Genomic DNA, 576716 nt, shown 5'->3' with positions numbered 1-576716 from the left:
CCAGAAGAGGCAGTTTCTGGCGTATGGCTCTCTCAAATGACCCCGGTAAGGAGGAGAGGGCGAGATTGGGGGCCTAAGCTGATGGCAGAAGGAGGAGGTTCAGGGGAGGAGAAGCAAGACGGGGGTCTATTCATAGGGGCCAATAGACTTAATAGATACACCCTCAGAAGCAGGGATATTTTGGGGAAAAATCAATCCCCTCCTTAGCCAGTTAGTAAAGACAAGGCGCCCGCTGTGATACAAACGGATGTGACAGAAACTAAGCCCCCAAAAATTGCCAAAACCACAGGTTCAGCTCAGAGTATAAAGGTCTCTGTAGGCAAAACTCCTCTTGGTAAAGACCGTAAGAAACAAGCCAAAAGTAATCCAGGTAGTATCCAAGTTACGCCCTCATTAAGGTCATACATTAAAGTCCAAGGTATTCAGCCTTCCCTGAAGGAATTAGATCAAATCCCTGAGTATAATACTGGGATAGCAGTAAGTAGTAGCAGAGTCCCGGAGACACAATTGCCATTGGAAATAATCAGCAAGAGAGTGGATCAGTAATGGATTCTATATGTCTAGAAAATAGATATGAACCTCTCTCTCAACTGGTTGATGAAAGTGCTAACATCAATCCGCTTACCCTGACAAAAAAAGACAACATTGTTATTCAGTCAAATGGTACTGAGATACATAACCCCTCTCAGAGTGGTAACCCAGCAGCAGAGGAGCTGGGGCCAGTAAGGATACTAAATACAACATGTAATACAGGGGCTCACACCTCTACGGAGGGGTTATTATCGACTCTCCTCACAGAATTAAGCGACAAGTTTGCTGTTTCTGAAAATATCCAACTGAAAATACAAATGGTTTGCAAGACTCTAGAATCCAAATTGTATGCTATCTCAGAAAGAGTAGGGGCTGTGGAGTTAGCCATGGAGGATCTCACAAAGCAAGTAGACAAAAACGCACCTGAAATCCAGATGATAAAAAGCAGCGATAAAATCTTGAGGGAGAAGTTGGAAAGCTTTGAAAATAACGCAAGGAGGACCAACATCAGGTACTTGAATATCCAGAAGATGCGGAGGAAGGAGACATTAGATCCTTCATAATCAATCTCTCACAGAATTAAATGCCAACATCCATAAACAGCTTCTTGAGGAGGATGTACAAAGAGTACATCGGGATCCTTTCTCTAAAAGACCTGAGGAAAAGAATCCAAAAGGATCCTAGTGAATTTTAAATCATATGTGCTTAAAGAAAAAATCCTGGCAGCAGGGCTAAAAATAGGGATGCACAAGAAAGCTGGATGGACATTCCGCGTTAGGTCAGACATCTCTCACATCACTCAAGACCAACATTGGGATCTGGGGAAATCAATGCAGGAATTAAGAAATATGGGTGCTACAGCTAATCTACGCTTCCCGCCTCCCTAAAAGTGATGTGGAATAATAAAATGTTCAATTTTAAGGACCCGGAAGAGGCAAATGCCCTAATAAATCCGATAAAGAGCACATCCAAATGATAATCACTGGAGTTAAGCCTGTGGGAAAAAAAAAAACAAATGTCCTCATTTATTAATCTTAGTCAAAGGGTCTTATGTAACCTTTGGTGTTCTTTTCTAAAGGACAAACAATGGCAGGGAATTCAAAGCGTTTCGGGTCAGATATGACTAAAAATGAGAAAGTGAAAAATACGACAATCATGTCCTGGAATGTTAATGGGTTAATGGTTCCCTCCAGAAGAAAGAATATTAAAGTATTTAAGATTATCTGATTGCAACGTTTGTTTTGTTCAATAATCATACTTAGTCAAAGAGGAGAGGGCAGTGGTTTTAAAACAACAAAAATGGATTGAACTCTGTATATGTACAACTTAATTCTGTACAGTGAAAGGGGACACAATTTTAATAAACAAAATCTGCACCAGCTATGCTAGGGGAATCTACGGTTGACCAATTGGGAAGGTGGGCAATTGCTAGAGTTAAGATTAATGGTATGTGGTTAATTCTCGTAGGTTACTATGGGCCAAACCTAGACGATCCAGCCCCGCCGTATTCTCTACTCCTTCATTTATCTAAAACAAATGACTGCATTATTTTAGGGGACGACCTTAATTTGGTTCTTGATTTGAGACAAGACTCTACCTCGCGCAGAGAGCGGTCAACACACAGAAAATGAGAGTTGCCCTGAGGCAATTAATGTCTGACACTGGGCTTGTGGATACATGAAGAGAGATGGTCCTTAAATCCAGGACCTCTGTGGGGAAATTTACTTTCTATAATAAAAAGTGCAGACATCGCTCCAGAATCGATTTTCTTTACTTGATATTGCCACAAGCAGAAATGCCATTTCGGTTAGCCACGTCCGGAGCATTTGTCTGACCACTCTGCAGTTATCTTAGAACTAGCTATGGAGGTGAGTTCGCACCTCAGACGTGGACCATTAATCAAGCATTACTATTAGAAAATGAAGTAATAGACAAACTGAAGGCAGAAACTAAAGAGTTCTTTGATTTTAATCTTAATTCAGCTTTTCCTCAAGTAATATGGGATACATTTGAGCATATTTGAGAGGCTCTTTAACAGCAATTTCCCAGTTCAAGAAGATACAAGAGGAGACCAAAAAACTAGAAGCTGATATACATAAGGTTCAGGGACATTTAGAGCAAGACCAGGGGAACCCTATCATTCTTAGGTTTGAAAAAAGACTTTATTATGAAAATTAGGTGTCATTAAGAAATACAGTGGTGCAAGAAAAAGAGAAAAATAAATACAATTAACAAATCAACTGTGTCGGCATAAACATGAAAAAGAGAAAAAAGGAAAGGAACAATAAGAATCATCGAATATTATCATGCGTAAAACAGTATAAAAATGAATTTTGTAAATAGAAATATAAACAATATACATAAGAAAATATAAATTAAGGAGGTTTGAGGACTTCTTGCTGGGAGGGTCGCAATGAGGAATGCGATTTAGCACATTTATCAAAAAACATTGTAATAGGTAACCAAAGTTGAATCCTTTTTGCTATCATAAGTGAAGGCAAATTAGAGAATGTATCCATTCTATGATTATGACAGATATCATACCAACAAGCTTTGTATGAAATGTTAGAAAAATTCTTCCAATTCCTCGTAATTTGTTGAAAGGCAACTGCTATTAACAAATCGACAATTTTAAAATTAGTTACGCCAACCCATGCTGACGAAAGGCTGCCTAAAAAGATATTAGTTGAGGAAAATGGGATATGTGTGTTAAAAATTAAATTGATTTGAGCCCTAACACGCGTCTAAAAATTGCTTACTAGGGGGCAAAGAAATAACATATGAAATAAGTGAGCATCAGGAGAGGCGCAAGACCAGCAAATGTTATGTTATGTTATTTATTTTTGTAGAGCGCACAGTTACCCGAAGGTGTCCTGGCGCTAGGTGCTGACTGCCTGAGAAGAGGAATAGTTTTATTGAGAAAAGAACAGTCTTCAATTCCTTACGGAAGGACAGGAGGTCCGGGGCATTCCTGAGTATAAATGGCAGAACATTCCAGGCTCTAGATGCACAAATAATAAAACCCCTACCTCTCAAGTTGTTTTTTTTAAAGGAGGCCACTTGTACTTGCTTAGCACTTGAAGATCTTAGGTTCCTGCCTGGAATATACCATTGCAGCCTAAGTCTAAGGAACTCTGGACCAATTCCATTTACTGCTTTAAAAACTATACAAAGAGCTTTAAAGCGAGTTCTGAGTCTCACAGGGAGCCAGTGTAGTTTTTTCAGTTCGCTTCTAATGGAAACAAACTTTGGAGTATCAGTCAGCAGTCTTGCTGCTGCATTCTGGACCAGTTGGAGTCTGTTCAGATGTTGCTCTTAAACATTGAGGTATAGGACATTACAATAGTCCAGGCGTGACAGCAGGAGAGCTGTCACTACTGTCCTCAGGTTATTTTTAGTCAGATAAGCCTTGATTTTTCCAAGTACCCTTAGAACCATAAAACAGGCTGCGGACACCATGCTCACCTGATCTCCCATAGAGAGCCTAGTGTCCACCAGAACCCCCAGGTTCTTAGCTTTCCTAACAGGTTCAGGGCATTTACCCAGGTCCTCAGGCCACCACTCTGGGGTCCAGACCCGGGGATTGTTCCCAAATTTCAAGACCTCGGTCTTAGAGGAATTTAACTTTAAGCAGTTAGAAGACATCCAGATAGATATTGCCCTCATACAATCGTGGAAACGGGCCCCAGTCTCCTTTTCAGCTCCCTCTGTCAGCGATAGCACAATCTGAGTGTCATCAGCATAGGAGGTGAGCTGAAAACCAAAAGACCTAATTACTTCCGCCAGTGGTGCCACATAAATATTAAATAAGGTTGGACTAGGTGATGAACCTTGTGGCACCCCACATGGAAGCAGAAAAGGTTCCGAGGCCATCCCATTGAGTACAACGGTCTGCAACCTATTAGATAGGAAGGATTGTATGAGCTTCCATGCAGCCCCTGTGACACCAACTTCCGACAACCGGTCCATCAATATTTCGCGATGGACCGTGTCGAAAGCCGCGGATAGATCCAACAGGATGAGAACTGCCTGTCCTCCTCTATCCATGGTTTCTCGAATTTCCTCTGTAGACTTTAACAGAGCCAACTCTGTGCTGTGGTAGGCTCTAAAACCATATTGTGATATATCCAGAGAGTTGTTAAGATGGATAAAATCACTAAGTTGGGAGTTCATAACCTTTTCCAGTATCTTAGCCGGAAAAGGGAGCCTTGAAATTGGTCTGTAATTATTGGGGTCCTTAGGGTCCAAATTCTTCTTCTTTAGAAGGGGAAGGACAGATGCCTTTTTCCATGCATTTGGGAAATCACCTGCAGACATGATAGCATTCAGTAATGGAGTTAATGCTGTGCTTATCGTTTCGGGAATTTGTTTTATTATTCTCATGGGACAAGGGTCGCTAGGTGCTCCAGATTTAATCATATTAAGTGTTTTAAGCGTATCTTTCCTCTCCAAAGGAGTAAACATATTAAATGACAGCAGGGATCCAGAGTTTCCTGTATCTATTACTTTTGTGCTGATTTGTTTTTTTGTAGCCGTCTCAGAGAAAGATCAAAAAATATTAGCGATTTTTTGTTTAAAAGAGCCTGCTATTTCATTACAAAATTCAGAGTGGGCATGCCTTTTGGCAATGGTAGGGGTAGATAATTTAATAATCGTTTTAAAAAGTTCTTTAACATCAGATTTAGCCAGCTCAATTTGCTTTGAGTAGTACTCCTTCTTTACTGCAAACAATAGATGTTTATAGCCTGTAATGCGATTTTATATTTTGTCTTGGCCTCTTCGTTATAGTATTTACGCCATGTCCTTTTGGCTTGTTTACACAGCAGCTTCTTGGCTTTAAGTTCATCCGAGTACCAAGGAGCAGTGGGTAGTACTCGTTTGGGAATCTATTTTTTTATAGGAATAAATGCGTCACTGGCCTTAATTATCTAGTCATTGTACAACTCTGTTGCCTCATCCACATCGGGAGGGGGGTTCACCAATGAATTTAGGAGAAAGTTATCAAAATTTGCAATGTCTAATTTTGTCCAGGCCCTAATGGCAATCTCTTGCATCGTTTTTGCGATAGTAGGGTTGATGAAGCAAAGCTTCGCATATTTTGCGGCTTGCCGAAGTCAAGAACCTCGTTTATGTGTAATAAGGTAACAAATGTATGTTTTACTAACGTTTATGTTAAGTTTGAACATAGATAGTGAAGCTTGCACATGTGTTTTACTAAAATAATTTACCCAAGTCACCTAAAATGGCCGCCGCTTGTATTTAGTTACTGCGCATGCGTCAGCCACACTCACGTGTCCTGACGCGTCTGCAGAAGTGGAGGGAAAGTTATGCGCATGCGTAATTCATAGCTGTGCTTATCATGTGGTACTGCTCGTGCCACTGCTCTTGTGACTGTGTCAATGTAGCTAACATTTTAATGCAATAGTTTTATTTCTTGATGATGAGTCAAAAGTACAAATCCTGTGATGTATTTTCATAATGACATTATTATGTATTAATTTGTTTTTCGCTTACTTTTTATGTACCGCGGGGAATGGGGTTTGTCAGTGCCGAGAACCATTTTGGAGGTCCTTCTGCGCCTGCGCGACCTGCCAAGCCAGAGCAGACCTTGAATGATGGAACTCAGCCAGTTGGCAGTGATGAGCAAGATGCTCCTGAGAACGACCCGAAAACTCGGCTGAACCAATCACATGTGCTCACAGAGCAACAATGTTAAAGTTGCCATTGTATTTCTGCACCAGTTCTCATGAGAACCCCAATCTAGTTAGGCGGTACCCTATTATGCAAATGTAGGCTTGAAACTCTATGTCGTGATTGGTGTGCTACCCAAATCCTACCTTAGGACCAATCCAAATTGAAGGATTCTGACACTTTGCACCATTGGGGGGTGGTACACTGACCCCAAACTGTATATCTACCCTGGGTTCACCTAGTGAACCGCCCGACTTGTCTGGTTTAGCTGACCTGTCACTGACCCAACGCACTCAATAGGTGACTGAAGATACAGAGCGCTGCGAAGCACTCTGTCCGAATTTGACCATAGACTGAGGTTCTACTGAACCTTAAAGTGCTGGCAAGCACTTAGCTGGGAGTTCGCTGACCCAATCGGGGTCTTGATCGATAGCTGCAGAACGGGTGGAGCGCAGGCGTTGCTTCCGAACTGTGGGTTCCGGTCCTGTCCTGAAGAGGGTCCTGTCCTGAGGGTTTGCTGTCCTGTCCTGAGGGTCCTGTCCTGATTCCTATTCCGAGGGTATCCTGTCCTGTCCTGGGTGTCCATTCTGCACCTGCTGTCCTTTGAGGGGTATCCTTCCTTGAGGGTTTCCTGTCCTTAACTAACCCGTGGCCAGGGTTTGGTTTCCACACCTTTCTAGGTAAATATTGCGCTGAAAACTCTTTAAATCTTGCACCTTCTGAATTTCTGACTTTTGCTTTAATAAAGTTCATCATTGCATATGTTATATTTTCCATGCCTTTCCGCAACTATTGAAAGTCAATTACATGTTTTCCATAAGGTTTTGTTCCTATGTCTTCTCACTGGTTAGAAATTATATTTTGCATTGCAGTCTGTAATTTTATGATATGGTCTAGAACTTCATTGCCTAGATTGTTCAAAGGCCCATTCACCTTAAGTGAAGCGTGTTACTCTTTATAGGCCCTCCCATAGTTATTCATGCATAAACTGTCCATGCTTAAACATTTCTGAGATTTTATAGTATTTTCCATCTGCATTTCATATTACATTTGAATGATTACCCTGTCATTATTTCTTTATGCCTATATAATTTACGTTATCTTGGTTATTGATTGCCTTATTTTACTGTACCTCATGCAAGGAAATATTGAATTTAGATAAACATTTTAAAACTTCCAGTTGTCCGTGGTCATTTAAACAGTATTTGAATGATATTGTTTGGGTTTGCATTTTGCTGCCTTTCTTTTACAGCTAGCTCCCTGATTCATTGTGGTCATTAGGTACCCGCATCGGTGGATGGTAAGTCGGGTGCACTGAAAATTATTAGCAGGGAACACACACACATCAACTTGGTAGAGCTCGTGAAGTCACCCGATCGATGTATATGGTGGTTTGAAAGTATATGGGCCCTGAAGCCGGAAACGGCGAAAACTATTGGTCGGGTGGCCTCGCGCGCTCTATCAGTTTTTCTGGTAGCTAGAGGATGGTTAGGGACTAGTTGAGAGTAAGGCAGGGATTAGTTGGACTAGTTGAGTCGGAAGCTGCTATTATATTGATGCTGCTAGAAGAGCGGCTGTTCTAAGAGACCTGATCATTCTCTTGTGAATACGCTGCTGAAACTCATGAATTTTTGCATTTTATTATTCTTGTTCTTATATTGTTATATGTACTAATCCATGCATTTGTCAATCGTTTAGTTTCATGTTGTCCGAACTCCCCGGGGAATTGAAAGGGCAAGTGGTGAATAGAATCCATTGTCCTGAGGTCACAGGTTCGAGGAAAGTTAGGTGCAGGTTAAGATAACCGGGAAGCACTAACTAGGGTTTTCTGAATACATGTGTGAATAAATGACAGTAACGGGGTTCATTGGCAAAATTCCCATAGTGGCGTAACCTAGTAAGGGTCACATCGGAAGAGTAGCAGGTTCCTCGGAGCTAGCGTGAAAGCAGAGGGGTCCGCTGAGAAACCTTAAACTCGGAATATATCCCGGAAAGAAGTGGATGAGTTTAGGGGAATAACAGGTTCACCGATGCTAGAGTGAAGGGTAGGCGGAAGAGATCTGCCCGCAGCGAGTGAAAAGTAAATGGAAGTAGTTTACTTGCAGTAAAACAATTCTTTCTCTGTCTAGACACTTGAGCACTGTGGCGAATGTGTATTTGTTGTAAAATAACCAAGCACTGAGCACTTTAAAAGAAAGAAAGTTTCCGTTACCTTGTGAAGGGAGGGAGTCAGTCGCGAAGCGCCTCTGACGTCACTCTGTGCCGCGCTGGGATTGGTAGAAGCAGCGGGCGGGTAGCGGAGCTGGAATTGTAAAGGAGGGGTGAGCGCCGGAGCGTGGGAACTGTCTCACGAAGGGGCCGCGCACCCATTAGCGGAGCTTATTTAGTGTCGCGCACCCATTGGTTGCACGAATTTCTGAAGCGCGTTCTGATTGGAGGTAGTTTGTAAACAAAGTTTAGCGCAGAAGTCGTATGTGGCACTCGCAGACTACAGGAACTCGACCTGATCCAAGGCACCTAGGGTTTGAAAGGGATCAGTGGAAGACTAATAGATACGATATTATGTACGGAACAAAGAGAAAAATGTCACTTATAAGTAAGGTGAAAAATTATTTTAAAACGGACAAACCGATTAAATCTAGGGAAGGTGTTCTTGTCCCACCACCTAATACTCCTGCCTCATTCATGATGTTTGACCGAGGGTACAATACCTGTGTGTGGTTGGAGAATTGGGTGAAATACACAAAAGATGACGGAGTATTGGCTTTTCCGTTAGATGGTACTTTCAATGGTAGGATCCTATTTAATTTAAGGACTCGGATGAACGAATTGCATCCCAGACCGAGACTAACGCAGTATGAGGCATTAGAGGAATGGGAGATTGAGGCTTTTGAAAGAGAAAGACCCCGAATGGACAAGGGTTTGACCAAGTGGTACCCCAGGCAGAAACAGGAGTCCAGGGACAAAAGGATGAAACAGTGGAGGCAGAGCATGATTGTTGAGGGTCTGTTTCCCATGATGCCGGCATGTCATAACATTGGAGCGGGTGAGAAAAGTACTGAAAAATGTAAGCATTGGGGGGCCCTGGGGGAATCAGATGATGAACTAATAGATGACATCTGTACCAGAAGTCCGCCACCTTACAATGAGGGAACCCGACCTTCCAGTGTAGGAGATGTTCCTCGACGCCACTTCCTAAAGGAAGAAGACAGGTCCCTGGGACTGGGTGGGGGTGGTCAAGTATTGCCCTATCCTGAAAAACCCGAACCGACGGAAACAAGGGATATATATCCCAAAGTGCCCGCGAGCCAGGAAGAAAAATATTCACGTACGAAAATCTTTTTTCCCAGACCCTTGTATGAAAACGAAGAGAAACCATCGAATTCAGGACTGCCTTTTGTTCAACCTCCATATGGGGAAGAGCGCAGGTCCTTTAATACTGGAACTTTATTCCCGAAACCAAATTATGGGGGAGGACCAAGTGAAACGCATCCTACTGCCCCGAGTTTTACTCCTCCGTTGACCCCACAGATATTACATGACACAACTTTAAGAAGGGTACTAGTGGAAAAGGAGCAAGAGGCTCTAGCTAGACAAAGGACAGAAATAATTCAGAAAATTTCCCAGTTAAATACCAGTCCTGAGGCATTGACTATTCCAGTAACTATTGGACCGGTGGTCCCGTTATACGGAAATGGTCAGGGAAATCCGATTACTCCAGTTATGAACCCAGTCATGGCAACCCCGAGACAGGAACCGATCATCATAGATGATCAGTCCAGTGAGTGCGAGTCTGAAGTTGCGTTCTTGGAATTACCAAACAAACAGACTGGAAAGGGAATACAGCAGAGGCATAACCCTTTTAATACAAAAGAAATTAAATTAGAGACAGCAACAGGTACTAGGAATGTCTCTCTGGTAACTCCGGATGAAATTGAGAGTTGGAGTCGTGAATTAGAGAAACAGACTCCGCAAACAAAACCTTTAGACCTCTACAAGCTGAGGGTCGAAATAGAAGAATTAATGGCAGGAAATGTGGGGTTGGATCGATTGAATACCTACTCTGAAGAAGAATTGTCGTTCATATGTAAAAGCTTTACAAGGAACACCAGAGTGCTCCACGAAAAACTGACCGAAACAGCAGTTAGTATGGGGGTAGATATCTCAAAATCCAAGCCCTTACAGAAACCGTACAGAGCAGACTTCTCAGAAAAAGATATAGAACACCTGAATGTGGCAGGGAAGAAGTTGCAGATTAAAGAATTAATGGGGGTACTGCAGAAATGGGGAGATGTGGAAAGATGGAGAAGCAGGTGGGCGAAAAAGAGGGAAGAGGTTCGCTCCCGACAAGTGACTCCTGAGTTTGCTTTAAGGGAGGTAGAAAAACCTGAGCAGTTATGCCCCATGCGCGAAGTTCCAGGAGGGAAATATGTGCATGTCCCCTGGTCTAGGCAGGATATTGTGTCCTTCACGAACGATTTTCCAAAATTACGAGAGAAACCAGTTGACTGGTACAGGCAGGTGGAGAGGTTCGTGAAGGTACAGAAATGTCTGTGGAAAGACCTGGATGGGTTTTTCGACATTTTGGTTCCAGTAGATTTATGGACCCAGTGTAAAATAGCCATAGACTGGCCCAGTGAGGAGTATCCCAGAAACAAGGAAACTGGGGAGCCATCAAAGGATGTCATGCGAAAATATGAGCAGGTAATTCAGCATTTGAAAGAAAAGGTGCCCGCAAAAGAAACTGATTGGACAAAAATAGATAGAACAACTCAGGAAAGGGACGAGACAGTGCACTCCTTCTATGAGAGGTTATTGCAGGTATTTAAAACATACAGTGGTATTGATAACATCGATTTGAAGGACATGACGCACTTTATTTACAGGTTTGTAAATGGTTTAAGACCTGAAATTTGTCAGTGGATAAAAGATAATAAAATCTGTTGGCATACTAAGAAAATGGATGAGGTCCTGCGGTACGCTAAGTACTGCGAGGACGAGATGGCAGAGAAGAAAAAGGCCCTTAAGGAAAAGGTGATGTGGGCTCAGGTGAAGCTCGCAGAACAGCAGGAAAAACAATTGAGTAACATGGTTAAGAATGCTGAGAACAAAAGTCCTGGGGGAGGGGGTGGAGGAAAGCCCCGGCCCAAATTTAGCAGGGAAGAGGCTATGAAGAAATTTCCCTGCCATCAGTGCGGCGAAATTGGACACTGGCGAAACGAGTGTCCCCAATTAGTAGATGCTAATGAAAAAACTCCTGATTTAACTCCACAGACGCAGAAAGAAAGACCAAGAAAGACTCAACCCCAGGTAAAAACAGTCCAGGTGCCTCGAGCACCCAAGCAGGTATACAGGGGAAGACAGGCAGAAGATGAAGAGATAGAGGTTTGGGAAAGCGGGGAGAACAGAAATACAGCAACTTCGCAGTATCTGCTAAATGATACCTTCCTTTGTAATGATCAGGACTGACGGGGCCTGAGAGGGGAGGACGAGGAGTGCGTACTTGGCGCTTCCTTGCCGGTAGACCAGTCTGGACCATATATTGAAGGAAAGGTTGACGGAAATGATGTCACCTTTCTGTTGGACACTGGCGCTACCCGTTCTACTGTAAGAACAGTGGACGTTCCAAACCTACCCCTCTCGGGAGAAAATATCCAAGTAGTGGGTGTATCTAATCAATTGATTAGTACTCCTGTTACCGAACCAATGGAGATTTCAATTGGAAATTTTAAACAGATGCATAGATTTGTCGTCTGTGACACCAGTCCAGTGAATCTACTGGGTCGTGATTTGCTGTGCAAAATGAACTGTACCATCTTTTGCACACCAAAAGGTGTTGAAATACAGACCCCAGATGAAGATGGCATTTATAAATTATTGTTACTTAGACCTGACTCAGAAATTAAAAGATTGACCCTGCAGGACTTGCCCCAAGAACTTCAGGAAGCCGTAAAGCCAGAGGTGTGGGATTTCACTGGAAAAGATGTGGGGTTGATGAAAGATGTGGACCCCATACAGATAGCCATCAAGGACAATGCAGTATATCCTAACACTAGGCCCTACCGAATGAATGCTGAAGTGAAAGCAGGTGTCACTCTGGAAATACAAAAATTATTAGAAGGAGACATCATACAGGAAGTGATGAGCAGCCCATGCAACTCACCGATTATGGGCATCAAAAAGCCTAGTGGCAAGTATAGGGTAGTGCAGGACCTGAGAAAGGTTAACAACATTGTAGTTCCTTGCTGCCCTATTGTCCCGAACCCTGCAGTGATATTGTACCAGATTCCTTGGGATGCTGAATGGTTCACTGTGATTGATTTATGTCATGCATTCTTTTCGATACCCCTGCACCCCGACAGCAAATTTCTTTTCTCATTTGCCTTCGAAGGTCACGTGTATTGTTGGAACCGGGTCCCTCAAGGGTATACAGAGAGCCCCTCTATCTTTAATCAGATCTTGAAAAAATGTCTAGAGACTTTGATCTTACCTGGGAACTCTGTGTTAGTGCAATACATAGACGACCTTCTACTGGCGTCTAAAAGTCATAGGGACTGTGTAGTTGACACCATTGCCCTCTTAAATCATCTGTGTGAGAAAGGGCATAAAGTGGCCCCTGACAAACTACAGTTCTGTGCGAAATCAGTGAAATATCTGGGACACCAAATAGAAAAGGGTGTCAGAAAAGTCACATCAGAGAGAGTGAGAATAATTCAAAAGATGCAGTTGCCCCGTACTCAAAAAGATGTCAGAATGTTCCTGGGTGTATTAGGGTACTGCAGGCAGTGGATTCTGGGATTTGCAGCCTTAGCCAGGCCCTTGATAAAAATGACCACGAGAGGAATGCCAGATGTTGTAGAGTGGGACGATGAAAGCCTAATGGCTTTCACAAGACTGAAAAACTGTCTGTGTACAGCCCCTGCGTTGGGAATGCCAGATTATTCCAAAGAGTTTGCCCTATTCTGTGACACTCGCGATAATTGTGCATTGTCAGTCCTGACTCAAGAACATGGCACGACCAGAAGGCCTGTGGCCTATTTCTCTGCCACTTTGGACCCAGTAGCTGCTGGGTTACCAGGCTGTCTGAAAGCAGTAGCTGCTACCTGCGCAAGTTTGGAACAGAGTGAGTCCATTGTCATGGGACATCCTGTGACCGTGTATGTTTCACATGGAGTGGTAATTCTATTGACCAGAACTAAAACACAGTATCTCACCCCTAGTCGGCTGACTAAATACGAGAGGATTCTTGTGGGTGCAGCAAATGTAAGCATTGTTAGGTGCGGTATTCTGAACCCTGCCACTTTACTCCCCGACCCCTTGGAAATAGAAGGTGGGGATGATGATGAACATGATTGTATTGACCTGACAGAGTTCAGTACTAAACCACGCCCAGACATAAAAGAAGTGCCATTGCCTGAACATGATAAAGAACTATTTGTGGATGGTTCCTGTCTAAGACATGAACTCGGAGGCTTGAGTGCTGCTTATGCAGTAGTCTCTTTCACAAAAATTGAAGAAGCAGGTTACCTATATAACATCAAGTCTGCACAAGTAGCCGAATTAATAGCTATGATAAAAGCTTGCAAAATTGGGAAGGACTTACGCATAACAGTGTATACTGACAGTCAGTACTGTTATGGAGTTGTGCATGACTTTGGCCAATTGTGGCTGCAGAGGGAATTCATGACTTCCTCAGGTACTCCCATTCGGAATGCAAAGGTTGTTCATGACCTTTTAGAGGCCATCCAGTTGCCCAAAGAACTGGCAGTGGTAAAATGTGCTGCTCATAAAAAGAGCATGGACAAAGTATCACTGGGAAACGATTATGCTGATCGAGTGGCCCAATGGTGTGCCAAAGATCGGTATATTGTAAATCCAAAACGAGGGGGGCCAGGAACCAGCTGCCAGCTTCAGGTGTTTGAAGAAGTGCCTACATGGGATGAAGTGAGAGAGTGGCAGGAATCGGCTCCTTGGCAAGAAAGAGAGAAATGGAAGGAGGATGGGTGTAGACCGAGGCGTGTGGATGGTGTGATTTTGGGCCCAACTGGTATGCCTGTGTTACCCCGACACTTGCTTGGCGCAATGGCAAGATTAATACACGAAGGATCACACATTGGTAGGGATGCCATGATTCTGGTATTTCAACAGACTTGGTACAGTAAAAAGTTCAGGAAGGTAGCAGAGTCCCTCTGCCAGAGGTGCCTGTCATGTCAACAGATGAACCCAGGCAAGAGGACAATGGTTGAACTGAGCAAGATTGGGAGATCAGGGGGTCCCTTTATAAAAATACAGATTGATTTCATCACCATGCCCCGTTGTGAAGGAAAGCGATATGTCCTTGTCATTGTTTGTGTATTTTCAAAATGGGTAGAAGCTTACCCTACTCCCAAAAGTGACGCACTGACAGTAGCGAAGTGTTTACTAAAAGAACTGATACCTAGATTCGGCATACCATACATTATTGAATCAGATAAGGGTGGACATTTCCAGAATGAGATACTGGCTGAATTATGCAAGGCCTTCGGAATAAGGCAAAAATTGCATTGTGCATACCACCCAGAGGCTTCTGGAATAGTGGAACAAGTAAATGGAACTATCAAAAACAGACTAGCAAAGCTGACAAATGCTACTGGCATGACCTGGGTGAAGGCCCTGCCCCTGGTCCTGATGGGACTGAGAAGTGTTCCTGACCGCAAGACAGGCCTAAGTCCCCATGAAATCATTATGGGAAGAGTGATGAGACAAGCATGGGTGCCAGGAAGCAAACTGTTGAATATTACTGATGATTTGGTGCTTGAATACTGCAGAAGATTGGGTGATCAAGTGCGTTCTATCTCTCGCCAGATTGGAGACGACGGCATCCTCAATCCAACGACTCCTCTCCACAGCTTGGTTCCAGGAGATTGGGTCAAAATAAAGAAGCACACTCGATCAAGCTGTCTGGCACCAAGATGGGGAAAGAAACGCCAAGTAATCCTGGTAACAACCACTGCAGTGAAAGTCGCAGGTGTTCCCCAGTGGATCCACGCTGGACACACCCAGAAGGTATTACCAGACAGAGGATTTGAAGAAGAAGGGCAACCAGCAGAGGACCCTGAAGGAGCCAGACCAGAAGCAACTGACAACGAGCAGCCCAGCACCAGTCCGGTTGCAGGAACAGCAGACGTTGGCCCAGGAGTAGTTGACTACGAACTGCCAAGAATCCAGCCTGCTGAAGGGGTCCAGGAAACTGAGCCAGGAGTAGCTGAAGACGAGCTGCCAAGCATATGGCCAGAAGAATGGATACCGATGATTGATCTGACCGAAGATCCTATCAGAACAAGAGAGCGACTTAGTGAAGGTAGAGAGTGGACTAGTCAGGAAAAGCAAGGCACAGGCGAAGAACCTCAGCCGCTTGAGATTCACATCAAAACTGAGGAAGGAGAAGGTCAGACAGGGACAGAGCAGGTGTTCGATACACCACCGCTAACACCTGATGCAGATAAAGGAGAGACTAGAAATAGAGTGATAGTTCGAGCAGAAGAAAATCAAGAGATCGAAGTGCTTGAACAGGATCAGAGAGGGTTAGAAGAACGGGTTCAGGAAACAGAAACAGAAACAAAGACAATCGAAAGCCAAAAACAAAATATTCCTGAACAAGGCCAGATTAGCAACCAGGCAGAAGAATTTGATGCTAGCCCTGGAACTAGCCAGATAGGGGAAATAGAAGAAGAAAGTGGAGAAGAATTACCACAAGATAAAGAGAACAAGAGAATAAGAGAAGAAAGTGAAGTCCAAGTACCGACTAAGAGACTAAAGAAAAGAAACAACCTTGAGCCTAGGTTTGTAAAAAGATTGAGACTAAGGATAAAGACAGTGGAAGAAAAACGTGCAGAAGCAAGAAGAAGTGCTCGGATAGCAGAGCAAGAAGAAGACTCTTCCAAAAGAAGGAGTGAACGAATAAAAAGACAAAACAAAAAGTACAAGTCTCCTGAATGGACACTGGTTTTGGAAGAACTTGAAGATCTTGATATAACTGACGTGAGCGACGGAGAGCCCGTCCCTGAGTACTCAGCTGAAGAAGAAGACGAACCACCGTGAATTTGCACAAAGTAAGCTAGTTGTGTAAAGCCAAAAAGAGGGGTTCGAGAAACTCCTTCTGAGCCAAAATGTCTGATTCAACAGTGAATGGTAGACCTAGTTGCAGCCGTTTTAAGACGTGTTGCAAGGTGTGTATATGTAGTGTAGTAGTACTGATAGTTATCTGGATAGGATTAACAATTTTCATTCCCTTTGCTGTAAGTAAAGATACTAACATTGTCCCTACTGAAGTTGTAAATACTGACAGTGAGGAGCTAACAACACAGAGTGTAGCACGACATGAAAGAGCCCTGAGACAAACAAAACAGAACTTAGAAGCATCAGATGAGGGAGGACTACATTATCATGGAGTTAAGAACAAGACACACTTAAATGTTTTCGCAAACTTATTAATACACTATGTAGAGACTAAGGAAATTGAAGATTGCTATGTCTGCATGAAGCTACCTACTTCTGTGGCTGAAGGCGTGACATACCATCACCTGCCATTGACATATGGAATCTCCTGTAGCATTTTAGCTAGTTTATTTTACAAAAGGGGACCGTTACAGTATTATTACTCTAACAATGACGTGATCTTTTCTGAACTTCCTATACGTGGGAACTTGAATCCTGTACATACCAAAAGTGACACCATAAGATATATGGGAGACTACTTTCTGACTATAGGTAACATTGACATAGCAGACGCACACAGAGATAACTTGACTTGTTCTTTGCGTGAGCAGGAAAAGATGTTCCTGAACATGGCAGAGAAAAGAAGAATTAAAATTCAAAAGAAGGCTAATGACGAAAGTCAGAAAAAGCCAAAGTGGGCAGAGAACATGGAAGGCACCTCATCTGGTGGAGCGGGTCCTGCTCTGTTGCTGAATTTTGAAAAGAAAGGCAAGCTATGTCTTCACCGCGAGAAGACTAGCTATTATAATAATGTTTTCATTGGTTCCAGTGAATGCGAACATAATTACAAGGTAATTGGAGGTTGGGGTTTCAAAAATGGGTCAGAGCCTGTGTTTCCTGGAATTTATTATATTTGTGGGGACAAGGCTTATTTCAAATTGCCGGATCACTGGTATGGAAGCTGCTATTTTGGCATTGTCTTCCCGAAAATATACCATGTGAATGGGAAAGCTGGAAGCAATGAAGATACTAATGGCTTAGTGCGTAGTAAAAGAGAAAGTATAGGTGAAATTATGGGTAGTATTTTCAGTGCACTGATACCTGGAGTGGGAGTGGTTCTGAACACTCACAGAATTTGCAAATTGTCTACTATAGTAGATGTACTGTCTACTGAAACAGCTCATGGATTTCTGCTGGTCAATACTGAAATGGTTGCGATCAGATCAATGGTTTTGCAGAATCGATTTGCTCTTGACACCTTATTAGCGAAAGAGGGCGGAGTCTGCCGGATGTTGAAGGCGCAACATTGTTGCACTTATATTCCGGATAAAAGTGTACAGATCAAAAGATATGTGAAAAACATTACTAATTTGGCAAAGGAACTCAAACCACTCGAGGTTGATAGTGCCTGGAAGAGACTGGTAGATGGTCTCTCAAATGTAGGTCATTGGCTTGCTAGCATAGGTAAAAGCTTATTGTTCAAAATTCTGATGCCAATTGGTATTATAGGTCTTATTATACTTTCCATTTTCTTATGCTGTAAATGCCGCAAGCGCACCAAAAAGCACGAGGTAAATGCAAGAGGAGTGAAACGAAGTGTGGATGAGATTGAATTAGAGGAAGTGAATGATCAGATATACAAAAAGGTGAAGACTTCTCACCCTACTAAAACTGAGAGAGAAAAGTTAGAACGGTTGCTGGAAGAAATAGAACTTTATAAAGTGTGAAAGAAAGTTGGCATCTGGTTCCATTATAATTTGTGATGATAGTAAATATCATCAAAGAGGGGATTGATGAAGCAAAGCTTCGCATATTTTGCGGCTTGCCGAAGTCAAGAACCTCGTTTATGTGTAATAAGGTAACAAATGTATGTTTTACTAACGTTTATGTTAAGTTTGAACATAGATAGTGAAGCTTGCACATGTGTTTTACTAAAATAATTTACCCAAGTCACCTAAAATGGCCGCCGCTTGTATTTAGTTACTGCGCATGCGTCAGCCACACTCACGTGTCCTGACGCGTCTGCAGAAGTGGAGGGAAAGTTATGCGCATGCGTAATTCATAGCTGTGCTTATCATGTGGTACTAAGCAACAAAGAAAATGCCAGTGCTGAAAACATTTATTCTATGCAAATATTAATCAACCACAAACAGAAGATTAATTCCAGAGAGGGTAATGCTGTTTTAGTTGCAATTTTATTTTATACAAAAAATTACCAATTTTAATGCAAATTTTACTATACATCAGAGAAGAAAAAAGGAAAGAAATCCAAAATGGACGGACACAATATATTACATTCAAGTGAGGAAATCACACATTCAAACATCCAATCATATCACATTCACCGCACATTCAGACGTGACTTTAGTACTCTAAATACAAAACAAAAGAAGGAAAGCGGTCTGCTGAAATTAAATAACAAATGAAAAACAATTTTTGGAAGGAAGTACAAGACCTCTACATTTACGTTTTCAAAACATTCATTTTAGCTTGAAACACATGGTTATTGTACTAAAAAATGATAAGGGGTTAACAAATCAACTCCTATACTGGAGAGCAGACCACGGAGATGTTAGGCCTACGCGTTTCGAATCTCCTTGAATTCAGCGGAGATTCTCATCAGGGCCTCAGGCGGCTAGAAAGATAAAAACAAAAACCATACAAATACCAGATTTAGTGAGCATAAATAATAGCAGTCAGGGTGAAACACTTGCACGAATGACAATCTTATTGTTATTATACAAGAGGCATACTCAGAGTCTCAAAACTTAGCGACCCACACTGGCAGGGGACATAGACACAACATGGATCCATCGTCCCGTAAAGTTGAGCTAAACTGGATTATATACATAGCCATTTCGGCTGACCTAGTGCACTTACCACAGATGGTACTGTACAGGGGCCTAAATTGGGACCCAAGGGCCAGGGGAGGGCTTCTCTAATGAAAAACCTGTGAATTTAAAGAAACAGCGTCTAAGGGGTTGGTGGCGCCAAGTTTATTAAATCCAGTGTCTGGCAGATTACGGCAGCCTTGACTTACCGTGCTAGAGAAATCAAAAAGCACCGGTGGTCATGGCTGGAGGGGTTTCCAGGAGAAACAATCTGGAATAAAATGAGCATAACTCATCATTGACCACCATCTAAACGAGGCTTATTACTGTCGTCAAAGAGCCCTTTACTCAGAAAAGGGGGGGGGGGGGGGAGAAAAAACCAGTTACCTTTTAGTGAGGAGAAAAGCTGGACCATATGTCGTCAGCCTTAGGGACCCGTGAAATTTTGCAGAGATCAGGGGACGTGGAAGCTTAGTCCTCCAACTCACGGACCTAAGAGGTTAAGGAAAACATTATTACTTCCAAAGGAACTGCAGTGCGGGGTCTAGTAGTTGTTTGGGACTAGACATCCGTCACCTGTAATTAAGGTGCCGTCACATCAGTTAGCTGGTAGTAGAGTCAGGAACACAAATGGTGTTTGGCGTGTCCTAGAAAGAAGAATAGTAACAGTAGGTGACTCATGGTCAGGGGCCAGACCCAGTATCAGGACACTAAGAGGTTCTAACGACGGCACTTACCACTTGAGGTTGAATCAGGATCCAAATGAAGTCGACGAGTCCCCGCGGCGGCCAAGCGAGTACTAATCACTTGCGCAGGCGTGTTAGCCCGCATGGATGCAGTGTTCTCGTTTTATACCCTGTGGAAGCAAGGTAGCCCGACATATTCGGCAACAGCGCATGCGCGGTAGTGGGACACTATCCGCGCGAAGGTAGTAGCCCGGCGTATTCGGCAACAGCGCATGAGCGGTAGTGGGGCACTATCCGCGGGAAGGTAGACACTACCTCATCGCGCTCGAGCGAGCATACAGTCGCCGCTCGGGGGTGGATCCTTTGATTACTTTCATAGCCACACATTCTCTACATCGAGCAGGCTTACCAGATGCTAAGCCTGAATATCAAAGAAGGGGAAGTTATTTTACAGCATGCAAGGAAAAATTAAAAAATGAAAAAATGATGAAGCATTTAGTTGTAGTAAACCTCAATGCTACCTCACAACGTGATTTCACGAGCCGGGATAGAGTGTACCTAAATGCTGGCTCAAAACGCATTCATAGATACATAGGACTCGACAATTAGCCTCAGGAGTCACAGGTTTGCTTAGATAAAAGCTGGACAGACCCATACTAGGATAGGATGTCCACCATATTCAGTATATTTACAGATCATAATTTAAACTTAAAGTTTAAAACTTTTTAGAGTTTAAAGATTTCGGAGAGCTCGTTAAGACCTGACACAGCTGTGTCAAATTTAACGATTAGCATGGCTTCCCTTTTGGAAAGCTGAAGACTCAGATCACCTCCTCGGGGGTCTTTCTCGATCCTGGAAATCACTGTCCATTGGAGCCCGCACCAGATGATTAGCAACGCTATTCTCTTTCTTGGATCTTTCAAAGTTGCATCCAACCCCTTAACCAAGTGCCAGTTTTGACCGATAATGCGCTTCAGTTTAAATTATGATCTGTAAATATACTGAATATGGTGGACATCCTATCCTAGTATGGGTCTGTCCAGCTTTTATCTAAGCAAACCTGTGACTCCTGAGGCTAATATGCTGTATGCTCGCTCGAGCGCGATGAGGTAGTGTCTACCTTCCCGCGGATAGTGCCCCACTACCGCTCATGCGCTGTTGCCGAATACGCCGGGCTACTACCTTCGCGCGGATAGTGTCCCACTACCGCGCATGCGCTGTTGCCGAATATGTCGGGCTACCTTGCTTCCACAGGGTATAAAACGAGAACACTGCATCCATGCGGGCTAACACGCCTGCGCAAGTGATTAGTACTCGCTTGGCCGCCGCGGGGACTCGTCGACTTCATTTGGATCCTGATTCAACCTCAAGTGGTAAGTGCCGTCGTTAGAACCTCTTAGTGTCCTGATACTGGGTCTGGCCCCTGACCATGAGTCACCTACTGTTACTATTCTTCTTTCTAGGACACGCCAAACACCATTTGTGTTCCTGACTCTACTACCAGCTAACTGATGTGACGGCACCTTAATTACAGGTGACGGATGTCTAGTCCCAAACAACTACTAGACCCCGCACTGCAGTTCCTTTGGAAGTAATAATGTTTTCCTTAACCTCTTAGGTCCGTGAGTTGGAGGACTAAGCTTCCACGTCCCCTGATCTCTGCAAAATTTCACGGGTCCCTAAGGCTGACGACATATGGTCCAGCTTTTCTCCTCACTAAAAGGTAACTGGTTTTTTCTCCCCCCCCCCCCCTTTTCTGAGTAAAGGGCTCTTTGACGACAGTAATAAGCCTCGTTTAGATGGTGGTCAATGATGAGTTATGCTCATTTTATTCCAGATTGTTTCTCCTGGAAACCCCTCCAGCCATGACCACCGGTGCTTTTTGATTTCTCTAGCACGGTAAGTCAAGGCTACCGTAATCTGCCAGACACTGGATTTAATAAACTTGGCGCCACCAACCCCTTAGACGCTGTTTCTTTAAATTCACAGGTTTTTCATTAGAGAAGCCCTCCCCTGGCCCTTGGGTCCCAATTTAGGCCCCTGTACAGTACCATCTGTGGTAAGTGCACTAGGTCAGCCGAAATGGCTATGTATATAATCCAGTTTAGCTCAACTTTACGGGACGATGGATCCATGTTGTGTCTATGTCCCCTGCCAGTGTGGGTCGCTAAGTTTTGAGACTCTGAGTATGCCTCTTGTATAATAACAATAAGATTGTCATTCGTGCAAGTGTTTCACCCTGACTGCTATTATTTATGCTCACTAAATCTGGTATTTGTATGGTTTTTGTTTTTATCTTTCTAGCCGCCTGAGGCCCTGATGAGAATCTCCGCTGAATTCAAGGAGATTCGAAACGCGTAGGCCTAACATCTCCGTGGTCTGCTCTCCAGTATAGGAGTTGATTTGTTAACCCCTTATCATTTTTTAGTACAATAACCATGTGTTTCAAGCTAAAATGAATGTTTTGAAAACGTAAATGTAGAGGTCTTGTACTTCCTTCCAAAAATTGTTTTTCATTTGTTATTTAATTTCAGCAGACCGCTTTCCTTCTTTTGTTTTGTATTTAGAGTACTAAAGTCACGTCTGAATGTGCGGTGAATGTGATATGATTGGATGTTTGAATGTGTGATTTCCTCACTTGAATGTAATATATTGTGTCCGTCCATTTTGGATTTCTTTCCTTTTTTCTTCTCTGATGTATAGTAAAATTTGCATTAAAATTGGTAATTTTTTGTATAAAATAAAATTGCAACTAAAACAGCATTACCCTCTCTGGAATTAATCTTCTGTTTGTGGTTGATTAATATTTCCATAGAATAAATGTTTTCAGCACTGGCATTTTCTTTGTTGCTTAATATATTGGCTCAGCCTTGCTGAATAGAGCCAGCCCTATTTTTGTTTTCACGTTATCATGTGGTACTGCTCGTGCCACTGCTCTTGTGACTGTGTCAATGTAGCTAACATTTTAATGCAATAGTTTTATTTCTTGATGATGAGTCAAAAGTACAAATCCTGTGATGTATTTTCATAATGACATTATTATGTATTAATTTGTTTTTCGCTTACTTTTTATGTACCGCGGGGAATGGGGTTTGTCAGTGCCGAGAACCATTTTGGAGGTCCTTCTGCGCCTGCGCGACCTGCCAAGCCAGAGCAGACCTTGAATGATGGAACTCAGCCAGTTGGCAGTGATGAGCAAGATGCTCCTGAGAACGACCCGAAAACTCGGCTGAACCAATCACATGTGCTCACAGAGCAACAATGTTAAAGTTGCCATTGTATTTCTGCACCAGTTCTCATGAGAACCCCAATCTAGTTAGGCGGTACCCTATTATGCAAATGTAGGCTTGAAACTCTATGTCGTGATTGGTGTGCTACCCAAATCCTACCTTAGGACCAATCCAAATTGAAGGATTCTGACACTTTGCAACATTGGGGGGTGGTACACTGACCCCAAACTGTATATCTACCCTGGGTTCACCTAGTGAACCGCCCGACTTGTCTGGTTTAGCTGACCTGTCACTGACCCAACGCACTCAATAGGTGACTGAAGATACAGAGCGCTGCGAAGCACTCTGTCCGAATTTGACCATAGACTGAGGTTCTACTGAACCTTAAAGTGCTGGCAAGCACTTAGCTGGGAGTTCGCTGACCCAATCGGGGTCTTGATCGATAGCTGCAGAACGGGTGGAGCGCAGGCGTTGCTTCCGAACTGTGGGTTCCGGTCCTGTCCTGAAGAGGGTCCTGTCCTGAGGGTTTGCTGTCCTGTCCTGAGGGTCCTGTCCTGATTCCTATTCCGAGGGTATCCTGTCCTGTCCTGGGTGTCCATTCTGCACCTGCTGTCCTTTGAGGGGTATCCTTCCTTGAGGGTTTCCTGTCCTTAACTAACCCGTGGCCAGGGTTTGGTTTCCACACCTTTCTAGGTAAATATTGCGCTGAAAACTCTTTAAATCTTGCACCTTCTGAATTTCTGACTTTTGCTTTAATAAAGTTCATCATTGCATATGTTATATTTTCCATGCCTTTCCGCAACTATTGAAAGTCAATTACATGTTTTCCATAAGGTTTTGTTCCTATGTCTTCTCACTGGTTAGAAATTATATTTTGCATTGCAGTCTGTAATTTTATGATATGGTCTAGAACTTCATTGCCTAGATTGTTCAAAGGCCCATTCACCTTAAGTGAAGCGTGTTACTCTTTATAGGCCCTCCCATAGTTATTCATGCATAAACTGTCCATGCTTAAACATTTCTGAGATTTTATAGTATTTTCCATCTGCATTTCATATTACATTTGAATGATTACCCTGTCATTATTTCTTTATGCCTATATAATTTACGTTATCTTGGTTATTGATTGCCTTATTTTACTGTACCTCATGCAAGGAAATATTGAATTTAGATAAACATTTTAAAACTTCCAGTTGTCCGTGGTCATTTAAACAGTATTTGAATGATATTGTTTGGGTTTGCATTTTGCTGCCTTTCTTTTACAGCTAGCTCCCTGATTCATTGTGGTCATTAGGTACCCGCATCGGTGGATGGTAAGTCGGGTGCACTGAAAATTATTAGCAGGGAACACACACACATCAACTTGGTAGAGCTCGTGAAGTCACCCGATCGATGTATATGGTGGTTTGAAAGTATATGGGCCCTGAAGCCGGAAACGGCGAAAACTATTGGTCGGGTGGCCTCGCGCGCTCTATCAGGGTGAGCCCAATAATTATTCAATTCGAACTGGATAGCACAGTGATCTGACCACGGAATTGGGATAACTGAAATATTACATATGTCCTTATTGATAGATAAAATACCATCCAATGTATGGCCTTTCTCATTCGTGGAGGGCTCCACCAATTGTGTGAGGCCTCCAGCCTCCATGATTTGTTTTAACCGTATCGTGTCAGGATTAGTAGAATCTTCAAAGTAGAAATTAAAATCGCCCAACACGAAATAGGATTCTAAGCTCATTCCTTCTTCTAATAGTGACCCCACCGAGTCCAAAAACCCACTTTTAGATCCTGGTGGGCGATATACTAGTATGCCCCTAAGAGTTCTGCGGTATCAGCGTAAATATTAAACGCTAAGGCCTCACAGCTCAAATTAGAGACAGGAACCGAGGTCAGTGTAAGCGATTCATGGTAAATAATTGCAAATCCTCCCCCTTTCTTCACAGCCCGATCAAGGGTGAGGCAGTGATACCCAGGCGGAGTAGCCTTGACCAGGTCTGGACCGGAAGAGTTATCGGTCCATGTCTCTGTGAGAAAAAACACTTTAGCTTTGGATTCCTCAAGTATTAGTGCACAGTCTGTACTGTGCTTAACCACAGATCTTGTGTTCAACAGGATACATTTTAGAGAATCCCTATCAAAAACAGCCAGGTTGTTAGTTTCAGGTATACATTTCTGTGAAATGGGAACGTTCAAAATGGCCGAGAGGTGTATATGACAGCTACCACAGAGAGAACTCTTGTTTGCATGGCATCTCATGTCAGGGGACAATTGAGAGCAGCGTACAAAATTCTTACCAGGGTCTAAGTTGAGGAGATCCTCCCTTGAGTAGCGTACACCACTAAGCGGTACCGGACCAAGGGTACAGGCCCTGCACCCGTCCAGAGCGTGGACGGGCGTGACAGCATTCTATTTATATTGCCCAGCGTCAGAGCAACTAGAACAACTAGACCGCCCCGCTACTGGACCGCTAAACCGTAAGAGTAGCTCCTTCCCCTCTGTGTCGGACCCCGTGCTACACAAAAGGTCTGTGCAAATAGGCAGTAACAATAAAAACAGCGTTAAAAGATTTTTAAAATAGATCTTCTCTCCTTACAAAGCTATCCCCTGGCGAGCATTGAACACAACTTCGCCCAGGGATTTAGCACTGCACGGGCACGACAGTGTTCTATTTATATTGGCCAGCGTCAGAGCAACTAGAACAATTAGACCGCCCAGCTACTGGACCGCTAAACCGGAAGAGTAGCTCCCTCCCCTCTGTGCCGGACCCCGTGCTACACAAAAGGTCTGTGCAAATAGGCAGTAACAATAAAAACAGCGATAAAAGATTTTTAAAATAGATCTTCTCTCCTTACAAAGCTATCCCCTGGCGAGCATTGAACACAGCTTCGCCCAGGGAGTTAGCGCTGCGCGGGCGCGACAGCGTTCTATTTATATTGGCCAGCGTTAGAGCAACTAGACCGCCCCGCTACTGGACTGCTAAACCGGAAGAGTAGCTCCCTCCTCTCTGTGACAGACCCCGTGCTACACAAAACGTCTGTGCAAATAGGCAGTAACAACAAAAACAGGGACAAAAGATTTTTAAAATAGATCTTCTCTCCTTAAAAAGCTATCCCCTGGCGAGCATTGAACACAGCTTCGCCCAGGGAGTCAGACAAATATTCAATGTGTCAGGAAACCTTTTATGTAGGGTCTGTGGGGACAGGAAAAGTCTGTGATAAATATAAAACAGTGTTTGTGTGAGGCTAGCGGATCTCAAGGTTTTCCGAAGTTTTGTCCATATGGCCTCCCAAACTGATAAAGACCAATCAACGTCAAAATCCTTCTCCCACCGTTCTTCAATCGGTGATTTATTTCTGAGTGTAGAAATGGATTGGAGAAAGGTATACCAAGTTGATGCTTTGGGTTGAAGGTGTAAAAGCAGGGACAAATTTGTATGAGCGTGCACGGGTTGAGATGGTTGAGCATTAGTGGAGAGGTGTGAGTATGCGTCTAAAACGGTTGTTCGGAGAGCATTATATTTGTCGAGAAATGAATTGGGCAGATTATACAGCTAACTAAGTGAAGAAAAAGAGAGAAACTCTCCATTTGAAAAAAGTTGGGATACCCACATCAAACCACGTTGTCTCCATGTTATCCAGTAAAAAGGCGTGTTCCTTATCAATAGACCTGTGTTATGTAAAATTGTGGAGGTTAGAAAAGAGGCTGTATTAATAGGAGCTACAGGATAAAGAGGACTGAGGAGTTTAAAGGTGAATTTGAAAAGTGGGGTCAAAATAACTTGGGGTTTACGAGAGAAAGAGAGATACTCTTGAAACGAAAAAGGAGAGATAAAGGAAAGTTCAACTGAAGTCCATAAGGGAGAATCATCAATAGAGTCAAGCAGCCAATAAGAAGCCTGTCGTAATTGAAAAGCCCTGTGATAAACTGAAAAGAGAGGAAAGTTAAATCCTCCTTCTTCTTTGGGACGAGCAAGTTTGAAGATAGATATACGTGGCGTCTTCTTATTCCATAAAAAGGATGATAAAACTGAATTAATAGCTTTGAAAAGTTTAGCGGATATAGGAACTGGGATATTAGATATGGTATATAAGACAATGGGTGAAAGCATCATTTTGATGGTATTTAACCGACCCCACCAGGACAAATATAGGGGGTGCCATTTGGTGGTGAGATCCGAGATTTTTAGAAGTCAATTATTCAGACATAAAGTGACTGTTCCTTTGATAGTTGGTGCAAAATGTAAGCCCAGATATTTAATAGAGGAAGATTTCCAGGTAAAATTAGTGTACTTAAAAACATCTTTAAAGGTAAGATCTCGCACTTATCATTATTTAACTTATAACCCGAAATCAAAGAGAACGTATTAACTTCTTCAAGAAAGGTGGGAATCAAATCATTTTGGTTCGAAATAAAAAGTACGCCGCTAGCTTAACATGAGTGGCAGGGATGCGGAATCCCGAAATTTGTGAGTTTTGTCGAATTTTGGAAAGAAAAGGTTCAAGGGCTAAATTAAAAAGAAAAGGGGAAAGGGGACAGCCCTGACGTACACCTCTGCCGAGATTAAAAATGGGCGACATAAGACCATTGGCAAAGACAGCAGCTCGAGGATTAGAATATAAAAGGGAAATTTAAAAAATAAAATTAGGACCAAAGCCGAACCATTTGAGGGTATAAAACAGATAGCGCCACTCCACTCTATCAAATGCCTTTTCAGCATCCAAGGCTATGGCTGCTAAAGAATGATTAAGATGGGGAGCTTTAGAGAGAATATCAAAGAAGAGTCTAGTATTATCCTGAATGACTTGTCCTTTCACAAAGCCAGATTGTTCTTTGCCTAGTACTCATGGAAGATAGGGATCTAAGCGTAGAGCTAATGCTTTTAAAAAGATTTTATAATCGATATTAACAAGGGATATGGGTCAGAAATTCTTGCAGTATTAAAGATTCTTCCCTTCCTTGGGGATAAGGCATATATGAGCATCTGAAAAAGAGCCCCCAGATTTCCCCAGAGCGTGGAAGGAATCAATTAAAAGATGTAGTTTAGTCATTAATAAATCAGAGAAATGAAGAAAAAATTCAACTGTGAACCCATCCCGCCCAGGTGCTTTGTCTTTTTTGAGATGACGTAATGCATTTAATAACTCTGATTGTGTAATTTCGCTTTCTAGACTTGATAGTTCAGCTGATAGGTGTTGGGGAGGATGTAAAGTTGAACAAAAAGTGTGAAAGTGTATCTTCCGAGGGATTAGTTTCAGATGAGTACAATTTCTCATAAAAAGCAGCAAATTCATTCAAAATGTCTTTATCTTTTAACGTTAAAACAGAGTTATCGTCATAAATTGAGTCAATATTCAATTTGTTGTGTTTAGTTTTTAAATAGTTGGCTAAAAGCTTGCCTGCTTTATTTCTACCACCATAAAATTTTGCGCTAGATTTTAGAAGGTACAATGAAGCGTTATCAGTAGAGTCCTTATTGAATTGCAATTTCAATTTTTTAAATTCATCAAGAATCTCTTTTGAGTTGGATGTATAAAAAGAATGCTCTTAATGTCTTGAAATAGCAAATGAGTACGTTTACGGGCAATGTTGCGCTTTTTGGACACATATGTTATACAAAAATCCCTTGCTGAGGCTTTAAAAGCATCCCAAATAACCGAAAATGGCAATAACTCAGTATGATTAATAAGAAAATATTCGTCACAAAAGGTCTTGAAGGCATTGGAAAATGCCAAATCAAGAAGAAGGACGTTATTGAAGCGCCATCGTCTTGGAGCGTTGGTTTTGGGTAGGATATCTAAATCTATGGAAATAGGGGCGTGATCTGTTAAGAGTATGGGTCCTATATCAGCAGTTATAAGCGATTGTGAAATGTTATGCGAAATGAAAAAGTAATCAAGTCGCGATTGAGAGTGGTGAACTGGGGAGTAAAAGGTGTATTCCCTGGTGGTCGGGTTACAGAGCCTCCATGCATCAAGAAGTTTGTGGTGTGTTATCATATGGATGAAAGATTTATGGGTCTTGTTAGGGATAAATGAGACTCTAGAGTTGCGATCTATAAAGGGATCAGAAACTTGATTACAATCCCTCGCCAATATAAAGTTGTCCTCCATATGAAGAGTAACCTGCTGAGCCAGTGAAACCCAAAATGAAGAGTCACCTCCAGTTGAGGCATGTACATCAAAAAAGGAGACTGGAACATCCTTCAACATCAACTTAACATTGAGCCATCGGACTTCCGTATCTGAGTCCTGAGAGATCAACTGGTAACGCAAGAATTTATGACATAACATCATGACTCCATTGCGTTTACCATCACCACTGGAATAGAAGACTTCACCTACCCAATCTTTTTGTAACTTGAGAGATTCGTTCTCTGTAAGGTGCGTTTCCTGCAAGAAAACTATATCAGCATTTAGTTTAGCTAAATGAGAGAGAACTCTCTGCCTTTTAATGGCAGAGTTCAGCCCTCTAACATTCCATGAGATTAATCTCAGCGGCATAATGGGTCAGGGAGAACAAAGCAATAAGGTATAGTGAACAATGATAACATAAGTGAAACAAAACGGCTCAGGGATATATAAAGGATAGAAAAAATAAGAGATGGCATATGTACAGTAATCATGAGAGAGAAAAAAAAAGTAGGAAAATGACCTTTTAAGGAGGGGGACTGAAGAAAGCACTTGACAATCAAAAGCAATAGCAAAAACCAAAAAGAATAAGAAGATTAAGATAGGATATAAAAGTGGAGAAGTGGGAAAGTGAAAATTATATGAAGAAGTCAAGAATAAAAATTGGGAAATAGCAACAAAAATAGTGCAATGGAGCAGGAAAAGGAAGAATTCGTAAGAAAAAGGAATATAAAGAAAGGAAGTAGCAATGACACCTAAAACGGATGGATACGAAATACCTGGGGAAGGAAAAAGGAAGGGAATGATGACGAAAGACAGGGAAAGATACAATACAAAAACATACTTACATGGGGAAGATAACATAAAGAGCTGGAGGAGGGGGTGGAACTACATGGGACAGACGGCAAATCCGACGTCGGCCAAACTGAAGCCAGGAAGACAATAAAGAACTTGGACTGGTAACATGTGAAGAGGTGGGAAAGAGAACAAGTTAGGACAGGAAATCGGAACAGACAGCGACAATAACCATAGTAAGCAGGGAATAGAAATAAGAAATAACGAATAAAAGGAATTACATAACTACAAGCGTAAACAATGCAAACTAAAGAAACCAACTGCTAAGATAGTTGGAATGAAGAAGCAAAAACAACAAGCAGTATCAAAGTTAAAATTGCGACTCTAGTTCAACCATGGAACGAGGATGAGGAATCAGAGGTATCCATAGTAGGTGCGTGACATGAGTTAATGAAACTCTGCAAACAAATTGGATCTTCATCCGTTGTCGTCTTGTTATTGTAAGTAACTTTGAATAAGCAAGGATGGAAGAGGCCATAACTGGCACCCAGCTGGAGTAGGTCGTCTCTCATGTTTAGGAAGGCTTTACGGCATGCTGCTGTATCTTTAGCATAATCTTGGGCAAAAAATAAGGAAGAGCCGGACCAAGAGATCTTTGGAGAAGACTTAACTGCCGCCAATACCTTCAGTAAGTCCGTGTACTCTAGGAAATACAAAACGACTCCCCTAGGTCTCTGTGATGATGATGCTGAAAAGGATATACGACCAAGCCTGTGCACTCTTTGGATGTTCAGAAGCGTTCCCTCCGGCATATGGAGAAGCTTTGGAATGAAGGATTTGAAGAAAGCGAGAGAATCAGATCCCTCAATCCCTTCCACCAGTCCGTAAATATGGAGGTTGTTCCGGCTGTTACGAGTTTCCAAATCCTCGACCTGTTGCTGAAGCACTGAAACTTGTGAGCGAAGAGTGGAAACATGAGAAAAAGTCTCTTTGAACGAAGTGATGTTATGTTCAACTGAGGAGACCCGCATCTCCAACTGGGACCAATTGTCTGTCAAAATTTATAACTTAGCGTTAGTCTCTTCCATGAAGGGTCGAAGGGCCCTAATCTCCTCCAGTATTAAGTCCATAGAGGCCAGCGACGATGACTTAGGAGGTGATGGTGGGTCTTTTTTCAGCCGCTTGGTGTTTGATTTTCCAGAGGTAGCCTGAGAGGACTCATCATTGCGTCGGAGCTGTGTGAGGAAGAAGGGAGGGAATCCTCATGTTTAGAATACTCAGAAAAAAATTTGGAGTTTTTAATAAAGGTATGCTTTGGTGTTGTGATGGAAGGAGATGACGACTTTAATCTTCCCATAAAACTTCACTTTGCAGCCTCTATCTCAATAAAAAGAGGATATCTTGCAATGTAATCTTGCAGGAGACAAAGAAACTAATGAGATGAGATGCAGTAGAGATGAAGTTAAGGGAAATATGAGAAAAGTCAAGCGGCCTAAAACAGTTGTCCTTAAAAATTTGGAGTTTTTAATAAAGGTATGCTTTGGTGTTGTGATGGAAGGAGATGACGACTTTAATCTCCTCATAAAACTTCACTTTGCAGCCTCTATCTCAATAAAAAGAGGATATCTTGCAATGTAATCTTGCAGGAGACAAAGAAAATAATGAGATGAGATGCAGTAGAGATGAAGTTAAGGGAAATATGAGAAAAGTCAAGCGGCCTAAAACAGTTGTCCTTAAAAAGATCAAAACAACACCAAAGGGAATCAGGCACAGCATACAGTAGAATGCAGCAAAAAAGAAGTGTCAATATAGTCTGCATCCAAAGAAAGGCTCCATATGATTTGTATAGTAACAAAGAATGCCACTTGAACAGGCGAGCAGAAATGTCACTGAAGTAGAATGTCCATAAGGAGATAGCGTCTGTGAGCTAAGGAGGAGACAATGTTCTGAGGAGAGAGAGGAACTCCTAAAATGGCTGTGAAGAAGTTACAAAACCGGTGCTTAAAAGGGGGCGAATGGCATATAGTGCTATGTCGTTGCAGTCATATTAATGAAGAAAAATTGTGCAGGAAAAAAAGGCTTCCTAAAGTGTGGAAAGGCGTTCCGACAAAAATGCGCCAGGAAACGGGACCGTTGAAGAAATGCGTGCCATCGCGCTAAAACACACAAAATGGCAGCCGCAGTGTGAGCCAAAACCGCTTCTGACTTACTGCGGTAAAAAGAGAAGGTGCGCTCGCACTCTGACGGCCGCCGTATGGTCTAGTGGTGTCCCGGCATCTTCCGACGTCTTAGTATGCCCTCCGCACAAGGCAACGAGTGCGGGAAACGGCAGGTCTTCAAGGCGGACCGAGGAGCTTCAGTCGTCCGCCGCCATGACCGTCAGGCGCCAAGTCACGCCCCCCAACCCTATCATTCTAAGAGAACTAGAAACTGCGCAACATAAGCTCGCTGATTTTCTAGAAATAATAGTTAAAAAAAAGTAGGATGCCAGCAAACTAGCTCACCATGAATACGGAGAGGGGTGCAGCAAGCTCCTTGCTTGGAAAACCAAAGTCGATCAGACAAGAAATTGGATAAGGGACCTCTGCTCTTTGAACATTGGCAGCATCATCTCGGATGATTCCGAAATTGAGGAGGCCTTTATCCAATTTTTTTAAAGCTCTTATACCGATGAGACAGTATTGGATGAAGATAGAATGGAAGAATTCCTCTCAGACCTAGCTCTACCATCATTTCAGTTAAACGAAAAAGAATAATGAAACCGTCCCATATCTAGGCAGGAAGTTATTCAAAAGGTCAGTTCCTTAACAAAGGGGAAAGCCGCCGGCCCTGACTCCATTCCCAATGAGATTTACATTATGTTCTCCTTCAATTGTTTATTTCATTTTTTATAGAAGGTCACAGTCCCCCAAGTCGTGGGAGGAAGCCACTATAACAATTATATTAAAAGCAAATAAAAACTCAAGACTCTGTGAGTCCTATAGGCCCATCTCACTTCGGAACCGCAATCATAAAATATACACCCAGATCATCACTACATAATTTAATAGGCCCTTTAATACACCCGGATCAGAAAGGGTTCATGAAAGGGAGGCAGCTTAGCGAACTGACACATGATCTAATTGGGGCAATAGATATGACTCAGACCTATAAGATATCTTTAGCAGTAATGACATTCAATGCTATTAAAGCGTTTGACCGGGTCAATTGGTCTTTTCTGTACAAAGTATTTCTACTTCTTAATTTAGGTGAAACTTTTTTTGACAGCAATCAATACTATTTACAAACACTCAACCGCTAAAATCCTTATCAATGGGAAATTAACTAGATCGATGCAAATAGCAAGGGGTACCAGACAGGGGTGCCTCTGTCACCTCTACTTTTTAACATTTATATTGAGCCCTTAGCATGTAAATTGAGAGCTTGCCAGAGTTTTATTCCCTTTAAATGTAATGGATGGGGGAAACAAATCAGCTTATTTGCTGACGATCTTATATTATACACCTTGAAAGATCGTCCCCAGAGAATCTGAATTAGAGAGCTTTGGAAAGGTTTCTGGGTACCAACCAACAAAAAACTGAACTAATGAAATGGAATACCAATTATAGGAGTACTCACACAAAGAAGGAAATTAGGTATCTTGGCATCCAGATAGTTCAAAACATCGATAAAATAGCACTGGTTAACTTTGAAAAGGTTACAAAAAAAGTTAGATCTCAACTTCAATGATGGCGGGGGCTTACACTTTCATTGTTGGGCAAGTTAAATTTATTGAAAATGTCATTTTGCCAAAATATACGTTTTTATTTCATACTATCCCTCTGGACTTCCCAAAAGTTTGGTTCAAAAAGGTGCAGGGGCTATTTTCAAGTTTTATCTGGGGAAATAAAAATCCAAGAATAGCTCTAAAGAAACTTAGAAAGAAAAAAGGTTATGGAGGTATAGCTACCACCCGATTTATATCTGTATTTGTGTAACCTTCCATCTAAAATAATTTCAACAACAATTGATGGAAAGCGCATCCTTTTCCCCACTTTATAAAGCCCTTACAACAGAGTTCACTCAACAAGCAGGGTGTTTTCTCTTAAAATTCGGGCACCCAAAATATTTTAAGAAGGTTGAATTGAAGACTCTGTTAGTAGCTATGAGGCTGTGGTCTCAGGTGAGAAGCCTTCTAAAAATCCTGTATTACAATGAGATAGCGTAGGAAAAAGTGCAATTATAGCAAGCATTCAATTACTAAGTGCCATATCTCTCAGAACAACAAACATTTAAATTATATAAAAAAGAGAAAGCAACCTAAATGCTACTTTTGTAGATATTACAGCACAAAATGCTTTGATATAAACATTTTATTTAATATTTTATGGTCATTCAAGATCAATTCTCAAATATTTTTTTCTCCATTTTATAATACATTAAATCGTGGGATCTACAAACATTGAAAACAATTAATATTCCATGAAAAGGACAGAAGAGACACACAAAGATTACAAAATGTCACACTGGACCGATCTGTATTCTATTATTGTAGGCAAAGCGGTTGCATTTCACTACGCGCGTTTCGGCAATCTGCCTTCCTTAGGTGACCGTCATTAGCACATACATTGAACAGGACATACAATAGATATAGATGAATAAATTTGGCATCTGATATTCCTTCTCTAGTGTGGCATCTGGCCTTTATATAATTATTAATTCTTGCTGTGGCATAGGGTTAACCGGATGTGACGCAAATTATGGCTTGAGTCCAAACGATGACAAAAGTAGGAGAGATTGAAGACCATATGCGATTCAAACAGGTAATTGCGTGTTTACATGGAAGCCCAAATCGACCTTATAATCGTTGTAGTGGGACGTTTAAATATATAGGTCCGGAGAGTAAACAAAAGTATCGTGGTTAAGGGAGGCACGCGGTAATTATCTTTTTTGATTCTACAAGTTCTGGTCGGGAGACTGCTCGATTTCAGAACAGGGCATACGGGGGCTTTTTGCAGCGATAATTCATTTCTTCATGGTGATTTAAACGATCAAAACGCCGGACCTCCCGACAGTCTTCCGTGTTAAGGGCTCCTCGCCATGAGATAGCACCAGCCTGGGATTCCCCAGGAACACCCCCGTGTTTGGAAGATGCCCTTGCAGCTCCTCTCCGCGCTTGCAGCATTACTACATGGGGGCAATTGATTGTCGACGCTGAACTTATTTCCTAGCCTCACTTCTCGGCGATATGCGAGAACTCGGTTTTAAAGTTTAAATATTATCAGCTGACCAGTTGGGCAAGGTCTATAGGTAAAGAGTTAAAGGGAACTTGGATTTGGCATCGAAGATATGTTCTAGGCAAATAAAGCCAAAATAAGGGTCAGAGTGGTATTGTCTATTAGTCCAGAATGGAGAAGAGGTGCAGCCCCATTTAATGAGATTTGGGAGAAGGACTTACCGGATGAAGACCTTGAAAATATAGGGCAAGTATCTTTGTCTTTTTTATGGTCATATTTAAATGCTGCACCTTTAAAAAGAATCACCTCTTCACAGTAGTCAAAGCCTTTTGGACAAACCCAGAAACTATCGAAAGTAGGAAGTCAAGAGATCAAGAAGTGTCTAAAAAGTAGAGAAGATAAGGCAAACGAGGTGCATATGTTCCGGAGCTGCCCGGTAATTCATTCCTATTGGCAGAATGTGGGTAAGACCATTTCAGATATTATGGGGCTTGAAATAAAATTAACAACTGTGTCTATAATTTTTGGGAAACTACTGAGGGATTTAGGAGGTGGTCTTTTAACAAAAAAAGTAGAGCACTTTTCTTCACCCTGATTCTTCTGGCTCGAAGAGAGCTTTGTATTAAATGGATTTTACCCTGCCCCCTACAGAAGAAGAGTGGATACATTCCATTTAGAGGGTATCAATTTTGAAACAATCTGGCACACAGCTAAAAAAATGAAATTTTGGGAAATTTGGGATAAGTGGGTGGGGATGAGAGCTTCTGTTTAAGATTAGATATAAGTTTTTAGTCCCTGGTTTTGTTGATCTATTGACTTTCATTTTGTAGATTTTTTGTCTTCCTGTTGTGTTCTCTATCTTCTATTTTCTATTTTTTGTTCTTTTGGTTTGATGATTAAGAATATGTTGTAGATGTAGCCCACTGGTAGAGCTGTCATCATTAAAAAAAAAAAAGCAGTGGAAGAAGATTTCCAGCACAAAACCTTCTTATAATTGTGTCTGGTACTATGAGCAAAAAGGAAAGTGTAATGTGCTTCCACAGCCGGCACCCCTGCTGCGAAGAGATACACCCAGAAACACTGCCAGGACAGAGACTGATACAATATTCAATAAGTGTCTTTAGCACAACCCACATTTCAGTAAAAACAATCAAAACCTAATTTGATGGCAAAAACAACGTATTTATTGCCATTCAGGGCTGTATTGGACATACTTTGACAATTATGTTTGTGATTACATGTTGTTATTACTACTCTATAAGGGATAGATCAATTTTTCCTAACTATTGGATCACTATACATGTACTATCAATTCGGTTGTCCTATTGAGTTCCTTTATAGTACATATTTACCATTAAAAAACTAATTTGGTATGTTTTATATCCATGAGAATGTTGTCTATAAATCAGACTTTCTTGCCATCAAATTAGGTTTGGATTGGTTTTACTGAAATGTAGTTTGTGCTCCAGATACTTATTGAAAGCCCACATGCACAATCAACTCCAGGCCTTATTAGTCTTATAATTAACTTTATTTTGCCGAAAGGCAACAAAAGTAAAACATAAAACCACATAAACAGTTTATCTATAAATATACATTATTCAGCAGCTCATTGGGAATGCAACAGATTGTGTTGAAATTGTAATAAATTAAAGTAAGACCAGAAGAAGCTAAAATTAGCATGTGCAACTTAGCCCCTAGGCAATAAAGTGCAAACATCGTAAGAACAGAAAATGTGAAATACATTTTAAAATGGTAAAGGCATCTTATAGCTAAAAATAATCAAAAGTGTGTTGAAAAAAGGTCTGGAGCAGGAACAGATTGTAATGTGATACAACAAGCGACAGGTGCCGGAAAGTTCCCCTTTTGCATCGTTACCCCCACTTTTTGCCCAATTTTGATGTACTTTGAATAATGGTGCCCTGTGTTCCTGCCAACCAGGTACCCAGGGTCTACGTTCTTTCCGTAAACTGTGATTTTGCAAAACCCAATTGGCAACTCTCTGGCCACATGTAAGTCCCTTGTAAAAGGTACCAGAGGTACCAAGGGCACTGTGACCAGGGAACGCTCCTAATGGCTACAGCACTTATTGTGCCCCCCTTAGAGGCCCTGTACCGTTACACACACACACACACACACACACTGCCATTGCAGGCTACGTTTTTGTTACAGAACAAAGTGAAGAGTCGACATGGCATACATCCCTGTGTGCCATGCCTACAATCCACTGTCCTGGAATAGGTGCATGAGCCCTGCTGTTTTCGCCGAAATCTAACGCCTGCTAAAATCCTGACTCATGTATGTTTAACATGGGGAGTGGATTCTTGTGTTACGACCACAGGGTCGTATCATCAAGCATATCGCCGTTTTGCAGGGAACATCGCTGGAAAAACAGCAATGTTCCCGCTATTTCTGGATAGCTGGCTATTGCTGGAATTTACATCGCCCTAGAGAAACACGTTGTTAATAACGCCCTAACAGGGTGATGAATTTCAGCGATAGATGGCGATAAATACAAAAGCACTAAGTGCGCTTTGCGTTATTTGTCGCCATCCGTTGCTGATATGCCCCGAGTGTTTGTTCCATCTTTCTGTCCACATATAAACCACCTAGTTAGGATCATTAAGAAACATTGGAACTTACTGATATCTGGTAATCTAAACCTAGACCTACCTTTATTTTCACATAAAAGGGGTTAAACAGTAAAGATGATGTCGCACTCTCAGGTGACACTACTACTATGCCCCAAAAGACCATCTTAAAATGAAAAGCCACCTCCAGAATTTACTGCCCACTAGCGGTGTACTAAATGTGTAGCCTGTTGGTTTACTTATAATACTAAAACTATTGCCTACAACTAGATAAATTATACTCTTAAATCACTACAAAACTGTAACTCTACCAATGTCTTATATTGTATCTATCTGCTGCCCTTACAATTCGATTTATACATGACAGACTATGCGACATCAATACAAGAATTGAGTAACACAGAAGACGTTTAAGCTGCAAAATGACTGCTGCTCTCTTGGTTTCACTATTTATCGTGAGCTCAAAATGTGCAAGCCACAGGATTTCACTCCTACACCACAACCCCATCCTTCGAGACAATAGAGTGACATACAAGTGTGTGGTACCACCAAGACGTAGCTTTTTTTTTATTTTTTAAAACCTTTATTGATATCAAAAGAAGACAAATCGAGGCCCAGTCAGCCCCTGAGCATTATCCTCGTAACACGCCCACCACCCGGGACACTACCAAGCCAGAACAGAGGGATCGGAAGACAATGCATGAAAACCCGCCCGTCACAGTACCCTCTGGGACGCAGGAAGGAAAAAGGGAAGGGAGACTAGGTAGGGGGGGGGGAGAGGAAGGGAAAGGAAAATGGAGGGAAGAAAAACCAAACAATAAAAAGGGGATAAGGAAATATGAAAAAAGAAAGGTAAAAGACACGCCGACACGGCTCCCCGTGGTGGGAGGATAGGAGACAAAAGAATTAGCGGCCCAAGTGGGGCATGGCAATCGGATGGAAAGACAGCCGAAATGTAGCAGGAGGAGTAACGATGCCATACCCCCACCCGAAACACACCATAGGAGGTCGGGACAGACGCGGCCTCACGAAAAAGAGATACAAAAGGGCCATAGAACCAGAAAACAAACAAAAAATAGAACCCAACCCACCCGTCCCACCCTGCACCCCTGTAGAAGGCTACGGCCTACCCTTCAAACAGCGTGCCTGTCGCCTAAACCCGAACCCGAAATATAGCAAGAAGAAAGAAAGAAAACGAGACAAAAAGGCCACAAAAGCGGAGAAAGAAAACAGGAGGGAGGAGCAGAATAACGATAATACAAACGGTAGGCCACAGCCCTCCGCCCAACCCGACAAGTACAATCAAAAACAGACCAGGACGACACCCCATAACGCGCCACAAAATATTAGGAGAAGGGGACCTCCCACCCCTCTACGATCAGAGACAATTGTGCAACGAAATCGCATACCGGGAATCAAGCAGAAGTCGTACATTTCACCCCCAACCCTTCAGAGCGACAAACCCCACCCACCACATGGCAATGTACAACCACATACTAAATACGAAATCAGCATATAATCGAGTGGAATGGTGACTAGCATAGCTACGTGGGGGGTAGATAGATCGAAAAGTGAGCAGTAGTCCAAACTGAAGGTATCGATGCATCAACAATCGAAGCACGAGCCATGAGAAACAGGAGTTCAGTTGCGCCACTTGAGCGGGCGAGGTGGTCCCAATTTTAAACACAGGCAAAGTCCTCGAAGCAGGCGCAGGAGGAAGTCCACTCATAATTCCAGGCAACAATGTCGAACAGGGTCGCAGTACAGCATCCGAGTCCCCGGGGTCCGAACCTTGAAAAGCAGGGCGCCCCAAAGTCACCAGCACACTACACAATCTTCGATCAGTGGTGGAGACACTCAGGTCAATCGAGGGGGGTGAGGCAATGGAGGCATCGAAACAAGAGGGCGACAAGAAGAAACGGCCGCCCAAAATGGCGGCGGATCGTGGCGGACCCACCGAGACGCCCCGGGCCAGGGAAGCGTGCAGGGATCTGAGGGCTTCCAGGATATCTCTGACTGTCGGCTCACGCCCACCAGATCCGATCCCCACACAATCAGGCAACTCGGGCCCGCCGCCACAGGGTGACTCTCGTTCCAGAGGGCCGGCCGCCATTTCGTGAATCAGCCCAATCGCCGCCCACGAGGACCCCCGGAAATAACAGTTCTCAAATGTAGGACTTTACAAGCGCCGGGGGTCCCAGCAAGGGCGGCGTCGATGCCAAAGGGATGTCCGCCCAAAACGGGTCTCCGCCCGCACCAGCACCGGTGCCCCAGACAAGCAGAGTCCGGGCCCCGAGGACCAGGGCCGCCGGACAAAGCAGCGGCGGGGGGAGACCCCCTCTCAGAATCAGGTCCCGGGGCTTCTCACCCACGTCGGCCACGCGACCACCAGGGCAGGTCCGGTTCAGGATCGCCGGGATCTGCGCACATCGGCTCCCAACACTGGTTCTCGCTCTCGGCTGGGGCCGAGAGCCGTCGGATCCCACCGGCCAGGTCCCGGTCCAAGTCTCGCAGAGGCCCCGATCTCTCGGAGGCCAGAACTCCGGAGCCACTGCACGTCGAGACCCCGGGGTCAGATGGTAAGTACAAACAAGCCGTAATGTTTCCAATTCCCCAAAGACAGGATAGGCAGTCAGGATGGAGGGCTGCGGGAGCCGAGCTAAAGGGCGACCATCACGGCCGCGAGCTAGGCTCCTCCCCCCAAGACGTAGCTTTTTAATCAAGCAACAATCTGTTAGCAAGTGAAGTAGAAGTCATATATAAGAGTTAGCTATAAACACAAAGAAAGAAGGAAGATAGCACCTGTACTGTACAGCAAGTGACTCTTGATAATGATAATGATAATGATATTTATAAAGCGCGCAAATACCAAAATGGTGTCTCGGCGCTAAGAACCATGAGCAAACCCTACCTAACACCTCTCACTGGAACAGCCAAGTTTTCAAATTTTTTCTAAAGCTCAGGAGAGAGCTATCCTTCCTAATCTCCAATGGCAACAGATTCCACAGCTTTGAAGTGCCATACTGAAAACTCCACCCTCCCCAGTGCATGTTCTGAATTTTCGGCACTGCCAGTAGTTTCGCTTCCGTAGAACGGAGTGGTCTGGCTGGCAGGTACCACACAAAGAGCTCCTGCAGAAACAACAGACCCTTCTGTGTCAAAGCTTTAAAGGCCACACAGAGCTCCTTAAATTTGATCCGTTGCGCCACTGGAAGCCAATGCAGCTTCCGAATTTCCTCTGAGATGGATTTGTGTTGGGGAAGGCTTAACAGAAGGCGGGCCGCCGAGTTCTGTACTGCCTGAAGTTTCCTAAGGCACTGCTTCTGGGCATTCAGATAGAGCCCGTTGCAGTAATCCAGCTTGGACTGTATGAGGGAAGTGATGACCACTTTCTTGGTTTCCTCCGGAATACAAGGAAGTACCTTCCTGATTTTTTTTATCAGGAAGTAGGAGGCGGACACAATAGCATTGGTTTGTGGAATGAACGTCATCTTTTGTCAAGCAAAACGCCTAAGTTTCTAGTCTTTGCCGTTGGAGTGGGCGGCACGCCCATTTTTGCTGGCCACCAGAGATTACTCCAGGAAGGATGTGGATTGCCAAAAATCAACACTTCCGTCTTATCGGAGTTTAATTTGAGGCAGTGACTGCTCATCCAGATGTTAAATGCGGCCATGCAGTTATGGAATTGAATGGCAGGTGAGCTCTGTTTTTTATGAGCTGCAACCACAATCTGTGAGTCATCGCATAGGATGTTAATGAGAAGTCGTAATCTCTGACAAGCAGAGAAAGTTCAGTAACATAGACGTTAAACAACAGAGGACTAAACAAGCTTCCCTGCGGAACCCCACAAGGCAGCACATAAGGCTCAGAGTTAAACCCGTCAAGCGATACTGTTGATCTCCTCTCCTGCAAAAAAGAGGCTAACAGGGCCAATGCCTTGCCATCGACACCCAAGGTTTTTAAACGGTGAATCAAGAGGGTGTGATCAACAGTGTCGAATGCGGCGGAAAGATCGAGTAAGATTAATGCAGCGGTACCTCCACTGTCCATTACCACTCTAATCTCTTCAGACGCCTTGATGAGTGCTGTCTCAGTGCTATGTTCCTTACGGAAGCCAAACTGGGAATGGTCCAGCAACCCGTTATCAACAATAAACTGAGTCAGTTGTACATTCATAATTTTGTCCACAATTTTGGCTGGTAGGGGGAGGCGGGCAATGGGGCGATAATTGGATGTGATGGACATATCTAAGGTAGGTTTTTTGAGTAAAGGGAGAACAGAAGTCTCCTTCCAGCTGATGGGGAAAGTGCCTGAGATAAACATCCTGTTGAAAATGTCTGCCAGCACAGGACTCACTAGGTCCACCAGTTCCCTCAAAAAGGCTGACGAACACGGGTCCAATGGAGAGCCTGTTTTAGAGGCCAGCATGTAATGACTCACTGTATCCACCGACACAGGAGAAAACTCAAGAAACCTGCTCATGCTGATATCTGGAGCCTGCATTTTGGGTGCCGACTGAGCACCCGGGCCATCTATAAAGTTACAGACAATATCCAACACTTTGCTTTTAAAGTTGGAGGCCATATCATCAACAAACTGTTAACTTTCCGGTTTGTTCAGTGCCTTGGGAACCGTAAGAGTCAATCCGATCTTTAAAGTATTTACTTTTCTCAGTAATCACAAGAGCTTTATAGGACCTGAGATCTGTCCTATAGACCTGTTTGTCAGAATCAAGATAGTTCAAGCACCAACAGCGTTCCATTTTAAAACATTTCTGTTTTTCCTTGCGAAGAAGATCGGAGAACAAGGGTGCTTATGGCGCCGCCCGGTTGCCTGAGATGTTTTTGGTAGGAACCGCTACATTAATGGCGTCCAGTAGCCAGCTATTGTAATTAATGACAGCTTCATCCACGTTAGCGCAGCTCAGAGGGGCGGAACACTCCAGTTTCGTTAGAAGAGCTATTTTGTCCACTTTACTCCAAGCTCTGCAGGGGGCTGCCTGAAGCGTAAGCTTGCTATCCTGACGGAAAAAACTCTTGGGAAGAATAAAGCTAATAAGAGAGTGATCCGACCAGGGAAGTGGAATCCCCTCTTTAAATACAAGCCCATGAAAAGAGGAAAAGATCCCATCCAGCGTGTGCCCCGCTTCATGAGTGGGAACACCAACTAATTGAGACAGCCCTGCTGCACCAGGGTGTCCAGGAGCATACCAGTCTCTTTATTTGCAAGGTCCTCCAAATTAAAATTAAAATCACCTAAAATGGTGAATTCTTTATTAGCCAACACTGTCTCAAGCATTTCGTCAAGATTGTTTAAAAACAGGGTTTTAGTCCCAGGTGGACGGTACACAAGGATACCCTTAAATGACAGGTTGCCGCTAAGTTTGGCAGTCAAATGTAATGCTTCGCAGCCAGAAAATGACAAAGGATGGACCGTAACAGCAATACAATCTCTAAGGATAATTGCTACTCTGCCTCCTCTCTTACCCAAAGGCCTATCCACCTTCACAAAACTGTACCCCTCTGGGGTGGCGGTGTTAAAATCCGGGTCCGAGGCAGCATCGGTCCATGTTTCTGTTATAAAAAGTAAGTCAATTCTCATATTTTCTATTGTTTGGGCTATTTCATACCTGTGTTTCCCCAAGGATCGTACATTAACAAGCCCGCCCTGCAGTGTAGTGTTGGACCGCAGGTTGCGCTCTTCAGTAGGCACAGTAGCTGCGTTAATTTTGTTCCTAGTCGAGAAGGCTAAAACGCAGCTAGGGCAACCGCCACTGTCTTTTAGCGAGCATACACCACATCCCTCAATCACTTGGTTACAAGCGTAAAGTTCCTCCTTAGAGTAAGTTAACCGTTTTTTGTAAAAACTGGCAGCATTCCGTGCGCTCGGTGCGGGCCAGGCGCAGGCGGGCGCAGACGGGCTTGCCTTAGGCGCGCCCGCTGCACGCGTCCGCTGCGCGTCCGGTGCATTTGTGGCTAAATGCCTTCCTTCCGGCGGACAAGTAGAGCGCGTCCTGCCGGAAGTCGGAATTGTGTGGGAATGGTGGGAACCGCCCTCCGCACGAATGGCACAGCAGCCGCGGCAGACCAGGGTCGGTCCCAAAACAAAAAATATGGCAGCAAGCAGCTAAAAACGGCACAGCTTAAAATATGTAACAATTTTTAAAAACGCTCCAGGATTGCGGCGCCAGCAGGGCTACTCACAGTCCGCTGCGCTTCCGCCAAGCACCAGCCTAAATACCTTCCTTCCTGCGGACGACTAGACCGCGTCCTGCCAGAAGTCGGAATTGTGTGGGAATGGTGGGAACCGTCCTCCGCACAAATGGCACCGCAGCCGCGGCGGACCGGGGTCGGTCCCAAAACAACAAATATGGCAGCAAGCAGCTAAAAACGGCACAGCTTAAAATATGTAACAATTTTTAAAAACGCTCCAGGATTGCGGCGCCAGCAGGGCAACTCACAGTCCGTTGCGTGTCCGCCAAGCACCAGCCTAAATACCTTCCTTCCGGCGGACGACTAGACCATGTCCTCCCGGAATTCGGAATTGTGTGAGAATGGTGGGAACCGCCCTCCGCACAAACGGCACAGCAGCCGCGGCGGACCGGGGTCAGTCCCAAAACAAAAAATTTGGCAGCAAGCAGGTAAAAACAGCATAGCTTAAAATATGTAACGATTTTTAAAAACTCTCCAGAATTGCGGCGCCAGCAGGGCTACTCACAGTCCGCTGCGCGTCCGCCAAGCACCAGCCTAAATACATGCCTTCCTGCGGACGACTAGACCGCGTCCTGCCGGAAGTCGGAATTGTGTGGGAATGGTGGGTACCGTCATCCGCACAAACGGCACAGCAGCCGCGGCGGACCTGGGTCGGTCCCAAAACAAAAAATATGTCAGCAAGCAGGTAAAAACGGCACAGCTTAAAATATGTAACAATTTTTTAAAACGCTCCAGAATTTCGGCGCCAGCAGGGCTACTCACAGTCCCAGTTGAGATAAATGAAGCCACATAGATTAAGCCAAGATTCGTAAATCCAGTAATAAACAGTTCACACACTGGAAGTAGCAGACTCTTTCTATATATATATATCCCTCGCAGGAGCAGACACCTGGTGCCAACCAATCTAATTCCCCACCAAGGGTTCTTTGGCAAATAATGTCATCAACATCCATTTAAATAAGCTTTCACGTATGACTAGATGAGGTATGGAAAATACACATTGTTTGATACATAACATGCAACTCTAGAGTACCCCATAACACACTGCCCCGGCCAGGGTACCTTTGGCCTGACCAGTCTCTAGGCAAAGCTCCCATCCATCAACTATTACAAACATAGTAGCAGTGGACTCTCTCTCAACTAAGGCGTTCACAAATAACATTGAAGCATTTGGATGAGGTCCTGTTGAAAATGACTCGGAGCAAGACTCTTGTAGGGATTAACTGACTCACTGATTTACGTGGAGCCCTGTTTCCCGGTTTTCCCCTGGAAGCCGATTACGGTTGCGGTGCCCGGTATCCTGATTCGGCGTGTTCCGGTCAGGCGTGCAGAGGTGGCGGGTGGAGGGGAGGTGGCGCCACGGGGAGGCCGCAGGTCAGAGGCGGTGGAGCAAATCTCGTGCGTGACAGGAGCAAGGCGCCGGCCTTCGCGTTCCCCTGCTGGAGGTTCAGGCTATGTGCATTAACTTCTGAGGGTCCACAGAATTTCGGGATAGAGAAGTCAGCCACGGGTAAAGAAAGAGACTTGTCAGGACCAGAAGAGGCAGTTTCTGGTGTATGGCTCTCTCAAATGACCCCGGTAAGGAGGAGAGGGCGAGATTGGGGGCCTAAGCAGAAGGCAGAACGAGGAGGCTCGGGGCAGGAGAAGCAAGACGGGGGTCTATTCACAGGGGCCAATAGACTTAATAGATACACCCTCAGAAGCATGGATATTTGGGGGAAAAATCAATCCCCTCCTGAGCCAGTTAGTAAAGACCCGGCGCCCGCTGTGATACAAACTGCTGTGACAGAAACTAAGCCCCCAAAAATTGCCAAAACCACAGGTTCCACTCAGAGTATAAAGGTCTCTCCAGGCAAAACTCCTCTTGGTAAAGACCGTTAGAAAAAAGCTAAAAGTAATCCAGGTAGTATCCAAGTTACGTCCTCATTAAGGTCATACATTAAAGTCCAAGGAACTCAGCCTTCTCTGAAGGAATTAAATCAAATCCCCGAGTATAATATTGGGATAGCAGTAAGTAGTAGCAGAGTCCTGGAGACACAATTGGAAATAATCAGCAAGAGAGTGAAAACAGTAATGGATTCTATATGTCTAGAAAATAGATATGAACCTCTCTCTCAACTGGTTGACGAAAGTGCTAATATCAATCCGCTTACCCTGACTAAAAAAGACAACGTTGTTTTTCAGTCTAATGGTACTGAGATACATAACCCCTCTCGGAGTGGGGCCAGTAACGATACTAAATACAACATGTAATACAGGGGCTCACACCTCTACGGAGGGGTTATTAACGACTCTCTTCACAGAATTAAGGGACAAGTTTGCTATTTCTGAAAATAACCAACTGAAAATACAAATGGTTTGCAAGACTCTAGAATCCAAATTGTATGCTATCTCAGAAAGAGTAGGGGCTGTGGAATTAGCCATGGAGGGTCTCACAAAGCAAGTAGACAAATACGCATGTGAAATCCAGAAGATAAAAAGCAGCTATAAAATCTTGAGGGAGAAGTTGGAAAGCTTTGAAAATAACGCAAGGAGGAACAACATCAGGTTCTTGAATATCCAGAAGATGCTGAGGGAGGAGACATTAGATCCTTCATAATCAATCTCTCACAGAATTATATCCCGACATCGATAAACAGCTTCTTGAGGATGATGGGTAAAGAGTACATCGGAATCCTTTCGCTAAAAGACCTGGGGGAAAAAATCCAAGAAGGATGCTTGTGAATCTTAAATCATATGTGCTTGAAGAAAAAATCCTATACATCACAAGGGGTGGTCTGCACACCGTGTTAATCAAAACATAGTCTTTGTATTTTTTTGTCCATATTTTTTTATCAGCTTTACATATTGCGTGCAGAACAGGATTGTGCTTTGCCCTAAGCACCATAAATAATATGAATGCTGTGGGGAGCGTATTACACACTCCACTCCCAGTCGCACTGCAGAGTAGGATATAAGTTCCTTCGACCTTTTTAACATTTTAATCTCGTATTTCAAGTTAATATTCGTTTGTAATCAATATTTTTTCATATTTCATCTTGTCTTGCCAAAACCTTTAAGAAAATCCACATTTGTCGTGAGCTGCGTTTTTCTGCTATTTCACATAATCACGTGTGCCGATCCAGGCCTCTTCGAGAAAACGATCACAAAATGCATGAATAGTTCAGAGCAGCCATTCTTTATTAAAAAACCCAATGCATTTCGGGCTTAGGTCAGCCCTTCGTCAGGGGTAGCTGTGAATCAACAAAATTACAGGTTACCTATGTGCCATTTTAGACCTTAAATTTACATTATTAGCGATGTATCCGTTAAAGCTATCTAAAGAAACTGTAACTAGTGGAATTCAAAAAAAAATAATTCTGTTTCTAACAAAAACAAATTGAAAAGATTCTTGTGCTAAAGGCTCACTCTCCATCACCGATATATATTGTGCATTCACTTAAACCCTCATATGTCAGACCAACAAATACCTCCAACCCCTCTACTTAACCGTTTGTGCGATTGATGTCATTCCGCCAAAACTGACTTCTAGTCCCCGTCATCTTTCTAATACACTCTTTACTTCTTCTCAGTGACTATCATATGCTTCAATGCTACGTGCTGCCCACCCTTATCCCAAGGCGTTTCAGTTGTTTGCAAACTTGTACGTTATTCCCGACGGTTACAACACTCCATTATCCACATACCTGCTTATTTCCAAATCTTCCTTTCCGCACTGCGTGCGTCAAAAATCATCACATGTTTCTCATAACGGACCCTCTCCTATGAACCCACGGGCTCCTCCTCCTGCGTACGTCCATTGATCACCTGACATATACAAAACTTCTTTATCTACTTCATTTCCCAAAATGCATTATATCGCCCCCCCAAAACACACTCTCCACCAGAGAAATCCCACTAAACTTAGACACATATATCACTACAATTGCACATATTTTTCTTATGTCAACAATTATAAAAACATTATGTAACTTTGTAACCATCGATGCTGTTCATCACAAAATATTCACAATGTTGCTGCTCGGAATTATGTGGAATCTTTAGATGTGATGAAGTCTTTAATTTCAATGTCGTTGTTCATTTGGGTGCAAAAACCAACTATCTGGGCAAAAATTTATATACATCACAAGGGGGGGTCTGCACACCGTGTTAATCAAAACATAGTCTTTGTATTTTTTTGTCCATATTTTTTTATCAGCTTTACATATTGCGTGCAGAACAGGATTGTGCTTTGCCCTAAGCACCATAAATAATATGTGTAATACGCTCCCCACAGCATTCATATTATTTAGGGTGCTTAGGGCAAAGCACAATCCTGTTCTGCACGCAATATGTAAAGCTGATAAAAAAATATGGACAAAAAAATACAAAGACTATGTTTTGATTAACACGGTGTGCAGACCCCCCCTTGTGATGTATATAAATTTTTGCCCAGATAGGTGGTTTTTGCACCCAAATGAACAACGACATTGAAATGAAAGACTTCATCACATCTAAAGATTCCACATAATTCCGAGCAGCAACATTGTGAATATTTTGGGATGAACAGCATCGATGGTTACAAAGTTACATAATGTTTTTATAATTGTTGACATAAGAAAAATATGTGAAATTGTAGTGATATATGTGTCTAAGTTTAGTGGGATTTCTCTGGTGGAGAGTGTGTTTTGGGGGGGCGATATAATGCATTTTGGGAAATGAAGTAGATAAAGAAGTTTTGTATATGTCAGGTGATCAATGGACGTACGCAGGGGGAGGAGCCCGTGGGTTCATAGGAGAGGGTCCGTTATGAGAAACATGTGATGATTTTTGACGCACGCAGTGAGGAAAGGGAGATTGGGAAATAAGCAGGTATGTGGATAATGGAGTGTTGTAACCGTCGGGAATAACGTACAAGTTTGCAAACAACTGAAACGCCTTGGAATAAGGGTGGGCAGCACGTAGCATTGAAGCATATGATAGTCACTGAGAAGAAGTAAAGAGTGCATTAGAAAGATGACGGGGACTAGAAGTCAGTTTTGGCGGAATGACATCAATCGCACAAACGGTTAAGTAGAGGGGTTGGAGGTATTTGTTGGTCTGACATTTGAGGGTTTAAGTGAACGCACAATATATATTGGTGATGGAGAGTGAGCCTTTAGCACAAGAATCTTTTCAATTTGTTTTTGTTAGAAACACAATTTTTTGGGGGGGAATTCCACTAGTTACAGTTTCTTTAGATAGCTTTAATGGATACATCGCTAATAATGTAAATTTAAAGTCTAAAATGGCACATAGGTAACTTGTAATTTTGTTGATTCACAGCTACCCCTGACGAAGGGCTGACCTAAGCCCGAAATGCATTGGGTTTTTTAATAAAGAATGGCTGCTCCGAACTATTCATGCATTTTGTGATCGTTTTCTCGAAGAGGCCTGGATCGGCACACGTGATTATGTGAAATAGCAAAAAACGCAGCTCACGACAAATGTGGATTTTCTTAAAGGTTTTGGCAAGACAAGATGAAATATGAAAAAATATTGATTACAAACGAAGATTAACTTGAAATACGAGATTAAAATGTTAAAAAGGTCGAAGGAACTTATATCCTACTCTGCAGTGCGACTGGGAGTGGAGTGTGTAATACGCTCCCCACAGCATTCATAATAAAGAAAAAATCCTGGCAGCAGGCCTAAAAGTAGGGATGTACAAGAAAGCTGGATGGACATTCCGCGTTAGGTCAGACATCTCTCACATCACTCAAGACAAACATTGGGAGCTGGGAAAATCGATGCAGGAATTAAGAAATATGGGTGCTACAGCAGATCTACACTTCCCCGCCTCCCTAAAAGTGATATGGAATAATAAAATGTTCAATTTGAAGGACCCGGAAGAGGCAAATGCCCTAATAAATCAGATAAAGAGCACATCCAAATGATAACCACTGGAGTTAAGCCTGGTTAGAGGGAGAGACCAAAAATCAGAGGTACCTAAGTTTACCTCTAATAGCAGCAAGGGAGGGTTCCTCAAGGGAGGGGGGTTGGGTCACATATAAAATGCAAAATGTAAATTTTTACTTACACACGTGGTGGGGGAGCAAGTGGGAAAAAGCAAGAACATGTCCTCATTTATTAATCTTAGTCAAAGGGTCTTATGTAACCTTTGGTGTTCTTTTTTAAAGGACAAACTATGGCAGGGAATTCAAAGCGTTCCGGGTCAGATATGACTAAAAATGAGAAGGTGAAAAACACGAGAATCATGTCCTGGAATTTTAATGGGTTGAGAGTTCCCTCCAGAGGAAAGAGAATATTAAAGTATTTAAGATTATCTGTTTGCAACGTTTTTTTTGTTCAATAATCACACTTAGTCAAAGAGGAGTGGGCAGTGGTTTTAAAACAACACAAATGGATTGAACACTGTATTTGTACAACTTAATTCTGTACAGTGAAAGGGGACACAATTTTAATTAAAAAATCTGCACCAGCTATGCTAGGGCAATACACGATTGACCAATTGGGAAGGTGGGCAATTGCTAGAGTTAAGATTAATGGTATGTGGTTAATTCCCGTAGGTTACTATGGGCCAAACCTAGACGATCCACCAACTCCGTATACTCTCCTCCTTCATTTATCTAAAACAAATGACCGCATTATAGTAGGGGGCGACTTTAATTTGGTTCTTGATTCAAGCCAAAACTCTACCTCACGCAAAGTAGCGGTCAATACACAGAAAATGAGAGTTGCCCTGAGGCAATTAATGTCTGATACTGGGCTTGTGGATATATGGAGAGAGATGGTCCTTAAATCCAGGCCCTCTGGTGGGAAATTTACTTTCCAATAATGAAAAGTGCGAACATTGCTCCAGAATCGATTTTTATTTAGTTGATATTGCCACAAGCAGAAATGCCATTTCGGTTAGCCACGTCCCGGAGCATTTGTCTGACCACTCTGCAGTTATCTTAGAACTAGCTATGGAGGTGAGTTCCGCACCTCGGAGGTGGACCATTAATCAAGCATTACTATTAGAAAATGAAGTAATAGACAAACTGAAGGCAGAAACTAAAGAGTTCTTTGATTTTAATCTCCTTTCAGCTTCTACTCAAGTAATATGGGATACACATGAGGCATATTTGAGAGGCTCTTTAACAGCAATTTCCCAGTCCAAGAGGGTACAAGAGGAGACCACAAATCTAGAAGCTGATATACATAAGGTTCAGGAACATTTAGAGCAAGACCAGGGGAACCCTATCATTCTAAGAGAACTAGAAACTGAGAAACATAATCTCGCTGATTTTCTAGAAATAATAGTTAAAAAAAGTAGGATGCCAGCAAACTAGCTCACCATGAATACGGAGAGGGGTGCAGCAAGCTCCTTGCTTGGAAAACCAAAGTCGATCAGACAAGAAATTGGATAAGGGACCTCCGCAGTTTGAACACTGTCAGCATCATATCGGATGATTCCGAAATTGAGGAGGCCTTTATCCATTTTTTTAAAAACTCTTATACCGATGAGACAGTATTAGACGAAGATAGCATGGAAGAATTCCTCTCAGACCTAGCTCTCCCTTCACTTCAGTTAAACGAAAAAGGACAATTAAACCGCCCCATATACAGGGAGGAAGTTATTCAAACGGTCAGTTCCCTAAAAAAGGGGAAAGCCACCGGCCCTGACTCCATTCCCAATGAGATTTACATTATTTTCTCCTCCAATTGTTTAATTCATCTTTTATAGAAGGTCAGAATCCCCCATGTCGTGGGAGGAAGCCACTATAACAATTATATTAAAACCAAATAAAAACTCAAGACTCTGTGAGTCCTATAGGCCCATCTTACTTCTGAACTGCAATCATAAAATATACACCCAGATCATCTTTAAACGACTACATAAAGTAATAGGCCCTTTAATACATCCGGATCAGAAAGGGTTCATGAAAGGGAGGCAGCTTAGCGAACTGACACATGATCTAATTGGGGCAACAGATATGATTCAGACCTATAAGATCCCTTTAGCAGTAATGACATTCGACGCTATTAAAGCGTTTGACCGGGTCAATTGGTCTTTTCTGTTCATAGAAATTCAACATCTTAATTTAGGTGAAACTTTTTTAACAGCAATCAAAGCTATTTACAAAAACCCTACCGCTAAAATCCTTATCAATGGGAAATTACCTAGATCAATACAAATAGGAAGGGGTACTAGACAAGGATGCCTCTGTCACCTCTACTTATATATTGAGCCCTTAGCATGCAAATTGAGAGCTTGCCAGAATATTATTCCCTTTAAATGTAAGGCATGGGAGAAACAAAACGGCTTACATGCTGACGATCTTATATTATACACCGGCAATCTTGAAAGATCGAACCCAGAGAATCTGAATTAGAGAGCTATGGAAAGGTTTCGGGGTACCTTATCAACCAACAAAAAACTGAACTAATGAAATGGAATACCAATTATAGGAGTACTCACACAAAGAAGGAAATTAGGTATCTTGGCATCCAGATAGTTCAAAACATCGATAAAATAGCACTGGTTAACTTTGAAAAGGTTACAAAAAAAAGTTAGATCTCAACTTCAATGATGGCGGGGGCTTACACTTTCATTGTTGGGCAAGTTAAATTTATTGAAAATGTCATTTTGCCAAAATATACGTTTTTATTTAATACTATCCCTCTGGACTTCCCAAAAGTTTGGTTCAAAAAGGTGCAGGGGCTATTTTCAAGTTTTATCTGGGGAAATAAAAATCCAAGAATAGCTCTAAAGAAACTTAGAAAGAAAAAAAGGTTATGGAGGTATAGGTACCACCCGATTTATATCTGTATTTGTGTAACCTTCCATCTAAAATAATTTCAACAACAGTTGATGGAAAGCGCATCCTTTTCCCCACTTTATAAAGCCCTTACAACAGGGTTCACTCAACAAGCAGGGTGTTTTCTCTTAAAATTCGGGCACCCAAAATATTTTAAGAAGATTGAATTAAAGACTCGGTTAGTAGCTATGAGGCTGTAGTCTCAGGTGAGAAGCCTTCTAAAAATCCTGTATTACAATGAGATAGCACCAGCCTGGGATTCCCCAGGAACGCCCCCGTGTATGGAAGATGCCATTGCAGCTCCTCTCCGTGCTTGCAGCATTACTACATGGGGGCAATTGATTGTCGACGCTGAACTTATTTGCTAGCCACACTTCTCGGCGATATGCGAGAACTCGGTTTCAAAGTTTAAATATTATCAGCTGACCAGTTGGGCCAGGTCTATAGGTAAAGAGTTAAAGGGAACTTGGATTTGGTATCGAAGATATGTTCTAGGCAAATAAAGCCAAAAGAAGTGTCAGAGTGGTATTGGCTATTAGTCCAGAATGGAGAAGAGGTGCAGGCCCCATTTAATGAGATTTGGGAGAAGGACTTACCGGATGAAGACCTTGAAAATATAGGGCAAGTATCTTTGTCTTTTTTATGGTCATATTTAAATGCTGCACCTTTAAAAAGAATCACCTCTTCACAGTAGTCCAAGCCTTTTGGACAAACCCAGAAACTATCGAAAATAGGAAGTCAAGAGATCAAGAAGTGTCTAAAAAGTAGAGAAGATAAGGCAAACGAGGTGCATATGTTCCGGAGCTGCCCGGTAATTCATTCCTATTGGCAGAATGTGGGTAAGACCATTTCAGATATTATGGGGCTTGAAATAAAATTAACAACTGTGTCTATCATTTTTGGGATACTACTGAGGGATTTAGGAGGTGGTCTTTTAACAAAAAAAGTAGAGCACTTTTCTTCACCCTGATTCTTCTGGCTCGAAGAGAGCTTTGTATTAAATGGATTTTACCCTGCCCCCCTACAGAAGAAGAGTGGATACATTCCATTTAGAGGGTATCAATTTTGAAACAATCTGGCACACAGCTAAAAAAAATGAAATTTTGGGAAATTTGGGATAAGTGGGTGGAGATGAGAGCTTCTGTTTAAGATTAGATATAAGTTTTTAGTCCCTGGTTTTGTTGATCTATTGACTTTCATTTTGTAGATTTTTGGTCTTCCTGTTGTGTTCTCTATCTTCTATTTTCTATTTTTTGTTCTTTTGGTTTGATGATTAAGAATATGTTGTAGATGGAGCCCACTGGTAGAGCTGTCATCATTCAAAAAAAAAAAAGCAGTGGAAGAAGATGTCCAGCACAAAACCTTCTTATAATTGTGTCTGGTACTATGAGCAAAAAGGAAAGTGTAATGTGCTTCCACAGCCGGCACCCCTGCTGCAAAGAGATGCACCCAGAAACACTGCCAGGACAGCGACTGATACAATATTCAATAAGTGTCTGTAGCACAACCCAAATTTCAGTAAAAACAATCAAAACCTAATTTGATGGCAAAAATAACGTATTTATTGCCATTCGGGGCTGTATTGGACATACGTTGACAATTATGTTTGTCATTACATGTTCATATTACTACTCTATAAGGGAAAGAGCCATTTTTCCTAACTATTGGATCACTATACATGTACTATCATTCGGTTGTCCTATTGAATACCTTTGTAGTACATATTTACCATTAAAAAACTCATTTGGTATGTTTTATATCCATGGGAATGTTGTCAATAAATCAGACTTTCTTGCCATCAAATTAGGTTTGGATTGGTTTTACTGAAATGTAGTTTGTGCTCCACATACTTATTGTAAGCCCACATGCAAAATCAACTCCAGGCCTTATTAGTCTTATAATTAACTTTATTTTGCCGAAAGGCAACAAAAGAAAAACATAAAACCACATAAACAGTTTAACTATAAATATACATTATTCAGCAGCTCATTGGGAACGCTACAGGTTGTGTTGAAATTGTAATAAATTAAAGTAAGAGTAGAAGAAGCTTAAATTAGCATGTGCAATATAGCCCCTAGGCAATAAAGTGCAAACAACATAAGAACAGAAATTGTGAAATACATTTTAAAATGGTAAAGGCATCTTATAGCTAAAAATAATCAAAAGTGTGATGAAAAAGGGTCTGGAGCAGGAACAGATTCTAATGTGATACAACAAGCGACAGGTGCCGGAAAGTGCCCCTTTTTGCATCATTTCCCCCACTTTTTGCCCAATTTTGATGTACTATGACTGAGGGTGCCCTGTGTTCATGCCAACCAGGTACCCAGGTACATAGCCAGGCTCTCGCAACTACATTTATGAATGTTCCAACAAGGTACAATGACCAAAGTCAAAAGGAAGCGCAGAAGCAGGTTCTTTGATGTAAGTCCTCTTGTCACAGCAAGATGTTTATTTTCTCCAGACTTGAAATAATACAAACGCCGACACGTGTTTCGTCGTGTGCGGTTGAGTCACACGACTCATCAGGGCTTCCACTCCGATACCAATATGTGGATGGAGTAAGTCTGGACCTCTGAAAGCTCTGTATCGAGCAATGGGTTTACTAGGAGATTATGCAACAGTAGATGCTGTGTGGCATAATGTTCGGTTGCAGTATAAGGATAATAGTTGTCTTATCCCACTGGTAATTTTCTTATGTAGAAATAACACTATGTCTGTTATTTGCTTTGTAGTAAAACGTAAAGCCGGGAGGGGATTCTTTATGGCGCCAGAAAAGGAAGGAAACGGGTACGTGTCCTTCGCAGTGGTTTGCCACTGCAGGCAATCCCTCCTCTGTAGTTTCCCGGCGGTCGTCTCTCGAGAGACGACCGCCGGGAAACTACAGAGGAGGGATTGCCTGCAGTGGCAAACCACTGCGAAGGACACGTACCCGTTTCCTTCCTTTTCTGGCGCCATAAAGAATCCCCTCCCGGCTTTACGTTTTACTACAAAGCAAATAACAGACATAGTGTTATTTCTACATAAGAAAATTACCAGTGGGATAAGACAACTATTATCCTTATACTGCAACCGAACATTATGCCACACAGCATCTACTGTTGCATAATCTCCTAGTAAACCCATTGCTCGATACAGAGCTTTCAGAGGTCCAGACTTACTCCATCCACATATTGGTATCGGAGTGGAAGCCCTGATGAGTCGTGTGACTCAACCGCACACGACGAAACACGTGTCGGCGTTTGTATTATTTCAAGTCTGGAGAAAATAAACATCTTGCTGTGACAAGAGGACTTACATCAAAGAACCTGCTTCTGCGCTTCCTTTTGACTTTGGTCATTGTACCTTGTTGGAACATTCATAAATGTAGTTGCGAGAGCCTGGCTATGTACAAATGTTTTGTCTTTTGACTTGTTTGGACGGTTAAGGGTGTTTGCCGTCTGCTCTTCACGCACTACATGAACTACTGTTTTGCTTCTCACACACTTTGTAACGTATAAACCCAGGCAGCGCGCCCTTTTAGTCCTATTTTCTAAAAAACCCCCGTGTCACTGAAACCAGGTACCCAGGGTCTACGTTTTTTCCGTAAACTGTGATTTTGCAAAACCAAATTGGCAACTCTCTGGCCACATGCAAGTCCCTTGTAAAAGGTACCAGAGGTACCAAGGGCACTGTGACCAGGGAAAGCTCCTAATGCCTACAGCACTAATTGTGCCCCCCTTAGAGGCCCTGTACCTTTACACACACACACACTGATTTTGCAGGCTGCATTTTTGATGCAGAACAAAGTGAAGAGTCGACATGGCATACATCCCTGTGTGCCATGCCTACAATCCACTGTCATGGAATAGGTAAGCCAGGTGCATGAGCCCTGTACCCCTACAGTGTCTAAGTCAATTCTTAGACATTGTAAGTGCTGTTATGCCATAAAGAGTATATGGTATGGGAGTTTATCATTAGAAACTCCAGAGCACCATAATGTGCTTACTGAAAACAGGGAAGTTTGGTATCAAACTTCTTAGGACATTAAATCTACGCTGATGCCAGTGTGAGATTACATGACAAATACACTCAGAGGTCTTCTTAAGTTATGCCCCCTGAAAAACTACTTAACTTTAGTCTCCTGGCTGAGTGGCTGCTCACCAGCTGCCACCACTAGACATGTTTCTGGTCCCCAGAGTCAAGAGCCTGTCGCTCTTGGGTCCTAAAACAAAGCACATCCTTGGTTGAGGAGCTAAGCCTCCTCTCCAGGATGGGCAGGTTCTAGAAAGGGAAACCTTCAAAAGCTTGGCGCCTTTGTGAGCGGCCCCAGCCATTCATTGCTCCCAGCAACTCCCCCCCCCCGGTTCTGACCCCTACTTTAGGTAGGAGAATCGGTGAGAAAACTACGGGGCCCATTAGGATGGCGGGCGGACTTTGCCCGCCCGCCATCCTCGCGGTAGTAGGGACCGCCCGCCATTAGGGCAGGGTCTCGTCGGCAGCATTAGGATGCGCCCGCCACAGTGGCGGGCGCATCCCGCATTCATACCTTTGTGGCGGGCGGTGCACTTAGCACCGCCCGCCACAATGGCAGGAAAGCATGCTGTGCACTTCCATGCACAGCATGGCAGGCACTGCGCGGTGCCTGCCATGCTGTGCATGGAACTGCTGGGGGGTACCATAGGTACCCCCATGTGCACCGTACCATAGGTACCCCCCATGTGCACCCCCCACCCCACCCGAGTACTAGGGGGCCCGCAACGGGCCCCCGCAGGGATTCTCAGCATCCACATCTGCCCATACCATATTATTTATTTTCCGCCCCGGCCGCAAGGTGACCGGGGCGGAAAAGCAGCGGACGGTCTTTCTGTCCGCCGAGGTTCCCCCCACCATACTAATATGGCGGGGGGAAACGAATGCGTATGTCGACCGGATTGCCCCCACCAAGCTGGCGGTGGCTACCGCCAGCCTGGCGGGGGCAATCTGCCCGACATCATAATGGGCCCCCAATTTGGGAGGAGAGGTGTGCCCACTTCTGCAACCCTACCCCTCAGGTGGGGGGGTGAGGTGAAACACAACTCCCAGTCCATGTCACCTTGCAGCTGGGGGGACCCAGACAACCAGAGTGAGGTTTATGCCCCCTCCCGCTGGAGGGTGGCACAGTGGCAGCTCCTCAGGGGAGTCCTGCGGGGTGGTAAAGCGGGTGGGGGAGGGGATGGGTGTGGGGTAGAAAACTCCAACATGCAACCAAATGGAGTTAAGTAAATAAATCAAACAAATTAAACTGCGCGCGCAAAGTAATTGATTTTATTTATTTATTCACTTAACTCCATTCGGCCGTATGCCAGAGGTTACTACCCCTCACCGTGCCCCTCCCCCGCCCGCCGCCCCACAGCACTCCCTCGAGGAGCCGCCATTGGGGTGGCATAATATGGGGTGTACACACCCCAAGGAAGTGACCCATTGGTCCCGACCTGTACCTACTTGTAACACCCCTAAATGTAGTTTCTGGGGACAACCCTGAACCTTGCCTCCTCAGGCAAGACGAGAGAAGAAGAAGGACCAAAGAAGTCGGCTGAAAGAAGAATAGAAGGACACCAACTGACTTGGCCCCACCATTACCGGCTGTTCTGTCCTCGGCCTGCTCCAGTGAAATCCTGGTGTGTCGTGCAGCCACCAGGGACCCGGAGGACCTGCCCTGTGTTCCCAAACCAGACTTTGTCTCCTGTGAGCACCGGATTGGGTCATCCACAGACTCTGGCTCCCTCCAAATCCACGAGTCTGCACCACTCCGCACCCGACTCCCACGGCCTGAGTTCGAGTGGCCCAACACCACCAGGAGGTCTTCTCGGTGACCCGGACCTGGGATCTTGTGATCCCTGACCTACCTCAAGTCTCCAACCAACAACTGTAGCCCCTTTCTGGAGCATCCCCAACCGCGACCAAGGCCAGTGAAAACAAAATGCAGCCAAAATACACCCCTACACCCTACGTCCCATGGCCTTGGGTGACCCAACCGATGGTGTCCTGGCATCCCAAAACATCCCAACTTACCTCTTCAACCAGTGGTCGCCTCCAGAACATCTTCATCCCCAAGCCTGCAGTGTTTATTGCAACCGGAGAAACTCTATTAAAACAACAGGGCACCAGATGACAAAACAGCACCCAGCTTCCCCTGCGCCACTGTTGGTGTACCTGGTGTGCTAAATTTGATCCCCTTTGCCCTGAGCCTAAGTCCAGGAGCTTTGCTCCCACAACCTTGTGGCCTGCTTGTGAGCAACCACTAAATGGAGGACATTGGGCCTCAGCAATCTACATCCGGCCATCCTATTGCCCCTGAGGGTGCTTTGAGAGTGCATCTTCGACCCTGGGGAACCCTAGTTCTAATCCCATGAACTCAACTCCCAAACCTAACTACTTACCGTTAAGTCGATAACATTGCTTTCTCGCAAGGACTGCATTGACTGCTTTTTTGTGAAAAGTGTGGAGCTGCTTTGTATGAAACCTTAAGAACTGCATACGTACAAAAACTGATTTACTTACCTTTTATTTAGGAAATGTCCCAGTTTGATATCTAAGCATATCTAATTGAGTAGAAAAAGTAACGTAAAGCGTAATCTGAAATGCAACTTGAAAAGCAATCTGAAAAGTAATTCAAGTCTCTTTTAAAAACAAATGACTTACCTGTAACCAATCCAATTTCATTCAACTGCATTCAGACTGTATCTAACTGCATTATTCTTGAAGAGTATTATCATACTTACCTGTGCCAGGCCTGGCTTGGTTCTATAAAATAAAACACAACTAAATAATATTTGTATACAAACAAATTGGTCTAAGTTCAGTCTTTGAGACTATGACTTCATTTACTGCCTGAGTGTGTACAATAAAGGCTGAACACTACCCTGTGATACAGCCTTACTGCTTGCCCACACCACCACAAATAGAGAGTAAGGTATAATCTACTTTTACCTCTGCCTACTTTTGGGGTTCCACTGGAGTCTGTGCACCTTATATCTTACATTGGGATAGTATAAACAGAGCCAGCTTCCTACATTGGTGGATCAGCAGTAGGGTCTACAACTTTGCCATTGTTGGACTGACTTGGACAACACCTGATCACACAACAGAACTCTTAAATTGTCTTTAGAATTCTGATTTTTTTTATTTGACAATTTTTTCCTAATGATTAAAAGTATTTTAGGGCCTTGGTTAAGACTCTTTAGAATTTTAGAAAAATATGAACTCACTATAGTTAGTGGTAAGAGGAATTCAAATTTTTGTTAGACTGTCTCTTAACCAGAACCCAGCTCTTAGTGAAAATATAACCAATGACATAGAGAACATGCTTGAGGAGCTCAACCTCAACCTTTATCTCCACTTAGAATTTAGTGTGTTAAAGTCTCTATGTAAACTTCAAAAACATTGATATGGGGTGCCATCCTTCCAAACAAAGGCTCCAGGAGCTGGTGGCAGGGTATGCTAAGGACCACCCCTCTGAGCAAGGTGAAGACCTTTCAGATGGGGAAGAAGATAGAGGGGATGGGGATAACTTCCAACCCCCTCCCCCCATTTCCTTGGAAGGACAGGGTCCCTGTGTCCCTTACTCCAAGAATACAACTCACAGCACCTAAATCCCACACAGGTGGGTCAGGTGTTTCTGAGTCCATGGAGGACAGCCTCAATGAGGAGGCTAACCTCTTAGTGAGGTTGACCAACAGATTAGACCTAGAGACCAGACTCCCGGCTCTAGAAAAAGAAAGAGTGAAGATGGGTATAGCTCCCATCAACGGTAACAGCAACTTAATAAATAGTTATTATCCCCAAATTTGAGGAAGGTGAAGACATCACTAAATGGTTCACCGCTTTTGAGAGAGCTTGTAAAATGAGAAAAGTGTGGAAGTCACACTGGGGAGCACTCATTTAGGAACAGTTCACTGCTAACTGCAGGGCTAGACTCCTGACCCTTAGAGGGACAGATGCTGGGACGTATGACCTCATGAAGAACACTCTGATTGAGGGCTTTGGGCTCACAACTGAGAAATATAGAATTAGATTGAGGGGCTCACAAACCCCCAAACCAATCCTGGATTGACTTTGTAGCTTACTCAGTTAAGACACTAGATGGATGGTTAACGGGAAACAATGTACACGATTCCAATGGGCTTTACAATCTTTTCATGAAAGAACATATTTTGAGTAATTGCACTAATGAGAAGTTACATCAATATCTGGTAGACCTAGCTCTAATTTCTCCCCAAGATTTGGGAAAGAAAGCATACCTTTAGGTCAAGACGAGGGTAGCAAAAACAGCCACTGAGGGTGACCAAAAGAAAGGGGTTATGAAACCTCCCCTGGTGAAATGGGGTAAGAACCTCAAAGAAAAAAAGCCCGAGTCTTCTAAAAGGCCCCAAAAACCTGCTCAGGGGGGTTGGTCCCAAAACTCTTCCAACTCAGATGGTAGTTACAAAGGGAAGAACTTTGGCTAGATGTAGCTAAATGGTATTTACCGATTCATAAATACCGAATTTTACCAATTCGGTATTTATGAATCGGTAAATATGAAGGGATGAGATGTAGGAAGATTCGGTAATTGAACTACCGAATCTTTAAAATTCGGTATTTCCTATTGATTCCTATGGGCTGTGAAGCCCATAGGAATCAATGGGAAATACCGATTCGGTAATTACCGAATCGGTAAATACCGATTCCAGCAAGGGTGCAGGGGGTGTCACTTTGACACCCTCTGGCACCCCAAAAATAGGCATGTGCGCCATGTGGCACACAGACATGCCCTAAGGGCATGTCTGTCTGTCACATGGCTAGGTGTGCATGCACACATGTGCATGCACACCTGAATTCGGTATTTTAACACCCAATTGGATTGGGTGGTAAAATACCGAATTTGTAGGGCCTTTGGGACTCAGAAGAGTCCCACCTACATCTGGGATTTACCGAATCGGTAAAAATACCGATTCGGTATTTTACAGAATTGGTAAATTTACCGAATCGGTAAATTTACCGATTCTGTAAAATTATGCCCCTACATGCCAAATCTGAAATACCGGTCGGTAACGGCCGAAATCGACCGTTACCGACCGGTATTTAGGCTCCTACATCTGGCCCTTTGATCCTAATTAGGTCTGGTGTTTCAACTGTAAGAAGTTGGAACACTTCACTGGCGATGCTACTTGTCCTAACAATCAGCCCCTAGTCCTCATCAAGTTAGAACTGGTGTGGCCATTCTCCAGATGGGATCGACAGTGTGCCCAGAGCAAATCATGGTTCACTCTAAAGCAGTTCTAGTAACTGAGGGTGAGGTTGATTTTGCCACTTTAGCTGTGTGGCCACCCAACTTAAAGAAGTATTTACAATACCCCTGGATCAATGGGACTAGGATAGAAGCCCTGAAGGATACAGGTGTCAGAGTCAACACAATGAGAGGCACACTGGTTTCCCCAGACCAATACATGATTAGAAAATCTTATCCAGTCACCAATGCTGACAGTATTACTACGAACCATGCCACGGCTATGGTGACATTAGAGTGGGGGGGGGGAGGGGTTACTGGCCTGAAACTGGTAGTTATCTCTCAAAAGCTTCCAGCTGCCTGTCTGCTTGGAAATGACCTGGAGACCTCAGCATGGGCGGAGGTACAATTGAAAATCCCTGTAGCAGTAATGGACATCCCTGAGATTGTGTGTATGAAGACTAGTACACAGAGCCGAAAAGAGATGAAAAAGAAGTGTTGGAGCCTGAAAGAATAGCCCAACCATCCAAGAGAAAAGGTAAGAGGACTGAGAAATCAGCGTCTGAACAGCCAAAGTCTCAGGACCCCTCTCCTTTGGGAGAGGACTTGGAAGCCCCAGAGGGAACTAAGCCCATGGAACGTGACCTTTACCAGGTTGAACTCTTATGCCCAGGGGGACCAACATGGGAACAGCTGTGCCTTGGACAGCAGACCTGTCCAACTCTTGAAAGTCTGAGTCAGCAAGCTGCTGCACAGGATAAGTGATATGTCAGTTGTACCCACAGAGCCTACTGGGAGGAGGGACTCCTATATACTGAGGCCAGAGACGCAAACCCTGGGGCACCTAGGAGAGTAGTAGTGCCTCAAATAAACAGAGAGTTTTTACTTACTTTGGCCCATGACATCCCCCTAGCTGGGCATATTGACCAGATCAAGACTTGGGAAAGGCTAGTTAGCTACTTTTACTGGCCTCAGATGTCCAAGAAAGTAAACACGTTTGTCAGCTCCTGCGTCGCCTGTCAAGCCAGTGGCAAGACAGGTGGACACCCAAAGGCCCCCTTAATTTCACTACCAGTGGTTGGGGTTCCCTTTGAAAGGGTAGGTGTGGACATAGTGGGTCCACTCGAACCTCCCACAGCCTCAGCAAACAAATACAAACTGGTGGTAGTGGATCATGCCACCAGGTATCCTGAAGCAATTCCTCTTAGGACTACTACAGCTTCTGCAGTAGCCAAGGCTCTCATTGGTGTCTTCACCAGGGTAGGATTTCGTAAGGAGGTAGTGTCAGACAAAGGTTCAAAATTCATGTCTGCATACCTCAAACACACGTGGAAGGAGTGTGGAGTGCAGAACAAGTTTATTACACCCTACTACCCACAAACCAATGGTCTTGTTGAAACGTTTCACAAGACATTGAAGGGCATGATCATGGGGCTCCTTGAAAGACTCAAAAGGAGATGGGATGTCCATTCTTGCTTTTCGCCTACAGGGAGGTGCCTCAGAAAGGAGTAGGATTTTCCCCCTTTGAACTTTTGTTTGGCCATCCTCTTAAGGGGACCACTCTGTCTTGTTGAAGAGTGTTGGGAGAAGCCTCTCCAAGAAACCAAACGGATATTGTGGACTATGTCCCAGGCCTAAAGTCGAGAATGGCGGAGTACGTTGAAAAAGCTTTCAAAAATCTTGAAGCCAGCCAGGATCTCCAGAAGCACTTGTATGACCAAAAAGCTGTACCAGTAGAATTCCAACGAGGGCAAAATGTGTGGGTTTCGGAGCCTATGGCACCAAGGGCCCTCCTGGACAAATGGAGTGGCCCTTACCCTACTTGATAGACCTGGGCAAAAGCAGGACCCCCAAAAGGGTGATCTATGTGAAACACCTAACTCTTTTCCATGACAGGGCTGACATAACCATGCTGATGAGTATCGGGGGACAGAGAGTGAACCTCTCCCCGACCTCCTCTCTTACAGCCCCAAAGATGGGTCAGTGGATGGAATTGTCTATTCAGACACTGCCCAACAGCAGGCTGACTTTAGGCAAGTCTTACAGCAGTATGCTAAGCTCTTCTCCTTGACCCCTGGTCAGATAAACTGGTGTACCCATAATGTGGAAACTGTAGACAGTGTATCTGTCAAAAACAAAATCTATCGACATTCTGATCAAGTTAAGGAGAGCATCAAAGCTGAGGTCAGCAAGATGCTGGAGTTTGGGGAGATTGAGCCCTCTGAGAGCCCCTGGGTCAGTACAGATGTCTTAGTCCCCAAACCACATCCACAGGTTAGAAAGAGAGAAATGAGGTTCTCTGTGGACTATAGGGGACTCAGCTCTGTCACCAAGACAGATGCTCACCCCATACGAAGTGCTGATGAATTGATAGACAAATTAGGTGCAGCCAAATTTCTTAGTACCTTTGACTTAACTGCAGGGTACAAGCAGATTGGCATGGCCCCAGGAGTTAAAGAAAAAACAGCATTATCCACGCCTGATGGGCATTATCCGTTTACTGTATGCCCTCTGGTTTAAAGAATGCGGCTGACACCTTCCAAAGGTTGATTACCCAACTCCTTGCTGGATTGGAGGCCTTTAGTGCAGAATATCTTGATTATATTGCTGTCTTTTGCTCCACCTGGCAGGATCACCTAATCCATCTGGAGAAGGTCTGAAAAGCCCTGCAAACTGCTGGTCTAACTATCAAGCCATCAAAATGCCAGATAGGGCAGGGAATAATTGTATTCTTGGCCCACCTACTTGGTGGAGGCTAAGTGCATCCGTTACAACCCAATATCCATGCCACCCTGGACTGGGAAGTTCCAACAACCCAGACTGAAGTCAGGGCATTTCTTGGCTTCACTGGGTACTACTCACCTCCAAGAAGATGCCCAAAAAGGTAAACAGGACAATTAGCTGTCAGGAGGCTTTTGACAACCTGAAAGAGGCAATGTGCTCAGCACCAATTATCAAAGCTCCAAACTATACCAAGAATTTCATTGTGTAGTCTGATGCCTCTGAGCAAGGGATGGGAGTGGTCCTATCCCAGACCAATGATGAAGGCCAAGACCAGCCTGTTGCTTTTATAAGCAGAAGGTTAATCCAGGGGGAGTAGCGTTGGAGTGCCATTGAGAGGGAAGCCTTTGCTGTGGTTTGGTCCCTGAAGAAGATGAGACCACACTTGTTTGGTACTCACTTCACAGTTCAAACTGACCACAGACCTCTCAAATGGCTATTGCAAATGAAAGGTGAAAATCCTAAACTTTTGAGGCGGTCCATCTTCCTACAGGGAATGGACTTTACCGTGTAACATAGGCCTGGAACTGCCCATGCCAATGCAGATGTACCCTCCAGGTTCTTCCACTTAGACAATTAATGGTCTCTATGGAAAGGATAGTCTCATTGTCTTTCATTTGGGGGGATTGTGTAGGAAAGGGTCCCTTTTTGCATGGTTGCCCCCACGTTTTGCCTAATGTTGATGTACTTTGACTTAGTATGCCCTAGGTTCCTGCCAACCAGGTGCCCTGGGCCTATGTTCATTACCTAAACTGTGATGCTACAAAACCCAATTGGCAACTCTCTGGCCACATGTAGGTCCCTTGTGAAAGGTACCAGAGGAACCAATAGTACTGTGACCTGGGAAGGCCCCTAAGGGCTGCTCCTCCTTGGAGGCCCTGTACCTCTATGTGCACACTTTGCCATTGCAGGCTGTGTGTTTTGGTGCAGAAAAAGGGGAAGAGTCAACACAGCAAACATACCTGTGTGCCATGTCTGCAATCCACTGCCATGGCATAAGTAAGCCACCCCTCTAGCTGGGTGCACTATACCAGTAGTGAGGGTACAGGTGCAAGAGCCCTGTGCCTCTACCGTGTATAAGTCAATGCTTAGACATTGTAAGCGCCGTAATGCCATAAAGAGAATTTGGTATTAGAGTTTGTCATTACGAACTCCACAGCACCATAATGGCGTTACTGAAAATTGGGAAGTTTGGTATTAAACGTCTCAGCACATTAAACTCACACTGATGCCAGTGTGGGATTTAATGACAAAAGCACTCAGAGAACATCTTAGAGATGCCCCCTGAAAAACGACCTAACTCTAGTGTCCTGGCTGAGTGGCTGCTTGCCAGCTGTCACTACCAGTAATATTTTTCTGGACCCTTGGGTTGAGAGTCTGCTGCTCTTGGGGTCCTGAAACAAAGCACATCTGGGTTGAGGTGCCAAGCCTCCTCCCCCAGAATTACAGGGTCCACGAAGGGGAAGCTTCAAAGTACACTTGCCGCCTTTCTGAGCTGCCCCAGCCATTTGCTGCTCCCACTGGCCCCCACAAGTTATGACCCCTACTTTGGGCAGGAGAATTGGCAGGAAAACCGCATTAAGAGGAGAGTTGTGCCCACCTTTACCAATCCCACCCCTCAGGTGGGGGCGGCGAGGTGAAGCACAGCTCTCAACGGATTTGGTTCCTTGGTTATCAAAGCCCCAGATCGTTATACAGGACGGATTGTTGTATCATGGGAGTAGGTTGTTTATACCCCTCGTCTTGAGGGATATGGTTCTGGAGTGGTGTCATTCCTCTGCACTGGTGGCGCATCCCAGGATAGGGAAAACAAAGGAGATATGCATGAGATGGTTTTGGTGGGAGTCAATGGCGAAGGACATACAGAACTATGTGATCGCTTGCCCTATATGTGCCATTAATAAGCCTTCACGCTGTAAGCCCTCTGGTCTTTTGCATCCTTTGGAGGTCCCTCCTTCTCCTTGGCATACCATCAGCATGGATTTTGTGACTGATTTACCATCTGTGTCTGGATTCACCGCCATATTGGTGGTGGTGGATCTATTCACAAAAATGGCGCATTTCGTTCCACTACCCAAGATCCCTACGGCTAAGGAGATGGCTTTGGTGTTTATGTCCTCGATTTTGCGGATACATGGCTTACCGTCTGTGATTATCTCTGACAGGGGGGCTCAGTTCGTGTCCCATTTTTTAACTGAGCTATGCTTGGTGCTTAAGACCGAAATACGATTGTCCTCAGCATATCATCCACAGTCGAAGATCGTCGATGACACGGGGGAACAGGAGGGACGGATGTAACCCAGCTTCAACATCTCATCTATGTATTCTTTGAGATGCAACTCCTCAGGTTCTGATAAGGCGTATATCCGACTACAGGGCAACGGGATACCCGGCACCAAATCAATCTTACAGTCGAATGACCGGTGCGGGGGAAGACCCTGAGCATGTCCCTTATCGAAAACATCCTTAAACGCTGAATACAGCAAAGGGACAGAGCCCACCTCGGCCACCGCACAGGACAGGGGGTGGATCCGTTCACTTGCCTCAACATAACAATGCTTCAAACAATGAGCGGAGTCCAACGTCACCAAACGCTGCACCCAATCGATCTTCGGATTGTGTTCTTGCAGCCAGGGCACCCCCAACACCAACCCGAAGGAAGGAGCGTCAATCAAATCGAATACCACTGCTTCGGAATGCCCATTGTCACATAATAACCGTAAGGGAACCGTTTGACGGGTGATACAACCGGATGTCAATTTGGTTCCATCTATAGCTCTCACCGGTTCCGGCTGTTCCTTAAAGTGACAAGGAATCTGTAGTTGCTCGGCCAAAGATATATCAATTAAGTTGCCAGTAGCACCGGAATCAAGCAATACTGACACAGGAACTCGGCTATGCCCAGAAAGCAAGAGATGGGCATTGATAATAAAATGCCTCGGTGCCTGATCCACTGCTCCCAGTACCTCATACTGTCGCCTCCGTTCCTCCTGATGGCCAGTACGTCCATCCACCTGGACAAATGCTACTCTCTTACCATACCCCACACCCGAAGGTTTCACAGGACATTCCCTGGCAAAATGGCCTCCCTGGCCACAATACAAACATAAGTGTAACTCCCTCCTCCTTTTCTTCTCTTCCGGAGTCAAAGGCCCTCTCGTCCCTCCTATTTCCATAGGTTCAGGCACCGTCTTGCTGTCCCCCACGGGCTTTGCTTCTGGTTTAACATAACTTCCCCGTGTGACCTGAAAATGACTACGTTCCCCACGCCTCTCTGTCAATCGATGGTTTAATTTAACCACAAGGTCAATGAACGCCGCGCTGTTTTCAGGTGGATCTACCACCTGTGACACCACATCCTTGAGTTCCTCACAAAGACCCTGGTAAAACAAGGATGTCCTCTTCTCCGCTGGCCAATGAGTCTCAGACACAAACCGGTTGAATGTGGCCATATATGTTTGTAAATCCTGCCTGCCCTGCCGTAACTTCAGGAGTTCCGCATCACTCGCCTGCATAAAGGCATGCTTGGCAAACAGGCCCCGCATCAATTCCTTAAATGCCGAATAATCATACAATACGCGATCATCGCTGTCTATTAAAGGAATAGACCACTGAGCAGCAGTACCAGCCAAATATGAAATAGTGAAAGCGACCTTGGCCGAGTCATCTGGAAATGCACCTGGTTTGCACATAAAGTGCAATTGGCACTGGTTCATGAACATAGCGAACTTGTCGCTATCCCCAGTAAACCTTTCAGGGGGAGCCAAAGGCACAGCAACAGGGGAGTTCACCGTAACTGCTATAGGAACCCCACCTCCGGCTGTACTGGATCCCGACCCACCACTGTACTGAAATGTTGCGGGCTGGATGACCGGTCCCTGTCCCCTGTGGTGCGACTGCTCTCTGGCCCTCACTGCCACTAACTCCTGCTTCAGGCCCACATTCTCCTGCCGCAAGTCCTGCACCTGCGCCTGCAGCGCTGCCAAAGCTCCCATTACATCCTGCATGGTGGGAACACCCGTACCCCCGTCCAAGGGATTCCCTGTATCCTCAACCATACTCGTCCGGGCAGTGCGATATTTTGTGGGCTTGTTATTCTGTTGAGTTCTACCCACTCAGCCCACGCACTGCAGGAACGAAGTATGCACCAATCCACTTCCCCTGCCCATATGCCACTCACAGAACAATAACTATGAGTGTGCCGATGGACCCGAAAGAGGGTGGTATATGAGGAGACACCAAGTCTTCCACCCTTGTTGGAATGAAAGGGCACTGCTCCCTCCTCCACGCTTCTGCACTTATGTAAACAAAAGGAACACACTTCACAGTATATGTATCAATCCCAAAATACCCAAAAACCAGTGACCATATTCTGCCACCACAATCACCCTTGCTAACCAGTAGCCGTTGCAGGTTTAGCCTCGTGGAGACACTGGGCATCAGATGGAAACAAATCCAAGAAAAAACTCACTTGGACTCAAAAGGATGACTCCAGCGTTAAAAGGTGTCCCTCATTAGAGAATGGGCTTTTAGGGGAAACAAACATAACATGCCCAGTCTTTGGCATGAGTCAAAAAACCCCTAACCTACACTCGATATTAAAAACAAAACCATGAACGGGGACCGGAAAACTGAACCGGCTATCCAAGCACTCGAGATTGGCTCTAGACGCGGAATGACCCAAAAAACGTCATATCCGCGTACAACGATGTGGAGCGGCAAGAAAAGCGGGACGCTACAAACGAAGCAGAAGCCCCAAGCTGAATCGCTTCTCTTCTAACCTTCACCGCTAACAAAATGTAATGAAGGCACAACAAAAGGAGGAGGTAAACAGGAGCCCCTATCCACCTCCTAGCCTTCTAAAATGAGCACTTAAATAACGTCAGGACAGAGGGATTTGGGGCAGGGCAGACTAACTAACTACACCAGGAAAGGGGAAAAAACAGAAGGGAAGGGAAAAAATTCCAGGACAGGACAAAAAAAGCAAAGAGTCTTAGAGGGAGCAAATTAATCATCACGAGCCCGTGAGGACAACAGGAAAGACTCTTGGAGAGCACAGAATCAGCAACCAGCAACCAGGAACCAGGAACCCATACAATGGCAATAACAAGCAGGGAAGTAAAGGTAGGACCAACCTTTATCCCATTCCTGGAGGATCATGTGATGTCAGACCATGGTCACTGAAAGAGGACTAGACCATATTCCTAACACAGACCTGGGATCAGGCGATCCCTGACCTACCTCATGTCTCCAACCAATGCCTGTGGCCCATTTCTGGAGGATCCCCGGACCGTGACCGGATCCGGTAAGAAAACCCGATGAAAAAGACACCCCTGCTCCTTACGTCCCACGGCCTTGGGTGGCCCAACTGATGTCCCCGCATCCCCAGACATCCCACCGTACCTCTCCAACAAGTGTTTGCCTCCAGAAGATCTTCATTCCCGAGCCTGCAGTGTTTGTTGCAACCAGAGAATCCTCATTGAAAACAAAGGGGCACCCAACACCAAAACGGCACCCTGCACCCGACTGCCCCTGCACTGCTGTGGGTGCACCTTGTGCGCTAAATCAAATCCCCCTTTGCCCTAAGCCTTAGTCCAGGAGCTTTGCTCCCACAGCCTTGTGGCCTGCTCGTGAGCAGCCACCAACTGAAGGTCACCTATCTCCCATTGGATAACATTGGGCCTCAGTACTCTACACCTGGCTGCCCTAGTGCCGCTGAGGGTATTTTGAGAGTGCATCCTCGACCCTGGTTCTAATCGCAGAAACCCAACTCCCAAACCTAAGTACTTACCATTAAGTAGATAACACTGTCTGCTTTCTTTTGAAATTTGTTTTAAGTGTGGAGTTGGTTTGTATGAAACCTTAAGAAACTGCATATGTACAAACATTGATTACTTACCTTTCCTCTAGGAAATGTCCCAGTGTGATAACTAGGCATATCACACTGAGTAGAACAAGTAACTTGAAAAGTAATATGAAAAGTAACTGAAGAGTATTTTTAACTGTTTTATGAACAAATGACTTACCTATAACCAATCCAATTGCATTCAACTGATTCAAACAGTATTTAACTGCATTATTCTCACAAAGTATTATTATGCTAACCAGTGACAGGTCTGCGTTGGTTATAGAAAATAAAACACAACTAAATAATATTTTTATACAAACAAATTGGTCTGAGTTATGGGGTCTATTAGGATGACGGTCGCTAAATCACTCCGACCGCCAAGGTAGCGGGAAAACACTGCCCGCTAGGACAGCTGCATAACCGCCAGTCCCTTTAGTATGTACCATAGTCGAAATCCGATCCGATGGCGGCATTTAACATTGCAAAAACCACAGTTGATGGACAGAATGTAGAACAATGTCTTACATTCACCTCAGTACAAAGATCTGGGCCTAAATCCATCATTTTTTTGCCCTCCACACCACCCTAGGTCAGACAATTGCTATATGCAAATCAGCCTTGACCCTGTGCCTCATGGGAACAGTCCAGCCTGAACTACCAAGCCATGTCTTTCCTAGACCGGAATCAAGCATCCAAGGACCGGTTTCTGGCTATCAGCCTTCTTCAGCCTGGATAGCTTGACTCCAGTGATGTGGAGAGCCTGGGACTCACGTCTGAGCATACCCAGCCCACTCGGGGTGAAAATTGCAAAAACCACAGTTGATGGACAGAATGTAGAACAATGTCTTACATTCACCCCAGTACAAAGATCTGGGCCTAAATCCATCGTTTTTTTGCACTCCACACCACCCTAGGTCAGACAATGGCTATATGCAAATCAGCCTTGACCCTGTGCCTCATGGGTACAGTCCAGCCCGAACTACCAAGCCATGTCTTTCCTAGACCGGAATCAAGCATCCAAGGACCGGTTTCTGGCTATCAGCCTTCTTCAGCCTGGATAGCTTGACTCCAGTGATGTGGAGAGCCTGGGACTCACGTCTGAGCATACCCAGCCCACTCGGGGTGAAAACTTGCAAAAACCACAGTTGATGGACAGAATGTAGAACAATGTCTTTCATTCACCCCAGTACAAAGATCTGGGCCTAAACCCATCGTTTTTTTGCACTCCAAACCACCCTAGATCAGACAATGGCTATATGCAAATCAGCCTTGACCCTGTGCCTCATGGGAACAGTCCAGCCCGAACGACCAAGCCATGTCTTTCCTAGACCCGAATCAAGTATCCAAGGACCGGTTTCTGGCTATCAGCCTTCTTAAGCCTGGATAGCTTGACTCCAGTGATGTGGAGAGCCTGGGACTCACGTCTGAGCATACCCGGCCCACTCGGGGTGAAAATTGCAAAAACCACAGTTGATGGACAGAATGTAGAACAATGTCTTACATTCACCCCAGTACAAAGATCTGGGCCTAAATCCATAGTTTTTTGCACTCCACACCACCCTAGGTCAGACAATGGCTATATGCAAATCAGCCTTGACCCTGTGCCTCATGGGAACAGTCCAGCCCGAACTACCAAGCCATGTCTTTCCTAGACCGGAATCAAGCATCCAAGGACCGGTTTCTGGCTATCAGCCTTCTTCAGCCTGGATAGCTTGACTCCAGTGATGTGGAGAGCCTGGGACTCACGTCTGAGCATACCCAGCCCACTCGGGGTGAAAACTTGCAAAAACCACAGTTGATGGACAGAATGTAGAACAATGTCTTACATTCACCCCAGTACAAAGATCTGGGCCTAAACCCATCGTTTTGTTGCACTCCACACCACCCTAGGTCAGACAATGGCTATATGCAAATCAGCCTTGACCCTGTGCCTCATGGGAACAGTCCAGCCCGAACGACCAAGCCATGTATTTCTTAGACCCGAATTAAGTATCCAAGGACCGGTTTCTGGCTATCAGCCTTCTTCAGCCTGGATAGCTTGACTCCAGTGATTAGGAGAGCCTGGGACTCACGTCTGAGCATACCCAGCCCACTCGGGGTGAAAATTGCAAAAACCACAGTTGATGGACAGAATGTAGAACAATGTCTTACATTCACCCCAGTACAAAGATCTGGGCCTTAATCCATCTTTTTTTGCACTCCACACCACCCTAGGTCAGACAATGGCTATATGCAAATCAGCCTTGACCTTGTGCCTCATGGGAACAGTCCAGCCCGAACTACCAAGCCATGTCTTTCCTAGACCGGAATCAAGCATCCAAGGACCGGTTTCTGGCTATAAGCCTTCTTCAGCCTGGGTAGCTTGACTCCAGTGATGTGGAGAGCCTGGGACTCACGTCTGAGCATACCCAGCCCACTCGGTGTGAAAATTGCAAAAACCACAGTTGATGGACAGAATGTAGAACAATGTCTTACATTTACCCCAGTACAAAGATCTGGGCCTAAATCCATCGTTTTTTTGCACTCCACACCACCCTAGGTCAGACAATGGCTATATGCAAATCAGCCTTGACCCTGTGCCTCATGGGAACAGTCCAGCCCGAACTACCAAGCCATGTCTTTCCTAGACCGGAATCAAGCATCCAAGGACCGGTTTCTGGCTATCAGCCTTCTTCAGCCTGGATAGCTTGACTCCAGTGATGTGGAGAGCCTGGGACTCACGTCTGAGCATACCCAGTCCACTCTGGGTGAAAATTGCAAAAAAAACAGCTGATGGACATGAACATTGCGGCGGTTACTGCTGCCAGCAGTAAAAAAGCATGTCCTGCATATCCCTGCACTGTGTGGCAGGCACTGCACAGTGCCTGCCGGTGTACAGTCTTAATATCGAGTCATTTATTTCGACTGGACATAATATCGACTAGAGAATATCGAGATGGCATTAATATCGAGGTAAGTAATATCGATTTTTTTGTTATCGATTGTTATGTATGTAAAAAATATCGACATAAAAAATATCGAGTAAGTAATATCGTCAGTAAAAAATATCGATATGTTTATTAGTTTAAAAATATCGAAAGTTGTGTTATCGACTGTCACAATATCGACTCTCATGATATCGAATTTTAATATGTATATATATAATATGTAATAGTTCAATGTACATTGTTTTAATGTTTTATAATAGCATTTTGTGTTAAAATGTATTAATTTTATTTATTTATTTATATAGAATTAATGTTAAAAATAATTAATAAATTAAAAATAATTTATATTACTATAATAATTTCTAGGAGCGGGTAGTGGGTTTTTAGGGGAATAGGGTGGGAAGTATTTTAAATATAATTAATTAATTATGTAAATATATTAATTGGTATTAATTAATTAATTATGTAAATATATTAATTGGTATTAATTAATTAAATATGTAAATATATTAATTGGTATTAATTAATTAAATATGTAAATATATTAATTGGTATTAATTAATTAAATATGTAAATATAATTATTAGTATTAATATGTAATTAATTGTTAAATTACTATTTAATTAAATATATAATATGTAATTGGTAAATATGTTATTTTAATAGCTTATTTGAGAATTATGCTTATTTAAATAATTTTTTTCATGTAGCTGGTTGTGGGATTATAGGGGATTAGGGTGGGAAGTAATTTAATAGTAAGTAATTAAATCTGTTAATTAATTAATTGGTAAGAATAAGTAAATACTTGTTATTTATCTAAAATATGTTAATTATATATAATTTAATTGTTAATTTATTTAAATAAATGGAATTATTGTTGAATATGTAAAATCAAACTTTTTTAGGATATGTAGTGGGTTGTGGGATTATAGGGGAATAGGGTGGGAAGTAATTTATTTGTAAGTAATTAATTATGTTAATTAGTTAATTGTTATGAATAATTAAATATTTGTAAAATAAATTAAATATGTTAATTATATTTTATGTAATTGTAAATGTATTAACATTAATGCTATTATAGTAAATTATGTTACATATCACATTTTTATGTTATGTAGTGGGTTGTGTGTTAATAGGGGTATAGGGTGGGAAGTTAATTAATTATAAGTAATGACATATGTTAATTAATTAATTGGTATTCATAATGAAATAATTGTTAAAGACTTAAAATATGTTAATTATATAGATATAAATAGATATAACTAATATTATAATAATTAAATATAAAATATATATATATGAAATATAATTGTCTAATTACATTTAATTACATATATATAATATATTTATAATTAGATATATAAAGATATATATAACATATATATATATATAATTATAGATATTCTCATATATATATTATTTTGTATTTGGGGAAAGAGGTTGGTTTAGTCTTCTGGGTTACTTTTCTGTTTGGTTATTAAGGGGTATATGTTGTGTGCAGAGTCAGTTGTCAGTTTTTTGGTAAAGGTGTATTTGTAGGGGTCAGGGTCAGTTTTCATTTAGTGGGTAAAGGGGTATTTTTAGGGGTCAGGGTCAGTTTTCAGTTAGTGGGTAAAGGGGTATTTGTAGGGTTCAGGGTCAGTTTTCAGTATTTGGGTAAAGGGTAATTTTTTTCTTTCAGAGTCAGTTTTCAGTTTGTGGATAAAGGTGTTTTTAGGGGTCAGGGTCAGTTTTCAGTTTTTGGGTAAAGGGGTATTTGTAGGGGTGAGGGTCAGTTTTCAGTTAGTGGGTAAAGGGGTATTTGTAGGGGTCAGGGTCAGTTTTCCGTTAGTGGGTAAAGGGGTATTTTTAGGGGTCAGGGTCAGTTTTCAGTTAGTGGGTAAAGGGGTATTTTTAGGGTTAAGGGTCAGTTTTCAGTATTTGGGTAAAGGGTATTTTTTTGGTTGCAGGGTCAGTTTTCAGTTTGTGGGTAAAGGGGTATTTTTAGAGGTCAGGGTCAGTTTTCAGTTTTTGGGTAAAAGGGTATTTTTAGGGGTTAGGGTCAGTTTTCAGTTAGTGGGTAAAGGGGTATTAGTAGGGGTCAGTGTCAGTTTTCAGTTAGTGGGTAAAGGGGTATTTTTAGAGGTCAGGGTCAGTTTTCAGTTTTTGGGTAAAGGGGTATTTTTAGGGGTTAGGGTCAGTTTTCAGTTAGTGGGTAAAGGGGTATTAGTAGGGGTCAGTGTCAGTTTTCAGTTAGTGGGTAAAGGGGTATTTTTAGGGGTTAGGGTCAGTTTTCAGTTAGTGGGTAAAGGGTTATTTTTAGGGTTAAGGGTCAGTTTTCAGTATTTGGGTAAAGGGTCTTTCTTTGGTTGCAGGGTTAGTTTTCAGTTTGTGGGTAAAGGGGTATTTTTAGAGGTCAGGGTCAGTTTTTAGTTAGTGGGTAAAGGGGTATTTGTAGGGGTCAGGGTCAGTTTTCAGTTAGTGGGTAAAGGGGTATTTTTAGGGGTCAGGGTCAGTTTTCAGTTAGTGGGTAAAGGGCTATTTTTAGGGTTAAGGGTCAGTTTTCAGTATTTGGGTAAAGGGTATTTTTTGGTTGCAGGGTTAGTTTTCAGTTTGTGGGAAAAGGGGTATTTTTAGAGGTCAGGGTCAGTTTTCAGTTTTTGGGTAAAGGGGTATTTTTAGGGGTCAGGGTCAGTTTTCAGTTAGTGGGTAAAGGGGTATTTTTAGGGGTCAGGGTCAGTTTTCAGTTAGTGGGTAAAGGGTTATTGTTAGGGGTCAGGGTCAGTTTTCAGTTAGTGGGTAAAGGGGTATTTTGTGGGTTCTGGGTCAGTTTTTAGTTTGTGGGTAAAGGGGTGTTTTTAGGGCTTTGGGTCAGTTTAGGGTTTTAGGTTAGAGGGATACAGGGTAAAAATATGGTCAATTTAAATGTCTATTAAATTAGTTACTTTTTCATATATTTTATATAAAATATTTGAATTAATATACATTAAAACAATTATTGGTATTGTAGGACTTTAAATATTAATACATTTTTAAACATATTTAAATGTATAAGGTATTTTTTAATAGATTATTTAATATGCAAATAATATTTATATACAATAATAAAGAAGGAAACATAGACAGGGTTAAATGCCATAAATGAAAAATTGTTTATTCACATATAAAAATTTATTTGTAAGTAGAGAATCATTTTTTATTTATAATCAAAAATTTTCATTCAATGTTTTTATTAACATAACAAAAATATGAAGTACATGTATATGTTTTTAACACATAAATTATATTAACATAATTTTTTTATCTTTTACATATATTAACATTTAAATAGTTTCTGAAACAAATTGGTAATATGTACTTTTTATTTAATAACAAAATATTTATTCAGATACACATTGAATTTATTGTGATTGCAAATTATGTACATTTTTTTGTAATTGTAACATTTTTGTTTATTACCAAGTCATGTTATATTTTTGGAAATAATTATTATGAATATTGAACATATTTATAATATTCATTTTTAAATACATAAACACCAAAAACATTTATTATATACATACATAATGTTTTACATAATATTTGCAAATTTAAAAAAAACATTTCTTGTAACAAACTTATATATGCAATTTATTTTTACATTAACATTATTTACTAAATGTATTTATAAATCAAAAATTAATTTTTTAACTATAACATAACAGTTGAATAATTATTTCAAACTTATGAATATTTATGAAATAATTTTATACACTTTAAAAAAATATTTACACTTAATATAATACTCTGTGTATTTTTTAAAGTGTTGGAATATAGAAATTAAATAGCATTTAGCTGTATACAGGGACTACTTTTTAACCGCGTAATGTTACTTAGGCGTATTTGGTGCTTCAACAGATCGCGGTTGGGTGCTGCTTCGCGTTAGAGAGGGTAAGTTTGTTTTAATTGTGTTTTATAAGTTTCTGAACTTATTGCTAGTGTATGTGTGCTGTGTTTATGTTTATGTAGGTAGAGTTAATTAGAGAAGATTGTGTGTTCGGTGTTAGGTAGAGTGTACGATATTGGATTTTTACCGCGTTTTTGTTGTAGGTGTGTGAGGTGAGGTAATATGTTTAAATGTTACTAAGATAATATGTTTGATGTATAAATATGTGTTTTTATATATGTATGGGTGTTTTTATGTGGGTGGGTATGTTATTTATTTTTTCTAGGTTATCGTCGCGTTTCGCTGTTTTGGAGGACTCCCTTCTTTTTTGATCACAGCTGTGTAACGAGTATTATATACTCTTATTTTTGCACACTATTTTTTGGGTTTTTACATTTTCTTGGAGCGTTTATTTTTCGCCATTACGGATTTTTGGGTTTTCTATGGTATCTGGTGTCTACTGAAGTGGAAAGGAGTCGCTATGCATTTGCTTGTATTTTTGCATTTTTTTTGGCCTTTCATGGATTGTATGGGTTTTTGGAATGGTGTCCTATGGATTGCTTGGAATTGGATTACGTTTGAAGCTGCATCAGAAATATAAGTATTTTCTGGATTTTTAATGGGTGGGAAAACTGTTTTTAATTTTGCTTTACTTACGTTGTATGTAACATTTTGTAAATACATTATCTAAATACATTTTATATATGTTAATATTATGTATTTGATAATTTAATTGCAATTTGTTACATATTATAATGAAGAATTTTAGGAAAAATATGTTTAGTTTTACGTGTATAGTTATGTAATGTTTTAAAGAATAGTTTTGGCAATCATTGATAGATATTCTAGTCCTTTGCTAGTTGGATAGAGGGTAACTTGACTTTGGAGTGTGTTATACATTTTTTTAGTTTCTTTGGTGAGTTTAGGTCCAATCAAAGTTACTGATTGCTCCATTCGGAGCTCCTGGTAACTTTGTTCTTTTTGTAAGGATTGTATTAATTTGTGAAGGGTAGGCGTTCCTCGGCCTGTAGTTGCTTGGAAGGCATTGTGCCATCCTTCAACTGCATTGTTTGTTTTTGCTTCCTTATTTAGTGTGCTAAGGTAGACATTCCACCAAGCTATTTGGTATTTGGGTTGTCTTCTGTGGCCTGATCTGTGTAGCCTTCCTACCCATGTGTCTTCGAAGTAGTCAAGCATAGGGCTTAGTTTATCTTCGTTTCTTTTATAGTAGGGGCTGTCTATTAATAAGTTATAGTGCTCAGTTACATCTGTTAGTGGAACATAGGCTAGGGCGATGAGTTTTTTGATTTGATAAGCAAATGTGCTATCAGTGGCGTATTGGATACTCAAGGTTGATTTTTGTAGATGTCGCCAGATACATTGATTAAAGTGGTAATAGCAACCTTGTATTGCTGTGTGTGGGTATGTTTTAAGGATGCTGTTTATCATAGCTTTTTCAAAGTCAATGATAATTTTTTGTGGAAAATAGTTGTTAGTATGTTGCTTGACTTCAGTTAGTATTTCTTGATAGGTAGTTTGCTGTTTGTTTGGTAGAAGGGCATAAAGGAATGGAATATTTGCATTTTGGAAATGACCATGGATGGTGTATAATTGATAAAAAGGTTTGGGGCATACAGAAAAAGTACCGTCCATCATCCAAGTTTGGCATTGGGTAAGTTTTGTCATGTTGTTTGCTGTGGCAAACAGTATAATTCTTTTATCTTTAGATTTGTTGTCATAGAGTATAAAATTTTCTTTATTGTGAGTTACAGAGAGTTCAGGTGGAATTTGGACTTCTTCTAAAGTTTTTGGTGTGGGAGGAGTAGTGCATGTTGCTCTTTTTTGTCTAGCTACTGTTCTTTTAAGGGATTCTATAGATGGTAATTGGCTAGAAGCATGTTGGGGAAGTACACTTAAATGGTGTTTCAGAATAGCAGTTGTTGGTTGATCAGTGCTAGTACTAGCTTCTTTAAGGGAATCTAGCATTTGTCTAATCTCTATTTCTGTTACATTGGGTGGGTGATTATGTTCTTTAGTATAAGTAACAGTAGTTTCCTGAGTTATAGCTCTACCATAACATTTGTTGGCATAATATTTCGTACACTTCCAAAACACTTTCAAATCTTTTTGTTTCTCTTGAGTGTAGACATATCCCATGTAACAAAGAAGCATTTTCCCTTTTTGTGAATAAATGAATTTAGCTCCTTCAGTCATGATAGTATTGTAGTGCTAGGAGGTAATTAAAAGAGAATGTAAATATTTTTTAAGGAAAAAAAATGTTCTAATCACATTATACAGTTTCACACATTTGTATTTTACCTGTAAATGTTTTGATGCTTTCAAGTCGTTATTTTCAGCTGTTGATGTTCTTCAAACTGTTATTTTCTGTGTATATCTTTTTGTACCTGTGGAAGTTGAGAAAATGTGTAGATATATTTTATTACTATTTATGATAATTTGTTCGACGTTTTTTGCTAGTTTAGATTTAGTTACCTATCTATTAATTCTCGATTTTACATTTCTAATATATACTTACTTTTTTATATGTAACTTTTGATGTCCAGGTGTTGTGTAGGTCTTCTGTTTTTTTTTTTTCATCTGTAGGATGAGTGCTAAAAAAAAAAGATATATTTGATGTATTTTGCTTTAAAATATAGGTGTGAGCTTTGAGAGTTGCTTTGAGAGTTACATTTTCGCTGACTAATAATGTAGTAGTACTTACTTTAGATATGTGTAGGTCTCTTTCTGTTGAAGTCCATCAGTTTTCTTCCAGAAATCCAGCAGAGTTTCGTCTTCCTTTACTTAGGAGATGTATACTGCGTTTTTAGTTACTTATTATTTCATTTATATAGTATTAGGTTAATTGTTTCAGAAATAGGATTGGTTGTTTAAATGGATAGTCTGTTTTTATTTGTTGATTTGAATTTTTTTTTCTGTTATGCTAATTGTTTTCCTTATATGGGTGACGCCAATTAACGTTTATTGAATGTGTAAGGATTTATTTTGTATAGGTAATGTTCTAGGTAATGTTATTTTGATATTTGTAAAGTGGAGGAATATATATAATTAGTTGTAAAAAATGTGTAGAAGGTCGAAACATTGTTTATGTATTATAAAATGTATGTTAGTATTTATTGTGTGTTGTAAATGTTATGAAAATAAATAATATATGTCATCTATTTATATTAACTAAATCTGGTTTTTTATGATCAGTATGACTTAATTATTACATAATAAAGTCATTTATTTTAGGATCTATTAATGTCGATTTTTTTACAATCAATAAATTTGCTATCTATGTTTGTGTAATCGATATTTTGACTGTTGTTATATAAATATTTAATAATCGGTGTTTTAGAAATCGATAATGTTGTGAGTCGATATTGTTGTAGTCGTTGTTTTTAGTAGTCGATATTGTGTAGTCGATATTTTTGATGTTTGTTGTGTAAGTATAGTAAATCGATAATTTTGTTGTCGATAATTAGTCATCGATATTTTGTCCAGTCGATATTCGGTCTGTCGAGGTTATGTCAGTGATCCGTGCCTGCCACCTGGTACAGGGACATACCCAGTGCACCCACACACCCCCAAACACATTGGGGGCCTCCAGAGACTTTCTCCGCATGCATTTCCATGGCGGTTCTCTGCAACGGAAAGGCTGGCTATCACCGGCATCATAATCATGCCGGTGGAGCCTGGCTCTGCACTGGCCTCATTTTAGCGGTCCAGCTCCGCCCACCAGGCAAGTGTAGGGACTGCTACCGGCGGAAAAGTGGCAGGCGGTTCCACTGGACTCTCTGCACACTATACCTTACTTTGGTATAGTATATACAGCACCAGCTTCCTAAGACAGGCCAAAAACATTAGGATTGGATAACCTATAAAAGTGTAGTTCAGAGATAAAAAGAAAAAGAAAGCAAAACACTGGAGGACAAAAACCTAAATTTGGGATACCTATGTGCTCCTATCAGTGCATTAGTTTATTTTAAACATTTCGGCTTCACTGAATAAACCCTGCTCTATTGATCGGTGCAGTCAATTAAGTTACAAAAGATAAAGGCAAAGCGCAAAGCTACAATAAAACATAAGGTCATCCAAACTCAGGACTCATAGGTAATTTGTCCTAAAAAATAAAAATTTAACATCCAATACCTTTCTGCTAAAAAATAAAAAATAAATTGTAACAACTCAGGTATACTAAAATACATCTTTTAAAATAATACCTTAAGTTCTGTAAAGTTTCCAGATCAAAAAGGCATATTTGATCAATTGACAGTGAAAAGCACAGACCCCTCTAGCCCAAAGATTGCAAAAATATGAGCCCCTCCTTGTGGTTTCTAAAGTTTGACTTGCGTAAGATGTCACTAAAAAGGACCGTCTCTGCCCATGTATAAAGTGGCAAGTGCTCTGTACAGAAAACCTGTCGCACCCACATGGCGAAAGCTTCCCTTTCCCAGACCCTGGAGATGGAAAGGCAAATTTAAAATGCAAAGTGCCAAATATTAGGGGTTCATTATGATGGCATAACGATGGCCACCGCCGGGCCGGCGGTGGCCATCGTTACGCCCCCATCATGAGATTTACCCTCACAATATAATGATGGCGGGGGTATCACAGCGGACGGAAAGTCCATCCACCACTTTCCCCCAGTGGCAATAGTCACGATTGCCTGCCGGGCGGAGCAGGGGCTCTAATATGGTGGCGGTGCCTAGCAGGCACCGCCAGCCATATTAGGATGGTGATTTTTAAAGGCTTTCCACGACGGCAACACCACCATGGAGAGGCTGGCAGGAATTGTGTCTCGGGGAGGTGGGTTGAACTTGGGTGGTACCTATGGCACCCCCTACATTTCACTGCACCAGGTGGCAGGCATCCAAATTCTCCCTGCGAGGACACCGCATGTCTGGCAGCAGGTCCCAACACCGCGGAGATGGCCAGCAGACCCTAGTCCGCCCGCCATCCTAATGGGCCCCTAAGTGTGGTTAATCTGTGTCTATATATAGGATTCTCAGCCTACCCTAAATAGGGTGTAATGCTGCGTGTTGAAGAAACACAAGCATACCTAATGATAGAACCCATGGCTGGAGGTCCTTCCAAACAAATATTCCTACAGTGATCGAGATAAGATTGTTTGATAATCGATTTATGTTTGGTTCCACTTCAAATCAAGGAGGGATTGTCAAGCAGATCCTAAAGGCCTTATGCCTTGAATGTGTTTTTATATAGGAAAGCCATGGTATCTGGGAACCTTTATTTAATGATAGGCAATCAGACAGGCAAGTTCTGGTCAAGACAATCTTAGGTTTAACTCAAATCTTAATCCAGAGAAATAGGGGAGCAAGGCCAATCAGGTCTTTCAGGTATTTTAGCCCTAGTTCTTCATGACTAATTAAAGTGGCAGTGCTGCCTGGAGCAGCGAGAAATCTACTAGTAAAACTTTTCAGCTGTTTGAAGGATCTCAGCCTTGCTTAAACCCCACAGCCTGGCACCACATAAACCAACTGAGGTGCACTTGCTCCTGTAAAGGCTCAACATTTCTAGTATTGGTTTATTTAGCAGTTTTCTGGCGAATCTAAACAAAGTTTCAATGTTCCTATTGAAAAGTTGCAGTCTTTAGGTTAAAAGGGGCTCCCATCTAAGGGACTTATTAAAAAGAACTCCAGGCAACCTAAGGTAGGGCTGAAAGGTCCAGGACCATAAGCAGGTCAGTCAGTCCCCTCCAGCCAGCTCCGTACTCGCCAAGATTATTACCCCAAAACAAGCCAATCAGTCCAATATCTGGAGTAGCCCCAATTTGCTTCTGCTCACATTTCTGCCACAGGGCGATGAAGTCATTGGCGAACTTACGCTCACCTTGCCGCACCTGCATTTCCTCAGATTCAGCCCTCTTGATTGTCTGCATGAAAACTTCCTGGGCTATAAGGGATAGATGTACTCTGCCATTGCAACAGCTCCCTATTCGTAAAATGGAGCAAGTTATCCCTGATGGTACTCTTCAAGGATCCAGAGAGCCTTGCTTGAGTTGAGTGATCGATGTCTGAACTGCTTCCTTCATAGGTCGAAGGAGTAAACCATTAGGGTGCAGAGACAAAATATGAGTCAAAAATATCGAATTGCACAAATATCGTGGCAAAAATATCGTGGGTCAAGAATATCGACAGACAAATGATCGTGGTCGATAATATTGATTTTAGGTAAGTAATATCGAATAAAAAAATATCCAAGTGTTTAATAACGTTTGCAAAATATCGATTTTGTATTAATTTTATGTATTTTAGTACATATTTTATATGTGTGTGATATATGTATTTTTTGTATAAGAATTGTTTGTATTTTTATTATGTGTGTTAAAATGTTAGTAGTTATTATTTTTTTTATTTGAATTTTGTGTTTCTAGTTCCGTAGTGGGTTGAGGGTTTATAGGGGAGTAGGGTGGGAAGTGATTTAATTATTTTAAATGTATTTATTATTTTTAGTAGTTATATTTTATTTTGTATTTGAATTTTGCGTTTTTAGTTCCGTAGTGGATTGTGGGTTTATAGGGGAATAGGGTGGGAAGAAATGTAATTTTATTACATTTATTGAACAATTTGTATTTATTAATATTTGTTGAATTGAGATGTTACAGTATTAAATGGGTGAATTAATGTATTATTAATTATTTAATAGATAGGTGTTAATTAATTTTAATTAATTAATTGACATTACATTATGTTAATTGTGTAATTATTTTTAGGTGTGTGTTGAGGTGTTTATAGGGGAAAATGGTGGGAAGGGTGGGAAGTAATTTATATTTAATTGATGAATGAATAATTAGTTGTTTATTAATTTTAAATAATTAATTAGTAATTAATTATGGTAATTGTGTAATTAATTACATGTGTGTGTTGTGGTGTGTATAGGTGTAAACGGTCGAGAAGTAACTTATTTTTCATTGAATAATTAATAATTAGTAGTTAATTAATTTAAATTAATTAATCAGAAATAAATTATGGTAATTATGTAATTCATTTAGGTGTGTTGTGCATATGATGGTGTTAAAGAATGTGTATTCAATTAATGTTTATTAATTGTTTTATTAATAACATTTTTTAAATTCATTCATTATGTACATTTAAATAAAAATATTGTTTTTTTATATTTGTGTGGTGTTTTAGGGTAGGAAATAAAATAAATACATTCATGTTTAAATAAAATTGTTTGTCAATATTTGCATCATTTCAATAAATATTGTTCATAAATGTATTTATTAATTTATTTTAGATAATAGTTGTACCTTTTTGTTATATGTAATTAATATATTTAATGTTAATGTTTAAAATATTTAATTGGATATTTTGAAAATATTGTTTATTTATTAGTAAGATTATTTAAATTAGTTCTATTGTTTAAATGTTCTTTGCATTTTTTGTTTCTCTGCTATCCAACACTTTCCCTACTGTTGCACTCACTGTAGTGGGAATAGTAATTTTTACTCCTCTGCTATCCAGCACTTTACCTACTGTTGCACTCACTGGAGTGGGAATAGTAATTTTTACCCCTCCGCTATCCATCACTTTCCTTACTGTTGCACCCACTGGAGTGAGAATAATATTTTGTACCCCTCTGCTATCCAACCCTTTCCCTACTGTTGCACTCACTGGTGTGGAAATAGTAATTTGTACCCCTTCATTTTCTAAAATGTTCTCTACTGTTGCACTGTTTGGAGTGGGAATAGTCATTTTTACCCCTCTGCTATCCAATACTTTCCCTACTGTTACACTCACTGGAGTGGGAATAGTAATTTTTATCCTTTCGCTGTCCAACACTTTCCATACTGTTGCACTCACTAGAGTTAGAATAGTAAAGTTCATTATTCTGCTACCCAACATGTTCCTTCCTGTTTAATTATTGTACTGTGAAATTTATGTTTTAATAGTGAAATGTTCTAATTAATTATAGAATGGTTCTTTTTTATTTTAAATTATTGATATATGTATATATTTAATTTGTATATAATTTAAAAATAAATTATTATGTTTGTGTGTTTATATTTTTTAAATTAAGTTTATTTTTTATATTTAGTTAAAATATATATTAAATTTAATAAATTTAGTTTAAGTTTATATTAATATTTTATATATTTAAGATATACTATTTTGTGTTATCTATATTTTAAATCGATATTTGTTGCGTCTATATTTTTAACTTCAATATTTTTGATTCAGTATTTCTGTACTTACCTGTTAAGGTATTGGAGTCAATATTTTTTTTCTTGATATTTAGAAAATCAATGTTTTTAGCATCAATATTCCATCACTGAACCAGCCATTAGATCAACCAACCTCAGTAGAATCTCTCATCCAAATACTGTTGATCCTGGCAGCCTCCTTTTAACATTTGAGAGTGACGAGAAAATGTAACTATGCGCCCCCATCCCTCCATGATGTTTTACAACACCTGCAACCAACTGTTTGTACTCCATCATGGATCCACAGAACTGCCCACCTTCTCTGCAAATTCATGAATATCTGCTAAGGCACCCTTGTCTCATATGTCTGTTTTTGGACCTCTTCACAAGTGGACACAAGGACAATGCACTGCTAACTTTACCTAATGTGAGCCTTGTCTCCATGGAGTCAGACACATTTCATTGTGGTGATGGACACTGACGTCCAAAGGCGATTCACCGACTCCTGACCTCTCCATTTTATCAATTTGATGATGTCAGCCATACCCACATTACCCGTGTATCTAGAAAGTAGTCCTTACCTGCTATGATTCATCAGCCCTCCCTGCCAATTGCCCCCTTTTCAGTAGCTCAGGATCATTGCTCGGCCATTTCTCTTTCATGGACACCACAGTGCTGAGTCCATCCAATGAAGCTATGTCTCATAAGAAGATATGCATATCCCACCACCAGGACTGCCACCAACCACTATAGTCCTTTTACCAGGCCAGATGCATCCCTGGACATTGATTTCCCATATTGGGCTATGCCTGTATATCATGGTAACTACCACTATCGAAAGTAAATGCCTATAAGCACGAAGTGGGGGATGCCTGCCTCCAATATGGCAGTACACTTACCCACAATGACCTGGCTGCATGCTCACAGGTCAATAGTCTGCTTGGCCACAAGGAGTGCTGCACGAGTGGGAGTAACAGTGCAACTTTGCCAGCAGTAACATTGCACCGGGAATATGAAGTGAAATGTCTCATCCCTAAACTTATCCTCTTTCTCATCTCATCTCTTGAGGGCTTAACTGACAGCATATCAGGAGCCCCGGCTGCTTTTCGTCATCCATTCATTTTAGGGTAGTCATCCTTCTGTTCTCATCCAATGCCCATAATACCCCACCTGGAGGGATATGCCGGTGATTTACCTGTCTTCCTTGGTGAGAAGCCACCAGGTCAATCACCCCTACCTTGACTCATAGGCCCCCATTAGGATGATAGCCACCCTTGCGGAAAACGGGACCGCCCACCTTAAGGGCGGGGGTCCCGATGTTTGCATTAGGATGCGCCCGCCACAGTGGCGGGCGCATCCCTAATTTTTAACATTGTGGCGGGCGGTGCTCACTGCACCGCCCGTCACAATGTTAAAAATGTATGCGTGCATTTGCATAAACAAAGCGGCAGGCACCGCGCGGTGCCTGCCGCTTTGTTTATGCAAATGCTGGGGGGTACCACAGGTACCCACTGAGGGCACCCCCCACCCCTCCTTCACTCTGGGGGCCCCCAGAGTGAAGACCGCATGACTTTCGATGCCGCCACGGAAAAACATCCGATTTGGCCTATCATAATATGGCTGGCGGTGTCTATTAGACACCGCCACCATATTAATCCTTTTCCGCCCCGGCCGCAAGGCGACCGGGATGGAAAAGCGGCGGACGGTCTTTCTGTCCACCGCGGTCCCCCGTCAAACTAATATGACAGGGGGCATTTGAGAGAGGATGTCGGGCCCCGCCAGGCCGGCGGTGGCTACCGCCAGCCTGGTGGGGGCGATCTGCCCGACATCCTTTTTTTTTTTTTTTTAAATATCTTTTTATTGGTTTTTCACAAAGACAGTATCTTAACAAAGCAGCAGAAAGAAAGAGAATTCAAGACACCCCCCCCCGCACCCTCCCCCCACCCCTCACAGCCAATAAAAGCCGGTGGCACAGGTACAAAGAAACATCAAAAAAAGACCAAAATAGAGAATGCAGTAACAGAAGAATATACCTAAAAAGAGGTATTACAGGTTTTTAGTGACCCTACTGTGTCTCTTGATTCCCTTGCCCTTATTGATCAATCCATTTGGAGAATGCCCCCCAAACTTCGAGCCCAGTCCTCCTTTTCCTTCGTCCTTTCTTAATCATATACAGATTTTTCTAGATGGTATGTAGCAACTAATCTAGCCAACCATTGAGCGTAGGAGGGAGACTCAGAATCTAGCCATCCGGAGGAAACGCATATCCTCCAAACTGCCATTGCAATAAAAATCAGCCCTTCCTCCTTTACTCTTGAAGAGTCAGATTGTGTTCCCAAAAGAATGGTCGTAGGATTTAGGAGGATTGGTTGATTTGTTATTTCACCAAGTAAGTTCTGTATTCTGAGTAGGGTGGAATCAATAATTGGGCATGTTGCAAATATATGTATAGAGTCTGCCCCTGCTTCAGAGCAACGTGGGCATAATGTTCCTCTCCCAGATCCCCACTTGATGATTTTACTAGGTGTCATATAAAGAAAAAATATAGTTTTAAAATGTTGTGCCTGTAATTTGGCAGAAATTAGGATTTGTTGTGATAACCGCAAAGAATTGTAAAAAACACTTTGAGAGGAATCAAATTTGGTATGCCATTTGGTAGCAATAGATTCTAAGTCGTCTGGGGTTTCCTTGTTTAATATTTGATAAATACTTCCAACACGAGCAGTGGTGATATTCCGGAGAGTGTTCATAAGTTCAAACTCAGCAAATCCGTTGGCTCCAACCACTTTCCTAGAGAGGTAGTCATAAATGGCCATGTATTTAAATAAATCTTGACTTTTTAGTTTGAATCTAGTCTGTAAAGTCGAAAAGGATTCAATCCCACTAGCTGTTATAAGATCCCCTAATTTTATTATCCCTGCTCTATGCCATTCAGACAGGTAGGATGAACTAAATATAGCAGGTAAGTTGTTATTGTTGGTTATAGGGGAATAAAAGTTAAATCTACCAATTCCAAGGATTCTCCGGACATGGCAAAAAACTTTGTAAGAGTTCATTAGCATCTTAAATTTAACGCAATTGTAGTATCCACAAGTTGTTTTACGGATTAAGCAGCTCCAGTGTTGTTCCCCTAACAAGGACTAAAAGGGTGAAGGTAAAGATGGTACAGCTCCGCAAGTGGATTCTCTTAGTAGAACTGAACTATATTGTAGGACTGCCGCCCAGTATTATAAAGTGATGTTAGGAAAAGCTCACCCCCCTCTATCTTTCGGTAACGTGAGATGTTTTAGTGCACGTCTGGGCTGAGCGAATGCCCAAATAAATTGGGTAAAGATTTGTTGAAATTTCATTAAGTCTTTTTTACTGAAGTCAAGGGGTATACAGCGGAAAAAATAAAGCAGCTTAGGGAAGTACGTCATTTTGATGACGTTGCACCTGCCGACCAGCGTTAGATGTAAATTATCAATTTGTTTTAAAGCCTTCTTTGTCTGGACAGCAAGGGGAGCCAGATTGACTATGACTATTTCCTCCAGCCTAGATGAAACCAGTACACCCAGGTATTTGGCCTTTGGCACCACTCTGGCGTCAGTCCAAGTGATTTTGTTGTTTATTAGTATCTGCGTTTTGTTCTTATTTAGGGCATACCCAGATAGTCTCCCGAACTTATGGGCCTCGCTTTTTAGCGCTCGTGTAGAATTGGCAGGGTCTGGAGTAGTAATGGCGAGATCATCGGCGTAAGCCAAGATTTTACAGCTGTTTTGGAAATATATTACTGGAGAGATGTTATGATTTTTCTCTATTTGCTTGATAAGGGGGTCTAGGTAGAGAGCAAACAGTAACGGGGAGCAGGGGCAGCCCTGCCTGGTGCCTCGTGAGATTTTAAAGGGCTCCATCAGTTGTCCATTTATGGCGACACCAGCAGTTGGATTGTAATAAAGTGCTTGCGTCGCCTGCATGAACCTGCCCTCGAACCCCATACTGTCCATTACCCTCCAAAGGTATCGCCATGAGACCCGGTCAAAGGCCTTTTCGGCGTCTAGTAATATAAGTGACATCGGGTTTCCGGCTACTTGGGCAGCATCAAACAGAGTAATAACTCTCCTAACATGTTCGGTGGTCCCCTTCTTGGGTATAAAACCATGCTGCCATTCTAAGACAAGGGGTTCTACTGCTCGGGATATTCTGGATGCTAATACCTTAGAAAATATTTTGGAATCACAATTGATGAGGGTTATTGGTCTATAATGAACTCATGTCAAGTGGAGATGTATCCTTTTTTGGAGAAATGGAGATTCTAGCGCTGGACCAGGAGGCTGGGGGAGAGACTCTACTGAAGATGGATGTAATTACCTCTGTAAATATGACCTTGATTTGATTGGCAAAGATTTTAAAAAATTCAACGGGAATGCCGTCAGGGCCAGAAGCCTTCCCATCGGGGCGACTATTGAGGGCCTCCAGGATTTCTTCCCATGTGGGGGTGAGGTCCAAAAGCTGGCTATCTTCTAAGCTAATCTGGCTTAGTTCGATCTCACTAAGATATTCAAGGATCTCTCTATCTAGGGCATCGGCCGAGAGGCAGCTTTCTTCCTTATATAGCTTAGCATAAAACTCCTGGAACCCATGCCGAATAAGACTAGGATCAGTAACCTCTATACCTGAAGAAAGTCTGATTTTATGGATTTCACTGGAGGTAGTTTGTTGTCTCGTCCTAACAGCTAAATGATGCCCAATGCTGTCACTACACTCATAAGTCTTCTCCCTTGCAGCTGCCCACTTAGCCGCGATTCTTTCCATAAACACCGCCCCTATTTTCGCCCTGGCCAAAACTGCTTCTTGCTGGACAGACTGGGAATCTAGCCCTACATAGATTGCTTGGGTTAGCTTTATTTCTATATTTCTTAATTTTTCTTGGAGTTCCTTGACCTGATTTTTTTCTGGTCTGTTTTTTTGGACAGAGATCCTGAGGGTCTCGCCTCTGATCCCTGCCTTTAAGGTGTCCCAGACTGTCATTTGGGAAGCGGAACCGATATTTATCTCCAGGAACTCCTGAATCCAACCTTGCATGTGATTGACATAACTAGAGTCGTACAGTAAAGCTTTCTCAAAGCTCCATCTTGAAGCCTCTCTAGATTGCCCAAACTCCCTTATGGTGAAAATAAGAGGGTTATGATCGGACATAAAACGGGGTGCAGTATCTATCATAAAGCTGGTGGCCAATGATGCAGAAACAAAAAAATAGTCCAGTCTAACCAGTACTTGATGCGGGGCCGAGTAAAAAGTGTAACCAGGTAATGAAGGATTTTTACTCACCCAGCTATCTATCAATCCATGAGTCTGTATAAGGTTGGTTAGGGCTTGAAAGACTTGGGGTGTCCTTCCTTTATATCTCCAGGTTGTATTAGTATCCCAATTGCCAGGTAGGTGTATATTAAAATTCCCACATAGCACTGTCAGGGTGGGCCAGTGTGCTAATTCGCTGGAGACTTGATTAATAACCCCAGGATCGTCAGCATTGCTCCCATATAATGAGCAGAGGGTGAAAGAAAAATTATTAGGGAGTTGAATCTGAGTGTTGGCCTACCTCCCTAGTGAATCTGATTTGGTGCGTGGATTGCTGATAGCAAGTCTTCTGTCAGTTAAAATTCCTACTCCCTTTGTTTTGGCTCCTTGTGTGGTAGCACCCACTACTTTAAACCCTAATGTGTTTAGTAGTTGTATTTGGGACTGTTCTACATGGGTTTCCGGTAAACATATGATGTTTCCCTCGAGTGTTTGCAAACCCATGGCCACCTTTTGTCTCTTTGATGCGTCATTCAAGCCACAAACGTTGACTGAGACAATTCGTAATGGTTCTAACCTAGCCTTCTAAAGGGTATGCCAATGCCCGTCTGGATTCCATGAGAAAAAGATAAAGTAAAGCTAATCAGAAAGTTTTGTGTGTCTGTGTGTGTGTAGTCACTCAGTACCTGTGTATGCCTCCTGTAACCCTGCCCACCCCTCCCCTGAAACCCTCCCGCCCCCCCCCCCTTGTGTGACCAATCAGGCCAAGCCTGAATGATGGTGGTCAGTCATGAGCCACAGTCACTGGCCACGCCAGCCGCCTAAAAGATAAAAGTGTTTGACGGTAGTCCTGTGATCGGCCTTTGGACCTGACTTTCATGCCCTTCGTGCCCTTGTGTCTTCCGTGTTTTAATCAAGTGTTTAACTTAAATGAATAAAGTGCATAATTTATTTCATATTACAATCTCCCCCCTAATCCTTTCACCCCCCCCTTTCCCCACCAGAGGGATCAGAATTCTAAGAAGAAGTAAAAAGATGAAAGGGATAGTGTACCCTAAAGGTATTTGCATACACAGTAGAGACTATGTTTGTCAGTGGTTTTCTTCCCCTCTAAGAAAAAAAGAAAAGGAGATAGCTTCAGATTAGCATCAGAGTAACCAATCAACTCATTTTGTCCCTTTATGTCCTTTCTTGAGTTTAATCTCTTCCAAGTATTCTTTGGCTTTGATTTCGGATGTAAAGACCTTGGTAGTACCATGCAGGATAACCTTCAACCTAGCCGGGTTCATAAGGTACACCTCCGCACCTAGTTGTTGTAAGGGAGAAATCAGCTGCAGCAGATGCCATCTGCACTCGACAGTCTGGTGGCCAAAGTCCGGTTTGGAGAAAAAGGTCATTCCATGAGCCCCTTATTTTGAATTGGGGCGGGCCTTGTCATACACGAATTGCCTCAGGAGAAAGTTGCTAAAGTATACAAGGAAGACCCGAGGCTGACCTTCAGTTACATTGCCGTTATTGTATTGCCTCTTCAGAAAGAAGGAAAACCTGTGAGCTCGCTGCACTTCGCGATCCCAATCCCATTCAGAATGTTCAGGGAAAGAGTCTTGCAGGAACTTGACAATGAACTGTCTGGGGTCTTCCCCCTCCTTTCCTTCTGGAATCCCCAGCAGGCGCAGGTTATACCGGCGTTGCCGGTTTTCATGCTCTTCCATTTTTACGATTAGATCCTTAAGGCAGGCAGAGTTGGAGTCAGTGGCCTGTTTGGTTGCCACTGCTTCGGTTTCCAAATGTTCAGTCCTAGCCTCGACCATGCCCACTCCCTCGCTGATATCTGTACAAGTCTTATTTAGCCGTCTGAGACCCCCCTGTAGTTTTTTTGCTGCGTTTTTAGCTGCCCGATTTTCACCTCTCACCTCCTCCTGGAATTCTTTAATCGAGGTAAGTATGGCGGTAAGTGAGGGCTCCATTGTCTCACTAGCTTTGGTTTGTAGCTTTTTTGAGCTGCTCCCCTGTGATTGTGGCTGTGATTGGGTCGGTTCATCTTCTTCCAAATGATAAGACATCTGCGAGTCCGAATAGTCCCAACCGCCCGACATCCTAATGGGCCCCATAGTGTGCAAAAGGTTAACGCTACCGTGCAGGTCAATGGAATGAGTTAGTCTCTGATTACACCCATTTGTACTCATTATGAGGAACCCATACCCAGCATAGTTCACTTCAGGGTTTACCCTTTCCCCTTTACCGCTCATGAGACTTCTGGCAACTATGGTAAACTCAAGCCTCCATTCCCTCTTTGCTGCAGCCCCTCTACAAGTAATGCTATACTGCTTCCGAGCAATACCAATCTCTGACTTGCTAACAGAGCACAGCTGCAAAAAGGAGTTCATCAAAAAGGTGAGTTATGCTGTGGTTCGTAAAAATTGGCCTTCAATAAGCATAAATGTGAAGCCACTGTGGTCTATCACCACATCTCGCTACCTACATTTCCTATAAACTAACATATGCCTTACACAGCAGAATCTTTGTGCACGATTACTTCCGCTTCCTTGCTGTAACGACCTTTGACATGTGCACGAACCGGAAATAGGTACGCCCTGGTAAGTACAGAGTTACTGGACTGGGCCTCAGGGCAATCACACAAAGTGACATTTTTTTTTTCTTTGAGAGCAAAGTTGGTCAAACCTGTGACCCGTAAAATCCACACCTTCACCAAGGCTGCCATTGTGCCTTTGTGAGGAAGTGGCGAAGTGCCTTTCAATTTCATGGCCCCTTCAATTGTATTTACTTCCAAGACTTTGAGGCAGTTTCAAGGTTGCTGAAAGCCGCCAAACCGATCTTGTCAACTGAATCCTTAGTACTCAGAGGGGAAATATTTCCTTTTTTCTCCATATCTAGTGTCAGCTCCAACTTTCCCTTGAATTATTGGCTTATCCTTACTAATTGGAACCAGGGGACACAATAAATCACCATATAAGCATTTTGAGCACACCCTTTAATCAACATTTTAGGAGCAAAGTATCCTTTTTGAAACTGTTCTGCAGCTTTTCCCTGAAGCACTTATTTTTGCATTGCACTTTGGACAAATACATCACCTTGGGTGATGTCTCTATGTCATGTGCTCCTTCCTTTGATAAAACTCTTGCATCTCAACTTGAGAACTATGCAAGAATGAAGGAAACTGCTGATGTATTCTGGTGAATTTCAAAGCCTATAGAGGATTAAGGGATGTCTTGTTCCCCTCCATTAATATGAATGACTAATATACAACTGCCTGTCCAGTTCACTATCAGCATCCCTTTGTGGGAAATCAGATGGGATGTTGTTATCCCTGGGGATTTTTACTTTGGGAAATAACTTCTTCTCGTTTCAAGCAGCACAAGACATTTTTGGAATACGACCGGGTCATTTTTTCCATTTTGCAAAATTGGAAAGTGTGTCGAGGGAGCTCTAGGCATATTTTCCTGCGGTGCCCCGGCACTCTGCGTTCATGGATCTATTGGATGGGGAGAAGGCCGCCACTTAATTAGATAGTGTTACAGAACCCTTAGATCTGATATGCAACCATGCCAATTTCCTGCATGGGAAGCCTGGGAAAGCGATTTGGGTTACCCATCTCATTCCCGGCCGGAGTGAGTGTGGTGAGCCTTGTCCGCACTATATCCAGTAACAACAAGTTTAAACTTTTGCACTTTCCTTTTCATCACTGTACATATGTTACTCCGCATGGCCTCAACAGAATACTAGACCCTACTAGGAGGGACACAAGCGCGCGCTGTGGGGAGGTTGGAGCAGTCGCGGCCTACATGACTCAGGGCTGGGGGGTCATGGAGGTTGCATGGGGAGGGGGTTAATTTAAAAAAAAACTTTAACTTTCCTCACCTGCGTAGTTCGGTCCCATGTCGCGTCCCTCCGAGTCCAAGGAAGCAGGAAGCCTCCCTCTCCTCCCCTAAGCCAACTACAATGCTGCAATGGCAGCGTTGTGGTTGGCTGGGACACCGACCACACAGGGGTCTATGGGGAGGCCATTTTCTCCATGTCCGCTGCATGCTACCTACATAGAGAAAATGGAGAGTGCATATGACTGGTTTGGTCGGCTCTGGGGCCGACCAAACAGTCAGTGCCCTCAGGGTGGGCAAGCCACACCTCATCTGCCCTGCAGCAGGACCCCCACCTACCCACCCCCAACTAAGCCCTTCTGCTTTCTCGCAGTGCGAGAAAGCAGTGGGGCGACGCTTCTCCGCCTACATGGAGGAGCCGCCTCTCGGATGGAGCCTCTTTCTTAAATTCGGTAATTGCAAACACAACAGTGATGGACAGAATGTGGATCAATGTCACACATTCACCCCAGTCCAAAGATCTGGGCCCAAATCCATCGTTTTTCCACTCCACACCACCCTGGGTTAGACAATGGCGATATGCAAATCAGCGCTGACCCTGTGCCCCATGGGAACAGTCCAGTCCGAACTACAAAAGCCATGTCCTTCCCAGAACGGAATCAAGCATCCGAGGACCGGCCCGGTTTCGAGGTAACACCTCTCATCAGCCCGGCTAGCTTGACTCCAGTGGTGTGGAGTGCCTGGGACTCACGTCTGAGCATCCCCAGTACACTTAGAGCGGTAATTGCAAACACAACAGTGATGGACAGAATGTGGATCAATGTCACACATTCACCCCAGTCCAAAGATCTGGGCCCAAATCCATCGTTTTTCCACTCCACACCACCCTGGGTTAGACAATGGCGATATGCAAATCAGCGCTGACCCTGTGCCCCATGGGAACAGTCCAGTCCGAACTACAAAAGCCATGTCCTTCCCAGAACATTACTGCTCTTTCTTAAATTCGGCGGCGGAGGTTCAGGTTCAGGCTTACTGGAGACAGGTGGTGCAGCGTACTGAGTCGGTCACTGGACTCAACGACTCTGCTTGCTTGTCTTCCGGGGTGGAGGTGCACTTGGCCTTGTTGTTGGCAAAGAGGAGGGTGGTCATTGGTTGGACGGTCCAATTGTGAACACATTGGCTTTGAGACTTGTTTGATAGGGGGTTGCAGAGGAACAACATATCAGACAATCACGCATGGATGAGGGGGCGTATGAGGACATACTGCTCTGGTCCCAGTTGCTAGGTATTTCTCAGGTAGATGATGATGTATCCTCTGGAGATAGGGTGACTAACCGTCCGTAATTTGGGCCTCACGACCGTTGTCCATGAGGATCCTTTTTACGGACGACTTTTGTCCGTAATTTTGGGTATTGTAGGGAACAGCACTGTTTCCCTGCATGAAGCCTCAGCCCCCTGATGGGGCCGCCTCGCACTTCTCCTCGGAGTACAAGTAGCCCCCACCCACCCATTGTCATTCTGTATGCGGCTGATTGCCTCATACAGAATGACAATGGGCCAGTTTGGAGTGTAACTTACTGCATGGGGTGGCCTCCTCCTGCCACGGGCTAGGGCAGATGGAAGGAATATGCAAACGCGCCAATGCAGCTACAGAATTTAGTTCATGAAACAAGCTAGTAAAACAAGATGAAAAGAAGGTAGAGTTCTAACAGGGGCCCAGGTATTAAAATTTACCTTTCACCCTCGGGAACTGGGACCACCTGTATAGCTTTTAACCTTTCACGTTCATTCTCACTATCACTGCACACTCAGCAAGCATACCAGCTCCTCAGTAATCTGGAGTCGCAGCACACCCGGGACACATTCGGTGTCACTGTGGTGGGCCCGATGATGAAGCATGACACCAACTAGGTTGGTGTGTGAGGGCTTCATGACCAAACCTGAGGGTTTGCCAACAGATGTACCTCCTGAGTCTCACTAACACAACCTAGCTAGTCCTATATTGATATTTCTACATATAATCAGGGGACCCGGACTAGCTTACCTAGTCCTCTCTCTCCCTTTTGATTTGCTGAGAGTTCTTTCAGTCTCATCATTTTAGAAACGTGCAGTTTCAATATTATATTCAACGAAGCCACAACAGAAGTAACTGTATTTATTCACAGATTGCACAGATGTAGCGGTACAACAATTGTAGACAACAGCAAGGCTCAAAATGATGTACAAATGCTAGATACCATGCACAGGTGAAACACTAACAGGAAGGCCAGTGTCCATAGCACAGGGGAGAGACCAACACAGCAGAGCAACAGGGCCAGTGTCCATGGCAGGTGAGAGGCCAACACAGCAGAGCAACAGGGCCAGTGTCCATTGCAGGTGAGAGTACAGCACAGCAGAGCAACAGGGCCAGCGTCCATGGCAGGGGGGAGGCCAGCACAGCAGAGCAATAGGGCCAGTGTCCATGGCAGGTGAGAGTACAGCACAGCAGAGCAACAGGGCCAGTGTCCATGGCAGGTGAGAGTACAGCACAGCAGAGCAACAGGGCCAGTGTCCATGGCAGGTGAGAGTACAGCACAGCAGAGCAACAGGGCCAGTGTCCATGGCAGGGGAGAGTACAGCACAGCAGAGCAACAGGGCCAGTGTCCATGGCAGGGGAGAGTACAGCACAGCAGAACAAGAGGGCCAGTGTCCATTGCAGGTGAAAGTACAGCACAGCAGAGCAACAAGGCCAGTGTCCATGGCAGGTGAGAGGCCAACACAGCAGAGCAACAGGGCCAGTGTCCATGGCAGGTGAGAGTACAGCACAGCAGAGCAACAGGGCCAGTGTCCATGGCAGGGGAGAGGCCAACACAGCAGAGCAACAGGGCCAGTGTCCATGGCAGGTGAGAGTACAGCACAGCAGAGCAACAGGACCAGTGTCCATGGCAGGTGAGAGTACAGCACAGCAGAGCAACAGGGCCAGTGTCCATGGCAGGTGAGAGTACAGCACAGCAGAGCAACAGGGCCAGTGTCAATGGCAGGGGAGAGTAAAGTACAGCAGAGCAACAGGGTCAGTGTCCATGGCAGGTGAGAGGCCAACACAGCAGAGCAACAGGGCCAGTGTCCATGGCAGGGGAGAGGCCAACACAGCAGAGCAACAGGGCCAGTGTCCATGGCAGGGGAGAGTAAAGTACAGCAGAGCAACAGGGTCTGTGTCCATGGCAGGTGAGAGGCCAACACAGCAGAGCAACCGGGCCAGTGTCCATGGCAGGGGAAAGTACAGCACAGCAGAGCAACAGGGCCAGTGTCCATGGCAGGTGAGAGGCCAACACAGCAGAGCAACAGGGCCAGTGCCCATGGCAGGTGAGAGTACAGCACAGCAGAGCAACACGGCCAGTGTCCATGGCAGGTGAGAGGCCAACACAGCAGAGCAACAGGGCCAGTGTCCATGGCAGGTGAGAGTACAGCACAGCAGAGCAACAGGGCCAGTGTCCATGGCAGGGGAGAGGCCAACACAGCAGAGCAACAGGGCTAGTGTCCATGGCAGGTGAGAGTACAGCACAGCAGAGCAACAGGGCCAGTGTCCATGGCAGGTGAGAGTACAGCACAGCAGAGCAACAGAGCCAGTGTCCATGGCAGGTGAGAGTACAGCACAGCAGAGCAACAGGGCCAGTGTCCATGGCAGGGGAGAGGCCAACACAGCAGAGCAACAGGGCTAGTGTCCATAGCACAGGGGAGAGACCAACACAGCAGAGCAACAGGGCCAGTGTCCATGGCAGGGGAGAGGCCAACACAGCAGAGCAACAGGGCCAGTGTCCATGGCAGGTGAGAGTACAGCACAGCAGAGCAACACGGCCAGTGTCCATGGCAGGGGAGAGGCCAGCACAGCAGAGCAACAGGGCCAGTGTCCATGGCAGGTGAGAGTACAGCACAGCAGAGCAACAGGGCCAGTGTCCATGGCAGGTGGGAGTACAGCACAGCAGAGCAACAGGGTCAGTGTCCATGGCAGGGGAGAGGCCAACACAGCAGAGCAACAGGGCCAGTGTCCATGGCAGGGGAAAGTACAGCACAGCAGAGCAACAGGGCCAGTGTCCATGGCAGGTGAGAGGCCAACACAGCAGAGCAACAGGGCCAGCGCCCATGGCAGGTGAGAGTACAGCACAGCAGAGCAACAGGGCCAGTGTCCATGGCAGGTGAGAGGCCAACACAGCAGAGCAACAGGGCCAGTGTCCATGGCAGATGAGAGTACAGCACAGCAGAGCACCAGGGCCAGTGTCCATAGCACAGGGGAGAGACCAACACAGCAGAGCAACAGGGCAAGTGTCCATGGCAGGGGAGAGGCGAACACAGCAGAGCAACAGGGCCAGAGTCCATGGCAGGTGAGAGTACAGCACAGCAGAGCAACAGGGCCAGTGTCCATGGCAGGTGAGAGTACAGCACAGCAGAGCAACAGAGCCAGTGTCCATGGCAGGTGAGAGTACAGCACAGCAGAGCAACACGGCCAGTGTCCATGGCAGGTGGGAGTACAGCACAGCAGAGCAACAGGGTCAGTGTCCATGGCAGGGGAGAGGCCAACACAGCAGAGCAACAGGGCCAGTGTCCATGGCAGGGGAAAGTACAGCACAGCAGAGCAACAGGGCCAGTGTCCATGGCAGGTGAGAGGCCAACACAGCAGAGCAACAGGGCCAGTGCCCATGGCAGGTGAGAGTACAGCACAGCAGAGCAACAGGGCCAGTGTCCATGGCAGGTGAGAGGCCAACACAGCAGAGCAACAGGGCCAGTGTCCATGGCAGATGGGAGTACAGCACAGCAGAGCACCAGGGCCAGTGTCCATAGCAGGGGAGAGTAAAGTACAGCAGAGCAACAGGGTCTGTGTCCATGGCAGGTGAGAGGCCAACACAGCAGAGCAACCGGGCCAGTGTCCATGGCAGGTGAGAGTACAGCACAGCAGAGCAACAGGGCCAGTGTCCATGGCAGGTGAGAGGCCAACACAGCAGAGCAACAGGGCCAGTGTCCATGGCAGGTGAGAGTACAGCGCAGCAGAGCAACAGGGCCAGTGTCCATGGCAGGAGAGAGGCCAACACAGCAGAGCAACAGGGCTAGTGTCCATGGCAGGTGAGAGTACAGCACAGCAGAGCAACAGGGCCAGTGTCCATGGCAGGTGAGAGTACAGCACAGCAGAGCAACACGGCCAGTGTCCATGGCAGGTGGGAGTACAGCACAGCAGAGCAACAGGGCCAGTGTCCATGGCAGGGGAGAGGCCAACACAGCAGAGCAACAGGGCTAGTGTCCATAGCACAGGGGAGAGACCAACACAGCAGAGCAACAGGGCCAGTGTCCATGGCAGGGGAGAGGCCAACACAGCAGAGCAACAGGGCCAGTGTCCATGGCAGGTGAGAGTACAGCACAGCAGAGCAACACGGCCAGTGTCCATGGCAGGGGAGAGGCCAGCACAGCAGAGCAACAGGGCCAGTGTCCATGGCAGGTGAGAGTACAGCACAGCAGAGCAACAGGGCCAGTGTCCATGGCAGGTGGGAGTACAGCACAGCAGAGCAACAGGGTCAGTGTCCATGGCAGGGGAGAGGCCAACACAGCAGAGCAACAGGGCCAGTGTCCATGGCAGGGGAAAGTACAGCACAGCAGAGCAACAGGGCCAGTGTCCATGGCAGGTGAGAGGCCAACACAGCAGAGCAACAGGGCCAGTGCCCATGGCAGGTGAGAGTACAGCACAGCAGAGCAACAGGGCCAGTGTCCATGGCAGGTGAGAGGCCAACACAGCAGAGCAACAGGGCCAGTGTCCATGGCAGATGGGAGTACAGCACAGCAGAGCACCAGGGCCAGTGTCCATAGCACAGGGGAGAGACCAACACAGCAGAGCAACAGGGCAAGTGTCCATGGCAGGGGAGAGGCGAACACAGCAGAGCAACAGGGCCAGAGTCCATGGCAGGTGAGAGTACAGCACAGCAGAGCAACAGGGCCAGTGTCCATGGCAGGTGAGAGTACAGCACAGCAGAGCAACAGGGCCAGTGTCCATGGCAGGTGGGAGTACAGCACAGCAGAGCAACAGGGTCAGTGTCCATGGCAGGGGAGAGGCCAACACAGCAGAGCAACAGGGTCAGTGTCCATGGCAGGGGAAAGTACAGCACAGCAGAGCAACAGGGCCAGTGTCCATGGCAGGTGAGAGGCCAACACAGCAGAGCAACAGGGCCAGTGCCCATGGCAGGTGAGAGTACAGCACAGCAGAGCAACAGGGCCAGTGTCCATGGCAGGTGAGAGGCCAACACAGCAGAGCAACAGGGCCAGTGTCCATGGCAGATGAGAGTACAGCACAGCAGAGCACCAGGGCCAGTGTCCATGGCAGGTGAGAGTACAGCACAGCAGAGCAACAGGGCCAGTGTCCATGGCAGGTGAGAGGCCAACACAGCAGAGCACCAGGGCCAGTGTCCATGGCAGATGAGAGTACAGCACAGCAGAGCACCAGGGCCAGTGTCCATAGCACAGGGGAGAGACCAACACAGCAGAGCAACAGAGCAAGTGTCCATGGCAGGGGAGAGGCGAACACAGCAGAGCAACAGGGCCAGAGTCCATGGCAGGGGAGAGGCCAACACAGAAGAGCAACAGGGCCAGCAACACACCCATGTTCCAAACAATGTACAGGACTAGCACACCTGTATGATGCACAGGCGTATGAGGGTGATGTCAACTCACTCCTTGCTGTCATGCGGACTTGTACCTGGCTGTGTGTCGGGGACAGCAGGCCCACTTGACTGTGGTGACAGAGCCCCAGGTGCTGTGGGGCTAATGGTGGCTTGGCAAGCTGGAGGGCTGTGTGAACCAGGTGGCATAGTGGCACGTGGAGGTGGAGTCATGCAGACCTCTGACACAGTGTGGGTGGGTGAGGTTGGAGAGGTGGCCTTCCACTTTTTGGGAATATGAAATGGCTTCCCTGTCTTGGGATTGATGGGAAGTCATGATGACACAACAGGCACACCCCACAACTGTCCCACATCAGGTGCAGACACTGGCACTAACTCTGGAGATGTGCTTGAACCAGCGGAACGCTTGATCCTATCTACGTCTCTGGACCACCTTCCCCTCTTTTCCAGGTGTAACCCCTAGAGTGCCCTCCTTTGCCTTCTTGCCAGGTGTACCCCCTACAGTGTCCTCCTTTGCCATCTTGCCTGGGGTGGTCTCTACACTGCCCTCCTTTGCCTTCTTGCCAGGTGTACCCCCTACAGTCCCCTCCTTTGCCTTCTTGCCAGGGGTGGTCTCTACACTGCCCTCCTCCACCCGCATCAATGAACGTGGAATTGGGGTAGACGTTTTTGGTGGATGTGTCCCTGTGCTCTTCCTAGGTGTACCCCTGATATGCAAGACCTCCTCAGGGGCCACAGACACTGCATGTGTAGGTTTGTGTGATGTACTACGGACAGGAGAGTCTTGTGCTGGTGATGCCTCTGCAGCATGTGAGGCTGATGTCTGCCTCATTGCTCTTCTGGCCTTGCCCTTCTCTGACTGGCTCTTGTCTGTGCATTCTGGGGTGGCCATGCTCTTCAGTGGGGATGGTGTCTGTGGGCTGGAGTGTTTGGGTTGTGTCTGTTGTGTGCTCCTGGTGCTGTACCTTTTAGTTGACGCAGGCGAACCGTGCACACTGTCATCTGATGTGGCCACTGACTGGGGGGTGGACAAAGGCACCTGAGCTGCAATGGGGGCATGTGCCTGTTGAAGGGCTGACGTCACTGTAGATGACAACGCCTGGACTGTCCGGTGTAGCCCACCCACGTCTGAGTGTATGCCCTCCATGTATGCAACCATCTGGCCCAATTTCTTTTCATGGTCACTGAAGGCATGTAGCAGGGCGGTCTGGCCCACACAAAGCTGGCGCAGGATCTCAACATACTCTGCACTGAGGGCAGCATGGGGGGACAGGTGCAGGGGCTGCGGTGCCAGGTATGAATGTGACTCGTCCCCTCTTAGTGACACGGATACGGGCAGCACCAGAGGAAGTGGATGGGAGGCTGGGCACTGGCCGCTGGGTGGTAGATGATGATGCAGACTCCCCATCCCCTGTGCCTGCCAACATGGATGCATCCCCGCTGGCATCAGATGATGTGGTACTCTGTGTCTCTGGCACAGATTCCTCCTGCATACTTCTGTCCCCCTCAGATGCGCTGGTGGGCTCTGTGTCACTGGCCTCCGCTGCAGCTGTAGTGCTACTCTCCCCACCACTGGTTTCTGGCTCATGCTCCTCCGTGATCTTTTGCGAATCTGCATGAGAGAGAGATACAGGGTTGTGTAAGTGTCATCATCTGGTCACACGTATTACAAGCAATGCAGTATAGGAGATGCCCAAATGTACATGGTAACGACCACACCCTGCAATCACTGTGCAGCAACACACTACATAGACCACAACAGTGCCTGTAATGCACAAATTATGCCATGAATTAGCCATGTTCATGCAACACAGCACTACTCCCTTCCCGTAGATGGAGTGCCCCATCCCCCAACTCTCCCTGCCCTAGGGACATGATGTGGATACAGCACTTATTACCAATGTCAGAGCTTTAGGGAACAGGAGGGGACAACACACACATCTATTAGGTAATTATAGGCCACAATGCCAAGTAGGCCATAGCAAGCACCATGTGGTAACCTGGGGCACATTGTTTTCTGATGTGTGGGCCTCAACAATCGTGGTGCATGCAAAGTAGGTATACCTGAAGTCACACTCAGAAAGTTGACACTGCAGTTCACCCCATAATGGATTCCCCATACTATCCCAATGAAGAATGACCATGTGGAGCCTAACCCATCTGGCAATGCGAAAGTACATCAGGGATTATCAGCTCAGTAAGGCCAGGGTGGGCCAATGCCTGATAAATCGACACATCACAGCAGCCACTCACATTACACAGCACATCACAGCACTGCACGCACATCACATGGGTCTCCGGTGCCACTGGCCCTGTACACATGCATCCACTCCCAGGAAATGTCACCCTCTCCAAATACTCACCACCCCTGCCTTGCTGGCTCTCTCAGACGTGCATCCAGGTCAGGATGAGTCAGTGCCAAGACGCGGCCCATCAGTGGAGTGATGCTGCGCCGTGCCAAACGCCCAGTGCGTGATATCATCCCCAAGGTCATCTCTGCCACTTGCTTTGCCAGCCGGCTTATGTCGTCCCACCTCTTGTGACAGTGGGTGCATCGTCTATTTGAAACCCCCAGGGCTGGCACCTTTTCGGCAATGGCCCTCCACAAGGCCTTACTCTGGTGTACCTTGAGCTGCAGGTAGGAGAGAAAAGAAGGGTAAATGTCCAGTTGCACATTGTCAGATACCAACATCTATCAGAACAGTAGCAAGACACAGACTCATGACTAATTGTAACCTCCCTCCCGCCAAAACTGGGGGACCCCTCACAAGGGCACTATGCATGGCCCAGACATTTGTGATTGCATGCACACATTGGGGCATATATGCTCCACGATTTTCCCACAAATGCATGATGCCACAACACAATATGCATCGATAGAAGTGTGTAGGTCTGCAGTAATCCAGGGCATAGATGGGGCATATCTACTATTCAGTGTGAAGGAACTGGAGCAAGGAGCATGTAAGTTTGGTGATGTATAATCGTTTTGGTGGGCAGGCCCTGAATCTACTCTCTGGGTCACACTGACACAGACTACAGATGCACACAGAAATATTCACACATGCAAATACTGTCCTGGCACCTACATGGCTATCAATCGTTGGCTCTGTATGGCTGACAACGTAATACACACCACACACACATACAAGTCCAGGCATACAAAAGAGTGACATTGTGACACACACTCCCTTGCCCTGGAGACAGCTTGTCTGTCAGTGTTTCACACGACACCACGCCACCAGGCATATACTGCAGCTGCGCAACTACACGTCTGACACCGCCCTACCCTGCAGCTACCTTCATGGTGACTTACCACTACATTGGGCCCACCAAACAGCCTTGGGTACTATGCCAGCACCTCGTCTACAAGGACCTCCAGCTCCTCACTTGTGAATGGACTTGCATGGTTCTTCTCTGTCCTTGACATCCCTGTGGACATGTAACACCTGTGGTGGTAGTGAGTGGTGAGGGGTCCCAGGCAGAAGGGTCTTCAGGCAGCAGCAGGAGAGGGTCCCAGGCAGCAAGCTCTTCAGACAGCAGCAGGAGAGGGTCCCAGGCAGCAGGCTCTTCAGGCAGCAGCAGGAGAGGGTCCCAGGCAGCAGGCTCTTCAGGCAGCAGCAGGAGAGGGTCCCAGGCAGCAGACTCTTCAGACAGCAACAGGAGAGGGTCCCAGGCAGCAGCAGGAGAGGGTCCCAGGCAGCAGCAGGAGAGGGTCCCAGGCAGCAGGCTCTTCAGGCAGCAGCAGGAGAGGGTCCCAGGCAGCAGGCTCTTCAGGCAGCAGCAGGAGAGGGTCCCAGGCAGCAGGCTCTGTGAGCAGTGGAAATGTGAGGCTCACTCCCACAGATTTATAGCCCCCTGGGGCAGTTTGGAAGCTGCAAAGCAGCAACAATTGGTTGTCCAGGTCTGCCTCTTTCAAAAGTATCCAATGACCGCATCCGCGGTGGTGGAGCACACCTTCTGCGACTTTCAAATCAGCATCATGCCACCGCGATCATCACTCCCATTGGCTGTAGGCAATGCTCCATGGCGGTGATGCACCGCGGGTGCCCGGTCTGTGGTCCCTGCCATGTTAGTTATGCATTTGATGGCTGATGATGCTTGACACTCTTGTGCTGGTGTTAATGATGTAGTACAAATCAATTTGTTGTGGGTCAGTGATGACCTTGACAAGGCTTGTGTCACTGCATTGTATCGTATCAGACTGTTGCATTCACAACAGCTCATGCACACAATGGATGGATGTGTGCAGAATTTACATGATGCATTGAGGTGTGACAGGTACAGCAGATAGGTATGATACAGACATGGTAATTTCAAAGACATTGGCGGATATTGCAGCACCTTGCCGCACAGGTGAATTGTGTTCTCCAGTATGTGCGCATTCACATTCCCCGATGTGTTTGTGGCACTTGCGTATTGTCAGTGGATAGGTGTGCCCTCTGTGTGTATCAAAAGGCCACCCATGTAAACTGGTGTGCCATGCATCTCTTAGGCAGTCTTTGTTTTCACATGACCTCATTGTTGGTATGTGCTGTGGCCATCTCATGATGGTTGTCACTGACATTTTCAAATTTTACATCTCAACTAGGAGGAGGCCAAATCTCCTACGTCACCTGACAGTGCTGGAGGACATGGAGAATGAGGAAATAATACGGAAATTCTGCCTGGATAGACCAACACTGAAGATCCTGTGTGATCTATTGGAGCCCCACCTGCAGCCTCGGCGTCACTATCCAACGGCATTAACACCCACATACAAGGTGATGGCAGCACTCCACTTTTTTGCGCCAGGTTCCTTCCAGGAGACCGTGGCTAGCGCTGGGGGGATGTCGCAGCCCATGTCCATAACCACCCCCTTTTGTACCGCTTTGGCAGCCCATGTTCAGCATGGTGCTGAGGGATGTTCTTGCAGCCATGATGCTGTATCGGAATCGCTGCATCCATTTCCCTAGGGGAGGAGCATTGGCTTCCGTGAAGGGTGACTTCTATCCCCTTGGGCGCCTCCCACATGTTGTTGGTGCCATTGATTGCACCCATGTAGGTCTGGTGGCACCACAGGCTACGGAGCACATTTATAGGAACCGCAAACATTATCATTCCATCAATGTGCAGGTGGTGTGCCTTGCGGACATGACCGTGTCTCATGTATGTGCGAAGTATCCTGGCTTGGCGCATGATTCGTACATCATGAGGAACAGCATGGTGCCACGGATGATGGAGAATCTGCATCCCGAGCATGCTTGGATTGTGGGTGAGTATGCCTACTGATATGGCGTGCTGTGTGTTACCTGATGCACTCTGGCTGTGCAACATTGCAATGGGTGTTTGTCATTCACAGGTGACTCAGCATATCCCAGTAGGCCATGGCTATTGCGCCCCCTCAGGAATCCCAGGACCCCGGCTGACATCTGCTACAATAAGGCCCATGGCAGGACCCGACGGGTAATCGGACGGACTTTTGGCCTGCTGAAGTCAAGATTCCGCTGCCTTGACAGGACCGGAGGTGCACTGGCATACTTGCCTGGGAAGGTGTGCAAGATTGTTGTGGCATGCTGTATGCTGTACAACCTGGCCTTCCACAAGGGGGTCCCCCTGCTCCTGGACGATGGTGAGGAACCAAGGCCACCACCTGCTCAAGGACCTAAGTCCAGTGATGAGGAAAGTGGAGAGGAGGAAGGAGTAGACCTGCGCCAGCAGCTCATCGACCGCTACTTCACTTGAAGGTGGGTGTCGAGGTACAACGTGTACATTGTCTGGTGTGGGTGCTGTTGTTGTGAAGGGCTATGCGCGGATGTAACCGACAGGCACACGTTCAGTCACCTGTGTGTGGTAAATGTGACATTGATGTTCCATATGGAGACGTATGCTGGACCCTATTTGTTCATACCTGCAGCCCATTGTCTAGTATGCCTGTTGTGTCTTGTGTATGTTTTGTGTAGTGTTCTGCCTGTGAAGCCACAATGAGACCAGTGATTGTTGTTCTGTTGTGTCTCCCTAGGTGCTACAGAAGAATACTGCCCTACATACTGTACATCATTTGGACACATCCTGGACATTGTCAACACTGTAAATATTGCACGAAAAATGATAATGCACAAAATCAGGTGCGTCAGGTATTTTATTTTGGAAGTGGACATGTGAATTGGGCGGGAATATTTACATGAAGGTGGGGAATGAGCAGTGAGTTGACAGTCATGGTAGATGAGATGCAAGAGTATACACCACATGGATGTGGTGACCCAGTCCAACAGACAGGTGCCATTGCCAAGGCAATGTGGTGAAAGACAGTCCAAACAGTGAATCCAGTGGGGAAGAGGGTTGTCTTCACGGCTGGCTCCGTGACTGGCGTGTGGCAGGTGCTTTGCCTCCAGAGACTCCCAGGCCCTTCTTTGGACGCCCCCTAGATCTTTTTGGCGGTGGGGGGCTTGCTGAATCGCCAGCTGCGTCAGAGGACTCGCCCCTCTCTGTTGGCGCAGGGGAGGATGGTGCACTGTCATCCTGCGGCACAACAGGAGTGGACGGAGGTGGTGGTTGGGACATAGGCCTGTCCGTCTGCAACGCCACTTGCTGGCCCATGAGGTCCACCATCTGTCCAAGGCGGTTATCGATGGACCTCATCAGCAGGATGAGCTCCCTTAATATTTCATCGGACCGGCCACATTGTCCCTGGACCTCTTGGTAGGCCTGCACAACTCTGGTGAAGTGGTCCAGGGATGGTGTCCACTCCTCCCGAGGTCTGGTGGTGACCCTGGCCCAACCACCTGCTCTGCTGCCACGGACCTCTTGCCTCGCCACTGTGGGTCCACACACTCTAGCCCTGCCCTCCACTGTCATTGCTGTGGACTGGTCATCCCCTGGGACAGGGAGGGTGCTGCAGGTGGTACTGGTTGTACTAGTGGTAGTGGCGGTGGCGGTGGTGGTGGCTGCAGTGGAGGCAGAGGCCATGACAGCAGGGGTCTGCTGTGCTGTTGTTGCAGCAGACGTGGTGGTGGGGAGGATGGGGGCCTGGGACCTCTGGGTCTGTGACACATCAGATGGGCCGGGCTGGAGCTCATCGTCCATACTGTCCTGGGAGTCCACATCTGAGAGTCCTTGTGCCGGGGGTGGAGACTGGCTCTGCTGGTCATTGGGGTGGTCCCCAGCAGTGAGTTCTTCATCACCTGTGGAGTAGATGGGGAATGGTCAGTGTTGGGCACTGTGCAAGTATTGTGTCATCTGCGTATCATCGACTTCCTGTACACTACACAATTATGAAGTCATCAGTAGTACAATTCATGGCAACACTGTGTGTAATATCATAGTGCAGAGGAACATCATTTACTCATACATGTTGAATGTCAATGCAATGCATGCAATTGTTGTTGCGTTTAGGGATGCAGGTCTACCACACACACACACATCAGGAAGAGTTAAGATTGCTACCTACCTGTTAGGTGAGGGTGGACAGTGCAATGGCTGACACATGCGCCTGGGTGGGGGAGGCCTCCATGCTGCTGGAGTGTGGGCCAGGGGGCATGCTGGGAGTAGTGATACAGGCCTCCCAACCCCAAACATTGCTCCAATACAAGATGGCTACCTACCTGTAAGTCTGTTTGTTGAACTGTGCAATGGCTGACACTTGCTCCTGGGTGGGGGAGGCCTGTATCCTGCTCAGCTGTAGCCCAGGGGGCATGGTGGGAGTGGTAGTGCAGGCCTCCCTCCCTCCCCCATACAAGCCTCCTAAGCAAGATGGCTAGCTACCTGTTGGGTGAGGGTGGACAGTGTAATGGTGTTTAGGTATTGCAAGGAAGTACTTCTCAGTGTGTTGTTTGGCATTTGTTTGTACTTACCAGCCTCCGCTCCTTTCGCTACTCCTGTGAGACTCTCAGGAAGCAGTATGGCAAGCACCTTCTCCTCCCATGGTGTGAATGCTTTTGGTGGGATGGGAGGGCCACTGCCAGTCACGTTTGCCAGCGTGCAGTTCTTGCTTCTTCTCTCCTTGACAACCCTCTTGAGATCATGCCACCGCTTCATGATCTCCTTCTTGGATCTTGGGGTGGTCCCTACTGCATTCACCCTTTGGACTATCCTTTCCCACATTTGTGTCCTCGTGGCTAATGGTGTCTGTTGGACCAGGCTACCAAACAGTTGTGGCTCTACTCTCACAATCTCATTGACCATGACTGTCAACTCACTCTCGATGAATTTGGGCTTTTTTTGTGCTGTCATGGTGTGTGGTGGTTGAGGTATTTGTGGGTGCAGGGGTGTGGTGTAGAGGTGTGAGGTGTGTTGTGTGCTGGGGGATTGTTTGTGCTGGTGTAATGGTGGTGGTGCTGGTAGTGGTGGGTGTGTATGTGTGCTGTGCTCTTTTTCCTCTCCTTTTAGATGTGGTGTATGGCCTTCTCTTCTGGAGTGTAGCAAAGGATTGTGGTTAGTGAAGAGGGTGAATTTATAATCAGCTGTGTGGGTGTGTCCAAGTGGAATTTGGGTGTCAGGTGTGTTGTGGGAGTTGTCCTGCGCTGTTTTATTTTTATTTGCATTTATTTGTTTAATTTGTATGTGTGTAATGTATTTGGGGGGCATGGCTAATTTTATTTGTGCAATGTTTGGCATCACTGCGGTGTTTCGGCATCGTCTGCCATGTTTTTCAGGTCCCGTCCGCTGCGGTGGCTATGCTGCAGCTCTTCCGCTATTTCTCCCATTCACTCCTATGTACGTCCGCGGCGGTCGGTCACAGCGGTTCCGACCGCGACACCCTCGGGGATATCCTAATTTCAAGAGCGGTGTGTCCGCTGTCCTTGCGGCGGGTTGTTGCTTTTCCACAGCGCTTCCGACCGCTGCGGTCGGTTTTTGACCATCACCGCCCGCGTCGGACGGCTTTGCTTGGCCTGCTACCACCGCGGTCGGTCTTAAGTGGCGGTTGATCCTAATGTGGCCGCCGGTGTATCAGCGGTGCAGGCGGGCGGTTGGTTTTCCGCCCGCTATCCTGATGACCCCCTAAGACTATTACCTACAACTACATAAATTACACTCTTAAATCACTACCAAACTGTAACTCTACGAATGTCTTATATTGTATCTATCTGCTGCCCTTACAATTAGATTTATATATGACGGACCATGCGACATCAATGCAAGAATTGAGTAACACAGAAGATGTTTAAGCTGCAAAGCGATTGCTGCTCTCTTGGTTTCACTATTTATTGTGAGCTCACAATGTGCAAGCCACAGGGTTCACCCCTACACCACAACCCCATCCTTCGAGACAATGGAGAGACATACAAGTGTGTGGTACCACCAAGACGTAGCTTTTTAATCAAGCAACAATCTGTTAGCAAATGAAGTAGAAGTAATATATAAGAGTTAGCTATAAACGCAAAGAAATAAAGAAGACAACACCTGTACTGTACAGCAAGTGACTCTTGAGATAAATGAAGCCACATATATTAAGCCAAGATTCCTAAATCCAGTAATAAACAGTTCACACACTGGAAGTAGCAGACTCTTTCTACATATATCCCTCGCAGGGGCAGACACCTGGTGCGAACCAATCTCATTCCCTACCAAGGGTTCTTTGGCAAATAATGTCATCAACATCCATATAAATAAGCTTTCATGTATGACTAGATGAGGTATGGAAAATACACATAGTTTGATACATAACATGCAACTCTAGGGTACCCCATAACACACCGCCCCAGCCAGGGTACTTTTGGCCTGACCAGTTTCTAGGCAAAGCTCCCATCCATAAACTATCACAAACATAGTAGCCATGGACCCTCTCTCAACTAAGGCGTTCACAAGTAGCATTGAAGCATTTGGATGAGGTCCTGCAGAAAATGACTCGGAGCAAGACTCTTGTAGGGATTAACTGACTCACTGATTTACATGGAGCCCTGTTTCCTGGTTTTCCCCTGGGAACCGGTTGCGTTGCCCAGTATCCTGATTTGCCGTGTTCCGGTCGGGCGTGCAGAGGTGGCGGGCAGAAGGGAGGCGGCGCCACAGGAGGCCGATGGTCAGAGGTGGTGGAGCAAATATTGTGCGTGACGGAAGCCGGACGCCGTGCAGGAGGTTCCGGCTATGTGCATTAACCTCTGAGGGTCCACAGAATTTCGGGATAGAGAATAAGTCAGCCACGGGTAAAGGAAGAGACTTGTCAGGACCAGAAGAGGCAGTTTCTGGCGTATGGCTTTCTCAAATAACCCCAGTAAGGAGGAGATGGCGAGATTGGGGGCCTAAGCTGATGGCAGAATGAGGAGGTTCAGGGGAGGAGAAGCAAGACGGGGGTCTATTCACAGGGGCCAATAGAGTTAATAGATACACCCTCAGAAGCAGGGATATTTGGGGGAAAAATCAATCCCCTCCTGAGCCAGTTAGTAAAGACAAGGCGCCACTGACTCACTGATTTACATGGAGCCCTGTTTCCTGGTTTTCCCCTGGGAACCGGTTGTGGTTGCGTTGCCCGGTATCCTCATTTGCCGTGTTCCGGTCGGGCGTGCAGAGGTGGCGGGCGGAGGGGAGGCGGCGCCACAGGAGGCCGATGGTCAGAGGTGGTGGAGCAAATCTCATGCGTGACGGAAGCCGGACGCCCGCCTTTGCGTTCCCGTGCTGGAGGTTCCGGCTATGTGCGTTAACCTCTGAGGGTCCACAGAATTTCGGGATAGAGAATAGTTCAGCCACGGGGAAAGGAAGAGTCTTGTCAGGACCAGAAGAGGCAGTTTCTGGCGTATGGCTCTCTCAAATGACCCCGGTAAGGAGGAGAGGGCGAGATTGGGGGCCTAAGCTGATGGCAGAATGAGGAGGTTCAGGGGAGGAGAAGCAAGACGGGGGTCTATTCATAAGGGCCAATAGACTTAATAGATACACCCTCAGAAGCAGGGATATTTGGGGCAAAAATCAATCCCCTCCTGAGCCAGTTAGTAAAGACAAGGCGCCCGCTGTGATACAAACGGATGTGACAGAAACTAAGCCCCCAAAAATTGCCAAAACCACAGGTTCAGCTCAGAGTATAAAGGTCTCTCTAGGCAAAACTCCTCTTGGTAAAGACCGTAAGAAACAAGCCAAAAGTAATCCAGGTAGTATCCAAGTTACGCCCTCATTAAGGTCATACATTAAAGTCCAAGGTATTCAGCCTTCCCTGAAGGAATTAGATCAAATCCCTGAGTATAATACTGGGATAGCAGTAAGTAGTAGCAGAGTCCCGGAGACACAATTGCCATTGGAAATAATCAGCAAAAGAGTGGATCAGTAATGGATTCTATATGTCTAGAAAATAGATATGAACCTCTCTCTCAACTGGTTGATGAAAGTGCTAACATCAATCCGCTTACCCTGACTAAAAAAGACAACATTGTTATTCAGTCTAATGGTACTGAGATACATAACCCCTCTCAGAGTGGTAACCCAGCAGCAGAGGAGCTGGGGCCAGTAAGGATACTAAATACAACATGTAATACAGGGGCTCACACCTCTACGGAGGGGTTATTATCGACTCTCCTCACAGAATTAAACGACAAGTTTGCTGTTTCTGAAAATATCCAACTGAAAATACAAATGGTTTGCAAGACTCTAGAATCCAAATTGTATGCTATCTCAGAAAGAGTAGGGGCTGTGGAGTTAGCCATGGAGGATCTCACAAAGCAAGTAGACAAAAACGCACCTGAAATCCAGATGATAAAAAGCAGCGATAAAATCTTGAGGGAGAAGTTGGAAAGCTTTGAAAATAACGCAAGGAGGAACAACATCAGGTACTTGAATATCCAGAAGATGCGTAGGAAGGAGACATTAGATCCTTCATAATCAATCTCTCACAGAATTAAATGCCAACATCCATAAACAGCTTCTTGAGGATGATGTACAAAGAGTACATCTGGATCCTTTCTCTAAAAGACCTGAGGAAAAGAATCCAAAAGGATCCTAGTGAATTTTAAATCATATGTGCTTAAAGAAAAAATCCTGGCAGCAGGGCTAAAAATAGGGATGCACAAGAAAGCTGGATGGACATTCCGCGTTAGGTCAGACATCTCTCACATCACTCAAGACCAACATTGGAAGCTGGGGAAATCAATGCAGGAATTAAGAAATATGGGTGCTACAGCTAATCTACGCTTCCCCGCCTCCCTAAGAGTGATGTGGAATAATAAAATGTTCAATTTTAAGGACCCGGAAGAGGCAAATGCCCTAATAAATCCGATAAAGAGCACATCCAAATGATAATCACTGGAGTTAAGCCTGTGGGAAAAAAAAAACAAATGTCCTCATTTATTAATCTTAGTCAAAGGGTCTTATGTAACCTTTGGTGTTCTTTTCTAAAGGACAAACAATGGCAGGGAATTCAAAGCGTTCCGGGTCAGATATGACTAAAAATGAGAAAGTGAAAAATACGACAATCATGTCCTGGAATGTTAATGGGTTAATGGTTCCATCCAGAAGAAAGAATATTAAAGTATTTAAGATTATCTGATTGCAATGTTTGTTTTGTTCAATAATCATACTTAGTCAAAGAGGAGAGGGCAGTGGTTTTAAAACAACAAACATTGATTGAACTCTGTATATGTACAACTTAATTCTGTACAGTGAAAGGGGACACAATTTTAATAAACAAAATCTGCACCAGCTATGCTAGGGGAATCTACGGTTGACCAATTGGGAAGGTGGGCAATTGCTAGAGTTAAGATTAATGGTATGTGCTTAATTCTCGTAGGTTACTATGGGCCAAACCTAGACGATCCAGCCCCGCCGTATTCTCTACTCCTTCATTTATCTAAAACAAATGACTGCATTATTTTAGGGGACGACCTTAATTTGGTTCTTGATTTGAGACAAGACTCTACCTCGCGCAGAGAGCGGTCAATACACAGAAAATGAGAGTTGCCCTGAGGCAATTAATGTCTGACACTGGGCTTGTGGATATATGAAGAGAGATGGTCCTTAAATCCAGGACCTCTGTGGGGAAATTTACTTTCTATATTAAAAAGTGCAGACATCGCTCCAGGATCGATTTTCTTTAGTTGATATTGCCACAAGCAGAAATGCCATTTCAGTTAGCCACGTCCCGGAGCATTTGTCTGACCACTCTGCAGTTGTCTTAGAAATAGCTATGGAGGTGAGTTCGCACCTCAGAGGTGGACCATTAATCAAGCATTACTATTAGAAAATGAAGTAATAGACAAACTGAAGGCAGAAACTAAAGAGTTCTTTGATTTTAATCTTAATTCAGCTTTTCCTCAAGTAATATGGGATACATTTGAGGCATATTTGAGAGGCTCTTTAACAGCAATTTCCCAGTTCAAGAAGATACAAGAGGAGACCAAAAAAGTAGAAGCTGATATACATAAGGTTCAGGGACATTTAGAGCAAGACCAGGGGAACCCTATCACTCTTAGGTTTCAAAAAAGACTTTATTATGAAAATTAGGTGTCATTAAGAAATACAGTGGTGCAAGAAAAAGAGAAAAATAAATACAATTAACAAATCAACTGTATCGGCATAAACATGAAAAAGAGAAAAAAGGAAAGGAACAATAAGAATCATCGAATATTATCATGCGTAAAACAGTATAAAAATGAATTTTGTAAATAGAAATATAAACAATATACATAAGAAAATATAAATTAAGGAGGTTTGAGGACTTCTTGCTGGGAGGGTCGCAAAGAGGAATGCGATTTAGCACATTTATCAAAAAACATTGTAATAGGTAACCAAAGTTGAATCCTTTTTGCAATCATAAGTGAAGGCAAATTAGAGAATGTATCCATTCTATGATTATGACAGATATCATACCACCAAGCTTTGTATGAAATGTTAGAAAAATTCTTCCAATTCCTCGTAATTTGTTGAAAGGCAACTGCTATTAAAAAATCGACAATTTTAAAATTAGTTACGCCAACCCATGCTGACGAAAGGCTGCCTAAAAAGATATTAGTTGAGGAAAGTGGGATATGTGTGTTAAAAATTAAATTGATTTGAGCCCTAACACGCGTCTAAAAATTGCTTACTAGGGGGCAAAGAAATAACATATGAAATAAGTGAGCATCAGGAGAGGCGCAAGACCAGCAAATGTTATGTTATGTTATTTATTTTTGTAGAGCGCACAGTTACCCGAAGGTGTCCTGGCGCTAAGTGCTGACTGCCTGAGAAGAGGAATAGTTTTATTGAGAAAAGAACAGAGTCTTCAATTCCTTACGGAAGGACAGGAGGTCCGGGGCATTCCTGAGTATAAATGGCAGAACATTCCAGGCTCTAGATGCACAAATAATAAAACCCCTACCTCTCAAGTTGTTTTTTTTAAGGAGGCCACTTGTACTTGCTTAGCACTTGAAGATCTTAGGTTCCTGCCTGGAATATACCATTGCAGCCTAAGTCTAAGGAACTCTGGACCAATTCCATTGACTGCTTTAAAAACTATACAAAAAGCTTTAAAGCGAGTTCTGAGTCTCACAGGGAGCCAGTGTAGTTTTTTCAGTTCGCTTCTAATGGAAACAAACTTTGGAGTATCAGTCAGCAGTCTTGCCGCTGCATTCTGGACCAGTTGGAGTCTGTTCAGATGTTGCTCTTAAACATTGAGGTATAGGACATTACAATAGTCCAGGCGTGACAGCAGGAGAGCTGTCACTACTGTCCTCAGGTTATTTTTAGTCAGAAAAGCCTTGATTTTTCCAATTACCCTTAGAACCATAAAACAGGCTGCGGACACCATGCTCACCTGATCTCCCATAGAGAGCCTAGTGTCCACCAGAACCCCCAGGTTCTTAGCTTTCCTAACAGGTTCAGGGCATTTACCGAGGTCCTCAGGCCACCACTCTGGGGTCCAACCCCGGGGATTGTTCCCAAATTTCAAGACCTCGGTCTTAGAGGAATTTAACTTTAAGCAGTTAGAAGACATCCAGATAGATATTTCCCTCATACAGTCGTGGAAACGGGCCCCAGTCTCCTTTTCAGCTCCCTATGTCAGCGATAGCACAATCTGAGTATCATCAGCATAGGAGGTGAGCTGAAAACCAAAAGACCTAATTACTTCAGCCAGTGGTGCCACATAAATATTAAATAAGGTTGGACTAGGTGATGAACCTTGTGGCACCCCACATGGAAGCATAAAAGGTTCCGAGGCCATCCCATTGAGTACAACGGTCTGCAACCTATTAGATAGGAAGGATTATATGAGCTTCCATGCAGACCCTGTGACACCAACTTCCGACAACCGGTCCATCAATATTTCGCGATGGACCGTGTCGAAAGCCGCGGATAGTTCCAACAGGATGAGAACTGCCTGTCCTCCTCTATCCATGGTTTCTCGAATTTCCTCTGTAGACTTTAACAGAGCCAACTCTGTGCTGTGGTAGGCTCTAAAACCATATTGTGATATATCCAGAGAGTTGTTAAGATGGATAAAATCACTAAGTTGGGAGTTCATAACCTTTTCCAGTATCTTAGCCGGAAAAGGGAGCCTTGAAATTGGTCTGTAATTATTGGGGTCCTTAGGGTCCAAATTCTTCTTCTTTAGAAGGGGAAGGACAGATGCCTTTTTCCATGCATTTGGGAAATCACCTGCAGACATGATAGCATTCAGTAATGGAGTTAATGCTGTGCTTATCGTTTCGGGAATTTGTTTTATTATTCTCATGGGACAAGGGTCGCTAGGTGCTCCAGATTTAATCATATTAAGTGTTTTAAGCGTATCTTTCCTCTCCAAAGGAGTAAACATATTAAATGACAGCAGGGATCCAGAGTTTCCTGTATCTATTACTTTTGTGCTGATTTGTTTTTTTGTAGCCGTCTCAGAGAAAGATAAAAAATATTAGCGATTTTTTGTTTAAAAGAGCCTGCTATTTCATTACAAAATTCAGAGTGGGCATGACTTTTGGCAATGGTAGGGGTAGATAATTTAATAATCGTTTAAAAAAGTTCTTTAACATCAGATTTAGCCAGCTCACTTTGCTTTGAGTAGTACTCCTTCTTTACTGCAAACAATAGATGTTTATAGCCTGTAATGCAGATTTTATATTTTGTCTTGGCCTCTTCGTTATAGTATTTACGCCATGTCCTTTTGGCTTGTTTACACAGCAGCTTCTTGGCTTTAAGTTCATCCGAGTACCAAGGAGCAGTGGGTAGTACTCGTTTGGGAATCTATTTTTTTATAGGAATAAATGCGTCACTGGCCTTTACTATCTAGTCATTGTACAACTCTGTTGCCTCATCCACATCGGGAGGGGGGTTCACCAATGAATTTAGGAGAAAGTTATCAAAATTTGCAATGTCTAATTTTGTCCAGGCCCTAATGGCAATCTCTTGCATCGATTTTGCGATAGTAGGGTGAGCCCAATAATTATTCAATTCGAACTGGATAGCACAGTGATCTGACCACGGAATTGGGATAACTGAAATATTCCGTATGTCCTTATTGATAGATAAAATACCATCCAATGTATGGCCTTTCTCATTCGTGGAGGGCTCCACCAATTGTGTGAGGCCTCCAGCCTCCATGATTTGTTTTAACCGTATCGTGTCGGGATTAGTAGAATCTTCAAAGTAGAAATTAAAATCGCCCAACACGAAATAGGATTCTAAGCTCATTCCTTCTTCTAATAGTGACCCCACCGAGTCCAAAAACCCACTTTTAGATCCTGGTGGGCGATATACTAGTATGCCCCCAAGAGTTCTGCGGTATCAGCGTAAATATTAAACGCTAAGGCCTCACAGCTCAAATTAGAGACAGGGACCGAGGTCAGTGTAAGCGATTCATGGTAAATAATTGCAAATCCTCCCCCTTTCTTCACAGCCCGATCAAGGGTGAGGCAGTGATACCCAGGCGGAGTAGCCTTGACCAGGTCTGGACCGGAAGAGTTATCGGTCCATGTCTCTGTGAGAAAAAACACTTTAGCTTTGGATTCCTCAAGTATTAGTGCACAGTCTGTACTGTGCTTAACCAGAGATCTTGTGTTCAACAGGATACATTTTAGAGAATCCCTATCGAAAACAGCCAGGTTGTTAGTTTCAGGTATACATTTCTGTGAAATGGGAACGTTCAAAATGGCCGAGAGGTGTATATGACAGCTACCACAGAACTCTTGTTTGCATGGCATCTCATGTCAGGGGACAATTGAGAGCAGCGTACAAAATTCTTACCAGGGTCTAAGTTGAGGAGATCCTCCCTTGAGTAGCGTACACCACTAAGCGGTACCGGACCAAGGGTACAGGCCCTGCACCCGTCCAGAGCGTGGACGGGCGTGACAGCGTTCTATTTATATTGCCCAGCGTCAGAGCAACTAGAACAACTAGACCGCCCCGCTACTGGACCGCTAAACCGTAAGAGTAGCTCCTTCCCCTCTGTGTCGGACCCCGTGCTACACAAAAGGTCTGTGCAAATAGGCAGTAACAATAAAAACAGCGATAAAAGATTTTTAAAATAGATCTTCTCTCCTTACAAAGCTATCCCCTGGCGAGCATTGAACACAACTTCGCCCAGGGATTCAGCACTGCACGGGCACGACAGTGTTCTATTTATATTGGCCAGCGTCAGAGCAACTAGAACAATTAGACCGCCCAGCTACTGGACCGCTAAACCGGAAGAGTAGCTCCCTCCCCTCTGTGCCGGACCCCGTGCTACACAAAAGGTCTGTGCAAATAGGCAATAACAATGAAAACAGCGATAAAATATTTTTAAAATAGATCTTCTCTCCTTACAAAGCTATCCCCTGGCGAGCATTGAACACAGCTTCGCCCAGGGAGTCAGCGCTGCGCGGGCGCGACAGCGTTCTATTTATATTGGCCAGCGTTAGAGCAACTAGACCGCCCCGCTACTGGACTGCTAAACCGGAAGAGTAGCTCCCTCCTCTCTGTGACAGACCCCGCGCTACACAAAACGTCTGTGCAAATAGGCAGTAACAACAAAAACAGCGACAAAAGATTTTTTAAATAGATCTTCTCTCCTTAAAAAGCTATCCCCTGGCGAGCATTGAACACAGCTTCGCCCAGGGAGTCAGACAAATATTCAATGTGTCAGGAAACCTTTTATGTAGGGTCTGTGGGGACAGAAAAAGTCTGTGATAAATATAAAACAGTGTTTGTGTGAGGCTAGCGGATCTCAAGGTTTTCCGAAGTTTTGTCCATATGGCCTCCCAAACTGATAAAGACCAATCAACGTCAAAATCCTTCTCCCACCGTTCTTCAATCGGTGATTTATTTCTGAGTGTAGAAATGGATTGGAGAAAGGTATACCAAGTTGATGCTTTGGGTTGAAGGTGTAAAAGCAGGGACAAATTTGTATGAGCGTGCACGGGTTGAGATGGTTGAGCATTAGTGGAGAGGAGTGAGTATGCGTCTAAAACGGTTGTTCGGAGAGCATTATATTTGTCGAGAAATGAATTGGGCAGATTATACAGCTAACTAAGTGAAGAAAAAGAGAGAAACTCTCCATTTGAAAAAAGTTGGGATACCCACATCAAACCACGTTGTCTCCATGTTATCCGGTAAAAAGGCTTGTTCCTTATCAATAGACCTGTGTTATGCAAACTTGTGGAGGTTAGAAAAGAGGCTGTAATAATAGGAGTGCCAGGATAAAGAGGACTGAGGAGTTTAAAGGTGAATTTGAAAAGTGGGGTCGAAATAACTTGGGGTTTACGAGAGAAAGAGAGATACTCTTGAAACGAAAAAGGAGAGATAAAGGAAAGTTCAACTGAAGTCCATAAGGGAGAATCATCAATAGAGTCAAGCAGCCAATAAGAAGCCTGTCGTAATTGAAAAGCCCTGTGATAAACTGAAAAGAGAGGAAAGTTAAATCCTCCTTCTTCTTTGGGACGAGCAAGTTTGAAGATAGATATACGTGGCGTCTTCTTATTCCATAAAAAGGATGATAAAACTGAATTAATAGCTTTGAAAAGTTTAGCGGATATAGGAACTGGGATATTAGATATGGTATATAAGACAATGGGTGAAAGCATCATTTTGATGGTATTTAACCGACCCCACCAGGACAAATATAGGGGGTGCCATTTGGTGGTGAGATCCGAGATTTTTTGAAGTCAATTATTCAGACATAAAGTGACTGTTCCTTTGATAGTTAGTGCAAAATGTAAGCCCAGATATTTAATAGAGGAAGATTTCCAGGTAAAATTAGTGTACTTAAAATCATCTTTAAAGGTAAGATCTCGCACTTATCATTATTTAACTTATAACCCGAAATCAAAGAGAAAGTATTAACTTCTTCAAGAAAGGCGGGAATCGAATCATTTTGGTTCGAAATAAAAAGTACGCCGCTAGCTTAACATGAGTGGCAGGGATGTGGAATCCCGAAATTTGTGAGTTTTGTCGAATTTTGGAAAGAAAAGGTTCAAGGGCTAAATTAAAAAGAAAAGGGGAAAGGGGACAGCCCTGACGTACACCTCTGCCGAGATTAAAAATGAGCGACATAAGACCATTGGCAAAGACAGCAGCTCGAGGATTAGAATATAAAAGGGAAATTTAAAAAATAAAATTAGGACCAAAGCAGAACCATTTGAGGGTATAAAACAGATAGCGCCACTCCACTCTATCAAATGCCTTTTCAGCATCCAAGGCTATGGCTGCTAAAGAATGATTAAGATGGGGAGCTTTAGAGAGAATATCAAAGAAGAGTCTAGTATTATCCTGAATGACTTGTCCTTTCAAGTCAAGTCAAGTCAAGTAAAAATTTCTTTATTTCGGCTTTGATGCCATAAAAGAAAAAACACATTACATTTTAAATGTTGAAATCATTACATATAGCAATACATTTCATTTCATGTTGGCAGACAATCGGAGCTCAAATAGAATCTTAAAACCAAGAAATGGACTTCTCGCTGTTCCAAAAGCTAAATTATTTCTAATCCTAAGGCAAGATCAGTTTACAACTGATACCCCAATTTTTTCCTTTGTAAAAAAGTACTATGTAGAAATCTACTGACACTAAATGTTATAGTTTGCAAAGAGTTTGTTGTCAGAATTCTCAGTGCCTGTGTGCATGACCTTAGACCCAACAATAAACATATCGGTTTGATCCATTTTTTCCATTTTTGATCTTGTCCTTTCACAAAGCCAGATTGTTCTTTGCCTAGTACTCATGGAAGATAGGGATCTAAGCGTAGAGCTAATGCTTTTAAAAAGATTTTATAATCGATATTAACAAGGGATATGGGTCGGAAATTCTTGCAGTATTGAAGATTCTTCCCTTCCTTGGGGATAAGGCTTATATGAGCATCTGAAAAAGAGCCCCCAGATTTCCCCAGAGCGTGGAAGGAATCAATTAAAAGATGTAGTTTAGGCATTAATAAATCAGAGAAATGAAGAAAAAATTCAACTGTGAACCCATCCCGCCCAGGTGCTTTGTCTTTTTTGAGATGACGTAACGCATGTAATAACTCTGATTGTGTAATTTCGCTTTCTAGACTTGATAGTTCAGCTGATAGGTGTTGGGGAGGATGTAAAGTTGAACAAAAAGTGTGAAAGTGTATCTTCCGAGGGATTAGTTTCAGATGAGTACAATTTCTCATAAAAAGCAGCAAATTCATTCAAAATGTCTTTATCTTTTAACGTTAAAACAGAGTTATCGTCATAAATTGAGTCAATATTCAATTTGTTGTGTTTAGTTTTTAAATAGTTGGCTAAAAGCTTGCCTGCTTTATTTCTACCACCATAAAATTTTGCGCTAGATTTTAGAAGGTACAATGAAGCGTTATCAGTAGAGTCCTTATTGAATTGCAATTTCAATTTTTTAAATTCATCAAGAATCTCTTTTGAGTTGGATGTATAAAAAGAATGCTCTTAATGTCTTGAAATAGCAAATGAGTACGTTTACGGGCAATGTTGCGCTTTTTGGACACATATGTTATAATAAAATCCCTTGCTGAGGCATTAAAAGCATCCCAAATAACAGAAAATGGCAATAACTCAGTATGATTAATAAGAAAATATTCGTCACAAAAGGTCTTGAAGGCATTGGAAAATGCCAAAATCAAGAAGAAGGACGTTATTGAAGCGCCATCGTCTTGGAGCGTTGGTTTTGGGTAGGATATCTAAATCTATGGAAATAGGAGCGTGATCTGATAAGAGTATGGGTCCTATATCAGCAGTTATAAGCGATTGTGAAATGTTATGCGAAATGATAAAGTAATCTAGTCGCGATTGAGAGTGGTGAACTGGGGAGTAAAAGGTGTATTCCCTGGTGGTCGGGTTACAGAGCCTCCATGCATCAAGAAGTTTGTGTTGTGTTATCATATGGATGAAAGATTTATGGGTCTTGTTAGGGATAAATGAGACTCTAGAGTTGCGATCTATAAAGGGATCAGAAACTTGATTACAATCCCTCGCCAATATAAAGTTGTCTTCCATATGAAGAGTAACCTGCTTAGCCAGTGAAACCCAAAATAAAGAGTCACCTCCAGTTGAGGCATATACATCAAAAAAGGAGACTGGAACATCCTTCAACATCAACTTAACATTGAGCCATCGGACTTCCGTATCTGAGTCCTGAGAGATCAACTGGTAACGCAAGAATTTATGACATAACATTATGACTCCATTGCATTTACCATCACCACTGGAATAGAAGACTTCACCTACCCAACCTTTTTGTAACTTGAGAGATTCGTTCTCTGTAAGTTGCGTTTCCTGCAAGAAAACTATATCAGCATTTAGTTTAGCTAAATGAGAGAGAACTCTCTGCCTTTGAATGGCAGAGTTCAGCCCTCTAACATTCCATGAGATTAATCTCAGCGGCATAATGGGTCAGGGAGAACAAAGCAATAAGGTATAGTGAACAATGATAACATAAGTGAAACAAAACAGCTCAGGGATATATAAAGGATAGAAAAAATAAGAGATGGCATATGTACAGTAATCATGAGAGAGAAAAAAAAAGTAGGAAAATGACCTTTTAAGGAGGGGGACTGAAGAAAGCACTTGACAATCAAAAGCAATAGCAAAAACCAAAAAGAATAAGATGATTAAGATAGGATATAAAAGTGGAGAAGTGGGAAAGTGAAAATTATATGAAGAAGTCAAGAATAAAAATTGGGAAATAGCAACAACAATAGTGCAATGGAGCAGGAAAAGGAAGAATTCGTAAGAAAAAGGAATATAAAGAAAGGAAGTAGCAATGACACCTAAAAAGGATGGATACGAAATACCTGGGGAAGGAAAAAGGAAGGGAATGATGACGAAAGACAGGGAAAGATACAATAGAAAAACATACTTACATGGGGAAGATAACATAAAGAGCTGGAGGAGGGGGTGGAACTACATGGGACAGACGGCAAATCCGACGTCGGCCGAACTGAAGCCAGGAAGACAATAAAGAACTTGGACTGGTAACATGTGAAGAGGTGGGAAAGAGAACAAGTTAGGACAGGAAATCGGAACAGACAGCGACAATAACCATAGTAAGCAGGGAATAGAAATAAGAAATAACGAATAAAAGGAATTACATAACTACAAGCGTAAACAATGCAAACTAAAGAAACCAACTGCTAAGATAGTTGGAATGAAGAAGCAAAAACAACAAGCAGTATCAAAGTTAAAATTGCGACTCTAGTTCAACCATGGAACGAGGATGAGGAATCAGAGGTATCCATAGTAGGTGCGTGACATGAGTTAATGAAACTATGCAAACAAATTGGATCTTCATCCGTTGTCGTCTTGTTATTGTAAGTAACTTTGAATAAGCAAGGATGGAAGAGGCCATAACTGGCACCCAGCTGGAGTAGGTCGTCTCTCATGTTTAGGAAGGCTTTACGGCATGCTGCTGTATCTTTAGCATAATCTTGGGCAAAAAATTAAGGAAGAGCCGGACCAAGAGATCTTTGGAGAAGACTTAACTGCCGCCAATACCTTCAGTAAGTCTGTGTACTCTAGGAAATACAAAATGACTCCCCTAGGTCTCTGTGATGATGATGCTGAAAAGGATATACGACCAAGCCTGTGCACTCTTTGGATGTTCAGAAGCGTTCCCTCCGGCATATGGAGAAGCTTTAGAATGAAGGATTTGAAGAAAGCGAGAGAATCAGATCCCTCAATCCCTTCCACCAGTCCGTAAATATGGAGGTTGTTCCGTCTGTTACGAGTTTCCAAATCCTCGACCTGTTGCTGAAGCACTGAAACTTGTGAGCGAAGAGTGGAAACATGAGAAAAAGTCTCTTTGAACGAAGTGATGTTATGTTCAACTGAGGAGACCCGCATCTCCAACTGGGACCAATTGTCTGTCAAAATTTATAACTTAGCGTTAGTCTCTTCCATGAAGGGTCGAAGGGCCCTAATCTCCTCCAGTATTAAGTCCATAGAGGCCAGCGACGATGACTTAGGAGGTGATGGTGGGTCTTTTTTCAGCCGCTTGGTGTTTGATTTTCCAGAGGTAGCCTGAGAGGACTCATCATTGCGTCGGAGCTGTGCGAGGAAGAAGGGAGGGAATCCTCATGTTTAGAATACTCAGAAAAAAAATTGGAGTTTTTAATAAAGGTATGCTTTGGTGTTGTGATGGAAGGAGATGACAACTTTAATCTCCCCATAAAACTTCACTTTGCAGCCTCTATCTCAATAAAAAGAGGATATCTTGCAATGTAATCTTGCAGGAGACAAAGAAACTAATGAGATGAGATGCAGTAGAGATGAAGTTAAGGGAAATATGAGAAAAGTCAAGCGGCCTAAAACAGTTGTCCTTAAAAATTTGGAGTTTTTAATAAAGGTATGCTTTGGTGTTGTGATGGAAGGAGATGACGACTTTAATCTCCCCATAAAACTTCACTTTGCAGCCTCTATCTAAAAAAAAAGAGGATATCTTGCAATGTAATCTTGCAGGAGACAAAGAAACTAATGAGATGAGATGCAGTAGAGATGAAGTTAAGGGAAATATGAGAAAAGTCAAGCGGCCTAAAACAGTTGTCCTTAAAAAGATCAAAACAACACCAAAGGGAATCAGGCACAGCATACAGTAGAATGCAGCAAAAAAGAAGTGTCAATATAGTCTGCATCCAAAGAAAGGCTCCATATGATTTGTATAGTAACGAGTATAGAGAGAGAGGAACTCCTAAAATGGCTGTGAAGTAGTTACAAAACCGGTGCTTAAAAGGGGGCGAATGGCATATAGTGCTATGTCGTTGCAGTCATATTAATGAAGAAAAATTGTGCAGGAAAAAAAAGGCTTCCTAAAGTGTGGAAAGGTGTTCCGACAAAAATGCGCCAGGAAACGGGACCGTTGAAGAAATGCGTGCCATCGCGCTAAAACACACAAAATGGCAGCCGCAGTGTGAGCCAAAACCGCTTCTGACTTACTGCGGTAAAAAGAGAAGGTGCGCTCGCACTTTGACGGCCGCCGTATGGTCTAGTGGTGTCCCGGCATCTTCCGACGTCTTAGTATGCCCTCCGCACAAGGCAACGAGTGCGGAAAACGGCAGGTCTTCAAGGCGGACCGAGGAGCTTCAGTCGTCCGCCGCCATGACCGTCGGGCGCCAAGTCACGCCCCCCAACCCAATCATTCTAAGAGAACTAGAAACTGCGCAACATAAGCTCGCTGATTTTCTAGAAATAATAGTTAAAAAAAAGTAGGATGCCAGCAAACTAGCTCACCATGAATACGGAGAGGGGTGCAGCAAGCTCCTTGCTTGGAAAACCAAAGTCGATCAGACAAGAAATTGGATAAGGGACCTCTGCTGTTTGAACACTGGCAGCATCATCTCGGATGATTCCGAAATTGAGGAGGCCTTTATCCAATTTTTTTAAAGCTCTTATACCAATGAGACAGTATTGAATGAAGATAGAATGGAAGAATTCCTCTCAGACCTAGCTCTACCATCATTTCAGTTAAACGAAAAAGAATAATGAAACCGTCCCATATCTAGGCAGGAAGTTATTCAAAAGGTCAGTTCCTTAACAAAGGGGAAAGCCGCCGGCCCTGACTCCATTCCCAATGAGATTTACATTATGTTCTCCTTCAATTGTTTATTTCATTTTTTATAGAAGGTCACAGTCCCCCAAGTCCTGGGAGGAAGCCACTATAACAATTATATTAAAACCAAATAAAAACTCAAGACTCTGTGAGTCCTATAGGCCCATCTCACTTCGGAACCGCAATCATAAAATATACACCCAGATCATCACTACATAATTTAATAGGCCCTTTAATACACCCGGATCAGAAAGGGTTCATGAAAGGGAGGCAGCTTAGCGAACTGATACATGATCTAATTGGGGCAATAGATATGACTCAGACCTATAAGATATCTTTAGCAGTAATGACATTCAATGCTATTAAAGCGTTTGACCGGGTCAATTGGTCTTTTCTGTACAAAGTATTTCTACTTCTTAATTTAGGTGAAACTTTTTTTGACAGCAATCAATACTATTTACAAACACTCAACCGCTAAAATCCTTATCAATGGGAAATTAACTAGATCGATGTAAATAGCAAGGGGTACCAGACAGGGGTGCCTCTGTCACCTCTACTTTTTAACATTTATATTGAGCCCTTAGCATGTAAATTGAGAGCTTGCCAGAGTTTTATTCCCTTTAAATGTAATGGATGGGGGAAACAAATCAGCTTATTTGCTGACCATCTTATATTATACACCTTGAAAGATCGTCCCCAGAGAATCTGAATTAGAGAGCTTTGGAAAGGTTTCTGGGTACCAACCAACAAAAAACTGAACTAATGAAATGGAATACCAATTATAGGAGTACTCACACAAAGAAGGAAATTAGGTATCTTGGCATCCAGATAGTTCAAAACATCGATAAAATAGCACTGGTTAACTTTGAAAAGGTTACAAAAAAAGTTAGATCTCAACTTCAATGATGGCGGGGGCTTACACTTTCATTGTTGGGCAAGTTAAATTTATTGAAAATGTCATTTTGCCAAAATATACGTTTTTATTTAATACTATCCCTCTGGACTTCCCAAAAGTTTGGTTCAAAAAGGTGCAGGTGCTATTTTCAAGTTTTATCTGGGGAAATAAAAATGCAAGAATAGCTCTAAAGAAACTTAGAAAGAAAAAAGGTTATGGAGGTATAGCTACCACCCGATTTATATCTGTATTTGTGTAACCTTCCATCTAAAATAATTTCAACAACAGTTGATGGAAAGCGCATCCTTTTCCCCACTTTATAAAGCCCTTACAACAGAGTTCACTCAACAAGCAGGGTGTTTTCTCTTAAAATTCGGGCACCCAAAATATTTTAAGAAGGTTGAATTGAATACTCTGTTAGTAGCTATGAGGCTGTGGTCTCAGGTGAGAAGCCTTCTAAAAATCCTGTATTACAATGAGATAGCGTAGGAAAAAGTGCAATTATAGCAAGCATTCAATTACTAAGTGCCATATCTCTCAGAACAACAAACATTTAAATTATATAAAAAAGAGAAAGCGACCTAAATGCTACTTTTGTAGATATTACAGCACAAAATGCTTTGATATAAACATTTTATTTCATATTTTATGGTCATTCAAGATCAATTCTCAAATATTTTTTTCTCCATTTTATAATACATTAAATTGTGGGATCTACAAACATTGAAAACAATTAATATTCCATGAAAAGGACAAAAGAGACACACAAAGATTACAAAATGTCACACTGGACCGATCTGTATTCTATTATTGTAGGCAAAGCGGTTGGATTTCACTACGAGCGTTTCGGCAATCTGCCTTCCTTAGGTGACCGTCATTAGCACATACATTGAACAAGACATACAATAGATATAGATGAATAAATTTGGCATCTGATATTCCTTCTCTAGTGTGGCATCTGGCCTTTATATAATTATTAATTCTTGCTGTGGCATAGGGTTAACCGGATGTGACGCAAATTATGGCTTGAGTCCAAACGATGACAAAAGTAGGAGAGATTGAAGACCATATGAGATTCAAACAGGTAATTGCGTGTTTACATGGAAGCCCAAATCGACCTTATAATCGTTGTAGTGGGACGTTTAAATATATAGGTCCGGAGAGTAAACAAAAGTATCGTGGTTAAGGGAAGCACGCGGTAATTATCTTTTTTGATTCTACAAGTTCTGGTCGGGAGACTGCTCGATTTCAGAACAGGGCATACGGGGGCTTTTTGCAGCGATAATTCATTTCTTCATGGTGATTTAAACGATCAAAACGCCGGACCTCCCGGCAGTCTTCCGTGTTAAGGGCTCCTCGCCATGAGATAGCACCAGCCTGGGATTCCCCAGGAACACCCCCGTGTTTGGAAGATGCCCTTGCAGCTCCTCTCCGCGCTTGCAGCATTACTACATGGGGGCAATTGATTGTCGACGCTGAACTTATTTCCTAGCCTCACTTCTCGGCGATATGCGAGAACTCGGTTTTAAAGTTTAAATATTATCAGCTGACCAGTTGGGCAAGGTCTATAGGTAAAGAGTTAAAGGGAACTTGGATTTGGCATCGAAGATATGTTCTAGGCAAATAAAGCCAAAATAAGGGTCAGAGTGGTGTTGGCTATTAGTCCAGAATGGAGAAGAGGTGCAGCCCCATTTAATGAGATTTGGGAGAAGGACTTACCGGATGCAGACCTTGAAAATATAGGGCAAGTATCTTTGTCTTTTTTTATGGTCATATTTAAATGCTGCACCTTTAAAAAGAATCACCTCTTCACAGTAGTCAAAGCCTTTTGGACAAACCCAGAAACTATCGAAAATAGGAAGTCAATAGATCAAGAAGTGTCTAAAAAGTAGAGAAGATAAGGCAAACGAGGTGCATATGTTCCGGAGCTGCCCGGTAATTCATTCCTATTGGCAGAATGTGGGTAAGACCATTTCAGATATTATGGGGCTTGAAATAAAATTAACAACTGTGTCTATCATTTTTGGGATACTACTGAGGGATTTAGGAGGTGGTCTTTTAACAAAAAAAGTAGAGCACTTTTCTTCACCCTGATTCTTCTGGCTCGAAGAGAGCTTTGTATTAAATGGATTTTACCCTGCCCCCCTACAGAAGAAGAGTGGATACATTCCATTTAGAGGGTATCAATTTTGAAACAATCTGGCACACAGCTAAAAAAAAAAAAAATTTGGGGAAATTTGGGATAAGTGGGTGGAGATGAGAGCTTCTGTTTAAGATTAGATATAAGTTTTTAGTCCCTGGTTTTGTTGATCTATTGACTTTCATTTTGTAGATTTTTGGTCTTCCTGTTGTGTTCTCTATCTTCTATTTTCTATTTTTTGTTCTTTTGGTTTGATGATTAAGAATATGTTGTAGATGGAGCCCACTGGTAGAGCTGTCATCATTAAAAAAAAAAAAAAAAAGCAGTGGAAGAAGATGTCCAGCACAAAACCTTCTTATAATTGTGTCTGGTACTATGAGCAAAAAGGAAAGTGTAATGTGCTTCCACAGCCGGCACCCCTGCTGCGAAGAGATGCACCCAGAAACACTGCCAGGACAGCGACTGATACAATATTCAATAAGTGTCTGTAGCACAACCCAAATTTCAGTAAAAACAATCAAAACCTAATTTGATGGCAAAAATAACGTATTTATTGCCATTCGGGGCTGTATTGGACATACGTTGACAATTATGTTTGTCATTACATGTTCATATTACTACTCTATAAGGGAAAGAGCCATTTTTCCTAACTATTGGATCACTATACATGTACTATCATTCGGTTGTCCTATTGAATACCTTTGTAGTACATGTTTACCATTAAAAAACTCATTTGGTATGTTTTATATCCATGGGAATGTTGTCAATAAATCAGACTTTCTTGCCATCAAATTAGGTTTGGATTGGTTTTACTGAAATGTAGTTTGTGCTCCACATACTTATTGTAAGCCCACATGCTAAATCAACTCCAGGCCTAATTAGTCTTATAATTAACTTTATTTTGCCGAAAGGCAACAAAAGAAAAACATAAAACCACATAAACAGTTTAACTATAAATATACATTATTCAGCAGCTCATTGGGAACGCTACAGGTTGTGTTGAAATTGTAATAAATTAAAGTAAGAGTAGAAGAAGCTTAAATTAGCATGTGCAATATAGCCCTTAGGCAATAAAGTGCAAACAACATAAGAACAGAAATTGTGAAATACATTTTAAAATGGTAAAGGCATCTTAAAGCTAAAAATAATCAAAAGTGTGATGAAAAAGGGTCTGGAGCAGGAACAGATTCTAATGTGATACAACAAGCGACAGGTGCCGGAAAGTGCCCCTTTTTGCATCATTGCCCCCACTTTTTGCCCAATTTTGATGTACTATGACTGAGGGTGCCCTGTGTTTATGCCAACCAGGTACCCAGGGTCTACGTTTTTTCCGTAAACTGTGATTTTGCAAAACCAAATTGGCAACTCTCTGGCCACATGCAAGTCCCTTGTAAAAGGTACCAGAGGTACCAAGGGCACTGTGACCAGGGAAAGCTCCTAATGCCTACAGCACTAATTGTGCCCCCCTTAGAGGCCCTGTACCTTTACACACACACACACTGCTTTTGCAGGCTACATTTTTGATGCAGAACAAAGTGAAGAGTCGACATGGCATACATCCCTGTGTGCCATGCCTACAATCCACTGTCATGGAATAGGTAAGCCAGGTGCATGAGCCCTGTACCCCTACAGTGTCTAAGTCAATTCTTAGACATTGTAAGTGCTGTTATGCCATAAAGAGTATATGGTATGGGAGTTTATCATTAGAAACTCCAGAGCACCATAATGTGCTTACTGAAAACAGGGAAGTTTGGTATCAAACTTCTTAGGACATTAAATCTACGCTGATGCCAGTGTGAGATTACATGACAAATACACTCAGAGGTCTTCTTAAGTTATGCCCCCTGAAAAACTACTTAACTTTAGTCTCCTGGCTGAGTGGCTGCTCACCAGCTGCCACCACTAGACATGTTTCTGGTCCCCAGAGTCAAGAGCCTGTCGCTCTTGGGTCCTGAAACAAAGCACATCCTTGGTTGAGGAGCTAAGCCTCCTCTCCAGGATGGGCAGGTTCTAGAAAGGGAAACCTTCAAAAGCTTGGCGCCTTTGTGAGCTGCCCCAGCCATTCATTGCTCCCAGCAACTCCCCCCCGGTTCTGACCCCTACTTTAGGTAGGAGAATCGGTGAGAAAACTACGGGGCCCATTAGGATGGCGGGCGGACTTTGCCCGCCCGCCATCCTCGCGGTAGTAGGGACCGCCCGCCATTCGGGCAGGGTCCCGTCGGCAGCATTAGGATGCGCCCGCCACAGTGGTGGGCGCATCCCGCATTCATACCTTTGTGGCGGGCGGTGCACTTAGCAACGCCCGCCACAATGGCAGGAAAGCATGCTGTGCACTTCCATGCACAGCATGGCAGGCACTGCGCGGTGCCTGCCATGCTGTGCATGGAACTGCTGGGGGGTACCATAGGTGCCCCCCATGTGCACCGTACCATAGGTACCCCCCATGTGCACCCCCCACCCCATCCGAGTCCTTGGGGGCCCGCAACGGGCCCCCGCAGGGATTCTCAGCATCCACAATTGCCCATCATAATATGGCTGGCGGTGTCTGATAGACACCGCCACCATATTATTTATTTTCCGCCCCGGCCGCAAGGTGACCGGGGCGGAAAAGCAGCGGACGGTCTTTCTGTCCGCCGAGGTTCCCCCCCACCATACTAATATGGCGAGGGAAACGAATGCGGATGTCGGCCGGATTGCCCCCGCCAGGCTGGCGGTGGTTACCGCCAGCCTGGCGGGGGCAATCTGCCCGACATCATAATGGGCCCCCAATTTGGGAGGAGAGGTGTGCCCACTTCTGCAACCCTACCCCTCAGGTGGGGGGGTGAGGTGAAACACAACTCCCAGTCCATGTCATCTTGCAGCTGGGGGGACCCAGCCAACCAGAGTGAGGTTTATGCCCCCTCCCGCTGGAGGGTGGCACAGTGGCAGCTCCTCAGGGGAGTCCTGTGGGGTGGTAAGGCGGGGTGGGGGAGGGGATGGGTGTGGGGTAGAAAACTCCAACATGCAACCAAATGGAGTTAAGTAAATAAATCAAACAAATTAAACTGCGCGCGCAAAGTAATTGATTTTATTTATTTATTCACTTAACTCCATTCGGCCGTATGCCAGAGGTTACTACCCCCCACCGTGCCCCTCCCCCGCCCGCCGCCCCACAGCACTCCCTCGAGGAGCCGCCATTGGGGTGGCATAATATGAGGTGTACACACCCCAAGGAAGTGACCCATTGGTCCCGACCTGTACCTACTTGTAACCCCCCTAAATGTAGTTTCTGGGGACAACCCTGAACCTTGCCTCCTCAGGCAAGACGAGAGAAGAAGAAGGACCAAAGAAGTCGGCTGAAAGAAGAATAGAAGGACACCAACTGACTTGGCCCCACCATTACCGGCTGTTCTGTCCTCGGCCTGCTCCAGCGAAATCCTGGTGTGTCGTGCAGCCACCAGGGACCCGGAGGACCTGCCCTGTGTTCCCAAACCAGACTTTGTCTCCTGTGAGCACCGGATTGGGTCATCCACAGACTCTGGCTCCCTCCAAATCCACGAGTCTGCACCACTCCGCACCCGACTCCCACGGCCCGAGTTCGAGTGGCCCAACACCACCCGGAGGTCTTCTCGGTGACCCGGACCTGGGATCTTGTGATCCCTGACCTACCTCAAGTCTCCAACCAACAACTGTAGCCCCTTTCTGGAGCATCCCCAACCGCGACCAAGGCCAGTGAAAACAAAATGCAGCCAAAATACACCCCTACACCCTACGTCCCATGGCCTTGGGTGACCCAACCGATGGTGTCCTGGCATCCCAAAACCTCCCAACTTACCTCTTCAACCAGTGGTCGCCTCCAGAACATCTTCATCCCCAAGCCTGCAGTGTTTATTGCAACCGGAGAAACTCTATTGAAACAACAGGGCACCAGATGACAAAACAGCACCCAGCTTCCCCTGCGCCACTGTTGGTGTACCTGGTGTGCTAAATTCGATCCCCTTTGCCCTGAGCCTAAGTCCAGGAGCTTTGCTCCCACAACCTTGTGGCCTGCTTGTGGGCAACCACTAAATGGAGGACATTGGGCCTCAGCAATCTACACCCGGCCATCCTATTGCCCCTGAGAGTGCATCTTCGACCCTGGGGAACCCTAGTTCTAATCCCATAAACTCAACTCCCAAACCTAACTACTTACCGTTAAGTCGATAACATTGCTTTCTCGCAAGGACTGCATTGACTGCTTTTTTGTGAAAAGTGTGGAGCTGCTTTGTATGAAACCTTAAGAACTGCATACGTACAAAAACTGATTTACTTACCTTTTATTTAGGAAATGTCCCAGTTTGATATCTAAGCATATCTAATTGAGTAGAAAAAGTAACGTAAAGCGTAATCTGAAATGCAACTTGAAAAGCAATCTGAAAAGTAATTCAAGTCTCTTTTAAAAACAAATGACTTACCTGTAACCAATCCAATTTCATTCAACTGCATTCAGACTGTATCTAACTGCATTATTCTTGAAGAGTATTATCATACTTACCTGTGCCAGGCCTGGCTTGGTTCTATAAAATAAAACACAACTAAATAATATTTGTATACAAACAAATTGGTCTAAGTTCAGTCTTTGAGACTATGACTTCATTTCCTGCCTGAGTGTGTACAATAAAGGCTGAACACTACCCTGTGATACAGCCTTACTGCTTGCCCACACCACCACAAATAGAGAGTAAGGTATAATCTACTTTTACCTCTGCCTACTTTTGGGGTTCCACTGGACTCTGTGCACCTTATATCTTACATTGGGACAGTATAAACAGAGCCAGCTTCCTACATTGGTGGATCAGCAGTAGGGTCTACAACTTTGCCTTTGTTGGACTGACTTGGTCAACACCTGATCACACAACAGAACTCTTAAATTGTCTTTAGAATTCTGATTTTTTTTATTTGACAATTTTTTCCTAATGATTAAAAGTATTTTAGGGCCTTGGTTAAGACCCTTTAGAATTTTAGAAAAATATGAACTCACTATAGTTAGTGGTAAGAGGAATTAAAATTTTTGTTAGACTGTCTCTTTACCAGAACCCAGCTCTTAGTGAAAATATAACCAATCACATAGAGAACATGCTTGAGGAGCTCAACCTCAACCTTTATCTCCACTTAGAATTTAGTGTGTTAAAGTCTCTATGTAAACTTCAAAAACATTGATATTGGGTGCCATCCTTCCAAACAAAGGCTCCAGGAGCTGGTGGCAGGGTATGCTAAGGACCACCCCTCTGATCAAGGTGAAGACCTTTCAGATGGGGAAGAAGATAGAGGGGATGGGGATAACTTCCAATCCCCTCCCCCCATTTCCTTGGAAGGACAGGGTCCCTGTGTCCCTTACTCCAAGAATACAACTCACAGCACCTAAATCCCACACAGGTGGGTCAGGTGTTTCTGAGTTCATGGAGGACAGCCTCAATGAGGAGGCTAACCTCTTAGTGAGGTTGACCAACAGATTAGACCTAGAGACCAGACTCCTGGCTCTAGAAAAAGAAAGAGTGAAGATGGGTATAGCTCCCATCAACGGTAACAGCAACTTAATAAATAGTGACAGAGAGCAATCTTATGTTCCCAAATCCCCAAAGAGATTATCCCCAAATTTGAGGAAGGTGAAGACATCACTAAATGGTTCACCGCTTTTGAGAGAGCTTGTAAAATGAGAAAAGTGTGGAAGTCACACTGGGGAGCACTCATTTAGGAACAGTTCACTGCTAACTGCAGGGCTAGACTCCTGACCCTTAGAGGGACAGATGCTGGGACGTATGACCTCATGAAGAACACTCTGATTGAGGGCTTTGGGCTCACAACTGAGAAATATAGAATTAGATTGAGGGGCTCACAAACCCCCAAACCAATCCTGGATTGACTTTGTAGCTTACTCAGTTAAGACACTAGATGGATGGTTAACGGGAAACAATGTACACGATTCCAATGGGCTTTACAATCTTTTCATGAAAGAACATATTTTGAGTAATTGCACTAATGAGAAGTTACATCAATATCTGGTAGACCTAGCTCTAATTTCTCCCAAAGATTTGGGAAAGAAAGCATACCTTTAGGTCAAGACGAGGGTAGCAAAAACAGCCACTGAGGGTGACCAAAAGAAAGGGGTTATGAAACCTCCCCTGGTGAAATGGGGTAAGAACCTCAAAGAAAAAAAGCCCGAGTCTTCTAAAAGGCCCCAAAAACCTGCTCAGGGGGGTTGGTCCCAAAACTCTTCCAACTCAGATGGTAGTTACAAAGGGAAGAACTTTGGGCTAGATGTAGGTAAATGGTATTTACCGATTCATAAATACCGAATTTTACCGATTCGGTATTTATGAATCGTTAAATATGAAGGGATGAGATGTAGGAAGATTCGGTAAATGAACTACCGAATCTTTAAAATTCGGTATTTACCGATTCGGTAAATACCGAATCGGTATTTCCTATTGATTCCTATGGGCTGTGAAGCCCATAGGAATCAATGGGAAATACCGATTCGGTAATTACCGAATCGGTAAATACCGATTCCAGCAAGGGTGCAGGGGGTGTCACTTTGACACCCTCTGGCACCCCAAAAATAGGCATGTGCGCCATGTGGCACACAGACATGCCCTAAGGGCATGTCTGTCTGTCACATGGCTAGGTGTGCATGCACACATGTGCATGCACACCTGAATTCGGTATTTTAACACCCAATTGGATTGGGTGGTAAAATACCGAATTTGTAGGGCCTTTGGGACTCAGAAGAGTCCCACCTACATCTGGGATTTACCGAATCGGTAAAAATATCGATTCGGTATTTTACAGAATTGGTAAATTTACCGAATCGGTAAATTTAACGATTCTGTAAAATTATGCCCCTACATGCCAAATCTGAAATACCGGTCGGTAACGGCCGAAATCGGCCGTTACCGACCGGTATTTAGGCTCCTACATCTGGCCCTTTGATCCTTATTAGGTCTGGTGTTTCAACTGTAAGAAGTTGGAACACTTCACTGGCGATGCTACTTGTCCTAACAATCAGCCCCTAGTCCTCATCCAGTTAGAACTGGTGTGGCCATTCTCCAGATGGGATCGACAGTGTGCCCAGAGCAAATCATGGTTCACTCTAAAGCAGTTCTAGTAACTGAGGGTGAGGTTGATTTTGCCACTTTAGCTGTGTGGCCACCCAACTTAAAGAAGTATTTACAATACCCCTGGATCAATGGGACTAGGATAGAAGCCCTGAGGATACAGGTGTCAGAGTCAACACAATGAGAGGCACACTGGTTTCCCCAGACCAATACATGATTAGAAAATCTTATCCAGTCACCAATGCTGACAGTATTACTACGAACCATGCCACGGCTATGGTGACATTAGAGTGGGGGGGGGGAGGGGTTACTGGCCTGAAACTGGTAGTTATCTCTCAAAAGCTTCCAGCTGCCTGTCTGCTTGGAAATGACCTGGAGACCTCAGCATGGGCGGAGGTACAATTGGAAATCCCTGTAGCAGTAATGGACATCCCTGAGATTGTGTGTATGAAGACTAGTACACAGAGCCGAAAATAGATGAAAAAGAAGTGTTGGAGCCTGAAAGAATAGCCCAACCATCCAAGAGAAAAGGTAAGAAGACTGAGAAATCAGCGTCTGAACAGCCAAAGTCTCAGGACCCCTCTCCTTTGGGAGAGGACTTGGAAGCCCCAGAGGGAACTAAGCCCATGGAACGTGACCTTTACCAGGTTGAACTCTTAGGCCCAGGGGGACCAACATGGGAACAGCTGTGCCTTGGACAGCAGACCTGTCCAACTCTTGAAAGTCTGAGTCAGCAAGCTGCTGCACAGGATAAGTGATATGTCAGTTGTACCCACAGAGCCTACTGGGAGGAGGGACTCCTATATACTGAGGCCAGAGACGCAAACCCTGGTGCACCTAGGAGAGTGGTAGTGCCTCAAATAAACAGAGAGTTTTTACTTACTTTGGCCCATGACATCCCCCTAGCTGGGCATATTGACCAGATCAAGACTTGGGAAAGGCTAGTTAGCTACTTTTACTGGCCTCAGATGTCCAAGAAAGTAAACACGTTTGTCAGCTCCTGCGTCGCCTGTCAAGCCAGTGGCAAGACAGGTGGACACCCAAAGGCCCCCTTAATTTCACTACCAGTGGTTGGGGTTCCCTTTGAAAGGGTAGGTGTGGACATAGTGGGTCCACTCGAACCTCCCACAGCCTCAGCAAACAAATACAAACTGGTGGTAGTGGATCATGCCACCAGGTATCCTGAAGCAATTCCTCTTAGGACTACTACAGCTTCTGCAGTAGCCAAGGCCCTCATTGGTGTCTTCACCAGGGTAGGATTTCGTAAGGAGGTAGTGTCAGACAAAGGTTCAAAATTCATGTCTGCATACCTCAAACACACGTGGAAGGAGTGTGGAGTGCAGAACAAGTTTATTACACCCTACTACCCACAAACCAATGGTCTTGTTGAAACGTTTCACAAGACATTGAAGGGCATGATCATGGGGCTCCTTGAAAGACTCAAAATGAGATGGGATGTCCATTCTTGCTTTTCGCTTACAGGGAGGTGCCTCAGAAAGGAGTAGGATTTTCCCCCTTTGAACTTTTGTTTGGCCATCCTCTTAAGGGGACCACTCTGTCTTGTTGAAGAGTGTTGGGAGAAGCCTCTCCAAGAAACCAAACAGGATATTGTGGACTATGTCCCAGGCCTAAAGTCGAGAATGGCGGAGTACGTTGAAAAAGCTTTCAAAAATCTTGAAGCCAGCCAGGATCTCCAGAAGCACTTGTATGATCAAAAAGCTGTTCTAGTAGAATTCCAACGAGGGCAAAATGTGTGGGTTTCGGAGCCTATGGCACCAAGGGCCCTCCTGGACAAATGGAGTGGCCCTTACCCTACTTGATAGACCTGGGCAAAAGCAGGACCCCCAAAAGGGTGATCTATGTGAAACACCTAACGCTTTTCCATGACAGGGCTGACATAACCATGCTGATGAGTATCGGGGGACAGAGAGTGAACCTCTCCCCGACCTCCTCTCTTACAGCCCCAAAGATGGGTCAGTGGATGGAATTGTCTATTCAGACACTGCCCAACAGCAGGCTGACTTTAGGCAAGTCTTACAGCAGTATGCTAAGCTCTTCTCCTTGACCCCTGGTCAGATAAACTGGTGTACCCATAATGTGGAAACTGCAGACAGTGTATCTGTCAAAAACAAAATCTATCGACATTCTGATCAAGTTAAGGAGAGCATCAAAGCTGAGGTCAGCAAGATGCTGGAGTTTGGGGAGATTGAGCCCTCTGAGAGCCCCTGGGTCAGTACAGATGTCTTAGTCCCCAAACCACATCCACAGGTTAGAAAGAGAGAAATGAGGTTCTCTGTGGACTATAGGGGACTCAGCTCTGTCACCAAGACAGATGCTCACCCCATACGAAGTGTTGATGAATTGATAGACAAATTAGGTGCAGCCAAATTTCTTAGTACCTTTGACTTAACTGCAAGGTACAGGCAGATTGGCATGGCCCCAGGAGTTAAAGAAAAAACAGCATTATCCACGCCTGATGGGCATTATCCGTTTACTGTATGCCCTTTGGTTTAAAGAATGCGGCTGACACCTTCCAAAGGTTGATTACCCAACTCTTTGCTGGATTGGAGGCCTTTAGTGCAGAATATCTTGATTATATTGCTCTATTTTGCTCCACCTGGCAGGATCACCTAATCCATCTGGAGAAGGTCTGAAAAGCCCTGCAAACTGCTGGTCTAACTATCAAGCCATCAAAATGCCAGATAGGGCAGGGAATAGTTGTATTCTTGGCCCACCTAGTTGGTGGAGGCTAAGTGCATCCGTTACAACCCAATATCCATGCCACCCTGGACTGGGAAGTTCCAACAACCCAGACTGAAGTCAGGGCATTTCTTGGCTTGACTGGGTACTACTCACCTCCAAGAAGATGCCCAAAAAGGTAAACAGGACAATTAGCTGTCAGGAGGCTTTTGACAACCTGAAAGAGGCAATGTGCTCAGCACCAATTATCAAAGCTCCAAACTATACCAAGAATTTCATTGTGTAGTCTGATGCCTCTGAGCAAGGGATAGGAGTGGTCCTATCCCAGACCAATGATGAAGGCCAAGACCAGCCTGTTGCTTTTATAAGCAGAAGGTTAATCCAGGGGGAGTAGCGTTGGAGTGCCATTGAGAGGGAGGCCTTTGCTGTGGTTTGGTCCCTGAAGAAGTTGAGACCACACTTGTTTGGTACTCACTTCACAGTTCAAACTGACCACAGACCTCTCAAATGGCTATTGCAAATGAAAGGTGAAAATCCTAAACTTTTGAGGCGGTCCATCTTCCTACAGGGAATGGACTTTACCGTGTAACATAGGCCTGGAACTGCCCATGCCAATGCAGATGTACCCTCCAGGTTCTTCCACTTAGACAATTAATGGTCTCTATGGAAAGGATAGTCTCATTATCTTTCATTTGGGGGGGTTGTGTAGGAAAGGGTCCCTTTTTGCATGGTTGCCCCACGTTTTGCCTAATGTTGATGTACTTTGACTTAGTATGCCCTAGGTTCCTGCCAACCAGGTGCCGTGGGCCTATGTTCATTACCTAAACTGTGATGTTACAAAACCCAATTGGCAACTCTCTGGCCACATGTAAGTCCCTTGTAAAAGGTACCAGAGGAACCAATGGTACTGTGACCTGGGAAGGCCCCTCAGGGCTGCTCCTCCTTGGAGGCCCTGTACCTCTATGTGCACACTTTGCCATTGCAGGCTGTGTGTTTTGGTGCAGAAAAAGGGGAAGAGTCAACACAGCAAACATACCTGTGTGCCATGTCTGCAATCCACTGCCATGGCATAAGTAAGCCACCCCTCTAGCTGGGTGCACTATACCAGTAGTGAGGGTACAGGTGCAAGAGCCCTGTGCCTCTACCGTGTATAAGTCAATGCTTAGACATTGTAAGTGCAGTAATGCCATGAAGAGAATATGGTATTAGAGTTTGTCATTACGAACTCCACAGCACCATAATGGCGTTACTGAAAATTGGGAAGTTTGGTATTAAACGTCTCAGCACATTAAACCCACACTGATGCCAGTGTGGGATTTAATGACAAAAGCACTCAGAGAACATCTTAGAGATGCCCCCTGAAAAACGACCTAACTCTAGTGTCCTGGCTGAGTGGCTGCTTGCCAGCTGCCACTACCAGTAATATTTTTCTGGACCCTTGGGTTGAGAGTCTGCAGCTCTTGGGGTCCTGAAACAAAGCACATCTGGGTTGAGGTGCCAAGCCTCCTCCCCCAGAATGACAGGGTCCACGAAGGGGAAGCTTCAAAGTACACTTGCAGCCTTTCTGAGCTGCCCCAGCCATTTGCTGCTCCCACTGGCCCCCACAGGTTATGACCCCTACTTTGGGCAGGAGAATTGGCAGGAAAACCGCATTAAGAGGAGAGTTGTGCCCACCTTTGCCAATCCCACCCCTCAGGTGGGGGTGGCGAGGTGAAGCACAACTCTCAACGGATTTGGTTCCTTGGTTATCAAAGCCCCAGATCGTTATACAGGACGGATTGTTGTATCATGGGAGTAGGTTGTTTATACCCCTCGTCTTGAGGGATATGGTTCTGGAGTGGTGTCATTCCTCTGCACTGGTGGCGCATCCCAGGATAGGGAAAACAAAGGAGATATGCATGAGATGGTTTTGGTGGGAGTCAATGGCGAAGGACATACAGAACTATGTGATCGCTTGCCCTATATGTGCCATTAATAAGCCTTCACGCTGTAAGCCCTCTGGTCTTTTGCAGCCTTTGGAGGTCCCTCCTTCTCCTTGGCATACCATCAGCATGGATTTTGTGACTGATTTACCATCTGTGTCTGGATTCACCGCCATATTGGTGGTGGTGGATCTATTCACAAAAAAGGCGCATTTCGTTCCCCTACCCAAGATCCCTACGGCTAAGGAGATGGCTTTGGTGTTTATGTCCTCGATTTTGCGGATACATGGCTTACCGTCTGTGATTATCTCTGACAGGGGGGCTCAGTTCGTGTCCCATTTTTGAACTGAGCTATGCTTGGTGCTTAAGACCGAAATACGATTGTCCTCAGCATATCATCCACAGTCGAAGATCGTCGATGACACGGGCGAACAGGAGGGACGGATGTAACCCAGCTTCAACATCTCATCTATGTATTCTTTGAGATGCAACTCCTCAGGTTCTGATAAGGCGTATATCCGACTACAGGGCAACGGGATACCCGGCACCAAATCAATCTTACAGTCGAATGACTGGTGCGGGGGAAGACCCTGAGCATGTCCCTTATCGAAAACATCCTTAAACGCTGAATACTGCAAAGGGACAGAGCCTACCTCGGCCACCGCACAGGACAGGGGGTGGATCCGTTCACTGGCCTCAACATAACAATGCTTCAAACAATGAGCGGAGTCCAACGTCACCAAACGCTGCACCCAATCGATCTTCGGATTGTGTTCTTGCAGCCAGGGCACCCCCAACACCAACCCGAAGGAAGGAGCGTCAATCAAATCGAATACCACTGCTTCGGAATGCCCATTGTCACATAATAACCGTAAGGGAACCGTTTGACGGGTGATACAACCGGATGTCAATTCGGTTCCATCTATGGCTCTCACCGGTTCCGGCTGTTCCTTAAAGTGACAAGGAATCTGTAGTTGTTCGGCCAAAGATATATCAATGAAGTTGCCAGTAGCACCGGAATCAAGCAATACTGACACAGGAACTTGGCTATGCCCAGAAAGCAAGAGATGGGCATTGATAATAAAATGCCTCGGTGCCTGATCCACTGCTCCCAGTACCTCATACTGTTGCCTCCGTTCCTCCTGATGGCCAGTACGTCCATCTACCTGGACAAATGCTACTCTCTTACCATACCCCACACCCGAAGGTTTCACAGGACATTCCCTGGCAAAATGGCCTCCCTGGCCACAATACAAACATAAGTGTAACTCCCTCCTCCTTTTCTTCTCTTCCGGAGTCAAAGGCCCTCTCGTCCCTCCTATTTCCATAGGTTCAGGCACCGTCTTGCTGTCCCCCACGGGCTTTGCTTCTGGTTTAACATAACTTCCCCGTGTGACCTGAAAACAACTACGTTCCCCACGCCTCTCTGTCAATCGATGGTTTAATTTAACCACAAGGTCAATGAACGCCGCGCTGTCCTCAGGTGGATCTACCACCTGTGACACCACATCCTTGAGTTCCTCACAAAGACCCTGGTAAAACAAGGATGTCCTCTTGTCCGCTGGCCAATGAGTCTCAGACACAAACCGGTTGAATGTGGCTATATATGTTAGTAAATCCTGCCTGCCCTGCCGTAACTTCAGGAGTTCCGCATCACTCGCCTGCATAAAGGCATGCTTGGCAAACAGGCCCCGCATCAATTCCTTAAATGCTGAATAATCATACAATACGCGATCATCGCTGTCTATTAAAGGAATAGACCACTGAGCAGCAGTACCAGCCAAATATGAAATAGTGAAAGCGACCTTGGCCGAGTCATCTGGAAATGCACCTGGTTTGCACATAAAGTGCAATTGGCACTGGTTCATGAACATAGCGAACTTGTCGCTATCCCCAGTAAACCTTTCAGGGGGAGCCAAAGGCACAGCAACTGGGGAGTTCACCGTAACTGCTATAGAAACCCCACCTCCGGCTGTACTGGATCCCGACCCACCACTGTACTGAAATGTTGCGGGCTGGATGACCGGTCCCTGTCCCCTGTGGTGCGACTGCTCTCTGGCCCTCACTGCCACTAACTCCTGCTTCAGGCCCACATTCTCCTGCCGCAAGTTCTGCACCTGCGCCTGCAGCGCTGCCAAAGCTCCCATTACATCCTGCATGGTGGGAACACCCGTACCCCCGCCCAAGGGATTCCCTGTATCCTCAACCATACTCGTCCGGGCAGTGCGATATTTCGTGGGCTTGTTATTCTGTTGAGTTCCACCCACTCAGCCCACGCACTGCAGGAACGAAGTATGCACCAATCCACTTCCCCTGCCCATATGCCACTCACAGAACAATAACTATGAGTGTGCCGATGGACCCGAAAAGAGGGTGGTATATGAGGAGACACCAAGTCTTCCACCCTTGTTGGAATGAAAGGGCACTGCTCCCTCCTCCACGCTTCTGCACCTATGTAAACAAAAGGAACACACTTCACAGTATATGTATCAATCCCAAAATACCCAAAAACCAGTGACCATATTCTGCCACCACAATCACCCTTGCTAACCAGTAGCCGTTGCAGGTTTAGCCTCGTGGAGACACTGGGCATCAGATGGAAACAAATCCAAGAAAAAACTCACTTGGACTCAAAAGGATGACTCCAGCGTTAAAAGGTGTCCCTCATTAGAGAATGGGCTTTTAGGGGAAAAAAACATAACATGCCCAGTCTTTGGCATGAGTCAAAAAAACCCTAACCTACACTCGATATTAAAAACAAAACCATGAACGGGGACCGGAAAACTGAACCGGCTATCCAAGCACTCGAGATTGGCTCAAGACGCGGAATGACCCAAAAAATGTCATATCCACGTACAACGATGTGGAGCGGCAAGAAAAGCGGGACGCTACAAACGAAGCAGAAGCCCCAAGCTGAATTGCTTCTCTTCTAACCTTCACCGCTAACAAAATGTAATGAAGGCACAACAAAAGGAGGAGGTAAACAGGAGCCCCTATCCACCTCCTAGCCTTCTAAAATGAGCACTTAAATAACGTCAGGACAGAGGGATTTGGGGCAGGGCAGACTAACTAACTACACCAGGAAAGGGGAAAAAACAGAAGGGAAGGGAAAAAATTCCAGGACAGGACAAAAAAAGCAAAGAGTCTTAGAGGGAGCAAATTAATCATCACGAGCCCGTGAGGACAACAGGAAAGACTCTTGGAGAGCACAGAATCAGCAACCAGCAACCAGGAACCAGGAACCCATACAATGGCAATAACAAGCAGGGAAGTAAAGGTAGGACCAACCTTTATCCCATTCCTGGAGGATCATGTGATGTCAGACCATGGTCACTGAAAGAGGACTAGACCATATTCCTAACACAGACCTGGGATCAGGCGATCCCTGACCTACCTCATGTCTCCAACCAATGCCTGTGGCCCATTTCTGGAGGATCCCCGGACCGTGACCGGATCCGGTAAGAAAACCCGATGAAAAAGACACCCCTGCTCCTTACGTCCCACGGCCTTGGGTGGCCCAACTGATGGTGTCCCCGCATCCCCAGACATCCCATCGTACCTCTCCAACAAGTGTTTGACTCCAGAAGATCTTCATTCCCGAGCCTGCAGTGTTTGTTGCAACCAGAGAATCCTCATTGAAAACAAAGGGGCACCCAACACCAAAACAGCACCCTGCACCCGACTGCCCCTGCACTGCTGTGGGTGCACCTTGTGCGCTAAATCAAATCCTCCTTTGCCCTAAGCCTTAGTCCAGGAGCTTTGCTCCCACAGCCTTGTGGCCTGCTCGTGAGCAGCCACCAACTGAAGGTCACCTATCTCCCATTGGATAACATTGGGCCTCAGTACTCTACACCTGGCTGCCCTAGTGCCGCTGAGGGTATTTTGAGAGTGCATCCTCGACCCTGGTTCTAATCGCAGAAACCCAACTCCCAAACCTAAGTACTTACCATTAAGTAGATAACACTGTCTGCTTTCTTTTGAAATTTGTTTTAAGTGTGGAGTTGGTTTGTATGAAACCTTAAGAAACTGCATATGTACAAACATTGATTACTTATCTTTCCTGTAGGAAATGTCCCAGTGTGATAACTAGTCATATCACACTGAGTAGAACAAGTAACTTGAAAAGTAATATGAAAAGTAACTGAAGAGTATTTTAAACTGTTTTATGAACAAATGACTTACCTATAACCAATCCAATTGCATTCAACTGATTCAAACAGTATTTAACTGCATTATTCTCACAAAGTATTATTATGCTGACCAGTGACAGGTCTGCGTTGGTTATAGAAAATAAAACACAACTAAATAATATTTTTATACAAACAAATTGGTCTGAGTTATGGGGTCTATTAGACGGTCGCTAAATCACTCCGACCGCCAAGGTAACGGGAAAACACTGCCCGCTAGGACAGCTGCATAACCGCCAGTCCCTTTAGTATGTACCATAGTCGAAATCCGATCCTATGGCGGCATTTAACATTGCAAAAACCACAGTTGATGGACAGAATGTAGAACAATGTCTTTCATTAACCCCAGTACAAAGATCTGGGCCTAAACCCATCGTTTTTTTGCACTCCAAACCACCCTAGGTCAGACAATGGCTATATGCAAATCAGCCTTGACCCTGTGCCTCATGGGAACTGTCCAGCCCGAACGACCAAGCCATGTCTTTCCTAGACCCGAATCAAGTATCCAAGGACCGGTTTCTGGCTATCAGCCTTCTTCAGCCTGGATAGCTTGACTCCAGTGATGTGGAGAGCCTGGGACTCACGTCTGAGCATACCCAGCCCACTCGGGGTGAAAATTGCAAAAACCACAGTTGATGGACAGAATGTAGAACAATGTCTTACATTCACCCCAGTACAAAAATCTGGGCCTAAATCCATCGTTTTTTGCACTCCACACCACCCTAGGTCAGACAATGGCTATATGCAAATCAGCCTTGACCCTGTGCCTCATGGGAACAGTCCAGCCCGAACTACCAAGCCATGTCTTTCCTAGACCGGAATCAAGCATCCAAGGACCGGTTTCTGGCTATCAGCCTTCTTCAGCCTGGATAGCTTGACTCCAGTGATGTGGAGAGCCTGGGACTCACGTCTGAGCATACCCAGCCCACTCGGGGTGAAAATTGCAAAAGCAACAGTTGATGGACAGAATGTAGAACATTGTCTTACATTCACCCCAGTACAAAGATCTGGGCCTAAATCCATCGTTTTTTTGTACTAAACACCACCCTAGGTCAGACAATGGCTATATGCAAATCAGCCTTGACCCAGTGCCTCATGGGAACAGTCCAGCCCGAACTACCAAGCCATGTCTTTCCTAGACCGGAATCAAGCATCCAAGGACCGTTTTCTGGCTATCAGCCTTCTTCAGCCTGGATAGCTTGACTCCAGTGATGTGGAGAGCCTGGGACTCACGTCTGAGCATACCCAGCCCACTCGGGGTGAAAACTTGCAAAAACCACAGTTGATGGACAGAATGTAGAACAATGTCTTACATTCACCCCAGTACAAAGATCTGGGCCTAAACCCATCGTTTTGTTGCACTCCACACCACCCTAGGTCAGACAATGGCTATATGCAAATCAGCCTTGACCCTGTGCCTCATGGGAACAGTCCAGCCCGAACGACCAAGCCATGTATTTCTTAGACCCGAATCAAGTATTCAAGGACCGGTTTCTGGCTATCAGCCTTCTTCAGCCTGGATAGCTTGACTCCAGTGATTAGGAGAGCCTGGGACTCACGTCTGAGCATACCCAGCCCACTCGGGGTGAAAATTGCAAAAACCACAGTTGATGGACAGAATGTAGAACAATGTCTTACATTCACCCCAGTACAAAGATCTGGGCCTTAATCCATCTTTTTTTGCACTCCACACCACCCTAGGTCAGACAATGGCTATATGCAAATCAGCCTTGACCTTGTGCCTCATGGGAACAGTCCAGCCCGAACTACCAAGCCATGTCTTTCCTAGACCGGAATCAAGCATCCAAGGACCGGTTTCTGGCTATAAGCCTTCTTCAGCCTGGGTAGCTTGACTCCAGTGATGTGGAGAGCCTGGGACTCACGTCTGAGCATACCCAGCCCACTCGGTGTGAAAATTGCAAAAACCACAGTTGATGGACAGAATGTAGAACAATGTCTTACATTTACCCCAGTACAAAGATCTGGGCCTAAATCCATCGTTTCTTTGCACTCCACACCACCCTAGGTCAGACAATGGCTATATGCAAATCAGCCTTGACCCTGTGCCTCATGGGAACAGTCCAGCCCGAACTACCAAGCCATGTCTTTCCTAGACCGGAATCAAGCATCCAAGGACCGGTTTCTGGCTATCAGCCTTCTTCAGCCTCGATAGCTTGACTCCAGTGATGTGGAGAGCCTGGGACTCACGTCTGAGCATACCCAGTCCACTCGGGGTGAAAATTGCAAAAACCACAGTTGATGGACATGAACATTGCGGCGGTTACTGCTGCCAGCAGTAAAAAAGCATGTCCTGCATATCCCTGCATTGTGTGGCAGGCACTGCACAGTGCCTGCCACCTGGTACAGGGACATACCCAGTGCACCCACACACCCCCAAACACATTGGGGGCCCGCAATGGGCCTCCAGAGACTTTCTCCGCATGCATTTCCATGGCGGTTCTCTGCAACGGAAAGGCTGGCTATCACCGGCATCATAATCATGCCGGTGGAGCCTGGCTCTGCACTGGCCTCATTTTGGCGGTCCAGCTCCGCCCACCAGGCAAGTGTAGGGACTGCTACCGGCGGAAAAGTGGCAGGCGGTTCCACTGGACTCTCTGCACACTATACCTTACTTTGGTATAGTATATACAGCACCAGCTTCCTAAGACAGGCCAAAAACATTAGGATTGGATAACCTATAAAAGTGTAGTTCAGAGATAAAAAGAAAAAGAAAGCAAAACACTGGAGGACAAAAACCTAAATTTGGGATACCTATGTGCTCCTATCAGTGCATTAGTTTATTTTAAACATTTCGGCTTCACTAAATAAACCCTGCTCTATTGATCGGTGCAGTCAATTAAGTTACAAAAGATAAAAACAAAGCGCAAAGCTACAATAAAACATAAGGTCATTCAAACTCAGGACTCATAGGTAATTTGTCCTAAAAAATAAAAATTTAACATCCAATACCTTTCTGCTAAAAAATAAAAAATAAATTGTAACAACTGAGGTATACTAAAATACATCTTTTAAAATAATGCCTTAAGTTCTGTAAAGTTTCCAGATCAAAAAGGCATATTTGATCAATTGACAGTGAAAAGCACAGACCCCTCTAGCCCAAAGATTGCAAAAATATGAGCCCCTCCTTGTGGTTTCTAAAGTTTGACTTGCGTAAGATGTCACTAAAAAGGACCGTCTCTGCCCATGTATAAAGTGGCAAGTGCTCTGTACAGAAAACCTGTCGCACCCACATGGCGAAAGCTTCCCTTTCCCAGACCCTGGAGATGGAAAGGCAAATTTAAAATGCAAAGTGCCAAATATTAGGGGCTCATTATGATGGCATAACGATGGCCACCGCCGGGCCGGCGGTGGCCATCGTTACGCCCCCATCATGAGATTTACCCTCACAATATAATGATGGCGGGGGTATCACAGCGGACGGAAAGTCCATCCACCACTTTCCCCCAGTGGCAATAGACACGATTGCCTGCCGGGCGGAGCAGGGGCTCTAATATGGTGGCGGTGCCTAGCAGGCACCGCCAGCCATATTAGGATGGTGATTTTTAAAGGCTTTCCACGACGGCAACACCACCATGGAGAGGCTGGCAGGAATTGTGTCTCGGGGAGGTGGGTTGCACTTGGGTGGTACCTATGGTACCCCCTACATTTCACTGCACCAGGTGGCAGGCATCCTAATTCTCCATGCGAGGACACCGCATGTCTGGCAGCAGGTCCCAACACCGCGGAGATGGCCAGCAGACCCTAGTCCGCCCGCCATCCTAATGGGCCCCTAAGTGTGGTTAATCTGTGTCTATATATAGGATTCTCAGCCTACCCTAAATAGGGTGTTATGCTGCGTGTTGAAGAAACACAAGCATACCTAATGATAGAACCCATGGCTGGAGGTCCTTCCAAACAAATATTCCTACAGTGATAGAGATAAGATTGTTTGATAATCGATTTATGTTTGGTTCCACTTCAAATCAAGGAGGGATTGTCAAGCAGATCCTAAAGGCCTTATGCCTTGAATGTGTTTTTATATAGGAAAGCCATGGTATCTGGGAACCTTTATTTAATGATAGGCAATCAGACAGGCAAGTTCTGGTCAAGACAATCTTAGGTTTAACTCAAATCTTAATCCAGAGAAGTAGGGGAGCAAGGCCAATCAGGTCTTTCAGGTATTTTAGCCCTAGTTCTTCATGACTAATTAAAGTGGCAGTGCTGCCTGGAGCAGCGAGAAATCTACTAGTAAAACTTTTCAGCTGTTTGAAGGATCTCAGCCTTGCTTAAACCCCACAGCCTAGCACCACATAAACCAACTGAGGTGCACTTGCTCCTGTAAAGGCTCAACATTTCTAGTATTGGTTTATTTAGCAGTTTTCTGGCGAATCTAAACAAAGTTTCAATGTTCCTATTGAAAAGTTGCAGTCTTTAGGTTAAAAGGGGCTCCCATCTAAGGGACTTATTAAAAAGAACTCCAGGCAACCTAAGGTAGGGCTGAAAGGTCCAGGACCATAAGCAGGTCAGTCAGTCTCCTCCAGCCAGCTCCGTACTCGCCAAGATTATTACCCCAAAACAAGCCAATCAGTCCAATATCTGGAGTAGCCCCAATTCAGTTCTGCTCACATTTCTGCCACAGGGCGATGAAGTCATTGGCGAACTTACGCTCACCTTGCCGCACCTGCATTTCCTCAGATTCAGCCCTCTTGATTGTCTGCATGAAAACTTCCTGGGCTATAAGGGATAGATGTACTCTGCCATTGCAACAGCTCCCTATTCGTAAAATGGGGCAAGTTATCCCTGATGGTACTCTTCAAGGATCCAGAGAGCCTTGCTTGAGTTGAGTGATCGATGTCTGAACTGCTTCCTTCATAGGTCGAAGGAGTAAACCATTAGGGTGCAGAGACAAAATATGAGTCAAAAATATCGAATTGCACAAATATCGTGGCAAAAATATCGTGGGTCAAGAATATCGACAGACAAATGATCGTGGTCAAGAATATTGATTTTAGGTAAGTAATATCGAATAAAAAAATATCCAAGTGTTTAATAACGTTTGCAAAATATCGATTTTGTATTAATGTTATGTATTTTAGTATATATTTTATATGTGTGTGATATATGTATTTTTTGTATAAGAATTGTTTGTATTTTTATTATGTGTGTTAAAATGTTAGTAGTTATTATTTTTTTTATTTGAATTTTGTGTTTCTAGTTCCGTAGCGGGTTGAGGGTTTATAGGGGAGTAGGGTGGGAAGTGATTTAATTATTTTAAATGTATTTATTATTTTTAGTAGTTATATTTTATTTTGTATTTGAATTTTGCGTTTTTAGTTCCGTAGTGGATTGTGGGTTTATAGGGGAATAGGGTGGGAAGAAATGTAATTTTATTACATTTATTGAACAATTTGTATTTATTAATATTTGTTGAATTGAGATGTTACAGTATTAAATGGGTGAATTAATGTATTATTAATTATTTAATAGTTAGGTGTTAATTAATTTTAATTAATTAATTGACATTACATTATGTTAATTGTGTAATTATTTTTAGGTGTGTGTTGAGGTGTTTATAGGGGAAAATGGTGGGAAGGGTGGGAAGTAATTTATATTTAATTGATGAATGAATAATTAGTTGTTTATTAATTTTAAATAATTAATTAGTAATTAATTATGGTAATTGTGTAATTAATTACATGTGTGTGTTGTGGTGTGTATAGGTGTAAACGGTCGAGAAGTAACTTATTTTTCATTGAATAATTAATAATTAGTAGTTAATTAATTTAAATTAATTAATCAGAAATAAATTATGGTAATTATGTAATTCATTTAGGTGTGTTGTGCATATGATGGTGTTAAAGAATGTGTATTCAATTAATATTTATTAATTGTTTTATTAATAACATTTTTTTAATTCATTCATTATGTACATTTAAATAAAAATATTGTTTTTATATATTTGTGTGGTGTTTTAGGGTAGGAAATAAAATAAATACATTCATGTTTAAATAAAATTGTTTGTCAATATTTGCATCATTTCAATAAATATTGTTCATAAATGTATTTATTAATTTATTTTAGATAATAGTTGTACCTTTTTGTTATATGTAATTAATATATTTAATGTTAATGTTTAAAATATTTAATTGGATATTTTGAAAATATTGTTTATTTATTAGTAAGATTATTTAAATTAGTTCTATTGTTTAAATGTTCTTTGCATTTTTTGTTTCTCTGCTATCCAACACTTTCCCTACTGTTGCACTCACTGTAGTGGGAATAGTAATTTTTACTCCTCTGCTATCCAGCACTTTACCTACTGTTGCACTCACTGGAGTGGGAATAGTAATTTTTACCCCTCCGCTATCCATCACTTTCCTTACTGTTGCACCCACTGGAGTGAGAATAATATTTTGTACCCCTCTGCTATCCAACCCTTTCCCTACTGTTGCACTCACTGGTGTGGAAATAGTAATTTGTACCCCTTCATTTTCTAAAATGTTCTCTACTGTTGCACTGTTTGGAGTGGGAATAGTCATTTTTACCCCTCTGCTATCCAATACTTTCCCTACTGTTACACTCACTGGAGTGGGAATAGTAATTTTTATCCTTTCGCTGTCCAACACTTTCCATACTGTTGCACTCACTAGAGTTAGAATAGTAAAGTTCATTATTCTGCTACCCAACATGTTCCTTACTGTTTAATTATTGTACTGTGAAATTTATGTTTTAATAGTGAAATGTTCTAATTAATTATAGAATGGTTCTTTTTTATTTTAAATTATTGATATATGTATATATTTAATTTGTATATAATTTAAAAATAAATTATTATGTTTGTGTGTTTATATTTTTTAAATTAAGTTTATTTTTTATATTTAGTTAAAATATATATTAAATTTAATAAATTTAGTTTAAGTTTATATTAATATTTTATATATTTAAGATATACTATTTTGTGTTATCTATATTTTAAATCGATATTTGTTGCCTCTATATTTTTAACTTCAATATTTTTGATTCAGTATTTCTGTACTTACCTGTTAAGGTATTGGAGTCAATATTTTTTTTCTTGATATTTAGAAAATCAATGTTTTTAGCATCAATATTCCATCACTGAACCAGCCATTAGATCAACCAACCTCAGTAGAATCTCTCATTCAAATACCGTTGATCCTGGCAGCCTCCTTTTAACATTTGAGAGTGACGAGAAAATGTAACTATGCGCCCCCATCCCTCCATGATGTTTTACAACACCTGCAACCAACTGTTTGTACTCCATCAGGGATCCACAGAACTGCCCACCTTCTCTGCAAATTCATGAATATCTGCTAAGGCACCCTTGTCTCATATGTCTGTTTTTGGACCTCTTCACAAGTGGACACAAGGACAATGCACTGCTAACTTTACTTAATGTGAGCCTTGTCTCCATGGAGTCAGACACATTTCATTGTGGTGATGGACACTGACGTCCAAAGGCGATTCACCGACTCCTGACCTCTCCATTTTATCAATTTGATGATGTCAGCCATACCCACATTACCCGTGTATCTAGAAAGTAGTCCTTACCTGCTATGATTCATAAGCCCTCCCTGCCAATTGCCCCCTTTTCAGTAGCTCAGGACCATTGCTCGGCCATTTCTCTTTCATGGACACCACAGTGCTGAGTCCATCCAATGAAGCTATGTCTCATAAGAAGATATGCATATCCCACCACCAGGACTGCCCCCAACCACTATAGTCCTTTTACCAGGCCAGATGCATCCCTGGACATTGATTTCCCATATTGGGCTATGCCTGTATATCATGGTAACTACCACTATCGAAAGTAAATGCCTATAAGCACGAAGTGGGGGATGCCTGCCTCCAATAGGGCAGTACACTTACCCACAATGACCTGGCTGCATGCTCACAGGTCAATAGTCTGCTTGGCCGCAAGGAGTGCTGCACGAGTGGGAGTAACAGTGCAACTTTGCCAGCAATAACATTTCACCGGGAATATGAAGTGAAATGTCTCAGCCCTAAACTTATCCTCTTTCTCATCTCATCTCTTGAGGGCTTAACTGACAGCATATCAGGAGCCCCGGCTGCTTTTCGTCATCCATTCATTTTAGGGTAGTCATCCTTCTGTTCTCATCCAATGCCGATAATACCCCCCTGGAGGGATATGCCGGTGACTTACCTGTCTTCCTTGGTGAGAAGCCACCAGGTCAATCACCCCTACCTTGACTCATAGGCCCCCATTAGGATGATAGCCACCCTTACGGAAAACGGGAACGCCCGACTTAAGGGCGGGGGTACCGATGTTTGCATTAGGATGCGCCCGCCACAGTGGCGGGCGCATCCCTCATTTTTAACATTGTGGTGGGCGGTGCTCACTGCACCGCCCGCCACAATGTTAAAAATGTATGCGTGCATTTCCTAAACAAAGCAGCAGGCCCCGAGCGGTGCCTGCCGCTTTGTTTATGCAAATGCTGGGGGGTACCACAGGTACCCCCCGAGTGCACCCCCCACCCCTCCTTCACTCTGGGGGCCCCCAGAGTGAAGACCGCATGACTTTCGATGCCGCCACGGAAAAACATCCGATTTGGCCTATCATAATATGGCTGGCGGTGTCTATTAGACACCGCCACCATATTAATCCTTTTCCGCCCCGGCCGCAAGGCGACCGGGATGGAAAAGTGGCGGACGGTCTTTCTGTCCACCGCGGTCCCCCGTCAAACTAATATGACGGGGGGCATTTGAGAGAGGATGTCGGGCCCCGCCAGGCCGGCGGTGGATACCGCCAGCCTGGTGGGGGCAATCTGCCCGACATCCTTTTTTTTTTTTTTAATATCTTTTTATTGGTTTTTCACAAAGACAGTATCTTAACAAAGCAGCAGAAAGAAAGAGAATTCAAGACCCCCCCCCAACCTCCCCCCACCCCTCACAGCCAATAAAAGCCGGTGGCACAGGTACAAAGAAACATCAAAAAAAGACCAAAATAGAGAATGCAGTAACAGAAGAATATACCTAAAAAGAGGTATTACAGGTTTTTAGTGACCCTACTGTGTCTCTTGATTCCCTTGCCCTTATTGATCAATCCATTTGGAGAATGCCCCCCAAACTTCGAGCCCAGTCCTCCTTTTCCTTCATCCTTTCTTAGCATATACAGATTTTTCTAGATGGTATGTAGCAACTAATCTAGCCAACCATTGAGCGTAGGAGGGAGACTCAGAATCTAGCCATCCGGAGGAAACGCATATCCTCCAAACTGCCATTGCAATAAAAATCAGCCCTTCCTCCTTTACTCTTGAAGAGTCAGATTGTGTTCCCAAAAGAATGGTCGTAGGATTTAGGAGGATTGGTTGATTTGTTATTTCACCAAGTAAGTTCTGTATTCTGAGTAGGGTGGAATCAATAATTGGGCATGTTGCAAATATATATATAGAGTCTGCCCCTGCTTCAGAGCAACGTGGGCATAATGTTCCTCTCCCAGATCCCCACTTGATGATTTTACTAGGTGTCATATAAAGAAAAAATATAGTTTTAAAATGTTGTGCCTGTAATTTGGCAGAAATTAGGATTTGTTGTGATAACCGCAAAGAATTGTAAAAAACACTTTGAGAGGAATCAAATTTGGTATGCCATTTGGTAGCAATAGATTCTAAGTCGTCTGGGGTTTCCTTGTTTAATATTTGATAAATACTTCCAATACGAGCAGTGGTGATATTCCGGAGAGTGTTCATAAGTTCAACCTCAGCAAATCCGTTGGCTCCTCCCACTTTCCTAGAGAGGTAGTCATAAATGGCCATGTATTTAAATAAATCTTGACTTTTTAGTTTGAATCTAGTCTGTAAAGTCGAAAAGGATTCAATCCCACTAGCTGTTATAAGATCCCCTAATTTTATTATCCCTGCTCTATGCCATTCAGACAGGTAGGATGAACTAAATATAGCAGGTAAGTTGTTATTGTTGGTTATAGGGGAATAAAAGTTAAATCTACCAATTCCAAGGATTCTCCGGACATGGCAAAAAACTTTGTAAGAGTTCATTAGCGTCTTAAATTTAACGCAATTGTAGTATCCACAAGTTGTTTCACGGATTAAGCAGCTCCAGTGTTGTTCCCCTAGCAAGGACCAAAAGGGTGAAGGTAAAGATGGTACAGCTCCGAAAGTGGATTCTCTTAGTAGAACTGAACTATATTGTAGGACTGCCGCCCAGTATTATAAAGTGATGTTAGGAAAAGCCCACCCCCCTCTATCTTTCGGTAACGTGAGATGTTTTAGTGCACGTCTGGGCTGAGCGAATGCCCAAATAAATTGGGTAAAGATTTGTTGAAATTTCATTAGGTCTTTTTAACTGAAGTCAAGGGGTATACAGCGAAAAAAATAAAGCAGCTTAGGGAAATACGTCATTTTGATGACGTTGCACCTGCCGACCAGCGTTAGATGTAAATTATCAATTTGTTTTAAAGCCTTCATTGTCTGGACAGCAAGGGGAGCCAGATTGACTATGACTATTTCCTCCAGCCTAGATGAAACCAGTACACCCAGGTATTTGGCCTTTGGCACCACTCTGGCGTCAGTCCAAGTGATTTTGTTGTTTATTAGTATCTGCGTTTTGTTCTTATTTAGGGCATACCCAGATAGTCTCCCGAACTTATGGGCCTCGCTTTTTAGCGCTCGTTTAGAATTGGCAGGGTCTGGAGTAGTAATGGCGAGATCGTCGGCGTAAGCCAAGATTTTACAGCTGTTTTGGAAATATATTACTGGAGAGATGTTATGATTTTTCTCTATTTGCTTGATAAGGGGGTCTAGGTAGAGAGCAAACAGTAACGGGGAGCAGGGGCAGCCCTGCCTGGTGCCTCGTGAGATTTTAAAGGGCTCCGTCAGTTGTCCATTTATGGCGACACCAGCAGTTGGATTGTAATAAAGTGCTTGCGTCGCCTGCATGAACCTGCCCTCGAACCCCATACTGTCCATTACCCTCCAAAGGTATCGCCATGAGACCCGGTCAAAGGCCTTTTCGGCGTCGAGTAATATAAGTGACATCGGGTTTCCGGCTACTTGGGCAGCATCAAACAGAGTAATAACTCTCCTAACATGTTCGGTGGTCCCCTTCTTGGGTATAAAACCATGCTGCCATTCTAAGACAAGGGGTTCTACTGCTCGGGATATTCTGGATGCTAATACCTTGGAAAATATTTTGGAATCACAATTGATGAGGGTTATTGGTCTATAATGAACTCATGTCAAGTGGAGATGTATCCTTTTTTGGAAAAATGGAGATTCTAGCGCTGGACCAGGAGGCTGGGGGAGAGACTCCACTGAAGATGGATGAAATTACCTCTGTAAATATGACCTTGATTTGATTGGCAAAGATTTTTAAAAATTCAACGGGAATGCCGTCAGGGCCAGAAGCCTTCCCATCGGGGAGACTATTGAGGGCCTCCAGGATTTCTTCCCATGTGGGGGTGAGGTCCAAAAGCTGGCTATCTTCTAAGCTAATCTGGCTTAGTTCGATCTCACTAAGATATTCAAGGATCTCTCTATCTAGGGCATCGGCCGAGAGGCAGCTTTCTTCCTTATATAGCTTAGCATAAAACTCCTGGAACCCATGCCGAATAAGACTAGGATCAGTAACCTCTATACCTGAAGAAAGTCTGATTTTATGGATTTCACTGGAGGTAGTTTGTTGTCTCGTCCTAACAGCTAAATGATGCCCAATGCTGTCACTACACTCATAAGTCTTCTCCCTTGCAGCTGCCCACTTAGCCGCGATTCTTTCCATAAACACCGCCCCTATTTCCGCCCTGGCCAAAACTGCTTCTTGCTGGACTGACTGGGAATCTAGCCCTACATAGATTGCTTGGGTTAGCTTTATTTCTATATTTCTTAATTTTTCTTGGAGTTCCTTGACCTGATTTTTTTCTGCTCTGTTTTTTTGGACAGAAAACCTGAGGGTCTCGCCTCTGATCCCTGCCTTTAAGGTGTCCCAGACTGTAATTTGGGAAGCGGAACCGATATTTATCTCCAGGAACTCCTGAATCCAACCTTGCATGTGATTGACATAACTAGAGTCGTACAGTAAAGCTTTCTCAAAGCTCCATCTGGAAGCCTCTCTAGATTGCCCAAACTCCCTTATGGTGAAAATAAGAGGGTTATGATCGGACATATAACGGGGTGCAGTATCTATCATAAAGCTGGTGGCCAATGATGCAGAAACAAAAAAATAGTCCAGTCTAACCAGTACTTGATGCGGGGCCGAGTAAAAAGTGTAACCAGGTAATGAAGGATTTTTACTCACCCAGCTATCTATCAATCCATGAGTCTGTATAAGGTTGGTTAGGGCTTGAAAGACTTGGGGTTTCCTTCCTTTATATCTCCAGGTTGTATTAGTATCCCAATTGCCAGGTAGGTGTATATTAAAATTCCCACATAGCACTATCAGGGTGGGCCAGTGTGCTAATTCGCTGGAGACTTGATTAATAACCCCAGGATCGTCAGCATTGCTCCCATATAATGAGCAGAGGGTGAAAGAAAAATTATTAGGGCGTTGAATCTGAGTGATGGCCCACCTCCCTAGTGAATCTGATTTGGTGCGTGGATTGCTGATAGCAAGTCTTCTGTCAGTTAAAATTCCTACTCCCTTTGTTTTGGCTCCTTGTGTGGTAGCACCCACTACTTTAAACCCTAATGTGTTTAGTAGGTGTTTTTGGGACTGTTCTACATGGGTTTCCGGTAAACATATGATGTTTCCCCCGAGTGTTCGCAAACCCATGGCCACCTTTTGTCTCTTTAATGCGTCATTCAAGCCACAAACGTTGACTGAGACAATTCGTAATGGTTCTAACCTAGCCTTCTAAAGGATATGCCAATGCCCGTCTGGATTCCATGAGAAAAAGATAAAGTAAAGCTAATCAGAAAGTTTTGTGTGTCTGTGTGTGTGTAGTCAGTACCTGTGTATGCCTCCTGTAACCCTGCCCACCCCTCCCACCCCTCCCCCTGAAACCCTCCCGCCCCCACACCCTTGGGTGAGCAATCAGGCCAAGCCTGAATGATGGTGGTCAGTCATGAGCCACAGTCACTGGCCACGCCAGCCGCCTAAAAGATAAAAGTGTTTGACGGTAGTCCTGTGATCGGCCTTTGGACCTGACTTTCATGCCCTTCGTGCCCTTGTGTCTTCCGTGTTTTAATCAAGTGTTTAACTTAAATGAATAAGTGCATAATTTATTTCATATTACAATCTCCCCCCTAATCCTTTCACCCCCCCCTTTCCCCACCAGAGGGATCAGAATTCTAAGAAGAAGTAAAAAGATGAAAGGGATAGTGTACCCTAAAGGTATTTGCATACACAGTAGAGACTATGTTTGTCAGTGGTTTTCTTCCCCTCTAAGAAAAAAAGAAAAGGAGATAGCTTCAGATTAGCATCAGAGTAACCAATCAACTCATTTTGTCCCTTTATGTGCTTTCTTGAGTTTAATCTCTTCCAAGTATTCTTTGGCTTTGATTTCGGATGTAAAGACCTTGGTAGTACCATGCAGGATAACCTTCAACCTAGCCGGGTTCATAAGGTACACCTCCGCACCTAGTTGTTGTAAGGGAGAAATCAGCTGCAGCAGATGCCATCTGCGCTCGACAGTCTGGTGGCCAAAGTCCGGTTTGGAGAAAAATGTCATTCCATGAGCCCCTTATTTTGAATTGGGGCGAGCCTTGTCATACACGAATTGCCTCAGGAGAAAGTTGCTAAAGTATACAAGGAAGACCCGAGGCTGACCTTCAGTTACATTGCCGTTATTGTATTGCCTCTTCAGAAAGAAGGAAAACCTGTGAGCTCGCTGCACTTCGTGATCCCAATCCCATTCAGAATGTTCAGGGAAAGAGTCTTGCAGGAACTTGACAATGAACTGTCTGGGGTCTTCCCCCTCCTTTCCTTCTGGAATCCCCAGCAGGCGCAGGTTATTCCGGCGTTGCCGGTTTTCATTCTCTTCCATTTTTACGATTTGATCCTTAAGGCAGGCAGAGTTGGAGTCAGTGGCCTGTTTGGTTGCCACTGCTTTGGTTTCCAAATGTTCAGTCCTAGCCTCGACCATGCCCACTCGCTCGCTGATATCTGTACAAGTCTTATTTAGCCGTCTGAGACCACCCTGTAGTTTTTTTGCTGCGTTTTTAGCTGCCCGATTTTCACCTCTCACCTCCTCCTGGAATTCTTTAATCGAGGTAAGTATGGCGGTAAGTGAGGGCTCCATTGTCTCATTAGCTTTGGTTTGTAGCTTTTTGAAGCCGCTCCCCTGTGATTGTGGCTGTGATTGGGTCGGTTCATCTTCTTCCAAATGATAAGACATCTGCGAGTCCGAATAGTCCCAACCGCCCGACATCCTAATGGGTCCCATAGTGTGCAAAAGGTTAACGCTACCGTGCAGGTCAATGGAATGAGTTAGTCTCTGATTATACCCATTTGTACTCATTATGAGGAACCCATACCCAGCATAGTTCACTTCAGGGTTTACCCTTTCCCCTTTACCGCTCATGAGACTTCTGGCAACTATGGTAAACTCAAGCCTCCATTCCCTCTTTGCTGCAGCCCCTCTACAAGTAATGCTATACTGCTTCCGAGCAATACCAATCTCTGACTTGCTAACAGAGCACAGCTGCAAAAAGGAGGTCATCAAAAAGGTGAGTTATGCTGTGGTTCGTAAAAATTGGCCTTCAATAAGCATAAATGTGAAGCCACTGTGGTCTATCACCATATCTCGCTACCTACATTTCCTATAAACTAACATATGCCTTACACAGCAGATTCTTTGTGCACGATTACTTCCGCTTCCTTGCTGTAACGACCTTTGACATGTGCACGAACCGGAAATAGGTACGCCCTGGTAAGTACAGAGTTACTGGACTGGGCCTCAGGGCAATCACACAAAGTGACATTTTTTTTTTCATTGAGAGCAAAGTTGGTCAAACCTGTGACCCGTAAAATCCACACCTTCACCAAGGCTGCCATTGTGCCTTTGTGAGGAAGTGGCGAAGTGCCTTTCAATTTCATGGCCCCTTCAATTGTATTTACTTCCAAGACTTTGAGGCAGTTTCAAGGTTGCTGAAAGCCGCCAAACCGATCTTGTCAACTGAATCCTTAGTACTCAGAGGGGAAATATTTCCTTTTTTCTCCATATCTAGTGTCAGCTCCAACTTTCCCTTGAATTATTGGCTTATCCTTACTAATTGGAACCAGGGGACACAATAAATCACCATATAAGCATTTTGAGCACACCCTTTAATCAACATTTTAGGAGCAAAGTATCCTTTTTGAAACTGTTCTGCAGCTTTTCCCTGAAGCACTTATTTTTGCATTGCACTTTGGACAAATACATCACCTTGGGTGATGTCTCTGTCATGTGCTCCTTCCTTTGATAACACTCTTGCATCTCAACTTGAGAACTATGCAAGAATGAAGGAAACTGCTGATGTATTCTGGTGAATTTCAAAGCCTATAGAGGATTAAGGGATGTCTTGTTCCCCTCCATTAATATGAATGACTAATATACAACTGCCTGTCCAGTTCACTATCAGCATCCCTTTGTGGGAAATCAGATGGGATGTTGTTATCCCTGGGGATTTTTACTTTGGGAAATAACTTCTTCTCGTTTCAAGCAGCACAAGACATTTTTGGAATACGACCGGGTCATTTTTTCCATTATGCAAAATTGGAAAGTGTGTCGAGGGAGCTCTAGGCATATTTTCCTGCGGTGCCCCGGCACTCTGCGTTCATGGATCTATTGGATGGGGAGAAGGCCGCCACTTAATTAGATAGTGTTACAGAACCCTTAGATCTGATATGCAACCATGCCAATTTCCTGCATGGGAAGCCTGGGAAAGCGATTTGGGTTACCCATCTCATTCCCGGCCGGAGTGAGTGTGGTGAGCCTTGTCCGCACTATATCCAGTAACAACAAGTTTAAACTTTTGCACTTTCATTTTCTTCACTGTACATATGTTACTCCGCATGGCCTCAACAGAATACTAGACCCTACTAGGAGGGACACAAGCGTGCGTTGTGGGGAGGTTGGAGCAGTCGCGGCCTACATGACTCAGGGATGGGGGGTCATGGAGGTTGCATGGGGAGGGGGTTAATTTTAAAAAAACGTTAACTTTCCTCACCTGCGTAGTTCGGTCCCATGTCGCGTCCCTCCGAGTCCAAGGAAGCAGGAAGCCTCCCTCTCCTCCCCTAAGCCAACTACAATGCTGCAATGGCAGCGTTGTGGTTGGCTGGGACACCGACCACACAGGGGTCTATGGGGAGGACATTTTCTCCATGTCCGCTGCATGCTACCTACATAGAGAAAATGGAGAGTGCATATGACTGGTTTGGTCGGCTCTGGGGCCGACCAAACAGTCAGTGCCCTCAGGGTGGGCAAGCCACACCTCATCTGCCCTGCAGCAGGACCCCCACCTACCCACCCCCAACTAAGCCCTTCTGCTTTCTCGCAGTGCGAGAAAGCAGTGGGGCGACGCTTCTCCGCCTACATGGAGGAGCCGCCTCTCGGATGGAGCCTCTTTCTTAAATTCGGCGGCGGAGGTTCAGGTTCAGGCTTACTGGAGACAGGTGGTGCAGCGTACTGAGTCGGTCACTGGACTCAACGACTCTGCTTGCTTGTCTTCCGGGGTGGAGGTGCACTTGGCCTTGTTGTTGGCAAAGAGGAGGGTGGTCATTGGTTGGACGGTCCAATTGTGAACACATTGGCTTTGAGACTTGTTTGATAGGGGGTTGCAGAGGAACAACATATCAGACAATCACGCATGGATGAGGGGGCGTATGAGGACATACTGCTCTGGTCCCAGTTGCTAGGTATTTCTCAGGTAGATGATGATGTATCCTCTGGAGATAGGGTGACTAACCGTCCGTAATTTGGGCCTCACGACAGTTGTCCATGAGGATCCTTTTTACGGACGACTTTTGTCCGTAATTTTGGGTATTGTAGGGAACAGCACTGTTTCCCTGCATGAAGCCTCAGCCCCCTGATGGGGCCGCCTCGCACTTCTCCTCGGAGTACAAGTAGCCCCCACCCACCCATTGTCATTCTGTATGCGGCTGATTGCCTCATACAGAATGACAATGGGCCAGTTTGGAGTGTAACTTACTGCATGGGGTGGCCTCCTCCTGCCACGGGCTAGGGCAGATGGAAGGAATATGCAAACGCGCCAATGCAGCTACAGAATTCAGTTCATGAAAAAAGCTAGTAAAACAAGATGAAAAGAAGGTAGAGTTCTTTCAGTCTCATCATTTTAGAAACGTGCAGTTTCAATATTATATTCAACGAAGCCACAACAGAAGTAACTGTATTTATTCACAGATTGCACAGATGTAGCGGTACAACAATTGTAGACAACAGCAAGGCTCAAAAGGATGTACAAATGCTAGATACCATGCACAGGTGAAACACTAACAGGAAGGCCAGTGTCCATAGCACAGGGGAGAGACCAACACAGCAGAGCAACAGGGCCAGTGGCCATGGCAGGTGAGAGGCCAACACAGCAGAGCAACAGGGCCAGTGTCCATTGCAGGTGAGAGTACAGCACAGCAGAGCAACAGGGCCAGTGTCCATGGCAGGGGGGAGGCCAGCACAGCAGAGCAATAGGGCCAGTGTCCATGGCAGGTGAGAGTACAGCACAGCAGAGCAACAGGGCCAGTGTCCATGGCAGGTGAGAGTACAGCACAGCAGAGCAACAGGGCCAGTGTCCATGGCAGGTGAGAGTACAGCACAGCAGAGCAACAGGGCCAGTGTCCATGGCAGGGGAGAGACCAACACAGCAGAGCAACAGGGCCAGTGTCCATGGCAGGTGAGAGTACAGCACAGCAGTGCAACAGGGCCAGTGTCCATGGCAGGTGAGAGTACAGCACAGCAGAGCAACAGGGCCAGTGTCCATGGCAGGTGAGAGTACAGCACAGCAGAGCAACAGGGCCAGTGTCCCAGGCAGGGGAGAGGCCAACACAGCAGAGCAACAGGGCCAGTGTCCATGGCAGGGGAGAGTACAGCACAGCAGAGCAACAGGGCCAGTGTCGATGGCAGGTGAGAGGCCAACACAGCAGAGCAACAGGGACAGTGTCCATGGCAGGGGAGAGGCCAACACAGCAGAGCAACAGGGCCAGTGTCCATGGCAGGTGAGAGTACAGCACAGCAGAGCAACAGGGCCAGTGTCCATGGCAGGGGAGAGGCCAACACAGCAGAGCAACAGGGCCAGTGTCCATGGCAGGTGAGAGTCCAGCACAGCAGAGCAACAAGGCCAGTGTCCATGGCAGGTGAGAGTACAGCGCAGCAGAGCAACAGGGTCAGTGTCCCTGGCAGGTGAGAGTACAGCACAGCAGAGCAACAGGGCCAGTGTCCATGGCAGGGGAGAGGCCAACACAGCAGAGCAACAGGGCCAGTGTCCATGGCAGGGGAGAGCACAGTACAGCAGAGCAACAGGGCCAGTGTTCATGGCAGGTGAGAGGCCAACACAGCAGAGCAACAGGGCTAGTGTCCATGGCAGGTGAGAGTACAGCACAGCAGAGCAACAGGGCCAGTGTCCCAGGCAGGGGAGAGGCCAACACAGCAGAGCAACAGGGCCAGTGTCCATGGCAGGTGAGCGTACAGCACAGCAGAGCAACAGGGCCAGTGTCCATGGCAGGGGAGAGGCCAACACAGCAGAGCAAGAGGGCCAGTGTCCATGGCAGGTGAGAGTACAGCACAGCAGAGCAACAGGGCCAGTGTCCATGGCAGGTGAGAGGCCAACACAGCAGAGCAACAGGGCCAGTGTCCATGGCAGGTGAGAGTACAGCACAGCAGAGCAACAGGGCCAGTGTCCATGGCAGGGGAGAGGCCAACACAGCAGAGGAACAGGGCCAGTGTCCATGGCAGGTGAGAGTACAGCACAGCAGAGCAACAGGGCCAGTGTCCATGGCAGGTGAGAGTACAGCACAGCAGAGCAACAGGGCCAGTGTCCATGGCAGGTGAGAGTACAGCACAGCAGAGCAACAGGGCCAGTGTCCATGGCAGGGGAGAGGCCAACACAGCAGAGCAACAGGGCCTGTGTCCATGGCAGGGGAGAGTAAAGTACAGCAGAGCAACAGGGTCAGTGTCCATGGCAGGTGAGAGGCCAACACAGCAGAGCAACAGGGCCAGTGTCCATGGCAGGGGAGAGTAAAGTACAGCAGAGCAACAGGGTCAGTGTCCATGGCAGGTGAGAGGCAAACACAGCAGAGCAACAGGGCCAGTGTCCATGGCAGGTGAGAGTACAGCACAGCAGAGCAACAGGGCCAGTGTCCATGGCAGGTGAGAGGCCAACACAGCAGAGCAACAGGGCCAGTGTCCATGGCAGGTGAGAGTACAGCACAGCAGAGCAACAGGGCCAGTGTCCATGGCAGGGGAGAGGCCAACACAGCAGAGCAACAGGGCTAGTGTCCATGGCAGGTGAGAGTACAGCACAGCAGAGCAACAGAGCCAGTGTCCATGGCAGGTGAGAGTACAGCACAGCAGAGCAACAGGGCCAGTGTCCATGGCAGGTGAGAGTACAGCACAGCAGAGCAACAGGGCCAGTGTCCATGGCAGGGGAGAGGCCAACACAGAAGAGCAACAGGGCTAGTGTCCATAGCACAGGGGAGAGACCAACACAGCAGAGCAACAGGGCCAGTGTCCATGGCAGGGGAGAGGCCAACACAGCAGAGCAACAGGGCCAGTGTCCATGGCAGGGGAGAGTACAGCACAGCAGAGCAACAGGGCCAGTGTCCATGGCAGGGGAGAGGCCAGCACAGCAGAGCAACAGGGCCAGTGTCCATGGCAGGTGAGAGTACAGCACAGCAGAGCAACAGGGCCAGTGTCCTTGGCAGGTGGGAGTACAGCACAGCAGAGCAACAGGGTCAGTGTCCATGGCAGGGGAGAGGCCAACACAGCAGAGCAACAGGGCCAGTGTCCATGGCAGGGGAAAGTACAGCACAGCAGAGCAACAGGGCCAGTGTCCATGGCAGGTGAGAGGCCAACACAGCAGAGCAACAGGGCCAGTGCCCATGGCAGGTGAGAGTACAGCACAGCAGAGCAACAGGGCCAGTGTCCATGGCAGGTGAGAGGCCAACACAGCAGAGCAACAGGGCCAGTGTCGATGGCAGATGGGAGTACAGCACTGCAGAGCACCAGGGCCAGTGTCCATGTCAGGTGAGAGTACAGCACAGCAGAGCAACAGGGCCAGTGTCCATGGCAGGTGAGAGGCCAACACAGCAGAGCACCAGGGCCAGTGTCCATGGCAGATGAGAGTACAGCACAGCAGAGCACCAGGGCCAGTGTCCATAGCACAGGGGAGAGACCAACACAGCAGAGCAACAGGGTAAGTGTCCATGGCAGGGGAGAGGCGAACACAGCAGAGCAACAGGGCCAGAGTCCATGGCAGGGGAGAGGCCAACACAGAAGAGCAACAGGGCCAGCAACACACCCATGTTCCCAACAATGTACAGGACTAGCACACCTGTATGATGCACAGGCGTTTTGAGGGTGATGTCAACTCACTCCTTGCTGTCACGCGGACTTGTACCTGGCTGTGTGTCGGGGACAGCAGGCCCACTTGACTGTGGTGACAGAGCCCCAGGTGCTGTGGAGCTAATGGTGGCTTGGCAAGCTGGAGGGCTGTGTGAACCAGGTGGCATAGTGGCACGTGGAGGTGGAGTCATGCAGACCTCTGACACAGTGTGGGTGGGTGAGGTTGGAGAGGTGGCCTTCCACTTTTTGGGAATATGAAATGGCTTCCCTGTCTTGGGGTTGATGGGAAGTCGTGATGACACAACAGGCACACCCCACAACTGTCCCACATCAGGTGCAGACACTGGCACTAACTCTGGAGATGTGCTTGAACCAGCGGAACGCTTGATCCTATCTACGTCTCTGGACCACCTTCCCCTCTTTGCCAGGTGTAACCCCTAGAGTGCCCTCCTTTGCCTTCTTGCCAGGTGTACCCCCTACAGTGTCCTCCTTTGCCATCTTGCCTGGGGTGGTCTCTACACTGCCCTCCTTTGCCTTCTTGCCAGGTGTACCCCCTACAGTCCCCTCCTTTGCCTTCTTGCCAGGGGTGGTCTCTACACTGCCCTCCTCCACCCGCATCAATGAACGTGGAATTGGGGTAGACGTTTTTGGTGGATGTGTCCCTGTGCTCTTCCAAGGTGTACCCCTGATATGCAAGACCTCCTCAGGGGCCACAGACACTGCATGTGTAGGTTTGTGTGATGTGCTACGGACAGGAGAGTCTTGTGCTGGTGATGCCTCTGCAGCATGTGAGGCTGATGTCTGCCTCATTGCTCTTCTGGCCTTGCCCTTCTCTGACTGGCTCTTGTCTGTGCATTCTGGGGTGGCCATGCTCTTCAGTGGGGATGGTGTCTGTGGGCGGGAGTGTTTGGGTTGTGTCTGTTGTGTGCTCCTGGTGCTGTACCTTTTAGTTGACGCAGGCGAACCGTGCACACTGTCATCTGATGTGGCCACTGACTGGGGGGTGGACAAAGGCACCTGAGCTGCAATGGGGGCATGTGCCTGTTAAAGGGCTGACGTCACTGTGGATGACAACGCCTGGACTGTCCGGTGTAGCCCACCCACGTCTGAGTGTATGCCCTCCATGTATGCAACCATCTGGCCCAATTTCTTTTCATGGTCACTGAAGGCATATAGCAGGGCGGTCTGGACCACACAAAGCTGGCGCAGGATCTCAACATACTCTGCACTGAGGGCAGCATGGGGGGACAGGTGCAGGGGCTGCGGTGCCAGGTGTGAATGTGTCTCGTCCCCTCTTAGTGACACGGATACGGGCAGCACCAGAGGAAGTGGATGGGAGGCTGGGCACTGGCCGCTGGGTGGTAGATGATGATGCAGACTCCCCATCCCCTGTGCCTGCCAACATGGATGCATCCCCGCTGGCATCAGATGATGTGGTACTCTGTGCCTCTGGCACAGATTCCTCCTGCATACTTCTGTCCCCCTCAGATGCGCTGGTGGGCTCTGTGTCACTGGCCTCCGCTGCAGCTGTAGTGCTACTCTCCCCACCACTGGTTTCTGGCTCATGCTCCTCCGTGATCTTTTGTGAATCTGCATGAGAGAGAGATACAGGGTTGTGTAAGTGTCATCATCTGGTCACACGTATTACAAGCAATGCAGTATAGGAGATGCCCAAATGTACATGGTAACCACCACACCCTGCAATCACTGTGCAGCAACACACTACATAGACCACAGCAGTGCCTGTAATGCACAAATTATGCCATGAATTAGCCATGTTCATGCAACACAGCACTACTCCCTGCCCGTAGATGGAGGGCCCCATCCCCCAACTCTCCCTGCCCTAGGGACATGATGTGGATACAGCACTTATTACCAATGTCCATGATGCCACAACACAATATGCATCGACAGAAGTGTTTAGGTCTGCAGTAATCCAGGGCATAGATGGGGCATATCTACTATTCAGTGTGAAGGAACTGGAGCAAGGAGCATGTAAGTTTGGTGATGTATAATCGTTTTGGTGGGCAGGCCCTGAATCTACTCTCTGGGTCACACTGACTCAGACTACAGATGCACACAGAAATATTCACACATGCAAATATTGTCCTGGCACCTACATGGCTATCAACCGTTGGCTCTGTATGGCTGACAACGTAATACACACCACACACACATACAAGTCCAGGCATACAAAAGAGTGACATTGTGACACACACTCCCTTGCCCTGGAGACAGCTTGTCTGTCAGTGCTTCACACGACACCACGCCACCAGGCATATACTGCAGCTGCGCAACTACACGTCTGACACCGCCCTACCCTGCAGCTACCTTCATGGTGACTTACCACTACATTGGGCCCACCAAACAGCCTTGGGTACTGTGCCAGCACCTCGTCCACAAGGACCTCCAGCTCCTCACTTGTGAATGGACTTGCATGGTTCTTCTCTGTCCTTGACATCCCTGTGGACATGTAACACCTGTGGTGGTAGTGAGTGGTGAGGGGTCCCAGGCAGAAGGGTCTTCAGGCAGCAGCAGGAGAGGGTCCCAGGCAGCAAGCTCTTCAGACAGCAGCAGGAGAGGGTCCCAGGCAGCAGGCTCTTCAGGCAGCAGCAGGAGAGGGTCCCAGGCAGCAGGCTCTTCAGGCAGCAGCAGGAGAGGGTCCCAGGCAGCAGACTCTTCAGACAGCAACAGGAGAGGGTCCCAGGCAGCAGCAGGAGAGGGTCCCAGGCAGCAGCAGGAGAGGGTCCCAGGCAGCAGGCTCTTCAGGCAGCAGCAGGAGAGGGTCCCAGGCAGCAGGCTCTTCAGGCAGCAGCAGGAGAGGGTCCCAGGCAGCAGGCTCTGTGAGCAGTGGAAATGTGAGGCTCACTCCCACAGATTTATAGCCCCCTGGGGCAGTTTGGAAGCTGCAAAGCAGCAACAATTGGTTGTCCAGGTCTGCCTCTTTCAAAAGTATCCAATGACCGCCTCCGCGGTGGTGGAGCACACCTTCTGCGACTTTCAAATCAGCATCATGCCACCGCGATCATCACTCCCATTGGCTGTAGGCAATGCTCCATGGCGGTGATGCACCGCGGGTGCCCGGTCTGTGGTCCCTGCCATGTTAGTTAGGCATTTGATGACTGATGATGCTTGACACTCTTGTGCTGGTGTTAATGATGTAGTACAAATCAATTTGTTGTGGGTCAGTGATGACCTTGACAAGGCTTGTGTCACTGCATTGTATCGTATCAGACTGTTGCATTCACAACAGCTCATGCACACAATGGATGGATGTGTGCAGAATTTACATGATGCATTGAGGTGTGACAGGTACAGTAGATAGGTATGATACAGACATGGTAATTTCAAAGACATTGGCGGATATTGCAGCACCTTGCCTGCACAGGTGAATTGTGTTCTCCAGTATGTGCGCATTCACATTCCCCGATGTGTTTGTGGCACTTGTGTATTGTCAGTGGAGAGGTGTGCCCTCTGTGTGTATCAAAAGGCCACCCATGTAAACTGGTGTGCCATGCATCTCTTAGGCAGTCTTTGTTTTCCCATGACCTCATTGTTGGTATGTGCTGTCGCCATCTCATGATGGTTGTCACTGACATTTTCAAATTTTACATCTCAACTAGGAGGAGGCCAAATCTCCTACGTCACCTGACAGTGCTGGAGGACATGGAGAATGAGGCAATAATACGGAAATTCTGCCTGGATAGACCAACACTGAAGATCCTGTGTGATCTATTGGAGCCCCACCTGCAGCCTCGGCGTCACTATCCAACGGCATTAACACCCACATACAAGGTGATGGCAGCACTCCACCTTTTTGCGCCAGGTTCCTTCCAGGAGACCGTGGCTAGCGCTGGGGGGATGTCGCAGCCCATGTCCATAACCACCCCCTTTTGTACCGCTTTGGCAGCCCATGTTCAGCATGGTGCTGAGGGATGTTCTTGCAGCAATGATGCTGTATCGGAATCGCTGCATCCATTTCCCTAGGGGAGGAGCATTGGCTTCCGTGAAGGGTGACTTCTATCCCCTTGGGCGCCTCCCACATGTTGTTGGTGCCATTGATTGCACCCATGTAGGTCTGGTGGCACCACAGGCTACGGAGCACATTTATAGGAACCGCAAACATTATCATTCCATCAATGTGCAGGTGGTGTGCCTTGCGGACATGACCGTGTCTCATGTATGTGCGAAGTATCCTGGCTTGGCGCATGATTCATACATCATGAGGAACAGCATGGTGCCACGGATGATGGAGAATCTGCATCCCGAGCATGCTTAGATTGTGGGTGAGTATGCCTACTGATATGGCGTGCTGTGTGTTACCTGATGCACTCTGGCTGTGCAACATTGCAATGGGTGTTTGTCAGTCACAGGTGACTCAGCATATCCCAGTAGGCCATGGCTATTGCGCCCCCTCAGGAATCCCAGGACCCCGGCTGACATCTGCTACAATAAGGCCCATGGCAGGACCCGACGGGTAATCGGACGGACTTTTGGCCTGCTGAAGTCAAGATTCCGCTGCCTTGACAGGACCGGAGGTGCACTGGCATACTTGCCTGGGAAGGTGTGCAAGATTGTTGTGGCATGCTGTATGCTGTACAACCTGGCCTTCCACAAGGGGGTTCCCCTGCTCCTGGATGATGGTGAGGAACCAAGGCCACCACCTGCTCAAGGACCTAAGTCCAGTGATGAGGAAAGTGGAGAGGAGGAAGGAGAAGACCTGCGCCAGCAACTCATCGACCGCTACTTCACTTGAAGGTGGGTGTCGAGGTACAACGTGTACATTGTCTGGTGTGGGTGCTGTTGTTGTGAAGGGCTATGCGTGGATGTAACCGACAGGCACACGTTCAGTCACCTGTGTGTGGTAAATGTGACATTGATGTTCCATATGGAGACGTATGCTGGACCCTATTTGTTCACACCTGCAGCCCATTGTCTAGTATGCCTGTTGTGTCTTGTGTATGTTTTGTGTAGTGTTCTGCCTGTGAAGCCACAATGAGACCAGTGATTGTTGTTCTGTTGTGTCTCCCTAGGTGCTACAGAAGAATACTGCCCTACATACTGTACATCATTTGGACACATCATGGACATTGTCAACACTGTAAATATTGCACGAAAAATGATAATGCACAAAATCAGGTGCGTCAGGTATTTTATTTTGGAAGTGGACATGTGAATTGGGCGGGAATATTTACATGAAGGTGGGGAATGGGCAGTGAGTTGACAGTCATGGTAGATGAGATGCAAGAGTAGACACCACATGGATGTGGTGACCCAGTCCAACAGACAGGTGCCATTGCCAAGGCAATGTGGTGAAAGACAGTCCAAACAGTGAATGCAGTGGGGAAGAGGGTTGTCTTCACGGCTGGCTCCGTGACTGGCGTGTGGCAGATGCTTTGCCTCCAGAGACTCCCAGGCCCTTCTTTGGATGGCCCCTAGATCTTTTTGGCGGTGGGGGGCTTGCTGAATGGCCAGCTGCGTCAGAGGACTCGCCCCTCTCTGTTGGCGCAGGGGAGGATGGTGCATTGTCATCCTGCGGCACAGCAGGAGTGGAGGGAGGTGGTGGTTGGGGAATAGGCCTGTCCCTCTGCAACGCCACTTGCTGGCCCATGAGGTCCACCATCTGTCCGAGGCGTTTATCGATGGACCTCATCAGCAGGATGAGCTCCCTTAATATTTCATCGGACCGGCCACTTTGTCCCTGGACCTCTAGGTAGGCCTGCACAACTCTGGTGAAGTGGTCCAGGGATGGTGTCCACTCCTCCCGAGGTCTGGTGGTGACCCTGGCCCAACCACCTGCTCTGCTGCCACGGACCTTTTGCCTCGCCACTGTGGGTCCACACACTCTCTCCCTGCCCTCCACTGTCATTGCTGTGGACTGGTCATTCCCTGGGACAGGGAGGGTGCTGCAGGTGGTACTGGTTGTACTAGTGGTAGTGGCGGTGGCGGTGGCTGCAGTGGAGGCAGAGGCCGTGACAGCAGGGGTCTGCTGTGCTGTTGTTGCAGCAGACGTGGTGGTGGGGAGGATGGGGGCCTGGGACCTCTGGGTCTGTGGCACATCAGATGGGCCGGGCTGGAGCTCATCGTCCATACTGTCCTGGGAGTCCACATCTGAGAGTCCTTGTGCCGGGGGTGGAGACTGGCTCTGCTGGTCATTGGGGTGGTCCTCAGCAGTGAGTTCTTCATCACCTGTGGAGTAGATGGGGAATGGTCAGTGTTGGGCACTGTGCAAGTATTGTGTCATCTGCGTATCATCGACTTCCTGTACACTACACAATTATGAAGTCATCAGTAGTACAATTCATGGCAACACTGTGTGTAATATCATAGTGCAGAGGAACATCATTTACTCATACATGTTGAATGTCAATGCAATGCATGCAATTGTTGTTGCGTTTAGGGATGCAGGTCTACCACACACACACACATCAGGAAGAGTTAAGATTGCTACCTACCTGTTAGGTGAGGGTGGACAGTGCAATGGCTGACACATGCGCCTGGGTGGGGGAGGCCTCCATGCTGCTGGAGTGTGGGCCAGGGGGCATGCTGGGAGTAGTGATACAGGCCTCCCAACCCCAAACATTGCTCCAATACAAGATGGCTACCTACCTGTAAGTCTGTTTGTTGAACTGTGCAATGGCTGACACTTGCTCCTGGGTGGGGGAGGCCTGTATCCTGCTCAGCTGTAGCCCTGGGGGCATGGTGGGAGTGGTAGTGCAGGACTCCCTCCCTCCCCCATACAGGCCTCCTAAGCAAGATGGCTAGCTACCTGTTGGGTGAGGGTGGACAGTGTAATGGTGTTTAGGTATTGCAAGGAAGTACTTCTCAGTGTGTTGTTTGGCATTTGTTTGTACTTACCAGCCTCCGCTCCCTTCGCTACTCCTGTGAGACTCTCAGGAAGCAGTATGGCAAGCACCTTCTCCTCCCATGGTGTGAATGCTTTTGGTGGGATGGGGGGGCCACTGCCAGTCACGTTTGCCAGCGTCCAGTTCTTGCTTCTTCTCTCCTTGACAACCCTCTTGAGATCATGCCACCGCTTCATGATCTCCTTCTTGGATCTTGGGGTGGTCCCTACTGCATTCACCCTTTGGACTATCCTTTCCCACATTTGTGTCCTCGTGGCTAATGGTGTCTGTTGGACCAGGCTACCAAACAGTTGTGGCTCTACTCTCACAATCTCATTGACCATGACTGTCAACTCACTCTCGATGAATTTGGGCTTTTTTTGTGCTGTCATGGTGTGTGGTGGTTGAGGTATTTGTGGGTGCAGGGGTGTGGTGTAGAGGTGTGAGGTGTGTTGTGTGCTGGGGGATTGTTTGTGCTGGTGTAATGGTGGTGGTGCTGGTAGTGGTGGGTGTGTATGTGTGCTGTGCTCTTTTTCCTCTCCTTTTAGATGTGGTGTATGGCCTTCTCTTCTGGAGTGTAGCAAAGGATTGTGGTTAGTGAAGAGGGTGGCTTTATACTCAGCTGTGTGGGTGTGTCCAAGTGGAATTTGGGTGTCAGGTGTGTTGTGGGAGTTGTCCTGTGCTGTTTTATTTTTATTTGCATTTATTTGTTTAATTTGTATGTGTGTAATGTATTTGGTGGGCATGGCTAATTTTATTTGTGCAATGTTTGGCATCACTGCGGTGTTTTGGCATCGTCTGCCATGTTTTTCAGGTCCAGTCCGCTGCGGTGGCTATGCTGCAGCTCTTCCGCTATTTCTCCCACTCATTCCTATGTACGTCCGCGGCGGTCGGTCACAGCGGTTCCGACCGCGACACCCTCGGGGATATCCTAATTTCAAGTGCGGTGTGTCCGCTGTCCTTGCGGCGGGTTGTTGCTTTTCCACAGCGTTTCCGACCGCTGCGGTCGGTTTTTGACCTTCACCGCCCGCGTCGGACGGCTTTGCTTGGCCTGCTACCACCGCGGTCGGTCTTAAGTGGCGGTTGATCCTAATATGGCCGCCGGTGTATCAGCGGTGCAGGCGGGCGGTTGGTTTTCCGCCCGCTATCCTGATGACCCCCTAAGACTATTACCTACAACTACATAAATTACACTCTTAAATCACTACCAAACTGTAACTCTACGAATGTCTTATATTGTATCTATCTGCTGCCCTTACAATTAGATTTATATATGACGGACTATGCGACATCAATGCAAGAATTGAGTAACACAGAAGATGTTTAACCCCTTCCATGCTCATGATGGAACGGTTCCGTCATGAGCGTCGGTTGAGCTGTGCTCATGACGGAACCGTTCCGTCATGGTTCCATAAGCCCAATGGAACGTTCAGCACAGCGCGAAAATGTGCGCCGCGCTGAAGCGGTTAAGCTGCAAAGCGATTGCTGCTCTCTTGGTTTCACTATTTATTGTGAGCTCACAATGTGCAAGCCACAGGATTTCACCCCTACACCACAACCCCATCCTTCGAGACAATGGAGAGACATACAAGTGTGTGGTACCACCAAGACGTAGCTTTTTAATCAAGCAACAATCTGTTAGCAAATGAAGTAGAAGTCATATATAAGAGTTAGCTATAAACGCAAAGAAATAAAGAAGACAACACCTGTACTGTACAGCAAGTGACTCTTGAGATAAATGAAGCCACATATATTAAGCCAAGATTCCTAAATCCAGTAATAAACAGTTCACACACTGGAAGTAGCAGACTCTTTCTACATATATCCCTCGCAGGGGCAGACACCTGGTGCGAACCAATCTCATTCCCTACCAAGGGTTCTTTGGCAAATAATGTCATCAACATCCATATAAATAAGCTTTCACGTATGACTAGATGAGGTATGGAAAATACACATAGTTTGATACATAACATGCAACTCTAGGGTACCCCATAACACACCGCCCCAGCCAGGGTACTTTTGGCCTGACCAGTTTCTAGGCAAAGCTCCCATCCATAAACTATCACAAACATAGTAGCCATGGACCCTCTCTCAACTAAGGCGTTCACAAGTAGCATTGAAGCATTTGGATGAGGTCCTGCAGAAAATGACTCGGAGCAAGACTCTTGTAGGGATTAACTGACTCACTGATTTACATGGAGCCCTGTTTTCTGGTTTTCCCCTGGGAACCGGTTGCGTTGCCCAGTATCCTGATTTGCCGTGTTCCGGTCGGGCGTGCAGAGGTGGCGGGCGGAAGGGAGGCGGCGCCACAGGAGGCCGATGGTCAGAGGTGGTGGAGCAAATCTTGTGCGTGACGGAAGCCGGACGCCATGCTGGAGGTTCCGGCTATGTGCGTTAACCTCTGAGGGTCCACAGAATTTCGGGATAGAGAATAAGTCAGCCACGGGTAAAGGAAGAGACTTGTCAGGACCAGAAGAGGCAGTTTCTGGCGTATGGCTTTCTCAAATGACCCCAGTAAGGAGGAGATGGCGAGATTGGGGGCCTAAGCTGATGGCAGAATGAGGAGGTTCAGGGGAGGAGAAGCAAGACGGGGGTCTATTCACAGGGGCCAATAGAGTTAATAGATACACCCTCAGAAGCAGGGATATTTGGGGGAAAAATCAATCCCCTCCTGAGCCAGCTAGTAAAGACAAGGCGCCACTGACTCACTGATTTACATGGAGCCCTGTTTCCTGGTTTTCCCCTGGGAACCGGTTGTGGTTGCGTTGCCCGGTATCCTCATTTGCCGTGTTCCGGTCGGGCGTGCAGAGGTGGCGGGCGGAGGGGAGGCGGCGCCACAGGAGGCCGATGGTCAGAGGTGGTGGAGCAAATCTCGTGCGTGACGGAAGCCGGACGCCCGCCTTTGCGTTCCCGTGCTGGAGGTTCCGGCTATGTGCGTTAACCTCTGAGGGTCCACAGAATTTCGGGATAGAGAATAGTTCAGCCACGGGGAAAGGAAGAGTCTTGTCAGGACCAGAAGAGGCAGTTTCTGGCGTATGGCTCTCTCAAATGACCCCGGTAAGGAGGAGAGGGCGAGATTGGGGGCCTAAGCTGATGGCAGAATGAGGAGGTTCAGGGGAGGAGAAGCAAGACGGGGGTCTATTCATAGGGGCCAATTGACTTAATAGATACACCCTCAGAAGCAGGGATATTTGGGGGGAAAATCAATCCCCTCCTGAGCCAGTTAGTAAAGACAAGGCGCCCGCTGTGATACAAACGGATGTGACAGAAACTAAGCCCCCAAAAATTGCCAAAACCACAGGTTCAGCTCAGAGTATAAAGGTCTCTCTAGGCAAAACTCCTCTTGGTAAAGACCGTAAGAAACAAGCCAAAAGTAATCCAGGTAGTATCCAAGTTACGCCCTCATTAAGGTCATACATTAAAGTCCAAGATATTCAGCCTTCCCTGAAGGAATTAGATCAAATCCCTGAGTATAATACTGGGATAGCAGTAAGTAGTAGCAGAGTCCCGGAGACACAATTGCCATTGGAAATAATCAGCAAGAGAGTGGATCAGTAATGGATTCTATATGTCTAGAAAATAGATATGAACCTCTCTCTCAACTGGTTGATGAAAGTGCTAACATCAATCCGCTTACCCTGACTAAAAAAGACAACATTGTTATTCAGTCTAATGGTACTGAGATACATAACCCCTCTCAGAGTGGTAACCCAGCAGCAGAGGAGCTGGGGCCAGTAAGGATACTAAATACAACATGTAATACATGGGCTCACACCTCTACGGAGGGGTTATTATCGACTCCACTCACAGAATTAAGCGACAAGTTTGCTGTTTCTGAAAATATCCAACTGAAAATACAAATGGTTTGCAAGACTCTAGAATCCAAATTGTATGCTATCTCAGAAAGAGTAGGGGCTGTGGAGTTAGCCATGGAGGATCTCACAAAGCAAGTAGACAAAAACGCACCTGAAATGCAGATGATAAAAAGCAGCGATAAAATCTTGAGGCAGAAGTTGGAAAGCTTTGAAAATAACGCAAGGAGGAACAACATCAGGTACTTGAATATCCAGAAGATGCGGAGGAAGGAGACATTAGATCCTTCATAATCAATCTCTCACAGAATTAAATGCCAACATCCATAAACAGCTTCTTGAGGATGATGTATAAAGAGTACATCGGGATCCTTTCTCTAAAAGACCTGAGGAAAAGAATCCAAAAGGATCCTAGTGAATTTTAAATCATATGTGCTTAAAGAAAAAATCCTGGCAGCAGGGCTAAAAATAGGGATGCATAAGAAAGCTGGATGGACATTCCGCGTTAGGTCAGACATCTCTCACATCACTCAAGACCAACATTGGGAGCTGGGGAAATCAATGCAGGAATTAAGAAATATGGGTGCTACAGCTAATCTACGGTTCCCCGCCTCCCTAAAAGTGATGTGGAATAATAAAATGTTCAATTTTAAGGACCCGGAAGAGGCAAATGCCCTAATAAATCCGATAAAGAGCACATCCAAATGATAATCACTGGAGTTAAGCCTGTGGGGGAAAAAAAACAAATGTCCTCATTTATTAATCTTAGTCAAAGGGTCTTATGTAACCTTTGGTGTTCTTTTCTAAAGGACAAACAATGGCAGGGAATTCAAAGCGTTCCGGGTCAGATATGACAAAAAATGAGAAAGTGAAAAATACGACAATCATGTCCTGGAATGTTAATGGGTTAATGGTTCCCTCCAGAAGAAAGAATATTAAAGTATTTAAGATTATCTGATTGCAACGTTTGTTTTGTTCAATAATCATACTTAGTCAAAGAGGAGAGGGCAGTGGAACAATTTTAATAAACAAAATCTGCACCAGCTATGCTAGGGGAATCTACGGTTGACCAATTGGGAAGGTGGGCAATTGTTAGAGTTACGATTAATGGTATGTGGTTAATTCTCGTAGGTTACTATGGGCCAAACCTAGACGATCCAGCCCCGCCGTATTCTCTACTCCTTCATTTATCTAAAACAAATGACTGCATTATTTTAGGGGACGACCTTAATTTGGTTCTTGATTTGAGACAAGACTCTACCTCGCGCAGAGAGCGGTCAACACACAGAAAATGAGAGTTGCCCTGAGGCAATTAATGTCTGACACTGGGCTTGTGGATATATGAAGAGAGATGGTCCTTAAATCCAGGACCTCTGTGGGGAAATTTACTTTCTATAATAAAAAGTGCAGACATCGCTCCAGAATCGATTTTCTTTAGTTGATATTGCCACAAGCAGAAATGCCATTTCGGTTAGCCACGTCCCGGAGCATTTGTCTGACCACTCTGCAGTTATCTTAGAACTAGCTATGGAGGTGAGTTCGCACCTCAGAGGTGGACCATTAATCAAGCATTACTATTAGAAAATGAAGTAATAGACAAACTGAAGGCAGAAACTAAAGAGTTCTTTGATTTTAATCTCCTTTCAGCTTCTACTCAAGTAATATGGGATACACATGAGGCATATTTGAGAGGAGCTTTAACAGCAATTTCCCAGTCCAAGAGGGTACAAGAGGAGACCACAAATCTAGAAGCTGATATACATAAGGTTCAGGAACATTTAGAGCAAGACCAGGGGAACCCTATCATTCTAAGAGAACTAGAAACTGAGAAACATAATCTCGCTGATTTTCTAGAAATAATAGTTAAAAAAAGTAGGATGCCAGCAAACTAGCTCACCATGAATACGGAGAGGGGTGCAGCAAGCTCCTTGCTTGGAAAACCAAAGTCGATCAGACAAGAAATTGGATAAGGGACCTCCGCAGTTTGAACACTGTCAGCATCATATCGGATGATTCCGAAATTGAGGAGGCCTTTATCCATTTTTTTGAAAACTCTTATACCGATGAGACAGTATTAGACGAAGATAGCATGGAAGAATTCCTCTCAGACCTAGCTCTCCCTTCACTTCAGTTAAACGAAAAAGGACAATTAAACCGCCCCATATACAGGGAGGAAGTTATTCAAACGGTCAGTTCCCTAAAAAAGGGGAAAGCCACCGGCCCTGACTCCATTCCCAATGAGATTTACATTATTTTCTCCTCCAATTGTTTAATTCATCTTTTATAGAAGGTCACAATCCCCCATGTCGTGGGAGGAAGCCACTATAACAATTATATTAAAACCAAATAAAAACTCAAGACTCTGTGAGTCCTATAGGCCCATCTTACTTCTGAACTGCAATCATAAAATATACACCCAGATCATCATTAAACGACTACATAAAGTAATAGGCCCTTTAATACATCCGGATCAGAAAGGGTTCATGAAAGGGAGGCAGCTTAGCAAACTGACACATGATCTAATTGGGGCAACAGATATGATTCAGACCTATAAGATCCCTTTAGCAGTAATGACATTCGACGCTATTAAAGCGTTTGACCGGGTCAATTGGTCTTTTCTGTTCATAGAAATTCAACATCTTAATTTAGGTGAAACTTTTTTAACAGCAATCAAAGCTATTTACAAAAACCCTACCGCTAAAATCCTTATCAATGGGAAATTAACTAGATCAATACAAATAGGAAGGGGTACTAGACAGGGGTGCCTCTGTCACCTCTACTTTTATATTGAGCCCTTAGCATGCAAATTGAGAGCTTGCCAGAATATTATTCCCTTTAAATGTAAGGCATGGGAGAAACAAAACGGCTTACATGCTGACGATCTTATATTATACACCGGCAATCTTGAAAGATCGTACCCAGAGAATCTGAATTAGAGAGCTATGGAAAGGTTTCCGGGTACCTTATCAACCAACAAAAAACTGAACTAATGAAATGGAATACCAATTATAGGAGTACTCACACAAAGAAGGAAATTAGGTATCTTGGCATCCAGATAGTTCAAAACATCGATAAAATAGCACTGGTTAACTTTGAAAAGGTTACAAAAAAAAGTTAGATCTCAACTTCAATGTTGGCGGAGGCTTACACTTTCATTGTTGGGCAAGTTAAATTTATTGAAAATGTCATTTTGCGAACATATACGTTTTTATTTAATACTATCCCTCTGGACTTCCCAAAAGTTTGGTTCAAAAAGGTGCAGGGGCTATTTTCAAGTTTTATCTGGGGAAATAAAAATCCAAGAATAGCTCTAAAGAAACTTAGAAAGAAAAAAGGTTATGGAGGTATAGCTACCACCCGATTTATATCTGTATTTGTGTACCCTTCCATCTAAAATAATTTCAACAACAGTTGATGGAAAGCGCATCCTTTTCCCCACTTTATAAAGCCCTTACAACAGAGTTCACTCAACAAGCAGGGTGTTTTCTCTTAAAATTCGGGCACCCAAAATATTTTAAGAAGGTTGAATTGAAGACTCGGTTAGTAGCTATGAGGCTGTGGTCTCAGGTGAGCAGCCTTCTAAAAATCCTGTATTACAATGAGATAGCACCAGCCTGGGATTCCCCAGGAACGCCCCCGTGTATGGAAGATGCCCTTGCAGCTCCTCTCCGTGCTTGCAGCATTACTACATGGGGGCAATTGATTATCGACGCTGAACTTATTTCCTAGCCTCACTTCTCGGCGATATGCGAGAACTCGGTTTCAAAGTTTAAATATTATCAGCTGACCAGTTGGGCAAGGTCTATAGGTAAAGAGTTAAAGGGAACTTGGATTTGGCATCGAAGATATGTTCTAGGCAAATAAAGCCAAAAGAAGTGTCAGAGTGGTATTGGCTATTAGTCCAGAATGGAGAAGAGGTGCAGGCCCCATTTAATGAGATTTGGGAGAAGGACTTACCGGATGAAGACCTTGAAAATATAGGGCAAGTATCTTTGTCTTTTTTTATGGTCATATTTAAATGCTGCATCTTTAAAAAGAATCACCTCTTCACAGTGGTCCAAGCCTTTTGGACAAACCCAGAAACTATCGAAAATAGGAAGTCAAGAGATCAAGAAGTGTCTAAAAAGTAGAGAAGATAAGGCAAACGAGGTGCATATGTTCCGGAGCTGCCCGGTAATTCATTCCTATTGGCAGAATGTGGGTAAGACCATTTCAGATATTATGGGGCTTGAAATAAAATTAACAACTGTGTCTATCATTTTTGGGATACTACTGAGGGATTTAGGAGGTGGTCTTTTAACAAAAAAAGTAGAGCACTTTTCTTCACCCTGATTCTTCTGGCTCGAAGAGAGCTTTGTATTAAATGGATTTTACCCTGCCCCCCTACAGAAGAAGAGTGGATACATTCCAATTAGAGGGTATCAATTTTGAAACAATCTGGCACACAGCTAAAAAAAATGAAATTTTGGGAAATTTGGGATAAGTGGGTGGAGATGAGAGCTTCTGTTTAAGATTAGATATAAGTTTATAGTCCCTGGTTTTGTTGATCTATTGACTTTCATTTTGTAGATTTTTGGTCTTCCTGTTGTGTTCTCTATCTTCTATTTTCTATTTTTTGTTCTTTTGGTTTGATGATTAAGAATATGTTGTAGATGGAGCCCACTGGTAGAGCTGTCATCATTCAAAAAAAAAAAAGCAGTGGAAGAAGATGTCCAGCACAAAACCTTCTTATAATTGTGTCTGGTACTATGAGCAAAAAGGAAAGTGTAATGTGCTTCCACAGCCGGCACCCCTGCTGCGAAGAGATGCACCCAGAAACACTGCCAGGACAGCGACTGATACAATATTCAATAAGTGTCTGTAGCACAACCCAAATTTCAGTAAAAACAATCAAAACCTAATTTGATGGCAAAAATAACGTATTTATTGCCATTCGGGGCTGTATTGGACATACGTTGACAATTATGTTTGTCATTACATGTTCATATTACTACTCTATAAGGGAAAGAGCCATTTTTCCTAACTATTGGATCACTATACATGTACTATCATTCGGTTGTCCTATTGAATACCTTTGTAGTACATATTTACCATTAAAAAACTCATTTGGGAGGAGCTTAGCGGGCATCCGTGATGGCCGCGTGAGCACAGCGCTCTCCGGACCCCCACCACTCCCGGCATGATATCCTGAGCATATCCTGACTTCTTATAAGGGCTAATGAAGAGGAACCTGGGCTGATCTTAATATTGTTTTCGGATTTCGAATTGGACCAGGGGCACCGAAGCTACGTCGACTCGAACTTTCGGGGCCCGCCTTGGTGGCGCGCCCGGGTCTTGGTGAGGCTCTGTTGCCGTGTCTGAGTTGAACAACAGCGGCAGGGGGACTCAACTCATGGGTCCCCCTCTTAACTTTCGGTTTCGATTCTGACTCGGACTACGTCTTCCAACGGAGGTGTCTGGCCGGTGCTGAGTCCAGCGGCGCGGGATCGCAGAAGCACCTTTCGCCTGCTTTGAGTCCTTCCAGACCGGTTCACACCTCGACTTGCCCTCGCTACTGGCTTTTGGCTCCGGCGCCCTGTTTTCCTGCGGCCATTTTCACCAGGTCGCGTGGGTCCCTTGGGGACTCGGTCTCCGCTATGGCTGGCAGAGGGGACCAAGAGAGACGAAAGACCAAGACGCCCCTTCGCGGGGGCCCGGTCCAGTCTAATATCATGGACCGGTACACACAGTCGAAGGTGTCCCCCGGTGCCGCTTTGCCTGGCCCGAGTGCAGTGGGAAACCCTTTGGAGGCTTCGGCGGAGCCGTCCCTACAGGACATCATGGGCGCCATCTCTGGCATGAGAGAAACCATCGGCCAACAGTATGAAGCTCTGGCCCACAAAATTGATACTGTGGCCATTGATGTGAACCTGATTCAGGCCGACTTATCTAAAACCAATGAGAAGGTCAAGTCATTGGACCTCAAGTCATCTAGCCTCACGGCCGACGTCTCGGAGATACAAACGGAGATTGGCAACCTCAGAAAGGTGAACGATTTCATGTCTCAGCGTTTGGAGGATTTTGAAAATAGGGCACGGCGTTGTAACGTGCGTGTGATTGGCGTTCCGGAAAATCCTGATCCACATTCTGTTGATCTCCTGGTTGAGGACTTGGTACAAAACTACCTTTCTCCATCTGGATTGAGCAAATTCTTTGCGGTGGAACGCGCCCATCGTGTTCCGGGTGGCCGGGGCAAGCCGGGCGCCCCGCCGAGGCCCATTGTTGCAAAACTTTTTCATTATAGGGACCGTGACGCTATCCTGCAGGCCTCGAGAGTTAAGGGCCCGGTGGCCTTCGAAAATGCCACGGTGAACTTTTACCCGGACTTCTCTCAGCGTGTGCAGAGACAGCGAATGGGCTTCCGTGGAGTCAAGAAGCGTCTCCGGGACTTGGGTCTGAGATACGCCATGCTTTTTCCTACCAGGCTACGAGTTGAGTACGCTGAACGAACCTGTTTCTTTGATCGACCTGAATCGGTAAATGATTGGCTGGACTCTCTGCCGGACCGGCCTAACCTGACTGATCCCACCGAGCACCCGGGTGGTGCCGAGGGTTGCGTGGAGAGCTGAATTTGTTATCTAGGCCCCTGTCTCCGTATCATGTAATTTCTTCCTGGGTTCTGTACTTGAGTCGCTTATATTTTCTGTGTATTCTCTCCCCCCTTTGCCTCTGTCGGGGTGGCGGGTGGGACAGGGCCTTTTCCTCCTTCGGGGTCTTTCTGTGGAACGGGGTTGTTCGGGCAACAGGCACACTGCATGTTGGGGTGGCTTCTTTGTCTACTGCAGGGGTGCAGGGTGGGGGGTGTTTCCTTGGGTGTTGGGGGTGGGTTGTTGGGGTGTTTGTGGTTTGTGTTTTGTTTTTTCAAGGCGATTCTATATTTGTAATTGTATTCTCAGTGTCATGCTCATTGTGGGGTGGTTCCTGCATTACTTTGTGGGATGGGGGGTAGCGGGTTGAGGTTTATTTCATGGAATGTCAATGGTCTAGGGGATCGTATAAAGCGGGGGGTGGTGTTGCGATGCCTGCGACGTTTGTCTCCCGATATTGTCTTTCTGCAAGAGACGCACCTAGTGGGCAATACTTGTCGCGCGATGAATAGGTGGGGCTATCGTCTTGTTGCACACTCAGGGTTTACAACGGGTTCCAGGGGGGTGGGCATCCTTGTCCGGTCTTCCCTTCCCCTTGCGATAGATGATGTACTCCTCGATGATCGAGGGCGTTACGCCGTCCTCGTGGGACGTTATGAGGGCAGGACCCTTTCCCTGTTCACCGTCTATGTGCCCCCCGGCCTGCAGGCCTCTAGCTTCTCTGATGTGGGCCGAGTTTTGTTGGGACTCCCTGATGGTGCTCTTTTCATGGCTGGTGACTTTAATTCTGTTCTCTCGGGTCTGAGTGATCGTTACCCCCCTAGGGATACTCCTTCGGCCCAATTATGGCTGGGTGGCTTTTTGGATACCTTTGGTTTGGTGGACTGCTGGAGACTTATGCACCCCACTCAGCTTCAGTATACTTTCCACTCCGGGGCTCATGGGAGTTTGTCCAGACTAGATTACTTCCTCATGCCAGCTGAACAGTCATCGGCTGTCCGGGAGATTAGACACCTCCCCCGGGGCATCTCGGACCATTCTCCGCTTTGGCTCTGTTTTGACGTGGGGGTGGAGGCGGCAGGTCGGGTGGCTCCTATCAACCCTTGGTACCTGAGCTCCCCTGAGACCCGTGGTCAATTGATTAAGTCCCTGGATCACTACTTTCTGGAAAACGAGGGGTCTGTCTCTTCTGCTGTGTCCCTATGGGAGGCCTTTAAGACTGTAATTCGTGGGCAGGCCCTGTCTCTCATTGCTGAAACCAAGAAGGCGAGAAATCGGGAGGTGGTGGATCTTGAGATGGAAATACTTGAGATGGAGGCTGACCTTGAATCGGGTGTCACTCGTGACAAACTCCATGCCCTGGGTCTGAAGCAATTTGACTATAAGTCCCTGGTCACAGATGCGGCCAAGATGATGTTTAGAGAGTAACAGGGCCGGCTGTATGATGTTGGGGACAAAGCGGGTAAATTGCTTGCCTGGTTGGACAAGAAGGAGAGGGCGAATCGAGTAGTGCCTGTGATTCAGACTTTGAATGGTGTGAGAGTGACTGACCCGGTTGAAATAGTGGAATGTTTTGCAGACTATTTTCGTGTGGTTTACTCCCCGGTGTCGGAAAGGGATGAAGACGACTCTCGCCTCTTGCTGCGCAACATAGCTTTGCCCTGCCTCTCTGATTTGGAGCGGGTCTCTATGGAGGCCCCGTTCTCGACGGACGAAATAGCGACTGCAATTCGCTCTCTCCGTTCGGGCAAGGCTTTGGGCCCGAACGGTTTGCCAATTGAGTTATACAAACTGCGTCCTGATAAGATCGCGCCCTATCTTCGAGCAATGTTTCGGGAGTCCCGTGATCAGGGTGCTCTCCCTTATGACCAGCGCCTGGCCACGATTGTGGTAATTCCTAAAGATGGTAAGCCCCGGGACCTTTGTGCGTCGTATAGACCCATTTCCCTGTTAAATGTTGAGCCTAAGGTTCTTGCCAAGATCTTGGCTACTTGTCTCCTAACGGTCATTAGTGACTTGATTCATCCGGACCAATCCGGATTTATCCCGCACCGTAACACAGCTCTTAATCTGCGGCGCCTTCATGGAGCCCTCGCGAGGGCGGGGCTTCTGACGGAGCCGGCCATTTTGGCTTTGTTGGACGCCTCGATGGCCTTCGACACGATAGAGTGGCCCTACCTTTGGGCGGCTCTTGAGAAGTTTGGTTTTGGCCCGGAGTCCATCGGATGGGTAAAACTGCTGTATACCGACCCCCTGGCACAGGTCGTGGTTAACGGTCGAGTGTCGGCTCCCTTTTCCCTTGGTAGAGGGACCAGACAGGGGTGCCCCTTGTCTCCACTACTTTTTGCTCTCGCATTGGAGCTACTAGCTGCATGGATCCGATGGGAGCCGTCTATCAAAGGTATACGTTGGTCCCCGGATTTTGAGGATCGTGTCTCGCTTTACGCGGACGACATTCTTCTTTACCTTACTTCCCCGCGTAAATCTTTAAATGTCCTTTTTGACGTTCTCACCTCGTTCGGCAAGAATTCTGGTTTGATTATAAACTGGGCTAAATCCTGTGTCTATGTTATCTCGGGTGATCTGCCCCCGTTGCCGAGTAGATTTCCCATCCAGGTTGTTCAGTCAGGTTTCAAGTATTTGGGGATTTTTATTACGCTGGATTCGTCGCTCCGGTTTGAACATAATCTCCTTCCCCCGCTTCATAGATTGAGGCTGGACGTGGCTCGCTGGCGTAAATTACCCTTATCGCCGCTGGGCAGGGCCGCCCTTTTAAAGATGATGTCCTTACCGCGATTCCTTTACGCACTCCAGAATTCCTATGATGATATCCCTACTACTTATTTCCGGGAGGTCGAGAGTTTACAGAGACAGCTGATTTGGGACGGGCGTCCACGTATTGCCCATGCGAAGCTCACCATCCCTTGGTATGACGGGGGCATGGCACTTCCTGATATTAGGAGATATTATTGGGCTACTCAGCTGTCTGCCATTAACCACTCGATGTACTCCCCGGGTCCAGATCCAGCTTTTGAAATGGACAGACTCCAACTGCCGGGTGGAGACTTTAATAGAGTGCTTTACTCTAGGTCGGCTGGGCTTCACCTTACGGGACCGACTAGGATTGCGGTTAGTGTGTGGCACGCTGCGAATGTGAGCATGGGATGGGATGATCGAGTTACGCTGGCGACTCCGCTTTATGCATCTGAGCGTCTGGGATGTCTTTGGACAACGAAGGGGTTTGACCGCTGGGACATGATTGGAATCTGTAGAGTGGGTGACGTGTGGGCGAATGGAGCGGTGAAGTCCTTCGAGGCCCTTCGAAATGACTATGACCTGAATGATAGGGAATTTTTTAGATATCTACAGGTCCGTCACGCCCTTACTTCTGTTCTGACTTCTGGTGCCGCCATCCCCGAGTCCTCCCCCCTTGAGGATCGTGTCCTGGATGGTCATCTCCCTGATAGCACTATCTCCTTGATCTATAAGAAGCTGATTAACAATCGCACAGACTTGCTTGTTCGACTTAGAGAGGCATGGGTCGGAGACGGGCTGGAATTGGATGACGAGGATTGGCAGTCGGCTCTATCTTCTCCGAAAGAGAACGCCATTCCGGCCCGTCTCCGTCTGGTTCAGCTCAAGATCTTCCACCGGGTGTATGTCACTGGTCCTCGTTTGGTTGCGATGGGTTTTTCCCCGGATGGACTATGCAAGCGTAGGTGTGGGATGAGTGCTACGTTTATTCACATTATTTGGGAGTGTCCGAGGGTGGCTGCTTATTGGACTGAGGTGCTTGCGGTGATGGCTGATGTGACTGGAATTGCCTTGGTGCCGGAGGCCCGGAGATGCTTGTTGAACGTGTGGGAACCCACCGACTATACGGCGGCCCAGACCAGATGGGCGACCCTGGGGTATATGGTTGCGAAGCGGGACATAGCACAACTTTGGGGCTCGCACAGGCCCCCCACTGTGTCTGTGTGGGAAGAAAACATGGACTGGTCTATGTTCCGCGAAAAGACTGTGTACATAGCTAGGGGCAGACCTAGGGCATGGACGAAGATCTGGTGTCAGTGGAACACCTATCGCGGAGATATTTGTACTCCTCCCCTGGTAGAGACCCCTGATGTTCCCTTGTCACCCTAGGTTGGCGTTCCTGAAAGTTCGTATACTGTCCTTTGGCTTGATTGACCTCCCCGCTGTCCCCCCGCCTGGACTCATCCTACTGATTGTAACTTTGTATTCCTGATTAGTGGGTTCCCCCCCCTCTAGGGCTGACTCTGTGTGTTACTCCTTCGCCTTGTTTTCGGTGTTTGTTACTTTTGGTTGTGATCTAAAATAAGAAAATTGTCCTATCCTGTTCCATATTATGGGCGGCATTTTGTATCCGGTCCGTGCCAGACCGCCGGGGTGGAGACCACTGTTTTATACCACATTATGCTCTGATTTTTAGCGGCCAGCCCGTGCGGTTGTAGGCCCATTTCTGTAAACATAATTTTGTTGCTCAATAAAAGTTTTTAACCCAAAAAAAAAAAAACTCATTTGGTATGTTTTATATCCATGGGAATGTTGTCAATAAATCAGACTTTCTTGCCATCAAATTAGGTTTGGATTGGTTTTACTGAAATGTAGTTTGTTCTCCACATACTTATTGTAAGCCCACATGCAAAATCAACTCCAGGCCTTATTAGTCTTATAATTAACTTTATTTTGCCGAAAGGCAACAAAAGAAAAACATAAAACCACATAAACAGTTTAACTATAAATATACATTATTCAGCAGCTCATTGGGAACGCTACAGGTTGTGTTGAAATTGTAATAAATTAAAGTAAGAGTAGAAGAAGCTTAAATTAGCATGTGCAATATAGCCCCTAGGCAATAAAGTGCAAACAACATAAGAACAGAAATTGTGAAATACATTTTAAAATGGTAAAGGCATCTTATAGCTAAAAATAATCAAAAGTGTGATGAAAAAGGGTCTGGAGCAGGAACAGATTCTAATGTGATACAACAAGCGACAGGTGCCGGAAAGTGCCCCTTTTTGCATCATTGCCCCCACTTTTTGCCCAATTTTGAGGTACTATGACTGAGGGTGCCCTGTGTTCATGCCAACCAGGTACCCAAGGTCTACGTTTTTCCGTAAACTGTGATTTTGCAAAACCAAATTGGCAACTCTCTGGCCACATGCAAGTCCCTTGTAAAAGGTACCAGAGGTACCAAGGGCACTGTGACCAGGGAAAGCTCCTAATGCCTACAGCACTAATTGTGCCCCCCTTAGAGGCCCTGTACCTTTACACACACACACACTGATTTTGCAGGCTACATTTTTGATGCAGAACAAAGTGAAGAGTCGACATGGCATACATCCCTGTGTGCCATGCCTACAATCCACTGTCATGGAATAGGTAAGCCAGGTGCATGAGCCCTGTACCCCTACAGTGTCTAAGTCAATTCTTAGACATTGTAAGTGCTGTTATGCCATAAAGAGTATATGGTATGGGAGTTTATCATTAGAAACTTCAGAGCACCATAATGTGCTTACTGAAAACAGGGAAGTTTGGTATCAAACTTCTTAGGACATTAAATCTGCGCTGATGCCAGTGTGAGATTACATGACAAATACACTCAGAGGTCTTCTTAAGTTATGCCCCCTGAAAAACTACTTAACTTTAGTCTCCTGGCTGAGTGGCTGCTCACCAGCTGCCACCACTAGACATGTTTCTGGTCCCCAGAGTCAAAAGCCTGTCGCTCTTGGGTCCTGAAACAAAGCACATCCTTGGTTGAGGAGCTAAGCCTCCTCTCCAGGATGGGCAGGTTCTAGAAAGGGAAACCTTCAAAAGCTTGGCGCCTTTGTGAGCTGCCCCAGCCATTCATTGCTCCCAGCAACTCCCCCCCCCGGTTCTGACCCCCACTTTAGGTAGGAGAATCGGTGAGAAAACTACGGGGCCCATTAGGATGGCGGGCGGACTTTGCCCGCCCGCCATCCTCGCGGTAGTAGGGACCGCCCGCCATTAGGGCAGGGTCCCGTCGGCAGCATTAGAATGCGCCTGCCACAGTGGCGGGCGCATCAAGCATTCATACCTTTGTGGCGGGCGGTGCACTTAGCACCGCCCACCACAATGGCAGGAAAGCATGCTGTGCACTTCCATGCACAGCATGGCAGGCACTGCGCGGTGCCTGCCATGCTGTGCATGGAACTGCTGGGGGTACCATAGGTACCCCCCATGTGCACCCCCCACCCCACCTGAGTCCTTGGGGGCCCGCAACGGGCCCCCGCAGGGATTCTCAGCATCCACAATTGCCCATCATAATATGGCTTGCGGTGTCTGATAGACACCGCCACCATATTATTTATTTTCCGCCCCGGCCGCAAGGTGACCGGGGCGGAAAAGCAGCGGACGGTCTTTCTGTCCGCCGAGGTTCCCCCACCATACTAATATGGCGGGGGGGAAACGAATGCGGATGTCGGCCGGATTGCCCCCGCCAGGCTGGCGGTGGCTACCGCCAGCCTGGCGGGGGCAATCTGCCCACATCATAATGGGCCCCCAATTTGGAAGGAGAGGTGTGCCCACTTCTGCAACCCTTCCCCTCAGGTGGGGGGGTGAGGTGAAACACAACTCCCAGTCCATGTCATCTTGCAGCTGGGGGGACCCAGCCAACCAGCCCCCTCCCGCTGGAGGGTGGCACAGTGGCAGCTCCTCAGGGGAGTCCTGTGGGGTGGTAAGGCGGGGTGGGGAGGGGATGGGTGTGGGGTAGAAAACTCCAACATGCAACCAAATGGAGTTAAGTAAATAAATCAAACAAATTAAACTGCGCGCGCAAAGTAATTGATTTAATTTATTTATTCACTTAACTCCATTCGGCCGTATGCCAGAGGTTACTACCCCCCACGGTGCCCCTCCCCCGCCCGCCGCCCCACAGCACTCCCTCGAGGAGCCGCCATTGGGGTGGCATAATATGGGGTGTACACACCCCAAGGAAGTGACCCATTGGTCCCGACCTGTACCTACTTGTAACACCCCTAAATGTAGTTTCTGGGGACAACCCTGAACCTTGCCTCCTCAGGCAAGACGAGAGAAGAAGAAGGACCAAAGAAGTCGGCTGAAAGAAGACTAGAAGGACACCAACTGACTTGGCCCCACCGTTACCGGCTGTTCTGTCCTCGGCCTGCTCCAGAGAAATCCTGGTGTGTCGTGCAGCCACCAGGGACCCGGAGGACCTGCCCTGTGTTCCCAAACCAGACTTTGTCTCCTGTGAGCACCGGATTGGGTCATCCACAGACTCTGGCTCCCTCCAAATCCACGAGTCTGCACCACTCCGCACCCGACTCCCACGGCCCGAGTTCGAGTGGCCCAACACCACCAGGAGGTCTTCTCGGTGACCCGGACCTGGGATCTTGTGATCCCTGACCTACCTCAAGTCTCCAACCAACAACTGTAGCCCCTTTCTGGAGCATCCCCAACCGCGACCAATGCCAGTGAAAACAAAATGCAGCCAAAATACACCCCTACACCCTACGTCCCATGGACTTGGGTGACCCAACCGATGGTGTCCTGGCATCCCAAAACATCCCAACTTACCTCTTCAACCAGTGGTCGCCTCCAGAACATCTTCATCCCCAAGCCTGCAGTGTTTATTGCAACCGGAGAAACTCTATTGAAACAACAGGGCACCAGATGACAAAACAGCACCCAGCTTCCCCTGCGCCACTGTTGGTGTACCTGGTGTGCTAAATTCGATCCCCTTTGCCCTGAGCCTAAGTCCAGGAGCTTTGCTCCCACAACCTTGTGGCCTGCTTGTGAGCAACCACTAAATGGAGGACATTGGGCCTCAGCAATCTACACCCGGCCATCCTATTGCCCCTGAGGGTGCTTTGAGAGTGCATCTTCGACCCTGGGGAACCCTAGTTCTAATCCCATAAACTCAACTCCCAAACCTAACTACTTACCGTTAAGTCGATAACATTGCTTTCTCGCAAGGACTGCATTGACTGCTTTTTTGTGAAAAGTGTGGAGCTGCTTTGTATGAAACCTTAAGAACTGCATACGTACAAAAACTGATTTACTTACCTTTTATTTAGGAAATGTCCCAGTTTGATATCTTAGCATATCTAATAGAGTAGAAAAAGTAACGTAAAGCGTAATCTGAAATGCAACTTGAAAAGCAATCTGAAAAGTAATTCAAGTCTCTTTTAAAAACAAATTACTTACCTGTAACCAATCCAATTTCATTCAACTGCATTCAGACTGTATCTAACTGCATTATTCTTGAAGAGTATTATCATACTTACCTGTGCCAGGCCTGGCTTGGTTCTATAAAATAAAACACAACTAAATAATATTTGTATACAAACAAATTGGTCTAAGTTCAGTCTTTGAGACTATGACTTCATTTCCTGCCTGAGTGTGTACAATAAAGGCTGAACACTACCCTGTGATACAGCCTTACTGCTTGCCCACACCACCACAAATAGAGAGTAAGGTATAATCTACTTTTACCTCTGCCTACTTTTGGGGTTCCACTGGACTCTGTGCACCTTATATCTTACATTGGGATAGAATAAACAGAGCCAGCTTCCTACATTGGTGGATCAGCAGTAGGGTCTACAACTTTGCCTTTGTTGGACTGACTTGGTCAACACCTGATCACACAACAGAACTCTTAAATTGTCTTTAGAATTCTGATTTTTTTTATCTGACAAATGTTTCCTAATGAATAAAAGTATTTTAGGGCCTTGGTAAAGACCCTTTAGAATTTTAGAAAAATATGAACTCACTATAGTTAGTGGTAAGAGGAATTCAAATTTTTGTTAGTCTGTCTCTTAACCAGAACCCAGCTCTTAGTGAAAATATAACCAATGACATAGAGAGCATGCTTGAGGAGCTCAACCTCAACCTTTATCTCCACTTAGAATTTAGTGTGTTAAAGTCTCTATGTAAACTTCAAAAACATTGATATGGGGTGCCATCCTTCCAAACAAAGGCTCCAGGAGCTGGTGGCAGGGTATGCTAAGGACCACCCCTCTGAGCAAGGTGAAGACCTTTCAGATGGGGAAGAAGATAGAGGGGATGGGGATAACTTCCAACCCCCTCCCCCCATTTCCTTGGAAGGACAGGGTCCCTGTGTCCCTTACTCCAAGAATACAACTAACAGCACCTAAATCCCACACAGGTGGGTCAGGTGTTTCTGAGTCCATGGAGGACAGCCTCAATGAGGAGGCTAACCTCTTAGTGAGGTTGACCAACAGATTAGACCTAGAGACCAGACTCCTGGCTCTAGAAAAAGAAAGAGTGAAGATGGGTATAGCTCCCATCAACGGTAACAGCAACTTAATAAATAGTGACAGAGAGCAATCTTATGTTCCCAAATCCCCAAAGAGATTATCCCCAAATTTGAGGAAGGTGAAGACATCACTAAATGGTTCACCGCTTTTGAGAGAGCTTGTAAAATGAGAAAAGTGTGGAAGTCACACTGGGGAGCACTCATTTAGGAACAGTTCACTGCTAACTGCAGGGCTAGACTCCTGACCCTTAGAGGGACAGATGCTGGGACGTATGACCTCATGAAGAACACTCTGATTGAGGGCTTTGGGCTCACAACTGAGAAATATAGAATTAGATTGAGGGGCTCACAAACCCCCAAACCAATCCTGGATTGACTTTGTAGCTTACTCAGTTAAGACACTAGATGGATGGTTAACGGGAAACAATGTACACGATTCCAATGGGCTTTACAATCTTTTCATGAAAGAACATATTTTGAGTAATTGCACTAATGAGAAGTTACATCAATATCTGGTAGACCTAGCTCTAATTTCTCCCCAAGATTTGGGAAAGAAAGCATACCTTTAGGTCAAGACGAGGGTAGCAAAAGCAGCCACTGAGGGTGACCAAAAGAAAGGGGTTATGAAACCTCCCCTGGTGAAATGGGGTAAGAACCTCAAAGAAAAAAAGCCCGAGTCTTCTAAAAGGCCCCAAAAACCTGCTCAGGGGGGTTGGTCCCAAAACTCTTCCAACTCAGATGGTAGTTACAAAGGGAAGAACTTTGGGCTAGATGTAGGTAAATGGTATTTACCGATTCATAAATACCGAATTTTACCGATTCGGTATTTATGAATCGGTAAATATGAAGGGATGAGATGTAGGAAGATTCGGTAATTGAACTACCGAATCTTTAAAATTCGGTATTTCCTATTGATTCCTATGGGCTGTGAAGCCCATAGGAATCAATGGGAAATACCGATTCGGTAATTACCGAATCGGTAAATACCGATTCCAGCAAGGGTGCAGGGGGTGTCACTTTGACACCCTCTGGCACCCCAAAAATAGGCATGTGCGCCATGTGGCACACAGACATGCCCTAAGGGCATGTCTGTCTGTCACATGGCTAGGTGTGCATGCACACATGTGCATGCACACCTGAATTTGGTATTTTAACACCCAATTAGATTGGGTGGTAAAATACCGAATTTGTAGGGCCTTTGGGACTCAGAAGAGTCCCACCTACATCTGGGATTTACCGAATCGGTAAAAATACCGATTCGGTATTTTACAGAATTGGTAAATTTACCGAATCGGTAAATTTACCGATTCTGTAAAATTATGCCCCTACATGCCAAATCTGAAATACCGGTCGGTAACGGCCGAAATCGACCATTACCGACCGGTATTTAGGCTCCTACATCTGGCCCTTTGATCCTAATTAGGTCTGGTGTTTCAACTGTAAGAAGTTGGAACACTTCACTGGCGATGCTACTTGTCCTAACAATCAGCCCCTAGTCCTCATCCAGTTAGAACTGGTGTGGCCATTCTCCAGATGGGATCGACAGTGTGCCCAGAGCAAATCATGGTTCACTCTAAAGCAGTTCTAGTAACTGAGGGTGAGGTTGATTTTGCCACTTTAGCTGTGTGGCCACCCAACTTAAAGAAGTATTTACAATACCCCTGGATCAATGGGACTAGGATAGAAGCCCTGAAGGATACAGGTGTCAGAGTCAACACAATGAGAGGCACACTGGTTTCCCCAGACCAATACATGATTAGAAAATCTTATCCAGTCACCAATGCTGACAGTATTACTACGAACCATGCCACGGCTATGGTGACATTAGAGTGGGGGGGGGGAGGGGTTACTGGCCTGAAACTGGTAGTTATCTCTCAAAAGCTTCCAGCTGCCTGTCTGCTTGGAAATGACCTGGAGACCTCAGCAGGGGCGGAGGTACAATTGAAAATCCCTGTAGCAGTAATGGACATTCCTTAGATTGTGTGTATGAAGACTAGTACACAGAGCCGAAAAGAGATGAAAAAGAAGTGTTGGAGCCTGAAAGAATAGCCCAACCATCCAAGAGAAAAAGTAAGAAGACTGAGAAATCAGCGTCTGAACAGCCAAAGTCTCAGGACCCCTCTCCTTTGGGAGAGGACTTGGAAGCTCCAGAGGGAACTAAGCCCATGGAACGTGACCTTTACCAGGTTGAACTCTTAGGCCCAGGGGGACCAACATGGGAACAGCTGTGCCTTGGACAGCAGACCTGTCCAACTCTTGAAAGTCTGAGTCAGCAAGCTGCCGCACAGGATAAGTGATATGTCAGTTGTACCCAGAGAGCCTACTGGGAGGAGGGACTCCTTTATACTGAGGCCAGAGACGCAAACCCTGGTGCACCTAGGAGAGTGGTAGTGCCTCAAATAAACAGAGAGTTTTTACTTACTTTGGCCCATGACATCCCCCTAGCTGGGCATATTGACCAGATGATCAAGACTTGGGAAAGGCTAGTTAGCTACTTTTACTGGCCTCAGATGTCCAAGAAAGTAAACACGTTTGTCAGCTCCTGCGTCGCCTGTCAAGCCAGTGGCAAGACAGGTGGACACCCAAAGGCCCCCTTAATTTCACTACCAGTGGTTGGGGTTCCCTTTGAAAGGGTAGGTGTGGACATAGTGGGTCCACTCGAACCTCCCACAGCCTCAGCAAACAAATACAAACTGGTGGTAGTGGATCATGCCACCAGGTATCCTGAAGCAATTCCTCTTAGGACTACTACAGCTTCTGCAGTAGCCAAGGCCCTCATTGGTGTCTTCACCAGGGTAGGATTTCGTAAGGAGGTAGTGTCAGACAAAGGTTCAAAATTCATGTCTGCATACCTCAAACACACGTGGAAGGAGTGTGGAGTGCAGAACATGTTTATTACACCCTACTACCCACAAACCAATGGTCTTGTTGAAACGTTTCACAAGACATTGAAGGGCATGATCATGGGGCTCCTTGAAAGACTCAAAAGGAGATGGAATGTCCATTCTTGCTTTTCGCCTACAGGGAGGTGCCTCAGAAAGGAGTAGGATTTTCCCCCTTTGAACTTTTGTTTGGCCATCCTCTTAAGGGGACCACTCTGTCTTGTTGAAGAGTGTTGGGAGAAACCAAACAGGATATTGTGGACTATGTCCCAGGTCTAAAGTCGAGAATGGCGGAGTACGTTGAAAAAGCTTTCAAAAATCTTGAAGCCAGCCAGGATCTCCAGAAGCACTTGTATGACCAAAAAGGTGTACCAGTAGAATTCCAACGAGGGCAAAATGTGTGGGTTACGGAGCCTATGGCACCAAGGGCCCTCCTGGACAAATGGAGTGGCCCTTACCCTACTTGATAGACCTGGGCAAAAGCAGGACCCCCAAAAGGGTGATCTATGTGAAACACCTAACGCTTTTCCATGACAGGGCTGACATAACCATGCTGATGAGTATCGGGGGACAGAGAGTGAACCTCTCCCCGACCTCCTCTCTTACAGCCCCAAAGATGGGTCAGTGGATGGAATTGTCTATTCAGACACTGCCCAACAGCAGGCTGACTATAGGCAAGTCTTACAGCAGTATGCTAAGCTCTTCTCCTTGACCCCTGGTCAGATAAACTGGTGTACCCATAATGTGGAAACTGCAGACAGTGTACCTGTCAAAAACAAAATCTATCGACATTCTGATCAAGTTAAGGAGAGCATCAAAGCTGAGGTCAGCAAGATGCTGGAGTTTGGGGAGATTGAGCCCTCTGAGAGCCCCTGGGTCAGTACAGATATTTTAGTCCCCATACCACATCCACAGGTTAGAAAGAGAGAAATGAGGTTCTCTGTGGACTATAGGGGACTCAGCTCTGTCACCAAGACAGATGCTCACCCCATACGAAGTGCTGATGAATTGATAGACAAATTAGGTGCAGCCAAATTTCTTAGTACCTTTGACTTAACTGCAGGGTACAGGCAGATTGGCATGGCCCCAGGAGTTAAAGAAAAAACAGCATTATCCACGCCTGATGGGCATTATCCGTTTACTGTATGCCCTTTGGTTTAAAGAATGCGGCTGACACCTTCCAAAGGTTGATTACCCAACTCCTTGCTGGATTGGAGGCCTTTAGTGCAGAATATCTTGATTATATTGCTGTCTTTTGCTCCACCTGGCAGGATCACCTAATCCATCTGGAGAAGGTCTGAAAAGCCCTGCAAACTGCTGGTCTAACTATCAAGCCATCAAAATGCCAGATAGGGCAGGGAATAGTTGTATTCTTGGCCCACCTAGTTGGTGGAGGCTAAGTGCATCCGTTGCAACCCAATATCCAGGCCACCCTGGACTGGGAAGTTCCAACAACCCAGACTGAAGTCAGGGCATTTCTTGGCTTGACTGGGTACTACTCACCTCCAAGAAGATGCCCAAAAAGGTAAACAGGACAATTAGCTGTCAGGAGGGTTTTGACAACCTGAAAGAGGCAATGTGCTCTGCACCAATTATCAAAGCTCCAGACTATACCAAGAGTTTCATTGTGTAGTCTGATGCCTCTGAGCAAGGGATAGGAGTGGTCCTATCCCAGACCAATGATGAAGGCCAAGACCAACCTGTTGCTTTTATAAGCAGAAGGTTAATCCAGGGGGAGTAGCGTTGGAGTGCCATTGAGAGGGAGGCCTTTGCTGTGGTTTGGTCCCTGAAGAAGTTGAGACCACACTTGTTTGGTACTCACTTCACAGTTCAAACTGACCACAGACCTCTCAAATGGCTATTGCAAATGAAAGGTGAAAATCCTAAACTTTTTAGGTGGTCCATCTTCCTACAGGGAATGGACTTTACCGTGTAACATAGGCCTGGAACTGCCCATGGCAATGCAGATGTACCCTCCAGGTACATCCTCTTAGACAATTAATGGTCTCTATGGAAAGGATAGTCTCATTGTCTTTCATTTGGGGGGGTTGTGTAGGAAAGGGTCCCTTTTTGCATGGTTGCCCCCACGTTTTGCCTAATGTTGATGTACTTTGACTTAGTATGCCCTAGGTTCCTGCCAACCAGGTGCCCTGGGACTATGTTCATTACCTAAACTGTGATGTTACAAAACCCAATTGGCAACTCTCTGGCCACATGTAAGTCCCTTGTAAAAGGTACCAGAGGAACCAATGGTACTGTGACCTGGGAAGGCCCCTACGGGCTGCTCCTCCTTGGAGGCCCTGTACCTCTATGTGCACACTTTGCCATTGCAGGCTGTGTGTTTTGGTGCAGAAAAAGGGGAAGAGTCAACACAGCAAACATACCTGTGTGCCATGTCTGCAATCCACTGCCATGTCATAAGTAAGCCACCCCTCTAGCTGGGTGCACTATACCAGTAGTGAGGGTACAGGTGCAAGAGCCCTGTGCCTCTACCGTGTATAAGTCAATGCTTAGACATTGTAAGTGCAGTAATGCCATGAAGAGAATATGGTATTAGAGTTTGTCATTACGAACTCCACAGCACCATAATGGCGTTACTGAAAATTGGGAAGTTTGGTATTAAACGTCTCAGCACATTAAACCCACACTGATGCCAGTGTGGGATTTAATGACAAAAGCACTCAGAGAACATCTTAGAGATGCCCCCTGAAAAACAACCTAACTCTAGTGTCCTGGCTGAGTGGCTGCTTGCCAGCTGTCACTACCAGTAATATTTTTCTGGACCCTTGGGTTGAGAGTCTGCAGCTCTTGGGGTCCTGAAACAAAGCACATCTGGGTTGAGGTGCCAAGCCTCCTCCCCCAGAATGACAGGGTCCACGAAGGGGAAGCTTCAAAGTACACTTGCCGCCTTTCTGAGCTGCCCCAGCTATTTGCTGCTCCCACTGGCCCCCACAGGTTATGACCCCTACTTTGGGCAGGAGAATTGGCAGGAAAACCGCATTAAGAGGAGAGTTGTGCCCACCTTTGCCAATCCCACCCCTCAGGTGGGGGCGGCGAGGTGAAGCACAACTCTCAACGGATTTGGTTCCTTGGTTATCAAAGCCCCAGATCGTTATACAGGACGGATTGTTGTATCATGGGAGTAGGTTGTTTATACCCCTCGTATTGAGGGATATGGTTCTGGAGTGGTGTCATTCCTCTGCACTGGGGGCGCATCCCAGGATAGGGAAAACAAAGGAGATATGCATGAGATGGTTTTGGTGGGAGTCAATGGCGAAGGACATACAGAACTATGTGATCGCTTGCCCTATATGTGCCATTAATAAGCCTTCACGCTGTAAGCCCTCTGGTCTTTTGCAGCCTTTGGAGGTCCCTCCTTCTCCTTGGCATACCATCAGCATGGATTTTGTGACTGATTTACCATCTGTGTCTGGATTCACCGCCATATTGGTGGTGGTGGATCTATTCACAAAAATGGCGCATTTCGTTCCCCTACCCAAGATCCCTACGGCTAAGGAGATGGCTTTGGTGTTTATGTCCTCGATTTTGCAGATACATGGCTTACCGTCTGTGATTATCTCTGACAGGGGGGCTCAGTTCGTGTCCCATTTTTGAACTGAGCTATGCTTGGTGCTTAAGACCGAAATACGATTGTCCTCAGCATATCATCCACAGTCGAAGATCGTCGATGACACGGGCGAACAGGAGGGACGGATGTAACCCAGCTTCAAAATCTCATCTATGTATTCTTTGAGATGCAACTCCTCAGGTTCCGATAAGGCGTATATCCGACTACAGGGCAACGGGATACCCGGCACCAAATCAATCTTACAGTCGAATGACCGGTGCGGGGGAAGACCCTGAGCATGTCCCTTATCGAATACATCCTTAAACGCTGAATACTGCAAAGGGACAGAGCCCACCTCGGCCACCGCACAGGACAGGGGGTGGATCCGTTCACTGGCCTCAACATAACAATGCTTCAAACAATGAGCGGAGTCCAACGTCACCAAACGCTGCACCCAATCGATCTTCGGATTGTGTTCTTGCAGCCAGGGCACCCCCAACACCAACCCGAAGGAAGGAGCGTCAATCAAATCGAATACCACTGCTTCGGAATGCCCATTGTCACATAATAACCGTAAGGGAACCGTTTGACGGGTGATACAACCGGATGTCAATTCGGTTCCATCTATGGCTCTCACCGGTTCCGGCTGTTCCTTAAAGTGACAAGGAATCTGTAGTTGTTCGGCCAAAGATATATCAATGAAGTTGCCAGTAGCACCGGAATCAAGCAATACTGACACAGGAACTTGGCTATGCCCAGAAAGCAAGAGATGGGCATTGATAATAAAATGCCTCGGTGCCTGATCCACTGCTCCCAGTACCTCATACTGTCGCCTCCGTTCCTCCTGATGGCCAGTACGTCCATCCACCTGGACAAATGCTACTCTCTTACCATACCCCACACCCGAAGGTTTCACAGGACATTCCCTGGCAAAATGGCCTCCCTGGCCACAATACAAACATAAGTGTAACTCCCTCCTCCTTTTCTTCTCTTCCGGAGTCAAAGGCCCTCTCGTCCCTCCTATTTCCATAGGTTCAGGCACCGTCTTGCTGTCCCCCACGGGCTTTGCTTCTGGTTTAACATAACTTCCCCGTGTGACCTGAAAACGACTACGTTCCCCACGCCTCTCTGTCAATCGATGGTTTAATTTAACCACAAGGTCAATGAACGCCGCGCTGTCCTCAGGTGGATCTACCACCTGTGACACCATCATCCTTGAGTTCCTCACAAAGACCCTGGTAAAACAAGGATGTCCTCTTCTCCGCTGGCCAATGAGTCTCAGACACAAACCGGTTGAATGTGGCTATATATGTTAGTAAATCCTGCCTGCCCTGCCGTAACTTCAGGAGTTCCGCATCACTCGCCTGCATAAAGGCATGCTTGGCAAACAGGCCCGCATCAATTCCTTAAATGCCAAATAATCATACAATACGCGATCATCGCTGTCTATTAAAGGAATAGACCACTGAGCAGCAGTACCAGCCAAATATGAAATAGTGAAAGCGACCTTGGCCGAGTCATCTGGAAATGCACCTGGTTTGCACATAAAGTGCAATTGGCACTGGTTCATAAACATAGCGAACTTGTCGCTATCCCCAGTAAACCTTTCAGGGGGAGCCAAAGGCACAGCAACAGGGGAGTTCACCGTAACTGCTATAGGAACCCCACCTCCGGCTGTACTGGATCCCGACCCACCACTGTACTGAAATGTTGCGGGCTGGATGACCGGTCCCTGTCCCCTGTGGTGCGACTGCTCTCTGGCCCTCACTGCCACTAACTCCTGCTTCAGGCCCACATTCTCCTGCCGCAAGTCCTGCACCTGCGCCTGCAGCGCTGTCAAAGCTCCCATTACATCCTGCATGGTGGGAACACCCGTACCCCCGCCCAAGGGATTCCCTGTATCCTCATCGATACTCGTCCGGGCAGTGCGATATTTCGTGGGCTTGTTATTCTGTTGAGTTCCACCCACTCAGCCCACGCACTGCAGGAACGAAGTATGCACCAATCCACTTCCCCTGCCCATATGCCACTCACCGAAAAATAACTATGAGTGTGCCGATGGACCCGAAAAGAGGGTGGTATATGAGGAGACACAAGTCTTCCACCCTTGTTGGAATGAAAGGGCACTGCTCCCTCCTCCACGCTTCTGCACCTATGTAAACAAAAGGAACACACTTCACAGTATATGTATCAATCCCAAAATACCCAAAAACCAGTGACCATATTCTGCCACCACAATCACCCTTGCTAACCAGTAGCCGTTGCAGGTTTAGCCTCGTGGAGACACTGGGCATCAGATGGAAACAAATCCAAGAAAAAACTCACTTGGACTCAAAAGGATGACTCCAGCGTTAAAAGGTGTCCCTCATTAGAGAATGGGCTTTTAGGGGAAAAAAACATAACATGCCCAGTCTTTGGCATGAGTCAAAAAAACCCTAACCTACACTCGATATTAAAAACAAAACCATGAACGGGGACCGGAAAACTGAACCGGCTATCCAAGCACTCGAGATTGGCTCTAGACGCGGAATGACCCAAAAAACGTCATATCCGCGTACAACGATGTGGAGCGGCAAGAAAAGCGGGACGCTACAAACGAAGCAGAAGCCCCAAGCTGAATCGCTTCTCTTCTAACCTTCACCGCTAACGAAATGTAATGAAGGCACAACAAAAGGAGGAGGTAAACAGGAGCCCCTATCCACCTCCTAGCCTTCTAAAACGAGCACTTAAATAACGTCAGGACAGAGGGATTTGGGGCAGGGCAGACTCACTAACTACACCAGGAAAGGGGAAAGACAGAAGGGAAGGGAAAAAATTCCAGGACAGGACAAAAAAAGCAAAGAGTCTTAGAGGGAGCAAATTAATCCTCACGAGCCCGTGAGGACAACAGGAAAGACTCTTGGAGAGCACAGAATCAGCAACCAGCAACCAGGAACCAGGAACCCATACAATGGCAATAACAAGCAGGGAAGTAAAGGTAGGACCAACCTTTATCCCATTCCTGGAGGATCATGTGATGTCAGACCATGGTCACTGAAAGAGGACTAGACCATATTCCTAACACAGACCTGGGATCAGGCGATCCCTGACCTACCTCATGTCTCCAACCAATGCCTGTGGCCTATTTCTGGAGGATCCCCGGACCGTGACCGGATCCGGTAAGAAAACCCGATGCAAAAGACACCCCTGCTCCTTACGTTCCACGGCCTTGGGTGGCCCAACTGATGGTGTCCCCGCATCCCCAGACATCCCACCGTACCTCTACAACAAGTGTTTGCCTCCAGAAGATCTTCATTCCCGAGCCTGCAGTGTTTGTTGCAACCAGAGAATCCTCATTGAAAACAAAGGGGCACCCAACACCAAAACAGCACCCTGCACCCGACTGCCCCTGCACTGCTGTGGGTGCACCTTGTGCGCTAAATCAAATCCCCCTTTGCCCTAAGCCTTGGTCCAGGAGCTTTGCTCCCACAGCCTTGTGGCCTGCTCGTGAGCAGCCACCAACTGAAGGTCACCTATCTCCCATTGGATAACATTTGGCCTCAGTACTCTACACCTGGCTGCCCTAGTGCCGCTGAGGGTATTTTGAGAGTGCATCCTCGACCCTGGTTCTAATCGCAGAAACCCAACTCCCAAACCTAAGTACTTACCATTAAGTAGATAACACTGTCTGCTTTCTTTTGAAATTTCTTTTAAGTGTGGAGTTGGTTTGTATGAAACCTTAAGAAACTGCATATGTACAAACATTGATTACTTACCTTTCCTCTAGGAAATGTCCCAGTGTGATAACTAGGCATATCACACTGAGTAGAACAAGTAACTTGAAAAGTAATATGAAAAGTAACTGAAGAGTATTTTAAACTGTTTTATGAACAAATGACTTACCTATAACCAATCCAATTGCATTCAACTGATTCAAACAGTATTTAACTGCATTATTCTCACAAAGTATTATTATGATGACCAGTGACAGGTCTGCGTTGGTTATAGAAAATAAAACACAACTAAATAATATTTTTATACAAACAAATTGGTCTGAGTTATGGGGTCTATTAGGATGACGGTCGCTAAATCACTCCGACCGCCAAGGTAGCGGGAAAACACTGCCCGCTAGGACAGCTGCATAACCGCCAGTCCCTTTAGTATGTACCATAGTCGAAATCCGATCCGATGGCGGCATTTAACATTGCAAAAACCACAGTTGATGGACCGAATGTAGAACAATGTCTTACATTCACCTCAGTACAAAGATCTGGGCCTAAATCCATCATTTTTTTGCCCTCCACACCACCCTAGGTCAGACAATTGCTATATGCAAATCAGCCTTGACCCTGTGCCTCATGGGAACAGTCCAGCCTGAACTACCAAGCCATGTCTTTCCTAGACCGGAATCAAGCATCCAAGGACCGGTTTCTGGCTATCAGCCTTCTTCAGCCTGGATAGCTTGACTCCAGTGATGTGGAGAGCCTGGGACTCACGTCTGAGCATACCCAGCCCACTCGGGGTGAAAATTGCAAAAACCACAGTTGATGGACAGAATATAGAACAATGTCTTACATTCACCCCAGTACAAAGATCTGGGCCTAAATCCATCATTTTTTTGCACTCCACACCACCCTAGGTCAGACAATGGCTATATGCAAATCAGCCTTGACCCTGTGCCTCATGGGAACAGTCCAGCCCGAACTACCAAGCCATGTCTTTCCTAGACCGGAATCAAGCATCCAAGGACCGGTTTCTGGCTATCAGCCTTCTTCAGCCTGGATAGCTTGACTCCAGTGATGTGGAGAGCCTGGGACTCACGTCTGAGCATACCCAGCCCACTCGGGGTGAAAACTTGCAAAAACGACAGTTGATGGACAGAATGTTGAACAATGTCTTTCATTCACCCCAGTACAAAGATCTGGGCCTAAACCCATCGTTTTTTTGCACTCCACACCACACTAGGTCAGACAATGGCTATATGCAAATCAGCCTTGACCCTGTGCCTCATGGGAACAGTCCAGCCCGAACGACCAAGCCATGTCTTTCCTAGACCCGAATCAAGTATCCAAGGACCGGTTTCTGGCTATCAGCCTTCTTCAGCCTGGATAGCTTGACTCCAGTGATGTGGAGAGCCTGGGACTCACGTCTGAGCATACCCAGCCCACTCGGGGTGAAAATTGCAAAAACCACAGTTGATGGACAGAATGTAGAACAATGTCCTACATTCACCCCAGTACAAAGATCTGGGCCTTAATCCATCGTTTTTTTGCACTCCACACCACCCTAGGTCAGACAATGGCTATATGCAAATCAGCCTTGACCCTGTGCCTCATGGGAACAGTCCAGCCCGAACTACCAAGCCATGTCTTTCCTAGACCGGAATCAAGCATCCAAGGACCGGTTTCTGGCCATAAGCCTTCTTCAGCCTGGGTAGCTTGACTCCAGTGATGTGGAGAGCCTGGGACTCATGTCTGAGCATACCCAGCCCACTCGGGGTGAAAATTGCAAAAACCACAGTTGATGGACAGAATGTAGAACAATGTCTTACATTTACCCCAGTACAAAGATCTGGGCCTAAATCCATCGTTTTTTTGCACTCCACACCACCCTAGGTCAGACAATGGCTATATGCAAATCAGCCTTGACCATGTGCCTCATGGGAACAGTCCAGCCCGAACTACCAAGCCATGTCTTTCCTAGACCGGAATCAAGCATCCAAGGACCGGTTTCTGGCTATCAGCCTTCTTCAGCCTGGATAGCTTGACTCCAGTGATGTGGAGAGCCTGGGACTCACGTCTGAGCATACCCAGTCCACTCGGGGTGAAAATTGCAAAAACCACAGTTGATGGACATGAACATTGCGGCGGTTACTGCTGCCAGCAGTAAAAAAGCATGCCCTGCATATCCCTGCACTGTGTGGCAGGCACTGCACAGTGCCTGCCACCTGGTACAGGGACATACCCAGTGCACCCACACACCCCCAAACACATTGGGGGCCCGCAATTGGCCTTCAGAGATTTTCTCCGCATGCATTTCCATGGCGGTTCTCTGCAACGGAAAGGCTGGCTATCACCGGCATCATAATCATGCCGGTGGAGCCTGGCTCTGCACTGGCCTCATTTTAGCGGTCCAGCTCCGCCCACCAGGCAAGTGTTGGGACTGCTACCGGCGGAAAAGTGCCAGGCGGTTCCACTGGACTCTCTGCACACTATACCTTACTTTGGTATAGTATATACAGCACCAGCTTCCTGAGACAGGCCAAAAACATTAGGATTGGATAACCTATAAAAGTGTAGTTCAGAGATAAAAAGAAAAAGAAAGCAAAACACTGGAGGACAAAAACCTAAATTTGGGATACCTATGTGCCCCTATCAGTGCATTAGTTTATTTTAAACATTTCGGCTTCACTAAATAAACCCTGCTCTATTGATCGGTGCAGTCAATTAAGTTACAAAAGATAAAAGCAAAGCGCAAAGCTACAATAAAACATAAGGTCATCCAAACTCAGGACTCATAGGTAATTTGTCCTAAAAAATAAAAATTTACCATCCAATACCTTTCTGCTAAAAAATAAAAAATAAATTGTAACAACTCAGGTATACTAAAATACATCTTTTAAAATAATACCTTAAGTTCTGTAAAGTTTCCAGATCAAAAAGGCATATTTGATCAATTGACAGTGAAAAGCACAGACCCCTCTAGCCCAAAGATTGCAAAAATATGAGCCCTTTCCTTGTGGTTTCTAAAGTTTGACTTGCGTAAGATGTCACTAAAAAGGACCGTCTCTGCCCATGTATAAAGTGGCAAGTGCTCTGTACAGAAAACCTGTCGCACCCACATGGCGAAAGCTTCCCTTTCCCAGACCCTGGAGATGGAAAGGCAAATTTAAAATGCAAAGTGCCAAATATTAGGGGCTCATTATGATGGCATAACGATGGCCACCGCCGGGCCGGCGGTGGCCATCGTTACGCCCCCATTATGAGATTTACCCTCACAATATAATGATGGCGGGGGTATCACAGCGGACGGAAAGTCCATCCACCACTTTCCCCCAGTGGCAATAGTCACGATTGCCTGCCGGGCGGAGCAGGGGCTCTAATATGGTGGCGGTGCCTAGCAGGCACCGCCAGCCATATTAGGATGGCCATTTTTAAAGGCTTTCCACGACGGCAACAACACCATGGAGAGGCTGGCAGGAATTGTGTCTCGGGGAGGTGGGTTGCAGTTGGGTGGTACCTATGGTACCCCCTACATTTCACTGCACCAGGTGGCAGGCATCCTAATTCTCCATGCGAGGACACCGCATGTCTGGCAGCAGGTCCCAACACCGCGGAGATGGCCAGCAGACCCTAGTCCGCCCGCCATCCTAATGGGCCCCTAAGTGTGGTTAATCTGTGTCTATATATAGGATTCTCAGCCTACCCTAAATAGGGTGTAATGCTGCGTGTTGAAGAAACACAAGCATACCTAATGATAGAACCCATGGCTGGAGGTCCTTCCAAACAAATATTCCTACAGTGATAGAGATAAGATTGTTTGATAATCGATTTATGTTTGGTTCCACTTCAAATCAAGGAGGGATTGTCAAACAGATCCTAAAGGCCTTATGCCTTGAATGTGTTTTTATATAGGAAAGCCATGGTATCTGGGAACCTTTATTTAATGATAGGCAATCAGACAGGCAAGTTCTGGTCAAGACAATCTTAGGTTTAACTCAAATCTTAATCCAGAGAAATAGGGGAGCAAGGCCAATAAGGTCTTTCAGGTATTTTAGCCCTAGTTCTTCATGACTAATTAAAGTGGCAGTGCTGCCTGGAGCAGCGAGAAATCTACTAGAAAAACTTGTCAGCTGTTTGAAGGATCTCAGCCTTGCTTAAACCCCACAGCCTGGCACCACATAAACTAACTGAGGTGCACTTGCTCCTGTAAAGGCTCAACATTTCTAGTATTGGTTTATTTAGCAGTTTTCTGGCGAATCTAAACAAAGTTTCAATGTTCCTATTGAAAAGTTGCAGTCTTTAGGTTAAAAGGGGCTCCCATCTAAGGGACTTATTAAAAAGAACTCCAGGCAACCTAAGGTAGGGCTGAAAGGTCCAGGACCATAAGCAGGTCAGTCAGTCTCCTCCAGCCAGCTCCGTACTCGCCAAGATTATTACCCCAAAACAAGCCAATCAGTCCAATATCTGGAGTAGCCCCAATTCGCTTCTGCTCACATTTCTGCCACAGGGCGATGAAGTCATTGGCGAACTTACGCTCACCTTGCCGCACCTGCATTTCCTCAGATTCAGCCCTCTTGATTGTCTGCATGAAAACTTCCTGGGCTATAAGGGATAGATGTACTCTGCCATTGCAACAGCTCCCTATTCGTAAAATGGAGCAAGTTATCCCTGATGGTACTCTTCAAGGATCCAGAGAGCCTTGCTTGAGTTGAGTGATCGATGTCTGAACTGCTTCCTTCATAGGTCGAAGGAGTAAACCATTAGGGTGCAGAGACAAAATATGAGTCAAAAATATCGAATTGCACAAATATCGTGGCAAAACTTTCGTGGGTCAAGAATATCGACAGACAAATGATCGTGGTCAAGAATATTGATTTTAGGTAAGTAATATCGAATAAAAAAATATCCAAGTGTTTAATATGGTTTGCAAAATATCGATTTTGTATTAATTTTATGTATTTTAGTATATATTTTATATGTGTGTGATATATGTATTTTTTGTATAAGAATTGTTTGTATTTTTATTATGTGTGTTAAAATGTTAGTAGTTATTATTTTTTTTATTTGAATTTTGTGTTTTTAGTTCCGTAGCGGGTTGAGGGTTTATAGGGGAGTAGGGTGGGAAGTGATTTAATTATTTTAAATGTATTTATTATTTTTAGTAGTTATATTTTATTTTGTATTTGAATTTTGCGTTTTTAGTCCCGTAGTGGATTGTGGGTTTATAGGGGAATAGGGTGGGAAGAAATGTAATTTTATTACATTTATTGAACAATTTGTATTTATTAATATTTGTTGAATTGAGATGGTACAGTATTAAATGGGTGAATTAATGTATTATCAATTATTTAATAGTTAAATGTTAATTAATTTTAATTAATTAATTGACATTACATTATGTTAATTGTGTAATTATTTTTAGGTGTGTGTTGAGGTGTTTATAGGGGAAAATGGTGGGAAGGGTGGGAAGTAATTTATATTTAATTGATGAATGAATAATTAGTTGTTTATTAATTTTAAATAATTAATTAGTAATTAATTATGGTCATTGTGTAATTAATTACATGTGTGTGTTGTGGTGTGTATAGGTGTAAACGGTCGAGAAGTAACTTATTTTTCATTGAATAATTAATAATTAGTAGTTAATTAATTTAAATTAATTAATCAGAAATAAATTATGGTAATTATGTAATTCATTTAGGTGTGTTGTGCATATGATGGTGTTAAAGAATGTGTATTCAATTAATGTTTATTAATTGTTTTATTAATAAAAAAATTTACATTCATTCATTACGTACATTTAAATAAAAATATTGTTTTTTTATATTTGTGTGGTGTTTTAGGGTAGGAAATAAAATAAATACATTTATGTTTAAATAAAATTGTTTGTTAATATTTGCATCATTTCAATAAATATTGTTCATAAATGTATTTATTAATTTATTTTAGATAATAGTTGTACCTTTTTGTTATATGTAATTAATATATTTAATGTTAATGTTTAAAATATTTAATTGGATATTTTGAAAATATTGTTTATTTATTAGTAAGATTATTTAAATTAGTTCTATTGTTTAAATGTTCTTTGCATTTTTTGTTTCTCTGCTATCCAACACTTTCCCTACTGTTGCACTCACTGTAGTGGGAATAGTGATTTTTACTCCTCTGCTATCCAGCACTTTACCTACTGTTGCACTCACTGGAGTGGGAATAGTAATTTTTACCCCTCCGCTATCCATCACTTTCCTTACTGTTGCACCCACTGGAGTGAGAATAATATTTTGTACCCCTCTGCTATCCAACCCTTTCCCTACTGTTGCACTCACTGGTGTGGAAATAGTAATTTGTACCCCTTCATTTTCTAAAATGTTCTCTACTGTTGCACTGTTTGGAGTGGGAATAGTCATTTTTACCCCTCTGCTATCCAATACTTTCCCTACTGTTACACTCACTGGAGTGGGAATAGTAATTTTTATCCTTTCGCTGTCCAACACTTTCCATACTGTTGCACGCACTAGAGTTAGAATAGTAAAGTTCATTATTCTGCTACCCAACATGTTCCTTACTGTTTAATTATTGTACTGTGAAATTTATGTTTTAATAGTGAAATGTTCTAATTAATTATAGAATGGTTCTTTTTTATTTTAAATTATTGATATATGTATATATTTAATTTGTATATAATTTAAAAATAAATTATTATGTTTGTGTGTTTATATTTTTTAAATTAAGTTTATTTTTTATATTTAGTTAAAATATATATTAAATTTAATAAATTTAGTTTAAGTTTATATTAATATTTTATATATTTAAGATATACTATTTTGTGTTATCTATATTTTAAATCGATATTTGTTGCGTCTATATTTTTGACTTCAATATTTTTGATTCAGTATTTCTGTACTTACCTGTTAAGGTATTGGAGTCAATATTTTTTTTCTTGATATTTAGAAAATCAATGTTTTTAGCATCAATATTCCATCACTGAACCAGCCATTAGATCAACCAACCTCAGTAGAATCTCTCATCCAAATACTGTTGATCCTGGCAGCCTCCTTTTAACATTTGAGAGTGACGAGAAAATGTAACTATGCGCCCCCATCCCTCCATGATGTTTTACAACACCTGCAACCAACTGTTTGTACTCCATCATGGATCCACAGAACTGCCCACCTTCTCTGCAAATTCATGAATATCTGCTAAGGCACCCTTGTCTCATATGTCTGTTTTTGGACCTCTTCACAAGTGGACACAAGGACAATGCACTGCTAACTTCACCTAATGTGAGCCTTGTCTCCATGGAGTCAGACACATTTCATTGTGGTGATGGACACTGACGTCCAAAGGCGATTCACCGACTCCTGACCTCTCCATTTTATCAATTTGATGATGTCAGCCATACCCACATTACCCGTGTATCTAGAAAGTAGTCCTTACCTGCTATGATTCATAAGCCCTCCCTGCTAATTGCCCCCTTTTCAGTAGCTCAGGACCATTGCTCGGCCATTTCTCTTTCATGGACACCACAGTGCTGAGTCCATCCAATGAAGCTATGTCTCATAAGAAGATATGCATATCCCACCACCAGGACTGCCACCAACCACTATAGTCCTTTTACCAGGCCAGATGCATCCCTGGACATTGATTTCCCATATTGGGCTATGCCTGTATATCATGGTAACTACCACTATCGAAAGTAAATGCCTATAAGCACGAAGTGGGGGATGCCTGCCTCCAATATGGCAGTACACTTACCCACAATGACCTGGCTGCATGCTCACAGGTCAATAGTCTGCTTGGCCACAAGGAGTGCTGCACGAGTGGGAGTAACAGTGCAACTTTGCCAGCAGTAACATTGCACCGGGAATATGAAGTGAAATGTCTCAGCCCTAAACTTATCCTCTTTCTCATCTCATCTCTTGAGGGCTTAACTGACAGCATATCAGGAGCCCCGGCTGCTTTTCGTCATCCATTCATTTTAGGGTAGTCATCCTTCTGTTCTCATCCAATGGCCATAATACCCCACCTGGAGGGATATGCCGGTGACTTACCTGTCTTCCTTGGTGAGAAGCCACCAGGTCAATCACCCCTACCTTGACTCATAGGCCCCCATTAGGATGATAGCCACCCTTGCGGAAAATGGGACCGCCCGCCTTAAGGGCGGGGGTCCCGATGTTTGCATTAGGATGCGCCCGCCACAGTGGCGGGCGCATCCCTCATTTTTAACATTGTGGCGGGCGTTGCTCACTGCACCGCCCGCCACAATGTTAAAAATGTATGCGTGCATTTGCCTAAACAAAGCGGCAGGCACCGTGCGGTGCCTGCCGCTTTGTTTATGCAAATGCTGGGGGGTATCACAGGTACCCCCCGAGTGTACCCCCCACCCCTCCTTCACTCTGGGGGCCCCCAGAGTGAAGACCGCATGACTTTCGATGCCGCCACGGAAAAACATCCGATTTGGCCTATCATAATATGGCTGGCGGTGTCTATTAGACACCGCCACCATATTAATCCTTTTCCGCCCCGGCCGCAAGGCGACCGGGATGGAAAAGCGGCGGACGGTCTTTCTGTCCACCGCGGTCCCCCGTCAAACTAATATGACGGGGGCATTTGAGAGAGGATGTCGGGCCCCGCCAGGCCGGCGGTGGCTACCGCCAGCCTGGTGGGGGCAATCTGCCCGACATCCTTTTTTTTTTTTTTTTTTTAAATATCTTTCTATTGGTTTTTCACAAAGACAGTATCTTAACAAAGCAGCAGAAAGAAAGAGAATTCAAGACCCCCCCCCCACCCCTCACAGCCAATAAAAGCCGGTGGCACAGGTACAAAGAAACATAAAAAAAAGCCCTAATAGAGAATGCAGTAACAGAAGAATATACCTAAAAAGAGGTATTACAGGTTTTTAGTGACCCTACTGTGTCTCTTGATTCCCTTGCCCTTATTGATCAATCCATTTGGAGAATGCCCCCCAAACTTCGAGCCCAGTCCTCCTTTTCCTTCGTCCTTTCTTAGCATATACAGATTTTTCTAGATGGTATGTAGCAACTAATCTAGCCAACCATTGAGCGTAGGAGGGAGACTCAGAATCTAGCCATCCGGAGGAAACGCATATCCTCCAAACTGCCATTGCAATAAAAATCAGCCCTTCCTCCTTTACTCTTGAAGAGTCAGATTGTGTTCCCAAAAGAATGGTCGTAGGATTTAGGAGGATTGGTTGATTTGTTATTTCACCAAGTAAGTTCTGTATTCTGAGTAGGGTGGAATCAATAATTGGGCATGTTGCAAATATATGTATAGAGTCTGCCCCTGCTTCAGAGCAACGTGGGCATAATGTTCCTCTCCCAGATCCCCACTTGATGATTTTACTAGGTGTCATATAAAGAAAAAATATAGTTTTAAAATGTTGTGCCTGTAATTTGGCAGAAATCAGGATTTGTTGTGATAACCGCAAAGAATTGTAAAAAACACTTTGAGAGGAATCAAATTTGGTATGCCATTTGGTAGCAATAGATTCTAAGTCGTCTGGGGTTTCCTTGTTTAATATTTGATAAATACTTCCAATACGAGCAGTGGTGATATTCCGGAGAGTGTTCATAAGTTCAACCTCAGCAAATCCGTTGGCTCCTCCCACTTTCCTAGAGAGGTAGTCATAAATGGCCATGTATTTAAATAAATCTTGACTTTTTAGTTTGAATCTAGTCTGTAAAGTCGAAAAGGTTTCAATCCCACTAGCTGTTATATTATCCCTGCTCTATGCCATTCAGACAGGTAGGATGAACTAAATATAGCAGGTAAGTTGTTATTGTTAGTTATAGGGGAATACAAGTTAAATCTACCAATTCCAAGGATTCTCCGGACATGGCAAAAAACTTTGTAAGAGTTCATTAGCGTCTTAAATTTAACGCAATTGTAGTATCCACAAGTTGTTTCACGGATTAAGCAGCTCCAGTGTTGTTCCCCTAACAAGGACCAAAAGGGTGAAGGTAAAGATGGTACAGCTCCGCAAGTGGAATCTCTTAGTAGAACTGAACTATATTGTAGGACTGCCGCCCAGTATTATAAAGTGATGTTAGGAAAAGCCCACCCCCCTCTATCTTTCGGTAACGAGAGATGTTTTAGTGCACGTCTGGGCTGAGCGAATGCCCAAATAAATTGGGTAAAGATTTGTTGAAATTTCATTAGGTCTTTTTTACTGAAGTCAAGGGGGATACAGCGAAAAAAATAAAGCAGCTTAGGGAAATACGTCATTTTGATGACGTTGCACCTGCCGACCAGCGTTAGATGTAAATTATCAATTTGTTTTAAAGCCTTCTTTGTCTGGACAGCAAGGGGAGCCAGATTGACTATGACTATTTCCTCCAGCCTAGGTGAAACCAGTACACCCAGGTATTTGGCCTTTGGCACCACTCTGGCATCAGTCCAAGTGATTTTGTTGTTTATTAGTATCTGCGTTTTGTTCTTATTTAGGGCATACCCAGATAGTCTCCCGAACTTATGGGCCTCGCTTTTTAGCGCTCGTGTAGAATTGGCAGGGTCTGGAGTAGTAATGGCGAGATCATCGGCGTAAGCCAAGATTTTACAGCTGTTTTGGAAATATATTACTGGAGAGATGTTATGATTTTTCTCTATTTGCTTGATAAGGGGGTCTAGGTAGAGAGCAAACAGTAACGGGGAGCAGGGGCAGCCCTGCCTGGTGCCTCGTGAGATTTTAAAGGGCTCCGTCAGTTGTCCATTTATGGCGACACCAGCAGTTGGATTGTAATAAAGTGCTTGCGTCGCCTGCATGAACCTGCCCTCGAACCCCATACTGTCCATTACCCTCCAAAGGTATCGCCATGAGACCCGGTCAAAGGCCTTTTCGGCGTCGAGTAATATAAGTGACATCGGGTCTCCGGCTACTTGGGCAGCATCAAACAGAGTAATAACTCTCCTAACATGTTCGGTGGTCCCCTTCTTGGGTATAAAACCATGCTGCCATTCTAAGACAAGGGGTTCTACTGCTCGGGATATTCTGGATGCTAATACCTTAGAAAATATTTTGGAATCACAATTGATGAGGGTTATTGGTCTATAATGAACTCATGTCAAGTGGAGATTTATCCTTTTTTGGAAAAATGGAGGTTCTAGCGCTGGACCAGGAGGCTGGGGGAGAGACTCCACTGAAGATGGATGTAATTACCTCTGTAAATATGACCTTGATTTGATTTGCAAAGATTTTTAAAAATTCAACGGGAACGCCGTCAGCGCCAGAAGCCTTCCCATCGGGGAGACTATTGAGGGCCTCCAGGATTTCTTCCCATGTGGGGGTGAGGTCCAAAAGCTGGCTATCTTCTAAGCTAATCTGGCTTAGTTCGATCTCACTAAGATATTCAAGGATCTCTCTATCTAGGGCATCGGCCGAGAGGCAGCTTTCTTCCTTATATAGCTTAGCATAGAACTCCTGAAACCCATGCCGAATAAGACTAGGATCAGTAACCTCTATACCTGAAGAAAGTCTGATTTTATGGATTTCACTGGAGGTAGTTTGTTGTCTCGTCCTAACAGCTAAATGATGCCCAATGCTGTCACTACACTCATAAGTCTTCTCCCTTGCAGCTGCCCACTTAGCCGCGATTCTTTCCATAAACACCGCCCCTATTTCCGCCCTGGCCAAAACTGCTTCTTGCTGGACTGACTGGGAATCTAGCCCTACATAGATTGCTTGGGTTAGCTTTATTTCTATATTTCTTAATTTTTCTTGGAGTTCCTTGACCTGATTTTTTTCTGCTCTGTTTTTTTGGACAGAGAACCTGAGGGTCTCGCCTCTGATCCCTGCCTTTAAGGTGTCCCAGACTGTCATTTGGGAAGCGGAACCGATATTTATCTCCAGGAACTCCTGAATCCAACCTTGCATGTGATTGACATAACTAGAGTCGTGCAGCAAAGCTTTCTCAAAGCTCCATCTGGAAGCCTCTCTAGATTGCCCAAACTCCCTTATGATGAAAATAAGAGGGTTATGATCGGACATAAAACGGGGTGCAGTATCTATCATAAAGCTGGTGGCCAATGATGCAGAAACAAAAAAATAGTCCAGTCTAACCAGTCCTTGATACGACCCGAGTAAAAAGTGTAACCAGGTAATGAAGGATTTTTACTCACCCAGCTATCTATCAATCCATGAGTCTGTATAAGGTTGGTTAGGGCTTGAAAGACTTGGGGTTTCCTTCCTTTATATCTCCAGGTTGTATTAGTATCCCAATTGCCAGGTAGGTGTATATTAAAATTCCCACATAGCACTATCAGGGTGGGCCAGTGTGCTAATTCGCTGGAGACTTGATTAATAACCCCAGGATCGTCAGCATTGCTCCAATATAATGAGCAGAGGGTGAAAGAAAAATTATTAGGGAGTTGAATCTGAGTGATGGCCCACCTCCCTAGTGAATCTGATTTGGTGCGTGGATTGCTGATAGCAAGTCTTCTGTCAGTTAAAATTCCTACTCCCTTTGTTTTGGCTCCTTGTGTGGTAGCACCCACTACTTTAAACCCTAATGTGTTTAGTAGGTGTATTTGGGACTGTTCTACATGGGTTTCCGGTAAACATATGATGTTTCCCCCGAGTGTTCGCAAACCCATGGCCACCTTTTGTCTCTTTGATGCGTCATTCAAGCCACAAACGTTGACTGAGACAATTCGTAATGGTTCTAACCTAGCCTTCTAAAGGGTATGCCAATGCCCGTCTGGATTCCATGAGAAAAAGATAAAGTAAAGCTAATCAGAAAGTTTTGTGTGTCTGTGTGTGTGTAGTCAGTACCTGTGTATGCCTCCTGTAACCCTGCCCACCCCTCCCACCCCTCCCCCTGAAACCCTCCCGCCCCCCCCCCCTTGTGTGAGCAATCAGGCCAAGCCTGAATGATGGTGGTCAGTCATGAGCCACAGTCACTGGCCACGCCAGCCGCCTAAAAGATAAAAGTGTTTGACGGTAGTCCTGTGATCGGCCTTTGGACCTGAATTTCATGCCCTTCGTTCCCTTGTGTCTTCCGTGTTTTAATCAAGTGTTTAACTTAAATGAATAAGTGCATAATTTATTTCATATTACAATCTCCCCCCTAATCCTTTCACCCCCCTTTCCCCACCAGAGGGATCAGAATTCTAAGAAGAAGTAAAAAGATGAAAGGGATAGTGTACCCTAAAGGTATTTGCATACACAGTAGAGACTATGTTTGTCAGTGGTTTTCTTCCCCTCTAAGAAAAAAAGAAAAGGAGATAGCTTCAGATTAGCATCAGAGTAACCAATCAACTCATTTTGTCCCTTTATGTCCTTTCTTGAGTTTAATCTCTTCCAAGTATTCTTTGGCTTTGATTTCGGATGTAAAGACCTTGGTAGTACCATGCAGGATAACCTTCAACCTAGCCGGGTTCATAAGGTACACCTCCGCAACTAGTTGTTGTAAGGGAGAAATCAGCTGCAGCAGATGCCATCTGCGCTCGACAGTCTGGTGGCCAAAGTCCGGTTTGGAGAAAAAGGTCATTCCATGAGCCCCTTATTTTGAATTGGGGCGAGCCTTGTCATACACGAATTGCCTCAGGAGAAAGTTGCTAAAGTATACAAGGAAGACCCGAGGCTGACCTTCAGTTACATTGCCGTTATTGTATTGCCTCTTCAGAAAGAAGGAAAACCTGTGAGCTCGCTGCACTTCGCGATCCCAATCCCATTCAGAATGTTCAGGGAAAGAGTCTTGCAGGAACTTGACAATGAACTGTCTGGGGTCTTCCCCCTCCTTTCCTTCTGGAATACCCAGCAGGCGCAGGTTATTCCGGCGTTGCCGGTTTTCATGCTCTTCCATTTTTACGATTAGATCCTTAAGGCAGGCAGAGTTGGAGTCAGTGGCCTGTTTGGTTGCCACTGCTTCGGTTTCCAAATGTTCAGTCCTAGCCTCGACCATGCCCACTCGCTCGCTGATATCTGTACAAGTCTTATTTAGCCGTCTGAGACCACCCTGTAGTTTTTTTGCTGCGTTTTTAGCTGCCCGATTTTCACCTCTCACCTCTTCCTGGAATTCTTTAATCGAGGTAAGTATGGCGGTAAGTGAGGGCTCCATTGTCTCATTAGCTTTGGTTTGTAGCTTTTTTGAGCTGCTCCCCTGTGATTGTGGCTGTGATTGGGTCAGTTCATCTTCTTACAAATGATAAGACATCTGCGAGTCCGAATAGTCCCAACCGCCCGACATCCTAATGGGCCCCATAGTGTGCAAAAGGTTAACGCTACCGTGCAGGTCAATGGAATGAGTTAGTCTCTGATTACACCCATTTGTACTCATTATGAGGAACCCATACCCAGCATAGTTCACTTCAGGGTTTACCCTTTCCCCTTTACCGCTCATGAGACTTCTGGCAACTATGGTAAACTCAAGCCTCCATTCCCTCTTTGCTACAGCCCCTCTACAAGTAATGCTATACTGCTTCCGAGCAATACCAATCTCTGACTTGCTAACAGAGCACAGCTGCAAAAAGGAGTTCATCAAAAAGGTGAGTTATGCTGTGGTTCGTAAAAATTGGCCTTCAATAAGCATAAATGTGAAGCCACTGTGGTCTATCACCATATCTCGCTACCTACATTTCCTATAAACTAACATATGCCTTACACAGCAGATTCTTTGTGCACGATTACTTCCGCTTCCTTGCTGTAATGACCTTTGACATGTGCACGAACCGGAAATAGGTACGCCCTGGTAAGTACAGAGTTACTGGACTGGGCCTCAGGGCAATCACACAAAGTGAAATTTTTTTTTTCATTGAGAGCAAAGTTGGTCAAACCTGTGACCCGTAAAATCCACACCTTCACCAAGGCTGCCATTGTGCCTTTGTGAGGAAGTGGCGAAGTGCCTTTCAATTTCATGGCCCCTTCAATTGTATTTACTTCCAAGACTTTGAGGCAGTTTCAAGGTTGCTGATAGCCGCCAAACCGATCTTGTCAACTGAATCCTTAGTACTCAGAGGGGAAATATTTCCTTTTTCCTCCATATCTAGTGTCAGCTCCAACTTTCCCTTGAATTATTGGCTTATCCTTACTAATTGGAACCAGGGGACACAATAAATCACCATATAAGCATTTTGAGCACACCCTTTAATCAACATTTTAGGAGCAAAGTATCCTTTTTGAAACTGTTCTGCAGCTTTTCCCTGAAGCACTTATTTTTGCATTGCACTTTGGACAAATACATCACATTAGGTGATGTCTCTATGTCATGTGCTCCTTCCTTAGATAAAACTCTTGCATCTCAACTTGAGAACTATGCAAGAATGAAGGAAACTGCTGATGTATTCTGGTGAATTTCAAAGCCTATAGAGGATTAAGGGATGTCTTGTTCCCCTCCATTAATATCAATGACTAATATACAACTGCCTGTCCAGTTCACTATCAGCATCCCTTTGTGGGAAATCAGATGGGATGTTGTTATCCCTGGGGATTTTTACTTTGGGAAATAACTTCTTCTCGTTTCAAGCAGCACAAGACATTTTTGGAATACGACCGGGTCATTTTTTCCATTATGCAAAATTGGAAAGTGTGTCGAGGGAGCTCTAGGCATATTTTCCTGCGGTGCCCCGGCACTCTGCGTTCATGGATCTATTGGATGGGGAGAAGGCCGCCACTTAATTAGATAGTGTTACAGAACCCTTAGATCTGATATGCATCCATGCCAATTTCCTGCATGGGAAGCCTGGGAAAGCGATTTGGGTTACCCATCTCATTCCCGGCCGGAGTGAGTGTGGTGAGCCTTGTCCGCACTATATCCAGTAACAACAAGTTTAAACTTTTGCACTTTCATTTTCTTCACTGTACATATGTTACTCCGCATGGCCTCAACAGAATACTAGACCCTACTAGGAGGGACACAAGCGCGCGCTGTGGGGAGGTTGGAGCAGTCGCGGCCTACATGACTCAGGGCTGGGGGGTCATGGAGGTTGCATGGGGAGGGGGTTAATTTTAAAAAAACGTTAACTTTCCTCACCTGCGTAGTTCGGTCCCATGTCGCGTCCCTCCGAGTCCAAGGAAGCAGGAAGCCTTCCTCTCCTCCCCTAAGCCAACTACAATGCTGCAATGGCAGCGTTGTGGTTGGCTGGGACACCGACCACACAGGGGTCTATGGGGAGGCCATTTTCTCCATGTCCGCTGCATGCTACCTACATAGAGAAAATGGAGAGTGCATATGACTGGTTTGGTCGGCTCTGGGGCCGACCAAACAGTCAGTGCCCTCAGGGTGGGCAAGCCACACCTCATCTGCCCTGCAGCAGGACCCCCACCTACCCACCCCCAACTAAGCCCTTCTGCTTTCTCGCAGTGCGAGAAAGCAGTGGGCGACGCTTCTCCGCCTACATGGAGGAGCCGCCTCTCGGATGGAGCCTCTTTCTTAAATTCCGCGGCGGAGGTTCAGGTACAGGCTTACTGGAGACAGATGGTGCAGCGTACTGAGTCGGTCACTGGACTCAACGACTCTGCTTGCTTGTCTTCCGGGGTGGAGGTGCACTTGGCCTTGTTGTTGGCAAAGAGGAGGGTGGTCATTGGTTGGACGGTCCAATTGTGAACACATTGGCTTTGAGACTTGTTTGATAGGGGGTTGCAGAGGAACAACATATCAGACAATCACGCATGGATGAGGGGGCGTATGAGGACATACTGCTCTGGTCCCAGTTGCTAGGTATTTCTCAGGTAGATGATGATGTATCCTCTGGAGATAGGGTGACTAACCGTCCGTAATTTGGGCCTCACAACCGTTGTCCATGAGGATCCTTTTTACGGACGACTTTTGTCCGTAATTTTGGGTATTGTAGGGAACAGCAGGGGGCTGAGGCTTCATGCAGGGAAACACTGCATGAAGCCTCAGCCCCCTGATGGGGCCGCCTCGCACTTCTCCTCGGAGTACAAGTAGCCCCCACCCACCCATTGTCATTCTGTATGCGGCTGATTGCCTCATACAGAATGACAATGGGCCAGTTTGGAGTGTAACTTACTGCATGGGGTGGCCTCCTCCTGCCACGGGCTAGGGCAGATGGAAGGAATATGCAAACGCGCCAATGCAGCTACAGAATTCAGTTCATGAAAAAAGCTAGTAAAACAAGATGAAAAGAAGGTAGAGTTCTTTCAGTCTCATCATTTTAGAAACGTGCAGTTTCAATATTATATTCAACGAAGCCATGGTTGCTGCATTTTTATTTTATGCAACTAACAACCATTGACAACGCCAATAGTTCTGGCTTGTTGTAGGTGTAACATTACTTGTGTTATATATCTGGATACAATGACATAAGAGGCAAAATACCAGTCTGACGGCACACTATGCTAAGCAGAGATTTTTAGCTTAGGTGTTTTAAGCCGCACTCTTAATTACATCAAACACCCCCATTTGAGAGTCCCCCCCTTTTCATCCTGCTTAAAGCTCTGGAAACAACACCATGTCACAGTCAATTCGTGGCATGACACTGTGCATCATGCATAACCCAATGCCTCTACTTTTTCAGATTGCCTATGTGCAGGGGTGTAGTGAACCCTTCCCCCACCCCACTCCTTGCTTTATGAACTAAAGCAAGGGTGACATTCTTGATGGGCCTCTTCTGTCTGCAACTCTGCAGACAAAGGCTCAGCTCATAATTAATATGAAAAGTTGGGCGAGTGAGTAAGTGAAGGGATGGATGGATGGATGGGTGGATGGATTAGTGAAAGGGTGAATGCATGAATGAAAGGGTGAATAGATGGATAATGAGCGAAAGGATGGATTGATGAGTGAAAGGGTGGATGACCGGGGAGTGAATAGGTGGATGGACGAGAGTAAAGGTAAATAGATGGATGTATTAATGGAAGGGTAGATGGATGGGTAAAAGGGTGGATGGATGAGTGAAAGGATGGATAGATGAGTGAAAAGGTGGATGATGGGCGAGTGAATAGGTGGATGGATGAGTGAAATGATGGATGAGTGATAGGGTCAATGGATGGATTCATGAGTGAATGAGTAGAAGAATGGGTGGATAGATGGAAGGATGGCTAAACGAAAGGGTCAATGGAGAGAGAAAGGGAGTATGTAAGGATGGATGACTGAAAAGGTGAATGGTTGGAAGGATGAGTGACTCGGTGGATGGATGAGTAAGTAAAAGGATGGCTGGATGGGTGAAAGGTTAAAGGCTGGATGGATGAGTGGATAAATGGCTGGATGGATGAGTGGATGATTGGGTGGAAGAGTGGATGGATGAGTGTACAGTTGGACAGGGTGAAAGGGTGGATGGATGGATTAGTGAAATGATGGCTGGACGGATACATGATGGATAGGTTTGCAAATGGATGAATATGTTTGGATATAGATGGGATTACTTATATACTATTACGCGACCTCCTTTGATGTGTCTGTAAAACGTCAAACGTACCTTTTGTACCAAAGTTTTATCCTGAATTTTGACCTCCTGTCCTGAATTTTTGTCCTGAATTTTGACCTTGTGTCCTGAATTTTTACCCTCACCGTACTGAATTTGCACCCATGCCAGTTGGTCACCCTATCTGGAGATAGATCTGAGGCAGAGGATTGATGCCTTCCAGTGTGATTGTTTTTTGTTTATTTCCCAATGACCAAGTGTGTAATGCTGCTTTTTGGTGTGCTGACAGGCTTTTGGCCTTGGTTCTGTGTATACTTGTCTTACTTCGCCACTGGACGCAGATAAACAGATATGTTTTTTTTTTTTTTTTTACATTAGCTCACCTTTGAAGGCATTTAACATTGAAACACAGATTTAGTGCTGAACATCATCTTGTGTCTTCAAGCGCTGTAAACAATTCTTTTTACTGTTACAGAAACCCGTGATATTAAAACATCGATGAGGGGGACAGAAAGAGTGTGGGGGAGAGAAAAGAGATACAAGCTCATATTGTTGATAGCAGGAACGGTGAGATAAAGAGGAGTTGGGAGTTGGAGGGGTTTGAATGGAGAACCGAAATGGCAGGATAGGAAATGTGACAGAGTAAGGTGGTGACCAAAAGGTAAAGTACTCAGGGCACGAGCGATAAGAAATGACCTGGAGGGAGTGGCTGGGTGTTAGAACAGGAAAGCAAAAGGTTATTACATTTATCGAGAAAAAAAAGGAAAGAAAATGTGTGAAATTAAAGAAATATACTACACTTTCAAAGATGCGAGTCAGTGAGATAGCATGGTTGGTTAATGCATCTGTTGAAGTACACTACGTGCAGCCTTTAGGTGACAGATTCAAAATCCGCGTGTCTTGCTTGCCATGCAGCCTCCGAACCCCAATACAAGGCCCACATCTAATTGGAGGCACTCTAATTTGGCCCAAGCCCAGTGTTAGGAAGCAGAATCAATGTGATAAGAAGCTCTGTATAAAAGCCGAGCTATTGTTGCAAAGCAAGACAATTTGGTGTAAGAGCCAGACAGAGAGTCATACCAGGAAAAGGGACTCAAAGAACTGAGGAAAAGAATGCATGTAACCAGTCTTACTTCAAGTTAGGAAAGCCCCGCCCCCATGAGTTTTCCCTTACACAGAAACAGAAGAGGCCCCTTCCGAACACGTCTGATGGGCAGGAAACACAGACGGGAGCGGAAGTGCATGGAATAGGCGCCCTCCGAATGCGTCGGACGATGAGCTGGAAACAAAGAAATGAAAATGCTATGTGTGTTAGCTAGCAAGCGAAAAGGCAACAAAAAAAGAGTGCCCAGAAGTTTTGTAATTAAAATGAAGAGTAGCAGCACAAGTAACAGGGGCAGTCCTCATGGGAGGTTACACAAGTCCAAAAGGAGGGACAACTAAGTGTATTCACCATTCAAAAGCCTGCATTTCCAAAGGACAGTAAGAGGAGCTAATGGAAAAGAGGGGTGTCTTTTGAAGCCCATATCCTAGATACACCATGTCTGGAAGAGACGCTGCCTAGGCGAGACCTAATAAGTGCAACAATCAAGCTTTATGGGAAACATTTTTGCCATCAATATTGAGCACACCAGTGGGAAGGCCCTTTTGGTTATAATTCCCTTCTATCAGTACAACTTTGGGATTCAGCCTATGGAAGACTTCCATCTGCCTCCTCTGATTCCATATTCTCCATTCCTAGAACTGTAATTTCTACAAACTCTCCCGAAGTGCCCATTTTCTTTCTATTTAATAAAACTTGTTTACTCGCTGGGCAACCCTAGAACATTTCTACTTGTGTTAGACGACCACACTGAGTGCTCTGGAGGGTGTTCTACCTTTTTAGACTTATTTCCTTCACATTTTTGTTTATCACATTTGCATCTGAATTCAAACAAATCTCTTCGAATTTGTTATGGATTGCTCTCAAATTGTTCTACTCGTTTAGCAGTGCTGATAGTGGCATTAAGAGAGATCAGGGCATATTAGCCAGTCTCCTGATGCTGGACCTGTCTGCGGCCTTCAGTACTCAAATCGGATTGGCCTTTTGGGGCAGCACTAGGCTGGTTTACACCCTTCTTGTCAAACAGAAGTCCATTATGATTCTAACCAAGTTAAATAATGAAACGTTCCAATGGGAAAGGGTGGCTAATATGCAGTTTCCATAGGGGGCTCCACCAGCTACTCCAGTCTTATGCGGATGCTGTTTTCATATTGTTATGCTTAATTTTAGGGGTCCAGTGGAGGAGATCCAAAACCAAAATGAAGCCATAATATTCCACGAGTTAGATGGATACACTGTGATTCATATTTGTTTCTCAGCAACTGACTGGCTGAAAATCTTATGACTAAACTTTGAATCGGAATTCATACAATCATGCGAAGTGCGATAGGTATGTATACTAAATGATAATAGAGCATTCCAAACACTTAATTTAGAGAAAGCGTAAATACATAATCTGTCACATTGGTACATTATAGATGGGGATCACCTTTTAGTCAACTTTGGGTTAATTACTTCTTTATATCACCTGCAGCTAAGAGTGATTGGAGAGAGTTTTTTTTAATGTAGCATCTAAGATACATATTTTATCTTGAGTAGTGTTGTAGTTTTTAGCTGTATCCAAAAGGTAGAACCAATTTCTTCATCAGTTTGTGCTAATGTGTAGACCGTGTATTAAGTCACAGTGTTACACAGTGCAGATTACAGGGAACATTTTGTATTGTATTGGCAGCATTTATTGACAAATACGCTCTCAAATGTGAATTATAAGCATTTTGTAAGGCATCAAGGTGTTCCATAACCACATAGCTGGGAAGGGACAAAGCTGCCAGGTGATTACCTTTATTGGCAGTGGGAATATAAAATTGAAAAAAATATTAACCTGCCTTCCTCTGGCCCCCCCCCACAGAGAGCTTGTCAGTTGTTCCAGGTTAAGCCACACAATTAGATCATACTCTGTTGTATCTTGACCCTAGTTGGCTTCTGTCAGAACCCGTTCAAGGACGAGGCAGGTTATTGGGCTACAACCCTTGGGATTGGAAACTTTTACCACTGATGTCCTAGGGTCTAACCTACTATAGCACTGCAAACTGGGTGTCAAGGACACTTCTCCTAACGTAGGGAGGATGAGCAGTCTAAGGTTGTTCAGGGAGTTAGTTTGAGGTGGACACAATAAGTACTGTCCAGCACAGAGCTTTTCTTTATTAAAAGAAAAGTACTCTTCACAGTAAATCAGTCTTACTGGGTAAATAACCTGCCAGAGTTTTAGCAGCGGTAAACACTGTCAATGTTCAAGTTCCTGTGGCTCAAATTACCTGGTGGATCTGGCACTTGGAAAATACAAGCATAACTCTTCTGCTCACTACTCCAATTAGTTAGTGCTGGCAGCCCCACCTTTTCTGACTTTCAGCATCAGTGTTGAGTCGGGTCGCTCCAGCACAGGAGCACAGCAAGTCTAGCAGCACACCAAGGAACCTCACTAACAGGAATCACACACCAACCGTGTCGTTCTCCAACTACCAGTCCCTGATGAAGGCTATTTGGTAGCTGAAATGCATTGGATATAAAGCTGGAGACAATTGTTACAATGCCAATGAGGATATAAAGAGAATGAATAATCGAGTGAAATTAACTCTTGCAACAAAATGAAATAAATATACAAATTTTGAAAGAAAATTGAGAAAGAAATTTCTTTCTAGAGAATTTACAACCCCTGGAGCGGATTACGCTGTGACCAGGGGACGTTCCCCAATCTTGGGGCATGATTGATATAATTGAATGATAGTACTCAACGGAGAGTACACTCTGGAGCACGCAACAACCACAAAGCTATTAAAACAAGGAGTGCGAGTGTATATATAACATTCATTATCTATATGTGGGCAGCACTGTGCGCCTACTAAAAATACATATCAAAAAACATCGCAGGGGGGTGTATGAATGATAATCTCTTGTACTCTTTGGTATCACATCGATGCACTTCAAGGGCCAATTGGGCTAACTTTAGGTTCCATGCTATAGACCTGGACCTACCAAACCAGAGAGGAGTGGATAGAGAACTATAGCTTCGACATCTTGAGGCCAAGTGGATCTATGAACTAAGATCCATGAGTAAAGGACTCAGTTTAGACCATGAGCTTCACATGCTTCCTGTAAGGGTCTTTTTATAACTGCATGCGCTCTGCCAATCACACTAGATTGCCTTTACTCATGCGTATGGGTACTATGACATTCAATGGCGTGTTTTTTTCATTGGCTATGTTAACACATCTGCTTTAAACTACTAACTTGTGGTGTGGCTCTCTCTTTAGGGAGCTTTAGTTCAGGCCTCCATAACAGGTGCTGAAACACTTATTAGCTCGTTCCTGCCATGGAATTTGTTTTGGTTTTCATTGTCCAAATATGGGTGGGCTGTATTTTCAGACACAGATGGATGCATATTTGTGGGATGTATGACGTTACAACGCATACTATAACAACGCATGCTTTTACAACGCATTTTTTACAAAGCATAGTATACTACAACGCAATACTTTACAACGAATACTATTACAACGCAATATAGAGTAAGTAATAGAAAAGTACTATTACAACGAAATCCTTTACAACGCATACTTTTACAACGCATTTAAATGATTTTTTTTATTTAAGATATATAAAATCTGGGACGGGATGCAGGGAAATTAGGGGTTTTGGGTGGGGAAGTGTTTTAAAATGTTTTGAAAAACTGCACGGAAATGCTCAGAAATTAACGAATTTTTAAAATAAATACTCGAGTAACAAAATTAATACTCGAGTAACAATTTTTTATATTTTTTTATTAAGAAATATAAAATCTGGGACGGGATGCAGGGAAATTAGGGGTTTTGGGTGGGGAAGTGATTTAAAATTTGGTGACAAACTGCACGGAAATGCTCAGAAATTAACGAATTTTTTAATATAAATACTCGAGTAACAAAATTAATACTCGAGTAACAAATTTAGTACTCGCATTTATAAAAATTCACAAATTTCACAGAGACAAAAATTATCTTTTCTTAAAAACATAGAAACGATTAATAATTAAATGACAAACAAACTTTTTATATAAACAGAAATATATTGCATATATAGAACCGCCATTTTAAGTACTGTGGTTTAAAAAGAAGTCCATCAACCATTTCCATGACATTAAAGATAAACAGTAGTCTCAAAATGGATGCCAAAACGGAACGAAAGTATCAAAACATCACTTGAAAACTAAACATTTTAAATTATACGTTTCCACATTATATGTCTTAAATTAAAATTAGAAAACTAACGGTGTAAAGTAAAAAATTAATGATGCTACTGACAAAAAGATATAAATAGGAGCAAGACACCATTTTAAATTCAGTTGATTATCAACTCCCAGAGTAAGCAGACATCAAAAGGTGACTCTCTGACCTCTTCAACGAGATATCAGCTGTAGCCAAATTTAAAGCGTTTATTCAAAGACATTCAAGTAAGTAATTAAAACGAAGTAAACAAATGTTTATGTAGAACATTTAAGCAGCAATAAATTATATATTTTTATTTTCAAAATACTATTAATAATACTACATTAACCTTTAAGTAATAAAATACCTTAATATATCTCAAAATATCTCTAAATAATCCAATTAAAATATAAATGTAATTGTTTTAAACTCGTTCAAAATATTTAAACAGATAGTATTCTTTTGAGAAAAATAATATAAATTATTTTAAGAAACGATAAATATTTATTTCTTCCTAAAACAGTTCTCCGAACAAGTGAGACCAATAAACAAGCTTTCTGTAAAAAAAGCTATTTTTCTACAGATCAACATAACTCAGCACGAGTTAAAATAAGGTACTTTTTTTAACTATTTACCAAAACACATGAGAAATTATTTTACATAATTTCTTAATTATTAATCCATAGCTATATTTTATTTTTTTCACACAGAAAAACCAACTTGGTTTAAGAAGAAAGCCATTCATTTTCGAAATAGAAACAAATACATTTCAAAAAGGTAAATTTTTTTACGTTTGAAAAAAGTATACAATACAGAAATCAAGAGTCGAATTAACACTTGTCAGTTATCATTAGATCATAATTAATCGATTTGTATTTTTTTAAAAAATTTTAAATACATTTTAGATACTCAAATTTATCTTTTGAAGCCCTCCAAACGAGAAAAAAAGTGAGAATATCACTCCACAAAGAAACACAAAGAAAATCATCAAAAAGACTAAATGTATTAGTAAGGTAAGTGCTGGATAGTGTAAATATGCTACTTACTATTACTTTTCTAATTTTTGAAAAATACATCAGTCGAGTAATTACTGAATAGATTTTAGTTTTAATTTACTATTATAACTTCATGAAAGCGCAGTAGTAGGGTAAGTGCTTGATATTGTAGGGGTGCCACTTACTAATCTAACTCCATGAAAGTGCATCAGTAGGGTAAGTGCTGGATAGTGTAGGTTTGTCACTTACTATTCTAACTCCATGAAAGTGCATCAGTAGGGTAAGTGGTGGTTAGTATAGGGGTGCCACTTACTAATCTAACTCCATGAAAGTGCATCAGTATGGTAAGTGCTGGATAGTGTAAGTGTGCCACTTACTATTCTAACTCCAAGAAAGTGTAGCAGTAGGGTAAGTGCTGGATAGTGTAGGGGTGCCACTTACTATTCTAACTCCATGAAAGTGCATCAGTAGGGTAAGTGCTGGATAGTGTAGATAAATCACTTACTATTCTAACTCCATGAAAGTGCATCAGTAGGGTAAGTGCTGGATAGTGTAGGGGTGCCACTTACTATTCTAACTCCATGAAAGTGCATCAGTAGGGTAAGTGCTGGATAGTGTAGGTGTGCCACTTACTATTCTAACTCCATGAAAGTGCCTCAGTAGGGTAAGTGCTGGATAGTGTAGAGGTGCCACTGACTATTCTAACTCCAATAAAGTGCATCAGTAGATTAAGTGCTGGATAGTGTAGGTGTGCCAATGAATACTGTAATTCCAGAAATATGAAGCAGTTGTAAAATATTTAAACAGTGTAAATACATTTTTTTATATAAAATTGAAAAACAATCATTTTGAAAATTGACACACCTTCAAAAACTTCTAAAAAGTAATTTACTTGAAACATTTATAATACATTTACAACATTCTCCAAATGTTTTTTTAGAGCTCAGCGTGAAATGCCAAAGTTGAAAAAGCAATCAACAACAATCCCAATCAAAAAGAAATTAGAAGACCAGGAAGAAAATCAAGAAGCAAACTCCAATAACCAAAGGTAATTTATAAAAAATAAACACATCTAAACCACACAATAAGTACCAAAAGTAGATTTATCAACTTTTTAAAAAACAAACAAATAGCGTCAGTAGAGTAAGTGCTGGATAATATAAATGAGCCACTTCAAATTCTTACACCATGAAAGTGCATCCGTAGGGTAAGTGTTGGATATTGTAGGGGTGCCACTTACTAATCTAACTCCATGAAAGTGCATCAGTAGGGTAAGTGCTGGATAGTGTAGAGGTGCCACTGACGATTCTAACTCCATGAAAGTGCATCAGTAGATTAAGTGCTGGATAGTGTAGGTGTGCCAATGAGTACTCTAATTCCAGAAATATAAAGCAGTTGTAAAATATTTAAACAGTGTAAATACATTTTTTTATATAAAATTGAAAAACAATCATTTTGAAAATTGACACACCTTCAAAAACTTCTAAAAAGTAATTTACTTGAAACATTTATAATACATTTACAACATTCTCCAAATGTTTTTTTAGAGCTCAGCGTGAAAAGCCAAAGTTGAAAAAGCAATCAACAACAATCCCAATCAAAAAGAAATTAGAAGACCAGGAAGAAAATCAAGAAGCAAACTCCAATAACCAAAGGTAATTTATAAAAATAAACACATCTAAACCACACAATAAGTACCAAAAGTAGATTTATCAACTTTTTAAAAAACAAACAAATAGCGTCAGTAGAGTAAGTGCTGGATAATATAAATGAGCCACTTCAAATTCTTACACCATGAAAGTGCATCCGTAGGGTAAGTGTTGGATAGTGTAGGGGTGCCACTTACTAATCTAACTCCATGAAAGTGCATCAGTAGGGTAAGTGCTGGATAGTGTAGAGGTGCCACTGACTATTCTAACTCCATGAAAGTGCATCAGTAGAGTAAGTGCTGGATAGTGTAGGGGTGCCATTTACTAATCTAACTCCATGAAAGTGCATCAGTAGGGTAAGTGCTGGATAGTGTAGGGTTTACACTTACTATTCTAACTCCAAGAAATTGCATATGTAGGGTAAGTGCTGGATAGTGTAGGTGTGCCACTTACTATTCTAACTCCATGAAAGTGCATCAGTAGTGTAAGTGCTAGATAGTGTAGGGGTTCCATTTACTAATCTAACTCCATGAAAGTGCATCAGTAGGATAAGTGCTGGATAGTGTAGAGGTGCCACTGACTATTCTAACTCCAATAAAGTGCATCAGTACGGTAAGTGCTGGATAGTGTAGGTGTTCCACTTACTAATCTAACTCCATGAAAGTGCATCAGTAGGGTAAGTGCTGGATAGTGTAGGTGTGTCACTTACTATTCTAACTCCATGAAAGTGCATCAGTAGGTTAAGTGCTGGATAGTGTAGGGGTTCTATTTACTAATCTAACTCCATGAAAGTGCATCAGTAGGGTAAGTGCTGGATAGTGTAGGGGTTACACGTACTATTCTAACTCCAAGAAAGTGCAGCAGTAGGGTAAGTGCTGGATAGTGTAGGGGTGCCACTTACTAATATAACTCCATGAAAGTGCATCAGTAGAGTAAGTGCTGGATAGTGTAAGTGTGCCACTTACTATTCTAACTCCATGAAAGTGCCTCAGTAGGGTAAGTGCTGGATAGTGTAGAGGTGCCACTGACTATTCTAACTCCAATAAAGTGCATCAGTAGATTAAGTGCTGGATAGTGTAGGTGTGCCAATGAATACTGTAATTCCAGAAATATGAAGCAGTTGTAAAATATTTAAACAGTGTAAATACATTTTTTAATAAAATTGAAAAACAATCATTTTGAAAATTGACACACCTTCAAAAACTTCTAAAAAACAATTTACTTGAAACATTTATAATACATTTACAACATTCTCCAAATGTTTTTTAGAGCTCAGCGTGAAAAGCAAAAGTTAAAAAAGCAATCAACAACAATCCCAATCAAAAAGAAGTTAGAAGACCAGGAAGAAAAGCAAGAAGCAAACTCCAATAACCAAAGGTAATTTATAAAAATAAACACATCTAAACCACACAATAAGTACCAAAAGTAGATTTTATCAACTTTATAAAAAACAAACAAATAGCGTCAGTAGAGTAAGTGCTAGATAATATAAATGAGCCACTTCAAATTCTTACACCATGAAAGTGCATCAGTAGGGTAAGTGTTGGATAGTGTAGGGGTGCCACTTACTAATCTAACTCCATGAAAGTGCATCAGTAGGGTAAGTGCTGGATAGTGTAGAGGTGCCACTGACTATTCTAACTCCAAGAAAGTGCAACAGTAGGGTAAGTGCTGGATAGTGTAGGGGTGCCATTTACTAATCTAACTCCATGAAAGTGCATCAGTAGGGTAAGTGCTGGATAGTGTAGGGGTTACACTTACTATTCTAACTCCAAGAAAGTGCATCAGTAGGGTAAGTGCTGGATAGTGTAGAGGTGCCAGTGACTATTCAAACTCCAATAAAGTGCATCAGTAGGGTAAGTGCTGGATAGTGTAGGTGTTCCATTTACTATTCTAATCCCATGAATGTGCATCAGTAAGGTAAGTGCTGGATAGTGTAGAGGTGCCAGTGACTATTCTAACTCCAAAAAAGTGCATCAGTAGGGTAAGTGCTGGATAGTGTAGGTGTTCCATTTACTAATCTAACTCCATGAATGTGCATCAGTAAGGTAAGTGCTGTATAGTGCAGGTGTATCACTTACTATTCTAACTCCATGAAAGTGCATCAGTAAGTTAAGTGCTGGATAGTGTAGGGGTTCTATTTACTAATCTAACTCCATGAAAGTGCATCAGTAGGGTAAGTGCTGGATAGTGTATGGGTTACACTTACTATTCTAACTTCAAGAAAGTGCATCTGTAGGGTAAGTGCTGGATAGTGTAGGTGTTCCACTTACTAATCTAACTCCATGAAAGTGCATCAGTAGGGTAAGTGCTGGATAGTGTAGATGTATCACTTACTATTCTAACTCCATGAAAGTGCATCAGTAGAGTAAGTGCTGGATAGTGTAGGGGTGCAACTTACTATTCTAACTCCATGAAAGTGCATCAGTAGGGTAGGTGCTGGATAGTGTAGGGGTTACACTTACTATTCTAACTCCAAGAAAGTGCAGCAGTAGGGTCAGTGCTGGATAGTGTAGTGGTGCCACTTACTAATCTAACTCCATGAAAGTGCATCAGTAGGGTAAGTGCTGGATAGTGTAGATGTATCACTTACTATTCTAACTCCATGAAAGTGCATCAGTAGAGTAAGTGCTGGATAGTGTAGGGGTGCCACTTACTATTCTAACTCCATGAAAGTGCAGCAGTAGAGTAAGTGCTGGATAGTGTAGGTGTGCAACTTACTATTCTAACTCCATGAAAGTGCCTCAGTAGGGTAAGTGCTGGATAGTGTAGAGGTGCCACTGACTATTCTAACTCCAATAAAGTGCATCAGTAGATTAAGTGCTGGATAGTGTAGGTGTGCCAATGAATACTGTAATTCCCGAAATATGAAGCAGTTGTAAAAAATATTAAACAGTGTAAATACATTTTTTTAATAAAATTGAAAAACAATCATTTTGAAAATTGACACACCTTCAAAAACTTCTAAAAAAACAATTTACTTGAAACATTTATAATACATTTACAACATTCTCCAAATTTTTTTTTTAGAGCTCAGCGTGAAAAGCAAAAGTAAAAAAAAGCAGAGGGGGGCGTGGCTACGCGGGCGAAGATGGTGGTAGCAGCTTGCTAAAGCTCCCGCCGGCCCGTACTTTATCCGACTGCAAATCCTGGCTCCCAGACCCGTTTTAATCCCCAAACGGCCGGTGAGCTATTCGGAGGGCAGGAGGTATCGCCCGGTGTGTTCTATGGTGCTCCCAGATCGCTGGTGGAGCTGCAGACCGTGGCGGCAGTTTCCGGCCTTGTCCCCCGGGAGGAACCGGGACCTCGAGTTTCGCGCTCCCCAGCCGGGGAGTCGCAGTGCCACCCTGCATAGGTCCGTCCCCCGGGGACTGGCGGAATCCTTCTTCCGGGCGGAGTGAGAGGCTGCCGGAGGGGCCCTCTGGCTGTGGTGAGTGCCTGCTCCGACCTGTGGAAAGGGCCGGAGTGCGACGAGGCCTGCGTTGAGGCAGCAAGACCGGGGCCTCGATTTTCGGGGCCTCCGACATCGCCAACTGTGAAGTGGCTGGGGTGCTCCGGCCGAGCCGGCGGACCACTCGGCTGGCGGACTGACCCTGCACGGCGGCGATTCCGGGGAGCAGCGGCTGGACGCAGATGGGCCTCGCTGCGGTCCTGGATCTCGCCTGGTGCACCTGGGGAGAGTAGTGGACAGCATCCTTGCAGGTCAGCCGGGGCCTGGGTTCTTGTGCTCTCCCGGTGCTGGCTGCGGACAGAGCCGACGCGGAATACAGGAGGTGTCTGGGGGCGCCGCTGAGCTGCTTTCTGGGGAGACCGGTTGGGCCTACCACGATTGGGGGTGCGGACCCTGCCACGGACGGCCAGTGGGCCACGTTGAACTTCCCTTGGACTGTCGTTGACGGAGCCGGTGGTGTGGCGGTCGGGACGCCCGAGGTCCTGTGAGGCCGGTGACTCCGGAGAGATCCGCTGTGTGCCCTGCGGAGCAGTTGGTGGCAGGGGGGTGGGGGCCCGGAGACCAGCTCCGTCGACCCCTGGCTGGGGGCCGTTTCCTCTTCGGGGGCCGGGGACAGTTCCGCTCTTCGGTGGTAGAGAACCCCCCCCCCCCCTCAGTGGAGCCTCCGGATCAAAGCGCCAGGATACCCGTTGGGTGACAGATTCGCGCTATAAAAGTATACCAATACATACATACATACATACAGGACCCTACATTTTCACGCAGCTATGACTAGGGGAGGTGGCGGCCCACCCAAGCAGGGGCCTATAGACAAGTTTACCGGCCCCAGCGGAGGGTCTGGGGCTCCTAGTGGGAGTGGAGGAGCGGGACCGGACAACGCGGCACTCATGGCAGCGATCACCCAGTCCAGGGATATGCTGGACGCAAAGATTGGGGCGGTGGGTGCAGACGTGACCCTACTGCGACAGGACCTACGGAACGCTGTGGAACGGATCACCGAGACGGAGTCGAGGATATCGGTGGTCGAGGATGAGGTGGGAACTTTGAAATGCAAAATGGCCGCGATGGCACAAGTTCAGAAGGCTCTTGCGACCCGGGTGGAAGATGCGGAAGGCAGCGCACGTAGGAACAACCTACGCTTTGTTGGCTTTCCGGAACGATGCGAAAAAGACAATATGGAGCAATTTTTAACCGGATGGCTGGAAAGCTGGCTTCCCGTGGGGGCGCTTTCTACCTGCTTTGTGATTGAACGTGCACATCGTGCGTTAGCGCAGCGACCACCTGAGGGAGAACGGCCCCGAGCTGTAATCGCCAGACTGTTGAACTATCACGATCGGGACGTGATCCTACGCGAGGCGAGGGCCAAAGACTCGCTCATCTATGAGAATCGAAAGATCATGATCTTCCCTGACTACACCAGGTTAGTGCAGCAGCAGCGTCGCTCATTCTTGGATGCTAAGGCCAAACTGCGTGGATTGAAGATCCAATATTCCCTGCTGTACCCGGCCCGCCTGCGGGTTGTTTACCAGTCCCGAACTCATTTCTTCGACTCTCCTGAGGATGTTTTCAGATGGACTGACGAATCGGTGCAGATCAGGCCCCATGCCCAGCCGGGTCTCAATCCTGATGCCCCTGGAGGTTCGTCGCAGGAGCGGAGGGGCCAACCGGCCCGTACGGGCAGACAGCGGAGGTCTAGGTCGAGGAAGAGATCCGCCTCAGCCAGTGTGACTCGTACCGGTGATACTGTGGTGTCCGACGTCTCCGAAGACAATTCATGAGCGTATGGGAGTCTCTGCGCTGTTGCAGCGCGCTTGAATAGCCGGAGGGTCCGTGGCTGGGACTCGTTCCGAGGAGTGTGGGCGATGTTTAAAGCGCTTGTTCCTGTTCTTGGGGATGGTTTCCTGTAATGGTGGTGGTGGATAGGGGTCTGGGAGTGACTAGATAGGGCCTCCGACCACCACACACAGTGGGTGTTGGTTAGGGGTAGGGTGGGGATTGCAGTCTTTAAGGGGTGTTGGGATCCATTGGTATGGTTGGTCTTGGGCCCTCTGTTTTGGGCTCGGGGCGGCCCATGCCGCGACAGGTACTTCAGTGTTCTATGAGGTATTGGGGTGGGGGGAGTTGGGAGCAGGGGTTGGGGGTAGGACATGTGGAGACAGTGATGACTGAAACTGTAGGGTGTGTTAGAGTAGTTCCTGTTGTTGCTGGGAGGGTTGGGGATGGGAGGGGTAGGGGAATGCACGTGCTGTTTGTTATAGACCTGGGAGGAATACACGGTGGGTGGCGATGGCACGGGGGGCCGTCATGTTGGACCTCGTTTGACTATGGCTGACTCGCCTCACGGACTCCCCCGGGAGTCCCTACGGATAATCACATGGAATGTCAGGGGGATGCTGGATGTCATTAAAAGGGGGGCGGTTTTGCGGTGGGGGAAGAGGGAGGCTGCTGACGTACTCCTGCTCCAAGAAACTCACATGATGGGCTCCAAGGTACTTAGCTTACAGAGATTTGGATATCATCAGGTCTTTCATGCCGGTTTTGTCAGGGGCTCTAGGGGTGTTGCTATACTGGTGCATCGTAGAGTTGCATATGTTCATGAGAAGCAGTGGGCTGACCCTCAAGGCCGCTTTATATTCATCAAGGGCACGGTGGGCATGGAACCGGTTGTGTTTGGTAGTGTGTATGCCCCCCCCCTCTGCAGTGGGCCCTCTCCGAGAGGCTGTTTACGGTGTGGGATGATATCCCGGAGTCCTTGGCGGTGATTGGCGGCGATTGGAATGAGGTGATGGATGTGAATGTGGACCGTCAGAGGCGACGAGGAGTGCCTGCTGGTCCTTCTACAAGTTCCCCTACCCGGTTGCAGGCTATGGTCGAGGGATTAGGATGGGTGGATGTGTGGCGACATCTGCATCTGACAGCGCGAGAATACACGTATGTCTCTGCAGTGCATGGCTCGTTCTCGAGGTTGGATTATGTGTTTATGCCCGCCGTCTGTCTGAGTAGAGTACGCAGCGCTGCGATGCTACCGAGGGGACTCTCGGACCACTCACCTGTCTCAGTCACGATTGACCTTCTTACGAAGAGGCAACCTTTCCGGTGGAGGATGTCCTCGTGGCATCTCCAGCAGCCCTCTTATGTTCAACACCTGCGGGAAGCTGTTGCACACTACTGGCGAGAAAACCTAGTAGAGGATACGGACGTTGTAGTAGTCTGGGAAGCCATGAAACCCACTATAAGGGGGGTGGACATTGCTTGGTGTGCTGAAGCCCGCCGTAAACGTCGGGAGTCGACCACTGCGGCTGCCAAACTCGTGGAGGACCTAGAACAGCGGAGTCGGGGTGGAGGGGACGAGGTAGCGGTGCGGCTGCTTCTCCAGGCGCAGCAGTCCTATGCCACTCACTTGATGGGCGAGGCTAAACAGGCGTGGCTTGCCACGCGGAGCAGGATATACCAGTGGGGGGACAAGTCCAGTACCATGCTCCATAGGTTGTGTCAGCAGCGTCTCCAGCCGATCACGCTGCCGGGCCTCACTGGTGAGGATGGGGTGACGATTACGGAGCCGGCCGACCTTGCAGCGAGTTTCGCCGATTATTTTAGGTCACAATATGCCCCACAAAATGGTCTCAGCGCTGAGGACGTGGCTAAATTTATTGACGACCTGCCCCCTCGGGCGGTGTCTGACGAGGCCAGACGGGACCTAGATGCTCCGCTTACGGCAGAGGAGCTTGGGGAGGCACTGGGCCAACTTAATGTTGGTAAAGCTCCGGGCCCGAATGGCTACCCCTGTGAATTTTTTAAGAAATTCCAGCTTCTCCTTGGGACCCATTACCGGTCTACTCTGGAGGCGGCACGAGAGCGGGGCAGATTGCCACCTGACTGGTGCCACGCCGAAATCGTGGTTTTCCAAAAACCTGGCAAACCCCCTGATAGACATGACTCGTATCGCCCCATCTCGTTACTGAATATAGAAGCCAAGATTCTAGCGAAGGCGTTAGCGAATCGCTTACTCCCCTATATGGTGGACTTAGTCCACCCGGACCAAGCAGGCTTTATGCCCCATCGGGCGACGCGGCACAACATCCGGCGAGCGCAGGCGGCGGTGGATGCGATGGGAGTCCTGGGAGAGGAGGCGGCTTTGTTATTAGCAGACATTCGTAAGGCGTTTGATTCCGTCAGCTGGACGTACCTTTTCGCGCTTCTTTCTCGCCTCAACCTGGGCCCGGTGCTTCTGTCGTACATCTCGCTGCTCTATACGGATGTCACGGCGTCCGTTAGGATCGCTGGGGCCATGTCGGAGGTATTTTCCATCGGACGGGGGACCCGTCAGGGGTGCCCGTTGTCCCCGTACTTGTTTGCGCTGGCTATGGAGCCTCTAGCGTCTTGGGTTCGCATAGATGCACAGCTCCGGGGTTTTGTTTGGTCTGAAACCCTTATGGATAGGATTGCCTTGTATGCGGACGATGTCCTCTTCTTTCTTACCGACTTGGACCGCTCGGGGCCCCGAGTGTTGGAAATTATGAGGATTTTTGGAGAGGTCTCGGGTCTTAGCTTGAGTCTAGGCAAGTCTACCCTCTGGGTGCTGGGAGGCAGGACGGAGGTGGGCCTCTGGGCGTCAGGCATACGGCAGGCGACTGACGGTCTGCAGTATTTGGGGGTGTTCCTTTCTGAATCCGCCAGTGTTACGTGGGAGCGTAATATTGTGCCTGTGTGGGATAAAGTGCAAGGGGATGTTAAAACTTGGTCTCGGATGCCGTTAACCATTTTTGGCAAATCGGCGATATTTAAGATGGTGGCTCTTCCCCGTCTATTGTACCAGTTACAGAACTACCCCCACCCCATCCCTCCCCAGTGGTTTCGGCAAGTTAACTCTGCCCTGTGTCGCTTTCTGTGGGCCGGGGGCGCAGCCAGAGTGGCCCTGAAGACGTGCTTCCTCTCCACGTATTGTGGAGGTCTGGCCACCCCGGATCTGTTGTCATATTATCAGGCCTCACAGCTGCTCATACTCAATGAGTGGTGGTATGGCGACAGAGGGGACCCGGCGTACGCCCTGGAGCGCTCTTTGATGGGCGACCATACTTTGCACGCGGTGCTCTACTCGGCTCGGCTGCGGCAGGTATTGCCATGCGTCACGAGGGTAGTCTTCGCTGTGTGGCGGCAGGCGTTACGTCGTATGGGTTGGTGGGGTAGGCTGACTGCAGAGACACCGTTGTGGCATAATGGTCAACTCCCCAGCCTAATGACTCTCTCCGGGTTCGATGGCTGGGATGCAGTTGGGATATCGACGTTGGGACAGGTCATGTCCGGGACTACTCTTAAGTCCTTCCTTAGCGCTGAGTTCAGTATGCCCCAGACCCAGTTCTTTCGATATTTGCAGTTCCGGCACGCACTCGCGCCCAGTGTCGCGAACCTCGATTCGCTCCCTGAGTTTAGCCCCATTGAAGCTAAGATATTTATGGGGGACCTTGGTGACAAGAAGATCTCTCGCATTTATCAGACGATGGTGACCCACTGCTCTTCCACCCTACTGCCTTTGAAAGCCGCTTGGGAAGCTGACATAGGCCCCCTAGATGAGGATGACTGGAGGGAGGCCGTGGAGTCCCCGCGTGGAACCGCGATAGCGATGCGGCTTCGCCTCATTCAATTCAAGTACCTTCATAGGGCTTATTATACCCGAGAGAGGCTCTGGAAGGCTGGTCTAATTGGCTCGTCGGAATGTCTGCGGTGTGGCACGGCTGTGGGTACACTGCTGCATACAGTGTGGACATGCCCTAGATTGATTGGGTTCTGGAGGGGTGTATGGAATTGCTTGTCTGAGGTCTTGGGGTGGGACCTCCCGCGCACCCACCGGTTGGGTTTGCTCCATGTCCTCGAGGGCGTGGGTGGGAACATCTACAAGCGCCACTTATTGCTACTGGGCTTAATAGTGGCCAAGCGAGATCTAGCCAGAGCATGGAAGAGTGTCCGGGCCCCCCCCCTGTGTGCATGGAAGGCCGGTTTGGATTTTTATATGGGATTGGAACGACCTGTGTTTGAGGCGAGGGGCTGCCCAAATAAGCATTTTAAGATCTGGAAAAGATGGGCGGAGTACAGGGGGCTGCTTCTCGATCCCCCGGAGGTGCAAGAGGAAGAGTTATAGCCATTGGTACCCGAGTGCCTCCTTGCGGTGTCATGCCTTACGACCGATGTTACTGAGTGTCTACTGCACGTGCATTGGGTTAGGGTGGGATAAGGGGTGGGTAGTGGGGGTGTTGGGCATTGGGAGTTGTTGGGGGGGACTAGGGTTGGGGAGGGGGTTCCTTACTTGATTTCTTCTTCTATTCCTTGGTTTTTATTATGATGTGTGTACACTACGCTGCAATGTTTGGTGGCGCTCTCCTGATTGTGGAGAACCACGCCTTTTGCTCTGCTTTCACTCAAATGAAAATAAAAAATTTGTTGTGAAAAAAAAAAAGTAAAAAAAGCAATCAACAACAATCCCAATCAAAAAGAAGTTAGAAGACCAGGAGGAAAAGCAAGAAGCAAACTCCAATAACCAAAGGTAATTTATAAAAATAAACACATCTAAACCACACAATAAGTACCAAAAGTAGATTTATCAACTTTATAAAAATCAAACAATTTACGTCAGTAGAGTAAGTGCTAGATAATATAAATGAGCCACTTCAAATTCTTACACCATGAAAGTACATCAGTAGGGTAAGTGTTGGATTGTGTAGGGGTGCCACTTACTAATCTAACTCCATGAAAGTGCATCAGTAGGGTAAGTGCTGGATAGTGTAGAGGTGCCACTGACTATTCTAACTCCAAGAAAGTGCAGCAGTAGGGTAATTGCTGGATAGTGTAGGGGTGCCATTTACTAATCTAACTCCATGAAAGTGCATCAGTAGGGTAAGTGCTGGATAGTGTAGGGGTTACACTTACTATTCTAACTCCAATAAAGTGCATCAGTAGGGTAAGTGCTGGATAGTGTAAGTGTGCCACTTACTATTCTAACTCCATGAAAGTGCATCAGTAGGGTAAGTGCTGGATAGTGTAAGTGTGCCACTTACTATTCTAACTCCATGAAAGTGCATCAGTAGGGTAAGTGCTGGATAGTGTAGAGGTGCGAGTGACTATTCTAATTCCAATAAAGTGCATCAGTAGGGTAAGTGCTGGATAGTGTAGGTGTTCCATTTACTAATCTAACTCCATGAATGAGCATCAGTAAGGTAAGTGCTGGATAGTGTAGGTGTATCACTTACTATTCTAACTCCATGAAAGTGCATCAATAAATTAAGTGCTGGATAGTGTAGGGGTTCTATTTACTAATCTAACTCCATGAAAGTGCATCAGTAGGGAAAGTGCTTGATATTGTATGGGTTACACTTACTATTCTAACTCCAAGAAAGTGCAGCAGTAGGGTAAGTGCTGGATAGTGTAGGGGTGCCACTTACTAATCTAACTCCATGAAAGTGCATCAGTAGGGTAAGTGCTGGATAGTGTAGATGTATCACTTACTATTCTAACTCCATGAAAGTGCATCAGTAGAGTAAGTGCTGGATAGTGTAGGGGTGCCACTTACTATTCTAACTCCATGAAAGTGCATCAGTAGGGTAAGTGTTGAATAGTGTAGGTGTGCCAGTTAAAATTCTAACTCCAAGAAAGTGCAGCAGTAGGGTAAGTGCTGGATAGTGTAGGGGTGCCACTTACTAATCTAACTCCATGAAAGTGCATCAGTAGGGTAAGTGCTGGATAGTGTAGATTTATCACTTACTATTCTAACTCCATGAAAGTGCATCAGTAGAGTAAGTGATGGATAGTGTAGGGGTGCCACTTACTATTCAAAATCCAAGAAAGTGCAGCAGTAGGGTAAGTGCTGGATAGTGTAAGTGTGCCACTTACTATTCTAACTCCATGAAAGTGCATCAGTAGGGTAAGTGCTGGATAGTGTAGAGGTGCGAGTGACTATTCTAATTCCAATAAAGTGCATCAGTAGGGTAAGTGCTGGATAGTGTAGGTGTTCCATTTACTAATCTAACTCCATGAATGAGCATCAGTAAGGTAAGTGCTGGATAGTGTAGGTGTATCACTTACTATTCTAACTCCATGAAAGTGCATCAATAAATTAAGTGCTGGATAGTGTAGGGGTTCTATTTACTAATCTAACTCCATGAAAGTGCATCAGTAGGGAAAGTGCTTGATATTGTATGGGTTACACTTACTATTCTAACTCCAAGAAAGTGCAGCAGTAGGGTAAGTGCTGGATAGTGTAGGGGTGCCACTTACTAATCTAACTCCATGAAAGTGCATCAGTAGGGTAAGTGCTGGATAGTGTAGATGTATCACTTACTATTCTAACTCCATGAAAGTGCATCAGTAGAGTAAGTGCTGGATAGTGTAGGGGTGCCACTTACTATTCTAACTCCATGAAAGTGCATCAGTAGGGTAAGTGTTGAATAGTGTAGGTGTGCCAGTTAAAATTCTAACTCCAAGAAAGTGCAGCAGTAGGGTAAGTGCTGGATAGTGTAGGGGTGCCACTTACTAATCTAACTCCATGAAAGTGCATCAGTAGGGTAAGTGCTGGATAGTGTAGATTTATCACTTACTATTCTAACTCCATGAAAGTGCATCAGTAGAGTAAGTGATGGATAGTGTAGGGGTGCCACTTACTATTCTAACTCCATGAAAGTGCATCAGTAGTGTAAGTGCTGGATAGTGTATGGGTTCCATTTACTAATCTAACTCCATGAAAGTGCATCAGTAGGGTAAGTGATAGATAGTGTAGAGGTGCCACTGACTATTCAAAATCCAAGAAAGTGCAGCAGTAGGGTAAGTGCTGGATAGTGTAGGGGTGCCATTTACTAATCTAACTCCATGAAAGTGCATCAGTAGGGTAAGTGCTGGATAGTGTAGGGGTTACACTTACTATTCTAAATCCAAGAAAGTGCATCAGTACGGTAAGTGCTGGATAGTGTAGGGGTGCCACTTACTATTCTAACTCCATGAAAGTGCATCAGTAGGGTAAGTGCTGGATAGTGTAAGTGTGCCACTTACTATTCTAACTCCATGAAAGTGCATCAGTAGGGTAAGTGCTGGATAGTGTAGAGGTGCCAGTGACTATTCTAACTCCAATAAAGTGCATCAGTAGGGTAAGTGCTGGATAGTGTAGGTGTTCCATTTACTAATCTAACTCCATGAATGAGCATCAGTAAGGTAAGTGCTGGATAGTGTAGGTGTATCACTTACTATTCTAACTCCATGAAAGTGCATCAATAAATTAAGTGCTGGATAGTGTAGGGGTTCTATTTACTAATCTAACTCCATGAAAGTGCATCAGTAGGGAAAGTGCTTGATAGTGTATGGGTTACACTTACTATTCTAACTCCAAGAAAGTGCAGCAGTAGGGTAAGTGCTGGATAGTGTAGGGGTGCCACTTACTAATCTAACTCCATGAAAGTGCATCATTAGGGGAAGTGCTGGATAGTGTAGATGTATCACTTACTATTCTAACTCCATGAAAGTGCATCAGTAGAGTAAGTGCTGGATAGTGTAGGGGTGCCACTTACTATTCTAACTCCATGAAAGTGCATCAGTAGGGTAAGTGTTGAATAGTGTAGGTGTGCCAGTTAAAATTCTAACTCCAAGAAAGTGCAGCAGTAGGGTAAGTGCTGGATAGTGTATGGGTGCCACTTACTAATCTAACTCCATGAAAGTGCATCAGTAGGGTAAGTGCTGGATAGTGTAGATTTATCACTTACTATTCTAACGCCATGAAAGTGCATCAGTTGAGTAAGTGCTGGATAGTGTAGGGGTGCCACTTACTATTCTAACTCCATGAAAGTGCATCAGTAGTGTAAGTGCTGGATAGTGTAGGGGTTCCATTTACTAATCTAACTCCATGAAAGTGCATCAGTAGGGTAAGTGCTAGATAGTGTAGAGGTGCCACTGACTATTCAAAATCCAAGAAAGTGCAGCAGTAGGGTAAGTGCTGGATAGTGTAGGGGTGCCATTTACTAATCTAACTCCATGAAAGTGCATCAGTAGGGTAAGTGCTGGATAGTGTAGGGGTTACACTTACTATTCTAACTCCAAGAAAGTGCATCAGTAGGGTAAGTGCTGGATAGTGTAGGGGTGCCACTTACTATTCTAACTCCATGAAAGTGCATCAGTAGGGTAAGTGCTGGATAGTGTAAGTGTGCCACTTACTATTCTAACTCCATGAAAGTGCATCAGTAGGGTAAGTGCTGGATAGTGTAGAGGTGCCAGTGACTATTCTAACTCCAATAAAGTGCATCAGTAGGGTAAGTGCTGGATAGTGTAGGTGTTCCATTTACTAATCTAACTCCATGAATGTGCTTCAGTAAGATAAGTGCTGGATAGTGTAGGTGTATCACTTACTATTCTAACTCCATGAAAGTGCATCAGTAAGTTAAGTGCTGGATAGTGTAGGGGTTCTATTTACTAATCTAACTCCATGAAAGTGCATCAGTAGGGTAAGTGCTGGATAGTGTATGGGTTACACTTCCTATTCTAACTCCTTAAACTTGTATGAATATGAAAAAAGTTGTACATTTCTAAAAGATAAAACAAAAACATAGAAAAACATAGTAATTTCTTTTTCTATTTTCATTTTTTCTACAGATAATGTCAAGCCAGGCCATAGCATCTTACATTAAATCCAGGAAAGGAAACAGACTTCTCCAACATTGTGGATATATATATTGTAATGAAAGGATAAGTGAACCAAGGAGACATTGGAGGTGTGTGCAATATTATTCTTCCCGTTGCAGCGGCAGAGCGGTTACTGTTGGTGACAACATAATAAAAACAACTGAACATAACCACTCTGCTTCTGCAATGGAGATAGAAATACGTGAAACCATAAATGAAATGAAAGATATTGCATCCACCTCCAATGAAACTCCTGGTTCAATTTTAAGAGAGGTTGCACAGCATGTCCCTGGTCATATTGCTTGTAATATGCCTAATATACCCAATTTGTGTAGAATTATCCAACGTAAAAAGCAGGCAAGTAACACTCACACAGTTACCCCTCAAACTTTTGCAGACATAAATATTCCTCATGAACTTACTCTATCTTTCTCTAATGAACCTTTCTTACTGGTGATGCACACTTACAACGCAACTTTTACGTCGTAATGCTGTTACAACGCAGCTATTACAACGCAGGATCCATTACATCGGATGCCATTACAACGCATGGCATTACATCGCATATGCTATTACAACGCATACTATTACATCGTAAGTATTGGTAAGTATATAAATTTTTTTTATTTTATTTAATATTATATAATTGATTTAATTATTATTAATTATAAATAAAAATAAATAAAAATATTTATTTATGTTTTTAAATATTATAAATTAAATGTATTAATTTAAGTAATTTTTTTAATAAGTATGAGTATAGGAGTATATGTTTTGGTGTACTGAGGTATATGTTTTGGGGTGTTTGGGTATTTTTTGGTTTTAGGGCAGGGTTTGGGTTTTGGGGTACAGGGGTGTTTTTAGGTTTCAGGGTAGGGTTTGGGTTTTGGGGTACAGGGGTGTTTTTAGGTTTCAGGGTAGGGTTTGGGTTTTGAGGTACAGGGGTGTTTTTAGGTTTCAGGGTAGGGTTTGGGTTTTGAGGTACAGGGGTGTTTTTAGGTTTCAGGGTAGGGTTTGGGTTTTGGGGTACAGGGGTGTTTTTAGGTTTCAGGGTAGGGTTTGGGTTTTGGGGTACAGGGGTGTTTTTAGGTTTCAGGGTAGGGTTTGGGTTTTGGGGTACAGGGGTGTTTTTAGATTTCAGGGTAGGGTTTGGGTTTTGGGGTACAGGGGTGTTTTTAGGGTTCAGGGTAGGGTTTGGGTTTTGGGATACAGGGGTGTTTTTAGGGTTCAGGGTTGGGTTTGTGATTAGGGCTAAATAAATTATATTTACCATTTATAAATTAATTAAAATATATTTATTAAATTAAATTAATTATATTATATTAATTACATTTTTAATTAAATTAAAAAAATTATTTTAATTAATTTAATTTCATTACAATTTTAAACATATTTAAATTAAAATAATTTCATTATATTAATTAATTAAAATTAATTACAATTTTTATTAAAATTAAATTAAATAAATAGATTTAAATTTATTAAATTAAATTAATTACTATTTTAAAATGTATTTTAATTAAATTAAATAAATTAAATAAATTAAATTAAATTAATTACATTTTTTTTAAAAAGTATACTTACCTATACTTACGATGTAATGCCATGCGTTGTAATAGCATCTGCGATGTAATGCCATGCGTTGTAATGGCATCCGATGTAATAGATCCTGCGTTGTAAAAATTCCGATGTAACGGAATGCGTTGTAATAATCCGCGATATAGTGACACCAATCCTTCTTACTCTATGACAACCAAAACCCTCTTAAACGTATTCTAATATTTAGCACTCCCCGCAACCTTTTTAAGTTAGAAAATACTGAAATTTGGATGATGGATGGGACGTTTAAATGTACACCCCATCCATTCACCCAAATTTACAGCATTCATGCACAAAATAACAAAAATGTAGTTCCCTTAGTGTATAGTTTACTACTAGATAAGCAATCTGCAACCTACACTGAATTTTTGTCAGTGATTAAAGAGAAAACATCTGGAAAAAGTCCTCGTAAAATCATTATAGATTTCGAATTGACTATGATCAATGTGATCAACAAATTGTACGTGGATACCCAAGTTCAGGGATGTTTTTTTCATTTTTCCCAGGCATATTGGCGTAAATTACAAAAAACATCCCTGGTTACAGATTACTGCTCAGATAGTAAACTACAATTTGAATTAAAAAAATTAACAGCACTTTGTTTTGTACCTCCTGAAAGTGTAGACGAGTACTACACTGCAATTTCTGAATCAGAATATTATGTCGAAAATGAAGAAAAATTGGCACCCTTGTTAAATTACTTTGAGGACACATGGATTGGGCATCTAAGCAGATCAGGTCGCAGGAGGAAGCCACGTTTCCATGTGGAGTGGTGGAACTGCTACTCAACCTGCTTAGAAGGAGGTTCAAAAACAAACAATGCCATAGAGGGATGGCACAACTCCTTCAGTCATACAATTGGGAAACATCATCCAAATTTCTACTCTTTTTTGAAAACTTTGAAGAAGGAGCAAAGTTTTCAAGAAATGAGACTTGCACAAGCATTAACAGGTAGCCTAAATCCACGACCATCTAAGCAAGCTAAGGAAATGTCCGAGAGACTATTGGGAGTACTTCAACAATTTTCGTTGAGTGTGGCATTAGACTATCTTGAAAATGTTGCTAACATATTACATTTTTAATCAATTCTCACAAAATTACTTTCCTGCTTTGACCTTCAATTATTTTTTACACATTTAATTTAATTGGCATTTTTTTAAAACATTTTTTTTTAAATATTTCGTCGGGTTCCCTTACCTTAAGAAGTCTTCTTTTTTTCTATTCCACCATTTTTCCATGAAGACAAATCCATTAGTAAATTTTTCCTTTTAAAAACCCTTACAATCCAAAGATAAGTCACTCTTAACCTTCTTTTATTTCCAAATAAGATTATGATAACCATTGCATTTAAAATGGAATATTATTTATTTGGAAACATTTTGAACGATCTTTTAAATATAATCTTTCCTTTCTCACCACTTATTTTTTCCAAAGTGATGCTTTTTATGACATTACATTTTTTATATTAAACTGGTTATTTAATGCAAGTTTTTTATACAGTATTTGACATATTTTTAGAAATTGTCAAATATAAAATATTTTGGTAATCTCCTAAAGTTATTACTTTAAAATTACCAAAACTAATCTGAATATGTATCAATTACTAAATAGCAGATCGTTATTTTATCTTAATCTTATTTATTAATGGATAAAGTAACGCATTTCCTGATTAATGCATTCTACTTCTCAAACAAAAATTGTTTTGAATTCCATAAAATACCATCATTTTCCTTACTTAGTAGCTCAAATTTGTTATATATTTTCTGTACTTTTTCAAACAGAAAATATTAGTTCTTTAAAACAAATCCGTCTTCGTAAAAATACCATCATTTTCCTTACTTAGTAGCTCAAATTTTTTATATATTTTCTATACTTTTTCAAACAGAAAATATTCGTTCTTTAAAACAAATCCGTCTTCGTAAAAATACCATCATTTTCCTTACTTAGTAGCTCAAATTTTTTATATATTTTCTGTACTTTTTCAAACAGAAAATATTCGTTCTTTAAAACAAATCCGTCTTCGTTGCACGAATCTTTAACATTCTTCTTTTTTACAAAGATCCCATGCTGCAAAATTTCACGTTTCCAACCTGTAAATTAAGTTTTTCAGTTATCAAACATCACATCCTAACTACTTTTTTTTCTCACTAACTAAATCATATCGTATCTCATTCCAATTTTTCCAATAAACAACACGCAAAGAAATGTCTTTGAATTCCAGAACCAATAAAAATTAAACCAATACAACAAATCAAAGATCCAAAACGAAAAGTAGAACAATTAAAACAAAATTCATCTCCCTTTTTTTTCTCTTGCAATTCAAAGAAACAGTTTAATTTTTCAACTACCTAATGAGAAGCAATCATTTTGGAAAAACAACCAAACTATCTTATTTCACTTCTTCCTATTTTCAATCGCAAAACAGTTGTATCTCAACACAAAACATTAAACGTTCAAAATGTTTTCAATTAATTAAACACTTAATAATTTTTCATTCATTTGACATTACATTATTCGTTACTTAACCCGACGTAGACATATACAAGTAATATATTCGGCGACATGCTGTAAACAAACTCTAAACATCTTTTTATAACTACCGCAACCTCTCCTTATCATTTCATTACAATATATATATATACATAATCTTTTTTTTAATGTAAATAAAGTTTTTTAAGTTTCCTACCTGAGCGCAGATCAGTGTCCAGCTGCTTCCAGCAATCGATGCTATCCAAGATGGCCGCTAACGTCGACGTCAACGTAACGACGTGATCAAAATCTACCAAGATAAACAAAGGACTATTTAATAAACAGTTATATATAAAATATAAAATAATTTATTAAAAATGTTATTTTTTATCTTTACAATTTTAAAAAATATGGAGAATGTTAATAAAAATGTATATTTTTTTAAATATTTTTTAAATAAAATTAAACCAAAAAAAAAGAAACCGTCATTGTCTTTATACTTTTATACTTCATTAAATTTACTTTAAAAATTATGTATTGACTACCATTAATTATGTTTTTATTCACTTACCTGTATGCTAGTCTTGTTTCCATCTTCTCTCTCCTCCTTCTGTTCTTTTTCGACCTTACTATTCCATTGCGTGGGTTACTATAGAGCGGTCATTGTAATAAACGAAGGACTAAACCTTCCATTGGAATGAATGTTAAACCGTGGGAAAATTTTCAATAATGTTTCTTATTATATTTATATCATTTAAAAAAAAATGATATATATTTAAAATAAATAATTTATATATAAATATAATTTTTATTAATAATATTTTCCTTCATATTACTAATATTTATTAATATTTATTTTATTTAAAATTTTTATTTAAATAATCATCTTTAAAAAGTTAGTCACTACATATAGTTAAAACATTTACATTTTCTTAAAAGATACCTGAGTATTAATTCTTGTAATTAAAATCATTTTTCTAACATTTATCCAACATTAAATGTAATTAATTAATTAAAATTAAATTTAAAATAGTCACTACATATATTTAAAACATTTACATTTTCTTAAAATATACCTGAGTATTAATTCTTGTAACTGAAATCATTTGTCCAACATTTATCCAACATTAATTTTAATTATTTAATTAATTAAAAATAATTAAAAGATATATTTAAAACATTTACATTTTCTTAAGATACCTGAGTATTAATTTTTGTAATTAAAATCATTAATTAAATAATAAAAAAATACTACATATAGTTAAAACATTTACATTGTCTAAAAAGATACCTGAGTATTAATTTTTGTAATTAAAATCATTTTTCTATAAATTATCCAACATTAAATTTAATTAATTAAATAATTTAAAAAAAATTAAAATAGTCACCACATCTATTTAAAACATTTACATTTTCTTAAAATATACCCGAGTATTAATTCTTGTAATTAAAATCATGTTTCCAACATTTATCCAACATTAATTTTAATTATTTAATTAATTTAAAATAATTAAAAGATATATTTAAAACATTTACATTTTCTTTAAAGATACCTGAGTATTAATTCTTGTAATTAAAATCGTTAAATAAATAAAAAATCTTTATTACATATAGTTAAAACATTTACATTTTCTTAAAAGATACCTGAGTATTAATTCTTGTAATTAAAATCTTTTTTCTAACATTTATCCAACATTAAATTTAATTAATTAATTAATTGAATTTAAATTTAAAATAATCACTATATATACCTGAGTATTAATTCTTGTAATTAAAATCATTTTTTTAACAGCCTTAAATTTAATTAATTATTTAACAAATATTAATTCAAAAATTAGTTTTTTTTCTACTACATTAAATAAATTTAATTAAATCAAATATTTAGTAAATAAAAATTAAAAAACAAATATAACTAAAAATACATATATTTGCGATGTAAAAGCATGCGTTGTAACAGCATTTGCGTTGTAAAAGCATGCGTTGTAAAAACATGCGTTGTAATAGTATTTGCGTTGTAATAGTTGCGTTGTAATAGTACTGCGTTGTAATAGTTGCGTTGTAAAGGTAGTTGTCCATATTTGTGGCATCTCATTATGACATATGAAATAATAGTATATTAATGAAATCAGGTGCTCTGTGGAGTTTAGGTTTCGGAGGTTATTTTTTTAGGAAGTACAGTGTTTTTGGCGTATACTACTTCAATCCTCTGGTGTTTGGGTCATTGAGTGTTTTTCCACATACCCGTTGGAATCTGTCTTCCAAGTAACGTAACTGTAGAAACAATGGCTACAGCAATCTCTGTGACAGAGTCTCTTGCATGTTTGGATAACAGGTAGAAGTTCATATCACTCTTCATCAGGATAGAAACAGAGTTAGAATCCGCTTTGCCTTTAGTAGCGTGGAACAATAGAATCATTTTCTGGAAGACATCAGAAAACAGGGTGAGTAACAAGGAACATTTTATAAAAATGTTTGTTAATATGAGAAAAATGCCAATTTTTATGAAAATTGAACTGTATGTAGTTGATACGTATGTGCTTTGAAGGGTGTTTCAACCTGACATGGTTCATATACATGTGTGGGGATTAAGCATGCAGTGTAGATAGGAGGTGAAAGAATAAGGTATGCATTTTTTAATAAAGGGCTTCTAGACACTTGGATACACTTGACAAGTGCAGTACACGTTCGTCATCCAGCAATAAGTTGTGTACAACTGGGCGCAATATAATTTAGTGTCCCCTTTAGACCAGCCGCATTTGACTAAGGAGGCACGTCTTTTTAGCATATTTTGAATGACACGTTTCGCCGAGTCGATAATTTTTAAGTCTTTACCATAATTGCAGAACCAGCATGAGACGGCTGTTCTGCAGTGTGGCATTGCATTGTAACTGATGTTGTTTGGAAATGTGACTTGACCTAGTAAATTAATTATGGAATGACGTATGTTAACTGGTTCCTATGTTTTTTTAGGTCATACACCCATTAATGGTTTTTTAATTCCGTACACCATAATTATGTATCAACAGGTTTAATTGCAAACATCACTATGTTACATGGTGTATACGTGGAGTGATATGCATAATTTTTACGCATGCGGGGTAATGTCACATAACCATTGATATCACATCAATTAATTCTATTTCCCTTTTTCATTTTTCATTTTTCAAAATTATGCTATCACTTACCCGCACTATACCGCTGTTAACAGCACAATATATTGTTTTTTTTGTACAGAAACAAGCCATAACACTTTAACAGACTTTCTGTAACTTGTATTGTACAACTACTTGCCAAGCTACAACTTACAACAAAAAACTGCTTATTATTATTAATCGCATAGGCGAAACCTAATCCATTTTCTAATGCTTGTTGATAATTCTGTGTGTTCTTGTTCAGCCTGCAACCAGCTCAAAAAATATTGTGTGGTATATTTACAGGCCCCTTGTGCCACTGGTACATCACTTTTTGTGAAGAACCGGCTGCTCATATTGCTGCCCCATATTTACAAGGCCACTTAAAGCCACCTTGCGATTGCTTTTCATGGCCTTGTAAATACGGCCCCTTCTCACATATCAATTTGTGTGAAGGGGGCATGCCATGGGTTTGCTATGGGTGTTCCCACGTAACACTCATGTAATCTGACGCATTTCCACATTTACGAGAAATCGCAAACCTGGAAATGCAACAGAATACTACGCCACTGCAAGGGAGGCGTAGCGACTCATAACGGGGAGAAATGTTTACATTTCTCCTCGTATTTTCCTCTTTCTATGCGTGCTGCATTCTGCAGCAAACATAGAATGAGGAAAACACCTACTGTGATTGTTTTTGTGCAGTAACGTGTCCATTCTTGCATAGAAACAATCTCCCCACGATGTGGGCACACTTACATTATGGCACAAGGGTACTTGCGTAGGCGCATGGCAGCCAATTGTGCGCCAGAACACGGGAGAGAAAAGGGATCCGTCATCTCACTGTAGATATGATGCATCCCTTTGCTTCAGAATTAATGCAGCAAGGCACAGCCAAATGGGTTGCGGCATCGCGCTGCGTTAATTCCTTGTGAATTAGGACCAATGTCTTTAAAAAAAGTTTTCATGTCTTTCTGCTGTTTGCAGACTTTGCAGATGGTGTTATTGGGAAAGATAAAATTGTTGAATACTTTTATCAAATTCAATGTTACATCAGGATATTGCTCACCAGGTGATTTCGTGACTGGCATATTTGCTAGCTCTGATTGGAGCAAGACAAAATTGCTAGTCATGGCACCTGTGCCAAAGGGAGCAGGCGAAGGTAGGCACCTCCTAAAACGTTGGCTGCCCTCCTCCCTTTTCTTTCCCTCTCTCCCGTGTCAGATGATGATGTGTCAACACAATAGGAGTTTAAATAGATGCCCTTAGCAACAAATGTCTTGTGCAGGCAGCTGAAGGGGGGGCTGTAAGAGAAGACCGTCAGTCAGTGTCTGGAGGAGGAATCAGTCTTGTGTCTGCTGCTGAAGATGGTGGCAACGCCACTCAGGTATTCTCAGGGCCTCACACCAGAATCTGGGAAAGTTTTTTATTCACATTAGTGCAGGGTGAATGAAAATAAGAGAATACATTTTACTTGGTGCTTAATTTAAGCCAGTGGTTGCAGATGGGTCCAAACAACATTTTTCAAAAACAGACTTAGAGTAAGATTGAAAGGAAGAGAAAGATAGGAAAATAGTGAGAAAGGGAGATAGCACAGAAGAAAAAAACATGCAAGAGTGAATGAGATGGTAAGTTATTAGCCCATCCATCTAGCATTTGTCCCTCCCATGGAGCGCATGCGGTTTACCATCTCTGTGACCCGCTCCGTTCATTTTTCCACAAGTGTCTTCCTTTTTTGATTTCATTTCTTTTTTTTAAAGCAACAATGAGGGTGCATGTGTTACTCCATTCTCTGGGGCAGATTTACAAGCCCCTTGCACCACATTTAAGCCGCCGTTGCGTCACTTCTGTGACGCAGCGGCAGCATAAACCATGCACCACGTTGTGCCTTATTTACAACGTGATGCATCTAGGGTGATTTGTCACGTTGTAAAGCCCTGTGCCACATAAAACCTGCGTTAGGTTTCATTTTCTGGCGCAGGGTGGGCGTTCCGTCGCAGGAATGCCTTGTACAAGTGACGCAGTGAAATCTACAAGATTTCACTGAGTCACTTTTACGTCCATGCTGCGTCAAAACCCTGCGCTTGCTTGAAGCAGGTTAAGGAGTGACGCAGGCATAGGGTGCCCCTGAGCATTGCTCGAGCCGCATCACGCTATAGGGCGCCCCTGAGCATTGCTTGAGCCGCATCGCACTTGCGTCACAACTCCAGCAATGCGCCGCTCTTACGCCACAGGATGTGACACGCATCGCCCTATCCTTGCGCCATGGTGCGCCGCATTGTAAATACGGAGCATTCGTGGTGGCCCAGGGAGGAATTTGTGAGTCGAATATTTTCTGGCGCATCCCTGCTGATTTGCAGAGATGTACCAGAACTCGTAAATCTACCCCTCTGTGTTTTCCACTTCTCCCACCACATTTCTCTCTACAACGTTAGAAAACGTTTGCATGTTTTATACAGCTTCACTCTTCAAAATGCCGTCCGATTCGCTTTAATGCCACATTCTATTCTCACTTCTTAATTCGCTAATCTCCCCCTACACATTGCTCTGCTCTCTTTGCTTCCCTTTCACCAACCTCTGTGTTGCTTTCCCCCCACATGCTGTCCATGTTGCTCCCCCCTTGGGAACCCCTATATGGGTTCCATCCTCCCAAAGTGTTGCTTCCTCTGCCCGCTTCTAGCATTCCTCTAATTCCCCCGTGCTTCCACCCCTGTGTTCATTCCCCCACCTGGGTTCTGCTGCACAGCATAAGTCATGTAAAATATGGCTAACACCGTTAGCGAAGCCAATAGGTCCCAGAGGAGAGACCTGGCATTGCCATTGATTGTTTTCTGCTGGAAGATTGCAGTTCAGCGATACAAACAAATCACCACTAACGGATGTATGTAAAATGGTTTCCATGCTCTGTAATGTGGTACGAGAGTCTATGCCTGCTATATAGGAATCCAAGAAGAATGAAGGCGCGCTGTAGGACCGTGTGGTTATTTTTTGATTTAAGGAGTTTTAGAAAGCCTGAACAAGACCCATCCAGGAGGGAGATTTACTAAGATTTGTGTCCCAAAACAGACGCAAAATGCCGCAAAATCTTTTTTTCCTAATTACTTTTCAGCGCTGAACAAGTTTAGCACTGGAAATAATGTAAAAGTGAACCAAAGCAGAGCATTGCGCTGCTTCACATTACATTGCGCCATGGGGGCGTACCAAGGGTGGTGCAAGGGTGTTCCCATGCAACCACCCAAGGTTTCTCACACTACACTCAATTTACTAAAAACAGCAGATTGAGGTTAGCGTGAGAAAACTGCGTCCTTTTCAACTAGGCGCAAGGAAGGAGAAATGCTTTCATTTCTCCTTCTTGTACTGTGCAGCACGAATGCAAAGTGGGAAAAGATTTGCACCGTGCTTAGCATTGTATTTTGTAGAGAAAGGGTACCCTTCCTATACAAAAACTATGCTTTACTCATGCACAACCCCTAACGCTACGGTGCTAAGGTGAATCCATGGTGTACGGCAGCTAAAATCAGCGCCGGCCTGTCGCGCAACACAGAGCAGCCTCACGGGGGCTGCGCTGGGTTGCGTGGAGATTTTGTAAATCGCCCCCCAGGTATCAGATTACTGCACAAATCGCAAACCAAGTTAAACACGGAAAAATCAAGCAATAAACAAATAAGAATACAGTTAGCGATATGTTGTACAAGAGAAAATAAGTAATATCAACAGAAGCAAAAGAAGGCCTGAAACAGTATATATACATACACACACACACACACACACATAATGAAAACAAAACAACTTAGAATACACAGGAAACAGATGAATATAGGAAGGGTAGTCTGACTTAGTGAAATCAGGACTCAGACCTAATCAAGGTATCTATTAAGTGACAGCTTTTTACAATTTTGTTTGAAGGAGGTAGTGGAAGGATTAGATTTAGTTTCAGGAGGAATTGCATGCCATATTCGAGGGCAAGACCCAAAAAGGAGCGGTTATAAGTTTGCTTTTTGTTGAACTTTTGTGGCTTCAGCAATAAAGAGTTACAGCTTCTCATGGCGTGATACAGTCCCATAAGCTCTCATTTTTTAACCAGGTAGACACGGGAGTGTTGTGATGAAGAGCCTTTTTGGGTCATGCAGGCTATACTAAATGTGTCTTAAATGTCTTTGATGGGGTCTCATAAGATAAACTTGACAGACTGCATGTCAATGACTCGTGTGCCCCCAGGGTAAGGGTGATAGGCATGTTACAAGCAGCTGATAAAAAGTACTTCTCATGGGGAAAGTAGAAAAGTCAAGGATTCAAAGTGCAGTAATGTAGCTCAGTAGGTCAGTGTGTTTACCCGGGTTATCTGATTATAGTCCTGGGTAGATTTGCTCAAAAGCTTAATGTACGTGTAACAAGGGAAGTAACCCCCTCGAATTGCGGGAGATATCTGAAATGGCATAGAGTTGCCCTAGATGAAACGAAAGTACACGGCATTAGAGAGACCTTGGTAGAGGCTTTAAGCGAGATGCAAGAGGTCCGGACTGATTCAAACTGCACCCTGAAGATATCTATAATCTATGAGAAGACCATTAGCACCTTGGGAACCTTTTTTCACACAACTTCTGGAATAGGGCCCCATACCTTGCGTAGGAAGCCTAATGATAATGATATGTGGTAAACGAATACTAGTAGACGCAAAAAATCTGCCTTGATTCTGACTGTTAAAAGTAAGTCTCCCCTTAGGATTCGGACAGCAAGAAGGGAGTACAAGGTGGTAGTGTCCAAAGCTAAGAAAGATTGGGAGGAGCAGCACTGGCAAGCCCTAAAAGCAGCCAGTATGGAGTAGGATGCTAACCACTTCTGGAATCTGATCAGAAGTAAGATGCAACCTGACTCTGAATCAATCACTAACAACATCTCAAGCCAATCTTGGTATGACCACTTCCTGAAACTTTATTCTGATGCAGAGGATGTTTCGTGTGAAGGCCCAGCCATTGATCCTAGAATAAGCTCTGGGCAACCTAATAGACACCCTTTCTCTGAATTGGAGGTGGAAACCGCTATTCGGCGAATTGTTCCAGCAAAGGCAGCAGGTCCCGATGGCCTCCCCGGGTATCTCCTTCTTGCAGACCCTGTAAAAGGGGCAAAATTTATTACTACCTTAATAAACACCATTGATAACAGCTCCCCCATTCCAGATTCCTGGAAGGGAGCCGAGGTTGCACCAATTTTTAAAAAGGGACCAGGGACGACCCTGCCAATTATCGCCCAATAAGCCTGATTGATTCAGTTCAAAAGGTTGTCGGCCGGTTGGTGCTGGAGGGGATCTTGACATGGGCAGAGGAAAACAGGGTCCTCTCCGATTACTAAGCTGGTTTTAGGGCAGGCACTGGGACAATCGAACAGGCGTTCAGGTTACTCCTTCTTTATTGGAAGGTGGTCCAAGTAGGCAAAGGCAGTCTTTATCTTGCATTCATCGACCTAAAGACTGCCTTTGACCTGGTCCCCTGTGAGCGCCTGTGGCAGGTCCTGGCTGAGCAGGGGGTCCCTAGGAAAATCTTGAACATGCTAGTTTGCCTTCATGAAGGCAACTATGCCCAAGTGAGATGGGGCTATCAAGGGCAGAAAACCGCTCGAATACCAGTGAACAGGGGAGTCCGCCAGGGCTGTGTACTAGCTCCCACCCTATTCTCTTTGTATGTGAATTAGGTGGTTGAATATTTACAACGAATACCATCTGATGCTCCAGCCCTGGCGGCCGTATAAATTCCCACCCTCCTGTTTGCTGACAAAACCCTCCTCATCTCAAAGACCCCAAAGGGCCTACAGAGCCTTCTGGACAATTTTCAATCATTCTGCACCACTAGAGGGCTGGTCATTAACACCATGAAAACAAAGTTCCTAGTGCTAAACCCACCAAGGACACTTAGGAACCCACCTTTATTAAATTGCGTCCCATTAGAAAAGGTTACCACATTCGATTATTTAGGCATTCGTTATGAGCAAATTTAACCTATCCAATAATAAAAGGAGTTTCAAGTGAAATTAAGACCTGTCACTTAATAGTTACAAGGCAGTTTCCGTTTGTGATGTGTGCTATGTAAATATCTAATTATTTTTTATATGTTGGTTGCTAGTAAAACGTGTTATGCTTCCAAGGTTGCTGAACTTGGAATAAGTTTCAGGTGCAGCTAAGCAGCAACACCCTACCAACTAAAACTCCAGCTAATTACAAACCAATTCATTTGATATTTTTTGTTTAATTTCAAGATAAAGCAGACCGTTTTTGCAATATGGCCAAAAATGGGATGTATGACGTTACAACGCATACTTTTACAACGCCTACCTTTACAACGCATTTTTTACACCGCAACATCCATTACAACGCACACCATTACAACGCAAGCCATTACAACGAATTCTTTGAAACTACCTTTACAACGCATTCCACTACAACGCATACTACATTTACAACGCATACCATTACAACGCATTACATTACATTGCATGTAAGGTAAGTATTGGATAGTGTAGGGGTAAAAATTACTATTCTAACTCCAGGTGGTGCAACAGTAGGGTAAGTGTTGGATGGTAATTTTATGTGTTGTAATGGTATGCGTTGTAATGACTGAGTTGTAATGACATTCATTGTAGTGGTGTGCGTTGTAGTGTCATGCGTTGTAATGACTGCGTTGTAAATACATGCGTTGTAATGGATTTTGCGTTGTAAAAGTTTTGTTGTAATGGTAGTGCGTTGTAAAAGTTGCGTTGTAAAGGTTGTTCCCCCCAAAAATGTGCTTCCATTTGGTTTGCATGCTTCGGGGCAGCTTGGTTCATTTGTTCAGGCCATTAATTCCTTATGTCCATGCTGTGTTTTAATGACACTGATTAGTGAATACTCCTACAAGTTCTTCTTTTACAGTAAAAACAATAAACCTTATAATTCTTTTTCCAATTAAGATTAAAACACATTTATTTATCATGTTGGCAAGTATGATAATTGAAGAAATACTCTTTCATAATCTACATGGCTTGATTATTAGGTCTTAATTATCTCATTTTCTCCTATTTTTGTGTATTTATTCTGAGCTGAGTGTTCTTCTAGACATGACACCTCTCACACCAGCGAACTATGTTGACCTAAGCTTCAAAAATACCTAAGGCCTTATGTATGGCGAAGTCATGCAGCGCAGGGATTTGTGATTCGTCAAGCGGTGGCAGAGGAAAAAGGAGGGTCCCAAAACACATTTTCCCCATGTTAATTTCCATAGGAAAATTAAGACAAAACTACAGCCCGAACTACTAAACGGAATTACACCAAATTTGGCAAAAAGGTAGACCTTGGTCCAGAAAGCAACCTTTATTTTAAATGGTGTAAATCCGCTCAGTAGTTCCTGAGAAATTAGAAAAAGAATGGGTTCGATATCTGTCCTCCATAGGAAACTTCAGACAAAGCTACAGCCCGAACTGCTGAACAGAATTACACCAAATTTGGCAAAAAGGTAGCCTTTGGTTCAGAAAGAGCCCTTGTTTTAAATGGAATAAATCCATTCAGTAGTTCCTGAGAAATTAGAAAAATACATTTTTGATATCTGGGGCAGCGGTGGGTTCATGAACCCTCCCGAGCACGAGCTTCACTGTGATTGGCTGCCAACACTCCAAACCAGGAAGTGTTGGCAGCCATTTTGTGACTCCGTAGAACAAGACACAAGAAAACTGAAAAAAGAGGTTAAAAACCAATAAAAGGGGGTAGGGTAGAAACACCCTGACCCCAAGGCCTGCTCAGGGGGTACCACAAAGACCCAGAGGGCGTAAATCGCAATGGGGTCCTGAATTCCGCAGAAATTATTCAAAAGACCGAAGCGCGGGCTCCCGCGCTTCGTTTTGAAAAAGCCTCCGGGTGGACTAGTTCCCGAGCGCACTCGAAAATTAAATAGCAGGGGCTGCGGGGCCCCCCCGGCCCCGGGGACCATTACCTTCCCGGGGCTTATGTTATTGTGTTCATGGGGCACTGCAGCCCCCTGCAGCGCCAGGGACCAGCACCTCCCCGGGGCTGTAAAACAAATGAGTGAAGGGGTCCCAATCCCCCCCCTGCAATCCCCGCCACCTCCCCGGGGCTCAGTTTAACATATTTAAAAGATGTGTGGGGGGATCGAGCCCCCCCCCCCACATACTCCAGGGACCACCACCTCCTCGGGGCACTCTTTTTATTTAAATTCAGGGGTCTGTAGCGGAATGCCAGCCCCCAAGACCACCACCTCCCCGGGGCTATTTTGACAAAGGGGGGGGGGCCATTTGGCCCCCTCCTAGAGCCCTTGATGGCCCTGCGGACCGCCATCCCCCAGGGCCGGCTCCTACAGTGTCCTGGGGTGCCCATCCCAGGACACTGCTGTTTGCTATGGCATGTTAGCAGCTCCCCTTGTGGAAAAGCAATGCCGGCTCCCCAACGGAAAGGGCCGGCCCCGGGTATGGGGTCCCTGGGGCTAGTGGTGGCCCCCTCCTGTGTAATAAAAAAAAAAAGAATGGCCGGGCACCTGGAGATGGAGTCCCCGGGGTCGAAATCAGCTCTCCTCCCTCAAAGAAATAAATAATTTGGCATGCCTTGAGGGATGGGGTCCCCAGGGCCAGAAGTGGCCCAAGGGAGAGGGGCCATGCGGCCCCCCTCCCTGATTAAAACAAAAATAACATGTGGCCATGCTCCAGGTATGGGGTCCCCGGGGCCGAGATTGGCCACGGGATGGGGTCGCGCGCCCCCCTTCCAATTTTTTTAATTAAAATGCTTAAAAAATAGCAGGCCCTTGGGGATGGGGTCATCAGGGCCCCAAATAATGTAAAAGAAGGGGGCCACAAAGCCCACCTTATAATTAAAAATAGAAGGCATCGCACCGGAGGCCCTGGCCCCTCCCTGCAGCACTCAGCAAACACGTCCCCTGGTGCCTTGTAAGCTGGGGAATTAATTCCCCTTGAATACTGAGGGTCCCTGGGGTCCAACTAGCCCACCAGGTACCTCGAAAATGCGCCACAGAGCTGTGTTGCAGAGAGGTGGTCCAAGGCCATGTCCCTTTTTACACCTCTGCGCAAGCAGCTCTGTGGCATTTACTGGAGATGCCTGGTGGGCTAATTGGCCCCCAGGGTCCTCAGGACTCAAGGAGAATTAATCCTCCAATTTACAACGCACCAGGGGGCGTGTTGGCACAGTGGTGCTGGGAGGGGGCGGGCCTGACATAGCAAGTGTGCAAACGCACCCCCTAGCACATTATTAATTGGGGGCTGAAATCCCCTTCAATACTGGGGGTGCCTGGGGGCGAACTAGCCCGCCAGGTACCTCCAATATGCACCACAGAGCTGCATTACAGAGAGCTAGAACAAGACCACGCCCCTTTTTAACCCTCTCTGCAAGGCAGCTCTGTGGCACTTACTGGAGGTTCCTGGTTGGCTAGTTGGTCCCCAGGGACCCTCAGGATTCAAGGGGACTCAATGCCTCAACTTAAAATGCGCCACAGGGCTCGTTTGCACACTTGTCACATTCTCGAGGTAGTGTCTGACCGGGGGACCAACTTAATTTCCAAGTATATGAAGTCCCTGTCGCAGGAGTGTGGGGTAACTTACAAGTTCACCACTCCTTACCACCCCTAAGGAAATGGGCTGGCTGAAAGGTTCAACCGGACCCTGAAGGCTATGATAATGGGTCTTGAGGAACCCATGAGGTGTAAGTGGGATGTCCTCTTACCATGCCTACTCTTTGCATACCGTGAGGTGCCACAGAAATCTCTAGGGTTCAGTCCCTTTGAGCTTCTCTATGGACAGCCAGTCAGAGGACCTCTGAGTTTGGTCTAGGAAGGCTGAGAGCAATCTCCCAGGAAACCTCCCCAGGATGTATATAGTAACCCTGGGCGTAGTTCGCGTAGCCGCACTCCGCGAAGCTACGCGAAGACGCACTTGCACTCCGCGAGCTACGCGTAGCTCCGCGGACATGCGTAGTTGCTTGCTAGACCCGTTCGCGCGCCGTTTTTCGTCTTCGGGAGCGCGGTGCGCGTGTTCGGGGCGCTGCCTGCATGCTCGAGATAGCTAGCGCGCTAAGTTACTCAAGAGGTTTGTCCCGCCCGCTTGCGTTCCCTTATTTCCTGTTCCGGGTCACAAGTAACGTGTTCGCGTTGTGTTAGACATGTTCGGGAACTCATCTTCTCGTTCGCACTGCCAAAGTGCGTGATCGCGTCAAATATCACGTGAACCTACCCAGGCGGTCGCGACGGGCCAAGGTAAGCCATTGCCGCGCACGCGATAATGTTATGCAGCGCGCGAGAACTACGCTACGCACCGGATCGCGGAGTAATCGACAGCTTCGCGTTCTCCGTGGAACGCGGAGTTGCCAAAACTCCGCAAGCTCCGCGAACGGAGCGTAGTTCTTCGCCCAGGGTTAGTATATAGTTATATGCTGGCCTTCAGAAACCAAACTAGGCGTTTTAGGCAACTCGCTGAGGTGAATCTGGAAGCCAGCCATGAGGAGATGAAGCGCTGGTATGACCAGAATACCATTCTTGTAGAGCGGCAACCTGGCCAGAAAGTGTGGGTCATGGCCCCAGTGGAGCCCTTGCGCTCCAAGATAAGTGGTCCAGTTACATATTTGGTGGACTTGCAGGCTCCTAGGAACCCCTTGAGGGTCCTACATGTCAACCGCCTTAAGCCCCGCTTGAAGAGGTCTGAAGTGGGCATGCTCTTGGCAACAGATGCTGGGATCGAGGAGGAGACTGGGCCTCTTTATGACCTCCTGTCAGCCTCAGAGCAAGATGGGTCAGTGGATGGTGTTAACCTGTCTTCTACCCTGACCCCTGAGCCACAGAATGACTGCCGCCAGATGCTGGGACAGTTTTCTGATCTGTTCTCCCTGGTTCCTAGTTTCACAGATTGGTGCGTCTATGATGTGCTCACAGGAGACAGCTTACCTGTGAAGCACAAGTCTTACCGGGTAACTGACAAGGTAAGGGCTTGCATTAAAGAGGAGGTCTAAAAAATGCTTGCACTTGGGGTGATTGAGTCATCTAGCAGTCCTTGGGCCAGCCCAGTGATCTTGGTCCCGAAGGCTGCAGCACCGGGTGCCACACCCGAACTCCGTTTCTGTGTGGACTACGGAGGGCTCAATTCAGTCACGAAGACTGACGTGCACCCCATCCCCAGAGATGATGAGCTCATTGATCGGCTAGGGGCTGCACGGTACCTCAGCATGTTTGACTTAACGTCTGGCAGATCACCTTGACTGATGGGGCAATGGAGAGGTCAGCATTCTCCACACCAGATGGGCATTTACAGTTCGTGTTATGCCCTTTGGGATGAAGAATGCCCCTGCCACCTTTCAGAGGTTGGTCAACCAGGTGCTGGTTGGGCTGGAGGAGTTCAGTGCTGCCTACCTGGATGATATTGCAGTGTTCAGTGCCAGTTGAGAAGAACATCTGCACCACCTCTGGGAAGTGTTGATGGTGCTGCGGAAAGCAGGCCTCATGATCAAGACGAGTAAGTGCCAGATCGGGCAGGGTTCTGTGGTGTATTTGGGACACCAAGTTGGTAGCGGCCAGGTAGCGTCCCCTAGAACCCAAGATTGAAACCATCCTGGCTTGGGAGCCACCCAAAACCCAGACAGAGGTGAGAGCCTTCCTAGGTCTCACAGGGTATTACAGGAGGTTTGTCAAGGGATATGGAAACATTGTTGCTCCTTTGACACAGCTGACTTCAGGAAGCAGCCCAAGAAGGTGATCTGGACTGACACCTGTCAGAAAGCTTTTGAGGCCTTGAAAGCTGCCATGTGCATGGTGCCCGTGCTCCTGGCACCCAACTTCTCTAGAGAGTTCATTGTCCTAACAGACGCTTCAGAGCATGGTGTGGGGGCTGTTCTGCCACAGATGAATGAGGAGGGCCTAGATCAACCTGTAGCCTTTATCAGTAGAAGGTTACTTCCACGGGAACAGAGGTGGAGTGCTATTGAGCGTGAGGAATTTGCTGTGGTCTGGGTACGGAAGATGCTGAGACCATACCTGTTTGGTCATACCAGCGCTTCATCTCCTCCTGGCTGGCTTCCAGATTCTCCTCAGCGAGTTGCCTGAAACACCTAGTTTGGTTTCTCAAGGCCAGCATATAGCTATATACATCCTGGGGAGGTTTCCTGGGAGATTGCTCCCAGCCTTCCGAGACCAAACTCAGAGGTCCTCTGACAGGGTGTCCATAGAGAAGCTCAAAGGGACTGAACCCTAGAGATTTCTGTGGCACCTCACGGTATGCAAAGAGTCACTTCCGGGTTCAGACAGACCACAGGCCCCTCAGATGGTTGATGCAGATGAGGGGTGAGAATCCAAAGCTGTTGAGGTGATCCATCTCCCTACAGGGTATGGACTTTATGGTGGAACACCGTGCTGGTACAGAACACGCCAACGCAGATGGTCTGTCCAGATTTTTCCGCCTTAGTGAAGAGAACTCCCAGGAGTTAGGGTAGTTCTCCCCACTTTTCAGCTGGAGGGGACACGTGTTAGACCTGGCACCATTGGCGTGGGTCTTCCTTCGATTTGTTGCTGTTGTCTCATGTGTTTTTGCTGGTATTAGATGCTTTGGGCACTGTGCCACTGCTATTCAGTGCTACAGTACAAGTGCTCCCTACTGTAAATTGATGTTTTAATCAGTGGTTCCATGTTTGGCTATTTGGTTTACTTGTCAGAGCCTAGTCTAGTGCCCTGAGTGTGCCCAGGGTGTGTAAATCCAAATGCTGCTAGTGGGCCTGCAGCACTGGTTGTGCCACCCACAGAAACAGCCTTGTAAAGTGTGTGTAAGGTCTGCCATTGCAGATCCTGCATGCAGTTTGGTACTTTCATGCTGACTGCGCAAGTGCACCCACTTCCCAGTCCCTAAACCTTCCCTTTTATTCATATCAGTCACCCCTATGGTAGGCCAAAGGGCAGGGTGCATTGTAAGTATAAGGTAGGACAAGCCCTGATGTGTGTGGCATGTCCTATTAGTGAATTACAGCCATTTTCGATTTTCACTATTGTAAGGCTACCTGTTCTCCGTAGGCCAGAATGGGCTGTTAGAATTGTTACAGTTTATAATCCTAACAGGCTCAGAGAACATGGTAGAAATTTGAGTTTAGTGTGCCTGAACTCAGAATAATAAAATACATCTTTTAGTAAAGTTAATTTTATTATTCTGTGTTTGCAAATACCACTTTTAGAAAGTAGGTATTTGCTTGTCTAACCATTCAAACCTGCCTCTGCTAGTTTGTGAATTCCTATGTCTGTGTTTGTGAGTGACAGGGCTGGGGAATTCCAGGAGACAGGCTGAGTCACCCAGTGGTGAATAGAGAGATCTGCATCTAGATGGGAGGGAGGAGTTCACCTGAACCTTGAATAGGTCTGTGCCTGCCTTCCACAATGCTGGCTCCACCCCCTGGGGAGCGGCTGATGTTTGATATTTGATATTTTGATATTTTTGGTTTTTTTGTAAAGCGCTACTATCGCTCCGGGAGGAGCATCTTGGCGCTGTGCCCACAGCAGATCTACTTGGATAACATAAATCTCTTGTCTCTGCCCTGCACACTGAAAGAGGCGAAGAAGTCCTATTAACAAAGTACTCCAGGACTGTACTTGTCTTCCACATTGCTGGCTCCACCTCCTGTGGGGCGTCTGATGTGCCTGCCCTGTACTGTGAAAGGAAAGGAGAAGTTTGGTAAACAGAGTGCTTCAGAACTGGTTTGGACTGGGCAAAGGCCCCTCTCCCCTCAGAGAACAAAGGATTTCTGGGTAAAAATATTGGGACCCTGATCCCATGAAATTAGATCACTTTGGACTACAAGAAGAAACCTTTACTGAGGAGAGGAACCTGAAGAAACTGAGGAGAGACTATTCCCAAGCTGAAGTGCTGCTTGGGGGATTGGCCTGCAGTGGATGCCTTACTGCCAAAGGAAGGAGAAAGGAACTTTGTAACTTTGCTTTCAACTTGTGAAGGATCTCCAAGGGCTTGGAAAAGAGCTTGGCTCCTGCTGAAGTCTCAGGGACAACAGACTTCACCCCCAGCTCCCCAGAGTTCTTGTGGCAGTGCCTGCTGCTGTTTTGGGCCTTCTGAGGAACTGCGTGTTGCAAGGAGCTGGAAGCGTGACTCAACGAGAAGAAGCGTGTCGCCGTCGCACTGCCTGCTGTCACAACTCCGGAGAAAGGAGGGTGTTGCCGCTGGAACTGTCGCACTGCATCACATCAGAGAGAATCGTGCCGCAACGAAGAAGAAGTGTGTCACTGTCGCTGCTGCTGCCATCGCAACTCCAAAGAAGGAGGGTGTCGCCGCTGTGGTTGTCGCACTGCACCGCATCAGCAGAAGAATCTCGCAACGAGGTCGGTGCGTGTTGCCGTCGCAGTGCCTGCTGTCGCAACTCCTGAGAAAGGAGGGTGTCGCCACTGGAACTGTCGCACTGGACCGCATCGGAGAGAAGCGTGCCGCAACGAAGAGGATGCGTGTCGCCCTCGCTGCTGCTGCCATCACAACTCCGTAGAAGGATGGTGTCGCCGCTGTGGTTGTCGCACTGCACCGCATCAGGAAAAGAATCTCGCAACGAGTTTGGAGCGTGTCGCCGTCACTCTGCATGCCGTCGCAACTCCGGAGAAAGGAGGGTGTCGCCACTGGAACTGTCTCATTGCACCACATCGACCAAGAGCACCTCGCATTACCGAGAAGTGCGCCGTCATCGGAGCTGCTGCCGTCGCATCTTGAATGTCGCCGCTGTAGTTGTCGCAACGAGTGGAAGCTTCACGCATCGTGGAGAAGAGCGTCGCCGCTGGAGCTGTTGCCGTTGCATCGTGAGAGTGTCGCCGCTGCAGTCCACGCATCAAACCGAGAGTTTCTCACATCCCCGAGACGCACGCCGCACCTGGAAGATCTTCACGTCTTTATTTCTTTGCACCTGACTTTGCCGCATTTCCCATTGCTGCGACATTACTTGTCGTGGAAGCGCAACGCAACTTAAGGTACATTGACGCAGAGTGTCGCATCTAAGAACTGAACTGAACTAAGCTTAAATCTACCATCTTAAAGTAATCATAGTGTGTATTTTTGTTGTTTATGGTCTTGTGGTAACTCTATATAAAGTCTACTTATTTTTTATATAAAACCTGTGTGGTGTCCATTTGTAGTGTTGTCACTGGGTTACTGTATGTGGTCACAACTGCTAAACGTACAACGCCTCTGAAATAAGCCTTGACTCCTTGCGCCACGCAACCTAGAGGGTGAGCAGGGGTTATTTTAGGTGTGTAATCCCCTTGTCCTCACTAGAGGAGCGGGTCCCTATTTGTCACAAGTACCTACCTGTGTCAACTAGAGACCCCCAAATCTAACAACCACCCTCACCACATAAATGAAATTTTCATTCTGTCTAAAGAACATAGATCATCATGTAAATATATATGTTATTCCACAAAAGATATTCCCCTCAAGCAATCTTAAAAAATGACAGTTCTGTGCATCTTTGAACAAACTCAAGAGTCCCACCGTACATTTAACACTCTGCAACCGCAAAAAACATATCTCACAATATAAGCATATGGAAACAGGTCATATACGTAAAAAACACATTGACAAACACTTCCGAATACATACCAAACAAGTATTACTACTTTATAATACATATACAGATGCAGAACATTGTATTATCTTATATCTGTGAATACACTACTTCTGTTTAATAATGGGATTGAAAGTACAACTGCTCCCAGAATGCAAATAACATAGATGTATCTTTTCTGCACATGATGTTTAGACATTTAAAACATTCTTATCTTTAAATAGATTAATTGTAACTTTCAACAATACTATACTGCTATTTTCCGATAAACTGCACAGTGGAACAAAAAGATACTAAGTCATTTCCTTCTTACTTCCAAAACATTTGGTACTAACATCTTAAACACATACCCTCTGATAGATACCGTTCATATCATATATTTTTTTCATATCATTGTGATACTATTTTTTTTATCAAACTCCCACATGCATCTACATGTATGATGTACATTTTTTAAATAATTAAAAAGTTATATACATACCAATGAATTACGTTTGTAGATTATATTGTTGTTTTAGCTCTTTTTGACTTTGTTAACATTTGTAAAAACTAAGCACAAGAACAGTACTCCACTCTCATAGAAAGCAACTTTAAAATGGCAACCTCCCTAACTTCCCACTCTATGATAATGAGAAATCATTTCTTTCATTGCAAACTATTCTATCTCCACTTGTGAATGGTTAGCATCTGTTAACCTTTTCCCTTTCTTTCAAAATGAGGTTCCTGTCTCAGTGTGTTCGCTGTGTTTTTGGGATGATCGCGACGTAATCACGAAAAAAATGGGAGTCCAAACCAATATTTAGCTTCAGTTTTTTTAAATTTAAATACTATACTACATAGTCCTTAATTGGAAATGAAAGTTTATCATTACATAAAATATGTCATAGCTCCTCAAATTATTTTAAAGACATTCTGTCTCTTTAAAACCGTTCCCCCCAATACACTCTTAGCTCAGTGTATATAGCAACCTACCGGGACCAGTGGGTCACAAATTCACAGCACATTCTAAAAGGAGCATGCTACTTTCAAATGAGACACAGCAGGTGTGGTTTACAGCACAGATTCAGAAGCATAATCATGTCTGTATTGAGTTACCTTTTTAACTTTTTTTACTCTGATTGATTGGCCATTCTCGGTCCGTTTAGAGACAGACTGCTTGGCCAGCTCGGCTGTTGTTTCAAGCAAAGATATTCCACGCCGCATGGACCGTCCGATTCGAGGGGGGGCCTGCCACATGGCTGTAGGTCGTTCACCCTACCCTGCAGAGCGAAGGCCGAGCGGCCCCGGCAACTCATGCCCCCCAGTGGTCTGACCCGAGCGGAAGGGGTCGGGTGGCGCCAGGACCTTGGATGCTTCCTGGCCGGCAGGTCTGTGGGCCCTGTGCTCCACGCTGGTGGAAGAGGTGTGGCGCAGCGGCCCGGGTGACTGGCGCTGGACGCTGGGGATCACGGTTCGATTTCCAGCTCTGGCAGCAGGGGTCTGCCCAACACCATGTGACTCTGGGCAATAGCTCACTTACAGCCTGATTCATGTAGCTAAAAGCGCTTGCAAAAGGGCCAGATTCTGAGAATCTGGCCCTTTGCGAGTGCGATTTTTGCATTTGGTATTCATCATCCCAAATGCAAAAATCGCTATTTAAGAATTAGCATATTTGCGAGGAATGGCATTTAAGGAATCTCTAATAGAGATTCCTCAAATGCTATTCATGACACAATAAAAAATTGCGATTTAGCACTTTTGGGCCGCTATTTACCGAGAGGTCAGACCTCTCGGTAAATAGCAAAAACTCAGAAAAATGCTTTTAAAAGCATTTTTCTAAGTTGCATGTTGCACACACACATGTCCTTTGGACATGTGTGTGCGCAACACCTGTTCAATTGTGCATTTTAGGGGTGCTACAGGGTGTCCTTTGGACACCCCTGGCACCCTTAAAATCGCTATCTGATTTGCGAGTAGCAAATTGCTACTCGCAAATGAGGGATACTCCCCATTCATTCCTATGGGCCTTTTGGCCCATAGGAATGAATGGGGAGTTATTCCTTTTTTTGCGAGTAGCAAATTGCTACTCGCAAATAGAGAACATGTAGGAATCGCTATTGATTTAGCAATTCCTACATGAATGCCGTTTTGCGTGTCCTCAATAGCGAGTCGCTATGATTCGCTATTAGGGCCACGCAAAACGGCCCGTACATGAATCAGGCTGTTAATCTTCCCGCCGGCCCCCAGCGCCTTGGTCTGACCCGAGCGGAAGGGGTCGGGTGGCGCCAGGACCTTGGATGCTTCCTGGCCGGCAGGTCTGTGGGCCCTGTGCTCCACGCTGGTGGAAGAGGTGTGGCGCAGCGGCCCGGGTGACTGGCGCTGGACGCTGGGGATCACGGTTCGATTTCCAGCTCTGGCAGCAGGGGTCTGCCCAACACCATGTGACTCTGGGCAATAGCTCACTTACAGCCTGATTCATGTAGCTAAAAGCGCTTGCAAAAGGGCCAGATTCTGAGAATCTGGCCCTTTGCGAGTGCGATTTTTGCATTTGGTATTCATCATCCCAAATGCAAAAATCGCTATTTAAGAATTAGCATATTTGCGAGGAATGGCATTTAAGGAATCTCTAATAGAGATTCCTCAAATGCTATTCATGACACAATAAAAAATTGCGATTTAGCACTTTTGGGCCGCTATTTACCGAGAGGTCAGACCTCTCGGTAAATAGCAAAAACTCAGAAAAATGCTTTTAAAAGCATTTTTCTAAGTTGCATGTTGCACACACACATGTCCTTTGGACATGTGTGTGCGCAACACCTGTTCAATTGTGCATTTTAGGGGTGCTACAGGGTGTCCTTTGGACACCCCTGGCACCCTTAAAATCGCTATCTGATTTGCGAGTAGCAAATTGCTACTCGCAAATGAGGGATACTCCCCATTCATTCCTATGGGCCTTTTGGCCCATAGGAATGAATGGGGAGTTATTCCTTTTTTTGCGAGTAGCAAATTGCTACTCGCAAATAGAGAACATGTAGGAATCGCTATTGATTTAGCAATTCCTACATGAATGCCGTTTTGCGTGTCCTCAATAGCGAGTCGCTATGATTCGCTATTAGGGCCACGCAAAACGGCCCGTACATGAATCAGGCTGTTAATCTTCCCGCCGGCCCCCAGCGCCTTGACACCTTCGGGTAATTGTTCGCGCTTTATAAATACTGGACTGGACATTTACTGGACATTTAAAGATCAGCGAATGATGGAACTTCTTACTAATGCATCCGACATACTATCTAATGTTATTCACTTACTTACTGACAGCATCCAATGAAATATATCTTTTTTTTTAAACTTAATTTTAAAAGCTTTTCATTTAGAAAACTACCTCATTTACTTCCAGCCTTCTCTTGACTGCTATTGCTCCTTCACTACATATTGCTTAGAGTGTGGATTGTTGGCCACCGCTGTGTCTATTGGGCTAAAGAAGCTGCACAACAAAAAGTATTGACAGGGACTTGGGTTTGCCAAATGTGGAGATTACTTAGTTTGTCCAGAGAGGGTTGAAGTTTCATTAGTTTCTGGATTTGGTTAAAACCATTGTGGATTGCCAGCTCCTCACCGCATGTTAGTGTACTGTGGTGGCAATGAACTAGGCACATTGATTGGGGTAGAGCTGGAAATCATACTGAAAGATACCTTTGCAGAACTGTTGTCACTTTTCTCTCACCCTATTACCAAGTGCTGGTTGCCAAGGGTAGTTATAGATAGGACCAGGATTCCATTGAAAAAGCATTCTTGGTTTGCTCATACCTTTGGGTGCGTTTGATGCATCTTCAAATAAAACTCCCCAAAAAGTTCATCCACCTCACCTCCTTCTTCGAAAGTAGTGTTGGGGTGATCTATTAAGCAGGGGCTGTGAAAAAAGGGGAGGGGTCCCAAAATACACTTTCCCCATTCCATAGGAAGATTACATACAGCTACAGCCAAAACTGCTAAATATAATCACACCAAATTTGCACAATGCTAGATATTGGTCCAGAAAGTGTGATTTTTGTAATTTGGTGTAAATTCGTTTGGCAGTTCTAGAGAAATAAAGTTGAAAATATATGTTAATATCAGGCCACAGAGGATCTGTAGAGCTGACAGATCAAGGTAGATGGGATTCAGTCCCCAGTCCTAGATAAACGTAAAAAAAGCATACAGGGGACAGGGTAGGGATATCATGTCTCCTAGGCTTTGTGGTGCGGTAGAGGAGCCTTACCCCCACCACAACTGAAAACATTTTTAATCAGTGCTGTTGATCTGTGCAACATCTGATCTCTCCCATTTTAATTAAAATAATCCTTGGGTGGCCCAGCGCCCAGGGTCACAAGGTGGCTGGGGATCCTGCAGGAGCCTTGGGGGCCCTGGAGACCTGGGGCTCCCCAAAATATGTTCAATGTATATGTGGGTGCCCCAGATGGGGACCAGACCAGGGCACCCACTTTCACAAAAAAAGTTAAGGGCAAAAAGAAATGCCAGCTTCTGACTGCCCTGGTATGTGACGAGCTGGCAGGAGCCATGGGGTCTTGGGGCTCCCATCTTGACCCCAACATTAAAAGAAGGAATGGGGGCCATGGGTGGGCACCGAGGCACCCAAAATATGTTTTTAAAAGAACAATAAATGAGTGGCAGGCACTGCTCATTTATTATTGTTTGCTCCAGAGAAGGAGAGCCCCATAATGATCAGCTGTAACTGTTGAATTTCAGTGGTTTTGTTAGAATTAAACATTATGTTTTGACTAAAATCTTCACTTAACTCTAACATCTCTTCAACCTTTGGTTTTTCTCGAGGGTGCGAGAGAGCCCATGGGCAAGATAGCCACATGCTAGTGCAGCACTGCCAGCTGGGTACACACATCCTTTATTAATCAGTTTATTTACTTGGTGAGCAAGGCACTGCAGGCTGGCAGAGGCCCCAAACTAGCACTACTACCTGCAGCGACTGCGGTCTAGGCTGCGGACCCTGTGGCTCTGAGATTGTGTGTAGTCCCAGAGTGCTAGTGCGACCCATTGTTGCTGTGACTCTCTGAAGAAAAAGGTCACATGTGGCAGCTAGCGACTGCAGTGGAATGTAGCTGGGGGTAGATGCAGCTGGCAGGTGGAGGTGACCGCCTTCTCTGGGGAACAACTACCTGGGTGCACCGGCTGAAAGCTCCTTCTGCACTGCGTGACACCGATGATTGCAGCCCCAAAGACACCTGATTGGCCAACTGGTAAAGGAGGGTAAGGAAGAGCACTGATACCCGGAGGTGCTGTTGACCTTTGTGGGCACCCCTGCTTACCTGCCACCTGGGGCCTGGTCAAACTGGCTTAGTAGTCATCTGGTTGGAAGAAAGGCTGGCCACACTAATCAGCTGGTAAGATAGATGCAGTGAATGCAAACCACCCTGCTGCGTGGCTGGGAGGCCCGAACACCCCATAATACAGAGAACTTGGTGGAGGCTGCGCCCCATGGGCTGGAGGTCTTGGGCCACCACAGTGAACTGTGGGCTAGCTGCACAGTGAGACTCTGCTGACTGGGTGGAGTACCCTGCCCCTCAAAAGCGGCATTAGGGGAGTGAGGCAGGCAGGGCCCCACCAGTCATCTGCACATTGCGTGAGAGCCTGGCATAGACTCTGCAGGCCAGACATGGAATGAGGGACAGTGCGGAGGGGAAGAGGGAGTGTAAGCACTGCTCCACATGAGTGCCTGTGCGGAGACGGGTATGGGGACAGTTGTCGAGAGGATCCACTTAAGACACTTAGTAGGCACAAAAAATCCACTGGAACTGCAGAGCTGACCACCATGGGGAAAAACGGGCAGGCAGCAGACCTGGCTCACCTCCAACAACATTCACTCTCGGACTCCAAACAGGAGCTTCCACCACATAGCATTACCTCCTTGGGCACAACATTACTTGCCTTACAGCAGAGCCTGAAGTCAGTAGATGGGAAAAAAGACACCTTGAATATGAAAATGGACAATCTGGAGATAAAACTCCACAAACGGGTGGATAGACTAGTGGTTGCAGAGCAACGAATATCAACTGCAGAAGATGACAAACAGACACTTATAACCAAATGTTTCAATATGGACAAAGTACTGTCAGTGATACTAGCCAAAAACGAAGATCTGGAAGTCCGATCGCAATGCAGCAACGTGCAGCATCACTGGTGTTCTGGAGATCTTTGGTAATGCTACAACAAACAGTGGAAGGGGGGTCGTAGGGAATTTTTAAAGACCTGCCCTGGTCCACATCCCCAATTATAACATATGAACAACAAAGAGAACCGGGGGTCTTGAAGCCAATAATATGGCAAGCATTTATTTTCGAACAAATCACCACACTCATATTCGTTTTTGCAATGCTCCTTATTATTCATTTTGGCCATCAAAGATTAGCTGTTCTATGGTGGTCCATAAGTGCTTGCGGGCATGATCCAGTCCACAAACTATTAAATGGTAATGGGTCTCTATGATCAAGGGACTTACCCTATCTTCAACTGGATAACCACATGATATGACTGATCACAATGTCCATTTGATGGCAATCCACATTTGGTGGTTTGGATCTTGTCAACCTGCACTGTAGTCATCTGTTCTCACACATTAGTTTCTTTCATTTTGTAGGCCTTCCTAGGTGACTTGGGCACTAACTTACCAGGATGAAGTTAAGGATAGTTTGCCATATTATTGACTTGAAGACCCCCAGTTCTCTTTGTTGTTCAGATCTTTGGTAATGAGCAGCAGTCTCTGGTCTTAATAGTTGAAAGAGTGCTCAGATCGCTGCCGGCGGGCCCGTCTCCTAGGCCCTCCCTAGGCGAACATCGCTAAACTATAAAATTATTGAGACCGCCACAACGTTCAACGCCTCTCCAGGGAGAAAGGAGCAACAAAAACCAAGTTTATGATGAAGCCTTCTACCCTGACTTCACCATGGCTATCTGCTCAGCGTGTATTTCCTCAGGTAAAAAAGAAACTGTAGGCAGCAGGTGTACAATATGCCATGCTCTACCCCACCTCTGTGTGGAATATGATATAGTATAGAAAAAATTCACTGCACCAAAGGCAGCCATGGAATTTGCTAAATCAGTCATTTGGACACGACGCAGCTCACGGAGACCGTAACCGGCCACTAAAGACTTCTGATGGAAAAGGCATGTCTGGAGACCGATGGTATGCACCCAACACCATTATGATGGCATTTCTGCCAACAAACACCCAGTATCTTTTACACAGCATGTATATATGAACTAACACCTGGGCTAAGCGAAACTGGCAAAACCGACCGATAGTGTGAGTTACACACTATTATATGCTGTCACAGTAGCTACCTTCCTACTTACAGACTCATGGAGCCGGGGCTCCCATCAGTGGATTCAAGTGACAACCACCGATAAGTCACTGATTACTTGACTGAACTCAATCATATTCCTGGCCTACTCCATCCATCTGAAGGGCACACTGGCCTCTACCAATCCCACAAGGGTGCACCCCAAATGATCATAAGAAATGATGCTATCAATGTCTCTGTCTGCAGCCTCTGTTGGTTTGTTTACCTGTTGGTTCTCTTAGTTATCTATGGGGATGGCTTTAGAAACACATCATACATCGCACGCAGCACAGATACTAGGGTCGAAGTAGGCAGGAGTCCGGATAGATTCATTCTATTCTAGGAATGTTCCTATTTTGATCAAGGAAAGAACTCTATTCACTTTTATGCACTCCAAAACAAATGATCAAGGGTGATATTCCAGTGTACAGGTAAGTCTATTTGGATCTGCATTAACCCTTAAAACCTGTACGGGTCCAATATTGATGACCCTTTTATACTAAGATATGGGGTCACTTACATGCCTTGAACTCTATGGCTGTCATGTAGAGGGAGACCCCAACATCTACTTAGATCCACCTCTAGATAGATCTGCTACTACAGGGTAAAATAAACAATCGCCCCAACTCCTCCAAGAAGGTATATAAGATTATGGACTTATAGATATATGGAGGGAGCTTCACCCAGGGGAAAGAGGGAACCTTCACATCTTCAGTACACAATACATGATCCTGGAGACTAGAGAGGTGAACACGTGAACTGCTGATGTCAGACGCATGCTGAAAATGCTCTTGCACCACTCCCCAGTGCTGCTGTCAGTTGTAATTCCCACTCACACACCAAGGCAATTTCAGTGGAGACTCCAAGCCTCAGCCCTACTCAATGTAGCATTTTGAGATGGGATACGTAGGACGATCGTGCAATATATTGAAGAAAACAAAGGCTTGGTAGAAGAGGCAGGCAAACAATGGGCAGCATTCACAACTATCATCAGGGGAGCCTGTATCAGACTACAGGACCGAGTACTGAAGGCCCTCCACTCTCACCTTCGGTCCACAAAGACCAGTTTGCAGAAACTAGAATGAGACTATGAGGTCCTTTCAACCCCGCAACACTGGCTGACATTACGGAAACGAATATAGAATATAATGATACTACTGTATGGGGCCTCTACCTCGTCAAAGGAACACAAAAACGCATAATACCTGGATGACGTGGCATTTGCTTGGTGCTCACCAGGACAAAGGGAATTTCTAGTACAGCCCATTGCTGAGAAAGAGATGCGGTACGCAGACTACCAAAACGGAAGGCTTCTGCGAGTGACTGGCTCCCTAATGCATTTTATAAGATGTACGCAGACCTACTTTTGCGCCATCTCAGAGACACGTATGCAGAGGCTTATGACATACACACACTGCCACCCACTTTAAGGAAAGCTCTAATAATAGCGCTCCTAAAATCGTATAAGCCACCTGAGAGATGTGACTCTTATTACCTACTGTCATTAATCAACACAGATATCAAAGTCCTTGTGAAAATCATAACGGCTCGGTTTCAAGCCATTACTCCTCAAACGGGTCCTACCTGACCAGGCAGGCTTCTTCCCCTCCCGCTCCACTATGCAGAACCTGAAAAAAATCTTTGCAGTGCTTCACCACCTTGGCACATCTCTCCAGGCAGAAGCAGTGCTCCTCGATGCTGCAGAGACATTTGACTTTATACAATGGCCATATATGTTCACAGTCCTACACCATATAGGTATGCCGCAGGCGTTCCTGGATGGATTAGCCTGCTATACACAGATTCAAAAGCGTGGGTCTACGTCAATAGCAACACATCAGAGGACCGGAAGATATACACGGGGCACGACAGGAATGCCCAATGTAATCAATCTTATTTGCCCTGGCACTGGAACCCCTGGCCTGTATGATATGGCAACAACACGCTGCCGCTGCCCTGCAGTTTTGCCAGCTTCCCTTTGCCATATCTCTGTATGCGGACGATATGGTGCTTTAAACATCAGGAACCCAGCTGTAAATCTGACGCCGGAATATATCAAGTATGACCGGTACTCTGGACAGAGCATTAATGGGACGAAGTCAGCTATCTTTTCCTTGACCTCGAGCCCTGAGCCACATTCCCTGGACTTCCTGTTGAAGTGCTGCACGAACCCTATAACATACTTTGGTGTGTGGGTGCACAGAGACCCTGAGATATTAAGGCACTGCAATCTCGAGCCTAGAGGACTAAGTGTCCCGTTGGTCACTACTTCCCTTATCACTCGCTGATTGAATAGCAATTATGAAGATGATCGTGCTCCCCAAGTTCCCGTATATTCATAAACAACACCATTTCTGGAGCACAGGCCTTCTTCAAAACCCTCTAATTCTACATGGTAACCCTTGCCTGGGCCTGGAAGCAACCTAGAATTTACTAGTACTCGCTTACACGTTCGTATGTGCAAGGGGGGTTTGAAGCCATGGAATTACACCTATACTATTTGTGCGCCAAGCACACTTCACGCACTATTGGTACCACACCTGCACAGACATGACATCACCAGAAACACACTCTGTACAAAGCACAAGAAAGGCTTGGCAGGGATGTATGTCATCACAATGCATGCTTTTACTCCGCATGCCATTGCAACGCAGTGTTTACAACGCAAGTCGTTACAACGACTTGCGTTGGGGGGCGCTGGATAGTGGAATAGTCTAATTTTCTATTCCAACTCCAGTCCCCGTGGATAGTAGGGAAGGTGTTGGATAGAAAATTAAACTATTCCCTATCCTACAGCGCCCTCCAGCGCAAGTCGTTGTAACGACTTGCGTTATAATAGCTGCGTCGTAATGGTAGTGCGGAGTAAAAGTTGTGTTGTAAAGGATGTTTCCCCTTGGTGGGCACTCAGCACATGAGCGGGCAAATCGCCATTGTATGCCCCGCCAATGCCACTTTTACACCACCCGGCAATAGCGGTCACACAAGAATCCAGAGCACTGTCCACACTAGACAGGGCAGGATCGGAAAGGGTGGGGGATACCTACCCGAGTGGGACATTTTTTCAGAAATTGAATACTTCATGGGCACCAGAGGCACACCCCACTCTTGACTTTCACATATCATATGCGGCATGAAGGCAGACATGCCAACCCTCCTGATTCAGGCGTGAGACTACCGATTTCAGGGCTAGTCTCCCGCCTCCCGATTCCTGCAAGCAGAAACCCGATTCGTTGGGGTTTCAGCTGACAGGGCTTGGTATTGTGTAAAGTGCTAATTATTCCAGCAATAGTCAGAGTGGCCACGCAGGGGCTCTAGAAGGGGTGAAAACCCAACAAAGCTTCATTAACAAGGGAATGGTCTTTTAAAGACCTGTGAAGTACTGGGGGGAGGGGGTGGGTGTCGGGTCGGCTGTGTTTGTGCACGGAAAGCCTGTTTCAACCTGGGCTGTCACACAGGGGGTTGGGGCGTGAGGGAGGGGGGAGAATGCACTGCCAGCAACTTGCCAGACCAGTGTACAACACTTGCATCACCCTCTCTGCCTGCCATTGCTCTCCATACTTCTGAAAGGTAAGAAAAAACGTGCATTTGCGTTTCAAATGTCCAATCCTGCAGCAGCACACTTCAAAAGCCCATACATGACAGTAACCCGATTCGAGGCCCCATTCTCCCGATTTTGTTTTTAAAATCTCCCCCTTTGCTCTTCTGAAATGTTGGCATGTATGCATGAAGGCTCTTTACCCGTCCTTTCCACAAGAGCCATTAACGCTAGAGACATGACAGAACCTGCTCGCTAGATCCTCGTAGCCTGTATAGCCAATACCATACAATGATTCCAAAAGCGACAGGACCATGGACATATCTGCTGCACTAATGCTCTTTTAGATCACCCGCTAACACCAGGAGATTGGGGGTTTTGTTGTGCCCTAATGTGCAGATTAAAATCAAATTTAATTTAAAGGGTTATCCACTTTAAGAATTTGCAGCAGATTTACTAACTCTCCTCTTCAAATGAAAAGATATGGGTTACAAATGGATGCTCAGTACACTGGAGGCGAAATTCCTTCACTTGCCCGGTCCTGCAACCCCAATTATCACTACTTGACGCAGGTGACACAGGCCCTCTTGGATATGGTGATGGAACAAGTGGAGTGTACTCACTAAATGTGCCTTTTAGGCCTTTTTAAGTCTCTACATCCAGCTAATTGGAAACGTGTAGCAGTAGCGTTGCTACTGGACAAAAAAAGAGGGTGGCTATTCACCAGGGCGGGAGACTCTACCCCAAATATGACTTGTGGATGAAGGACGTGGCACACTGTAAAGACCAATTGGATTGTTAGATAGAGGCACTCCCTTAGGCCTTGAGACATAAAAAGATATATGGGGCCTGTTCACTGCATATTTGTTGATCGCTGCAGCTGAAAGCTGATTTTGGGTAGTTGCTCTCTAACTGTGTATGCACAATATGATTACATAATATTCAGATGTGAACTGTGGGGATGTAGTTAATTGAATGTGATATATGTAATGATCAGGTAATGTGATGGAATTCAAATTGCAACTGTTATGCAACTTTGAAAACTCCAATAAATATTTTTGTTAAAAAAGACCTTTGTATTTTTTCTGTGTATTTCTAAGGTTTATTTTTTTAATTTAATGGAACAATGGTAAAAGAGATGGTATAATTAGGAATTGTAATAATATCTTACTTGCTTAGCATCACCTCATAGATATGACTGAAACGACTGCGCCACCAGGGTGCAAAAAAGTGATGCTCTGTCGGTGCAGGAATGTTGCAAATGAGGCCCTGGGGGCATTTAATCAACATGAAGAAATATGTTGTAAACTAGTTAGTATTATACGGGCTATTTTTACATTCCTCAAGCAGGGCTATAGCTTGTTCAGTAAGATTGGGGGGTGAGCTTCAATTTTTCCATGAATCACGTTGGCATATATTGTTACAGTACATTATACGGCAAGCAGGGGACATAAGAGGGGACAAAGAAAGGGGCAAAGAAAAAGGGAGACGAATGCGGATTTGTAAAGGTAATAAGTGAGAGAACATTATATATTTAGCAAAATAACCAACTTTTAAAGCAGAGACGGAGCGAGTGTGTGTGAAAAATTCCTTGTGAAATCTCACAGACACCTCACCATAGCCGACAGAAAGCACCTCTACCCCCCCCCCCCCCCCCCCCACCGCCCGAAGCTACGCCGCTGTCCTCAAGGGGAAACTACCCCTCCCTCCAGAAACCTCCTGGTGGGAAGTTAGGACTGTCAGCCTCTTTCACTCTAAGCAGTTGAGGGTAAGACTGTTTGCAGACTGTTATTAATGTTCCGAACTTTTGATTCTTTAAAAATGTATATCTCACGTGCCCCTTATTGGATTTTTGTCATTTTGGTCTTATGTTGCTCATAACGTTTTATTTTATTTTTAAAATTGGTTGTGGAGCTTTACTGGTTTTTTGTGAATTTTTCTACTGTGCATTCACTGTCTAAATACTTCCTGCACTGCCTTTGATTTAAGCCTGACTGCTTCATGTCATTTTACCAGGCACTGAGCCCAGGTTTATACATATTTTATGACATCTTGAGGGTGGAGGGCTTATTCTTTGAAGCGAACACTTGCCAGCTTAAAAAATAATCAACTTTCCTACAACCAACCAACAACATTCTCTAACTTTGCCTTGCTGAGGTGCAGCCAACTTGACCTCACTTATCACTTTTGAGTCTACTAGACAGTCAATAATGCTTGGTGTCAATGTCCTGTTCCCATAAAATTTAAGTGAATTTGTTTGTCATTAGGATGAATCTGGTGCCCAATATTCAGAGATTGAATTATGTTGATGAAATGGTTTACATAAACATTACGTGTATTGGCATACAACATGAATCGATTAATAACTGTTCCCCATATAAATGGGTTGGGGTCAGTCACAAAGAAAAGACTTGTGTTAGATCACACCCTCCGAAGCCCATCAGGAAAGAGCTAGGTTCATCGCCCACTTGAGCAAAATCCATTGAATGTATCAGTAAAAACAAGCAGCACATTTTCCTTAGGGTCCAGAGATTTGTATTTTTTCCAAACAGGGTAAAATCAAAATGGTCGTCCTCATTAAGTCTATTGGTGTTTCCTCATAACTCCCCTGCACATAATCCACCTTCTGTGTCCTCCCCCATCATGTCATGGAAATGTCCTTCTTGTAGAAATATATATGTTTATAAGCTTATAAGTTTTAAATTAAAGTATTGACGTGAAAGTCAAATCACAGCTTCTCAGGACAATGTTTTATAAAAATGAAATGTCCATGATAACAATACCAAACTATAGGTACATGATACTCTTTTCTAAATTAGCAACCCATGTTAGAAAAAACAATACTTATACAGAACATTTACACATTGGTTATCAAATATGTTTTCATATGTGAATTCCACTCTGAAATCTTGGTTTCCAGAACCCAGAGGCATTCCAGTCTGCAGAGGCAATAACATGAGAACGACATGTATCTCTTGCCAGAGATCGATGTCCAGAATTCTTACTTCAGTTCCTAAATTTAGCTGGAGACACTTGATGAGGTGTTCAAAATCCAAGAACTGGAAGTTGTTCATATTCCTGCAATCGATTTTCCACCTCTCCTTCAAGGTAATCCAGGCCTTCCCATGCCCATTTAAGGGATCCAGAGTTCTAGACATTTTACAGCATAGATACAATGAGCCTTTCGCAATAGCACATCAATCAAGGTATTTATATATTTTTTACATTAGGTCTCCTGACGGATTCTCTTCTTTTCTTCCATAGGATGCTGTTTCTACCACTCCTCCTGGTGTCTCTAGCGTCTTTGTGGGAGTCTGGTAAGTCCATCAGTTGATCATCAGAACAGAGCTGTATAAGTGAGTACGCTCACAGTCTTTGCAAGTCAATCATAAGACACCGCTCAATGTGCCTCAATCCCACAGCATATTAATAAACTTGCCACATCACTTTTTTTCTGAAGGAATTCCTAAGATTTTGACTTTATCAGTGCTCACAGGGCAGCATTTTTCAGCAATGCAATATTAAAACTTTTCAACCCTTTTTTCCACACTTGGTGAGTTTTCCACTTTTTCAAAAATATTCCAGGACTGGAGAGAGACCAGTAAATAAGTCCCCTATACTATACTGGGAAAATGTGCACATTCTCCAAATATTTCAGAATTGCAATTGTATAGTGAATGTGTCTTCCCAGAGTACACATAACCTCTGCAGTCCCCAGGGTGCAACTGAAGGCAAGACATCCACATTTGTGCATACATGCATGTTAGCCATTTCTGATTGCCAATGCGTGTTAAGCAATACAACAAGCATTGTATAAGCCACAATATGTGCGGTCAGCCCAGACAGTAGGCAGTGGTGGGGGTAGCAGGTCATCATCCTGCACTGGGGATGAGGTGGAGATTGGGGATGGGAGTCTTTAGAACCCAAATAAGGATTCCAACACTAGTAAGTTTGACCTTTGTATAGTGCAAGCATTCATGGAGACAAACACACAATGGCGTAGCTAGCCCTCTGGCCACCTGTGGTGGTCCCTACATATGACACCCGCGGCAGTCACATTGAAGAGCCTATATGCTGGTGAGCCTCTTCCCATTTGCTATTGATTGTAGCCCAAGAAGGCAGGTAGGAGCGAGCCATCCACAAAACTTGTGCCGCATGGGGCACCGCTCCCTGCATCCCCTCCCCTTTGCTACGGCACTACAAACATAAAAGCTAAAGAGACTGTCATGGAAGGCACTTCAACACACATATTCATATAAAGCAGCATACCTAAGGACATCAGTACACATAAACTAGCAGACAAACAGGCACCTATGAGTGCAGATATACAGACACTCCACACATAAACCACCAGACATGCAATATGTTTTTTATGTTGATCTTATATAGCAGACTGTCCTGATCCGAGGCTTTTTCAAAGTGCTAGATGTGACAGGAGAGTCGAAAGGAGGAAACAAGAGAATGAGGAAGGTTGCCCAGTGAATAGAGTAATCATCTCCGAAATGGTGTGGTACTTTGTAGGACCCAAAGTCAGATGTCAGATGGGAGGAAACCCTGAAAGAAAAAGTGGTTGTTGTGGAGAGAAGACAGGAGCACAAGAGGTTGCAGGTGTACGTTAAGGGGTCAAGCAATGTGAGGAATCAGGATCTGAAACAGAGTTATTAGTGGTAGATTGGTAAAGAGTTGTCACAGCAAAACAGTATCCAAGTCAACAAGACAACACAACATTTGTTTTACACCAGAAAAAAAGCCTACTTGTGTGTATGAACTAAAATTACACAGGCATAAAGCTTCCCTGAACTCCATCCGGAAAACCTGCAGCTGCTGCGACTGTCCAGGAGTATTCTCGGAAACAAATTGAGATCTACATTTTGTTCTGAGAAAATCTAAATTGCAAATGCAATAACATACAATTTCTGTATTTTCTCTACACAGAAAAATCTCCTCTGCAAAGAGAAGCTCTCTTTTCCCTACACCATCATGACATTTTTGGGTGTCTTAAGACCAAAACTTAAGGTTAACTGTGACAAAATCCTAACTTTACTACTCCTAAATGCCCTTTGTGAATACTGAGAGTCATAAATTTAAGATTTTGTCTCAGATTACTTTTGTGAATCGGGCCCATGGTGTCTACAGTATGGAAAGCAAACTAGCTAAAATAAGGTATTGTCATGTTCCTGATTTGAATGCAAAAGCCATCATGATGGGCATCCCTGCCTATCTGGCTGACAAGCCCACAATCTTCTAGGGCACTTTGCACACTTTCAGCCAGGACATCTACAGATTGGAGAAAAAGAAGGGCAAAAAAGGGGGGACATAGCAAAGGGATTTATGTCTATGCAATAAGGATATAGAATGACGGTATAACCTTCCCATCCGTGCTTCTATTTAGGAAAGAACCTAAGACACACATTTTTAAACAACACTATATCAAAATGCTGTAAGAGTTCATTTACAGTCACAGAACCAAGCTATGCCCTCCAATCACTTGTTGACTATATGTTTGCCGTTGATACAGAACTGCACTCAACTGCCTTTCAGGTATGTTCACACTATACAGATAGCACATACAAGATACGTATATGTGCCTTGACATTTCACATGATCAATAGACTTTACTACACAGGTTTATCTTTTGTCTTTTACACTGCTTCATAAGCATTTCCTTCAATGTTATACCATGCCCCTCTAGCTCCACTATTGTTTTATTTTCTTCCAATTTACATCCAAGTAAACTTTTTATCATTGGTCTCATACTTAATTCGAGACACTAAGCACAAGCACATCCAAGTTACAGGAGAAAACTGTACATACAAGGTACCGCACCATGTCATTCCTCAAAGCATTTTCCCACTTTTCATCACAATGCCGTATAAAGACTATACATCTACGAGAGACCAAACTTAATTTATTGTATGATCAGATTGCCAGACAATATAACATCTAATGGCAATGCAGAATTGCATTTTTTTATGTTTTAGTACAATATGATCATTTGGGTTACTTTGCTAAAAAACAGCATCCATGCTTTACTATCACCAGGAGAATCTTTGACATAACGTCCTTGGGCCAAATTTACAAAAAGCCAAATCTTTAAAAAGTCATATGTACTCCTGTACTGTTATTCCTACAATTGGAGTACATTTCCTACTTTTATGGGATTCACGAATAATTCATGCAGGACTCCTGGAAATCCACAACAGTCATAGATTTCATGGAGTGGTAAAACGAACATGATTGCTCACGCTGAATTCTTTTATTTGCCTGCTTAAAATGTTTTTGGTATTGATTTGTTTTTCCTACATATCCAGCACTTCTTATTTGCCCAATGTTCTATTTAAGATCAATACAAAACAAACTGTATTCCATTCCATGTATTTACTTGTCCTTTAACAATGGAGCAGGCATCACCATGCACCAGACTTCTGAGAGTGGTGGGTGAAGGAGTAGAGCACAACATGCTCGCAATGCAGGCGCTGCAGGGGATGCAGAGGGGCTGGACACCAGCATGCGCAGGTGGTGCAATTTCACTGAGGGAGGCAGTGCAGGCATTACCAGAGGTGCTGCACTGGTTCTTCTGTCTGACTGCATGAGACGGGACTGTCCCCAAGTATACGTCTTGAAGCTTCACCATTTGGCCTCTTTAAAGACAGTGCTATGCAGCCACTGGTGATTCTCACTGCTCATTTATTTGTAATGTAACAACTCCATGAAATTCAGGAATCTGATGACGGCGGATGACCCGAAGCGCCCTTCTGTATGCTTTATGTTGTGTGGTGTACTGCCATGTTGTCTACCAAACTGTTGTATCTCAGAATATTGACAAGAAAGACAACAGACTACTCAAATTCTGTGTCCAGAATATGGACTACCACACTATCATGAAGGTGAGTACATGTAGGTGAGCAGATATATATTACTCCTAACTTCACATTAATGAACCTTGAAGACATATATCTTATGAAGGTACTTAGAAATGGAGTTGAGTATAGTACATTACCTCTTCATCCTTCTTTCTTGTCCAGTCCTTACTGAGTGAGAGGAACAGCTTACCACAAACGGGTCTCCTAACCAAGCAAATAAACAAAACCCTCAGGATAGCCAACTTCCTCTTACTGTCATTAACTTAACTAGAGGAAGTTGCCATACTCACATCCTGTTCTTAGGGTTGAGCACACACTAGCACATTAGTCTCGCTTGTGAGACACTCTTGAATATAGAAAAGGTTTGGGAGCCCTCTGGTGGCTTACCATTTGTTGGCTTGCATGACACTCTTGTTTTTAGCCTCATAATTCATCAAAGCAGGCCTAACATAATATCCGTTACTCTCTGTGGAGCAGGGACCAAGCACTAATTGAGTCCACTTAATCAGCGCCGGTTCGCTGCTCCTATTGTGATTGGTGAACTATTTTGTTCTTTTTAGCTTTAGGTGCCCTGCAAACAGAAGGCGTGTGACTCACAAAAATGTGCCCAGCAAGACAAACACAATTGCAAAGATTTAATTTCTATAGTTAACTTTCGTTTATTTTGGCAAATATTAATATTTCTCACTTTGCACTCTTGTTTTCTTTTTTTTGGGTCCAGCCTATGAGTTCATGCGCTAGAGCAATCGTCTCACTTGTTTTGATTGTGGGTGCTGTTCTAAAAAAAACAGGAATATGTTATTGCAAAGAAACATTGTTTTATGTGTAATTTCTGAAATGATGCTTTAACATATAATTGTGCAGTACACCCCAATCCACCCCACTGCAGTCCACGCCAATCCACCCCACCTCACACCAATCTAACCTGCTCAATCTATTCAACCCCAGACCAATTAATTACAGCCCACCCCACTCCAATCCAAACCACTTACCCAAATCCAATCCACTCCAATCAACACACATTTCAGTCCTCCCAACCCTCCCTACTCCAATGTGCCCGACTTCAATTTGTCCCACTCCAATTGAAAAAATGTTCTTCCCCATTCCAAACCAAAAGTCTGCCCCACTTCAATCTGCCTGATTCCAATCTAAAACAGTCTGCCCCAATCCAAACTGTCCCACTCCAATCTGCTCCACTGAAATCCAAAACAGTCTGCCCAACTCCAATCCAAAATGTAGTGCCTACTTCAATCTGCCCGCTACAGTTCAAAAAATCTGCCCCACTCAATCCAAAACAATCTGTCCAACTCCAATCCCAAAAAATCTGCACGCTCCAATCTCCTCCACTCTGATCTTCCCCACTAAGCACTCCAATTTGCCATACTCCAATCAAAAACAATCTGCTCCACTCCGAACTGTCCCACTCCAATCTTCCCTACTTCAATCCACCCCACTCTAATCCACCCCACTCTGATCTGCCCCACTCTAGTCCACTCCACTCTAATCCAAAACAATCTGCCCACTCCAATATTCCCTATTCCAATCCAAAATAATCTGCCCAACTCCAATCCCTCTCACTTCAATCTGTCCCTCTCCATTCTGCCCCACTATTGTCCGCCCCACTCAAATCCAATCTACTTTACTCCAATCCAGCCACTCCATCCCAATTAACCTCACTCTAATCCACTACAATCCACCACATACCAATCCAATCCATCTCAAGCCAGGTAAACCAATCTACCCCACTCCAATACAATCCACCTCACCCCAATCAAATCCACCCCACTCCAATCCAAAACAATATGCTCTACTCCAATCTGCACAACACCAATCTAATCCACTCCATCCAACCTAATCCAATCTACCCTACTTCAATAAAATCCACCTTACCCCAATCCAATCCACCACAATTCACCCACTCCAATCCAAAACAATCTGCTGACGTCCAATCCAAAACTAACTCCCCCTCCAATTCAAAACAAGATGCCCTACTCAATCCAAAACAATCTCCCCCACTCCGATATGCACCACTCCCCACTCCAAATTGTCCCGCTCCAATCAAAAACAATCTCTCCTACTCCAATCTGTCCCATTCCAATCTGCCCATCTTCAATCCATCCCATTCCAATCCACCTACTCCACTACAATCCACCCCACACCAATCCAATCCATCTCAAACCAGGTAAACCAATCTACCCCACTCCAATACAATCCACCTCACCCCAATCAAATCCACCCCATTCCAATCTAAAACAATATGCTCTACTACAATCTGCACCACACCAATCTAATCCACCCCATCCAACCTAATCCAATCTACCCTACTTCAATAAAATCCACTTTACCCCAATCCAATCCACCACAATCCACCCACTCCAATCCAAAACACTCTGCTGACGTCCAATCCAAAACTAACTCCCCCCTCCAATACAAAACAATCTACCCACTCCCAATCCAAAGCAACCTGCCTCACTTCAATCAATTCCACTCCAATCTGCCCCAATCCAATCAAAACAGCCTGCCCCACTGCAATCCAAAACAATCTGCCTCGCTCTAATTTGCCTCACTCCAATCCACCTCACTCTAATCTGCCCTACTCCAATGTGCCCCACTCAAATCCAATCCACCTTACTTTAATCCGCCCACTCATCCCATTTCACCCCTCTCCAATACACCACAATCCATCACACTCCAATTGACGCACACCAATCCACCCCAATCCAGGCTAATCCAATCTACCCCACTCCAATCCAATCCACGTCACCCCTATCCAATCCACCCCACTCCCTCCCTAATCCACCCCACTCCAAAGCAATGCACCACAATTTACCCCATTCCAATCCAAAACAATCTGCTCCACTCCAATGTGCCCGACACCAATCTGCCCTACACCAATCCAAAACAATCTGCCCCACTTTAATCCAAAACAATCCGCCCCACTCCAATTCAAAACAATCTGCCCCACTCAATCCAAAACAATCTGCCCGACTCCAATCTTCCCCACACCAATCTGCCCCACTACAATCCAAAACAATCTGCTCCACCCAAACCCAAAATAACGCACCCCACTCCAATTCAAAATAATCTGCCCAAAACCAATCAGAAACAATCTGCCCCACTCCAATTCACTACAAACTGCCCCACTCAATCCAACAAAAATCAGCCCCATTTGAATCCAAACCAATCTGCCTCACACTAATCTACTTCACTCCAATCTGCCCACTCCAATCAAAACAATCCAACCCACGCCAATCCAAAACAGTCTGCTTACTCCAATCCACACCACTCTAATATACCCCACTCCAATCCAAAAACACCTGCCCACTCCAATTCAAAACAATCTGGCCCACTCAAATCCAATCCACTTTACTCCAATCCACCCACTCCATCCCAATTCACCTCACTCCAATCCACTACACTCCACCCCTCTCCAAACCACCCCATACAATCCAATCCACCCCAATCCAGACTAATCCAATCTACCCCATTCCAATACAATCCACCTCACCCCAATCCGATGCATCCCAGACCAATCCACCACATTCCACCCCACTCCAATCAAAAACATTCTGCCCACTCCAATCTCCACCACACCAATACAATCCACCCCAATCCAGCCTAACCAAATACCCCACTCCAATGCAATCCACTACACACCAATACAATCCACCCCACTCCCTCCCTAATGTACCCCACTCAAATCCAATCCACCACATCCACCCAATACAATCCAAAACATTCTGCTCCACTCCATTCCAAAATATCCTGTCCCATTCCAATCTGCCCCACTTCAATCCAAAACAACCTGCCTCATTCCAACCTCCCCCACTCCAATCTGACCCACTGTAATCCAAAATCCCCCCTAAAACAATCTGCCCCACTCAATCCAAAACAATATGCCCATCTCCAATCCAAAACAGTCTGCCCCACTCCAATCAGACCCACTCCAATCCGTCCCACTCCAATTTGCCCCACTCTAATCCGCCCCACTCCAATCCAAAACAATCTGCCCACTCCAATCCACCCAACTTCAATATACCCCACTCCAATCCACCCCACTTCAATAAACCTCACTCCAATCCAAAGCAATCAGCCCCACTACTATCCAAAACAGTCTGCCACACTCCAATCCAAAACAATCTGCCTCACTCCAATTTGCCCCACTCCAATCCACCACACTGCAAAGTTTCCTACTTCAATTTGCCCCGCTCAAATCCAATCCACCTTACTTCAATCCACCCACTCCATCCCAATTCACTCCACTCTAATGCACCTCAATCCATCACACCCAAATTGGCCCACACCAGTCCACCCCAATCCAGGCTAATCCAATATACTCCAATCCAATCCAATGCACCTAACCCTTATCCAATCCACCCCACACCCTACCCATTCCATCCTACTCCAAAGCAATGCACCACAGTCCACTCCATTCCAATCCAAAACAATTTTCCCCACTCCAATCTACCCCACACTAATCTGCCCCACTCCAATCCAAAACAATCTGTCCCATTCCAGTTCAAATTAATCTGCCCCACTCCAATCATAAACAATCTGCCCCCCTCCAATACAAAAAAACTCCCCATTAAATTGCCACATTTCAATCTGTCACACTCCAATTCAAAACAATCTGCCCCACTCAATCCAAAACTATCTGTCCCACTACAATACAAAATAATCTGCCCCACACCAATCTGCTCCACACCGATCTGCCCCACCCAATCAAAAACAATCTGCCCCACTCCAATCTGCCCTTCTTCAATCCGACCCTCTCCAATCCATCCAACTCCACTCTTTTTTTTATAAATAATTTTTATTTTTAAATAGTTCAAGAAAAGAAAGTGCAAATGCAGCATACGTCAGAATACATATAAGTGCTTTACAAAAACACTTTTCCTTAAGATTGATTAATACTATAACACTAGTACAATTCATTAACCAATGAAAACAGACGTACCCAGATAAAACAGGTATAAGGTTGAACAGAGAGCTAAAATCATTTGAATTACAATAATCATAGATCCTGATATACCTAGGATAGAAAGTAGCAACACAGACATGGGCATAGGTACAGACAAGTGTATCATAGAGTTCATCACCAAACTTCACTACATATACGAAAACATAATTAGTCGCCCATATCTAATGATTTCAAAAAGCGGGAGTCCTGAACCCCTAGCCTACCTTGCAATCTCAACTCATTCTTGTCCAAATTGTCCATGGCTCGTTCCAACAAGCAGTTATACAGTTGTGAAATCGAAGATCCAGACGCCCCTATTAATAACTCGATCAGGGATACCTGTGCAAAGCCCGCTGCGCCAACATCTTTTTTGAGAAGAAGTTCCCTTAGCTGTAAAAATGTGAAAAAAACCTTTTCCCACCTTGCCAGGGACTCATCCTGTAAAATCTTAGGAAGTTGATCATTACCAATCAAAGGGGTGAATCTCCTAAACCTACCCACCCCAAGTTTTTTCTGCACACCTGTCAAGTCACGAAACACAGCAATTAAGATCTTAAACTGTGTTCTTTTAAAATAACTTGGTTTGTACATTTTGAAAAGGCAGCCATTAGCCCGTGAGCCAACCAAAATCTCAAATGTTGACGGGCCGAAACTGGGATCATTTTCTTCCCTCGCCCTGATTCCAAAGAGAGGCCAATAGGATTGTAGTGATGCAGCGAGGTAACGTAGTTTATTTTAAGGAAGCCCAATCCACCTCTATCCAAAGGAAGGGACAAAAATACATTGGATCTTCTAGTCCTGCTATATGACCAAATGAATCTAGCCACCTCTCTCTCAATTTGCCTGAGCCAATCATTATGTATTTCCAAAGTAACCATACCAAATATATTTAGTAGTTTTGGAAAAATCATCATTTTGATTAGGTTGCACCTACCAATTATTGACAGCTTTAAATTGTCCCATCGCCACATATCATTCTTAATTTTCCCCATTTTAGGAGCCAGGTTTATATTCACAATGTCTTCCACTTTTGCCCTGATGTATATACCTAGGTAGACGGCTTACTCCATGATCCTACTGGGGGAGGCAGTGGTAAATCTATTTATTAACATCTGAGTTTTTGCCTTATTCAATGAGAAGCCCGATTGAATCCCAACATTTTTAGTGATGGCTTTAACTGCAGACAGTGCTCTATCAGGGTTGGAGGTAATTATCGCCACATCGTCGGCATACGCCTATAGCTTTATATCCCAGCCGTGTAGCCTTATGGGAACAATATCTCTGACTCTTCCCCCATTATCTGCAGTCGTGCTGTAGGGTTAGTATACAAAACCGGTACTGCTCTTATAAAGGAAACCCCTAGACCCTTGGCTTCCAAGATCCAACATAGATAGCTCGAAGACACCCTATCAAATGCCTTCTTGGCATCCAAGAGGGCAACCCTCATAAGTTTCATAAGCACTTCTGTAGCATCAAAAAATGAGATTACACGCCTGACAAGGTCAGCGGTACCCTCCCCTGGATAAAACCATGCTGCCAGACTGCATTACCTTATTTAATCGGGTGGCAAAAATCTTTGAATATAATTTAGTATCACCATTTAAAAGTGTCATAGGCCTATAGGAACCCAGATTGATAGGATCTTACCTTTCCTTAAAAAGATGATAATCTTGGCGGTGCCCCATGAGCCAGGTGGTGCAGCCCCATCCCTAACCTCCTTAAATAATCTATGTATTTTCTGACCGATCTCTATAAAAAACATTTTATAAAACTCTAGTGGTATACGGTCAGTACTCGTGGCTTTACCCGATGGTAGAGCTTGGAGAGTCAAGGGGAGCTCTTCCTGAGAAATATCCGACCCCTGCAGGAGACCCTCCTCCTGAGATATCCTCCAGCTCGGTGAGAAATCGCACAATTTATCATGCATATGAGGACCCCCTATAGATGAAGCTGTATATAATTCCTCCCTGAAAGTCTCCCTGATATCTGCAGGATCTTAAACTACTTTTCCCTGCACGTTCCTGACCTGCTTGAAATGCTCTGCTGCAACCTGTTGCCTGGCCCTAACTGCTAATAATCGGCCGACATTTTCACTGAATTCATAGCATTGCTGCGTCTTGGCAAGGTACCTGCCCGCCGTCTTCTCAACATTGAAATCCTTCAGAGAGGCTTTGGTAACCATGATTAAATTAATAACTGAAAAGATATCACCTCCATTCTTCACTGTGCTGATTAGTTCGGTCTCCAGAAGGGCCAGTCTTTGATAGAACCCTTTAATCTGACCTGCACCTTTTTTTTGTTTGATCAAGCTATATCACAGCGTCTCCCCTCTAACTGATGCTTTAAAAGCATCCCAAATCATTCCAGGGGAGCACTATCCTGATTATTACTAAAAAACTCCCTAATCCAGCCCTTCATATAATTAACAGAATCCTGGTCAGAGAGAAGTGCCCTCTCAAATGTCACTTCTTATTCTCCTTAGGCTAGGCCATACATCCACCAGGCCGATATCCCTTGGAGAAAAAAAATCGCCCTGAAGATTGAGGTTTATGCCCCTTACTTGATGCCCCATCCCTCTCTGGAGCTCCTCTGGATCCATTAATATTTAAGTCCCTACAGACTAGATAGGGTGCAGGCCAGGAGGGTAGCTCAATAACTAGAGAATTCAGTAAGCCAGAATCGTCCAATTACTGGAGCATAGACTGAGCATGGTGTAAATGTGCCTGTCTCTTCTCGGCATTCCAGTGTTATTCACCTGCAAATCTTGTCCTCTGCCTTTCACCCAAACGTTATGGCACTACCTTCCATTAAAATGGACACCCCCTTTGTCCTCAGATCTTGGGTTGTATAGGCGACTAATTTTAAGCACATTACTGTCATTGAAGACTATATGGGTCTCATGGAGATATAGCAGATCTACTTGTAAAAATATTAGATCTTCTTGGATGCTCTTCCTTTTAGCCCCGTCATTTAATCCACAAATATTTATAGTAGTGATGCATACCTTAGCCATAGTCCCAATAGATCTTCTTGTCAAGCCATGTTTCCTCCCTCCTTGTTAACATAGACATTATACTGTCTAAAAAAGTTCTATGTTCGTATATTATACGAACATTGTTCTTCAGCCTTTAATGCTTTTTGAAAATCTGATAAAAATACATTCTTTAGCTGTGATTTACATACCAACCTTTTACCGACTGAACCCCAACCCGAATCCCACCTTGAGACCTTCCACCCCACATTCCCTCTTCCCTCCCCCTACCCTTGAAAGCAGCCAGACCAACCAGGTCTGTGTAATAGAGAATAGAGAAAGCAAGGAGCACTGAAGCACCTACACCCTACACCCCCCACACACCAAACCAAAGCCACAATTCCAACCTCACTTATCTATCAATAACACAGAGCTAGCCCCTCAAATACCAGAATTTCTCCATTTTATTGAGACTCAACTCTGAGAAAAAGGAGCTAGAGAAAAGGGAAAAAAGTTAAAGAGAACATGGTCTACCTTGCAGTAGACCATCTGTATGACACAAGTCCCTATCTTGTGAATTTAAACCCAGGCCACCTTAACTAGCTGCTTATACACTTCTTTTCTCCGCATGAGCCTGATCCAGATCCAGATACTCTCGGGCCTTCATTTTGGAGGTAAAGAACTTTACAGACTCTCTCACAATAGTTTCCAATCTAGCTGGGGCCAGCAAAAATGCCTCAAAACCATCACCTTGGTAAGTTTGTATTTGTATTTGTACTGGGTTTTATATCGCGCCAACTCACCGACAGGTCTCAAAGCGCTACTAACCAAGTGCAGCTACAAGAGGCAAGATGAAAATAAGAGAGATTATAGATCTAATAACCAAACACTAGGAAGTAAATGCGTCTTTGAAGAGTAGAGTCTTCAAAGACTTCCTGAAGTGGAGGAGGTTGGACTCTCTGCGAAGCACCTCCGGTAACTTGTTCCAGATGATCGGAGCCTGAACTGAAAAGGATCTGCCTCCTTTAGTTGCCAGCTTAAAGCGTGGGCAGGACAGCAGGAAAGAACCGGAGGATCGCAGTGCGCGCTTAGGTTCGTATAATTCAAGTCTCTCTTTTATATAGGCTGGCGCCTGTCCATGGATTGCTTTGTGGCAGATGCACATGCTCTTAAATTCAACTCTTTGTACCACAGGCAACCAATGAAGCCTGTAGAGCAATGGGGAAGCATGAGTCCGCCTTGGCACACCAAATATCAGGCGCGCTGCATCGTTCAGAGTAACCTGAAGACGGTTGGATAGATTTTTTGGGAGGCCAAGATATAGCGCATTGCCATAATCGATTCTCGACACTATTGTAGCTGAAACAATGGTTCGCAGCATATTCCATGAGAGTAAGGGAACGAGCTTCCGCAGTTTCCTGATTAGGTTGGTACAAGAACCAACTAATTAACTGCTGTAGTCGCCATCTGAGCTCAACCGTTATATGGCAGAAGTCGGAGTGGACGAAAAAAGAGGACCCCTTATACTGCCTTCTAGCCTCAAGAAGAGTTTTCTCGAATATCGCCTGTCTGAGGGTGAAGTTGCCAAAAAAAGACCAGAATGGCCCTTGGCTGATTTGGGTCCCGACTAGGCATTTTATGGCAGGTAAATGGAAACCTATCGACCCTCTGTATTTCCCACTCACATTCCCACATTGTAATCTTTAGGGAAGGCTTCTTTAAGAAGGACCAGAATGAAAGAACGAATCTCATTCCCTTCCAGGCCTTCCTTTTGGTAGTCATTCCTCTGGTCTCCAGTGCCAGAATTGTGTCGGTTATGGCCGCCTGTGCCCTCTGTGCAAGTTTTATGCAGACAGTTGTAGCAAGACCCGCCCACATTCTCGGAGGGCAGTAGAGAGATCGGACGAGTCTCGCGGCCATGACACTACTCACGCCGAGGCTGCTCCTCCTCTGGTCTGCAGCCGTCACCAAGCAGCAAACCCCCGATGCTGCCCAAATGGACACGCCGCCGACAGCCTCCGCCTCAGACTGGCAGGTCGCCCGAGACTCCGATACCCCCAGGGAAGACTGCTCATTCGCATCCACATCCCACAGGTAAGCTGCAGGTAAGCCGCACAGCAGAGGTGCTTCAAGAGGTCAAGGGTGGAAGCTCCGCTTTCCTCTCTAAGACCTGGCTTTTCAACTAAGCCTCCAATCAACTCCACTCCAATCCAAAACAATCAGCTTACTCCAATCTGCCCCACTCCATTCTGCCACACTCCATTCTGCCCCACTCCAATCCACTCAACTCCAATCCACCCTACTCCAATTCATCCCACTCAAATCCAATCCATTTTATTCCAATCCACCCACACCATCCCAATTCATCCCACTGCAATCCACCACAATCCACTCCAATCCACCCAACACTAATCCAATCTGCAAGGCTAATCCAATCTACCCCATTCCAATACTATCCACCTCACCCCAACCCAATCTACTCTACTCTCTCCCCAATCCACCACAATCCACCACATTCCAATACACCACAGTCCACCCCATTCCAATCCAAAACAATCCAATCCAGCCTAATCCAATCTACCCCACTCGCACACAATCCACTTCACCCACATCCAATCCACCCCACTCTCTCCCCAATCAACCACAATCCACCCCACTCCTTTCCAAAACATTTTACCCCATTCCAATCCAAAATAATGTGCCTCACTCCAATCCAAAACAATCTGCCCCACTCCAATCCAAAACAATCTGTCCCACTCCAATATAAAACAATCTGCCCAACTCCAATCCACCTTACCTCATCCCAATGCAATCCACCCCACTCCAGTCCAATCCAACCCACACCATTTCAATCAACCCCAATCCAGCCAAATCCATTCTACCCCATTCCAATCCACCCCAATCCAATCTGTCTCAGTCCAATCCACCCCACCCCAATCCAGTTCACTACACCCGAGTTCAATACACCTCAATCCAATCTAATTCACCCCAATGAAATCCAATTCCTCTTGTCCACCCCACTCCAGCCCACCCACTCCAATCCAATCCACCCCAATCCTGCCTAATCCAATCTACCCAACTCTTATCTAGTTTATTACATGTTTTTCCCACCACTCCACTCTAGGACACTCCACGCCACTGACATTTAGCCATGCTCAGAAGCAGCCACACTGCTGTACAACAAGGCAAAACCACATTGTCAAAGCCAATAGCTGTTGTACAGGCGAGAACTGTTGGTTTTGCCAATGCTTATTTATATTCCTCAGCAGTGGATCCATACGGTAAACCAAAAATTTGAAAGTTGTTTGATATTACTTTAAGCTAGCTTAATTTTCATAACCCAACATAACTTTAAAGTGGCAGGGGAGAGTTGGGCGCATTTAATTGACCATGACACATCCAGACAACCTGCTGTAGTGGTTGGGAGCAGATCGGCCTGGAAGGGATGACCTGCTTAACGGTCAGCATTAATTTTATTTGCAGGGCACTAGGGGTGTTAAAGTCCGTACTTTTAAAGAGGAACTTTAATAATGGTTCCTAGGAAATACCTGAAACCAGAAAGTGGCCAGTACCAGGATTATTTATTCTCCAATCTTTTTTCTCTTGCTTTGCTAGTAACCTGGCTTGCTTGAGCAGAATAATGTCTACTATAGAAAATAATCAAATGTTCTTCCATTACATACTTCAATAAAGAATGTGATGATGCCTGGTAGGAGATGTGCAAAAACAGTAATTCCCAAAGTTTTGGTCATATCGCGTCCCATTGAGGAGTTTATTGAAGAGTCTTCTCCTATAGATAAGTTGGATTCCCTTATCACAAGGTTATACTCCCAGGGCATTCTGGTATCTGAGGACGAGTCACCAGTGGATCCAGTCAATAAAAAGGTGTAAACAGCCATGAAGAGGTCTTATGCATTTGAGAACTTTGGAATCAGAACTACTATGTCATACCATTCAATCACTTTTGAAAGACTTCCAGGCCTTGGCTGATCATATTCAGCAAGGCAATAATTTGTCTGACACTCTATCCATTATGGAGCAACAAGTAAGGTTTTTAGCAGATTGTGGCTTTTACTCACTAGGAGCTGCTGTGGTTTCTTCTGGTGCTGCAATTGCAGGGAAGAGATACTTTTGAATGAGGTTGTGAAAGGATGGCACAGCCCAGAAGAATCTTCTTATACATCTTCCTTTCTTAGGATCCCAGTTTTTTAGTCAGCAATTCAATGATGATCAAAATGTCTGCAGAGGACAGGAAGTTTTTAACACACATATGATCTTCTGGCAGGGGTAGAGGTTTTGGTTCGAAAGAGCATTTGGCCTAGGTACATCCTCTAAAATATCTCATCCCTTTCAAGGCGAGGGGCTGCACCCCCTCCGAGCAGACATGTCCTGGTTAATGCTTAACTCTATCTCCACCATGCCTAAGACAGGACTATACGAGGAATATTCAGCTCGCATAGAGGGAGTGAAGTCATGTATTTCTCGCTGGTGTCAGGAATCAGAGACGGATGGGCAGGGGAGGTGGTACAAGATGGACTCATGATCAATTTTTCATCCCAGCTCGGAGCCTTTTTTGTTGAACTCCTCTGCCAAGAGATGCACTACAACAGTCAGCTCTCTTGGATATATTTCAGGACCTGATGATCAACTCTGCCATAATACCCATACCAATGGCAGAAAAGAATGAATATTTTTATTCCATCATCTTCCTCTTTAAAAAATTGTCAGGATCTTTCAGACTTGTCCCAGATCCAAAACGGGTGAATCTATACCTTCCCTATTTGAGATTCTGTAGCGTAAACTAAAAATCTAGCTTTTCTTCTACAAGGCTTGCTTTCACACCAACGGATGGCTAAATTTAGTTCAGACAATACACCTAACAATAGGTTCAGGGAGGAACACTAGAATTAAAATACTTCCAACAATTCAAAGGAAAAATAATAAACCAACAAGAAAGAAAAAGATGAAAAAAAAATGGTTAAAGAGGCCCTTTAGAACAAAGTGCTAGTATCAAAAATCACATATTTATTTAGTCACATATCAACAATTTCTTAAAACCAGTTAATTAAAGTACAAATGTGCTCAAGACAAAAAATGCTGGTATACAAAAAGGGAGAAACATACAGACCAGACAAGTGGCATACATAAACATTACATATCAGGATAAAGGAACAACATAAACATAGGTATTGTGTCCTTAATTCAAATTGAGCCACAAAGAAGCGTTGACGGCGTTTCGACCGATATATTATTGTACGGTCATCTTCAGGACTTGGAATTATTCTTGAGCAATATTTATCTGTACAATAAGAAATAGCAATTAGTTCCTTCTCTCAAATATACAATGATATCTTGGTAGGCTTCTTCAAAAGAAAAGGGGCTATATAGAAACCACGTGAAAATTATAAAAGCAAGAAAGTTGGAAAGTTGGAAAAAAGTAACCCAGTCACAAACACCAAAGTGAATAAAAAGGTCCTTGAACCAAAAATAAAAATAAAGAAGGGAAGGAAACATCACCTTCAGCTTAAAACAAGGGAAGACCTGGCCTTAATTGAGGTCATCCAAGGATACTTTTAGTAGCTAAAAAGACAGACAAAGCAAAGGTTACCTAATGAACCATTGCAATATAGGAACTCTAAACGAATAGCCAAACTGTTCCACTTACCACATATAGCAGATACATACACCCTTCATTGAACTGGCTTCACAATGTCAAGGCAGTGGCCATAGAATTTCAACCAACTGCTCGCCTCATGATTTGGTTATTGAAAAAGGAGGGGAAAGAAGGCAAAAGAGTCTGTGTTGTCATTAACTGCAAACATCCAACTGTGATAACACCTTGGATATAAGTCATAAAAGATGATATCACTATTAAGGCATGTAATAAATATAGGTATCTCACTGAGATTCAGGAGAACCACTTAGTCAAGGAACAATCAGCCTTCACTTGCTCATACAACCAACGTGCATGCAATCAATTCTAGAATGCACCCACGAGGAAAACGTATTTAAAATGGGGCATAAACATCCAAAATGTTCGATGTAGAAATCACTTAAAACGCAGATAACATGTGATGTCAAGAAACGAACTTCAAATCTGTGTGTGCATTTTACACAACCCATGTTAGACACATGGTCAATTGGGTGTCTGCATATAAGCACCCAGAGAAAGTTGCGACGTCAAACATGTGGATCTAGGTAATAAACAGAAATTCACCATCGTACTCAAACGCGATAAGAGGGCATAAAATATCATTACATCAAAGTTTTAATCGGCCGAAAAACCATCAAGAGAATGTGTTAACAAGATGGCAAAACTTAAAGACTTAAATGTACCCTCAACGCGTATTGTCGATATGGACGATATCATGCCCCCAAGTCAAATCACAAGCACGATATAGACAAAAGCGCAAATAAAGGTATTTACAATATCACCAACTAGGTTTGCACAGATATGGCAGTAATTGTAGTTAGAAACTTACCATTCCCCGCAATTCAGGCAGCCCAGGGTTTGTTCCGTGTGCGTAACAGCAGCAAGAAATGCCGACCCAGCCGGCAGTGCTAAAAAGCTGTTTGCAGTATGTTAAAGGAAGGACTTCAAAGCGTGAATGTGAAAGAACATTATATTGTAGTCTCAAACAACCCCTCTCAATACTTAGGGCCCGATTCACAGAACTGACTTTAGACAAAATCCTAAACTTACTACCATTTTGGTATTCAAAGAAGACACTTACTCATTTCAGTATTCACAGAAGTCATTTAGGAGTCCTAAAGTTAGGAGTCCTAACTTTACTATTCCTAAACTGACTTTCGGTATTCGCAGAAGGCATTTAGGAGTCCTAAAGTTAGGAGTCCTAACTTTACTACTCCTAAACTGAGAAAAATCCTAATTTTAAGTCTTTTGGTATTCGCAGAAGGCATTTAGGAGTCCTAAAGTTAGGAGTCCTAACTTTACTACTCCTAAACGGAGAAAAATCCTAATTTTAAGTCTTTTGGTATTCACAGAAGGCATTTAGGACTCCTAAAGTTAGGAGTCCTGACTTTACTACTCCTAAACTAAGAGGAATCCTAACTTTAGGACTTTCGGTATTCACAGAAGGCATTTAGGAGTTCTAAAGTTAGGAACCCAATTTTGTTCTTTATTCCATCACAAACAAACACTGCACTCAGACTCAGACTTCGCTAGGTTTCAACCCTCTGTGTAAGACAGAATGCTACAGCAGTATGGCAGTCTGACAGTCTGTCAGGATCTCCTGGCATTAGCCTGTGTGATAATCTGTAGCAAAGGACCTCTCAAATCTAATGGTCACCTAACTAACCTTTTATAGTGTTGACCTCTGGTTTTATCTTATATGAGGAACTCTCGAGAAATTTCTCGTATTAACTGTATGCATCTATAAGCTTGCATGAGATGCATTTGTATAAACAAATATGATAAACACACGTTAATTTAAACTACATTGTTTATTTTACTACCATTAGCTAACCTTGAAATACAGATGACAAGACACTTGACCCGGACCGATGTCGCATTAGGTGTTCTTATCAAAGTCACAATATCATTGTCTGGATGACTTGACACCATCATAGATTCTTAGAAAGATACGCACCAACTGAATCTACGTGAAAAGTAGTCATGCCAATGACCAGGTAGAACATTGAATAAGGGCCTGGTGAAAATGGAGTCCGTCCTTATTAGCTTTGCATCAGTTCAAAATTTGACCCTGGATTCAATCCTACCTGTTAAGGAAGGATCCATTTTTGACATCCATAGATTTGAAGGACGCACATTTGCGCGTTGCCATTCCCAGAGAATCAGAATGATCATTCCCAGAGAATCAGAAAGATGCCTCAAATTATTTGTAGGGGAGAGACAATTTTAGAGTCCTGCTATTTAGTGTAGCGTCAGCACCAAGGATGTTCACAAAGTTTCTTGCTCATCTGGTGCTTACTGTGCGTGTGGAGGGTATTCCATATTTAGACGATTGGTTGATTGCTGTGCATTCTTTTTCCAAGGGAGAAGACGATTTCCAGAAGACCTTCCGGATTCTATCCAAATCTGGGTTCATAGTGAACATGGAGAAGAACCAATTCATTTCCATCAAACACAATCCAGTTGGGATTCTATTCAACACAGCGAAAGGGAAGAGTATCCTTCCCTTCCACAGGAAGGAGAAAATGCATAGTCATTTATTGTCCCTGTAAGCGAAACTTCAAGCCTCAGCCAAGAGATGGCTGGGTGTCCAGGTGCACATGCGTTCAACAAATTATATATTCTACCTTGGACATGACTCCATCTTTTCCCTTTGCTTTATCACCTGTTGAGATTTTGGGCTCCCAGGTCTGAAGATTACTCCTTCCAAATCCTGTTCTGATGCAGAAAACACAGGCTCTCCAATGGTGGCTCCAAGAAGAGTCATTGAACAGAGGATTGTTTTTACTTCATCCCACATCCATAGTAATTATAGAAAATGCCAGCAGGATGGGCTGGTAAGCAAACCTTCATTCCCACCAGGTTCAGGGAAAATGGTGTCCATATTTGACCCAGATGTACTCAAACTGGAGGTAGTTAAAAGTGGTGCATTTAGCGTTGAGACCTATTGCTCTAATGATCATCAGTCAGGTAGCATTAATCTGAAATTACAATCAGGTCAATAATTATCTCCAGTGCCAGGGGGGAGGGCAGGCGTTTCAACCCTACCTGCATCTTCTTTCTCTCCAACGGGGAGGGGGACCTTGCTTGTGGACTATCTGAGTCAAATGTTTCCATCATCAGTTTTGATGGTTCTGTTGCCAAAGGTCTTCCAACAGATAATACAGAGATTTGTGCCTCCATTGTTGGATTTTTTTGCCACCATGTCGAATTGCCAAGTGACACACATTTGCAGTCTGTTTCCAGACACAGGTTTGGGCTGTGGTTGCATTGATGGTGCAATGGCAGAGGGGACTTCTATATGCCTTCCCTCCCATCCCTCTGATTCACAAGGTGATTCAGAAAGTAATTTCACATCAGGGTCAGATCCTGCTAGTAGTTCCCTTTTTCTAAGAGGAATTGGTTCCCTCTCCTTTTGCAACTATCAGTAGCATCACATGAACTCTCACCCCAGTGAACACCGAACTGTAACAGAGAAAGACTGCAGCTGGTGGTTTGGCTCTGAGGAGGTTAAAACTGAAGGCTTTGGGTTGTGCAGAGACTGTAGCTATAGCGATTCAAAGATCTAGGCACCCAGCTATCCTGAAGAATTATGCAAGACATTGGAAAATATTATCTACCTGGTTTGCCTCTAAGTCTTTATCTTCTAATAATTGCGATTCAAACAATTCTTGATTTTATACAGCATGCTTGCTTTGCGTGGGACTGGCAGTCTCAAAATTGCATAATCAGTTGTCAGTCATTAGAAAATTTAGCAATCCAAAAGTCGAAAAAATAGATCCTTTGATTTCTAGATTATGTAAAGAAAGGTCATTTTCTTAGACATCCTGTGATTCATTGGCCTCTTCTCCTTTTAGGAGCTTTGCAGCTAGTACTTTTTGAGCCACAAGAATCAATAGAACATAAGTTTCTTTCTTATAAGTTTCCTTTCCTAGCAGCTATTTGCTTAGGTCAAAGAACTAGCGAGTAAGGAGCATTGCTTTGCTTTTATCCTTTTCTTCAATTTTTTTAACACAAGGTTATATTGAGATTGAAGCCTTCTTTTGTGCCTAAAGTTCCAATGGATTTTCACATATATATATATATATATATATATATATATATATATATATATATATATATATATATATATATAGTGTATTTACTAGAGCATTCTCTCCTGAAAAAGTGAACTTACACACTCTTCAATTCTAAAGAGCACAAACTGTGTAAGTCACTAGAACATCTTAGGAAGGTGCAGTTTCTATGTGTGATATATGCTTTGTATGGCCAGTCATTGCAACAATCTTTAGCTACACTAGGTAGATGGTTAAAACAAACTATTAATCTGGCTTGTGGGAATTCAGATATGGCATTGCTATTCCCCATGTAAGGGATATCATCAAGGGTTATCGCAACATCTTGGGATATGTTAAAAGGAGCATCCATTAAAGATATTTGCATGGCAGCTATGTGGGCTACCCACTACATATTTATGACACGTTATCAAGTGCAGGTGGGAGGGGATGTGGTAGCTGTTCAGTGAAAAAGTACTAGAATCAGTTTTATCACATTTTTTGATTATAAATTGATGCAAAACAAAAATTAATGCAGTATATATAGCACTATATATGTTCAAGTTTCCATTTCTGTTTGCCTCTTGAACTTGCTTGTGTACTATCTCACCCAGTAAGGAACAGGACGAGGAAGGCGGAGAAGGAGGTAATGCCTCATTTAATTACCAGTAGTCTTCATTACACCCTTCCTCATCAAAGATTTGCTTTGCCTTCCCCTCTTCCCTTGAAAGGTAATGTACTTCAATGGAGTTTTGTTTGATAAATGGCGACTCCCTCTATTTTTTGGTAATGACAGGAAGAGGAAGTTGGCCATCTTTAGGGAATGTTTTTGTTTATTTGCTTGGTTAGAACCCTTTCTTGCGGGTAAATGTTCATCCCACCCAGTAAGGACCGTAACGAAGAAGACATGAACTTGGCACTGGAGACTTTCTGAACATTTCCTGTCTCTGGCAGGAAACTGAAGCAGGTAGTGGAGGCCTTTAATTAGGTGGCAGGGCAGTTGTACAAATAATCAACACACAAGTATACCAGACAACCTTGAGGTCAGCAGGAAGTCTTTAACTAATTAACATTACTTGTTAGAGCAGTTGGAAAAATTAACAAAGACAACATCATGTGACCCAAAGGTCAACAGGAAACAGAAGCTTTTAACCTATCTGCACCGGCAGTTGAACAAATAAACAACAGACACGCATTAGGAAACTGGGGAATTTAGCTAATTAGCACCACCTGTTTACATTGGCACTTAAGTAAACAGATCTTAAAACAGTGCACAGTGCACTCAAACTGAAGAGCATAGTATGCCTAAATAAAGTGCTCAGCAGATCACATGGCAACCACACAACTAGAAAATATCGAAATGTGCATAACAGAGTACATGACACCTGCACGTCTGGAAACCAGTGAAAAGTGCATAGTAGAGTACATGGTACTTGCCCAACTAAAAAACTGTGAAATGTGCATAGAGGAGTACATGACACTTGCTTAACTAGAATACAGTTAAATATGCATAGTAGAGTGCATTGTGCCTGCCAAACTAGAAAACAGAGACAACATATGGAGATCAAACAGCACAGGCATGTTGGTGTGACATTCTGCCCAGATTATGAGGGATTGAAGAAAATAAATTGTGCAGTGCAGTTTTGTATACAGTAAGATAAACATCAGTCAGCTTGCTTCCACTTTGTTAAAAAATGCATGATTTTAGTGCTAGTGAGGGATAGACCTAAACATGTAGAGATATCCAGACAAGACAATGTTTTTGATGGGATTACACTGGCTGATTGGTCGTAAGCAAAGCCAACCCATTTTTTAGGGCGTCAGTGATATAGTACATAAAGCTTATATTTAAGACCAACAGTATCTTCTGCAGTTATGGATAAATGCACTCTCAGGTAAGTTAATGATTTAGCAAAACTCTTGTCTGGTGTTATGGGGATATAGTGGTCGTTTTCTGTGTTTCAAGATATTTAGGTTGTAGCCTGAAACACTGACAAATTTCCCTGCAACATTCTCAATACTAAAACACTAGAACGAGGGGAAGGGAAGATGGCATTATGCCAGTTCTCTGACGTAAAGATTTATTGAGGGAAAGGTGGGTAATACTTTTAAAGCTTTGATTATAGGTCCAACCAAAGACCAAAAAAAATGTGGAGCCTAGGGACAACCTTGCCTTACTCCATGAATAATGCGAATTATATCAGATAGACCAATCATAAGAATGATGTGATCAGTCAGTGATGCATATAATGCCATAACCTGACCTATGTCATTAGAGCCAAAGCTCATAAAAGGCATTCTTAGCAGACCATAAGAACTGCCACTAGACACTGTTGAATGCCTTTTCGGCATCCATCCAGATTGTCCCACTGGCCTTCCCCTTGCACTGGCAACCTCATGTGCCGTTAATGCTTTTTCAACATGGGAAGTTGTATCTGTAAAAGTGATAAATACAAACTGCACAGGACCTACCAAGTTAGTCATACCAGTGGACAAACCATAGACAATATATTGAGAAGAGCCATGATAAGCCAGCTATATTTTATTAGTTCTTTACCAGATCAATTTTTTCAACAGTATTTGGAGAGTAATTAATTCTTCAACATTGAAGGACGTGTTCTAAGCTTGAGATTGTCTGCCAACACTAAATGCATAGTTTATTGCTAGTCCTAGAAGATTTGATCCTTCGCGCGCCTAGGTAGCTCTTTCAGCTTGCCCTTGTTGTACTGCAAAATTCACAGTTAACCTTGTGTAAATACCTTAAGAATGTCCCATACCATAGTATAGCTGCTGAGCTGACATTAAATCAATGATTTCTCTAAGAGATCCCTCCTTAAATCAAATGTATGACGTATCCCCAAACAGTTTACAATTGAAAGTGCAGAGACGTAAAACAGCCGCCATTTGAAAATAGCTGGATTTAACATAAAGTGAAAGGCCATTATGATCTGAAACAATCCAAGGACTGTGTTTTATATCTAAGTGTAGAATGAATGTTTGACTGGCAAAGAGCACATCAATTGGAGAGGACAACAGTGAGAGAATATGTGAACCACTGTTTGTAAGGGCAACAAGTACGGGAAACATCCACTAGGGCTATGGTTCTAAATTTTCATTAATGTGCTTCTAGAGTTTCTCATAACATCTACCAGCCACAGAATTGCAAAAGTAGAATTGAGACCAGGCTGAATGGCTATAATTAAATCATCAGAAAGAACAATAGGGTCCTGCCATTGATATAGCTCTTCCAGTAGGAAATTAAATATAGAGGATCGTCTGTATTGGGACATAAACAAAACAGATGCTAATTTGGAATCTACCCCTCTTAATCAATCAATTACCCAGCACCCATAGTCCACTCACACCCCAAACTCTCGCCTGAGAAAGGAGGGCAACGCCACGTTGTGAAGCATCAACACATGATGTCACTAATATCTGATTTTGCAAATTCCTGAGTTTATGTGACTCTTGAATAGTAATATATGTCTTCTGAAGACGTACAATTTGAGGTCTGAGAGTATGGAGCTATTCCCTAATAAGCTTCTCTTTAGACAGGGGTCTCACATAGTGTATGTTACAACACAGTATATGCAAGTGGAGAAGTGACGCTCACCGGTTAGAGGAGGCAGACCCTGAAGCAGAGGTCAGACCCGGACCAGGGTTCAATTCCTGACGCGGCAGGGTCTTGAGCCCAAATGTCCACGGACTCGATAATTCTCGCTTCGGTACCTACTCGAATCAGAGGGTTAACACTCTGCAACTCTGGGCAATAGCTTGCTTAATCTCCACTACGGCCCCCCCCCCCGCGGCGGGATGCCTGGCTTTCACCTTGGGGATGCCCAGCATGGGTTATCTCACAGGGAAAAGTCAGGACGGGTTCCCAAAGCAAGCGCCTTGAGACCTTGCGGTGATAAGGCGCTATATAAGAACCTTTGACATTTGACATTTGACATCCTGGTGACTATTATGCATCGACTTAAACATTTGGAATTACCTTACTTATGTGAGTTAACAAACAAACAAAAGACTAACAACTTTCCTGCTATTTCCCTTTGCTATCTCTTTAGTAGTCCCAATCCCCGTGACGTAAAATATGATCGTGCCAATGCATACTCAGATTTATATATCCTCCCTAAGCCCCCTTGCCTCCAGAACTTTGTCTCTCCTCCCTTTTCCATCCTCAAGAGCATTTCTATCCCACCCCTTTTTACCATTACTTCCCATTATTGGCCAAATTCAAGAGGATAAGCACCTAAGAAAAAAAACGCCTAATGCCAGACACACTGGGTTCCTCCTACAGATTGTGTGGAAAAACCCCTAGTCTTTTTTATGCTCATCCCTATGAAGCTGGAGAAGTTCATAAATGGAGACTAGAGTTGGAGTATTCAGGGACCGTGTACTTCATTTTTAGGCCGAGCATGAGCCAGGGCGCAATGCTGTTCTGCGAAGAGCTGTGGTAGTTTCGTACAGGGATAAGCTTCACCCACTCCCCCGCTCTTATTTTTCATTGGCTTGTGTGTGTGTCCTTTGTAAATGCTGTCTTCAGATTCATTTTGAGGCTTGTTAGTCCCTCCTTAGTACAGCCATATCCTTATTTGTATCCTCCCATGGCTACTGGCCCCTTTACTTGGTTGTAAAACAGGCGTGTACTATTTCCTTCATCAAGTTTCTCCATTTGGCGGACGACATGCTTTGCTTACATTTAGGGGCCACACCCACTTTCACTTTTGAACCAGCCTGGATAATGCTGCTGCGGAGCAGTTGGCGCCATAGCCCGCCACAGGAGATAGACCAGGTAAATGTGGAGTGTGTAGAGGGGAATACGTAGCATCATGAAGCTTTTCAAACAACATGGGGGGATGTGGGGTCTAGAATTGTGCAACACAACATGTTTTGGTGTCTTCTACCCCTCTCCCGTTGTCGTGCCGTCTTCCCCCTTAACCCTCCCTCCCCCCATTGTCTATGCCTTCTTTTATCCTCCCCACCTTCCCGCCCTTTGTCCATGCCTTCTCCTCGCCTCAATCCCCCTCCACTGCCCTCCCTCCATTTTCTGTGCCTTCTTCCCCCCTCCCTCCCTACCGATGTCTGTGCCTTCTCCCCCCACCCCACCCTCCCTCTCATTGTCCGTGATGCCAAGTTGCCAACCATTTGCAATGCAATAGGCCTCGCGTAAATTGGAGACCTATTGCATTACACATGCTTTTTACTGAAGGTTGTGTGGTAATGTGATAGGCATGTACCCTAATGCAAAGATTGGTGTCACCTGGACCAATTGGGAGAATCCTTTCCATTTCAGAAAGTTAGACATTTCTTAGACACGGGCACCCTACTGCAGCAACACTGGAAAGTCATCTAGACTGACCTATCCTATCTCTTGGGCCCTGGGTCACCCACACAACCGATGACAAGAAAAATATGTGTGTGCACAAATTAAGCCTCCTTCTGTAGTCGCTGCAGTCCCCCTTTCCCCTGGAAACCATCTCTTTTCTATTTCGCACATTTCTCTCGCAGCACCTGGACCTCCATCTCACAATCTGACGTATTATGTCCGATGACCAGCCCAGTCATGCCGCATCTGTAGCTGCATCAGTGCGAAAAGAGTGTGTGCTGTATCTAGCAGGGTCCCTACCCAAGCGCCTTAACGCCATGCGCTATACCTCCAACAACTGAAATGCTATCAACCTCTCCCTGCACGTGTGACAAAAATGTTTATCCGACGTTCCTCCTGACCTGCTCAAGAAAAGTCACCATTCATGCACTGGGCACACTCCCTTGCATCCACTCTCATTCAACCACACCAATTTACCCCTTCCTACCTCGTCGATTTCTTAATGTCCCAGCCAAATCCCCAGTCGATCTCCATCCAATCTTATTTGCTTGTATGTTCTCCCCGCCCACACCTTCATGCCCAACAACTCAGAAATCTGAAACTCCCCAAACACTCCCCTATGCATAACCGAAATACTGAAACCTAATATCCATCATAACAACAATTGGGCAAAACCCTTAGCAAAACCCTTAGCAAACTCTGAAACAATTCAAACGTAATAGCCTCCCTTGGCGCCCCCCATCACCTCCCCCTTTCAAATCCCCAACCTTTTAACATTTTACTGAAGATCTCATCTTTTGAGGGTCAACCCCTATGTATAATTAACTGCAAAATAAGATCCCCGCCAATGTCCCCGCTATCGTTGTCTGTGACAAACCCTTATCAATAAAATTTAGAACAAAACATATCACTCCCTGTTCAGTGTCTTGGCGTGACATGTTCCATGCATCCACGGTCCAGCCCATAAAAGATCCAAATTCAGCCTAAGCCAGCCTGCAGCTGTGCCTTGTAGTTTCTGCTATAGGCTTCTCACCCAGGCCTATCACTCTCATTCCCCCAGGCCCAGATGCCGCTCGGCAGGTCTGTCTTGGATGCATCCGCTCCAGGTGTCAATCATCAGAATCACCTCTACTGCGAACAAGATAAAGTATCCGCAATGTCATTTCTTGCCCCTGGAACATGTTTTGCACGGAATACTACCTTCAGTTGCAGGCATTTCAACATGAAAGTACGTAGCAGCCGCAAGACTCTCAAGTCTTTTGCTTTCTGTTTGTTCACTAGCTCTACTACCGTCATGTTGTCTACATGGAACAGCACCGACCAATTGTGAAATTCTGGCCCCACACTGCTAATGTCACCATCAATGGGAAACACTCTAGGAAAGCTATGTTTCTCCCTTGCTTTAACCAATTGCTCGGCCATGTTTCGGCGCACTATCGCCCATCCAAAAATACACCAAAACTAGAAGCTCCTGCTGCTTCAGAAAAATATAGAACCTGCCAGATCTTCCTGTCTTCCACAAAGTCCAAGGCCACTCCCTTAAATTCAGTCAAAAGTGTCTGCCATACCCTCAAATCCACCCTGACTCCAAATGAAATCCTGACTCTGTGGTGTGGTGGCACTGCCCCAGACATGGTCATGCCAAGGCGTCGGCAAAGCTTCCTCCAGGATCTCACCCCCGGCAAGCAACATTCAGGAAACCCATGAGTTGTTGCACTGTTCGCAAATCAATCTTCTTTTCCCCAATCACCCATAACAGGAAGGCCTGCATGTCTGTCACCTTCCCAGCTGGCAACCTGGCCATCCACTGGACTGAATCCAATTCGATACCCAGGCCCAGCTATTTTTTCTGGTGCTAAGGGAACCCCAAAATACTGCGCCATAGCCTGAAACTGTAACTCTTTCCCACAATCTCCTGAATTTCCTCTTCCGATGAATAAGAAATCATCCAGGTAATAAGGCACTTCCTGATGATGACTTATCTTCATGAAAGCCCACTGTTGGAACGTGCTGAACATCTCAAACAATGCGCTAGAGAACGCACAGCCCATTGGCAAGACCTGTCTACGAAGATGGCCCCCTCAAACTACATCCCTAGCAACAAGAAATCTGCAGGGACTATAGGCAGTAGACGGAAGGCTGATTTCACATCACATGTAGCCATTTCCGCCCTCTGCCCACACAACCTCACTAGGAGGATCGTGTCGTCTAATGAAGCATAGAGCACCCTCAAGTCCTCTTCTGCAAGGAAGTCATTGACTGACCTCCTTTCAGTCCAAGATAAATGATGGATCATCCTGTATTCTCCTGGCTCTTTCTTAGAAACCACCCCTAGAGGTGATATAATCAAGTCTTCTACAGGCCGATCGTCAAATGGGCCTGCAATCCTGCCTTCCTCAACTTCCTTTCTCAATGTTGCTGCTACCACTTCCTGCAACTCTCTAGCCAATTTCAAATTCTCTCTCAACCTCTTTTCTCTGGGACCCTGGTAACCTACCCGAAAGCCTTCAGTAAATCCCCATTGAATCCTTAACGCAGCCACTCTCTCAGGGTACATCGAGAGCCATGGGCCCATGGCCTCAATTCTAACTGGGGTAGTAGCCCTTTGGCCCAGACTGTCCTCTGCCGTTAGTGGCACACCATTGCTCTGCAGGTGTGGCCAAGGTAAAGCACTGTGTGAGCAGGAGCCACCCCCATCACTTGCAGCACTCATGATGTAATTTGCTGGGGTATCTGGAACAGAAATACTTGTTGAAATTCCAACAGGTTCCTGTGCTGCCACCCCTTGTATCGGTGGTGGACCTGCACTCCCGGTGCCAACATCAGCCCATTCCACCCTAGTCTGGGCGGGAAACGCCAGAAAGGACTGATATGTCACCGGCAGGCTACTGGTTGTGTGTGTGAATGTTATCGACTGCGTGGATGACATCCACTGCATCCACAGTTCTTGGTCCTTTTCGCACCATGGCTTATTAGGGTTAATACTGTTTCTAGCCCTAAACTCCTCGTCATAACTTAACCAAGCATACCCCCCGAAATGCACCTGTGCCTTCCGGATGATGTCCATGTATTTCAATGAAGCTATGGCCCTGTCGCAGTGCTCTTCACAATAAATACTGGTTCTTCATGTTAATGGGTACACTGGGCCTCCTCATTAGCTCTCACTTCTCTTCTTTTGACCCTTCTTTTGCCTTAATCTCTCTATTTAATAGCATAAATACATCCAGTATGGCCCCAACGGCATAGCCAAACCCATTAAGGGGAGCTTTTTGTGATGTTTTTTATCTCCTTTTTCATCCTTCCCTTCTATCGCTTCTAGTTTGTCCATCTGGACACTCGCTACAACCAATAGTTTTGTCCCACTTTCCTTCTCCCCACCGCAGACGCTGCTGGTGTGCTTGATGGCACCCCTGTGTCATTTACCGATCCATCCCCCACACCCACTGACCGTCAGGCTTTTTTCCACCCCCTTTCAGGCATTCGTCCCAAGCAGCTCACCAATCACCATCACTTAATGACGCTGCTCGATTTGGTGATTCGTAACTTGGACGCTAGAGAGCAGCAGAGACCGGCAGACAAGACTATTGAGGCTATCAAGTTACTCTGGGCCAGCAGGTCCAGCAGGTCAGCGTGCTGCGAACTGCGGAGTGGAGAGAGGTGGCGGCAGCTTCAGGGGCACTCTGTGACTCCGGGGGCCCTGTGGGGCGCCGTGGCAGCGACGACAGCGGGCCTGTGAGAGGGATAGATTAACAAGCCGCGGTGTGCTGCTGGAGAGCGGAGGTGAGCGGAGGACAGTCGTGCAAACCACGGGGGGAGGGCGGTCTAGGAGCAGACCCTGCTGCGCTCCGGTGCACCACAGTGCTGGCTTGTGCTGAGTCCTGAGTGAGAAGGCAGGCGTGGCGAGCCCCGGTGAGCCGGCTGCGTGCGGTGAGCTGAGAGACAGCTAAGCGTGTGGCAGACTACGCTTTACGCCTTTTTGCTGCTGGCTGCCAGGCCGGTTCTTGCCCCTACGGCTACCCTCTCCTCTTGCAGCTTTTGCAGCCTCTTTTCCCCTGCTTCCTCCGAGCTGCAGTGCTGCAGAGCGCCAAGGAGGATCAGTGAAGTGTAGTGTGGTGCACTAGTTTCTGGCACTGTCATCAGAGTGCTGCTATCAAAGTGCCATGAACTTTCGAATTTTCAAACATCATTGGACGAATTTCCACGAATTTTCAAACATTATTGGAGCTGTTTAAGTTTGTGCCTTTGTGCCTCATCCCTCGCATCTCTCACACATTTGTCTGACCTCTCCTTGCTCTGCTGTGCTGAAGGGTTCGGAAGGCTGCTGCCCCCCAGCCACGAGGGCAGGATAATAATCGGAGTACTGTGGAGTCCTGCAGGAGTAGTGTGAAGAGTTTTGTGGCAAGGCAAGGCAAGGCGAATTAGAGAATAAGGCACAGGGTGGTGAATTGCCCAACTGTTTATTTATTTACTGATCAAAAGATAAAGACAAAGATAAAGACATACTCAAGTCATACCATGAGGTCTGGTAAAGTGAGAAAACCACCAGGGGATAAGATATCAGCCTCACGAGGTTCTCTCAAACGGAAAAGACTGGAGAAACTGAATGCTAATAAGGCAAGCAGTCCTAAACGGAATCCACTCATCTCACCAATTGCATCTCTCTTTGAGAACTCAATTCAAAATAAAAACTCGTCATGTTTAAGATTCCAGTTTTTGAAAGACCCGGGAGATGTATTATTTTCCTCAACGGAGGGACTCCTGGGCCTAACAACTCCAATTGCTCCCTCAACAATAATGACTTGCCCGGGGGAGTACATGGCGGCCATGCCATACAATGCTTTTTCACCATTAACAACGATAACTGCCCCTGGGAGGCTTAGTACTCAACCAAGTCACACTTGTGACACTTGTGAGCCCAGCAAACATATTGAACAGTCGGAGGCTTTTGATAACATAGAAAAAAGAACAGGTTGTTGGGGGACACATGGTGAAGGTACAACAGTAGCATTAGTTCACACTACCCCAGTGGTTAAACCAATGACATCTTCAATAAAACTGCAGCCCCCAAAAATGCTAACAACCACCAATTTAAGCCCAGCTTCAATAGATTCTACAGTCACTCGGGAAGTCAAAGGTGCGGCCCTGATGGAATTGGTGCCAGAAGTGTTAGCCTGCCCCAGCCCCAATATAAGCATATCGACAGAGAAAGGTGAATGTATGGTTGAGCCTGTTGAGTTCTTCCTAGGCAATAGGGAGTTAGTGGGGGTAGGAGCAACTGAAAGTAACATTGAGAGTAACAAGGAGGACAGACACCTGGATAGTGAGCGCCTCATAGAACACTCACAGAGGCCAACGGGTCTCAGGGCGGTTCAACTGCCAGCAGTGAATCCAAACCATAATGATCCATTAAAAGAGGAACCCATGACTAAAACTCAAATGGACATGGCGTTTGTGAACCTGGTTTCCCCACTTTTAAAAGCCTTGCAAACGTCCACTAAAACTTTGATAATGCAATCTGACAAGTTGGACATTCAAATCGACTTAATGAACATTATAGCGTCCAATATTGCTGGGATAAATACAAAGTTGGACAATCTGAACAGCCTAATAATAAAAGCTCAAGCACATACTTATCAGTTACAATCCCCTTGCTCCTGTGGCCCTGTCCTGGATAAACTGAGTTCTCTTCCTATCATTCTCGAACAGATTCTAACATTAAATCAAAGACAGATCAACGCAGATCAGAAGCTGGATGGTCTGACCAGTCCCAATTCTGAAGTAATTGAACAGCATGACGATATAACTCTAATTGCGGTAAGAACAAACGAGGCAACTACGGCCATGGTCTACGACAATATTGGTGAAGGAACCAACATAACAGTTGAGAAAGACTCCAGTAATAATGAGTCCGCAAAACAAATGTTAACCAAGAGACAAAGGAAAAAAGAGAGGAAAGCCCGAAACAAGAAAAGTGAGGTAACCTCAAAAATGGGTAACGGTTTATATCCCATTTTTTCTACTCTGGAACAAGGATCCGCAAAAAATACTGGCAACTGCGGTAGCCATCCAGACACATCAGTAAGTCATGACACACCTAAAGTTGGTCAACCGTTGTCTACAACTATTTCAAAAAGCCTTCAGCAAACAGGGACAGCTAATACATTCTTACATTTCACTTAACCACTGCAAACTGAGATGGGCTGCACTAATCATCCGACCATTTCAAATCCAGATAACAAGTGTAAGAATACTGGTGATCCGAGCATGGAGCCAGCAGTAAAAGTCAATATCAAGCCAACTGAAGATAGTGACCAAGGTGTGGAAAAGGATGGCAAGGAAGGGCGATTGCAATCTAGTATTTGTACAGTGAACTCAATACCATCAATACCACAGGTAGTTGATCAACCAGCAGATACAAATACTGCCTTAGATTGTTTAATCAGCCTTGCCCAAATGTCAGTGAATAGTCCAAAGGCAATACCAAATTCCTTGACGCAAACAATAACAGATTTGGCAAATCCAACCAGAAAGGACTCACAGTATCGTGAGCACCAAAGACTGAACGTGAAGTTAAACTCTCCGACGCAGAAAACATTAAAATTTTGTGTAAGGAACTCAGAAGTTGCTCATGTAAAGACGGAACCTGGCATTCCGAAACGGCCAATCAATCAAGAATCTGGTATAGAGTTGCATAAAATGATCTGGGCACCAGAGTACAAGACACAGGGGGCCCATGACATACTGAATAGATCCAATATTCTGAAGTTACTAGCTGAATTTGACGACCTAAAAGATATCAAAACAACGGGTCTTGAGCAGGTTCAATTTCTTAAAGGCCTTAATGATATATCAACAGATCAGTCCCTGACAACTTGGAAATCAACAGAAATAGCAGAAGCAATTATGGGAAAAGCGAATATTTTTCAATCTTGGGGCATTCAAATTTCTTACCAAATTTCCCCACGCTACCCGCCTCCACTGAAGAGGTTGGGCGGAGTTCAACTCATTAGGAAAATTGATGATGCATATACAAACCAACAAAAACCTGTATACTCAATTCTATTCAACGCAAAGGGTAGAAGTGAACCTTTACAAGTATGTGATCAAATAGTACGGCATAACGGGGAGTCACAAAACACCATGGATAACTGGAAATGGCTCCCTGGAATGTTAAATGCAAAACGGAAGGTCTGACCGTTCAAAGGTAAACTGAAACAAGATACAAACAAGGTCATACACGTGTTATCTTGGAACATTGCAGGTGCAAAAAGATTATTAGAAGGAGGCCTACCATTGGAAGAATGGCGTGGTTGTGACATAATTGCAGGAAACTTGGCTACAAGAAGAAATTGCACTAGTGGGGTTTATACACCATAACGTAGTTGCTGAAAAAAGTAAGAGCCATGGCCGTGCCATTGGTGGCCTTTCAGTATATGTGTCCTCATCCCTAAAAATTAATTCAGTCCAACTACAATCACCAGATCCTAGTATTCAGCTATTCAAACTATCAGATCAACACACAAATAATTCTAAGCCAACAATCTTGGTTAATTATTATACGCAACCCAAAATTAAGGAGAAAAAGTTAAAGAATGCGATATTGTGTAACGTCATTACTGACCTTCGATCTTCAGATCCACTAACCAATATAATAATCACTGGTGACTTTAATTCCAACCTGACCCTAACACCAGAAGAGGATGATAAATTATCAGCTGATAACAACTATTGGGGTGTCCCCCAACAGATGCAAGGTGGTCTTGGAATACGGAAGGACCGACTAGCAACCCAACTAGTGACTGTACTGGAGTTTCTTGGGTTGCGTGCACTGAATGGGAGGTTTCCTGAAGATCAACCCCCCAGTAAAACGTACTATGGTCCACATTCTCAATCCACCTTGGACTTTACAATGGTTAGTCTTTCAATAATTCCCTTGGTGATCAGCTTTCAAATTGAGTTTACCCTGTTGAGTGACCATGCAATTCAACACACTATAATCAACCTCAATAAGGAAAGATTGCAACCGTCATACATGTTAGAAGGTCAGCTAAGTTCTGTTAACCTGAAACGCATAAATTGGTCCAGCACCAATGTTCCCGAGTGGTTCACTATAATGAAGGACACACTGAGTGAGATCGGGAATGTATCAACAGATGCGATTGAGGCATGGTCCCATTTTCTGCTAAAACTAAAACAAAAAATGAAGTTGCCAGTTATGAAACCCGGTATAGACGGACCACAGAAAAAACATCCGAAAAAGTTACAAGACCTGCGTAGACAACTTCAGAAAACTCAAATGAAGATAAAGCTGGCCGACCGTGGTACTAGTCAATGGGTCAGCTTCCGTACACAAAGAAAAGAATATAAAAATAAGGTCTGGGAATATAAAAGGTTAATTAGTGAGAGTTTTTGGTCCAAATTAATTTTCAGTTCAAAACTTCAGAATACTAATATATTTTGGCAAACCGTAAACCAGCTAACAGGACCCTGTAACGCCCTCATATCAAATGTGCAGGAATCGGAGTGGGCATCGTTTCTTGCTACAAAATTTACAGATATCTCGACAGAAACTCAGAGTAACGCTCTTTGTCTAAACAGTCAAAATAAAATGTGCCCCGCAGAAGAACAAGGGAGACAACCTTTGACTAGTAATCCTTGTAACATATCTAGCACTGTTCCTCAGAATAAACAATATACGGCAGAAGAGATCATTAAACTGATCAAAAAAGCGAAACCCAATGGGGCGCCAGGCCCGAATGGTATCCCGCAAGCAGCCTACAAACATGCTCCGGAATTTTGGGGACCCTGTCTGGTGCAACTGTTTTTAGATGTGCAAAACTGGAACAGAATACCCGAAAGCTGGCAAGGATCCATATTTACGCCAATCTATAAAGGTGGTGAAAGATCAAACCCAAACAACTATCGCCTAATAGCATTGCAGGACGTTGAGGCAAAATATTTTGCAACGCTTCTCTTAAATGATTTGGTCACTTGGTCAAGTAAAAAAGAGCTGATAACCATTAATCAGACAGGGTTCAGGAAGGGGATAGGTACAACAGCAAATATCCTATCCATCACTATGATCGCGGAGAAGTGTATTACCAGCAAACGGGACCTGAACTGTGTTTTATTGATCTTCAGGCCGCATTTGACAGTGTGGACCGCAACTTATTGTGGTCCAAATTGAGAGTATGGGCAATACCAGAGAGTATTTTAAGGGGTTTGCTGTTATTTTATTCCAGAACTTGGTCGAAAGTAAAAATAGGGGATGGCACACGGCTGTCGAGAAAAGTTTTTACATCAATTGGACTCAAACAGGGGTGTGTCCTTGCCCCTCATCTATTTAATCTCTTTATCTCGGACCTCACCGGGAAACTGAACAATTGTAATGCTCACCCACCTAAACTAGGCGACCTACAGCTCACCCACTTGGCCTACGCCGATGATATAGTACTCATGAGCCTAACGAAAGTGGGATTAACTAGATTAGTAACTGAACTCTCAACATTCCTGTTGGCAAATAAGTTGGCTTTAAATGTTTCAAAAACCAAATCCATGTTGATAACCAATTGCCGTGGATCTAATTGTAATATTTGGCTAAAAGGAAAACCACTAGAGAGAGTCTCAGCATACAAGTATTTGGGTTTCTATCTGGATGATAAGTTTGATTTTAAAGAACAGAAGAAATACCTGACGCAAAGAGGGGGTGCCTTGATATTCGGACTAAGCACTATGACAAAAAAACTTGAAGGGCCATCACTTAAACCTTTAATAATTGTGATGGCCAACAAAGTTCTTCCAACACTGTCCTATGCAAGTGAGGCAATGCATCGAAAGGATATGGACCTACTTAACAGTTTAACAACAAAAATTTACAAGAAGGTCTTACGATTACCCAGGATGGCGTCGCCAGCCCAAATGCGACTAGAATTTGGATAAAAAATGAAATTCTGGGCAGACTATACTCGTATATCAATGTATGGTATCAGATCAAGCAAAAAGCAACTAATAATAACCTTAATACACACCTATGGCAAGAGCACAAATCCCCCAAAAAATCCAAAGCAAATCAATTCCTCACGCATGCTTTGGAGGTGACTTGTTCAAAAACGCTTTGGGAAAAAAATCTGTCATTTGCAGCCCTAAAACAGGCATTAAATAAAGTGGCCAAACTCCATTCATTGGTACTGGACAAAGAGATTTTTTCCCATCGCTCGCACTCCTGGGCGGTGATAAACGGCTATAAAACATTAACCCCAGCAGTGTACCTGGAAACAACATATTCCATTTTTATTAAAAGAAAGCTGATGCAATTGAGATTTGGCAAATTTCCAATATTAGCAGAGGAACCAGCATGGAAACAGCATGTAGCTGTAATATGTCGATTGTGTGGTAGCCCCAAAGAAGATCTAATACACATAATTTGCCATTGTAAGAAGCTGTCTAAGGAACGGTCATACCTTTTAAAGCATCGTTTTTGGATCAAGAAGCTACGAACATGTAGATCTGCTATTATTGGAAGCTTGGACATAACTGCCCCTCGAATGCATTGCAAGTTGGTGAAGTTCTTGCAAGCATTTGAGAAATATCTTAAACAATACGAAGATCCCAATTGTTAATAATTCGGAAAAACATTGATTCTTAATTCTTGCCCCTACAAAATGTTTTTTAATCCTTTTTAAATGATAATTTATAAACTTTTATAATGCATGTGCAAAATACATCAAATTGTTATGGTTTTAATTAACTAAACAATAAAGTTTAAATTTCAAATTTCAATTTCACTTAATGGGTTTGTTTGTGCTTCTCTGTCTTTCCCTTTGGGGCTGATCTTATTCAGGCTGACCGACTACGTCTTGCCTTTTACGGCGTTTGCCTCCTAAAAAAAAACACCAAGCTTTCTGGTTGCCTTCCCCAAACCACCCGCAGGTCCCACCGTCACATCCTCATCATCCCGCAATTCACCTTTGTCCAGCTCATCACTCTCATCACCATAATCCACCTGCAACTCAAACTCAATCTCAGCAGGCGCCCACATCACTTCTTGCACTGCTGTCTTCTGCCCCTTTCCCTTTTTTGTAGACACACCACTACAATTTTCCGCACGTGCCGCTGGTGCAAGATCCCTTGTTGGAGGGTAGACCGTCGTGGATCCCCCTGCTGCTTCTTGCCAGCGTCTCAGCAACATTTTGCGCCCCCCCCCCACGTTTCTCCCAGCCTTCATCGCCGGTTTGAAACCACCCCCAGGCTTCCCCAAACTCTCCGCCGTCTTGGCCGCCCCTGTCTCCATCTGGGGGTGACTTGACTCCTCCACCCACACCCACTTGCCCATGGACCAACCCTGTCCTGGCTTCCTGTTCTGTCTAGGCCTCCTTCTCCAACGTGGTAGTGGGCGGTTCCTTCTTTCCCCAGGGATTGCAGCCCTCCCTCTCTGGTCACACACAAGTCCTCCCATCACAGTTCTGACTCCTGGTTGATCCTGCGCTGATCCCAGATCTTTCCTTCCAGGGTCTTCCCCTCCCATCTAGGAAGAATGGGCTGGGGGCTTTGGCCCCTGCGGACCCTCTCCCTTACCTGCTCAGGTGCACTGCCCCTAAGGCCCCCCCTGGGGCATTCTTAATCGTGGGCTGGGGGGCCCCAGCTCCCCAATGCTGCTGCGGGGTTCTAGCTGCTGGCCTCCATGTGAGGTCCATTGGAAACTCCTCCCATTGACCAACCTCCTGTTCCTGTCTCCTATTAGGCCCTGATAAATTCAGGGCCTGCACTTCGCCCAGGCCCCCCCCCATCCAACATCACTCAACCGGGGAATACCACTGGTCCCAGCGCACTGCCAGGCTGGTTCAACAATGCCCACCCTCTCCCACCGCTCAAAAACAAATCGGGTGCCTCCCCTGCAGTATCGCGCTGCAGCATGGGAAGGCCCCCATCTGACCGTCCACATGCTGCAATGTGCCAGGAGTAGCTGCAGCCTCATTTAGATGCCTGCCCCCACGCTTTGCTGGCTCCTTCTTGGGCTGCCCACCACCTATCCAACATAACTTTAGTCCCCGGTGGTGGCTCGTCCAAGCATGACACCACCGCAGCGGCAGCTCCTTCTGTCGCCGGACCTCTGGGTGCGGGCCATCCCAACCCACGACTTAGTCGAGCACAGCGGGCTGCAAGAGACAATGGGAAGCCTCATCCCTATAGCAATGCACTATCCTGCCCAAAACCAGTCGGCAGATCAGCTCATAAAAAACCCTTGTCCTAACTACCACTGTAATCCCCTACACTTCAAATTTTCTCAACCCTCCCCAATGGTGCTGGGTGCAGGAAGAAGAATAGCCTTCCTCCACTGCACCTTTATATCGACTCTCTAATCCCATCCCCTTGCCCAACCCCAACAGCATTGTCCTTCCTGCCTCATAGCACGAACACCCAGGGGGGGACTGGAGCTTCACAGGTATGTGCCCTAACCAGAGGTCAATAGGGTTGACAGTATACAACTAAGACAGTGTTTGCAGTGTGCACTCAGAAGTAATTCATTATGTATATTGGAGATTACATGTATCCTATGGAAATGCTTATTGGGTCCAACAATATGTGATTTATCAAGGATACATAAAATGAATTAGCTTTTAATTGGTTGATGTTACGAACGATTATTCAAATACTTTGTTACCAGTCTGTTATATATATGAAATGGAGAGATCACAAGGGTGAATTGGGTGGCTAAATTAGTCTGTTATATATGTATTGTTCTCAAACAAATATTGCTTGGTTATATATTGTTGTTACGTAATGTTAAGTGCAAGTTATTGCACAGTTCTAATTTGCAGGGTACCACATTTCCATGTGGAATCTTGGCGTTCTGTATAGATCTGAGATTCCTGTTGACCAGAATCACAGTGGTCTGTGGCATTGTCTAAGGCTCTGCATTATAATTGTAATGGGTGAATTAAATGTGAATATGCCTGCTATTGTAGAACTTAGTAATATTCTTTTCAAATTATGAATTTTATTGGATATTGACTTCCTAGATTCTGTTTTTGATATGTGTAGAACTTTATGGGTTTGAATATATATTTGTGTGTGCGCGTGTGCGGGCGCAGACGCCATAGGATTTTTTTTCAGCTGTGGTGGCAAGTTTGCATGGTGTTCATTTTGCCTTGGGTATTTAATTGAGAGACATCTTTGCATATTGTTATGTGTGTTTGATACAATGTTTTGCGTGAGTGAGTGCAGCATATTTAACTTCCTTTGAGTGTTTGCCCTGTACACTGGTCAGAGGAAATGCTTGAACTTTGGGGGTTGCCAAATGTAGCCAAAAACTGCCTTAATTGCTGTGATGGGTGCATGTGGGGGACTCAAGTGGAGTACTTAGTGGGTACCATTAGAAAGGACTTTTATGTATATCTTTAGCGTGTATTTGTTGTTAACAGCAGACATGACCCCAATGTCAGTTGGGCCATGTTATGTTTCTGCCCTTGCTGACACGCTTATCAATTTCCGTTTAATAGAAATCAATATTTACTGAACACTTTCCGACCTTGCCTTACCATTATATTTATAGACTGTCAATGTGACAGTTATCACTGCTGGGCACAACTGGGCACAACTATTACCGGGCACAATAAATTAAATGTCTCACTGAACTGTCATCTGGCTATTTGTAATGCAATTCTGTGGGAAAGTATGCAGTTTTCAAGGAGAAACGTTTATGCTGTTAGAATAAACCGGCATATCCTAAATGATTTATCAATATATGCCACTGGGAAAACTGTAATTTAGCTTCCGAATTTGTTTCTTTGTGTATTTGTTTCCATGTGTGTGAATGCATGTGAGTGTGTGTACATCCAAGAACATCTATATCAGCGCCTGTGAATTGTGTTGTGATGTTTGCCTTAGTATACGTATGGACAGTATAACATACTCTAACACTGTATTGTTATAAAGTATAAATCAGTCCCTTGCATCTCTGTAGATCAATAATGTATTCGTAAACCCCCTCTTCATTTTTGTAAAATCCTTATTGCCAGGGTGTCAATAGCCTGTGTCTTGAGCTTACATAATTCAGAGAGTACCGGCGTGGTACACACGCACGATTGGAATACGCTCCATATGTTATACTTGAGAACAGCCCTGATGAAGTCAAAGGCCCATGTACCTGATGACGAAACACGTGTTGGCTACTGAAGTTACCAGAACTTCTAATGAAATGTGAAGAAGGAAGAAAATAAAACAAGCATTTACAAGGCAATGGGTCTCGCATTTACGCAAGTTTGAGCTATTGGCATTGTAAATGACAATGCCTTTTATTTATGTTTTGGTTTTTATAACATAAATAATTGTCATTTACAATGCCAAAAACGTAAACGTGCGTATATGCGAGACCATTGAATTGCAAATGCTTGTTTACTCTGATATCATTGCCATTCCTCCCAGTAGTATTAATCTGTTTTCTCTTCCCATGTATAATTTTTTACTATTGCTTTCGGAGTGACAGACTTTTATATATCACAGTGCAGTAACAATCATATGAATAGTAGCTCCCAGTCGCTTATTGACTGTATGCCTGCCATTGACCCCAGTAGAATGCTTGACTGCCTTTACTGCTAGGTTCATGCAATATCAGAACCACATACCTATATGCACTCATACATAAATGCACATATACATACATACATACATAAACTTTTAAGGCTATGAGTGGTTAAAAGATGGGGAAAAAAATTCTGGAAAGTTATCATTGATGCCTGTACAATATATCAGAGCAATTGAATTTCTGAGATATTTTAGAAATATAGGGGGAGTAAAACATGTGTTTGGTTTTGTGCTGTCAAATCACTTTTATCTGGATGGAAACATTCTGACCATAAATGTATATAAAGAGTAAGAATATTCACAATCAAACCATGATGCTTGAATTTCATTTCTGCTTCTCTTTGAGTTGTTCTTTGTCTCACTTTTTCTATTTTACCTCCGCATAAATGTTGATGCTTTAGTATTTTGATGAAAGGAAAGTGAAAATGCTTCTCGTTTTTCAGTTCCTGCTCAGAGCAAGACCCAAGCAAGGTTCAGCACAAAAGAGTGAGTACAATTACTATAACGCTGCAGTTAGTTTTGTGTAAGGACAATATTACCTCCATGTGTGCTTTTTATGTGAAGACAGACTACCAATTCACAACTTCATATCAAGTGTGCTCTGGGGATCAGATGGGATTGTACGACCAGGCTACAACACACCTGTGTATTCTCAGTAATGTGTCTTCAAGGTTTATCGAATGCTTTCTTTTTTGCTCTTATGGTGTAAGAGAAAAAATAAAATAGGAAAATCAATACTGCATACAATCGAGTTATTAACCAACCACAAAGATATGTTATATTAGCACAAAAAGAGATAGATGGGATGATTCCAGCCCTCGTTAATTGGGGCCTTATTTAAAGTTTGGGGAGAACCGGAAACGCTCTAAATGCACGGTCTGGAGCCATGGGATCCAGGAATATTTGGCAGGAGTTGGGGAAGAAATGTACAAACTTATGGACTGACTAACTAAAATAGTTCCTGAGTCCAGGAAGCCCCATGACCTCCTGAGCCTACCCAAGGTCGAGTTATTGTGGCCATAAACACCTTCTTGGGAATAGGCCTGTTGGTCAGTGGGACATATCTTAATATCTGAAAAAAATGGGTGAGATGAATGGGTAGTGGAGGTGGAGGAACAGGAGCTGACTATGACAGTGTGTGGGTAGTAGTGGATTCGAAGAGGAGAGAAGGGCAGGAGTCCAGGAGGGCCATAAGCAGGTTAGTTCACTGTGCTAGGCAGTTTAGACACCTGTAAGTTGCTTGAGCGCAGCTACAATATTTTCAACTATGTATTCAAGGCCCTACAAGATGGCCTGTTGCCCACCTCCCACCCAATTCCTGATCTCCTGGAATTTCTCACTAAACACATGTGTGGGACTGGGGAGGGGCTACATGGGGGCTAAAGGACATCCAGAGCAAAGCACACTCTCAGCTGCTGGTGTTCTATGGTTACATTGTATGATGGAGGTGGCTTGACTGGAGAGGCAGCCTCAGGCCTTTGTGTCAGTGGGTTCTGTTGGGTCGTTGTTGAAGTGGTCTCATACTCGATTGTTGGAGAGGCCTCTTCTTACAACAATATGGGTACCTACCTATTCCTGGCCATTAGGAGCCCTTCCTTCGGACTCCTGGCATGTGGTGGCACTGTCCACCAAATCTCTATGAGTGTAACCTTGTCTTTGTCTAGGCAGGCACAGTCTCCCCACCAGTGGAGAGACACCATCCTCATCCTTAGCAGTGTTGGTGGCTTCTTCTTCCCTTGTATCTGAATTCCTTCTTCTCTTCCAAGCTGGGTCCTGTCGCTGCTGCCCACTTTGGTCCCGGCTGCCTACTGCAATGAAACAAAGAGAGTGTGAAAGACTCACAGGTGCATTATGTCCCTATTTCATGTGTATTGAACATCACATAATCAATGCCACATTTGATACCCATAGATAGTCTCTCAATGTCACCTTCTATACTCTGTCTTCTAAGGTCAAAATGGATTACTCACAGATCTCATTATCCAAGTGACTAGTGCCAGTATCCACCAGTGAAAAGGCTCATGTCCCTTTGAGTTCTCTGTGATGCACATTTTGTGGGAAGAATCCTACATGCCACTCCTAAGCAATGAATATGAAAGGGTAATTCGACCCGGTATCTGCCTAAGATGAGGTGAAGGTCCCAGGAAACATTGGCACCGGAATAGTGCTCATAGTCCATGATGGTGAGCACACAAAACAGGTACTTTACAGAGTGCAGCCGAACAGCATCCACCCACGAAAATGGCCGGAAGTAGTGAGGACAGAGATCCCATTAAAAGAATTGCAAACACCCTGAAGGAGCACTCTCTCAAACATGATGCAATCCTGCAGGTGATGAAAGAGATATGTAGCATTGTTGAAACAAAGATAGATGGTGCAGAGGTACACTCAAGGCAAAAATAATATGCAATTGACAGATCTGCCAGAAAAAGCAGAAGGCCTGTGCTCTGAATTACCCCTGGACGAATGGATGAAAACTAACATTTATGATGGGACTCTGTCTGGGGTTTTCACAGCGGTTCAGGTCCATTGGATCCCTCAGTGAACGACTACTCCTGGGGCCCCTCAAAGACCAACAAATGCACAGCTGCTATATTTTGTGGATCATGGCTGGTCCTAAAGAAGCATCTTCATGGGGTTCCAGCGGAAACTGTAGCAAGAAGGTGTCAGCTCTCACTGAAGTTCCCAGTCAAACTTCACCTAATGAGGGCAATTGGAAATGGGTGTAAGGCAATGGAGTCCCTTAAAAAAGCCAATGATCAGGTAACACAAAAAGGAGAGAACAGCAACGGAAAAGACAGACCACTGGATCCCAGGCAAGGGTCAAACCAACCAAATAGCAGGCTGCTATGGAATTGGCACAACTGATGGAGATAATGACGGGCCTTATGGGCTCCCAGCTGATGCCAACAGGCAAACAGGAGACTTCAAGCAACTGCTAGACATCAGGCCTTGACAACAGCAATGCAGTGCTGTGCAGGGGTCCTAAGATCACTTCAACGACTCCTTAAATATAATACATTGTTGCATATGCATGTGAATCACAACTCCACACTGACAAGATGCTGCACAGGAACTAGAATGAATAAACCAGAGGAGGAGTGAACCAACATTCCTGCATTGAATGGATGCACCTATGTCCTTGGTAGGCCTACACGCCTATGCCACCACACCCTCGATAAATCAGTGAAAAGCAATACATTAGAAACATGACTTTATAGTTGATATTAACATTGAAAGCTGCAATGGCTAGGTGTTTTTTATTTTATTTTGTATGGGAGACTGGAGATTTTGTTAACCAGACCAAACACAAACTATGTAACCTTTTGACTTGGAATTAACCATTCTACTCCCACACCCTCTTCTTGAGGGGAACAAGGGTCAGATTTAGTGCATCAACAAGGGCAGCTACATTCCCATTACTCACGACTCCAACACTGGATGCCTAACAAATACAATACCTTGCATGGATTGTGAGAGGAATGGACACTTCAGCCATAAGTCATACGATGCACTCACATCTGAATATGCAAGAAACAGATCTCACAAACACAGAAATTGACAGGCTGCATAAAAGGTGGCATTAACAGCTCATGGACATTGAGGGGCTTATTTATGAGCCCTTTGCTCTGCCGTTGCGTCACTTTTTGTGATGCACCGACGGTGTAAAAAATGCACCATGTTGTGCCCTATTTACAAAGTGATGCATCTAAGCAGAGACGTCACTTTGTAAAGCCCTGGCCTACATTATACCTGCGTCAGGTATAATGTATGCAGGGTGGGTGTCCCACACAAAAAGCTTCGTAGAAGTGGCGCCACTTCTACGACACCACTTTGTCAAAATCTTACCCCTGCCTCACAGCAGTCGTAAGACTGACGTAAGACTGACACAGGCACAATTAAAATGGTACGTGCACATGTTTAATTGCCCATTGCTGGAGTTGCTTCACATTTGAGAAACACTCCAGCAATGCGTCATTACCACGCTTACAGATACGTTAGAAATGCTGACATATCTGTAACTTCTTGTGACATGGAGTGCTGTACAGTAAATACTGTTGTAGATAAGAACAGGAGTGTGACCCATAAACCAATCGGGATTGGGGTTCAAAGGTATAAAGGAATAACAGTATCCCAACAGGTATGAATAAAAAGGCAATTTATATTGCATGCACAATGCATTACAACGGTCAGAAAAAGGAGACACTTATTCGCAAGGATTTAAAGTCAAAAAATGATCTTTAGTATCTTGATATTTAAGTCATAGATAGACAATTTCTGCCACAAAGATTATATACAGCACACAATTAGAGGATTCAAATGACAACCGATAAAACTTGGTGCTCAATATATACAAGTGATAAGTGACAACGCAAGTGAAAAAGGTGAACAGCGATAAACGGCGCAGGGTGAGCAAGGTGAATTATATACAGTGACTAGCTCAACATGTGACAAGGAATCAGTGACTTTATGTTACACAATTCACAATTTTTAATTGGAGTCACAACAGGATGCTCCTATAATTTGCGCTGTGGAGTCGACGGCGTTTCGGTCCTTCACGAATGTAGACCATCTTCAGGACTGGGTTGTCTCGTTTGGGGTGCTGTAGGCGGATAGAAATATGGCCCTGATCCGAGGATCCGGCGGGGAGTCGTGTTTACATCTAGGTTCTGAATCTTTTAGATGGACCGGTACAAAGTCACTTCGTGAACGTGGTAATAAATGGAGCAGGGAACCTGAAAAATTACAGGAGCTGATCGCGTAATCACTACGGGTTGGCGAGCCAGCCAGGGGTCAGGAAGCCAACGAGCAGGGTGACCCATCAGAGCAGGGCTAACCTTAAATTAGTTCAAATTACCGGGGGTATATCCCGGATGATGACCGGTTCGACTTACCGCCCACTGGGGGCCTTAATCCAGATATATAAGGCCCAGGCCAGGGGGGCGATTTTGTACGGGGCTGAACTGTGGGGTCACATCCCATGTCGGAAGCTTTCTTCTACGGAAAATAGGTTTATAAGACAAATACCCGCACTTCCCCCTAGCACCCCACTCCTTCCTCTGAGGCTCGATCTAGGGATACGGCCACTTGCCGACGAGATAAGTTTAAGACCCATTGCCTTCTGGCGTAGGCTATGGAGTGGCGATGATCTCGCCGACTATAGGGCGGAATTGGCCGAACTATTAAAGCACCCCAAGGCGCTCAGTATCCCCTGGGTCCAAAACATCCAGTCAACTTGCACTGATCTGGGGCTCCCTGAATTGTGGACTGAACCAGCAAATGCAGCACCAGGAATCTCTAAAAGATCCCTGGCGATTCTGTACCACGAACATAAAAGGACAAGGGCCTTAGCTACCCAGATAGAGGGGTCCCTTTCTTCCATATTCCTGCAAACCAAGGATCTCTACAGATTTGAGAAGGCTTTCGATCCCATATATCCGATACTTACCAGAAAGTTATTTCTCCAGTGGAGATACAGCACATTGCCTTTCCGGTCCTTTTCAAGCACTTGGTCACAAGTTCCTTCCACCAAGTACTGTCCTCTTTGCGCTGATAAAGAGGAAAATGATCTGCATGTGGTCTTCTTCTGCCCAGCCTACAAGGCAGCCAGAAAGTATTGGCTGCTTCCCTTGATTAAGAATCTGGGTGGCAGGGAATACTCACCTATGTACAGGATTTTAAAATCCGATGTTTCTGGCCCTACCGTCTTTGCACTTTCCAAATTCTTTACGAATGTTTGGCATACGCGTAACTGTCTTTTAAAAAATGCTGGGTAGACTCTAGAACCGCTCAATTTTTAAAAATAACTGTTTTTATTGTGGGTGTTGATCTTAAAATCATGTATTGATGTTTTACTAAAATTGACAGAATCCATGTGATTTTATTGTATGTACATCTTTTATGACCTAATGGTCGAAATAAAGATTGGAAATGAAAATTCACTGCTAACAAAAATCTGCTTATAGCAAAGACAAAGACTTGGCAGGTATCTGTTTTTAGTATCCTTTCTGCCTCTCTGTACGTTCTCACACCTATGTTACTACACAGGGGTTTGATCCATCTTTTTCTTGCAGTCGCACAGGCCGGACAAAAAAAAAGAACATGTGCAATGTCTTCCCTTGCTCCCCCAAAACACAAGGTACATAGTTTGTTACTGTCCTTTGTCCATCTTGCCACACATGATTTTAACATTAATATACCGTAGCTATACTTCAGGTAAAGTGTTTTGGCCAAAGGGGGATTTACCTTATTTAGGAAGGATTCAAAGCTTGAACTGACTTTGAACAAAAGAAATTCCCTAGTCAGTGATCCATTTACTCTATTGTCTGGTTTGTTTTGTTCCATTTAGGCCCAGAACGTTGTTTTTAGAATCCTCCTTGAGTTTAGAGTCAATGCAAGTGGATTATTCCAGAAATGTACTAGACCAATCTTTTTTAGCCATGTACTAACATGGTTAAACCATGTAATACAATTGTAGACATCTAATCCTTTATCTCTATTAGGGCTGCCCTATAATCCAACAACTCGGGCGTTGTCAAAATCCTAACCCAGAACATCATGGCTCTAATGATTACATGATAGTAAGTACGCTTCACGTTGAAGTCCAGCATCAATGGTGTTAACGGGGTGCGAACAGGTAGTTTTAGCAAGGCCCTGTAAAATTTGTTTTCGTTCACCTCAAACACATTTTTTCATGCCGGTCCCTACAGTTCAGCGCCGTATATGGCAGCAGATTGTGCTTTGAACCTAAATACCTCAAGCGCAGGAAGGACCGCCTTATCATGGCTATTACCATGTTTTTTTTAAATCGGCAGTGTGTTTTGCGTTAGCATGAGCTTACTCTTCTCGATTTGAGTTTTCCACGACATTTTTGAGACAAGAGAAACACCCAAATACGTAAAATGTTGCACACATTCTATTTTCTGTCCGTTTAACACCATGTTTCCATTAAAAGACCTATGGGAATGTATTGCCATATACTTGGTCTTATCAGTGTTGATCTCTAAGCCTTTTTTACTACAGAAGATTTGAAAGGTATTAAGTAAACATTGCAGACCCTTTGGTGTTTGTGATACAAGAATAGTATTGTCCGCAAATAAAAGAGCAGGTATTGTCTCACCCCCCAGTGTTGGTGCGTCATTGCTGCAATCTTTTAGAAAACAGGGGATATCATTTACAAACAGGGAAAACAAAGTTGGTGCTAAAACACATCCTTGGCGAACTCCCCTCTTTATTGGTATTGCACCAGTTAGTTCGCCTTCTGGACCCCACCTCACCTTTGCATAATTATTGTGGTGTAGTCTAATTATTAGCTCCAGGAGGTTTGCCGGTAATCCCTGTCTGTTAAGTGATTCCCATAGTAGATGTCTCGGGATAAGGTCAAATGCGACTCTTAGGTCAACAAATGCCACATATAAGTGGCCCTTCCTTAAGTTGACATATTTCCAGCACATGCAAGAAAATCTGAACACCTGATCTATGGTGCTGGTTTTGGTTCTAAAACCTGCCTGCAATTTGGTTAAAATCTGCTCGACATCAATCCAAAGATTAATGCGATTTAAAATGTGCCTTGCATATATTTTTTGTAAAATGTCAATGTTAGAATCGGAGGTCTCTGGTTGGCAAGGTATGCACTTGTGACAAGCAGGGACCTTCTCCTCTGGTCAGGGCAAGGGGACTACTCCGTAACAATAACCCCTGCTCACCCTCTGGCGCGAGCAGACAAGGCTACTCCTCAGGGCGATAGTTAGTTAAGCATTTATGATCACATACAGTAAACCCACTGACCCACCACAGACGGACACCAGTTGTAAGGTTGTATCAAAAATACGTAGACTTTATGTAAAAATAATTCATATGCAGGATTATTACAAGACCATGTAACGTTTAGCGATTGAGGCCACCAGATTTAAATAGGCAATTGTTCTTTAAGTCTTCTTGGTCAGCGAGGTACGCTGAGGGTCGATGCGCGCTTCACCCTGGGGAAGCGACCCGTTGGTGAATGAAGGACGACAGGGAAAACAAACGTTGCGGACCCAGGATCCGATGTGAACTCGGGATCGAGTTCAAGTGTACCTTGCGTTGAGTGTCCGAGGCGTTTCAGGCGCGGCCACTGGTGAGGGCAGACCCGGGACGAGGCCGACGGTTCTCCAAAGGATCTATCCGGCTTGGAGCCCCCGCGAGGTGCGAGGCGAGTGAGCCGGACTGTGTGGAGGGTTGCGGCGATCCGGGGTCTGGTGCAGCTCACGGGGCGAGGCGCCGTTCAGACCTGCAGGGTGTACCACTTCTTGGCACACTAGGTCGTACCTGTGGATCTGTGTGGGGCATCGCGTTCTCAGGAAGACAGGTGCAGCACCGGGCCTCCGGTACCAACATACGGAAGGCCTTCTTGAGGTGTGGCACGAGCCTTGGTATGCAGGAGGGCAAAGCAAGACAGTCGGGTACGTATCGACATACGGACCGTCCGAGGCTATCAGATGCGCTCCGTGCAGATTCTGGCGGGAGAAGATGAGAGGCGCACAACGCGCTCCATAGCAGGCGAGGTGACAGGAGAGCGTGCGGCCCGTCACTGAAGCGGAGAGCGACTCAAGCTTGAGCTGGGCTCTCTGCGGCGGGCGGCCAGGCTCTGAGCTGTCACGACCTTAGGAGGGGTGAAGGCACCCGAGTCACACCTCCGGCGAGGGGAAAAGAACTTAAAGCCCAATAGCAGACGGGCACAGGCAGAATTGAACCCACTGGTCCTGGGGTTCAGTTCAGGGGGCAAGCTCGAGATCAAGCCCTTGGAGATCGTTTCAGGCACAAGTTTTCAAAGTCCTCTCTGCTCTTTTCCTCTCCGTTCTCAGTAAGGCACCATTGCAGGCCAGTCCTTCAGGGCAGGGACCGGTTTCCGTCCTTCAGCTGCTCTTGGTCCTTCTAGTCCGGCAGAGGTTCGTCGTGGTCAAAACAGGATCTGATTTGCTAGTTTCTTTTGTCTATGCAGGCCAGGGGGCCTGAGCCTGGTTCAACCCGGTTTTGGAGCACTCTGTTGACAGGATGCTGCCGTCTTCTTTCAGGATGCAGGGCAGGGACATCAGACGCTCCGCAGGACGTGGAGCCAGCATTGTGGTGGTGGAGCACAATCCTATCCAGAGTCAAGGACTACTCCGCCCACCCCTCCTGGTGTAAGCACTCTATTCACCACCTGGTAGCCAGACTGTCCCCGGGAATTCCCCAGCCCTGTCACTCACACAAACCCAGACAGCAGATACACATCCTGGCAGAGGCGGTCTGAAATGGTTAGGCGAGCAAATGCTAACTTTCTAAAAGTAGCATTTGTAAACACAGGATATTAAAATAAACCTTGCTAAAGGAAGTATTTTATTATTCTGAGTTCAGGCATACTAAACTTGACGTGCCACCGTGTTCCCTGAGCATGCCGGGACTATAGTGGGTAATAATTCCGGCAGCTCATCTTGGCCTAGGAGAACAGGTAGCCCTTCCATAGTAAAGAACGAAAAGGGCGGTAATTCACTGTTAGGACATGCCACACACATCATGTCTTGTCCTGCCTTATGACTACAATGCACCCTGCCCGTGGGCCTAACATAGGGGTGACTGATATGAAGTTAAGGGAAGGTTTAGGGACTGGCAAGTGTGTGCACTTGCGCAGTCAGCGTGGCAGTACCAGACTGTACGCAGGGTCTGCAATGGCGGACCCTAGACACATCTTACGAGGCCACTTCTGTGGGTGGCGGAACCAGCGCTGCAGGCCCACTAGCAGCATTTGTATCTACAAGCCCCGGCACTTCTTGTGCACGTTACTGGGGACTGACAGTAAACCAAATAAGCCAATCATGGAGATCAATTACGGATACCCTTTACTTTGGGAGCACTTGCACTGCGGCACGGATTGGCCATGGCGCAGTGCCCTGAGCAGCAAACACCAGCAAAACATCTGAGGCACATCAGCAAAAGGTGGAAGGGAGACTCACGCCAAGGTGCCAGGTCTGACACGTGACCCCTCCAGCTGAAACGTGAAGAGAACTACCCTACCCCAGGGAGTTCCTCATCACTAAGGCGGAAAAACCTCGACAGTCCGTCAGCATTGGCGTGGTCTATGCCAGGGCAATTTTCCACCGTGAAGTCCATACCTTGTAGGGAAATGGACCACCTTTGAGTTCTCACCCCTCATCTGCATCAACCATCTGAGGGGCCTGTGGTCTGTCTGAACCCGGAAGTGAGACCCAAACAGGTAGGGTCTTAGCTTCTTCAATGCCCAGACCACAGCGAAAGCTTCTCGCTCAATCGCACTCCACCTTTGTTCCCATGGAAGTAACCTCCGACTGATGAAGGCTACAGGTTGGTCCCAGCCCTCCTCAGTCATCTGTGAGAGAACAGCCCTTACCCCATGCTCTGAAGCGTCTGTCTGTACTAGGAACTCTTGGAGAAATCAGGAGCCAGGAGCACGGGCGCCGTGCACATGGCAGTCTTCAGGATGTCAAAGGCTTCCTGACAGGTGTCAGTCCAGATCACTTTCCGGGGCTGCTTCTTCGAAGTCAGCTCTGTCAAGGGGGCAACGATGCTGCCATACCCCTTGACAAACCTCCTGTAGTACCCGGTGAGTCCTAGGAAGGCCCTCACCTCCGTTTAGGTCTTGGGGCTTCCCAAGCCAGGACAGTCTGAATCTTGGGCTGAAGGGGCACCACCTTGCTGCTCCCAACCTGGAACTCTGCCCGATCTGACACTTGCTTGCCTTGATCGTGAGACCTGCCTTCCGCAGTGCAGTCAACACTTCCCAGAGGTGTCGCAAGTGTTCTTCCCATGTGCCGCTGAACACTGTGATGTCATCCAGGTAGGCGGCGCTGAACTCGGCCAGCCCAGCCAACACCTGGTTGACCAATCTCTGGAAGGTGGCAGGGGCATTCTTCATCCCAAAGGGCATAACCCGGAAGTTGAAATGCCCATCTGGTGTCGAGAATGCGGACCTCTCTTTGGCCCAGTCAGTTAAGGTGATCTGCCAGTACCAAGACGTTAAATCAAACGTGCGAGGTGTCGCAGGGTTTCCGTTCTCGCACAGAACTGTGCATAGAGATTTGGAACCTCGGTGAATTAGGGTGACCCAAAACTCACCTCAGTACCCAAAACCCCTTACCAGGATAGCTACAGTGTCTCATTGGTCATAACAAACTCCCAATGTTTAGACAAACCAGAACATGAACTTACAATACCTCAGGTCACGTGGAACACATGAGCACTCTTTCGTTATACAATCATTTCAAACCAGAACGTGGAGTAAATGAGGACACGTGCACATTTAAAATATTTATTTACTAATGCCGTTTTCTCAAACGCAGTATCTTAGATAATACAAGGAAACATATTATCAGAAGCAAAGTTATCAGCATAGTTACTAGTCCATAGAAAGCAAAAGGTGACAGCATGCTAACATGCTGTAATGAATAAGGGTTAACAACACCTATTTCTCACCCTCCCTAACTAGCATATAATATTAATATCTAAGAAGGTCTCTTTGGGGGCGCTAGAGGGCGCACTAGCAGTATGGCCGCACTGATGTGAGGCTCCTGCAGCCTGGAGTTCACATCCGATATTTATCCTGCATAACCACCACCTTTGCTCGTCCTGACCACGCCAATTGACTGAGCCTACCTTAGCGCAGCCTCGGTGAAAGTTTCGTTGCTCAACTGTCTTTCTTTCAGAAGATACAGCTGCCGGAAGATCTGACCGGCGCGCGGCTTGGAGGCGGCTGGAGCCACTGATGGGACTGGCAGCCTACGGGAGACCGTGGCGCACCACGAGGTGAGTGGGCTTCACAACATACACTCGTGCGGAGCCTCCCCGGTCGGCGCCAGCCACAGGTCAGTCCTCAGCGCAGCACCGGGAGCGTCCGGTAGAGATACTGCTTCTGACCGCTGGGCAGCTGCTGTTATAATCCGCCGCTGATGACGCCGTAGCGGAGACGCTGCAATAGCTGGGCGCCGACGGCCGGAGGGATGGCGGCCATTTCGAGCGGCGATTAAAATTGGGATACAGCTGCATGGAACCCTGGCCGGCCTCGCTCCTCGGCCAAGCTTCGCGGAGCTTGACTGCACTGCACACGATCATTGAACTTGGGGACACCTTTTACTGACTGTTATATCGGCCGCTCCCTGCGCCCATGCGGAAGTACATAGCGCACCGGCACGGCTAATATTCGCTGTCTGCGCGGGACCTGTGGAGCTGCCGTCCGAGGGCGGTGACATTGTCCCTGAACCCGCTACCGTTGCAGTGGACACTCCGAACAACTAGAGGGTTCTTTCTTTCCTTTCTTTTATTGGACTTTGCTGTCAGGCGGTGTTGAAGCAACGGCGACGCGAGGCACTATCTATGCCCACTTTGTCTACTGAGTACTGTGGCGTCGTTTGTGGCCTGATCCCGGTGTTTCTACCCTCCCCTGCAGATACCACGGGAGGTGCCTGCTAACGAGTGGGAGACACTAGTGACATCGGCCCAGCTTACTGTCTACAGCGCTGTCATTCTGCCTCCTTACCTCGGGGAGCTAGGCGATAGAGGAACAGCCACTGATATCGATCACCCTACTTCCTGCTGGCTATACCCTGATTTGTACTACCTCCTGTGTGCTCAACTACTGGAGTAGGGCTGCTTGCATGCAGCATGACCAATCATCATCTCTGCATGTAGGGGTACTTGCGGTGAGTGGCGCTTGTGAATCATCACAATCACCGGCCGCTTCTTGCCTACTGCGGCGAGCGTCTACTTTCGCCTGCTTAGAATATCTGCTGACGAGTGACCATGGGCAAACCGGACAATAAGCAACCCAAGTTATCGTTTGACTCGGTGACGGCCAAAAAGGGGCTGCGAAACGCGCAGGAGGCGGGAAGCTCTCAAGCACTCGTTGTGTCAGAAACTGACTCCCACTCCGCCGCTTCCGACTTCCAACAGATGATGCAAGAAATGAGGCAGGGGTTCGCCACTATAGTTGACAAGGTGGACAGGATGTCATCGAGAATGGACGCCGTGGTACACAAAATGGATGTCCATGAGGAGCGTATTACGGCGGCCGAGCAACGCATATCCGAAAATGATGATACGACGGCCACCCACACGACGCAAATTGCGAGAATGGACAATGTGCTCAGGATCATAGCCGCGAAGAATGAAGAATTGGAAGCCAGAAGTCGTCGCAATAATATACGCGTGGTAGGAGTGCCGGAGTCGACCAATACAGGGCGCATGGAGACCTACGTGGAGAAGATACTGATCGCGGCGATCGGCCCCGAGGCATTCTCCAAGCAATTTATAGTTGAAAGAGCGCACCGGTCACTGGGACCGAGGCCCAATGCTAGTGTGAGAGGTCAAGATAAAAGGAGAGGTGTGGGGGTGGCTTCGTGCGCTTCTAGGATGCACCCCGAAGGGTATACCCCATTGCGCTTGTTGCCACTGATGCAAATGTTGGGATGTTTGGGTATTGTTAAGGGTGGGGGGGGTTACTGGCAAGTTGGGGCTGCTTCAGTGGGTGGAGGGTGGGAGCACTCGTATTGGAGTGCAATGGAGCCTTAGAACTACTTTCCTCTGCTTTTTTGGCCTCTTGACTGCTATATCTACAGTTATCTGTTTGTGTTGCGAAGTCTGGCAAATCTATACCGTGACGGGTACTGTTTGCTTAGCTTTAACCGTTGGTGGCCGTGGGCCTCGCCTTATGATACATATCTGCATAGGCTGGATGGCAGGACCCTGTTGGGTGATTGGTTGTTGGTATACTGCGAAACTTTATGTCGGACGCCCTGTATTGCTTGTACTATTCTTGTTTACAGACCTACGAGATGGGATAGAGTGGTGGCGATACGACACACAAGGTTTAATAGAATATATTGCATTACGAGTACTTGATACCTTACCAGTTTTTAGAGCCAAATTGCTGAAGTTCTTCTATAATGGGGAAGGGAGGGGGGGGACTGTTTGGTTGCAATGTTCTGTACTAACGTTATTCACGAAACCTACTGAAGAGTCGCTACATATTGCTACGATTGGATTTTGTGGTAATATGCGAGAGTTTGATCTCGCGGTGCAGGTTACACACACAAACGGACTACTTCTAGATACTGCTGTGCATAGCATGCTTCACTTCACGGCGATCAGTCATGACCCATTGACGATTGGCGACCTGGGAGATGAGGATACACACCACTCATGGGAGACAATGACCTAAATATTTTAACTTGGAATGTCAGGGGACTTGGGGATCCCAGGAAGCGACGACAGGTTCTATCGTACCTAGATCGCCACTCAGTACACATTGCCCTTCTACAAGAAACGCACTTCAAGGCGCAAACCACTCACACCTTCGCTAATAGATGGGCGGCTCATGCTGTGTTCTCATCTTACTCCACATATGCTAGGGGTACGGCAATTTTGGTAAAAAGAGGCACACCCTTTGTTGTGGCTGGTTCCAAAATTGATTCTCAGGGGCGATACTGCATGGTGTGGGGGAGGCTGGGGCACATGGCGGTCACATTGGTGTGCTGCTACGGTCCCAACATTGATGACCCGGGGTTTTTTGCCGAGCTGTGGACGGCAATTGTGGGGACGGGACCACACCAACTCATTTGGGGAGGAGATTTCAACACGACGCTAGACCCTACACTGGACAGGTCACACCCAGCCCCACAATACTACACTAAAGCACGTGCTGAATTGCGCGCTGTCATTACGGACTTCAGCCTGGTGGACACCTGGAGACGACTCCACGTTGATGTAAAAGAGGGCATCCACTTTACCGTGCAGGCACGCTAGTGGGCCAGACTTGATTATATATTCCTGACATCTCAACTCTACACTTCACTTACTCGTGCACAGCACCTCCCGCGAACCTATTCTGATCACTCCCCTGTAACAATCACACTGCGCTCAGCAGACCTAGGCCCCCCCACCACCGCTTGGCGGATGCAACCCTCACTAATACTAGACGTCACCTTTCAAGAGGAGCTTCGTGATGAATGTTTAGATTTTTTCAGGAGGAATAAGGATTCTGTTAGGGATGTGAAAACTATTTGGGACGCATTCAAAGTGACGCTAAGGGGGATTTGCATTGCCAAGGGAGCTGGGATTTTGAAGGACATTGTTACCCGAATACTGGCCCTAGAAAAAGAACTTAAAAGATTGGAAACAGTATTGGCCACTACCCCCTCTGATTCCACACTCCTGCAGATACGAGAGAAGGTCTCTGAATACACTGCTGAAGCCACGAGAGAAGGAAAATTTCGAGGCAAATACTGGACTGCTCGCCGCTATGGCGAGGGCGAACGACCGGGGAAAGCCCTGGCCTCCACAATTAAAATGATACGTACACCCAACATAATATTAGAACTAGAAGGTCCAGATGGTGTGGTGGTTCGTGACACGACACAAATCCTCAATTCCTTTGTTACCCATTACAGCGCGCTATACACTTCCTCCAGAGTAAGAGCATTGCAGCTACAAGATTACTTAGCTGACGTTTCATTGGGTTGGCTTAGTGATGCCCAAAGGGCCTTTCTTAGTGCGCCCTTTGAACTAGACGAAGTGAGAGACGCAATTATGGGTATGCAGTCAGGGAAAGCTACAGGCCTGGACGGTATCCCAATCGAATTTTATAAAACTTATATTGACTTTATGGCTCCGGTGTTACGGGAGGTCTATGAGGATGCCCTTGAGGTTGGCCATCTACCACCCTCTATGAGGATTGCACTCATTACATCACTACCTAAGCCTGGCAAACCTCCAACAAATGTGACTCTTACCGCCCGCTCTCATTGCTGAATTGTGATGTCAAGGTGCTGGCCAAACGCTCATTGCTAATCGCATCAGCCTTCTGCTTCCCAATCTGATACTCCCTGATCAATCTGGGTTCGTGCCTGGCAGAGCCACCTCTCACAATTTGCGTACCTTTTTTTCAGTCCTTAACTCAGTGCATGAGGACCTACCTATGGCAGCCATTTTCCTCGATGCTACCAAAGCATTTGATTCCCTGGAATGGGATTATGTGTTTTGCATCTTGGACAGAATGGGCTTTCCGGCAATTTTCATCTCTTGGATCAAACTCCTTTACGAACGCCCTACGGCCAAATTCCTTATTAATGGTAGATTGTCTGAAGCATTCCTAATCACCAGGGGGACCAGGCAGGGATGCCCCCTCTCACCTCTCCTTTTCGCGATAGCTACAGAACCCTTGGCCGCTAAATTGCGACAACATCATAGAGACAGTGCACTTCGTTGCTTTCAACGGCAAATACTAATATCAAGGTATGCTGACGATATAACTTTGTACATACGTGATCCCTGTGTCAATCTGAACCCCATTCTTAGAGAATTTATACAGTTTGGTAGGCTCTCAGGAGTCCAGATTAACTGGAGTAAGTCCTGCTTATTTCCGCTTACCTCTTCGACATCTCGTTTTGATCTGGATTTTCCGCTGACCTGGAGCGACGGTGATTTTAAATACTTGGGGATCCACGTAGAAAGGGACAGGGACGAACTTATGCGCGCCAATTATGGCACTACCATGAATCGCATTATTGATAATGTTGCACGTTGGATTCCCTTGCCTCTTTCTATGGCGGGTAGAACCTCCTTGATCAAAATGGTGATTCTCCCCCAACTCCTATTGCTCTTTTTGAACATCCCGTTCTATCCTGGCAGGTCTTTTTTCCAACAGCTCCGATCAGAACTCATTAAACTTATCTGGGGCGGCAAATCACCTCGTCTCAAATGGGACACCCTGATTCGGCCCTACTCCCAAGGCGGGTTTGGTGTACCGGATTTTGAATTATATTATCTGGCGGCTCAAGCTCATTATGCCTATTTCTGGATTCATCAGCCCAGATATATGCCTCAGCTGGCCGCCGAGCACTGGCTAGCCCACCCTATCCCAATAGAAGGTGCACTATACGCGATGGTATCTGGCAGAGACAAAACACCCACGACAGTGCTGAGCACGGTCACCGCCTGGACCCGACTGGCGACAAAGCTCGAAATGGCAATGCTGTATGCCCCGTTATTGCCGCTGATTTACCATCCTGATATGCCCTTATTGCAGGAACCAGGATTTCGCAAGCTACTTTGCAAAATACATGTATGACCTGGGGAGATCTCTACCACGACGGTACGTTTCGCTCCATGGAGCACCTGTATGAAGGGATACGTCCAACTCCGCTTGAGGTATTCCTCTATATTAGGCTCCGTCAAGGTGTGAAAACACTTACACCGGACTTTCCAAATGAACCTGAGGCCTTAGCCCCTTTGCAGATGATACTCCAAACTGACATCCCTAGCAGATTGGTGTCGACAATTTATAAGACAGTACAAGCAAATATAGATTACCCATCTTTACCGGCTAAACTGAAATGGGATCTAGAACTCGATAGACCCCTCACAGACAAACAATGGGGATTCTGTCTTCAGCAAATGGAACGCATCGCGGCTAGTAGTAGGCATAGAATCATACATTATAAGTTTATACATCGACTGTACTATACACCAGCCCGCATGTGTAGACTTCACCTTCGCACTACAGACAACTGTGATAGATGTCATGCTCCAGGGGCTGACTTCTTACACCTTGCCTGGTCGTGTGACAAAATTCAACACTATTGGGTTCAGGTAATAGCTGCACTCTCCGAAATGACTCACACTGAAATAACTCCCTCCCCAATTCTGGCACTTGTGGGACACGTGGAGCCAATACAGGCGACATACCGTAAGTTTGTTGCGCTGGCTCTTCTAGTGGCAAAGAGGAGGGAGGCGTGTCGATGGGGCAGGGGCAGGGCCCCCAAATTTAAGGACTGGCTACATGAGTTAACATATTGCCAAGATCAATTAAGCACATATTCTGAATTATTACCGAGTTCTTCACGGCCCTGTGATATCTGGGCCCCTTTGAGGGGTTACCTTGCCCGAGACAATACCAACCCTGGAGAGAGATCGCCGGCCCCAGATCCCCCCCCCTTCCTATCTCCTCCCCACACCCCATGATTTAGATACCAATGTGTGGGATCATCTTATGGTCTCAGATATCATGGTTACCACCTTGCGCTTGTTGTTTGGGAAGCACCTTATGTACTAACGTATGTTACTGTGACGATGTAACTTCTTGTGGACTACATCTCGATGTGATAAGGATTTGCTATGCTAAATAGTACACAGGATTGTATTATCTCCTTGTCTGCTGTGGATGTTACGTTGCCGTGTTGTGAAGTATGTACCAATGTACCATTTAGCACATGTACTATGCATGAGTCTGTAATATGTAACACTACTGCACTTTCTGATGTTGGTTCTCGATGAAAACTTCAAAATAAAGTTTAAAAAAAAAAAGAAGGTCTCTTTGGGTTTTAGCAGGGCAGGCCCATACCTCAAGATCCTAGTATGAAGAGATCACATCTGCTTCCACCAGCTCTCTCTGCATACGAACCGCATCAAGTGTGTATGTGTGCTCTAAGCAAAGCAATATAAAACGCGCCTAAAGCCAGAATTTGGCAGGAGCTGCACTTATGTTATGTCTATGAAGGTGTGGAGATCAGACTTCACAACAATTCTGTGTGGAGTTATCCTTGAAGCTTCAGCACTCTCTGTACAGACATAGTTTACTAAGCAAAGCTGATATCAGAGCAATAACATATTATTCTCATGTAAATCACAACGCTCTTGTAGGTTGAAAGCTAAATCAACAAGTAGGTGTCGTGTGCAGAAGCAGCAAAAGGAAAAATGGCGCTTAAACATTTAATAAGCCCACGCTAACTTAACACAATATATAGATAAGCAGTAACTATATGACACCCCCCCATGATCCGAGCACGGATAAGATAAGATAAGATAAGGGCCTCTTCATGAAAACAGAGTTCAAGAATGATGAGCAATGTTATAATTTAAAAATTGATGGAAAAAAAATTCCATGAACCAATTCAAAAAAATTCAAAATGTCAATACTGTGTTCATCAGCACTCAAGTCAATAGGTCTGGGAGGTGAAAAAACGCAAAGAAAAAGGTGTCATGATCAGAAACCAAGAAAGTTTTTAGGGCAAGACCGAATATGCAAAATATGCAGCAACAGCCTCCAACATGAAATCACCGTCTTCATCCGAAAACAGTTCAGCCATCCAATTCAAAAGTGGGAAAGAACATACGTGCTCTTCTAGTACCGGAGCCTCTATCACCATCAGAGGACAACTCGGTGGGTTTTCAAGAAAGCTCTGTGCCAAGAAATCTTGCGCTGCTGCGAGTATGTTCCAAGGACCCATTAGTCCATGCATCAATGCCAAGGCCATAATCCTGTCGCCAGAACAAATCAACTCGTGAGCCACGACGGGACACATCAGCTGATTAAAATTGACGTCAGGAGAAACCGTCTTGCAGAGACACAAATCAATGGCCCAGTCAAAATCACAGCTCAGGCAATGAAATATAGGCTGGACACAGGTGAAATAGGAAAATCGAAACGATAATCCAAACGCGGTGCTTAAAGTCGCAAGCGGCACTGTGCCATAATATTCAAGCATCCTGTTGCGAAACAGTGCCAGGAGGGGTTGCGCGGCTTCTTGCACATGAAGGGCATCCATATTTAAAGAAACAAAAAATCACCAGAACGCCTGCCGCTAGTGCCAGCAACACCGAGAATCCACCAAACAGACTTGAAAAAATGGAATGAAAGAAAGCAGGAATGACTCCAAATATTTTCTCAAATGAAGTCACGAGGTCGCTGCTAACTATTTTAAAAAAGTGCGCCAGCCCCGTCGTCGAGGACGCGTTAAAGATTGAATGAACCAGTTCGCTAAAATGCAACGGTAAATCAGTATTTAAAAGGGCCTGAACCTCTGTACGAGTGTTAGCTATGTGAAGCACAAATGTTTCTCGAGCCGAACTCAAGGCCACTTCTTTTTGGGACAATAGAGCTCTTATTCTGCTCATGCCATTGAACTCCGCTTTCAAGGTTGGGATGCGCGGCCAGATGGAAACATCCCCGTTCCCATGCGTGGGTGGGTACAGCACATTTTTGCAGCAAACTACACGTTCAGTTACCGTTACCACATAAGCAACACCTTTAGTTAACCCGCAACAATCTTCATTATTTAAAAGTAAATAACTTCCGTTCCCCAGCAAGGTAAAAGTCGGGTGATTGCCGGAACTGGAGTCCCTTTTAAAACACAGGCTAAGTTTGGCCGTTTCTGGTTACAAGAACCGTGCAATTGTATGTGCCTACACATTAATGAGTGATCTGGTGTTTCTGTACACTCCTCCCCATTCAGATAAACCTCCTGTCCGTCTTTCAAACATCTATAAGGAAAAGGAAGGGACCAGACTTCATGGAGAAACGCACTACCTAATGGTTCATATCGACCTATGGCAGCATATCGCATACAATTTGTAAATTTATACAAAGCAAAAGGTAATGTTATCAAACCGTGGATAAGCCACGTTGCAGCAGTGGCCTCTGCCACAGAAAAAGGCAAGGACTCTAATCTCTCAATATGTAACATTGAAAAGGAAGCATCCTGCATGGAAAGCAGGCGCTGCTTGTCAGTTAAATTAAAGGGGGCAAAGAGAGAGGAGACATTCATGTAGGTCCATGGCACCTTGCCAGACTTAAGTGTTTGTAGGGTCCACGCAAATTGCATAATAGAACGCAATTGATTCTGACAATGGTACAATACAGACACTTCATCCTGCACAATATCTACCACAGAAGACACAATATTATCCAACGTGTAAATGCGGGAAGAAAGCATGTTAATACTATTATCCACCACAGCAAGCACTTTTTCTAGATTGGCTTGATCTATAGCTCTAAGGCGTGTCGCCGCCTCAATCTGTGATGTCTTCCAGATTTCATTGTAAATAGCATATATCCACCTTTTTGATCTACAGCTAGCCGGGCCTTTTATGAAATCATTTAAATCTACATCATCATTCAGCTTCGCAAGATGTGATTTAACTGCAGACAATTTAGAATGTTTCAGCCAATTTTGACATCATTTGCCCACTGAGTAAGTCGTGACAGAATGTTCACTTTCAAAACGTGGATCAGGTCTGACCTGTTTAAAACCATCAGAAAAACCTAGAAAACGGTGCTGGCATGAATCAGCACTTCTGTGCCACATCAGCCAACCTTTTGGATCCATACTGGATATGTTAAAGGAAGCATTCAGTAACAGGGTTTGTAAGTCCCTAATCGAAAACTCAGTATAATTACTCCAGCCAGAATATTCTTCTAACTCAGGGATGGTTGGAGTATTCAATTTTTTAGAAGTAGCCAATCCAAAGCATGTTCTCTGTGAAATAGAGGAATTCAAAAACAACATATGATTCGGGATGAGACAAGCATGGTGCAAAGCCTCAGTGCCTTGTACCTGCCAGCTTTTAGAACCCCAAACTGATTTAAGGTCAATAGTTTTCTTCCACAATTCATAGCCGCCAACAGCCAGCTGATCAAGAAAGGAAGTTCAAGTACAATAATTTGGTATTGGTAAGTCTAACCTTGGACATAGGCTTCTGTGTCATTTTGAAATAAAAGGACTCGGGATTAGACTGATTGAAGTCAGTAAAATAAGTGTAATTTTTCAAAAAAGTACTTGAACTGCCTTTTTTAGGAGCGAGACAATGCTCCCATTGTGTATAATTTACAGTACTCCTTCTAGAAGTAGTTTTATGTAAGAAGTGATTGCCAAAATGTTGAAAGCAAAACAAATCACCATAATTAGCAGTTTCTAAATACAAATCTTCCGCATCAAAGGCAGCATAGTATTTCAAATCAGAAAACAAAGACTCTACAGCCTGAACATCCCAATCATCAGAACGTATGTTTTGTTTCACTACATCCCCCATGTTAACTCTAAGCACATTAGGGACATTCACAACCTCCGTAGGGCCATGAATTTGAAATCTAACGGCATCCCACACTATCCCATCAAGGACAGGCCAAGCAGTGATGTTAACAAATGTCAAGTCTCTTTTCAGCCTGTGTGCAGAATGCGATGAGGAAAGGGGGGCCAAAGTTCCATTGAGATGTCGAATGCATGTTCTTTCCTCGACATAGTGTCCATTTATAATCCGGAAAAAATAAAACAGAAACTCAATTGACATAAAAAGGTAAATTGAAAAAAGGACCAGCCAAATATATGTCCAAGGGGGAATCAAAAAATGTTTTTTAAATAAGCTGGCATAAACTGCAAAACGTGAGGGTCTTTTCGAGGCATTGGAAACAGTGTCAAATGAAAATCTGGATTCTGTGGCCAAACGTGCTTGTAGGCCAGGCATGGATAAGTCAGTGGGGTAAGTGTAGTCTATTTCATCATTATCATGGTCAGTACGAGGCAAAGTACTTAATAAAGGACTGGAAATTGCAGGCAATTCGATGGCCACTTCAGTTTCAGGATTAGAAGCAGTGGCCAAAACTGAATTTCTCACAATGGAAGGACAGGAAACTGCCGGTGTCATGCTAAGAAGAATCGGCCACTCTGTGTATCTTGACATTGTCAATTGAGATAAACCTGTTTTCCTTACGACCAGGAAGCGGTGGTAAAATGACTGTCCTTGTGCCCTTCAGTCCAAGGACTGGAACCGGAGCTCGATAGGAAGGACCAAATTCTTTCTTGTTATCGATCTTCTCACGAACCAGTTCTCCAACTTGGGGTAGCCAGCCGACTACCGGGATCTGCAACGCAACATCCGATGTGGAGGGCAAATGTTCCTTTGCAAGACTGTCTCTGGTCTCTTGTAGATCCTGTAAAACATTGCAATGTTCATCTACGTCAAAGGTTGTGGCTCGAGCCACGCAGTCTAGACCGTCAAGGTCAGGGACGTACATCTTGATGCCAAAGAGCATTTCGTATGGGGTCCGCCCACCCAGAGACCTGCTAGGGAGATTATTAAGAGCACCCTGCACGCCATTGAGGTGGGCCAGCCAGTTTATGCCAGTGCCTATAACTCGAGCTGTCAAAGATTGCTTTAAATCACGGTTCATTCGCTCCACTACACTATTACCCTCAGGTCTGTAGGGAGACGAAAACTTGACTTGTACCCCCATCGAAGTCATATCATCCTTATACGCCTTAGAGGCGAAAGCCGGACCCTGATCCGAATGGAAGGTACCACAGGCAAAAATCCCTACAAAGACACGCAAATCTCTAATGACAGTCCGTGAATCAGCGCTGCAATGGGGCCAAACCCATACAAAGCGTGTGCATGAATCCACTGCTACTAAGATGTACTTATACGCAGTATCAGAGGAAAAAGGACCGCAGTGATCTAAATAAACACAACTTAGTGGTTTATTAGAAATGTGCAACTGTGTCTGTGGCGGACGCGCAGCAGTCGAAGGTTTAATCTGCTGGCAAATGTCACATTGAAGGACATAATCTCGCGTCTGTTTGTACAGCCCCCGCCACCAGAAACGTTGTTGTAATTGAGTTACAGTGGCCGAGACGCCCGCATGCGCAGACGCCACACCTTCATGTGCCGCTGTAATCAACATAGCCCTGCGATCCGAGTTGGGAATTAAACGTTCTCCAACTTCAGGAATGTTCACAAAAAGAACCTTTTCGGGACTTAAGTGGTATGTGTACTTCGAAGGGAACCCCATAGGATGTTTACTTCCCTTCACAGTGGCAGCAACAGCCGCCAAGATGTCGTCATCAATCTTACTTTTGGACCGAGTAACTGCTGCAACTAAGTATGTAGACACCGCTGATTTCGCTGCTTCATCAGCAAGCGAGTTACTGACAGCGTGGACTCCCACACGCTGATGGCCGAGAGTATGAATTACAAAAACGAGTGCCATTTTAGCCTTAAGCTCAGCCACTCGAACCCAGATCATCTTGTGTTTTATTGTGCTACCCTTGGAATCACGAAAATCATTCTGAATCCAAAAGAACAAGTTTTCATTGTAAGACTGTACACAGTAGTAAGAATCACTTACAATAAGAGTAGTTACACTAGGATCAGCGTACTCCAACGCTAGTAAGAGAGCACGAAGCTCTGCCAATTGTGCGGTGCAGTCCCCTAGAGGCTTCGTGTGTACTGCCTTGGACTTGAACTCATTGTTCACCATGGCACCGACCACAATGGCGCATGCGGAAACGTAGGCATGTTTAGAGCCATGCGCAACCTGCGCCGAACCATCAGTGTAAATGATGCAATGGAAGTGCTCCAAATGTCGCATAGCTAGAGGAGCAGGATGAATGAATTCATACTGCAAGTACTCCTGCGACCCTAATGAGGCGTCAAAAATAAACGTGACATCCGTGGACGTCAAGGCTGCAGCCCATTGAACCCACCGAGGTTGCAAAGCTTTAGAATTTGGTACACTGGCTTTCGTTACTGCCTCCAAATGAGGACAGGGTGTAACAACCAACATGCGCTTTCCCTGAGACAGAGCACGTTCCTTAAGAATCGCCATCTGCACAGCTGTTAAAACCTTCTCCACAGTGGGAAACCGCATTTCAGCCGAAGTGTACAAGTATGACTTGTAAGCAATAGGTACTGTGTCTCCTTCATTAAAAGTGAGGTACGTGAAACCCACTGTCCCAGGACTAATTCTTATCACCAGGTTGGTGTGGTTATCACGAGTCAGTAAAAATTTTGAAGCGAGCAGATCAGCCTGCAAGGATTGCAAGATGGCTGAGTGCTCAGGCAGCCAGCATGATTTGGAAAAAGTTGGTTGTATCAAAGCATACAAAGGCTTGATACGCTGGGCATATTCCGGAATGTAAGTTCTCCCGAAATTTAAAAAGCCCAGTAAAGACTGTAATATTTTCAGTGTTGTAGGAGCGCGCAACTGTGCGCATTTCTCCAAGAAATGAGGAGCCGAACCTCTACCCTCATTGTTGAGCTCATAGCCCAGGAACAACACTGTGTACTCAGCAATGTGCGATTTTGCAAAGTTAAATTTGTAACCCATGTCTGCAAAGTTACAAATAATCGAATTTACACAAAACAGATGCTCCCAAATTTCGTCGTCTGTGAGATATATGTCATCCACATACGAGCAAGCATCTGGGTCGATCCTCTCCAAAAGAGAGACTATGCGGGCGGTAAATATACCAGGACTATTCTTATAGCCCATTGGGAGACGCAGGAATTGTTTTTGGACCCCAGCGCATGTAAAACTGGTCCATTGAGAGCTAAAGCTATCCAATCTGTGGGCATGAAAACCGTTGGAAATGTCAAGCGTTGTTTTAAAACGCTTACACACTAGACTATCCACTAGGGCAGAGCCGTGAGTATTCTGTACTGCACAGTTACGGCAATGCGAGTTTAAATGCCGGTAATCCAAAACCAAACGATACGATCTGTCAGGCTTGGTCACAGTAAAAAGAGGGTTATTCATCGGTGACACACATGTTTCAATAACTCCCTGATATTCCAATTGTTCAAGGATTGCCGCGACGGAAGCCTTGGCTTCACGTCGAATGGTATATTGAGGTTGAGGCTGCGGCTGAGACCGCAAAGGAATCTCGTGGCATGGGGACAATTTATCCCAACCACATTGGTTGCGGTACAGAGCCGGCGCTAGAGCCCTAGCCCACTCCTCTGCAAAATGTTGCGCATGCTCTTTCGAGACAGTGTTCGCGAAACTCGGGAGGATTACCTCCTCCCCTCGCGGCGCCGCGAGCACAAAAGGTGGGGGCCAGTCAGCCTCCGAAAGCAAAATGTCATACGTAGATGAAAGATTTTCCCAAAACACCCCTCTGATTGTACGTTGTATGTCACCTTCTATTAACAGGATAATTTCATAAAGTCTATCAGGGGGAGCAACTCTTGTATCGGCTGTTTCTATCACAACGTAAACATCAGTCGCTGTCACCCTCAGTAGTGGACGCAGGGCCTCTCTCACAATGGTAATCTCCGCCGCGCTGTCCAGCAAGGTCAGAGCCCACGTCAGATTCCGAAGCCGCGTTCTCACTATCTGTGGCATATCGATGCGCTGTTAAAGCTGCGACTTTCTTTTTGGCAAACTGCGGTCGCTTCGGCGTTGAGCCGTCCTGCTGTCCTGTGCCGTCTGTCTTGCGGGGCTGGTCACGTCCTTGCTGACCACCCCGCCCCCTTCCGCCTCCTCCACCACCGGTCTTCGGAGCCGATGAGTCTTGAAAGGAACGAGGAGAGCGTTGATCAGAAACCTGAAATCGATCAGGTGATTTAATCGTCACGCGATCGCCCAAGTCATAAACTCGCTCTGTCGGCGCAGGCACCTGAGCCGCATGATAAGATTCTTGAGTCTGCTGTTTCTGCTTCCCCTGATTCTGTTTTCTTAGGCCAATACTTGAGACCCTTACTTGTGCGACCCACTGTTTTATAAGCAGCCACTACAATCTTCGCTAACTGGCGGGGTTTTTCGGCATCGGGAATAGCTGCCAACGCGTTAAACACCTGAAAGTTCACAGCGTTCCCCTTGACATTAGCAAGTACGAGATCGCAAACTATTTCAAAGGAGCCACACAGGCGCATACCCAATTCAACCGCTGCTTCCGGTCCGTGATCTTCCTGAACACGTTTAATGATCGTAGGCAGTACAGCCATAGACGGGGTGCCGAAACACCTCGCATAAACAGCTGCAAAAGTTCTCCCCCAGCTCTCACAGTCAACGAGTTCGGGAGCTAAATCTTTAGGTAAACTAATCGTCAAGATTCTATGTTTTTCACCAGGAGTCGTGTTAGGAAATAATGCTTCCAGTTGGTCAAATTTCTCGGCAAGCCAAAAAGGAAAGTCATCCTTATCATCTGGTCGCTTACCAAACACTGCATTGACCATAACCGGATTGAGCTTCAATCCGCCATGTTCCGCTGGAAGAGCCGGACCCCCGGGGGGTCCACCCAGGAGATGACGACCTATGTATTGCTCTAATGCATGCATCACGGCAATGGAGACAACATGTAGCCTACGTACCTCCGCTAGGGTACAATTGCCGTGTTGAGGATGAGGAGTAAATCCCGCCAAAACAGGCCAATTTGCGCCTGGAATGGACAAAGTACCTAACCTCGGAGCGGTCAACGAATGGGGTAGGGCGACACCAAACCAAACGCTATGCTGCCAATGATCAATAGGTATTTCCAGTGCCCTGTACGGAGTATATTCATTCGGTACAGGTGAGGCAGTGTAGTTGTGGAACACACCAGAATTAGCGTCCCAGCCGGAAACGTCACCCACGAATAAAACAATTCGTATGGGTAAGCTGCATCCGCACTCACCACCAAAATCACAGCCAAGCCTTCCAATGGGACTTGGAAAGTTTGTAAATGGTTGCGCACCGCAATGCGACTATGCTGCGGAATGTCCACAGGCTGGGCCATGACTACACAGGAAGTTAGAAAAACAAAGGAAACTTTGTAGCACAACTGGGTAGTAATTCAAGGAAACTGTTTTAGAAAGATTCAAGCTTGAAAAGACCTATTTCAAAAATAGGTAGGTTTTGCCGACACCACCGTTTTCCGGAAACGACAGTGAAGGGGTTAAGGTTTGAATGATATACTACTCGAGTGTCATGATATAAGACCACCAACGATTGGGCGCCATGTCGCAGGGTTTCCGTTCACCCACAGAACTGTGCATAGAGATTTGGAACCTCGGTGAATTAGGGTGACCCAAAACTCACCTCAGTACCCAAAACCCCTTACCAGGATAGCTACAGTGTCTCATTGGTCATAACAAACTCCCAATGTTTAGACAAACCAGAACATGAACTTACAATACCTCAGGTCACGTCGAACACATGAGCACTCTTTCGTTATACAATCATTTCAAACCAGAACGTGGAGTAAATGAGGACACGTGCACATTTGAAATATTTATTTACTAATGCCGTTTTCTCAAACGCAGTATCTTAGATAATACAAGGAAACATATTATCAGAAGCAAAGTTATCAGCATAGTTACTAGTCCATAGAAAGCAAAAGGTGACAGCATGCTAACATGCTGTAATGAATAAGGGTTAACAACACCTATTTCTCACCCTCCCTAACTAGCATATTATATTAATATCTAAGAAGGTCTCTTTGGGTTTTAGCAGGGCGGGCCCATACCTCAAGATCCTAGTATGAAGAGATCACATCTGCTTCCACCAGCTCTCTCTGCATACGAACCGCATCAAGTGTGTATGTGTGCTCTAAGCAAAGCAATATAAAACACGCCTAAAGCCAGAATTTGGCAGGAGCTGCACTTATGTTATGTCTATGAAGGTGCGGAGATCAGACTTCACAACAATTCTGTGTTGAGTTATCCTTGAAACTTCAGCACTCTCTGTACAGACATAGTTTACTAAGCAAAGCTGATATCAGAGCAATAACATATTATCCTCATGTAAATCACAACGCTCTTGTAAGTTGAAAGCTAAATCAACAAGTAAGTGTCGTGTGCAGAAGCAGCAAAAGGAAAAATGGCGTTTAAACATTTAATAAGCCCACGCTAACTTAACACAATATATAGATAAGCAGTAACTATATGACAGAGGTACCGGGCAGCCCCTAACCGATCGATGAGCTCATCAGCTCTGGGGATGGGGTGCACGTCGGTCTTCGTGACCGAATTGAGTCCTCGATAGTCCACACAGAACCGGAGTTCGGGTGTGGCTCCCGGCGTTGCAACCTTCGGGACCAAGACCACTGGGCTGGCCCAAAGACTGCTGGAGGACTCAACCACCCCAAGAGCAAGCATCTTTGAGACCTCCTCCTTGATGCAGGCTCTTACCCTGTCAGTCACGCGGTAAGCCTTGTACTTCACCGGCAAACTGTCTCCCACGTCCACATCATGGACCCACCAATCTGTGACACCGGGAATCAGGGAGAACAGGTCAGAGAACTGCCCCAGCAGCTGGCGGCAGTCACTCTGTTGCTCAGGGGTCAGGGAGGGTGAGAGTTTAACTCTGTCCACTGACCCATCTCGCTCGGAGGCTACCAAGAGTTCAGGAAGAGGTTCGGTCTCCTCCTTCATTCCGTCATGGGTTGCCAAGAGCAAGCCCACTTCGGACCTCTCCAAGTGGGGCTTAAGGCGGTTAACATGTAGGACCCTCAAAGGGTTCCTGGGAGATTACAAGTTCAGCAGGTAGGTGACAGGACTCTTGCACTCCACAACCTCAAATGGACCTGTCCACTTATCCTGAAGTGCACAAGGCTCCACTGGGGCCAAGACCCATACCTTTTGTCCAGGTTGAAGCTCTACCAGAGTGGCATTCTGGTCGTACCACCGCTTCATCTCTTCCTGGCTGGCTTCCAGGTTTGCCTCAGCAAGTTGCCTGAATCTGGTTTCGGAAAGCCAGCATGTACTGTATACATTCTGGGGAGGTTTCCTGGGAGATTGCTCCCAGCCTTCCCTAACCAGACTCAGAGGTCCTCTGACCGGGTGACCATACAGAAGCTCGAAGGGACTGAACCCGAGCGACTTCTGTGGTACCTCTCGGTATGCAAAGAGCAAGCATGGCAAGAGGACGTCCCACTTACGCCTCATTGGTCCTTCTAGGCCCATGATCATGCCTTTTAGAGTTCGGTTGAATCTCTCAACCAACCCGTTTCCTTGGGGGTGGTAAGGGGTGGTGAACTTGTAGGTTACACCACACTCTTGCCAAAGGGATTTCATATACTTGGATATGAAATTGGTGCCCCTGTCAGACACCACCTCTAGAGGGAATCCCACTCTGGAGAAAATTCCCATCAGCGCTCGTCCCACCACGGGGGCCGTCACTGTTCTCAGAGGGATGGCTTCAGGGTACCGGGTGGCATGGTCCACCAAGACCAGGATGAACCTGTTGCCCATGGCTGTCTTGGGGTCCAGAGGCCCCACAATGTCAATTCCCACTCGCTGGAATGGGGTACTGACGACGGGGAATGGCTGGAGGGGAGCCTTGTGCTTCCCTCCCCTCTTACCACTTGCCTGGCAAGTCTGGCAGGTCCTACAGTGAGCATCTGAGCTCCTGTGCATTTGGGGCCAATAAAAGTGGGTGACAAGCCTGTCATAGGTCTTGTCCATCCCCAAATGTCCTGCTAAAGACACATCGTGAGCCAGCCCCAGTAGGAAGGCTCTGAAATTCTGGTGTACCACCAGCGCATGGGCTGACCCAGGTTCAGCAACCTTAGGCTCTGAATACAGGAGGTTGTTCTCCCAGTAGACTAACAGGCACATGCATCAATATTGCATTTTGCGATTCCTTAATTGCGAAAAATAAGGAATCGCAATTAAGGAATTGCAAAATGCAATGCATCAAGAAATCGCTAAATAAATTGCTATTTCTTAATATTCCTTATTTGCGACTCGCAAATTGCGAGTCGCAATTCAGGAATACCTCCTAATTCATTCCTATGGGCCTAGAGGCCCATAGGAATGAATGGGAAGACATTCTCAATTTGTGATTCGCAATTTGCGAATCACAAATAGAGAATGCGATTTCAAGGGTGCAGGGGTGTCCAAAGGACACCCTGTTGCACCCCTGAAATCAATCTGTGCACATATATTGTGCACACACATGCCCTAAGGGCATGTGTGTGCACAACATGAAACTTTGAAAAATGCACAAAAGTGCATTTTTCAAAGTTTTTGCAAATTACCATGAGGTTCAACCTTGTGGTAATTTGCTCCCCCTAATTGCAAATTCGCAATTTTTTAAAGTGTCATGCATTGCATTTAAGGAATCGCAAAATGCGATTCCATAAATGCAATCGCAATTTGAGAATTCGCAAATATTTGCGAATTCTTAAATTGCGAGGGCCTTGACCCATCATGCATTCCAAAAGAGGATTTTGCGATCGCAAACGGCCGATTTTTGCGATTCGCACCATTTGCGATTCCAAAATCCTTTGATGTATGTACCTGTAAGTGTTTTCCGGACTGAACACCATTGGCCTGGTCTGCAGCCTGCTGCCGCATACCCACGAGAGAAGGGCACTCTTTCTGCTCCTTGCAGTATTCCTCCCTGGAGGGGCCTCCTTCTTGCTGCCAATGGGTCAGCTCAGTTCGGTGATCTGTTCCCCTGTAGGTTCCAGGGCATCCCCCTTGAGGTCTGCCTCCTTCTGAGCTGTGGGAACTTCGGGGGCCGGCTGTCCGCGCTCCCTGTGCCTTCTCTCTAAGGCCGGTTCCTGGGCCTCTCCTTCAGGCTCCAGGACTTCTTGGACACCCCTACTGGCTGCCATGGACCGGGTGGTCACGCACGCCCAGTCGGGTAGACCCACCATCCGCAGATGAGTCGTTTTCTCCACCTTTCCCCAAGGGGAGTGCTCCAAATCATTCCCTAGCAAACAATCTACAGGCATGGAGGTCCTCCCAGTGACTTGCAGAGTACCAGAGACCCCCCCACTCAAAGGGAACCTAAGCCATCAGACACTGGCTCTCGGAATTGTCAGCATTGACAAGCCGGCAGAATGCGTGCGGTACTACCTGCTCTTGAGACACCAGGTGCTGCCGGACGGCAGTCACACTGGCTCCTGTGTCTCGAAGAGCCTCCGCTTTCTTACCATTGATGGTCACTACCTGCCCATACTTCTTAGTGTTAGTGGGTAGGTAGTTTTCGGGGATCATCTTACTGTCTCCTAGCAAGACTAGGGCCATCTGTACGGGATCCCCACACCCTTGGACTGCTACTTCCTCCCCAAAATTAACACTAGCCATTTGCCGGAGTGGAGCACCAGTGGGTGCGGGTTTTCCAAATAGACGACACTTAGGATCAGTGGCAATGTGACCCTGGTCGCAACACCTGAAACAGGTGTTAGGCCCTCTCTGAACAGGTTTACCTGTCGGTGGCCCCGGTCTGCTTCGGGGTGGAGGAGGCTGAGAACCTTTCCCTTGGTTCCCGTGGGGATTACTTTGGGGGCCTTTTTGGAACCCTTTCTGTTTTCTCCTGTCCCCCCCACTCTTCTGCTGGGGACCCTGCCCACCTTTGGCTGAGTCTCCCACTGGACCCTTGTGGACCATGGTGCTTAGCCAGCGGTCCGCTTCCTCAGCAAGCTTTCTCGGGTTGGACAGCTTGCTATCGATCAGGTGCTGGCGTAACTCAGGAAAACATTTACTAGATAAGTGCTCCCACGCCATTAAATCAAGAAGCCCTTGAAAATCATTCACTTTGCTACCCTTCACCCAACCATCCAGTGCTCTGCAAAAAAAGGTCACATACTCCACATACGTACCCCCAGGAATCTTAGTACAACCCCTAAACCTCTGTTGGTACATCTCCGGGGTTAACCCAAACCTGTTTACTAGGGCATCTTTCATGTGTGGGTAGGAATTGTAAACATCGGAGGGAAGATCTAGCAGGGTGTCCCGTCCCTCAGTAAGGAACCGCCCCCACAACCCCGCTCCCCAATCTCTTTCAGGGACCCGGTGGGAGGACATGGCTACCTCGTAGGCCCGAACCTACTGCCCTATGTCATTCCCCTTAAAGTATTCCTTCACCACATCTTTCGGTACGTAGACCCTTGACTCTACCTGCACCGGCGTTGTGCTGCCACCAGAGGGAGTTGTTGCCAAGCTTTTTGCTTTCAGCTCCAACTCCTTCACTCTTATTTCATGATCTAACTGGAGTGTCTTTTCCGCCATCGCCATCTGTCCGTTCAATCTTGCCATCTCCACTTCATGCGCTCTGGTTGCGGCCCTGTCCGCCAGCTCCTCTGGCGACTGGACTCCGTGCACCTCGACAAGGCTGTCTGGTGGAACACCACAAGCTGATTTTCTGGCTCTCTTGACTCCTTCCAGGCTCTCAGTGCCTTGATGATTTGGGCTTTGTTTTTGCACCCGGTTTGGGCGACTCTGGACTTTCTAATTTTCAAGCCCTTCCCAATCAACATCATCTAGTCCAGAGATGATAGAGACTGCTCTCACGGGGAGTGAACCAGGCACGGTTCGACGATACGAGATCTCTTGACAAGAATTAAAAGACAATAAATCTGTGGCTTCGTTATAGGTCTGCTCTCATTACGTGGTGATCAGTAATTTACTGTACATAAACCATAAATGCAAATTCGGAATCCTCACCGCTGCCTCCAATGTTAGAATCGGAGGTCTCTTGTTGGCACAGGTATGCACTTGTGACAAGCAGGGACCTTCTCCTCTAGTCAGGGCAAGGGAACTACTCCGTAAGAATAACCCCTACTTACCCTATAGGTTGCGTGGCGCGAGCAGATAAGGCTAATCCTCATGGCGATAGTTAGTTAAGCATTTATGATCACATACAGTAAACCCACTGACCCACCACAGACGGACACCAGTCGTAAGGTTGTATCAAAAATACTTAGACTTTATGTAAAAATAATTCATATGCAGGATTATCACAAGACCATATAACGTTTAGCGATTGAGGCCACCAGATTTAAATAGGCAATTGTTCTTTAAGTGTTCTTGGTCAGCGAGGTAAGCTGACGGTCGATGTGCGCTTCTCGCTGGGGAAGCGACCCTTTGGTGAATGATGGACAACAGGGAAAACAAACATTGCGGACCCTGGATCCGATGTGAACTCGGGATCGAGTTCAAGTGTATCTTGCGTTGAGTGTCCGAGGCGTTTCAGGCGCGGCCACTGGTGAGGGCGTACCCGGGACGAGGCCGACGGTTATCCAAAGGATCTATCCGGCTCGGAGCCCCCTCGAGGTGCGAGGCGGGTGAGCGGGACGGTGTGGAGGGTTGCGGCAATCCGGGGTCTGGTGCAGCTCACGGGGCGAGGCGCCGTTCAGGCCTGTGGGGCGTACCACTTCTTAGCACGCTAGGTCGTACCTGTGGATCTGTGTGGGGCGTCGCGTTCTCGGGCAGACGGGTGCAGCACCGGCTTCTGGTACCAACGTACGGAAGGCCTTCTTGAGGTGCAGCACGAGCCTTGGTATGCAGGAGGGACCGTCCGAGGCTATCCGATGCGCCCCGTGCAGATTCCAGCAGGAGAAGATGAGAGGCGCACAACGCGCTCTGTAGCAGGCGAGATGACAGGAGAGCGGGCGGCCCGGCACTGAAGCAGAGAGCGACTCAAGCTTGAGCGGGGCTCTCTGCGGTGGGGCGACCAGGCTCTGAGCTGTCACGACCTTAGGAGGGGTGAAGGCACCCGAGTCACAACTCCGGCGAGGGAAAAGAACTTAAGTCCCAACAGCAGACGGGCACAGGCAGAATTAAACCCACTGGTCCTGGGGTTCAGTTCAGGGGGCAAGCTCGAGATCAAGCCCTTGGAGATCGTTTCAGGCACAAGTCTTTAAAGTCCTCTCTGGTCTTTTCCTCTCCGTTCTCAGCAAGGCACCACTGCAGGCCAGTCCTTCAGGGCAGGGAACGGTTTCCGTCCTTCAGCTTCTCTTGGTCCTTCTAGTCCAGCAGAGGTTCGTCGTGGTCAAAATAGGATCTGATTTGCTAGGACCAGGGCTCCTACTTTTATACACAGTTTCTTTTGGTTTTGCAGGCCATGGGGCCTGAGTCTGGTTCAACCCAGTTTTGGAGCACTCTGTTGACAGGAAGCTGCCGTCTTCTTTCAGGGTGCAGGGCAGGGACATCAGACGCTCCACAGGAGGTGGAATCAGCATTGTGGTGGTGGAGCACAACCCTATTCAGAGTCAAGGACTACTCCGCCCACCCCTCCTGGTGTAAGCACTGTATTCACCACCTGGTAGCCCAGACTGTCCCCGGGAATTCCCCAGCCCTGTCACTCACACAAACCCAGACAGCAGATACACATCCTGGCAGAGGTGGGCTGAAATAGTTAGGCGAGCAAATGCTAACTTTCTAAAAGTAGCATTTGCAAACACAGGATATTAAAATAAACCTTGCTAAAGGAAGTATTTTATTATTCTGAGTTTAGGCATACTAAACTTGACGTGCCACCGTGTTCCCTGAGCCTGCCGGAACAATAGCGGGTAATAATTCCGGCAGCTCATCTTGGCCTACGAGAACAGGTAGCCCTTAAATTCACTATTAGGACATGCCACACACATCATGGCTTGTCCTACCTTATGCTTACAATGCACCCTGCCCGTGGGCCTACCATCGGGGTGACTGATATAAGGTTTAGGGACTGGCAAGTGTGTCTAAAACAAGTACAAGCGGGCGATGGTCACTCTACATCCTCGGATCAATTGTAAAGTCAACGGCATATTGCCATATGTCGTAGAATAACATTATATAATCTATTTTACTTTGGGTGGAGCCTCTGCAGAAAGTAGGGTGCTTTCTCACGTCTGACGGAAGGCGACCATTACATGCCCTTAAACCATGTGTCACTGTTAGTCTCAGTATGTGCAAAGCTAGAGCAGCGCATTGCAGCCATTTAGGACTAGATACAGCAGGAATTTTATTAGCCAGATCTTCATCTTCTAAAAGCTTTTCGAGCCCATTAATGGGTTCGAAATTACAATTAAGGTCTCCACAGATTACTATGCCTGCCCTGGATCTACTAAGTTTAAAATAGAGTCCAACTGCACAATTGTATTTGATTCCTTTGACTCTAACCCTAGTCGATTGTAAACATTATAAATATGCATAACCCTATTTTGCTTTGTCACTATTTTAATGCCTAGAATATCTAGGGAGTCTGTCACTAATTGTTTTATACTAATACTAAGACTGACTTTTACCCAGATTACTAGGCCACCAGAGGGTCTTCCTCTTATTGACGGGACAGCTGGTATATAAAAACTTTTGTAGCCTACTCTATGTAAAGCCTTAGTTGACCAGGTTTCCTGTAGTGTACATATATCACTTGCATCAATGAAACTATTCCACTCTGGACCCCCGGTATTCCTTTTTAATCCCGCTGTGTTCCATGAGATGATTTTCAAATCTACTCGTTCTTTATTATTTGAAACTCTCATGGGGTCTTCAATGGTAATTTGATCAATACCATTTATTGTTAAGGATTCGTGTTTAATTTCGCAACTGTTTACGTCCCCTCCACTCCCTTCAGCCAAGGTCCCTGGTGGTTCTTTGCCTAACGTCACCAACTCCCTAACATTTGTTGTAGATGCACCTAACCGTTGTAGTCAATCTTCTTCTTCAAGTAGGGATAATTCCTGAAATCTATTATAAGTTTCTGGAGCTGTAGTTCTATTTAGTATATTGTTTGCTCCCTGTTCTAAGGGTTTATAGAAATATCCCAATGGTAAGGCTCATGTATTTGTTTTCCAAGTTAGAGTTGCCTCATATGCTCGCCAAAGGGAACGGGCTTCGTGGGGATGTCTAAAATTTACGACAATGCGGTCTCCCTGTATGTCTTTCTGCGAACTCCCCACCCACCCTACCTTGCGTACCATCAGAATTTCATTTGCTTTATTTGGATTACATTTTTTATGCTTAGCTAGCCAGTCTACAGCTTTGTTCCTTAGGTTTTGTCAGGATTCTTTTTGGTCCCTTCTTAATGCCGGAACACAAGCTAAGACTATAACATATGGACATGTAGCGGGGGGCAGATTCAAGATATCTCAATTGGGGATCAAATCTGTCGCATTCGGGCTGTATATCATTTCCCCTTTGGGGGAGGGATTCTGAATTAGATGCAATACTAACATGATTAACGGGGGCCCTCTTCCCATGCTCACGTACTCCTACAGATTCTTCACCGTTCCTTACATGTACTCTGTCTAAGCATCCTGCATCTTTTTGTAACGGGTTTCTTTCTGCACCGTCATGAGCCATGTTGACCCTTGTAAGTGCTTTAAGATCATCAATCAATGTTTCCCCTTCTGCAATTATTCCATTACCTTCTGATATGTTCTTACTTAAGTGGTTGACCGTGTCCCTTAATAGGGCAATCTCAGTGTCCATGGATCTTAGTTTAATATCCATACAATCATTAATTTGTGTCTGGATAGAAACCAGGGCAGTTTTAAAGATGTCAGCCACTGTTTGTTCCATGGCACTTATTACCTCGTCATCCCTACTTACACCAATTTGATCGGTGGTATCTGTTTGAACCCCTATTGTTCTCGAGCTACTGCCTTTTTTCCCAAATATGGTTGAATGCCCATTACAAGAGTTCCCTACCTCCCCTACTTTTCCTTTTTTTGGCTGGCTTTTCTTCCCCCTCTGTGATTTTTCACTTTTTTCCTCACTTGATGGACCCACCATCCCCACTGTTTTTCGTGCTCTTAGTCTACTTGCGATCCCTGGGCTTGGCTGCACATTTTTCCTAAGCTGTCCCATTGTATCTATTACTGGATTATTCATAGATAAATTTGATTTACCATTTTCTAGTTGTATTTCTGTGTCTGGGATTGGGCCTTGAGTATTTGGTGGAGAGTGCCCTCCAGTTACTCTCTAGGTGGGTAATTTAGAAGGGGCTAGCGAGAGTCTTCTTTGTGCACTTTCTATCTCATGAGTTAGAACAAGTTCTGCTCGTGTAATAAAATAATCTAAGGTCCCAGCCGTGCCCTTCCTTTTACTCATCGTTATGTTAGACATGGCTGGAATAATTACACGAACTGTAGAGGGGATACACAACTCCAATTACTATATGCGTCGTATAAATGCCCTCCAAATCAAAGTGATATATTGCTTGCTATGTATATAATTTAGATAAAACCCTTTAAATTTATCCAACCTAGCAATTAGCAGCTGCAGTAAGCATTACCATAAAAAGTTCCAATCTTTCTTGGTGTGTTTCAGGGCTGCCTTGTGCTGGGCAAAAACCAAGAGAGAGGGCCCGGCCCGGCCTCCTTTGGCCTCAGACGACCGCAGACGGCCCCGCCCTTCTCCCGGGCTTCTCCCAGCGCCCGCCCGCGCAGCGGGTACCGCGAGTTGTTATGTAGAGCCTGTGGTCCGATTCAAACCAGGTGAGGGCTGTCCTGGGGCTCCTGGAATTTGGAGTCCTTCGGGAGCGGCAGGGTGACTGGCAAAAGTTCCACACGAAGCGGGACCCGCGCAGCGGGTACCGCGAGTTGTTATGTAGCGCCTGTGGTCCAATTCAAACCAGGTGAGGGCTGTCCTGGGGCTCCTGGGATTTGGAGTCCTTCAGGTGCGGCAGGGTGACTGGCAAAAGTTCCACAGGAAGCGGGACCCGCGCAGCGGGTACCGCGAGTTGTTATGTAGACCTGTGGTCCGATTCAAACCAGGTGAGGGCTGTCCTGGGGCTCCTGGGATTTGGAGTCCTTCGGGAGCGGCAGGGTGACTGGCAAAAGTTCCACACGAAGCGGGACCCGCGCAGCGGGTACCGCGAGTTGTTATGTAGCGCCTGTGGTCCAATTCAAACCAAGTGAGGGCTGTCCTGGGGCTCCTGGGATTTGGAGTCCTTCAGGTGCGGCATGGTGACTGGCAAAAGTTCCACAGGAAGCGGGACCCACGCTGCGGGTACCGCGAGTTGTTATGTAGGCCTGTGGTCCGATTCAAACCAGGTGAGGGCTGTCCTGGGGCTCCTGGGATTTGGAGTCCTTCGGGAGCGGCAGGGTGACTGGCAAAAGTTCCACACGAAGCGGGATCCGCGCAGCGGGTACCGCGAGTTGTTATGTAGCGTCTGTGGTCCAATTCAAACCAGGTGAGGGCTGTCCTGGGGCTCCTGGGATTTGGAGTCCTTCAGGTGCGGCAGGGTGACTGGCAAAAGTTCCACACGAAGCGGGATCCGCGCAGCGAGTACCGCGAGTTGTTATGTAGCGCCTGTGATCCGATTCAAACCAGTTGAGGGCTGTCCTGGGGCTCCTGGGATTTGGAGTCCTTTGGGAGCGGCAGGGTGACTGGCAAATGTTCCACACGAAGCGGGACCCGCGCAGTGGGTACTGTGAGTTGTTATGTAGCGCCTGTGGTCCAATTCAAACCAGGTGAAGGCTGTCCTGGGACTCCTGCAATTTTTAGTTCTTTGGGAGCGGCAGGGAGACTGGCGAAATTTCCACACGAAGCGGGACCCGCGCAGCTGGTACAGCGAGTTGTTATGTAGCGCCTGTGGTCCGATTCAAACCAGGTGAGGGCTGTCCTGGGGCTCCTGGGATTTGGAGTCCTTCGGGAGCGGCAGGGTGACTGGCAAAAGTTCCACACGAAGCGGTACCTGCGCAGTGGGTACCGCGAGTTGTTATGTAGCGCCTGTGGTCCGATTCAAACTAGGTGAGGGCTGTCCTGGGGCTTCTGGGATTTGGAGTCCTTCGGGTGCGGCAGGGTGACTGGCAAAAGTTCCACACGAAGCGGGACCATGTTTTTCCAAGGTTCATTCAATAGACATGGTTATTCACAACAATGCAGTTCAAGGGCCCCCTTTGCTTCTCATGAGGCAGTTGTGCTCATCCAGGCCTCTTACCGCTCCACGTGGGGACATTTAAGTCACTAGTGACGGCTATCAAACTTAATCCCAATGCATTTTGGGCCTGTTACACAGTGCAGGGATGTTTAGGAGGCACCATGGGTGCCCCCACGCCACATAGCGGAGGCCCATGAGGAAGAGGGCCCTGCTAGGGGCCCCCAGAGTCACTATTCACCTGTCTTTTCATGGAGGGTGCACTGCTATAAAAGAGCAGGGAGAAACCAATATCATAATCATACGGCAGAGCTGAGGCTGCCTCCACCCTCATTACGGGATTAGCATTCCTCCTGCCGCCCTGAAGAGATTCTGTGAGCCCGTCGGAAGAAGAGCAGAATCCCCCGCAGATTTTTCTCGGAGCACCCTCATTATAATATGGCCGTTGGAGGGAAACCATCAATGTCAGTGTGGAAGCGTATGCCTAGCTGTCAGATGACCTTCCACCTGACATCGAAATCGGGCACTATGTTGGGTCCCACACTTTTGTATATGAATGCAAAAGTGTATGATTCTGGATTCTTCCCTCCTGAACAAGAGAAGCAATTGTTGTGGTCTAACCAAAATGAGGAAGAAGCCTGCTGGACGACCGTTCATACAGACCTTTGTCCCTATGGAACACCAAATATAAAATTCTGGCAAAAGTATTGCCAGTAGGCTCCTTGCTTTGAGTAGGGACCTGATACACCTGTCACAGATCAAGTTCATGAGTGGCCAAAACACCCACATTATTCTAAGGCGACGGTAACATGTCATAGACATGGTCCAGAAGTTATATCAAGTACCTGCAGTCACACCACTCGATATCGAAAAAGCACTTATTTGGCTCTATTTATTAAAGGCGATCAGAAAAATGGGGTTTGGAAATGTTAAAAGGAAATTTTACACCAACCCTATAGCCAGAGTCCACACATACCACAAAGGCCTACAGATAGCAGGACTTTGCAAGGCTGTCCCCTTTCGACGCTGTTGTTCACAAACCTGTGTCAAGTAAACCCATTTTTGGAGTGAGTAATGGTGAATCCAACTCTTTAGGGAGATAAGCATAGTTTCAATGTATCCTGATGAAACGCTTTTATATGTATGCAACCCAAGAACTACTCTGCCAAATTCATGAAGATCTTATAGGATTTTGGGGACATTTCTGGTCTCACAATGAACTGAGATAAATAATATCTGTCCCCACACGGCCAGCATAGATTACACTTGCAAACTCTTCTCGTGGTTTTGTTGAGTGTCTTCTATGGTATTCAGCTTTCAGTGATGAGTGTTTATTTTCTGTGCTGCTGCAATATAACAGTGTCTAGTGACTGTTCAACTCACGCTACTGGATGGACAACATGTCTTCCAGTTTTAGAGTTCAATTCAAAGAGTTTACTCCTTTGGAACTAGGCATGTGTAGAATTCAGAAAGGTGTTATCCTGCCTTAGATTGTGATATATTTGTTAAAATACACCCTACGGTGGCGTGGCCAAGATGGTGACTGAGTAAGACGTGCCTGTTCGGCACTCCGTCTGACCGACTGGGCCCACCGCCCAAGCATTGTACAGCAGGACCAGTGGACCTGCTTTCGATCATCAATCTAAACCCCGGGGACTAGTGATGACCTAGGGCACCCAAGAATTAAAAGCGGCGAAGGTGCTCTGGAGTTCATGAAAGGAGTGCTGATCAGCACATGAGAGGCTGCTAGAGATCAGGCCAATGTATAGCTGTAACCTCAGATACCCTTCAACGGCGCTGCACCGGCAAGTAAAGGCTGCACTGACCTAAGGAGGGTGGCCAGCGGATCGATCTGGTGGTTTGCATTCTCCGTGGAGCCGGATGGTTCCGGCCTGGTTCACGGCGAAGCTGGGCCAGGTAGGCCATACCGACTCTGCTGCGGACAGTGGCTGACTCCTGACGGTCTGACTCACTCGGAAGACCTGATCCCGGGAATCGGGGATGCCCTCTCCCCCTCGGGTGCCGGAATTGGTAGCTAAATGTCCAAAGATCGCAGAAGACCCAGAAGAGAGTGGGCGGAGAGAGCCTGGAGGTCTAGGACTGTTTCGCGCCCAGGACCACATTTACCTTTGGGCTGCGGAAACAACAGCTTAGTCCACACATTGTTGGGTGTGTTGTTTGCCCCCCTACCGAAGCAGCGCCGTGGTCCCATCCATAGCCTGGGTCAGCCAGCCAGGCCCTGATAACTCTATTGGGCCTGCAGAGATCTGAGATCTGGCGAGGACGGAAAGGGCCCAGCTCCAACACCACAGAGGACCGGATAACTCCCACTGTGATCCCAGGCTGGACCGAGGCCGGACAGTTGCGATATTGGGCCTCTCACCAACCAAGAGCATCAATCAGGCGAAGCCTCTCTGCCCTACTAAAGATGTGGTTTCCTGAGTGAGGCCCTGTCAGGGGAACAATATAGCTTCCTCTTGCTCATTCACATAATCAAGTCTTCTGCTTCATGCGCAGTGCCCCTGGGAACAATATCCTCCTCTCTACTCTGGCCCTCCTCTCTTCTCTGGCCTGCGTCGGAGTGAAGGCGAGCATCAAGTTGGCCAGCGAACTTAGGTACTTCTCCTAGCAAACACGTGAGTGAGGCCCCCATCTACAGCACCTGCATAACTAACCCTAAAATGGCAGCCAACAAAGGGAAAAAGATTGTTCAGTCATAGATTAGAGAATCGCTCAAGGCGCAACAATGTACGCATCCGTAGTATTCCACACGGAGTGGAGGGCCATAACATCGCAACATTCGTCAGTGGACTTTTTAGGTTCATCTTGGAGGCCCCCCTCGGACCTGGAAATTAAGTTTGACTCCATACACCGAGTGGGCCCTATGAGGCCATACCGGGGCCTCCTGCTGACATTCTCACCTACGTGCATGACTTTTAACTAAAATAGCTCATTCTCCAAAAAACAAGAGACAGCCACCCAGTCCAATACCAGGGGCACCAACCTACTCTGTTTCCGGACCTTGCTGCTTCCACCCCACAAAAAAGAGGGCATACCGGCCGATTACATCCCACCTTCGAGACATTAAAGTCCTGTACTCCTGGGGTCACCCGTTTTGACTAATTTTCAACCTAAATGGGTAAATTCATCAATTACGCTCTCTAAAAGAGGCTCGCTAACTGCTGAACATCGCTGAAGACTGCCCCAAAATGTCTATCATCGGCTGCTGGCTCGAGCAGAGATCCAGAATCTCGTGCATGGGAAACAGGGGTCATACCTCGACCTGGCTGTGCCTGGACCCAGAGACAATAGCTAAAGAACGTCAAGCAGTCATAGCCTCCCTGAGAGACGACTCCGCTGGCCCATCATGAAATGAACTCCGCTTCTCTGCTGGATCACTGGTGCTACACTGATATAAGTCTCTCTTGGTCCTTTATTTGCCTGTTTAGGGAGGGCTGGGCCTGGGGGGCACGACAATCCAATTTGATCCACCTCTCTCCTGTGGGTCTCAGCCCCCGGGACATTAACAGTAAATCTCTTGAAATGTTAAATGTTTGTTTTGTTGAATTGGGTAAGTTGGCTCTCCTTATTTCCCCGTGTTCCTCGGCCCGATCTCAGGGGCCATTCCATCATTGAGTCATGGGCATGGTTCAGTGATCTCTAATGCTGGGGGTTCACAGCGACTCTCCCTCCCACCAATAACGCACTACTCTATGACTGTCATAAGATCACAGTCTCTTAGGATAATTACCCTAAATATTAAAGGACTCAACAATCCAACCAAACGCCAAGCTATCCTTCCCTATCCCGATCACTCAGGAGCACACATCCGCCTCCTCCAAGAAATCCACCTTCTCCCCAGAGATACACATAGGCTTCGCTCCATGGCCTTCCCCAGCAGCTTTTCTCCTCCCTGTCCACAAAACCGCAGGGGTAGCCATTCTTATCTCTTTCACGTTCCCTGGGAAGCTGAGTCCAAATTAAGGGAGGACTGTTAGCTCATACCTTTCTATTAGACTCAAATACACACACTATAGGCTTTGTCTACATCCCAAACGAAAGAGAGGAGGGATTTATTCAGAGGGCAGTGAAGGAGATTAGCAGATCTTGTGACAAGATGCTATTACTGGAAGGAGACCTAAATATGGCTTTTGATAACGCTTTCGACCGATTGGTCCAAAGGCAGGGACAGACAGGGGTTCTCTCCAAGGAGGGACATCGGACGCTACAATGGGCGGGCCTACTGGATATCTGGAGGGCCATACATCCCACAGACAGGAAATACACATTCTACTTCCACTCTGACAAAATGTAAAAGAGAATTGACTATTTCTTGGGCACGCAGAGTATACAATCCCACACTCAACAAACAGAGATATTACCTTGTTCACTGTCGGAATACTCAGCTGTACTGCTTGCCTCTCCCTACAAAGCACCTACCCATCACCATGACCCTGAAATCTCAGAGACACGTTACTACATTGCCCTGAGGTGATCCAACAGATTTCAAAGACATTACAGAACTACAACGACACCCCAGAGACTCATGTGGCCACTCTTTGGGACGCCCTGAAAGCATTCACCAGAGGACCCATGTCTGGCAACAGCTAGAAGCTGCACGAGCCCAATTAACTGCTTTTTGATATAGATAGAGCAGAGTACTTCACTATACCTTCTGCAAAGGGAGAGATGGATGCAGGAGGCTACTGGCTAACAGATTGAGAATAAAAAAAAAAACAACTGGGATTACATGGATCTTGACCGGATGGAAGAAGAAAGGGTTACGGACCAACAGATTGACAAAATATTTCAGCAATACTAAGCAGAGCTCTATGAGGCACAAGATCTCCGATTAGATAGCTCTGCTCAGTATATACGGGATGTCGCTATTGCTAAAATAACACCAAATGAGGCAGAGATTCTCGTCTCCTATTAGAATGGAGGAAGTAATAACTGACATTTCAAAACAGAAGCTGCCTAAATCTCCAGGCCCAAATGGGTTCACTGCCCTTTATTTTATCAGACTTCTGTCCCTTTTAGCCCCTGTTCTCACTAGGGTGTATAATGCCATATACGGATCTCCTCATCACTCCCATCAACAATTCTAGAAGCCTTGGTGGTTGTAATACCCAAACCTAGAAAGGATAAACACCAGTGTGCCTCCTATAGGCAATTTCTCTTCTCAATGTGGATCTAAAACTATTCACTGGGATCCTAGCCTCACTGCTGTTACCCTTCTTTCTGGTCAAATAGACCAGGGCAGGCAGGTATTGTTCCCAATTGTCAATGTGCTAGCAATAATAAGAGACTGATCCATGTTTTAGATAAAGCATAGCGCTTTGACACAGAAAGCATGATCCTCTCCATCAAAGCAGAAAAAGTGTTTGACAGGGACATTGCCTCTACTTGAGGGAGAACCTGCGAAATTGTGGTCTTTTCCTTAGGTTAAGAAGTTAACATGACACACGCATTACATGCTTAATGCAGCGCGATTGGTAGATATTCCGGTCAGGTGACTTCCTTAAGCTCAAGTGTTTACGTTCTCCATTTGGCGCGATATTTTGTAAGTTCACGCTGCTGCGTAATTGATGAGATTGGCACTATTTGCTTATAGCGTGCTCGAGCTATCGGCTTCAATTTAACACTCATGTCTAAGGCCAGTGACGCTGGAATTTTTCGTATTCATTCTCGACGTGTTATACGTCAGGCATCTTGTATGTGTGTTATTCGCGTTATGAATTACAACATCAGTGCACGTTTTGACGAATTGTTTATGATATTTTTGCACCATATGCATGTTAATATTGGTTATATATGACATAGTACATTACATATCGTATCTGTTGCTGTCTACATGTTGCATATTCTCGATTTAGTGGAGTGTTTATTCAGGTCCTGTCTCATTTCATTTTTTACAGACCCCTGATGAAGGGTCCTTCTTTAATGACCCGAAATGCATTGGTTACCGTTGGAAAATCATGAATCACAGTGAATTGTTTGCATCATAAGAAGATTATTATGTTTGCATATGACGTTGAAATCAAATGATAATATGAAACCAACATTCCAAATGTAATATATATGAAGAATTGAATAAATCCAAATCTTGATAAGAAACCATAGAGTTTCATTGGTTACTGCGCGCACATTTATGTGGATAGGTGATCCTCCCCACATCTCTATTATAAACTTTCCCTTAGGTTCACAGACTGGGTGAAGTAGCTACACTAGTCCAATGGCATCGGTGCGAGTAAACAGATACACATCTATTCCCTTTCCCATACAAAGAGGTACCATGCAGGAATGCCCCCTTTCTCCCTTACTTTTTGCCTTAGTTATGGAGCCAATGGCCCAAAGGACTCGAGAAATCCCCTTATCTCTGGAATACACTGGGGAGGGGGGATGTATAATCACACCTTTAGCTTATACGCAGACAACGTGATAGCAACATTGGGAAATACCCTAACATCCCTCCCAGCCTTTTCCGCTGAACTAGAGCAATTTTGGCAGGCTTCAAAATTAATATTCATAAATCCCTGGATCTCGATTTATCTCTCAAAGATCCAAAACTAACAGAATTACAACATACTTTCCCTTTTCGGTGGGCACCCACTGCAATACCGTATCCTGCAATACAGCTTACTGCATCCATACAGCGCACTATAAAATTAAATTACACCTCAGTACTCAACCAACTAACAGACCTACGCCGCTGAAGACCACATACACTGTCCTGGTTGGGCTGGAAAGCAGTAGTCAAGATGACTACCCTACCCAAAATATTATTCCTTTTCCAGGCTTTCCAGCTACAATGCCCACCCATTATTCTGCACTCCTTGCAGAGGGAGGTGGAGCAATTCATATGGGCTGACAAGTGATCCCAATTGCACCGTGATCTATGTTACAGATCTCCAAAAGAGGGAGGCCTTAGGGTACCAAACCTACGTGAGTACTACTGGGCGGTTCAGATCAAGACATTTGTGGATAGGCACGTCCTGAGTCAGAAAGCACTGGCTTTTACTAGACAGGGCGGGTCAGTCCCTATAGAAAGTCCCCTTCCTTCCCAAGTGGAAGCGACCCCAGAGGAGGCTTTATCTTTCACCGGTTACAAGTGCTCCTATTATGACGTGGGACAGAGCTGCGGAGAAAAGAGCACTAACAACATTCCCTTCTCCACTAGCACCCATAGTAGGTAACTCAGAATTCACCCCTGCCATGAGTGAAATGACCTTTACCCAATGGACTAAGGAGGGTCGCAGGTCCATAGGGCACTTGACAAAATCGGCCTCTTGGCCTTCGAGGACTTTTGATTACAATAGGAGCTTCCGAATCGGAACTGTACCAATATCAACAAATTAGACACTGGGTGATGCATCCCGAGATCCAACAGCTGGCGCAGTGCCACCTAACCACATTTGAAAAATGGCTATTATCCAAATCCTCAGATGCCCGTCTCATATCGGAATTATAAAGCATATTATGACCTCTCCCAGTGGATACAAAGTCCCCAGGCCAGAAGAGGTGGGAATTAAAGCTAGACCGCACACCTACACAGCGGGTACGAGAGGACCTATTTCATAGGGTCTGACACACTGCAAGCAATGTAGTGAGTTAGAGATGGCCACTAAAATAACCACTTATTGGTACCTTACACAATCCAGACTAAACAGTGGGAACACTGCAAGAGATCCCTTGTGTTGGCGGGATTGTGGGTCCCCCGGCTCACTGACACACATGCTATGGGACTCCCGCAAACTCGCTAACTATTGGACACAAGTGCTCAATGATATTGATCATTTCCCTCAAACACAGCTTCCCCGGTTTCCAGACTACACCCACTCCTAGGACTGCCTAACACTCTCACATTCCCTCTTAAATCCAGCAGAGGTTGCCAGATAGGCCTGACACTAGGAGTCGCCCTTCAGAAAATTCAGGCGCAGTGGGGTCCTCCTGCCTCCTTTAACACCTGGGCAGGCTACATCGCATATGGTTTATCCTGGGCATGGAATGCATCTCTCTTTTCTTAACTAATCTAGGAACCTTGTTCACTGACGTTTGGACACCGTTCCTGACTATGCTCTCCTCCAAATTCCGAGGGCCTCATTTATGAGGCTGTGCGTCACTTTTACTCCGCCGGTGCGTCACTTTTTGTGACGCACTAGTGGCGTAAAAAATGCGCCTTGGTGCGCCATATTTACAAAGTGACGCATCTAGGTAGATGCGTCACTTTGTAAACCCCTGCGCCACATTATACCTTCGCCAGGTATAATGTATGCAAGGGGGGCGTATTGACGCAAGAAAGGGTCATAGAAGTGATGCAGTGAAATCTATAAGATTTCACTGCGCCACTTCTAGGATGCAAATGCATCAATTTCTTACACCTGCCTCACAGCAGGCGAAAAACTGACGCAAGCCCTTTCACATGGGGCTTGCCCCATGTGAAAGGACACATTGCTGGAGTTGCGTCACTTTTGTGACACAACTCCAGCAATGGGTCACTTTTGCGCCTACAGATACGTCAGAAATGCTGACGTATCTGTAACTCCTTGCGACATGATGCGTCATACTGTAAATATGATGCATCATTGGTGTCGCCAGGAGGGAGTAATGAAAAGTGACGCTTCACTGTTTTCACGCAGCGATGCGTCACTTTTCATAAATGAGGCCCCAAGTACTTGCATGCCCTAAGTATTTACAGCTCCAAAGACTCACAGATCCCCTAACAGCAGCACCTTGAGAGAGAATGTTAGTGAATAATGACTCATTAAATGAATACTGGAAGGGGGGGGTTAGTAGGTGAGTCCGAGTTGCGGGGAGTTATGGGGTTGTTTAGCTTTGACAATGTCATATGCCCCAACGAAAGTAGGGGCATAGATTTGTATAACTCTCTTTGTCTTATTTTTATGTATTGAAAATCAATAGAGAAATGTAAACCAAAAATACACCCTATTTGATCAATTTAAATAAAAAAGGAGTTACCTGAAAGGTTCCTTGGGGATGAAGAGTTCAGGTGGCTGCTGTGGAAGTTGGTCTGTGACATGAGGCTTGTGCACCCAAAACTGCTCAAATTTTACTTTGTATCCAATCATCAAGTAATCAGGATGTAGGTGTGTATTGATGGCTTAAATGCAGCCAAGAGTTAAGGGCTGGTTTAGAATCCCTACCACAGAGCTTTGTATTTTAATAGTAAGATGTGTGGTTTGTTATGTTTACAAAATGGGTAATATTTATGATATGGGGGTTAGGTAGCATGGTTTGGGACATTTGCTTGGTGAACAATCCGCAAGAATTGCCTTATTTAGGGTGGGAAATCTACCAGAAACCCTAGCCTTAAGTGTGATTTATGTGTAGAAATTATTTTATTAAAGGTTCGTTTACCTTTAATTTCCATCGAACAATTAACGGAGGATTTTCAGTCTGAGGGAAAAAAAGGGTTTTTAAATATTATGTCTTCTTCCTGTTGTAGACAACAATTCTGTAATTCCTGAAGCAACATATTTGGAACCAAATCTCTTGATTATGATTTCAAAGTGGTCTTGATATACCATTGTCACAAACACAGTTAGAGAAAATCAAAATGGGCCCTGACTGGGCTGAATGGCTGATGTTACGGTATTTGTGAAATAGCTTGCAGTAATCACTCTTTCAGCCCCATATAGCAGGCTATGGTATTTCCACTGGAGCACTCAGATGCTTTATGCAGCTAAAGAAACTGGATTAATGTTTTCATTGACAAAGACAGCGTGAACTCTGCAATCCTAATTTGAAGGCCAGCACGTATTTCCAACTAAATCAGGATTATCGGGAATCTCACGCTGAGGCCCTTGGAGTGAAGTCCAGCTCCCCTTTGGAAACCCCACAATTTAGGATGAATACAGCTATTTCCCAAACAGATTTGAAGCAATAGACGGAAATTTTAAAAGTCTGAAAGAAATGATTTATCCTCTGAATTACATCCAGCTGATTTTCAGTTTTCACACCATGTCTGTCAGTCTTCATCATGTCTTCACGAATACTTATTCTTTTTTTGTGTTCTATCTATGGGTCAATCTATGCATGCTTTGAGAGACATCTGACAGATTATTGTTCAAGAGTAAGGAAGCTGGCAGTGGTATTTGTTTTGCTTGCAACCAGTCGACATGTTGGGAGAAGGAGGAAAGCCACCTACTCTTTGGATTTCATTTTAGGCAGAAATAGACAATGATCATTTGTGTTTTTTTTACTCATCTCATATGACCTCCGTAGCTATAGCACCCATTCCACCTGTACCACCTCTGATGCATATTAGCTTGGTGGTTCCACTCTCAGCTGATGTTCTTCACAGGGAATCCCCATAACATGCAACCAGAGCTGACCAGAGGTTTTAATCATTGGGTCATTGTCCTACCCCTAAACTCAACCAGATGCCGCATCATCCAAAAGATTCCAAAACAGCCCCTTATCTGGCTTTTCTCTATAAATATTTACTCTTATATCTAGCATTCTGAAATATCTAACAGAATTCCACCAAGCATTCCAAGTGGGGGGTATCGTCTGGACAATGATCATTTGTGATAATATTTTATTGGTAGAGAAGGTGCTTGATGGGATTTATTAAAAACATTGCCAATAACTGATATACTATTATATAAATAATCCCCCCCAAGCGTTGAAAATTTCACACTGTGTTTCGAAGGGGTTAATGGAAATATTAGCTCTTGTGTGGTCCTCCATGTTTTTGTGACACCTAAGTTTGGTCTCTACTGTTCATCCTCTACCTGTTGTCCTAGAGTAGCCTGTCATTTTGCCAGGGTCAACTTTAAGGCCCAACAGTTTAACACTAAGTATAACACTTCCACTTCATTTTCCCAGTGTAATCATGAGGACCCTTTGATGGACGTTTATGAAACACTTTCCTCATAGAGACACTGGCCCAGCCCTTTACAATGTTAGATGATACTTCTAAATTGTAATACAAGATTCTGTAGCACAAATCTCTTGGCTGATTTTCCTGTGGTGTTTCTTTGATCACTAACACACAAATGAAGCTGTGACCTGTAAAAATAGATGTTCTGGAGATAGGTTCCATAGAAACAAGTGGACATAAAAGGCAGTAGTAGGAAATATTTACTCTGAGACAAACATTTATGGTATTTGCAGCTTCTTGTTCGATCGCTGATGAAGTGTCACTTCAAGAGAAGAAAGAATATTCCATTGACTCAGGCCTGAGTTGCATACATAGGGAGATTAATCTCGTATTTCTCTCTTCACTTATAGAGTTATTTGCCCTGAAGGATGCCTGAAACATGAAGCCAAGGTGTGGGGGTCTTATGCATACACAGCTGTAAGTTTCTTTTATTGCCCGCATGCATTGCATATGTTGATTGTTTTTGTAATCACGCAGAAAATATACCAAACTAAGCAAAAATTGGCGACAGGAATGAAGAAATAAATGTGAAATTTCATATTTTATAACCAGTGATGCTTCTCCATCAGGACTCTTCCATTTGCAGAGCCGCAATCAACGATGGAAAAGTCACCAATGCTGGGGGCAGAGTAAGAATGGAAAACAGACCAGGACAAAGCAGCTACCAAGGATCCACACGGAACGGCGTAATAACCGAAAGCTATAAAGCCTATCCTGCATCTTTTATTTTCACAATCACCAGCCCTCCTCCAAAAGGTAAAAATGAGCAATGGATCCAAGGGGTAAGTGCTGATTTCGCCACTGATACCGTTTACTTACTATTATTTCTAATTCAGTTCTTACTCTAAAGAAACTAACCAGATGTCTTCATGGAGTTGTCAGTGTTCAATGAAGATGAAAAACAAGTGCATTATGTTAAACGTTATATTTGACGCAGGTTTTGAAGTCAAAATGTGAATAAAGATGTAAAACTGCGATCAGAGAATTGGGACACATCAAACAGTCTTGAAAACATTTCTTCAAGGGAAACTTATAGTTTTTGTGTTGAGATCTACTTTGTATTCCATCACTAGCATTTTCAGGATAGGTAGTGGGAATAGAACATCTGTGTGAAAACAACCTGTTCTTGAAGGTTTGGACACTGCTAATGTCAGTTAAGCATAGACAATCTGATTGAAAATTATTAGGATTTAAATGAGCTTTTGAAACATTTTTTCTCTTTTAAAGGTAAAGTGTCTGTTTTCCCTGGGTCTCGTAGGCATGTTTCTAGCACTCAGTATGTGATATGTCAGATATATTAGTGCTTTTCACATTTAAAAACTTTGAGAAAAACTCATGATTTTAGCCACTCTCAAGATATTGTAATGCTGTTTCTCTTTCTTTTAGTTCTTATTCAATGCAGCACCAAAGGAGAGGAAATCAAGCACGATAGAGCAGAGTGAGTACAATTAATGTGGTGTCTTCCTTTATCCAGAATGGGTACATCACAAATTTCTATTTAATTCAGTTTGAGAATTTACCAAACTCAAGTTACAAAAATTGATATTCTCTAAAACACAGTGGCCAGTCGAGTTCTTGAGCTGCGAAAAGACAAAAAAAAACCTGGCTGTAACCTACACTGGCTAATTGTATCAATCGCATCTAAAGCAAAACCCTAACCCCAATCCCCAGAAGTCAGTTGTGTGAGACTGAAAACTGCTGGCTTTTATGAGGTGATGGCCAAAGATTCTAGGGGATGGAGCAGTTGGCTGCAGGGTGGGCAGTAGACCCAAAAGGTAACAGATGCCTTTTTAAGATGGCCATCAGAGGATATGTAATGTGAGACTAAATGTGTGAACTGAAGTGGCACCAGCCTCAACAGTGGGATAAACAAGCATTTGCAATGCAATAGGTCTCGCATTAGGAAAGTGTGATCTATTGGTACTGTAAATGACAATTTTTTTTAAATGTGTTGGCTTTGAAAATATATAAATTAATAGCATTGTTATGCACAAAGCCAATAGCTTACACTTTCCTAATGCGAGTCCTATTGGCTATGGCAATGCTTGTTGGTAGCAAGCAAGGACAGTGCTGTTGTGGTGCTGAGTGATGCTGTTGTGGTGCTGAGTGATGCTGTTGTGGTTGGGCTGAGTGATGTGGTGGTGTATTAGAGTGATGTGGTGGTGTCCCAGAGTGATGTGGTGGTGTCCCAGAGTGATGTGGTGGTGTCCCAGAGTGATGTGGTGGTGTAACAGAGTGATGTGGTGGGGTTCCGTGAGTGATGTGGTGGTGTTCCGTGAGTGATGTGGTGGTGTCCCTGAGTGATGTGGTGGTGCCCCTGAGGGATGCCCCTGAGTGATGTGGTGGTGCCCCTGAGTGATGTAGTGGTGTCCCTGAGTGAAGTGGTGGTGTCCCAGAGTGATGTGGTGGTGTCCCAGAGTGATTTGGTGGTGTCCCAGAGTGATGTGGTGGTGTCCCAGAATGATGTTGTGGTGTCCCAGAATGATGCTTTGGTGTCCCAGAGTGATATGGTGGTGTTGTGAGCTGAGCAGCAGTGTGAGGCGTGTGGCGTGCAGCAGTGTGTGGTGTGCAGCAGTGTGAGCAATGCAGCAGTGTGAGTAATGCAGCAGTGTGAGTAATGCAGCAGTGTGCAGCGTGCAGCAGTGTGCGGCATGCAGCAGTGTGAGGCGTTCAGGAGTGTTAGGGGTGCAGCAGTGTGCCGTGCAGCAGTGTGCAGCATGCAGCAGTGCAGCAGTGCACAGCATGCAGCAGTGTGAGGCGTGCAGCAGTGTGAGGCGTGCAGCAGTGTGAGGCATGCAGCAGTGTGAGTAATGCAGCAGTTTGCGGCGTGCAGCAGTGTGAGGCGTGCAGCAGTGTGAGGCATGCAGCAGTGTGAGGTGTGCAGCAGTGTGTGGCGTGCAGCAGTGTGTGGCATGCAGCAGTGTGAGGCGTGAAGCAGTGTGAGGCGGGCAGCAGTGTGAGGCATACAGCAGTGTGAGGCGTGCAGCAGTGTGTGGCATGCAGCAGTGTGCAGCATGCAGCAGTGTGAGTAATGCAGCAGTGTGCAGTAGTGTGAGGCGGGCAGCAGTGTGATGCGGGCAGCAGTGTGAGGCGTGCGCCCATTACATGAAAGACTTGGGCAGCAAGTTTACATGCCATACAAATGACATGAGCTAGTGGACTGTGAGGCAACTGTGTGCCAGGAAGAAAATAGTGCAGCACAGACGGAGCTGCTACAGCCCAAACATACTGGGAACGTAAAGAGCACAGGCAACTATTACAGCTGACTGGAAAAGGGGAGCAAGCCTCCAAAAGGCAAGAAAGAGTGCACAAATAGGGCAGCTGCCTACACTGAGGAGGCACCAAGGTATACACCGCAGGGACAGCGATTGCAACACACCACCAATGGTGAGGTCAGCGCGCATGCTCCAAGCGCCTGGACAAGCACGTCCAGAAGGAGCGCAAGACAAATAATCGCAGGAGGTAGCACACTAGGAGCCAGCTGACTGTGCCAAGAAAACCCTGAAGAACGTCTAAGATGAAAGGCAGAGCAGAAACAGGAGCTGCAGAACTCACCAACAGCAAGAAGGGAGCCCTGAACACAGCGGAGACAGAAGGCGCAGCGGTCCCTGGTGGCCACAGGTTGTCTCTGCGGCAGCAGTTAAATGCAGGAGCACCAACAGAAACACAAGAGTGATTCAGGAACCCAGCACCAACAAGTGCGCAGCATCACAGACAGCGGCTACCTCTCCAGGAACAGAAGACTACAAGACAAACGCCCAAAGCAACAAGTCACTGAAGGGACCAGAGAGTGTAGTCAGAAGTGCGCCGAAACACTGCGACTGCAGAGAGGCGAAAGAATGGTTACGCAGACCGCCAGAAGCCGACCACCCAGTTGGTTGCAAGGGAAAAGCCGACCACCCCGCTGGTCGCCTGGAGGAAGAAGCTGACCACCCAGTTGGTCGCAAGGAAGAAGCAGACCACCCCGTTGGCCGCAATGGAGAAGAAGCCAACCACCCCGTTGGTCGCAAGGAAGAAAAAGCCGACCACCCCGTTGGTTGCCAGACAGAAGAAGCCGACCACCCAGTCTGGTCGCAAGGGAGAAGAAGCTGACCACCCAGTCTGGTCGCAAGGGAGAAGAAGCTGATCACCCAGTTGGTCACAAGGAGGAAGAAGCCGACCACCCAGCTGGTCGCAAAGGAGCAAGAAGCTGACCACCCAGTCTGGTCACAAGGGAGAAGAAGCCGATCACCCAGTTGGTCGCAAGGAGGAAGAAGCAGACCCTACAGTTGGTCGCAAGGAGGAAGAAGCCAACCACCCAGTCTAGTCGCAAGGGAGAGGAAGCCGATCACCCAGTTGGTCGCAAGGAGGAAGAAGCCGACCACCCAGTTGGTCGCAAGGAGGAAGAAGCCGACCCGCCAGCTTGGTCGCAAGGATGATGCTGACCTGCAAGAAGTCCGTGAGCGAAGAGATCTGAGAAGACATCTGTGAAGAGGAAATGGAGGAGATGTCCACGAAGAGGACCAGGGAGAAGACTGAAGTCAAGTCTAACGAAATCAACTAATTGTCAGAAGTAATCGAGTGAGAGAAGGTCGCGACGATAGGTTCAGTCACAGAGTGAAGTGAAGACAGTGTCCTAATGCTTGGACAAGCCAGAGGGAAACGTGTGAAGTGCACACTACATGGAGAAGCCTGGTTAGAGCGAACAACCAGGTAGAAGATAAGACCAAGTCGCAAAGGAAGGAAGAGAAGACCAATCCTGAGTGGCACGACACCACGACGAAGGAAGAAGAGAGGAAAGGAGATGAGCAAACAGCTGTGCGTGACAAGACCAACCAAACACACACCAGAAGGGGGACACCCAATGGGGAAAATGGAAATATGCATGGACATCCGAATACAGTACCTGGAAAGCATCAACACCACTGGGAGTACACATTTATGTGCAAACCCGAAGGTCACCCTGACAGAAGATCACCGCCTGTTTGCCCACGGAAGAAAACCAACATTCTGCTATCACTATCCAGGTGCATCATCGCCAAGGAGCATCTCACCACCTGAGTGAATCCACACACGCCCCAAACAACCAGAGGTCAAAGAGGCCAATTACCCACGAACCTTCTGTGCACCCCATCAACCCACAGCCTGCCGAAGTTGAGCACACCCGGCCACTGGAAGATCCGCTCTTGGGCACTACACAAGACTTGGCCGTGGCCCTGTTGGGAGTTCCGCAGTGACCCCTAAGCGCGGCCTACACAAAGGCCCGCACAGCCCATGCGGTCACGCGGCAGTCCAGGAGCCAAGGGCCTCAGAGGAGTTCCCGTGCGAAGGGAGCCCGAGTAGGAGAGATGTGTCGGCCGTAGCTCCACGTCGGGCGCGGAAAGCATGGAGATTAGGGGTAAAGACTGGTTACCCACAAGACTGCCAGAGGAAGGTGCAGAACCTGAGTTCAGACGGCAATGACGCCCAGACAACGACATCACCCTGAGGGGCTACATGAGCGACTTGGCTGTGAATCTGTTGGCAGTTCCTCAGTGACGCCTTTGTGTGGCTCACGCGAAGCCCCGCACGGTCCACACAGTCCCATGACAGCCAGCCAGGAATGCCATCCAAGAGGCTCCAGTAGCAGAGGAGTCCAGGCGAGACAGGGAAGTCGGACGTCGCTCAGCAGCCTGGAGTCAGGAAGGTCACCGAGCATGTCACCCCACAGGAAAGCCTCACTCACAGAGACCGTCTCCGAATCCAAAAAGGATTTCACCACAGCTCCAGATGCATCGACACCACGAGACCAGGCCGGTCTAAAGAACATCGCCAAGGCGGGTAAAGGCATCCCGACCATGCGGTTCCAGACTGCGGGTCGTCCAGTGAGAGGGGACACCCACGAGAGACGGGTATCCATGAGAGGGATATCCTGCAACTGCAGATCCTGTTGGAGACAGCCACCAGTTGGAGAAAAACAACTCAACCAGGATTATACAGTGGACAGCAGCACATCAATGATCCACCATCATTTCATCTACACTTTTCACTGACTGCGGAGTCGGAAGAAAGGAACTGTAAAGTACATTTCCACGGTGCAAGTACAAAAGGAGCACATCCACAGGGCACCTGAACATTGTGCCAAGGAGAACTAATGGCCCCGGCTGCAAGGATACCCTCGCCTGCAGATGACCAGCAGCGCAGAGATTATGTGGAAGTCATCTGCATTGAGTTATGTTTGGTTTGCAATTTTGCATTCTCTCCACAGGTTCGAACTTCATTTTGTTTGGACCTTCATTAAAGTTTGGGCGGGATGTAGTATCCGGCTGGATACATTCTAGTGTCCAGCATGTTGTCACACACTGAACACCCACCCACCAAAGGCGTCATCAGTCAGAAGGCCCTGCTAAATAAAAAGGGCTGAGCGCACGTGCTCAGGGCCAGTTAACTAACTATCATCCCTATGTCTGTGTCACCTCATTTAGAATAGTATGAGGGCCTAGGGCCCAAATACCACATCTACCAGTATGCGAGGTACCAGAAACCTCATCTGCTTTTACTTTTTGTACACAATGTATTAATTCATGTCAAGGTGGTACAATGGTAGAACTGCTAAATCAGTCATCCATCCGGTTGTTCGAAGTGAGACAATCCATGTGTGGAAAATATATTTTTTTGGGCCAGTATAGATCACACTTGCAACTCTGCTTGTGGTATTGTTGAGTGTCTTCTATTGTATTCAGCTTCGAGTGATGAGTGTTTATTTTCTGTGCTGCTGCAATATAACAGTGTCCAGTGACTGTTCAAATCACGCTACTGGATGGACAATGTGGCTTTTGATATCGCTCTCGATAGTTCTGTCCTAAGGCAGGGATAGACAGGGGTTCTCTCCAAGGAGGAACATCGGACTCTACAAGGGGCGGGCTTACTGGACATTTGGAGGGCCATACATCCCACAGACAGGAAATACACCTTCTACTTCCAATCTCACAAAATGTAAATGAGAATTGACTATTTCTTGGGCACACAGAGTATACAATCCCACACTCAAAAAATAGAGATATTACCTTGTTCACTGTCGGAACATTCAGCTGTATTTCTTGCCCTCTACCTACAAAGCACCCGTCCATCACCACGATACTGGTATCTCAGAGACACGTTACCACGTCGCCCTGAGGTGATCCAACAGATTCCAAAGACATTAAAGTACTACCTAGAGATAAACGACAACCCAGAGACTCATGCGGCTACTCTTTGGGATGCCCTTAAAGTGATTATAAGGGGGCAACGTATTGCTATTACAGCCTCAGATAAGAACTGCAGATACAAGAGAGGTCTTCTGATGCAACAGGTGCAAGAATAAGAGCACATGCACCAGAGAACTGGCGCCCCCATGTCTGGCAACAGCTAGAAGCTGCAACAAGCCAATTAATTGCTTTTGATATAGCTAGAGCAGAGTATGTGGCGCTTTTACTTTGCCATACCTTCTACACCGTGGAAGATAGATGCAGTAGATTACTGGCTAACAGACAGAGAAAAAAAAGACAAACAACTGGGATTACATGGATCCTTACCCCAATGGGAAAAGAAAGGGTTACAGACCAACAGATTGCCAAAACATTTCAGCAATACTATTCAGGGCTCTATGAGGCACAAGATCTCCCATTAGATGGATCTGCCCAGTATATATGGGACGTCACTTCTAAAATAACACGAAATCAGGAAGAGATTAATGAGTCCACTACTAGAATGGAGGAAGTAATAACTGACATTTCAAAACAGAAGCTAGCTAAATCCCCAGGCCCAGACAGGTTCACTGCCATTTTTATCAGACAAATGCCCCCTTCTAGCCCCTATTCTCACTATGGTGTATAATGCCATAGGGATGTCCTTGTCACTCCCAACAACAATGCTAGAAGCCTCGGTGGTTGTAATACCCAAACTTGGAAAGGATAAGCACCAGTGTGCCTCCTGTAGGCCAATTTCTCTTCTCAACGTGGACCTAACACTATTCACTGGGATCCTAGTAACTGCTGTTCCCCGTCCTTCTGGCCATATAGACCAGGACAGACAGGTTTTGTTCCCAATCGTCAATGTGCTGGCAATACCAAGAGACTGCTCCATGTTATAGATAAAGCATAGCGCTTTGACACCAAAAGCATGATCCTCAACATCGATGCAGAAACAGTGTTTGACAGGGACATTGCCTTTACTTGAGCGAGACCCTGCGAAATTGTGGTCTTTCCCCTAGGTTCACAGACTAGGTGAAGTAGCTACACCAGTCCAATGGCATCAGTGCGAGAAAACAGATACACATCTACTCCCTTTTAACATACAAAGAGGTACCATGCAGGGGTGCCCCCTTTCTCCCTTACTTTTTGCCTTAGATATGGAGCCAATGGCCCAAAGGACTCGCAACAATCCCCTTATCTCTGGAATACGCTTGGGGGTTAATCACACCTTTACCTTATATGCAAACAACATGATAGCTGAACTAGATCAATTTTGGCAGGCTTCTAAATTAATATTCATAAATTCCTGGCTCGCAAATTATCTCTCAAAGATCTAACACTAACAGAATTACAACACACTTTCCCTATTCGGTGGGCATCCACTGCAATACCGTATCCTGGAATACAGCTTACCGCATCCATACAGCACACTATAAAATTAAATTACACCACACTACTCAACCAACTAACAGACCTGCGCCGCAGAAGACCACACAGACTGTCCTGGTTGGGCTGGAAAGCAGTAGTCAAGATGACTATCCTACCCAAAATATTATTCCTTTTACAGGCTCTACGGCTAGAATGCCCACCCGGTATTCTGTACTCCTTGTAGAGGGAGGTGGAGCGATTCATATGGGCTGACAAGTGATCCCAATTGCACCATGATCTATGTTACAGCTCTCCAAAAGAGGGAGGCATTGGGGTGCCAAACCTACGTGAGTACTACTGGGCAGTTCCGATCAAGACTGTGGACTGGGCACGTCCTGAGTCAGAGAGCACTGGCTTTTAATGGACAGGGTGGTGGCTGGTCAGTCGCTGTGGAAAATCCCCTTCCTTTCCAAGTGGATGCGACCCCAGAGGTTTTATCTTTCACCTGTTACAAGGTCTCCTATTGTGGCGTGGGACAGAGCTGTGGAGAAAAGAACACTAAAAACATTCCTTTCTCCACTAGCACCCATAGTAGGTAACTCAGAATTCACCCCAGCCATGAGTGAAGACACCTTTTCCCAGTGGACTAAGGAGGGTTGCAGGTCCATAGGGCACTTAATTGACAAAACTGGCCTCTTGGCCTTCGAGGACTTTTGATTACAGTAGGAGCTCCCGAATCCGAAGTGTACTGATATCAACAAATTAGACACTGGGTGATGCATCCCAAGATCTGACAGCTGGCGCAGTGCCACCTAACCAAATTTGAAAAATGGCTATTATCCAAATCCTCAGACACCCGTCTCATATCTGAATTATAAAGCATATTAGGACCTCTCCTAGTGTATACTAAGTCCCCAGGCCAGAAGAGGTGGGAATTAAAGCTAGGCCGAACACCTACACAGCGGGTACGAGAGGACCTATTTCATAGGGTCCGACACACTGCAAGCAATATAGTGAGGCGGGCACTAAAATAACCACTTATTGGTACCTTACACAATCCAGACTAAACAGTGGGAACACTGCAAGAGATCCCTTGTGTTGGCTGGATTGCGGGTCCCCCGGCTCACTGACACACATACTGTGGGACTGCCCCAAACTCGCTTACTATTGGCCACAAGTTCTCGATGATATCGATCATTTCCTTGAAACACAGCTTCCCCGGTTTCTGGACTACACCCTCATAGGACTGCCCAACACTCTCGCATTCCCTCTTAAATCCAGCAAAGGTTGCCAGATAGGCCTGACACTAGGAGGCGGCCTTCAGCAAATTCAGACGCAGTGGGATCCGCCTGCCTCCCTACATACCTGGGCAGGCTACATCTCATATGTTTTATCCTGGGCATGGAATGCATCTCTCTTTTCTTAACTAATCAGGGAACCTTGTTCACTGAAGTTTGGAAACCGTTCCTGACAATGCTCTACTCCAAATTCTGAGTACTTTCATGCCCTAAGTATTTACAGTGCCAAAGACTCACAGATCCCCTAACAGCAGCACATTGAGAGAGAATGTTAGTGAATAACGATTCATTAAATGAATACTGGAAGGAGGGGGGTTAGTAGGTGAGGCCCAGTAGCGGGGAGTTATGGGGTTGTTTAGTTTTGACAATGTCATATGCCCCTGCGATAGAAGGGGCATAGATTTGTATAACTCTCTTTGTCTTATTTTTATGTAATGAAAACCAATAAAGAAATGTAAACCAAAAATACACCCTATGTGATCAATTTGAATAAAAAAGGAGTTACCTGAAAGGTTCCTTCGAGATGAAGAGTTCAGGTGGCTGCTGTGGAAGCTGGTCTGTGACGTGAGGCTTGTGCTCCCAAAACTGCTCAAAATTAACTTTGTATCCAATCATCAAGTAATTAGGATGTAGGTGTGTATTGATGGCTTAAATGCAGCCAAGAATTAAGAGCTGGTTTAGAATCCCTACCACAGAGCTTGTTTTTTAATAGTAAGATGTGTGGTTTGTTCTGTTTTGCAAAATGGGTAATATTTATAATATAGGGGTTAGGAAGCATGGTTTGGGACATTTGCTTGAAGAACAATCTGCACAATTTGCCTTATTTAGGGTGGGAAATCTACCAGAAACCCTAGCCTTAAGTGTGATTCATGCGTAGAAATTATTTTATTAAAGGTTTGTTTACCTTTAATTTCCATCGAACAATTAACGGAGGATTTTCAGTCTCAGGAAAAAAGTTTTTTTTAAATATTATGTCTTCTTCCTGTTGTAGACAACAATTCTGAAATTCCTGAAGCAACATATTTGGAACCAAATCTCTTGATTATGATTTCAAAGTGGTCTAGAAATATAGTTTTCACAAACACAGTTAGAGAAACTCCAAATGGACCCTGAGTGGGCTGAATGGTTGACGTTACGGTATTTGTGAAATAGCTTGCAGGAATCACTCTTTCCATATAGCAGGCTATGGTATTTCCACTGGAGCACTCAGATGCTTTATGCAGCTAAAGAAACTGGATGAATGTTTTCATTGACAAAGACAGCGTGAACTCTGCAATCCTAATTTGATGGCTAGCACGTGTTTCCAACTAAGGGGTCCATTAGGATATTCCTATCGGGGGCAGGCACCATCGGCCACAAGGGCGGAGGAACCGTGCCCCCAATTAGGATGCACCCGCCACAGTGGCGGGTGCATCCCACATTTTTAACATTGCAGTGGCCGGGGCTTTAAGCACCGGCCGCCGCAATGCGAAAAATGCACGTTGTAAATTTCAATGCACAACATGACAGGCACCGCGCGGTGCCTGTCATGTTGTACATTGAAATGCTGGGGGGTACCATAGGTACCACCCCATGTGTACCCCCACCCCCCTTCACCCTGGGGGCCCGCAATGGGCCCCCAAAGCAAATACCATATGCCTAAGCCGGCACGGAAAGGCATACCCCGCAGCCCATCCTAATGTGGCTGGCGGTGTCTGATAGACACCGCCACCATATTAGACCTTTACCGCGGCAGAAAAGCGGCGGACGGTCTTTCCGTCCGCCGCGGTCCCCCCGCCATACTAATATGGCGGGGAAATTCGGGAATGAATGTCGGGCGGATTGCCTCCGCCAGGCCGGCGGTGGCTACCGCCAGACTTGCCGAGGCAATCCGCCCGACATCGCAATGGGCCCCTATATCAGGATTAACGGGACTCTCACACTGAGGCCCTTGGAGTGAAGTCCAGCTCCCCTTTGGAAACCCTACAATTTAGGATGAATACAGCTATTTTCCAAACAGATTTGAAGCAGTAAATGGAAATTTTAAAAGTCTGAAAGAAATGATTTATCCTCTGAATTATAACTAGCTGATTTTCATTTTTCACTCCAGGTCAGTCTTCATCATGTCTTCACGAATACTTATTCTTTTTTTGTATTCTATCTATGGGTCAATAAATGCATGCTTTGAGAGACATCTGAAAGATTATTGTTCAAGAGTAAGGAAGCTGACAGTGGTGTTTGTTTTGCTTGCAACTAGTCGACATGTTGGGAGAAGGAGGAAAGCCACCTAGCGCCATACTCTTTGGATTTCATTTTAGGCAGAAATAGACAATGATCATTTGGGTTGTTTTTTTTTTTTTTTTTTTTTACTCATCTCATATGACCTCCGTAGCTGTAGCACCCATTCCACCTGTACCACCTCTGATGTGTATTAGCTTGGTGGCTCCACTCTCAGCTGATGTTCTTTACAGGGAATCCCCCTAACATGCAACCTAAGCTGACCAGAGGTTTTAATCATTGGGTTATTGTCCTACCCCTTTACTCAACCAGATGCCGCATCGTCCAGAAGATTCCAAAACAGCCCCTTATCTGGCTTTTCTCTATAAACATTTACTCTTTGATCTAGCGTTCTGAAATATCTAAGAGAATTCCACCAAGCATTCCAAGTGGGAGGTATCGTCTGGACAATGATCATTTGTGAAAATATTTTATTGGTTGAGAAGAAGCTTGATGTGATTTATTAAAAATATTGCCAATAACTGATATACTATTATATAAATAATCCACCCCCACCCCCCAAAGCGTTGAAAATAGCACACTGCATTTCCAAGGGGTTAATGGAAATATTAGCTCTTATGTGGTCTTCCAGGTTTTTCTGACACCTAAGTTTGGTCACTACTAATCATCCTCTACTTTTTGTCCTAGAGTAGCCTGTCATTTTGCCAGGGTGAACTTCAAGGCCCAACAGTTTAGCACTAAGTATAACACTTCCACTCTGTAGATACATGATTCATTTTCCCAGTGTAATCATGAGGACCATTTGATGGACGTTTATGAAACACTTTCCTCATAGAGACACTGGCCCAGCCCTTTGCAATGTTAGATGATACTTCTAAATTGTAATACAAGATTCTGTAGCACAAATCTCTTGGCTGATTTTCCTGTGGTGTTTCTTTGATCACTAACACACAAATGAAGCTGTGACCTGTAAAAATAGATGTTCTGGAGATAGGTTCCATGGAAACAAGTGGACAAAAAAGGCAGTAGTAGGAAATATTTACCCTGAGACAAACATTTATGGTATTTGCAGGTGCTTAGTTCGATCACTGATGAAATGTCACTTCAAGAGAAGAAAGAATAGTCCATTGACTCAGGCCTGAGTTGCATACATAGGGAGCTTAATCTCGTATTTCTCTCTTCACTTATAGAGTTATTTGCCCAGAAGGATGCCTGAAACATGATGCCAAGGTGTGGGGGACTGATACATACACAGCTGTAAGTTTCTTTTATTGCCCGCATGCATTGAATATGTTGATTGTTTTTGTAATCACGCAGAAAATATACCAAACTAAGAAAACATTAGTAACAGGAATGAAGAAATAAATGTGAAATTTCATATTTTATAACCAGTGATGCTTCTCCATCAGGACTCTTCCATCTGCAGAGCCGCAATCAACGATGGAAAAGTCACCAATGCTGGGGGCAGAGTAAGAATGGAAAACAGACCAGGACAAAGCAGCTACCAAGGATCCACACGGAACGGCGTAATAACTGAAAGCTATAAAGCCTATCCTGCATCTTTTATTTTCACAAGCACCAGCCCTCCTCCAAAAGGTAAAAATGAGCAATGGATCCAAGGGGTAAGTGCTGATTTCGCCACTGATACCGTTTACTTAATATTATTTCTAATTCAGTTCTTACTCTACGGAAACCAACCAGATGTCTTCATGGAGTTGTCAGTGTTCAATGAAGATGAAAAACAAGTGCATTATGTTAAACGTTATATTTGACGCAGGTTTTGAAGTCAAAATGTGAATAAAGATGTAAAACTGCGATCAGAGAATTGGGACACATCAAACAGTCTTGAAAACATTTTTTGTGTTGAGATCTACTTTGTATTCCCTCACTAGCATGTTCAGGATAGGTAGTGGGAATAGAACATCTGTATGAAAAAAACCTGTTCTTGAAGGTTTGGACACTGCTAATGTCAGTTAAGCATAGACAATCTGATTGAAAATTATTAGGATTTAAATGAGATTTTGAAACATTTTTTCTCTTTTAAAGGTAAAGTGTCTGTTTTCCCTGGGTCTCGTAGGCATGTTTCTAGCACTCAGTATGTGATATGTCAGATATATTAGTGCTTTTCACATTTAAAAACTTTGAGAAAAACTCATGATTTTAGCCACTCTCAAGATATTGTAATGCTGTTTCTCTTTCTTTTAGTTCTTATTCAATGCAGCACCAAAGGAGATGAAATCAAGCACGATAGAGCAGAGTGAGTACAATTAATATGGTGTCTTCCTTTATCCAGAATGGGTACATCACAAATTTCTATTTAATTCAGTTTGAGAATTTACCAAACTCAAGTTACAAAAATTGAGATTGTCTAAAACACAGTGGCCAGTCGAGTTCTTGAGCTGCGAAAAGACAAAAAAAAAACCTGGCTGTAACCTACACTGGCTAATTGTATCAATCGCATCTAAAGCAAAACCCTAACCCCAATCCCCAGAAGTCAGTTGTGTGAGACTGAAAACTGCTGGCTTTTATGAGGTGATGGCCAAAGATTCTAGGGGATGGAGCAGTTGGCTGCAGGGTGGGCAGTAGCCCCAAAAGGTAACAGATGCCTTTTTAAGATGGCCATCAGAAGATGTGTAATGTGAGACTAAATGTGTGAACTGAAGTGGCACCAGCCTCAACAGTGGGATAAACAAGCATTTGCAATGCAATAGGTCTCGCATTAGGAAAGTGTGATCTATTGGTATTGTAAAGCACATTTTTTTTTAAATGTGTTGGCTTTGAAAATATATAAATTAATAGCATTGTTATGCACATAGCCAATAGCTTACACTTTCCTAATGCGAGTCCTATTGGCTATGGCAATGCTTGTTTGTAGCAAGCAAGGACAGTGCTGCTGTTTTGCTGAGTGATGCTATTGTGGTGCTGAGTGATGCTGTTGTGGTTGGGCTGAGTGATGTGGTGGTGTATTAGAGTGATGTGGTGGTGTCCCAGAGTGATGTGGTGGTGTCCCAGAGTGATGTGGTGGTGTAACAGAGTGATGTGGTGGGGCTCCGTGAGTGATGTGGTGGTGTTCGGTGAGTGATGTGGTGGTGCCCCTGAGGGATGCCCCTGAGTGATGTGGTGGTGCCCCTGAGTGATGTGATGGTGTCCCAGAGTGATGTGGTGGTGTCCCAGAGTGATGTGGTGGTGTCTCAGAGTGATTTGGTGGTGTCCCAGAGTGATGTGGTGGTGTTCCAGAGTGATGTGGTGGTGTTCCAGAGTGATGTGGTGGTGTCCCAGAGTGATATGGTGGTGTTGTGAGGTGTGCAGCAGTGTGAGGCGTGTGGCGTGCAGCAGTGTGTGGTGTGCAGCAGTGTGAGTAATGCAACAGTGTGAGTAATGCAGCAGTGTGCAGCGTGCAGCAGTGTGAGGAGTGCAGCAGTGTGAGGCGTGCAGCAGTGTGAGTCATGCGGTAATGTGCAGCATGCAGCAGTGTGAGTAATGCTGCAGTGTGCAGCATGCAGCAGTGTGAAGCATGCAGCAGTATGAGGCTTGCAGTAGTGTGTTGCATTCAGCAGTGTGTGGCGTGCAGCAGTGTGTGATGTGCAGCAGTGTGTGGCATGCACCAGTGTGTGGCATGCAGCAGTGTGTGTAATGCAGCAGTGTGAGTAATGCAGCAGGGTGAGTAATGCAGTACTGTGCAGCGTGCGGCAGTGTGAGACGTACAGCAGTGTGAAGCGTGCAGCAGTGTGTGACGTGCAGCAGTGTGTGGCGTGCACCAGTGTGTGGCATGCAGCAGTGTGTGTAATGCAGCAGTGTGAGTAATGCAGCAGGGTGAGTAATGCAGTACTGTGCAGCGTGCAGCAGTGTGAGACGTACAGCAGTGTGAAGCGTGAAGCAGTGTGTGACGTGCAGTAGTGTGAGGCGTGCAGCAGTGTGTGGTGTGCAGCAGTGTGAGTAATGCAACAGTGTGAGTAATGTAGCAGTGTGCAGCGTGCAGCAGTGTGGGGTGTGCAGCAGTGTGTGGCGTGCAGCAGTGTGAGTCATGCGGTAATGTGCAGCATGCAGCAGTGTGAGTAATGCAGCAGTGTGCAGCATGCAGCAGTGTGAGGCATGCAGCAGTGTGAGGCGTGCAGCAGTGTGTTGCATGCAGCAGTGTGTGGCATGCAGCAGTGTGTGATGTGCAGCAGTGTGTGGCGTGCACCAGTGTGTGGCATGCAGCAGTGTGTGTAATGCAGCAGTGTGAGTAATGCAGCAGGGTGAGTAATGCAGTACTGTGCAGCGTGCAGCAGTGTGAGACGTACAGCAGTGTGAAGCGTGCAGCAGTGTGTGACGTGCAGCAGTGTGAGGCATGCAGCAGTGTGAGGTGTGCAGCAGTGTGTGGCATGCAGCAGTGTGTGGCGTGCAGCAGTGTGAGGCGTGCAGCAATGTGAGGCATGCAGCAGTGTGAGGCGTGCAGCAATGTGAGGCATGCAGCAGTGTGAGTAATACATCAGTGTGAGTAATACAGCAGTGTGAGTAATGCAGCAGTGTGCGGGGTGCAGCAGTGTGAGGTGTGCAGCAGTGTGAGGGGTGCAGCAGTGTGCTGTGCAGCAGTGTGCAGCATGCAGCAGTTCAGCAGTGCACAGCATGCAGCAGTGTGAGGCGTGCAGCAGTGTGAGGCGTGCAGCAGTGTGAGGCATGCAGTAGTGTGAGTAATGCAGCAGTTTGCGGCATGCAGCAGTGTGAGGCGTGCAGCAGTGTGAGACGTGCAGCAGTGTGTGGCGTGCAGCAGTGTGTGGCATGCTGCAGTGTGAGGCATGAAGCAGTGTGAGACGTGCAGCAGTGTGAGGCATGCAGCATTGTGAGGCATGAAGCAGTGTGAGTCGTGCAGCAGTGTGTGGCGTGCAGCAGTGTGAAGCATGCAGCAGTGTGAGTAATGCAGCAGTGTGCAGTAGTGTGAGGTGAGCAGCAGTGTGATGCGGGCAGCAGTGTGAGGCGTGCGCCCATTACATGAAAGACTTGGGTAGCAAGTTTACATGCCATACAAATGACATGAGCTAGTGGACTGCAAGGCAACTGTGTGCCAGGAAGAAAATAGTGCAGCACAGACGGAGCTGCTACAGCCCAAACGTACTGGGAACGTAAAGAGCACAGGCAACTATTACAGCTGACTGGAAAAGGGGAGCAAGCCTCCAAAAGGCAAGAAAGAGTGCTCAAATAGGGCAGCTGTCTACACTGAGGAGGTACCAAGGTATACACCGCAGCGACAGCGATTGCAACACACCACCAATGGTGAGGTCAGCGCACATGCTCCAAATGCCAGGACAAGCACGTCCAGAAGGAGCGCAAGACAAATAAGCGCAGGAGGTAGCACACGAGGAGCCAGCTGACGGTGCCAAGAAAACCCTTAAGAACGTCTAAGGTGAAAGGCAGCGCAGAAACAGGAGCTGCAGAACTCACCAACAGCAAGAAGGGAGCACTGAGCACAGCGGAGACAGAAGGCGCAGCGGTACCTGGTGGCCACAGGTTGTCGCTGCGGTAGCAGTTAAATGCAGGAGCACCAACAGAAACACAAGAGTGATTCAGGAACCCAGCACCAACAAGTGCGCAGCATCACAGACAGCGGCTACCTCTCCAGGAACAGAAGACTACAAGACAAACGCCCAAAGCAGCAAGTCACTGAAGGGACCAGAGAGCGCAGTCAGAAGTGCGCCGAAACACTGCGACTGCAGAGCTGCGAAAGAATGGTTACGCAGACCGCCAGAAGCCGACCACCCAGTTGGTCGCAAGGGAGAAGCCGACCACCCCGCTGGTCACCTGGAGGAAGAAGCTGACCACCCAGTTGGTCACAAGGAAGAAGCCGACCACCCCGTTGGCCGCAAGGGAGAAGAAACCAACCCCCCCGTTGGTCGCAAGGGAGAAAAAGCCGACCACCCCGTTGGTTGCAAGACAGAAGAAGCCGACCACCTAGTCTGGTCGCAAGGGAGAAGAAGCCGACCACCCAATCTGGTCTCAAGGGAGAAGAAGGGGATCACCCAGTTGGTCACAAGGAGGAAGAAGCCGACCACCCAGCTGGTCGCAAAGGAGCAAGAAGTCGACCATCCAGTCTGGTCGCAAGGGGGAAGGAGCCGACCCTCCAGTTGGTCGTGGGGAGGAGGAAGCCGACCACCCAGTCTAGTCGCAAGGGAGAAAAAGCCGATCACCCAGTTGGACGCAAGGAGGAAGAATCCGACCACCCTGTTAGTCGCAAGGAGGAAGAAGCCGACCCGCCAGCTTGGTCGCAAGGATGATGCTGACCTGCAAGAAGTCCGCAAGCGAAGAGATCTGAGAAGACATCTGTGAAGAGGAAACAGAGAAGTCCACGAAGAGGACCAGGAAGAAGACTGAAGTCAAGTCTAACAGAATCAACTAATTGTCAGAAGTAATCGAGTGAGAGAAGGTCGCGACGACAGGTCCAGTCACAGAGTGAAGTGAAGACAGTGTCCTAATGCTTGGACAAGCCAGAGGGAAACGTGTGGAGTGCACACTACATGGAGAAGCCTGGTTAGAGCGAACAACCAGATAGAAGACCAGACGAGTCGCAAAGGAAGGAAGAGAAGACCAATCCTGAGTGGCATGATGCCGCTACGAAGGAAGAAGAGAGGAAAGGAGAAGAGCAAAGAGCTGTGCGTGACAAGACCAACCAAACACACACCAGAAGGGGGACACCCACTGGGGAAAATGGAAAGATGCATGGACATCCGTATACAGTACCTGGAAAGCATCAACACCACTGGGAGTACACATCTATGTGCAAACCCGAAGGTCACCCTGACAGAAGATCACCGCCTGTTTGCCCACTGAAGAAAACCAACATTCTGCTAACACTATCCAGGTGCATCATCGCCAAGGAGCATCTCACCACCCGAGTGAATCCACACACGCCCCAAACAACCAGAGGTCAAAGAGGCAAATTACCCAGGAACCTTCTGTGCACCCCCGTTAACCCACAGCCTGCCGAAGTTGAGCACACCCGGTCACTGGAAGATCCGCTCTTGGGGACTACACAAGACTTGGCCGTGGCCCTGTTGGGAGTTCCGCAGTGACCCCTAAGCGCGGCCTACACAAAGGCCCACACAGCCCACGCGGTCACATGGCAGTTCAGGGGACAAGGGCCTCAGCGGAGTTCCCGTGCGTAGGGAGCCCGAGTAGGAGAGATGTGTCGGCCGTAGCTCCACGTCAGGCGCGGGAAGCATGGAGATTACGGGTGAAGACTGGTTACCCACAAGACTGCCAGAGGAAGGTGCAGAACCTGAGTCCAGACGGCAACGACGCCCAGACAACGACACCACCCTCAGGGGCTACATGAGCGACTTGGCTGTGAATCTGTTGGCAGTTCCTCAGTGACGCCTTTGTGTGGCTCACGCGAAGCCCCGCACGGTCCACACAGTCCCATGACAGCCAGCCAGGAATGCCATCCAAGAGGCTCCAGTAGCAGAGGAGTCCAGGCGAGACAGGCAAGTCGGACGTCGCTCAGCAGCCTGGAGTCAGGAAGGTCACCGAGCATGTCACCCCACAGGAAAGCCTCACTCACAGAGACCGTCTCCGAATCCAAAAAGGATTTCACCACAGCTCCAGATGCATCGACACCACGAGACCAGGCCGGTCTAAAGAACATCGCCAAGGCGGGTAAAGGCATCCCGACCATGCGGTTCCAGACTCCGGGTCGTCCAGTGAGAGGGAACACCCACGAGAGACGGGTATCCGTGAGAGGGATATCCTGCAACTGCAGATCCTGTTGGAGACAGCCACCAGTTGGAGAAAAACACCTCAACCAGGATTATACAGTGGACAGCAACACATCAATGATCCACCATCATTCCATCTACACTTTTCACTGACTGCGGTGTCGGAAGAAAGGAACTGTAAAGCACATTTCCACGGTGCAAGTACAAAAGGAGCACATCCACAGGGCACCTGAACATTGTGCCAAGGAGAATTAATGGTCCCGGCTGCAAGGATACCCTCGCCGGCAGATGACCAGCAGTGCAGAGACTATGTGAAAGTCATCTGCATTGAGTTATGTTTGGTTTGCAATTTTGTATTCTCTCCACAGGTTCGGACTTCATTTTGTTTGGACCTTCATTAAAGTTTGGGAGGGACATAGTATCCGGCTGGATACATTCTAGTGTCCTGCATGTTGTCACACACTGTACACCCACACACCAAAGGCGTCATCAGTCAGATGACCCTGCTAAATAAAAAGGGCTGAGCGCACGTGCTCAGGGCCAGTTAACTAACTATCATCCCTGTGTCTGTGTCACCTCATTTAGATTAATATGAGGGCCTAGGGCCCAAATACCACATATACCAGTATGCGAGGTACCAGAAACCTCATCTGCAGTTACTTTTGTACACAACGTATTAATTCATGTCAAGGTGGTACAATGGTAGAACTGCTAAATCAGTCATCCATCCGGTTGTTCGAAGTGAGACAATCCATGTGTGGAAAATATATTTTTTGGGGCCAGTATAGATCACACTTGCAACTCTGCTTGTGGTATTGTTGAGTGTCTTCTATTGTATTCAGCTTCGAGTGATGAGTGTTTATTTTCTGTGCTGCTGCAATATAACAGTGTCCAGTGACTGTTCAAATCACGCTACCGGATGGACAATGTGGCTTTTGATATCGCTCTTGATAGTTCTGTCCTAAGGCAGGGATAGACAGGGGTTCTCTCCAAGGAGGAACATCAGACTCTCCAAGGGGCGGGCTTACTGGACATTTGGAGGACCATACATCCCACAGACAGGAAATACACCTTCTACTTCCAATCTCACAACTTGTAAATGAGAATTGACTATTTCTTGGGCACACAGAGTATACAATCCCACACTCAAAAAATAGAGATATTACCTTGTTCACTGTCGGAATACTCAGCTGTATTTCTTGCCCTCTCCCTACAAAGCACCCGTCCATCACCACGATACTGGTATCTCAGAGACACGTTACCACATCGCCCTGAGGTGATCCAACTGATTCCAAAGACATTAAAGGACTACCTAGAGATAAACGACAACCCAGAGACTCAGGTGGCTGCTCTTTGGGATGCCCTTAAAGTGGTTATTAGGGGGAAACGTATTGCTATTACAGCCACAGATAAGAACTGCAGATACAAGAGAGGTTTTCTGATGCAACAGGTGCAGGAATAAGAGCACATGCACCAGAGAACTGGCACCCCCATGTCTGGCAACAGCTAGAAGCTGCAACAAGCCAATTAAATGCTTTTGATATAGCTAGAGCAGAGTTTGTGGCGCTTTTACTTTGCCATACCTTCTACACCGTGGAAGATAGATGCAGGAGATTACTGGCTAACAGACAGAGAATAAAAAGACAAACAACTGGGATTACATGGATCCTTACCCCAATGGGAAAAGAAAGGGTTACAGACCAACAGATTGCCAAAACATTTCAGCAATACTATTCAGGGCTCTATGAGGCACAAGATCTCCCATTAGATGGATCTGCCCAGTATATATGGGACGTCACTTCTAAAATAACACCAAATCAGGCAGAGATTCATGAGTCCACTACTAGAATGGAGGAAGTAATAACTGACATTTCAAAACAGAAGCTAGCTAAATACCCAGGCCCAGACAGGTTCACTGCCATTTTTATCAGACGTATGCCCCCTTCTAGCCCCTAGTCTCACTGTGGTGTATAATGCCATAGGGATGTCCTTGTCACTCCCAACAACAATGCTAGAAGCCTCGGTGGTTGTAATACCCAAACTTGGAAAGGATAAGCATCAGTGTGCCTCCTGTAGGCCAATTTCTCTTCTCAACGTGGACCTAACACTATTCACTGGGATCCTAGCCTCACAGCTGTTCCCCGTCCTTCTGGCCATATAGACCAGGACAGACAGGTTTTGTTCCCAATTGTCAATGTGCTGGCAATACCAAGAGACTGCTCCATGTTATAGATAAAGCATAGCGCTTTGACACCAAAAGCATGATCCTCTCCATCGATGCAGAAACAGTGTTTGACAGGGACATTGCCTTTACTCGAGGGAGACCCTGCGAAATTGTGGTCTTTCCCCTAGGTTCACAGACTAGGTGAAGTAGCTACACTAGTCCAATGGTATCGGTGCGAGAAAACAGATACACATCTACTCCCTTTTAACATACAAAGAGGTACCATGCAGGGGTGCCCCCTTTCTCCCTTACTTTTTGTCTTAGATATGGAGTCAATGGCCCAAAGGACTCGCAACAATCTCCTTATCTCTGGAATACGCTTGGGGGTTAGTCACACCTTTACCTTATATGCAAACAACGTGATAGCTGAACTAGAGCAATTTTGGTAGGCTTCTAAATTAATATTCATAAATCCCTGGCTCTCAAATTATCTCTCAAAGATCTAACACTAACAGAATTACAACACACTTTCCCTATTTGGTGGGCACCCACTGCAATACCGTATCCTGGAATACAGCTTACTGCATCCATACAGCACACTATAAAATTAAATTACACCACACTACTCAACCAACTAACAGACCTGCGCCGCTGAAGACCACACAGACTGTCCTGGTTGGGCTGGAAAGCAGTAGTCAAGATGACTATCCTGCCCAAAATATTATTCATTTTACAGGCTCTACAGCTAGAATGCCCATCCGGTATTCTGTGCTCCTTGTAGAGGGAGGTGGAGCGATTTATATGGGCTGACAAGTGATCCCAATTGCACCATAATCTATGTTACAGTTCTCCAAAAGAGGGAGGCATTGGGGTGCCAAACCTACGTGAGTACTACTGCGCAGTTCCGATCAAGATATTTGTGGACTGGGCACGTCCTGAGTCAGAGAGCACTGGCTTTTAATGGACAGAGTGGTGGCTCGTCAGTCGCTGTGGAAAATCCCCTTCCTTTCCAAGTGGATGCGACCCCAGAGGCTCTATCTTTCACCTGTTACAAGTGCTCCTATTGTGGCGTGGGACAGAGCTGCGGAGAAAAGAACAATAACAACATTCCTTTCTCCACTAGCACCCATAGTAGGTAACTCAGAATTCACCCCAGCCATGAGTGAAGAGAGCTTTGCCCAGTGGACTAAGGAGGGTCGCAGGTCCATAGGGCACTTAATTGACAAAACCGGCTGCTTGGCCTTCGAGGACTTTTGATTACAGTAGGAGCTCCAGAATCTGAACTGTACTCATATCAACAAATTAGACACTGGGTGATGCATCCTGAGATCTGACAGCTGGCGCAGTGCCACCTAACCACATTTGAAAAATGGCTATTATCCAAATCCTCAGACACCCGTCTCCTATCTGAATTATAAAGCATATTAGAACCTCTCCTAGTGTATACTAAGTCCCCAGGCCAGAAGAGGTGGGAATTAAAGCTAGGCCGCACACCTACACAACGGGTACGAGAGGACCTATTTCATAGTGTCCGACACACTGCAAGGAATGTAGTGAGTATAGAGGCGGCCACTAAAATAACCACTTATTGGTACCTTACACAATCCAGACGAAACAGTGGGAACACTGCAAGAGATCCCTTGTGTTGGCTGGATTGCGGGTCTCCCGGCTCACTGACACACATACTGTGGGACTGCCCCAAACTCGCTAACTATTGGACACAAGTTCTTGATGATGTCGATAATTTCATTGAAACACAGCTTCCCCGGTTTCCGGACTACACCCTCCTAGGACTGCCCAACACTCTCGCATTCCCTCTTAAATCCAGCAAAGGTTGCCAGATAGGCCTGACACTAGGAGTCGGCCTTCAGCAAATTCAGGCGCAGTGGGATCCGCCTGCCTCCCTACACACCTGTGCAGGCTACATCTCATATGTTTTATCCTGGGCATGGAATGCATCTCTCTTTTCTTAACTAATCAGGGAACCTTGTTCACTGAAGTTTGGAAACCGTTCCTGACAATGCTTTACTCCAAATTTGAGTACTTTCATGCCCTAAGTATTTAGAGCGCCAAAGACTCACAGATCCCCTAACAGCAGCACCTTGAGAGAGAATGTTAGTGAATAACGATTCATTAAATGAATACTGGAAGGAGGGGGGTTAGTAGGTGAGGCCCAGTTGCGGGGAGTTATGGGGTTGTTTAGTTTTGACAATGTCATATGCCCCTACGAAAGTAGGGGCATAGATTTGTATAACTCGCTTTGTCTTATTTTTATGTAATGAAAACCAATAAAGAAATGTAAACCAAAAATACACCCTATGTGATCAATTTGAATAAAAAAGGAGTTACCTGAAAGGTTCCTTCAAGATGAAGAGTTCAGGTGGCTGCTGTGGAAGCTGGTCTGTGACGTGAGGCTTGTGCTCCCAAAACTGCTCAAAATTACCTTTGTATCCAATCATCAAGTAATTAGGATGTAGGTGTGTATTGATGGCTTAAATGCAGCCAAGAATTAAGAGCTGGTTTAGAATCCCTACCACGGAGCTTGTTTTTTAATAGTAAGATGTGTGGTTTGTTCTGTTTGCAAAATGGGTAATATTTATAATATGGGGGTTAGGTAGCATGGTTTGGGACATTTGCTTGAAGAACAATCTGCAAAATTTGCCTTATTTAGGGTGGAAAATCTACCAGAAACCCTAGCCTTAAGTGTGATTCATGCGTAGAAATTATTTTATTAAAGGTTTGTTTACCTTTAATTTCCATCGAACAATTAACGAAGGATTTTCAGTCTCAGGAAAAAAGTTTTTTTTAAATATTATGTCTTCTTCCTGTTGTAGACAACAATTCTGAAATTCCTGAAGCAACATATTTGGAACCAAATCTCTTGATTATGATTTCAAAGTGGTCTAGAAATACAATTTTCACAAACACAGTTAGAGAAACTCAAAATGGACCCTGAGTGGGCTGAATGGTTGACGTTACGGTATTTGTGAAATAGCTTGCAGGAATCACTCTTTCAGCGCAATATAGCAGGCTATGGTATTTCCACTGGAGCACTCAGATGCTTTATGCAGCTAAAGAAACTGAATGAATGTTTTCATTGACAAAGACATTGTGAACTCTGCAATCCTAATTTGATGGCTAGCACGTGTTTCCAACTAAGGGGTCCATTAGGATGGTCCAGTCGGGGGCAGGCACCGTCCGCCACAAGGGCGGAGGAACCGTGCCCCCAATTAGGATGCACCCGCCACAGTGGCGGGTGCATCCCGAATTTTTAACATTACGGCGGACGGTGCTTGAAGCATCGGCCGCCGCAATGCGAAAAATGCACGTTATAAATTTCAATGCACAACATGACAGGCACCGCACGGTGCCTGTCATGTTGTACATTGAAATGCTTGGGGGTACCATAGGTACCCCCCCATGTGCACCCCCCACCCCCCTTCACCCTGGGGGCCCGTAACGGGCCCCCAAAGCAAAGACCGTATGCCTAAGCCGCCACGGAAAGGCATACCCCGCAGCCCATCTTAATGTGGCTGGCGGTGTCTGATAGACACCGCCACCATATTAGACCTTGCGACCGCGGCAGAAAAGCGGCGGATGGACTTTCCGTCCTCCGCGTTCCCCCCGCCATACATATATGGCGGGGGAATTTGGGAATGAATGTCGGGCGGATTGCCTCCGCCAGGCCGGCGGTGGCTACCGCCAGCCTGGCGGAGGCAACAATCCCGACATTGTAATGGGCCCCTATATCAGGATTAATGGGACTCTCACACTGAGGCCCTTGGAGTGAAGTCCAGATCCCCTTTGGAAACCCTACAATTTAGGATGAATACAGCTATTTTCCAAACAGATTTGAAGCAGTAAATGGAAATTTTAAAAGTCTGAAATAAAGATTAATTCTCTGAATTATAACTAGCTGATTTTCAGTTTTCACACCATGTCAGTCTTCATCATGTCTTCACGAATACTTTTTCTTTTTTTGTGTTCTATCTATGGGTCAATCAATGCATGCTTTGAGAGACATCTGAAAGATTATTGTTCAAGAGTAAGGAAGCTGGCAGTGGTGTTTGTTTTGCTTGCAACCAGTCGACATGTTGGGAGAAGGAGGAAAGCCACCTACTCTTTGGATTTCATTTTAGGCAGAAATAGACAATGATCATTTGGGTTTGTTTTTTTGTGTTTTTTTAATCATCTCATATGACCTCCGTAGCTATAGCACCCATTCCACCTGTACCACCTCTGATGCGTATTAGTTTGGTGGTTCCACTCTCAGCTGATGTTCTTTACAGGGAATCCCCATAACATGTAACCTGAGCTGACCAGAGGTTTTAATCATTGGGTTATTGTCCTATCCCTATACTCAACCAGATGCCGCATCGTCCAGAAGATTCCAAAACAGCCCCTTATCTAGCTTTTCTCTATAAACATTTACTCTTTGATCTAGCGTTCTGAAATATCTACAAGAATTCCACCAAGCATTCCAAGTGGGAGGTATCGTCTGGACAATGATCATTTGTGAAAATATTTTATTGGTTGAGAAGGTGCTTGATGTGATTTATTAAAAACATTGCCAATAACTGATATACTATTATATAAATAATCCACCCCCCCCCCCAAGCGTTGAAAATAGCACACTGCATTTCCAAGGGGTTAATGGAAATATTAGCTCTTATGTGGTCTTCCAGGTTTTTGTGGCACCTAAGTTTGGTCTCTACTGTTCATCCTCTACCTGTTGTCCTAGAGTAGCCTGTCATATTGCCAGGGTGAACTTCAAGGCCCAACAGTTTAGCACTAAGTATAACACTTCCACTCTGTAGATACATGATTCATTTTCCCAGTGTAATCATGAGGACCATTTGATGGCCGTTTATGAAACACTTTCCTCATAGAGACACTGGCCCAGCCCTTTGCAATGTTAGATGATACTTCTAAATTGTAATACAAGATTCTGTAGCACAAATCTCTTGGCTGAATTTCCTCTGGTGTTTCTTTGATCACTAACACACAAATGAAGCTGTGGCTTGTAAAAATAGATGTTCTGGAGATAGGTTGCATGGAAACAAGTGGTCAAAAAAGGCAGTAGTAGGAAATATTTACCCTGAGACAAACATTTATGGTATTTGCAGCTTCTTAGTTCGATCGCTGATGAAGTGTCACTTCAAGAGAAGAAAGAATATTCCATTGACTCTGGCCTGAGTTGCATACATAGGGAGCTTAATCTCGTATTTCTCTCTTCACTTATAGAGTTATTTGCCCTGAAGGATGCCTGAAACATGAAGCCAAGGTGTGGGGGACTGATACATACACAGCTGTAAGTTTCTTTTATTGCCCGCATGCATTGAACATGTTGATTGTTTTTGTAATCACGCAGAACATATACCAAACTAAGAAAACATTAGTAACAGGAATGAAGAAATAAATGTGAAATTTCATATTTTATAACCAGTGATGCTTCTCCCTCAGGACTCTTCCATCTGCAGAGCCGCAATCAACGATGGAAAAGTCACCAATGCTGGGGGCATAGTAAGAATGGAGAAGTGGTCAGGACAAAGCAGTTACCAGGAATCCACAAGGAACGGAGTGAAAACTGACAGCTATAAAGCCTATCCTGCATCTTTTATTTTCCCAATCACCAGCCCTCCTCGTCCTCCCGAAGGTAACAATCAGCAATGGATCCAAGGGCTAAGTGCTGATTTTGCCACTGATACCGTTTACTTACTATTATTTCTAGTTCAGTTCTTACTCTAAGGAAACTAAGCAGATGTCTTCATGGAGTTGTCAGTGTTCAATGAAGATGAAAAACAAGTTCATTATGTTAAACGTTATATTTGACACAGGTTTTGAAGTCAAAATGTGAATAAAGATGTAAAACTGCGATCAGAGAATTGGGACACATCAAAGAGTCTTGAAAACGTTTTCCATCACTAGCATGTTCAGGATAGCTAGTTGAAATAGAATATCTGTCTTGAAGGTTTGGACACTGCTAATGTCAACTAAGCATAGACAATGTGATCGAAAAATATTAGGATTTAAATTAGCGTTTGAAACATTTTTTCTCTTTTAAATGTAAAGTGTCTGTTTTCCCTGGGTCTCGTAGGAATGTTTCTAGCACTCAGTATTTGATATGTCAGATATATTAGTGCTTTTCACATCATGATTTTAGCCACTCTCAATGTTTTGTAATGCTGTTTCTCTTTCTTTTAGTTCCTGTTCAATGCAGCACTAAAGGAGATGAAATTAAGCACGAGAGGGCAGAGTGAGTACAATAAATGCGGTGTCTTCCTTTATGCAGAATGTATACATTACAAATTTCTATTTAATTCAGTTTGATAATTTACCAAACTCACGTTACAAAAATTGAGATTCTCTAGAAGACAGTAACCAGTCGAGTTCTTGAGCTGCGAAAAGACAAAAAAAAACCTAGCTGTAACCTACACTGGCAAATTGTATCAATCACATCTAAAGCAAAACCCTAACTCCAATCCCCAGAAGTCAGTTGTGTGGGGCTGAAAACTACTTGTTTTTATGTGGTGATGGCCAAATATTCTAGGGGATGGAGCAGTTGGCTGCAGGGCGGGCAGTAAACCCAAGTGGTAACAGATGCCTTTTTAAGATGGCCATCAGAGGATATGTAATGTGAGACTAAATGTGTGAACTGAAGTGGCACCAGCCTCAGCAGTAAGATAAAAAGTGGTGTTGTACACGAGTATGTGAGGTACCAGAAACCTCATCTGCTGTTACTTTTTGTACGCAAAGTATTAATTCATGTCAAGGTGGTACAATGGTAGAACTGCTCAATCAGTCATCCATCCGATTGTTCGAAGTGAGACAATCCATGTGTGGAAAGTATTTTTTTTTCCGGCCCGCATACATCACACTTGCAACTCTGCTCATGGTATTGATGAGTGTCTTCTATGGTATTCAGCTTTAAGTGATGAGTGTTTATTTTCTGTGCTGCTGCAATATAACAGTGTCCAGTGACTGTTCAATTCACGCTACTGGATGGACAATATGTCCACCAGTTTTAGAGTTCAATTCAAATGGTCCTCTGCTTTGGAATTACGCATGTGTATAATTCAGAAAGGTGATCTCCTGCCTTGGATTGTGATACATAAATTAAAATACACCCTATGGCTTCGTGGCCAAGATGGTGACCGAGGAGTACATGCCTGCTCGTCGCTCCATCTGACCGAATGGGCCCACAGCCCAAGCATTGTACAGCAGGACCAGTGGACCCGCTTTCGTTTCCCAAACTGAACCCCCGTGGACTAGCTATGACCTAGACCGCCCAAGAATTGAAAGCGGCGAAGGGGCTCTGGCGTCCGTGAGACAAGTTGAGATCGGCACATGAGAGGCTGCTAGAGATCATGCCAAAGTATAGCCTTAAACTCAGATACCCTTCAAGGGTGCTTCACCGGCCAGTAAAGGGGGCAATGACCTAAGGAGGATTTATACAGAGGGCAGTGAAGGAGATTAGCGGATCTCATGACAAGATGCTATTACTGGGAGGATTCCTAAATGTGGCTTTGTAGTGTAGTTCCTATTTTCCCAATAGGCTCTGCGCATTGGAATAATATATCCTGCAGCTTAGACGTAGGACTTATGTCGACTAGGTCTCTGCCCAATATATTAGACATAATTGTGAGTGCCAGCTAGCTCAGAGGTCACAAGAAACTTTCTCGAACGTACAAGAAGGGATTAGTCTCTGACAACCATACAACATGACAACTTTGTTTCCCCAGAATGAAACGTTTATCTAGAGTCGCGTAAACAATTGACGGCTATTTCACTTAGTCAATCGTGCATGCTTCATTTCACCAGAGTTGCTTAGAAATAGAGAGATGGGTGTTTTCAAGAAAAGTATTTATTGAACAGTCTTATTTCTTAAGCATAAGAAATGCATTGCTACAATTGAATTGCTGGTTAAGAAGTACAATGCATATAATACGAATAGCATTATAAATAGTACTGTAAAAGCATGATATGGTTTCTAAGCCATAAACATAGAATACATAAAATGCATAAAATACATACAGTGATAAAAAAGTGGCTAGAAGAACTCAACTGGTGCTTCTAAAATACGCCTACCCCGGTGTACCCAACCTAAGTCTAGTACAAGGGAAGAAGTAAGTGAGGAGTAGTTTAAGTTTAGTATTTCTCTGCCAAGAATCAGTCCGCGAATTCTCTAAGGGTCTAATCAGCTCCGTACCTTGGTTTTAGAATGATAGAGGTCTTGTATCTCTCTCTCAGGACTCGATCTCCCAGCAACCCACAAGGGCAGCCTGGAAACACCGGAGCTGAATTTCTCGGCAGGAGAAAAGACAGCGTCTTCTCAGTGCGTCAGTTGGAAGGTCAGCTTCCTACGGCACTTGCAGCAGCAGGGCGTCGGGCAAGTAGTTAGTCGATCTGCTCCTAAACCACCGTGTGTTTGACTGGACGCCACAGACACTGTGAACCTTGAATTTGTAGCTGGGACAATACCTGCATCATCGTCAGCATTCCTTTTGCTGCCGGGGGAATAACTGTACTGCGAGGGTGAGCCAAGCTGCTAAGTGCGTCCCTAGACACCCGCGGACCGCACGCTGCCCGACCACAACATCCAGTGGGCAGCGCGGTCTCACATGAGGTGCCTGACTGAAGCCCCGCCCCCCCGGGGACCTCTAAAAGCAAAGCGGGCCAAACGCACCGCAGGGCACGCGCAGGCTCGCCCGGGCAAAGCCCGGGCCAAGGGCGGGCCCGTCCTTGCCCGTCACTGGCCGGAAGAGGCTGGGCTGGGCCCAACCCCTTGGTTTTGTGTTCCATTTTACATCTATGGAGGTCTGTTTGATCTAGGCCGTAACCTCCTTGAAAAACAGATAGACTTAGATCATATAGCTTGTGCCTATATTGAAAGATGGGAAAAAGGAAATTAGTAAGCCCCAAGGGAAATAAGCCCACCTCTGAAACTCAGCAAACCGTATTGAGTTACTTAACTGGGGCTGTGGATGTTTTGGACAAAAAGATTCACTCAGTGGAGGAATCCATTGCGAGTTCCTCCTCTGGGCTGAGTCAACCACTACCCTTGAGCAAAGATCCAAATAAATCAACCACAGAGGGGGATAACATCACTTCAGCAAACGGCTGTATCCAAGTACTTACTGACGATATTCATTCAATCGATAGTGAGTCACCTACCCAACCCCCCCAGAAAAAGCAACGAAAACCAAGAGCAAGATGTTATATATACAATCATACACGCGCTCACAATTATGTTTACATTCTAATACCTCGCGCACACACTACACCATTCTAACACATGCTCATTGTGCGCGACCCGCGCGTGTATTTCCTTTTGAATACTCCGCGAGTCATGTTATGAATTAAATATGCACGTCTCGCTATAGATTACTGTTAGTTATATTAAATAACATGCATGTATAAACTGTTACTGTGAGCAGTTACTGCCAACGACTGGAGCCTCCAGATGTATTACTCGAGTGCTTCTTCATTTCTGAATAAACTCAACTTAAATATAATATAAGTTGTGGATTCATTCATAACAAATTGGCGACGATGGACGGAGCAATTTAAACCCTTCAGAAGAAGCATTTCGGAGCATTTCACGACTGATTTTGAAATTGAAAACCACCTTCATTTAAATGATCGTCGGAACAACTCCTTCACAACGAAAACTATTCCCGACATCTACAATAGAAATATTCAAAACCAGCATGGAATACCGTTTTACAATTTCTTACTTATAACGGAGCGTCAAAGCGGCAGACTTCTTTCAGCGCTGAAGAAAATTTATCATACGCCCCGCGTTTGAACAGCGGAACAGGCGGAAGTGGGAACTACACTTCCTTCCAAGACGCTACTCACTGTAAGTTTGAAAAACACTAAAGAGGTGACTTCATTTTCACCATCTACACGGATTTTAACGACGATTCTCCAGTCACAGGTAAAAAAGACTGAAATTCATGACACAATTGAGGAACTACATTATCTAAAACAAGAAAACTCTCATTTATTTACTACATCATTGGATTAACTCTCCTATTTACAAGTAAACCTTGTTATTTGATTATATCTTTGTTACAAAACAAACATTAATTCAATTAATTACTACAAGCATATTTCATAAATACTCTACATAAATTGAATTGAATTTTCTCCAGTATGTGTGCTCAAGGTTACACACTATCACCACCACAAAGCTATTGGACAGCTGGTAGCTCTCCTTGTATGCCATGGATTGAATGGAAAGCATATTTTTTAAATTATATTGAGACTTTGGATGCCAATGGGAAAATGAAAGCCCCAGAAAAGAAAGGCATTTTCTTACACTGCTTGGGACCAGAAGGATTAAAAGCCTTCAATCAATTACCAGTTTCACTAGCAAGCGGTGATATGAATATTTTTGATAAAGCTATATATGACTTTGATAAATACTGCTCCCCTAAAGTATGTATAGGGATTTCGAGATATAAGTTCTTTCAAAGAAAACAGTTAAAAGAGGAATCTGTTGATAATTTTGTCTCTTCTCTTAAAACATTAGCATTGGATTGTAAATTTGGTAACTTACAAGAAGATCTCATCAGAGATCAAGTGGTTATGCATTCCAGTAATGACACAATTCAGGAAAGATTATGGATAAACGGTGATGAAAATTTAGATTTCATATTATCTATTGTTAGAAAAGCTGAACTTTCTTGTAGGAGTGCACAACAAGTTAAACTTAAAGAAGTTTCCATTAGTAGAGAAATTGTTTCCAAGATCAATCATAAATATGATAACAAAAATAAGGATTTCTCCAAAAAGAAACAAACAATTTCCCCAAAAGGAAATTCTGAAGATTTTAAAAATAACTTAAAATGTTATAGATGCAACAGCAAATCACATTTAGCAAATAGCAAAAGTTGTCCAGGTTTAAGACAGAAATGTACAAACTGTGGTTTAATAGGGCACTTTACCTCTGCATGCAGAAGGAATAAGACCAACCAAAAAGTGAAATGTATTGAATTGAGTGACAATAGTGATGATGAGAATTTTACAAATGATTCTTATGTACTAAACATAAAGGAGTCCACAATCTTAAATGTTAATGACACGACCATTAAGAAAAAGCCATTGTGTGATATGATTATTGGAGGAGTGAAAATCAATATGTATGCTGACTCTGGCTCACCCTATTTTATTGTATGTGAATCAGTTTGGAAAAAAATGTTTGTACCGAGATTAAGTAATCACTTAGAGAAAAGTGACATCAATCCGGAAGGATATTCTGGAGGGAGAATAGACATTTTAGGTTTCAGGACCTTAGTTTTCAGATTTAAGAATAGGAAATGCATTGCAAAATTATATGTTTCAAAAAAGGGTCCTTCAGTTCTCAGCTGGTTTGATTGTGGTAAACTCGACATTGTACTTGACCCTAATAGCCCCAACCCTGTCATGTTGATTGATGAACAAAACGGAATATCTTCTTTAATGTTAAATAAGTTTCCAAAAGTTTTTTCAAAAGACATTGGAAAATTAAATAACTTTAAACACGAAATCCGCTTAAAAGGAAATGCTTGTCCTAAAATACACAAAGCCAGGAATATTCCGTTTGCTGTTAGGAATGAAGTTAAAAGTGAATTAGACATGTTAGTCAAAGCAGGCATAACAGAGAAGATAGAATCATCTGAATGGGTTTCGCCCATAGTTGTTGCCAGACGAACCAATGGCAAGGTGAGACTCTGCATTGACCTTCGCCACCTCAACAATAATATTATTGTTGATCAATTTCCACTTCCCCGCATTTCAGAAATGTTGTCTGTTGTGAAAGGATCAAAATTTTTCTCAACAATTGATCTATCAGCAGCGTATCATCAAATTGAGTTAAACGATAAAAGTAAAGACCTGACTGCATTTATTACACCTTTTGGATGCTTCAGATTCAACAGAATGCCATTTGGTTTAGCATCTGCAGCAGCAATATTTCAGAGAGTTATGCAAGACATTTTAAAGGATTGCAAAAATACCATCTGTTTTCAAGATGACATCTTAGTGTTCAATGATGACAAAGATAAACACATTGCTGCTTTAGAAGAAGTTTTGGGTGCACTCAATACGCATGGCCTTACCATCAAACATGAAAAATGCAAATTCGGTGTTCATTCTGTAAATTACTTAGGCCACGAACTATGTGAAGATGGTATTAAACCAAAGCCTTCACTTTTAGAAGCTATAGAATCCGCTCCTCATCCTCAGTCTAAAGATGATGTAAGATCCTTTTTAGGTTTAGTCGAATTCTACGCCAGATATGTGCCTGAATTCTCATGTAGAACATATAATATTAGACAATTAATCAAAAACAGAGTTACTTTTGACTGGACAAATGAATGCGAAAAAGAGTTTTGTGATGTAAAAAATGCTATTTGTTCCGCTAATGCACTTTCTTGCTTTGATCCTTCTCTACAAAATATCATTACTACTGATGCCAGCTCAAAAGGTTTGGGTGCTGTGTTTACTCAGAAAACTGTAGAAGGAAAAGAGGTTGTCATTGCACATGCTTCCAGAGCACTCACACCAGCTGAGGAAAAATATTCCACAATAGAAAGAGAAACATTAGCATGTATCTGGGCGTTAGAACATTTCAGAGTTTATGTTTGGGGTAAAGAATGTGTTCTAAGAAGCGATCACAAACCCTTAGTAAAACTTCTCACTACAGAAGGTATGTTAAGAGCCTCAGCTCGCATTGCACGCATGTCCATGCGTTTACAAGACTTCATTTATGATATTCAATATGTACCTGGTAAAAAAAATGTTTCAGCAGACTTCTTGTCTAGAATGCCCTTACCCATACAAGAAGATCTACATAATGAATGGGATGATTTCCAAATTGCTTTAATTCACGATGAAGGTCCCATTTCAATTGATCAATCTCTGTGGAAAAAGAAATATGAAGAAGATAGAATTTTGAAAAATGTAGCTATATATGTCAACACTGATTGGCCAGATAAGAAGTGCTTAGACTCTTATTTAAAAAGCTTCTGGGAAGTAAGAACAGAACTTTCATGTTGCAAAGACATCATAAAAAGAGGAGAGCGCATTATTCCACCCATAGGTATAAGAAAAGATATAGTACTACAAAACCATGAAGGACATGGTGGTATAATCAGAACCAAGCAACAAGTTAAAAATTTATTTTGGTGGCCAGGTATGGACATGTTCATTGAACGATTGATCAGAAATTGTAGTGTATGTGCAAATTCTGATAAATCATTAGTGACTCTTAAACCTAAAATGAGTACACACAACATTCCAAACAATCCATGGGAGACTATTGCTATAGACATCATGGGTCCCATAGGTCAAGAATCCAAATACGTCATTGCAGCAATTGACATTTTTTCAAAATGGCCCATCATCAAAATTGTTCAAAAAATAGACACTGATTCTGTATTAAGTTTCCTGGATAGAGTCTTCATTGAAGAAGGATTACCAATCAGAATTATTTCAGATAATGGTGTACAATTTTGTTCTAAGAAGGCCAATGATTATTTTACCAGACTTGGAATTATTCATTCCACCACTTCCTTATATAATCCCAGTGGAAATGGTACAATAGAGAGATTCAATAGGGTCCTCAAGAGTGCCATACAATTTACCAATGGTGATGAAAAAAGATGGGAAATAGAAATATTAAAAAAAGTATGGATGTACAGGACAAGTGTAAATACAATGACTGGATATTCTCCTTTTGAAATAATGAGAGGAAGGATTCCCAGAACTATTGCGAATCCATCATGGTTGATTAATTCTACTTCTTCAAAAGTTGATCTAAGTGTAGTTAAATAAAATCTCATTCGCACTCATTGTACAAATAAGAATTACTTTGATGGAAAATTTGGCTCAAAAATAGACCCCATAGTAGAAATAGGTATGTTAGTCAAGGTAAAAAAACCATGGAAAGTCAAGAAAGGAGAAAGTTCATTCATGGGTCCATTTGAAGTAACAGAAGTTCTAAAGAATTCAGTAAGATTATCAGACAATAAAGTTTGGAATCTCAATAGAATTGCCATTCTCAAAGCAGATAAAGATATCTATCATAAAGAACCAAATCCTAGTCATCCAGATATGTCATTTTTAGATAGAGAATCAAATAAAGACATTACACCTTGTTGTTCAAACAATGATCACACTGAACAAAATTCAACTACAAAAACAAATAGTCAAATAAATGACATCAACACTCAAAAAGATGATACCCAAATTGATATATCTGTATCAAAAAGAACAACTAAAAAACCCAAATGGTTATCAGATTTTGTTGCCTACATATCTGGCAAAAGTTAAATTATTTATATATTTTATTGTAAATTTCTTGTAAATATTTTAATGTTTTATAAGAGAGGAAGGTGTGTTATATATACAATCATACACGCGCTCACAATTATGTTTACATTCTAATACCTCGCGCACACACTACACCATTCTAACACATGCTCATTGTGCGCGACCCGCGCGTGTATTTCCTTTTGAATACTCCGCGAGTCATGTTATGAATTAAATATGCACGTCTCGCTATAGATTACTGTTAGTTATATTAAATAACATGCATGTATAAACTGTTACTGTGAGCAGTTACTGCCAACGACTGGAGCCTCCAGATGTATTACTCGAGTGCTTCTTCATTTCTGAATAAACTCAACTTAAATATAATATAAGTTGTGGATTCATTCATAACACAAGAGTGCCAGGGGCTCGAAATCCTCAAAAAGAATCTAATTCAGTCACAGTTCATTCTCTCCCAGCCGACTCTATTGACCAGCAGAATGTACCTCCTAAAAGGAAACAAGTAGAACCCCTTAAACAACAAACTAAACAAAAAACTACTAACCAAGGTATTAGAACTACTCAGTCACAGTCTGACATTGAGAAATTAACAGCACTAGTGGAAAGATTAGACTCGTATTTAAGAGTCAGATTAGATCAATTAACCACTAGGGTGGCTGGTATAGAAACCCTCCTTTTGACCAAATCTAGTGTACCAAATTCAACCTTTGATACATGTCCAAATACGGCCATAAATACCCAAGTAAAAAGCCAAAACACATTGGTAAATGACAGGCCAGGGACAAGAAGATCTACATTAGCAGTTCCTGTGAACATTCTCCCGGCGAACATAGTACCGTTGAATTTAAACCAACCCTGCAAATGAGATCTACACATGCCATTCACGGATTCTAACAATCACCCAAACCCGTTTTTACGGAGAAAAACATCACAAACGTTAATGCCTCCGCAAGACCGTACTCAAGACCACAATACTACTACCTTCACCATGGAACAAAGGCCAGTAGATGCACATTTACCTCTTCCACCAGAGGCTACCCCATACGTTGTTATATTAGGAAATGTCCCTCCGAACCATCATCCCAAAGAAGAATCTTGGATAGCCTTAAAGAATAAATCGCTTCATTGGCTAAGCAATAGAACAGGGCTGTATAGTCAACTTTTCCATGAGTTTAAGATGGTAAGACGAGTACAATGGGTAGGGACAAGGGAGAAGGACCTGAAAGGGGATTGTGTCGTTATTACATTGAGATCACCAAGTCTAGTAAAGGAAATTTTAAGTATTGCGCGAACCCATATTACAACTACGGTTGGGACTAGCATTCTCCCACTAGGCTATTTCTACCCCCCTCAAAATACAAACTACGGCCCCAACCATCGGCAAAACTTCCATAATCTACACTGGCCATCCCAAATAGTTCCCTCCTACAATAGGTTTAGTCCACTGTCAGGCTTAGATGACAACGAATGACTGGATGTAGTCCCAGCAGACATAAGAGTAGAGAGTCCAACAAAGGCCCTCTTAAAACTGACAACAGCAGGGAACGACGATACTTTAGCTGTAGTCCTCCAACCTCCTCTTACTTATAATGACACAATTAGTATGACACCTGAAATAGACTTGGGGTCCCCCTCCGAGAGAATTGAAGTTGGACATGTCAACCCAGTTTCAGAATTACAGAAAGAACATCTTTCGCAGAATCCCAAACTTACATTCAAGACAGGCAGCAAGTCCCAAACATTAGATTTTATTTTTTGGAACGTGGCAGGCTTACAGACCAAAATTACAAATAGTAGTTGGAGAGCACTAGTCACTAGATACAATATCATAGGCTTACAGGAAACATGGCTTCGCAACCCGGCTCATATCACGGGTTATAAAACCTATTTCTCAGAAGCTGTCCCCTCTCCCTCTGGAAGGTCAAAAGAAGGACTTATATTATACATATCTAACATCCTCTTATGTGAGGAGCGATCCATTCTGCGGTCTAGTCCTCATCCAGGAGGCTCGACCTATATAAATTGCAGTCATGCATACGCGCAGCGTCATCGCGCAGCGGGATCGCCGGTCTTCCGCCGGAGTTACGCCAGAGTTCAGCCCGTCTGCGCCCGTCCGCGCTGAGGACGGGCTGCAGGCTGGGCTGGACCTGGTCTCTACACCTTCTCTATCCGGTAAGGCAACTAGGCGTTATGTTCCATCTGCGCTTTTGGCTCTCAGACCTCCCGTATGCCCCTCTGGGCATTGTTTTACCCCCCTAGGGATACTACAGTCTCGCCGCTGTAAGGCCTGTTCATCTTCCTTCCATCCTCTCGTCCCCTGTCCTACTAGTCCTACTCCCTCCCCCCCTATGTCCACCATTTCTCTCAGAACTGGGTTTCTATTAAATGTGCGCTCGCTCATCAAACATAACCTTGCCTTCCACGACTTTGTTGATGAAAGACAGCCGGACTGGGTCTTCATTACGGAGACCTGGGCTACTGACTCCTCTGGACATGACCTTCTCTTAGCCATCCCAGAAGGCTATTCCCTACATAGGCTCGATAGACCTATACGTAGAGGAGGAGGCATTGCCATCCTTTTTAAATCCTCCTTTACGTGTACGGTCAAACCTCTTTCCTCGCCTCAGGACCGTTTTGAAGCCTTATACTTCTGTATTACCTGTGCTCCATCGGTCTCTTTTACGGGGATATTGATCTACAGGCCGCCGGGTCACAGAGCTAATTTTCCCTCAGACCTACTCAGAATTCTTGAACCATATTTTGGAAAGCCCTCTCTTACCATCTTGGGCGACCTCAATTTCCATCTCGACGAGGTAGACTCTAATGATACTTTATCATTGGTCGAATCTCTCGGAGCATGTGATCTTGTTCAGCTTGTTACCAGTTCCACTCATAAGGCAGGTCACATCCTCGATGGGGTATTCTCTAATGATCTGAGACTTTCCAGTGGCTCACCTCTGCCGATGGTCTGGACCGATCATTTTGCTGTTCCGCTTCATCTAGCTTTCTCCACCTCTTACTCCACTAAGAAGGTGACTACCCCTTTTGTCTTTAGAAGAAATTTTAAAAACCTCACGGATGAGGCTCTTGCCTCTTATGTCCCTTCCCCTGAGGCTCTTTTTCCAAAAGATGCGGATGAGGCAGCCCAAGACCTGAAGAATTCCATCACCAATGCTGTAGAAAAACTTGCTCCAGCATCCCTGCGTTATGTAGCCCGACGTAAACCATCAGCACCATGGTTTTCGGACCATCTTAGATTACTAAGACAGGGCTGCAGAAGCAGTGAGAGGAGGTGGAGGAAATCTTGGGATCCTATGGACCGGGAAACTCATAAGTCTGCTCTACGGGAGTATAAACAAAAAGTGATTTTGGAGAAGCAGGAGTACTTCTCCAACCTTACTAGCTCATTAACTTCCTCTAGGGAGCTTTTCAACATTGCGGACTCGTTATGCTCCCTACAACTCCCAGACCCTGTAGTCAGTTCTCAACGTCTCTGCGACGACATTGCAGACTTCTTTCACAAAAAAATCTTTGATATTCACACTTCACTAGAAGCACAATGTCTCGCTCTGGATAAGAAAATCCCCCCTGGTATAAGCACTCTTGAGTCACTGGATACAGCCCCTTCTAGTCTTCTTTCGGACTTTCCACCCTTGTCTCTGGAAGGATTGAATCTCCTACTTGATAGGATAAAATCCTCCTGTCCGCTTGATCCACTACCTCTTAAAAAGCTGAAAGAGTGTAGGAGCAGTCTTCTTCCCTCATTGTTGGCGGTGATGAATAAGGCGATTGCCCAAGGCTCTGTTCCATCGGCATGGAAGAAGGCTATTGTCAAGCCGCTTCTCAAGAAACCTTCACTTGACCCCGGCCTCCTTAAAAATTTTAGGCCCATTTCCCTGCTCCCTGCACCTGCGAAAATTCTAGAAGTACATCTGAACTGTCACCTATCTTCTTTTCTTGAGGCCTCTGAGTATCTTGATATCACCCAACATGGATTTCGTAAACATCACAGCACAGAATCTGCTCTCACCTTTGTAGTCGATAACATCCGACGCAAAGTTGATGCTGGACAAACTACTGTTCTTGTGCTATTGGATCTCACGGCCGCATTCGACACCCTGTCTCCTGCCATTTTAACATCTCGGCTTAGGGAGGCAGGTGTCACCGGGTCGGCCCTGGGCCTCCTCAACTCCTTTCTCCTTGATAGGGAACAGAGAGTGATGCTCGGAAACCACCTCTCCCCAGCTAAGTCTTTGCAATGTGGGGTGCCACAGGGGTCGGCATTAAGTCCGACCCTGTTTAACATCTACGTGGCCCACCTTGCCAGGCTTGTAAGATCGCAGGGGATGGAGGTGGTATCATACGCCGATGACACCCAGATTATGGTGTCACTCACCCATTCCTCAGTCATAACATCTGCCTCTAGCTTCAGGTCCTGTATGCAACATGTTGCAGATTGGATGGTCATCAACTCCCTGAAGCTAAATGGCGACAAGACTGAGGTACTGGTCTTTGGGAAGGACCAAGATGTCTGGTCGAGCGATTGGTGGCCTCCCTCTCTTGGTGCCTGTCCCACTCCTTCTCAGTCTGCCAGAAATCTGGGTGTGGTGTTTGACACTTCACTCTCGATGTCCCTTCAGGTGAATCGGACGGTTGCAACCTGCTGGGGAGTAATCAGAACACTCAATAGAATTCGCAGCTATCTGTCCCTTCAAGCACGTAAGCAGATTGCAGTCGCCCTTGTTGGTTCCAGGTTAGATTACTGCAACTCCCTCTACATGGAGTCCAACAAGGGCCTCATACATCGGCTGCAAATAGTGCAGAATGCTGCTGCACGTTTCGTCCTAGATCTCCCTAGGGCATCTTCTGCCACTACTGCAAGGAGCGACCTCCATTGGCTGCCTATTCATCACAGAATTTATTTTAAAATTCTTTGCATGACTTATGGAGCCCTCGAGGATGGACCGAAAGGCGCCATCAGCTCTCTGCTTACTCGCTACCATCCCACAAGGTGTCTTCGATCTTCGGGACTTTTCCAGCTTGTTGTCCCTCGTTTCAAGCTCACCAGATGGGGAGCCAGGGCTTTCTCTGTCGTTGCCCCCCAGCTCTGGAACATCGTGCCTATGGAGATCAAAACCCTACCTTCCTTGGATCTGTTCAAAAAGGCCTTAAAAACATGGTGCTTTTCAAGAGCCTACATAGGTTGAACTGCAGGGTTTTCGTTGTTATGAGCTGGTTTTCTGAATTAGGCGCCTTGACGCCCATTGGGCTAAGTTTGCGCTCGATAAGATTCCTTTATTATTATTATTATTATTATCCTGTCAGCCGCTAAAATCGAAGTTTTCAAACTAGAATCTAATTATCAGGTACTTACGATAGTTTGCAATAAGGCGTCTATTTATTTAGTGATACATTTTTATAATAATTTGAATTCAGTTGATTTAACTGATGTTTTAAATAAGGTTAATGGGCTAATTCAAGATTTACGTACACGGCATACTAACATGTCTGTATCATTAATTTGGGGCGGCAATTTTAATTTGTCATTGTGTAAGGGAAATAGTACAAACAATTGTGGTATTCATGATGAAAATGGGAATAACTCAACACATTTTGCACATACGTCCACTTGGGACCGCATGAATGAAATAATGACTCTTGCAGACCTGTGATTTGCAAATGAACTGGTCAGCCCCCTAGTCCCTTTTTCAAGCACCTTTAATGGGAGAGGTCTAAATAGTATAATCGATTTCATACTAGTCTCCCAGTGTTCTGCACCAAGATTAAGTAAATTTGAAACAATTGTAAACCCAGTCAGTGACCATTATCCTAATAGCCGTCAAATCAACATCCCCTCTACCATGGCTGAGAAAGTATTTTGGAGCCTTTTGGACCAGCAATCTCTAAACTTAGAAAGGCTTAACGGTTTCACACTAAAATGGGGCAAGGTAGATCAAGACCTAGTAATGGGCAACGTAATAAAGAAAGCTTTGCCCGCTTTCTACATCTGTTTAGATATAAATGGCAGCCCGAGCAAGTACTCTCTAGCTATGATACCATCACTAAACTAATAAGGGAAGAGCTATTCTGTACTAAGAAACCGAAAAGGCCCAATACGAGGGGATGGTTTAATACTTACTGCACAACATCATACACTAGATTAAAGGTAGCTTTAACTAAGAAAATAAGGGACATAAATGAGGTAGCCGAATTAAGAAAAGCTTACAAATTAGCATTAAAAAAATCGCAAAATCCAGATTAAAGACTCCTTATGGAATCAATTGCATCAGAGCTGCTCTATGAAAGATTGCACCACTTTCTGGACAATAGTGAAATCCCCCTTTCTTTGTGCTGATTGTAATCTCCCAAAGTTAGAAGTGGCGGTAGACGCCAACGCGTGGGTTGATCACTACTCCGCTATTTTCAGGCAAAACGAACATAGTACCTTGTGTCTAGCTGAACCCCCCAAGCAAATAAACTATCCAATACAGTTAAAATTTGCCCACAATGAAGTCATCAGGGCCCTTAAATCATCAAAATCTGGTAAAGCCCCTGGCCCAGATGGGATTCCAGTTGACCTGTTTAAGCAGAATTTAGATCTGTGGTCCCCCATTTCGACGAGAGTTCTGGAAGCAGCTACCACGACCGGTTTAGTCGAGTCCTGGTCTACCTCAATCTTGGTGCCGATCTTTAATAAAGGCGAACGCCATAGTCCGGCCTGTTATCGGCCCATATCGCTCCTGGACTCTTTAGGGAAGGTGGCTGGTCGCATTCTTCTAGACCGCCTCCAGGATTGGGCAGCTGATAATAATATATTATCAGACCTGTAATATGGCTTCCAAGAAGGGTTGGGCACAGTAGATCAAGTCCTCAATCTCTCACTTTTAATGGGGAAATATGTTTCAGCAAAGGGAGGTTCTCTGTACATGGTCTAAGTTGACTTAACAGCAGCGTTAGACTGCGTAAGTCACTCCAAACTGTGAGCAATAGTTTTAGATATGGGGTTGAACCTCCACTGGTAAACTTCTTACAAGAATTATATTCTGATGCATCGGCGAGGGTGAGATATGGGGTTGACGGGTAGCTAACCAAGCCCTTTAAGATAGAGAGGGGGGTCAGACAGGTGTGCGTTCTGGCCCCCTTACTATTTACACTATATACCAACGGCTTGACTTCGATATGGTAAAAGAGAGCCAAGACTTGCCAGCAATCCGTCGTCGACCAATACCGGCATTACTCTATGCTGACGACGCCGTCATTCTGGCAAGAACCCCGGTCTAACTCCAGCGCTTGCTAAATAGATACTGTAACTATATGAGCTCCCAGAATTTAAAAGTTAACATAAAAAGACTTTACACGTAATGAAAAAAAGCAGTAGAAAAACGAACAGCTGTTCGTTTTTCTACTGTTGAAAAATAAAGGATTCAAACAAATAAGACCTTTTGGACATCACTGTTTTGTGCCTTGACATTAATATTATTGTTCTTGCACACTTGTAAATGTATGGTGCACCTGTGCTTTTTTTCATTACGTGTAAAGTTCTGTTTGGGACTGTCATAGTGATGGCGGGTGTCTTTTCGGTGTGCACATAATTCTAGTTTAAATACTGAAAAAATCACTTCAGAGGTTATTCGGATCAGGTGCATTTTCAAGAAGGTTCCGCCATTTTTTTATGCTTTAGTTAACATAAAAAGACCTTCACTATGCATGCTGGTCCAAGACAAAAAAAAATCAAGGAAATACACGTCAACAACTCAAGCTTAGCATCCACAACACACTACCGCTATTTAGGGATTGTGATAGACAACAACTTAAAGTGGACAAAAGCCATCCATGCTAGGAAGCTAGCTTTTCTAAGGGCAACATCAGCACTGACGGCATTTGCACAAAAACTAGGAAAGAGATCACCTGAAGAAATGTTAAAGATTTTTCAAGCAAAATGTGTCAGTGTTGCTAGTTATGGCGCAGGTCTATAGGGGGTTTTAAATACTGATGACATACAGAGAGTAGAGAACTCTTTCCTCCGTTATCTCCTCGCTGTCCCCACAAAGTACCACGACTTATGGGTGTCATTTAGAATTAGGGCTGGATCATATTTCGGACATCTTAAAGATCCAACCAATATTGTTGTGGCAACGTATTTGGACTAATGACCAGTGCATGTTAACTCGTGCCCTCATAGAGGACTGTATGGCACTGGCAACACTCAAAAGATAAGATGGCTTGAGTATGTAAAGTCCTTTTTTAACGATCTAGGCCTTTTGAGATATTATACTCAACCATCCACAATCTCTAAAGTGCCAAGAAGGGAGCTAAAAAAGTTGTGTCTCCTCCATTTGGGCGACCTCCGACTGACCCAAGAAGTGGGAAAAAGCACAGTTCAGCATCTGCTGGCTATTCAAACTACTTTCTCAATACAACCATATCTAAAATACAATCTAAATCAATATGAAAAATTCTTACTCACAAGATTTAGATTAGAACATTTCTACCAGTTGATTTCTTTTCCAAAACAGAATGACTGGACGAATATTCATTTACCCTGTCCATGTGATTCAAATTCTAAGCAATCCTCCATTCACACAGTATTGTTCTGCAAGTTCTATGAAATTCCACGGAAACGTTGGATTCTCCCAATATTGAGAGTAATGGGGCTTCGAACATGTCACCCAGCTTTCCTAGCACTGCAAATGTTGGATAACGAATTATATGCCAAATCAATTGTTTGTTTTTTAAAATTTTGTGTTAATCACCGCCCTAATCTTAATTAATTCGCCGTTTTCATTGAATTTTGTGTCTAAATCATGTAACTTTTTTAATGATTTTACTGAAAATATGTTTTATATGTGCTTTTATGGTTTTCAATGAATTATGGAAATCGAATAAAGATGATTTTGATTTTGACTGGGCAAATGTAGGCATATTTATCCTTTGAAGGTGCCGAGTTTGACGTAATATTGTCACTAGTGCCTTAGTTCCTTGAAAACTCCAGGCGTTCTTGTATAAATTTGTATTCAAGCAGAGGGAAGTCCCTGACTGCTGAAGGCTGGTTTTTCCAAGAAATCATTGTGGATTCTCGGAGTTTAGTGGAAGTAGCCATGCCGTATTTGGGATGCACAGGCTAAGACGAAATAAGGCAATGATTCCTATGCCTATATAAGGATTGGGTGAATTAAACCTATATATGGGCATGAATCGGGAAAATTACACTAGAGTACTAGATTCCCACATAACACTCACTCCACGATTATTAAGTTCACTAACACCTAAGCACTGATCATATCTAAAGCAAAGTGTTCCCAATCCCACCCCAAAATACAAAAATGCATTTGAATAGGTTTGTTCACATGAAATGAGTACACTGTATGCAAAAGTCATATGCGTCATCTGAAATCAAGCATAAATTATGAGCATATATTCTCTAATTACATAAAACGAAAGTACATTCATCAATTGATGCCTGAAATCTGTCCCATATCATAAGTTTTTAACTCTGTTTGTTTTCGAGTATGAAGCCAAATATTGTCATTTTTAGGAAGTTCAAACACAAATCTTGTTCTCTAAGAATAGTTCTACTTTAAGCAGAGTGGCAAAAGTTCTATTTTGGGAAAAGTTCAAATTAGTCGATTGTTTTTGAAAAATGAAGGCCGAATTGCAGAGTTCAGGGACCGCTGTGTGAAATAATCCAAAGTTATTCTCAGGAGTTTAACCACTTCAGTTAGCAGATCAAAAGTACAGAAGTGTGGATCATCGCCGTCAGCGTTTGATGCATTAGCAATGTCCGCAGTAGATGGTACCTGTATGCCTGTAGTTTCTCGTATCTCACCCTCAGTTAGACTTGCTGGTGAGACCTCAATGAATGCATGAGCCGTTATTGGAACTAGCAAAGCGTCAGCATCCGCAGGCAGGACTGATGGAAGTGTAAGACAGATGTCCAACACGCATTCTTCTCCGCAAAGCAGGCATCGAAGAACAGGTAAGATGCAATCTTGCCAGATTGGTCTGAACGATAGAAACCAGGGGGTGTTCAGATCTCTTAAACGAGCCAAGCCAAGAATCTGCGAAATTCTCTCACGATACTTTATGGCAAGGAGGCATTGTTCCATGGTATTCTCGGTGTTGCTGGTGGCTGGACTTGCCATATCGGAGCAGAAGGAATAAAAATAGAATCCCTGCTACTAGTCCCAAGATGAGAGGCAAGTCGCCAAACGAAATTTGGAAAAATGCCGAGGACTGCTTCAAATGGTGTTAAGAGTCCCGAAAAAATCGTCTTAAATACATGTGCGATGCCACTGGTGTCAGACAAGTTTAAGATTTGACTTAACACTTCTGCGAAATGTACTGGGCAGTTTGTTGATAATAATGCATGTATCTCTGCAGAAGACCTTGCTACTTGCAGATCATACGTTTCTCTAGACGAGGTCTGTGGCACATTTTTTTGTAAAAGAATGGCTTTCATTCTGCTTAAAGTATCAATTCGTATAGAATTGATATTCAGTGAAGGCCATAAAGCCGTCTCCCTTCCTGTCTCACTTTTTGGATACAATACTTGCATACAACAAGTGACCGTGGATGATACAGTTACGAGATAACTTTTTTCTGGCAACATGCCACAACAGCTGTGATCATTGAGCATAACATAGCTGCCATTGGATAGCTGCCTGAAAATCGGTACTATCGCTGTGGAGGGCGAACCGTGCAAGTGGCATGAAAGGTTATTTACAGCAAACAATGACGTTGTATTGATTAGATGCCATGGCATATAGCCCGAACGCAGATTTTGCAACGTCCAGCCTAGCAGCATGATAGAACATAATTGAGACTGGCCATGTTGTAACATTAACAAGTCTTGTTCTATGATGTCAATAGCAGATGACACAATGCTATCCAAAGAATAAATTCTGGAGGACAGAGTCGTTAACCCATTGTCCACTACAGAGAGGCTTTTCTCTAAATTAATACGATCAATTTCTGGTATTCTTTCTGCAGTTTCCATTTGCGTCACTTTCCATATTTTGTTGTATGCCGCGTATATACCGGCGTATATGAAACGTTTTTGCCGTGGTTTGCGAGGCCCAATTAAGAAATCTCGCAAATCATTGCTTTCTTTAAGTAAAGATAAGTGTTGTTTAATTTCTGGAAGTGTAGATTTTTTAAGCCACTCAAGGCACAGCTTCTCTACACTGTAAGTGGTTACTATCCCTGGATGTTGTCTCGGGCCTATTCCACTTGAACCCTTGTGTCTTGTTCAGGAATCTTTTGTTGACAGTTATTAGTGTCTGTTTGCCAGATTAACCATTTTTTCCAATCAGTATTAGTTCTGTTCTGTTTTAAAATATAGGGTACGTCTACCTCCTCATCTGTAGCATTATTAATGTCAGATGCGGGTTTAGGTATAGACGGTTTATTTAAATCTTTTATCTTAGCTAGGCCAAGATAAGAAGTTTGTTGAACAGTGTCATTTAAAAGCACAGGGGCATATTATCAAAGACCGGTGTTAAAATTATCGCCGTTTTATCGGCAGGAAACTGCCGATAAAACGGCGATAATGGGCTTGATAATACGCCCTTGTTAATTCCCATAGAAGCCCATGTTCTGATGTTAACATGGGCTTCTATGGGAATTAACAAGGGCGTATTATCAAGCCCATTATCGCTGTTTTATCGGCAGTTTCCTGCTGATAAAACGACGATAATTTTAACACCGGTCCTTGATAATATGCCCCATAATTTGTTCTGGTATAAGGCAGGCTCTGAACAGGGCTTCTAAACCTTGCACCTGCCAGTCTTTTGTGCCCCAGACAGTTTTTGTCTCGATGTTGTCTTTCCAAAAGTCACAACCTAATGTAGACAGTTGAGCATAAAAGCTTTCAGAATAAATTTGTTTAGTATTGGTCAACATTGTTTTCATTCCTGTCTTATTCTCAGTTTTGAAATAAAACATTTCTGGATTTGTAACATTAAACACTGTAAAGTATGGAAACTTTTCATAGAACCTTTTTGAGCTGCCTTTTGGCGGCGTTGGACAATGTTCCCATTGATTTTAGTGAAACACATTTCTAGGGCTTGCAGATTTATGCTAATAATGGTGACCATAATGATTAAAACAATACATTTGTTCATAATCTGATGACCCTTCTAAGTAGTCATGTTCTGTAAATTTAGCTGATATTTCTAAATCTTTCATCATGTTGTTAATAGTCTCAAAGTTCCAATCATCAGAAAATGTACTGTGTGCGACAAAGTCACTCAAAGAAACCTTAAACTGATATGAAATCTTCAACAATTCCACCGGACCATAGATATCAGAATCAGTTCGGTCCTATGCTATGTCCCCAGGTATAGGAACGGCTGTGATGTTCACTGCTGACAGGCCTCTTCTTTCACGATGAGATGATTTGTAAGGTTTCAGGACCAAGTTGATTTTCTTACTTGCTGTGTCCATAGTACTATATTTTCCATCAATCATCCTTCCCAAGCTCAAAACCAGTATGAGCCAGAGCAGGAGGAAAAATACACCCAATCCCATCCAAAATTCCACCCATGGTGAAACCAGATATGTTTTCTCCAATAGATGAAGGAGTTCTTTTATTTTTACTTTGAAAGTTTTGTTTGCTGGCTCATCTTCAGGTTCACTGGGATCCTCAGAAAAGGTATTGAAGTTGATAAAGTAGCCAGAAGCAGTTCTGTCAATTGTTGGTATTGCATCAGGATTACTTGAAATCACTGGAGCTGTTTCTTCCTTTGTCATATTTGTATAGTCAGAGGCTACATCATTGTAGACAGGTTTTTCTTGACGAACTGTTATTTGGGTTTCCAGAGGTACCAGTTCCGTGGCTTTGTTGCATAGTCCTTCTTTTCTTACTGCAGGTCTTCTGCTACTTCTTGGGAGTCCACTGGGCCTACTACTTATTATTGGCCACATGATTGTGGTTTGACCAGGTCGATGGATAAAACTCTGTTCTCCCTTTTACCAGCAAGGGCCGGTAGTACTACTGATCTTGTTCCGTGGATGGCCATGACAGGTACTACTTTTCTGTAAGAAGGCCCAAATTCCTTCTTTACTGCGGTTTTCTCCCTGAACAGATCCCCAATCTTTGGAATCCAGACAGGCCTTGCTGGGATAGGTGGTTTTTCTTCAGTGGGCGTTTGCTTCTGTATTGTATTACTCAGACTTCCTCTTGTTTCATTTAAGTCCTGTAAAACAGTCAAACGATCTTTGACATCAAAAGGTTTGTGTTCCACCACTGAAGTCTGACAATCAAGGTCTTCAATTATCATTATCATTCTAATACCAAACATTAGTTCCTTACGAGTGACTCCACCCAGAGAATTTCTTGGCAGATTGTTAAGACTACGTTGGACACTTATTAGATTTGACCCACCCATCACCCGAACCTTAGCTGTTATGGATTGCTTTATGTCACGTTTTTTTCTTTCCACTAGCACATTACCCTCAGGATGGAAGGGACTAGAGTACCGCAATGCAATACCCGAGCTAGCCATGGCCTCCTTGTAAGCTCGAGAGCTAAACGCAGATCCCTGGTCAGAATGTAGCGTGCCAATTGCGTATGTGCCGATAAAGACTCGCAAATCCTTTATACCAGTTCTGTCGTCAGCTGAGCGCTGGGGTCACATCCAAATAAATCTTGTGCAGGAATCCACTGCGACCATGATATATTTATATTTGCCATCCCTTGTTAAGGGACCACAGTGGTCCAGGTAAACGCACGTTAGTGGTTTATCTGAAATAAGAAGGGGCCTCTGTGCAGGTCGTTTTACTGTTGAAACTTTTATTTTTTGGCAGATTTCACATTCTAGAACATAGTTTCTAGTTTGTTTCCTCATGCGCGGCCACCAATATCTCTGTTGTAATAATGATACTGTGGCGGAAACCCCTGCATGTGCAGACGCTAGTACTTCATGTGCTGCTAAGATTAGTCCTAACCTATGTTCCATGTTTGGAATTCCCCTATCCCCCACTCCAGGGATTCGAGCAAAAGGAACATTATTCGCATCAGTTATATATGAGTACTTTACTGGAAAGCCTTTCGGGAGAGTCTTACCACTGTCTTTGACTGAAGCAATGACAGCTTGCATTATTTTGCTGTCTATTTTTTGTTTTTGACCGAGTAATCACAGCTAAGGAAGCAAGTGGCATCCTGTCCTGTGCACCCCTAACAAACCAAAAAGCCCAATAAAAAGAAGAACCTATTTTCAGAATATTTGGCCTGTGTGAATTACTTTACTTCTGGTGCTGCCTCCATGTCTCTTTTTACAGCTAAGGAAGCCGTTTGCACAGCTGCCTTCACGGCTTCATCAGCCAATGAATTCCCTGCAACGTGAAAGCCATCACGTTGATGACTCAGTGTATGTATCACGTGAGTCTTTTATAGTTCTTTCTGCAAAAGAACTACTTGTTCCCAAAGCGTTTTGTGCTTAATTGTGCCATCTTTTGCATCTTTGAAACCGTTTTGAACCCAGTTCTGTAGATACTCATTATAAGATTGTACGCAGTAATACGAATCGCACACTATGAGTGTGGAGAATTCGCGATCGGTATTTTCAAGCGCCATCTTGAAAGCCTGTAGGTCAGCTCGCTGAGCTGTACAGTCTCCGAGTGATTGAGTTTTAATGACCATAGGTATGAATTCACCTTCGCACCAATGACCTTTAACGATCGCGCACGCAGCACTATAAGCTTATTTACCCCCAATTGCGGGCTGTGCTGATCCGTCTGTATATATTATACATCCGTAATGTTCTAGAGGCAGTACTTTGGTCGGCATAGGACATTCGTATTCGTATTGTAGGAATTATTGTGTTTTTAAGTAGGGGTCAAACACGTATTCAACGTCTGTTGCAGCAAGAGAGTTAACCCATTGTATCCATCTTGGATGTAAAGCCTTAGCTTTGGGAATGCTTGCTTTGGTCACTGCATCTAAGGCAGGTACAGGTTTAACGATCATTATGTGTTTACCCTGCTCAAGAGTTCTCTCTTTTGCTACTGCAGTTGGAACCGCTGTCAGAATTTTTTCTGTTGAAGTGAATTTCATTTCAGCTTTTGTGAACAAGTGTGATTTGAATGCAATTGGTACCTTTTCTCCTTCATTAAAAGTCAGGTATGTGAACCCGCATTTCCCTGGGATGACACGGATAACGAGATTGCGTGCATTGTTGCGTGTGTCCAATTGTGTTTTTGCTAACATGTCTGTTTGTAGTCCAATTTGTTGGTTTGAAATCAGGTTTGATTAGTTCGTAGAGAGGTTTAACCCTTTCTGTGTAATTTAGAACATAAGTTCTTCCAAAATTCAGGAAACCAAGAATTGACTACGTTTTTCAGCGTTTTTAGAGGTTGGAGCAGCGCACATTTCTCAAGAAAGTTTGCTGCCAGGATTTTGCCTTCACTTGACAACTTGTATCCTAAGAATAGGACGTTGAGGTGGGCAATTCGTGATTTCTTAAAATTTAATTTGTACCCTTCAGAAGTGAACCCAAGTATTATGGTGTTCACTCTTTTCAAGTGCAAGTCCAAATCATCGTCTGTAAGATATATGTCATCGACATAAGATAATGCCTCATCATCGTACATTTGTAGTATTTCTGCTACTCTGGCTGAAAATAACCCTGAACTATTCTTGAATCCCTGGGGGAGACGGCAAAATTGTTGCGGTGTCCCCAAGATTTAAAAAGCGGTCACATGCCTGCTTTCTGGTGCAATGTTTTGACAGAAAAAAAACATTTGAAATGCCTAATGTGGTTTTATATTTTTTGCGCACGATGTTATTCATTAGTGCTGCACTATGTGAATTTTGTACTGCAAAAGTTTTGCAAAGAGTTTAGGTGTCTGTAATCCAAAACTAGATGATATGAATTGGCTGTCTTGGAGACAGGAAACAAAGGGTTGTTCATAGATGAGGTGCATGTTTCAATAACCCCTTGATAGTCAAGTTGATCTAAGATCTCCTTGACTTGTTTTTTAGCTTCTTGCTTCACTGGATACTGCCTCTGAGCAGTAGGTTGGTGTTTTAACTGGATTTAGTAATGAGGAGAATCCTCATCCCACCCTACGTGATTTTTATATAATGCTGGGGCTTGGGCCACTGCCCATTTCCTGGCATATGTATATTTTTTATGAATTGGAATGTGATTTGAGAAGGCTGGAATAATTATCTCTTCGCCGTATGGGCACTCCCTAACTACTGCAGATCGCCAGTCTCTTTCAGCTAGAAGTATGTCATAACCCTTGGAAAGCTTGTCCCAGAAGAGAGCTTTTATTTTTCTAGTTATGTCCCCCTCCATCCGGAGTGTTACTTCATATAACTTGTGCGATACACTAACCTGAATACTTTCATTCAAGTCCACTGTCTCCAAATGATCCATCAGGATCTTGCGAACCTTGGTTACTTCTGCTGTGCTGTCTAGCATTTTCTGAGCCCATTCCCCGTTCTTAAGTTGTGTCCTCAGATTCCTGGGCATGTCTGATCTTTACACTTGCTACCTTCTTCTTGGTGAATTGAGTTTTCTTATTTTTTGGAACGTGCTGTTCGTCTTTGGACTTCACGCGTTCTTCTTTCTGTTCTGACTGTCCTCTTCTTTCTGATTTCTGTGGTGAAGTCTGAAAGGTACGAGAGGAACGTGTATCAATATCTTGATATCTATCATGTTTTCTTAAAGTATCCCTATTTCTGAGGTTATACCTCTTTTCAGAGGGCTCCCGTTGGGGAGACCTACTTCCTCGTTGAGGAGATCTTCCTCTGAACTGGGAATGCTTCTCTCCAGGAAGTGTTTGTTTAGTGTTCTCCCACTTCTTTTTAGGAGTAGTGAGATTATTTTTTATAAAAGTTTTTTCAGGATTCTCTGTTAGTTGTGGTTTTAGTGGTTTCCCACCCAAACTATCTCTACCTAGTTCTTCATACGATTTTTCAATAATTCTGGCAAGCTCATGTAGTTGCTCAGTAATATCTGTTTCTTTTAGTTTCTGGCAGATTGCCACTGATGCTGCTTCACCTTTAATGTTGGCTAACAGTATAGCCGAGACCTGTTTGAAATCTTTCAGTAATTTCATACCTAGATTTAAAGCCGGTTCTGGACCGTATTCATTTTGAATCTGTCTTAGAACGTCTGGTATTACCGCCATGGATGGAACACCATGTGTTTTAATGTAGATTGAAGCAAAGACTATGCCCCAAGTGTCACAATCCTCTACGTACGGTGCAATCCCCATAGGTAAACAGATTGTCAGAATCCTATGTTTCTCATGAGTCGTACTATCAGGAAATACTGCCTCTATTTGAGTAATTTTTTGTGCTAACCAGAACGGAATTTGTTCTCGTTTTGCTGGTAGTTAAATTATCACCTTACCAAACGGTGGGCGCCATGTAGTGTAGTTCCTATATTCCAATAGGCTCTGCGCATTGGAATAATATATCCTGCAGCTTAGACGTAGGACTTATGTCGACTAGGTCTTTGCCGAATATATTAGACTGAATTGTGAATGCCAGCTAGCTCAGAGGTCACTAGAAACGTTCTTGAAAGTAGAAGTAGGGATTAGTCTCTGACAACCATATAACATGACAACTTTGTTTCCCCAGAATGAAACGTATCTCTAGCGGAAACAATAGACGGCTATTTCACTCAGTCAATCGTGCATGCTTCGTTTCACCAGAGTTGCTTAGAAATAGAGAGACGGGTGTTTTCAATAAAAGTATTTATTGAACAGCCTTATTTCTTAAGCATAAGAAATGCACTGGTACAATTGAAATGCTGGTTAAGAAGTACAATGCATATAATATGAATAGTATTATAAAATAGTACTGTAAACGCATGATATGGTTTCTAAACCATAAACATAGAATACATAAAATGCATAAAATACATACAGTGATAAAAGAGTGGCTAAAAGTAATCAACTGGTGCTTCTAAAATACGCCTACCCCGGTGAACCTAACCGAAGTCTAGTACAAGGGAAGAAGTAAGTGAGGAGTAGTTTAAGTTTAGTATTTCTCTGCCAAGAATCTGTCCGAGAATTCTCTAAGGGTCTAATCAGCTCCGTACCTTGGTTTTAGAATGGTAGAGGTCTTGTATCTCTCTCTCAGGACTCGATCTCCCAGCAACCCGCAAGGGCAGCCTGGAAACACCGGAGCTGGATTTCTCGGCAGGAGAAAAGACAGCGTCTTCTCAGTGCGTCAATTGGAGGGTTGGCTTCCTTCGGCACTTGCAGCAGCAGGGCGTCGGGCAAGTAGTTAGTCGATCTGCTCCTAAACCACTGTGTGCTTGACTGGGCAAATGTAGCATATTTATACTTTGAAGGTGCCGAGTTTGACGTAAGATTGGACATAATATCGTCACTAGTGCCTTAGTTCCTTGAAAACTCCAGGAGTTCTTGGATAAATTAGTATTGAAGCAGGGGGAAGTCCCTGACTGCTGAAGGCTGGTTTTTCCAAGAAATCATTGTGGAGTCTCGGAGTTTAGTGGAAGTAGCCATGCCGTATTTGGGCTGCACAGGCTAAGACTAAATAAGGCAATGATTCCTATGCCCATATAAGGATTGGGTGAATTATACCTATATATGGGCATGAATCAGGAAAATTACACTAGAGTCCTAGATTCCCACATAACAGCTTGTGATAACGCCCTCGACAGTTCTGTCCTAAGGCAGGGACAGACAGGAGTTCTCTCCAAGGAGGGACATCGGACTCTACAAGGGGTGGGCCTACTGGACATTTGGAGGACCATACATGCCACAGACAGGAAATACACCTTCTGCTCCCAATTTCACAAAACGTAAATGAGAATTGACTATTCCTTGGGCACACAGAGTATACAATCCCACACTAAAAAAATAGAGATATCACCTTGTTCACTGTCGGAATACTCAGCTGTATTTCTTGCCCTCTCCCTACAAAGCACCCGCCTATCACCACGATACTGGTATCTCAGAGACATGTTACCACATCACCCTGAGGTGATCCAACAGATTACAAAGACATCACAGGACTACCTAAAGATAAACAACACCCCAGAGACTCATGTGGCCACTCTTTGGGACGCCCTGAAAGTGGTTATTAGGGGGCAACTTATTCCTATTACAGCCTCTGATAAGATCTGTAGAGGCAAGAGAGTTCTTCTGATGCAACAGGTGCAAGAATGATATAGCTAGAGCAGAGTATGTGGCGCTTTTATTTCGCCATACCTCCTACACCGTGGGAGATCAATGCAGGAGGTTACTGACTAACAGACTTTGAATAAAAAGACAAACAACTGGGATTACATGGATCCTTACCCCAATGGGAGTAGAAAGGGTTACGGACCAACAGATTGCCAAAACATTTCAGCAATAGTATTCAGGGCTCTGTGAGGCACAAGATTTCCCATTAGATGGCTCTGCCCAGTATATACGGGACGTCACTACTACTAGAATAACACCAAATCAGGCAGAGATTTCTGAGTCCCCTACTAGAATGGAGGAAGTAATAACTGACATTTCAAAACAGAAGCTAGCTAAATCCCCAGGCCCAGACAGGTTCACTGCCCTTTTTTTATCAGACGTTTGCCCCCTTCTAGCCCCCATTCTCACTAAGGTGTATAATGCCATAGGGATGTCCTTGACACTCCCATCAACAATGCTAGAAGCCTTGGTGGTTGTAATACCCAAACCTGGAAAGGATAAGCACAAGTGTGCCTCCTGTAGGCCAATTTCTCTTCTCAACGTGGACCTAAGACTATTCACTGGGATTCTAGCCTCAAGGCTGTTTTCCTTCTTTCTGGTCTAATAGACCTGGACAGAAAGGTTTTGTTCCTAATCGTCAATGTGCTGACAATACCAAGAGACTGCTCCATATTATAGATAAAGCATAAAGATAAAGCATAGCGCTTAGACACCGAAAGTATGATACTCTCCATCGACGCAGAAAAAGCACTCGACAGGGACATTGACTTTACTTGAGGGAGACCCTGCAAAACTTTGGGCTTTGATATGGAGCCAATGGCCCAAAGGACTCGCGACAATCCCCTTATCACTGGAATATGCTTTGGGGGGGGGGGGGGGGATAAACACACCCTTAGCTTATACGTAGACAACGTTATAGCAACATTAGAAAATCCCTGAACATCCCTCCCGACCTTGTCCGCTGAACTAGAGCCAATTTGTTGGGCTTCAAAATTATAATTCATAAATCCCTGGCTCTCAATTTATCTCTCAAAGATCCAATACTAACAGAATTACAACACACCTACCCTATTCGGTGGGCACCCGCTGCAATACTGTATCCATGAATACAGCTTACCGCATCCATAAAGGGCACTATAACATTAAATTACATCACACTACTCAACCAACTATGAACAGACCTATGCCAGTGGAGACCACACACACTGTCCTGGTTGGGCCGCAAAGTGGTAGTCAAGATGACTATCCTACCCAAAATATTATTCCTTTTCCAGACTCTACCGCTAGAAACCCCCCACCCGGTATTCTGCACGCCTTGCAGAGGGAGGTGGAGCATGTCATATGGGCTGACAAGTGATGCCAATTGTATTGTGATCTATGTTACGGATCTCCAAAAGAGGGAGGCCTCAGGTGCCAAACCTACTAGAGTACTAGTGGGCGGTTCAGATCAAGACATTTGTGGAATGATCACGTCCTGAGTCAGAAAGCACTAGCTATTCACGGACAGGGCGGTGGGAGGGGCCAGTCGCTGTGGAAAATCCCCTTCCTTTCCAAGTGGGCGCGACCCCAGAGGCTTTATCTTTCACCTGTTACAAGTGCCCCTTTGGTCGCGTGGGACAGAGCTGCGGAGAAAAGAGCACTAACAACATTTCCTTCTCCACTAACACCTATAGTAGGTAACTCAGAATTCACCCCAGCCCTGAGTGAAGAAACCTTTGCCCAGTGGACTCAGGAAGGTCGCAGGTCCATAGGGAACTTCATTGACAAAACCAGCCCCTTGACTTTCGAGGACTTTCGATTACAGAAGGAGCTCCCGATATCAACAAATTAGACACTGGATGATGCATCCCGAGGTCTGAACACTGTCGCAGTGCCACCTAACCACATTTGAACAATGGCTTTTATCCAAATCCTCAGACACCTGTCTCATATCTGAATTATGTATCCTATTATGACATCTCCCAGCGGATACTAAGTCCTCAGGCCAGAAGATGTGGGAACTAGCGCTAGGCGGCACACTTATGCAGCGGGAACAGAAGGACATAATCATAGGGTCCGACACACTGTGAGCAATGTAGCGGGTTTAGAGACGGCCAGTAAAATAGCCACTTATTGGTTACTTACACCGTCCAGACTAAACAGGGGGGTACCCTGCATGAGATCCCTGGTGTTGGCGGGACTGCGGATCCCCCGGCACACTGACACACATACTATGGCTGCCCCAAACTCATATTGATAACTACCTTGACAGCTTCCCCAGTTTCTGGAGTACACCCTCTTAGGCCTGCCCATCACTCTCACATTCCATCTTAAATCCAGCAGAGGTCGCCAGAGAGGCCTGGCACAAGGAGCAGCCCATCAGAAAATTTCAGAGCAGTAGGGTCCGCCCGCCTCCCTACACACCTGAGCTAGCTACATCGCATATGGTTTATCCTGGGCATTTCCTTAACTAATCAAGGAACCTTGTTCCTTGACCTTTGGAAACCGTTCCTGACTATGCTCTCATCCAAATTCCGAGAACTTACTTTCCCTAAGTATTTATGGCTCGAAGACTCACAGATCCCCCAAGAGTAGCACCTTGAGAGAGAATGTTAGCCAACAACGACTCATTACATGAATACTGGATGGACAGGGGGTGGGAGGGGAGGCCCAGCTGGGGGGAGGGGGGAGTTATGGGGTTGTTTAGTTTTGACAATGTCGTATGACCCCTACGACAGTAGGGTTATAGATTTGTATCACTCTCTTTATCCTATTTTTATGTAATGAAAACAAATAAAGAAATGTAAACCAAAAATACACCCTACTTGATCAATTTCAAGACAAAAGGAGTTACCTGAAAGGTTCCTTGGGGACGAAGAGCTCAGGTGGCTTCTGTGGGTTCTCTCTGTAAGTTGGTCTGTGATGTGAGGCTTGTGCACCCAAAACTGCTCAAAATGTACTTTGTATCCAATCATCAAGTAATCAGGATGTAGGTGTGTATTAATGGCTTAAATGCATCCAAGAATTAAGAGCTGGTTTAGAATCCCTACAACAGAGCTTGTTTTTTAATAGTAAGATGTGTGGTTTGTTCTGTTTGCAAAGTGTGTAATATTTAGAATAAGGGGGTTGGGTGGCCTGGTTTGGGACATTTGCTTGGTGAACAATCCGCAAAATTTGCCTTATTTACGGTTAGAAATCTACCAGAAACCCTAGCCTAAAGTGTGATTTATGTGTATAAATGAGTTTATCAAAGGTTTGATAACCTTTAATTTCCTTCGAACAATTAACGGAGGATTTTCAGTCACAAGAAAAAACATTTTTTTAAATATTATGGCTTCTTCCTGTTGTAAAACACAGAAGATGATGGACGGAATGTTGCACATTGGCAAAACATTCACCCTCAGTCACAGATCTGGGTTTAATCCATCGTTATTTTGCTCACCACGCCACCCCAGTTCAGACATGGCCATATGCAAATCAGTCTTGACCCTGTGCCTCATGGGAACAGTCCAGCCCGAACTGCCAAGCCATGTCTTCCCTGCATCCTAAGACCTGTTTCTGGCTATCAGCAGTCATCAGCCAGGATACTTTGACTTCAGTGGCATGGAAAGCACGGGACTCGCGTCTGAGCATACCATTCCCACTCGGGGTGACAAATGCAAAAACCACAGTTGATGGACAGAATGCAGAACAATGTCATACATTCACGTCAGTACAGATATCTGGGCCTAAATCCATTGTTGTTTTGCTACCCAGGCCATTCTAGCTTGAACCCAGCCATATGCAAATCAGTCTTGACCCTGTGCCCCATGGGAACAGTCCAGCCCGAACTGCCAAGCCAGGTCCTCCCTGAACTGGAAACAAGCATACTAGGACCGGTTTCGGACATTCAGCCCTCATCAGCCAGAATAGCTTGATTCCAGTGGCATGAAGAGCACGGGACTCTTTGGAAAAAACACAACTAGGCAGGGAAACATATATTTTCTAAACAGATTTGAAGTGATAGATGGAAATCGTAAAAGCCCGAAATAAATGGTTATATCCACTGATTTATTTTTCATTTTCACACCATGTCTGCCTATCTTTAACCTGTCTTCACAAATATTTTAATTTTATTGCGTTGTGTCATATGTGCTTTGAGAGACATTTGACAGATTATTGTTCACAGAGTAAGGAAGCTGCCAGTGGTGCTTGTTTACTTCCAAACAGTCGACATGTTGGTAGAAGGAGGAAAGCCACCTAGCACCATACTCCTTGGATTTCAGTGTGGGCACAAATAGACAACCATTCTTTGGGAAGTCTTTTTATTGGTTGAGAATGTGCTTTAAGGGATTTATTAAACACATTGCCTATACCTGATATATGATTATATAGATAAAGTCTTGCAGAACCAAGCACTGGGATTGGCACACTCTGGGACTTATTGTGAGGCCCTTTTGCTGCTATTGCATCCCTTTTTGTGATGCTGTGGTGGCGTAACAAAAATGTGCCACACTGCGCCATATTTACAAAGTGACGCATCTAGGCAGATGCGTCACTTTGTAAACCCCTGCGCCACATTATACATGTGTCAGGCATAATGAATTCAGGGTGGGCATTCTCCGTAAAAAAGGGTCATAGAAGTCGCGCAGTGAAATCTATGAAATCTATGAGATTTCAGTGTGCCACTTTTACTAGCTCACTTTATCAAAGTGTTATGCCTGGCTCACAGCAGGCGTAAAAACTGACGCAGGCCCTTTTACATGCTGGAGTCGCGTCTGTTCTGTGGCACACTCCAGCAATGCGTTATTACTGCGGCGACAGGTATGTCAGGAATACTGATGTATCTGTTGACTCCTTGTGACATGGAGTGTTGTTCTGTAAATATGGCACATCCATGGTGTCACAAATATGGGGCACTGAAAAGTGTTGCATCACTGTGTTTGCTCAGGGATGTGATATTTTTTTCATAAATGAGGCCCTGTGTTTACAAGGGGTTAATCAAATTATGAGCTCTTGTGTGGTCTTTCAGGATTCTGACGCCTAAGTCTGGTTTTAATTGTTCATTCTACATGTTGTCCTAGGGTAGCCAGTCATTTTGGCCGGGGTAGAGTTCAAGGCACAACAGTATAACACTAAGGGGCCGATTCCAATTCGATAAACCAATTGTACGACCGTATCGAATCCGCAGCTCTTTCCGTACGACTCGTACAATTCCGTCCGAATTGCGTAGTACGATTCGTTGGAAAAATAAACGACCGAATCGTTGCGAACCGCACAAAAAGCAAGGGAAAATCCATACGACACGGACCCTCACAGTGAACCGTACGAATCGTAAACATGCTGTATGACCCGACAAGTACGATCCGGACCGGGGAATGAGAATGCGATTTGTACGGAAAACATCGCGTAAGAGCGATTCGTATGGAGAGCCACACAATCACATACGTACCCCTGCAATCATGGGGTGTACACATCGTAACACTACGCACCGTACCCCTGTAATCATAGGGTGTACACACCGTACCCCTACCCACCGTACCCCTATGCACCATACCCCTGCGCACTGTATCCCTGCAATCATGGGGTGTACGCACCATACCCCTACGCACCGTACCCCTACGCATCGTAACTCTGCAATCATGGGGTGTACACACCATACCCCTATGCACCACACCTCTGCAACCATGGGGTGTACACACCGTACCCGGGGGGGGTCCGTTTTGTATGCAGTTTGAGTCTAAATCTGCTTTTCCGGATGGTTTGAGCTCCCGTAGAAAAAGAGTCGTACGGAGTGTTGACGAGATGAATCGTAGTTGCTGGGTCTGAAAATGCTGCTTCGATCTGTACGGACATCGCGTACTGCGTGCTCCGAATGCGATTCGCATGGATTTTTAAGTCATATGGTCTTTCGAACGAAGATCTGCTTTGGGTCCGAATCGTACTTCATCATACGTACGGGGACGTTTAAGGCTACGAATTCATACGGGAAATATGCTCCGTACGGCTATTTGTAAGGGATTTTCCAGAATCTGAATCAGCCTCTTTGTATAACCCTTCCACTGTGTAGGTATATGATTCATTTTCCCATTGTAATTATGAAGATCCTTTGATGGACTTTTATGAAACACTTTCTGCATAGGAACGCCGGATGAGCCCTTTACAATGTTAGATATACTTCAAGATTGGAATAAAATGTTCTGTAAACCTCTCTTGGCTGACATTCCTGTGGTGTTCCTTAGATCACTAACAGACAAATAAAGCTGTGATCCCTGAAAATAGATGTCCTGGAGATAGATTCCATGCAGATAATTAGACAAAAAAAAGACAGTAGTAGGAAATACTTGACACCCCCCCCCAAAAAGAATGTATGGTATTTGCAGCTTCTTAAATTGATAGCTGATTAAGTGTTACTTCAAGAGACAAAACATTTTTCCTTTGACTCAGGGCCGAGGTACACACATAGGGAGCTGAATCAAGTATTTCTCTCTTCATTTATAGAGTTATTTGCCCAGAAGGATGCCTGAAACAGGAAGCCAAGGTGTGGGGGACTGACACATACACAGATGTAAGTTTATTTTATTGCCCGTGTGCATTATGTGTTTTGTAACCTCACAGGAAATATAGCAAACTAAGACAACACTGGCAACAGTAATGAAGAAGTAAATGTGGAATGTGATATTTTATAACCAGTGATGCTTCTCCACCAGGACTCTTCCATCTGCAGAGCGGCAATCAACGAAGGAAAAATCACCAGTGCTGGGGGAAGAGTAACAGTGGAGAAGAGGCCAGGACAAAGCTTCTACCAGGAATCCACACGGAATGGAGTAAAAGCTGAGAGCTATGGAGCCTTTCCCGCATCTTTTATTTTCCCAATGACAAGCCCTTGTCATCCTCCCGAAGGTAACGATGAGCAATGGCTAAGTGGTGATATCGTCACTGATACCTTTTATTTACTATTATTTTTAATTCAGTTTTTTCTCTAAGGAAACAAACCAGGGGGCATATTAGCAAGAACCTCGTTAAAATTATCGCTGTTTTAGTGGCAGGAAACTGACGCTAAAACTGCGATATTGGGCTTGCTAATATACATTATAGAATTCCAATAGAAGGCCAGGTTAGAAGTCCTGCACATCTAACCTGGGCTTCTATTGGAATTATATAAGGCATATTAGCAAGCCCATTATTGCCGTTTTAGCTGCAATTTTCTGTTGCTTTAACGGCGATAATTGTAACGAGGTTCTTGCTAATATGCCCCCAGATGTCTTCATACAGTAGTCGTTGGATATGAAGATGGAAATACAAGTGCATTATGTTAAACGTTACATTTTACATAAGGTTTGACTGCAAAATTTGAATAACAATGTAAAACTGTAATCAGAGAATTGGGACACATGAAACAGGCTTTGCAACATTTCCTCAAGAGCAATGTATAGTTTCTGTGCTGACATCTCATATGTATACCATCACGAGCATGCTCATGACAGCTGTGTGAAAACAACTTGTTCTTGAAAGTTTGGACACTGTAAATATCAGTATACAATAGGAAATGTAAGTGAAAATTCATAGGATTTAAATGAGCTTTTCAACTTTTTTTTCTCTTTCAAAGGTAAAATATTTGCTTTTCCCTGGGTCTCTTAGTAGTGTTTCTTGCACTCGGAAGATGATATGCCAGACATATTTGTGCTTTTCACATTTACAACCTTTGAGAAAAACTCATGATTTTACCACTCTCCATGTATTGTGATGCTGCTTCTCTTTCTTTTAGTTTATGTTCAATGCGACACCACAGGAGGTCACATCAAGGACAATAGAGCAGAGTGAGTACATTTCATATTAGTATTCATTTCAGCTTGAGAATTTACCAAACTCACATTCCATGAATTGAGATCTTATAAAACACAGTGGCCAGTCGAGTTCTTGAGCTGCAAAAAGACAAAACGAACCCTGGCTGTAACCTACACTGGCTAATTGTATCAATCACATCTAAAGCAAGATCTTAACCCCAATCCCCAGAAGTCAGTTGTGGGAGGCTAAAAATTACTGATTTGTATGAGGTGATAGCAACAGATTCTAGGGTATTGAGCATTTGGCTACAGGGTGGGAAGCAGGCACAAGCGGTAACAGATTCCTTTTTAGGTCTCGCCTGGTGAAAGCAGCGCATGCGCTGCCCTCGCCAGAGAGAACCTTTTGAAATCAATTCTCCCTGTGGATTGCTGCATGCGCCAGCATCGACAAAGATGGCTGCTTTCACCATCTGTCCAATGCAGACAGCATTACTCGTGTTCATATGGACTGTGGACAGTCCCTCGCCATCTTGCGATGCTGTCGTTGTTATAGCAACGAAAAAGCGATCGCTTTCACTGCCGCTTTGAACCTGCCTCACCTCGTAAATCGCGTTAGCCAGTATTTTTAGTAGTGACTGCACGCTGTTCTTGGGCGCTCTCATCTCTATTCTTCTGTTTTACTAGAGTTAGGCAGCAGCATACTGTTGATGTGTCAGTCCTGAGATATGCAGCCTCTTGGCCGGGTATGTTATATTTGTGCAGACTCACTTTTACTGTGTGATTCATATAGTAGTTGGTATGAAGTGATGACGCGAATCATGTATGGGCCATCTCGATTCCCATACACGCCAGGCAGTGGTTAATACATCCATAGAAACCACGCATCACCGTGCCAGGTGAACATTGTAGCATCTGAGGTACTACATACAGAAGACCTACCTCACACAGTCATGTATTAAAACGAGATTTCCTTAAATGTCTCCATCGACCTAGTAAACATACTGCTGCAACATATTCCTGAGTGGTCTTGAAATTGTAATGTCAAGGGGGGGGGGGGGTGAGCTGACTGGAAAAGGTGTATGATCCGAGTATTAAGAATGTTAGAGAAAGTGAAATGTCGTTTTCAGTGTTTTTAGAGCAGGCATTTCCAACAACTTCCTAGATAACAATTGGGTATGCAAATGATGTTCACTGGCATTCATGGTTTGCAAATATATATCGTGGTTAGCTTGAAAGGGGGGCATCTTTGCAGCTCTCTTAGACCTTTGTTGTGCACCCCAGATTTAGCGGCTTGCCAGAAAAGACGAGTTTTGTTACAAATGCTAATAATAACCACCAGCTGTCGAAGTAGCTACTGTGGTGTATTTCTCTCTTGTGTTCCTTTCTCTCCCTCTCTCTTCACCTCCACCCTTGACCTCTACACTCTACCTTCTCGCTCTGTCTTACCACCGCCCCTCGGTTTGACGCCTTTTCTGGGGTTGGCACTTAGCCCACTGCTTTAACTATTTCACTGCATGTATTAAGGAAAGAGAAAGAGAGGGTGCAACCCCTACAAGTACAACCCGGCATTGAAAGGCGCTTTTGGAACCAGGCCTCCTCCATGGCCTTTTACTCAAAAAAGAAGGTGATGGTCTGCGCACACAGTGCCACGTAATTACCACCTGCCCTCCTTCACGTATATACCGCACACCATGGATGTGCTCGCCCTGTACATTGCGTGCACGTGTACGCCGCCCTGCCCACCTCCTTGTCAGATCCCCGATGATCAGTAATCACTCTGGACACAATGTGGTAGGGGAACAGGTACTTCTTTATTACAGTTGTTTCTCAGTCTGCCATCACACATCTGTCCTCGTCCTCGTCCTGCAGCCTAATGCCCCTTTCCTGTCCACCCACAGGAAGTGGTGTCCGGTAACCTGGTCACCGCCCTGTGACCCACAGGGTCCTAATGTCCGGCATCTCTGCCCTGGTCATCACATCTCCCCCTTTGTTACAACAAATGCTTTTCCCCATGTACAAATCCTTATCCACACTGCAACTGACTGTGCTGCAGTTCGGGAGAGAGATATAGATATAGAAAGAGAGAGAGAGAGAGAGAGAGAGAGAGAGAGAGAGAGAGAGAGAGAGAGAGAGAGAGAGAGAGAGAGAGAGAGAGAGAGATATACATATAGAGATAGAGAGAGATAGAGAGAGAGAGAGAGAGAGATATATAGAGAGACTCTCTACATTTCTTCTAATAGTCTCTTTGTCTTTTTGCACTCTCTTCTTGGTCTTTGTTCTCCGCTCTGCTCTGGTCCTCCACCTTCTTCTTTGTGTGTTGTCACTTCACCGTTCGTTCCTTGTTCTCTTTCTTCCACTTCCGCCGTTGTTATTACTCTTTCTTCTTTTTCCATTTTTAGCTCCTTGAAATGCGAACTGTTTCTTGTTACAGTCCGATTGTCTGACGCTGCGGTCACCATTGACCCTTTTACTCCAGTTATTACCAGTGGCTCTTTTGAAAAAGGGCTGTCTGATTTTCTGTGCTGGGTTTGCTTCACTATTACTATGTCCCCTTCTTTTAGTTGGTGCTCCGCTGCATGTCTCTTTTTGTCAGCGTATTCCTTCATTTTCTTTTTTTCTTTGCTGTCTCTCTTTGCGATTTCTTGTCTGTTGGAGTCTGCTGTTACTTCTCTCTGTGGTAGCCTCGTCTTGCTTGTTCTTCCTAGCACCAGTTCTGCTGGGCATTTGCCCGTGGTGCTGTGGGGGGTGTTTCTATAGTCTCGTAGCACCTGACATAGCGCTTGTCCAATGGAGATCTGTGTCACTTTTGCTCTTTGGATGGCCCTTTTGATGGTCCCCATGAATCTTTCTGCCATTCCGTTGGCTTGGGGCCACAGCGGTGTTATTTTCCTGTGTTTGATCCCCAGGTATTCCATGAACCTGCGGAATTCTTCTCCTGAAAATGGAGGGCCATTGTCTGTTTTCAGTGTTTGTGGTGAGCCCCAGGCAGCAAATATGTCATCCAGCACTGGTAAGGTGGCATTTGCTGATGTCGATGCCACTTCCCTTACTACCGGGAATCTTGAAAACTCGTCAATGACTACTAGCAGGTATCTTCCAGTCTCTAGTGGCCCATAGAAGTCTGCCGCTAATTCAGTCCATACTGCCAATGGTAATTCCGACATCCTCAGCGGTACCGGCTTGCTGGATGGTCCCGTTATTTGACAGGTGTAGCACTGCGCCACTTCCTCTTCCACCATGCTGTCTAGTCCTGGGAACCACACTCTTTCTCTCAGCATCTTCTTTGTCGCTACTATTCCTCTGTGTGACTCGTGCGCTATTTTGACTGTTCTTTTTCTTAGACGAAGTGGTATTACAACTCTTGAACCTCTCATCAGCACTCCGTTCTCTGTCTCCGACAATTCTTCGCCTATCTTTTTGAACGCCAATAGTTCTTCTTTATCAACTCCTTCTTCTGTGATGGTGTTGTTATTAATATGTCTCCATCTTTGTAGCCTCACTATTGTTCCTATTGTCTTCATTGTCGGATCTCTTTTTGTCTCCAGTTCCAGTTCTTCACTTGTTATTGACGCTGGGGTGCTTTGTTTCACTATGAAGTTGAGGTATTCTTCTGCCATTGTGGTGCTATTGCTCCTGTGCGGGAGCGGGTGTCGCGACATATAGTCTGCTGGATTTTGATCTTTTCCTGGCTTGTGTATTATCTTAAAGTTGTAGTCCATCAACCTTATTCCCCACCTTTCTATTCTCGGCGGTATTTTCGCTTTTGGGTTGCCATAGATGGTCACTAGCGCTTGGTGGTCTGTCACTATTGTGAACGGTTTTCCATATATGAACATGTGGTAGTGCTCACATGCCCATACCACTGCCAGGCTCTCTTTCTCTGGTTGAGAGTAGGCTCTCTCAACATCTGACAAGCTTTTGCTTCCGTATGCTACTACTTGTCGAGGTGACTCTTTTCCTGGTTTGTGTTGTGCTAGTATTGCACCCAAACCAACTGGGCTGGCGTCAACTGTTAGTTCCGTGCATAGGTTCGGGTCAAAATATGCTAAGTGGTCAACTGCTGTCACTGACGCTCTTATCTCTTCAAACGCTTTTGTGCACTTTGTGGTCCATTCAAATGGCTGCCCTTGTTTTGTCAGTTCTCTCAATGGTGCGCTCACCGTTGCAAAGTCCTTTATGTACCTCGCGCAGTAGCTGGCAAGGCCAAGGAACGAGCGCACATCAGCAACATCTTTAGGTTCACTCGCTTTTTCGAGCGTGTCGATTTTACTCTTGTCAGGCCTCATTCCTTTTCGTGAAAATATGTGTCCAAAAAACACCAGTTCATCTCTCCCCAGCTCGCATTTCTTCTCGTTTACTGTCAGGCCCACCTCTACCAGCCGTGAACATACTGCCCTCAGTGCCGTGTCATGCTCCCCTTCCGACTTTCCAAAAACCAGGATGTCGTCGCTGTAGTTTAGACTGTTCGTTATCGGTCTTATTATCTGCCTGATTGTTTCTTGGAATATCTCTGCTGCTGAGGATATTCCAAAACTCAGTCTTTTGTACCGAAACAGTCCAAGGTGCGTTGAGAAGGTCGTTATGTATCGTGATTGCTCATCTAGTTCCAGTTGGTGATATCCCTTGCACAGGTCTAGTTTTGAAAATTTTCTCATCCCTGTCAGGCAGCTTATCATGTCATCCAGATGTGGCCCTGGGTGCCTTTCTCTCTCGATGGCTGTATTCGGTATTCTCATGTCCACACAGATTCTTATCTGTGTAGTGTCTTTCTTTGGTACAGCCACTATTGGGGACACCCATGGCGTTGGTCCTTCCGCCGGCTCGATGATGTCTTGGGCCAGTAGCACCTTTATTTCCTCCTCTACTTGGGGTTGTAAATGTATTGGCACCCTTCGGTGATGCTGTGCAACTGGCCTGACAGCCTCGTTTATGTGTAGTGTTATTTGCTTTCCTTCAAGTTTTCCTAGGCCGTCTGTCAGCTTCGGGAACTCTTGTAGTATGCTCTCTTTTTCCGACATGTGATACATCATTTTCAGTAGTCCCATTATTTTTGCTGTTACGTTGCTTAGTAGGCATGGTGCTGGAATGTCTCCTCGTAACACGTGTATTTCTTCTACGACGGTTTTGCCGTCGTGTGTCATGGTGTCCATGAACTTTCCCATGTTTGTTACAGGATGTTGTGCGCCCCATGTGAACACTCTTACACTTGATGGTTGTAGCGGCGGCTTCTTCTTCATCTTGTCATATTCAGAGGCACACATGATGTTGCACGTAGCTCCGCTGTCTAGTACAAACTTTGTTTGGTGTGGCCCTACATCAATGGTTACCCAATCTGTCTTCTTTATTGACTTCCTGTCTATTAGCCTGATATGTTCTTCTCCATGCCCTTCATCCGTGGTCATGAGATATAGGCGTTCTGCTTTGCTTGTTATCTCTTCCTCCTCTTCTTCTGATCCTCCTGATCCTCCCGACGAGCTCCTCTCCGTCGCGTCCATGTGTCTTACATGTTTTGTTGTTGATTGTCTTGGTTTTCCTGGTCTGCCACGGTCGCTTTTGAATTGGCCACCTTGGCACATGGTGGCAAAGTGGTTGCTTCTGTTACATTTTCTGCATGTTTGACCAAATGCTGGGCATGGTCCTCGGTGGGGAAATTCCAGGCCGCATCTATAGCATTGGGAACTTCGTTTCTTCGGCGCCTGTTCCTTGTGTCCTCCTTTCCAGTTCCCTTTTTTGCCTGTATCTGTAATTCGATGTATCTGTTCGCCCTTTCGATCCATCTGTTTCGCTTGTACAGTCGCTCTTGCTTCTGCTCTCGCTAGGTCAAGTATTTTCTCCAAGGTGATCGGTTCTTTCAGTAATCTGGTGCGAAACTCCGTGTCTCGGCAGCCTTCTATCATTTTGAGACGAAGTGCCTGTTCATTGTCATACTTTTCAAATTCACAATATGCTACCAGCTTTCGTAGCCTCGTTGCAAAATCATCCATTGACTCTTCTTGCTGCTGGTATGCCATGTGGAACGAATATCTCTCGAAATCAACATTTCTTTGCGGGTCAAACTTAGCCGTTAGACACGTTTTCAACTGGTCATAGGTTTCTAATTCACTTTGAGGGAGTGTTATTAGGAGGTCTTCCACCTCATCCCCCACGAAGTTTAGCAGTAGATCCAGCTTCTTCTCATTTACGACATCAGTCGCCTTCAGGTATCGTTCGAATTTTGTGATCCACTTTTCCCACCGGATGCCCACCTGTGGTTCCGATACAACGAAAGGCACTGGTCTGCGGAATAGTGCACTCTGACTCTGCGATTTCGTGTCTGGCATTTTTACTCTTTTGGACACTTATTTATTTCTGGATATCTCGTACGTTCCTTCCTTATTATTCTTCTTTGTGGGGTGATACTTTGTCCCCCTTGTTATTGTTTCCTTTTCTTATTACTTTCTACTCCAGACAGTCTTTCTTTCTTTTTTTTTTTTTTTTTTGTTTTTTTCACTTTACTCCTGTTTGTTCCCTTTGTTCTTGCCTTTGTCTGTGTTTATTCCTTCTTTTCTTTGTATTCGGCGCTTGTCTGTGTTTATTCCTTCATTCCTTTGTGTTCTGCGCCTCCTCTTCTGATTTTCGATTTTTCCTGCCTTTAAAATGGCCGCCCAAACTTTCCTGCTTTCTTATTGGCTCTCGCGCCTGACTTTAAGATGGCCGCCGAGACTCTCGCGAGACTTCTGGGCCAATCCGGGCACCGCCTGACTTCAAAATGGCCGCCGCCCTCAGTCTTCGTTTTTATTGGCTCCTGCGCCTGGCCCCAATATGGCCGCCGAGACTCTCGCGCTGGCTCTGGGCTCCTTTAAACTTCGCGCGCTCTTCGCGCTAGCGCTTGGCGCTTACCAGTTGTCTTGCTCGTTTCTTTTGCGGCGGTTGGGGTGGGCTCCCACGTCGCCTCTGAATGCTGGACGGCGCTTCACTCTTCCCTCTTCTTCCTGGCTGCAACGCGATCCAGGGTTGGCTCCTGGCTTTAAAATCGCGACTTCTGTGTTTCTGCACGCAGGGACTCGATCCGCCTCGTCGCCAGTTGTCAGATCCCCGACGATCAGTAATCACTCTGGACACAATGTGGTAGGGGAACAGATACTTCTTTATTACAGTTGTTTCTCAGTCTGCCATCACACATCTGTCCTCGTCCTCGTCCTGCAGCCTAATGCCCCTTTCCTGTCCACCCACAGGAAGTGGTGTCCGGTAACCTGGTCACCGCCCTGTGACCCACAGGGTCCTAATGTCCGGCATCTCTGCCCTGGTCATCACACTCCTTATCACCTTTTATGTATGGGTTGTTTTATATTTGCATCCAACTACAACCTGCTGGAGGCCCTCTCTTCAACTCTCCACGCCGACCCTCCCAAAAAGCATAGTCCAAAAGCATCACTATATTTGAAGTCTGTCTTCAATGCACTAAATAGCCTTTCATTCAAAATGCAAAGATTCCAGACAGAGCCTCTGCAGAAACACGAATAAAGTAAACACAGTCACCGATGGCTGTGTGCATTTTCTATTACATTTTTGGGCTTGGCTGTATTTCATTTTCTTTTTTTTTAACAATTTAAATTAATTACTGTTAAATTATATATTCACTGGCAGCCAGTAGAATTTTTCATGTCCCTCATTCCTCATTTTCTCCTGTGACACACGTGTGTTCATCTGTAAATACACCCACATACATTCCTATCTATCAGAGTGTTCGTCCCTGAAGCATGGCATCTTCGCGTCCTATGAAGCACCCTCTTGTCATTTTTCGGTTGTTTCATTTTGTGTATATACTGCTACATAACATGTTTAGGGAGCAATTTAAAACAAAGCTCTGCAATTACATAGAGTTCCTCCAGATTCTGCAGGCGGGGCCTGAGGCCCAGAGCCTGGTGTGTGTGTGCACCTGGGTGTGTGTGCTGCCGGCGGCAGTGGTGGTGACAGCGGTGCTCCCGGGCTTCAAGTCCCACACACGCTGGAGCCTGGCACACGGTGCTACATGGACAAAAACACACCCACCCCGGCGCAGCGCCTGCCAGGCTCAATGCTTTCTATTTTTTGGGATTCAGAAAAGGGGGTGGTGATGAACAGAGTGCCTGAATTAAGCAGACCACTCTTACCCAGTCCAAAGATCAGGGCTTGATCCATCACCGTTTTTTAGCTCACTGCACCATCCCAGCTCAGAACTTGGCTATATGCAAATTAGTCTGTTCCTGTCCCAGTGCATGATGGGAACAGGGCAAACCAAACTACCAAGCCAATTCTTATACTGGGAAGGAAACAAGCTTCTGGGGACCGGTTTCTGCCATTTCAGGCGTCGTCGGCCCGGCTTGCTTGAATCCTGATGGTGCAATGAGCAAGGGACTCACATCTGAGTATACCCTTCCACGCTTATGGTGGACAAAATGATACAGAAAAGGGGGTGGTGATGAACAGAGTGCCTGAATTAAGCAGACCACTCTTACCCAGTCCAAAGATCAGGGCTGGATCCATCACCGTTTTTTAGCTCACTGCACCATCCCAGCTCAGAACTTGGCTATATGCAAATTAGTCTGTTCCTGTCCCAGTGCATGATGGGAACAGGGCAAACCAAACTACCAAGCCAATTCTTATACTGGGAAGGAAACAAGCTTCCGGGGACCGGTTTCTGCCATTTCAGGCGTCGTCGGCCCGGCTTGCTTGAATCCTGATGGTGCAATGAGCAAGGGACTCACATCTGAGTATACCCTTCCACGCTTATGGTGGACAAAATGATTCAGAAAAGGGGGTGGTGATGAACAGAGTGCCTGAATTAAGCAGACCACTCTTACCCAGTCCAAAGATCAGGGCTTGATCCATCACCGTTTTTTAGCTCACTGCACCATCCCAGCTCAGAACTTGGCTATATGCAAATTAGTCTGTTCCTGTCCCAGAGCATGATGGGAACAGGGCAAACCAAACTACCAAGCCAATTCTTATACTGGGAAGGAAACAAGCTTCCGGGGACCGGTTTCTGCCATTTCAGGCGTCGTCGGCCCGGCTTGCTTGAATCCTGATGGTGCAATGAGCAAGGGACTCACATCTGAGTATACCCTTCCACGCTTATGGTGGACAAAATGATTCAGAAAAGGGGGTGGTGATGAACAGAGTGCCTGAATTAAGCAGACCACTCTTACCCAGTCCAAAGATCAGGGCTTGATCCATCACCGTTTTTTAGCTCACTGCACCATCCCAGCTCAGAACTTGGCAACCAACTACAACCTGCTGGAGGCCCTCTCTTCAACTCTCCACGCCGACCCTCCCAAAAAGCATAGTCCAAAAGCATCACTATATTTGAAGTCTGTCTTCAATGCACTAAAGAGCCTTTCATTCAAAATGCAAAGATTCCAGACAGAGCCTCTGCAGAAACACGAATAAAGTAAACACAGTCACCGATGGCTGTGTGCATTTTCTATTACATTTTTGGGCTTGGCTGTATTTCATTTTCTTTTTTTTTTAACAATTTAAATTAATTACTGTTAAATTATATATTCACTGGCAGCCAGTAGAATTTTTCATGTCCCTCATTCCTCATTTTCTCCTGTGACACACGTGTGTTCATCTGTAAATACACCCACATACATTCCTATCTATCAGAGTGTTCGTCCCTGAAGCATGGCATCTTCGCGTCCTATGAAGCACCCTCTTGTCATTTTTCGGTTGTTTCATTTTGTGTATATACTGCTACATAACATGTTTAGGGAGCAATTTAAAACAAAGCTCTGCAATTACATAGAGTTCCTCCAGATTCTGCAGGCGGGGCCTGAGGCCCAGAGCCTGGTGTGTGTGTGCACCTGGGTGTGTGTGCTGCCGGCAGCAGTGGTGGTGACAGCGGTGCTCCCGGGCTTCAAGTCCCACACACGCTGGAGCCTGGCACACGGTGCTACATGGACAAAAACACACCCACCCCGGCGCAGCGCCTGCCAGGCTCAATGCTTTCTATTTTTTGGGGGCATGTTGTGGCAATATTTGATTGAGTATTAAAAATGTCACTCTCTACCACTCACTCTCTGCTTCTCACTCCCTACTCACTCTCTACTACTCTTTACTACTCACTCTTTACCACTCTCTACTACTCTCTACTCACTACTCACTCTCTACTCTCTACTACTCGCTCTCTACTCCTCACTCTCTACTCCTCACTCTACTACTCTCTACTACTCAGTCTCTACTACTCACTCTACTACACTCTACTACTCACTCTCTATTACTCTATAATACTCACTCTCTACTACTCAAACTCTATTGCTCACTCTCTACTATCTACTACTCACTCTCTACCACTTGTTACTACTCACTCTCTATTACTCTGTACTACTCACCCTCTACTACTCAGTCTCTACTACTTACTCTACTACTCTCTACTACTCACTCTCTATTACTCTCTAATATCCACTCTCTACTACTCAAACTCTGCTACCCACTCTCTACTGCTCACTCTCTAGTACTCAGTCTCTGCTATTCTCTACTCTCTACTCACTCTCTACTCCTCTCTACTACTCAATCTCTACTACTCACTCTACTACTCACTCTCCACTACTCAATCTCTACTACCGACTCTCTACTACTCACTCTCTACTATTCACTCTCTACTACTCTCTACTACTCACTCTCTACTACTCACTTTACTACACTCTACTACTCACTCTCTACTACTCACTCTCTACTACTCATTAATGCTCACTCTCTATTACTAACTCTCTACTACCTACTCTCTACTACTCACTTGCTATTACTTTCAACTACTCACTCTCTACTACTCTACTGCTCTCTAATACTCTATTTATCACTCTCTACTACTCTTTACTACTCACTTTCTACTACTCTCTACTACTCTCTACTCAATACTCACTCTCTACTACTCTCTACCACTCACTCTCTACTACTCACTCTACTACTCTACTACTGACTCTCTCCTACTCTACTCATTCTCTACTACCTCTACAACTCTCTACTACTCACTCTCTACAACTCACTACTACTCACTCTCTACTACTCCCTATCTACTACCTACTCTACTACTCACTCTCTACTCCTCACTCTCTACTACTCACTCTCTATTACTCTCTACTATTCACTCTCTACTACTCCCTACTCACTAATCACTCTCTACTCTCTACTACTCACTCTCTACTACTCGATGACTCACTCTCTATTACTCACTCTCTACTACTCTACTCACTCTCAACTACTCTCTACTACTCACTCTCTACGACTCACTCTCTACTACTCATTACTACTCACTATCTACTACTCACTATCTACAACCTACTCTACTACTCACTCTCTACTACTCACTCTCTATTACTCTACTACTCACTCTCTACTACTCATTCTCTACTACTCTTTACTACTCTACTACTCTCTACTCACTTTCTACTACTCTCTACAATCTACTACTCACTCTCTACTACTCACTCTCTACTGCTCTCTACTACTCACTCTCTACTGCTCTCTACTACTCACTCTCTACTATTCATTCTTTACTACTCTCTACTACTCACTCTCTACTACTCACTCTACTACTCTACAACTCACACTCTACTACTCACTACTACTCACTCTCTACTACTCACTCTCTACTGCTCACTCTATACTACTCACTCTCTACCTCTCTACCTCTCTCTCTACCTTTCTCTACTACTCTCTACCTCTATTTCTCATAAATACAAATATATGCATGCATACATATACATATATGCATACATATGCATGTTATGTACATGAAAGTTTGCAAAACACTAATAAAAGTGAAGCTAAATAGCTGCCTAATTACAAAAAAAGTAAAGTAAAGTCCACATTTGTAAAGCGCACAATCACCCGTAAGGGTCTCTAGGCGCTGGGGGCCGTCGGGAAGATTAAGCAAGCTATTGCCCAGAGTCACATGGTGCTGGGCTAACCTGCCGCCGGAGCCGGGGATCGAACCGTGGTCCCCAGATTCCAGCGTCAGTCGCCCTGGCCGCGGCGCCACACCTCTCCCACCAAACAGAATTGCTTTAATTGAAACGAGGGCGAGACCTATTGCATTTTCGATGCCTGTTTAAGATGGCTATTAGAGGATATGTAACATGAGACTAAATGTGTGAACTGAGGTGGCACCAGCCGCAGCAGTAAGATAAAAAGTAGTATTATACACCATTATGTAAGGTATCCGAAACCTCATGTACTGTTACTTTTTGTACACAATTTATATGTTGGAAAGCGGGTTATTAGTAGGGTCAAATGTATATCTGCCACTGGCAATAAGGCCACTAACACAAAATAGGGCATAGTAAAGGTTTTAGGAAATTATTCCCATTCTCAACCCTTAGTAGCTTGGCTGCGAGCAGACAGGCTTAATTTCAAAGACAGGTTTGTAAAGCATTTAAAAACACCAGTTCAGTATATAATTGAGTCACAACACACAATTAATAAAAATAGGAAATATTTGTATCTTTAAAATGACAACAAAATGAAAATAATCCAATGTAGGCAACCGGCGATATGATTTTTTAAATATTTAACACTTTAAAGCGGATATAAACCTCTAGCGCCTATCGGAACATCTGGTGGCGCTACACTGGGACAAATGCAAAGTTTCAGGCAAACCGCAATGGAGTCCTGCATGTCTAACCCTCATGGTAGATCTCGGTCAACGTTTTTTCCTTCTGACTTAAAAACTTTTCTGGAGCTTTTCTTCCCAGGGTTCCTCAAAGCTCTCAACCAGTCCGGATTTCCTGAGGGTTTGTTGGCTTGACTTGTGACGAGTTCCCAGTCAAACCTATGGAAGTCAGACCTGTGGAGCTTTCCAGTGGGACAAACTAGAGATCCAGGTCGATGCACGGTTGAAGGTGGGCGGCTTGACTCTCGCGGTTGGTCCCAATCACCTTTTCTACGTTCGGACTTAGGAAATTCCCCAAAGGGTCCCAAAGTGTCCAAAACTTACTCCAAGAGTATGGAATCTCCAAGATTCTCCTTGAAATTTTGAGACTTCAGTACCCACAATCCAGTTGAACAAAACCTTATGAATTCACTGGTAGTTCTCCATGCTGAGGATTCTTGATGTTCGAGGTGAGCTCTGTTAACCTGTAGCTTGCAGGAAGTCCACTCTTTAATCCTTTTGGAGCAAATTAGGTCCACAAGGCTGAAGTTCAAATTGAGCAGCAGGTGCAATCTCCAGAGTGCAGGGCCTGGTACGTGCAAATCAAACTCGTCAGCATGGACCCTTCATTTCTCTTTAGGTTCAAGCAGCAGATCTGAGAGGCCCTGCCCCTTTCAGATACTTATTCCAAGTTTGCTGGGTCAAGCAGGAGGGCATTCCTGTCCAATGAGGAACAGGGCAACACCCCAGGCTTTGACCCAAACCTTCCAACGTGAGGCATTATTTTCTCCAAGAGAGCACTATTTTCCCCAAATTATTAATGGCTGATTTTTCCAGCAGAGACACAAGTGCCGGCTCAGATCTCCATCAGGATTATTAATTTGCATACTATCCCTCCCCCTTTCAACTGATATTCCTTCCTTAATCCCAGCATCTGGCTGGGTGCAAATGCTTGAGCTGGACCTCATTTACATTATCTGTCCCCTCCTCTCTTTAAAGAGGATGCTTTATGACCCCCTACCCCTGGTTCTGGCATTCTATGTAGCAGAAATCTGCCCTACCAGAATGGCAGTCTAACCCCATGGGCTCCTTATCACCTCATCAAAGCAGCCTGGCTAATCCACTTAACTCTGAACAATCAGGACAGGTTACTGGAAGGCTGAATTTTGGCTTACAGACACAATTTCTTGTCTGTACATTTTAGGATAAATGCAACAATAGTATAGTGGTAGATGTATCAATACCTTTCTGGGTAGTCCTTGAATTATGTTTTTATGATTCTCCAAGCAGGAATTATTAGTTAATAACTCCTTGCCATGTTAACCCCTTCCGTGCGGGGCTGTTTCCCCGCTGTTGTGGGGGGCGGAGGGGCGCCTACAGTGCCCCGGTGCTCATGACAAGGTCAGCTCGTCATGAGCTACGGCGCTCCGGTGCTCATGACGAGCTGAGCTCTTCATGGCCACACCCGTTCCAATGGAACGCTCAGCACAGCAGGGGAATCAGCCCAGCATGCGAGCGCCGGAGCTCATGACGAGCTGACCTCGTCATGAGCACTCAAGGGGTTAACCTATGTGGCTAGGGATCTGTAATGGGGAAATTACCTGGACAAATTCTCCAACAACAGGTCTTATAAAACATATTTTATAAGGATCCTGCCTATATCTGCAGGATCCCTCCACCCCTGGGATACCTAGGGGAGACTTTAGGGGCTTTGAATATGTAATTATATTGCAGATACTCATTCCACAGGGCTCCTAGTACAAAGGTCGAATTTGTGAAGCACTTTATCACAATGTGGGGGTGGAATGTGCAACTTCACCTGACCAGGGCATATAAAACTCATTTTATGAGGGTCCTCCTTTTAAATATGTGACCCCAACCCCTAGGACACCTTGGGGAGACCCTGGGGGTACCTAATATGCCCACACATTGCAGTTTAGGTGCCCCAAACATCAGAGTTTAGTTTGGACACAATTTGCATTTTAAAAGCAGTCTTGCAACTGACCTTAGCAGTGCAGAACGGCTGCTGGCCCTCTAAACTGCCATGCCCTATCTTATACTAGAGACTTAAAGGTAGTTTAAATCCCCCTGCCCTATTATTTTCTAGGGCCTTATAGGGGAGGTCATTTTAATCATAGGGGTACCCTAGCCCATAGTGTACCCTAATGTATGTAATAGGTGTTTTCAATGTATTCTAAGAGTGTTTTTAGCAATGCACGGGCCCTGGACCTGATTAGGCAGAGCCCAGGGTCAGTCAGGGTCAGTTAAAACAGTACCACTCAGCAAAAAAGTTGGGGGTGCTCAGGGCACAGGATGAATTTGCAACACTGTAAATTCATGTCAAGGTGGTATTAGGGTAGAACTGCTCATTCAGCCATCCGCCGGGTTGTTCGAAGTGAGACAATCAGGGAATGAAAAGTATTTCTTTTTTTCGGTCAGCATAGGTCACAACTGCAAACTCTCCTTGTGGTTTTTTTGAGTGTCTTCTATGGTATTCAGCTTTCAGTGTTGAGTGTTTATTTTCCATACTGGTGGAATACAACAGTGTTAAGTGACTGTTCAACTCGCTCTCCTGGACTAGACAACAATTCTTCCAGTTTTTGAGCTCAATTCAAAGCGTCCACTATTTAGTAATGTGTAGAATTGATAAAGGTGTTCTCCTGCCTTAGATTGCAATATACTTATTAAAATACACCCTACTTGGTTAAATTGAAGAACAAATAAGTTACCTGAAAGGTTCTTTGGGGGGAAGAGCTCAGGTGGTTGCTGTGGATTCTCTGTGTTAGGTGTTCTGTGATGTCTGGCTTGTGCACCACAGACTGCTTAAAATTACCTTTTTATCCAATCACTAAGTAATCAGAATGTAGGTGTGAATTGATAACTTAAATGGAACCATGAATTAAGGGCTGGATTCGAATTCCTACAAGAGATTGTTGTTGACTAGTTAGATGTGTGGTTTGTGTTGTTTGCAACTTGAGTAATATTTAGTATATGGGGGGGGTGAGAGACTTAGTTTGGGACATTTGCTTGAGGAACAATCTGACAAAATGTTCCTTTTTTAGAGTGGGAAATCTACCAAAAACCCTAATGTTCGGTGTGTTTTAGGAGTATAAATGATTTTCTCAAAGATTCATTAACCTTTGAATTTAATTTCCTTTGAACAATTAAAGAAGGATTTTCAGTCCCAGGCAAACACGCTTTTAAATAATGTCTTCTTTCTGTTGTAGACAATACTATAATTCCTGAAGCAACATGTTTGGAACCAACTCTGTTGATTATGATTTTATTTCTGTGGGTATATGATTCATTTTCCCATTGTAATCAGGAGGACCGTTTGATGGACTTTTATTAAACGCTTTCCGCATAGGAAAACTTGCTGAGCCCTTTACAATGTTAGATGATACTTCTAAATTGGAATATAATATTCTGTAGCACAAATCTCTCGGCTGAAATTCTTGTGGTGTTTTTTCGATCACTAACACACAAATGAAGCTGTGACAACTGAAAATAGGTGTAATGGGGATAGGTTCCTTGTAGAAAATTAGACAAAAAAGACAGTAGTAGTTAATATTTTCCCCTCAAAACAATTATGGTATTTGCACCTTCCTAATTTGATAGCTGAATCTACTATTTCTCTCTTCACTTGTAGAGTTATTTGCCCAGAAGGATGCCTGAAACAGGAAGCCGTAGTGTGGGGGTCTGATACATACACAGCTGTAAGTTTATTTTATTGCCTGTGTGCATTGAATATGTTGATTTGTAACCCCACAGAAAATATAGCAAACCAAGCAAACATTGACGATCGGAATGAAGAAGTGAATACTGAATGTTATATGTTATAACCAGTGATGCTTCTCCATCAGGACTCTTCCATCTGCAGAGCCGCAATCAACGATGGAAAAGTCACCAATGCTGGGGGCAGAGTAAGAATGGAGAAGTGGCCAGGACAAAGCAGCTACCAAGGATCCACACGGAACGGCGTAATAACCGAAAGCTATAAAGCCTATCCTGCATCTTTTATTTTCCCAATCACAAGCCCTCCTGATCCTCCCAAAGGTAACGATGAGCAATGGATCCAAGGGTTAAGAGGGAATATTGTCACTGATACCTTTTATTTACTATTATTTCTAATACAAGTCTTTCTCTAAGGTAACTAGCCAGATGGCTTCGTACAGTTGTCCTTGGCAATGAAGATGGAAATGCAAGTGCATTATGTGAAACGTTATAGTTTACATATGTTTTGAAGGCACATATAAATAAAGATATAAAACTGTAATCAGAGAATTGGGACTCATGAAACAGGCCTGGCAACATTTCTTCAGGAGCAACTTATAGTTTCTGTGTTGACATCTAATAAGTATCCCATCACTAGAGTGTTCAGGACAGCTTCTTACCCAGTGGGAATAGAAGATCTTTGTGAAAACAACCTGTTCTTGAAAATTTGGACACAATATATCTCTTTACAACGAATGCGCTACAACGCATTTCATTACAGCACACTCATTGTTACAACGCTAACCATTACATCGCAAGTCACTACAACAACTTGCTTTAGGGGGCGCTCTGGACTTAGGAATAGTATAATTTACTATTCCTACTCCGGTTTGTGCAACAGCAGGGAAGGTGTTGGTTTTACAATCCAACACCTTCTGCCCCCTACAGCAAGTCGTTGAAGCGACTTGCGATGTAATAGCTTGCGTTGCAACAATGGGGTTGTTGTAACAACTGCGCTGTAATGGAATGCTTTGTAGCGCATTCATTGAAAACTATGTCTCCCATTTGGACACTGCTATTGTCGTTTATACCAGGAAATGTGAGTGAAAATTAATAGAATTTAACTGAGATTTTGAAAAAAATAATTCCTTTTCAAAGTAAAACTGTTTGCTTTTCCCTGGGTCTCTTCGGATTGCTTCTAGCACTCAGTATGTGATATGTCAGACATATTTGTGCTTTTCACATTTACATCGTTTGAGAAAAACTCATGATTTTAGCCACTCTCAATGTATTGTGATGGTGCTTCTCTTTCTTTTAGTTCCTGTTCAGTGCAGCACTAAAGGAGACGAAATCAAGCACAATGGAGCAGAGTGAGTACGATGAAGGCTGTGTCTTCCTTTATTGCAGATTGAGTACATTACATATTTGTAGACATTTCTGTTTGAAAATTTACCAAACTCACAGTACATATATTGAGATTCTCTAAAACACAGTGGCCAGACGAGTTATTGAGCTGCGAAAAGACATAAATAAAACCCTGGCTGTAACCTACACTGGCCATTTGTATCAATCACATCTAAAGCAAGAGCTTAACCCCAATCCCCAGAAGTCAGTTGTCTGAGGTTGAAAACTACTTTTATTTATGAGGTGTTAGCCACAGAATTTAGGGTATGGAATAGTTAGCTGCAGGGAGGGCAGCAGACCCAAGTGGTGACAGATAACTTTTCTAAGATGGCCATCAGAGGATATGTAATGTGAGATTCAATGTGTGAACTGACGTGGCACCAGCCTAAGCAGTAAGATAAAAAGTGATATTGTACACCATTATGTGAGGTACCCCGAAACCTCATCTGCTGTTACATTTTGTGCACAAACGATAAATTCATGTCAAGGTGGTACAATGGTAGAACTGCTCATTCAGCCATCTAACTGGTTGATCGAAGTGAGACAATCCAGGTTCAGAAAGTATTTCTTGTTTTTCAGCCAGCGTAGGTCACACTTGCAAACTCTTCTCTTAGTTTTGTTGGATGTCTTCTATGTTTTTCAGCTTTCAGTGATGAGTGTTCATATTCTAAACTAGTGCAATACAACAGTGTCTATTGACTGTTCAGCTCACTCTACTGGACGGGCAACATGTCTTCTGGTTTTAGAGTTCAATTCAAAGGGTCCACTGCTTAGGAATTAGGCACATATAGAATTGGGAAAGGTGTTCTGCCTTAGATTGCATTATATTTATTAACCAGCCACGGGTGGCCTGTGCTAATGACGGAGTGGTTCCGTCACAGCCCGGCCGCAGCGCCTGCGCGGCATTCTTTCGCGCCTGTGCGGCTCGTTCTATTAGGCGGGCGGGGCCGTGACGGTACCACTCCGTCATTAGCACAGCCCACCTGTGGCTGGTGACGGAGTGTTTCCGTCACCAGCATAGCAGCAACCCCCCTCCGCCCCAGCACCGTGGCGGAATTACCGCCCAACCAAGGGGTTAAAATACACCCTACGGGGGCATGGCCAAAATGGTGGCCAAGTAGGAAGTGCCTGCTCGTCGCTCCGTCTGACCGATTAGGCCCACCGCCCAAGCACTGTACAGCAGGACCAGTGGCTGTTCTCCTGCCTTAGATTCAATATGTGATGGTAGCATTGTCTTCAATGGGATCAACGTCCCTCCTTTTGGTAGGTTTCTTCTATTACTCTGTCATCTGGTTTCAAACATCAAACAGGCAATAGTTAAATCACTCGGTTCATTTATTTTATGTCATGTTCTTTGTGTTGCGAAATCACACATGTAAACAAGAATCACAATTCATTGATTTCAACTGATGGATCCCAATGCATTTCGGGACAGTGCCCTTCATCAGGGGATCTGTTCTGAAAATGTGTACAGATGGCAATATTCAATGATACAAGAAATGCGAAAACAACAACATTGTCGGTGCTTTTTGATTAGATAATGAAAAACGTGAAAAATAAATCCATGACGTGTAGCAAGCCCATAACGTGTGAAAATAAGTTGAACAAATGAATGTGGGAACATGCTGTAAGATAAGCGGAAAGTGCCCCTTTGAAGCAGAAAATGGATGTGTTGGTCACACCCTGTAGGGAACAAATAGACCCAAACAGTCATGAAGAAATATCACCAGGATAGTAGTGTTATAGAAAGCTCAATGTGATGTATTGCCTGTACTGAATCTCTGTGTCAATAAAGTTATAACCAGTCTAGGCATGTAGCCTCCGAGTTGCCTTATTCAACGTGTGCAACCAGTAAGTATCCTAAATCAAAAAATGCAAAAGGACTCACCAGACCCCGTCATGGAACCCAGCATGCTTTGTGTCCCGAACACCTGTGCGTAAGTATCGGTGTCAGTGAACTTAAAGTAACCCCTGAGTTACGTCGTACTTCGTGAGCGATTGATTTGCCGAAAAAAACTTTAATCGAAAAAAGTGCACCAAAGTCTTAAAGCCCCGTACTTCAACCCAACATGCATTATAGCCTAAAGAAAAACGTAGGATACCGTGAGGTTTGGATCTGTGTGTCCATGCACGGAAAATCCAGCAAACTAATGTTGAGCATGGTACTTCAATGTGGAAATAGAAAAGGGTGAAGCGAAGAAAGGAAGAAGTTCTGTGTGTGTGAATGTGATAGTCGGATCGGCGTTAAGGATATTGCCATTTTGAAATATTACAACTGAATGCGAAATGCAATACAAAATAAATCAGAAGAATGCTATATAAAATACATTCTCCAAAGTGCAACAAAAAGAAACATTAAATCATAATGAAAGGATAAATGGAAATACATCAAAACTACTGTATATCAACAGTGTTTTTTTGGAAAAAGAAAAATAAGAAATGTCCTGCAGGTTGCATCAATAGAGAACGGTGTCCATTTACAAATGACAGTTAAAGTCCAACCGTTCATTAAGGGCTTTCGAATTACACGAATCCAATTTACTAATCCAAAATAGTTCACTTTGTAACAACCATTTTTTGTTGTCTCTTCCTTCCTTCACTGGCACAGTTTCTAAAGCTATAAACCTCAGTTGCCTGACGTTGTGTTTACATTTTGCAAAGTGTACAGCAACAGGTGATTTTTCATTGTGATTGTGTATATTGCTCTTATGATCAGTCATTCAGATTTTTATTTGGCGCTCTGTTTTTCCCTCGAACACACGACCACTTAGGCATTTGAGCACGTTTACAACATTTTTGGAATCACAGGTTGCTGTGGTGTAGGGTTTTATGGAGGTTCCTATTGTGGGTAAAGAGACAGAGAATATGGAGTTGGAAATATCAACTTGCACTAATTTCGAGTGCAAAACATCGAGATACATAAATATCGACTGCAAGAATATCGTGGTCAAGAATATCAAGTTTAACGCCTTAACCGCGGCGGTTTTTCCGGTAAGAAATAATATATCAAAGTCATTAATATCATTTGCAAAAATATAGTTGTAAAAAATATCATTTTTTAGTTAGTGTTATGTATTTTAGTATGTATTTTAAATGTATGTGCTCTTTTTTTTTGTCTAAGTATTGCATTTGTTTTTTAATATGTGTGTTACATTTTTAGAAGTTATTATTTTTATTTTAAGTATATTTTGCTTTTAGTTCTGTAGTGGGTTGTGGGTTTATAGGGGAATAGGGAGGGAAGTAATTTAATTATAATAAATTGAATATTAATTTTTAGTTGTTAGTATTTATTTTTGATTTTATAGTGTTAATTGTGGGAATTAATTTATAATTAATTAATTAATTAATAATTGGCTGTTATTTTTGATTGATTAATTATTTGATAAATATGTTAATTGTGTCATTTTTTAGGAGCGGGTTGTGGGTTTATAGGGGAATAGGGTGGGAAGTAATTTAATTATAATTCATTTATTAATATTCTTTATTAATTAATATGTATTTATTATATATTTGTTATGGTTAATTGTGGGAATTAATGTATTATTAAATATTTATTACTTGGTTGTTAATTATTATTAATTAATGGGTAAATATGTTAATTGTTTAATTTTTTTAGGAGCGGGTTGTGGGTTGATATGGGAGTTGGGTGGGAAGTAATTTAATTTAAAGAAACAAGTTAGTTATAGATTCCTTACCTTAGAATTACCTCCAGGCGTCAGACTCTATCCTGCAAGTTTTTTCGTCAGCAGTACCTCTGCGCGTCGGAAGGTGGTGTCGGTCGGCTCTGCGTCCGTCAGCGGCAGTGTGGTCGCTGGGATGACGTCGCAGCGGCTACTTAGATGCCCTGAAGCCTTTGCGGGAGCAGTCCTGAAAGTTGATTGAGCACCGGCACCATCATTCGGGTTCCAAGTCTTCGAAGTCTCCGCACTCGGGCTGGGTAAGTCAAAGCATAAGAAGAAGTGGAAGAAGCATCATCGCTCTTCGACTTCTTCTCGTCGGTCGGCCGACCCGATGAGGAACACGGTGGTGCCTTTCCCGCGGCTCCGCGGGCAGAGCCCGAAGAATCAACTCTGCATTTCCCTCCCTTTCTGGGACCCGGAGCGACTCCTGCCCAGCTCCTTACGTTCTACGAGACAATGCATGTCATCATTGGACGGCCCAAACCCGCCGGCGTGCCTTCGGGACACGCAGACCCGGTTGGGGTGCCTAGGCCTTCTCTGCCGATGGCTCCAGCATCGATGCCGGTTGACCTCATTACTTTTCCACCTGCGCCGCTTCCTCCAGCCCCACTACCGCGTTCGACGCCGGTCGGCTCTCTGGCCAGCGTCGACACTGGCTTCCATCCTGACATGGCCCCGGAGCCAGACCGGCGTCGTCCATCACAGGATCCAGTGCTGAGAGGGGTTTTCATGCCCCTGGTCACTCCTGAGGCCCCTTTTTAACCAGAATGGCACCCAGATGCTGAGGAGGAGGACTGGAGGGTCAGGTGACCCTCTAGCTGACCAGGACAGTGAACAGGACTGGAGAGAGGAACTGGGGGATGCCAGCGGTTCGGACACCTCATCTGATCTTGGCATGTAGTCTCCTCCTACCGTGGCTATGGAGGAGGGAGCGTCATACGCAGTGGTGTTGCTTAGGGTGGTTGAGGCTCTTAACCTCAAGCTTCCTACGGTGGCGGTCAGTACTAACCTCCTGACAGAGATGCTTCAACCGGCTGCAAACTCTTCGGAGCACTTGCTACTGTTTAATGAGGCCCTCACTGACGTCCTTTTGGGCACATGTTCCAGGCCTCCCATGGACAGGATGATTGCCCAATGCCACAGCCCGACTCCCGGTGACCCCACTTTCCTCTCCCAACACTCCCAACACCCCACCCTGGAGAGCTTGATGGTCCAAACCTCCACTTCTAAAAGTGCCGTCCCTACCGCTCCACCAGAATAGGTAATCCAAGAGGCAGGACCATATTGTAAAGAAAATGTTCTCTTCCGCCAGCTTAGGACTGCGGTCCGTAAACACTGCATGTCTCTTGGGCTGTTATTCCCACTTCAAGCATTTCAAGGACTCATGGGCTATGGCCAAGTCCTTGGGCCTCTCCTCCCACCCTGTACAGCATGCTTTTTGCCCCTTTCATGGATACAGAAGGAGTGACCTACTACATCCTGCCCCCAGAGCCACAGGCTGCAGCAAGTTACCCAACCTTCACGTGCCCAGGGATGTGCATATTTCATAGCGTGAACTCGACCCGAAGGTATTGGAGCGCTTTACATGAGCACCGTATTTTCATTACACATTCAGGCGCGGGGAGATTAAGTGATTTGCCCAGAATCACAGGATGTGGACGTGACCTCGAGCCTCGAACCCTGGTTTCCAGCACCAGAGTCTGCAGTTTAAGCCGACGGACCACATCCTCTCTTGGCCAAGGGAGCCATTGAGCGCATTCCTGTCCCAAAAGTAGGTTGTGGTTGTTACTCCCTCTACTTTCTGGTTCCCAAGAAGGGCAAAGGCCTGCGTCCTATCTTGGGTCTCTGGGACGTCAATCGCTTCCTCCGGAAGGAGAAGTTCAAGATGTTGATGCTTGATCAGGTCTTGTGTGCCCTCGACCCGGAAGACTGGATGGTAGCGTTGGACTTGCAGGACACTTACTTTCACAGCCCCGTCCTGCCGGCCCACCGGTGTTACCTACGGTTCACGGTAGGCCACGAGCATCTTCAGTTCACTGTGCTCCCCTTTGGCCTTACCAGTGCCCCTCAGGTGTTCACGAAAGTGATGCAGTGGTTGCCGCTCATCTACGCAGATCAGGAGTTTCAGTCTTCCCCTATCTCGACTACCGGCTGTTGAAGGTGGGCTTGCCTAAGACTTTCGTCTCCCACCTCCAGACTACTGCCGACCTCTTCCATTCGCTGGGGTTCTCCATCAATGTGCCAAAGTGACACCTGATTCCCTCTCAGAAGCTCCTCTACATCGGAGCAGTTATGGACACAATGCGGTTTCGGGTCTATCCTCCCAAACGGCAAGTCTGAGATATTTGGGCTATGATTCCGATCTTCCATCCTTTATCCCGGGTTTCGGTCAGAACGACCCTGAGGCTGCTGGGCCTCATGGCCTCTTGCATTCTGCTGGTCGATCATGCCAGGTGGCATATGTGGGTTTTGCAGTGGGACCTGAAGTTCCAGTGGGCCCAGCATCAGGAGAATCTGTCCAATTGTGTCCAGATCTCGGAGGGCACCACACGACAGCTGCAGTGGTGGCTCACGAACCAAGATTGGGTCAATGACAGATCCCTCTCCCTTTCCCAACCAGACCACATTGTGGTGACAGAAGCGTCCCTTATGGGATGGGGCGGCCACATGGGGAGGCAAAGATCAGAGGCCTCTGGTCTCCAGCGGAGTCTGGGCTCCACATCAACCTTCTGGAGCTCCGGGCAATTCGTCTTGCACTGAAGGCATTCCTTCCCTCTGCCTGGGGAAGAGTAGTGCAGGTGTTCACGGACAACACCACCCCCATGTGCTACTGCAACAAACAGGGTGGGGAGGGGTCGTGGACCCTATGTCAAGAGGCCCTCTGCCTCTGGACATGGCTGGAACATAAGGGCATATCCCTGGTGGCTCAACAACTGGCAGGTTCTCTGAATGCTAGGGCAGACAAACTCAGCCGGAGCAGCATGATGGATCACGATTGGCGTCTTCAGTCAGAGGTGGTGCAAGGTCTCTTTATACAGTGGGGAGAGTCTTGGTTAGATCTATTCGCCACCAAAGCGAACGCGCAATGTCAGCAATTCTGCGTGTTAGAATTTCCAAGGCGGCACTCGCTAGGCGATGCTTTTCGTCACGAGTGGAGTTGCGGTCTGTTGTATGCCTTTCTGCCTATCACTTCCGCCCAGAGTGCTGAAGAAGATCAGGCGTGACCGGCCCCAAGTCATTCTTGTGGATCCTGATTGGGCACGAAGAGTCTGGCACCCAGAGCTACTGAACATGGCCATCAATCTTCCAATCAGACTGCCTCTTCCGGAGGATCTTCTGTCGCAGCAGCAGGGGACGGTCCTCCACCCAAACCTGTCCAGCCTCCACCTCCTTGCTTGGAGATTGAGCGGTGGCAGTTGACGTCTTTTGACCTGCCTTCTTAAGTCTGTGATATAATCTTGGCAGGCAGGCATCCCTCCACTAAGATGGTACACGCCTGCCGGTGGAACAAGTTTGTGGCATGGTGCACAGCAAAGGCTGTGGATCCCCTTTCTGCCCCTCTTTCTGAGGTTCTCTTGTTTCTTCTTTCTCACGCCCAGCAGGCCTCTGCTCTGGGCACTATCAAGGGCTATCTTTCGGCCATCTCTGCCTTTCTTTGGCTTCCAGATCAGCCTTCCCTTTTCAAGTCCCTGGCTGTAAGACGCTTTTTGAAAGGCATAACTCATCTCTTTCCTCCTATTCCCTTTATTATGCCTCAGTGGGATTTAAACCTGGTTTTAACTTATTTAATGTGATCTCCCTATGAGCCGCTTCACAACTGTTCTTTAGGGATCTTGACTCTCAAAACTGTGTTCCTGGTGGCCATCACATCTGCCAGACAAGTGAGTGAGCTCCAGGCGCTTTCTTCTGTACCTCCTTTTCCCTCTATACTTCCTGCATAAGGTTGTCACTGTCTTCCACATAGGGAAGACTATCACATTGCCCACCTTCTTTCCCCCTCCGCATCCTTCGAAAGAGGATGAGTGGCTCCACCGTCTGGACCCAAAATGTGCGCTTTCTTTCTATCTGGATCGCACAAAACAGTTCCAGGTGGATGACCAACTCTTTGTTGGCTACGTGGGTGCCAAGAAAGGTTGGGCCGTACACAAGTGAACCATTTCTCGATGGGTCGTTTTGTGTAAAAAAGCATGCTATTCCCTGGCTAAAAAGAAGCCTCCAGTGGGGCTATGTGCCAATTCCACCAGGGCGACGGCAGCCACTACTGCCTTAGGAAGAGGAGTTCCTCTGCATGACATCTATCAGGCAGCTACAGGGGCATCGCTGCACACGTTCACCAAACACTACTGCTTGGACAGCCAAGTCCGGAGAGACGGCCTTCTTGGCCGTTCTGTTCTCCAGGACTTTCTGGTGTGATCTTGGTTCGCAGACCCACCATGGGGATTGGTATTGCTGAAGTATCTATTCTAAGGTAAGGCATCTATAACTAACATGTTTCTTTCAGATGAACAAGTTACTTACCCTCGGTAACGATATATCTGTAAGAAACATTAGTTAGTTATAGATTCCTTACTGCCCCGCACATCCTCCCCATTCTGCAAACTGATTTCTAGGGTTATGGACCTCTTTTCAGGGCCCTACTTCTGTGCACCAGTGGTCAGTGTCTTGCATGGCTCTTCATTTCTGGCGCGGAAAGTCGTGTACATAACAGATGTCAGTGCGTGAGGGCGGTGTCTAAGCAGCTGATGAGATGTCATCCCGGCGACCGCGATGCCGATGACAAACGCGGAACCGACCAACGCCACCTTCCGACGTGCAGAGGTACTGCTGAAGAAAAAACTTTTCGGATTCAGTCTGATGCCTGGGGGTAATTCTAAGGTAAAGAATCTGGAACTAACTAATATTTCTTACAGATATATCGTTACCGAAGGTAAGTAACTTGTTCATTTGCTAATATTTTTAATATAACATTTAATTAATTTTAGTTTATAGTGTTAATTGTGTGAATTAGTTTATTGATAATTATTTATATTTTGCTTGTTAATTGTTATTCATTAAATAATTGTTAATTAATTATGTTAATTGTGTCATGTTGTGCAAAATTGGTGGTGGAATTTATTGGGGAATATTGTGGGAGGTCATTTATTTATTTATAAAATAATTGTTTGTTAATTAATGCTGATTAATTATTTAAAATTTAAATATGCCAATTGTGCAATCATTTTGATGTGTGAGTTGTGGGGTTTATAGTGGTAAATGGTGGGAAGTCTTTTTTAAATGAATTAATGATGTGTTGTTAATTAATATTAAATTATTAATGTAAAATTAGTTATGGAAATTGTGTAAATATGTTAAGTGTGTGTTTTAGTGTTTATTGGGCTAGAGGGTTGAAAGTAATTTAGTTTAAATTGATTAATCATTACTTGATCATTAATATTAATTTATTAATTGATACATATTTTTGGTAATTGTTTAGTTTTTACTTTCCTTGGGGATTTAGGTTTAATAGCTGTAACATTTGGTTTGTATATTATTTTGTAAATTTTTAAATGTGTTTTTTAATTTTTCATATTTGTGTAATTGATAATTAATTGTGTTAATTATGGAGGTACAATTTTGTTTATCTTTGATGTGTGTTGTAAATTGTGTGATGTTATAGGGTAGGAAAATAAATATTACATTTATGTAATTTTAATTTTTTGAATACAAATAATTTATATTACAAAATATGTGCTTGTAAATTTCTTGTTAAATTTAAATAATTTATATTTTTTTGTCAATTTTCGATTTTTGCCACATTACTTTTTTTAATGTTTTGTTAATTTTTATATTTTTATATACGTTTTGTTTTGGGGTATTTATTATATTTTGTATTGTAGTTGATATTTTGTTTGTTTTTACATTTGGATTTTGTTCTGTGGGAATAGTAATTTTTACCCCTCTGCTATTCAACACTTCCCCTACTGTTGCATTCGCAGGAGTGGGGAATAGTAATTTATATCCTTCCGCTATCCAACACTTTCTCTACTGTTGCACTCATTGGAGTTGGAATAGTAAATTATTCCCCTCTGCTATCCAACACTTTCCCTACTGTTGCACTTGCTGGAGTGGGAATAGTAAATTACTTCCCTCCGCTATCCAACACTTTCTCTATTGTTGCATTCGTGTGAGTGGGAATAGTATTTTTTTTACCTTCCGCTATCCAACACTTTCCCTACTGTTGCACTCACTGGAGTGGGAATATTAAATTATTCCCCTCTGCTATCCAACACTTTCCCTACTGTTGCACTTGCTGGAGTGGGAACAGTAATTTTTTACCCTCCGCTATCCAACACTTTCCCTACTGTTGCAGTAAATGTAGTGTAAAATGTAGGTTTAAAAAATATTACATACTTTAATATTATAATTTATATTATAAATGTTTTATTTTCTATTTTCATGTTAAAGGTGTATATATATTTATTTATCTGTATTTTTAATATATTTCTAACATTTTATAATTATTTAAAATTATTATTTATTAATTTTTTAAAGTAAATATTACATTTTATATATGTGTGTTTAATTTATTAAAAATTACATTTATTACTTAGAATGTTAAAAAAGGACAAATAAATCTACAAAAAATGTTAAGTAAAATATATTGACTTTATTTGACATTATTTTTTGCACATATTACACATATACAAAATGATATTTTGTACTTCGCTATTTTAAACAACAATTTTTTTTATCGATATTTTTGTACTTAGCATTATGAAGATAGGAGGTCGCTACTTTTGCCAATGATATGTATGTCCCGATATTTCTGTAGGTCGATATTAGTGTTGTCGATATTCTGTCACTGATCCCTTTTTGTGGGATGTGTCATGGTGTCTCCTCTGAATATGTTGTTACAGTGACCACAGTTTAGGCACGGTGTAGTCCCCTTGTAAACCTTGGTGATAGATGCAGTAGGTTTGTTTAACCATTCACTAAGATTTCTTGTTCTCTGGTATGAAAAAAGTAGGGAATTAACAAAAATGTCCTAAAAGTCAATTAAGGTTTGTACCATAGGCCAGTCTTTTAACATGATTCTCTTGATCTGATAACTCCAGGTTAAGTATTTGGAAAATGTGTTTGTGTTTTGCATGTCTTGCATCATTGATTATTGCCATCTGCACAAATTTTCAGAAAAGTTCCTGTGATGAAGGGCACTGTCCCGAAAAGCAGTGGCTATCTATCAGTTGAATTCAATGAATTGTGATTATTGTACATGTGTGATTTCGCAACACAGAGAACATGATCTAAAATAAATGAACCAAGTGATTTAAATATTGGCTGTTTGAAACAAGATGACAAAGTAATAACTGTTAGAAGAAACCTACCAAAAGGTGTGCTAAGTGGGGACGTTGATCCCATTGAATACAACACTACCTTCACACATTGTGCCACTTATGCCCTGGATCGGAGGGCGGTACCCACTTGCACCCTACTACAAGCAGAATTGATATACCATATCCAGTTCACACATCTACCCACAGAGTGCCACAAACCATTTATCTTTCATACTCCTGCTTAGATTGCAATATGTTTTTTAAAATACACTTTACGTAATCAACTTGAAGAGAAAAGGAGCTACCAGAAAAGTTCTCTGGGGATGAGGAGCTCAGGAGGCGACTGTTGGTTCTCTGTGGAAATTGATCTGTGATGTGAGGCTTGTGCACCCAAAACTGCTTAAAATTAACTTTGTATCCAATCATCAACTAATCAGGATGTAGGTGTGTATTGATGGCTGAAATATAGCCAGGAATTAAGAGCTGGTTGAAAATCCCTACAACAGAGCTTGATTTATTAATAGTAAGATGTGTGGTTTGATCTGTTTTTAACGTAGGTAATATTTAGGATATGGGGGTTGGGTGGCATGGTTTGGAACATGTGCTTGTTGAACAATCTAGCAATATCTGCCTTCTTTTTAGTGGGGAATCTACCAGAAACCCTAATGTTCCGTGTGTTTTATGTGTATAAAAATGATTTTATCAAAGGTCCATTCAACTTTGAGCCTTATTTCCTTTGAACAATTAAGGGAACATTTTCAGTCTCAGCCAAAAAGGTTTTTAAATAGTATGTCTTCTTCCTGTTGGAGACAACAGTTCTGTAATTCCTGAAGCAACATATTTGGAACTAGATCTCTTGATTATGATTTCAAAGTGGTCTTGATATACCATTGTCACAAACACAGTTAGAGAAACTCTAAATGGACCCTGAGTGGGCTGAATGGCTGATGTTACGGTATTTGTGAAATAGCTTGCAGTAATCACTCTTTCAGTGCCTTATAGCAGGGTATGGTATTTCCGCTGGAGCAATCAGCTGCTTTAGGCAGCAAGAAACTGGATGAAATGTTTTCATTGACAAAAACAGCGTGAACTCTCCGATCCTGATTTGATGGCTAGCACGTGTTTCCAACTAAATCAGGATTCTCTTTACTCTCACGCTGAGTACCTTAGAGTGAAGTCCAGTTCCCCTTTGGAAAAAACACAGCTATGCAGGGAAACAGATATTTTCCAAACAGATTTGAAGTAGTTGATGGAAATGTTAAAAGACTGAAATAAATGGTTATATCCACTGATTTAGGACTGATTTATTTTTCATTTTCACACCATTTCTGCCCATCTTTATCATGTCTGCACAAACACTTATTCTTTTTTTGTGTCCTATCTATGGGTCAACCGATGTGTGCTTTGAGAGACATTTGACAGATTATTGTTCAAGAGTAAGGAAGCTGGCAGTGGTGTTTGTTTTACTTCCAACCAGTCGACATGAAGGCAGAAGTAGGAAAGCCCCATAGCGCCATACTCTTTAGATTTCTTTTTAAGCAGAAATATACAATGATTATTTGGGGGAATATTTTATTGGTTGAGAAGGTGATTATTGGAATTTATTCAAAACATTGCCTATACCTGATATACTGTTCTCTAGATGAAGTACCCCCATACTAAGGGGCCGATTATGATGGCGGACGGACCTGAGTCCGTCCGCCACCATAGAGTAGGAGGGACCGTCCGCAGGGGCAGCGGCGGTCCCTCCATACAGATTAGGATGTGACCACCAGGGTGGCGGTCACATCCTCTATTTTTAACATTGCGGCGGGTGCAGCTTCAAGCTGCACCCGCCGCAATGTTAAAAATGCATGCACGGCATTTGCGTGCACAAAGCGGCAGGCACCGCGCGGTGCCTGCCGCTTTGTCCACGCAAATGCAGGGGGTTACCATAGGTACCCCCCATGTGCACCCCCCACCCCCCCTTCACCCAGGGGGCCCGCAACGGGCCCCTGGGTGAAGGTCCGTATGCTTTTCCATGGCGGAAAAGCCGCCGTGGAAAAGCATACTTTTTACTCTATCATAATATGGCTGGCGGTGTCTGATAGACAACGCCAGCCATGTTAATGCTTTTCCGCCGCGGTCGGAAGGCGACCGCGGCGGAAAAGCGGCGGACAGATTCAAAGACCCACCAGCCATCCTAATTTGGTGGTGGGTCTTTAAAGCAACCGCGGCGGTTTTCCCGCATCCTCCGGGCCGGCGGTGGGTTCTGCCGGCCCAGAGGATGCGGGAAATCCACGATCCTAATGAGCCCCTTAGTGTTGAAGAGAGCACACTGTGTTTCCAAGGGGTTAATGGAAATATTGGCTCTTGGGTTGTCCTTCAGGATTCTGACACCTAATTCTGGTCTCGACTATTGATCCTCTATTTGTTGTCCTAAGGGAGTCTGTCATTTTACCAAGGCAGATGTCAAGGTCCAACAGTATAAAACTAAGAATAGCAATTCCACTCTCTAGGTATATGATTCATTTTCCCATTGCAATCATGAGGACCATTTAATGGACTTTTACGAAACATTTCCCACGTAGGAACACTGGCTGAGCCCTTTACAATGTTAGATGATACTTCTAAATTGGAATACAAGATTCTGTAACACAAATCTCATAGCTAAAATTCTCGTGGTGTTTCTTCGATCATTTGCACACAAATGAAACTGTGGCCACTGAAAATAGATATTCTGGAGACGAGTTCCATGTAGACAATTGGACAAAAATGGTATTTGCAGCTTCTGCGTTCGGTTGCTGATTAAGTGTTACTTCAAGAGTCAAAAGATTATTCTATTGGCTCAGGGCCGAGGTGCACACATAAGGAGCTGACTCTACTATTTCTCTTTACGTATAGAGTTATTTGCCCAGAAGGATGCCTGAAACAGGAAGCCAAGGTGTGGGGGAATGAAATATACACAGCTGTAAGTTTTTTTCCATTTCCCACATGCATTGAATGTGTTCAATTTTTATTTGAAATCTCGCACAAAATATACCAAACTAAGCAAAAATTGGCGACAGGAATGAAGAATTAAATGAGAAATGCCATATTTTATAACCAGTGATGCTTCTCCCTCAGGACTCTTCCATCTGCAGAGCCGCAATCAACGATGGAAAAGTCACCAATACTGGGGGCAGAGTAAGAATGGAGAAGAGGCCAGGACAAAGCAGCTACCAGGAATCCACCAGGAACGGAGTGAAAACTGACAGCTATAAAGCCTTTCCTGCATCTTTTATTTTCCCAATCACCAGCCCTCCTCCTCCCGAAGGTAACGATCAGCAAGGGATCCAAGGGCTGAGTGCTGATATCTTCACTGATACAGTTTATTTACTACTATTTCTTATTCCGTTCTTTCTCCAAGGAAACTAACCAGATTGCTTCATACAATTGTCATTAGCAATGAAGATGGAAATACAAGTGCACTTTGTCTCATGCTACATTGTACATAAGTTTTGAAGGCAACATTTTAATGCAGATGCAAAACTGTGATCAGTGAATTGGGACTCGCGAAACAGGCTTAGCAACTATTCTTCGAGAGCAACTTACAGTTTCTGTGTTGACATCTAATATGTATCCCATCAGTAGCATGTTCGGGACAGCTTGTTACCCAGTGGGAATACAACAGCTGTGTGAAAACAACCTGTTCTAAAGGCTTGGGCACTGCTAATGTCAGTTAAAGATAGACAATATGAGTGAATATTAACAGGATTCAAATAAACATTTGAAATACTTTTTTCTCTCTTAAAAGTAAAGTGTTCGTCTTTTCCTGGGTCTCTTTGGAGTCCTTCTGTCACTCTGTACATGAGATGTCAGACATATTTGCGCTTTTCACATTTACAACCTCTAAGCAAAACTGATGATTTTAGCCACTCTGTGTGTTGTGATGGTGCTTCTCTTTCTCCACTCTGTGTATTGTGATGCTGCTTCTCTTTCTTTTAGTTCCTGTTCAGTGCAGCACCACAGGGGCTCAAATCAAGCACAATAGAGCAGAGTGAGTACAATTAATGTGGTGTCTTTATTGAGTATATTACTTATTTGTATTCATTTCAGTTCAAAAGTTTACAAACTCACATTACGTAAATTGAGATTCTATAAAACACAGTGGCCAGTCGAGTTCTTGAGCTGCAAAAAAACAAACGAAAACCCTAGCTGTAAGTTACACTGGCTAATTGTATCAATCACATTTAAAACAATAGCTTAACCCCAATCCCCAGAAGTCAGTTGTGCGAGGCTTAAATCTACTGGTTTTTATGAGGTGACGGCCTCAGATTGTAGGGTATGGATCAGTTGGCTGCAGGGTGGGCAGCAGACACAAGGGGTAAAAATGATATTCTTAAGATGGCCATCAAAGGATATGTCATGTGAGACTAAATGTGTGAACTGAAGTGGCAGAAGCTTCAGCAGTTAGATAAAAAGTGGTATTATACACTATTAGGTGAGGTGCCCGAAATCTCATCTGCTCTTTTCTATTTTGTAGGCCAGCGTAGGTCACACTTGCAAACTCAACTCGTGTTTATTTGGGGTGTCTTCTATGGTATTCTATGTAGATAATTGGACAAAAAAGACAATAGTAGAACATATTTGTCAAAAAACAACAATGTATGTTATTTTGCGCTTCTTAATTTGATAGCTTATTAAGTGTTACTTCAAGAGTCAAAAGAGTATTTCATTGACTCAGGGCCGAGGTGCACACATTGGGAGCTGAATCTACTATCTATCTTCACTTATAGAGTTATTTGCCCAGAAGGATGCCTGAAAGCGGAAGCCAAGGTGTGGGGGACTGTTACATACACAGAAGTAAGTTTATTTATGCTCACATCCATTGAATGTGTTGATTGTTTTATGTAATCTCGCAGAAAGCATAGCAAGCTAATCGATCATTGGGGACAGAAATTAGGGAGTAAAGTTGAAATGTCATATTTATAACCAGTGATGCTTCTCCATCAGGACTCTTCCATCTGCAGAGCCGCAATCAACGATGGAAAAGTCACCAATGCTGGGGGCAGAGTAAGAATGGAGAAGAGGCCAGGACAAAGCAGTTACCAGGAATCCACCAGGAACGGAGTGAAAACTGAGAGCTATAAAGCCTTTCCTACATCTTTTATTTTCCTAATCACCAGCCCTCCTCTTCCTTCCAAAGGTAAAGAAGAGCGAGGTCTGCACTACCTGGTGTCATGTTCACAGCTACCTTTAATTCACAACTGTTTTTAATTCAGTTCTCTCTCAAAGTTAGCTAACCAGAGCAGTGCTTAGAGATCCCTTTGGCCATGAAGATGGAGGTGCAAATCTATGATGTTATACATTACATGTTATATAGGTTTGGGATGCAACATTTTATTACAGCCGCAAAACTGTGATCCGAGAATGGGACATATAAAATGGGATTAGCGAAATTTCTTTGACAGCACTTTTAATTTGAGGGCTGACATCTGATACGTAGGCCATCACTAGCAAGTGATAGTAAGAAAGGTGGGGGGGATAGAGCAGATGTGTGTTAAAAACCATCTTGAAGTTTGGACATTGTTAATTGACAGGAAATGTGAGTGAAAAGTTATAGTTTGGCGCATGAGAAACATTGTCTTGTCTTCTAAGTGTTTCCCCTACCCTGGGTCTCCTACAAGTGTTTCTAGCACTCCGTTGATGAAATATCAGCCATAATATGGGATTTTTACACTTAGAATCTTTAAGAATGTGCAATGTTTTTAGACACTTTTTATGCATTGTGAAATTGTGTCTTTTTCTTTCAGTGTTTGTTCAGTGCGACACCAAAGCTAATCAGCTAACTTAAACTACAGTAGAGTGAGTATAATTACTGGATTGCGCCTTCTTTTATACAAAATAATTCTATTATAAATGTGTACTGATTTTAAATTGAGACTTTATCAAACTCGTATCACATTCATTTAGATTCACTAAAACACATTTGCCAAAAGAGTTCTTGGGCTGGGAAAAGACCAAACGAGCCACCAGTTATAAAAATCTATACTGGCTCATTTGCTCAACCACATTAAAGGGAATATCTACTTTACCCTGGGTACCCAGAAGACATTTGTGTGAGGCTGGAAACTATTGACCTTTAAAGAGCTGATGGCAACGGATTCTGAGGTGGGGAGCAGTGAGTTTCAAGGTGGGCAGGGGAGACAAAGAGTAACAGAGGAACATTTTGTGATGGCCACTAAAGGATAAGTAGTTTGGTACAAATTTTGTCAACTGAAATGGTACCAGTATCTACAATAAGTTAACAAGTGATATTATTGTGCGAGGTACTTGAAACGTTGTCTACTTTTTGGACACTTAGGGGTCCATTAGGATGGCGGGCGGACTTAGTCCGCCCGCCATCCCATCGGTGAATGGGACCGCCCGCCATAAGGGCGGTGGTCACGTGGGGGGTATTAGGATGCGCCCGCCACTGTGGTGGGCGCATCCTGCATGTTTAGCATTGTGGCGGGCGGTGCACTCAGCACCGCCCACCACAATGCTAAACATGCATGTGACGCATTTACATAAACAAAGCGGCAGGCACCGCGCGGTGCCTGACGCTTTGTTTATGTAAATGAAGGGGGGTACCACAGGTACCCCCCATGTGCACCCCCACCCCTCTTTCCCCTTGGGGGCCCCCAAAGTGAAGACCGCATGCCTTTCCGTGGCGGCATCGCCGCCACAGAAAGACATCTGTAATATGGCTGGCGGTGTCTTATAGAAAAAGAAAACAGGCAGTGTCCCTCACAAATAACCAGGCTCCCTAAGTAGTCCAACCAATTTAGAGCAAGTAATTGCAAGTTCTATCATAGAACCCTTACTATTTAGCAACCTAAAAACAAGGGAGGTGAACTATGCTAGTGTTGACAGTGTTAAAATCATTTATGCAAAACGTTTTTCCAACGAGTCAAGAACTATTATTAAGAGTTTGTTTAAAACAGAGCATACACATATGTTATTTCATTTAATACAGTTGTATAAACAATGAACATCTTATTTGTACATTAAAATCATGAATTACATAGAGATTGATCATTGAATAATATACACAAATACTAAAAAAGTTGAAAAGAAATTTTTGCACAAAATCATTAAAAAATGTTCAAGAGAACATGTGTTGATGCGGCGTTTCGGTTTTTGGGGGATATATGCACCTTCTTCAGGACATATTCTACATAAAAAGACACAGAGTTACCAAACAATAATAATCACAATGAATAAAATAGTTATACAACAGGAAACAAACTACGTAGTTCTGTCTTGATCACTATTAGTTTTATCATGTACTATCTTTATTATTATTTTTTTAAAGTGTAGACTACACTTAAAAAGACTCACACTCGACACTGCATATGTTCACTCTTTATCTCCTGTTTACGCTATGTCTAGGTAAATAGGCTGGTTGCTAAGTCCCGGAATTAACAGATAGTTCATCTGGGTATTTTTCTCAAAAAATAAAACACTAGTATACATCTAGGTAACATACCTCAAGTGTTAGGACTCTGGATTTCCTCAGAGGTATTAATGTTTCGGGATCCTAATATGGATATACGAATGCAATGGCATCTCAGGCTTCAGTTATTCTGGGTTCGTGTTCATATGCACTATCAATAAAGATGATATAGTATGACTGATTAATTGTTTATAATCACCACGGCCTTAGTTTAAAACCGTGTTTTTAAAGTTAAAACAACGATACCTTGAATAAAAGTAATTCAGATGTTATCACTGTCCAGGGGAGCCACCGATTTAGATTTGGTTCTTCAACTGTCATTCTGGAAGGGGTAATGTGAGTTAAAAAATCAGTGTCACAACCCTCTATCCTATTGTGTAGGCGTAAGTTTATAACGCAGGACTCACCAATTGAAAGTGGAAACTCGAAAATCGCTGCAGCCGAAGACCTATTCCCCTTCGTCCTTTGGCATTAAAATCTCGGGGGTGGACCTCCCGTCTTTTTAGCAATAATACCACCAATCTGTTGGGAGAATTAGTGTCTCTGTAATATCTATTTATAGAGATAGCTGGAACCATCTCTTAGTGTGACCGACTATGCTTTTGCTTATCCGTTTATCTCCTGCATTAGCCAATCGTTGGTCTTTAGATATATTTAGGCAATAGTTTTATGCAATAATTTCTGGACTGCTATTATTGTAGTAGCAATCTTATCATTTAGTAAAAAACAGTCATTCCTAGACACCTAATCTTGTAGTTGCATCATAATAATTATTTGAAAACATTGGCCTAAATTGTTGGCCTAAATTTTTTTGCCCGCCAAAAGTAGGATGCGTTAGAATATCTTAATTAGGCTGATGAGTGACATGGCCGAGCCCCAAAATAAGGTTAAGAAATAATGAGTTTCATGTTGTTTAAATATAAATGCATGCGTTACGGTTTCTCAAATCGGCTGGGAGGTAACAAGGCATTTAATCCGACTCCCACTGTATTCGCGATATAACCGACTGCATTATCACTGCCTTTTATTAAGCTCTAAGCAGACATTAAATATTGGGAAAAACATACATACTTGAGCTGTTTTAACATGCATTAAGCTAAACCAAATGCAGCGGAGATCTCGTTGGATACAGGGCATTTTGTCGAGCTCCCGATGTGCTTACGATGTAGCCGGCCTAAATTTTCGGACAATATTTCTTAGCGATAACTTAGCAAAGGAATCAAATATACAGAGTGACAGAGACATATTAACTAAGCTCCCCCACCCTCCTTACCGTTTAGAAGATAGTCGGCCTCCCTACTCCTCCTGGTACAGCGTCTCCGCTTTGGTTCCGTAAATCGGATCGGAATAGACGCTTTGTTGAGGCTTTACGCTTAAATAGGAGGTACTTTCTGATTGGAAGGGCCTATAAACGAAAGCTATTGGCTGTATTACCACCCGTGTCAGAGAGGCTTCTACGCGGTGGCAATCGCTCGTGTTTTTTTTATTAAATTGTCAATACAAAGCTTTATATTTTGTAGTGTTTAAGTTTTGCATGGTCTGCCGAACTGATAGTTTCTCGTGCTCGCATCTATGGAGCGCTATTTGACAAAATGTGGTTTTGAATCTCATAATCTTCTCCGTGGTGTCAGTCATTTGCGCTTCCTAGTAGACAACTGTCTACGATTATTCAGAGCATTATGTTTGTGTTGTTAACAACATTACACTGTGGATTTCTCGTGCCCGCAACTGTTTAAAAGACAATGCGGAAATCTATTTATGCTCGATTGTAATCTAGATCTTAGTCATGCAGTAATACATGTCCCCTAGACATCTTTCACCATCACCTCATACTATCAATTATCGCAAAGGGCGACAGACACCTGCCTGCCGCGCTCACTGTGCAATGCTCCAATTTGAATAGAGTCATTTATATGGTAGGCCAGTTTCCTTATAGCTCACCAAACTTCTATTTCAGCCCATCTGGAGACATATTATTAATATTGCGCGAAACCTTATTGATCTCGTGCAACAAGGGAAAACGAACAATTTAAGCGTTTTAATCCCGTGGGGCAAGCATGTGACCAAGACCATTGTTATAGTGGTTAGAGTAAGACTGAGAGTAGGCACATCATTATGACACATTTATTTTAAAGACTGCTATAGCTCATATTAGCTGACATCAATTATTTTGATACTTGATTATAATATGATTGTACACTGATTTAAAAAAAAATTGACTCCAACATCTCACAGCTCTGCTTATTCTATTATGCGTTCCCAATCTTCTCTACTGTTCAGTCCCACTCTGACGCTGTTTAGTTTGGGCATATAAAATTGCCCTTGTTTTTTTCTTTTTTTGTTAATGTCACCACCTCTTGCGTTGATCACTACTGTCTCTAGACAGGACCATTTAAAGTCATCAATTGTGTGGCCTGCTGCCTTCCAATGATCAGTCAGTGGCGCACCTTTCTTATTGTTTTTAATCGCTGATCAATGTTCGTTCATGCGGATTCAAACCACTCTAGAGGTCTAACCTACGTAGATGAGTTGGCACGGACACTTTATTAAATAGATTACATTTTTGGTGCGGCAATTCATAAAGCCCCTAATTTTGATCTCAACATTCTTATTGGTAATGAGACTTCCTTTAATAATATTATCACAGTTTGCACAGCCACTGCACGGAAAAGTGCCAGTTGGTAGGGGTGCATTATTTATGCATGGCTGAATGATGTTTTTACTGTCTCTGTATGTATGCATATATGCACCTTCTTCAGGACAGATTCTCAAATGTTAGGACTCTGGATTTCCTCAGAGTTATTAATGTTTCAGGATCCTAATATGGATATATGAATGCAATGGCGTCCCAGGCTTCAGTTATTCTGGGTATGTGTTCATATGCACTTGAATAAAAGTTATTCAGATGTTACCTCTGTCCAGGGGAGCCACCGAATTAGATTTGGTTCTTCAACTGTCATTCAATTGAAAGTTGAAACTCGAAAATCGCTGCAGCCGAAGACCTATTCCCCTTCGTCCTTTGGCATTAAAATCTCGGGGGTTGACCTCTCGTCTTTTTAGCGATAATACCACCAATCATTTAGTAGATAGTCGGCCTTCCTGCTCCTCCTGGTACAGCGTCTCTGGTTTGGTTCCATAAATCGGATCGGCACCGCCCACTACAATGCTAAACATGCATGTGACGCATTTACATAAACAAAGCGGCAGGCACCGCCCGGTGCCTGCCGCTTTGTTTATGTAAATGCAGGGGGGTACCACAGGTAGCCCCCGTGTGCACTCCTCATCCCTCCTTCCCCTTGGGGGCCCCCAAAGTGAAGCCCGCAAGCCTTTCCGTGGCGGCATCGCCACCACAGAAAGACATCTGTAATATGGCTGGCGGTGTCTAATAGACACAGCCACCATATTAAACCTTTTCCGCCCCAACCGCAAGGCGACCGAGGCGGAAAAGCGGCGGATGGTCTTTCCGTCCGCCGCGGTCCCCCCCACCATACTAATATGGCGGGAGAAATTCAGGAGAGGATGGCGGGCGGATTGCCCCCACCAGGCCGCCGGTGGCTACCGCCAGCCTGGCGGGGGCAATCCGTCCGCCATCCTAATGGGCCCCTTACTGTTAATTCCTCTCATGGTCATAGTATGCTAGACTGCCCATGCAATCATCAGGTAGGTTCTTTAAAGGGGGCAATCCAAGTGATGATATTGTTTGGTTTTTTTTTTAATTTGCAGCCCGCTTAGGTTACCCTTCCAAACTCTATTTGTTGTTTTGTTGAGTGTATTCTTTAGTGCCCATCTTTCTGTGATGAATCGTTATATTTCAAACGGGTGCAGTCCAGCAGTGTCTAGTGACTGTTTAAATCATGCTGTTTGATGGACAACATTCTTTCTAGTTTTGGAGTTCAGTGCAGAGAATATATGTCTTACAATGCACACCCGCTTGATTAATTACAAGAAAACCGGACTGATCAGGAACCTTGTCTGGGGATGAGAACTCCTGTGGCTGCCTCGGATTCTCTGTGTATGTGTGTCTGTGTTGCTTCCTCCAACACTTTTCTCTTCCATACACGGCACACTGGCTTGTCAAGTGGGCAGACCCTGTTGCTCCAGGCAGGTGGTCTTCGTTTCCATGGGTGATGTCCTCTCACCCAGCAGGGAGGCTAGTAGGCCTTTGCCCACAGTCATGATCACAGGCAGAAGTCTTGCAGAGCTTCCCCTTCTCATGCAGCTTGTCCGGCTGGTTGGCAGATGAAAACAATTGGGGTCTCATCCTACCCTTCTTATAGTCCATTTTCAGACACCAAAATATAATTCCGAGTCTGAGTCTTTGAAGTTTTATGTTGGCGTTCTGCTTCTTTTGAATTGGACATTTCTCTGTTTCTTCTTTCCTTATGGAACAGTCTTTTGAAGTGCAAAGGGAGTCTCTTCCTTTTCTACCCCAGTATGGGTCCCACCCAGCTCACAGTAATGCAGCAATGCACAATCCTGTCTGGGGGAATTCCTCTGCTCCTCATTTCTTCAACAGGCACGTCTGGGCTTCTCAAAACAGAACACAGGGTCCTCCATGTTATGTACTAATGCTGGCACACTTACTCAGTGTACATTAATATCACACTTACTGTTCTGCACTGTTACCTCTATCCATTGTACCATTAGAAGTGCACATGCATTTCATTTAGCACACACACTCAATATGCATGCACTGCTCAGCATTTCTATCTTTAACCTGGGTGTGCTAATTACAAACATGCACACAGCTTCACGACTCTTCACACTTCATGTATAGTACTTAACCAAGCACACATACACCCAGAACATGCTTCATTGCACACGCACTGCACAGTACTACATCTGTCATGTAATGTATTCCTGAAAGGCATACAAACACCCGGTACATGCACTGACCGCTCATGCATTGCACAGTACTGCTTTATCCTTGTACTGTACCCATCCCAGGAGCACACATTGAGCGCAGTCATTACTCCTGTGCTGCTCTGCACTCCACATCTACCTGATGTAAGCCAAGGGTAGGTTAAGCATACAGCAGTGGAACTTTTTCAAAGGTAAGTGAGCCAGTAGGCTTCACTCCAGTGACAGAGGGTGAAAAGCTCCTGTTCACTACTTCTTATCACTGTACGGTATGCTGCTACCAGCATGCCTATGCCGCTTAACTCCTGGTGCAAATGCATGATCCATGTCTGCCTATGACAAAAAATCAGCATTGGAGAACCAGACAACAGATCAGTTGGGCACTTATGTCAGGGATATACATCTCTTACAAGCAGAGGAGTTTTCGGTCACCAACAGTAGATAATTAACAGCAGCTTCTGATTGTCTTTCTCTTGTTTTACGGAGTTTGTATAGTTATGAAAACATATGGAAACTTTCAAACTTGCAGCACGGAAGAGTGAAGAACTGGATGGATACAATTGTGATTTTTCCACAATGTTTTTTAAGCCCCATTCCCAATAGAAAAGTCGAAAATGTTGGAACAAAGTGATGCAATACTGAGATGCACCAATTGTTGAAAAGACGAAGACAGGATGTGATTGAAGATTGAAGATGTTGTATTTGTAGATGAATATAGTGAAAAAGTTGTAGCCACTGTTGGAGTGCTTCTTGGAGTGACACTGAAGGTATCCGAGAATTGTGGGATAGTTTGTCTCACTCTTTTCTGCGCATGAATGCATTAATGAAATTAGATGTATAATGTGCACAGCTACTCAATAGAGTGTCCCGGCACAGTAGCCAGACGTCAGAAGCTAGATACCCTTCGTTCAAATATGATTAAAAAGACAAGTTTTCAGCCTTTTTTAAAGGCTGACTGATTGGAGATGACATGCAAATCAAAAGGGAGCTTTATCCAAGTAGGGACATCCAAAAATCCAAAGCTCTGCCTCCCTTTTCAGTCTTCCATATTCTAGGAATCTACCCAAGAATCACCACAGGTGAAGACTCATACACACCAGCTTTAATGGTGCGTAGCTACACTTTATTGCAGAATGTCTGATGCTCTCTGATTAATCGAGTAACTTACCTGCAATCAATAGGAAGTACAGCTTCTTGTTCCAAAGGAATATTCAAGACAACAATTTGGAAACAGTTTACGCAATAAATGCAGGGTGCATTTGTGGAGGCTGTGATTTGCAAAACCAGAAAGTCCAGTGAGAAAAATCAAGTCATTCTCCTCCAAGCGATAATGCAGTAGCTATGCTTCATTGACATTCTGTTGAGTAAAGTATGTTTCTATTCATGTCCATTTCTATTATCGCCAGCAGGAAAAAGATCATAATCGTATACCCCAAAAGGAGAAGAGTAGCTGAAAATGGAGAACAAAAAAATGAAAGGATGAATCCCAAATAGTAGTTTTTAACCCAATCAGCAAGCCAGACCCAATGGTTTTAAAAACATAGGTGATGCCAGTTGTGTTTAAAGCATGAAACACAGTGAGCAGTAAGTCAGCTAAATATGGTGCGTTTATGGATCACAGATGTGGAATGAGTCTTTTGAAGTGCAAATGTTTCAGCTCCAGCGGTTAAAGGTCCGTCTTTCTCGGGTAAACTGGCAAAAAGCTTCTTTGTTTATCAAGGCACCTACTGATCATGTCTACTTATGGCAAAAAAGCACCTTCAGCAACATTTGTTGTAGGTGTATACAATTTAATACTGTAACATGTTACTATCTCTACAGTTAAAATATCTAGGATGCCCTGTGCTAACCCACAACAGGATTTATTTGTTTGAATGATGTAAAATACATTTCCTAAATCTGTGTGAAAAGAAGTAATGAAAGGATCAGGTGCTGCGAGGAATTCAGAAGCAAGGACAGGCTTCAAAGTATTATAAGAGCCATGCTTTGTAACAGAGTCAGAAAGGAGTGGGTGTTCTTGAGGATTGCTACATGTAGATAATCTAGCAAAAGCAGGATTGTCTTTTGTTCAACAATGGTACTCAAAAGGGGAAATTCCACATATGTTGAATAAATATATTGTGTATACTTGCATACCATCCAAAACTTCTGCAGAAGAACATAGTGCTCTCTGTTCAATAGATGAAAATTGTATGATGCCTTTTTTCTAGAGATGGTTAGCGTCTTGCAGTGAAATTGTGGGGAAAAAGGGTGAAAGCGTTTATGATCACCCATGCACCTTGTGCAATTTAAGCATTTGTAGTGCCAGCTCAATTGTGTTAGTGCACACATTTGAGCTGGTCCATGTTGTGAAGATATCACATTTTCCTTCAAAAGATGTAAAGCAGAGGAAGTGATAGTGTAAGTTATATATGCATTTAGAAAGAGTCTGTAAGTCACCGTCAATACATTTGTAATGGGTTTGCAATATTTTCCTATCACCTCCCCTGTTTTTTCCGTAGATTCCCGCCTCCCAACTGAGCGTCCCTCCCCTCTCCTAAAAATACAGACCGCTGCGGGGGGGGGGGGGACTCATGAGACCTTGACCTCAGTCACAGGCCCGCTCTCTACCCGACAGCTCCTGCGTTCTGCTGCTGCCTCTGGTCCCCTGCCTCGTGTGTTCAAGGCTGCTGTGAGCTACTGATATTCTTGGTTTCTGATTATTGTTTTTTTATTGTTTGTGCCAGGTATTTCTTAATACACGCCTGCCTGCGTTTGTCTCTTTCCTGCTATTCTCTGTCCTCATTTACCCGGCCCCTCCCCTCTCCTTGTACCCGCTCTCCCGCCCGTTTTCTCGCCTCCAAGCTGCACGTCCCTCCCCTCCCCTACAAATGCAGACCGCTAGGCGAGGACCGCTGTACCCGGCAAACACCATGATGCCCGCCTCTGCTATGACTCCAGCACTATCCACGCACTCAACACCAGATGATCACGCACCGGCTACCTGGACGCCCCGAAACGCACCCATCGACCCCAACATCACCCTCAGAGGAACCCTCGTCTACAGACCCCCCCGGCCCCCGACCACAGTTCAGCGACTCCATCGCCGACTTCATCAGCACACACGCCCTCGCCTCCACGGACTACATCCTCCTCGGGGACCTGAACTTATATCTTGAGAACAACAACGACACCAACTTCACCTCCCTGATCGACAACCTCAGACTCAGACAGCTTGTGAAAACACCCACCCACGCTGCCGGCCACACGCTCAACACCATCTTCACCGCAAACCCCCACGTCACCTTCAACCACACCACCGAACCCCCACTGAACCGACCACCACTGCATCCACTTCACCTTCAGGCAGCCCACCATGCACCACTGCACCCAACTGACGCTGCTGGAGCAAAGTCATCGCAGACCAACTAACCACCACCCTCGCCCAGAGCCCACCCATTGACTCCACCAACCCGGACACTGCCACCCGCAACCTCAGAAAATGGATCGACAACTGCGCCAACACCCTCGCCCCACTCAGCAAACCCTCCAACAGTCACACCAGCAAGAAAGCCATCTGGTTCACCGAAGACCTCCAGGCCTCCAAACGAACATGCCAAAAACTGGAGAAACGAACACCGGACAGCAACGCAGCCCACAATAAAACCACCCGCAGACACCATCAACTCATCAGAGCCGCCAAGAGGGCCTCATTCAAAGACAGCCTAGATAACAATGCAGACAACAGCAAAGAGCTCTTCAACATCGTGAAGGAACTCTCCAACCCCAGCTCCAACACCAACGACATCCCGCCTTCACAAGACCTGTAAGACTCGCTGGCAACCTTCTTCCACAGTAAGATCGCCGACATCAACAACAACTTCAACTCCACAACCACCCCGACAGCCACCGCCCCCACGACCACCACTTGTACCAACCACCTGCTCTCCTGGACCAGCATCAACGACGAGGACACCAGCTAGATCATTAACACCATCCACTCCGGATCACCATTAGACCCATTCCCTCACCACATTTTCAACAAAGCCTGCACAGCCATCGCACCTCATCTCCGGAAAGTAATCAACACATCCTTCGAGACAGCAACCTTCCCGGAGAGCTGGAGGCATGCCGAGATCAACGCCTTACTCAAGAAACCCAAGGCAGACCCCAAGGACCTTAAGAACTTCCAACCCATCTCCCTGCTCCTGTTCCCGGTGAAGGTCACCGAGAAAATTGCCAACAAACAACTGACCCGCTACCTCGAGGAGAATAGCATCCTGGACCCGTCCCAGTCCGGGTTCCTCAGCAATCACAGCACCGAAACCGTCCTCATTGCCGCCATCGACGACATCAGAACCCTGCTCGACAATGGAGAAACAGCGGCCCTCATCCTCCTGGACCTGTCAGCGGCCTTCGGCACGGTCCGCCACTGCACACCACACTGCGAACACACCTACACGATGCCGGAATCCAAGAGAAGGCACTGGACTGGACCACATCCTTCCTCTCCGGCAAAACCCAGAGCATCCGCCTCCCCCTTCCACTACAACACCACCGAGATCACCTGCGGCGTACCCCAGGGCTCCTCCCTCAGCCCGCCACTGTTTAACATCTTACATGGCACCCCTCACCCGCTTCGCCCAACAGCACGACTTCAACATCATCTCCTATGCCAACGACACCCAGCTGATCCCCTCCCTCACCAAAGATCCTCACACCGCCAAAACCAACCTCCATGACGGAATGAAGGCCTTCGCTGAATGGATGAGGAACAGCCGACTGAAGCTAAACTCGGACAAGACAGAAGTCCTCATCCTCGGCTCCACCCCTTCAGCCTGGGACGACTCTTGGTGGCAGACAACGCTAGGAACAGCCCTGACACCCACCGACCACACACGCAACCTAGGGGTTGTCCTCAACTCTACCTTCTCCATGACTAAGCAGGTCAACGCCGTCTCCTCATCCTGCTTCAACACCCTCCAAATGCTCCACAGGATCTTCAAGTGTATCACCACCGAAACGAGAATCGCAGTCACCCAGGCCCTCGTCACCAGCAGGCTGGAGTACGGAAACACCCTCTACGCAGGCACATCGGCCAAACTCCTGAGACGGCTGCAACGCGTACAGAACGCCTCAGCACGTCTGATCCTTGACATTCCCCGCCGCTGCCACATCACACCCCACCTGGGAGACCTGCACTGGCTCCCCGTCAACAAGAGGGTAACCTTCAAGCTCCTCATCCACGCACACAAAGCTCTCCACAACACCGGCCCAGCAATCCTCAACAGACGACTAAGCTTCTACACCCCCACCCACCAGCTCTGCTCTGCCAGCCTCACCCTCGCCACAATCCCCCGCATCCGAAGAACGACCGCCGGTGGCAGATCCTTCTCCCACCTCACCGCCAAGACTTGGAACACCCTCTTCACCAACCTACGGCATACCCAAGACCTACTGGCCTTCAGAAGACTCCTCAAGACCTGGCTCTTCGATCAGTAGCAAAACCCCCCTCAGCGCCTTGAGACCCTCACGTGTATGTAGTGTGTTTTTCAAGTGCCTTGATTGATTGATATGCCTGCTCATCTTTTATTGCCGCAGAAAGTAGAGTGCATACAAATCTTTTATTTCTCACTGAATGCGGACCCAGCAGAAAATCACTTAAATATATTTTCTATTTTAAATATACATATATAACCTACGGGTGATAGCCAGTAGGTAGTTATAGTTAAGACCAAAGTTTCCACAGAGAAAGCGTTTTCTGTTTTGCCAATAACATTGTTGCAACTTGACGAATCTTCATGACATTTTCAAAAAAAGTCCTTTTCTGGTTCAGCTGCTGTGTTTAAAGTTTTGGGGTGATTTGTCAAGCGGGGACCGAGAAAAAAAGGGAGTCCCAAACGCATTTTCCCATGTTATGGCTATGGGATTTTTCATTTTTTTACATGACTACAGCCCAAACCGCTGAATAGAATTACACCAAATTTGGCAGAAAGTAAGATGTTGGTTCAGAAAGCGTACTTTCTGTGATCTGGCGTAAATCCATTACAGAGATATTATGGTTTTAAAAATATAGATATCTGGCAGCAAAACATAGCATTGAAAACCTACTGAAATTTGATTGGCTGCCGATACTTCAATCAGGAAGTGTTGCCAGGCATCTTCGGACAGTATACATGATAGCACCTTTTTGAAATGCAATGTAGTGTATGGCAGGTTTTGAGGGTCGCAAAAAGAAGAAAGTATAAATGGTGATAACAGATTTTAGTTACAATATAAATAATTTGTTGATGGTACCATACTAATTGCTGGAATTGTGGTGTGTTCTAAGGTGATTTTATCCTGTGTAAAAGCCTTCTGCTAGGATTTCAAGAAGAATGTTTGAGATAAACTGTTTTCTCATGATCTCCCCTTAGAATAGTTATGGAAGGTGCTCCAGAAGCTAAAATGAGAACATATTTTTTGTAAAAGGACACTATATTTCTCAACCATATGAAAGTAGAAGTTACACACACTGACTGCCAAAGGTTAGTGGTTACAGTTAGGAATTATAATTCACACAACCTTAGAAATTCACGTAAAAAAACAAAGGTTACAGGGACATTATTGTTTGGAAACAGCATTAAATAACGTAGAATTTGGGGGAGGACCTTCGCGCGCAACCAAGATGGCCGCGTGAGCTTAGGGCTCCCGAGACCCTCGCCACCTCCGACATATATCCTGATAATAATCCTGACTTTTCTTAATTTCTCCGTAACGACGAACCACGGCAGACGCGAACACTGCAATCGGAATTCGAATCGGACCCGGGGTGCCGAAGTTGTGCCGATTGAGAGTTTGCGGCCTTCTACCCCCGTGATGCCCGGCGGTGGTGTAGGTGTGATGCCCGAGCTGAAGCTGAACAACATCGGCCAGCTGTGAAGGAGATGACCGGGTGGGCCTACTTTCACTTTCGTTTCTGTTGGATGAGACGATCCCGCATGAGCAGTCATCAGTCTCCTGCCGTTGTGGTTTGCCCTGCGCTCCAGTGTTAACATCTATGAGTTGCATGACTTTACAGCGCCTCCGAAGCCGCGCTCTTGGGTAATTTTTGGACTCCGCGCCAGCGGCTTGGTGAACTATATTTCTCGACCTCGCCTGTACATTGGATGTGGCCTGCCAATCGGCTCTTGTGTGCTGTCGCCATCTGACCCTTGTGGTAACCGTCTAGACGGCCCTTCGCCATGACTGGCAAGCCAGAGGGGGACAAACAAAGGTCTAAGCCCACTCGACGAGGTGGCTACACCCAAACCAACAACATGGATCGCTATGCCCAGGCGAAGGTGTCACCCGGTGGGACGAGTAAGACGCCCGAGGGAACAAAGGAATCGTCGACCCCGATGGCGGACCTCACTTTGCAGGACGTAATGGCCACTATTGATGGGATCCAACCGTCTCTTGGCAAACAGATGGAGACGCTGGCTCATAAACTCGACACTGTTGCCATAGATGTGAATTTGATACGCACTGACCTAGCAAAAACTAACGAGAAGGTCAAATCGCTTGATATTAAAACCTCTGCTCTGACGGACGATGTTGTTGAGATTCAAATGGAGAACCGCAATTTGAGGTCCTCTAATGATCTCCTTGTGCGTCACCTGGAGGATTTCGAAGGGAGATCTAGGCGAAACAACGTTCGCATCATAGGTGTTCCGGAACAGGCCGAAGATTCTGCGACCGATCTCTTTGTTGAAAACTTGATCACGAACCACCTCGCCCCCAAAGGGCTCAGTAACTTTTTTGCTGTGGAACGTGCCCTCAGAGTCCCTGGTGGAAGGCATAAGACTGGGTCCCCTCTGCGGCGTATTATCGCCCGGATTTTCAACTTTCGTGACAGGGACGCTATCCTGCAGGCTTCGCGCTTGAGTGGGCCCATGAAGTTTGAGAACACCACCATTAGCTTCTACCCTGATTTTCACCCAGGCAGTCCAGAAGCAGAGACTCGGATTTCTGGGGGTGAAGAGGAGACTTCGTGAGATGGGACTCAAGTATGCCATGCTTTTTCCGGCTAAACTGCGCATTGAACATGCTGAGCGAACTTATTTTTTCAACCGACCAGAAGTGGTGACCGACTGGCTTGAGACACTCCCGGCCCACCGCCCGCAGGATGGGCAGTGCGGCGGGGCTGAGGGTGGAACGCCGGATCAAGAATGACTCTTTTGCGTTTGTTTGGCTCCTGGGTTCCTGCAGACTTTGAACTGTGATTCGTTGACTGTGCAGTAAGATTCGCGGAGACACTTGAGTAGGGGTGGGGGGAATCGGGGGGTCATTTTCCTCCTCCACTTAGACTTTCCGTAGATTAGTTGGGATGTGGGGGCGACAGGCACACTGCAAGTTGGGTCTCACGCAGGGGTGCAGGGTGGGGGGTGTTGCAACGGGATGGGGTTGGGAGGGGAGGTGGGGTGTGTTTGTTTTTGGAGTTTTGTTTTTGCAAGGCAATGCATCGTTTACATGTCTGATTCAAGTGCTGACTGTTACGTGTGGCTGGACTGTCCAATTTGTATGGGATGGGGGGTAGGGGGCTGAAACTATTGAGTTGGAATGTGAACGGGCTGGGAGATAGGATTAAGCGGGGTATAGTGCTGCAGCTGATTAAACGCCATTTCCCTGATGTTGTCCTGCTTCAGGAGACCCATTTGGTCGGAAACACGTTTCATGCAATGAACAGGAGGGGTTACTGTTTGGTTGCTCATGCGGGGTTCTCATCGGGCTCCCGAGGGGTTGGTATACTCCTTAAAAATTCATTTCCTTTGGAGATCGACACGACGACACTGGACGATAGAGGCCGCTATGCTGTTCTTACTGGACGTTGGGAGGGTAAAACGCTGTCCCTGGTATCAGTATATGTTCCCCCCGGGTTGCAATCCACTACCTTTGCGGACCTGGGGCGTACTCTCCTAGAACTTCCTGTGGGGCCATTGATACTGGGTGGTGACTTTAATGCGGTCGTCTCAGGTACCTTTGATAGACACCCACTGAGGGACCTCAAGGGCTCCCAGAGTTGGCTACACGACTTTATTGGTACTTTGGGTCTGGCTGATTGCTGGAGATTGTTGCACCCCTCTCACCGACAGTATACATTTCACTCTGGTGCACATGGTAGTCTTTTGAGAATTGATGATGTCTTGGTGCCTGCCGCACAAGCGGCGTCTGTGGTGGAAATTAGACACATGGCTAGAGGAATCTCTGATCACTCTCCTGTTTGGCTTCGAATTGACCTCTCTGTGGGATCAGAAGGGAGGGTTGCACCGATAAATCCCTGGTACCTTTGTAATCCTGAAACACGGTCTGCCTTGATAAAATCACTTGACTTATATTTCTTGGAAAATGAGGGTTCCGTGTCATCTGCGATATCGCTTTGGGAGGCCTTTAAGACGGTTTTGAGGGGACAGGCTTTGTCGCTGATCTCCGGGGTAAAAAAACAAAGAGATGAGGCTGTAGTTGAGATTGAAACGGAGATAGCAGACCTGGAGTCTGTTCTGGAACACGACCCTACTTGTGCGAACATGCACTTACTGCGAATAAAGCAATTAGATTACAAGGCGTTGGTCATTGAGGCTGCTAAGACTATGTTCTGTGAACAACAGGGCTGCCTCTATGATGTGGGAGATAAGGCAGGGAAATTGATTGCTTGGCTGGACAAAAAGGAGAGAATTCATCGCGTAGTGCCTGTGATTGAGATGGCCTGCGGTACGCGGGTGTCTGATCCGCTTCAGATTGTTGAGTGTTTTGCGGACCACCTCAAGGCTGTGTATTCTTCTGTCTCGGACAGACCGGAAGAGGACTCCTGCTCACTGTTGAAAGATATAGCCCTCCCCACGCTTACTGAAGAAGACAGGGATTTTATGGACTCTGCGATAACCACGGAGGAGGTTGCCATCACAATTCGTATCCTGCGTTCTGGTAAGGCCACGGTCTGCCTTGATAAAATCACTTGACTTATATTTCTTGGAAAATGAGGGTTCCGTGTCATCTGCGATATCGCTTTGGGAGGCCTTTAAGACGGTTTTGAGGGGACAGGCTTTGTCGCTGATCTCCGGGGTCAAAAAACAAAGAGATGAGGCTGTAGTTGAGATTGAAACGGAGATAGCAGACCTGGAGTCTGTTCTGGAACACGACCCTACCCGTGCGAACATGCATTTACTGCGAATAAAGCAATTAGATTACAAGGCGTTGGTCATTGAGGCGGCTAAGACTATGTTCTGCGAACAACAGGGCTGCCTCTATGATGTGGGAGATAAGGCATGGAAATTGATTGCTTGGCTGGACAAAAAGGAGAGAATTCATTGCGTAGTGCCTGTGATTGAGATGGCCTGCGGTACGCGGGTGTCTGATCCGCTTCAGATTGTTGAGTGTTTTGCGGACCACCTCAAGGCTGTGTATTCTTCTGTCTCGGACAGACCGGAAGAGGACTCCTGCTCACTGTTGAAAGATATAGCCCTCCCCACGCTTACTGAAGAAGACAGGGATTTTATGGACTCTGCGATAACCGCGGAGGAGGTTGCCATCACAATTCGTTCCCTGCGTTCTGGTAAGGCCATGGGACCGAACGGATTGCCGATAGAACTGTATAAGTTGCGACCTGATAAGATAGCCCCCTATTTGCGAGATATGTTTTTGGAATCTCATAAATGTGGCACTCTCCCTCGGGATCAGCGGCTGGCGACTGTTGTTATTCATAAAGAGGGAAAACCAAGAGATCGGTGTGGGTCTTATCGGCCTATATCGCTCCTGAATGCCGAGCCAAAAATTCTAGCTAAGGTTCTTGCGAACCGGTTGATTACGGTCATTAGTGACCTCGTTCATCCGGATCAATCCGGCTTTATTCCGCACCGGAATACTGCCCTGAACCTCAGACGGCTTCATGGAGTTCTCGCGAGGGCAGCGTCATTGCGTGAGTCGGCCATTTTGGCATCCTTGGACGCCACGATGGCTTTTGATACTATCTAGTGGCCGTATCTATGGGCAGCAATAGCCAAGTTCAGTTTTGGTGCCGGGTTTATAGGATGGGTGTGACTTCTTTATGAGAAACCCCTGGCACAGGTGGTGGTGAATGGTTGCGTCTCGGTTCCTTTTGAGCTTGGGCGTGGCACCCGTCAGGGATGCCCGCTTTCACCCCTCCTGTTCGCCTTGGCCCTCGAGCCCCTTGCCGCCTGGGTTCGTTGGGAGCCATCTATAAAAGGAATTCGGTGGTCCCCTGAGCACGAGGATCGTATCTCGCTCTATGCAGACGATATCCTATTATACCTGACCTCGCCCAGGAAATCCTTAATGGTTTTTTGTGATGTCCTAGCCTCCTTTGGGAGGAATTCGGGTTTGATGATCAATTGGGCGAAGTCCTACCTATACGTAATCTCAGGGGACCCGCCCCTTCCTCCGCGGAACTGCCCCATTCAAGTAACACAGGCAGGCTTTCAATATTTTGGTATCTGGATTACCGCAGACCCCGTGGCTAGGTACAAACACAATCTCCTTCCGCCCCTTGTTAGGCTACAGCGTGATGTCTTGGGTTGGCGTAGGCTCCCACTCTCGTCGCTTGGGCGTGCGGCCCTTTTTAAGATGATGTCCCTACCTCGATTCTTGTATGCACTCCAAAACACGTTAGATGTGGTCCCCGCCACTTATTTTCGAAGGATTGAGAGCCTCCAGAGGAAATTGATATGGGATGGCCGACCACGCATTGCCCTGGCAAAGTTAACTCTTCCGTGGTACGACGGGGGCATAGCACCCCAAGACATCAGGAGGTATTATTGGGCGTCCCAACTTAGTGCCATTAACCATGGCATGTATGGCCCTGCACTGAACCCGGCATATGCGTTGGATAAACTGTTGCTTCCGGGGGGTAACTACACTAGAGCTCTGTACTCGACATCGTTAATCAGGTCATTGTCTGGGCCAACTAGAACGGCCGTCCGGGTGTGGCATGATGCTACCGCCTCATTGGGCTGGACAGGCCGACTGACTCTGGCGACCCCACTCTTTGACTCTGAAAGGCTTGGTAATTTGTGGAAATCCAAAGGGTTCGAAAAGTGGGATCTCATTGGACTTAGCAAGGTGGGGGATTTGTGGGTTAAGGGACAGGTGAAGTCTTTTGATGCTTTGAAAACGGAATTTGAGCTGGGGGACTCGGAATATTTTAGGTATATACAGGTCCGTCATGCTTTGATGTCGGTTTTCACTAGCGGGGAGTCGGTTCCCGAATCGACTCCACTGGAGGATAGATTGCTAGATGGTCACATTCCAGACAGTACAATCTCCCTGGTGTACAAGAAATTGATTAATGACAGAGCTGATCTCCTGCTGCCACTACGTGACCGGTGGGTCCAAGACGGTCTCGAGTTAGATGATAAGTACTGGCAATCTGCTGTCTCCTTGCCTAAGGAGATTGGGATCCCTGCGAGACTCCGACTGGTCCAACTTAAGATTCTGCATAGGGTATATGTCACTGGTCCCCGTCTAGTACAAATGGGTTTTTCTGAGGAGGGACTCTGCAAGCGGGGCTGTGGCTCGGTGGGGACGTTTCTTCATATTCTTTGGGAATGTCCTGAGGTTGTTGCTTATTGGAATGAAGTATAAAAGGTGATGGAGGAAGTCACGGGTGTCTCCCCCTACCGGAAGCTAGACGCTGTCTTTTGAATGTCTGGGAGCCCACGGATTATAATGTGGCCCAAACTCAGTGGGCGACCCTGGGTGCCATGATAGCAAAACGTGATATTGCACAATTGTGGGGTTCGCAAAGACCACCTCAGGTCGCACTTTGGAAGGAAAACATGGACTGGTGCATGTTTCGTGAAAAAACTGTGTATGTGGCCCGGGGTCGTCCGCGGAAATGGCAGAGTGTGTGGGGACAGTGGAACGCCTACCGTGGAGATCTCTGCACTCCCCCAATGATGGATAACATTGATGCTCCGATGTCTCCCTAGCCCTGTTTTCACTGATTGTAATTTTGATTCATTGTTTGCCCCTATGAATCCCCCCCTACATGTAATGTTGATTCTTCTCTTATTCACTGTCTGGCCTCGCGCCTATACCAGCACTCTGTATTTGTTTATGCCTTGCTTGTTTTTACAATTAATAAAAATAAATACAAAAAAAAACCGTAGAAATTTACAGAAAAAACATAGGTTGCAAGGATGTTATAGTTAGGAAATAAAATTTAGAAAAAACCTTAGAAATTCACTGAAGACACCAAAGATTACAGGGACATTATAGTTAGGGTTAGAATTCACTCATACAAAACCAGTGCATTTTTAACCGCTCAAAGCACTGTTTATGACCTCAAAATTACATCACTCATGACATGGTCAGTGACATCACTCCTAAGATCACTGACGACATAATCCGCAGAAGCACACACACACACACCTACTCATACCCTATACAACCTCTCATATACCCACTCACATGCCCACACAACCATTCACATACCCATTCACAGACCCATACAAGTACTCACACAACCATTCATTCATCCACATAGCCACTCACACAGCCACTCACTCATACCACCCCTCATACAACCACTCACTCACTCATACAGCTACCAGTACAACCAGTCACTTACCCATACAGAGACTCACACAACCACACACTCACCTATACAGCTGTCAAATACCCACTCACTAACCCATACAGCCTCTTAACACAGCAATTCACTTTCACATACAAGCACTCACACATTCACTCGCACACCCACTCGGCCACTTACATACCCATTCATACATCTATACAAGCACTCACAAATCTGCTATAGACCCATATACCTATTCACACAGATACTTACTTTTCAATGCAGCCACTCACACACCAACTCCCATAACCAAACACCTGCTCATACAGCTACTCACTCACCCATACAGCTACTTACACAGTCAGTCACTTACTCATGCAGCCATTCAGAAACCCACTCACTCACCCATACAGTCACTCACACAACCACTCACTCAGCCATAGAGCCACTGATACACCCACTCATTGACCAATCTAGTCACTCATGCAGCCACTCACCCACCCACACAGTTACTCACACATCTATTTATTCACCCATACAGCCACTCACACACCCCCTCAAAAACCTATACAGGCACTTAGACACCCACTCACACACAGAAACACAAAGTCACTCACATAATATATATTAGAAATAGTATCATTCATTAGTAGTACAGATAGTATAGTATTTTAACTATTGTAGTACCTTTGTATACATGTTTAACACAAAGACATTTAGAAAATGCTCAAACTCACTGGATAATATCATCAGTGATATAATCAGTGATGTCATTTGAGCTGTCATCAGTGATATCATGAGTGATGTCACTGACCATGTCATGAGTGATGTAATATGTGAGTTCATTAGCAGTACATTGCGCGGCGTAAGATATAGTTAGCAGAGCAAACTATAACTGCAAAAATGTCACTGGTTTTGTACGAGTAAAATCTGAACCTAAGTCAAGTCAATAAGTCTTTATTTCGAAAATCATAAAAGACATTTACATTTAAAACATAATAGTACATTTCATTGTCATAGGTTTAAACAAGTTTGAGCATTAAAATGATGGTATACAGGTAGGGAAAAATAGATCCACAATGATAAGGTACATAAAAATATAATAAATAATTAAACTACTAGAAATCTGGCAGTGTTGCTACCATGGTCAATACAAATAATCACAGCTTCTATATCAAAAGTAACCAGGTTGGATACACTAAGTTCTAATACAACACAGTACAAGTTGCACTTCATCCTCATAAAAAATATGAGGAGCTAATTATCATTTCCTGCTCTCCTTTGCGCGTATGACCCATATCCAACTCATTTGGCAACAGCAATCACTATGGGTTCATTAGTAGCTGTTCTTAGGATCCTCAGTGCTTCGTTGCTTGACCAAGTGCCCAGATTTGAACATACAGGTTTGAGCCATCTGTGCCTAGGAATTATATAACGGGGGCAGGCAAATAAAATGTGTGCCAGTGATTCATTCTGTGTTGGGCAGAAGGGGCATTTACTGTGGTTGAGGGCATGCCATTTATTAACAAACAAATTGATAGGGAGTGAACCCACCCTGAATTGATGATAGTGTTTCCTATCTTTATGCTTCATTTTAATCATGTTCCAATACGCTGCCTTATATTCATTCTTTGGTGGAAAGAGGTTTTCGGTGGGATTTACCCACAATCTACTCATCCCCATCTCAGGCAGGATTTTCACCCATCTCAACCAAGGGATTTTACACATGCAATCTGTCTCCCTAACTTCCAAAAGAGCCTGGGCATACCTGGACAACTCTGGTGTGATCCAGAGTATTATCCAGTACGCCACTGGTCTAAATTGGACTGTATCCTCAATGGAGTAACAACCCAGATCTAAGAATAGGGACAATAGCGGTGTTGACTGTGGAAGGCCTGTGAGGGCCCTCAAAAATTTATTTTGGGCTATAACTAGAGGTGCTAGATTGTCAACGCCCCACAGTGTTGCCCCATATAAGACTGAGGCTCTAATTTTGGTGTTATCTATTTTTAGGGCTGGAGCAACAGGTTTACTATATGAAAGGCGCTTCTCCTTCAACAGGGCACCTTACAATTGGGCATGTTTGAGGACCAGTTGATAGATCTGCGGCTTCCAGCTAAGTTTGCTGAAAATTGGTGATCCATAAGTATGTAAAGATCTGAGTCTGTTCCAGAATACCTTCCTTCATTTCAACTCTACCTTTTATGACCTTGTGTTTGTATAGGACCATGAATTTGGTTTTCTTCACATTCACTAACAGGTCATGATCCTGACAAAACTCCTCAAATCTTACGATGGGGACTGTAATCCCTTTTGTGTTTTAGAAAGTATCAGGGTATCGCCTGCAAACATAAGCAGGGGGATCTTCATGCCTGCTAGGGTAGGAGCATCAGTGGAGTAGTTCTGAAAATACTGCACTACCTTGTTAATATACAAGGAGAAGAGGGTTGGTGCTAAAACGCACCCCTATCGAACCCCCTTTGCTATAGGGAACCTTTGGGTAACACTCCCCTGCTTGTCCCAACATACCTGCACATGGTTGGCATCAGGTAAAGCGACCAAAAAAGCTAATATTTGCAGTGGCATACCTAGTTCCATAAAGGCTCTCCACATTTTTGTACGCGGGACAAGATCAAAAGCCGACTTAAGGTTGATAAAAGCTGCATAAATGGTACTCCCACCTATAATGACCACACGCCAATAAATTAAAATAAAGCTAAAAACCTGGTCAATAGTGCTGGTACATGAATGGAAACCTGCCTGAAGTGTGGACAAGATGTCAAAATCGTCTATCCAGGCCAGGATTTGGCTCAATACCATCCTAGCTGAGACTTTCTGTATGCAGTCAATGAGGCTTATGGGCCTATAGTTGCCTGGGTTGGAGCGGTCCCCTTTCTTAAAGATTGGGAGGATTTCAGCACCTGACCATGTGTCAGGCATGGGAGCTTCACTAGCAATGCCGTTTACAAGGAGCTGGATATAAGAAGCCCAGTTTGATATATCATGGAGGAACAGGTCCACGGGAATATAATCCAACCCAGGCGCCCTACCTCTCGGGACGGATTTTAATGCTGTTTCCAACTCCTTCTTTGTGAAATATAGAGTAGAATTGAGAGGTGGCAGTTCAAATTTATCATGTATATGTGTCGTAGTAGTAAGCTGGGCCTTGTAATGGGATATCCACTGCTCGGGAGCTACATGGTTCACTGGCGCTCGGCTCAGTTGACCCCAGCCCCCTTTCACAATATACCAAAAGTTAACCATGCTTCTCCCTGTACAGGCCTTGAGCAGCTCATCCCTGTGTTGCTTGTCCCAATCCCTTTTAGCTTTCAGTTGGGCCAAATTATACCCAGCCCTTGCCCTTCTTATGCCTCCCATGTTCTTGGATCTAATTGCCCTGGCTAACATTCTATAAGCCTCTCTACATGATTGACCATACCAAGCGGCAGCCTTATGGCCTGGGTTTTCCTTAGGTTTTTTTTACCATTGTAATAAAAAAAGCCTTTAAGCTTGTTAAACAGTCATTGTGGACGTGTAAAACGTTTGAGTTTACTTCCTCTTGGGTGGCATTGTTTTGGAGGGTAACTATTGCACTTGCCACCAACTCCCTCATCTGCTTTAAGTGCTCTGCTTTGTTGATAACCTCAGTCCATTTAACTCTCCTTGTATCATTATTTAATTTTACTACTACAAAGGTGTTTCCATGGCACCTGACTAACAGCCACAGGAATACCTTTAAGCTGCAAGGAAAGTACTAGGGGGTTGTGATCACTTTCGGTCCACTCCTGAAATTCCATGTCTATTAGGGAGGGCCAAAGTTCCTTGTTGAGGAAGATAAAGTCTATACGACTGCTTCGCAACCCATTATTGTAGGTTTGCAAGCCCTGCCTATCGGAAATGGACCTCCCATTACCGGCCCTAACCCCTTTTCCAAACAAAACACTTTTAACTTCAGTGCTGCCCCTGCCCAATTGTTTATTGGAGGAAGGTCCAAATCCGGTATATTCCACTGGGCATCCTCCTCAGAACCAAGATTAGCATCATTATCATATAGGAGTTCAAAGGAACAGTTGAAGTCTCAGGCGATTATCAAATTACTTGCGCCTTTCTTTTAATTAAAAAACATATCTAGAAGAGCTACGGTGCAAGAGCCTGTTCCACCTGGCATCCCTCTAGCATATACATTGATAATCAGCAAATCGGGGACATTTGCCATCTGTATTTTAATTATTAGGATATCCCTGCTGTCAATGTGCAATTGCCCCACCCTGTAGCATTCTGACTGCCTTACCCAGGTTGTGAGACCCCCCCATGGGTCTTCCCATCTGTCCCCCCTGTGCTGTTTTAGAAAGGTTTATGAAACCCCGTCGATATACATGATTGGTGGCCCAGGGCTCCTGGATGTTCATAATATCATGACCTTCTATAAAAGTGGACCAATCAGCTGTGGATATCTTGGACATTAGCCCTGCTACATTCCAAGAAACTAGCAGCAGGTTTGGTTTTGAGTAATACTTTTTTAAGCTGCACGTGGTCGGCTGTTTATGGTTAACATGGCCACAGCCAAAATCCCCCTCACCTAACAAAATGTTAGTTTGCAAGGGCCTGCAGTCCCTATATTCACCCACCATGATATCATCCATGTTTCTTTCACTCCTATGAGCAGTTGGTGATATTAATAATGGTGCTCCTAAATTGTGGGTGTCTGTTTCACACTCAACCACACACAACTACTTTTGTACATAAGTGACAGAACTAGTGGAACTGGGTTTGGGTCCAAGTCAATCTATTTCCTCCAGTGAAGTGAAAGCTTCAAATCTGTAATGTGTGTGGACCCCATAGTTATAGGGGCCCATTTCAGGGACAAGATCCCTCAATACTCCCCTTCCACTTGCGTGATCTTCACATGTTTGGTAAAAGAAACCCAGCGGGAGTATATTAATATCATTCTAACTTAAATGACCAGACCCTGCCCTTTCAAGGATTAACTGGACCAGGTGCAGGGACCTAAAACTTAGGACCACGCTGTCTCCGCTAAAAGCCTTCTGTGATTTACCAACCCAAGGCATTCTTCTCACCATTTTGAATTCACAAAAGAGTGGGTTCCCAACCCCAGTCCTAGTGCTCAGCAGGTGTAGGGCCTTGTTTTTTAGTGACGGTCAGTGTTCATGAGCATGGGCTGGAAGCATTGGTACGTTTTCTAGTACAATTGTGTATAGGGTTGCTTCGTGTGGAATGTGTAGGGACGTGCTAATACTCGCGGCCCCTCACTGGGGCTGCAATGGGGCCCGGGGACCCGAAGGACCTACTCTGTGTGCCGATGTACCACTGGGTGGGGGGACTACCATAGGATTGGTCGTAGGAAACCCTCTCCCGAGTGGGGGGAGAACGTGCAACTACATTAGTGGGTAGTCTAATGTCAGAGCCCCACAGGAAGGTACGGGGATGTTGATTATGTGCCGCTCTATTTTGGCTAATCTCTTATCTATTCCTGACAGTTTAAAGTAATGTTACATAACATAATATACCCTATTCAGAATTACTTTGTTTCACATTCTCAGCATACAGTGCTTTATCTAGGAGGTGTAACCCAGAACCTTAGCAAAAATATCAGGAGTGAAGAGCTGTCATGGCCGCCACAAATAAAGGGTTGTGAGGCCGGGAGGGGAGTGCTGGTGGGGAGTGTTCATGTGAGGGGGCAGAAATAATAGATTGCGTTCACCGCCTCTCCTTTTCCTGGGTCCTAGCAGCCCCTGGGACAGACTCCCATCCAATCCCCGTGCTGCAGAGCAGCGCTAGGATTGGCCTGAGTGGGCTGAAAAGATGCCCTGCTGAGACTAAGTGCGCATGTGTGTTTTGGTCGGCCTGAGACTGCCGGCCACACACACATGAGCACTTAGGGAGTGGAGTGCATGTAGCACTCCTCAACCCCCTCCCATGCCTAGGCCCACCCCTCCCTACAGCCCTGGCTAAAAGCCGACAAATGCAAAATAAAATGATTTAGGAACATCGTTTTATTTTGAATTTGCTGGCCATGATCCAGGCAGTGGTGTGAAGCTCCTCCATAATTGGGGGTGAAGAGGCAATATTTATATACCATTATAATAATGGAAGGGTGAAAAGGTTTGGATGGAGGGTATATCAATGTCTTCTCAAAGTGGTGTATATACCCAGATTTGCCATGCCTGGTGCAAAGTGCTCCCCATTGAAGTTTCAGTGACTTGTATGTAGAGTTGACCTAAATAATGAAAAATGTTGTCTGTCATTGCAAGCGTATTTCAATATGAACCGTCTGGGGGTGGAGTTCATGCAACAGGTGGTGTACTGTGGAGAGTGTCTCTTCCTAGGGAATGATCGTGTAAAGTGTATCTACAGCTGACAAATTCAGTAAGTTCTGGATCAAACATCAGATCTTCCAAGAGGTTGATTACATCTTGTGTATCCTGTAAAAAAGGGCAGCATCTATTTCACCAAAGATCTCAGAAAGAAATTAACAGCCCAATGCTGGAGGCGATGAATCTTCCAGGTGGGGGTATTCAGTATTTGCGATTTTTTGGAACTATGTAGAAATAGGGAATAACTAAATGTGTTGTTTGAAGGATCTCTGCCTCTTGTTTCTATCTAGGGCCCAAGTTGTTTTATACAAGCAGTGTGCCTCAGCATAGGATCAAGATGGATGGGTTTGTAGTTGTGTCTGTCATTGAGTATATGTTATAAAGGCATTCAGTCCTTTAATCTTTATTTCTCCTGATGACTATTGCCCCCATTTGTCCACTGGCTTGATTGTCATATTTAGATCATTATCCAGTGGTGCGCACCCCAAATAGCAAAGCCAGAATATCAATGGCACAGAATATGTAAGACAAACTAGCAAAACCTAAATATCGACAAGTATAGATTTCTATATTTAACTCCACATATGTGTACATTGGCGATATATATTTTCAATGTGCCTAAATGTGAAGTTATATTTATTATATATATATACTTCCCTATATGAATATAACTTTTGATATTTGTTCCCTTGTATTTAGGCCATGATATTCATGTAGGTCAATATTCTAGAGGCCAAATCAGAAAAGTCCTTAATCACTGCTTGCTCAAAGGTGAGCACCTCTAGTGTGATGTGTCTGGTGGTGGAATGAAGCATGATTTTATCTTTAGACCCGTATTTTTATCTTTGGTGACAAAGTTTCCAGGTACTGAATTGAAGATATATTTAAGCCTTATCTTCTGAAAAAAGGCAGCCAGTTTAAAAGTTGTCATCATCTCTAGTGACCAAATCCCAAACCTTAATTAATCGCAATCAATTCCTCTGTCATTAATGCTTTGTCACTTGAATACACAATCAACTTGTTGTCTGGCTTATGGTGACTTGTTCCTGTGATCTGCTGCAGGTCTAAGGTAGACAACTAGGAAAACTCAAGTGCACTTGTTGTTGACCACTTTTCCTTGTTGGTCCTCTTTCTGGACCTCTTCCTAAAACCGAATCTGATTCCTGGAAAAAATTGATGTGCTCAATGAAAAAAAGGTAGAGGCTTTTGACACGGAAATGGCAGCCAGATTGACATTGGTGGTCAGAATCTTGGTGGATTCTGGTAACCTGCACTCCCTTGGTTTCTATGCCTTGTGGAATATTCTATCTTGCTTTTTGTCAGAGTTTGAGCTTCAGTCCTAACAACCAAACCTGCATGATTTTCTTGTTAGACCTGGCACCATTGGCGTGGGTCTCCCTACCATTTTTGCTGTTGCCTCATGTGTTTTTGCTGGTGTTAGATGCTTTGGGCATTGTGCCACTGCTATCCAGTGCCACAGTGCAAGTTCTCTCTACTGTAAATTGATGTATTAATTAGTGGTTCCATGCTTGGCTAGTTGGTTTACTTGTCAGACCCTAGTCTAGTGCACTGAGTGTGCCCAGGGCCTGTAAATCCAAATGCTGCTTGTGGGCCTGCAGAACTGGTTGTGCTACCCACAGAAGCAGCCCTGTAAAATGTGTCTGAGGTCTGCCATTGCAGAGCCTGCGGGCAGTCTGGTACTGTGATGCTGACTGGGCAAGTGCACCCACTTCCCAGCCCCTAAACCTTACCTTTTCTTCATATCAGTCACCACTATGGTAGGCCCAAGGGCAGGGTGCATTGTAAATATAAGGTAGGACAAGCCCTGATGTGTGTGGCATGTCCTAATGTGAATTACAGCCATTTTTGGTTTTCACTATTGCAAGGCTACCTGTTCTCCATCGGCAAGAATGGGCTGTTAGAGATATTACATTTTATAATCCTAACAGGCTCAGAGAACATGGTAGAAATTCGAGTTTAGTATGCCTGAATAATAAAATACATCTTTTAGTAAAGTTTATTTTAATATTCTGTGTTTACACTTTTAGAAAGTAGGTATTTGCTTGTCTAACCATTCAACCCTGCCTCTGCTAGTTTGTGTATTCCTATGTGTGGTTTTGTGAGTGACAGGGCTCGGGAATTCCAGGAGACAGGCTGAGTCACCCAGTGGTGAATAGAGAGATCTGCATCTAGATGGGAGGGAAGAGTTCACCTGAACCTTGAATAGGTCTGTGCCTGCCTTCCACAATGCTGGCTCCACCCCCTGGGGAGCGGCTGATATCTCTGCCCTGCACACTGAAAGAAGAGAAGGAGTCCTGTAAACAAAGTACTCCAGGACTGTAATTGCCTTCCACAATGCTGGCTCCACCTCCTGTGGGGCGTCTGATGTGCATGCCCTGCACTGTGAAAGGAAAGGAGAAGTCTGGTAAACAGAGTGCTTCAGAACTGGTTTGGACTGGGCAATGGCCCCTCTCCCCTCAGAGAACAAAGGATTTCTGGGTATAAATATTGGGACCCTGATCCCATGAAATTAGATCACTTTGGACTACAAGAAGAAACCTTTACTGAGGAGAGGAGCCTGAAGAAACTGAGGAGAGACTATTCCCAAGCTGAAGTGCTGCTTGGGGAATTGGCCTGCAGGTGGTTGCCTTACTTCCAAAGGAAGGAGAAAGGAACTTTGTAACTTTGCTTTCAACTTGTGAAGGATCTCCAAGGGTTGGAAAAGAGCTTGCCTCCTGCTGAAGTCTCAGGGACAACAGACTTCACTCCCCAGTTCCCCAGAGTTCGTTGGAAGTGCCTGCTGCTGTTTCGGGCCTTCTGAGGAACTGAGTGTCGCAAGGAGCTGGAAGCGCGAAGCAACAAGAAGAAGCGTGTCGCCGTTGCTGTGCCTGCCGTCGCAACTCTGGAGAAAGGAGGGTGTCGCCGCTGGAACAGTCGCACTGCACCGCATAGGAGAGAAGCGTGCTGCAACGAAGAGGAAGCGTGTCGCCATCGCTGCTGCTTCCGTCGCAACTCCGAAGAAGGAGGGTGTCGCCGCTGTGGTTGTCGCACTGCACCGCATCATGAGAAGAATCTTGCAACGAGGTCGGAGTGTGTCGCTGTGCCTGCCGTCGCAATGAGGAAGAAAGGAGGGTGTCGCCGCTGGAACTGTCGCATTGCACCGCATCGACCAAGAGCACCTTGCATCCCCAAGAAGCGCGCCGTCGTCAGAGCTGCTGCCGTCGCATCTTGAATGTCGCTGCTGTAGTTGTTGCAACGAGCGGAAGCTTCATGCATCGTGGAGAAGAGCGTCGCTGCTGGGGATGTTGCCGCCGCATCGTAAGGATGTCGCAGCCGCAGTCCATGCATTGAATCGAGAGTTTCTCGCATCCCCCGAGAAGCACGCCACATCTGGAAGATCTTCACGTCTTTATTTCTTTGCACCTGAACTTTGCCGCATTTCACATCGCTGCGACATTGCTAGTCGTGGAAGCGCAACGCAACTTAAGGTACATTGACGCAGATTGTCGCATCTAAGAACTGAACTGAACTACGCTTAAATCTACCATCTTAAAGTAATCATAGTGTGTATTTTTGTTGTTTATGGTCTTGTGGTAACTCTATATAAAGTCTACTTATTTTTTATATAAAACCTGTGTGGTGTCCATTTGTAGTGTTTTCACTGGGTTACTGTAGGTGGTCACAACTGCTTAACTTACAACATCTCTGAAATAAGCCTTGACTGCTCACGCCACACAACCTAGAGGGTGAGCAGGGGTTATTTTAGGTGTGTAATCCCCTTGTCCTGATTAGAGGAGAGGGTCCCTACTTGTCACAAGTACCTACCTGTGCCAACTAGAGAGCCCCAAATCTAACATTAGTGGCAGCGGTGGAATTTCTGGATTTGCATTTGTGACTCATGTACAGTGATTGGTGAACACTACTTAGTGAGTGCAGACCATAACGATACCGCATACTTTCTGGTAGATTTATTTTTGATTTTTGTATTGCCTATTTTTGGACGATGCCTAATTCAGTAGAGAGAGCAGAGTTTGTAGCCTCCCTTAATTGTGAATGGGAAGAGGAGAGGCTGGAATGCTACACAGTAAAGCAGATGAAGTACTTTTGCAAGAAATTCAATGTTTCCACTTCTCGATTTAAAGTGAAGGAAGTATTCTACAAGGCGCTGAGGGCCTGTGTAGAAGCAAGGAAAATTCCTGTGATTGAGAAGAATGAATTGGCAATTATGCAGCAAGAAGGGCCAGTGGGACTAGGAGGAAGGAAAGTACCTTCGCCCGCATGTAGCAGTTCTTCTAACAAGAGTCTGTCTCGAGAGGAGTTGGAGGACAGAGAGAGATCAAGAAGGCATGAAATGGAATTCACCAGGTTCAAGGTTGATAGGCAACTAGAAATAGAAAATAGAAAGTTAGATCTTGAGGAAAAGAAAATGCAGTTTGAGCATGAAAAAGGTTTGAGGGAGTTGGAGTTAAAACCAAAAGTTTAGTAGTTACTCCCTCTGGTGGCAACATACCGTTAGTGCATGCAGAAAGTAGAGTGTATATTCCCAATGATGTGGTAAAAGAGTTTTACAAAAATGATGCCATTGGTCAGTGTTTCAGAGCCTATGAGGTAGCCATGTCTTCCCACCGGGTCCCTGAGAGAGATTGGAGAGCGGGGTTGTGGGGAAGGTTCCTTAGTGAGGGGCGGGATACATTGTTGGACCTGCCTTCTGATGTCCACAATTCATATAGCCACATGAAAGATGCATTGATGTCTAGATATGGTTTGACACCTGAGCTCTATAGGCAGAGGTTCAGGAAATGCAAAAAGCTAGAAAACAGTACTTGGGTTGAATATGTCACTTTCCTTTGCAGAGCATTGGATGGTTGGGTAAAAGGCAGCAAGGTTAATGATTTTCAAGGTCTCTTTGATTTGATTGCATGGGAGCACTTGTCTGATAATTGTTTTCCAGAGCTGCGCCAGCATCTGATAGATAGAAAGCTGACTAACCCTAGGAAGCTTCCTGAGGAGGCGGACCGCTGGGTCAGTACCAGGGTCCACAAGGTTCACATGGGAGACTCAGCCAAGGGTGGGCAGGGTCCCTAGCAGAAAAGTGGGGGGGACAAGGGCAAGCAGAAGGAGTTCCACAAAGGACCCCAAAGTAGTCCCCAAGGAAACCCCGTGAAAGGTTCCCAGCCTCCCCCTGAGAAAAAGCAAGGGGCCCGGACAGGTAGTCCTGTTCCCCAGGGACCCCTGAAATGTTACAAGTGCGGTGATCTGGGTCATAGGCGAATGATCCTAGGTGCAGCCTGTTTGGTAAACAAGCACCCACTGGTGCTCCACCCCGGCAGATGGCTAGTGTAGCCTTGTGAGAGGAGGTTGAAGTCCAAGGTGGGGGGGTCCCGCACAGACGACCCTTGTCTCTTTAGGAGACTGTGAGATGGTCTCAGAACCTCAGTTACCCAGGAACACTAAGAAATATGGGCAGCGAGTGACTGTCAATGTCCAAAAGGTGGAGGCTCTTAGAGACCCAGGAGCTAGTGTGACAGCTGTTAGGTGTCACCTGGTGTATCAAGAGCAGATTGTCCCTCATGCATATTGCTGAGTTGTTAACGCCGACAACACAGAGAGTCATTGTCCAATGGCTCAGGTTCCCTTTGAGTGGGGGGGGTCTCTGGTACTCTTTAGGTAGCTGTGAGGCCATGCCTGTTGAATGTTTGTTAGGAAATGATTTGGAGAGCTCCCCTTGGGAAAATGTGGTGAAGACAACTCACTTGAAGATGGTTGGACTGCCTGACTGGGCGTGCGTGACCACCCGGTCAATGTCAGCCAGCAAGGGTTCTCAGGAGGACCTGGAGCCTGAGAGGGAGGCCCAGGGCCCTGCCAAAGAGAGAAGGGGTGGGGGCGGGGGCGCGGGAATCCGGCCCCTGAAGTTACCAGGGCCCAGGAGGAGGTGGACCCTGAGAGGGATACCCTGGAGCCTACCGGGAAGCAAGTAGCTGAACTGGGGGACCTGCCTGAGCTGGCCCATTGGCAGCAAGAAGGAGGCCCCTTCAGGGAGGAATTTTGCAAGGAGCAGAGAGAGTGCCCTTCTCTTGTGGGCGTGCCGCAACAGGCTGCAAGCCAGGCAGCAGGTAATCAGTCAGGGTCACACTTGATTTACTGGGAGAATGGTCTCCTCTACAGTGAGCCTAAGGTTGCTGAACCTGGGTCAGCCTGTGTGCTGGTGGTACCCCAGAAGTTCAGAGCCTTCCTACTGGGGCTGGCTCATGATGTGCCGTTAGCAGGACATTTGGGTCAGGACAAGACCTTTGAAAGGCTTGTCACCCACTTTTATTGGCCCCAAATGCGCAAGAATTCTGATACTCATTGCAGGACCTGTTAGACTTGCCAGGCAAGTGGAAAGAGTGGGAGAAAGCACAAGACTCCTCTCCAGCCATTTCCTGTGGTCAGTACCCCCATTGAGCGCGTGGAGATTGACATTGTGGGGCCGATGGACCCCAAAACAGCCATGGGCAACAGGTTCATCCTGGTCTTGGTGGACCATGCCATCCGGTACCCGGAAGCCATACCTCTGAGGACAGTGACGGCCCCCGTGGTGGGACGAGCACTGATGGGAATTTCCCGAGTGGGATTCCCTCGTGAGGTAGTGTCTGACCGGGTAACCAACTTCATCTCCAAGTATATGAAGTCCCTGTGGCAGGAGTGTGGTGTAACCTACAAGTTCACCACTCCTTACCACCCCCAAGGAAATGGGCTGGTTGAAAGGTTCAACCGGACCCTGAAGGGCATGATAATGGGTCTTGAGGAACCCATGAGGCATAAGTGGGACGTCCTCCTACCATGCCTACTGTTTGCATACCGTGAGGTGCCACAGAAATCTCTAGGGTTCAGTCCCTTTGAGCTTCTCTATGCATACCCATTCAGAGGACCTTTGAGTTTGGTTATGGAAGGCTGGGAGCAATCTCCCAGGAAACCTCCCCAGGATGTATATAGTTACCCCATCCCCAGAGCTGATGAGCTCATTGGTCGGCTAGGGGCTGCACGGTACCTCAGCGCGTTTGACTTAACGTCTGGGTACTGGCAGATCGTCTTGACTGATGGGGCCAAGGAGAGGTCAGCATTCTCCACACCAGATGGGCATTTCCAGTTCCGTGTTATGCCTTTTGGGATGAAGAATGCCCCTGCCACCTTTCAGAGGTTGGTCAACCAGGTGCTGGTTGGGCTGGAGGAATTCAGTGCCGCCTACCTGGATGACATTGCAGTGTTCTGTGCCAGTTGGGAGAAACACCTGCGCCACCTCTGGGAAGTGTTGTCGGCGCTGCGGAAGGCAGGCCTCACGATCAAGGTGAGTAAGTGCCAGATCGGGCAGGGTTCTGTGGTGTACTTGGGACACCAAGTTGGGAGCGGCCAGGTGACGCCCCTACAACCCAAGATTGAAACCATCCTGGCTTGGGAGCCACCCAAAACCCAGTCAGAGGTGAGAGCCTTCCTAGGACTCACAGGTTATTACAGGAGGTTTGTCAAGGGCTATGGCAACATTGTTGCTCCCTTGACAGAGCTGACTTCCAAGTAGCAGCCCAAGAAGGTGATCCGGACTGACACCTGTCAGAAAGCTTTTGAGGCCCTCAAAGCTGCCATGTGCACGGCGCCCGTGCTCCTGGCAACCAACTTCTCAAGAGAGTTCATTGTCCAAACAGACACTTCAGAGCATGGTGTGGGGGCTGTTTTGTCACAGATGAATGAGGAGGGCCTAGATCAACCTGTAGCCTTTATCAGTAAAAGGTTACTTCCACGGGAACAGAGGTGGAGTGCTATTGAGGGTGAAGCATTTGCTGTGGTCTGGGCACTGAAGAAGCTGAGACCATACCTGTTTGGGACTCACTTCCGGGCTCAGACAGACTACAGACCTCTCAGATGGTTGATGCAGATGAGGGATGAGAATTTAAAGCTGTTGAGGTGGTCCATCTCCCTACAAGGTATGGACTTTATGGTGGAACACCACCTTGGTACAGAATACGCCAACGCTGATGGTCTGTCCAGATTTTTCCGCCTTAGTGAAGAGAACTCCCAGGAGTTAGGGTAGTTCTCCCCACTTTTCAGCTGGCGGGGACACGTGTTAGACTTGGCACCATTGGCGTGGGTCTCCTTTCCATTTCTGCTGTTGCCTCATGGGTTTTTGCTGGTGTTAGATGCTTTGGGCACTGTGCCACTGCTATCCAGTGCCACAGTGCAAGTGCTCCCTACTGCAAATTGATGTATTAATCAGTGCTCCATGTTTGGCTATTTGGTTAACTTGCGAAGAAGGAGGGTGTCGCCGCTGTGGTTGTCGCACTGCACCGCATCAGGAGAAGAATTTCGCAACGAGGTTGGAGCACGTCGCAGTCGCTGTGCCTGCCGCCGCAACTCCGGAGAAAGGAGGGTGTCACAGCTGGAACTGTCGCATTGCACCGCATCGACCAAGAGCACCTCGCATCCCCGAGAAGTGCGCCGCTATCGGAGCTGCTGCCGTCCTATCTTGAATGTCGCCACTGTAGTTGTCGCATTGAGTAGAAGCTTCATTCATCGTGGAGAAGAGCGTCGCCGCTGGAGCTGTTGCCGTCGCATCCTAAGGGTGTCGCCACTGCAGTCCAAGCATCGAACCGAGAGTTTCTCGCATCCCCGAGAAGCGCGCTGCACCTGAGTTTCACAAAACAATGGCAAATGGAGTACCTATGTAGATGGACTCAAAATGTTTTGGTAGCCGCAAGAATTGTGATTCCCTGCAACCAAACCACTGTGCTAATCATACAAATCACCTCAAGAGAGTGGAAGGAGAGTAAATTATATGGGGACATTCCCCTAATCACGATAAACATCAGTCATGGGTACTCAGCTTTGTAAATAAGACACACTTTTATGCTATACCACCACAACACCATTGATTTTGACGTTGCCACATATATACAGTGGTGGCATAAATATGGGTCAGTGCAAAAATTAAGATAAAAAGAACCTGGTCTTATCCTGACGAAATGGAGAGAAATGCTTTATTTCTCCTCATGTTTATTGTTTCTATGTGTGCTGCGTTGTGCAACACACATAAAACAGCAAAACGCCATTGATTGTTTATGTGCAGGAAGATTTCCCTTCCCGCACATATGCAATAATTTTTAGAAATGCTTTATTCTCCTCAGTTTTGCTGTTTCTATGAGTGCTGCATTTTGCAGCACACATGAAGCTACAAAACACCATTGGTGATTATTTATGTGCAGGAAGGGACGCCTTCCTGCACATAAACAATCTTTCCATTCAATGCAGGCACCCTTGCACGATGGTGCAAGTGTGACTGTGTCTACAGACATCCCTCTCTCTCAAGCCCTCTGCGACAAACTCAGCACCTTCTTCCACCACAAAATCAGGAACAGTTACGACAACTTCGAAGAAGGCAGCCAACACACTGAACCCTCACCAACCACCCCGACACACTGAAGCCAACGATTGATAGCTGGACAGCCCTCACAACTGAAGACACGCTGAAGACAATTAAGTCAATGCACTCCGGGGCCCCCACGGACCCCTGCCCCCTCCACATCTTCAATAGAGCTGCCGACGCCATCGCACTTATGCTTCGCCGCGCCATCAACTGCTCCATTGCGAACATCTACTTCCCCAATGACTGGAAGCATGCCGAGATCAACCCCCACCTGAAGAATCGATCAGCGGACCCCACCGACTTCAAAAACTACAGACCCATCTCCCTGCTCCCATTCCATCGAGAAAGCCATCAACAGCCAACTTGCCAACTTGGTCTACGAGAACAACATTGTCAGAACACACGGACTCAACATTGTCTCATTCACAGACGACACCCAACTCATCCTCTCCCTATCCAACTAACCCAACGCAGCCAGCATAACTCTCAAGAAGGCATGGAAGCAGTCGCCAAATGAATGAAAAGCAGCTGCCTACAACTAAACACTGATAAAACAGAAGTACTCATCATGGGCACACACCCCGATGCCTGGAACGACACCAGGTGGCCCCCTTGCCCTTGGAAACCCACCCACCCCCACGGACCACGCACGCAACCTCGGAATCATCCTGGACTCCGAACTCAAAATAGACCACCAGATCAACTCTGTTGCATCCTCCTGTTTCCACACCCTCGCCTCCTATGCAAGACTTGCAAATGGATCCCCCTCGAGCACAGCAAGACCTTCACTTACGCCCTTGTCACCAGCAGACTTGACTATGGCAATGCTCTCTACGCTGCCGGAATAAACAGAAACCTCACCAGCAAGCTACAAAACATCCAGAACGCCACCGCAAGACTGGTCCGCAACCTTCCAAGACACTGCCACATCTTCCAGCACCTGCACACACTCCACTGGCTCCTCATCGAGGCTAGAATCACCTTCGAGATTCTCACTAAGCACTCCACAACATCTGACCTGAATATCTGAACAGCCGACTCGAATTCCACACACTCCAAAAGACCCTACGATCAGCCCAGCTCTCCTACGCTATGGTCCCCAGCAGCAGGAAGTCTAGATTGGGAGGCTCCTCCTTCTCCTTCCTCGCGGCCAGAGCCTGGAACACCATACCACTCCACCTCAGACAGACGACATCACTCCCTATCTTCACGAAAAACCTCAAAACATGGTTCTACGACAGACCTCCTCCTTGATGGACTGGAACCTGCTCCTCCCCTCCTCCCCAGCACTTTGAGACACTCACAGGTGAGTAGGCGGGAACTTGATTGATTGATTGATTGATTGATTATTCTTTACATTCCGCTCCAATGTAAGAAACGTTTTCACTTTGTATAATACCCAATCATTTTCCTGTTTCGTCACATTTAAGTATTTATAGATTACATAGACTTCACCTATCTCTTTGAAGTCAATAATTGATCCGCTTTAAGAAATAATTTTATAAAAGCACCTATTATTTGTGGAGTCTCCCCTTTCTTGCAAAAAAGCAAGGTATGTCGACAAGTTCTGATGTTATGTAAATTCAAAAGTCTTTTTAATAAAATCATACATTCAGTTAGTAATATAGGACCGACTGATATATGTGTTAGGATTCCAAATATCTATGGCATAGTCTGCCCTTGGTATCCTGTGGTTTCGGTTGTCATTTGGGGATATATTACAGTGTTTGATATATACCAAATCCTAGGTGAAGTAACTTGCTATTATAAAATGATTTTAATAATGTTGTTAAATACATCTGTGGCCGAGGCTTTTTGTACAAGTCAATAGTTGTCCAAGCATGTCTTCTCTTACTAAATTCCTCCTTATCTTTATTCCATGACCACCTCCTTATCTGTTTTTTGATGGCTAGTTATGAGTTACCCTGAGCGGAACTAGCGGAGTGCAACTACGTGAGGGTCCATGGAGTTGAGGAAAAACTCCGCTACGCCACCTGCCTCCAACCCCCCCCATATAAAATAATAGTGATAACTTAGTTTAAAAAAAATAAAGTCACTTTCCTGTATTACGGTGTTCTCGGACTGCCCTCCTCCTCCTCGCCAGACATCTTACATGAGCTGCGCACTCACGCATGCACATTATTCACAAACGAATGCACATGCGCAGTTTGTGCAATATGTCCGGCGAGAAGGAGGAGGGCAGCCCGGGGACCCCACAATACAGGTAAGTGACTTTATTTTTTTATTAAGTTGTTACTATTATTTTATTAGGCGGGGTGGAGGCGGGGGCCAATTTAGCGGGGGCTGGCTTACTCCGCTCCGCAGCGGAGTTGGAATTTTTTTTTCCTACCCCGCATTCTCAGTGGAGAGTGGAGTAGGGAAATCTCCACACACTCCACCGGCGGAGCGGAGGTCTCCACCCATGCCTCGTTATGAGGTAGTACCAAATTGCACAGCTCCTTTGCTTTCAGGTCCTTTAATGCATTTCAAAAGCCAATGCCCAAGTGTTTAAATTGAGTTGAGTTTTATTTTTGTATTTGTTGTGTCATCATAAGCCCTTAATAAAGACATGCATTTAATAAGGCAGTCTGTTTGAACCATTTTTTGGTTGGTCAGACCAAATTCTTATCAAATCTGTTCCGGTGACGCTCTCTGGGGGAGGTGAAACAAGAGTTGAAAACGTTACTTTGTACAGAGTTAAAAAAGGTAGCAAACTTTCCAGAGGAAACTACTGTACCATAGCAAAGAGTTGGGATAAATGTGGCCTTTGTTGCTGCTAGTAGTGACTGGAAAGTTGGACTTTGTAATTTCTTGTATAGTTCTTGGAAAGCTGACATTAAGGAGGCAATTTTTGGTTTCAAAGTATGGAATTGATGCATTAACCGATCTTGTAACCATACACCGAGATATTTATACAACGAACCTCGTAGAAGTTCTTCCAGCCTAAGGACCAGCTCCCCTTCTTAACAAGGAATGCTGAAAAAACCTGGCGCAAACATAAAGATCTCGATAGTCGTAAAATCTATCAAACCCTACACACTAAATATATGAGGGAAATAAAAACAGCAAAAAGAACACACATAGCTGAACGAATAAACAAAGCCGAGAATTCATCTAAAGAGCTCTATCATATCCTAAAAGAATTCACTTCCTCTAAAAGTCTGCAAGAAACATCAAAAACAAATGAATGGACGGAAGACCTTTCTACGTTTCTAGACGATAAAATTATAAAAATATGTACATCTTTCGAAACTGAGAAAAACCCTCCAATATTTGGAACTGGAGTTACACGCAAATTAAGCTGTATATTCAAAAGACTCATCTCCGAGCTGGTCCATTTTCGATCTGCTGGACAATGAAAAAACTATTCTATATGGACGTAAAATCAAATCAGGCTCCCCTAGAGATCAGCTTCCCTCAAAACTATTTGCCACTCTTGCCCCAGTGTTGGTAGATTCCCTTTCCTGCCTCCTAAACACATCCCTGACAGAAGCGGAATTTCCTGAAATCTGGAAGGCAGCAAGAGTTAAACCTATATTAAAAAAACTCGGTGCTGATGCAAATATTTTTTCAAACTACCGCCCCATTTCCCTGTTGCCCTATCCAGGGAAAATAGTGGAGGCATTTGTAAATGAGCAACTGGTGAGTTATCTTGAGAAGAATAATCTACTCGATTCTTCACAGTCGGGTTTCCGTGCTGCTCACAGCACGGAAACTGCCCTGATTGAGGTCACCGACAATATCAGATTTGCTCTTGACAGACGCCAATCTTGCATTTTGGTACTTTTGGATCTGTCAGCTGCCTTTGACACCATCTCCCACCAGATATTGATTAGAAGATTGTGGGAGTGTGGTGTCAAAGGGCAGGTTTTAAAATGGTTCATCAGCTATCTGTCAAAACGAACAACCACATTGCAAATAGGCGAGACTCTGGCCAGCACTCGGCCTGTCATAAGAGGTGTGCCCCAAGGTTCTATTCTCAGCCCTTCGCTTTTTAATGTTTACATGGCCCCTCTGACCAAACTGATTAGGGCACACGGATTTGACGTGTTATCATACGCGGATGACACGCAAATACTGGTTACCCTTGGTCCCGATGTAAATGATACCAAAAAACTTTTAAAATGTGCCTGACAGAGGTAAATAACTGGATGAGTCTAAATCATCTCCAGTTGAATGGCACTAAATCTGAAATTATGACATTTGGGCGAGCAATCGAGCATTGGACCCATGACTGGTGGCCCCCGGAACTGGGGGAATGCCCCGTCCCAAAAGAATCAGTCCGTAACCTAGGGTTCCGCATGGACAATAAATTGTCCATGAAGGACCATGTAAATCATACTGTAGGCATTTGCTTCGGAATTATGCGGAGCCTTCGTAAGGTCTTCAAATGGTTACCAACTGAAGCACGCAGAACTTTGGTTCTGGGCCTCATAGTAAATAGGCTAGACTATGGTAACTCCCTTCTTCTTGCCATAAATGAGTGCCATATTAGGAAATTGCAAGTTGTGCAAAATACTGCGGCTCGTCTGATCTTCGGTCTACCCAGACGATCCCCCTCTATACCATGCCTAAAAAGCCTACACTGGCTCCCTGTTAAAAAAAGAGCCATTTTTAAAACCATGTGTTTGGTTCATAAACACATGTATGGCCCAGGACCAAAATACTGGAATCAAAAACTGACATGGTACCAGCCTAGTCGACAACTGAGATCAAGTTCTAAGTCCCAACTTACACCTTTGAGAGTTCTAACTGTTAGAAATGGCGGACGCGCCTTCTCCTATATGGCGCCATCCCTATGGAACAAACTTCCCCTACACATACGCACAATTACTGAACTAATGAGTTTTCGCAAAAAACTGAAGACATGGCTCTTTAGTTAAAATTTCCATCCAGACTCATTTTCTTTTTTCAGGACTGTCCGCATGCGCCATGAGACTCCCTCGGGATGTGATATGTTGCGCAATACAAATATCCAGACTAGACTAGACTAGACTATTGATTTTCATGCCAAAATCCCAACTTGTGTTTTCGTGAAGTTGAGAGTCATTTTGTTTTCGATGCAATAAAGGACTAGGTGGGTTAATATTCTTTGCAGGTCAATCCTAGTTAAGTTCAGCAGAACGAAATCACACGCATATTGTAACAAGATCACTTTTGTGTTCGCCAGAGGTGGAGGATGTGAGTTGGCTGACTCTAAAATAATGCTTAGATCCACCAAAAATGAATTAAAAATAATTGGTGCCAGAACGCAGCCTTCCTTCAGGACTTTTTTAATTGAAATATATGTTAGCCCTTTGTTTTGTCCACGTTTGACCTGGATCCAGTTATTAGTGTATTAGAGCTGGATTGCACGCTTTACATTTGTAGGGTGGTCCTAAATAATCAGCTTCTTCCATAAAAGATTTTGGTTAACATAATCAAAGGCTTTGGAAAAATCCACAACGCATATGGACAGAAGGTGGTTTTTTTTATACACATTTATCTATGATCATCGTGAGTACTACCAAGTTATATATTGTACTGGATTTTGATTTAAAACCTGCCTGGTTAAATGAGATTAGATTTTTGCTTTCTGCCCATTTTTCCAGATCCGACAATATTAGGCCCACAAATATTTTGGAATCTTTGTGGGCCTTTTATAAAATGATTTTAATAATGTTGTTAAATACATCTGTGGGCGAGGCTTTTTATACAAGTTAACTCCAAACATTTCGGTCTTCTTTTTATATTGTCCCGGGGAGGCCGTGTGGGCCAAGAACACCATTCCCTCTAATTTTCCCAATCCTTTTATTAATTTCTTTTTGGATGAAGGTGATAGGTGTTTCATGTAAAACTCTTGAAGCCTTAGGTGCATGCACCTTTTGTGTGCCATATATATTTATATGAGTCTTCCATGATTTTTCTGCTACGTTGTTACCGACTGCCCCGTGTGATTTTAATCTAATCCGTGTTTTAATGTCGATAAAGATTTCGTATTCTTTTTACAAATTTGTACTATGTCAATCCAATCTCAGGCGGTTTTGGCCTTTATTGCTTCCCAAATCGCTTTTTTGTAAGATTTGCACAGATCTCAGATTTTCTTCTTGTGCCTGGATACCTGATTGGCGACTAATACATTTAATTTCCTTGTCTAAGGCCCTTCGTTGTTGTCTTAGAATATTTGAATACCAGATTTGATTCCTTGAACACTACAGCAATGTCCATATTTTTTTGTTGTTGTTATAGAAGCTTTAAGTTCTTTTTGCATCATTCTCCAGGCCAAGATTGGATCTTTTGAATTCCAATTGGTTGTTGAACCACTCCTTTTCCAAGTCTTGTATCTAGTTATTGACAATTGGTTCCATCTGATTTTTTTCCAGTTGGTACCTGTGTCCTGCGAACCAATTGGTTTATAGGTCTGATTCTTTGCATCATGATTTACTATATTAATGACCTGTGCAGAGTGATCACTTTCAAACCTTGCAATTATTTTGTAGGACAGAATCTTATGAAATAGTTTTACAGATATAAAAGTGTATTCTAATACCGAGTCTGTTTTGTTTGATTGTCTTGTTGCGGTCATCGGGATATCACCTTGGGTGAACTAATTCAATGTCCGGACTCCGAGTGCCTCCAATGTTTGCAGTAATGCACGATCTAGTTTGTTTACTGTACCAAATTCTGAAATTTGAATTGGAATATCGCAGTTCCTGTCTGTTCTTTGTTGATAATCACTATTCGCCAAATGGTTAGCCAGATTTACATTATAGTCACCAGTGACTATATGTGGAATATCACAAAGTGAGGTTTCCAGGTCCATCAGAAATATTTTGATTACTTTAATATTTCCTAGTTTTTTAGTTGAGCAGGAATGAACATATATATTTAAGATAATAATTGGGCATGTGGTGCTTCCGTGATTCTAGTTACTTATTATTTTCCTTGTATGGAAGTTGCATTAGTTGATAAGCTAATGAAGGAGAAGTTTTATCTAATGATACATAGATGCCTTTATAAGAGAGAAGCGTGCACTTAAATTAATTCATACATGACTATACATTATGCAGTGGGGATACATAAGCAGAAAAGTCAAAGCTCATATCACTGATAATTTGACATCAACTAACAAAAACTCAGAGCCTTCCAAAGTAGTGATTTGTTACTTTCAATAATGTTGTTTTTCGTAATTTCTGTGCAAAATGAATACATTACAGTTGTGATAGTATAATGGGTAATGGCAAAAGCCTCCAACAGAGTATGTGATTCTTCTAACTTCTTTAATATGAGTGGATTGTTATTTTGGGTGTGTTAGACTTGGCCTTGTTGGCTAAAGTTCACTTAAACTTTTTCCTTTTCCCCTAGACTGTTTTCCTGACAGAGAACTGTGAAGTTAGTTGCTGTAGGTACTTGCCACTGATAATCAGTGTGCAAGTACAGAAGTTCCCTGTATAAATTGTAGTGGTGTTTGGTTGGGTCTGATTGGTATGTTTGCCTTACTAGCAAGATCCCTAAGTGATGTGCACTGAGTGTGCTAGAGTTAGTACTAAAGAAATGCGCAGAGCGGAACACAGGTCTTCAGTGTAGGGCATTCACGCATTATGCTAAATTACCATGTTGTCCTGACAAGTGCTACCATTTGTCAGGGCTTACTTTCCCTTTTACATACCCATAGGACCTGTGCCAGTGTGGGTGCTAGGCACTGACAGTAGAAAATACTCCATTTAATTTTCCCTGGTGAAAGGCCATCTTGCCCATAGGACAGAATGGTGGAGGCTGGGTGTAGTATTGTTAGCCGAGTTCCCTAAGAATCAGAAATGGAACAGTGAAGTTTGGTATGTCTGTACTCACAGCGTCATAACGCATCTTTTTGGGTGAATGGTTTTGTCGTTGTGTGTCCAGAAACCAATGGCTGAGTTTGTGCGTTAGACCTTTTTGTGTGTCTCAGCAGAATGTGAATTGCCTGCCCGGATGTGGGAGAGGTGAGAAAAGTTGAGGTAGGTCGTGCCCCAGGTGAGGGGTGGAGACTGCACCAGGCTGCCCTACAACTGGAGCGGGGAGAAGGAGAGACTTTGTGAGGTGAAGAGGCCTGGTTCAGAACCATAAAACAATAGACCCATCTCCATCTGAGGGATTAAAGATCCAGGCCCCCAGTATCAAAGGGAGGAAGACAGCTGACCGCCTTCCTCGAGACGAACGGATCCCTCGACCCCTCGCAGTCCGGCTTCAGAGCCAACCACAGCACCGAGACCGCCCTCATCGCAGCCACCGACGACATCCGGACCCTGCTCGACAAGGGGGAAACAGTGGCCCTCATCCTCCTGGACCTCTCCGCTGCGTTCGACACGGTCTGCCACCGCACCCTAGTCCAGCGCCTCAGCAACATCGGTATCCAAGAGAAGGCACTGGAGTGGATCATCTCGTTCCTCGCCGGAAGAACACAAAGAGTCCGCCTCCCCCCGTTTCGCTCCGAGGCCACCGAAGTCATCTGCGGCGTCCCGCAAGGATCTTCACTCAGCCCCACCATCTTCAACATCTACATGAAACCTCTCGCAGCCATCGCACGCCAGCACAACCTCAACATCATCTCTTACGCCGACGACACCCAGCTGATCCTCTCCCTCACCAGAGACCCCGACACCACCAGAACCTGCCTACACGAAGGGATGAAAGACGTTGCCGAGTGGATGAAGGACAGCCGCCTGAAACTGAACTCGGACAAGACGGAAGTCCTCATCCTGGGATCTTCGCCCTCCACCTGGGACGACTCCTGGTGGCCCCCAGCCCTGGGCACCGCACCCAAGCCAACCGACCACGCACGCAAACTGGGCTTCATCCTGGACCCCTCCCTCTCGATGACCAGACAAGTCAACGCCGTCTCCTCATCGTGCTTCAACACCCTGCGTATGCTTCGCAAGATCTTCCGCTGGATCCCGACCGAGACTAGGAAGACGGTCACCCAGGCACTCGTCACCAGCCGACTGGACTACGGAAACGCCCTCTACGCCGGAACCACAGCCAAGCTACAGAAAAGACTCCAGCGCATCCATAACGCCTCCGCCCGACTCATCCTGGATGTCCCCCGACGCAGCCACATCTCCAGCCACCTGAGGAACCTGCACTGGCTCCCCGTCGACAAGACGATCACGTTCCGGCTCCTCACCCACGCACACAAGTCTCTCCACGACCTGGGCCCCAAGTACCTCAACGACCACCTGACCTTCTACACGCCCACCCGCCAGCTACGGTCCACCAGCCTCGCCCTCGCAGCCGTACCACGCATCCGAAGAGCCACCGCCGGAGGAAGATCCTTCTCTTACCTGGCTGCCAAGACTTGGAACTCCCTCCCCATGCACCTTCGGCTGACCCAGGACCATCTCGCCTTCAGGAAACAACTCAAGACCTGGCTGTTCGAGCAGTAGCATACCCCTCCCCCCAAGCACCTTGAGACCCTCCCGGGTGAGTAGTGCGCTATACAAATGGCATGATTGATTGATTGATTGATGATGACACTGGGGGGAAGATACACAAGACTGATTTAGGGAGGGGTCAGGGACCCCTGAGCACAAGGAAACTTCAAAGACAATGAGGGGTATAACTGGATGAACTGTAACCCTTAGACTTTGGTGATGTTGATGATGTCGGCGAGAAAGGTCTCGGTATCATTTAGAGAACTGCTGGGAGCACTTTGAAGACGCCGTGGACTGGTCAAGTCTCTGGTGGCTTTGACCTCTCCGCGATCAGGAAGAAAACCTCTGCCTCAGGAAGAGTTGATGAATAGGCTGCGGGAGACACTTGACCCTTGCTTTTTGAACTGGGGCTTGTGGGCAGCTTGTAGCTCTTGACTGAGGAGAAAGTGAAGGGGCACTGCAGTGGGTCATGTCCCCCGTTCTTCCTGAGCAGGACTTTGCTGTGTGCTGTGTCCTGTACCCCAAGGGCCCGAGGTGATCCGGCTCCTTGTTCGAAAACACAGGAACATAAAAGTTTCCAGGAAGTCTCAAGTGGCGCAGTGGTGGGACCATGTTGTGGCAGCTTGAGACCTCTGAGGGGTGCCTAAGGGATACTGGGCACCCGGAGCGAATCAAGACTGGCACGCAGGGTGCATGTCGTGGTGCAGCTACAGATGTTGGAGTGCATGTGGATTGTGGGCATCGTGGAAGAGAGCCGAGATTTGGGACGCACAGGGGGTGCATGTCGCAGTGCAGTCCAGGCACTAGTGAAGAGTGTCGGGACAATGTGGACACTAAGAAGAAGAGAGTCTCCGACACAGGGGTCGGCGTGTGGAGGTGCCTGGTACCTTTTGTGCACCAGGAGGAGAGGTGAGACTCAGATGCGCAGTGTGCATGTTGTGGTGCGAACCGGGTATTAGTAGAGAGCGCCTGAAGACCGTGTGCACCAAGAGACGGAGTGAGTCTCGGACGCGCCAGGGGTGCGAGACGAAGGTGCCACAGGATGTACAGGTGAGAAGTACCAGGGAGTGGTGAGCACCAGGGAGTGAAGAAGTCCTTGCAGCGCTGGAGAGGGTGGCCAAACGATCGGGTCCTCCAAGGCAACGTGAGGTAGCACTAGCGTCGCGTGGAATACTTCACGAAGGAGTTTGTGCTAAATGTTGGCTGCCTGGAACGGCAGCCCCGCAGGAACTGAACTACCGGCCCGAGCGCACCATGCCTGTGGTGTCAAGGTTCTGGAGCACGGCCAAGTTGCTGCGACAGGAGAGGAGAGTGGGGTCGTGCCCCCTCTGGTAAAGTGGATCATCACCTGGGGGGGGTGCAGGCCCGGAGGGACACTCTCTCGGCCTCTCGCTGCTGGCAGCTGTGTGACCTGTTGCTTCGGTCGAGATCTCGGTCCGTGCTGGTCCCAGATAGGGCAGTACAGGGGCCAGGGCCTGGATTGGAACTTGGGTGTCATCGTTGATCCCTGTTGGGGGCAGCCGGTTGCACAACTTCTAAAAACAGTCGTATAATACTTTGCATATTTGCTTCTTACGCATTATCGAACTATTGGACAACGTCTGACACTAGAGATGGTTAACGAACACAGGGGTCAGTGCGCTATGCACTACGTTATCTTTCTCTTGCAGGACACAGGATCATAGAGTAGCGCACTGCATTGGTTTTCTACACTGTACTGAATTTCACTGTGGCGCTTTACCTTATTCCTTCCTTGCACAGGGCATGCTGGTGGTGATACGCATTTTATTGTTTTCCTATCGCACTGTACGTAATTGCAGCATGATGCAGTGCTGTATTCCTTTCTTAAACAGGGCATGCTGGTAGCGAAACGAGTTGCATTATCTTGTGTTGACTCGGGTACATGATCTTGACGCTACGCGTTGTATTGTTTCACTGTGACACTGTACAGGAACCCATCGTTAAGTAGTGCAGTATTACTTGTATTTTTGCAATGTGTGTGAATCTAGTGATACCCAACCTGCTGAGAACAGTTGCAAATCAGCGTAACTGTGGGTTAGAAGGGGTGGTTGGGAATTAGGAACGCCCAACCCACCGGAAACTATATTACCCAGTGTATATATGTGGGAGTTGTATTGTGTGGTCATTTCGTATATCTTTTTATATAAAGTATACTCGTTTATGCAAACTTGTGTGGAGTCCTTTTGTGGTGACATCATTGGGATTGCTGTAGCCATGGTTGCACATACTAAACACTTGTGCCTTGGAGATAAGCCTGGCTGTTCATGTCAAGCTACTAAGGGGGTGAGTAGGGCTGTCTCGGACGGGGTCCTTTCTTGGCCTAACGTGGGAGCGGGGGGTCCGGGTCACGCACTAGACAACAATGGTGCATGCAGGAACGCCGGCTTCTAACAGGGTGGTAATATCAATTCCAGTAATATGGGATACGGTAGGGAGTTATGCACTTCAGAATTGAGAAATAGGTGGTACTACCCATTTTCCCTATGTTCCATGGTTTGAAGCTCAGAAAGATGTGATTTCCTTCCACAAACTTCTCAGTATTTACCTGCCAGAATAAATTCAGAGTAAAACCACAGAGTGTGATAATTCTACACACATTATAATGTTGACTGAAGCACAAACAAATGTTTGCACCCATACCTGCATAACTGGCTCAAAAGGAAACAGGGCCTAATTTCTTAAAAATAGCCTAGACTGATTCACAAATCAGTGAGCCTACTGTCTCACGGCCTTTCCTTCCAAATGAGTCATGCATAGGCCCTCACAACCAAAGACTTTGCAGTTTTCCAGGAATTCATCAGATAAATCTAAAACAGACCGATTGTCTGCTGGCAGATTATACCTTCTCTGTGATTCTCCGGACCGATAAAGACAACTCAGAATAGGGCAGAAATATATTGACAAGAAGACAATGGTGCAAGTCATTGTGCTCTATTTTCATCACATAGTTTGTTTTAGATGCACCAGATGTTAGCACTAATAAAGGAGAAAACCTGGTTACCTCTAGGTAAGTTTTTTTAACTTTATCTGGCTCAGCCTGTTTTATCCAGGAAAATATCTTATCTAAGAACTCCCTCCATCAATTGCTCCTGGAGGTTGAGTCTGCCCTGGTGTTATTGTTCTACCAGGGTGGGAAGAGGTTGCCTATGATGAAGCATATTACAGTATGTGAGAGAGGCTTCCTCTTCCAATAAGATTGGTTTATCTCTTTCTCCCTGAGCACCCCCAGCCACACCAACACTTTGGTAATTTAGATTCGTCCATATAACACTGATGTAACATAAGCATCAGATAGCCACCATACCTTTTGTCTTTTGGGTCAGCCTGACTGACACTCATTATGTCAGAGTCAGGCAGTCATGAGCTTTACAAGTGCTATTCCACCAGCCCCAGGCAGCTTTGAGCCATGGTTTGCTTGGCTGAAGATCTTACAGCCTGAGGACAATTACATCACTTAACGCAGCACAGTCCTGTGAGGTTTTTCCTTCTGATGACGTGGGGGGAGGGGGGGTGTCACTGATAGAGGTATTCCTGTACATTTTAGGTTTGAGCCCTGAAATTCCCAGGGCTCACTGTATATCAGTGATGCCTCATACTACCCTTACCCAACTCTTCACAGGGTGGGGTATGATCAGCAAGTTTCACCAGCCCCATTGTACTCTGAGACGCATAAGGGAAGGTCCTAGCCAATGAGTGGAGGCAGCAAGATCTTCTTTTTCTTCCATCCTTCCGAAGCCTCCATCTCGTACCTGGGCTGATGTGCTTCTCCCCTCTAACACACACTGGTCCTGGCTTCACCTCCACAGTCCAACAGGTTAGTGTTTATTGATGGTTTGGGTGCATGTGTGTATCTATGAAGTATGTGTGTGTGCATGTGTATGGTTGTGAATGGGTATGTGCTTATGATTGGGTGGGTATCAGCATTTGTGCGATAGTGTGCTTCTGAATGAACATTGAGTATGTGCATGCATGTGCTTGTAAATTAATGTGTAGGAGTATGTGGGTCAGTGTGTGCTTGTGAAAGGGTGGAACTGAGTGTGCATGTACCATTTAAAGTAACCAGCCTTCATTGGATCTGACCTGTAATTGTCTCTAATAGCTATTATCTAATAGAGACTTCTAGACCCAGATTCCTTACCTTAGAATATCCCCATGCATTAGACTGGTTATGGAATATTTTTGAGCAGTACCCATGCACGCTGGTAGGAGGCATTGTTCGGCTCAATGTCATCCACGCCAGAAGTGAGATGCGCTGTACCTATATAGGCACCATCCCGGTGCACTGACATCAGTTCTTTCCTTTCCATGCCAGATAGTGCTGATCCGGTCTGAGTTACCCCTCAGTCACTTTTTGATTGGACTTTTTCAATGTTATATCAAACCTTTAAAAAAGAAAATCTCCTGATGTGTGGATATGTCAACCAAGAAATCGCCTAGTTTCAAACCATGTGAGACCTGTCACAGGCAAATGTCAATTACATATTCTCACTTGGTATGTTTGTGGTGCTTGTAGTGGGATCATGACTCCAAGACCTGTGTTGACTGCCATGCAATGCATCCCAAGGCACTGAGGGAATGCTTTCTCAAGCTCCTTGCCACCCGATGTCGGTCAGCTCTTTGGTACTTGCGATCCTGATTGCACAGAAGGACCTGAGACCTCTTGCAGAGCCATTCCCGATTGTTATTGTTGCACTCAAAATCATTGGGGAACTCCCACAAACATAAAAAGACCAAGAAGTGTAAGAGATCTTCAACTTCGCTGCGTGCATTCAAGTCTTCTGATGCGACGTGGGAGCATTGGCCGCACGAGTCAGCAGAACCTGAACCTGGGTGCGCCCCATGCTTCGAGATTTTTCTTTTTCTTCTTTTTCTTTAATTTGTTTTGTATTTTATAGTCACAGACAAAGTAATTAAGCTTACAGCAAGTTGCATGGACAGAAAATTTCTAAAAGAGTATTCCATTTTACCAATAGCAATCGTAAACAACAAAGTAAGAAAAATAATGGATAAAAGGGAAAAGTAAAAGTAAGAGAAACAAAAACAAGCGAAAAATAAAAGAACCCAAGAGGAAAAAGTAAAGGAATAAAAAAAAATGGCGAGAAGACCATACCAGAAAGCATATACAGAAGAAAATGAGAGAAACAAGATAGAGCAAGGGCATAGCCATATTGTGATTTACAATAATTCGTTAATTATACTCTTAACCCCTTCCATGCTCATAACAAGCTCAGCTTGTCATGCAGTACAGTGCTCCTGTGCTCATGACAAACTGAGCTCGTCATGACCACACCCGTTTTTATTGCTGTCCAGCACAACAGCAGGATCGCTCTAGCAGCGATGCGGTTAATCCCATTGGAGAAAAGACCATGCCCTTTCGAATTTACACCAATATCAAGGACCTCTAGCTTTGGCTAGTGCCATCTCCAGTTCATAGATGTCTCTTAGCAAACCCCAGAATTCATTGACACTTGGACTCCTGTTCTGAATCCAGGATCGTGCAACACAGAGACGAGCACAGGCAGATACCATAGAAGCAAAAGATTTGGTAAGACCGCCGAGATCTGAAAACATTCCCAGAGCGAACTCCTTCTCAGTGATGACTTTATCGTACCCAGCCCAGACTGCGAGGGCGAGAGATATGCCAGCCCAAATTTCCTTCAACTGAGGACACAAAAAAAAACATGTGTCCTAAATCGGCAGCTTATTCCGAACATTTCGGACAATATGATTTTGGGTTGTTTGCACTGTTAGCCCATTTAGATATTCACTCCGGGGTATAATGCAGCATAAAGATTATTCTAGTTTGCTGGAGTTTTAAGTTAACTGAGGTTACTGCCGCGTCTATTGTTTCCAGAGATTTGTTAACCTCCTCCTTAGTGATATTATCATTGAACATCTCAGTTAGCTTGGCCGCTATCTGTATCCCATCGTCACTAGCCGCCTCAATTAGTTTCTGATAGGTTTTGCCAATGAGCCCTCGTCTGGCTGCCCCAAAGAAAGCTGGCAAAACTTCAGAAGAAGATCCCTTTACCCCAGTTCTAACATGCCTAGGCCTCTTACTAGATAATCCCTGATTTGCAGGTACTTAAAAAAATATCTGTGTGGTAAGAGGAATTCATCTCTCAGAGACTGAAAGGATCGAAAACCCTGCCAATCATAAAAATGGCCCAGCCGGGTCACACCCTTACATTGCCAATCTTTGCCAACATAGTCATGGAAAATACTCGCCAATAGAGGATTCCCCCATAATACAGTATAAGTATGCAAGTCGGGTAATTTGCATGCCTTAGAAATTTCGCACCATATATTAGTTATGTCCTTAACTATCTTGAATCAGACTCTCTTAAAATAATTCAGGTCGGATGTTTTAGATAGCAAATACCTGGAGTCAGATCCAGGAGCTAGCTGGTATGAGAGCCAATTAAGACCGATTTCAAGTCCTTTGACTAGTCTCTGTATTCGCTCCGTGAATGCAGCCAAAAAGTATAACTTAAAGTCTGGGAGATTAAAGCCTCCCTTATTGAATGATAGCTTTATGTAACGTATAGCTCTCCTGGCACGCAGATAGCCCCAAATGAAACTACCTACGGCGCTGTTCTCGAATTTTCTTAGAGCCAGAACAACCCCAGCCCAACTGAAGGAGTTCTATGAGGCCATGTACCGCATATTTGTGTGGCCAGGTGCGTCTGGACCATCCACGCAATTTAGGCGTCACTTTTGGGCCTAACCTGCAGTTGGATCTACATGTGAATAAGATCTCTTCAACATGTATGATGCTGATTCGTATGCTGCGCAAGGTCCTTCCTCTCCTCCCTGCGCAAGCCAGACCAGAAGTAGTGCGTTGTACCATCCTAAGTCGACTTGACTATTGTAACGCACTACTTCTGGAGGCCCCGGTAACACTCTTGGGCAAGTTGCAAAGGGTGCAAAATATCGCTGCTAAACTCGCCCTTTCTCGCCCCTATCACAGTTCTTCTACGGCAGCACTGCAAGAACTTCATTGGCTGCCAGTTCATCTACGGGTGCGCTACAAAGCAGCGTGTATTGTGTTTAGGGCTATTCATGACCTGGGCCCCATTCCTTTGCGGCGAATGTTTGCCTGGTATTGTCCATCTAGAGCTTTACGCTCCTCGTCTTCCAGGCTACTGGTAGTCCCACGATTCCAGAGAGTGAGGATGGGGGGCCGCTCTTTCAGAGTAGCGGCAGCCAAACTCTGGAACTCTCTGCCTATATCCTTGAGAAGCCTTGGAGATCTTTTATCTTTTAGAAAGGCTCTAAAAACTCATCTTTTTCCCAGGATAGGCTGAGCTACTGTTTTCATTGAGTACGGGTCAAAGCGCCAGGATGCCCTTGGTGGTGACAGGTTGCGCTATATAAGTATGCCACAATACAATACAATCCATGGGTCCCACATGCTTAGGAGGGGCCCTTAATAAACTCTTGCTGGCAAGTTTGACCTCTGCCAATGAGGCCCCTTGATCCTTTTCTGCAGCAGAACCACCGGTGAGACCGAGCCCTTCCTCTGCGGTCCCAGAAAAACAGGCACATGATAACTGGTTTGAGTAACTAGCAGAACCTAGTGGGTCGGACACTTCACCTGAAACTGGCCTGGTCCCTCCTCCTGCTGTAGCTACGGCAGAGAGAGCCTCTTTTGTAATGGTGATGTGCAGGGTGGCTGAGGTTCTTGAAATCACGCTACCTCAGTGGTAGTCAAGACAAATGTCTTGATGGAGGTGCTTATGCTGAGAGCCTCCTCTTCTGTACCCCTACTCCCCTTCAATGCAGCCTTACAAACACCCTACTCGGGGCCTGCTTCAAACCCAGTACAGGGACTCCTGTGACTAGGATGATTGTGGCCACCATCTCCTCGCTGCTGGGGACTAGAGTTTCTTTAGCCAGCACCCAACTCTGGAGAGTTTGGTAGTCCATGCCTCCACGTCCAGACTGAATCCCTGCGCATTCCGTTCCACTCCACCATATAGGGAATCCAAGAGGCTGTATAACTTTGGCAAGAAAATGATCTCTTCTGCCAGCTTGGGATTGCAGTCAGTGAAACTGTTTGGTTATTATTCACATATGACTTTCCTTTTTATTAAATGTATTCAAATATGACTTTCCATTTTGTTTTGTTTTTATACTGTGGTCTTTAATGTTCTACTCAGAACTCAAACTGCTAGCTGGATATGTAGGCTTGGCCACTCCTTGTCATTATATGGGGTAATTTGGGCAAACCCATTTTAAGCATGCATTATTGTCCATTGAAATAGACTGCTGTCCCCTCACTATGTGCAAGATGTACATAAGTATGTGTGTGGTGGCTAATGGTCTGATAATGAGTTTGTGACTACAAAAATACTTTTTTGCAAGGTACTACACTTATTTTAGGAGTTTGTAACTATTTTATGACTCCTAAAATGGGTTTAGACTTGGAGGAAAATGGGCATTTTTTTTTAAAAAGGTTTTATTGGAAGGTAATCACAGACATTGAGGTCTGCTGACACAAAAGGCCACCATCTGTGTGATAGCCTCCAATCAGAATGAGTAGCAAAATGCGACCTCCCCATGAACATTAATTCATGCACACAAGCAACCCAGGACACTTTTAACCCTAGTTATGAGTTCATCAGCTGGGTGCAGCTTGGTTCCAGTAGCACAGTGTTCATGGGAACCGCATCTGGGCATATCCATCCCACTCAGGGTGACAAGCAGAAGTATATAAAAACAAGTGATGAATGCGATGCTCAAATTAATCTCAGCCACTGGTAATTGCTTAGGGCTGCATTCCAATTGACCGCTATTTTGCACACCAAGCCACCTCAGTTTGGACCCAGCTATATTCAAATCAGTCTTGACCCTGTTCCAATTGTAACTGTCCAACTTGAACTGCCAATTCAGAGCCCCCTGAACCGGAACAAAAGCTACTTAGGACTGGTTTTGCACATGGTTGCTTATATTCTAGTTCAGGGAGGGCTTGACCTGGCAGTTCAGGATGGACTCTTCCCATGAGGAGCAAGAGTCAAGACTGATTTGCATATAGCTTGGTCCAGACTGAGGTGACATGGTTTCCAAAAAATTATGGATTAGTATGCGGCCCGAGCAAATGCCAGTGGCTAAGATTAATTTGAGCTTTCCATCCATCACCTTGTTGTTTTTGCATTTGATGTCCTAAGTGCACCGGGTATGCCAAAACATGGGTCACACAAGAACCAATCTGTACCCGGCTGAAGAACCTGATCAGTGGAACACTGCTTCTAGGTTGCTTGTGTTCAGTAAAGTCCTAGCCTGGTAGTTAAAGCTGGACTGTTCCCTAGAGGAGTAAGCTAAAGACTGATCTATATATGGGTCACTCTAATTGTAGATGGCATGATGGGCAAAATATAATGGATTGAGATGTGGCCCAAGCAATTTCCAGTGGCTGAGATTAATTCAAGTTTTTCACCCATCACCTTGTTGTTTTTGCATTTGAACCCCTAAGTAGGCCAGGTATTGCCAGGCGTGGGTTCTGGGTTCTTTGTGATGCTGGAGTCAAGCTATATCTGACTGAATAGCCTAACTATGTAGAAGCTAGTCCTAGGTAGCTTGTTTCAGTTCAGGGAAGACCTCTCCTGGCATTTTGGGCTGAGCTGGTCCCATGAGGAGGAGGGTCTCGACTGATTTGCACATGGCTGGGTCCAAACTGAGGTGGGATGGTGGGCGAAATGATGGATTGAGATATGGGCTGAGTAATTGCCAGTAACTGAGATTAATTTGAGCATTCCACCTATCACCATTTTGCCTTTGTAGTTGAAACCCTAAGTATGCCAGGTATGCCCAGGAGGGGTTTGCGGGCTTACTCTATCACTCGAACCAAGCTTTACCTGGCTGAAAAGCCTTTTTATGGGCAAAACTAGTCCTAGGTTGCTTGTGTTCTGGTTTAGGGAAAAACTGTCATGGCATTTCGGGCTGGACTGTTCCCACGAGGAGCTCAAGACTGATCTGCATCTTGATTACATAGCAAAAAGATGTGTAAGAGTCCTACAAAAATGGTGGCTGAAAGGTATACATGGCAACCTCCCTTCATCAACAAAAAGAGGATTAGAGATGAATGGATTGTAAAATTGGCTACTAGCTTTATGATGAACCTGACTTGGGTGCTGGACCTCTGCTACCGTGATTGATTACTCAGAAGGAAGTTCTCAACCAAGATGGCCGCCGAGTAGGAGCTCTCCTCTGAGGCTCCTGGGTTAGGGACGACAAAATCGGTATCTATCCCTTTTTTACCCTGCCATCCACCTCTATCCTAAAAACAATCCAACGCCTTTATCCCCGGACTGTGGTAATAGTGTGGCTTACCTATCGGATACGACCTTTGATGATCCGGCACTCGAGCACATCGACTGCCTAGCCGCCCCTCCCCAGGATCGGGCCTTCCAAACCGGACAGGAAGCGAATCCTACACCCCATGATGCACGGATGAGGGTCTATACCACCGGCAATCCATGACGATCCATAATGGGCCGAGTTTTACACTGGGTCGGTCTTGACTCCTCTCTTTGCCTTCCCTGCAACACCGCTGGAGCAGAGGGACCTCGGAGTTGTGCTTTTCCTGGGTCAAAGGTCCGGTAGGACTGACTGACTGATCTCCGGCGAATCGAGCTGTGCCCTGCTGCCGCGCCGAACCGGAATGGTAATGACTCCTTCATCCCCAGATGCACGGATGCCGGGTTATTCCTCTGGCAACCACGCTGATCCTTAACTGGCCGAGTTTCCACTGGGTCGGGCGTGCCTCTTCTTGTCACCTCCCTGCAACATCGCTGGTGCCGAGGGACCTTGGAGCTCTTTTGTTGTCGTGCCTGGGTTAGAGATCCGGTTGGATGGAGCCATGGAGATCTGGGAATCGAGCTGTCCCCTGCTACCGCGCAGCTCCTTGCCTCACCAGAGCTGTGCCCATCCACCACTCTGACTGCTCCCTCGTCCTCCCAGGTGTTCAGGGCAGCACACTCCGAGGTTTCTTAACAGAGCTCCTTTCCCCGATTGGAGCCTGGCCATCGTACAGCCCCGGACTACGCCAGATCCATACCCTGCCCTCACACCGATCTTTTCAAAATACGTTATGAAGCTCAGCAACTTCCTGGTTGATTATCTCTTTTTTTGGTGGATTCGATGAGCCTCCTCCAATTACTGTGGATGGCCAAAGATGGCTGACGGGTAAGGGGCCCTGGCCGGGAACTCCCCAGTTTTGGGTTAGCCTTTTGGCACTGATCCCTGGCATTAACCTCCCGATCAGACCACCTACACCACCGATTGGACCTTCTCCTCCCAGGCGATCCTTGGAACGCTTTTCCAGGATCTCCAAGGCCTCCTGCAGCTTTGGCTGACTTTAATCAACGAGCGAGATGCCCAGAGTGACTTCCGCCATTGGACCCCAGGTTCCTGGCTAAAGGCACAGCTGTACGACTGAGCTGCGATGGGCCGTCACCTACCTTCAAGGCTTGGCAAAGGTGGCTCCACTTCCCGCGGCAACTTCCGCCTCGCTTCACCTCCTGTGGCTGCTGCACTCCGCTTGCGAGTCTCCTCATCGGATGGTATGGCGAGTGCCCAACGTGACGCTGCCACCATTTGCTGCTCCCTGATTAATTCCCAGTGACTGGTGGAGAGAGCGGTGAGTTCCTGGTCATTCTGCTCTCTCGTTTTCCCAAGACCAAGAATGTCCTTCACCCTTGATTGGTGTCTCGGGGTTTGATGGTCTGGGTTTCTGCCATTTTATGCTGAGGGTTGATTTGAAGCCGACCTGAGCCCTCCATCTTGATGATGTGGATCTGTTTTTCAACTATCCGCTTGCTGCTGATCTCTGGCTTTGTTTCCCCAGCTGGACTGTCCCCTCTAACAGGACGCCTTATCCCCTTTGACAACGAGGATTTGTCCGGGATACCCACTTCGACCCCCTCTTCTGACCCTTCTCCAAAGCCAGGTTGCACCAGCGTGGTGTCGTGAGGCCGGCCCCAAGTGCTATGGATTCCCTGTCCTTGATCTATCTGGTTCTTTGCTGACTTTGTGACCGTATGATGTTTAGTCATTTTTGTTCATGTGTTTCTTTCTTTCCTAGTAGTCTATACAATGTTGTGTTTTTTGTATTCTAGTAACTGATGCAGTTCTGCACTATTGTGTGCTTACTGTGACTTTGCAATGTGCCCCATACGTTCTTTCCCCCTTGTCGGTCTTCCTGACCCGATCAGAATGCTAGCCCCTTTAATTCCCCCACTTCCCTCTATGATCCATAGGACTGTTTCTATGTTTAGCTTCACCTTTGCGTTCTCCACATTCAGCCTACGCTCTCTTCACCCTTTAACTCGCTTTTCACTGCTAGCCCTCCCATTTTAGACCATGAGGGTATCTGATCCTGAATAAGTTACGCTCATTTTGGCAGACTTTTCATATTATTTTCTTGGCTTTTTCCTACCACTCTCAACATTGGCTGCCCTAGGGCAGTAGGCGTCTGTAACAGCGTACCTACTCTCATTTTCCCCATTCTACTGTATAGGTCCTCCCCTCCCCCTCAACTGTCCCTAAATGGCCTCCATGAATGTTCCCCTTGTTCGGAAGGGATCTAGCATTTTTTCCCCAGAGTCTCAGATTCCCCTCTGATACAGTCCACAGTAGTGGTGGGAAAAGGCCTTTATTGGCCTCTTCTAAGGTGCCCCTTGCTGAAGCACTCCTTCCCCCCTTGTTAGGGAGGGATCCTGCATGTATGCCCTCTAGTCTCAGATACCCCTCTGAGAGAGTCCACAGTGTTAAGCGATTCACACATAGCGGAGGCTTGGGAATGTTCCCATTATCGCTGGTAACTCAGCACCGCACACTGTGATAGGCGCTCTCTTTGATGCCTTTCTAACGACCTCCCTGAGGCGGATACTTAAACCCTCTGATGTATCTTGACGACCGAGCAACCTTTGGCTGATGACCGGTGGAGTTTCCCTACGCAACTATTGAGGAGTTTGGCTCTGGTTCCCCCCTTAGCCAGCACCTACCCTCATGTTCATCAGACACTGTTTCTTTTCTCGTCAACGTGTTGCGTTCCCTTCCCTCTCCCTCACTTTTTATTCTTTTTCTTCTAATTCTTCCCTCCCTCCCCCAAATCTCTCTCCCCCTGCCTGCTTTTTTTTCCCCACACCGGATCCATACCTTTGTTACTCATGTACCCCCAGTAACTATATACCTGAAACTGTTATTATTATGTAACTATGGACCATATGTAGGTAGCTAAATACCGGTCTGTAACGGCCGAAAATTGGATAATTTCCCGTTACCGACCGGTATTTAGCCCTTTCCAATGTAGGTGGCTACAAATAAGGAATCGGTAATTTACCGATTCGTTATTTTAAGGAATCGGTTAAATACTGATTCGTTATTTTAAGGAATCGGCATTTTAGCTTTAAGGATTCGTTATTTACCACCGACTACAAGTTGGTGGTAAATACCGAATAACTATAACAAAGCAGTTTTTTGCTTTTTGCTCAGTGCCATGTGGCACACATGCATGAGTCAGAGATGCAACAGGGTGTCAATGTGACACCCTTCCACCCTTGAATATGCTCCCCCTATTACCGAGTCGGTATTTACCGAATCGGTAATAGTGAATGCTTCCCATTCATTCCTATGGGCCTCCAGGCCCTAGGAATAAATGGGAAGGTGATTCCTTATTAACGAATCGGTATTACGAATATTACCGATTTTAGTATTTTTTACCGAATTTTTAGCTACATATGAAATACCGATTCCTAAATACCGAATCGGAAAAGTTCGGTATTTAGGAATCTGTATTTCATATTTACCTACATCGGGCCCTATGTCTTGAAGCAATTCAACCTACTCATGTAAAGCGCTCTGATACCTCTGGGTGTAGCCTGCACTATCTAAAACTTTTCAAATAAATAAATAGAATAAAAATTAATAAAGAAGCAAAGAGCAAACCTTCTCCAGTATTGATGCTGGTTTGTATCCCCACCCCTCCTCAAGTGGCTTGTAATGAGGATGCAGAGCCTGCATTCAGGGCTCAAAGGAACAGAAGAAAAGAAGGGTTCATCAGCGTGGCATATATCTGGCATTAAATTTTTTATCCCTGTCCACAGAGGGAGGCATTAAAGGTACCACAAGACACAGTAAACCATACCTATCTTCTGTAGGGCATCTAGACTTCTTGGTTCGGTCTCCTCTCTAACAACAGGTTATTTCCAGCATTCTGGAGTAGGAAACCCTCTGTGGGGACCTCTCTAAGCCCAGCTGAGAGATTGTGGACGGGGTGATTGGTGGTGGCTTCCCACACTACATTCCCATGCAGCTTCCAAGTGCCAGGTTTAACAAAACAAATCCGTAAATGAGTAGGAGACAAACACAGGACATATGAAAAGGATGCAACTCTCAATGGCCATGCTTTCATGAGAGTAGAAGGAGGACTGCCACACCAGGTGTCTTGTTGTTTGGAAAAATTAAGGGCTTGATTAGGATCGCGGTTTTCCCGCATCCTCCGGGCCGGCGGAAGCCACCGCCGGCCCGGAGGATGCGGGAAAACCGCTGCGGAGGCACAAAAGACCCACCTCCCAATTAGGATGGCAGTGGGTCTCAAAATCCGTCCGCAGCTTTTCCGCCGCGGTCGCCTTCTGACCGCGGCGGAAAAGCTCTAACATGGCTGGCTATCAGACACCGCCAGCCATATTAGGATGGCGGAAATCAAATGCTTTTCCACGGCGGCTTTTCCGCCGTGGAAAAGCATACGGATATTGACTTCGGGGGTCCGTTGTTGGCCCCCTTGGTGAAGGGGGGGTTGGGGGGTGCACATGGGGGGTACCTATGGTACCCCCCTGCATTTGTATGCATTTTTTACCATTGCGGCGGGTGCAGCTTGAAGCCGCACCCGCCGCAATGGTAAAAATAGAGGATGTGACCGCCAGGGTGGCGGTCACATCCTAATTGCACAGGAGGGAACTCCGCAGGCAATGCGGAGGTTCCCTCCTACGCTATGGTGGCGGACGGACTCAGGTCCGTCCGCCATCATAATCGGCCCGTAAGTTAGTGGGGTTACTGGTGTGGAGGTGACATGCTTTCCTCACCCTGTAAGTACTGGGATGAGGAATATATTAGAGGAATTACAACATTTTACTGTTTAACTGCCATCTTATCGAGTGGATTTAAACATGAGGGGAGACTTGAATACACATTTGGACTATGTTGGTCTTTGGTCATATTTTCATATGAAAGGAAAATTTTCATCTTTCTTCCATATGACATTTGATCTTAGGCAGGTATGCCTGACATCACCACTCTTGTTACCAAAGCTAGGGAACACCACTTTTAAAAAAAATGTACACAATTTTTATTGAGTTTCATTTTGTAAATATGCGTACAAACTCAGTAAGTTATCGGGTACATGGTATTGTAACATCTCGGTACATCTTGACAAGCAGGTGTATCTGTCCCTGCCCGCACAGGGACCATTAGAGCAAGAGGCAAAACTCAGGTTTTCTCCGTAAGTGAACCAATGAACATAAAGGCAACAAAAGAGAAATCCCACACAAAAACAGCTCCCTCCCCACCCTGGTCCATTAGTCCACACAATACAATATGGTTTAGGAAAAGGAAAAGATGGGGTGGATGTATAACCCGTCACAATTATAAAAGGAGTTTAAAGTGAGACTCAAACTCCAACAGGTGGAGCAGGCCATAACATACAATCCTAGGCATCAGCAACAAATTATAATAAATTACTACACAGTGTCAAGTGATTCAGTCACAGAGGAGGGGGGGTGCAGATGATGATATGGGCTTAGGCAGCGACATTAGGGGTGAGGGGGGCGGGGGTGAGTGAAACTAGGGCCTTAAGTGCCTCTAGCATTTGGTCCCAATCCATAGCAAAGGGGGTTTTGCGGTGGCCTCGATATTCTTCCTGTCTAATGACAGCGCTTTCTGCTGCGCCCCAGCTGATCAATTCCGCCTGCCAGGCCACTGCTGTAGGGAGGTGAGCAGATTTCCACCTCATGGTGATGGCTGTTTCGCAAATTTATATTGCACCTTCAATGTCTTGGGGCGTTTATGCAGACCTAGTAGACAGTTATCCACAGCCATCCTGTCGGCCGTGCCCGCGACCTCTCGGACCCCGCTATGGAACACCACTAAAAAAAGCCACAGGAGATGACAAGAGATTGATCATTCTGATGACCACATCAAATTATCATTATAAAATAATGGGGTGACGGGCAATAGTCCAAGGACCTGGGTAATGTTCTGTATAGAAAACAATGGTCCTAGACTATTTATAGTTGAATGTTAATTCTGAAAGGTATTCATTAAGTCAAGATCTATATACATTGTACACTTAGAAATCAAATTACATCATCAATGTAACCCAATTCTTTCTCAAATCTATTGAATATATTCTCAAAATGACACACATGCACCATAAATAGCTCCATTGTCACTGTTTAATTTCACAGTTATAGTTGTGGATCCATGTTAAAATATCGATATCAAAAATATCGATGAAAAAAATATAGATGTAAAAATATCAATGAAAAAAATGTCAAGGTAAAAATATCGATAACAAAAATATCGCCTCCCTATACTTAAAAAGATAAGTACAGTAATATCGACTCAAAAATATCGATGTAAAACATATAGATGTAAAAAATATCGACTTTAAAAAATAACATAACTTAAATTAAATTAATTAAATATTATTATTATTAAAAAATTAAAATAATTTTAATATATATTTTAACTAATGATAACAAATAAACTAAATGTAATTAATATAAACAGAAAAAAGTGTACATATACATATATTTACTTAAATACATTTTATAAACAATTATCTTTATTTAATTTATAAACTTTATTAATTATATAAAAATAAAATAAAAACATATATAAATAATTAAAAATAAATACAAATATTTAATATATTCTATATTTAACACATTAAACTATTAAAAAAAATACATACATTTAATAACAAAATAAAAACATTATTAGTTAAAACATTAGATAGCGGGAGGGTAAAAATTACTATTCCGACTCCAGTGAGTGGAACAGTCAGGAAAACACTCGATAGCGTAGGGGTAAAAATTACTATTCCCAATCCACTGAGTGCAACAGTAGGGAAAGCGCTGGATAGCGTAGGGGTAAAATTTACTATTCCCACTCCAGTGAGTGCGACAGTAGGGAAAGTGCTGGATAGCGTAGGGGTAAAAATTACTATATCCACTCCAGAGAGTGCAACAGTAGGGAAAGCGCAGGATAGTGGAGGGGTAAAAATTACTATTCCCACTCGAGTGAGTGCAACAGTAGGGAAAATGCTGGAAAGCATAGGGGTAAAATTTACTATTCCCACTCCAGAGAGTGCAACAGTAGGGAACGCACTGGATAGCATAGGGGTAAAAATTACTATTCCCACTCCAGTGAGTGCAACAGTAGGGAAAGCGCTGGATAGCGGAGGGATAAAAATTACTATTACCACTCCAGAGAGTGCAACAGTAGAGAAAGCGCTGGATAGCGTTGGGGTAAAAATTACTATTCCCACTCCAATGAGTGCAACACTATGGAAAGTGCTGGATAGCGTAGGGGTAGAATTTACTATCCCACTCCAGAGAGTGCAATAGTAGGGAAAGCGCTGGATAGCGTAGGGGTAAAAATTACTATTCCCACTCCAGTGAGTGCAACAGTAGGGAAAGCGCTGGATAGCGGAGGGATAAAAATTACTATTACCACTCCAGAGAGTGCAACAGTAGAGAAAGCGCTGGATAGCGTTGGGGTAAAAATTACTATTCCCACTCCAATGAGTGCAACACTATGGAAAGCGCTGGATAGCGTAGGGGTAGAATTTACTATCCCACTCCAGAGAGTGCAATAGTAGGGAAAGCGCTGGATAGCGTAGGGGTAAAAATTACTATTCCCACTTCAGTGAGTGCAACAGTAAGGAAAGCGCTGGATAGCAGAGGGGTAAAATTTACTATTCCCACTCCAGTGTGTGTAACAGTAGGGAAATCGCAGAATCCCAAAACAATAAAAATATCAACATTGTCAATAAATTTAATTTCTAATTTTATCATAATTAATATATGAATATAAGTATATTATTATTAACAAAAATAAAAAATTAAATTATTTAGCACTATAAAATCCACAACAAATACCTAAAATTAATAAAAAAATTACATGTAATATTTACTAATTAATTAGTGAAAATAATTGTTTATTAATAATTAATTAAACAATGAATTACTTACAAGCTTTCACACCATTTACACACATAAACACGACAACACACACCTAAAATTTATTACACAATTACAATTAATGATTACCAATTAATTATTCAAAATTATTTTTTTATTATTTATTAATTAAACAATTAATTACTTACCAGCTTTCCCACCATTTACACATATATACACCACAACACACACCTAAAATTAATTACACAATTACAATTAATAATTACTAATTTATTATTTAAAATATTTTTTTATTATTTATTAATTAACCAATTAATTACTTACCAGATTTCACACCATTTACACATATATACACCACAACACACACCTAAAATTAATTACACAATTACAATTAATAATTACTAATTAATTATTTTAAATTATTTTTTTATTATTTATTAATTATCCAATTAATTACTTACCAGCTTTCACACCATTTACACATATATACACCACAACACACACCTAAAATTAATTACACAATTACAATTAATAATTACTAAATAATTATTAGAAATTAATTTTAAACTATTTAATAATTAACCAATAAAAAATTAATTACTTACGACCCTTCACACCATTTACATATATAAACACCACAACATACACCTAAAATAAATTAAACAATTAACATACTTAATTATTAATTAAGTAATTGAAATGAATTAACAACTAAATATTAAACTATAATTAATTAATACATTAACACATTAATTAATTTAATTTACGTAATTAAATTACTTCCAACCCTATTCCCCTTTAAACCCACAACCCGCTACGGAACTTAGGGGCCTATTATGATTGCGTTTTTTCCGCATCCTCCGGGCCGGCGGAAGCCACCGCTGGCCCGGAGGATGCAGAAAAACCGCAGCGGACCCACCAAAGACCCACCGCCACATTAGGATGGCTTGTGGGTCCTGGTTTCCGTCCGCAGCTTTTCCGCCGCGGTTGGCTTACAACCGCAGCGGAAAAGCTCTAATATGGTGGCGGTGTCTCTCAGACACCGTCCGCCATATTAGGAAGGGCTTTAAAAAATGCTTTTCCGGGGCGGGTTTTCCGCCGTGGAAAAGCATGTGTAACTTCACTGCGGGGGCCCGTTGAGGGCCCCCTAGGTGAAGGGGGAGTGGGGGGTGCACATGGGGGGTACCTATGGTACCCCCCTGCATTTGTATGCAGAAATCGGCAGGCACCGCACGGTGCCTGCCGCTTTCTGCATACAAATGCAATGTATGCATTTTTACCATTGCGGCGGATGCAGCTTGAAGCCGCACCCGCCGCAATGGTAAATATAGAGGATGTGACCGCCAGGGTGGCGGTCACATCCTAATTGCACAGGAGGGAACTCCGCAGGCAATGTGGAGGTTCCCTCCTGCTCTATGGTGGCGGACGGACTCAGGTCCGTCCGCCATCATAATCGGCCCCTAAGAATGCAAAATTAAACTTAAAATAAATTAATAAGTAGAAAAATTCTGAAACATACAATAAAATGACAAACAATTCTTATTAAAAATACTAAAATACATAACATTATTACAAAATCGATATTTTAGTAAACTATATTTTTGTAAACAATATTTATTACAACGATATTTTTGTAATCGATATTACTTACCTGTCAGTCGATATTCTTGTCATCTATATTTTTGGGGTCGCTATTTCTTCCAAACGATATTTCTGCGGCGATATTTTTGTTCCACGATATTTCCCCGTCGATATTCCTGCTCTGCACCATAATAACAGATCACTGTAAACAATACTTCAAAACAGAAAAAGGGGGGTTGCTTCAAGGGGAGTGTGGAGAAGAAGAATGCTCGTGAAATAGAACAGATATATAGGGAGGAAAGTCAAGGGTACATTTGAACAATCAATTTCCCATAGTAATGTCCTTAGTAAACTGGTCATGATTTACAGTAGCACCAGTCTTACAACTGGGCCTGACTCTCATGGATTTACATGTGTTTGCTGTTTCCTGATTGGGCACAGATTATATTCATCTGTGAAAAGGCAGGGCTAGGGTGAAGTTAGGTACAGGCTCACTCGGGGAGAGCGTCACTCTCCCTCAAAATTGATTGTTCAAATGTATCCCTTGATTTTCCTCCCTATATATCTGTTCTATTCCACGAGCACTCTTCTTCTCCAAACTCCCCTTGGAACAAGTCCCCTTTTTCTGTTTTGAAGTATTGTTTGCAGTGATCTGTTATTATAACTGTGAAGTTAAACAGTGACAATTGGAGCTATTTATGGTGCATGTAATCATTTTGAGGATATATTCAATAGAACTGAGAAAGAATTGGGGTACATTGATGATGTCATTTGATTTCTAAGTGTACCATGTATATAGAGCTTGACTTAATGAATACCTTTCAGAACTAACAATCAACTAGAAGTAGTGACGTTAAATTATCAGCACTTACTGACCTCCTGCATCCATCTGTCCTGGACGTTCTTTATGAGACTGAGGAAAACAAGACTACCTTCAAGAATAATGTTTGCCTCCACAATTAATTAAATGTTAATGGGCTGGCTGGTCTTCCACCACTCAAAGACGAGCCTCCAGTATCGCCTCTGCTCTTAGTGTATATGAATGTCACAGGTGAACAAAATGGTTCTGACTACTCAGACCACCCATCAGTTGTACAAATGAGTTTGATTTAGAGAACATGGGGGTCATTAGGATGACGGGCGGACTTTGTCCGCCTGTCATCCTAGCGGGGTTTGGAACCGCCCGCCATAAGGGCAGGGGTCCCGGGGGTGGCATTAGGATGTGAACGTCACTGTGGCGGGCACATCCTGCATTTCTAGCATTGTGGCGGGCGGTGCTCTCTGCACCGCCCGCCACAATGCTAGGAATGCTTTTCAGCATTTGCATAAACAAAGCGGCAGGCACCGCGTGGTGCCTGCTGCTTTGTTCATGCAAATGAAGGGGGTACCACAGGTACCCGCCCATGTGCAATTCCCACCCCTCCTTCACTCTGGGGGCCTGCAGGGGGCCCCCATAGTGAAGACCGCATGCCTTTCCGTGGCGTCATCGCCGCCACGGAAAGGCATCTACCAAAGCCCATTGTAATATGGCTGGCGGTGTCTAATAGACACCGCCACCATATTAAACATTTTCCGCCCCCGCCGCAAGGCGACCGGGGCGGAAAAGTGGCGGGCGGTGTTTTTCTCCACTGCGGTCCCCCCGCCATTTTAATATGGCGGGGGGAATTCAGGGAAGGATGACGGGCGGATTGCCCCCGCCAGGCTGGCGGTGGCTACCGCCAGCCTGGCGGGTCAATCCGCCCGACATCCTAATGGGCCCCCATGTTTTCAGCCATTTCCAATAGTTTGTAAGCAGGACTGAACTGGCATTACGGATGCAATAATACCTATGGTAGAAAGAAGGAGGTATTTTCCAACTATAATGAAACATAATTTGGTCTGCCTACTGCATTGTACCTTTTAAATTAAGGGAAACATTATCTAGTTATGATCAAGGGAAGTGAGTGCAAGCAATCTCTGAAGTGTAGCTTCACCGCAAGCTGAAAACTCGGAGATGGGCTTAGGTTAGCTCACTAATTCTTACGGCAACACTAGTTGCAAGCCGGCCTATACGTGACAGCTGTCCCACTACATCAATAATCAGGTTAATAACTGGATCTTGGGAGCACTGGATTCCATTGCAAGTGGAATGGAAAAAAGGGCTTGCAAACCAATTCTACTGCAGATTGTTTCAATGCTGAGCTGGCCGCACAAAAAAAAAACTGTAAGCGCTGTAAGTGCATATGGCCTAGGTCTTTCAACCAGACCAGCAAGGAGGCATATTGTTCTGTCCTAGAGATCTATCATGGTACCATCAGGCAGGTGCGGTGTAAATTCTACACAAATAAAATTGAGATGGCCCAAAACCCCTCCTGAGAGATCTTCTCTATTGTTAAACCATTAATATCGCTGGAGGAAGTGTCTACAGTAACGTCATCATCTAAGGAAAGCTGCGACCTAGTGGCAGAGTTTTTCTCGAACAAAGTCACCACCATTTATTCCTCCTTCCCAGAGACTGCTAGAAATGTTCGCTACTGTGACACTTGGTTTGAGATTTCTGTTGAAGGCATCCGCCTGCTCCAGTTCAAAGCTATTGGTGATGCTGAGCTGAAGGGGTGCATTCCTTCTATCAAGTCGGGTTCTCCTTTTGACCCAGCCACCCCTGGTATCCTGGAGTTGGGTACTATGGAACTTATTCCTGTATTCAAGGGACGCCTTAACAGTTCCTTCGAGGCAGTCCAGGTACCTCTTAACTGGAAACATGCTTCTGTTGTACCTCTGCTAAAAAATCCCTCTCTTGATCCTGCTAAGCCAGAGAATTATAGGCCCATCTTCCTCCTTCCCTTCTTATATAAAGTAGCAGGAAAATACATCAGCCAGCAAGTGTCAGGTTTCATTGAAGAAATGGGTCTTCTACATAGTACACAATCTGGTTTGGCCCCCGTTCCAGCACCAAGTCAACCGTTTTGTTAGCCTCAGAGTCCATGCGTCAAGCAATGGGCAATGGGGACACTGCAGATTTACTGCTACTGGAAAACTGTACTTTCAGGTCCTCCAGAAGCCTTTCTGCCCCAAGGTGGTTTATTTGCCTACGGGAGGTCCACAGGGCGACTCGCTGAGTCCTACCCTTTTTAATATGTACATCTACCCTCTCTCAGCCATCATTGTGTGACATGGCTTTGAAATATTATCCTACGCCGACGACACTCAGTTGATCATCACCTTGTCCCATAACTCAGCTGCTGCTGCCATGTCTTTGAGGACCTGCTTGTCTGCGGTATCCCACTGGATGGTCCTTAGCTGCCTGAAGTTAATCGCAGGTAAGATGGAGGTCCTGATCCTTGGCAAGCAGCCCTCAATCTGATCCTCAGCCTTGTGGCCAGAATCCCTGGGTCCCTTTTCCTCAGCCTAACCCCAAGGTTAAAAACTTAGGTGTTTGGTTTGACTATTAACTCACTATTGAAAGTCAAATCACAGCCTTAGCAGGCAAGTGTTTTGGCTTTATTAGATCTTCCAAACATTTTATCCATCTCCTACCATTCTCGGCCCAGAAAACTGTGATCCAGGCTTTACTGGTCTCTCGGGTGGACTATTGTAATGTCTCATATCTGGGAGCCTCTGAGTCTAGGATCAAGAGACTCCAGCGAGTTCAGAATTCAGTGGCTCACCTGCTGCCTAAACTCCCCAATCGTGCATCTATGAGTAGGGCACTTCAGAATCTGCCCTGGCTCCCGGTGGAAAAGTGATTTTCATTTAAGGCCCTTTGCTACTGTTATAGGATCCATAGGAAGGCTGGGCCAATGTATCTATACTCTCTTTTCGCTCCATACTCTCCTAGAAGGTGCCTTTAGTCCACGGAGGCCCTACTTTTGCAAGTGACCAGATCAAGAAAGCTCGTGCTGGCAGTAGATCTTTTTTCTTTCTTGCTTCTAAACTCTGGAATTCCCTTCCGCTGTGGCTGAGGCAATACCTGTCACAGCCTCAGTTTCACAAAAACCTCAAGACTTGGCTTTTTTAGGCCCCCCTCTCCCGTTTGTTTTTTCAGCTTGTTTCTGACTGCTCAGCACTGGGACACTCTTCATAGGAGTAGCTATACGCTCTATAAAACGTGTATTATTGTTATTATTATTATTTCTAGAATTTAGTGCCCTTACTTTGCTGTGGCTCAATAAATGAACTTATGCCATGTGGAAATGTAATGTTTTAATTTAACTAATTGAATATTTGTCTTTATTTTGTCTTGCAAACAGGTGCTTATTGGGAAGCTCGACCTGCTGATTAAAAAATCAAACCGTCCCATTAACATGCTGATGCCCTTCTTATTGTCTGTGCTGAAAAGATGTTGATGCCTATGTTTTCCCTTACAGATCTGTCTTTATGCTCTAAATCCAGCTAGATCACTGGCTCCCTGAAAGGAAGTTTGACATTGAATATGTATCTAATCATGGTTCAACCAAACGCTGATACTCAGGTTATGGAGGGTCCTTTATGTTTACCTGCTTGCAGACAAATAGTTAAAGGAAATTATTTAGAAAAGCTAACTCTGATAAGAAAAATTACTTTAGTTCAGAAAGATCACCTTTACAAATTATGAAGTTGACGTAATTTGCTGATTCTTGCTTTATTTGCGCAAAATGGCTGTCAAAAATTGAAAAATTAAAATAAAGATGAATACACCTATACAAGAGTATTTGTACTGATGTGTGTAGAACTGTTGATTTAATTTGAAAAATACACATGAATAAAATCTATTTGCCTCAGTATTCGGTTGTACTGATTGTGGACCGGAATATCAAAGCAAGAATATTGTAGTCTCACATTATCAAGAAGAAAATATCAAGGGACAAAGTATCAGAGTTAAGTGCACGGAGGAAGGTATGTTTTAACGAATCTTAACTCCACATTTACGTACCTTGAAGATATATATATATATATATATATATATATATATATATATATTCCATCCATATGCAGAACCCACGTTGGAAGAACCATGCGGAGACCTTTATGGCGCTTCAAGTATTTATTCACAGCAAGCCAGCAGAGCGTTAATTCAAGAAGGCAGTGTCAAAATTAGGCCAGACGCGTTTCAGGAGGTGAACTCCTTTCTTCAGTGGCTTTTGACAGACAGGGGGAAGCATAAACAGCGCAGACCGTTCTTAACATCATACCTGCCCAATGGGCGTGGCCACACGGCATTCTGGTCGATGCAGTCCGCGCTAATGTCAGCCTCAGTGGGTGCTACTCCCCGAGTCCAAATGTCCCAAAGTTAAAAGCACATACACTTGAAGTCTCTGCCTCGCTGTTTTACTGCTGTAAATGAAAGCTCAAGCAGGTTCCCATCTGCAAAGGAGCAGGCTTGTCTCCGTCCCGAAGTCGGCAGCTGAAGTTAGTCACCCGGGATCAGCTCAGAGCCGCAGGTTCTTTCCTCGACCTGGGCAGGCCGATACTATTCCATCCATATGCAGAACCCACGTTGGAAGAACCATGCGGAGACCTTTATGGCGCTTCAAGTATTTATTCACAGCAAGCCAGCAGAGCGTTAATTCAAGAAGGCAGTGTCAAAATTAGGCCAGACGCGTTTCAGGAGGTGAACTCCTTTCTTCAGTGGCTTTTGACAGACAGGGGGAAGCATAAACAGCGCAGACCGTTCTTAACATCATACCTGCCCAATGGGCGTGGCCACACGGCATTCTGGTCGATGCAGTCCGCGCTAATGTCAGCCTCAGTGGGTGCTACTCCCCGAGTCCAGATGTCCCAAAGTTAAAAGCACATACACTTGAAGTCTCTGCCTCGCTGTTTTACTGCTGTAAATGAAAGCTCAAGCAGGTTCCCATCTGCAAAGGAGCAGGCTTGTCTCCGTCCCGAAGTCGGCAGCTGAAGTTAGTCACCCGGGATCAGCTCAGAGCCGCAGGTTCTTTCCTCGACCTGGGCAGGCCGATACTATTCCATCCATATGCAGAACCCACGTTGGAAGAACCATGCGGAGACCTTTATGGCGCTTCAAGTATTTATTCACAGCAAGCCAGCAGAGCATTAATTCAAGAAGGCAGTGTCAAAATTAGGCCAGACGCGTTTCAGGAGGTGAACTCCTTTCTTCAGTGGCTTTTGACAGACAGGGGGAAGCATAAACAGCGCAGACCGTTCTTAACATCATACCTGCCCAATGGGCGTGGCCACACGGCATTCTGGTCGATGCAGTCCGCGCTAATGTCAGCCTCAGTGGGTGCTACTCCCCGAGTCCAAATGTCCCAAAGTTAAAAGCACATACACTTGAAGTCTCTGCCTCGCTGTTTTACTGCTGTAAATGAAAGCTCAAGCAGGTTCCCATCTGCAAAGGAGCAGGCTTGTCTCCGTCCCGAAGTCGGCAGCTGAAGTTAGTCACCCGGGATCAGCTCAGAGCCGCAGGTTCTTTCCTCGACCTGGGCAGGCCGATACTATTCCATCCATATGCAGAACCCACGTTGGAAGAACCATGCGGAGACCTTTATGGCGCTTCAAGTATTTATTCACAGCAAGCCAGCAGAGCGTTAATTCAAGAAGGCAGTGTCAAAATTAGGCCAGACGCGTTTCAGGAGGTGAACTCCTTTCTTCAGTGGCTTTTGACAGACAGGGGGAAGCATAAACAGCGCAGACCGTTCTTAACATCATACCTGCCCAATGGGCGTGGCCACACGGCATTCTGGTCGATGCAGTCCGCGCTAATGTCAGCCTCAGTGGGTGCTACTCCCCGAGTCCAAATGTCCCAAAGTTAAAAGCACATACACTTGAAGTCTCTGCCTCGCTGTTTTACTGCTGTAAATGAAAGCTCAAGCAGGTTCCCATCTGCAAAGGAGCAGGCTTGTCTCCGTCCCGAAGTCGGCAGCTGAAGTTAGTCAGTAGGTAGTTATAGTTAGGACCTACTTTCCAAGGAAATCCACAACATTCTATTTGGAATAACTTTGGTGCTGGTGGACGAATCTTTGTGAAATTCTCAAAGAAAATGGCCTGCTCCTTCCCTGAAAGCTTGGGAGTGATTCGTGAAGTGGTGGCCGAGAAAAAAGGGGGGTCCCAAAAAGTGTTTTCCCCATGCAATTTTCCATAGGACCTTTAGCCAGGTCTACAGCCCGAAAGGGTGAACGGAATTACACCAAATTTGGCAGAGAGGTAGAGTTCAGTTCACAGATTGTGCTTTTTGTTAAAATCATAGTGATATCTAGAGACGAACTACTGTACGCCTACGGAAATCCATACAATTACGAGCACGAGCTGCATGTTGATTGGATGTCAACTGTCTGTCAACACTCCAAACCAGGAAGTGTTGGCAGCCATCTTGTGCCTCGGTAGAACCGAGTCACAAGGAAACAGTAAAACAAAGATGAAAAATAAGAAAAGGGGGCAGGGTAGAAACATCCTGACACTCTAGGCCTACTAAGGGGGTCCCACATGGATCATTAGGCCCAAAATTATTTATTTGTGATAAATAAAAAAACGCGGGGTACACGTATCGTACGCTTACGCGGTGGAAAAGGAAAACAAATGAGTTGGGAGGGGGTCGCGCGGCCCCCCTCCTGGAGCCCTTGATGGCCCTGGGGACCACCACCTCCCAGGGCCGGCTCCTGCAGTGTCTCGGGGTGCCTACCCTCGGGACACTGCTGTTTGCTATGGTAGGGCGGCAGCGTCGCTGCTCCCACTTTACCACAGCAAACCGCTTTCCTATTTGAAAGAGAGAGCAAGTTAATCTGATGAATGAATGGGCATTACCGATTCGGTATTTACCGAATCGGTAAATACCGAATTTCACAAGGGTGCAGGGGGTGTCACTTTGACACCCTCTAGCACCCCCAAAACAGGTTCGGGTGCCATGTGGCAGGCAGACCTGTAGTCATATGGCACAGGTGTGCATGCACACATGTGCATGCACACCGGAATCGGTATTTTACCATCAAATTGAATTTGATGGTAAAATACCGATTCTGTAAGGCTTGTGGGACTCAGAAGAGTCCCACCTACATATCAATTTTACCGAATCGGTAAAAATACCGATTCGGTATTTTACAGAATCGGTAAATTTACCGATCGGTAAATTTACCGATTCTGTAAAATAAGGGCCCTACATACCATTTCTCAAATACCGGTCGGTAACGGCCGAAAATACCGATTTTCGGCCGTTACCGACCGACCTACATCTGGCCTTAAATGAGGTGAAACATTACAAGTCAAGGTAACACTACGATTTTACGTGTGCAGTGTGCCGGGTACATTTCACTTCAGTTATAGTCCCGCGTTCAAGTGGTGTCTATATGGAAGTGTCTACTGCGTTACTGACACAAAAGTGGCACAGCGGGATTGTAAATACGGCGATTTATTTCTAATGCATTTAATTGGAGGCATTGTATATCTAGGCCACTGTGCTTACCTTGTATAATCACTGCGGCCATCAGAGTTCACAACTTGAATTTAACTCTGCTTTACCACGTCAAAGTATATTCAATACGCTGGAGACAATTCCATTGCTGTTGCTCGATGTGCCGTGATTGCTTCTGAAGGATGCTTGGTGAAGCAAACAAAAGGATATTTGATTATTCACCATAAACTTAGTTGCAAAACTCCTGTCAAAAGTGAATTTTAATGTGAGTTCTTAATCTTGCGTGCCTAGACTGTTGCACCCCATTGACTCGCACAGCCTGGAGTTGAGAGTTTTTCTTGAAAAGTCAGACGCAGATTTACAAGCTCCTTGCACCACTTTTCCCATGTTAAAAGTGACACAAAAGTGGTGCAATAAGCTTGTAGATCTGTTCCTCATACTGTTGTAACCTATCTGTTGTCACTGCTCCGTGGTAATTATACATTTATACACAGTCACGCTGCTGCACACTATCGACTCTCTCCTTTCACAGATAATTTGTTGTTGTTTCGGAAACAAGTTTCTTTGATCACCTAGTGCCATAGACATGATTAAAAGAGGGTGCTCTACGTCTCGAAGCAGGCTTCACTGTAGCAAACAGAGTTCACCACTTAAACTCATTTAAGGTTTTATATGACACAATGGAGACAGCAGCGTCCATAACTGTAAAAAAGAAAAAAAAAACGATGTGAGAGACAGTAAGAAAGAGAGAGATAAAAGGACATTAAAACGTGGAATAGACACAGACGATAGGTGGGGGGCTGAAGCCCCGTTAGCCTAATGGGTATTGCGCGCCTGCTGCATACAACATAGTCTCTCCTTTCACAGATAACTTGTTGTTGTTTCGGAAAACAAGCTTCTTTGCTCACCTTGTGCCATTGACGTCATTCAAAGAGGGTGCACGATGTGTTACAGTGGCCACGCATCATTGCAGAATACACAAACGTAGAGGTTTGTAGGTTTCTTTTTGCGGGGGTTTTGTCAATTTGTAAAACACAACCTGTAAGATGAAAAGATAGTTAACATTGTGTGTAAATTTTTTTATGAAACGAGAGAAGAAATAAGAGAGTGACTGAAAACAATACTCGCAGCACACCTTTTTGTGACCTGTGTTTTTCACTCTGTGCCGGACATAATGCATCCTGAAGCTCGACATCTAAAAGATAATAAAAGAAAGATGTTATGATTAGTAATTGTTACCATATTAATTTGGAGTTAGATAACATTGCGCTTTTATACATGTTCCTTCTCACATTTCTACGAACTATTGTATTGGTAATATTCCAGACATTTCAGCGATTATAAAAACGTTCCTGCTATTGGGCAAAAAAATGTATGCATGTAAATTAATACACTATATAGGAGTGCGTTCGTCTAAAACGCTAAGTCGCATTTTTGCATCTAGTCTGCTACAACCCTATGCCTCCCTCCGATGCATACTCAAGTCTCACTGCTCACCTTTTCGTAGAAAAGACACCTTCTGCATGATGGAGACCCGATCTCCAACAAAGAAGTCTCATATATGGTGCCGAGTCTTGATATCTCTATGGCTAACGACATACTCGTGTTCCCATCATCATCATTGCAGGTTCTTCACCCGCTCAGTGCTTTCGGGCACCACTAACTCAGTGACCAAAGAGGCCACGCATGTAGTAGTGGGCCCCTTGTTCGGTACTTTGGGAACAACTCTAAAATGATGTACAACACGTGCGCTCAGTTTTTTTTATACATAGGGTCATGTGTGTAGTGACGAATTTGCTGGATGGGTGTGGTGTGGGTGTGTACCAGCCATGAGGGAGTGTGTGTGCCAATCTGACAACTAGACCTGCAACTAAGAAATCACTATAATGGCAATCTGGGCCTTATACTGTTGTTGTGTTTTCCTGGTAGTGTAAAAGTGGTCTCTACTAACATAGTCAGTCTCGATTAATTTGCCATCTCCCCGCGGGGCTTTCAAATGTTGGTAGAGGGGCCGCGCAGCTCCGGGATACAGCAGGAGCTGACCCTGAGGCGTGGCAGTCTCCAGAACCTTCGACGGCTCTGGGCATAGGGTCACGCACTCTACCTATACAATACACTAAAAAAGAAGACAAAGTGATGAGAGATTATTTGTGATGTGTTTAGGTTGAGGTTTAGGTTGAGAGCCTGGATAATCATTAAATAGGGTCTGGCAGTGAAGTGGAACAAACTTTTCGGGGTCTTGCGAAAGCAAGTCATCTTTAATAATTCCCTCTCGCTTCGTCTACATGTCATATCTGATTTACTCGTATGTTAAAAACAAAAACTTTTAACACCTGTTTTTGATGTGACCAATCCCTTTCTGGCTTTCTTTTTTCTATGTGACGTTATGTAGCCTATTTTGTGACGCTCTTTATTTTACAATGCGTTTCAAAGACTAGTTGTGGTAGGGTGCTTTTAACTTAAAGGGTGTACTCTGCTCACGAGTTTGTTGACTGTAAAAGTATTTAATGTTTTCTAATTTTCTATTCTATCATAATTGTACTGACTTTTCTCCTTTGGCGCGCAGTACTATATTGTTTTATAAAGGGGCCGAATCCGATCCTGGAAAAAGCCACACGAATCGCTGTACGGCGCTATTTCCCCGTACGAAATAAACGGCGACAACGTCCCTGTACGTACAATGAAGTACGATCGTAACCGCAAGCAAAACACCATACAAATCGCACAAAATACCATACGAACTAAAAATACGTACCATATATATCGGGGTCACGCTGTACGTGATGTCCGTACGTAAACAAGAAGAATTTTCCGACCAAGCAAGTACGATCCGTTCCGGCGACACTCCGTACAACCCTATTGCTACGGGAGCTGAAAACTACCGTAAAAGCAGAGTCTGGTCCGAACCGCACCCCGGTACCCCACAGACACGCCATGAACCCCATCGACCGTATCTTCCCAGTCCTGTACGCCTACGACCTGGTACACAGAAACCGACGACAGCGCAGACGGTGAGTACAACGTACCGCAACAACGGAAGTGTACATGTACGGTGCGTCACACGCTCGCGTATATCACCATTGCAATAGTGACACGAGCCGCACACATGCCGTGAATGTTGGGGTACGGTGCGTAAGACGTTCGCCTATACCATCATTACAATAGTAATACGAGTCTCACACACGTCATCAATGTTGGGGTACGGTGCGTCACAGTATATCACCATTGCAATAGTGATTCGAGCCGCACACACGCCATTATTGTTGGGTTACGGTACGTCACACGCTTGCGTATATCACCATTGCAATAGTGACACGAGCCGCACACATACCGTGAATGTTGGGGTACGGTGCGTAGGATGTTCGCCTATACCACCATTACAATAGTAATACGAGTCTCACACACGCCATCAATGTTGGGGTACGGTACGTCACAGTATATCACCATTGCAATAGTGAATCGAGGCACACACACACCATTATTGTTGGGGTACGGTGCGTCACACGATCGCATATATCACCATTGCAATAGTGATTCGAGCCGCACACACGCTATTTATGTTGGGGTACGGTGCTCACATTTGAGGGGTGTGTGGATGTGACTCCCAGCAGTGCCCAGACATGACAGGGGTGTGTGGATATGACTCCCAGCTGTGCCCAGACATTGGAGGGGGTGTGAATATGACTCCCAGCAGTGCCCAGACATGACAGGAGTGTGTGGATATGACTCCCAGCAGTGCCCAGACATGACAGGGGTGGGTGGATATGACTCCCAGCAGTGCCCAGACATGACAGGGGTGGGTGCAGAGGACTCCCAGCAGTGCCGAGACATAGGTGGGGTGGGTGCAGAGGACTCCCAGTAGTGCCCAGATATTGGAGGGGGGGTGGATATGACTCCCAGCAGTGCCCAGACATGACAGGGGTGTGTGGATATGACTCCCAGCAGTGCCCAGACATGACAGGGGTGGGTGCAGAGGACTCCCAGCAGTGCCCAGACATGACGGGGGTGGGTGCAGAGGACTCCCAGCAGTGCCCAGACATGACAGGGGTGTGTGGATATGACTCCCAGCATTTCCCAGACATGACAGGGGTGGGTGCAGAGGACTCCAAGCAGTGCCCAGACATGACAGGGGTGGGTGCAGAGGACTCCCAGTAGTGCCCAGATATTGGAGGGGGGGTGGATATGACTCCCAGCAGTGCCCAGACATGACAGGGGTGTGTGGATATGACTCCCAGCAGTGCCCAGACATGACAGGGGTGGGTGCAGAGGACTCCCAGCAGTGCCCAGACATGACAGGGGTGGGTGCAGAGGACTCCCAGCAGTGCCCAGACATGATAGCGGTGTGTGGATATGACTCCCAGCATTTCCCAGACATGACAGGGGTGGGTGCAGAGGACTCCCAGCAGTGCCCAGACATGACAGGGGTGGGTGCAGAGGACTCCCAGCAGTGCCGAGACATAGGAGGGGTGGGTGCAGAGGACTCCCAGTAGTGCCCAGATATTGGAGGGGGGGTGGATATGACTCCCAGCAGTGCCCAGACATGACAGGGGTGTGTGGATATGACTCCCAGCAGTGCCCAGACATGACAGGGGTGGGTGCAGAGGACTCCCAGCAGTGCCCAGACATGACAGGGGTGGGTGCAGAGGACTCCCATCAGTGCCCAGACATGACAGCGGTGTGTGGATATGACTCCCAGCAGTTCCCAGACATGACAGGGGTGGGTGCAGAGGACTCCCAGCAGTGCCCAGACATGACAGGGATGGGTACAGAGGACTCCCATCAGTGCCCAGACATTGGAGGGGGGTGTGAATATAACTCCCAGCAGTGCCCAGACATGACAGGGGTGTGTGGATATGACTCCCAGCAGTGCCCAGACATGAGAGGGGTGGGTGGATGTGACTCCCAGCAGTGCCCACACGTGACAGGGGTGGGTGCAGAGGACTCCCATCAGTGCCCAGACATTGGAGGGGGGTGTGAATATAACTCCCAGCAGTGCCCAGACATGACAGGGGTGTGTGGATATGACTCCCAGCAGTGCCACAGACACGCCATGAACTCCATCGACCGTATCTTCCCAGTCCTGTACGCCTACGACCTGGTACACAGAAACCGACGACAGCGCAGACGGTGAGTACAACGTACCGCAACAACGGAAGTTTACATGTACGGTGCGTCACACGCTCGCGTATATCACCATTGCAATAGTGACACGAGCCGCACACATGCCGTGAATGTTGGGGTACGGTGCGTAAGACGTTCGCCTATACCATCATTACAATAGTAATACGAGTCTCACACACGTCATCAATGTTGGGGTACGGTGCGTCACAGTATATCACCATTGCAATAGTGATTCGAGCCGCACACACGCCATTATTGTTGGGTTACGGTACGTCACACGCTTGCGTATATCACCATTGCAATAGTGACACGAGCCGCACACATACCGTGAATGTTGGGGTACGGTGCGTAGGATGTTCGCCTATACCACCATTACAATAGTAATACGAGTCTCACACACGCCATCAATGTTGGGGTACGGTGCGTCACAGTATATCACCATTGCAATAGTGAATCGAGGCACACACACACCATTATTGTTGGGGTACGGTGCGTCACACGATCGCATATATCACCATTGCAATAGTGATTCGAGCCGCACACACGCTATTTATGTTGGGGTACGGTGCTCACATTTTAGGGGTGTGTGGATGTGACTCCCAGCAGTGCCCAGACATGACAGGGGTGTGTGGATATGACTCCCAGCTGTGCCCAGACATTGGAGGGGGTGTGAATATGACTCCCAGCAGTGCCCAGACATGACAGGAGTGTGTGGATTTGACTCCCAGCAGTGCCCAGACATGACAGGGGTGGGTGGATATGACTCCCAGCAGTGCCCAGACATGACAGGGGTGGGTGCAGAGGACTACCAGCAGTGCCGAGACATAGGAGGGGTGGGTGCAGAGGACTCCCAGTAGTGCCCAGGTATTGGAGGGGGGGTGGATATGACTCCCAGCAGTGCCCAGACATGACAGGGGTGTGTGGATATGACTCCCAGCAGTGCCCAGACATGACAGGGGTGAGTGCAGAGGACTCCAAGCAGTGCCCAGACATGACAGGGGTGGGTGCAGAGGACTCCCAGCAGTGCCCAGACATGACAGCGGTGTGTGGATATGACTCCCAGCAGTTCCCAGACATGACAAGGGTGGGTGCAGAGGACTCCCAGCAGTGCCCAGACATGACAGGGATGGGTGCAGAGGACTCCCATCAGTGCCCAGACATTGGAGGGGGGTGTGAATATATCTCCCAGCAGTGCCCAGACATGACAGGGATGTGTGGATATGACTCCCAGCAGTGCCCAGACATGAGAGGGGTGGTGGATGTGACTCCCAGCAGTGCCCACACGTGACAGGGGTGGGTGCAGAGGACTCCCAGCAGTGACCAGACATTGGAGGGGGTGTGGATATGACTCCCAGCAGTGCCCAGACATGACAGGGGTGTGTGGATATGACTCCCAGCAGTGCCACAGACACGCCATGAACCCCATCGACCGTATCTTCCCAGTCCTGTACGCCTGCGACCTGGTACACAGAAACCGACAACAGCGCAGACGGTGAGTACAACGTACCGCAACAACGGAAGTTTACATGTACCGTGCGTCACACGCTCGCGTATATCACCATTGCAATAGTGACACGAGCCGCACACATGCCGTGAATGTTGGGGTACGGTGCGTAAGACGTTAGCCTATACCATCATTACAATGGTAATACGAGTCTCACACACGTCATCAATGTTGGGGTACGGTGCGTCACAGTATATCACCATTGCAATAGTGATTCGAGCCGCACACACGCCATTATTGTTGGGTTACGGTACGTCACACGCTTGCGTATATCACCATTGCAATAGTGACACGAGCCGCACACATACCGTGAATGTTGGGGTACGGTGCGTAGGATGTTCGCCTATACCACCATTACAATAGTAATACGAGTCTCACACACGCCATCAATGTTGGGGTACGGTGCGTCACAGTATATCATCATTGCAATAGTGAATCGAGGCACACACACACCATTATTGTTGGGGTACGGTGCGTCACACGATCGCATATATCACCATTGCAATAGTGATTCGAGCCGCACACACGCTATTTATGTTGGGGTACGGTGCTCACATTTGAGGGGTGTGTGGATGTGACTCCCAGCAGTGCCCAGACATGACAGGGGTGTGTGGATATGACTCCCAGCTGTGCCCAGACTTTGGAGGGGGTGTGAATATGACTCCCAGCAGTGCCCAGACATGACAGGAGTGTGTGGATATGACTCCCAGCAGTGCCCAGACATGACAGGGGTGGGTGGATATGACTATCAGCAGTGCCCAGACATGACAGGGGTGGGTGCAGAGGACTCCCAGCAGTGCCGAGACATAGGAGGGGTGGGTGCAAAGGACTCCCAGTAGTGCCCAGATATTGGAGGGGGGGTGGATATGACTCCCAGCAGTGCCCAGACATGACAGGGGTGTGTGGATATGACTCCCAGCAGTGCCCAGACATGACGGGGTGGGTGCAGAGGACTCCCAGCAGTGCCCAGACATGACAGCGGTGTGTGGATATGACTCCCAGCATTTCCCAGACATGACAGGGGTGGGTGCAGAGGACTCCCAGCAGTGCCCAGACATGACAGGGGTGGGTGCAGAGGACTCCCAGTAGTGCCCAGATATTGGAGGGGGGGTGGATATGACTCCCAGCAGTGCCCAGACATGACAGGGGTGTGTGGATATGACTCCCAGCAGTGCCCAGACATGACAGGGGTGGGTGCAGAGGACTCCCAGCAGTGCCCAGACATGACAGGGGTGGGTGCAGAGGACTCCCAGCAGTGCCCAGACATGATAGCGGTGTGTGGATATGACTCCCAGCATTTCCCAGACATGACAGGGGTGGGTGCAGAGGACTCCCAGCAGTGCCCAGACATGACAGGGGTGGGTGCAGAGGACTCCCAGCAGTGCCGAGACATAGGAGGGGTGGGTGCAGAGGACTCCCAGTAGTGCCCAGATATTGGAGGGGGGGTGGATATGACTCCCAGCAGTGCCCAGACATGACAGGGGTGTGTGGATATGACTCCCAGCAGTGCCCAGACATGACAGGGGTGGGTGCAGAGGACTCCCAGCAGTGCCCAGACATGACAGGGGTGGGTGCAGAGGACTCCCATCAGTGCCCAGACATGACAGCGGTGTGTGGATATGACTCCCAGCAGTTCCCAGACATGACAGGGGTGGGTGCAGAGGACTCCCAGCAGTGCCCAGACATGACAGGGATGGGTATAGAGGACTCCCATCAGTGCCCAGACATTGGAGGGGGGTGTGAATATAACTCCCAGCAGTGCCCAGACATGACAGGGGTGTGTGGATATGACTCCCAGCAGTGCCCAGACATGAGAGGGGTGGGTGGATGTGACTCCCAGCAGTGCCCACACGTGACAGGGGTGGGTGCAGAGGACTCCCATCAGTGCCCAGACATTGGAGGGGGGTGTGAATATAACTCCCAGCAGTGCCCAGACATGACAGGGGTGTGTGGATATGACTCCCAGCAGTGCCACAGACACGCCATGAACTCCATCGACCGTATCTTCCCAGTCCTGTACGCCTACGACCTGGTACACAGAAACCGACGACAGCGCAGACGGTGAGTACAACGTACCGCAACAACGGAAGTTTACATGTACGGTGCGTCACACGCTCGCGTATATCACCATTGCAATAGTGACACGAGCCGCACACATGCCGTGAATGTTGGGGTACGGTGCGTAAGACGTTCGCCTATACCATCATTACAATAGTAATACGAGTCTCACACACGTCATCAATGTTGGGGTACGGTGCGTCACAGTATATCACCATTGCAATAGTGATTCGAGCCGCACACACGCCATTATTGTTGGGTTACGGTACGTCACACGCTTGCGTATATCACCATTGCAATAGTGACACGAGCCGCACACATACCGTGAATGTTGGGGTACGGTGCGTAGGATGTTCGCCTATACCACCATTACAATAGTAATACGAGTCTCACACACGCCATCAATGTTGGGGTACGGTGCGTCACAGTATATCACCATTGCAATAGTGAATCGAGGCACACACACACCATTATTGTTGGGGTACGGTGCGTCACACGATCGCATATATCACCATTGCAATAGTGATTCGAGCCGCACACACGCTATTTATGTTGGGGTACGGTGCTCACATTTTAGGGGTGTGTGGATGTGACTCCCAGCAGTGCCCAGACATGACAGGGGTGTGTGGATATGACTCCCAGCTGTGCCCAGACATTGGAGGGGGTGTGAATAGGACTCCCAGCAGTGCCCAGACATGACAGGAGTGTGTGGATTTGACTCCCAGCAGTGCCCAGACATGACAGGGGTGGGTGGATATGACTCCCAGCAGTGCCCAGACATGACAGGGGTGGGTGCAGAGGACTACCAGCAGTGCCGAGACATAGGAGGGGTGGGTGCAGAGGACTCCCAGTAGTGCCCAGGTATTGGAGGGGGGGTGGATATGACTCCCAGCAGTGCCCAGACATGACAGGGGTGTGTGGATATGACTCCCAGCAGTGCCCAGACATGACAGGGGTGAGTGCAGAGGACTCCCAGCAGTGCCCAGACATGACAGGGGTGGGTGCAGAGGACTCCCAGCAGTGCCCAGACATGACAGCGGTGTGTGGATATGACTCCCAGCAGTTCCCAGACATGACAAGGGTGGGTGCAGAGGACTACCAGCAGTGCCGAGACATAGGAGGGGTGGGTGCAGAGGACTCCCAGTAGTGCCCAGGTATTGGAGGGGGGGTGGATATGACTCCCAGCAGTGCCCAGACATGACAGGGGTGTGTGGATATGACTCCCAGCAGTGCCCAGACATGACAGGGGTGAGTGCAGAGGACTCCCAGCAGTGCCCAGACATGACAGGGGTGGGTGCAGAGGACTCCCAGCAGTGCCCAGACATGACAGGGGTGTGTGGATATGACTCCCAGCAGTGCCCAGACATAACAGGGGTGTGTGGATGTGACTCCCAGCAGTGCCCAGACATGACAGGGGTGTGTGGATATGACTCCCAGCAGTGCCCAGACATGACAGGGGTGGGTGGATATGACTCCCAGCAGTGCCCAGACATGACAGGGGTGGGTGCAGAGGACTCCCAGTAGTGCCCAGATATTGGAGGGGGGGTGGATATGACTCCCAGCAGTGCCCAGACATGACAGGGGTGTGTGGATATGACTCCCAGCAGTGCCCAGACATGACAGGGGTGAGTGCAGAGGACTCCCAGCAGTGCCCAGACATGACAGGGGTGGGTGCAGAGGACTCCCAGCAGTGCCCAGACATGACAGCGGTGTGTGGATATGACTCCCAGCAGTTCCCAGACATGACAAGGGTGGGTGCAGAGGACTCCCAGCAGTGCCCAGACATGACAGGGATGGGTGCAGAGGACTCCCATCAGTGCCCAGACATTGGAGGGGGGTGTGAATATAACTCCCAGCAGTGCCCAGACATGACAGGGGTGTGTGGATATGACTCCCATCAGTGCCCAGACATGAGAGGGGTGGTGGATGTGACTCCCAGCAGTGCCCACACGTGACAGGGGTGGGTGCAGAGGACTCCCAGCAGTGACCAGACATTGGAGGGGGTGTGGATATGACTCCCAGCAGTGCCCAGACATGACAGGGCTGTGTGGATATGACTCCCAGCAGTGCCACAGACACGCCATGAACCCCATCGACCGTATCTTCCCAGTCCTGTACGCCTGCGACCTGGTACACAGAAACCGACAACAGCACAGACGGTGAGTACAACGTACCGCAACAACGGAAGTTTACATGTACCGTGCGTCACACGCTCGCGTATATCACCATTGCAATAGTGACACGAGCCGCACACATGCCGTGAATGTTGGGGTACGGTGCGTAAGACGTTCGCCTATACCATCATTACAATGGTAATACGAGTCTCACACACGTCATCAATGTTGGGGTACGGTGCGTCACAGTATATCACCATTGCAATAGTGATTCGAGCCGCACACACGCCATTATTGTTGGGTTACGGTACGTCACACGCTTGCGTATATCACCATTGCAATAGTGACACGAGCCGCACACATACCGTGAATGTTGGGGTACGGTGCGTAGGATGTTCGCCTATACCACCATTACAATAGTAATACGAGTCTCACACACGCCATCAATGTTGGGGTACGGTGCGTCACAGTATATCACCATTGCAATAGTGAATCGAGGCACACACACACCATTATTGTTGGGGTACGGTGCGTCACACGATCGCATATATCACCATTGCAATAGTGATTCGAGCCGCACACACGCTATTTATGTTGGGGTACGGTGCTCACATTTGAGGGGTGTGTGGATGTGACTCCCAGCAGTGCCCAGACATGACAGGGGTGTGTGGATATGACTCCCAGCTGTGCCCAGACTTTGGAGGGGGTGTGAATATGACTCCCAGCAGTGCCCAGACATGACAGGAGTGTGTGGATATGACTCCCAGCAGTGCCCAGACATGACAGGGGTGGGTGGATATGACTATCAGCAGTGCCCAGACATGACAGGGGTGGGTGCAGAGGACTCCCAGCAGTGCCGAGACATAGGAGGGGTGGGTGCAAAGGACTCCCAGTAGTGCCCAGATATTGGAGGGGGGGTGGATATGACTCCCAGCAGTGCCCAGACATGACAGGGGTGTGTGGATATGACTCCCAGCAGTGCCCAGACATGACAGGGGTGGGTGCAGAGGACTCCCAGCAGTGCCCAGACATGACAGGGGTGGGTGCAGAGGACTCCCAGCAGTGCCCAGACATGACAGCGGTGTGTGGATATGACTCCCAGCAGTTCCCAGACATGACAGGGGTGGGTGCAGAGGATTCCCAGCAGTGCCCAGACATGACAGGGATGGGTGCAGAGGACTCCCATCAGTGCCCAGACATTGGAGGGGGGTGTGAATATAACTCCCAGCAGTGCCCAGACATGACAGGGGTGTGTGGATATGACTCCCAGCAGTGCCCAGACATGAGAGGGGTGGTGGATGTGACTCCCAGCAGTGCCCACACGTGACAGGGGTGGGTGCAGAGGACTCCCAGCAGTGACCAGACATTGGAGGGGGTGTGGATATGACTCCCAGCAGTGCCCAGACATGACAGGGGTGTGTGGATATGACTCCCAGCAGTGCCACAGACACGCCATGAACCCCATCGACCGTATCTTCCCAGTCCTGTATGCCTGCGACCTGGTACACAGAAACCGACAACAGCGCAGAGGGTGAGTACAACGTACCGCAACAACGGAAGTGTACATGTACGGTGCGTCACACGCTCGCGTATATCACCATTGCAATAGTGACACGAGCCGCACACATGCCGTGAATGTTGGGGTACGGTGCGTAAGACGTTCGCCTATACCATCATTACAATAATAATACGAGTCTCACACACGTCATCAATGTAGGGGTACGGTGCGTCACAGTATATCACCATTGCAATAGTGATACGAGTCGCACACACGCAATTATTGTTGGGTTACGGTACGTCACACGCTTGCGTATATCACTATTGCAATAGTGACACGAGCCGCACACATACCGTGAATGTTGGGGTACGGTGCCTAGGATGTTCGCCTATACCATCATTACAATAGTAATACGAGTCTCACACACGCCATCAATGTTGGAGTACGGTGCGTCACAGTATATCACCATTGAAATAGTGAATCGAGGCGCACACACCCCATTATTGTTGGGGTACGGTGCGTCACACGCTGGCATATATCACCATTGCAATAGTGATTCGAGCCGCACACACGCTATTTATGTTGGGGTATGGTGCTCACATCTGAGGGGTGTGTGGATGTGACTCCCAGCAGTGCCCAGACATGACAGGGGTGTGTGGATATGACTCCCAGCAGTGCCCAGACATGACAGGGGTGGGTGGATATGACTCCCAGCAGTGCCCAGACATGACAGTGGTGGGTGCAGAGGACTCCCAGCAGTGCCCAGACATAGGAGGGGTGGGTACAGAGGACTCCCAGTAGTGCCCAGATATTGGAGGGGGTATGGATATGACTCCCAGCAGTGCCCAGACATGACAGGGGTGTGTGGATATGACTCCCAGCAGTGCCCAGACATGACAGGGTTGGGTGCAGAGGACTCCCAGCAGTGCCCAGACATGACAGGGGTGGGTGTGGAGGACTCCCAGCAGTGCCCAGACATGACTGGGGTGGGTGCAGAGGACTCCCAGCAGTGCCCAGACATGACAGGGGTGTGTGGATATCATTCCCAGCAGTGCCCAGACATGACAGGGGTGGGTGCAGAGGACTTCCAGCAGTGCCCAGACATGACAGGGGTGGGTGCAGAGCACTCCCAGCAGTGCCCAGACATGACAGTTGTGGGTGCAGAGGACTCCCAGCAGTGCCCAGACATGACAGGGATGTGTGGATATGACTCCCAGGAGTTCCCAGACATGACAGGGGTGGGTGCAGAGGACTCCCAGCAGTGCCCAGACATGACAGGGATGGGTGCAGAGGACTCCCATCAGTGCCCAGACATTGGAGAGGGGTGTGAATATGACTCCCAGCAGTGCCCAGACATGACAGGGGTGTGTGGATATGACTCCCAGCAGTGCCCAGACATGACAGGGGTGGGTGGATGTGACTCCTAGCAGTGCCCACACGTGACAGGGGTGGGTGCAGAGGACTCCCAGCAGTGCCCAGACATTGGAGGGGGGTGTGGATATGACTCCCAGTAGTGCCCAGACATGACATGGGTGTGTGGATATGACTCCCAGCAGTGCCCAGAAATGACAGGGGTGGGTTATTGTGACTCCCAGCAGTGCCCAGACATGACAGGTGTGGGTGCAGAGGACTCCCAGCAGTGCCCAGACATTGGAGGGGTGTGTGGATGTGACTCCCAGCAGTGCCCAGACATAGGAGGAGTGGGTGGACGTGACGCCCACAAGTGCTCAGTGAAAGTGGGGGGCTTCATCATCATCATCATATAACAACTACTTGTGTGTATGTTTACAGCCCTAACCTCTGACAGTCCTGATGGTGCCATAGCAACACATTACTTACAGCATTGTCGCACTCCATGGAGGTCTAATACCTGTCACCCACTGCGTGATACACCACATGTGGGTGTGATGTCAGATCACACATGCTGATCCACCCATGGAGGTTGAAGGCAATCTACACACCCTACCATCATTACTCAGTAGTCTATAGTCATGTAACAGCCCACCAAACAAATAGAGCTAAAAGGGTAAACATACTGGGCCCGATTCACAGAACTAACTTAAGACAAAATCCTAAACTTACTACCATTTGGTATTCACAGAAGGCACTTACTCATTTTGGTATTCACAGAAGGCACTTACTCATTTCGGTATTCACAGAAGTTAGGAGTCCTAACTTTAGGACTCCTAAATGCCTTCTGTGAATACCGAAAGTCTTAAAGTTAGGATTTTTCTCAATTTAGTAGTAGTAAAGTTAGGACTCCTAACTTTAGGACTCCTAAATGCTTTCTGTGAATACCGAAAGTCTTTAAATTAGGATTTCTCTCAATTTAGTAGTAGTAAAGTTAGGACTCCTAACTTTAGGACTCCTAAATGCCTTCTGTGAATACCGAAAGTCTTAAAATTAGGATTTTTCTCTATTTAGTAGTAGTAAAGTTAGGACACCTAACTTTAGGACTCCTAAATGCTTTCTGTGAATACCCAAAGTCTTAAAATTTGGATTTTTCTCAACTTTACTACTACTAAACTGAGAAATACTCCAGGCCCCAACTTCAATCAGAGTTACACTCAGAAGAATCTGTTGTTTTACATGATAGCAGCCCCATACAATGAAGGGATGGCACTTAAAGTTCACTAATATAAAAAATGTTGTGGTGGCCGCCAGGGCAAAATAACACACCTCACTCTCCAAGGTGACACCACACTCAGAGCCCTGTAAGTACATTTGGGTGATCAAAAATGTAAAAAATAGTGTACATCTTGTGACTCACAATACTTTACAGATTCAACATGTTTGGAATGTGTACATTCTCAAACTTGTGAAGAGAACATGTATGTGCCTGCATGAAAAGATACTCACAAGGAACTACACCCAATAAACATAGACACATTCACAGAAACTGCTGGCACCTGGTCTGATGAAAGACTGGTAGGAATAAATGGCGTTGCAGGTATGCCATATTCATGGCCCAACGGAGGTCTTGATGGCTTGACACAGATTAGTATGTACAATTGAGAACAAAGGAGTTGCAAGACCACAAAAGAACTGTGTGGACATGTATATGGAGAACAACACACAACCTTAATCACTAGCACTGGGCACATTTAAAAGCTGCCAGCTTGTGAAACAAAATTTGGTAATGTTGTTTCGTGTGCACTACCATGTGAGACAATTATCATGCAGGCACATAAGTGTCACATACACAAATCATGATAGAAAAAGAAAAAATGGCTAGACTTTGGGAGTGCCAGGGTACAATTATCAATGTGAGTCAACTTGCAATATGTCAGTCATCACAGGGGCATCTGGTACCTGATCATGCAGTTGCTTGCACATAAGACCTACAGGCTGTCATGTGAATTAGCCCACAAGTCCTAATTCTGGACAATGCTCAAGCTAATGGGCCGACAAATGTGTAAGTAGAAAATCATACCTGCATCGTGGACACACCCTCATCCCCAGGCTAAATGACAACACCAGTGTGCACACTAACACAAAACTGTGTTCCACCACAACTACAATCATGTGTTGAAAAAAATTACATAGGCTGTCAAGCATACAATGAAAACCCTGCCCACCATCACAGGGGATGTGCATGGTGAAACATCATCCATCCTATGCCCACACACAGGTCACACCTTGCAAATCAAAATCAGGCAGGCACATTAGACATTCCCTGCACAACACCACCATCCCCCAGTCAATGTCATTGATACAGATCAAGAAGTGAAAAATCTGAGTCAGGGTACATAAAACTGTGCTGCAAGTAGTCCAAAAGTAACACAAGCTCACCTCGTGGGGATGGCAATACATATTAGCCACTAATAAACAACCACCGATTGTTGTGAATAAGCACACAGGCACTGCCCAGTGTAACCATGCACAAGCCAAATCTAGTATCCATGTTCAGTGGGCACATGTAGCAGGCACAGGATTCATACAACCTATGCCAGGCTCCAATGCCACTAGGGCAGAGCCATGATGAACACACGTTGAATGGGCACTGTGTTGCATGACACACATGAATAGGAGTCCATGGTGTGTCTGGTGACTGTAGTGGACCCACTGATCTGTGCTTATGGTATGCGCTGACTGTACCATCAATATCCGTCATGGCACTATGCATAACTCACAAATGATGTACATCAGGTCTGAGAACACAACATGGGTCATGGATGCTGCAAGGGTGTGCATTTCAAACCACACACTACTATGTTGAGACGCATCATCAGTGCAAACAAATACGAAGTACAAACACAGGGCACAGGTCATGGCACATGCAAGGTACCAACACATCTCACAGACCTCACTCCCACATGATGTGCAAATCAACGTGCAGTCTAATTACCTGGCACCCTAGAAGAACTTGTTCAAATGCCAAAAAACACAGACCAGGGGACACATGTGGAGGAAGGGGGTGAGGGATGAAAACAGACACCATCTGAATATGTGGAATTGAAACAACAGTGCACAAAGAGCCTGGCTGACCGGACACCCCAACTGTGGGAGTATTTCCAGGCTTCAGAGCCCCTCAAGTAGCAGCTTACACCCAACAGTACAAACAGCCATGTACATACCCCCTTCTTGCTGCTGTCTTTCCTGCAACTGCCTATGGGGGTTGGGAAAGACCACTTCCAGGACCCGGAGCATTTGGGGGCGGTTGAGATGACGTCTTCCACCATGCCGGCGTGGAGCTTCCAGCTTCAGTTGGACCCGGGCGATACGCCGGGTCCAGCACCGGATGTCCTGCCACCTCTTCCTTATGTTTGGAATCTGCCGGCAAAGGCCACCCACAGACCTGACAGCCCTGGTAACGTCCAACCAGATCTCCCCTTTCTCGTAGGCAATTACCTGTCAGGAAGACAAAGTGAAACAACATCACTACACCTGCTCATGTCTCAGAGACACACATGCACTACATTGATGAAGACAACAGGCCTTCATCAATGTAGTGTAGGAAAGTAGGGATTTCAGGGCCGCAGGGGAAGCAAGATGGCGGCCACGTAGTGGTGGCCGTTTACAGCAGAGCAGTGAGGATGAGGGCTGAGCCCTAAGGAACCTTGTAATGTAGTTGGACAGTTATCGTAAAATATGTGCAACGTAACTTAACCAAGCCTTGATGATGCCCTGATGATGATTGCTGCCCTTACCTGTTGAGGATCGGCGAGGCAACTGATGCAAGTTCTGGCACTGGCCGTGGCTGTCCTCTCTCCCTGTCGCTGGTTCCTCAAGAGCGCTGGAGGGCGGAGCTGCCGGAGGTGATGCGGTTGTCCAGGAGGTGAATGATTGTGATAAAGGGCTCACAGACAGTGTTGTTGGTAGGCTAGCCCCCCCCCCCACAGCCCGTAGCTATCGATCACACGTCAGCCACTCCTCCAGTAAAGGCAACTATTCTAATAGCCCCTGAAGTGAGCTCCCATCTGGGAGTGAGTCTACTGGGTCGGGCACTGGGAAAATAGCTATAAGTACAACTACAAACAAGGGAGCCGCTAGTGAAAATGACAGTATCCAAGAGCAGAGTGATTTGGCTGCGATAACTGTCATGGCCCAGGAGGCACAGCATGCCCGAGAAATCCCTAAAGGAAAGTTGGTTGCTCTGACTGAGGAGGGAGCCACTGGCAATGCAGGCTTCCTGGATGCAGAAAATAGTAACACGACTCTGGCAGAAAAAGATAAGGAGAAAGTCCCCAGTGAATTCTTCTTTTCAGTATCCGAGGGGGCTGAGTGGTCTGATGAGGATGATGAACGTAGCTCCAATATGGATGATAGCAACCTGGAATCTGAGAGTGACCCCAAGCATGAACCTCCAACAACGGCAGTTAAACCTATTGCAGTATCAAAAATGCATTAACATCCCCTACGAGATTTAAGCTGGGACCATTCATCCGCGATGCCATTGCAGGGCAGTCCTAGTGTTGAATCAACCCAAATCTCACTTTTGGAGGTAATCCATCAAGAAATTATTGCACACAGGGAGGAAACACGTCAGGACAACCGTAAATCTCAAGCAGCGATGAGAAAGATGCAGGGCTTGGTTAGAAAACTGTCTTAAGCCTGCACCAATGTGGGGAACAGAGTATCGAACCTCGAGGAAAGAGTTGTCTTAACAGAAGCTGAGGTCGCCGCTGCCACTAGCAAGGTCGACGCTCACTGCTCTCAAGTAACAGATATCCAATGGAAGCTCAAGGACATGGAGAACAGGCTCAGGAGGAACAATCTTAGGGTCCTAGGAATACCCGAGGGGACAGAAGGATCGGATGCGAGAGCGTATATTATCAAGCTCTTCGAGCGGGCATTCCCTGAGCTATCTAGTTGGAACTGGTCTGGAGAAATCCAGCGAGCACACCGCACTCCCTTTAAAATACGCAGAAATACGAAAGAAGGAGACAAACCCAGGGCGATTTTAATCTTCCTGGGTAACTTTGTTTTGAGGCAGACCATCGCAGACAAAGCAAGACCAGACACAAAGAGGTCCAGCGAAGGGGTGTCATTCTTTGTCGAGAGACGCTGGAGAATGAGGCAAATGATTAAGCCCTTTCAGGAGAAGAAAATGCAGGCCTACCTAATAAACCCAGCTCAATTAAAGATAATTAATGAAGGGAGGACTCAATACTTCGCTTCAGAAGTTAAAGCGCAGGAGTATCTTGACTCTTTGGGCAATTAGACAATCATTATGATCACATTTTCAATATATTTAAACATAGCAAGGTGGGGGATAGGACGGCTGGCAGATGTAGATAGTATGTCATAAGGGGCAATGAGTCTTTTGAATTAGTTTCTTTTAAGCAGTCCTCACTGCTTCTACTGTAAACCATCACGTGCACGGACTTGGTCTGAGCGCTTCACGAGAGAGGGTGCAGGGGTGGTTTGGGGGTAGGGGGGAGAGTGGGGTGGAAGGGGTGGGAGGAGAGGTAATGGGGTGGGGGGAGCGGGAGGGAGGCAAGGGAGAAAAATTGAAAAATTAGATAATCTGGTGCTTTGCAGGTTTGCTTTGTTTTTGTTTTTTGCTCGGTCTGGGCAAGAGTCCAGTTAAGGTCCGGGTACAAATGCTTCAAAAGAGCCAAGGTGGCAACTTAGAACAACAAAATGATGAACATTAGAATTTGTACAGTTAATGTTGGGGGGTTGAATGGCTGGAGGAAGCGCCAAAGGCTAGCTCATTTTGTTAAATATAATGGAATTGATGTTCTTTGTCTCCAAGAGACCCACCTACCGTGGTAAAAAAGGAACCTGATGAATATCAGAGGTTTTGAGTTGTTGGCTTGTTCGTCGCAAACCTCGTCAATTAGGGGAGTTGCAATCTTAGCAAGATCCTCCCTAGGGGTGCCAATCGGTGTAAAGCCGATTGTCTTGGGAGATGGGTAGTGGCAGAGCTATGTGTGGGCTACACACTTTGTGTAGTGTATGGGTCTAACCAAGATGATCCCGAGGTTTATGATATTTTGGAAGGAGAGTTAGCCAGCTGGCACACCCCTATTATAGTGTGTGGCGATCTAAACATTTCTGTTGATTTGTATAATCACTCTGTATATGTAGGACGGAAACCCAGAGTGTTCCGAGCATTTAGGGCCCTCATTAGCTCACATGGGCTGAAGGATGTTTGGGGGGACAAGGAGCCGCACAACCCTGGTTTCACATATTTTTCGAACCCTTTCTAGAAATACACCAAGCTTGATTATTTTCTAATTTCCTCTTCAGAAATAAATAAGGTCAGTATTAGGAAACTCCCGAAAATATTTTCGGATCATAATCCGCTGATACTGTCCTATGGATTGGATAAGGTAGTAAGGAAAAAAACTAGTTGGACGTTTGAAAGAAGGTTATTAGCTGACAACAGATTTGTAGAACACCTTAGGAAATGGACAGGTGGATTTTTTGATGCAAACCAGTATAGCACGTCACGAAATGGCGTATGGACGCATTTAAAGCTGCCCTAAGGGGAGAAACCATAAGCTGTTCGGCAAGGTTAAGGAGAGAGTATAGGAGAGAGGTAGAGAGACTCACAGGGGAATTAGCCGAAGCAGAAGAGGACCATGTCAGAGATATTGGAAATGGAGAGGAAGGTGTTGAGAGCCAACGAAAAATGTTGATTATAAAAGCAGAACTTCAGAAAATGGTAACTCAGAAGGCAATTAGTGAGTATCAAACCTCTAGGGCGAAGCGATATGAAACTGGGGAGCACGCCAGTAGGGCTTTGGCGTTACAAATTAGACAAGATAAAGTCAAGAATATAATCTCTAGTATACAGGAGGAGGGCAGGGACTATACCGAACCAAAGGATATACTACGGGTTTTTAAAAACTTTTATACATCACTGTATAATGAGCAAGGGTATTCTAGTTGCCTGAGTGAAGATAGAGCTGATGAAGGTCCGGTTTTGGATGAACAGGGTAGAGAAGAGCTGGATAAAGATTTGACGATGAGTGAGATTAGGGTGGCATTACAGGAGCTAGCCGCCGGCAAAGCTGCAGATCCCGACGGTATTCCTTTGGAGGTTTACAAAAGTATTGAAACCGAGATAGTCCCACTGTTGCTGGACCTCTTCAACGGTATACTGTGCTTAGGTGTAATTCCAGATTCCTGGAAAGAAACTAACATAATCGTATTTCATAAGAAGGGGAAACCAAAAGAAAACCCAGGGTCATATCGCCCAATCTCACTCATCAATGCGGATACAAAGTTGTATTCCAAAATCTGGGCCAAGAGACTGGGAAGGATCATTGACGGGCTTGTCTCCCCGTGGCAGCATGGGTTTGTCCCTGGGCGAGATACGACGGACCATACTAGACGTGCTATAACACTGTTCGATGCCCATGATGCCGCGGGGGGGAGATGGCCATGATCCTCCTCGATGCGGAAAAAGCTTTTGACCGCGTAGTGTGGAATTATCTATGGGGTATACTGGCTGGCAGAGGCTTTGGCCCTAAAGTTATGAGAGCTCTTAAAGCAATGTATCAAGACCCTGTAGCCCGAGTTCTAGTAATGGGGGAGAGCTCTGATAAGATATTAATTAAGAGGGGGACGCGCCAAGGATGCCCCTGCTCCCCGATTCTTTTTTCATTATATATTGATCCCCTGATCCAGAGGATTTTAGGTTGTCCGCAGATCAGCCCAGTGGTGCTCAATGGCTTTGTAAATAAACTATTGGCTTATGCCGATGATCTGGCGGTAATAACCTCTGATCCGAAGCAGGCGATGCCTATTTTGGCTCAACTTGCAAAGGATTTTGGCAGCCAGTCAGGGTACCTATTAAATGAGAGAAAAACACAAATAATCTGCACTAAAAACATCATTAAGGCAGATGCTAGGTTCGTGGATTTGGCGGTATATCTTGGGGTGAGAATCAATGCCTCTGTCGATAAAATTATTGCAGAAAACTATTTGCCTCTTATTAAGACAATAGAAGACGATTTGAAAAGAATTGATGTGTTACATCTCTCTCTGATTGGGAGGGTAAATGTGTTAAAAATGACAATGTTCCCCAAAGTGCTGTATCTGTTCCTGGCTATACCACTTCTGTTAGAGGAAAGAGTAATCAAAAATTTGGAATCAATCTTTATAAGGTTTATCTGGCAGTATGGTAAGGTCAGACGTTCTATTAAATATATGTCATTCCCTCGGGAAAGGGGTGGGTTGGCCATGCCAAATCTTAGACTCTATCACTGGACATGCCTCTTGACACAAATGACTATCCTCTTTTCATCAGATGTAAGCTCAGATGTTGTTAATGGTGATAATCAGTGTCTCCCCTCCATCTTTGAGCTGTAATTGGGGAGGAAGGCTATTGGTCTATTGATGTGTGAAGTTGAGCGCTGATATTATAAAAGATTTTGGTATAAGATCTTGGAAGGGGCTTGGGGGACCTGGAAAGCGGCCCAAAAATTCTTGAATATTCCAAAGATAAACGCCTACCTCCATGTGTGGAACTCTAGCCTTTTTCCTCAATTCGGCACGGATAGGAACTGTTTGTTCTGGAAGGAGCAGGGTGTGATGATTCTGGGGGATATTATGGAAGGAGACTGCATCCTTGGGTTTGAAACAATCCAGCAGAAGTATGGTATCCTTCCCAATCATTGGTTTCTGTATGGCCAGATTGTACGAACCCTGTCGGCCTTTAGACCTAGGATTTCTTTGGGAACAGGTAATCCAATGATTGAGTATCTACTAAAAGGGGGTAAGAAGATCAAAATAGTATACAATCCTCTTCTGTTGGGAATCCAGGATGATTTGGAGAAATCAGAATCCTCACTGGCGTTGAAATTAGGAGACCCAGACGCCGATCTTGATCTAGCGCTACTTTTAAACACAAAACTATTCCGTCCCTCAAACTTGAGGGCACAGCATTATAAAACATTGTTTAATCTTTATCACACCCCAGCAAAGCTGTTTGTCTGGAGTGTTAGGGAGGATGATAGGTGCCCCAAGTGCAATTCTGGCCCCGCAGATCCATTACACATGTTTTATCACTGTGATATGCTAGTCCCAATCCGCAGGGAGATTGTGAAATTCTGGGAGGGGCTGCTAGATCTTAAAATCAATCTATCCCCTACCCTGAAGTTATTAGGCACTGATGGTAAGCTGAAGCTGGGTAAAGAAGCAGAAGCTCTGGTTTTTATCTCGGTGGCGGTACTTCGGATTCTTATCTCCACTGGTTGGAAGGACACCACAGCTCCATCTTTCCAAATGTGGCTCACTAGGTTATTGGGAATGCACAATATAGAGTCATGTTTATATGACCAAAAGGGTAAAAAATACTCGGGAATTGGGTAGGAATATCTGGGCACCATTTAAAGAGTGGAGGGGTTCAAGGCTTTAAAAATAAAATGTTAAATTAAGAACAGTCAAATGTATGTATTAAGTGTAGGAATTTTAACCCCATGGCAGCTTTTAGCTTACAGGTGATCTTATGTCAGACATGTTTTTTACCATCTGATCCAGGCTTTTATAAGTTATTAATTTTCTTGAATATGAATGATAACGTCTGTCTTTCTTTTTTAAGGAATAATGAATTTGTATATTTTTTACCTCATTGTACCAGAAAAATCTCAATAAATATATTAAAAAAAAGAAAAGAGAAGACAACAGGCCAGAGGATGCTGATAGGACTTGCATCATTGTACATGTGAATTAGGCCTGTGGACATAACCCCAATGCACTACATGCCTATGAAAGACAACAGATGGCATAAGGGGGGCAACACACTCACTGATCATGGCACACACTGTACAACACATGCATCTACAGGGTGTGGGATAGCACGTGGGAAGCAGTCACATTTCCTAATCCACTTAACAACCCTCAGCAGACCAGACAGATACACCCTGGCACAGATCATTTGACCGTCACTGACCACAGTAGGTACAACCATCACTTTGCACATGTGCCACTTCACATAGTGGTGACACAGGTCTCATGCTAACTTTGCTAGGCAATGATTCAAAAGGGGGTGGCGATGGACAGAGTATCTGAATTAAGCAGAACACTCCTACCTAGTCAAAAGATCAGGGCTTGATCCATCACCTTTTTTTAGCTCACTGCACCATCCCAGTTCAGAACCTGGCTACATGCAAATTAGTCTGACCCTGGCCCAGTGCATCATGGGAACAGGGCAGACCAAACTACCAAGCCAATTCTTTTCTTTGCTAGGCAGGCACACATCACTTCTCATGTGTCACATCAGATGGGTAGAGCTAATGCATATGCCATGCATCTGCAGTGCAACACATCACATACACACTCACCCGGATGACAAGGAACAATCACATACTTCAATGTCCTTCAGGTCAGAAACATCATTTCTTAAATATCACCACAGGTCCCCACAAGTCATGCACTTCTGTGAGTACATTCAGCTGTCAGCCTGGGGGAAACACTGTTAACTCTCAGGACATTTGTGAGTAAAGCCACCAAGGTATTGGACACCGGAATGTGTCTTTCACAATGCATTGAATGTCACAGTAAGCACAATGCAAGTGAGAAGTCAACACACATGAACTACATCATGCTCTGCATGCGAGACCCCAGCATGTGCAGCCCCTGTGACTCTCCAAAAACCACATAGCATGTCTGTCCCAACAATACACAATGCCTTTTGTGACCCACCCACAACAGGTGCACAGTCAAAGCTAGTGCATTCAGCACTCACCTGCTCCCCTGGCCTCCGATACAGCTTGCTGTACTGTGGTAGGAGGACATCCAGCATGGCCTTGTTTTCCTCATCAGAGAATGCAGGTGCCCTCCTCAACGTACACGTCATGATGGTCAAGGGAATGCAGAGACAGCAGCAGTGTGGTCAACTCCAATATTGTGCAGGCAAGTGCTCTCTCACAGCCACATGCAGCCTTAAATCTGTGCTGCTGAGGGGCTTTCAGTCTCAGGAGTACAGTGTGATAGGCCAGATCACATTGCATCCTACCTCCCATCCAATCCCTTTAAACTTAAGGCTCTGTCACACTTTTGCTTTTCTTAAAATTTGAGCTCGAGCTCCTCAAACAATTTGCAACCTTGTATTTTTTAGACCATCTGACTTTTGCAGGACAGTCCTGTAGCACACATCCAAATCTCAGTATCCATGACAACCAGCCTGCATTCAGGGCCTACTACTTGTCCCCGAGGTGTTCCCAGAGTATTTTTTGTGATCCCCTCATGTGTACAGTGCATTTCACGTCGCGTATGGCACCATTGGGGAACAACCTTTACAATGCAACTTTTACAACGCACTACCATTACAACAAAACTTTTACAACACAACATCCATTACAACGCATTCATTTACAACGCCACCATTACAACGCATGACACTACAACGCACACCACTACAACGCATGTCATTACAACGCAGTCATTACAACGCATACCATTACAACGCATAGCATTACAACACATAGTACCCTTACACTATCCAACACTTACCCTACTGTTGCACCCCCTGGAGTTAGAATAGTAATTTAACCCCTACACTATCCAACACTTACCCTACTGTTGCACCTCCTGGAGTTAGAATAGTAATTTTTACCCCTACACTATCCAATACTTACCTTATATGCAATGTAATGTTATGCGTTGTAATGGTATGCGTTGTAAAGGTAGTATGCGATGTAATGGAATGCGTTGTAAAGGTAGTTTTTAAAAATTCGTTGTAAATGCATGCGATGTAAAGGAATGCGTTGTAATGGATGTTGCGTGGTAAAAAATGCGTTGTAAAGGTAGGCGTTGTAAAAGTATGCATTGTAACATCATACATCCGGCACCATTACATTAGTGAAACGTCCCGCACACACGCAAGTACTGTCGGGGTATGGGCAATTCGCGTGTGGCACCATTGCATTAGTGTAACGTCCCGCACATACTGTCGGGGTACGGGCCGTTTGCGTGTGGCACCATTGCAATGGTGAAACGTCCCGCACACATGCACGTACTGTCGGGGTACGGGACATTCGCGTGTGGCACCTTTACATTAGTGAAACTTCCCGCACACTCGCACATACTGTCGGGGTATGGGCCATTCGCATGTGTCGCACCATTGTAATGGTGAAACGTCCCGCACACACGCACATACTGTCAGGGTACGTGATGTTCGTGTGTGGCACCATTGCAATGGTGAAACATCCCGCACACACGCACGTACTGTCGGCGTACGGGCCGTTCACGTGTGGCACCATAACATTAGTGAAACGTCCTGCACACACGCACGTACTGTCGGGGTACGGCTCATTCACGTGTGGCACCATTGCATTAGTGTAACGTCCCGTACACACACGCGTACTGTCGGGGTACGGGCCGTCCGCGTGTGGCACCATTGTATTAGTGTAACGTCCCGCACACATGCACATACTGTCGGGGTACAGGTTGTTCGCGTGTGGCACCATTGCAATGGTGAAACGTCCCGCACACACTCACATACTGTCGGGGTACGGGCCTTTCGTGTGTGGCGCCATTGCATAGTGTAACGTGCTGCACACACGCACGTGTTGTCGGGGTACGGGCCGTTCGCGTGTGGCTCCATTGCAATGGTGAAACGTCCCGCACACACGCACGTACTGTCGGGGTACGGGCCGTTCGCGTGTGGCACCAGTACATTAGTGAAACATCCCGGGATATCGCTGTAAGTTTAACACAAGAATGTCTTACAAGTTTTTGTCATTGCATACTTACATGAGCGTGCCCTAGGTGTGCCAGGCACTGATATAGCACAGGATATCAGATCACGTTGCACAATCGATGTGTGATGACCTTTTGACACATGTGATGTGTGATGGTGCATTATGTGTTACACATCACCTTTCCACTAGCCCATTAGTATCATCATGCACATGTTGTCATGCACATCAACATTGGGATGGCACAGTCTGCACTACGGGCACCTGTCTCATGATGCCAGGGACCATGGCACTTTCGTCCTGGACTAATTGACGCTCATCAGGTTCCGTATGTAACAATGTAATGTGTGTGTCATGGTAAAGATAAAATCTGCTGTTTGTGGCCCGTTAAATGCATCTGCTGTTGGTGCATCTATTATGGGTCTGTGTTGTGACAGACATGTGCTTTGCCAATGGCTTCTGTGTCTGATGGCATCATACATCATTGATCACCATGGATACATGACTGCATTGTGACAATTGCTGTGGTGTTGCGTTGTCACATACACACTGTTATAAGCAAGTTCTAGGATATGTCCGATGTATATTCCCTGTAACCTGGCTCTGTGCCTTGCAGTCAGCTGTCTGTATGGGATGACAACCTCCTAATGCAGGTCTGGTGACGTGTGTCACTCCTCTGACATCTTGCTCTGCTCACTCAGAGCAGCCCAGCAGCTCTTTGGTGTTCATGTAATTTTAGGATCACAAACAACAGATGTGTCTGGGTTCTGTTTGGAGTGCCAGGAAGCTTGCATATGTGCCATGGATGTATTGCATATGCCAGACCCCATAGTAACTTGATGTGTAGTAGCAGTGTTGCTTGTGCCATGCACATTGGAATAGTTGTTGTCTGACTGTTGTTATCCATTCTCCCTGAATATGTCCTGCAGGGCAGCCCCTCTACTAAGGCCTTTTCCCGACTTGGAGACCATGAGCGAACGTGATTGCATCAGACGGTACAGATTCACTCGAGAGTTGATTCAGAACTTGACGGACAGGCTGGAACCATATCTCCAACCACGACACAGGTATCCAACTGCGCTGACACCAAAGCTAAAGGTGATGGCAGCCCTACATTTCTTTGCCACAGGTACGTTTCAATTTACCATTGCAGATGTGTGGGGTATGTCCCAAACAATGTTCAGCCGTGTACTACGTGATGTGTTAGCTGCCATGTTAGAGCAATGTGATATGGGCTACGCCGAAAATTCCAAGATGGCGCCCGGCTGGGCGCCCGACAATGCAACGCGCAGCAGTCTAGTGGTTGAGGACGAGGGGAGAGAGAACAACGGTTATCGCAGGTGCAAGGAGGAGAGTTCGTCAGGAGGAGCGGGAGGCGCGGAGGCGGCGAGGGACGAGAGGAGAACGAGAGAGGAGACGTCGGAAGCGTCGGAGGGGCCCCAGACTTGAGAGGAGACGACCAGAACACCAAAGTACACCGCGCTAGTATCCGGTAGTTCCCTGAAGGCACAGGACACCGAGATACCGACTGCTACGGTCACCAGGGACCATAGCCCCAGGCGAGTAACGGGAAACGAAGGGTGGAAACAGAGGTTGGAGGCAAAGGGGTGGTGGGGGTTTTGGCGCAAATAAGTGCATGTTCTGACTCTCACCCTCCTTGTCATATCCATTCAGCCAACCCCTCTACCTTCCTTACCTCACTTGTGGTGAACCTAGAAAGCTGGTGAAGGGGAGCACCTTAGATATAAATAAGTAGAACAGATAAGTGACTGTAGTGTCCTTTCTCTTCTCGGTTTGCCTGACCTCTGGGGAAGTACCGGCCTGAATAGAAGAGTGGAACCAGCTTGGACAACGAACCTTGCTCATCCTGAAAGACTGTGAATTAGAACAAGGAAACTACTGGTTAAAGTGGTTTATTCTACGTGGCGAACCTTGCTGCACTCCAACTGTCTGTTCTGAAATAAATAGCCAATTCTACTTAATTTATAGAGAATCGTGTCTCAGTGCAAGGCCATAAGCTCATACTGTATCTATCTTACTTGGGATAAAGAGTAAAACCATCACAGTGGTGTCAGAAGTGGGATACTGTCGTCTGAAACAAGATGACGCAGCCTGTAACAGTACAGGATATGATAACCCAATTGGCAGAGGGACAGAGACATTTGCAATTGGTATTTGAACAGCAGAATGGAAATGCCCGAAAAGAAAGAGAGTCTTTTCAAACCGCGATGAAAGAACAGGCTGCTCTACTCACTAATAACCAAAAAGTACAGGATACAGCCATTCTTCGACTCACGGATGTCATTTCTAATACTCGCGTACAACCCAACATACCCGGCAGTGTGTTACAGAAGTTTCAGGAAGGAGAGGATCCTGATTTCTTCTTTACCAACTTTGAGCGAGTAGCTGCCACTGCTACGTGGCCACCTGAGCGGTGGGGCCAATATATAGCACCCCTTCTTTCGGGAGAATTACAGGCAGCATATCAAGCAGCTAACCCAGCTGGAGTGACCCCCTATCAGGACATAAAGAAAGCCATATTAGAAAGATTGGGTTGTGACCATGAGTATTATCGGTCCCGCTTTCGAAAAGAAAAGTGGGTTACCGGAGATAATCCCCGAGCCTTGTATTATCGAGTCCGAGACCTGGGAAATCAGTGGTTGAAACCACATGCTTCCTCAATGGAAGAGGTCACTGAACACATCTACCTCGAGCAATATCTGGAAGCCTTGCCCCCAAATACCAGAGCGTGGTTAAAGCAGCATCCAGGACTGACCACTCAATCAGCCCTTGAGCTGGCTTGTGCATACCATCGGTCTCCAGATTTTAAGGCTCCCCCGGGCCGAGCACCTATTGCTTTTCCCAAACCTACCCCGAGAACCTCCATTGAGAGTGGAGAAAAACGTCCCATTTTTACTCCCAAAATCAGTCCAAAACCCTTTCCAAGAGTTAATAGTCCAGTTAACATGAGTCCCCAATGTTTCAGGTGTGCCGAGTGGGGACACATTTCACGTAATTGTCCTTTGAATAATGACGGTACCGAACCCATGGAGGTGGGGTGGGCCCGAGGTAGAGTAGTAGTCACTGGGGTCCCTAGGAAAAGATACAAAAAGACCATTCGCCTTAATGGTAAAACCATTGAAGCTCTATTGGACACCGGTTGCCATCAAACAGTAGTAGTGCAAGATTTAGTACCCTTACAATCTATTTGTGAAGAAACAACAGTCTTAGTTTCTTGCGTACATGGGGACGTTAAAGAGTATCCTTTAGCAGAAGTATTGTTGGAAATAGATGGAGATCCCCAAGTAAGGAAGTTGGGAGTGGTTCTAACATTACCCGAAACTATTCTGTTAGGTACTGACCTACCCAAGTTTGATGAGTATCTGGTGGCGGTATCCAATCAAGAGGTAGGAACGGAATGGTTACAGGAGGCTCCATTTTCCAGTGAAAATATAACTAGTCCTCAAGATAGAGAAAAGAAATCTAAAAATGAAAAGAGAAGAGACAAAGAAAGATATACTTCTGCCTGTCAAAATTTTGCCTCATGTCTGCTCTCTTCTCCAGAACATGGAAATACTCCGGCTCGGAGTTTTCGTGCAGACCAGAAGGACGACAGTACTCTCACGAATGCCTGGAGTCAAGTGCAGGAGTTTGAGGCAGAAAAGGTAGGACCTTATTTCTTTGTAAAAAGTGGATTGTTGTACAGAGTCAGTGAAGGAAAGGGAGGTAAGACGGAGCAGTTACTGGTACCCATGGCCTTCAGAGAACAGGTACTGCAGTTAGCTCATAACCAGACAGGGGGTGGACACCATGGACAGGAGATGACATTGAAGTACTTGTTAGAGAAGTTCTATTGGCCAGGGGTGTATCGAGAGACCGCAAGATTTTGTGCCACTTGTCCCCAGTGTCAGTTAGTTAACCCCTCCACAGACAAAAGAGTACCTTTACAACCATTACCCATTATTGATGTTCCATTTCAACGGGTCGGGATGGATCTAGTGGGACCTCTACTCCCATCTGCTAGGGGGCATCAGTACATACTAGTTCTGGTAGATTACGCCACAAGATACCCTGAGGCCATTCCTCTTACAAGTATGACTACAATGGCAGTCGCCCAAGCTATGGTGGCTTTCTTTTCTCAAGTAGGATTTCCTGCAGAGTTGTTGACAGATCAGGGCACTCCTTTCATGGCTAAGCTAATGAAGGAGGTATGTAAGGTTCTAGGCATTCAGCAAATTCGGACGGCAGTATATCACCCCCAGACAGATGGGCTAGTAGAAAGGTACAATAAGACGATTAAAACTATACTCAAGAAGCTAATAGGAGAATCAGGCAAAGATTGGGACCGAAAGTTGCCCTTAGTGTTATTTGCAATTCGAACACATGAACAAAAGTCCACTGATTTTTCCCCGTTTGAACTCTTGTTTGGGAGAAAACCCCGCACGCTATTAGACATGGCGGCAGAACAGTGGACCGAGGAGGAAGATGAGGGCAAACCTTTATTGGGTTACATACAAACTTTGAAAGAGACCTTAGCTACATTGTGGGACAGCGTTCACCAGAACCTGGAAAAGGCACAAGATAGACAGAAAACTCAGTACGACCGTTCTGCCCGCATGAGAGAGTTAGCAGTAGGAGACAAAGTTCTAATACTCCTTCCCTCCTCAGACAAGAAATTGTTGGCAACATGGCAGGGACTCTATACTGTAGTCCAGAAAGTAACTCCAGTTTCTTATAGGGTAGCTGTGCCTCATACCAATACAATATGGCAAACTTATCACATTAACTTGCTCAAGAAATGGGAAGAACCCAATGTTATTCATACTGACCAGAGGCCGGTCCAAACAATCAGTCAGGTGACTATTCATAAAAAGCTAGACTCACCCAAAAGCTTTGAAGTCAGTGGAAAAGACGAAAAACCAATCATGGGACCTAAACTGTCTATTGAACAAAAACAACAGTTAGAACAACTGTTGAACCAGTACCAAGGGCTTAGTTCAGGCAACCCGGGGTTGACATCTTTAGTCACTCATGACATTATCACTCCGCCGGGAAAGGTGGTGAATATTAAACCGTACCGTATTCCTGAGGCTAGAAGAGAGGCAGTTGAACAGGAAGTGGAAAAGATGTTACAAGCTGGCATAATCGAACCATCCAAGAGTAACTGGCGTTCTCCCATTGTGTTAGTACCCAAACCGGATGGAAGCATCCGTTTTTGCATAGACTTCCGCCAAGTGAATGCTAACTCTAAATTCGACAATTATCCCATGCCCAGAGTAGATGAATTGATAGAGAGACTGGGAACGGCTAGGGTCATGTCTACTATCGACTTGACTAAAGGTTATTGGCAAATTCCCCTAACCCCATCGGCTCAGGAGAAGACAGCCTTCTCGACCCCCTCCGGGTTATATCAGTTTAGAGTCATGCCGTTTGGACTACACGGGGCTCCAGCTACTTTTCAGAGACTGATGGATGTTTTACTACGAACCCACCAGAAATATGCAGTTGCATATTTGGATGATATCGTAGTGTACAGCCCAGACTGGGAGACACATTTGGAACACCTTAGGAGCTTATTTGACACTTTGACTCAGGCAGGACTCACTATGAACCCAAAGAAAACCACACTGGGGACCCATCAGATTGATTATTTGGGATACACTATCAGTGAGGGCACCCTGAAACCCCAAATAAACAAGTTAGAAGCCATTCAAAAGATTCCTACCCCTACCACTCTAAGAGAAGTGAGGGCTTTTCTGGGATTAGTGGGGTACTACAGAAGATTTATTCCCCAATTGTCAGAGGTAGCCAGCCCCCTCACAGATCTGTTAAGAAACAAACCCTCCAGGGCCAAGATTCAATGGGGTCAAGCCCAAGAAAAGAGTTTTGAGACTTTAAAAGCCCTATTATGTCAAGCTCCAATATTAACCTGTCCTGATTATAAGAAATCGTTTGTTCTCCAAACGGATGCCTCAGACAGAGGGTTAGGAGCAGTCTTATCACAACCGGATTCCCAAGGACTGCTTAAACCAGTGCTATTTTTAAGTCGAAAACTATTTCCAAGAGAAACCCGATATGCCACAATGGAGAAAGAATGTCTTGCAATTAAGTGGGCCATGGAATCATTGCAGTACTATTTGTTAGGACGCACGTTCTTCCTGGTAACCGATCATGCCCCATTGACATGGTTAGCCACTAACAAGGACACCAATGCTAAGGTTTTACGTTGGTTCCTGGCCTTACAACCTTTTTCATTTCAGACTTTGCACATGCCCGGAAAATTACAAGGAAATGTGGACTACCTATCCAGGTTCCCTGTTTCAGAATGGCCCGACCGTCCATCCCAAGAAGAGAGGCAATGTGATATGGGCTACGCCGGAAATTCCAAGATGGCGCCCGGCTGGGCGCCCGACAATGCAACGCGCAGCAGTCTAGTGGTTGAGGACGAGGGGAGAGAGAACAACGGTTATCGCAGGTGCAAGGAGGAGAGTTCGTCAGGAGGAGCGGGAGGCGCGGAGGCGGCGAGGGACGAGAGGAGAACGAGAGAGGAGACGTCGGAAGCGTCGGAGGGGCCCCAGACTCGAGAGGAGACGACCAGAACACCAAAGTACACCGCGCTAGTATCCGGTAGTTCCCTGAAGGCACAGGACGCCGAGATACCGACTGCTACGGTCACCAGGGACCGTAGCCCCAGGCGAGTAACGGGAAACGAAGGGTGGAAACAGAGGTTGGAGGCAAAGGGGTGGTGGGGGTTTTGGCGCAAATAAGTGCATGTTCTGACTCTCACCCTCCTTGTCATATCCATTCAGCCAACCCCTCTACCTTCCTTACCTCACTTGTGGTGAACCTAGAAAGCTGGTGAAGGGGAGCACCTTAGATATAAATAAGTAGGACAGATAAGTGACTGTAGTGTCCTTTCTCTTCTCGGTTTGCCTGACCTCTGGGGAAGTACCGGCCTGAATAGAAGAGTGGAACCAGCTTGGACAACGAACCTTGCTCATCCTGAAAGACTGTGAATTAGAACAAGGAAACTACTGGTTAAAGTGGTTTATTCTACGTGGCGAACCTTGCTGCACTCCAACTGTCTGCTCTGAAATAAATAGCCAATTCTACTTAATTTATAGAGAATCGTGTCTCAGTGCAAGGCCATAAGCTCATACTGTATCTATCTTACTTGGGATAAAGAGTAAAACCATCAGAAGCATATTGATGAATTCATCAGATTTCCTAGACCCGAAGAGTTGACAGATGTAAAGGGTGAATTCTATGCCCTGGGAGGGATGCCACATGTAATTGGGGCCATTGATGGTACACATGTGGCTTTGGTGCCACCACAGGCTCAGGAGCAGACCTACTGCAATAGGAAACATTACCACTCAATAAATGCCCTGGTGGTGTGTCTAGCTAACATGATCCTTTCCCACGTTTGTGCACTTTTTCCAGGATCGTGCCATGATGCATTCATCATGAGGCGTAGCAGGGTACCACAGATGATGCTGCAGTTGCACAACGAACAGGCATGTCTTGTTGGTGGGTATACTCTGTTTGTCCTGTATGTTTCATTTCTTGTTTGCTCAGACAGAATGGCATAACTCTAATTATCAAAATGAAGTGGGTTGCGTAGCGCACTCCGTTTGATCTGATTGTTTAAAATTTGATTATTTATACTCAGTTTTCCTAAAGGTGTGCTGGGAGGGATGGAGGAAGCTACCCTCTAATCTAAACTATACACCAAACTGGTGACCAGAGTCACCAGACCCTGCTTGCACAGCTTGTTGGCAGAACTCCTTCTACCTAAATTCAATCCACAAATACTTATATTTGTTATGTTCTTATTTTATTTTTCATTCAATGTATTAGTTCAACTATTTCTTTCATTAATCTCATTTTACACAAATTATAAATCATCAATGAATTACAATTTTTCAATGACCTAAGCTAGACATATTGATTCCTGTCTAACCATGAACTGGTACAAAACATGTGTATTTGATTAAAGTTTCTTCCAATCCCAATTCATTTTGGGAATTATCCCTTCGTCAGGGGCACTGTAAAAAATAAACATGCGAAAACATATGTATTAACCACCATTCAGCACAAGACCTGTGCTACTGACATTATTATCAGTCAATGAAGAACTGTGGGATTACTCCATAGTCCCTTTATTCATAGTGCAACAGTGTGATAAGATGGTGAAAGAGCTAAATGTGAAAAGAAGAAAAAAAGAGAAAAAAGATTAAAATAAACATATGCTTACAATAACCTGTATCAAAGGAGGTGGCTGACTGATAGCCTTTCAGTCTAGTTAACTTCAACAAGTTCAAATCCGTGGAGCCCTGTGATATGTAATGATGTTATAATTGTTAAACACCTCTGTTCCTTATCGAAAAATTTAGTAAAACCTAGCATTGCTATTGTAATTCTGCTCGATGG

General features: G+C 45.0%; 1 protein-coding gene across 4 annotated transcripts; it reads left to right on the top strand.

Moving 5' to 3' along the window:
- Positions 1–251334: 251334 nt before the first annotated feature.
- Positions 251335–538293, top strand: LOC144754948 (uncharacterized). 4 transcript variants are annotated; one of them, XM_078643308.1, is made up of 25 exons: positions 251335–251431; positions 279740–279792; positions 321333–321375; positions 371261–371327; positions 371480–371666; positions 372297–372348; positions 384174–384240; positions 384393–384579; positions 385189–385240; positions 398080–398146; positions 398299–398491; positions 399040–399091; positions 432784–432850; positions 432993–433185; positions 434051–434102; positions 450329–450395; positions 450543–450735; positions 451712–451763; positions 465674–465740; positions 465896–466085; positions 466757–466808; positions 467548–467614; positions 467765–467957; positions 468565–468616; positions 537793–538293. In XM_078643308.1, the coding sequence occupies exons 1-24, from the start codon at positions 251412–251414 to the stop codon at positions 468603–468605; spliced, it is 2274 nt and encodes a 757-aa protein (XP_078499434.1). In that variant the 5' UTR covers positions 251335–251411; the 3' UTR covers positions 468606–468616; positions 537793–538293. The 4 variants fall into 4 exon arrangements, with proteins under 4 accessions (XP_078499434.1, XP_078499441.1, XP_078499459.1 ...); XM_078643315.1 differs by lacking the exons at positions 372297–372348; positions 384174–384240; positions 384393–384579; XM_078643333.1 differs by lacking the exons at positions 450329–450395; positions 450543–450735; positions 451712–451763.
- Positions 538294–576716: the final 38423 nt, after the last annotated feature.

This window comes from Lissotriton helveticus, chromosome 1_1, assembly GCF_964261635.1.
Source record: "Lissotriton helveticus chromosome 1_1, aLisHel1.1, whole genome shotgun sequence".
NCBI lineage: Eukaryota > Metazoa > Chordata > Amphibia > Caudata > Salamandridae > Lissotriton > Lissotriton helveticus.
The sequence above is the reverse complement of the archived record's forward strand: the minus strand, read 5'-3'. Positions and strand labels throughout refer to the sequence as shown.

Bases quoted from the DNA above. Each gene is read 5' to 3' on its own strand.
- LOC144754948 (XM_078643308.1), top strand. From the start codon at position 251,412: ATGGTGGCAACGCCACTCAG. The intron at 321,376-371,260 runs GTGAGTACAATT...CTTCACTTATAG, and splicing joins GCAAGGTTCAGCACAAAAGA to AGTTATTTGCCCTGAAGGAT. The intron at 451,764-465,673 runs GTGAGTACGATG...CTTTACGTATAG, and splicing joins ATCAAGCACAATGGAGCAGA to AGTTATTTGCCCAGAAGGAT.